Source organism: Capricornis sumatraensis, chromosome 9 (genome assembly GCF_032405125.1).
Source record: "Capricornis sumatraensis isolate serow.1 chromosome 9, serow.2, whole genome shotgun sequence".
Lineage (NCBI taxonomy): Eukaryota > Metazoa > Chordata > Mammalia > Artiodactyla > Bovidae > Capricornis > Capricornis sumatraensis.
Window position 1 is genome coordinate 20,085,641 of NC_091077.1, and position 557,457 is coordinate 20,643,097.

Consider the following 557,457-nt stretch of genomic DNA (forward strand, 5'->3'; position numbering starts at 1 on the left):
CTCTGGTGGGGTGACCGGCCAGAGGCTTGCCTGGGGACGCTCTGCATGGAAGGTCACCCACCCATCTATATGTCTGCAGTGGGCTGGGGTGGGACAGGGGTATCCCCAGAGGGACTTCCTAGTCAGGGTGGCCTCAGAGGAGCCAGATTCCAGTGAGGGGCCCCCTGGAATCTCTCCCATCCCCCTCAACCTCCAGCAATCCTGAGGATGCGCCTTGTCCCCCGTTGGAGGTGAGCTCCCTGGCGCCTGGGGCCCTATAGGGATCCAAGAAGTGGGGTGGCGGGCAGGCCAGGCCAAGTTCCTGGGGGTGGGGGTGACTTGGCCCAGGAAGGTGTCAGCCACAGGATGAGGGGCACGTGGGTGTGAGTGCATCACGTGGGCGTGTGTCAGGGTCTGTCCCATCCTGGGTGCTTAGCCTGGTCTACAGAGCAGAATCCCACTCGGGGCGCCCCAAGTCGGGGAGTAGGGTTTTGAGCCAGTTCTCTGCCTTTAGTCCAGCTTGTCTCCCCTCGGCTCTGCTGACATTCAGGCCAGTTGGGTCTTGGTTGTGGGGTGTCCTGGGCTCTAGGGGACTTGGAGTAGCCTCCCTGGCCCCACATCCTTGATGCCAGGAGCCTCCAGTGTAACAGCCCCACATCCTTGATGCCAGGAGCCTCCAGTGTAACAACCACACATCCCTAGTGTCGTGTCACATTGCCCAGTGTCCCCTGGGCAGGGGGCAGCATCGCCCCCGGTTGAGAAGCCCCAATCTGAGGCTGTTGGCTTTGGGCGTTCCAGGAAGGTGGGGTGCTTATCACTGGGTGCCCCAGGGGTGATTTTAGGGGACACGGGACCAGGCCTTCTTAGTGTTTTTAGTGATGTGTTTCATTCTAACGCATGTCAGGACATCCAGGCTTCCCCATCCACAGCAAGGTCATAAAGTTTCCTCTTCAAGTGAATTTAGTTAAAACCAATAAAGTAAGCGAGATTCGTAAAGAGAACTAATACATACCGTAGTACTGGTAGGGGAGTCTGCTCCAGCCCCCTGATGCAGGCAGGAGGAGAATGAATGGCCACAGAAGGGACCTCGGAGGGAGGCAGTGAGGGCACCGGGAACTGGGAGGGGCTCCTCCAGGCCTGGGGCTGGGGGCCTGGTGGTGATGGCTCCTGCAGGACTGTGAGTGCAGCCATGTCCCAGGCCCATCTGCCTGGCCTGGAACCCTGCCTCCTGGGGCCAAGGGACTCCACCCCTGGGAGCCTCAGTTTCCTCATCTGGAAAACAAGAATAGGTTATACCAGTTGCCAGAGCACAGGAGAGCTCTCCCAGACTCCCCAAGCACCAGACAGGTGTCCCACAGGTGGGTGTACCCACCCTATGGCTGGCCAGGCTAGGGCGGGCCTTGGGCTCCTCGTCATGGAGGGTGGAAAGACCTGCCACAGACCCAGCAGCAGTGGGCTTCCCAAGCCCAGGGGGCACGTTACCTGCCCAGGGGCTCTCTCCAGGATGGGCTGAGGCAGCTGGGTTCCAGGGCTGCCCACCCATGCTCCAGGCTGCCTTGTCTTGGGGCCTCCCATCCTAGGGCCTGGGGACCCTGCCTGGCACTGACCCACTTGGTGGACACTGGAGGGGCGTGTTGGGTTAGTCTTGGGGTTCTGTCTGGGGAAGGCACAAGTTAGCCTGGCCTGGAGCCTTCCTGTGATGGGGCTGATCCGCTGGGCCCGTCAGATGGTTGTAGAAGAATTGAGAGATTCTTCCAGGGGTTCAGGTGGGAGGGCCATCTAGGGCAAGTGTGAGTGGCCTGGTATGCTTCCCTGGCCGGAGGAGGCCCTGGGTGGGCATTTCCAGACTGGAGTTCAAATCTGAATTCTGCTGATCGACCATGGGCAGGTCCCTTCCCTCTCTGACCCCTAGGGAAGTGGGTCATAGGATAACCCACCCTCTCCAGGTGACTGGCCCCCATCAGGGGGCAAACTCTCAGTTTGCCTGGACCCGGGCTTTCCCAGCGTGGGGAACCCTCAGTGCTGAAACACGGAAAGTTCTGTGCATGCTGGGTGGAGATGGTCCCCCGCCCAGCCTCTACTGTTTTCATAATGACCAGTGACTAGGCAGGGCTCAGGCTGCCCCAGAGCCTCCTCTCCTGTTTCCTGGTCCCATCCTGGGCTATTTTGGGCCTGGTGACCGGTGGATCAGCGTTGCTGTGCTCTGTGCCTGTGGCAAAGGGCAGGAGTTGGCAGCCCTGCTGAAACTCCCTGCTGGCCCTGCCCCAGCTCCCTCCTGCCCTCCAGGACACAGTGACCGCTCCCTGTGGCCCTCTACCCCAGCCCTCGCATCACTGCAGTGTGTGTAGCCACTGCAGGAGGTAACTGATTCCAGCTATGCAGACCTGAGGGTCTGCTACAGCCACTCAGCTGGGCCACGTGGCGTGAAAGAAGCCATAGCTGACACACACGTGAATAGGCATGACTGAAGGCCAGTAAAGCTTTATTTATAGGTGCTGAAATTTGAATACCTGTAATATATGTGTCACGAAATTTAATTCTTCTCTTAAATTTTTTTTTCCCACAACCATTTAAAAATGTGAAGCCATTTTCAGCTTGAAGGATGTGCAAAAACCTACAGTGGGCTGGATTGGACCCAGGGGCCATCCTTTGCTGACCCAAGTACTACACACCCAGTAACTCTAACCCATTACACTGAGCACCTGATTTATTAGCAGGACAGTTATGTGCTGTTAGCAAGTTATGAGTATTAATGCATTTTAAAAATCTTATTCAATCGCTAAGTCGTGTCTGACTCTGCAACTCCATGGACTGCAGCATGCCATCTCCAGAGTTTGCTCAAACTCATGTCCATTGAGTCAATGATGCCATTTTTAAAAATAATATTTTTATTCTATTTTTCTTTTTGGTCATGCCAAGCCCTGTGGCATGTGGGTTCCCCAACTAGGGATTAAACCCACTTCACCTGCACTGGAAGTGTGGAGTCCCAACCATTGGACCATCAGGGAAGTCCGGAATTAATGCATTTTTTTATTAAAGTCACAAATGTCAAAAATTCCACTGAATAAAAGTCACGTTGGGAAATTCCCTGATGGTCCATTTGGTAGGACTCTGTACTCTAACTGCAAGGAACCCAAGTTCAATCTTTAGCTGGGAAACTAACATCTCATAAGCAGTGTTGATGTAGCCAAAAAAAAAAAGTTACTTTGGGTGATTTTTTTTTCTTACCAAAACCTGGTGAATTAAAAAAAAATTACTTATGACATGCAGGATCTTAGTTCCCCGACCAGGAATTGAACCCACACCCGCAGCAGTGGAAGCACAGAGTCTTCACCACTGGACCACCAGGGAAGTCCCTAGAAGACTTTGTTTTTTAATTTGTATTTATGCATATATTTGGCTGTGTTGGGTCTTAGTTGCAGCACGTGGGTTTTATTTCCCTGACCAGGGATCAAACCCAGGCCCCCTGCATTGGGTGCTCCGAGTCTCAGTCACTGGACCCCCAGGGAAGTCCCCCAACTTCTTGTATGGACACCAGTCATCCTGGATTAAGACCCACCTTCACGACCCAGTCACATTCTGCGGTCCTAAGGGTCAGGGCTTCAACATATGAATGTGAGGGTATACAATTCAGCCCATAATAGTGTCGTTTGTTCTTTGGTTTTGTTGATTTGAAGCAAGCAGGCACTTAACAGGCTCAACAAATGTCCCAAGACTTGGTGTCCTGAGCCACAAGGTACACAGTTGGTCGATGGCCAGGCAGGGATGGACACCCAGGCCCTCCCGACCTTCGACCTGTGGGCTCCTTCACCTTTGCTCCACTGCCCCTAGAAAGACTAAAAGTATGGTGACCAATCATCTCGGTTCTGAGAGATTTCTGGGGAAACAGGGCTTTCTGTGCTAAAACTAGGAAAGTCCCCAGTACGTGGAGATGGCTGGTCACCTTCCTAGTGGCTGCACTGGGCCTGAGCTGAAGCCCCTGCCCCTGCTGGGCTGCCTTCCATCTGCTCAGCACTCTCTTCTTTGTGTCTTGCTCTGTGCTGAGTCATGAGGCTGCAGGGGCAAAAGGCAGTGGTGAGCGCTATGCCAGGTGATTTCTGTTATCAGGAAGACTGTTGAGAAGGGGCAGGATCTGAGCAGGAGGCTTCCACCTGGGATACAGAAAGAGAGCAATTTCCCAGGAGCCTGGGACCCCAAATGTGGGGCGGGGCAGGACTTACAGGACCGACCCACTGTGAACCAGCCCTTTCTGTGGATCTCCACAGGCCCGTCTGTGAAATGGGTGTACACGATAAACTGAACCACCAGCCTTCTAGGGCTGGCTCAGGGACACGGAGAGTGTGCTTATGAGCCTCCTGGATCATGAGAAGTAGTATCAGCTCCGATCATGGGGGAAGTGCCAGGGTGCAGTGAGGGTGGGGCTCAGCCAAGAGCCAGGGGCACCCTCAGGCCGGGCTGACTTCCCAGACCCTGCTCGGGGCCGCGCTGCGCCACGTGCTGAAAGCTGGCAGGAAATTTCCCTTTTGAGGAAAATAGGCCCAAAGACCCTCAAGCAGCCACCCAGGGCCACACTGCCGTGGGTCCACCAGGTGGAGACTGCCACTGCCTGGAGCTCTCAGCGTCACCCGTGGAGGTTACCAGTACACTGAGGAGAAGGGCCGGGAGGGGCCCTTTTGGCACCTCAAACACAACAGGCTGGACCCCAACAACTAAAAAACAGGATCAGGTTTAATAAGTAAGCCGCCGTTGAGGTTATGGATGATGCATCGTGGGCCCCAAGCTGCTGGGCTATGAGCGGGGCGTCCACTCTCATCCGTACAAGACTTCTCCGACGGGAATGGTCACGCAGTGCCCGGCTGCAGTGCCACCCGCTGGCCGCGCTGTGGCCGGAGCTGTGTGTGGGTCCCTGCAGTGGGGGCTGGGCCCCTCCTCTTGGGCCTTGCTAGGAGCGGTTCAGGAGTGAGTTCTGAATGTCTTCCAGGACCTGGTGGAAAAGCTCCTCGCGGGACTTCATGCCGTCCAGGTACACTGCAGTCGGAAAGGCCGTAGTCAGGGGCCCAGGGGGCTCAGCCAAGGGAGGGCCGGATCCCTGGGGCTGCTGCCAACCAGCTCACAGCAGGGCTGGCAGACTGCTGGGTCAGGAGGAAGTGGACCCACAGAGTTAGGCAGCTGGGACAGGCCAGCATCTGGGCCCCAAAGCAAGAGACTGCTGGCGAGACTTGAGGAAGGCCTTCTAGGTTTCCCACCAAGTCCCGGAGGGGAGGGGCCAGCCTCATCTCACTCAGGGACTTACCCACTTCCACACCGTTGGCCTCCATCTCCCGCTTATACTTCTGGTACATAGGCCACACGTGGCCGTCGAAGAGGCCAGGGGGATCAGGGACTGCGTAGCTTCGCCTACTGGGGAGGGAGATGGGCAAGGATGAGCAACATGCAGGTCACCTGAGGGTGGTGCCAGTGCAGAGCCTGGGGTGCGGGAACTAGGTCAGGAGCGGGGACCCCATGGAGTCAGGGGCCCCGTGCTGGGGCCTGGGTGCCCCAACTTCCAGCATTTTTCCCAGTGGGCCTGGGAGATGCCCACGGCAGGGCAGTGGTGGGTCATGCTATCTGGACCCCAGGCTGTGGGCCTCTGGAACCCAGCACCGGCCACCCAAGTGCCTGCTGCCGAGCAGTCTGCAGCTTCAGGGTGGCCGTGTGTCTGGCAGGCATTACCCATTTCCTGGTCCCCCGTGGGGATGCAGACAGAGTCCCCCAGGCTCACCTTCTCCTCCACTTGCACTCTTCATAGGGGACGGTCAGGAAGTACCTTCGGCTGTACAAGTCCACCAGGGGCCTGGCAGGGGTGGAGGACATGGTCAGCGCCCGTGGGCCAAAGCACACAACCCCAGAGCCTCCAGGCGTGTTCCTGGGTGACAAGGGTGGGGTGGGGAGAGGGGTCTGGGCTGATTAAGTTAGGGATGAGTGAGGGGACCAGCAGTGGCCAGTCTCCTGCTATGCCCACTGCACCCCCCTACTCTGAGGGTGGAGTCATCCCTCTCTCCCAATTCGGGGGCCCAGAGAGGCACAGTGTCTTGCCCAGGGTCACCCAGCAAGGTTGGGGATCCCACCAAGCCTGCTGTCTGAGGAAGCTGAGGTCCTAGACAGAAGACTCAGTTCCCCCCAAGAGGTGTGGGTTTTTGCCCCAGACCCTTGGATCAGACTCCGAGGCCTGTCCCCCGCTTCCTGCTGCCCTAATCCCAAGCCTCCCACACCCCCAGGCCTTGATGTCCTGTCTGTCGAAATAGAGACTTGGTAACCTGGGAGGGCCCGCATTGCCCGGGGCCTAGATCTGGAGATACTCACTTGTAGCTATAGAGCAGGAAGCCTTCCAGAATGAGGATGTGGGTGTCTGAGGCATCCAGTCGGACACTGACCCCGTGGGCACGGGCAAACTTCCGGGGGCTGCTCACCCAGGCCTGCACGGTGCTCAGCATGGCCTCCATGTCCAGGGACTCCAGCACTAGGGGGCAGGAGACAGGGCATTAGTGGGGTGGGGGCCGGGGGGTACTGTGGGCAGGGGCGCAGGGCTGCCGCCGTCCATTCTTACCGTCCCACTGTTTGAAGCCGTCCTCCCCAACTGCTATTTGGTCTTGGGGCTGAAACAGAGGAGCCCAAGCCGCGGGCTCAGTGCCCGCCTTCCCACCTCACCCCACCCTGGGGGAACAGCGCCCGGAGAGCCCCCGGTGAGGGTCTGGGGGCACCTGCTTGCCCCGTTCCCCTGCAGCTGAGAGTCACAGGCTCTGAGGTCCCAGGCAAGGCACTCAGAACCCCCTCCCCAGCTTCATGGCTGCTGGGACCAGGAGTGGGGACCAGTTACATCCGTAGTGAAGTTGCCCCTCGCCCTCCACAAAGCAGCGAGGGTGGGCTCAGAGCCCACTTTGCAGACGGGAGAGGGGAGGAGCAGAGGATAAAGGGCACCGCCCAGGCGACACATCCGCTCAGGGCCCTGCACCTCCCCGGTCTGCGCCCTGAGAACCTGCCAGGCACATAGCAGGTGCTCAGGAATTGAGAACGCCGGCCCCAGGGCACCCCCGAGGGGTCTGCCTGCCCTGAGGCTCCTTCTCGGGGCCACCTCCCTCCCCTGCCCCTGGCCAGGGCAGCCACCTTGAAGAAGTCATCCTGGTGGATCACGCAGCAGTTGGGCAGCGCCTTGAGGAGGTTGTTGGTCAGGGTAGTCTTGCCGCCGTTGGTCATGCTGTAGGCAGAGCATACGTGTGAGGCTGCCTGGGTCCCTTCTGTGGGCCTGTCTGGGTCTGAGGGGCCCCCAGGATCAGACTGAAACCTAAAACACAAGGCTGTAGTGCTAAGAGGGTATATCTATTCATCTGAAGTCAGGGGATGAGATGGCTGGATGGCATCACTGACTCAGCGAACATGGGTTTGAGCAAACTCCGGGAGACAGTAAAGGACAAGGAAGGCTGGCATGCTGCAGTCCATGGGGTCGAAAAGAATCGGACACGACTGAATGACTGGACAACGGCAACAGCAACAGAAAGTCAGGGGAGGGGTTCTGAGTGGCCAACCTGGGCCGCCCGGCATCCTGCTGCCCACTGCCTGTGCGGGCCAGGCATAGGCCTGCCCTCGCCGGTGGGAAGAAACAGAAAAGAGCAGAGGAGGTGGGAACAAGCTGACAAGTTAACACGCAGTCTCAGCTGGGGTCAGGGAAGCACTGCTTTCCGTGTTCGGACTCATTCAGTGTGACCGCAAACCCAGGAGGTGGGGCAGGGAGCTGGTCTTACAGACCAGGAAACTGAGGCCCACGTGTGACCTAGCCTTTGCAGGGCTTTTTTAAAAAGCCAGACTATTAAAGCAAGTGCTAAATGGAAAACTGCAAACCTGGGAAGAGGCAGTCACCTTAGGACAAAGGGTGGGAATTCCCTGGTGGTTAAGACTCCGTGCTTTCTCTGCTGAGGGTCTTAGTTCGATCCCTGGGTGGAGAACTACGATCCCACAAGCCATGTGGTGTGGCAAAAAATATATATAAAATCCTCAAAAAACAATGGGCAAAGCAGGGTGATCTGCTCAATTTCATCTGCCCGGGATATCTCTGGTTTTAGTGCCCAAAGTCCTCAATCCTGGGGATCCTTCAGTCCCAGGAAAAGCAGGACGATGGTCACCCTAAGGACTCTAGACTGTGGCCGTCGAAGGACACAGAAGGGTGACTGTCAGGCCTTCCTGGACGTGAGTGTCCCTTTGACCTGGCTGTCCCTGTCCCAGGAATCAGGAGTGGAAAGCTGAGGGTGGAGGAAGGGAGTTGCCGCTTTCAAAAGAGCTGGTGGGAAAGGAGACCTCCATGCCTGAAGGGGAGCAGGTTAGCACATGCCTGACGTTAATCTGAGTTGTTGCTGACAGACACATGGTGCCCTTAGGGCCGGCTACAGAAATGGGGGTCCTTGTCTCATTCTGTTAAGAATTTCAAGAGGGTAATGGAGCACTAAACCAAACGCAGGGTGGACTCAGGGCGACCGCCCAGGTTGGAGCTTCAGGCCAGCCCGGCTTCTGCTAAATGCTTCCCAGGCGTAGTCCTAAAAGGCCACAACCCCCAGGAAAGCAAGGTTCCTGCCTGAGGTCAGCAGAAGGAGCTTCTAAAGGCGGGTGCCACACAGCGGAGTGCCACTCTGAGGACCCCAGCCCACCTGCCCAGGAGCCTCCTGGGGTTGGTGTCTCCCCATCCCCACCCTCCAGCCCTTCAGGAGAACTGCCTAAGCTTTATAAAGTCTTCTATCCCCAGGGAGTCTAGTCTACTCTGGGTGCCAGGTGGGGAAGGGACTTCCAGTGGGGAATTTCCAAACAAAGGACAGAACCGCACTCCCAGCACTCCGACCTTGGGCATCGGGTCCCTGCGACACCAGGCGCCAGGCAGCCCTCCATTCATTCCCCTGGCCTCCTGCCGCCGCCTCGGCCCGCACAGGGGCGCGCCCGGCCTGCCTCTCCCTCCTCCGCGCGCTCCCGGGCCGCTCACCCTCCGATGCCCACGATGTACTTCATCTCGGCGCGGAGGGGCGGCGGGGACCGCGGTTGGCAAGATGACTCCTGACTCCCGGGTGCCCGGCTGGGCCCGACCCCGCAGTGCGTCCCGGCTTCATTGAGAAAACCCCGCGCCTTTATAGGCTGGGGCAGCACGGAGGCCGCCCAGAGTGGGGCGGCCCACCGCCTATGGGGAGCGCGGCTGCGCGCTGAAGTGGGCGGGCGGGGTGGGGGTGGCGCGCGGCACCTGTTCCCACTGGATGGAAATAGCTCCACGCTGCCTTTTGCCTAAATTAGTCACGGGTCGGCCAGGCAGGGGGGGCGGGTGGATGTCACCCCGCTCCCTCTCCCCTCCTCCTACTCCTTCCCTCCTCCCCCTCCTGGCCAGGCTGCCCAGGGGACAGATAACCGGCCACACACACCTTCCTTCCCTAAAAATATCCAGGCCGGTGTGTCCCCTCGCCTGACCCTGACATTAAGGCCGGCTCTGGTGGCTGAAAAAGGAGCTCACACTTCCCCGCTGGGCCCGGTCTCCAGCCACAGCAGCCGGCTGGCCAGCCAGCCCAGGGGGCTCCACACAGCAGGGGACTTCCTTTTCTAAGGGGGTTGCTGCCAAGATGGGCTTAAGGTCCAGAGCGGTGAATCCCAAGATAGCTTTGTTCAGGTGACCCTGGCCACCGGAAAATCTCAGCGTGACACCAGGGCCGGTTCTTTGGGCGTCCACGTGAGGCCTGGCGTCATTGGGTTTAGCCTCTGGCCTCTCAGCACCTGGGTGGGCTAGGGTTGGGGAGGCATGGCTCTGTGGATCCTCCCACAGAACACGCACACCTTGCTGACCAGCTGGGACCACATCCAAGACCCTGTCTCCCCACCAGAGGAGATCTTTTGCTTTCAGGACCCCCTTTCTCACTCTTGAGAACGACTGAGGATCCCAGGGAGCTTTGGTTTAAATGGATTACTGTTGCGTCTTCCTTGTGGTCCAGTAGTTAAAACTCTGTCCTTCCAGTGAAGGGGGTGTGAGTTTGATTCCTAGTTGGGGAGCTAGGATCTCTCAAGCTGCTCAAGGGATGGCCTCAGTAAAAAAATAAATAAATGGATTATTGTCATGGATAATATTTACCACATTATAACTTAAAACTGAGAAAGATTAAAGCCTTTTCAACTTTTAAAATGATAAAACTACATGGTCACATGAATGTAATATACATATATATTTATACTTTTATTGATTTTTGGCTGTGCTGGGTCTTTGTTGCTTTGCTTGGACTTTCTCTAGTTGCCATGAGCAGCGGGGGCTACTCTTGGTTATGCTGCACAGCCTTCTTATTGCGGTGGCTTCTCTTGTTTCAGAGCACAGGCTCTAGGCTCGCAGGCATCCATAGCTGCAGCATGTGGGTTCAGTAGTTGTGGCCTTTGGGCTCTGGAGTGCCTGGACTTCAGTAGTTGTGGTACACAGACTTAGTTGCTCCAAGAAATGTGTAATCTTCCCAGACAAGGGATGAACCTGTGTCCCTTGCACTGGCAGGTGGATTCTTATCCACTGCATCACCAGGGAAGTCCACAAATATGATATTTTTTAATGAAAAGTAATTTTTTTTAAAAAATTCAGGGAGGGGGCTAGATAAAATTGAAAACTTTTTTTGTATTGAATGACATTATTAAGAAAGTGAAAAGGCAAAGCAGGGGATGGAAGAAAATATTTACAAGTCATATGTATGGTAAAGGGTTATTAGACAGAATATATAGAGAACTCTTACAAGTCAGCAACAAAAAGACAAATGACCCAATTTAAAAATGAGCAAAGACTCTGAATAGACATTTCTTCAAAGAAGATATACTCATGGCCAACAAGCACATGAAAAGATGCTCGGCATCACTGATTATCAGGGAGATGCAAATGGAAACCACACTGAGGGAATTCCTGGGTGGTCCAGTGGTCTGGACTCTGTGCTTCACTGCCAAGGGTGCGGGTCAATCACAGGTCAGCGGACTAAGATCCTGCAAGCTGCAACCCCCCAAATGAATAAATAACCCACAGTGAGATACCACTCACACCCTCTAGGATGGCCATGGTCAAAGAGATGGACTGTGTGTATGTCAGTGAGAATGAAGCGAGATGGCAGTCCTGTGTGGGCATGGGAAGCGGGGCAGTCTCTGTGGAAAACAGTTGGCAGTTATTTGGACCCAATTTCACTTCAAAGTGTCAACCCAAGAGAAATGAAAACACATGTCTCCACAGATGCTTGTCCATGAATGTTTATAGCAACATGAGTCATAGGAGCCAAAAGGTGGAAATAACTAAGTGTCTATTAGCAGATGAATGGATATACAACTGATCCATTCTCCCACGGACTATTATTCTGCTATGAGAAGGGGAGAAGCCCTGACACTCGCTACCACATGGACGGACACTGAGGACATGATGCTCAGTGAGAGGAGCAGACACAGAAGGACACACAGGGCGTGAGTCCGCTGACGGGAAACGAGCAGAGCAGGCCGATCCACAGAGACAGCGTTCGTGGCTACCAGGGCCTGGGAGAGGGCAAATGAGGGGTGATTACTTGTAGGGTGTTCTTCTGCGGTGATGAAAATGTTCTGGAATTAGATAGAGGTGATATTTTCAGAGCATTGTGAATGCACTAAGTGTCACCTAATGGTACACTTTACAATAACGGTTAGTTGCATATTATGTGACTTTTGCCTCAGTTGACAGCAACAAAGAAGCTGAGAACCTTTCCAGCTACAGTCAGAGAGAGAGGACACATTGCTACAGCAGGAGGGTCAGAAAGCTAACCTGCTGCTATCTGTGAGGATGAGGGAGGAGCCATGAGCCAGGGATGTGGCGGCTCTAGAAGCCGGAAAAGGCAGGAGTCTGTTCTTCCCTGGAGCCTCCAGAGGGACCAGTCCTGCCCCCATCTTGATCTTAGCTCTGTGAGACCTGTGTCAGACTTCTCACCTCCAGAACTGTCAGAGAATAAATTTATATTGTTTAAATAAAAAAAAAATTTTTAGGTTAAACAGTGATATTCTCTGTGTGTGTGTTCAGTTGCCAAGTCGTGTCCGACTCTTTGCAACCCCATGAACTTCAGCATGCCAGGCCTCCCTGTCCTTCATTATTTCCTGGAGTTTGCCCAAATTCATGTCCATTGAGTCGGTGATGGCATCCAACCACCTCATCCTCTGTCGCCCCCTTCTCCCCCTGTCTTCAATCTTTCCCAACATTAGTGTCTTTTCCAATGAGTCAGCTCTTCACATCAGGTGGCCAAAGTATTGGAGCTTCAGCTTCAGCATCAGTCCTTCCAATGAGTATTCAGGGTTGATCTCCTTTAGGACTGACTGGTTTGATCTCCTTGCAGTCCAAGGGACTCTCAAGAGTCTTCTCCAGCACCAGAGTTCAAAAGCATCAGTTCTTTGGTGTTCTACCTTCTTTACGATCCAATTCTCACATCTGTACTTGACTACTGGAAAAACCACCACTTTGACTATATGGACCTTTGTCAGCAAAGTGATGTCTTTGCTTTTTAACCCACTGCCTAGATTTGCCATAGTTTTCCTGCCAAGAAGCAATCATCTTCTAATTTCATGACGGCAGTCACCATCCACAGTGATTTTAGAGCCCAAATCACTTTAATGTCTGGTTTAGAAGGATTCTCGCATCTGCTTGTGGTTCAGCCGGCTTCCATAGTTGTTTTGGTCGATGTACAGGAGAAAGGGCTTCCCAGGTGGCGCTAGTGGTAAAGAATCTATCTGCCAGTGCAGGAACCATAAGAGACCTGGGTTCCATCCCTGGGTCGGGAAGGTCCCCCGGAGGAGGGCATGGCAACCCACTCCAGTATTCTCACCTGCAGAATCCCATGGACAGAGGAGCCTGGCAGGCTACAGTCTATCGGGTCAGAAAGAGTCAGACATGACTGAAGTGACTTAGCATGTACTCACAGGAAGAAAAACCGAGCTTTACACACAGATAAAGGAGGATTTTTAGCCTGTTTTAGGTCATCATGGGTAGTTTTCTTTGTCCTATGCCTGAACAGGACGGAAGGAGGTTTATGAAGGTGGACTATTCTTTTTCACTCTCTGCTTGCACTTTGTTTCTTTGCTTGTTTTTGTTCAATGATTTTTAAATGACTTGATTATATGTATCTTTTTTGGCTGTGCTGGGTTTTTGCTGCTGTGCGGGCTTTTCTCTAATTGTGGCGAGCGGGGGCTACTGCCTAGCTGTGGTGCTGAGGCTTCTCACTGCGATGGTTTCTCTTGTTGGGGAGCACGGGCTTTAGGGCGCCCGGGCTCCGGGAGCCGTGGCTCATGGTCTCTAGAGCACAGGCTTAATAACCTGGTGCCCCCTGCTGCGGAAGTACTGAGTCCTAACCACTGGACTACCAAGGAAAGAAAGTGAAAGTACTGGATGCTCAGTCGTCACCGACTGTGACCCTACGGACAATAGCCCGCCAGGCTCCTCTGTCCAGGGGATTCTCCAGGCAAGAATACTGGAGTGGGTTGCCATTTCCTTCTCCAGGGGATCTTCCCAACCCAGGGATGGAACCTAGGTCTTTTGCATTGGCAGGCGGATTCTTTACTGTCTAAGCCACCAGGGAAGTCACTTTGAATGGATCTTTTTTCCATATATGATTCTGACCTTGAAGACCCCCTGAAGGGGTGTCAGTGACCACCACCCTCAGCCACCCTGGCCTACTCTTTAAGAATCCTTGGTTAAGAATTCTGCATTTGATTTTTGCAGCATAAAAAAAAAAAAAAAAAGAATTCTGCGTTTGAATCCTGGTTCTGCCACTTGCCACATGGGGGAGCTCAGGCGCTACCTTGGCCTCTCTGTGCCTTACTGTTCCCATCTATATAAAGGGAGGCTGCTAGCCCCAAGCAAGGGAGGGAGGATGTCTATGGCTTTGGGCTCCCGTCTCCTGGAGTATGAAGGGAGGATGCCCTGCCCACTCCTGACTTGCCCCTCAGCAGCCAAAGTTGCTGCCACAGGGCCTTTGCACATGCCGTTGTCTTTTCTGGGAACTGCCCCTCCCCTTACCCAATCCTTCTCCCTTGGGCTAACTTTGACTAAGCTATCCTGCATCAGCTTGGACCTCCCCTCTTCCAGGAAAACTTTCTGGATCCCCACTGCCTCTCTCCACATCATGAGCTCCCTCCAGGGCAGGCTGGGCCATGCATGTCTTGTTTTCTGATGTATCTGCAGTGCCTACCAAGGTCAGGTCCACTAATGGTAGCGTCCCTTCGTCCCTAAATAGTAGCAGAAGGAATGAATGAAACTGGAAGGGCCAGGAGATCTTTGAACACAGCCAATGGCTTCCTAGGTGGTGCTAGTGATAAAGAAACCCCCTACCAATGCAGGAGACCTATGAGGCTCAGGTTTGACTCCTGGGTGAGGAAGATACCCTGAAAGAGGAAATGGAAAATCTCTCCAGTATTCTTGCCTGGGAAATCCCATGGACAGAGGAGCCTGGTGGGCTACAGTTCATGGCGTCACAAAGAGTCGGACAGGACTAAAACAACTTCGCACGCAAGTATGCATGCTGGCTGAAACACAAGGGGATTTCAGTAAGAATCCTGCTAAGTCAGTGTAGCTAGATGACCCCCTTACCCTTCATGTCCCCTCCTGTGATCTTCCGTTCACCGACCCCACCTGCTCCTTGGCTGGGAACCTGCCTGCCTGTGCTGTGTCAGCAGTGGAAACTGGCTCTGTGTGCTCTCTGCCCTTCTGCAATGATTCCCGAGTACAATCCGCTGTTATGGCTTGAACTGTCGGGCACCGGTTTTTCTTTAAGCCCGCCTGCTCTGTGTGACGGCTAGAGGGAGCTTTGTAAAAACTCAGATGGGGGCTTTCCTGGTGGCTCAAGGGTTGAGAATCCACCTGCTAATGCAGGGGACGTGGGTTCGATCCCTGATCCAGGAAGATCCCGCATGTCTCAGAGCAACTAAGCCTGTGGCCCGCCACTACTGAGCCTGTGCTCTAGAGCCTGGGAGCCGAAACTACTGAGCCCACGTGCTGCAACTTCTGAAGCCCGTATGTCCTAGAACCCATGCTCTGCAACAAGAGAAGCCACCACAGTGAGAAACCTGCACGCCACAGCTGGCGAGTACCCCTGCCCTCCGCAAGTGGAGAGACAGCTGGACAGCAATCAAGACCCAGCACAGCCAAAACTAAATAAATAAAACTGGAAAAAAAAAAAAACAATAACAACCAGATTGGGGGCTGTCTTTCCTGTTTCAACTCTCTTGTGCCAAAGATTCCTCCCATCCTTATTTGCATTTGAAAAAAGCACACTGGGCTGTCCCCAATGCAGGGGGTGCAGGTTCAGTCCTTGGTCAGGGAACTAAGATCCCACATGCTGTGCGGTGAGACCAAAAATGAAAGTAACGCGTCCTCACCCCCAGGCCCTGCCCTCTCTGGCCCCCCATGACCTCCCTCCCCTCCTATTTCACTGGGAGGACCAGCAGTGGCTAAGACACCTGCTGAGAGGGTCAACCAGTGGTGGGGACATAGCGACTGGTCTGGTTAAGAATTGTTTAACGGACTCATCTAGTGGCTTCAGGCAGGACTGATCTGCTTGAAGGTCAGAGGTCAGGAGAGGTCACTGGGAGCGGTGACCCTCCGTTCAAAGGTGGCCACCAGGGACACAGTGTCAAGTGCCCGAGACAGGGGTCTTGTCCACTGCCCACCCCCCTTTCCTCCCCACTCCAGCCCCTCCGGCTCTCGGGTTCCTCTCGGCAGCGTGGCTGGACCCGTGACGCTGAGCTCCATCAGCTGCCCCACAGGCGGGGGGAATGCCAGCTCCGTGTGTGACCTCTGGCCCAGTTTCAGCGGCAAGAATTTCCCGGGAGCCTCGTTGTAGGGCATGCAGCCCGGACCATGGGTAACAGTGACATTCCCTGGCAGGGCCCTGCTGGGAGGCCTCTGGGTCGCTCACCCTGGCACATGGGCTCCCAATACAGACCTGCCTGTCCCCAAAGAGCCCAAGGTCATTGAAAGTGACCATCCCACGCCATCCTGTGAGATTCCACTCATGGGACACATCCAGAACAGGCCAGTCCGTAGACACAGAGAGCGGGCTCCTAGTCCTCAGGGGCTGGGGAGTGCCTGCTGATGGGGACAGGGCCTCCAGACCCAGACAATATTCCGGGCATTCTGCACAGCATTGTGAATGTGCTAAATGCCATTAGTGATAGATTTTAAGAATAGCTCATTAGGCCATTCAGCTCTGGCTTTGCAGTAACACCCAGCGGTAGCCAGGCCGGCCTCAGGCCCTCTCTGTCTGCACTCCTTCAGCCAGTCTTCATTTTCCTGCTCCTGTCTCACCCAACTCGGTCCAGCCTACAAGCCTTAGCCCTTGCCAGATACCTCTTGGCCTGCCCAAAGGCTTGGCTAACTGTTTCTTCTCTCTGTGATCTCCAATCAGAGAAAACTCTTCCTCCAGGGAGCCTTCCTGGATTTTCCTCCTGATCCCTAGTGAGGTCCTGGTTCCCTGTGTCAGACTCCCTCACTGGGCTGGGAACGTGAGAGGTGCCTGGTCCCTGAGGATCCCCAGTACAGTATGGTGAATATGCTAAATCCCATTATTTAGTGAGTGAATGAATAAATGAGGTTCATAGGAACCCCCTTAAAATACTCAAAGACTCAGCGGGGTGGTAGGAAGGGGTGGGACCGTCACCTCCAGACACGGCACCCCATGATCCCAGCACCAGTTCTGCCGTCTTCAGCTCCCCCTCCTCACCACTCCCATGCCAACTGGCTCCCTCCCAGTAATAATGCCCTTCTCTGTGAAGGGCACCTCACTGAATGTCACAGAGGTGGGATGGCAGAGACAGGTGGGTTGGCATCTGTTGACCATCAACCTGATGGAGACTTTGTGTGAACACATGCATCCTGGTATCCCTGCCACCAGCAGGTCTACAAATTCTGGGCGTGGACAACAGGACTCCTCCTGTACCTGGCATGGGAGGGCCCACTCTTACCCTTTGGGGGAAACAGTCTCCTAAGATCCTATAGCCAGTAGAGGGTGTGAGTCTGCGGTCATGCAATGGGATGGCTGGAGGAACAAAGCACAGGTCACATCTCAGACCCATCCTTGAGTGTCCGTGTGACCCCAGGTGAGCCACGCCCCCTCTCTGTGCCTCAATCTCTCCATCTGTGATGCCCAGAGGGGGCTTGCAAGCTCCACCCCCTTCCCCATGACTTGCTTGGGTTGGGAAGATCCCCTGGAGAAGGAATGGCTACCCACTCCAGTATTCTTCCCTGGAGATTTCCATGGACAGAGGAGCCTGGCGGGCTACAGTCCATGGGGTCATAAAGAGTTGGACAAGACTGGGGGCAGGAAGGGAACTTAAATCACAGAGAGGCAGAGCCAGGAGGAGGCCTCAGGAAGGACCCAGGTGGGCTTCCCTTTCTGGTGACAGGAGCCAGAAGCAAGACAGGCCATGACTTAAAGGCCACGACTTAAGGTCACCCAAGTCGCTGTGCCCCATCCTGGCACATGAAATCTGCTCTCTCTGCACCCTGCCCAAGACCAGAGCCACATCCCATGCACGTGGACAGAAGTCACAAACCTCCCTTCTCACCGGTGCTTTATTTCCCATGAAAATCCCCCAAAGCCCGTGGAACTGACGTCTTTACATCACGACAGTAATCATAATGAATTGTTTGCTTTAAAAAACCACAAAGCTGGCTGTCGGAAGCATGGGCATGTGAACTATGACCTTGGGTCGGGGGTGGACTTATGGCGCACCCCGTGTGTCACAGAGGAAAACTCAATGTCCCTTCACAAGGAGGGCTTGGTGTCCACTGTTTCAGCCAAAACTGCCCCGTGAATAGAAATCTTCCACAAAGCCCATTTCAGAGGGTACAGCTAGGCTCCCGCCTGGATATGGTGGCCCCATCTGGGTGGAGCTGCACCTCGGAACCTCATGCACCTGTGGAGAGGTGGCCGGCCTGGAGACTGCCTCCCTGGGGGTCTCTCTCTCTACTCTGGAGGGGTCTGCATGGCTGGGTTGGGGTCCTTGGTTCCACTTGCCTGTTGTTTGTTTGTGGCTGCTGGTGGTCCTGAGGGGTGGCAGGTGGGCCACAGTGAACTGGGAGGCGGGGTGGGGGTCCATGTTGAAATTTCTTGTTCGGCCAGAATCTTTAGGCCACAGACTCCTTGAGGGCGGGATGGTCTGCCTCTCTCGTCCCTCTGTGGCCTCTGCACACGTGTTTTTGCGCACATGGTCAGTTGTGTTCGACTCTGAGATCCCACGGACTGTAGCCCGCCAGGCTCCTCTGCCCATGGGATTCTCCAGGCAAGAATACTGGAGTGGGTTACCATTTCCTCCTCCAGGGGATCTTCCCAACCCAGGAATCGAACCTGCATCTCCTGTGTTGGCAGGCAGATTCTCTACCACTGAACCACTTGGGAAGCCCCATTGGCTCTGCAGGCTGTCAGTAACTGTCAGGTTGGGTGGCATGCATCGGTTCCTATCCCCGGCTCCTTTCTCACTGTCACTGAAGCACTGTTTCTAGGAGTTACTGCATATACTGTACTGTGGATTTGTGGGCCTTGCAGGCCACGTGTCCATCTCATCAGCAGAGCAGAACCAGTCACTTGAACCTGGAGTTCAACCCGGCCCTGCAAATGCCGAGGCACCTTTTATAAAAGGAGGCACTCTGGGCAGGGGTGGAGCATGAGCAGACCCAGGATGGAGGGGACTTTCGGTAGGGGGGTGGGAGTGGAGAGAAGCAGCCTGCCTTGGGCTCCAGGTAACTCATCAGAGCTGGGAACACAGATCCTGTCCTTTATTTGACATTCAGGAAACAGAGCAGAAATACAAATTAAAAAATCCCACCAGACACCCAAAGGCCCCAGCCTTGCAGGAGCAGTGCTGGGTTCCAGAAGACAGAGGCCCAAGGCCTTGCATTTTCCAAGATGGGAGCCACCGGTGGGACAGCTCCTGCCATGCGGAAAGCCTTGTTGTCCCTTTGCCTCAGCGCTGAGTGCCACTGGCTCCCTCCTGTCGTCAGGGTAACCCTAGATGTACCCCCTTGATGCCAAGAATCTCCTACTGGGAGATGATTGAGGTAGGGGGTCGATCAAACCTGGATGACGCCAGCCAAGAAGCCAGCCACAGAGGCCAGACACCGCCCCTGCTTGACTTCTGCCCAGATTTATGGAAACAGAGGGCTTCCCTGGTGACTCAGATGGTAAAGAATCTGCCTGTCATGCAGGAGACCTGGGTTTGATACCTGAGTCAGGAAAATCCCCTGGAGAAGGAAATGGCAACCCACTCCAGTATTCTTGCCTGGAGAATCCCATGGACAGAAAAACCTGGTAGGTTATAGTCCATGGGTCAATGGGGTCGCAAAGAACCGGACACAACTGAACTACTCACACTTTTCATGGAAACAGAAACTCTCAGGGTCGTAGGGGACCACAGGGGACCACTCCGTGCAAGCATGCTCATCCTTTTCTTGAATGTCTTGAGAGACAGGGAACTCACTCCCTCTAGAGCCCACCTGACTGGCCTTTGGAGCACATTGCCTTTTTCTTTTCTCCCTAAGGAAATCTGTCTCCTTTTAGTGCAGGTGGCCATAGCATCCAGACCACTGTGATTTATTTTTCCCAGTGACATTTGTAACGCTCAAAAGTCCAGTACCCTGTATATGCTTTCTTATCCATCAGTATTTCTGTGATGAGCTTATCTTGAAAGCTGGTTTCTCAGCTTCTGCTCCTGGTGGGAACCCAAAGGGGCACATCCCAACTCCATGCTAGGGGGAGGGATTGGGAAAGTGAGGAGGCTCATTCTCTCGGTAGGAGGTATTGGTTGGGATTGCCCTGTGGCACGGCCTCTGCCTTAAAGGGACTGGAGAATGTTCTAGACTGAGGGAGGGGGTGGATTTGCAACTGTAGGGCAAGGATGATTATCAGTGGCCCTCACTGGTGCCATGGGCTCTGATGTTCCCCAAGGAGGTGGGAGTTATAGGTGGCGAGGGGGCTGGTTTAAAGGAAAAGCCTTGAGTTCCAAGGTCAGGCAGTTCCCCCAGGACACGGTGCTGCTGGGGGTGGTGCTGAACTTCCAGGCCCGATGCCCAGGACTGCAGGGACTGTTCTGGGAGGAAAGGCACGAGGAAGAATCCAGACCCAGCCAGGGAGTCGGTGGGCATCTGTGGCTCCAACCTGGACCAGGTGACACGCAAGAGAAGGGTCCTGACCAGGAGTCTGTGCAGTGGGATGGGGTCTCTGAGGCCACCAAGACGCGCGGGCCATGCTTGATGCTTCCCGCTCTTCTTGGCCATGAGTTCATGAGTGTGGAAGGGTGGAGAACTGGGTCCTTTTCCAGATGCATTAATACTGCATCATTAAGTGTTTTCAAACAGCTAGAAAGGATGTTGGGTTTCAGAGATGGATGGGGGAGACGGGCACCCCACCAGAGACTGGGACTTGGGATGAGGTGAGGATGAGATCCAGGGCCGCAGGGCATCCGACAGAGGTTTCTTGGCATCTGAGATCTTTCGTGTCCTCCTCTGTGCTCACGTTACTTCAGGACATGCTGGAGAGGGAGAGACATGGTCAAGTTACCATGATTGGATTTAGAGAAAGTGGAAAATGGAATTCAAAAGTGTGTGGAATTCAAAAGAATGATCTAATCTGGCTTTGGCATGCCCTTGACAGCAAGAGTGGCACCTACCTTGCAAAGTCTGCCACCTGCCACCCACCTTCCAGGTGTGGTTCTCAAGGGCACCTCTCTCTTGGTGCTCCAGCCAATGAGTAGGCCCCAGGGTGAGTGCCCTCAATCAGACTGGGTCAGTTTTCAATTCACCCATCTATTCACCATCCTTCCATCCACTTATCCAACCATCCATCCATCCACACACTCATCCATTTATCCATCTAACCAACCATCCATCCATCATCCATCCACCCACCCATTCATCCACTTATCCAACTCACCATTCACCCCTCCATCCACTTATCCAACCAACCATCCATCCATCCAACCACACACCCATCCATCCAACTATCCATTTATCCATCCATCCATCCATCCACACACTCATCCATTCATCCATCTAACCAATCATCCATCATCCATACATCCATTCACTTGTCCAACCAACCATCCATCTATCTACACACCCCCATACCCATCCAACCATCCATTTATCCATCCAACCATCCATACACACCCATGCATCCATCCAACCATCCATTTATCCATCTAACCATCCATTCATGCAACCATCTATCCATCCATCCATCCACACACCCATTCAACCATCCATCCATCGACTTATCCATCATCCATCCACCCATCTGTCCATCTATCCATTGGGCCCATCTATCTGTTTATCCACCCACCCATATACCTGTCCATCTACCTATCCACCCATCTATCCATCCATCTGTCCATCTATCCATTGCTCCCAACCATTCTTCCTATTATGTATTTAATCATTTAAAAAGTGCTTGTTTTTTATTATCTCTGCCTGAGGTTTCCCGGGGTGGGGGTGTCTAATTCTGCTGTTTGTTGTATCTGACTTTTTTCATGGTGAATGATTTCCTTGTGTGTTTCGTGTCTGTGGAGGGGGACTTACTCTCAGAACGCATGGATTGAGATGGTCTTGTCAGAAACGCATTGAGAACTTGCCTCTATTCAATGTCTCCAGGGCAGTACTGGTTTGAGTCCATTTTTGATGTTTATTTCTCAGCTTGGGGCTTCTTGGGTCACATGGATAGTATTAAGACATGTAGCTGGCCCATGTTACAGATTTTAGCAGAGAATGTGGTCAAGGATTAACCCTGCACATTCCAAAGAAAAGTCTGGCCCTTTCCCAGCCCCTTGGCGGCCACCTCCATGACCTTGGCATGTCCTTCTTGATAAGAGTATCTTTGCTTGCCTGGGTCCTTGGGTCATGCTGGATAATCTATGCTGCCAGTATGACTTAAGACAGGAGCTGTGGACCATCTGGTATCCGCTCAACCTCTGGAAGGGCTAGAGACGAAGGTCAGCCATGTGTACAGCCCACCACACACATGACTGACCCCCAATAAACACGCTGGACACCAGGGCTCCTGGCGAGCAGCACAGGTTGGTGACACTTGGTGTGCACCACCACACTTGGCTGCTGGGAGAATAAAGGGCTGTCCCCACGAGTCCCCTGGGAGATAACAGCTGGGAACTCACACCTGTCTCTCTTTTCCCAGCCCCATACAGCTCTTCCTATTGCTGATTTTGAGCTGTATCCACCCATCCACTGTGATAAACCATAACTGTGAGCAGATCTGCTTTGCTGAGTCCCGTGAGTGCTTCTAGCAAACCATGGACCCTGAGGGTGGTCCCCAGGACTCACGACGCACAGGGAGGCTTTTTCTGGCATCTAGAGCCAGGCAGACACACTGAGATAGGTAGTGGGCAGACAGCGCACCCTTCAGCTGAGTTAAATCCCAGGTTTCAGGGGTCCTGGCTATGGATGAATGTCTCAGCCAGGGTCCTCAGCCTGGGGCCTCCCATCACTGCACCCCCTGGAGTTGGGCAGGGACCAGCTGCTCACTCAACCCCAGAGGAGGCCCTGTTGTCATGGTAACTATGATCTCTCTGCCTCCCTGGTGCCTCCTCCCTCCACCACCAAGTCACAGGGACTCATCCAGGCTAGGTTCCACTTAGAATGTTTCCAAAAAAATGTACCAAGAACCACCTCTTCCCCCTCCCGCTGGCTTCCCATGCACCTTGTTTCCTGATCTTCTGTGGCCAGAGCAGACCTGTGGGAAAAGGAAGGAATCCCAGCATTAGTTGCCTGTTTGGGGAGCCTTGGCATTTGGCTGTGAGCCCTATGAGGGCCAACATGGCTGCATCCTGATCTGGCACAAAGCAAGCATCAGCATGTGTCTGCTGTGTAACAAATGAGCCAGGACAGGTAGTCACGAGGACAGCCAACCCCCTTGGCTGCCACAAAGTGAAACCACCAGTGCTGCCCCAGGCCTACCCGCCTGGAAGGTGGGACCCACCCACCAGGACCTGTACAAAGGCCAGCCAGAACCTCCATCTGAGAGCAGATCCTGGTCTCTCAGGAACATCAGTTGCCCCTGGTCCCTGTGCTTGGCCTGTGATAGATGCAGGGCGGGAGGAGGAGGAAGGGACAGTCCCAAGATATAGCCACTGCCCTCAAAGAGCCCAAGGACAGGAGAAGAAGGGTACAACAAGCAGCAACTGCAGGAGGCAGATGGCACAGAAAGAGACAGGGAAGGAGGGGCCCATGCCATCTGTCTGCACTTCCCAGGGGGAGGCACTAAAGGACTTTTATAACAACAGAGAGTCACTGGATTAAAGACAAATTAGGAGGGGGAGGGGAGTGGAAGGAACTGCTTAGTGGGGTACAGGGTCTCTCTCTCGGCGGAAAGAATGTTTGGGAGAGAGGTGCTGGTTGCCCACAACTGTTGTTGTTCAACTGCTCAGTCATGTCTGACTCTTTGCAGCCCCATGGATTGCAGCACCCTAGGCCTCCCTGTCCTTCACTATCTCTGGGAGTTTGGTCAAACTCGTGTCCATTGAGTCGGTGATGCCCTCCAACCATTTCCTCCTCTGTTGCCCTCTTCTTCTCTAGCCTTCAATCTTTTCAAGCATCCAGGTCTTTTTCAATGAGTCGGCTCTTTGAATCAGGTGGCCAAAGTACTGGAGCTTCGGCTTCAGCATCAGTCCTTTCAATGAATATTCAGGGTTGATTGCCTTTAGGGTGGGCTGGTTTGATCTCCTTGCAGTCCAAGGGACTCTAAAGAGATGTACTAAATCCACATTAAAATGGTTTGATAGAGTAGGTCTCATGGTGGACCTTTTATTTTGGTTTTTGCTTCACTATGAAGCATAGAGGATCTTAGTTTCCAGACCAGGGATGGAACCTGCGCCCCATGTAGTGGAAGTGAGGAGTCTTAACTACTGGATCACCAGGGAAGTCCCTGCTGCTGCTGCTAAGTCGCTTCAGTCGTGTCTGACTCTGTGCGACCCCATAGACAGCAGCCCACCAGGCTCCCCCATCCCTGGGATTCTCTAGCCAAGAATACTGGAGAGGGTTGCCATTTCCTTCTCCAAGGGAAGTCCCAAGGTGGTCTTATTTCAGCACCATAGTGACCTCAGATCACCTTCATCTGATGTTCTTTGGGCTTGGCAGCCGCTGGCAGGTGTGAGCTCTTGCCCACAGCCACCTAGATAGACGCTTACCTGTCTTCTGCCAGCCCCGCCTCTGCCTTCTCTTCAGACCTGGGCAGGACGTACTCCGGCTGCGGCCTCGCACTGGGAACAGAAAGAGGTGAGCAGGGATGACCAGCTGGCCGAGTGGGCTGAGGGGCTGTTGGCTCCCACTGCCCCTCCATCTGGACTGCCGTGACCTGACAGCAATCTGGAAAGGGTCTGCCTGCCCTGGGAAGTGCTGGGACCCAGAGGGTGGAGCAAGTGATGGGATGGTCAGGAATTCATCAAGATGAAGGCCATGGGGAGAAAGAAAAAATATATATAGAGAGAGATTTTTAAAAAGCAGAACAATAATGAAGAATAAAAGATAACAGCCCCTGAAGGGTAAAATGAGACTCCAACAGCAAAGAGAGAGAAGAAAAAGAAAAAGAAAAAAAATATATATATATATATATAAATAAGAAAAATATAAACAAGAGGGATCAGAATAATAACAAAGATTAGAAAATAATAGAATAAGAAACCACAATCACAGAAAACTAATCAAACTGATTACATGAACTACAGCCTTGTCTAACTCAATGAAACTATGAGCCATGCTGTGCAGGGCCACGCAAGACGGACAGGTCACGGTGGGAAGTTCTGACAAAACATGGTCCACTGAAGAAGGAAACGGCAAACCACTTCAGTATTCTTGCCTTGAGAACCCCATGAACAATACGAAAAGGCAAAAATATATGGCCCTGAAAGATGAACTCCCCAGGTCGGTAGGTGCCCAATATGCTACTGGAGATCAGTGGAGAAACAACTCCAGAAACAATGAAGAGACAGAGCCAAAGCAAAAAAAAAAAAACACAAAAAACCCAGCTGTGGATGTGACTGGTGATGGATGGAAATAGTCTAATGCTGTAAAGAACAGTATTGCATAGGAACCTGGAATGTTAGGTCTGTGAATCAAGGTAAATTGGAAGTGGTCAATCAGGAGATGGCAAGAGTGAACATAGACATTTTAGGAATCAGTGAAGTAAAATGGACTGGAATGGGTAAATTTAACTCAGATATCCATTATATTTACTACTGTGGGCTAAGAATCCCTTAGAAGAAATGAAGTAGCCCTCATAGTCAACAAAAGAGTCCCAAATGCAGTTCTTGGGTGCAGTCTCAAAAATGACAGAATGACCTCTGTTCATTTCCAAGGCAAAACTTTCAATATCACAGTGATCCAATTCCATGCCCCAATCAGTAATGCTGAAGAAGCTGAAGTTGAACGGGTCTATGAAGACCTACAAGACCTTCTAGAACTAACACCCAAAAGAGATGTCCTTTTCATTACAGGGGACAGGAATGCAAAAGTAGGAAGTTAAGAGGTACTTGGAGTAACAGGCAAGTTTGGCCTTGGAGTACAAAATGAAGCAGGGCAAAGGCTAACAGTTTTTCCAAGAGAACGCACTGGTCATAGCAAACACCCTCTTCCAACAACACAAGAGATGATGCTACACGTGGACATCACCAGATGGTCAATACCGGAATCAGATTGATTATATTCTTTGCAGTCAAAGATGGAGAAGCTCTATACAGTCAGCAAAAACAAAACCTAGAGCTGACTGTGGCTCAGATCATGAACTCCTTATTGCCAAATTCAGACTTAAATTGAAGAAAGTAGGGGAGACCACTAGACCATTCTGGTATGGCCTAAATCAAATCCCTTACAATTATACAGTGGAAGTGACAAATAAGCTCAAGGGATTAGATCTGACAGAGTGCCTGAAGAACTATGGATGGAGGTTCGTGACATTGTACAGGAGGCAGTGATCAAGACCATCCTCAAGAAAAAGAAATGCAAAAATGCAAAATGGTTGCCTGAGGAGGCCTTACAAATAGCTGAGAAAAGAAGAGAAGCTAAAGGCAAAGGAGAAAAGGAAAGATATATCTATCTGAATGCAGGGTTCCAAAGAATAGCAAAGAGAGATAAGAAAGCCTTCCTCAGCGGTCAATGCAAAGAAATAGAGGAAAACAACAGAATGGAAAAGACTAGAGATCTCTTCAAGAAAATTAGAGATACCAAGGGAATATTTCATGCGAAGATGGGTGCAATAAAGGACAGAAATGGTATGGACCTGACAGAAGCAAAAGATATTAAGAAAGGGTAACAAGAATACATAGAACTATACAAAAAGGATCTTCATGACCCATGGCTTTACTGTGCAGAGGATAAGGCCCAGGCCCCCAGGAGGATCCCCAGGGCCCTGGGCAGGGGAACAGTAGATGGATTCCCCTCTCTTCCACATCCAGAGGGACCCCTGCTCTGTCTTCCCTCTCTCCTGCACCCACAGGACCTACATGGGCAGAGAGTGCCCTTGGAGGTGTCCCTGGAGGACAGAAGGGGTCCCAGAGAGTGGAGGGAGCCCAGAGGGAGGCGGGCCCTGGAGGATGGAGGGGGCCCTGGGAAGGAGGAGGGAAACTGGAGGATAGGGGGGTTCCCAGATGGTGGAGGGCCCTTGGAAGGGAGAAGGAGGGGGCATGCAGAGTATGGGGACCTTGGAGGGTGGAGGGTTTCCTGGATGGTGGAGGGCTTGGCCTGGAGGGAGGAGAGAGCCCTTAAGGGCAAGAGGGGAACCCCACGGAGCAGAAGGGTCCCCAGAGGGATGAGGGGTCTCCAGAGGTGTAACAGGAGGGAAAGGCAGGGCACAGCTTTTGAAAGAATGACATAGCCCAAGGACACAACATAAACAAATAAGAATCAAATAGGTCCAAGAAGGGAGACAAAAGGACTTTGATTAGACCTTGATCCTCGATCTGCGAGCTAAATGACACACCCAGAGGCACCACGACAGTTCCAAGGCACTGTCAAAAGACCAAGGAGTCGGCAGTTGCCCAATTCCTGGAAATCTCCACCCTTTCCCCTAAAATAGTTGGAATAATCCTCCCACTCGTTAGCCTATGAAATTACTCACCCTATAAACACTAACCACACCACATTTCATGGCCACGCTTGCCCTCTGCAATGGCCCACACTCTGTCTGTGGAGTGTACTTCTCTCCGCATCTGCATAAATCCACCTCTTACCTATCACTGTCTTTCACTAAATTCTGCGGTGAGACTTCAAGAACCCGAGTTTCATCAGGTCCTGAAACAAGGCACTGTGGGTTTTGGCTGGGTTCGAGTCCCAATCTGACATACATGGTTTCAGAGGGAGGAGGAAACTGGAAAGCAGGGAGCGGAGGGGGACCTGGGGGTGAGCCCCGGTGGGTGGACGAGGCCGGGAGAGCGGCCTCCTGAAGTGTGGAGGGCTCAACCTGGGGGCCTTAGGAGGCTCCCCGGGGCCGAGCCCCCACTGTCATCAGCATCATTAGAAGGACTCTACCGAGCCCACTATTTTTGCCCAGTGGGTTACACTGGTCCTAATTCCTCATGATAACCCACAGGATGGCTGTGAATTTTTCACTTGTCTAATGTTATGCTGAGACTGAGCAGGGGAGCCTGGATTCCAGCCTGGGTCTGACTCCAATCCTTCTAGAGAAGGCAGGGCTTTGAAACAGATGTGTGCGTGACATGGGTCCCAACTGAGTTGAAGCCGCCGGCTTCCCCCAGCCTTGACCCAGCTCAGCGCCAGCCCCAACCCGGCCAGAATATGGGTGGCTCCGCACAGACCTTTCCCTCCTGGCCTTCAGCCGTTCCTCCTCGTACCTGGAAGACAGAAAAAGGAGAAGGCTTAAGAGGTGGCCTGGGAATCCTCTCCCCTCTGGGAACAGGAAAGCAGTCTCACTGTCACATCTGAACACATGCCAGGCTTCAGAGCAGACAGGATAGCCTGCAGCTACTTTACAAAGCCCCACCTCATCCCACCTCAGGGCAGGGATAGCTGTTTTACTGGCATATTCCAGTGTCTGGTGTTGCTGCAACTCAGCAGACATTTCTAGCATCTGCCCTAAACAAAGCCAGGATAAAGCAATTAATTATTAATGTGGTTTTGTCTACAGATGCCCCCCACCCCCAAAGGGCCAGAGAGTCAATATTTTCAGCTTTTCAGACCAGTCTCTGTGGCAACCCCTTGATTCTGTTGTAGCTCGAAAGCAGCCATGGATGATTTGTAAATGGACAAGTATAGCTGTGTGCCAATAAAACTTTATTTATAAAGACAAGCCAGGGGCCAGGACTCACTGGCCCCTCTGCCTGCACTAGAGGGGCCAGGTCCGCTGTATTCTGTTATTTCACAGGCGCCTGTTTCACTCTATTTCCCTCTGTCTTGCTCTCCCACTCAGGTCTGGTTCTCTGGCAGCCTGACTGGCAGAGCATGGGAGGCTGGGAGATGAGCAGCTCTGGGGATGATGGGGATGGAGGTGGGGCAGTGCTCCCACGGCATAAGACACTCACTGTAGCACGCAGTCTGGGATTTGCACGTGCTCCATGGGGATGAGCTGCTCCAGATCTTCCAAGCTGTGCACATACTGGATCTTGTTGATGAACTTGACGCTGGCGGGAGGAGAAGGATGGACACGTCTGAAAGCCAGCCCTTGGGGTGGTGACTCAGGGTCAGAGGGAGCGATGGCAGCCAGGGATGCACACGCAGCCCCATTCCTGGATGCCCCAGGACACTCACCCAAACCTCCCTCTCAGCCCATGCCAGACCTCAGCCCCTGCCCCTGGTGTGGGTACAGAGCAGAACCTGGGGTCTCCGCCTGCAAGAAGGGAAGGCTCCTGAGCCATGTGTCTGACACCAGTCCCTGCTGAGCAGAGAGTTGTTGTTCAGTCGCTCAGTCGTGTCTGACTCTTTCAGATCCTGTGAACTGCAGCACACCAGGCCTCTCTGTCCTTCACTCTCTCCCTGAGTTTGCTCAAACTCACTTCCATTGAGTCGGTGACACCATACAACCCTCTCATCCTCTGTCGCTCTCTTCTCCTCCTGCCTTCAATCTTTCCCAGCACCAGGGTCTTTTCTAATGAGTCGGCTTTTTGCATCAGGTGGCCAAACTACTGGAGCTTCAGCTTCAGCATCGGTTCTTCCAATGAACATTCAGGGTTGATTTCCTTTAGGATTGACTGGTTTGCTCTCCTTGCAGTCCAAGGGATTCTCCAGAGTCTTCTCCAGCACCACAATTTGAAGGCATCAATTCTTCGGCACTCAGCCTTCTTTTTGGTCCAACGCACATCCATACACGACTACTGGAAAAACCATAGCTTTGACTATATGGACTTTTGAGCAGAGAGGGAAAGAAGGAAGAAAGCAGAGAGGGACAAGATGCTATTAATATCAGACTCCAGGCTCCATCTTCCCCAGGAGGTGCTCCTCCGTGTCAATCTTCCCAAGAACACTTTCATGGCACAATTGTCACTGTCTGGTGGCACCAGTAGTCACTTGGGCATGAGACAGGTGCACGTGGGGACTGCTGATTCATCTTCCATTCTTCCCAGGTAAATGGCTTCTTCCTGTCCAAATCCAGCTCTGGCCACTGGCTACTACTGATGTGACTGGTCACCAGCTTGGGGCTTTGAACTCGTGATTTTTAAAAAAAAAAAACATTACCTTAAATCTAATTTTGGTACAATGCCAAATAAACTCCTTTTCAAGGTCAAATCAGTTTTTCTAACAATGAGTTACATCCTCTAAGGCTCAGAGAAAGTAACTGTACAATAAGTCATAAAATAATCAAATGGGGACTTCTCTGGTGGTCCAGTGGATAGGACTCCGAGCTTCCACTGCAGGGGGCCTGGGTTCGATCCCTGGTTGGGGAACTAAGATCCCACATGCTGAGAAGCATGGCCGAAAAGTAAAATAATAAAAAATAAAAAGAGGAACTAAAGAGCCTCTTGGTGAAGGTGAAGGAGGAGACTGAAAAAGCTGGCTTGAAGCTCAACATTTAAAAAAACTAAGATCATGGCATCTGGTCCCATCGCTTCATAGCAAATAGAAGGCAAAAAAGTGGAAGCAGTGACAGATTTTATTTCCTTGGGCACCAAAATCACTGTGGATGATAACTGCAGCCATAAAATCAAAAGACGCTTGCTCCTTGTAAGGAAAGCTATGACAAAAATCTAGACAGTGTGTTAGAAAACAGAGACGTCACTTTGCCGACAAAGGTCCATATAGTGGCCATATCACACAGTATGAGGGATCTTAGTTCCCCCACCACGGATGGAACCCAAAATCCCCCTGCACTGGAAGCACAGAATCTTAACCACTGGACTGCTGGGGAAGTCCAGTTTTAAACTGTGTAAAGCAACAATAGAGACTCCCCAAAGAGGAGCTGGAAAATGGTGATTTAAAAAAAAAAGACACATGGCAACCCAGGTGGGTATCTGGACTCAGATCACGATCTCACCTGATGAAAGGGCGGGAGATGGCCAGAACGGTGCGGATGAACCAGGATGGGTGGACGATGATTAAGGACTTCAGGTTTTTCCGAAGTCTGTGTGGGGAGGCAGAGAGAGCAATATGGGCTCCCTGGGGGGAAAGCCCCGGGGAGGGAGCAGCTAAGGGGTGTCACCCACTCTGTGAGCCCAGGCGGTGCTCTGATGATCTCCACTGATGGGGAGGAGACTGAGTTTTGGTTAAGCTAAGCCCACCCCCTCCACCCCTCGAAGAGTCTGCAGGTGGCAGAGCCCACGTCTGGCCCCGGCTCCCTCTTAATTTAGATTCTGAGGATCTGACTGTGTGGCCATGTGCGTGCGTGTGTAAGTCACTTCAGTCGTGTCCAACTCTGTGACTCCATGGACTGCAGCCCACTAGGCTCCTCTGTGCATGGAATTCTCCAGGCAAGAATACTGGATGGGGCTGCCACGTCCTCCTCCAGCGGATCTTCCCGACCCGGGGACTGAACCCGCCTCTTTTACGTCTCCTGCATTGGCAGGTAGGTTCTGGGGAAGCCCTTGCATGGCTACATCACCTCTCCTTCCTGAAAGATTTTCTAGGGCCCCCAGTTCTAAGCGCCTGCTACGGGCGAGTTAACTGCAGCCCTCTTTGTCTGGGAGCGGGACCACTGCAGGGGTCATTAGCTAAGGTGAGATCATATCCCAGCAGGGCCTGCCGCCTAACCCACAGTCACTGGAGTGTCCTTATAAAAGGGGGCATTTGCACCCAGGCGCGCACAGGGGCGGTTCTCCCTCACGGTTCCAGAAGGAACCGACCTTGCGGACAACTTGACCAAGGACTTCTAGCTTCCAGAACTAGGAGACGACACACGTCTGGTGTTGAAGCTGCCCAGCCTGGCCCTTTCAGAGTGGGAGGGACTTCAGTGCGAGGCGGTCCCTCAGCCCCACGCACTCACCTCCTGTCGATCATCTGGTAGCACTTTTTCAGCCAGCCAATGCCCGGCATCCTCCGCCGGGGCGTGGCGCCGTTCAGGTACACGATCATGTAATCTTCCGCCACGAGGAGCTCCAGGCTGCTGATGACGTACCTAGTCATGGGGCACAGAGGACCAGGGACCCGGCAGGACTGGTTCAGAGTCAGGAAGCCCGGTTCCCCGGGCCTAAGCCCTCTGTCCCCCATCCTTCCTGTTTCTACCTGCCCTGGCTGTGTCACACCTGTTCAGGTGTCGTTGGCTGTCCTGGCATGCTCAGCCGGATAGGGGGGAGGGGAGCAGAGGACTCCAGTGGGCACAGTGATCATAGCTGTTACTATCTTACTGAGGAGTTTTGCTTGTTTGTTTGTTTTTAAACTGAGTCCCTTGGACTGCAAGGAGATGAAACCAGTCGATCCTAAAAGGAAATCAACCCTGAACATTCGCTGGAAGGACTGATGCTGAAGCTGAAGCTCCAGTACTTTGGCCACCTGATGGGAAGAGCCCACTCATTGGAGAAGACCCTGATGCTGGGAAAGATTGAGGGCAGGAGGAGAAGGGGACCACAGAGGATGAGATGGTTGGAGGGCATCACCAACCTGATGGACATGAATTTGAGCAAGCTCCAGGAGACAGCGGAGAACAGGGAAGCCTGGCGCCCTGCAGTCCATGGGTCGAAAAGAGTTGGACACAACTTAACAACTGAACAATTTTTTTGAGTGTTTACTGGGTGCCAAGTGATTTATACCCTTGAACTCATCTAATGTCTCCATTAATTCTGGAATGTAAGTTTCAACAGCCCCAGATGCCCTTGGGGGACAGATACCCACAGCCAGTGGTCCACTGCGCCTGACTTTAGGGACCTGGGGTCCATCCCAGCCCTGTCTCCCCCTAAGTGATTTCAGAAGAATCCTCCCCTCTCTCAGCCTCCACTTCCCCATCTGTAAATCAGGGAGGCTGGGATCCCTGGCAAGTCAGGCCACTTTCTGGTCTGACCTTCCATGGGTACTTCCTCTTCCTCTGGCCCACCTGGCACCCTCACCCCCGTCTCCCGAGGAAGAAGGAAATCTTCATAATAATGAAAACAGGAGTGATAACGATTTGCTGAGCTCTTACTGTCATCTGCCAGGTTTTTTTTTTTTGCCACACCAGGAGGCATATAGTGAGTTTCAGGATCTTAGTTCTCCAACCAGGAATCAGACCCACAGCCCTGCATTAAGAACCCAAGGATGGTGTGGTCTTAACCACTGGACACCAATGAAGTCCTACCAGGTGCTTTATGCTTAATTATCTGTCTCCATCCTAGCAAAACTGTACCTGTGTGTCCTTGGGCAAGTGACTTAACCTCTCTGTGCCTCAAGCACTGCAGCCACAGAATGGAAGGCAACTGTAACTGCCCCACAGAGTCTTGTTGGGGAGGAACGTGCTCTCACATACAAAGCCCTTAGCATTGTGGCTATCGCATAGTGTGCATGCACGCTCAGTCGCTTCAGTCGAGTCTGATTCTGTGGCACCCTGAGGACCGGGGCCTGCCAGGCTGCTCTATCCATGGGATTCTCCAGGCAAGAATACTGGAGTGGGTTGCTATGTCCTCCTCCAGGAGATCTTGCCAACCCAGGGATCGAACCCATGTCTCTTGTGTCTCCTGCATTGGCGGGTGGATTCTTTACCGCTGAGCCACCGGGGAAGCCCACCCTGGTCTGCCTGTGGTCGAGCCCTTCCCTGGTGCCAGGCAGAACCATCCAGTGTGGTCCTTGCTGCCTGTCCTGCACACCGGCTGGGAACCTCAGAACTGTGGGCAGCTGGGATGGAGCGGCCAGGTCACTTACAGGAAGAGGTTCTCCATGATGTAGTGGTAGTCGGGGGAGCTGCTGTCCGGGAGGAAGCAGGCAGCAAAGACGATAATGGCGTTGAGACCTTCGCCGTAGTACCCTGCGGAGAGGCAGCTGGTGAGCAGCGCTGGGCAGGGCTGGGCAGAGCCCTCTCCCAGCTCTGAGTTGCCCTGTGCTCTGCCCCATGCATGCGTCTCATAGCTGGCCGGCCCCCTCCCACCCACTGCCCATACTCAGAGGACACAGCTCTGAGCCCCAGCAGCCTGGCTAGAGAAGCCAGAAAACACCTTCCATGGGGGATGCCAACCACCCTCATGGGTACCTCTGGTGTGCCCCCACGTGTCTAAGCCTTGCTCCCATGTGAATTTCATCCCTGCACACCTAGACACTACAGCTGAACATCCCCCTGGCTCAGAAGAAGAGACCGAGGTTCAGAGAGGACCGCTCCGGGGCCCTCTAGTTGTTGGAGCCAGGAGGGGGCCTCGGGGCATGGTCTCACCTCCATGGGTCACCACCCTCATGTAGGGCCGGATCATGTGTAGATCGATCCGGTGTTCCTGTTCCCCAATGATCACCGTCCTCCACAGACGCCCATTGGCTGCGCCGCCATCCTCTGCCGAGCCGTCCCCAAACAGATCCGCGCTGTCCCCAGGCATGTTCTTGGCAGCGGCCACGGGGGTGTCATCTGGAGCAGGGCAGCAGGGAGGGTGAGAAGGAGGGGAATGCCTGAATCTGGACATCTCGTCCCAGCCTCCCTCTCTGGGAGGGCTGCCTTGGCCGCCCGTGGCCACAGAGCCTCTTCCTCTCCTCCCCAGGCCAGAGGAAGACCACTCACCTCACCCTTTTTCTGGGTAGAGCCCATTTCTTGCTGGGTGACCTTGCACACATTTCTTTTCCCTCTCTGGGCTTCTCGGGGGTTCTTAACCACTCTTGAAATTATCTGTCTCTTGCCCATCTGTCATCCTGCAATCTCCCCGCCTCGAAAATAGCCTGGCTGTTTCCCTAGCTGCTCAGGCCCCAAACCCAGCTACCATCTTCGACCTCTTTCCCCTTCATATTTCACATCCCCCCAACAAATGCTGCGCCTCTGCTTCCGTCCCCATGGACACCACCATTGCTACCTTTTTTAAAAGTACTTATTTGATTGCTCCCTCTTAGTTGCAGCATGCAAAATCTAGTTTCCTGACCAGGGATCGAACCTGGGCCCCTGCATTGGGACCATGGGGTCTTAGCCACTGGACCACCAGGGAAATTCCCTGTTGCTATCTTTCTGACCTGTGTTCTTGCCTTGGAATATCAGCTCCAGTAATACCCACCCAGTGAGGCCAGTCCCGACAACCCTGCAGAAGAACCCTCCTCACCCTAGGAAGCCTGGTTCAGGGTGTCTTGGGCTGGGCACTGTGGACATTTAGGGCCAGTCACTGCCTGTGGGAGGCATCCTGGGCACTACAGGGTGTGGAGCAGCATCCCTGATCCCACCCCCTCGATGCCAGGATCCCCCAAGTTGTGACAACCACAGATGCCCCCAAATGTGGCCCAGTGTCCCTTGGGAGGGTTGAATTGCCTGAATGAGCCCCCCTGCCCTCTCCCATCACCTATTTCTCCCACAGCACCAGTGACCAGGTGCAGTTACCTTGTGCCCATTTGTTCTGTTACCCAGAGCCCTGCTTTCTGGCTGCCCTGAGAGCAGGCAGGCACCGTGTTTTCCCGATGGTCCCTGCCCTCTCTACCCTACCCCTACATGGCAATCAAGACCCGCTCCACGTACACCTGTGGAATCAGGGGGCAGCCCCTCCTTCTGGTCTTGATCACCTTTGATCAAGTGAATCGGGTGAAAGACACGTCTCCCAGCAAAGTCCACAAGTCCACGAGAGAATGCACGTGGAGTCCCAGGGCCTGTTTTGGGAGTCTTGGGTTGGAAGCCCCACCCCAGGATTTCCATGGTGAGTCAGTGGTTAAGACTCCATGCTTCCAATGCAGGGGGAACAAGTTCCATCCCTGGTCTGGGAACTAAAATGCTACACAGCGTGGCCAAACCCCCCACCCCACCCAACACAACAAAAGAAGCCCTGCCCGCCTTGAACCTCTGGGAATGGAGGAGGAGGGGACTCTGGCAAGATGGCCCCAGAAGCCGAGAGGAGCACTGGGGTCTGATTTGGGGGTCGGGTAGGGACAGTGAGTGACCGACCTCACCTTCCCACTCCAGCTCATTGCCATTCCCCAGGAACTCCAGTGAGTCGGTCTCATCAGGGGTCTCAATGTCATCCACATTGATGTCCAGGTCATCGGGGGTGTCTAGGAAGTCATCTGACAGCAGGGAGCCCTCACTCTGGTCCAGGGAAATGTTGATCTCAGGGGCCACCAGCGTCTTTCGCTTACGATGAGCCCCATTGAAGTTCAGCGTGTTGGGAGGGGCTGTGGGGGAAAGGGAAAACAGAAAGTCAAAGCAAAAACAAATCAGTCGCTTGTTTTTTCTTCCCCTTCTCCTATTCCAGATCCTACAGAGATCTGTTCTGCCCTGCCGTGGGGAGTGCTCAGAAATCAGACAACATCCTTTCACAGCAGCAGTTAATGGAACCATCCAACTTGGAGGACAAGGGCAGACACTTGGACATTGGACAGTCCTGGGTTCAGAGCCTGACCTTGCTACCCACCAGCTCTGTGACCCTGCAGTGCCACCTTGCTCTGAGCTTGACTCAGTTTTACCATCTGCAAAATGGGACTCACAGGTGAGTCAAGTCAAGGTCAAACAATGACATGGGCATTAGACCCCAGGCAGCCTGGTCTTCAGATTGAGCTCCAGACCTGCCAGTATCTGCGCCTTTTGTTCCTTCTGGCTAAGGCTGATGGAGAATGTCCGAGTTCTGCTTTTTCCCTTTCTGGGATGTGTGACTCTAACAATTAACTTTTAGTGATCACATAACACAGGCCAGGCCCTAGCCCACATGTTCATGTTCTGACTTCTGTAGACAGATAAGTGTGTTCAGTCATGTCTGACTGTTTTCCACCCCATGGACTGTAGCCTCCCAGGCTCCTCTATCCATGGGACTCTCCAGGCAAGAATACTGAAGTGGGTTGCCATGCCCTCCTCCAGGGGATCTTCCTGACCCAGGGATCAAATCTGTGTCTCTTGTGTCTCCTGGATCTCCTGCCTTGGCAGGTGGATTCTTTACTGCTGAGTCAGTTGCAGCCTTGCTACTGCCCCATTGGACAGATGAGTAAACTGAGGCACAGGGAGGCAGGATCTTCCCACGTCACTCTGAAGCCCATGGGGGTGGATATTCCCCATGGTTTGGACCACTTCCTCCTAAAGACACTTAGCCTGGACTCTGGTCTCCTTATAAAAGGTGGTTTCACCTCCTGGGCTGCCCCCAAGGGGTTAAGGCCATCTAACAGCCTTTGGAGCAGAGCTAACCCCTCAGGCTTATGGGGTTTACAAGGGGAGGAAAGCCATCCCTTCCCCCAAAGGCAATTCTGGGAAAAGAGGCTGACCTTCCAGAGACCCCAGAAATTCTCCCTGTTTCAATACACAGCCTTTGAAGACAAAATTAATAAACGAGTTGGAGAGTCCCTCACCAACTCAATGGACATGAGTCTGAGCAAACCCCAGGAGATACTGAAGGACAGGGAATCCTGGTGTGCTGCAGTCCATGGAGTCGCAGAGAGTTGGACACGACTGAGCGACTGAGCAACATCAAGGAGAATCTCACCCCTCTCTTATATTGGATGACATTCATAGATCCATAATTAAATGGACCACATTTTTTAAAGTATTTATTTTTATTTATGTATTTGATTGTGCTTTGATTGGTCTTACTTGCAGCATGTGGGATCTAGTTCCCTGAGCAGGGATCAAACCCGTGTCCCCTGCATTGGAAGCTTGGAGTCAGCCACTGAACCACCAGGGAAATCCTTGGATTACCTTTTTTTTCATTTTGAATCTCATATATATATATATGTTTTTTTCACTTTGAAGCTCTCGATCCATAAGCAACAGGTCAGACTGCTTCAAGAGACTGCGGTATAGAAATATGCATTTTGGCAGAAAATTATAAAGACGCAAGGTATAGGAATCTGCCTGCTAATTCAGAAGACACAGGCTCAGTCCTTGACCTGGGAAGATCCCACATGCCTCGGATCAACTAAGCCGAAGCACCACAATTACTGAGCCTGCAGCAAGAGAAGCCACCGCAATGAAAAAAAGCCTGCACACTGCAAACAGAGAATAGCCCTCGCTTGCTGCAACTAGAGAAAGCCCTTGCACAGCAGTGAAGGCCTGGCACAGCCAAAAATAAATAAATAAACAAAATGGGAAAAAAACCCATAAGTCATGTTTACCAAGTGTCTGCTCTATGTGAGGCACTGGCATAGTTTCCTGCTCTCACCATGACTTTGTGTGATGGGAAATATTACCCATTTTACAGATGGGGACATTGAGGCAGGGACCTTCCCAGGGATATGACTCCAGTCCTCTCAACTTACCCTCCCTTTTTCATGGGAAGTGTGTTGGGAGCAGTGAATCAGGAGCACTTGATTTAAAATACTGTTTAACCTGGTGGTCCAGTGCTTAAGAATCTGTCTTTCAGTGCAGGGAATTTTGTTTGATTCTGGCTTCCCTGGTGGCTCAGATGGTAAAGAACCCGCCCACAATGCAGGAGACCCGGGTTCAATCCCTGGGTCAGGAAGATCCCCTGGAGAAGGGTATAGAAACCCACCCAGCATTCTTGCCTGGAGAATTCCATGGATAGAGGAGCCTGGTGGGCTGCAGTCCATGGGGTCACAAAGAGTCGGACATGACTGAGTGACTATTTTCATTCATTCATTCTTCCAGGAACTAAGATCTCACATGCCATGGAACAAATAAGCCTGTGCACCACAACTAAGACGACCCAATCCACTCAAAGAAATAAGTATGTTAAAAAGAATCCTGCTGCTTTTGCAGGTGGGATCAGGTTGTGGATCACAGCATGGTGACTGCAAGATTGAAAGTGCAGGGAACCACAGAGGCAGCAATGTCACCATGTGGACCCGGAGGAAAGGGCATTGAACCAAAGAGGATGATTCTTCAGCCTTCAAACCTAATGGAATTTGCCTTTAAAAAAATCTAGTGGAATTTGCCCTGCCAAATTTCAGACTCGCTGGGACTCGTGACCCCTTCATCCTTCCAATTTCTCCCATTTGCAGTGGGAATATCTATTCTGTGCTTGTCTCACCTTTGTACTTTGGAAGCAGAGAGATTGCTTGATTTCATAGGTTCACAGTTGGAGAGGAATTTTGCCCCAGGATGAATCACACCTGAGTTCCCTGCCCCAACGCCCCCCACACCTTGAACCCTTCAACTGATTAAATGTGGCCCACCCACACAATGACAGGCAATCTGCTTTATTCAAAGTGCATGAATTTAAATTTAAATCTCATTTAGAAAACACCATGAATGGAAATATCTAGAATCATGTTTGCCCATGTAGCTGGCTTCTATACAATTAACGTTCACATCCCCCGTCTCAAGTTTCTTTAAAAAAAAAGTTAATTATTTGCTTATTTATTTTTGCCTGCACTGGGTCTTGCTGCTGCATGGAGGCTTTCTCTAGTTGCAGTGAGCAGGGGCCACTGTAGTTGCGGGGCGCAGGCTTCTCACTGAGGTGGCTTCTCTTGCTGCTGAGCACGGGCTCTAGAGTGTGGGCTAGGTAGTTGTGGTGCATGGATTTAGTTGCTCCACAGCATGTGGGATCTTCCCGGATCAGGGATTGAACCCATGTCTCCTGCACTGGCAGGTGGATTCTTTACCACTGAGCCACCAGGGAGGTCCCTCAAGTTCCTTAACTTAATCCTATCTGCAAAATTGCTTTTGCCACCTGAGGGAACATTTGTGGTTTCCTAGAATTAGAATCTGGATACCTTTGGGGGCCAGTATTGAGGCAGTCACACCTAGGAAGTGAGGTACTGTTACCACACACCCTTCATTTTACAGAAGTGGGAAGTGGAGACCCAGAGGGGAGAAGGGAGTCACCCAAGGTCACCCTGTGGGGATGCGACAACACTGGGCAGAGAATGTATGCTCAGGTGGGAAAAATGGCTGGCACTATAGGGTGACCAGCCATTCAGATCCATACAGATTGGCCCCAGAGACCTGGGACAGCTTGATCCCTCTAGCTGGCTCATGGGCATAGCATGGTACAGGGGTAGGCAGAGTTGGTACTCGCTGCTGTGTGACCTCAGGGATGTGGCTGTCCTTCTCTGGGCAGTCTTTCCTCTCTAGGGTGGGCTCTGTGATGGGCTGCATGGGGGAGATGCGGGCTGCATGGGAGCTCTCAGCAGGACTCTGCCAGCAGGTGCTATCGAGGAGAATAAGTTTTGAGGCAGCCCATCTCGCTGCCCTAGACCCCCTGTTTTCAAAGTCTAGGCCTTTGGGTCCTCAGACCCATGAGCCCTCTTGAGTGCTCAGGGCAGGAGAGCCCTCCTGATTTTATGCCTGGCATTCCCCTGGGCACTTTACATAAATCATCTCATTTAATCCTTCTGTGGAAGGCTCACTACCTGCATTTAGCACATAAGGAATTGGAGGCACAAAGAGGCTGAGCCACCAGTTCAAGGACACACAGAAACACCACACACTGACTCCACACACATCTCTGGGTCACCATCACCGCTGCTTTTCCCTACAGGCCTTGGAGGTGAACAACCCCCTTTTGTGACATTCCATCCAGGAGGCATGGCCTCTGACATTTCTACAGTTACAGTCCTGGGCAGAGCCCAGATCATGTGCCCATTTCTGCACACATGGAAACTTACAGGACGTGTCTTCTGTGGGGCTGCCAAGCAAGTCCATCCCCGTCTCTTCTGGGAGTGGCCTGCAGACCCAGCCGGGAGTGAACATCAGCCACCAGGCACCACAAGTCCAGCCGCAGAAGTGTGGAGTTCAGACAGAACGATAGTAACAGAATTTGTTTAGTTTTGGGAAATCATTGGGAGAAAATACATCTGTTCATGAGCACAGAAAATCACAAACCATCAGAGCCAGAGGGCTCTCATCAGATAATCTAACAAATATTAAGCCTTTTTTTTTAATACTTTTTTTTCAATGTGGACGATTTGTTGGGCTTTCTTGGTGACTCAAATAGTAAAGAATCAGCCTGCAATGCAGAGACCTAGGTTCGATCCCTGAGTCAGGAAGATCCCCTGGAAGAGGGCATGGAAGCCCACTCCAGTATTCTTGCCTGGAGAATCTCATGGATAGAGGAGCCTGGTAGGCTGCAGCCCATGGTGGGCCAAAGAGTCAGACATGACTGAAGCCTCTAACATACACACATATTGAATGTGTTACAATATTGCTCCTTTATTTTTTTATTTTTTGCCGCATGTGGGATCTTAGCTCTCCCACTAGGGATGGAACGCTTGCCCCCCTGCATTGGAAGGTGAACCAGGGAAGTCCCATAAACCTTTTTTTTGGATAGTAAAAGCTGGGGCCCAGAGAAAAGGAGGGTCTCATCTATATTATATTTGGAATATAAGCAGCATTCTTCATGGGCTGACCCCACAGGGTTTGGTCTCCGATGAGCCAGAAATTGTCCGATAGACATAGCAGACAACTGAGAGAGCTCTCCATGGCCCACGCTGGACAGGCCTGACCAACAAAATATATCATGAAGTATTGGATGGTGACTCAAAGTACAAAATAAAATGTCCACGAGTCCATACAGAAGCAAGCAAGTGATTGAATAAATAAACATGGGGAGAAGAGACAAATTTTTCTTGCACAGAAGAATTTCAAATAATGTATGTAAACACTCTATCCCCAGGAAGATAGGGAGTAACTTCTTCTCTGTAAGCATGAGTTGGGCACGATGACTTCCTTCCAAAGGGGACAGTATGGGAAAAGGGAGGCGTGACTCTACAGTCGAGACACCTGACCAGCACGACCTCAGCCCGGGATGCAGGTCAACACCAAAGAAGAGTCATGCTGAGGACAGGCACCCCAAGATGATGGATGAGACAGCCCCTGACCTGTGTCCTCCTCCCCACACCCAGCGCCCGAGGGTCACCATGAGAAAAACACCAGACAAACTCCCACGGAGGGAAGTTCTACAAAATCTCTGACCCCAGTCCTCCTCAAAGCCATCAAGGGCATCAACAATAAGGAAAGTCTGTGATGGACTTCCCTGGAGGTCCAATGGTTAAGACTTCACCTACCAATGCAGGGGGCGAGGGTTCGATCCCTGGTCAGGGGAGCTAAGATCCCACATGCCTCCTGGCCCAGAACTTAAAACAGAAGCAATGTTGTAACAAATTCAATAAAAAATTTAAAAATGGTCTACATCAAAAAATCTTTTTCTTTTTTAAAGTCTGAGAAACTGTCATAGCCCAGAGAAACCTAAGGAGACATGATGACTAAATGTTATGTGGGATCTTGGGTGGGATCCTAGGAAAGAAAAAGACTATTAGGCGAAAATGGCTATGGATATCTCAATACATTGTGGACTTTGGTTAATAATGATGTATCAATACCAGTCTATTAATTGTAACATAGGTATCAGCCTCATGTAAGATGTTAATTACAGGAGGTGTGTGTTTGGAAGTTTTCTGTAATATTCTTGCAACTTTTCTGTAAATCTAAAGCTACTAAAAAGTAAAATTTTAAAAAGAGAAAGGCAGCCAGCTATGCATCTGTGCCCCTTTAACTGGTGGAGCACGAATTTGCAAAATAAGACCTGCTTTTCCTGGCAATGCCCAGACTGTTTTTCGGACCACAACTCACTCTGCCTGATTCTGACCCACGTGCTCTGGCTCCTTCGCTCCCCAGGGAAATACTAAGGCAGAAGGGTTTGCAGAGCGCACGGGTCTGTCGGGGGCTCCAGCTGCAGGGCCTGCTGACTCAGGGAGGCACTGCAGCAGTAACTCATCTCTGCAACTCAGCAGTGCCAGCTCAGCTAAACGGGGAACTGTTTTGATGGAGAAGGACAGTAGGGCGTTTTTTCTTTTCTTTTCGAATCATGGTGCTGCAGAAGACTCTTGAGTCCCTTGTCAATCCTAAAGGAAATCAACCCTGAATATTCATTGGAAGGACTGATGCTGAAGCTGAAGCTCCAATACTTCGGCCACCTGACGTGAAGAGCCGGCACATTGGAAAAGATCCTGATGCTGGGAAAGATTGAGGGCAAGAGGAGGAGGGGGCGACAGAGGAGGAGATGGTTGGATGGCATCACCAACTCAATGGACATAACCTTGAGCAAAATCTGGGAGATAGTGAAGGACAGCCTGGTGTGCTGCAGTCCATGGGGCTGCAAAGAGTCAGAGACGACTTAGTGGCTGAACAACAACAAGGACACATTTATTCTGTCGCCTCTGTTCGTAGGGCATGAGCTGGCACCCTCTGCAGGATGGAATATAATCATGCTTCTTCCTCCACACCCTTCCCCTACTCTGCCCACCTTTCTCCCATTCACCATCCTTTGAATGTTCTTTGAGTAACCACTATCTTCCAGGAGTATTGGTGGGTCTTGGAGGTAAAGGATGAATTGGGTGACGCCCTGCTCTCATGGAGGTCAAAAGTCAAAACTAAGCAGAGGTGCAAAGGAAATGAAGACACACATCTATGCAAAAACTCATACCTGAATGCTTACAGCAGCATGACACACTGGAGACAACCCAAATGTCTATCAAGTGATGAATGGATAAACAAAACATGGTCCATCCACAGACTGGAATATTATTCAGCTTCGAAAAGGAGAGAAGCGCTGACACTCTGAGAATAAGGGAGGGACCCTGAGAATAAGATGCTCGGTGAGAGAAGCCAGATGCAGAAGGACACACAGGGTGTGATTCCGTTTATATGAGACATTGAAAACAGGCAAATCCACCGACCCAGAGAGTGGGTTCGTGGTTGCCAGGGAAATGGGGAGTGGCTGCTGATGGGAATGGTTTCATTTTGGGGTGATGGAATGTTTTAGAACTAAATAGAGTTGATGGTTGCACAACAGATGAGTTGTGCATTTAAGATGGCTGTTTTTATATTATGGAAATCTCACCTCCATTTAAAAGAGCAAAAAACAAGTTTCAGATTAAGTCAGAAGGTTTTAAAGAGGCATCTTTCTTTCAGATTGAGATAAGACAATTCCCATGCCTGTTTCATGTACACATTGCTCTGTACCTCTGGTGCTGTAGCTGACACCCATGCTCTGAACATGGGGAGGGCAGCTGGTAATTCATGAATACGTCCAGGGTTCCAGAGGACAGGCAGCACACCACCTACTTGCAAGGTTACCCGAAACTGTGCTCCCAAATTGCAGACTGGCAGCTGATGAACCGCCGCTAGCTCTGTCCTGCCCACACAGCGTTTCACAACATTTTTAACTCGCTGTCAAATCAGAGATGAGACACAAAGAGTCTAGATTTCAGTCTTTTCTTGAATCAGATCTGCCCTCCTTGTATGGTAACCACCTCCAGGAGCTGACTGTCCACCACCCCTGCTCACCTGGATGTTGGAATTTCCTTCTAGTTCCTTTTCTCATTGACTCTGCCTTCCCTGCACCCGTCAGTTTGAGGCTGAAGTCCTGTTGTGCTAGAATCAGTTAGAACCGTCATTTACCCCATGGCAGGACACTCCCTGTGTCGAAATGTTGACATCTTGTTGAAATGCATCATCTTATTTGCTCCTCACAGCATCCCTATGAGGCAGGGAGAAGACCGTTTCACAGAGGAGGAAACCAAGGTTAAACCAGGGAGAGCAGGGAGGGCTGAACCATTCATACCGGCTGAGCTGAGTCCAGTCACTGCCCACTACTGCCCCCTTGTGCCCAGTCTGCACATGTGCGCCAGCCCCTTAGGTCCACAGTGCTGCAGCTTTCAAGGCCAAGTGTTGTTCAGTTGCTAAGTTGCATCTGACTCTTTGTGACCCTATGGGCTGCAGCATGCCAGGCTTCCCTATCCTTCACCAACTCCTGGAGCTTGCTCAAACTCATGTCCATTGAGTCGGTGATGCCATCCAACCATCTCACTTTCTGTCGCCTTCTTCTCTTCCTGCCTTCAATCTTTCCCAGCATCAAGGTCTTTTCCAATGGGTCAGCTCTTCACATCACAGGGCCAAAGTACTGGGGTTAATTCCCCAAGCATCAGAAAGATCTCAGCTTCTGCACACCTGAAACCCCTTCACAAACTCCAAGTGGGTCCAGATGGCTCCATGTAGCAACTGCTTTCTGTCTGTGTTGGGAAACCCATGTGAAAAGTGGGGTTCCCTGACTCCACCAGGTGTACAGTGTGGCTTTATGCTTCTGGCGTGGGTTGCCTTGCATCCCCTCAAAACGTAACTCAGGTCTGAACTCCCAGTACCTAGGAATGTGACCTAGTTGGAATAGTTGCAGACATCGTTAAGATGAAGTCATACGAGACTCACTGGTGGGCTTATAAGAAGAGGGAGGTTTGGACACACACACAGAGGAGAGGGCCATGGGAAGATGCAGGCAGATGCAAAATCAAAACCACAATGAGGTACCACCTCACACTGGTCCGAATGGCCAGCATCAAAAAGTCTGCAAACAATACATGCTGGAGAAGGTGTGGGGGAAAGGGAACCCTCCTACACTGTTGGTGGGAATGTAAATTAGTGCAGTCACTATGAGAACAGTATGGAAGTTCCTTCAAAAACTAAAAATAGAGTCACCCTATGATCCAGCAATCCCACTCCTGGGCATATATCCAGAGAAACCCAAAATTTGAAAAGATATATACACCCTTATGTTCATTGCAGCACTATTTACAATGGCTAAGACATGGAAGCAACCTAAATGTCCATGGATGGATGAATGGATAAAGAAGAGGTGGGACCTATAGCCCATGGAATATTACAGCCATAAAAAAGAACAAAATAGTGCCATTCGCAGCGACAAGGATACACCTTGAGACTGTCATACTGAGTGAAGTAAGTCAGACAGAGAAAGACAAATATCATGATATTGCTTATATGTGGAATCTAAAAAAATGGTACAAATGAACTTATCTACAAAACAGAAAGAGTTACAGGTGTAGAAAATAAATTTATGGTTACCAGATGGTTAGTGGGGGGATAAATAGGAAGATTAAGATGGACATATACATACTTTGTTTTTGTTATTCGGTCACTAACGCAAGTCTGACTTTTACGACTCCGTGGACTGCAGCACGCCAGGCCTCCCTGTCCCTCACTGTCTCCTGGGATTTGCCCAAACTCATGTCCATTGAACCAGTGATGCTATCCAACCATACACACTACTATACATAAAATAGACAACTAATAAGGACCTGCTGTAGAGCATAGGGAACTGTACTCGGCACTCTGTAATGACCTATATGGGAACAGAATCTAAAAAAGGATGGGTACACATATACGCGTATAACGGACTCACTTTGCTGTACACCTGAAACTAACACAATATTGGAAACCAACTGAATGCCAAAAAATTTTTTAAAAAAGAAAACATAAAACACAAGCTTAAAAAAAAAACGATGGAGGCAAGGAGTGATGCATCTGCAAGCCGGGAAAGGTCAAGGATGGCCAGCCCCACTCCGAAGCGGGAAGAGGCAGCGAGGACCTTCCCGAGCCCCTGCAGAGGGAGCCTGGCCCTGCTGACACCTGGAGGTTTAGCCTCCAGAACTGTGAGAGAAACGCTCTTATTTTAAGCCAGCGTGTGTACTTTGTTAAAGCACTATCCAAATTTCCCTTCTGGGCATTCCTTCTGGACATGACGTCTGTGAACCCTCCAGCCTGACACCTGTGATCTAACCAGGCTCTCTTATATACTGCAGTCCCTACCATGCGAAGGTCCTCTCTGTCCCAGCGCCTTTGCACATCCTGCCCCGCTGACTAGAGGGGCCACTCCCTGCTTTCTTTGCCCAGTGAAATTGCTTAGCCTTTGAGGCTGGGTTAGTGTCCTCCAGAAGACCCTGTCTGAACCTGACCTCCACCTCACCCCTGCATTCTGCCTCTCCCTCTCTTGCTTTGGTGAGTCACAGGCCTGGCCCTGGAAGAAGCAGCCCTCAGCAAAGGTCTGTTGAAATAAAGATTGAATCAGGGCACATTTTGCAAGTGGCGGGGAAAGGCCAAAATCAAGAAATACCTGTCACTCAGAATCAGCTGATATTGCAATAATTCTGGCTTCAGAGGTGGCCCCTAGACCTAGTTCTACCCTCAGGTCCTACTCTGTCTTAATGTTACTCATAGTGTGAAAGCAAGGAATTTGGAATAAACTGTGGGCCCCAGGACCTTTGACTATGCCTCCTGCTTCCCAAGTGGCTTCCCAGGTGGCTCAGTGGTGAAAGAATCTGCCTGCCAATGCAGGAGACACAGGTTTGATCCCTGGGTTGGGAAGATCGCCGGAAAAGAGAATGGCAACCCATTCCAGTATTGTTGCCTGGGAAATCCCATGGACCGAGAAGGCTGGCAGATTACAGTCTGTGGGGTCACAAAGAGTCGGACACGACTGAGCACTGCTTCCCAAACTGCTCCAGGCTTCTATGGCCTTCAGATCGGCCACACTGCCTCAGTCTCCCCTCCAGGGCTTCCCAGCCTCTGCTTCTGCCTGATCCACAGCCACCTCTGGTGCAGGGTAGCAGCAAAAACTCCTTCTGAGCATTAAGCAGGCTTTTCTGAGGCTCAAAGCTGGACTAGGAGCTCCAGGGCTTATAATAGGACTCTTGCAAACCTACGTCGAGGGAACTGCGGAGAGGCCTTCGAAAATTCTAGGCAACTTTGGTGGTTTCAGACACTCAGATAAATCTACCCTTCTTTGCACTTTCTGACACCTTTTCCCATTCATCTTGTTCTGGTCTCCCCCAGCACCATCACATCTTGGCTGGATCGGAAAGCCTTGTGGGGAAACTTTCCTGGTGGTCCAGTGGCTAATACCCCACACTCCCAGTGCAGGAGGCCTGTGGTCAATCCTTGGTCAGGGAACTAGATCCCACATGCTGCAACTAGGGATCTAGCCACAACTAAGACCCGGCAAGGTAAAGAAATATTTTTAAAAAAGAAAGCCCGGGGTTGTGAGCAGAATCACAGACCTCCCAGCCCCCGCTCCCCATCTCTCACCTCACCCCTGGCGGTCACGCTGGCTCAGTGGATGCAAACAGGATGTTCTGGACCTAACTGTGTTCTCCCAATGCCCAGTATGACTGAGTTTGGAGACAGGGTCTTTAGGAGGCAATTGAGATTGAAGGAGGTCAAAAGTGTGTAGTCCTGGAACCTCTCTGGTGGTCCAGTGGTTGGGACTCCACCCTTCCATTGCAGGAAGTGGGGGTTCAATCCCTGGTTGGGGAACTAAGATCCCACATGAGCAGTCAAAAAAAAAATGTGTGGGGCCCTGATCCCTTAGGACTGTGGCCTTACAAGAGGAGGGAGAACCATGAGAAGGCTCTCTCTCCACCACTGAGAACAGAGGAAACGGCAGGTCACAAGAAGCCAGGAGGAGAGCCCTCACCAGAAGCCAGCCCTGCTGGTACCATGATCTCAGACACCCAGCATCCAGAGCTGTGTGAGAATAAACACCTGCTGTTGAAGCTGCCCCACATGTCGTATTCTGTTGTGACAGCCCAGTGTCGCCAGAGTTCAGGGAAGAGAAACGCTGGAGTGGGTGGGGGACTATGGACGCTCAAGGCGCCCCATCACTTCCTGCCCTAAACCCACAGCTCCTGCCTGACAGTTTCCAGAACTGCTGAGCTGGACACCATGCAATCACTGCTGTGTGTGCGTTGAACTCGGAGAGGGAGCATACTTGGCCTGCCCTGTGCAGGGATGGGAGCATGTAGACAGAGACTGAGCATAGCTAGATAGACAGACAGACAGACAGACAGACACTGAGAGAGACAGAGAGAGGAGGGAGAGGGAGGACAGTAAAGGGATATCGACAAAATCTCAAGTCAGCAAATCTCGGTAAAAGTTTACAGACATTCCGTACCCCATTCTTATAATTTTTATTTTCTAAGCTTGGGACTATGTCAGAATAAAAAGTTACAGGGCAGAGGGATAAATCGGGAGATTGGGATTGACATATACATACTGGGTGTGGTCAGTCGTTCAGTCATGTCAGATTCTGCGACCCTATGGACTGTAGCCCACCAGGCTTCTCTGTCCATGGGATTCTTCAGACAAGAATACTGGATTGGGTTGCCATGCCCTCCTCCAAGAGATCTTCCCAACCCAGGGACTGAATCCATGTCTCCTGCACTGCAGGCAGATTTTTTTTTTTTTTGCCACTGAGCCACTGGAAAAGCCCATACACACTACCATATATAAAATAAATAACTAATAAGGACCTACTGTATAGCACAGGAAACTCTCTAGAATGCTCTGTAATGACCTATATGAGAATGCTGCTGCTGCTAAGTTCAATCGTGTCCGACTCTGTGCGACCCCATAGACGGCAGCCCACCAAGCTCCCCCGCCCTGGGACTCTCCAGGCAAGAACACTGGAGTGGGTTGCCATTTCCCTCTCCAATGCATGAAAGTGAAAAGTGAAAGTGAAGTCGCTCAGTCATGTCTGACTCTTAGCGACTTTCCAGGCAAGAGTACTGGAATGGGGTCGCCATTGCCTTCTCTGTATATGGGAATAGAATTTATAAAAAGAGTGAATATATGTATACATATAACTGACACACTTTGCTGCACAGCAGATACTAACACAACATTGTTTATCAACTATTTATTGTTGTTCAGTTGCTAAGTCATGTTTGATTCTTTGCAATCCCATGAACTGCTGCATGCCAGGCTTCTCTGTCCCTCACTATCCTCCAGAGTTTGCTCAAACTCATGTCCATTGAGTCGATGATCCAACCATCTCATCCTCTGTTGGTTGGTATCATTGACTATAACCCAATAAAGGAAAGGAAAAAAAAATTAGAAACACAATGAAGAGCTCGGATGCTGCAAGACCTAGCACAGCCCACTAAAAAAGAAAAAAAATTTACAAACAAAACCCACAGGCTGAGACACCTAATCCTGCACCCACCTCCTTAGCTGTGAGATGCTAGCCAAACCCTTCCCCACCTAGGTTCTCAGTTTCCCCATCCAACTTTCCTTCAGTCCCTCAATCTGCTTCCACTGGCCCCAGGGCCTTTGCACATGCTGCTCTTTGCTTGGAATGCTTGATTGCTACCCTCAGCCTCTCTTCCCTGTTCCCCCCTCATCATCCTTCATAGCTCAAGGTCAGCTCCTCCTCTAACCTCCCCAACCCAGTCAGACCCCACCCAGGCTTGCTCCAGGTGCCAAGAACCCAGCTTCAATTTTCCATTGGCCGGTGAGGTTATAAGGGACTGCCTGTCTCTGCCCTATTCTTCCAGCACCCCATTAGGGCAGCTCTCCTGTTTGCCAGGTGTCCCCAGCGTCTCACCCATGGCCTGGCACAGTTGGTGCACATTGCTAGGATGAATGGATGGGCAAAGGAGGCAGTGAATGGGTCGTCTCCAGGCAGCCCTCAGCTATAGTCCATGGGAATCTGCAGAAGTGCGGAAAGACACCACAGGAAACAGGCACAGTGTGCATGCCCGGACACATGCGGGGGAAGCTGGGAAAGGCCCCAGGAAGGGATCGCTGTGCTGGAAGGAATAGAATCAGGGGTTGTCTGACTCAGACAGAGGTGCTTATGTTGGGCTGCATCTGGACGCTGTATAAGGAGCTTTACTCACTCCTCCCGGAATGAGGACAGCGCCTCAACGAAGGCATGTTCCCAACCTGGGGCTGCACAGCCAGCCACTATCCTGTGAACACTGAACCACTGAATGGGGGAGAGAAGCCCTTTGCAGCTGGGGAAACTCACTTGAAATTCACACGTGCAGCTGCAGTCAACCCCACTTTGTCTGGAGGAGGCTTGGGAGAGGAGGGTCTCTTTTATGGGGGGTGGGGGATGGGTAAAAGGAACCAGAGTGAAGGAGATACAAGCTGATAACAATGATGCTGGGACTTCCCTGGGGGTCCAGTGACGAGGACCTCGCCTCCCAGTGCAGGCGCTGAGGGTTCAATCCCTGTGGTTGGGGAGCTAGACTCTCACCGGCCTTATAATAAAAAAAACCAAAACCAGAAGTAATATTGTAACACATTCCAGTAAGACTTTAAAATGGTCCATACCAAAGAAAACTTAAAAAAAAAAAAAAAAAGGGAAGAATGTTGCGACTTCCCTCATGGTCCTGCGGTTAGAACTCTGAGCTTCCACTGCAGGGGGTTCGCGGTTGGGGATCTAAGATCCCGTCTACCTCTGAGGTGCAACCAAAAGATAAATACATAAAAAAGAAGGAAAAGAAAAAATGATGCTACAGGCAGCATCAACTTCTCAAACCACTTTGAGCCAGGAATGACTGTCCCTATTCTACAGGTAGGAAAACTGAGGCACAAAGATGCTCAAAGAGCTGTCCGAGGTGGCCGCACAAGCCCATCAGAGAACTGGAATCTGAACCCACTGGCGTCTGGTTCCACAGCTTGTGCGGTCTTGTTTCCGCTGTGTCGCTTGAAATAAAACTAGCGTGAGCAAGGTGAGTTTTTTTTTTTTTTTTTTTTAATGTCCAGGAAGGCTTGGAGTTTACCGCCTGGGGAGGTGGGGTTGAAACAGAAGGTTTTTGAAGTCTGGACCTGGGAATGCTTTGGTCTCAGTGGAGGTCAGAGTTCATGGGACCACAGGGTGAGCGATGCTGAGACTGGTTGGAGATGTTTCTAAACTCCCAGAGTGCTTGGTGCTACAAGGAACCCACTGAGATCACCCCAACTAATTCTGCCTTTTCCGTGGGACAAAACAGACCTTCCACAGATGAGGGACAGCTCCTCAAGGTGGCCGGCTCTTGCCCACTCTGGGGCATTTCTAGCCATGGGAGAAGCCCCTGCCAAAACTTTTGTACACACTGCTATATTTAAAATGGAAAACCAACAAGGACTTACTGTATAGCACAGGCAACTCTGCTCAATGTTATGTAGCAGCCTGGATGGGAGGGGAGTTGGGGGGAAAACGGATACGTGAACATGTACAGCTGAGTCCCACTGTTCACCTGAAACTGCCACCAAGTTGTTAATCAGCTATACCGCAACACAAAATAAAAAGTAGAAAAATGATCTTTAATTCACCCAAACTGCCAGGTGTCATGAGATCCCTTTCCTTTTAAAATTTTTGGCCAAACTACACAGCACGTGGGATCTTAGTTCCCTGACCAGGGATCAAACCTGCATTCCCTTCACTGGGAGTGCAGAGTCTTAACCACTGGACCACCAGGAAGTCCCATGAAACCCCTTTCTACACATCCAGGCAACAGTGCTCCTTGTATTGAGTTGAAGAGAAAGACTTTTACAGGGGAATGTAGAACAAAGACCATTCCAACAGTGAATGAATAGGAGCTTGACTCCAATGAAGTTGCCATCTCCTTCTCAAACTAAGTCTTCCTGAAGACAATGGTACTGGGCAGACAAGAGATTCTTGGTTACTCTGGTGTGGGGCATCTATTGCTTTAAGAACCACAAGGGCGACTTCCCTAGTGGTCCAGTGGCTAAGACTCTGAGCTCCCAATGCAGGAGGCCTAAGTTTGCTCCCTGGTCAGGGAACTAGATCCCACATGATGCCACTAAGAGTTTGAATGCCACAACTAAAGATCCTGCATGCCTAAACTAAGACCTGGGGCAGCCAAATAAATACATTAAATAAATATTTTTAAAAAAAAAGAAGAAGAAGATGAACCACAAGGATTTGGGTGAAAAGGACTAGACTGCCAAGAAGCCCAAGATTCTCAAATGAGGGGGTGATGCCCTCAACATCACGGCTTCTCCTGGGACAGGTTGACAGGAAGCTCTAGACCTTCCCCATCAGCCTGCTCTGCTTTTGAAAGGATGGGCGTGTAAACTATGCACATATGGGGCCATTTGAGTCCAAAGAGCCTAGATTAGACTCAAACCTTTCATGCCTGTCCCTCAGCCCAGTGCTGCCCTCAGCACCCTCACCCACTGAGACCTTCTGGAGCTGGAACTCCTACCCAAGTTCTCCTTTCCAGGGTGAATGTGCCCAGTCTCGTTGACCTTCCTTCCCAGATGGTTATGCAACTAACTCTTGGGCATCATTTCCCTGGGATAAACTCCTTGCATTAAAGTGGGAGAGAGGGACTTCTCTGGCAATCCAGCAGTTAAGAATCTGTCCTGCAATGCTGGGGACATGGGTTCGATCCTTGGTCGGGGAACTAAGATCCCACATGCCTTGGGGTAACCAAGTCAACGTGCCACAATTAGAGAGTCTGTGTGCCGAAGCTAAGACTCCACGCAGCCAACTAAACAAATAAATATTTTTTAAAGAGTGGGAGGGAGGGACTTCCCGGTGGTTCAGAGGTTAAGAATCCACACAGCAGTGCAAGGGACATGGGTTCGAACCATGGTTGGGGAACTAAGATCCTGCAAGCCATGCAGCATGCCCAAGAAAAAAAAAAATGGGAAGGAGAAGAGCAGTTGAATCAGGGGGAGCCTGTGCTGATGATATTTCCTCTTACTTAATGCCGTGCTGGAGGAGAAAACAGAGGCAAGTACCTCAGCCACACACGGCTCCCTTCTCAGGATTTTTCATTCCTACTAATGACTGTCATCCATTCACCCATACCTACTGAGCACCAACTGTATGCCTGTGATCACACCGAAGGCCCCTGCTCTCATGGGATCCATCACGGAGAACAGATTGTAAACAAGTGTATGGAATAGTCAGCATATTAGGTTGTATGAGTCTCCTGTGGCTGCTGTAACAAATTGTTCCAAATTTAGTGGCTTCAAACAGCACAGATGTAGGACACCAGAAGTAAGTCTGAAGTCAGTTTCATGGGGCTGGGTTTTCCTGGAGACACCAGCACTGCATCCCTGGCCGGTGGCCTCTTCCTCCCGTGACTCCAAGTTGTTACTGTCATCATCACAGCTCCTACACCTGTAGACAAACCTTCCTTTTTTTTTTTTTTTTAAACTGTGCCCTGAGGCATGTAGGATCTTACTTCCCCAACCAGGGATTGAACCTGCCCTCCCTTCGCTGGAAGCTCGGGGTCCTAACCATTGGACAGCCAGGGAAGTCCCCTTCCATCCTCTTATACTGGGGGTCCTCAAACTCTGGGATCTAATGCCTAACAATCTGAGGTGGAGCTGATGCAATCATAATAGAAATAAAGTGCACAAGAAATGTCATGCACTTGAATCATCCCCAAACCATTCCCTTGCCCCCACCCCAGGTCTGTGGAAAAACTGTCTTCCATGAAACTTGTCCCTGGTGCCAAACAGGTTTGGGACCACTGTCTTATACAGAATCCTGTGATTACATTAAGGACCTCCCCCTCGACAATCCAGGATTGTCATCTCCCCATTTTGAGATCCCTAACTCACTCATATTTGCAAAGTGCCTTTTGCCACATTAACGAACATTCTCCAGGGAGGGATTAGGACACAGATATTTTGGGAGGGCTGTTATACAGGAAGGAAATAATTTAAGAACTGGGGGAGGTGGGTAATGAAAGGGCTAGGAGGTCCTCTCTAAGAAGGTGGCCAGTGGGCAGCGATCTGAAGGAGGCAGGGGAGGCGGGTGTCTGGGGAAGAGCACTCCTGGCAGAGGGAACAGCCAGTGCAAAGTCAGAACATCAGAGCCAGCCCAGCACAGAAGGAACAGGGAGGGAGCAGCAGGGCCCGGGGGGCACGAAGGATGGAGAGCGGCAGGAGCGCATGGAGGCTGAAACCCAGAGCTTTCAAGGAATGAGCATCTGACCCAGCGATTTTAAGCGGGGATATGCTGCTGCAGATAAAAACACACTATTACCTGGATTTTGGGGAACCCAGGTAAGAAGATTGTCACAGCCCATGAAAGTGTCAGTCGCTCAGTCATGTCCACCTCTTTGCAACCTCATGGACTGTAGCCTACCAGGCTCCTCAGTCCATGGAATTCTCCAGACAAGAATACTGGAGTGGTTAGCCATTTCCTACTCCAGCGGATATTCCCGATCCAGGAATGGAACCCGGGTCTCCTATACTGCAGGCAGATTCTTTACCATCTGAGCCACCAGGGAAGCCCAATAGTCCATAAGATGGTTTTCTTCATAGAAGAATGTTTAGAATTCTTACAAGAGTGTGGGAATGGGAGCTATTTTAGCACTTTGGCAGAGGTGGGTGGGGAGAGGTGGGAAATCCATCTTAAGTTAGCATATACCAATTATGAACTTGGCCGGGTCAACTGGGGTGTCTGTGGCACACCTGGGAGAAGCGTCGGGCCAGGCACTCCCTCCACAGCTGACACGCAGGCCGGGGGAGCCGTACCTGGGGAGAGCTTCGTCCTGCCATTCTTCCTTCACGTCCATGTTCTCCATCCGGAGTGTGGCTTCGGTGGTTCCCATGAGAGCTGGGAAGAGGTGCCGACTTGAAGTAGGGGTGAATCCTGAAAGAGAGCCGTGGATGGAGGGTTTACTAGAGATTCATCCTAATGACAATTCCCCACCCATGCACAGAACTTCAGAGATCCATCTGTAAACAGCACTTGTGTCTGTCATCTTACTGAATCACTGCCTGGACCCATGAGGCTTCTCCATTTCACAGGTGAGAAAACAGAGACATAGAAAGCTGAAAATCCATGTGGGTGGGTCAGGAATTGGAACCCAAAGGAGGGGCTGAGCCTCCAGTTATAAACTACCTCCCAGTGAAGCTCTGAAATCCACCCTCCCCATGGCTCACCTGCCCTCACTTACCTTGGACTTCAACTAGGAAGCCATAAATGCAACTAAAGTCATTTATACTAAAGGGTAATGACTGATATAATTAAGTTTCCTTGCCAGGGCTGACATTCAGACAGGACCTGGTTAACCCCAACCACCTCCATCTGCTCTGGCCCACCTCTCCTTGACCCTCTGTCTGCTACTCCCATGCCCCTAAGAAGAAGCAAGTCCTGATAACCTGACCCTAGGACTAAAAAAGACAGTGAGAAATTGCCTGGGGTTGGAAATCAGGATCGTAATTTCTCACTAACCACAAAACGCCAGTTTTGTTTTTAACGTTGTGAGGAGCCAGCTGGGGGCAGGCATGGGGTGGGGTTAGTGCTCTAGATGGTGCCTTAAGTGCTGAGCTGTCTGGGAGTGTGGTCAGAACTGCTGAGTGAGACTGAACTTGGGGCATGAACATGAACATGCCCTGGGGCATGGCAGACTTCCCCTGCCTCACTTTCTGGGTCTATCAATGAAAGACTGGATCCAGAAATAACCTCTAACATCCTTTTTGGAATTACACCCAAGATCTTATGACTCAATGAATAACACAGGTTCTGTGCTTTTAAGCCAGTGGTTCTCAGTTGGGGGTGATGCTGCCTCCCGCCTCACCAGTCCTTGGTAATGTTTGGAGGCCTGTTTTTAGTTGTCATATGCGGGGTGGGGGATGAGGTGGGGGGGAGGCGCTACTGACATCAAGTGGGTGGAGAACAGTGATGCTGCTCAGTGCTTCACAGTGTCCAGGATGGTCCCCCCTTAATAAAAAGTGATCTGGCCCCAAACGTCCATAGAGCTGAGATTAAGTTGTCATCTTCACTTGCCAGCACCTAAGGTCCCGCGTCCAGCCCTCCCCCCTCCCCCATGCCGCAGCTGCCTCTCTAAAGCTGGTGGGTGGCTCTCTATTTGGGTGTGTCTTCCAAAGCCCCTAGCTGGACGGAAACCCTTGCGGATGGTGGGTCTGCCTTTGGGATTGGGGCTCAGAGGGAGGACTCAGAGGGAGCAGGGTGAGGGCCAGGTAGGAGAGAGGGGGTGTCTGAAATGTGACCCTCCCCCATTCAGTGAGAGTTTCTCACTCGATTTTGTCACTGCCCTGGATGTCGTCACTCATTCATGGAGGAGGGACAGTAAGACGCACGCAGTACGGAAGGTGGGGGGCGGGGGAGAGAAGAGAGATCTCTTCCTGATGCTATGGGCAACCGCCACCCAGAATCTTACCGCAAGGGAAAGTTCGCGTCAGTAGAATTCATTTTCTTTATGAAGGGAGTGGTCTTTGCGTCTGTCTTCCTTCTCCTGAGCTGAGTGTGGCCTCAGCCCCCTGAAAAGGGCCACCCCCCTACCCCACCTACAGCCGAGCCTGGAGCCTCACATGTCTGCCCCACGATCCTCCAAACGCCGGGATGTGGATGGGTCCCGCTGGGCCCTGGACACTCCCGCCCTCTGGTCCCCACTTCACATTCAAGGACCATCGAATAAGGAGGCAGCGAGCGGAAGCTGAGAAGCGGTCGTTTCTGCCGTGGTGCTGAATTATCAGCCCCTCGCATACAAGTTCAGACACAGGAGGAGGCATCTCTTGTCTGTACCCATCTCCCTTCCTCCCCACCCCATAGGCAAGCATTTACGTGCACTTCTGTCAAATCCTTTTTCCAAATCCGCTCACGGCGTTATAAATAGGAAACGCACAGAGTTGGGACTTGTACATTTTGGTCTCGCAGGAAGCGTCCCAGAGAGGGGCTGAGGGTTTGAGCCGCCTAATCTCCAGACACAGCCTGGAAATGGTGCAATCCTCTGCCTTCCAGGTGAACGGTGGGCACGCGAGGTGAACCTTGTGGGTGTGTATGTGTGTGTGTGTGCGCGCGCGCGGCGGATGGTTTTCTCCGCGTGGGGAAAAAATGGAGGTGTTGCCATTCCAAGAATCGCCAAGTACCCCGGCTCTCAGCTCCCACCCGCCCATCTGCCAGAAGCCGGGTTTGCAGCTCCAGAAACATGGGGGACGATCTTCCTCAACAGGGCGGGGGGAAAGTGGACTCACCTCCGTGCGAGTACCGGCTACCTCCGCGGCCTCTCCTGGGTGAGCGCAAACAAAGACGAGCCCCGGGCGCCTGCAGAGCGCGGTCCCCCGGCCTTCAGAGCATCCGAGGAAGATGCGCTCAGGGCGAACTCTGCATCCAAGGAAGGTCACCCAGAGCAACGCGGCGGGCGCAGACGGGCGCTTTTTGTCCAGGGATGGTGGGGCGGCGGGCAGGGAAGGCTTGCAGTTAGCGGTCGACTCCCCCTTGCTCGGCCGCGGCTGCGTCTTGGGTCATCGTTGTCTCAGCTTGTGCCTCCCGAGGTATTTTCTTCTCGCCAGCTCGTAGCTGGCAGAGGCTCGGCTTCCTTTAAGACAGTCAATTATGCTGCTTTTGTGTGCAGGGTGGGTGGGTGGGGGCAGGGCTGACCAAAAAGCACAGCCCCCTGGCAGAATCGGTGTTCTCCATTGGCTGAGAGGGGAGCAGTGCTAAGAGCCTCACTGGGGGCAGAAGCGGAAATGATTCCTGATGGCGCATCACAGATTTAAAAACAAAAACAAGGAACAAATAAATATATAAATGGCAGCGATGGCCTCATTCCTTGGAATATGAGAGAAGGAATAATAACCTCCTGTACCCACTTCGTGGGTCCCTCAGCTGGCCACTTCCTATGACCCACGTACCGAAGACCAGGCTGGGTGCTGGGGAGGCAGAAAGATTCTTAGACACACGCGCTCGGGGCCACCGAGGGAAAGGCGCCCCCTGCAGGTGTGCGTGCGGTAGCCCCGCCCTGAAAGACGGTAGAATAGAGTTAAGAGCGCACTCTCTGAAATCAGACCATAATCGATTTGAACACTGGCTCAGCCACGAGCTGGGCGACTCGATTGGGTAAGTGATCGTACTTGTTGGACCTTAGTTTCCTCATTTGCTAAAAAGAAATGTTAGGCCTCTGGCGTTTCAGCATTTAATGAGGTGATCCGGGTTAGGTGCTTGGCACATACCACAGCATGAGAAGAGTTCTGCGCGGGTTTCCTGCCGTTACTGATTTTATGTTTAGACTGGTAGCAGGTTGGGTGGTGCCTTCCGCCCCCCGGTAAAAGATACCTCTATGTTTTAGCCCCTGGAACTTGTGAATGTAACCTTATTGGGGGAAAAGGGGTCTTTGCAGGTGGAATTAAGTTAAAGATCTCCAGATGAGATCATCCTGAATTAAAGATGAGCCCTAAATCCCACGACAAGTAACTTCATGAGAGAAGAGGAGGGGGGACGCCCTGTGAGATGGAGGCAGAGATCAGCGTGAGACATCTGCAAGCCAGGGGACATGAAGGATGGCTGGCGGTCTCTAGAAGCTGGGGGAGCACTCAGTGCATTCTCCTCACAGCCCCCAGAAGGCTCCAACCTTGCCACTATCTTCAGACTCTGGCCTCCACAATTGGGAGAGAAAAAATTTTCTGGGACTCCCCTGGCAGTCCGGTGGTTAAGATTCCATGCTTCCATTGCAGGGGGATCGGATTCAGTCCCTGGTCAGGGAACTAAGATCACACATGCCTTGCAGCACGATAACAACAACAACCACAACAACTGTTTTTTATTGTTTTGAGCCTCCTAGTATGGTACTTTGTTATGGCAGCCACAAGAAAACTTAATACATAACCCCAAGCAGGGTTGCATACCTGTTGTTCTCGCCTGTGCCTCTTAATCACTGCGGTGGTTTTTCACTTGTTCTGTGAACACATCATGCTCATTCCCACCACAGGGCCTTTGCACAAACTGTTCCCTCTGCCAGGAATGCCCTTCTCCCAGATGTTTGCATTATTCAGGTATCAGCTCAGAGAGGCCCTCCCTGATCGTCCCCCGCCTTTATCTCTTACTCCATCATCCTTCCTCCCATTCCCTAGTCTGTTTTTCAGTATAATTTTTCTTTTTTTTTTTTTTATCACTGTGGTAAAATACATGTCAGCTTCCCAGGTGGCTCAGCAGTAGAGAGTCCACCTGCAAATGTGGGAGATGTAGGAAACACTGGTTTGATCCCTGGCTTGGGACGATCCCCTGGAAAAGGGCATGGCAACCCACTCCAGTATTCTTGTCTGGAAAGTTCCATAGACAGAGGAGCCTGGCGGGCTGCAGTCCATCAGGTCACAGAGTTAGGACATGACTGAGCACATGCATGCAAGTACAAAGTATGCATCACATAAAATTTACTGCTTTAGCCATTTGAAAGTGTATGTTCAGTGACATGAAGTACACTCATGCTGTTGTGCCACCATAGCCACTGTCTAGTTCCAGAACTTCTCATCACCCTAAATCCCGCACCCATTAAGCCGTCCTTTAATTCCCCCTTCCCAGCCCCTGGCAACCACTAATCCACTTTCTGTCTCTGTTGGTTTGCCTGTTCAGGATATTTCATATCAATGGAATAATCTACTATGCCATCTTCTGTATCTGGCTTCTCTCACTCACCATCATTTTTCCAGGATCATCCGCATCGTGGTGTGTGTCAGTGCTCATTCATCTTTTTGGCTGAATCATATATTTCATTGTATGTATGCTTGTGCCATTTTTTGTTTGTTTATTCATCCACCAGTAGATAAACAAAAAGCATTTCTACATTTTGGCTGTTGTGGGTGTACATGGATTTATGTGAATCCCTGTTTTCAGTGAACTTGGGTGTATACCTGAGAGTGGCATTGCTGAATGATATGCTAATTCTATGCTTAAGACTGATGCATTTTATTTTTAAATTTTTGTGTGTGTGGAATGTGGGATCTTAGTTTCCTGGCCAGGGGTCAAACTCATATCCATTCATTGCAAGGCAGGTTCTTAACCACTGGAACACAAGGTAAGTCCCCCCAAAACAGATCATTTAAAACAGTGGTTTTTTTTTTTTTTTGAGCGGGGGACCATGTCACATGGCATGTGGGATCTTAGTTACCCCACCAGGGATTGAACCCATGCTCCCTGAATTGGAAGCACAGAGTCTTAATTAACCACTGGACTGCCAGGGAAGTCCTTTGTTTTTTTTCATAACACAATTGTTTGAAATTATTTACTTGTTTCTTTGTTTATTCCCTCCACTTATTAGAATAGAAAATGAAGAGAAAAGAGACTTGGTTTCTTTTGTACACTGTAATGTACCCGGCACAAAGGAGATATTGGGAAATGCAGGTAGAAACCATAGGTGCAGGCTCCCTTTGTGGTTTCAGACAACACTCTGTTTATGTGGCCACCCCTCTTACTGGTTCGGTGGCTGTGGCCTTCTGAGCCAAAGGTGTAAAGACAACCACCCCACAGCAGCAGAGGAGAGCCCAGAGCCTCTGGAACAAAGTCTGGATTCTGCACTTCCTGGCTGGAGGCAGTGGAGCTCTGGGGAGAGATACTAAGTTGGGAATCCAGATTAGCTCTGGTGCTGGGCACTGGGGTCCAAAAACTGAATAAGACTATGCTTTCAGAGAACTCCTACTCGGAGAAGCAAATGGGCAGGGGAGTGTGGGCTGACTTAGAGTCCCCGGTGGCACACTAGTAAAGAATCCACCTGCCAAAGCGGAGATGCAGGAGACGCAGGTTCGATCCCTGGGTCGGGAAGATCCTCTGGAGAAGGAAATAGCAACCCACTCCAGTATTCTTGCCTGCAAAACTCCATGGATAGAGGAGCCTGGCAGGCTACAGTCCATGGGGTCACAAAAGAGTCAGACACGACTTAGTGACTAAACAACAGCAAAAAGAGATCTTTGGAGTAGAGTGGCTTTGTGAGGCATGGGGAGATTTCTCAGAGTTGGGCAGCGGAGGTGATTATGTGAATTGGGCCCTGAGGAGTGAGTAGTAGTTGCATGGGTGAAGAAGAAGAAAAGAATTTGCGACAGGGCTTCTGTAAAGCAGCGGCCCCTCCTTCCTGGGAGCTTGCCGGGAGCTGTCCGTGGTGCTGCCGCCGCCGCCGCCGCCAAGCCTCTTGCGCGAAACAAATTTTGCTCTTGTCGGGTTTATTTTTAATTGTGGTTAAAATATAGCGAGAGAGCTTCCCTGGTGGCTCAGATGGCAAAGAATCTGCTTGCAATGCAGGAGACTCGGGTTTGATCCCTGGGTCAGGAAGATCCCCCTGGAGAAGGGAATGGCAACTCACTTCAGTAGTCTTGCCTGGAGAATCTCATGGACATAAAATCTACCATCTAATAACGTTTAAAGCTAGTGGAGGTGATGGAATTCCAGTTGAGCTAAGTCAAATCCTAAAAGACGATGCTGTGAAAGTGCTGCACTCAATATGCCAGCAAATTTGGAAAACTCAACAGTGGCCACAGGACTGGAAAAGGTCAGTTTTCATTCCAATCCCAAAGAAAGCCAATGCCAAAGAATGCTCAAACTACTGCACAATTGCACTCATCTCACACACTAGTGAAGTAATGCTCAAAATTCTCCAAGCCAAGTTTTAGCAATACATGAACCGTGAACTTCCAGATGTTCAAACTGGTTTTAGAAAAGGCAGAGGAACCAGAGATCAAATTGCCAACATCCACTGGATTATTAAAAAAGCAAGAGAGTTCCAGAATAACATCTATTTCTGCTTTATTGACTATGCCAAAGCCTTTGTGTGTATCACCATAAACTGTGAAAAATTCTTAAAGAGATGGGAATACCAGACCACCGTATCTGCCTCTTGAGAAATCTGTATGCAGGTCAGGAAGCAACAGTCAGAACTGGACATGGAACAACAGACTGGTTCCAAGTCTGGAAAGGAGTACATCAAGCCTGAATATTGTCACCCTGCTTATTTAACTTATATGCAGAGTACATCATGAGAAATGCTGGGCTGAATGAAGCACAAGCTGGAATCAAGATTGCCGGGAGAAATATCAATAACCTCATATATGCAGATGACACCCACCCCCCCCCCCTTATGGCAGTAATTGAAGAACTAAAGAGCCTCTTGAAGAAAGTGGAAGAGGAGAGTGAAAAGTTTGGCTTAAAACTCAACATTCAGAAAACTAAGATCATGGCATCCGGTTACATCACTTCATGACAAATAGATGGGGAAACAATGGAAACAGGGACAGACTTTATCTTGGGGGCTCCAAAATCACTGCAGATGGTGACTGCAGCCATGAAATTAAAAGACACTTAGTCCTTGGAAGAAAAGCTATGATCAACCTAGACAGCATATTAGAATGCAGAGACATTACTTTGCCAACAAAGGTCTGTCTAGTCAAAGCTATGGTTTTTCCAGTAGTCATGTATGGATGTGAGAGCTGAACCATAAAGAAATCTGAGCACTGAAGAATTGATGCTTTTGAACTGTGGTGTTGGAGAAGACTCTTGAGAGTCCCTTGGACTGCAAGGAGATCAAACCAGTCTATCCTAAAGGAAACCAGTCTGGAATATTCATTGGAAGGACTGATGCTGAAGCTGAAACTCCAATACTTTGGCTACCTGATGCGAAGAACTGACTCATCTGAAAAGACTCTAATGCTGGGAAAGATTGAAGGCAGGAGGAGAAGGGGATGACAGAGGATGAGATGGTTGGATGGTATCACCTATTCAATGGACATGAGTTTGAGCAATCTCTGGGAGTTGGTGATGGACAGAGAGGCCTGGCGTGCTGCAGTCCATGGGATCACAAAAAAATTGGACACAACTGAGCGACTGAACTGAATGTTTAAAGATTTCAAAAATAATTTAACCCTGTACAGTCACCACCACTCCTTCTTTGTACAGTTTTATTTGTTTCTTATTTATTTTTACTTTTCAGCTGTGCTCGGTCTTCATTGCTGTGCAGGCTTTTCTCTAGCTGGGGTGAGTGCAGGCTACTCTCTAATTGGGGTGTATGGGCTTCACACTGAAGTGGCTTTTCCTGCTTCAATGAGGGCTCCAGGCATGCGGGCTACAGCAGTTGCAGCAAGCAGGCTTCTGTAGCTGTGGTGCATGGGCCCAGTTGCTCTGTGGCATGTAGGATCCTCCTGGACCAGGGATTGAACCTGTGTCCCCTACATTGGCAGGAGGTTTCCTACCCATTGCACCACCAAGGAAGTCCCTAAGGGTTCTTTTGGATGTGGACCTTTTTAAAAGTCTTTATTGAATTTGTTTACAATATTGTTTCTGTTTTATGTTTTGGTTCTTTGGCCATGTGGGATCTTAGTTCCCTGACCACACCCCTTGCATTGGAAGGCAAAGTCTTAACCACTAGAGAAGTCCTCATTCTAATAATTTTTAAACGTAAAGTTTAGTGGCTTCATATTGTTGGACACTCCCCCTACCATCCATCTCTAGAACTTTCTCATCTTCCCAAACTGAAACTCTGTCCCCACGGAACAGTGATGTCCCATTCCCATTCCCCTAAGTTTCTTGAGGTCAGAGATGTTTCATTTTGTCATTGCTGTATTTTTAATCCTTAGATCAGTGGTTGAGAACCTGTGGGCACTTTTACCCATCTTGGGACATTTGGTGATGTCAGGGATATCTTTGATTATCATGACTGGAGGGGATGGAGTTGATACTGGCATGGAGCAGGTAAAGACCAACGACACTGCCCAACACTCTACAATGCCCAGGACAGCCCCCCTCCCAAGATAACTGTTGTTGTTGTTCATTCGTGTCTGACTGCAAACCATGGACTGAAGCACACCAGGCTTCTCTGTCCTTCACCATCTCCTGGAGCTTGCTCAAACTCATGTTCACTGAGTTGGTGATGCCATCCAAACATCTCATCCTCTGTCAACCATTTCTTCTTCTGTTGCCCCCTTCTCCTCCTGCTTTCAATGTTTCCAAGCATCAGGGTCTTTTCCAGTGAGTCAGCCCTTCACATCAGGTGGCCAAAGTATTGTAGCTTCAGCTTCAACATGAGTCCTTCCAATGAATAGTCAGGATTGTTTTCTTTTAGGATTGACTGGTTTGATCTCCTTGCAGTCCAAGGGACTCTCAAGAATCTTTTCCAACACCACAGTTTGAAAGCATCAATTCTTTGGCTTGAAACAAAGTTGGTTCTCAATAAAATTTGTTGAGGCAATGAAATGGCTAAACCTCCTTGAATCTTCTCTTCATTTGCAAAGGTGATTCGTACAAATACATTTGATTCTCATTATTTGCAGTTTCTGTATTTGTAAATTTGCCTGTTGAACTTTATGTGTAATCCCCAAAGGCAATACTCATGGTGCTTTCAAGATCATTTGTAGACAACACAGAGAAGTGAAAAAAATCGAGTACTGGCCGTCCATGTGTTCCCAGCTGAGGCTGAACCAGGTGATGCTCGTTCAAGCCTTGACTGCAAACAACTGTCTTTTTGGGGGTCTATTTAGTGCCATACTTTTAACATTTGGGGATTTGTTGGTGATTTTGCTATTTATAATGGCCTCCACGCATGGTGCTGAAATGCTGTCTAGTTTTTGTTAGCACAAGAAGGCTGCGATTGAGAGAGTTAATTTAGGTAGGCTGATAAGGAGTCTGGAGCCCTCAAGGAGGAAGGGGTCCAGTTCAGTTCAGTTCAGTTATTCAGTCATGTCCGATTCTTTGCGACCCCATGGACTGCAGGCTGCTGGACCTCCCTGTCCAACACCAACTCCCGGAGATTGCTCAAACTCATGTCCATCGAGTCAGTGATTCCATCTGACCATTTCATCCTTTGTCGACCCCTTCTCCTCCTGCCTTCAATCCTTCCCAGCATCAGGGTCTTTTCCAATGAGTCAGTTCTTCGCATCAGGTGGCCAAAGTATTGGAGCTTCAGCTACAGCATCTGTCCTTCTAAGAAAAATTCAGGACTGATTTCCTTTAGGATAGACTGGTTTGATCTCCTTGCAGTCCAAGGGACTCTCAAGAGTCTTCTCCAACACCACAGTTCAAAAGCATCAGTTCTTCGGTGCTCAGATTTCTTTATGGTCCAACTCTTACATCCATATATGACTACTGGAAAAACCATAGCTTTAACTAGATGGACCTTTGTCAACAAAGTAATGTCTCTGCATTCTAATATGTTGTCTAGTTTAATCATAGCTTTTCTTCCAAGGAGTAAGTGTATTTTAATTTCATGGCTGTAGTCACCATCTGCAGTGATTTTGGATCCCCCCAAAATAGTCTGTCCCTGTTTCCATTGTTTTACCATCTATTTGTCATGAGGTGATGGGACCGAATGCCATGATTTCAGTTTTCTGAATGTTGAGTTTTAAGCCAGTCTTTTCACTCTCCTGTTTCACTTTCATCAAGAGGCCCTTTAGTTCTTCGCTTTCTGCTATAAGAGGGGTGTCATCTGCATATCTGAGGTTATTGATATTTCTCCCCCCAGTCTTGATTCCAGCTTGTGCTTCATCCAGCCCAGCATTTCGCATGATGTACTCTGCATATAAGTTAAATCAGTAGGTGACAATATACAGCCTTGACGTACTCCTTTCCCAGCTTGGAACCAATCTGTTGTTCCATGTCCAGTTCTAACAGTTGCTTCTTGACATGCATACAGATTTCTCAGGAGGCAGATACGGTGGTCTGGTATTCCCATCTCTTTAAGAATTTCCCACAGTTTATTGTGATTCACACAGCCAAAGATTTTGGCATAGTCAATAAATCAGAAGTAGATATTTTTCTGGAATTCTCTTGCTTTTTCTATGATCCAATGGATGTTGGCCATTAGTTCTCCGGTTCCTCTGCCTTTTCTATCTTCAGTTTGAACATCTGGAAGTTCTCAGTTTATGTACTGTTGAAGAATTTTGAACATTTTGGAGAATTTGAACATTCTTGGAGAATTTTGAACATTATTTTGCTAGTGTGTGAGATGAGTGTAATTATGCAATAGTTTGAACATTCTTGGACATTGCCTTTCTTTGGGATTGGAATGAAAACTGACCTTTTCCAGTCCTGTGGCCACTGCTGAGTTTTCCATATTTGCCGGCATATTGAGTGAAGCTCTTTCACAGCATCATCTTTTAGGATTTGAAATAGCTCAACCGGAATTTCATCACCTCCACTAACTTTTATCGCAGTGATGCTTCCTAAGGCCCACTTGACTTCACACTCTAGGATGTCTGGCTTTAGGTGAGCAATCACACTATCATGGTTATCTGAGTCATTAAGATTTTTTTGGTATAGTTCTTCTGTGTATCATTGCCTTGTCACCTTTTCTTAATATCTTCTGCTTCTGTTAGGTCCATACTGTTTCTGTCCTTTATTGTGCCCATCTTTGCATGAAATGTCCCCTTGGTATCTCTAATTTTCCTGAAGAGATCTCTAGTCTTTCCCATTCTATTGTTTTCCTCTATTTCTTTGCATTGATCACCGAGGAAGGCTTTCTTATCTCTCCTTGCTATTCTTTGGAACCCTGCATTCAGATGGGTATATCTTTCCTTTTCTCCTTTGCCTTTAGCTTCTCTTCTTTTCTCAACTATTTGTAAGGCATCCTGAGACAACCATTTTGCCTTTTTGCATTTCTTTTTCTTGGGGATGGTCTTGATCACTGCCTTCTGTACAATGTCATGAACCTCCATCCATAGTTCTTCAGGCACTCTGTCAGATCTAATCCCTTGAGTCTATTTGTCACTTCCACTGTATAATTGTAAGGGATTTTATTTAGGTCATACCTGAATGGTCTAGTGGTTTTCCCTCAGTTCAGTTCAGTTCAGTCGCTCAGTCGTGTCCGACTCTTTGTGACCTCATGAATCGCAGCATGCCAGGCCTCCCTGTCCATCACTAACTCCTGGAGTTCACTCAAACTCATGTCCATCGAGTCGGTGATGTCATCCAGCAATCTCATCCTCTGTCGTCCCCTTCTCCTCCTGCCCTCAATCCCTCCCAGCATCAGAGTCTTTTCCAATGAGTCAACTCTTCGCATGAGGTGGCCAAAGTACTGGAATTTCAGCTTTAGCATCATTCCTTCCAAAGAACACCCTGAGCTGATCTCTTTTAGAATGGACTTGCTGGATCTCCTTGCAGTCCAAGGGACTCTCAGGAGTCTTCTCCAACACCACAGTTCAAAAGCATCAATTCTTCGGCGCTCAGATTTCTTCACAGTCCAACTCTCACATCCATACATGACCACTGGAAAAACCATAGCCTTGACTAGACAGACCTTTGTTGGCAAAGTAATGTCTCTGCTTTTGAATATACTATCTAGGTTGGTCATAACTTTTCTTCCAAGGAGTAAGCGTCCTTTAATTTCATGGCTGCAGTCACCATCTGCAGTGATTTTGAAGCCCCCCAAAATAAAGTATGACACTGTTTCCACTGTTTCCCTATCTATTTCCCATGAAGTGATGGGACTGGATGCCATGATCTTCGTTTTCTGAATGCTGAGCTTTAAGTCGACTTTTTCACTCTCCACTTTCACTTTCATCAGGGTCTGGTAAGACCTTTCTATTGTTAGTTCTAATCTTGTTAATTTAAGATGTATGCTGTAGGACTGAGTCTAGTAAAAGTATATAAGGCCTTGAAAAGACTAGCGAGGGGGCACTCTCCTTCCCCCTTCTGATGTCTATGTCAGAAGCTTTCTCTGTCCATTTTAAACATTAATAAAACTCTGCTACACAAAAGCTCTTGAGTGATCAAACCTAGTCCCTGGTCCTGAAGCTAAATCTTTGGAAATCACAAATCCGACATTGTTCACTGTAAGCTATCAAGATGTGCCTTATGGAGAAAATAAGCATGTTAGATAAGCTTCATTCAAGTGTGAGTTATAGTGTTGTGGACTGTGAGTTCAATGTAAAGCAATCTACAATGTATATTGAACAAGATGCCCTTAAACAAAATAAAACACACATACACACACATTCAGGTATTGATCGACTAATGAAAATGTGATCTGAGGCTCTCAATAACCTAAGTCTGTATTTCCCCTGGGAGCAAAAGGTCAGTATTTGCCATTTCAGTGTTTGCTGCAACATTATAGAGCAGAACTTCTGCCAATAACGAGAATCAACTATATCTACTTCTGAGGGCTATTGTGTGGACTAGATAACGTTGTGCATGTAAAGCATTTTACACACTGCTCACAGCAAATAGGGGCTTTCCTGGTGGCTCAGATGGTAAAGAATCCACCTGCAATGCAGGAGACCTGGGTTAAATCCCTAAGTAAGAAAGATTCCCCTGGAGAAAGAAAGGGCAACCCACTCCAGTATTCTTGCCTGGAGAATTCCACGGACAGAAGAGGCTGGTCGGTTACAGTCCATTGGGTTGCAAAGAGTCAGATACAACTGAATGACTAACACAGCAAATAATAGGAAAAAAAGATACTATGCACTCCAGAGAAAACAGACCTGCTTTTGTAAAAGGTATGCAGCATGGGTTAGCTAGTTAGAGCCTCAGGGAGTCAGAATGAGGTCCTGGGTAATTACCACACTGGCCTTCAGCCAGGGCATGGCGGGGGAGCTGCGTTTTCCAGACACACTGGATTGTTCCTTAATGACCACACATGGCCATTAAGACACAAATGGAAGAATGCCATCCACTAAATCACCCATACGGCTTTCCTTGGCACCCTGGGCTTGCCATGGTTTCTGTCCAAGGCTTGACTAGCCTTGTGCCTGCTTAAAAGGGGGGGCAAAAGAACACCACTCCAGCATGATCAGTAAATGGACACTTTTTGAGGGGGTGCTTAAAATTTTTAAAAAATTAAATATTTATTTATTTGGTGTCTTAGTTGCAGCATGTGGAATCTTTGACCTTCACTGCAGGGTGCAGACTCTTAGCTGCAGCATGTGGGATCTAGTTCCCTGACCAGGGATAGAATCCTGGCCTCCTGAATTGAGAGTGTGGAGTCTTAGCCACTGGACCACCAGGGAAGTTCCAAAAAGTTAATCTAAAAAATTGAAATAATTGTAGATTCACACACATTTGTAAAAAGTAACACAGAAAGATCCCATGTACCCTTTTCCACCATGTTACCCAATGGTATTAATAACATCTTAGAAAATTATAATACAATAGCACTATTGCTTTTGATACAGTCAAGATACACAATATTTCAATCACCTTAGGAGCTCTCATGTTGCCCTTTTATAGCTACTTCCATTCCCTGTTCCCCTACCCCCATGCCCTAAAGTGGTGGAAATCACAAATACATTCTCTGTTTCTATAATTTTTGATCTTTCAAGAATTTTATGTAAATAGAATCATATGTGACCTCTTGACATCAGCTGTTCCCGCTCAGCATAATTCTCTAGAGCTTTGTCCAAGTTGCTGTGTGTGTCAAGAGTTTATTCCTTCTTACTGCAGAGTAACATTCCATTTATACGAAATGTCCAGAACTGGCAAATCCATAGAGATGGAATGCAAACTAGTGGTGGCCAGGGGCTGGGGGAGGTGTGGGCAAGTAACTGTGAAGGGGTACAAGGTTTCTTCTTGGAGTGATGAAAATGTTCTGGAATTAATGTTTGTAACTGCCATCCACAACTTTATGGATATGCTAAAAAACATTGAATTGCACACTTTAGGTGGGTGAATTGTATGGTATGTGAAGTATATCTCAATAAATCTGCTCTTAACCAAAGAGTATCATAACTGTAATAGTTTGGTTATGATCTGCTTCCCTGAATCCAATTTCTTGAGGACTGGTGTCGGGCAGCTCACTGTTACCCTCCAAGAAGGCCCTGCCTGTAGTAAGTGGGTAAAGAAATATCTCTCAAAATGAATTACCCTTAGAAAAGGGTTTCTCCACCTCGGCACTGCCGATATTGGAGACAGGTTCTTCTCTGTCAAGGGGCACCTGCTTGCACACTGCTGGGTGTTGTGCAGCATCCCTGGTCCCCACCTACTTGATGCCAGGAGCACTCCAGGCATGACAGCCACAGATGTCCCCGGACACTGTCCACTGTCCTCTGGGGGCAAAACACTCCAGTTGAGAACCACGAATTTAGAGCCACTGAATTTTAGCTACTGGAGCCTTCTAACGAAAGACTGGCAAACAGGGTGCTGATCAGCAGTACTTGGCTGTATCAGCAGGGCCATATTCACCCAGCCAGAAACTGTCAGCAGGGCAAAGAAACCCCGCTCAAAAGGGAAAAACCACTGCTGCTGCTGCTGCTAAGTCGCTTCAGTCGTGTCCGACTCTGTGCAACCCCGTAGACGGCAGCCCACCAGGCTCCCTCGTCCCTGGGATCCTCCAGGCAAGAACACTGGAGTGGGTTGCCATTTCCTTCTCCAATGCATCAAAGTGAAAAGTGAAAGTGAAGTCGCTCAGTCATGTCCGACTCTTAGCGACTCCATGGACTGCAGCCCACCAGGCTCCTCCGTCCATCGGATTTTCCAGGCAAGAGTACTGGAGTGGGTTGCTATTTCCTTCTCCAATGCAGCTTCGAAATCCCCAAGCTGAGAGGTTAAAGGGAAGTCCAATATTGGGCGGGGCTTGCAGCGAGGGGCGGAGCTTGAACCAAATCAAAGAGGGTCGGGTCTGGGACTCAACTGGAAGAGGGTCACGCCAAAGACCCTGGTGCTGAGCAGAGGGAAAGTGGGGACTCCGAATAAGGGGAGGGGTTTGCAGCAAGGGGAGGGGTTCGAGGCAAAGATACGCCCTTGGAAGCAGACTAGTGAGAAGGCGCGAGCTTCGCGAGGGGGGCGGGGCCTGTGGCGCGTGGCGGGGCGCGAGAGGCACGCGGCCCAGGCGCCGGCCAGATGACGTCATGCGCTGGCGGCCCCGCCCCTTCGCGCCTCCGGGTCGGCGGGCGCTTGGTGGAGACGCCAAGATGGCGGCGAGTAACTATTATGGCTTTGCGCAAGGCGTCAGCTCGCAGTACAGGTAACGGCCCCCGCGCCGCCCGCGCCGTCCGACCCCAACCCCGGCCCCGGGGAGGCCACGGCCCCGAGTTGTTTCTGTCGGGGAGAGCCGGAGGGGCTCCTGACGTGGGAGGGGGCTCTCGGCCTGTCGCGGGGATGGGCCCGAGGGGGAATTGTACCTCAGCGGGCACCGAGGTCTGACCACGGAAGGGGCTGCCCTAGGAGGATGCAGCACCTGAGGTGGGGGAGAGAAGACCGGCGTGGGACGGTACGTGACTGGGTTAGGGGCGGGGCAAGGGCCAAGGACAGAGGGCGGGGGTAGGGCGAGTAGGGAGAAGACTGGCCTGTGAGGGCACCTGGCGGGGCAGGGGGTGGAGCGGAGAGACCTCGGCGGGGAGCAGGGGAGTGGAGGTGCGAACCTGACCCCTGATTGGGAGGCAGGACAGCCTCGGAGGGGTTCCCGACCAGGCAGGGGGATTTTAAGTTTGGAGAGAGGAACCCTAGCGGGGGGCCAGGGGCTGCTAGAGAACACACAGACCCGGAGGGAGAGACAGAGGCCTGGGGGAGGGGGATAGAGGCCTGACTGGAGGGGCGGGCCGAGACTCAAGGGAGTAGCAGTCTGGACCTGAGGGAAGTCCTGAGATCCAATAGGAGAGCGGGCCCCGGGGGACGGGAACCATAAGGAAGGGTAGAGGGACCTGGAATCCTGGAAGTCAGTGGAGGAGGCCATTGGGTATTTGAGATGTTTTAACAAACTCGGAGAAGGGAATTCTTGCCTGGAGGATCCCATGGACAGAGGATCCTGGCGTCCACAGTCTGTGGGGTCGCAAAGAGTTGGACGCGACTGAGTGACTAACAGTAAGACTGGGAGGGCTTGCCTGATGTGGTAAGGAATCCGCCCGCCAATGCAGGAGACACAGGTTCGATCTCTGGGTCGGGAAAATCCCCTGGAGAAGGAAGTGGCAACCTACCCCAGTTTTCTTGCCTGGGAAATCCCATGGACAGAGGAGCCTGGCGGGCTTCAGTCCCTGGGGAAGCTGAGTCAGACACGACTTAGTGAATAAAATGCAATGCAGTACAACAGACAGGGACCCAAGCATTGGGAGGGGAGAGAAAGGAGCTGAGAGAAGAGCTGGTGGGAGGTGGGGGAGCATGGGGGTGGGCAGGGACAGGAAGCAGCCCTGGGAAGGAAATATCTAGGGGTAGGGACACATGGAGTGCGTCTGGACCCCAAATGTAAACACACACACACCATTTTCCATGGCTTCTCCTTGGAGCCTCTGTTTGGTGTGTTTCTCAGCTGGGCACGCAAGACCAGGTCCCCGGCAGGGATGTAGACAGAGCTGGTGCCCCTGGGGAAAAGGGTCCCCCTCCTCACATCATTTTCATGTGTCACCCTAGGGTCAGTTCCAGCTGGTAGCCTGGCAGAACCTTCTGGGCCAGTCGCTTACAGACTGGATTCGAACTGCCCTTAGGTAACTGAGAGACTGGTGTCTGCTTGCAGGATGGGCCTGTGTCTTCTGTTTCTTGCATGCTCTGTTTCAGCACGTTGAACACAGGTCAGGCTAGTGGGAAGTCAGTGCCCTCGTCTACCCAGTTGTGATGTTGCCATGTTCGCTCCTGTGGGGTCAGAAGGAACGAGGTCAGGGCTTGGATCCAAGGCTTGTGCAGCTTGCAGAGTTCTTCCTGTTTCCTGTACCCAGAGGATTCTCTAGGTGTAGCATTGACTAGACATAGATTTTCTGTCAGGGAAAGGATGTCTAGCCTGCTGTTTCCTGAAACAGAGTGTTGCGTTTTTATGTGCTCTTTCCCTGTTTTCGGCATCCTTGGTGGTGTTCTTACCCCCAGTGCTTAGTTACAGCAGCAGGACTTGGCTAGGCTGTCAGAGACCAAGGCCTTTTTTGGAAATGCTGTGTCCCTCTGCCTGCTTGCTGCCGCTTCTTTCTTTTCTTTCTCTCTGTTTCTCTTTTTTTTTTCTTTCTCCATTGCATTCTTCAGTCGGATGTGGAAAATCACTTGAATGTTGTGCTTTCTATTAAGATTATCTTCCAGAGGAGAAATCTGAGAATTGACACTGGTAAAACAGGTAATCTCAGGACTTCAAGATTCTTGTCATTCATTTGAATTAAGGTACTTGAACATTTTGATGCAGCTATTGTGTGGATTCTGATAACTTAAGTCATACAGTAAACATCCATGTAACTAAGGATGTGAAACTGTCATGAACTGAATGTCAGATTTGTCTGTCTTTAAAATTGTCCCCAAGAAGGTGTGTTATTCCTTAAGAAGTAGATTTAACTAAAACAGAAGCGTAGGAATTATAGCAAAGTAAATTTCAGTCTCACAAAACCTTGAAACAAGATAATCTGCATTATCTGAACAGTTTTAAGTTAACCAGACATTCTCTTTTGGGGGAAACGACTTTTGCTTGAAACCTTCAGCTGCTTTTAAAGTATGTATTTCTTGTGTAATGTGCCATGGAAAAACTGATCAGATAACATTTTGTGAGTACCTGCTTTGTGGTAGTGTTTGGACAGCAGTATTGACAAAGCCCATTTCATGAACTACCAAAGCAAAGACAGCAGTTTATTTCTTAGAGGAATTTTGTGTAGATTTTCTTGGCTTTTAAAACTGGTAACCACAGGGACTTCTCTGGCAGTCCAGTGATTAATACCACATGCTTCCATTGTAGGGGGCACAGATTCAGTCCCTGGTCCAGGAGCTAATAGCCCACATGCTGCGTGATGCAGCCAAAAAGTAAAAACTTTTAAAAAAGAAAGAAAGAAAAGGATCAAATGCACATTCACTGTTGAACTATAAGAAAAGTTTGTAATTCCTTGTTAATAATGGTGATTTTCATTTATTTCACCTTATGTGGTCTTTTAGATCTCTTAAGGCTTTTTTAGAGTTAGCGCTGTAAGTTTTCAGAATTAAGGATTAATCCCATGTGGAAAATTGACAGTGCGTTTAATTTGCACTGAATGCAAGTTTCAGTTGTGAGGCTGAGAGCTGCTCAAGAAATCTGACAGGGCCCTGTGTGAGTTAAGTCATGTTGGTAATGAAAGTATTGAGAGCTCAGAGCTGTCCGGTGGATGTTCACACTGGTGGAACATGACAGGCAGGCCAGATCTACTGTGAACATTTCCCTCTTCTTGCAGATTTTTTTTTTTTTTTAAGTATTTCTTTGTTTGGCTGCTCCAGGTCTTAGTTGCAGCACTCAGAATCTTTAGCTGTGGCACGTGGGATCATCCTCCCTGATCAGGGCCTGAACCCAGGCAGTTTTGTCAAAACACCACCCATCTAGTGTAGTTGGTGTCCTCTACCTTTGCATTCGTGTTAAATCTAAGACGGCTGTTGGATTTTGGTGTAATAATTGATTTCCCGTCAGGAGCTTGATAAGCTTTTGGTGTTTATGTTAATGGCTGGATTCCTTTACCTGGAGAGTGTCAGAAAGTTGGAAGCCTGAGTGACACCCCATCAAACTCCTTTAGTGGTACTAACACTGAGGAGTGCTGGTTACCGACTCTCTGTGTTGAGTAAGTCCCAGGCACTTGACATCTCTTCCAGTCCTCCCAGTTATCCTGTGAGCAAGGTGTTCTGATGCCTGTTTTGCTGATAAGGGAGTGAGGCTTGGGGTGCAGTAACTGGTGTAGGATCCCCAGGGTGACAAGCAGTGGGGTCTGGCTAGGCATGCGGGCTGCCATGCCTTTGCCCTTTCGTGGGGCTTACCTGAGTCTTCGAGGTGCTGGCGGTAGCAGACCAAGCTTGACACAGCCGCTTAGCAGTGGGGCCCGCTGGCGGAGACTGGGTTTCGTCATTCTGTAGGTGTTGCCTGGATCCTGCCCCTTTCGTTTGGGTCCTAGTCAGATTGTGGTTTAGGGCCATGTTCTTCAGACCTTGAGAAATGACCTTCTCTGGAGCAGGGAAGCCGAGGAAGCATCTAGTCCAGGGTGGTGGGGATGGTAATGGTAAGCCAAGCCGTATCTCTGTAATCTATCCCAGTCAAAACAGGTAGCTTGGGAAAGGCACTGGGGCCCACGCCAGCCATAGGGAGCAGCACAGGAAGACCACCCATTAACACACCTAGGTGGGAGCCTTGCCCTGTCAGGGCGGGCGCAGCATCCAGATTGTACCCTTGCCAGCCTCTGTTGCCTGCACCCACCCCCCAGCATGCCCCCGCTCTGGTCTCCAGGCCGTTCCAGAATAAACCTTCCCCTCCAAGGCCTGTCTGTCCCCTGAACTTAGGTCCCAGGAGCACAAGCTGCCAGGGAGAATCTGATGTCATTGCCCCGGGGACTGGGGTGGGGCTGGTGGGAACATGACCTGACTGCTCCTCAGCAGCACCTTTGTTCACTCCTGATGGGATTAGCTGAAGTGGACCCTGGGAGCACAGGGCACAGGAGTTCTGTTAGAGTGTGACTCCTATCATTTTTTTAAAGGCCCATCTCAGTCAGGCTGAGATACCTGTTAGGGGTTGAGTGAGAGGGGCCCTTGGAAGGCAGTTTTGAGTGGCAGCTCTCAACTGTAGACAAAACCTGATTTCAGGGTATTTTAAGGAAAACCTTTCAATTGATAGAACTGTGTTATCTGTGTTTCTATCGCAAGTACATGAGGTACATTGAAAGTTTTTGAAGTGTGGATTTTGAGTTTTCATTTTATACATTCTAGAACCAAAAGTCAGCTCATCAACCTCAGAGTATAAGTTAATTCCTAATATAGATTTTTTTTCTCAACATATTCTGTTTCTGAATGTTTTTTAGTTTCGTTTTGTGTTTTGTCTGGATCTACCAGTGTATATATTTAAAATGACCAAAACAGCTACATCAAATTTAAAAGCATTTTCAAATGACCCTTTAAAATTGTTTTTTCACATTGAGTGTAATTGGTGTTCTTCTGTGTGGCTGTGGAAGTAAGGACCAAGACCATTGACCTGGATGAATAACTGAAGAGTCCTAAAAAGTAAGGTAGACAGGTAAAAAGGTATTCGTAGACCTTGTATTCACTCTTTATTTTATATTAATAGATTGAAAGTCTGAAACTTCAGATCAGGGATTGCAGACAGCCTTGTGAGGGGCGTACACGTACGTGTATGAATGGAGTCTAAGAGGATAGAGGGTGCATTGGAGGAGGATCACAACAGGGCCTGCACACCCCACCCCCACCTGTCATTGACTCATGGGACTGAACTTAGAGTCTTCCTGCTTTCCCAGGGATCCCACAGTCCCTGTTCTGTGTGAAATTCCCCAAGTTCTAAATACCAGGACCAAATTCAGACTGTGTGAGACAGATGACATCTGTTTCCATTCTTTGACCTTCCTTTATGTTCTTGAGGATACAAGAATGTACAGGAAGATAATTAAACATAATGTTTAATAAGACAGGAGGATAGGAAGACATTATAGTTTACATTGAATAGTTGAAAGGAACAGTACCTATTTCAACTAGAAGGGGGAGACCTCCATTTCAACTGGTTTTAGTTATTTAAGAAAGTTCTGGGTTTATGTGTGTGTCTGTGTATTAAAAATTGACAACAGTTTTTGTTTTCATCACGACTCTGAGCTCTTTAGATAGCTTATTCATCTGAAGTGAGGAATGATGTCTAATTCAAAACAGAATTAGGAAGCTTTGACAAAGCACAGAGATTTTTTTCTTGTTTCTTTTGTTTTTTGCATGTCTGTGACACCTTAGATCTGAAGGGTGCTCTTTGGTAGAACCTTGGTAGGAAAAGCTTTGGTACCACCCAGGGTCTCACTGTTTGACTGATTGTTTCTTGTTCTGTGCCTTGTGCTGAGGCATCTGCCATCAGCCGGGAACTGACCTCTGCCTGTCTTTCTTCTTACACTTGTGTTAGAGGATTTTTGCAAGGTTGCTAGACCTTTTTAAATTAGAAACTTCATTTGTAAATATTTGGGGGAATGGGACTTTTTTTTTTTTTGGTAGGTATTTTGCTGCTTTGGGCAGTTTTCTCCCCCCAGAGGTAAGTTGCATTTATGGCACATCACTGTTCACTTGCCTTTTACAATTAACTGTTGACTAAGAATTGAGAAGGCTTCCATGGTGGCTGAGTGGTAGAGAATCTGCCTGCCAGTGCGGGAGGCACAGGTTCAATCCCTGGGTCGGAAACATTCCCTGGAGAAGGAAATGGCAACCCACTCCAGTATTCTCGCCTAGGAAATCCCATGGACAGAGGACCCTGGCAGGGTACAGTCTGTGGGATTGCAGAAGAGTCAGACATGACTTAGAGACTAAATAAGATTTGAGAAATCCCTTGCTTTGGTTCTGCAGCACTTTGTAGTTTGGAAAATCAGTTCCATAGACTGAGATTATCTCCTTGATAGGGAGCAGAATGAACCATAACTTCTCAGACTCTTGGAATGAATGTTTTAAAAAGCCAGTGGCTTCTTTTAAATTTTGAATGTCCTTTGTTGGATCCAGGGTTGGTGGTTCAACATATGTTGTATTTGCTCATGAGGAACTCAGATTGGCTGTCTAGTGGCTGCACCCTGGGTTGATGCAAGAGGCACACGCGGTAGACCAGCACCAACATGGCTGTGGAGGTTCTTCTGCCCCTTGAAACAGCAGGAGAGGGCTGGAACCACGAATGAGCCCTCGGTGTGCCCAGAGCCGCCTTTTAAGGGTTTGGTTCATTGCAGTAAAGAGGCGCAGCCACACTGATCCTGGTTGACCTGCACTGCTTTGGCGGGGGGTGGGGGGGGGGGTGGGGGGGGCGGGGTGTGTGTGTACATAATGCTTTCTGTTTAGCTTAACCAGCATGTATCAACAAGACGGCGTTCTTAAGCATCTGACCCACAGCGTTAACCATGCAGCCACCCTCCACGTGAGAACTACATTCCTTTTCAGAAGAACAGAAGAGGATTCTTGGAGTTTCACTGCCAAACAACATGGCTCACCCTTGAGGCTTAGGAAGCTCCCGTCAGCGGTCTCAAACCCCTGCCTCGGGAATGTCCAGCCATCCTGTGACTCTTTGTGGAGGCTCAGGCTGGCCCTGACGGGGGAGCTGGGGTCTCCTGACTACATTTCAAAGAAGGTTGCAGACGGGGGCAGAGGAATGAAATTCTCCATCCTCTTCCTAAGGGCCCAAGGATTTAGTGCATCAGATCTAAAATTTTCCAGGGCGTTTTCTGGGCATCCCTGGATCTGAAATGGGCATTTCATATGGAGAATGCATATAGCTTTCATGGTAAAAAAAAAAAATCCGTTAGAAAAAATCAGAATTGTTACGGGTATAAATGTACGGTATGTCATATGTTTTGACATAAAACCCTTGTCAACCGAAGTGCCAAACGAGGTCATCTCTGGGTGTGTATATATGCGTGTACACACAAAGTAACAGATGTGATCTCATTGCCAATAAAACATCTGAACACCTCCTCCCTGATGAATGTCTTGAGTGAGCATGTTAGCCTTACCCTAACCCTAACCCCTGAATGCTCCTCAGCCATGTGAGGAGTCACAGACACACCTGGGGAGCTGACCTGGGTCGGGATGCCGAAGCCAGGGTTTTCTCCCCATAGCCCTGCAGAGTTTGTGATCATCTAGGCTGAGATGTCTAACTGTCCCGCACTCAGGTTTAACCCCTCAGTCTGGTTTAGTTTAAGCCACGGGATGGGCAGGGGGAGTGTTAGGAGCAGGGCTAATAAATGAGTGAGTGAAGATCTCTGCCCTGGAGGGAAGAGTCCTTGATTTTTTTTTTTTTAATGTGGACCATTTTGTAAAGTCTTTATTGAATTTGTTACAGTATTGTAACAAATACTGTTACAATAGTAAACTGTTAACTGTTAACTTCTGTATTATGTCTTGATTTTTTGGCCATGAGGTGTGCAGGATCTGAGCTCCCTGACCAGGGATCAAACCTGCAGCCCCTGCATTAGAAGGTGGACTCTTAGCCACGGGACCACCAGGGAAGCCCGTGATTTTATTTATGTATTTATTTTAACACCTATAGCTGATTAATGACGTGGTGGTGGTTTAAGGTAAATAGCGAAGGGACTCAGCCACACATATACATGTATATCCTTTCTCCCCCCAGCTCCCTTTCCATCCAGGCTGGCACATAACATTGAGCAGAAGTTCAATGTGCTATACAATAGGTGGGAAGTCCATGATTTTAAAAGAAATTACTGTGTGAGGTTTCTCACCACTGTGTTTCCAGGAAAATCTTTTTTTTCCACTTGATTTTTTCTGCCCCAAACTCTGCATGTTTTTGATCCTGTGTGTGTTCTCACTGTGAACGATTCTTTGAAAGCAGTCTCCAGCAGAGAGTTGTCACGGCAAACCTAGAATGACCTGTCGTTCCTCCTGACGGTCCCTGGGACATTTCACCACCTACCTGTAGCTCCCTCAGGTGTGTGCCCTTCTGAAGTGAGGTCTGTGCTCAAGATCCGACATGTCCTTCATGGTTGGCCTTATAGGAGCAACCAGAGTGTGTCCCATGGGAGAGACCCCCAGGTCGGGAAACCTAGCCTCCCCAGATGTATCCCCTCCATGTCCCCATCAGCTCGGTGACTCACTGAACAAAATGACATCCATGGGTCTCTCCATTCTAAAATCTTATGACTCCGCACTTCCAGTGCAGGGCGCTCCAGTTTGATCCTTGGTCCAGGAATTAAGATCCCACATGACATGTGACACAAAAATTACAAGTAAATACAATAAGAATAATAAAACAAGTTTTAAAAATTTTATCTAGATGTTTAGTCACCCAAAAAAGCCTGGCTCCCTGAAACAGAATTCAGACCAGAAAGCCATCAGAGGATACTTACCTGGGGCCCATAGACGAGAACGCCAGCTAGGACTTCAAGTCTGTGTCACTCAGATATGCTTCAGCCTTGCTCTTCCTGAGCCCACAGGTGCCGGTGCGTTCCCGCAGCTTCCTGCCTCAGTTCCCCCCTCCCAGGCAGGGCAGGGAAGGTGGCAGCCGCTGGGTCCTCGTCACAAGGACTGTGTCCTGAGCGCTGTGTGGCAGTGGCACACCCTGTGAGCAGCAGATGAGCACACAGCAGCAGCCGCAGCCGGGGCCCCTGGCTTAGGGGAGGCTTCACCTGGGGTCAGTTCATGACTCTGCACTCCTCAACACTCCCGCCCAGCGCCCTGCTCTTGCTCAGGAATCTCCTGCAGACCACGCTGGATTCTCACACCTGCTCTCTGCAGTGGGGTTTTTTTTTGCTTGCTATATTTGAATTGGAGTAGGAAATGGAAACCCACTCCAGTATTATTCTTGCCTGGAAAATTCTGTGGACAGAGGAGCCTGGCAGGCTACAGTATGTGGAGTCACAAAGAGTCAGACATGACTGAGCACAAAAAAAATATTTAAATTTGGAGCTAATACTGTAAAGTTGGGAGACTTTTCAGAAATTTCTAGAGGATTGCTTAAAATGGGAAGAGCTGGCCACCCTGGGAGGCCTTGTGAGCTCCGGTGAGAGGCACTGTAGCACATGAGTTTTTGTTTGTCACACTCTCCCAAAAGGTAGGCGTTCCATTCTCAGGTGAGTAAACTGAGGTCAGGAAAGACTAAGTGACTTGCTCAAGGCCCCACAGTGAGCAGAGACAGGGTTGGAAACCAGGTGGTGTGTCTCCTGTCCCAGCCCCTAGGTTGCAGCGCTCCCAGTTCCTAGCTTGAAACCCTGTCAGCTTTTCCCTGGTCCCTGGCCCTCAGTCCTCATGCAGAGCCCTTGGATCCTCAGCTGCTTCCTTCCACCTTGCTCTCAGGGCACATCTCATTTGTTCCTGTGCAGTTTTCATCTTGAGGTGACTGACGACAGGGGGCGGTCTTGCCCTTGAAAGTACATTGATTACATTCCTCTCCCCAGCCCCACTCCGAGAGAAGGGAATATGCCATGTCACGCAGGGCCAAATAAACTTTGCCTTTTACCCTCTCCCCCATGGGAGAACAATGTCCTTCCAAATTACCTGGGCCTGTGAAGCCCCAGGTAATTACAGGCAAAACTATGCCATGTCCAGGGCATCTGAGAGGGCAGGAAGTCAGAGCTTTCATCTCATTCTTAAAAGGATCCTGAAAAAGACTATTAGAAACTGACCTCTTTGGACTTCCCTTGTCTGGTCAAGCAGTTAAGACTCCACACTTCCCTGCAGGGGGTGTGGGTTTGATCCCTGATTGGGAAACTCAGATCCTGCATGCCACGTATCACAGCCAAAAAAATTAGAAATTGACCTCTCACCAAGGGGAGCTAGAGAAGAGGTGTGGGGACTACCCCTTCAGACTTGGAGCAGGGAGCTTGGGCGGGAGTGACAGCGTCCGCTGCTAACTTACCTGCCGCTCCCCTCCCCACCGCCCCCCTACGTTAGCCTCTAATCCCCCACCCCTGGGCACCCCGACCTTGCAGACCTGAATCTCTTCAGCAGCAGCCCTGCTGATGTCCAGGCCAGATTGTTCCCTGTGGGGCCATCCTGGGCACTGTGGGGTGTTGAGCAGCATCCCTGGCCCCCACTTATCAATGCCAGGAGCCCCCCCAAAGTAACCAAAAATGTCCCCACTATCACCCTGTGTCCCCTTGGGGCATGATCACCCCAGATGAGAACCCCGATCTAGATTACCTAGGTTTTGACAACCGTACGGGCCAAGCCTGTGGAGGATTTCCCATGAGCTGTTTTTTGGCACTCCCAGCTCCTAAAACCTCCATGTGGTAGATCCGTGGCCAAAACACCGCTGTCATTTATGTGTTTCCTTCTTATGGTATTGGTTTAGTTGCTAAGTCGTGTCTGCCTCTGTGACCCCATGAACGGTAGCCTGCCAGTCTCCTCTGTCCATGGGATTTCCAAGGCAAGAATATTGGAGTAGATTGCCATTTCCTTCTCCAGGGGATCTTCCTGACTCAGGGATCAAACTTGAGTCTCCTGCATTGGAAGATAGATTGTTTACCACTGAGCCACCAGGAAGGAATTCCTTCTTACATTCTTTCCACTGGGACCTTGCACTCTTCCCATTGGGAAAATACATCTATTTCCCTGGCCCTGGAGCCAGGCTTTCTCATGCCTCTCCTTGGCCCATAGATTGCAGTGGAGGTGATATCACCATATGTGCATATATGGAAGGTTTATGTCCCCCCTCAAATTTATATATTGAAACCTAACCCCTAAGTTGATGGTGTTAGGAGGTGATGCCTTTTGAGTGGTGATAAGGTCATGAGGACAGTGCGTCTTGAATGGGATTAGTGCCCTTTTAAAGGGACCCCAGAGAGCCCTCTCATCCCTTGTGAAGTGCAATGTGCAGACACTGCAAGAAGGTAGCCATCTCTGAACCAGGACTTGGGCTTTCAGCAGACACTGGATCTGCTGGTGTCTTGGTCTCAGACTCCGCAGTCTCCAGAACTGAGCAGTTTCTAAGTTCCCACTCTGTGGTGTCATGTAGAAGCATCTGTTTGAGCTGCTAATCTGATTCTAAGCCTAGACCGCCAGAGCCTTTGCCCACATCCTGTTCATTCTCGGGGGTACCCTGCTACAACATGGGGGACCCCAGACTATCCCACTGGAGGAGGAGATGCCACAGGGAGGAGGGCCTTGGTGCAGGCCCTGCTCTCCAGGAGCAGAGCTGCCTGCCACCGACCTCAGTTGCAGCCCAGCCCAGTGGCAGCCCACAGGGTGAAGAGCAAAGTAATGGGTAGCTGTTTGGTTTGTTTGTCTTTGGCTCAGCCACATGGCACGTGAGATCTTAGTTCCCCAACCAGGGATTGAACCCACACCCCATTCGTTGGAATCTTGAAGTCTTAACCACTGGACCACCAGGGAAGTCCCAATGATGGCTATTTTAAGCCAGGGATCAGCAAACCTTGTCCTGTAAAGGGTCAGAGGGTAAATATTTTCCACTCTGTGGGCGTCTTAGTTCAGTCTGCTTTGACCAAAACAGACTGGATGACTTGTAAGTAACAGTTTATTCCTCTGAGTTCTCATGGCTTGAGGTCTGCCATCGGGGCACAGACAGGGCTGGGCTCTGCTGAGAACCCTCTCCAGGTTGCAGACACTGACTTCTGTTTGTCCTCACATAAAGGAGCGCAGAGGATGGAGGAAGCCCTCCTGTGACTTTTTAACTTTTTATTCTGTATTGGGGTGTAGCTGATTCACATCGTTGTAATAGTTTCAGTTGAACAGACAAGAGACTCAGCCATACATATACATGTATTCATTCCCCCCCAAACTCCCCTCCCATCCAGGCTGCCGCATAACATTGAGCAGAGCTCCCTGTGCTATCATAGGTTCTTGCTGGTTATCCATTTTAAACATAGCAATGTGTATGTGCCCATCCCAAATTCCCTAACTATCCTTTTCCCCCATCCTTCCCCCCACCAACCATAAATTTCCATAAATTAATTCTCTCAGTCTGTGAGTCTTTTTCTATTTTGTAAGTGAGTTCATTTGTATTATTTCTTTTGAGATTCCACATATAAGGGATGTCATTTGATATTTCTCCTCTGTCTGATTCACTTTCATCCTATGACTTTTATAAGGTCACTGATCCCATCTCAGGGGCCACACCCTCATGACCTCATCTAATGCTAAATTACCTCCCAAAGGCCCCACCTCCTAACATCATATTCAGGGGAAGGGGGTTCAGCATAACAGTTTTGCAGAGACACGGACATTCAGCCCACGGCAGCAGACTGTACCATACATGTCGCCACTACAGAGCTCTGCCACCCTAGGGTGGAAGCAGCTGAAGACGAGATGTAAACAAGCGGATGAGGCTGTGGGCCATCAAAACTTATATTTTGACACTGATGTGAATGTCGTATACTTTTCACGTGTCATGAAATCGTACTCTCTTAACCCTCTCCAACCACTGAAAAATGCAAAATCCATTCTCTGCTCATGGGCTGTGCAAAAACAGGCAGTGGGCAGGTGTGGCCACACTGTCCAAGCCTTGCTGTAAATCCCTTCCGTTTCTCTACCGGTCTAGTTGGGGCTCCACCATGCCACTCCTGAGAAGGGTGTGAGACCATAGGACCTGCACATCCCCTACCACCCCCGCCCCACAGCTTCAGGGCATCTGTGCTCTGCTTCCTCACAGAGCTTGCTCTGCTAAATAAATGCCAGGACACCCATGATCCTCCCAGACCATGCTGTTGTGAGCAGTGATTTAGCATATGGTGGGCCTAGTGTTCCCTTTGGGATCACAGCTAGTGCTCTGATCATTGTCACCAAACATTTATTTACTTGACTGCTTGGCAAGCCCCCATTTGGGTGTTTGCAAAGCTCTCGACTACCAGCCACCAGCATGGCCGGACTTTGTGCAGGAGGCCTGAAGTCTCGTACGTCTTCTCCCCACTTCCACCAGGCTGGTTGAGGCCCATGTGTGTCATGTCCTCTAAGGACCCTCAGCTTCTCCCATCCACAGCCCTCACTGCCTGTCTAGTCCGCTTGGGCCATCATAACAGAGCACCACAGACTGGGCAGCCTAAACAACGCATATATTGCTCACAGTCTTGAAGCTGCATGTTCAAGACCAAGGTGCCGGCAGGGTTGGTTTCTCCCAAGGCCTCTCTCCTTGGCCCACAGATGGCTGCCTTCTTCCCACGTCCTCGTGTGGTCTTCCCTCTGTGCAGGCATCCCCAGTGTGTCTTCTCATAAGAACCCCAGCCTCGCAGGATGAGGACCCCACCCTTATAGCTTCATTTAATTCTGTAAGGACTGTATCTCCAAACAAGTCACATTGGGGTTAGGGCTTCCTGTGAACTTAGGGGAGGGCACGATTCAGAGCATAGCACCCCATTAGTACCCTGAAACAGGACAGATCTCATCCTAAGAAACCTCAGTGACTCCCATATTCTGCCTCGCATCCCCGAGCCCACTGCCCAGCCTCCTGTCACCCACAGCTCCTCCATGCCTCCACACACAGGGCTGTTCTGCCAACCTCCGTGTTCATCTCCCATCCCCACATGTGTGCCAGGCCCTGGTCTCAGCCTGGGGGCTGCATCTGAACCCCTCTCTGGAACTCCAGAAACCTCCATAATCAGGCCTTTCATGTCCGGGGTTGGTGGAGGAGGCTTCTGCCACCCACCCGGCTGTCAGCACAGCCATCCTCCCAGACAGCATGTTTCCATCTCCCCTGCCCCTCCCCCAGCATCTCAGCTATTCCCTCAGGAGAGGTGCTTCCTCCTGTCATCTGAGCAGATGGGAGAGTGACCTCTAGTAAGGTCAAGGGTGTTTCACCATCCCAAATAAAACTCAGAGCTGGGACTCCCCTGGTGGTCCAGTGGCTGAGACTCTTTGCTCGCAATGCCAGGGGCCCAGGTTCAATCCCTGGCTAGGGAACTAGATCCCACATGCTGCAACTGAAGATTCCGAGTGCTGCAACTAAGCCCCAGCGCAGCCAAAAAACAAACCTCAAAGCTGATGTATACTCAGCCCTGTGCATCTCACAGCCAACCAGCCTTCTCACAGCTGTGACCTTTGCCTGCCTTCATAATAAACCTGATGGGAGCACCCTGCAGGGCACAGGAACACCTGAGGTCTCCCAGCACTGAGTTAAATCAAGGCCATCTGTGGGCAGACGCTCCTCTTGTCCTTGACTTTGGTTTAGCCTGTGCTAAGTCGTTTCAGTCATGTCCAGCTCTTTTGCAAACCCATGGACTATAGCCCAACAGTCTTCTCTGTCCATGGGATTCTCCAGGCAACAATACTGCAGTGGGTTGCCATTTCCTTCTCCAAGGGATCTTCCCGATCCAAGGATCAAACCCATGTCTTTTATGTCTCCTGCACTGGCATGTGAGTTCTTTACCATTAGCACCACCTGGGAAGCGGTCTTCAAACCTCAGGGTGTGTAATCATCACTACTCGGGGTTGTACACAACCAAAATGTGGTTGAGTTCTCAGTTTGCGCCTGCAGATGTGCTATCTTGAGCCTGATACCCAGTCAGACAGCAGCCCGCAGCGACCCAGGGGTCCTTCCGGAACCGGGTCTAGACCAGGCATAGTTGATCACGTGATGCCACCCATCGCGGCCTGGGTCTCAAAGCTGGTGCCCTGGGACTGGGCATGTCTTAGACCAGTAGCTCTCAATCGGTGTTTGGGAGTATCTCTGGTTGTCACGACTGTGGGCGCTCCCGGCACTGAGTGGGTGGAGGCCAGGGATGCTGTTCCAAAGCCTGAAGTGCCCAGGACGGTCCCCTACGGAGAGAGATGGGGGTCACAGTGTCAACAGGTCCAGGAGCAATAAACCCTGCCCTAAATGGAGCAGGCCATTGAATCTCCTGGCATGAACAAGGTCAACAACCGCCCTCCTCAGTGGTTCCCTGCATGGGGCCCCCACTGGATGGAGACAGCTTTTAACCTGAGCTAGGTCACTGCAGCAGCCAGTGAAGAGCACCCCAAAATTGTCTCGGCTTCCTCGTTGGGGCCCTCAGCTAAAAGATGACAAGAATCACCCTTCCACCCAGGAGACACTTGCCTCTGCCTCCTCAGCTGGCACCACTCAGTGCGCTGGGCTTCAGGGATGGAGGTGGGGGCCCGTGGCGTGCTGGGAAGCTTGGGACTCCCCTGGCCGTCCAGGGATTGAGAATCCACCTTTGCATGCAGGGGACGTGGGCTCCATCCCTGGTCGGGGAACGAAGATCTCATCTGCCTCAGGGAAACTAAGCCTGCATGCTATAACTACTGAGCCTGTGTGCTGCAACAAGAGAAAGCCCTTGAGCTGCCACTAAGACCTAGGGCAGCTAAAAAAAAAAAAAAATCTTTTAAAAAAAAGAAGAAGGAAGTGTCAGTGTGCAGTGCTGATGGCCTCTTCCCCAGCAGAGGCAGTAGAGCTCAGTCCAGAGAGCTCCAATTCTGTCCTTGCAGCTTGGACAGCTCAGACCGCCTTGGTGAGCCTTGTGGGTGGCTTCAACGGCATAGCCTTTTATCATCCTCCCAAAGTCCATGCCTTCCGTTTTCCTTGCCGGTTTGGGCTGGGACCACCCCTGTCCCATGGACTGTCCCACGTGACTGAGTCAGGAGAAGGTGGCCCCAGCTCCCCGACAAATCCTGGTGGAGCTGAAGCAGGCACCTTTGCCCCATTGTCCTCAACCGTGCCCTGGTTGGAGCTGGTGGGACCCAGGCAGCACAACAAGCCCTGAGGGGAAGCTGGCACAAGAAGACATGTACAGAACATGCACAGAACGCAGGTGACGGTAGAAAATCGCAAATAGTATGTGGTGGTTTAAAAACATAGCCATAGGGACTTCCCTGGGGGGGGTCCAGTGGTTAAACACTCCACTGCAGGGGGTGCCGGGGAAGCAGGATCAATCTCTGGTCGGGTAACTGAGATCCGGCGTGTCTCACGCCGGATATAAAAAATATAATAGGAATCTTTAAAAAGATAATAAAATTTTTCCATAAGTTCTCATATTCAACATATAAATAAGCTCACTCCTTCCTTCATAAGTTGGGGCCTAATCCTATCCCCTTGAGGGTGGGGTGGATTCAGTGGTTCACTTCTTTTTCTTTTTTTAAATTTCTTGGCCATGCCACCTGGCATATGGGATCTAGTTCATTGTGCACATGCATGCTAAGTTGCTTCAGTCATGTCCAACTCTTTGTGTCCCTATGAACTGTGGTCTTCCCGGCTCATCTGTTCTCCAGGCAAGAATACTGGAGTGGGTTGCCATGCCCTCCTCCAGGGGATCTTCCCAACCCAGGGATGAAACCCACGTCTCTTATGTCTCCTGCATTGGCAGGCAGGTTCTTTACCATGAGCACCGCCTGGGAAGCCCCTCTAGTCTCTGACCAGGGATCAAACCCACGTCTCCTGCATTGGAAGCCCAGAGTCTTAACCTCTGGACCACCAGGGAAGTCCCTCAGTGGTTCACTTCTAACACAGAATGTGGCGGAAGTCATGCCATGTGATGTCTAAAGCTGGGTCATAACAAGGATAGCTTCCGTCTGGTCCTTCCCCTCTCTCTCTCCCTCATTCTGGGGGAAGCAGGTAGCCATGTTGTAAGAACACCCAAGCAGCACTGGGGAATCACCAACCTCCCCACCGCGTAAAGGAGCCATGCTGGACGCAGCGCCCACTACGCCAGTCGAGCCTTCAGACGATGCTGCCCCAGCCGGCTGCTGCTTGAGTCAGAGCCCACCCACGCAACCCCCAAATTCTGACCCACAGAAACTATGAAGATGGATGATAACTACTGTTTGGAGCCACATCACTGGGGGTAGTTCTCTAAATTGAAGTATAATCACTTATAATAATCTGTTAGTTTCAGGTATGTAACATAGAAATTTGATATATTTTTATGCTTTACAGAATGGTCACCAGGGTAAAGTCTAGTTATCGTCTGCCACCATGCAAATTTATCAACTGTATTTATTTATAAATATATCCATATTAATAACTACTGTTAAATATAGTATTACATATTTATTAATAATAATATTAAATGTGTCTTTATTGCAGTATTATTGACTATATTCCCCATGCTGCATATTACATTCCTGTGGCTTATTTAAGGACTGGTAGTGTCTCCCTCTTCATCTCCCTTACCTGTTTCCCTCGTCTGCCTGCCCCGCCTCCCTCTGGCTACCACCAGGTTGTTCTCTGTATCTACGAGTCTGCTTCTGCTTTGTCATGTTCCTTCATCTGTTTTATAGATGCCTCATGTAAGTGGGATCACGTGTTGTTTGTCCTTCTCTGACTTATTTCACTCAGCATACTACTCTGTTGTCAAAAATAGCAAGGTTCCATTCTTTCTTACAGCTGAGTGATGTTCTGTTGTGCACACACATGCCTGTGTGTGTACTTAAGTGTCTGTTGTTAGATGAGTGGATAAAGATACATACATCTTCTTTATCTATTCATCGACCCATGGACACTTAGGTCAATTCCATGTCTTGGTTATTGTAAATAATGCTGCAGTGAACATTGAGGTGTATAATCTTTTCACTTCAGAAGATTACCCAGAAATGAAATTGTTGGATCATGTGTTAGTTCTATTTTTAGCTTTTTGAGGCGCCTTCAAACTGTTTTCCATAGTGGCTGCACCAATTGACATTTATCGGGGGTAATTTTTAACTCTTCGATAGCTAACTGATACATAATATAGATACCATCCAATAGTAAAATAGGCAAATGAACTGTGATAGAGTCAAACAAATGAATAGCCTTTATGGTTTGAGAGGCCCAGGGCAAAAGCACAAATGGAAGCTGGCATGCCATGTCCTAACATTTCAACATTATAGACCAAGCTGGCAAAAATTAGATACCATATGTCCTGTCCCACCTACCTCAACAAATATACCTTTCTAATGAGCAAGGAAAAAAAAAAGTGACATTGGTTTATAGCTGTCAAATCATCATAGGTTACTATTGAGTGTGCCTGGTGCTGGGTTGGTGATGTTTGGGTGTCTGAGATAAAAACATACTGATTTGTAAATGATTATATATTCTGTAAACGTTATGTTAGGTGCTTTCTTTTCAGTATGCATGATGTCTGTGTAATCAAGATTTTCACATCATTTGAGTTTTGTTACAATAATGACCTGAAGCAGCTGGTGTGGGCTGACTTGTGTTGCATAAAATTCATATTTGGCCATTAGGTTTGGGGCATCAGGACTTCAGTCCTAACTAAAGAATGTGACTGTAGAAGATAGGGTTTTTGAAGAGATAATTACAGTGAAATGAGGTATTGTGTGTGTGTTTGGTCGTATCCAACTCTGTGACCTTATGGACTGTAGCCCTCCAGGCTCCTCCGTCCATGGGATTTTCCAGGCAAGAATACTGGAGAGGGTTACCATTTCCTTCTCCAGGGGATCTTCCCTGGATCTTTCGACCCAGGGATTGAACACTTGTCTCCTGCATCAGTAGATGCGTTCTTTACCACTGAACCACCAGGGAAGCTATAAATGAGCTATTAGGTATGGCCCTGATCCAATATGCCTAGTGTCCTTATAAGAGGAGGAGATTAGGGGACCTCCCTGCTGGTCCAGTGGCTAAGACTCCATGCTCCCAATGCAGGGGGCCCGGGGTTTGATCCCTGGTCAGGGAACTAGATCCCACATGCTGAGACTAAAAGATAACCTGCATGCCACAGTGAAGGTCGAAGATCCCATGTGCTGCAGCTAAGACCTAGCACAGCCAAATAAGTCAAAAGAGAGAGAGATTAGGACACAGACACATAAAGGGGGACCATATCAGGATGTGGGGAGAAGGACCCCAGCAGCCTGGGGGCCAGGACACTGCCTATCGGGTCGCTTCCATCCACCATTCCCCATGCTGCTATTTCCTGAGTGCCTGCCACGTGCCAGGTGCCCCTGTGGTGCCGGGAGATGGCCTGAGACCCACTGCAGTTCCTGGGGCTTCACAGTGATAGAAGTGGCGGTAGAAGGATTACGTCAGGCGATGCTGGGAGGGAAAATGAAGCAGATGACGGGGGCAGGGTGATGACTTCCAGGATACTGCTGCTTTCCTTCCAGGGCTCAGGGAGGGCTGGAGGAGGAGGCGAGTGAGCGGTGTGGGCAGAGATGGGGCCGAGGACCTTGGGAAGCTCTGAACAGGACGGTGACCCGGTCAGGTCTGTGCTTGAAGAGGACCCCTTTGGCTGCCAGGAGGAATGAGGAGCTGCTGGCCAGGAGCTGGGCAGGGTCCTGGCAGGGCAATGCAGTGGGCTCTGCTTGGCCCTCAGCGCCCCCAGCATGGCCGGGATAACACACCTCCAGTGTGGCCCCCGCTTCTCCATGGGTCTCCCACTGGGCAGGAATGGCACTGTGGGCACCATGTGTGAGCCTAGTGTAGGCCCAGAATGTGTGTGAAGGCACAGTGGGCCGGTGCTGCCGGCCGTCGTCCCTCCGCACCCTGGGTCTGCCTGGCCCCGGGCTGGGCACACACCTCGCCTCATCCCCTATGGGGTTTGTGAGAACTTCCTTCTTTCAAAAGTTGAAGCATAGTTGATCTACAGTATTGTGTTAGTTTCAGGTGTACAGCAAAGTGATTCGGTATTTTCAGATTTTCTGTCATTATAGATTATGATATAGTAAGATGTTGAACATAGTCCCCCATGCTATCTACTTTAATACATAATAGTATATATCTGTTAATCCCGTACTCCCAGTTTATCCCTCACTCCCCTCCCCTTTGGTAAATGTAAAGTTTTCTGTGTCTATGTGGCTGGTTCTGTTTTGTGAATAAATTCATTTATTATTTTTAGATTCCACACATAAATGATATCACATATTTGTCTTTCTCTGACTCACTTCACTTAATATGATAATCTCTAGGTCCATCCATGTTGGAAATGGCAGTATTTCATTCTTTTTTATGACTGAATAATACTCCACTGTGTGTGTGTATATACATATATATACATACCACATTGTTATGTATTAATCTGTGAATGGACACTTAGGCTGTTTCCATGTCTCAGCAGCTGTAACACTGCTGCTGAGAACACTGAGGTGCATGTATCTTTTTGAATTAGAGTATTTTGTCTTTTCTGGATATATATCCAGGAGTGGGGTTGCTGGATCATATGGTAGCTCTATTTTAAAAAATTTATTTGTTTTTATGTTTGTATTTTGGGGCTGCATTGCACAGATTGTGGAATTTTAGTTCCCAACCTAGGACTGAACCCAGGGCTTCTCTGGTGGCTCAGATGGTAAAGAATCTGCCTGCAATGTGGGAGACCTGGGTTCAATCCCTGGGTCAGGAAGATCCCCTGGAGAAGGGAATGGCAACACACTCCGGTAGTCTTACCTGGAGAATTCCACGGACAGAGGAGCCTGCTGGGCTATAGTCCCATGTGTTGCAAAGAGTTGGTCACGATTGAGTGACTAACACACACACACACACAAGGATTGAACCCAGGCCCTTGGCAGTGAGAGTATGGAGTTCTAGCCACTGAGCTGCCAGGAGATTCCTTCTGTTTTTATTTTTCAGAGAATGTCCACGCTGTTTTCCATAGTGACTACACCAGTGTACATTCCCACCAACCATGCAAGAGGGTCACGAGAACTTACTTATATGATTCTTATTGGAGTTGGGCTAAAGTCTTTGCTGATATCCTTCCCCGATACGTGGGCTTTTAAATTTGAGCACTCTCTACGGGTTGGCTGATATTTAACAGAGTAAGGGCTGGGTCCGAATAGAGTACCTCACTCATCACCTGTCCTCAGAGCTCCTCAGCTACACAGTAGCAACAGACCAACAGGTGGACTGACAGCCAGCCAGCCAGTGCCTTCTCTAAGGGCCAAAAGGTGGGATGAGGTGAGGCAGACAAGAAGCCTAGGCTCTGGGCTTCTTACGGGCTTCCCTGGTGGCTCAGATGGTAAAGAATCTGCCTGCAATGCAGGAGACGTGGGTTTGATCCTTGGGTCGGGAAGATCCCCTGGAGAAGGGAATCACTATCCACTCCAGTATTCTTGCCTGGGAAATCCCATGGACAGAGGAGCCTGGCAGGTTACAGTCCATGGGGTCACAAAGAGTCAGACACAACTAAACAGAAACACACACACACACGGCTTCCTGCAGAGCAAACCGTGAACAAGAGCTGGTTCTTGTAGGTAAAGAATTCTTAGTTTAGTGTTCATTGACCTTCCATGATTTTCCTGGAAATGGGGACCAGGCTGGCTCCAACTTAGCAGGCTTGCTGTGAGATTGCGTTAACTCGTGAAGAGCGCTTCCAGTGGTGCCCACGCTCCCAGGAAGGTCTTGGACGGGGAGCACCCAGAGAGCTTATGCCTGGTGTCACAGGCATTTTTTGGCTCAGTGCAGGTCCTTATGGACTGGGCCGGGATCTAACGCTGTGTTCATCTGCGGTTCCAGCGGCCCGCCTCCGTCAGCTTTCCCCCTCCCTGCTGCTGGAGCCAGCTTGCCCACACAGCCTGCTCCTGGACTGGGCCCAGCCCTGATCCCATTTCCGGAGGCCGCCCAGCCCCCCGGGCCAGGATACAGTGGGTACCAGCCCCACTCCGGTCAGGACCTCGGTTATAGCACCCAGCCCCAGGAGCCTACGCCAGCTGCCACCACAGCACCCTCCTACCAGGTATCAGCCACTTGTCTCTGCCCAGCACGGCCCTTCCTTGAGAACACAGTCGGGGACAGGTCCCCACTCCTAATGCCCCCGCCTCTGCCCATAGAGGGCATGGAGAATGGGCTCCTCCTGGCTGGGCCCTCCCGGTGCTGACCCTAGGCCCCAGGCCTGCAGATCGGGCAGTTGTGTTCCCACGCTCCATGTGGCCCACCCCCCACCCCCTAGCCTCGGTCACCCACAGCTGGTTCCTGATTCGCTCAGCCAAGCTCGTACCCATCTGGCTCCATCTCCTTCCTCCTTATCTCCCCTTTGCTTCTCCCAGAGCCCTGGGACTTCTCCAAACCCACCATCCTGAGCTACTGCCCTGTTCTTAGGGCCTCCTCCAGCCTCTCGCCTCCATATCATCCCTGGTCCACCCCGCGGCTGGAATCCCCTGTGAACCAAAATCCAGCCCTGCTCCCTGCCATCCCAGATCCTGCCCACAGCCCCTGCCCACAGCCCCTGCCCACTTGCCCACCCAGCCCCTCTCCTGGCCCTCTTGGACCTCTGCTCTGACCACCTTCTGGGTCTCCTGCAAGCCTACACACTGACCCCCACCAAGGCCTCTGGACTCTACTGACCTGACCAGGAGCTCTGTCCTGGAGTCTCTGCATACCAGCCTCCTTGTCACTGCCCCTCCGAGGAGCCGTCCCCAGCAGCCCATGTCCTGTGGGACTTTTGCTCTCAGATATGAGGTTCTGAGGGAGCAGGCCACGGCCCTCTCCCTGGTCCCTCATCCCCAGGTCCCAGAGCAGAGCTTTGGTACAGGGCTGGAGTTCAGGAATCCTAGGGATGCGGGCCTGGGACGGGTGCTGAGGGAGGGTGCCTCACGCCGCCCTGAGCACCATTCTCAGGGCCCCGAGTGTGCCCTGTGTTCCCTGTGGAAACCCGCTCAGGACAGTTACAGCTACGGACTGTCGACAGCCACCAGTGGCTACGAGACCAAACAGTACCCTCTGCCTGCTGCCGGCCATCAGCTCCCAGCCACGGCCACGCTCTGCCCGCCAGGTGGGTCAGGTAGGGGCCAGTGTCCTTGCTTATACAGGAGGGACCCTGGGAAAGTCCCATTTCAAACTCCGGATTCATAGTGCGGGAGTAGGGTGGGTATGCCCCCAGGTCTCCGCAGGTCAGCGGGCCAGAGGATGCAAAGGGAGGGTGGGGAGGGGAGGCAGAGAGACGGGGAGAGACTGAAGTAGAGCTGGGAGTGGTTTCCCAGGAGGCTTTCCCAGGATGGAAGGAGGTGGGTTTCATGGAGAACTTAGAGATGGAAGAACCGGGGTCTCTGGCTTCCAGCACCTCTCAGACACCTGGGCTTCACGGCCAGCTAGCCACACCATCGCCTATGTGGCTCTTGCTGTCCACTCCCGGGACCCAGGGCCATAGGGCTGACTCTGCAGAGGCTATGCTTGCTCTCCAGGGACCCAAGGAGCCTACGGGGGCAGTGGGTACGGCCAGGCACAGCCCCTGCCACAGATGCCCACCGCCGAGGCAGGGCCGCCAGCCAGCGTCGCCTGCTCCAGCTACACCTATGCCCCAGCCAGCAGCGCTCAGCCCATGGCCTCCTCCGTCCCCGCCCTGCCGGCCTCGTCGTCCTTCAGCGCAGCCTCCGCCCCATACACGGGTGAGCCGGCACATGGGCACAGGCCACTCCACTGCTTGCTGCTGAAATGCATGTGGTTCTTCTCTCAAAACCAACCATCTTACCCTCTCGCTCTTCTCTTCCTTCTTAGGACCAAGCTACCCGAGCTATGACGCGTCCTCCTACTCCGTGGCCAGTCCTTACTACCCACCGCTACTCACCCCACAGATGCAGCCACCGCCGCCGCCACCCCCACCCCCAAAGCCTGTGGACTCATCCCAGTGGGGTGGCCCAGGAGGCAGTCCCAGTGCCAGCTGTGCCCATAGCGTCGCCAAGAAGCTTCCAGTTCCCAGCAAGCTGCCAAGACCACGGACTGGCCCCCAGCCGCTCCCACTTCACTACTGTGACATCTGCAAGATCAGCTGTGCCGGCCCCCAGGTCAGGCCCCCATTCTGGCCCCTGTGGGGAGGCCCAGGGGAGCCCCCAGCCCCCATAGTGGGGGAGCCCTTCCTCATCCTTGCAGCTGGCCAGAGGGCAAGGTTGTTACCTGCCCAGAAGAGGCTTGTTAATAATTTGCCTCATCAAGTGGGCATCAGCATGGCCTTAAAACTGCCTGATGTTCTCGTGGAAGACATGAGAGCCAGCCCAGCTCTGGGTGTGGGCAGCAGCGGCGTAGTCTCGCACTCTGAGGCTGTCTGCAGCAGGGAAGCACTTGTGCCCCCTCCTGGACATGAGGGCCAGTGGATGTAGCTGGTCACAGTGGAACTTTGCTGCAGGGCCGGACAGGCAGGATTGTGTAGGAAGGGCCATGTAGACAGGCCTGCAGCCAGGTAGGAGCAGCACATGTGTGTGCATGTGAGTGGGCCTCTACTGCTCTGTAGGCAAAGGCCCTCCCAAGCCACAATCGCAGGTAACCCAGCTTGCTCCCTGCAGAGGTCATCAGACACTAGGGCTCGTCAAGCTGCCCCTGGAGGCCTATAGAGACTCCCCATTGTGGACTGCAGAGACTTGGGAGGCACCCACGCCTGTCTCCTCCAGCCCGACTTCCTGGCTGAGGGTCAAGGGCCAGGTCCCCCACACTCAGGACCTTGACGCCAAGACCCCCAGCTGTCTGTGGTCCTTCCCTCCTCAGAGTGCAGGGCACCCCCACTCCTTGTGCTTCTTTCCACTGCATGACACTCCCTTAGTGAGACATTGGTTTTCCCTGTTCCTTTCTTTATTTCTCTGTGTGACTTTAAATTTGCATCGTGAGGATTCTTGGGTATTGTCACCAGTCAAACACAAGGTCTGCACTGTGATTCTAGACCCTTCACGGCATCACACTGAGCAAACGTGGGACGCTCCCCACAGATGTGGGAATGGGACGGGGTGTGGGCATGTGAGCATCACCCGAGCAGTGTCAAGGTCTCTCTGAGCCTTGTCTCCCATGGGACTGGGTTTGCCCAAGCACATCACCACTCGGCATAGCATCTGGCACATAGAAATGTCAGCTCCTGTTATTCCCAGCTTTTTGCTAATGTTAGCAGCGCTTAGCAGTGGGTTCACATGTGGTTGTAAGAAAAACTGAAGGGAGGCCCACCAGCCCTTCTCCAGAGCCTCTAGTGCTGACGTTTGTTGGCCTTGAACCCATCTGCTTAGTCAGATGCCCCTAGTTTTACTAGTCTCAGTTGCACCCGTGTGTGCCTTTGCACGTGAGTGTGTGCGTGCACATGGTTTGCTCTGTGCAAGCTCATCACTTGGGCAGGCTTGCACATCTGCCGCTGTCACCGCCACCACCACCAAGTCGGGCATCAGGATGGCATAAGCCGTGAACACATGCTCTTTCTACGAGGTGTGTTCTGAAGTAGTTTACCATTGGCACCTTAGTGTATCTCTTTCTAGGCTGGTCTCTGTCCATAGGCTGTTATGTCATGTATGTGTTTGTGTGTGTGTGTGCGTTCATGTGTGTATGTGTGCATGCGTATATATGTATGTGTGTGCATGTGTGTATGCGTGTCCTGTGGCTTAGGTAAAGACAGATGCCTATGTTCCGAGAGCACTGCCCCCACTCCTGTCCCTGCCTCCTTACCCACCCCCAGAACCAGCCAAGATCACCAGTGCCTTTGGTATTTCCCAGAGGCCTTTCTGCTCTGAGGGTTATTGGCTCTTGGTGTGGGTAGAGGACATGGTATTAGCAGGCCCCCTTCCAAGAGACGAGTCAGGACTGCCCTGTGGACACTCGGTCATGTGTCTGGTATCTCAGGTGCCCTGGGGCAGGAGCGTGGGTCTGTGACTCACGAAGTCCCCTCTGGCGTGGATTCACGGTTAGGAAGCAGTGCCCTAATAAGAAGTGTGTCCCATGTCTTTCTGGTAACATGTGTCCTTGCTTGGCTTCCGAGGTCAGATTCTGAAAAGCTGGAATATTTTTTCAAGCAGCCTCTGAAACTAAATGTGTCATCCTTTGAGGATGCTTGCTTCAGAAACTCACTGATTTTTAGAAGAAAGAAAACTTACGTTTTTCAGTCTGAGCTTCTAGGTCTGTTGCCTGGACTTTATTATTTTTGTTAAGATTTTATTTATTTTGTCTGTGCTGGGTCTTCATTGCTACGCAGGCTTTTCTCTAGTTGTGGCAAGCGGGGGCTACCCTCTAGTTGCGAAGAGAGGGCTACTCGTTGCAGTGGCTTCTCTTGTTGCAGACCACAGGCTCTAGGACACAGACCTCAGTAGTTGTGGCTCACGGGCTTAGTTGCTCTGCCACATGTGGGATCTTCCCGGATCAGCGATTGAACCTGCGACCCCTGCATTGGCAGGTGCATTCTTAACCACTGGGCCACAAGTCCTGACTGGGCTTTAAAAGGTGGTACACAAACCTCTGGGAGGCCCGTGAACAGAGGGCTGGGGACATCAGACCCCTGGGAACTGTGGGGACATGATGCTGGGTGGGCACACCCCCATCAGGCCGCCCTCGCTCTCTGCCAGCAGACATACCGCGAGCACCTGGAAGGGCAGAAGCACAAGAAGAAAGAGGCAGCCCAGAAGATGGGCGTCCAGCCCAACGGCAGCCCGCGGGGGGTGCAGGCGCAGCTGCGCTGCGACCTCTGTGCCGTGTCCTGCACCGGGGCAGAGGCCTACGCTGCCCACATCCGGGGGGCCAAGCACCAGAAGGTAGGACCCTGCGTGGAGCCAGGCCCACTCAGGACCCAGAGGGGCATCTGCTGACGCGGGGGGCACGGAGACAGCAATCCACAAAAGGCAGCTCTCCCCTCGGGCCCACATGTCCTCCTTCCTCAGAAACTAGCCCCTCCTCCCAGTTACAAGAGTCACACCTGCCCCTGAGCAGAAGCATTGAGCTGGACCCCATGCCTGGCCCAAGAGGAGACTGCTCCAGGCCCTCGGGGTGTCGTGTGTGTTTATGCAGTCCAGGGTCTGTATGTTGATGAGATCCAATGGTATAGTCCATTTGGGGGTCCTTATTTATTTAAAAATCAAATTAAAGTAGTAAGCTTTCATATTTGAACATCCGAGATTTAATTGATATTATTTAGTATCCCAGGGACGGGGGAGCCTCTTGGGCTTAGAGTCGGACACGACTGAAGCAACTTAGCAGCAGCAGCAGCAGTATCAGGATTTGTCATATTTATTACTATTTTAGTATCAGCGTTTTCTTATGGCCTTAGAAATGCTTGTAGTATGTCATTTTATGGGGAAGTGAACAGGGTCCCCCACCAGAAAGGAGGTAGGGTCCCCCTCCCTGGGGCCTCTTTTTCTGGCCCAGAGGTGGTTTTTGGAAATCAGCAAATCTGCCCCAGACAGTGTCATGAACCTGGTAGGTGACGCTCGCCTTCCACGTGTGCGCTGAGGGCAGGAGGGGGAAATTCCTGGCAGGAGGCCTGCTTGGTGCTGCCCTGAGTGGTTTAGAGTAAGAGGATTGGGAAGGCCCCTGCCCTGTCCACAGAATCCCCTCCAGCTGCCCCAGCCCACCTGCTGTGCTCCGTCCTGCCCCAGGGCCTTTCCTCGAACCACCCCCCGCCCCCCAACAACGTGGCTTTGCCAGCCCTTCCCCAGCCCCCTCTGCAGGCCGGGCCACCCCGAGCACCCATCCTGTCCCCTGCCCCAGCTCACCACGGGCCTCGTGCCACAGCCCAGCTGGGACAGGCTCTCGAATGCCTGAGTGAACCTGCAAACCCCACAGAGGAAGGAGCAGGGGAGTGTGGAGAAGGGGCCCTGGCCTGATGGTCACAGGTGTGCAAGGGGAGAGCTGGGGCCCAGGTGGGGTGGGCTGCGGGTGTCACAGCTTGGTTTGCAGGCTGGAACTTGCTTCTGGGGACAGGAAGCCCTGCAGGAAGCCCCAGGGTGGGGGGTGGGGTGGGGGGCAGGTTTGAGCTGTGAGCATCAGAGACTTGGAGCCCATGAATGTGTCTGAGATGGTCGTCAGTGCAGATCGTCCTTGCCAAGTGGAGCTTCAGCACTTAAATGCCTTGGAGGGGGTCAGGCCAAGGAGGGGCTATGACCATGTCCTCGGTGATCTGGATGTGTGTATGAGTTCCCCCAGAGCGTGGACCTGTGCTATGGGCGTGCACACGGGTACCTTGGAGCAGCTGACCCCGTCAGCGCGTTCACCCACACATGCTGTGGGGCTGGCCCTGGGCTGGTGCTGGGAGTGAGAAACCAGTACAGGTGTAGAGTGTGGAGTTTGGGGTTGGGTTGAGGTCCCACCTGTGTATGACTGGCGGGTACCTCCTAGCAGGAGACAGCTTGGGAAGGCCCTCCCTGGGACATTTAAGGGGTGCTGGGGAGGGGGCTGTGATAGACCCCCTCACTTCCACAGGCTGCCAGCTCCCCACCCCCGCAAGCTGCTCTGCCCGCCCCTGAGGAGGTTGGTCAGGCGGGAGGGGCCCTGATGGGGCTGGTCTGTTCCAGGTCTTCAAGCTGCACACCAAACTGGGGAAGCCCATCCCCACCATAGACCCTGCGCCGGCCAACCCCCACTTGGCCCAGGCCCCCAGCACCAGCCAGCCGGCCTCCATCCCCGTCACCGTCACCGCAGAGAGCGCCCCCGCAGCCTCAGCCAAGCCCGCGGCCCCCGCCAGCCGCAGCGTGTGTGCCCCGAGCAGGCCACCACCGCCCAGGAGACCGGCCACCTCGAAGGCCTCGCGTGTGGGTACGGCTCTGCGCCTCACAGCCACCCCAGGCGAGCCTGAGCTTCAGAGACTGGCCATCCGGTTCACAGTGTGCCATAGCTTCTGAGGAGGCAGGACCTCTGATGGTTCTCTGCGGGATTCCGGCCAGGCGGTGCCTTCTGGTGCCTTTAATCCACCTGGGGAAGTGTGGGCAGTGAGATGGCAGCTTCCATTTTCTCTCTGGAGCTTGGGACCCAGCAGGTGCTGGTCACGCTCCTGAGCCCTATCCTGGGCCTGGAGTAGCCCCTCGATGGCCCTGGCCTATGTGCTGGATGCAGCCCCCTGCCCCCCAGGTGTTCTGATTACTTAGGTGGGCACCAGGAGGTTAAGGTGGGCTCCTCTCAACCCCGCCTCCCCTCAGGTGTGCACCCTCCACACCTATCGCTGTGACCGAGGCCCTGCATGGCACGGGCACATAGGCTTCCGTGTCAGGAGCTCCACTGACTGCGTTGTGTGCAGGGCCTGACTCTCCCCCCACGATGCTTTAGATTTGTCATCAGTCCCACTTTACAGATGGAAGAGCTGAGGTGTGGCAAAGCACTTGGCCCTGGGCCTCCTGGCAGTGGAGGTGGGGTTCTACCCCAGTGTGGGACAGTCTCTGCTCTCCACCACCACATTTGAGGGATGGGGGGGCTATTTTATTTTGAGCCTCAGCAGGACTGAGGTTTGAACAGTCATGTGATAGTGAAGATATAAAGCAGTTTTGGTGACAAAGAAATGTCTCCCTAGTAGCTCAGTGGTAAATAACCTGCCACTTTACAATGCTGGAGACATGGGTTCAATCATTGGTCCAGGAAAATCCCACATGCCACAGGACAACTAAGCCTGTGAGCCACAACTACTGAGCCAGTGCTCCAGAGCCTGTACTCTGCAATAAGAGAGGACACCCCAGTGAAAAACCTGCGCCCCACAGCAGAGTAGCCCCGACTCTCCGCAACTAAAGAAAAGCACTGGCAGCAACAAAGACCCAGTGCAGCCATAAATAAACTAATTATTTTTAAAACACATTATTTTTAAAAAGTCTCTCTTCTGGGGGTCAGTGAACCAAGGTCAGTGAACGTGACCCTGGTCCACCTGGTGTCCACTGTTTACTAAGGGCTGCAGACTGTGCCGTTGAGAGGGGGTGTCCTCCAGTGAGAGGCCTACAACCCGGGCCTCCCTGTGGACCCCCACTCTCCAGTGTGACCTGAGCTGGTGGGTGAGGTTCTCAGGACCACGGACCCCACAGGATGACGTCACGAGGGGATGAGAGGGATGTCGGGGGACCCGGTGGCCTTGTGTTGTACCCTTCCAGTTGATGGGCCAGGAGCTGGCCATGGTTTCTGGCTGAAGCAGGCTACAAGTCATGAAATTCTTCCCTCCAGGGCCTCCTGCGCTGCCAGCAACTGACTGCAGAGCCCCCCACGGGAAACCGGCAACCCCCAGATCAGAGAGGCCCGGGGAGCCATCCACCCGAGGAGGCTCTACAGAAGCTTCTGGAAGCAGCTGTGAGGGGCAGCCGGTGGGCCCAGGCTACGTGGAGGAGGTAAGAGCTGGACGACCATCACGCACCTGGCCAGGCCTGGTGGGACCATGCCTTGAGACTTGCACACCCTCCTGGGCAAATAACCCTGCAAGCCAGCGTCACTGGGATCTCACTGGGAGCCCTGGGTGTGGGGCTTCAGATCCTGGAAGGAGGTCTGAGACAGGCGGAGGCGTCTCCTGCTCCTGGGCAGCCCCAGTTCCTGCAGGAAGGAAGGTGGCAGGAGGGATCTGTGCCCTGGAAACCCACAGGCATGTGACTCTTGGGCACTGGAGCCCACGTGCCCCCCAGGTACCTGCCCGGACACGCAGTTCCTTGTGGAGCTCGGGTTCTGAGCCCTCTGCCCCCATGCCCACAGTCCCTGCCTCTAGGTTCGTGCATGTTGGCACTTTTTCTGTCCTGGAGTTCAGACTCTTGTTCAGTCCACTCAGCACTTCAGTTTTGTGCCCTGAAAAACAGCCACACCAGGCAGGCTTCCTGGTGGCAGCCCCAGGAAGGGGGTTGGTGGGGGCAGGGAAGGAGGATGGGATGATGGTGGCAGAGGTGGTGGCAAGAAGGGCCAGGCTGGCAGGATGTGCTGGTGAAGGTCACTCCTCTGAGAGCATTAACCACAGGGCAGACAGGAAGCCAGTGCCTGGCCTGGAAGGCCCTGGGGGCGGAGGCTCCTGTTAGAGCCCAGACCCGCAGCGCAGGGGCCGTGAGGGTTGCAGGTGGTGCTCAGCCGGGCCTTGTGTCTCAGGTGTGCAACGAGGAGGGCCGGGTGATCCGCTTCCGCTGCAAGCTGTGTGAATGCAGCTTCAACGACCCCAACGCCAGGGACATGCACGTGCGGGGACGCCGGCACCGGCTGCAGTACAAGGTGTGCCCCGACAGGGGGGCAGGGGGGCAGCTGTGCCCTGGACGCCCTGGCCCACATCTCGGAACGCACCCTGTGCCTCTGTGAGTCTGAGTCCCTGGGCCCTTCAGCACCACGGGCTCAACCAGAGAGGCCCTCAGTTGCCATCACGAGGCCTCAGGTTTGCCAGGGCAGGCATGCACACAAGTGTGTTTAGACACACGTGACCCTGAGTGCGTGTGTGCACAGCACAGGCTATGACCCTCATGAGAGACAGTGGCTTCTGGGCATTTTTCTTTTTGAAGCAGCCTGTTGAGATATCACACACCACGCAGCTGGCGCATGTGAAGCAGCTTTAACTGCATTCACAAATGTGTACATTCAGCCAGGGGCTCCATCTGATTCCGAAACAGTCGATCAGGAGCCCCGGTCCCTATCGTCAGTCATACCCCCACCCCCTCCCCAGCCCTTGACAACAGGAACCCACTCTCTGTGTCTGCGGATCTGCCTGCTCTGCATGTTTCCCGTCAGTGGAGTCACACCCTGTGTGTCCTTCTGTGTCTGCTTCTCTCACTGAGTAGCATGTTCTCAAGGTCCATCCACATGGTAGCGAGGGTCAGGGCTTCTCTCCTTTTTGGGGCTGAGCACTGCTCCGTGTGTGGAGGGGACCACACTGTGTGTGTTTCACCACTGAAGCACACTTGTGTTGTTTCCACCGGTGATTAATCCTTAGACACCACCACACTCTCTGAGTGAGGAAATTAAGTGCTAAAATTGAAGCCCAGTGAGTGAGTTAACAATTCTATTTACAATACACACTGGATCTCACACAAACGGTGTTTTCTGAATTACTCTGTTTGGGACGAGCATCTCTGGCCAGTCCTCTGAGAACAGCGTGACCACTGGTGGCACCTTGCTTCAAGGTGTCTCAGCACCTTCTTCCTCTGGCTCCTCCGTGAGACGTCCGCGTGGTTCGCTTGGTGTCACGTCTGCGGCTCTTTGAGTCAGCCATGGTTTTGTCCTCATGGTTTTCTGCCGTGGCCTTTGGGGGACAAGGAATGTTGAGACTTCGGGACTGAAACTCACCGTTGTCTAAATCCAGTGGAAGGGTGTTGTCAGATGGGTGTCCCCCAGGCCCCGAGTTTCCCCCCCCAGTGTTCTCATCTGAATGAAGGTCCCCGAACTTTGCAGAAAAAAGTGAACCCTGACCTCCCGATCGCTGACAAGCCCAGCACACGGGTGCGCAAGCTCGTGGAGGAGACACTGCGGAGGCAGCGGCAGCTGACCAAGAGGCGGCTGGGGGAGCTGCGGCGCTGGCACAACGAGACGAGGTGCAGCCTCGGGGCCCTGCGCGGTGGGAGGGCTCCCCACGGGCTCCCCAGGGCCCCAACGGGACCACCTCACAGTCCTGCCGCCCCTCAGGGCCCCGAGTCCCTCTCGTCCCACAGGCGCTACGACTTGTGCAGGAGGCGGCTGGAAGAGGGGCTGCCCATCCCAGACGCACACTCAGGACGCCCGCTGCCTGACCAGCACCTGCCTGCCCTCAGGAGTCGGCCAGGGGCGCCCACAGCCAAGCCTCTGGTGGGTGGTGGTCGAATGCCTCGGAGTGGCGGAAGCTGAAGGGACCTGAGGGCCTCACCGCCAGCCACAGCGGTCCCTCAGCTTCCTGAGACCCCAGTGGTCACATCCCTCGGAAGCACTGAGGCGTCTGACTGTCCATCCGTGGGGACTGGGCGGGCTGGGGGGAAACCGTTGAGGGTGCCCTGCCGAGGGAGGGGCCCCAGCTGCCTCCGGAGCCTCTGGCTCTGAAACTTGAGAGCGTTCTCTAGGGAGCCCAGTGGTCTCCCACGCGGCCCAAGCTCCCCACAGCTGTCGGGGCTGAGGTCCTCCCTGTTCCACCTCCCCCTGGGCCTTGTCACTCCTCTGCCTGGCTCTCCAGCCACTGCTCGCCAGTCGCACCAGCCAGGCTCCAAGGGCCCCCACGGCTCCCTAGTGCCCAGGACCTCTCAGCCTGCCTGTGACAAGACACACGCACCTCTCCCCGCAGCCCACAAGGCGGCCAGAGTCCAGCGACGACCGGCATGTCATGTGTAAGCATGCGGCCATCTACCCAACGGAGGAGGAGCTCCTGGCCGTCCAGAAGGCTGTCTCCCATGCGGAGCGTGCCCTCAAGCTGGTGTCTGACACGCTGGCTGAGGAGGACTCTGCCAGCCCGGAGCCCGAGGGCGGGGACCACAGGTGATGGACGGCGCCCTCCTGTCCAGGGGCCCAGAGGCTGCTGATCCCCAGCTGGGTGGGCAGGGGTCAGGGTCCGTGCAGGAAGTGGCAGCTCCAGTGCCAGGAGGCTTGGTGTCTTCGGGGCCTGGGCTTTCCAGCTCCCTTCAGATATCGCCCCAGGAGGCTAGGAGCTAGCCAGGAGGCTGGGAGATCAAAGGGGGTTATAGTAGTCCCAGCCAAGGAGAGTGATTCTTCTTACACCGGAAGTCACTTTCCTGTAGAAGGCGCGTCTAGAAATGTGGTTTGCAGAGGATTAGCCGCCTCTGTGTCCTCACCTGTGACACAGAGACCAGTGGAAGGCTTGACCAGGGGTGCCACCAAGCACTGAGCATGTGTGTGAATCATCTTTCCAGCTGCCCGACCGTCAGAAGACGGAAAGTCCCGGCACCTCGTAGTGAATCATTGCACGGTTTAGAGAATCCCAAAGGACTTAGCTTTTCCAAGTCCCCCATCTCTGGGTGGCTTCCTTTTCATTTACCATTTTTGTTTTTGTTTTTGTTTTGTTTTGTTTTCTGGTTGTGCCGCATGGCTTGCAAAATCTTAGTTCCCCGACCAGGGATTGAACCTGGACCTTCAGCAGTGAGCACACACAGTTCTAACCACTGGACCTCCAGGGAAGTCTCTCATTTACTATTTTAAGGTTTTTTTTTTTTTTTTTTGGTGGTAAAATACTCATAACAGGAAATTGGCCATTGTGGGCACATTCACAAGCTTGTACAGCCATCACCGCTGTCCGTTTCCAGAACTTTTTAATCATCTGAAACAGAAATCCATCCCGTAAAACTCCCCAGCCCCCGGCACCCACCTTTCCACCCCCCATCTCCATGGCGTGGCCTGTTCTGGACGTTTCCTGTCAATGGAATCGTGCAGCCTTTGTGTCAGGCTGATTCCAGTCAGCAGCTTCTTTGTGCCGGAGCGTTTGCTCTCTGAGAAGAACATGAGAGCCGTGCGTGGGTCACCAGGTGTCATAGCTGAACGCACTCGTCCCTGTGTGAACACGGGCGCCGCCCCGCCCCCAGCTCCGGTGAGGAAGCTCACTGCCTGGAAGTGGAAGCAGGCGTGGCCCCAGACAGGGCAGCCTTCCCTTAGCCTCCACCCCCGTGTCTCCTGAAGGAGAAGGGCCCTCACTCGGTGCTTTGTGGCTTCCCTCCCCGTTTTCTCCCCGTTCTCAGGTTTTATTTTTGTTAGTTTAATTTTTCATTTTGAAATGATTATGGACTCAACACAAACATAGTAAGGAGAGGACCCTCCACCCTCCCCCAGCTTCCACAGTGTGGACCCACAGGTGTCAAGGCTGGGCATCCACACAGGCACCACAGGGAGGCCCAGGCCCCACTCAGGCCTTCCCGGTGCTGGACAGCTCGCCCCCGAGCAGACGCCCCACCGCAGCGAGGACACGGGGCCTCCGCCAGCACAGGAGCCCTGCCGCCCCCACACTCCCACAGCCCCCAAACCCAGCTTTAAAGCAAATCCGATTGCACTCTTTTAAAGCCTTCACATAACATTAATGTCATGTTACATGTCTGTCCTTACATTATTTTGCTTTCTTTGTTGTTTGTTTATTTTTATTTTTTGTCTTTTTCTTTTTTTTTTTAACATTATTTTTCAAAAACATAGAAGTGTTGGTGGCTTTTTTTCCTCACAACTTTTTTTTTCCTTCATCACACTGAGCTTTGTGGGATGTTAGTTCCCTGACCAGCGACTGAACCCAGAGCCCTTGGTAGTGAGAGCGTGAAGTCCTGACCACTGGACTGCCAGGGAATTCCCTTTCTCACTCGTGTGTGGCCTTTTTCTCTGTGGAAATGTGTGTGTGTGTGTGTGTTTAATAGGAACATGATAAACTGTCCTATGGATGTCGCATTATTCACTTAACTGTCGCAAAGAGCGCATTAGTGTTGGTTTGTTTTTCTTTTTTTCAGTTTTATTCTGGAAATTCTCTAACACACACAAAAGATGACCATACCTAAGCTGAGGGTGACTCACTTGCTCTCTCCCCATCTCCCTGTCCGACACCCTGTTGGGCGCCAGCCCACAGCTGGAGTATGTCAGTGCATCAGCGCACGTCTCTAAACAAGACTCTTTTTCATTTAACAAAACCGGAATACCATGATCATCCTCAAAGAAAAATGAACCATAATTCTTTAGCAACACCAAATATCCAGTCAGTGCTGCAGTGTCCAGTTGTCCCATAGATAACAACAATTCAGTCTTTGTTTAGGAGGTCTTTTTGTTTTGCAGTTTGTGTTGAATCAGGGTCCCAATTCATTGACAAGCGGTTAAGTCTCTTGATCCGTGGGTTCCCACCTTTCTGCTCTGCCTTCCCCTAAAGGGTCTGATCCTTGTCCTGTAGACATTCCAGGCGTGGCTGGTCCCCCTGGACCGTCCCAGGCTCCAGCATTGGTGGTCTGGAGACAGACCACAAGGACACCCACATGCATCGCAGAACAAGATTATCTCATGTCCTGAGACATGACATGAAGCAAAGTGGTAGTCGGGAAGTGGTGGGAGCAGGTGGCAGCTTCCAAGGAGGTGACCGTGTGTGTGTGTGTGAGAGAGAGACAGAGTGGAGAGGCCCACCACGGCGTGGGGGCACCCCAGGCAACAGTCGTGGGGAGGGAGTGGAAGGAGAGGGTGGTGGTGTAGCAGCCAGGGGTCAAGGTGGGTGCCCCAGGAAGAAGCTGGGGTGTCCCCGGCCTGCAGAGGGGCAGCAGTAGGAGGGTGGCTGCCGGGCCAATGCGGCCATGGGAGTCGCCTGCAGAAAGTGGCCGGGACAGTGGTGGGCGGGCGAGGGCAGAGTTGGGGGCAGGGGAGGTGGGACTAGACGCACAGACTGGAGGGGGGGACAGGCAGGGAGCTGCCGGCCAGGCCTCCTCAGAGGAGTCCAGGTCGGGGTGACGTGGCCACAGAGACAGCTCAGAAGCCAGGGGCCGACGAGGCTGGCTGGGGTCAGGCAACCTTTCCCCCCCAGCATGCAGTTTACCAGCAGAGGGTGCCAGCTGCCAGCCCCACCGAGCAGCATAGGTTCCCATCCTCAGGTCCGAGAACTCTCCCTGTTCTCCCTGTTATCCTGGTGTCTCTCGGATCAGGTGCCCTCTGGGAAGGGCCATACTCCCACTTCACAGATGAAGACATGGAGGTGCAGGCGCCTGGCAAGGAAACCCATGCCCCTGGGTCGGGGGTGGGGGTCCTTCCTCCCCGCCGCCTGTTCACTGGTCCATGGGTTTGTCTCAGCAGCGGCCCCAGCCCCTCAGCCCGGATCCTGAAAGGCGTGATGCGGGTTGGCCTCCTGGCGAAGGGGCTACTCCTGCGGGGAGATCGGGCGGTACAGCTGATCCTGCTCTGCTCCCAGAAGCCCACCCACGCCCTGCAGCGCAGAGTCGCCGAGCAGCTGCCCCTCCAGCTCCCGGTGAGGTGCCCGCCACGCTGCGTGGGGTCTGCCTGGGTGAGACACGGTCCGGTCTGCTTTTAGAAACAGGCACAGGGATCCACTGGTGGAACTTGAGGGTTCCCTTATCAGGGGGTTCACAGTAGGGCTTGAAACAGTCTAACATCTGGCCCATGAGGACGGTCACTTCTGTCACACCCACACAGAGCCCAGCCGGCTGGCATGAGGACGATCTGCAGGGAAAGCACCAGGGAGGCACGGGGCTGGAGGCGTGGCCGGACTTTCTCTCCCGGCACAGTTCCCATCGTTGTCATAGAGCTTTGCTCACCCGAGATAATAACTGGGAGAAGAGGGAGGGCATGTCATGATGTCACCTGGTCATCTGCAGTTAAAACGATCGCTTCCCAGGGTGCTTTCTCCTTCCTGTCTGCCCCCCTTCCTGAGGGGACTCAGCTTCGTCCCTCCTAGCCCTTCTCTGGGGCTCCCAGTCTGGTCGGCAGACACAATAAACAAACACGGAGAAGGCTGACTTCTGATGTATCTTCTGTAGAGCAGTTCAAGCCTGGTGCCAGGTCGGGAGCACTCAGGGAGAGCGGGGTCCACTGCAGACAGGACCGTGGGAGGTGGGAATCTCAACAGAAGATGGAGTAGGTGAGCTGAGAGATGAGGAGAAGCCTTGACAGATGGGGGCGGGCAGCGTTCCCCTAGAGGAACAGGAACCTGCAGAGGCCAAGAGGCAGGAGGCCCACGGAGGGGTGAGCCTGAGTGGACGAGGGCCTAGATCAAGCCAGGCCTGAGGGCCACGTGAGCGCTAAGTCACTTTAGTTGTCTCCGACTCTGTGCAACCCACCAGGCTCCTCTGTCCATGGGATTCCCCAAGCAAGAAGACTGGAGCGGGTTGCCATGCCCTCCTCCAGGAGGTCTTCCTGACCCAGGGGTCAAATCCGTGTCTCTTATGTCTCCTGCACTGGCAGGCAGATTCTTTACCACTAGTGCCACCTGGGAAGGCTGTGTGGGGAGGTGTGACTGCCTCCTCAGGGCAATGGGGAGACTGGAGGGCTTTAAGCAGGGGAGTGACATGTTCCAACTTCACCAGTAATCACTCATTTTTCCTGAACACCCCACAACATAGCAGTTTTTTGCTAAATACTTCAAGGGATGCAAAGATGGCTCAGATGCAGGCCCTGTCCTCCGGAATCTGGCAACCCAGGGCCATGAAGATGGATGAGGCCGGAGGGAAGATAGCAGAGGCCATGGGAGAGCTGGTGGTGCCCAGCCTCCAGAGAGATAGACAGACCCTCTTAGCTGTCACCTGGCCAAGTGACTCGGGAACTCCAGAGCAACGTGAGGGACACAGTAAACTGTCTCCAGGCACTGGGTCACTGCACCAAACCCACCTTCGTTGTGCTGTCTCCCAGGCGGCAGCAGTCGGAGTTCTAAAGCCATGAGCGAGGGCCGCTGCTCCCGAAGCTTCCCCTGTGAGAGACTGACTGGAATGAGGTCTGGAGAGGAGGGGGCCCGCTGAGAGGGTGGGGCTGCCTGGAGCCTCTGCTTGCAGAGGACTGACCCTCTGGGCAGCCCCGGGTGAGGGGGCCGGGGCTGGCGGGGCCATAAGGTGCCCATGTTGGGGCAAGACTGAACCCTGGGCCCCGTGGCAGGGGTCGGGTGGGGACCAGAGCCAAGTGGCCTCAGACCTTGCCTGGAGGCACCCCCTGTCCTGCATTCCGAGAGACCATGGTCTGCCCTCATCCTCCCAAGGGCGGCCTGGTAGGCCAGCTGAAGGACTGTGTGGTTTTCACTGAATAATTGTGGATCTGTCAGGCCATATTCCACACTCATGTGTAGGGAGCCTCACTCTTTCTTGTGGCCGGAGGGTGTCCTGTTTCCACATGTCCGTAGCTGGCCGGGTCCTCCCATGTAATTGGACATGTAGGTTGTGTCGTGTTCTGGGTCACCAGCGAAGCTGCAGAGAGTGAATAAGCTTGTACACACACTGCTCCACACACGTGGGAGCACTTCCTGGAGCAGTCTCTGGGTCCAAGGCACGAGCCTGGATGCTCCTGGTGAGTGTCGCCAGGTCAGCCTCCACCAGCAGTTTAGAGATGCATGGATCTGCCGGCCAAGGGCTTCCCTGGTGTCTCAGATGGTAAAGAATCTGCCTGCAATGCAGGAGACTCAGGTTTGATCCCTGGGTCCAGAAGATCTCTTGGAGAAGGACATGGCAACCCACTCCAGTATTCTTTCCTGGGGAATCCCATGGACGGTCGAGTCTGGTGAGCTGCAGACACGACTGAAGTTGCTAAGCATGCACACGCCAGCCCAGCTGCTCCTCAGATTCCTCAAATTTTGCCCTTCTTACAGGTGGCCATGGCATGTCATTCTAGTTTTAATATGAGTCTTCCTTACCATGGGGCTCTTCTTTTTTGTCTTTGTGTGAAAAGGGTCACTTTGGTTTCTTTCTCTGCAAACTATCACCTGCCAGTTTTGTTGTTGGGTTGCTGATCTGGTTGTTATTGAGCTCCAGGTGTTTTTTACATATGAAGGCACCTTGGTATTTCTACATGTGCACTTCTGGAGGGCAAGGCTGTGTCTCGGTCCCTAGGAGGTCCCAGAAGGTGTGGGGCTGGGCACCCGGCTGGGTCCCACCTCACAGGTGGAATCCTGAGGCCTCATGCTGTATGTGTGCCTCGCAGGTGGTAACAGACGACAAGTACGAGGTCTCTTCTGACCCGGACGCCAGCATTGTCATCTCCTCCTGCGAGGAGCCCCGGATACAGGTCGCTGTGTCCATCACCTCGCCCCTAATGCGGGAGGACCCCTCCAAAGACCAAGGTGCGGCTGGGCCCTTCTGTTCAGCCCCCTCTTCCCACATACCTGGTGGCCTAAGGCAGCACCCACTTCTGCTCTGGTTTAGGGGGAGGGGTGCCACCACCACCTTCCTGTGCTTCTGTCAAGCCTGGATGCCCTGGTCAGATAAGGGCCAGGCCTTGGCGTAGCGGAGGAAGGCAGGAGGGGAGCTGGGACAAGTGTCAAGTGGCTCAGAACTGGCTGCGGCAGGCGTGCTCGGGGCCCTTCCCCCTGAGCCTTCAGGCTATGCGGGCACCTGCTCCCCGCCCCGAGGAGACCCAGTGTGCGGGGTCCCCCAGCCAAGCAGGGGCTCTGGGGACCTGAGACATATGGCACTGCTGCCTGGGCAAGTGGGAGGAGTGCAGGCCGAGGCCAGAGGGCAGCCAACACGGAGGGTGCGGGCCAGGCCGGAGGGCACCCCAGGTCTCATGCCCAGGAGTAGGGAACCCCTGGGACAGCCCCTGGGACTCTTTCCCAAACTCCAGCCTTTCTCAGGCCCCCTTCCAGATCATTGCCTTGAATAAGGGCCACGAACCATTGCTGCTTTCTCTGATTCAAGTCCTTTTTGGCTCTTCCACTTTTAAAGAAGAGAGCCTTTGAACTGTGAGTGGAAGGCCATTATCAGGGGAGTGCCGCGTGTCATCTGAAAGTAGATGCGGTGGGAAGGAGCAATGACGCCCACCCTTCGACCCCAGCTTCAGGCTTGCTCCAGCTCGCTCCCCTGCCAACAAGTGGGAACTGGGAATGTCGGGGAGGGGGCGGGCTGGAGGGGTCCAGAGAGCAGGAAGCCCCTCTGCAGGCACCCTGGACCCCTAGAGCTGCTCCTCACTTGGGTCCACACACTGCTGGCCGCTGCTGGGTGGGAGGGGGTGGCGTTCAGCTGTTTCTGTGCTGGCTCTCAGCCCCCAGGAACTGACCCAGGCCTGGGGGGCCGGGGGGAGAACGGTGCTCCCTCCTGCGACCTGGACACCAGGGCCTCACGGGATGAGGGGAGAAGAATCTTCCTAAAGCAAGCAGAAATAAGAAGAAATGGACATTTCCCCCAACATGGGGCCCTGGTCATCTGTGATGGCATGTGCTCAAACCTGACCCTAATCACACACGAACATGGAATTTTCTGGAAATCCAGCTTCATTCCTAGTTTTCCCCCTGAATGTGGACCTCTTGGGGGAAAGGGACCACAGAGTCTCGGAGAGGGATGGGACTTCAAGAGGGGAGCTCTGTGTCCCCGTGGCAGTGTCTGGAGGCAGGGCGAGCGAGCTGAGCTGCGTGTCTTCCTGATGAACAGATGAACGCAGCGAGGCTCAGGGACCTGAGGACCCAGGAGGTGGGAACGGGAGGGATGGCTAGCCTATCTGCCCTTCTCTTCCAGAAGGAACTGAGGTGCCTCCGCCGGACCCAGGAGATGTCCTGAGCCCAGAGAAGTGCCTGCAGGCACTGGCTGCTCTCCGCCATGCCAAGTGGTTCCAGGTTAGCGGCGGGCGGGCTCCCAGGAGAGGCCAGGGGTCAACATGGGTGGGGTGGCTCTGGGTCCTCGCCCCGCGCTCACCATCATGATGGAGGTCACTTCTTGGCCAACTGGGTTGGGAGCTTGAAAGGGGTGACCACCGCTCTGGCTCCTCTGGCTGGCACTAGGGCTGAGACTGGGCCATTTGGGAGTGGAATCTGCTTCCGGTTGCCTCCCACAGCCCAGGAGGCTGGCCTGATCCCACTGGAGTCCCTCAGTGCCTCCACTGCCAGCATGGGACCGCCAGCCAGGCTCACTGCCCCGGCTCAGTCTTGCTCCCTTGGCCCCATGCATAGCTCCCTGTCCCACCCTAGCCATGTGCTCAGAGCTTCCTGGGGCTTCCCATGTGCTTCTTCCCCCAAAGGCAAGAGCCAGCGGCCTGCAGCCCTGTGTGATTGTCATCAGGGTCTTCCGGGACCTCTGCCAGCGCGTGCCCACCTGGGGGGCCCTGCCGGACTGGGTAAGACAGCGCCAAGCGGCCAGCCTTGCTTTAGGAAGCCCCCAAACTCTGCCAGGCCACAGCCCTGTTAGGCTGAGCCTCATATCCTTGTCCTGTGTCCAGCTTTCTGAGAAAAGCCTGGTGTCTGTCTGAGTCCCCGGGGGGAGGCTTGCCACAGGACATGGCCTCATTTGACTGTATTGTCTTGAACCTACAACCTTGCAGGCAGCACCAGGAAGCATGTAAATACAAGGGCACCCCAGCAAAAGCTGGGGTGTTTGCCTAGACCTGCAGGCATTGGTGCAGAGGCCCTGGTGAGGGCAAGAAGCCGGTGCCTGTCCTGGCTCCACTTTGACCTCTAGGCCTGGGGCAGACCCACCTCCTCTGAAGGATAGAATCCAGTGGCCCTGACACGCCCCTTCAGCTGGCCCTGGAGCCGTTCAGGGGGGAGAGGAGAGGAGAGAGGATGCAAGGGACCCTGGGTACCTCAAACCCCCAAAGTTGCCTCGTGAGACCCCCCAGCCCCGCCCACTGGAGCCCCATGCCTCGACTTTCAGGGTCTCATCTCTGAGTATCCCTCTCCTGTCACACACCCACTGACCTCCCCAGTGACCAAGTCAACTTGTAGGTTTTTAAGGTTTTCACCTTTGACCTTATCCCTGGGTATTTGGCCCTGAACTTGGAGGAACGCGTGCCTCTTCTCTGCAGCCATCTGTAGCCAGTCCATCAGCTCCATGCCCATAGGCGGGCTCCTAGACGTTCCCCACACCCCAACCCAGGCTGCCCTTGGCTGTACTCAGGGGAGCCGTCTCCAAAACCAGGGGCTCTGGTGCCCCCCGGACCTTGGCTTCCTGCCTGTGGTCTGAGGAGACGTCCACTCTCAGCTCCACCCCAGGTGGGTGGCACAGTGGCTGCCCCGTGCTGAGTGACCAGAGAGGTTCGCTCAGATGTTTGCGGCGGTTGGTGGGGGGGTGGGACAGGTCGCGCATTTCTTGGAGCCCGTTTCCCTTTAAGTGTAGACACGCCCCCACGACAGCTCACACCCCCAACCCTGTCCCTGGGCCCTCCAGGCAGGTGGCTCCTGGAGGAAGAAACGTGCCTGAACTAGGCCCCAGGATCCTGTGACCCTCAGGGGCCCTCAGGTCACAGAGAATGAATCTCTGAACCCACGTGACACTAGTTTGCCACATTACCATTGATGGGATTTTGCTAATGAGGAAACTAAGAAGGGAGGGTGATGAAACCCGCCCACGGCCACGCCAGGGCAGTGAGGTCCGGTGACCCCCTGGGTGGGGGGCTGGGTGGGCGTGAGGGGCCACTGGGCAGGAGCCTTCAGTCCTGTGTCCTCTGGAGACCTGGCTGCCCGCAAAACCACTGTCCCCTCAAAGGCCTGGGTCTCCTTTTCTGTCCCGGCCCAGGCCATGGAGCTGCTGGTGGAGAAGGCCCTGAGCAGCACCAAGGGGCCCCTGAGCCCTGGGGATGCTGTGCGCCGAGTCCTGGAGTGCGTGGCCTCAGGGACGCTCCTCACAGGTCAGTCCCCGTTGGCCAGCAGCTCAGACCCTAGAGCACTTGGCAGACACCAAGGACCATGGGGGAGCGGGGCAGGTGGACAGAGGAGCCTCTTAGGAACACTCGAGCACCCCATCCAGCCTAGGCAGGACAGCGGACACAGACACACACGTGCGTGTCACTCACCCAAGGGAGCCATGAGGAGGCGTGGACGGGTGGAAGGAGAGGCGGGTGCAGGCTGGAGGGGGTTCCACCGGGTCCTCTGATGCCACATCCATCCTTCCTGGGGAGCCAGGGATAGCCCGAGGGCTGCTTCTGAAGGAAACGACAGGAGGTCCATCGTGGGCCGGGCACGGAGCTGTTCACGGCATCCTGAGTGGTAGTGGCAGGAAGAGACCAGGCAGGCAGCCCACGTGACGTGTTAGATGCAGTCGGTGTTTTCCAGTTGTTTTGGTGACTTGGATGATAGTGTGTTTCATGGAAGAAGAGCGTGACACATGGGCCTGTGGTGTGAACCTTTTATGTAACTGCACACTCACCCACGCGTGTGCACATGTGCACACACACACACACACACACACACACACACAGGCTGCAAGGAGCTCTGCTGAATGCGTGTGGGGCCGGAGGGGAACTGGCGGGGAGAGGCCCAGTTGTGGTCCGTGGGCCCGTGGAGGTCCAGGCGCAGACTTCCAACATCACAGAGCCATGGTGGCAGCCTTCACAAGGGTGCATCTGCTTCTCTGCCGCTCCCACTGACCCCCCACCCCTCGTCCAGATGGGCCCGGGCTCCAGGATCCCTGTGAGAGAGACCAGATGGATGCCCTCAGCTCCATGACCCTCCAGGAACGAGAAGATATCACAGCCAGCGCCCAGGTAGGAGGCCAGCCCAACTTGGGCCCACATGAGCTGGCTGCAGGCAGCCCGGCTCCCAGCCCCTGTGCACATCTCTGCTGCATCCCAGGAAACGGTCTGGGCCCACTTCCCGTCCTCTTTCCTGCAGAATCAGGTGGCCTGTGGGTGACAGGACTGCTTCCAGGGGTAGGGCCAGCCCAGCCCAGAACTGAGGCCATGATGAGGTGCAGACTTGGGGCCTCATCGTCCTGGGGGTACCCCAATGCCCCAGGTCTGCACACACCTAGCCAGGCCTCCTGCTGCGCCTCAACAGCTTCAAGAACCAAAGCATTACCCACCCCCACCCCCACCACCCCATCTCTGGCTTCCCTTTCATTTGCAAATTTCTATTAATGAGCAAGTCTCTTCAGCAGACTTCACACTGGGCATGACATCATGAAGGGTCTTAAGTGGAAAGAGTCAAATTGCTGTTAATCAGAGCCCAACTGGGAGAAGCAGGATCCAGGGTCCCCTTAGCAGACGAGGAAGAGCTGAGGTTGCCGGGCTTCCAGGCAGCGTCCTTGGCACCAGCGGGTATGAACAGCTCCCAGCACAGTTCCTCACGCCCAGAGGTGCTTCAAGCTTGGCCATTGCTGGGAGGGTGCGAGGATGCCTGAGTCTGCGCAGGCTGTGTGAGGCGGGCCAGCGGTCACGCGCAGGCGGGTCCTGACAGCTGGTCTGCCCCCAGCATGCCCTGCGCATGTTGGCGTTCCGGCAGATCCACAAGATCCTGGGCATCGACCCGCTGCCGCCCCCCAGAATCAGGCTGGGGGCACGCTTCCGGAAGAGGCCACAGGAGGCAGGCGAGCTGGAGGCCAAGGTGGGCAGCGACCAGAGGAAGCGGCCTCGCCTCCCCAACGGGACCTGACCCGCTGCCGCTGAGCGGCCGCCTCACCCCTGACACCGACAGCCCACGTCTCCCGTTGCAGTAACGTTCTGTAGTTTCCTTTAAACGCACCTGTGCTTAAACCATTAGTGAGCTCTCTTCATCTGGCAATTTGAGCTGTGGGATTTGGGCGCAGCACCCAAGGCCTCCCTTCACTCTGGGGTGAGAAGGGGCAGCACAACCGTAAACCCTGGCATTTCTTGCTAGCTTTAAAGTCACCCTGTGGCCTGCGAAGGGTGTGGGTTTTTAATGACCTCGTGTGGATGTGCCCAGCACACGTGGATTCAACTCAACATGGGCAAGCCCACTGAGGGCCCCACATCAGGAAGCCTGCCCTGGAAGCAGGTTGGAAGGGGGTGTTGGCCAAGCCTGGGAGTGTGCCCAAGCTGGGGTCCCCCATCCCCAAGCCCAGCTGGTTCCAAACACACCACCTGTGACAGCTCCCCAGGCTGGAGGCTTGGCCAGAGGTTTGCAGGGTCTGAGCTGGGCTCACCCCCGCCCGCCATGGAGGGGGCCGCAGAGCCCCTGGGTGGTGAGGGTGCAGGCTGGGCGGGCCGCTGACCCCGGGAACATGAGTGACCCCCCTGGTCTGCATGCTGTGCCGCTGCGTGCCTTCTGCACTGTGAGGAGCCCCTCTGTGCGCCTCATTTGGGGCTGGTTTGCCTCCTCTTTCTCCCGTCCTCCTCGCACAGGTGCAGCCAACATGGGTCCGGGGCCTGCCCCTCGGCGGCAGGGTCTGGGGGCTCTGCCCAGGGTGGGGCATAAGATCAGGTGCCCCCTGCCTCGGTAGGTGGGCCTGGAAGCACCCCCACCCAGTCCCCACCCCCATCTGTCCACACTTCCCTCTTTGCTACTTCTCCCCTCGCCTGGCTGCCCAGTGGTGCTGAAGGGGACATGTCCATCTCTGGGCGGACACCATCTCCCCTGGTCACCTGACTGTTTTCAGTTTACCTCTGCATCTGAGGGACAGCCTGTGTGCAGCTTCACATCTAGTGTCTTCGTAGAACCACCTGGAAGCTTGGGGGGTGGGGAGTAAATGAGGTGTGCTTGTGTCTTGGTGTGGCCCACACAGTCCTTCCTCGGGACGCAGTGACCCTGCTGGGCTCCAGGCAGGACCCTGAGCGGCCAGGACATCTCCCCAAAGCTCTGCAGACCCCCACCCCAACACCAGGGATCCAACACCCGCAGCACTCATCTCACACACATCCACAGCCACTCCAGGAAGCCAGCCTGGCCTGGTCCAGGAGGTACTCTTTATCGGCAGGCTGTCAGCAGGAGGTGGGACCCAGAAGGCTTCCTGCAAGAGGGGGCAACCAAGCTGAGTGGTGGCTCTGCCTCCACAGGCCCCTACCAAGAGCTCCCCTGCTGTTTCCCCAGGTCCTCATTGCAAACCTCGGGGCAGTGGGAGGGGGTCCAGATAAGGAGACCTGTCACAGCTGAGCCCTTGACAGCTTCGAGTGCCCAGGGGCATGCCCAGGGTCATCCCCAGGCAGTGGTTGGGAGGCCAGAGGGGTAGGAGGCGGGCAAGGTTGCGTGGCCCCTGGTGGCAGTAGCACACGCCCGTGAGCACAGACCCGGGCGGGGAGACGGCCAGTACCGGCTGCCCAGAGCTGGGCCAGGGGAGCATCAGCCCTCCGGTGCGTTCAGAGCTGAGTCTGCTTCTAGCTGGAGCAGTAGCTACCAGAAACAGGAAGTGGCCAGCTGGTGCCTGACCACTTGACCTCCCCAGGATGGTAGGCTGCTCTCCTCCGCTTCCAGGCCCTTCCTGGGGGAGTGGCATCCCAACAACGCCAGGAGACAGAGAAGCCCCTGAGCAGGTCTTGGCTGTGGTCACCGTCCACTCAGGCAGGGCAGCCTTGCCCACACACCCCTCCCCCTCTGCATCTCCATCCACAGCCCTGCTGTTCACCCAGCTGCCCAGGCTACCACCGCCACCGCTACTGGGGAGACCTCCTGGGCTCCTCTGGGCCAAGTCAATAAGAAGTGCTGTTGGTCCCCTGCCTGCTGCTCCACTCACAGCTTTAGTCCTCCAGCAGCTGGGGCTCTGGGTAAAACTCGGGACTGCACCCAAGATAAAACCCCTGATTCTGACAGTGCCCCCAGAGGAACCCCAGGGGCCACCCCCCACCTCAGTGTCTCCACTCCAGACCGACTAGTCTCTGCTGGTCCTCAGTGAACCAGCCCCATGTCCTGCTGCCCCAGGGCCTTTGCACATGCTATTCCCACTGGCTGGTAAGCCCCTCCCCAACCTGTATGTACAGCCACTGCTCTTCTCCTCTGGGTCTCAGAGAGGCCTCCTAGACCTCCTCAGTGAAAGTGTTAGTCACTCAGTCATATCTGACTCTTTGTGACCCCATGAGTGTATCCCACCAGGCCCCTCTGTCCATGGAATTCTCCAGGTAGGAATACTGGAGTGGGTTGCCATTCCCTTCTCCAGGGAATCTTCCCAAACCAGGGATCAAACCCACGTCTCCTGCATTGCAGGCAGATTATATACCATCTGAGCCACCAGGGAAGCTCTTGACCCCTTCGGCCTGTCACATAACTCTGTCTGCTTCCTTCAGACCCACACAGAACCGATTAAAATAGTTTGTTATCTGCCTTCCCCCCTGCCCGCCGCCACCCCCAGGACTGTGAATTGTCTTTGGACAGAAACTGCACCTGTCTTACTCACCATGGTACCCCGGGTCTAGAAGACACCAAGTGTAGCAAGTTTGTTAATACTTGAAGCCATGCCCCTGCCCACAAAGATGGGTCTCTGTGTTGGAGGAATTCCTTTCCCAGCAGATGAAATGACACCTCTTGTTCTGGTCTCATCCCAGATTACCGTACCAGTCGGGGTGAGGGCCTTTGGCTAAGGCGGTGAGAGGATGGAGGGAAGGGAAAACGGGTTGGCATTTTTGGGGGGTAGTGGACAGTCACAGCTGCAACCCTGTTCCACTACCATGAGCCTCTCTCATTCTGGCCATGGCAGCTCCCAGAATCTCACAAGCCATGGCTCACCGTCCCATCCCTGCCTCCTGGGGAAGACAGGTGTGACCTCCTCCATCAGGTGGTTTAAAACCAACCCAGCTGACAGAGAGTTAAATCTGCCCCCCTAGCAACTGCGAGACACCGAGTTTAGGCAACACAGCCACAGACTCAGACAGCTGGTGAACGATGTACTCAGTCCAGATGGACGGAACGCCCAGGCGGTGGTGCCTACTGCAGGCCTGAAGAGCAGTGGCTTCTCAGCTTTGCTTCCCAGCCCTCTTCCCGCAGGGTAGAGGACCCCAGAGCAGGCGGGCGGCTGGCAGGGAGACTCAGGACCAGGCACTTGAGAACTGAGACCACTGTGGGGAGACAGGGGGGAGAAAAGCAGCCAGAGACAGCAGCGAAGCAGGACCTCAGCCTGTGGGATGCTGGAGGCCAGCCCGGTTGCTAGGAGATGGTGTTGTGTGTGGGAGGGATGACGCGGGTGGTGTGGGCAGGGCCAGAGCCAGACCCGGCAGGCAGTCCAGGAGAGACAAACATGAGAGGGTAGACCTGCCTGCAACCCCACCTGCTAAGTCACCAATAACACTGAATGAAAACCACGAAAACACATAGCAGCCACTGGTCTAGATAAGTCATGCTCAGGGGTACAGGAAGCATCTCTGGGCTCGGCTGGTCTGAACTTGTTTGGAGAGATGTTGGCTCCATCCTCTCCTTGGTCACCTGTTAGTTCAGCTCCCAGGGCTGAGAAGATGTTTCAGGTAAGCGGATCAAGGCTCTTTGGAGTGAACAGGCCAGAGGACTCATGGAGAAGGCAGCCCAGAGTAGGCAGCTGGGCATGGGGAGTGTCACCCTCTGTATATCTGCCCAAGCTCTGAAAAATAAAGATACTAGAGAACAGATATTTGCTGTTCATGGAACACCCATTTTCACAGCAGTAGGATTCACAGCAGCCAAATGGTGAGAAAAAGCCAAAAGCCAAGTGTCCATTACAGATGATGAATAAACAAGTATGGCCACTCACTTGGAATATTACTCAGCCTTAAAAAGGAAGGAGGTTCTGACACCTGCCACAACATGGATGAACCTTGGGGACGTGATGCCCAGTGAGATAACCCAGACACAGAAGGACACACACTGTCTTATTCCACTCACAGGAGGTCCTAGAGGAGTCAGATCTGTAGAGACAGGAAGGAGATGGCAGAGGCTGGGGGCTGGGGGCTGGGGACGGGAGGGGAAAGTCACTGTTTCTTGGGGGCAGAGTTTCAGATTGGGAAGATGAGAAAGTTCTGGAGATGATGGTAGGGAATCATATGAATGACTGCATCATATGATGGTGGGGATTGTGCAACCATATGAATACGCTTAATGCCACTGAGCTGTGCCTCTAAAGATGGTTACGATAGTATTTTGTCTATTTTATTTGTCTCTGGTACCACGTCTATTTTAACACAATAAAATTCTCTTCTCATGCACTGGCTTTTTCCAATTACAAAAATCTTGGAAATCTCAGAAAAAAATGGGAGAAGGGAAATAAAATCAACCATCATTAATACTGTTTCCTTCCAATCTTCTCATTTTTGACACTCTTGGTTACCGGTGCGCTGTTTATACTACTTTCTTTCCTCCTTTTCTTCACTTGACATTATAACAACTTTGACTTCTCAGCTGTGTTTTCAAGGTGCTTAGATATAGTTTTTCTAATTTAATTCTTCTGGAGACCTTTGGAGACAAATCTTTTTCATTACTATCAAGGTGCTGAAATATGGTCCAACTCTCACATCCATAAATGACTACAGGAAAAAACCATAGCTTTGACTACATGTGTGTGGATGGACCACATTTGATCCATTCACCAGTTGATGAATTTGGGTCACTTCCACTTTGTGGCTACTATGAAGAGATATAGTTTTTTGGTCTGTTTTTTCTCTTTAACTTATTATGTACTTGGGTAGAGCCCATTAACAATGTTGTGATAGTTTCAGGTGGAGAGTGAAGGGACTCAGCCATACATGTGGGACTCAGCCATATATGTACATGTATCCATTCCCACCACAACCCCCTCCCATTCAGGCTGCCACGTAACACTGAACAGAGTTCCATGTGCTATACAGCAGGCCCTTGTTGATTATCTGTTTTAAATATAGCAGTGTATACATGTCCATACCAAGCTCCCTAACTATCCCCTTCCTTTCGGCAACCATAAATTCCTCCTCTAAGTCTGTGAGTCTCTTTCTGCTTTATAAGTTCATTTCTATCATTTCTTTTTAGATTCCACATACAAGGGATGTTTATCCTTTGAAGAGATGTAGTTTTTAATAGCTGTGCAGCATTCCACTGCATGAACCTACCCTAATTTGCTTAATTGTTCTCTTACTGTTGGATGTTTAGGTTGCAGATTACAAATTACACCTCGGTAAACACCTTCCTCAATGTTTAAAGGAATGAACATTTTAAGGCATTTGAAACTTCCATGCGCAAGACCACGTTCCATCAGAGCTGTGTGAATTCCGCCCCCCACCCCACCCCCGCTTTAAACTAAAGAGACCGACTCCAGTCCCCAAGTCAGGACCACGCCCTCTCAGTCTCCAAGATACTTTCCTGCACATACGTTTAACAGTTAGGTCTCCCTCTGCCGTGTCCTGGATATTCAGCTGCTGTTCTATCAGCATCTCATTCACGCAACATGTGTTGATTGAACACCTTATCATGTGCCATGGGTCATTTCTCGTGGGACCTCTCTCTGTCCCTGACTGAGAATGCTGAGGTTGATTCAATGTTCACTCAGCAAATCAACTCAATGGACATGAGTTTGAGCAAAGTACAGGAGACAGTGAAGGATAGGGAAGCCTGGCATGCTGCAGGCCATGGGGTCACAGAGAGTCAGACACAACCTAGTAGCCGAACAACAACAATCTGCAAACATCGCCTTCCTTGGGAGAACCCAAAGCGGAGCCAGAGTCACTTCACTCAGAAAGGGTGACTCCGTGGCCCTTTAACATATTAGCCATGGGGTGTCAGGAGCTCACTTCACTTCCCAGAGCCTCTTATGAAACTGGATTAAAACTCATTAGCACCAACCTTGCAGGGCGGTGGAGAGAGCTCAGGAATAATATACATTGGGTTTCTGTTGCTTCATGCGTGCTTCTTGTTGCAGCGGCCTCTCTTGTCTCAGAGTGCGGGCTCTAGGGCACACTGGCTCAGTAGTTGCAGCTATGGGCCCTGGAACACAGGCTCAGCAGTGGTGGTGCACCAGGCTTAGTTGCAGCACGGTTTTAAAAAAATTTTTATTTATGTTTAATTGAAGGATAGTTGCTTTACAATGTTGGTTTCATTTCTGCCATACATTAACATGAATTAGCCATAGGTGTACATATGTCTCCTCCCTCTTGAACCTCCCTATTATAGGAGTGAAGTTAGAAAGAGAAAAACAAATATTGTATATTAACACATACATATGAAATCTAGAAAGATGGTACTGTTGAACCTATTTTCAGAGCAGCAAAAATGTCCCTGATGCTGGGAAAGATCAAGGGCAGAAGGAGAAGAGGGTATCAGAGGATGAGATGGCTGAATGGCATCACCGATGCAATGAACATGAACTCGGGCAAACTCCGGGAGATGGTGAGGGACAGGGAGGCCTGGCGTGCTCCAGTCCACGGGGTGGCAAAGAGTCAGACATGACTGAGCAACTGAAGAACAGCAACAATGGAGACACAGACATAAAGTGCATTTTTTAAAAATGCTTGCTGCCCAGAAGTGTTTAGTCCCAGGGATATGGGCACAGTGGAGGGTAGGGGTGAGGGCAAACACTGGTGATTAAGATGGAAGTCACACATGGAACATGCATGTGAGTGAGAAAAACCCCACAGGTGCTGCTGATGTTCGGGCACTCCCCAGTAGTGGCCAGTCCCCCCATAATCACCCCAGAGTGAAGCCACTCCCACAGTGAGGAGCTTCCTGTCAGCTCTGCAGCCCTCTCCTCTTGAGTGTAACCATCAAAGAAGCCGGAAAAAACCGGGAGGAGGGCTTTGCAGGTGGCTCAGTGGTAAAGAACCCGTCTGCCAATGCAGGAGATATAAGAGGCGCGGGTTTGATCCCTGGGTGAAGAAGATCACCTGGAGGAAGCAAGGGCAGCCCACTCCAGTATTCTTGCCTGGAGAATCGCCATGAGCAGGGGAGCCTGGCAAGCTACACCGCATAGGGGTGCAAAGAGTTGGACATGACTGAAGCAACTGAGCATGCGTGAGCACACAACTTGGAGGAAAGAAGTAGAACAAAAGAAAGCAGTCTAGAAAAAAAAACCCAAACTTATGTATATACACTATCCTCAGAGAACAAGTAGAAAGTACACGAGCCAGGAAACAAGCTTAAATTTGCCCTTTGAAGAGGAATGTTCAAAGAACCAGAAAAAAAACCCTTGGAAATAAAAAACCTGATGATCGAAATTCAAATGGCAACAGAAGGGTTGGACGAGAAAAAAAACAGAAGACAAAAAGAAAAACTAATGTAGACAAGAAAATTAGATCAATTCAGGAAGCCCAATATGTGACTAAGAAGAGTTCCACAGAGACAGAACAGGGACATCAAGAGTGGAAAAAGTCACCAGTGATGTCATCCAAAAAGTTTGCCAGCAATGGAAAACATGACTGAGCCACCAAATGTACAGCATCACAGGTGAAAATAGGTCCACAGCAAACCCACACTGTGAAAGGGCAGGATGTGGAGAGTAAAGAGAAGACAGAGGGGCTTCCCTGGTGGTCCAGTGGCCAAGACTCTGCACTCCCAATGCAGGAGGCCCGGGTTTGATCCCTGGTCCGGGAACTAGATTCCACATGTCACAGTGAAGAGTCTATGTGCTGCAACTAAAACCTGATGCAGCCACGTAAATAAGATTTTGGGTGGGGAGGGCAGAGACATCACTTTGCCAACAAAGGTCTGTATCGTCAAGGCTATGGTTTTTCCAGTAGTCATGTATGGATGTGAGGGTTGAACCATAAAAAAGGCTGAGGGCCAAAGAACTGATATTTTTGAACCGTGATGCAGAGAAGACTCTCGAGTCCCCTGGACAGCAAGGAGATCAAACCAGTCAATCCTAAAGGAAATCAACCCTGAGTATTCATTGGAAGGACTGATGCTGAAGCTGAAGTTCCAATCCTTTGGCCACATGATGTGAAGAGCCAACTCATTGGAAAAGACCCTGATGCTGAGAAAGATTGAGGGCAGGAGGAGAAGGGGCGATAGAGGACGAGATGCTTGGATGGCATCACCAACTCAGTGGACGTGAGTCTGAGCAAACTCCAGAAATTGGTGAAGGACAGGGAAGGCTGGCGTGCTGTAGTCCATGGGGTCACAAAGAGTCAGACACAACTGAGCGACTGAACAACAAAAACGAAAGGAGACAGAGAAGATTCTACAAGCTTCCAAAGAGAAACGAGGAGGGGAAAGAAAAGTGACAAGCAGAAAATGAGGAAGCAGAACAGTTCAGATTATTTAGCTGTCCAAGACTGGAAGCTGGAAGGCCTGAGGCAAGGGACTGTGTACCCAGGGCACTCTGCTACCCAAAGCACTTGTCCTCAGTCACACCACCAATCACACAGGAGAGTGAAGGAAAACACCTTCTCTGGGAATGCCCGGGGAGTATGAATTCCTAAAACAAAGGCACAAACCAATAAACAGGAGACTTGGACCCAAGAAACTGGAGCTACATCTCAGGAATCCTGGGTGCTAAAGAAAGAGGGGTCAGAAGCACAACCAGGCAACAGCTGCTCCTGTTTGGGGTAGTTAGTTCCACTCGAGGAGCTCGGGGAGAGAGAGAGTCATAGACAGACAAAACAAAGGCAATCACTAACTCCAGGAAGAGCAAAGAGCAAGTCTTAGAAAATAAAAGTGTTCCTTAGTGGACACTGTTGCACTGTGAACAAAAGTTTCATATAATATAAGCACTGAATATTCATTTAAACAAAAGTCATGATACCTTTGTTTGAGATCTTTGGAGAAAGGAATATATCTCATAGAGTTAAGTCTGTTCCTGAAATCAATGGACAACAAACATTCCAATGATAAATCCAGAGATGTGTAAACCACTGAGGAGTGAGACACACGGTGCTTTGTTTAAAACAGTTTTTCTTAAGCTTTGTACAGTCTTCAGCACAGAGCCAAAGGTTCTACAAATATTGCTACTATTAATTTTGACAAGAAGAAAACACACATACCCTCGAGGGGCCCATTGCTGAGTCGAGGAGCTTTATGTGGTTTGGAAAGCACTTGAGAACTTCCTGTGTGCCATGAACAGCAACATATTTCATTTTTTTCTTTTAAATATTTATTTACTTGGCTGCACTGGAGTATTACTTTACTGGCATATGGGGTCTAGTTCCCCGACCAGGGATGGAACCTGGGCCCCCTGCATTGTGAGCCCCAAGTCTTAGCCACTGGACCACCAGGAAAGTCTCCACATTCAATTTAATTGATGAGGAGTGCACTTATAGGATCAAATAAATTAGAAAATGTGCCTACATTATAAGAAAATAAAGACAGAGAGAGACCACAGGTCAGCAAACCACAGCCCACTTACCCACCATCTAGCATGCATCATCTGATTTTGTGCATCCCGGGAGCTAAAAATGGTTCTTTACATTTTTAAATGGCTGGGGAGAAAGCCATATTGCATGACACGTGAATAGTACATGAAGCTGAAATTTCAGCGTACATAAGTAACATTTCATTGGAAGGCAGCCATACCTGTTCTCTTTCCCTTGTGTTGTCTCTCTCTACAGCAGTTTCTGTGCCACCACGGCAGAACTGAGTAGTTGAGACTTGCGGCTCTTGGGGTTTCCCTGGTGGTCCAGTGGCTAAGACTCAGGGCTCCCAATGCAGGGGGCCCAGGTTTGAACCCTGGTCAGGGAACTAGATCCCACAGGCTGCAACTAAGACCCAGTGCAACCAAAAAAATATACATAGTAAAAAAGAAGAAAAGACACGTGGCCCTTGATGGAGAGTTTGCTGCCTCCTGCGTTAGAGCACGAGGGTGTGGGACAGGGTGGGGAGGATCAAGGTGGGATCCTGGAGCAGGGGCAAGTCTCCGGGCACCTTGTGGGTCACCGGCTCTTCCTCTAAGTTTACCCTCTCCCATGATCCTGTGTCCTTTTGTGCTGGGAGAGCCTCCCCCATGCCAAGCTCCAGAGATAAATGATTGCCCAGGCCACACCCAGCCTCTGCCCTTGCTCATGGAGCCTACGCTCCATCAAGGAGAGCAAGGCAGATCCCAGGTAACTGACAAGAGCGAGTGAGACAGGGTAACAGGCAGTAATCAGGCTTGGCTGGTGGGCGGCCCCTCTGGGTGGTCGGGAAGGGTCTCGGAGGCATTGTTGGAAGTGCTAAGAAGGATCCTGCCTTGCGAAGAGCTTGGGGGAGCTAGGAGGAGAAAGTGGCATGTGCAAAGGCCCTGGGGCTGGACAGTGCCGGCTCATCTGGGAACAGGAGGGAAGCGAGCAGAGGTGAGAGCGGCCCCACCAAGCCGTAGCCAGGAGCTGGGTTTTATGAGCACAGCTGGCACCCAGGGAGGTTTTTGGTTTGTTTGGTTGCATTGGGTCTTAGCTGTGACACGTGGGATCTTCACTGCATCGTGCAGATATCTTTGTTGCGGTGCATGGACTCTCTAGTTGTGACGAGCAAGCTCAGTAGTTGCAGTACAAGGGAGGGGTTAGTTGTTCCATGGCATGTGGGCTCTTAGTTCCCCAACCAGGGATCAAACCTGCATCTCCTCCACTGCAAGGCAGGTTCTTAACCACTGGACACCAGGGACATCCCCAGGGGAGATGTTAAGCCAGGAAGTGATATGGGCCCAGGCTACACATATTGAACCCATAAGCATGGCTGGGAAATGAGGCACCTGGCTCCACTTCTGGTACCAGGAAGACAGGACACGGGACTGGGGAAGAGCAGGGAGCCTCTCCCATTACAGGCAGATCCACCTAAAGCTCACCCTGGCACCCAGAGTACACTGCCTGAGAGGCCCTTCCTTGGACCAGGCAGGAATAGCCCAGTGGCCCGCACTCCAGTTGCAAAGCATTTTTCCTCGAAAGAAGAGAGTGTTCCCGTGCTGAATCCCCATGTCCCCTGGCAGGGAGAGAAAGCTAAATTTAAAGGTGTGCTAACTGGGGCAGTTTGAGCCAGTGTGTGCTCCAGCTGCGGATCAGCTGGGGACTCAGCAACTCAGCTGTCCCCACAGCTGGCAGCAGCTGGCCCTCCACATCCAGGGAGCTCTTATAGGTTCATTCTATTTGGGGGATCTACCATGTGCCCCACACCTTGCTGGGCAGTCAGTGTGTGGGTCCTGGAGCTGGATTGGCCTGGGTTCAAAGCTCCTATGTCCAAGGATGGGCTTCCCAGGTGGCTGAGTGGGTAAAGAATCCACCTGCAATGCAGAATACATAGGAGATGGGGGTGGAGCATGGCAACCCACTCCAGTAGTCTTGCCTAGAGAATCCCATGGACAGGGGAGCCTAGCAGGCTACAGTCCATGGGGTCGCAAAGAGTGTGACATGACTGAGTCTGACCCCTCTGAGCCTCACCTTTCTTGTCTGCAAAATGGGTCCGATAAGAGCACTCACCTTACAAGTAACAGGCACTGCTCACTAGCTCGTCTCTCCCAGTATTCACTGGCATTAAAAGTACATTTTGGGACTTCCCTGGTGGTCTAGTCATTAAGAATCTGCCTACCAATGCAGGGGACACTGGTCCGATCCCTGATCTGGGAAGTTCCCACATGGTGTGGAGCAACTAAGCCCGTGAGCCACAACTACTGAAGCCTGGGCACCCTAGAGCCTGTGCTCCGCAACAAGAGAAGGCACCTCAGTGAGAAGGCCTCGCACTACAACAAAGAGTAGCCCCACTGGCTGCAACCAGAGAAAGCCCACACGCAGCATCAAAGACCCAGCACAGCCAAAAATAATTAAATATTTTTGTAAGTGTGTTCTGAGCACCTCCTCTGAATCAAGTACTGAGGCCACAGCAGTGAAGGATATCAGCTAACAGCTCTGCCCTCAGGGGGCTGATGTTCTAGAGAAGACGCAGCCAGTAAACGAGACGCAGTAGGGTCTGTGTTCCTTCTGCCCGCGGTGGTTCTACAGGGCTTCAGGGGAAGGGGGTGTGAAGTGTCAGCGGGCTGAAATTTTCTGTGGGGTTCTGGAAGGTGGGGTACACCTGTGGAAGTGTCCCAGGCAGGAGGCCCAGGAATGCAAAGGCCCAGAGGTGGGAGCAAGCCTGGGAGCTTTGAGGAAGAGGAGACCAGTGCCTCACCTTGGTGGAGCTGATCGCAGTCCCAACTGGTGTGTAACAGGAAGTGCCTGTCAAATGACACACAGTGGTCATTATTATTGTTTTTGTTCAGTTGCTCAGTCATGTCTGACTCTTTGCAACCCCATGGACTGCCTCACGCCAGGCTTCCCTGTCCTTCACCGTCTCCTGGAGTGCTTTCAAAGTCATGTCCATTCAATCTGTGATATCCAACCATCCCATCCTCTGTCTCCCCTTCTCCTGCCCTCAATCTTTCCCAGCATCAGGGTCTTTTCCAATGAGTCGGCTCTTATTAGGTGGCCAAAGTATTGGAGCTCCAGCATCAGTCCTTCCAATGAATATTCAGGATTGATTTCCTTTAGGATTGACTGGTTTGCTCTCCTTGCTGTCCAACGGCCTCTCAAGAGTCTTCTCCAGCACCACAATTTGAAAGCATCAACTTTTCAGCGCTCAGCCTTCTTTATGGTCCAACTCTCACATCTGTACATGACTACTGGAACAACCATAGTTTTGACTAGACAGACGCTTGTCAGCAAAGTGATGTCTCTGCTTTTTAATACAGGTCTAGGTTTGTCATAGTTTTTCTTCCAAGGAGCAAGCGTCTTTTAATTTTATGGCTGCAGTCACCATCTGCAGTGATTTTGGAGCCCAAGAAAATAGAGTCTATCACTGTTTCCATTGTTTCCCCATCTATTTGCCATGAAGTGATGGGACCAGATGCCATTATCTTAGTTTTTTAATGTTGTGTGTTAAGCCAGCTTCTTCACTCTCCTCCTTCACCCTCATCAAGAGCTCTTTAGTTCCTCTCCACTTTCTGCCATTAGAGTGGTATAATCTGCATGTCTGAGGTTGTTGATGGGAGGGGTAGCCAAACTACATCAGTGAAAATAGAGAGAAGAGAAAGGTGGAGAACAGTGAGATCTGGACGAGGAAAAGAAAAGCCTTCGGAGGGGGACAGGGTGGGTCCATCAGGGCTTCTCTGTGGCGAGCAAGCAAAGTCAGCACCACCTGACCCGGTGGGTGGAAGGTATATTTAGCAGCTCATGGAAGGGAACACCCAAGAGTTCCTTCTTCTCTAGCTGGGTTTAAGGCAACTCAACCTGACTCACCAGTTCCACATCATAGAATCCATTCATCTCAACACCCAACTTCTGGTCCCATTTTCCATATTTGTTGTTGTTCAGTCGCTCATGCCTGACTCTTTGCAAACCCATGGACTGCAGCACGTCCGGCTTCCCTGTTCTTCACCATCTCCCAAAGTTTGCTCAAACCATTGAGTCAGTCTGAAGCCTCCAAAAAGCAAAGACCAGCTTCCAACCTGAGGCAGAGCATAAACTCCAGGCGTGGCTGGATCCAAGCATTTTAATTCTTCCTGAGGAAGTCAGTCCCTTTCTCTGCTTCCCCTGGGCTGGTTCCTTCTCAGGCAGGCTGATGGGTTCAGTCACCATGGTCAGGTCCATGCCCATCACACAGCGAGAAGAGAGGGCTAGTGCTTAGTGCTTCCAGGGCATGGAAGTGGGTTGGGGTCTTGCTCTGAGACAAGTGGGGACATCTAAGAGGGCATTGTAAAGATGGAGAGAACTGGGGGTGCCAGCCAGACAAGGGCAAGGACATTCCAGGCAGAGGACAGCAGGGACAGACGCTTGCAAACTCCTGCGGTTCAGGGCTGCCAGACTGCTGGGAACTTGGAGGGAGAAGGTGAGACCTGGGAGGTCAGCTGGAGGTTGAACACAAGAGCCCTGAACACCAGATTGAGTGCTTTAGGCTCTGCCCTCAGGCAATGGGGAGTTCCAGAGGGGTATGGAGCAAAGGAGGGCCACAGTCACATGTCCATCCGTTGTCTGTGCAGTAGAAGGTGGAGGACTACAAGGAGGAAACCTGGAGCGGCCAAAGGGGCAGTGAGGGGGCTTCTGTGTCACCAGCCTGCACCACACGGCTTGCCTGGGTGGGGGAGGGAGGCCAGAGAATTTCTGGAATCAAGTCGACAAGACTGGAACCTGGAGGGTGAGGAGCCCGCGACTGGGGATGTCTGGGGTGTGATCCGTGATGTGGCTACCCACTGGCTTCAGGCAGGTAGAATGCAGGAGGCAGGAAACACTGGTATGGCCACCCTGCGGACTGGAAGAACATCTCTGTGATTCAAACTGTTCAATTCTTGAATGCCTCCAGGGACAGGGAGCTCACCCCTTATGTAGCTCTGACCCACATAAACCATGGACTCAAATCTGTCCCCCTAGAGTCAGGCACTGTCCTGTGCCCCATGCCCATGCCATGGGGGCCTCCCCTTCCCAGCCCAGCCCTTGTTGATAAGGGCACTTGATGCTGTTTGCTCAAGACTCTCCTCCAGTCTCAGCAACTCTGGTTTCTCTGGTAGGGCCATCTCACAGAGCGTGGGACAAGGACCCTGTCCAGGGGAGGGTGGAGATGTTTCTCAGACACAAAGTGTCACAGTTTTGCAGAGGGAGATAGCAGACCCATTCAACCTCCTCCCATCTCTCTTGTGGCATCAAGGAGAAAGGCTCGGTGGGGTGCCAGGGCACCAGGGAAGTCGTAAGCACAGGCCGTGCTGAGGAGAGCAGGCAGCCCTCCCTCGTGCGGCTGGGCCTGCCACAGTGGCTGGTGCGACTCCAACAGTGCTGCTGGTTTTCCGCTGTGGCCACTTTGACGCTGCGCTGCTATTTTGGGCAAGTGATGATGGTTTGCCATATATGGTTGGCCCCCAATGACCCTGCTGAACGCTAGCTGCAGGGTCCCCAGCCCCTTGGTCCAGAGCAGTGCCCGTGGCTGGGAAGTTGGGGCGGGGCGGGGAGGCACATGGGACAATCCCACAGCCAGATCCACGGAGCCCAGATGAGCCCAGAGAGCCGGATGAGCAGGAAACCTCCCGGTAAACACTGCCAGTATTAGTACATTACACCACCACAGAGAAGGACGCCCCCTCTCTTGCTCCCCTCCTGCCTGCTTCCTTCACTGGGAATAACCTTTTGCAGGTTCAAGGGGCCCCTGCTGGACTGTTCCCCTTGGACGCGCTGCTTCCTGTACGACCTGTATGGGATCACACAGTGTGTTTTCTATCACATTCTGGTAAGTGGTGGTTGTTTCTGACAACTAGAGACTTTAGCATTTTCTTATACACAGTTTTCTAGTTTTTGGTGCATAATATTGCACGATATTGAATATCTTTAATTCTTGTCTTGTGCTTAGCTGCTCGTCGTATCCGACTCTTTGCCACCCCATGAACTGTAGCCCATCAGGCTCCTCTGTCCGTGGGATTTTTCAAGCAAGAATACTGGAGGGGGTTGCTATTTCTTCCTCCAGGGAATCTTCCTGACCCAGGTATTGAACCCACTTCTCCTGTGTCTCCCGCTTTGCAGGCAGATTATTTATCCTCTGAGCCACTGGGGAAGCCCCTGATTCTTCTCATTGGTCTCTATTCCCAGAAATCACACGACATCTTGGTGCACAGACACTTAGACTTTGGGGGTACCAGAAAATTAAATTCTGGGTATCTTGGTTCATCACCCTCCCAAGGTCAGCTTCATCCTTGTCCTCACAGACTCATCCACTCATCCATTAGAAAGTATTTGAAGTGAGCTCACAGAGGAAAGGCAAGGGCTGGGCCCCCAGGCCTTCAGATGCTCACGGAACTCCTGAGCTGGAAGCTGGTGCTGCCTGACCCTACAGAGGAGAAAACCGAGGCTCGAGCTGGGTTGGCCTTGGGGAGGCCCAGTGTTGCTCTGCCAGGAGGCCTCCAGTTCCAGGTGATGTTTTCCCCTTTAGTCTCAATTCTCCCTTAATTTCAAGGATGATGATAATATTCATGGTGGTTGACATTTTGAGGGCTTTCTTTGTGGCAGGCACCAACAGCTCTTTCCTAGGGCCAGGTACTGAAATGAGACTCTTGTTATAGTTGGCTACGGGCGTTGGAGTCAGAAGGGTCCACTGAGTTGTCTGGACTCTGAGACTTACTTACCTGCCCGGACGGGAAGCTCTCTCCTTCCCCTCCCTGTGCCAGCGCTGTCCTCTCTCCGGGAGGCGTGGATTCCCGGAACGCGCGGGTTGCGCGCCCCGCGGCGCCAGGCCGGGAAGTGGCGTGGATCTCGACAGCGCCGCGCGGGAGGCGCCGGGGGCCCCGGAGGTGGGGCGGGGAGGGGCCGCCGGTGGCGGCGGCGCGCGGAGCAGACCGCAGTGCGGCCGGCGCTAGGACCCGCGGGGGCCGCTCAAGCTGCCGCGCCTCCCGCTCCCCCCACCCCGATTCCAGCCCTTCCCCCCCAAAATGAGGAAACGCAGCAACTTGCTCCAAGTTGTGCAGCCGGGGCCGCCTCGGGGTGCGCAGCCGGCGCGCGGGGGCCCTCCTGGGGGCGGACACGGAGTGCGGCCCAGGGGCGACCCCTGAACAGGTGAGGGCGCCGGAGGGGATAGTGGGGAAAGACCGTAGGACAGTGGGGGGGGGGCCCCAAGGGCCAGCGGGTAGGGGGATGCTGGGCGAGCGCGGGAGGGGCCAGTGTGCGAGCGCGAGCGCGCGCGTCCGGGGCGTGCGGCCGGTACGCGGCTGGGGCGGGTATGGTTGGATGCGCCCAGGAGTCGGGTGGGGTGGTATTTTTGTGGGTGCGGGTATGCGCGTCTGCAGCCCCTGGGTGTGTGTATCCGCGCGTCCACGTGGAGGGATGTGCGCGCGTGTCTCTGCGCTGCGTGTGCGCGGCCCTGCGTGTAGCCCTGCGTGCCCGGGTGGCCCAGCGAGTGGCGCCCAGGTGTTCAAGTGTGGGTTGGGGGGGGGCGGCACACACGTTTCCGAATGTCTGTGCGTGTGTTCACACGTGAGACGTGTGTGCACAACTGTCTCTAGGAGAAACTGCTTTTGCTTGCAATACCCGCGTGCCTGTGTCCACCTGTGTCCAAGCCCTGTGTGTTTCTGTGTGTTCTCGTGTGTACATGGATCAGTATGCGTGTGAGTACACAGAGGGCTGGGGATTTCTAGGGTGGAGACTCACTCCTCCCCACCTGTCCCACTGCTCTCGCCACCTGGTGGGATCCGTGGGGAAAGCAGAGGACAGAAATGCCCCCACCCCAACAACTGTGCGGGACTTTGTTTCTGTCCTCTGTCCTCGGTTGGGGAGTAGGGGGGAGCGGTGTGGGGGGGAGTCAGATCAGAGACCCAGCCGGCAGCCAGAGGAGCCCAGCAGGGCGGCACTGCCGGGGCCTCACCCCCGCCAGGGTCAGAGATTCTTGGGAATGACCTTGAATCATCCTCTGTTTCCTCATGTACCCCTGCCTACTTTACCAGAAAAGAGGAAGAACCAGGCTCCGTTTAGTGGCTCCAAGCGCCCCACGTTTAGTGGCTCCAAGCACCCCAGTGTGTGCTGCTGGGGCCTGAGCCAGCTCCTGGCCACTCACTCTGAACCTGCCCTGTGCCTCTGTTTCCCTTTGGGGATGACGGTGCAGCCAAGCTCCATGCTAAGGAACTCTCCCAGAGAAAGACCACCTCCTCTAAGTGGCTTGGGGAGCCAGCCCTTGGGCCCCCCCACAACCCCTGGGGGTTGGGGGGAGCCCGCCCGACTGTCGCCTCCACCTGGTCCAGGCTGGAAGCTGTAGTCATGGCCCCTGGGCCCCCAGCCTGGCTTGAATCTTGAGCTCTCCAGCTGGTCTCTGCCCCTCCCCAGGGAAGCCCTCGCTTCCTCCACGCCTGGCACCCCTCACCCATCTCAGCCAGGATGCCGACGGTGAGTACTCCCAACTGGGTGCCTGGGCCTAGGCCCCTCCTCTCCTCCGTCCACAAGGCCTCAGCTCCACGGGGCTGGAGGGTGGGGGTGGGGGGCCATCTGACCCGTGTCCCCTTAGGCAGTGTCCGCAGGTCTTTTTCGGTCACTTGGTGTTTTTTCCCACTCTTTCCTCCCATCTTCTGCCCCGGGGGGTCCATCTGTTTGTGACTCCGTTTCCTCTACTGGGTGCTCTGCGCACCCCCCACCCCCATCTCCTTTCTCCTGTGGTCTGTTCTGGGTCTCTGCCTCAATATAGTTTCTCTCTCTTTTGGGCCCCACCCCCCACCTCCACCATCTCTCTCATGACCCCTTTCCCACTCTCGCCACTACCCCCCAGAGGCGCTGGGCCCCTGGCACCCAGTGCATCACCAAGTGTGAGCACACGCGCCCCAAACCCGGGGAGCTGGCCTTCTGCAAGGGCGACGTGGTCACCATCCTTGAGGCCTGCGAAGTGAGTAGGGGGGAATGTGCTTGGAGAGAGGGGGGTGCTCCTCCGGGAAACATCTCCTCCCACTGACCCCTGGCTCCCTCCCGGCAGAACAAGAGCTGGTACCGTGCCAAGCACCACGCCAGCGGGCAGGAGGGGCTGCTGGCGGCTGGGGCGCTGCGGGAGCGCGAGGCCCTCTCGGCGGACCCCAAGCTCAGCCTCATGCCGTAAGTCGTGGGGAAGCGCCCCCGGGACGCGGGTGGGGTCAGCAGGGCCCGGCCAGTCCCGCCCAGCCCCGCCCAGCCCACCCTTCCACCGGCTGCAGGTGGTTCCACGGGAAGATCTCGGGCCAGGAGGCGGTGCAGCAGCTGCAGCCTCCCGAGGACGGGCTGTTCTTGGTGCGGGAGTCCGCGCGGCATCCGGGTGACTACGTGCTGTGCGTGAGCTTCGGCAGCGACGTCATCCACTACCGCGTGCTGCACCGCGACGGCCGCCTGACCATCGACGAGGAGGCCTGCTTCTGCAACCTCATGGCTATGGTGGAGGTGCGGCCGCCCAGGCCTCCGGTGTAGAGATGTTGGTGGCCAGGCTTCAGCCTGTCCCAGCAGCTGGGGAGACATGGGACCCCCCCAGAGGCTCATGCTCCCCAGTGTGGACAAGGAGGCGCTGGTCCCTGGACCACCGACCACAGTCCCCGCCCCCCCGACCCGTCTCCAGGGATACCCAGGAACCTCCAGTTTGACACCAGTCCCAAGACACACACCCCCATCCTCCTGTTTCCATGGAAACCAGCCTAGAAAGTTCTGTGGGAACCCACCCCCTCTCTTCCTCTTCAGCGCCCGCCCACCCCTCTGGAGAACCCCCTGGGAAGGGGATGGGAGGCAGGGGCTCACCGGATGTGGGGGGGGGGTCACACTCACGGCTGCCTCTGCCCTGCCCCAACCCCTGCAGTATTATAGCAAGGACCAGGGGGCCATCTGCACGAAGCTCATGAGACCGAAGAGAAAGCAAGGCACCAAGTCGGCGGAGGAGGAGCTGGCCAAGGGTAGGGGGCCCCCCGCCCTTCCTGCCTGGGTTGGCCTGGCCTGGGGAGGCAGGGCACACGGCCAAGGCTGCCTCACCTGAGTAGGTCACAGTGCCAGGCTCTGCAGGCGGAAGACCTGGGTGCCCTTGGGCTGGGTGGGGCATGCCTGCACACACCCATCAACACACTAGCCATCTATTTCCCACACCAGCTGCTCCCCTTGTTTCATTATCCTTCACCTGAGTCAGAAACCCTGGGCAGATCCTTGATGCCACCCTGCCCCCAGCCCCCCGCCCTCCCACAACCCCTCCATGGCCAAGTTCTATTAACACTAGTTTAAATCTGGCCCCTCCCTGTCTGAGTGCCCCGACCCTGGCCCAGCCTTGGACCTTCCCATCAGACCACCTCCTTCCTGAGCGGGGAGTCCCCCTTCCTCCCAAACCCTGTGGCCTCGGAGGCAACTTTCTACTTGAAAATCCACCCACATCACTCCAATGTCTAAAGGAGGGAGGCCAGGCAGCTCCACTGCCTTCTAGAGCCTTCCCTTGTGGCTGAGCTATCTTTCCTGCTTCAGCTACGAGGCCCTTCTTTTCCACATGCCCCTGGGGTTGTGTGACTCTGCGCTTACCCTCATGCCCCCGGACTGTTGTGCATTCTGTTCCCCTCACCTGAAATGCTTTTGCCGCCCTCGAGTAGTGAGATCTCCCACATTTAGAGCAAGCGCACCCTGCCCTGGCCACCCCTCTTTGAACCTGGTGATCGTGGCTGTCTTCTTGGAAATGTCTTGGGGGTGACACCCAGGTGGAGGCTGGTGTCACTGTGCCTGGTCATATCCAAGGGCTGGTGATTTTAAGAGGGGATTTGTTGGGGAAGAGGAGGAGAACTGCAGAGCCTGTCAGAGGACAATGCAGGGGGTGGGAGAACACAGGTGTGCTTGGCAGAAAGGTCAGGGAGGCTAGGACAAAGATGATGCCTTAAAATATTTATTTGTATTTGACTGCGCTGGGTCTTACTTACCACCTATAGTGTGTTATTCACTCAGTCGTGTCCGACTCTTTGCAACCACATGGACGGGCATTCTCCAGGCAAGAATACTGGAGTGGGTTGCCATTCCCTTCTCCAGGGGATCTTCTCAACCCAGGGATCGAACCTGGGTCTCCCGCATTGCGGGCAGATTCTTTACCATCTGAGCTACAGGGAAGCTCTTCACTTACCACCTTTCCTGATGGTAAAGAATGGACAGAGGAACCTGGAGGGCTACCATCCATGGGATCGCAGAGAGTCGGATACAACTGAGTGATTCACACCCCTTGGGCCCTTGCACACGTCTGTTTTATTAATTGTATTTTGGCTATGCAGCCTTTCAGGTCTTACTTCTGGCACATGGGATCTAGTTCCCTGCCCAGGGATTGAACCCGAGCCCCCTGCATTAGGAGCATGGAACCTTAGCCACTGGACCACTGGGGAAGTCCCCAGATGATGACTTAGAGTGCTGGAATATTCTAAGAATGTTCCAGAACCTTAACCAGAAGTTCTGGAAACTTTCCCAGTATCTGTTGTATATTTCGGTCTGTGTATCCCTGGTGGAGAGAGGAGGGAAAGCACCGTAAAGGAAGATTCTGCAGGGTCCTTGGAAGGACACAGTCTCCAGGTAGAAGAGAAAAGGGCCCTGACTGGTGGGCCCTGTTGCTTTCACCACCACTCCCAGCCCCTATAACTGGTGCCAGGAGTGTGGTGCCTCAGACGTGGCCGTAGCCACTGCTGTGGGAGACCAGACAGGGCCTGGCCTCCTGTCAGGTGGAGCCACCGGCCACCCTCTCACTGGGTCTCCCCTCTACAGCGGGCTGGTTACTGAACCTGCAGCATTTGACGTTGGGAGCGCAGATCGGAGAGGGAGAGTTTGGAGGTGAGCAGGGGACCTAGTAGGGGCTGGGGGAAGGGGGGGCTCCCGGAGGTGAATTGACACCCACGTTTGATACCTACTTTCCATGCGACTGAGGCCACATGGGCCCCTCTACGGAAGGAGGCTCATGACAGCCAGGATGAGGAGAGAGGTGGTGAGGGCAGGTACCCAGTGGGCGTGAGTGAGTCCTTCACACCCCCTGGACCCTTGCACACTTCTGTTTTATTATTATTTGTATTTTGGCTGTGCAGCCTGTAGGATCTTAGCTTCCCGACCAGGGATTGAACCTGCATTGGTAGTGCAGAGTCTTAACCACTGGACCACCAAGGAAGTCCCAAATGTTTAAAATTTATGTGTTGTTGTTATTATCATTTGGCCATTCTGCACAGCTTGTGGGATCTTAGTTCCCCATTCAGGGGTTGGACCCTTGCCCTCAGCAGTGAAATCTCAGAGTCCTAGCCACTGGACCACCAGGGAAGTCCCAGGACCCTCTGTGTCGAGGCCACAGCCTGAGGTTATTATTCTGGGAGGTCCCAGGGCTTGCATCAGGACCTTCTCTGGAAAGGGCTGGCGTGCGCTTGTTTTCTGTCACGTCTGCTCAGCTCTGCCCTTGATACAGGAAAGCAGCCACAGGCCACAGGGAGACAAACAGCCAAGGCCACATGCCAATAAAACTGTATTTATGGACACTGAAATTGAATTTTGTATCATTTTCATGTCATGGAATAGTCTTCTTCTTTTGACTTTTTTTTTTTTCCCAACCATTTAAAAATGTAAAAACCCATTCTGAGCTTGCAGGCCTTGCAAAAACCCTTGAGGGGACTAGATTGGGTTCAAGGGCTGCAGTTTGCAGACCCCTGGCTTAGGTGATTATCTTTGCTCTGGGGTCTGGAGCCTGTTGGCTTCCCAGGTGGCTCAGTGGTAAAGAACCCACCTGCCAATGTAAGAGACATGGGTTCGATCCCTGCATCTGGAAGATCCCTTGGAGGAGGAAATGGCAACCCACTCCAGTATTCTTGCCTGGAGACTCCCATGGACAGAGGAGCATGGTGAGCTACAGTCCATGGGGTCGCACAGAGTCAGACACGACTGAGCAGCTGAACAACTGGAGCCTACTGGGAGGGGTTTCCAGGCCTGGGGACCCGCCACGGCACTGGCCTCTTCCACGGTTCATGCGAGTGGGAATGTGCATGTCTGTCTTGTCTCTGTGGGGTCCTGAGCCCCTTCCCACCCCTGCCTGCCCCTCAGCTGTCCTGCAGGGTGAGTACCTGGGGCAGAAGGTGGCCGTGAAGAATATCAAATGTGACGTAACAGCCCAGGCCTTCCTGGATGAGACAGCGGTCATGACGTGAGTCCTGGGTGTGGCAGGGGAGGGCGCCCTAGGGCCAGGGTCCCACCCCGCCTTCACCCCATACCCACCTGCCCCCAGGAAGGTGCAGCATAAGAACCTGGTGCGTCTACTGGGTGTGATCCTACATCAGGGCCTCTACATCGTCATGGAGCACGTGAGCAAGGTGGGGCAGGACCCAAGGGTGGGGGTGGGGGGTGGGAGCAGGGGTGGGGTGGGAGTGGGGCAGGACCTGAGGGTGGGGGTTAGGAGTAGGGCAGCACCGAGGGTCAGGTAGGGTGCTGGTGGGGTGGCTGAGCAGCCCCCAGCACTCCTAGACCCTGCCCGCGTCCCCCGCAGGGTAACTTGGTGAATTTTCTACGGACGCGGGGCCGGGCGCTTGTGAACACCCCGCAGCTCCTGCAGTTTTCCCTGTGAGTGGGGCTCCATGGGGTGGCAGGGAAGTCGAGGCACGGAGCAGGGAGGAGCCTGGCCTCGGGAGTCTGGCCCGGGCGTCCCAGCCCCTCGCCCGGCGCCCCCTCCCCCAGGCACGTGGCCGAGGGCATGGAATACCTGGAGAGCAAGAAGCTGGTGCACCGTGATCTGGCTGCTCGCAACATCCTCGTCTCGGAGGACCTGGTGGCCAAGGTCAGCGACTTCGGCTTGGCCAAAGCCGAGCGGAAGGGGCTGGACTCCAGCCGGCTGCCCGTCAAGTGGACAGCACCCGAGGCTCTCAAGCATGGGGTGAGTCCCCCTTACCCCCAGGGCCCTGGGAACCCTAGTTCCACTATGAGCCCCTGGGCGTGTCTCTGGCCTCTGAACTTCCAAAGGAATGGCTCCACCTCCCCTGTAAGCCCTTGGCCGCTAATTGTTCCTTTTAGCCCTTCTCTAAGCCTTTGTCTCCTTGTTTCTGCAACAGTCTTAGGCTCAGAGAGGGAGAGCAAGAAACACCTTGTTTTGGCACTGAATCTGGGTTGAGGGGTTGGAGGATTCAGGGGCAGGAGTCTATTGGGAGGAGACTACAGAGTGAAGGTCAACCCAGGGGGACTTTCTGGAGGAAGCAGGGGCTGGAGCAGAAGCCCTGAAGAGGTCCCTCTCATCCTGATCTCGGGCCCCACAGAAGTTCTCCAGCAAGTCGGATGTCTGGAGCTTTGGGGTGCTGCTATGGGAAGTCTTCTCATACGGCCGGGCTCCATACCCCAAGATGGTGAGCAGGGTCCGGGGGCCGAGCGGGGAGGTGCTGGGTCCCCTGCCGGTCTAGGGGGTCGTGATCCTGACCCCCAGCCCACACTGGAGTGGCCTCTGCCCGCAGTCGCTGAAGGAGGTGTCAGAGGCCGTGGAGAAGGGATACCGCATGGAGCCCCCCGAAGGCTGCCCTGGGTCCATCCATGCCCTCATGGGCAGCTGCTGGGAGGCTGAACCCACTCGCCGGCCGCCCTTCCGCAAACTGGCTGAGAAGCTGGCCCGGGAGCTACGCAGCGCGGGTGCTTCAGCCCCCAATGGGGGGCAGGACACGGACGGTCCCGCCCTGCCCCGCAGCCAGGAGCCCTGACCCTGCCCGCGGGCCTTCGGGCCCCAGAGGACTGAGAGAGTGGGGGGCTCAGGGTGGGGATGCGGACCAGGCCTGAAGAGGGGCAGGGCCGGTGAGCTGCCTGCCCGGCTCGCACCACAGGGGCAGGCCCAGGGCGGGCGCTCCAGGAAGCCCATGGGCACCTTGACCCCAGGAAGCGAACAATTAGCGCCTGGATAAAGACTGGTTCCAAGAACTGGGTGTCTGAGTGTCTCTCTGCTGCCCCTTGTGTCCGCCCTGGGGCCCATCACTCAGGGGACCACCTGGCTGGGAGCTTGCTGCCCCTGAGGGCACATGTTTTCTTGGGTATGTCAGCCAGGGGACCCTCCAGGCCAGGGTCACAGCCACCCGAGGACCCACTTGCCATCACCTGCAGGCCCCCCATCTCCTGCTGTAGCCCTCGGGGTCCCGGGTACAGAGGACCATGGGAGGGTTCCAGGGGCCGTGGAGGTCTGAGCCCCCTGTCCTGGCACCGTCTCCTCCCTCTGCCTTTCCCCTGAGGGCAGATGGAAGCCCGGAGCGGGGAGGGGGCTGCGAGGGCAGCAGCGTCCCCTCCTGGGGCGCTCCAGGGTGGTTATGTCCTCCACCTGTCACCCCCCCAACAGCCTCACCCAGTGACTCCGGGGAACACTTGCTGGGAAAAGCCAGACGCACAACCTGTCCCAGGGCCCTGTCCATTCTCCAGCGGGGGCTCCCTGCTTGCACCCCCAGGTTCGAATCCTGACTCCACCACTCTGTGGCCCGGGCTCACCGTGACCCAGCACCTCAAACTGAGGGCGTGTCTGGGATGGGGGTGTTGGTGCTAAACCCGGGGTGTCCCAGGGAAACTGCGGCGGGGGGGTGGTCTCCCTCCCTGCCCTACCCCTGCAGCCTCCTCTGTGATCAGGCGTCTTCCAGGGGAGCCATGAGGACCCCGAGGGCTGAGTGCACACAGCTGGTGCTCAGCTGTTACCGTGACTGTCAACCACCCCCTCTCCGATGAAACTCCCAGATGCTTCAAGGTTGCCTGGGAGGAGTGTCTGGCCTGTGGGTTGTGGCCCCCACCCCAGGAACCCCTGAGCTAGTGCAGGAACCCCAGGCCACGGCATGGCCCCCCACCTCCACTGGCCCACCCCTGCCCGAGTTGAGCTGTTCATATGTCTCAAGGTCACACTGGCCTCCTGCAGTTACCCCCCTCCCGGAACCCCACCCACCCTCTGGCCTCAGTTTCCCCACCAGCACCTGAAGGGGGTTAGTGATTCTTCCTGGGGGAGAAATGCAGGGTGGGAGTCCAGAGAGGCTGAGAGTGGCCTGTCCACCTCCCCTACCGACCCAATCCAGCTGGAGGCCGCCTGTCACCGTGGCCCCACGCCACCCTGCCCACCCCTAATCCAGCCCTCTAAGCTGACACAGCGTCTGGGCCTGCAGCTGCTGGCTAAGTCGCCAAAGCACCCCCCCTCGCCCCTGCGCCTAACACCAAGATCCCTCCTGTACCTCTTAACCCACTGGGGCCAATTAGCTAATTGGGGGCTGAGAACAGAGCAGCTCATTAGCGTTTTAAAGTGATGAAGCAATTAGGGGGATTACCTCCCCCCACCCCCACTCCCCGTCTCCTGAGGCCTGGCTCCCCCTGCCGCAATGCCCCAGCCCATCTCAAAGATGGGGCCACTGAGGCCTGGAGGGGCCTCACTCACCACCCCTCCAGCCTGGACTCAGAGCTCCTGGAACCTCCCTGTCCGGCTGACTGCTTGGGTGCTAAGCCCCCTGCCCACCCAGACCCCCTCCTCCTCTGAGGTCATTCGCCCCTGCCAGCACTCCAGGGCCTGCGCCTCGGTGCTGTGAGTGTCCGACTGGGCACACATGCCCGTGAGCACCCGCCTCCCTATCTCTGCGTGCGTCTCCCCCTACAAAGCCAACATTCTGGAGGACTTGGCTCTGCTTCCTCTTGCGCTCACTCTCTGGTCCATCCACAGGCCTGGGTCTCCAGCCTCACTCCACTGAGACAACCCACCTCCCTCCATCCCTCCCGTCCTCCTCCTGGGCCTCATTTTGCCCCCTGTCACACCCAGGGGCCCTCCTGTTTTCAGGGCACCCCCTGCCAAAGCACCCCCAAGCTCCTTGGATTGGGCAGGGGGTTGAACATCCAGTCTCAGGGTATCACCAAGCTTCTACTTGGCTCTCAGGCCACCGCTGGAGGGACAGTCCCATCACCCACTTGTCCCCAGACAGGGGCTGGGTTCACGAGTCTTCTTCCCTCCTCAGACTTTCTCTCCCCAGAACTTTAAAAAATATTTTTATGTATTTGGCTGCACCAGGCCTTAGTTGAGACATATAGGATCTGGTTCCCTGACCAGGGATCCAACCCAGGCTCCCTGCACGGGGAGTGCAGAGTCTTAGCCACTGGACACCAGGGAAGGCCCCTGTCCCCCGAGAATTGCTCTCCTGTCCCCCTCCCCCCAGATCTAGCCCTGACCAGGCCTCTAGCCTCCTCCTGGCCTCCCATCTTGCCCACAATACTCATCCAAAATGCCACCTGTGCCCCTCTCACGCTCCACAACCTTCCATGGCTCCTCAGTACCCCTTTCACACCCAGTTGTGTCCAGAATTTACACCCTTGCACTCCATCTCCTATTCTGCTTACCTTCCTTAAAAGAACCACCTTTCCTCCCCTGCTTGAGTTTTCCCTCCAGTTTTCTGACTACCTGACATGCTGTATTTTACTTACATAGTTACGGATTATCAGTCTCCCCCACCAGGATGCCAGCTCCAAGAAGTGTGTCTGTGTTTTTTTGTTCCCTGCTGTGAACAGTACCTAGTATACAGTAAGCGCAAATGTTTATTGTGCTTAAATGTTTATTGAGTGACTGAAAAGTGAGCTTCTATTCATACCTCAAAACACAGCTAAAATGCCCCATACTCCTTTGCCCTGGACAGTGCCCAGGGGAACCAACTGGAATTACCTTCACCTCTGGGGATCTCAGCTTCCCCAACTCCCCTTGACATCTGTGAATATGAGAGGTTCTTTTTCTCACTCCAGATGATACCAAAAGGGGTTAACAGTGGCTAATTTAGTGAGTGCTCACTAAGCACTCACTGTTGGCCAATCACTGTGTATCTCTCCATCAGTGTACTCTTTCATCAGCTCATTGAGTCCCTGTGAGAGTCCCGCGGAGTAGGAAGTCCTGTTGCTGGGGAAACTGAGGCCCAGGAAGGGGAGGCTCTTGTTTATGTTCTAGAGCAAGGTGTGTCCTGCTGCCTGACACTCCCTCTGTGGCTCAGAGCCACCAGCGCCTGGGCGGGCGGGCCCTCAATTAATCACCTCGCTAATCCTCCTCCCCGCCCGACCCAAGCCCCTCGGGTCTGGCGAGGCCAGGCCAGCAGCAGACAGCGCTGGGCCCACGGGGGCTGTTGGAGGGGCTGCCGGGAGCAGTGAGCACTGGGCAGGTGGGCACGGGTGGGCCTGGGTGGGAGGTAGGAGCACAGCCAGGCCCCCAGGGCAGAGAGCTGAGGGGTGAGGAAGCGTTCCTTAGGGCAGTGTCCCAGATCCTGCCTTCCTGGGGGCCACAGAGTCAAAGGGAGAGCCAGGGAGCCGCAGAAGGAAAGAGAAATAGAGGCAGAGACAGAGAAAAATAATCAGAGAGAAGGAAGTGGAGACAGGGAGGTCATCTGAGACGCACAGAGAGGCAGAGGGAATGCAGGACCCAGTGGAGGGAGAAGCCCCTCCATATCTGACCCCAGATCCAGCAAGGGGTGGGGGGCGACCCCGCCCTCCCCAGCCACTGTCCCTCCCCTGTCTCACCGCCATCTGTCCTGCTGCCTTCCGGCCAGGTGGGGGCAAGGAGGAGCCATGTTCCTGAGCCCGGGTGAGGGGCCAGCGGCTGAGGGTGGGGGGCCGGGGCCTGCAGAGGAGGCCCCCAAGAAGAAGCACCGGAGGAACCGCACAACCTTTACCACGTACCAGTTGCACCAGCTGGAGCGGGCGTTCGAGGCCTCCCACTACCCGGATGTTTACAGCCGCGAGGAGCTGGCAGCCAAGGTGCACCTGCCCGAGGTGCGCGTGCAGGTGAGGGCACCCCGACCACCCTCGGAGGCAGCCGGCGCCGGGCGGACCCTCCCAGGGCAGAGCAAGGCTTCCCAGGGGAGGGGATGTGGCACTGGAGCCTCGACATTTGAGTAGGAGTGTGCCAGCCAGAAAGGAGAAAGGGCATTTTTCTAGGCATCCAGAACTATGAGTGCAAAGATGTGCAGGAGTTAAACTGGAGGCATTTCTACTGAGCTAGGTGTTGAGGCGGCTGGAAGGGGAGGCAGAGAAAGCTGGTGAAGCCCCTCAAATGCCAAACTCAGTGGCTGGAACTTCTTGCTGAGAGCCAAGGTAGACCAGGGAGGAGGCTGAGGAGCCTGAGGGGGGCCTGGGCAAAGGGAAAGGCAAGGAGAACCTGGACTCTGAAGACTTCGGGACTGACCTAATGGGGGCCAAGAGGCAAGGATCTTGCTCTCAGAACAGCCATCTCCTCGGGGTAGGTAACAATGTATGTTGGGATCGCAAGGGGTAGGAATCAGGTCAGACAGCAGGCAGAACCGAGGGGCTGGGAGGCCCAGGGAGGGAAAGCAGCCTTGCCTGGCGCCCACCAGCCGCCTCTGACTTGGGAGCACCTCTCTTGCCACCTCTAGGTGTGGTTCCAGAACCGCCGGGCCAAGTGGCGCCGCCAGGAGCGTCTGGAGTCAGGCTCTGGAGCCGTGGCAGCCCCAAGACTCCCCGAGGCCCCAGCACTGCCCTTTGCCCGCCCTCCCACCATGCCACTGTCCCTGGAGCCCTGGCTGGGCCCAGGGCCCCCAGCTGTGCCAGCCCTCCCGTGCCTCCTGGGCTCGGGCCCAGGGTTGCAGGGCTCCTTTGGGCCCCATGCCTTCAGTCCAGCCTTCATGGACGGCTTCACCCTGGAGGAGGGTTCCCTGCGGCTGCTGGCCAAGGAGCACGTGCAGGCTCTGGACAGGGCCTGGCCGTCAGCCTGAGCCTGGTGCCTGCCCAGCCCCTCCTGCTCAGCCTGTCCGTGGCCACCCACACCAAGTCCCCCACCCACCACCACCTACCCCTGCCTTGCAGGGTTAACTGGCATTGACTTCAAGGTGGCAGCCAGAGGCACCCAGCCAGGGTGGGCATCCCTGGCCTGGTCTCCAGGAAGCTGGTGCCCCTGTCTCCCCATCTGTCAAATGGGCCTGTGTGGGGTGGGTTCTGAAGTTCTTAAGGCTCTAAGGCTGTAACCAGGAGCAACAGGGATGTTAATTCTGAGTTGATGATTCTAAATCCTCCTGCCTGCTCCTAATTGTTCAACAGCAGGGCCGCCCTGAGAGATAACAAGTAATAGCTGCAGCAGTTCAGATTCAGCTGCCCCCTTTCACTGTGTGCTCCCAACGTGCCCATCACTTTACCCCAAGGTGGCATGGCCATCAGCCCCATGTTACAGGGGAAGAAACTGAGGCCCAGAGAAGGATAGCCAGTTTCCTCAGGCCACAGAGCCAGTAGAGGGTGGAGCTCTTTTTAAGCTCATTGCCTGACTCCATCACCCCAGGCACCTAGGACCCAGGCTGTGCGCTAACAGGGCGCTCCCAGGTAGAAGCAGCTGACACTGGGTGAACAGTCGATCTTTGCTCCCCCGTTATCAGAGCGTGACTTGTCTCCCCATCAACCACAGGCCCCATCACATCTCCCAGCCCACTGAGGCAGGGCTGGGGCCCTGGTAGCAAGACAAGCGTTCCTTCTGTCCGACAACGTGCCCCCAGGGCTCACAAAGGCATGATGGCCACCCTTGCCGGGGTTCAGCTGGGCTCCAGGACAAGGAGGCTGGCTGGGCTGGGGGGGTGTGGCCCAAGTGTCCACATGTCAGGGGACCTCCCTGTGGGATGGAATGAGTCAGGACAGGAGAGTGTATGGTGGGGGGAACATGGCAGCACCCCACTCGCTCCAGGCTCTGGCCAGGAAGTGACCACAGGTGCTAGGAAATTCCAGAAATGTCGCTTCCAGGCCGCTCTCAGCTGGCCTGCTCACCTCCCATCTCAGAGGGCACCTCATGTGAACCCCAACGGCCTCTGTGTTGTTTACGCCGCGGCAGCGAGGCCAACCATCCCCCCAATCATTCATCCACCCGTTCCAACTCACAGCGAGGACACAACAGTGAACAAAGCAGAGAAAAACCCCTGCCCTCCTGGAGCTACCACTCCAGTGGGAGACCAGAGCCCTAACTTAAAAAATAAACAAAACGTGCAACAGCTGCTGGTGGTGAAGTGCTTGGGAGAAAAATAAAGCCAGGAAGGGCAGTCGGGAGCGTGTGGCAGGGCTGCAGTTTAATAGGGTGGTCGGCACCATCAGAGCCAAGGTCTGGAGGTAAAGAGCGAGCCCTGAGGACGCGGTGGGGCCGGGGAGAGACCCGGGCAGAGGGCCCGGGGGGCACCACGACTGCAGTGTTGGAGGAGCAGCCAGGAAGCCTGTGGCCATTACAACTTCAGTTTTCACTGTGAGAGCTGTGGGGACCCGCGCAGGAGGGTTGGGATGATGCGCCCGCCGAGCGCGGGCTGCAGGAGGGCAGGTGAGCGGTAATCCGCTTGGCAGAGTCCTCCTAAGAGGATGAAGGCTGTTTCCCTGGGACCAGACAGAATTAGCCTCAGAGATCCTATCCCGCCTCACCCGCCCAGCTCTGGAGGAGTTTGGAGGGTGAGAGAGCCCTGGTCCAGCCCCCTAAGCAGTGTATGCCACCCCAAACCCAGGTACCTGCCCAGGAGAGGGCATGGCTGTACCACTGGCAGTGGGCCCTGGCACCGTGTGTGTGTCCTTCAGCCTCCTCTAAGCTGGTGGGGACCAGTGGGGGTGGACAGGATGGTGGGTAGGCTGGCCAACAAAGATAACCCCTGTGACCCTGGCAGAAAGGAAAAAGAAGTCCCTTCCTTCTGGCTGGGTTTGCTGAAATGGGTATGGGATGTCAGTCAGAAGTCCTGGAGCCACCCCTACCCAAGGGATAAAAGGACCTACCCACTGGAGTTTAAAGGACCCAGAGAGGGAGAGCACCTCATAGCTGAATACTGAAGCACCTGGATCCAGCCATGCCTAGCCCTGGACATTTCCATTCCTGAAGCTCACGAAGACTCTCTTCTGCTCTGGATGATGTGCCTTGGGTATGAGTCCAAGTCCACTGCAATCCAGGGAAGCTTGGCTCAAAAAATCTCCCCCTCGAGGACAGAGGCTGGGGCCTCTTGGGCAATGCTAGGAATTCCAGGAATCAGGGTGAGAAGCTCAACGAAGCTGGGAGGTGAACATGGACCTGCAGATGCCCAGCAATCACTGAGGGTGGAGGCTGGGCCATGGAACCACTGGGTCTGAGGTGCCCACCTCCCCACTGCCTGTCCCAAGTCCCTCCTGACCCCAGTATCACAGGACACTCAGCGGCTTCCGGGACCTGCCGACAATTGCCCCCAGAAGGCTTTATTGGCCCCCAGGCCCCTGATTCAGTCTCACTGTGGGGGCAATTCTCTTCGTTCTCAGAGACGTCTGTTTCTCCAGAATATAAAAAGTCCTGGGGGCAGGCTGGGGGAGGTACCAACTCCCCGCCAGCCCCCAGTCTGTCCTGTCTCCTCCAGGTCCTTGGAGGGTCAGGGTCCTTTAGAGAGCTCTGGCCCTCCCCTGCTAGAACTTCTGGTTCTTGCTCAGCCGGTTGTGGCGCCAGATGTTGTGTTTCCGGAGCAGCCGCCAGTACTCCCGGGTCTCCGGGTCCAGCTCCTCCAGCTTCTTGGGGGGGCCCACGTTCATCTGGAACAGCCTGATGGGAAGCGGGCAGAAGTCGGGGTTACAGAGCAGCCCCCCTTCCCCACAGCTCCCCGACACCATCCCAGACACCTTGGGCACAGGCTGCAGCAGTACCGGGTCCCTTGGTGGCCAGCTGACCTCAGGGCAGTCCCTCCCCACCATGAGCCAGCTCCCGGGCTGTGGAACAGGGGGCGCCCCATCCCAGTGGCCCTGGGATCTGAAGTAGGCGCGTGCCAAGCCTTCTGCCTCCTGGCCATTGTCTGGGCTGCACTGCCCGCCTGCAAGGCCCCCACCCCCTCGCTGAACCTTTCTAAACCTTAACCAGCTTGAAGGATGGGTGCATGGTGATGGCTTCCCCATCCTGCCACTGCTCACAGAGCCAAGAGCGGAATTCCCCCTGCAGCCCCCGACAGCCAGGCTTCACCAGGCTCCTGCCTGTCTCCCCCTATCCTCCACCTTGCTCCTTGCTATCCACTGTACAAACCAGGTGCAGTTCTGTGCAGGGCCTTTGCACTGGCTGTTCCCACCTGCCTCTGAAGCTCTGGCCATCCACTCAGGTCTTAACTTACCCCCAACCCCCCAGGGAAGCCCTCCTGAAATCTCAGATGGGATCCGCAGGGCCCTCCTCACCCAGTCCTGACCCACTCACCACTCGGGGTACTCAGAATCCGGCTTCAGGACCACATCCTGGCCCTCCTTGTAGATGTTGACACCCATGGCGTGTGTGGTGAGCTGGACTGGGTCTGTACACACCTCGGGGTCCTTCAGGGTCTCTCCCACTGCAGCACCTTTGCCGCCTTTGCCCCCCTTAAAAACTGCGGTGGGGGAGAGTCATGTCAGCCCAGCTACATCCTCGGGAGGCCTGCCTTCCCTTTCTGCCCCAGCTGTACCCCGTGTACTGTTCTCAAAATGATTTTAACTGGGACACGGGCACTGCATTAAATGACATTGATATTCACGGTAACTAAGTTCATTCCTTTTCAATTCCATTTTCATTCCTTCTATTTATCTCACGAAGAAAATGTCCGCCGGCTGTCGTGTGTCTTTAAAACCTCACGTTTCGTTTGCCAAGTCCCTCCTTTCAACAAGGGAGATCAGGCAAGGATGCATCCGGAAAAAAATTAAATCTTGTTTTGGCTTTAATAGTTAGATGCCCATATGGTCCGAATTTCCGGTGGTAATTTGCTAGGGACCCAAGTTCCAGTTCTCCACCTAACCACTACACACACACACATCCCCACCCCCACCCCCACCCCCACCCCCACACCCACACACACCCACACCCCACACACACACCCACACTCCCCCCAACCTTGTGCCTGAGAGCCCACCTTCACTCTAGATACCTCACACTGCGCCTGCGCAAAAGCCGAGCTTAGCTGCCTCTACGCTTGCGCGCTCGTACTAGGACGCGCCTCCCGACTAGCGCTTGCGCACTACAAACTCCCCAATGTCCCTACCGTTCCCATTTTGTTCTCTCTTAAGCCAGCTCACCCGGTCTCTTGGCATAATCGCGTACATGTAGTCTTACAAAACCCGCGGGGTCCGGAAGCTCCCAGGCCCGCCAGCCGGCCCAGCTCCGGGTAGCACCGATGAGGCGTCTAGCCGCCATGACTTATGCTGGCAACGTGCACGTGCACGTTTCCGGAAGACGTCAGCGATCGAGGGGTTGGGAGTTGTAGGCCCCTAGAGATTTATGGGAAATGCAGTACTCCAGCGGTAGGCATATCTTTATTGTGATTTCTTTAAACTTTTATAGCTGTCCCTAGTTATGGGAAGAAGCGACTTTCAAAGGATGTTTCATTGACCTCTTGCCCTCCAGTTATTATCACTTACTTTGAGTATCACACTTTTATACATTCAACATATCATACTTTTATACATTCAACAAGCAACTGTGTGTGCTCAATCTGGTCCAACTCTGCGGCCTCAGGGACTGTAGTCCACCAGGCTCCTCTATTTGGGAGGGGGAAAAACTGTGATTTTTCCAAGCACGAATACTGGCGTATTTCCTTCTCTAGGGCACCTTCCTGAACCCAGGGATCAAACCTGGGTCTCTTGCATCTCTTGCATTGGCAAGCGGATTCTCTACTACTAGCGCCACCTGGGAAGCCTTGGATAGGGGATTATGTATCCTTTAAATTTATAGCAGTTCTGTTTCAAGTCCCTCGCTCCCAATTTTGTGGACCACAGATTACATATGGCATTTAAAAACTAACATAAAGGCTCGGCGATCAGGGGGGAGAAAACTTGTTAGCGTTACATTAAAAGGTCCTACCACCCTATAAGTTATACCCATGTAGCCAATGGCCCTCAAACTTTCGAAAGTCATAACATGCAACAGGTGATAATAAGGGTTTGGTTATCCTAAGCCAATTAATTTTCCACAAAGCAGATCCACACAAGAGAAAAAGAAGTACGTTTAAATCAACTTTTCAAAGTGAAATATTTCTCTAGGTTCTGACACTGGGTTCTTCTCAGCAGCTAAATTACTGAAAACATAGAAGTAAAGAAAGCTAACACTTATTAGACTCGATATTTTCCAGCCCTACTGCTAAATCTGCAACCAGCTCGATTTCGTTTAATTAGGAGGTAGGTGTGGGCTTGGAGAAGGCAATGGCAACCCACTCCAGTACTCTGGCCTGGAAAATCCTGTGGACAGAGGAGACTGGTAGGCTGCAGTCCATGGGGTCGCTAGGAGTCGGACACGACTGAGCGACTTCACTTTCACTTTTCACTTTCATGCATTGGGGAAGGAAATGGCAACCCACTCCAGCGTTCTTGCCTGGAGAATCCCAGGGACGAGGGAGCCTGGTGGGCTGCAGTCTATGGGGTCGCATGGAGTCGAACACAACCAAAGCAACTTAGCAGCAGCAGCAGCAGCACTCAGCAGTGGCTCAGCAGTAAAGAACCGGCCTGTCAACCCAGTAGACGCAGGTTCATCAGGAAGATCCCTAGAGAAGGAAATGGCAACCCATTCCAGTATTCTCGTCTGGGAAATTCCAGGGACAGAGAGGAGCCTGGCCAGCTACAGTCCATAGGGTCGCAGTCAAACACAACTCAGCAACTGAGCACACACGCATGCACTATTATCCCCAGTTTACAACTGAGGAAGCCAGAAGCTCAGCGAAATAAAGTTAAGCATAACCGAGCCATTCCGCCAAGCCGAAAGCCTGTGTACAATATGTTCCCCGTGCCGCTTTTGGCACCCCTGCAGTCGGAAAGTCCATCTCTCATGCACCTTTAGTATTTTTCCAGTCCCATTTCTTCCCATCTGCGACCCCTTAGAATAATGACCAAAGAGGTAGCAGTCAAGCAGTGATTTTTAACCGCACTTTGCAGTTGAGGAAATAGGCTCGGAAGCCTGTCGGAGCTTTCACGCCAAGTAAATGAAAGCTATGGATTCGAACTCGTGATCCACATATCTGGCACTCCTGCGCGGGCGAGGTTATCTAAGAGAACTACATTTCCCAGCAAGCCCAGCGGGAATGCGCATGCCCAGTGATCCAGGATCGCTGCGCGGATCTGGCAGGCGGCGGCGGAATTGGCAGGAATTGGCAGGCGGCGGTCCCTGGAAACACGGTACCAGCTCAGGTTAGGGATTTCGGCGCCCCCGCGGGTTGAGACCACCTCGGTTTGGTAAATGAGTGTCCCAGAGGGTCATAGAGAGGTCTGGAGCCAGCATCTGAAGTCACGGGTCTGAAGTCTTGAGTCTGGGGTCTACGAGAGGACTAGGGTCTTAACTCTCAGCTTTAAGCTCCAGTTTGTGTCTTCAGGCTGGGTCTGAGGTCCAGGTCTGAGTCTGGGGTTGATCTTGAATGTGGCATTGGAGCTTTTGAGGTGACTCTGCTTTCTGGCATTTTGGAACTCTAGTATTTAGTCTGAAGTTCTGGATCTGAAGTCTTGGACTGAGGTCTTGAGTCCCTGGGTATCGGGTACCTACACCTGTCGGGTCTGTGTAGTCAGAGTGTGTCTCTGGGTCCCACATGCTGGGGAAGGAACACTTGGAAGAATCAGGGCTGGGGTGTACAGGGTCCATGGGTGGGAGGGGGAGGTCTGGGGAGACGCACACAGGTTAATCCCCTGGGGTTTGGAGCCCAGGAAGCCACTGCCTTACAACTGCTGATTCTACACCTCGATTTCCTCCCCTGTAAAATGAGGATCATGGCAGAATCTTCCTTGCGGGGTATAGTGGGGATTAAATTATGTGTTCTCTATGAACATTTACCAGGCTAGATCCTAGTACCAAGTTGGCAGCTGGAAAATCTCATCTTTGTGTGTGTGTGTGGTTTTTTTTTTTTTGGTGTGCTTTGGGTGTTCGTTACTGCATGGGCTTTTCTCTGGTTGTGGAGAGTTGGGGCTGCTCTTGAGCTGAGGTGCATGGGCTTCTCATTGTGGTGGCTTGGGCTCTACAGTGCAGGGGCTCCGGTAGTTGCGGCTCCTGGGCTCTAGAGCACAGACTCAGTAGTGTGGTTCACTGGGCTCAGTTACTCCATGGCATGTGGGATCTTCCCAGATTGGGGATCGAAACCCATGTCTCCCGCATTGACAGGCTGATTCTTCACCACTGAGCCATCAGGGAAGCCCAGAAAATCTCATTTTTGATTCTCCTTTTCAGATGCTGGCTTGAGCCCAGGGTCCAGGCATGGAATTCCTGACAGCCTCCCAGCCCCCTCCAGGACCTCCAGCCATGGACTTGGAAGAGCCCAGGGACACACTTTTGCCTTCTCAGGACCTCACCCGTGATCGACAGTGGGACCCCACACCAGGAGGCTCCAGCAGCCTGAGTCAGATGGAACTTGATGGGCTAAATATTCAGGACCTGGTGCAACAGTTTGAAACTCTGCCGGGTGACCTGGTGGGCCTGTCCCCGGATGGACCCCCGTGCCCCCTGCACATTGCCACCGGCCATGGCCTGGCCCCGCAGGACATGGCTGACGCCCATGGGCTCTTGTCCGCTGAGGCTGATCGGGAAGACTTGCTGAATCTGTTGCAGCAAGATGAGGGCCCTCCTTCCCAGAAACCTCCTCCAGACCCTGCTCCTCGCCTGTTACAGCCCCCCGAGGACCCAGAGGAGGACACTGGCCTCCAGGAGTGGACGGAGGGAGCCTCCGCCGAGCAGGATGAGGACAGGAGCTCCAATAGCTCCCCAGAACCCTGGCTGGAGACCTCACCTCTGGTCACTCCTGAGGAGCCACCTACCAGTGTCCAGGTAGAGCCCACCCCACCCCCCAGGCCTCCACTGTTGGGAGCCAAACAGGAGGACTCAGGCCTGCCCCTCTTCTGTCTTCTTCCAGAGACCCAAGACCCTGGCTTCCTACCCTGCCCTCCAGGAGGGTGAGTGTCCCGCCCCAGGGGCTCAGGGGTTTCAGAACAGCCCAACCTGAGTTTCCAAAATCTGGCACAAAGTTAGCCCATGAGGAGTGGCTTCTCGAGAGGCCCTGAGGTTGGTTTTGAGTAGATTCTGTACACCCAGGAGAAGAGAGACAGTCTTGAGAATGTTCTGGAATGGAGGGCAGCCTTGGCAAATTGTAGGACTTGATTCTAGAGCAGGAGTTGGCACATTACCATCCATGGCCCTTCTGCTGTGTCTGGTGAGCTAAGATGGCTTCTGCATTTTTAAATGGTTGAAAAAAATTTAAAAGTATTTCTTGATGGGTGAAAATGATAGGCAATTCAAATTTCAGTATCCACAAATAAAGTTTTATCAGGACAAACTCAAGCCCATTCATTCAAGTGTTGTCTGTCTCAGCCTTCATGTTGCCACAGGCCAGGTTGAGTAGTTGCATCAGAGACCGTAGGAAAAATAATTACTGTTTGGCCTTTTGCAGAAGAGTTTGCCTGTCTGCCCTCAAGGCATGAGAAGTACTGTTCTGGCCACCTGGAATGTTCAAGAATATTCTCCCCCCATGCTGCCTGAGGCTCTAGGTCAAAGGACAAGTTCTGTAATCATGGGAAAGGACGCTGGTTTGGACTTGTAGTTCCAAGAAGGTTCTAAAGTCATGGAGCTATGATTGACCTAGCAAGTTCCAGAACCTGGCATTTTGCCTCTGGTTAAATGTGACCTGGGCTGCTTAGGGCGTTTTGGAATGATGAGCAGAGCTGTCGAGTTTTCCCCTGACTGAGCAGTCTAGAACCATGGAGTAAATAGAATTTATCTCTGATTTCTAGACCATTAGGAGCTGTTCTAGAACTGGGCAGGGCTGTCCAGTTGTAGAGTCGTCAGAAAGTTCTAGAGCTATACAGGAGAAGTACAATTCTAGCCACATATCACTTGAAATTTCTTAGTTATCCACATTAAAAAACCACTCAAAATTAATTTGTTGTTGTTCAGTCGCTGAGTCACATCCAACTGTTTGTGACCCCATAGACTGCAACATGCCAGGCTTCCCCGTTCTTCACTATTTCCCAGAGTTCACTCAAACTCATGTCCGTTGAGTCGGTGATGCCGCCCAACCATCTCATCCTCTGTCACCCCCTCTTCCTGTTGCCCTCGATCTTTCCCAGCATTGGGGTCTTTTCACATGTGTCGGCTCTTCCCATCAGGTAGCCAAAGTATGGGAGCTTCAACTTCAGCATCAGTCCTTCCAGTGAATATTCAGGGTTGATTTCCTTTAGGATTGACTGGTTTGATCTCCTTGCAGTCCAAGAGACTCTCAAAAGTCCTCCCACACCACAGTTCGAAGGCATGAATTCTTCAGCGCTCAGCCTTTTTTATGGCCCAGTTCTCACATCCATATATGACTACTGGAAAAAATTAACTTTAAAGTTAACCCAACATATTTAAAATGTTATTTCAATGTACAATTAACATCTTATAATTATTATTTTGTAATATGAGGGTTTCAAAATCCAGTGTCACATTTTACACTTGCAGCATGTCTCAGTCCAAACCAGCTGCATTTCAAGTGCACAACGCCGGCCTGTGCCAGTATACCCTAGTGGATGGTGCATCTCTGAAACCCCAGAGCAGAGTTGTCTGTTGTCCTGGAATGCTGAGCTCATGCAGGACAAAAGGACAGAACTGGCTGACGTTTGAGTTCATGGGTGTGTGGTTTCGTTCCCTGGGGCCTACATCTGTGGTTCTCCAAAAAAGCAATAGCTATTGGTTAGAATATTCTAGAATCACTGGCACTCCTGTCTGGCTCTAGGTTACTCAGGGAATTCTAGAGCCGTGTGGGCAAAGCTTTTTGAGGTTCTGGGCTGGGTTGGGGGGTTCTAGAACTATGAGCCAAGTTGTTTGTTTCCGGACTGTTCAGATCATTAGAATTTCCAGGTACACCTGCAGTTGTGAATCACGGTGGGGATTGTAGAACCCATGGAAGGGCTTCTGGATGCTCTCTGTTTTTAAAATTGTTTATTTATTTGGCTGCACCACCTCTTAGTTGCAGCAGGTGGGATCTTTAGTTTCAGCATGTGAGATCTAGTTGCCTGACCAGGGATCAAACCAGGGCCCCTGCATTGGGAAGATGGGGTCTTAGCCTTGGACCACCAGGGAAAGTCCCCCCAGTGCTATCTCGATTAAGAAGTTCTGGAATCATAGAGTGGAGAAATCTGATTCTAGGTTTCTAGAATCCCTGGCAGAATTCCGTGGTTTGAGACCTGTCAGGGAGTTCTATACTTGTGGATCAGGAGCCCCTGGGGTTCTCGATAGAATGAGAGTTTGAGCTATGTGGACAGTTGGCTGTTTGTATTCTGCGCAGTTCTATGCCCATGGAGTTGAGCTATGGTCCTAGGCTGATTGGAGAGAATTCTAGAACAGCGGGCATACCTAACTGTTTCTAGATTGATTGGGATTCCTGAACTATCCAGCGGAGTTGACCACGGTTCTAGGATGTCACATGTCTTAGAAATAAGAGTGATGCTGTCTGGTTCTAGCCTGATTCCTGGAATTCCAGAAACACAGGGTGGAGGCGTCTGTGGGCACTAGAGCTGTTTTTGGGTCTGGCCATGGTTCTAGACCCACAGCCTGCTCCTGAAACTGCGTGCTCTGCCTGAGAGTTCTTGCGCCCTGGGCAGACCAGGCTCTAGATGGACGGGGGGCTCTCCATCTATGAGGATCAAGCCTCTGGTCCATGGCTCTGGCTGATGGAATGGCTTTGGGACCCCAGAATGGGTGGACCTGTGTGGCTCCAGGTGCTGAGCCGCAGAGCAGAACTTTGTGTTTCCAGACCATCCAGGACTCTGGGAGGAGCCCATAGGGGTGGATGAGGCTGGCGGGGGTTCTAGGGGGCTGACCCACCTCTGCTGTCACCCTCAGTATCCGGCCCCTGCGACCACGAAGACCTCCTAGACGGTGTCATATTTGGGGCCAAGTACCTGGGCTCCACCCAGCTGGTGTCCGAGCGGAACCCACCCCCCAGCACGCGCATGGCGCAGGCCCAGGAGGCTATGGACCGTGTGAAGGTGAAGCCCTGGGCTGGTGGGTGGATGGGCAGGCAGGCAGGCTTCTCCGAGACCCCCTGAGCCTGGGGCGTCAGAGTCTGGGTCTTTGGGGGTCTCCACGCCCCACCCTGCTCCCCACAGGCCCCCGATGGAGAGACTCAGCCCATGACGGAGGTGGACCTGTTCGTCTCCACCAAGAGGGTCAAGGTCCTGATGACCGACTCCCAGGTACTGGGTCGGGCCTGGCCTCTGGGGCATGGGGGGCTCCACCAAGGACAGGGCCGAGCAAGCCTCCTGTAGGCCACCCAGCTCACTCTCCCCACTCCCGCCAGGAGGCCATGATGGACCACGCCCTGCAGACCATCTCGTACATCGCCGACATCGGCAGCACACTGGTTCTCATGGCCCGGCGGCGCCTGGCCCAGAGGCCAGCAGCCCAGCCCCACAGCCGCCGCCTCTATAAGATGATCTGCCATGTTTTCCAGTCGGAGGACGTGAGCAGCGGGCTCTGGGTGTCCTGGGGGCGAGGGGGTACTGCTTGGGCCCCTCCCCTCCAGCAGAGCCCCACCCTGTCACCCTTACGTTCTTCCATCCCCACCCTGCTCTGGGCCCCAAGCCATGCATCCCCAGCCTTCCTGTAAGACATGGAGACTGGCAGCCGCCTCCACAAGCCCTCCCCTCCCCTAGATTCTCAGGCAGAGGCTTGGGAGGCAGTCCCACTTGGGGGTACAAAGGCCAGCTCTGGGAATATCAGTGTATTGGTGGGGGACCTGAAGGAGATAGGCGGGACCCCCAGAGAATTGCCGCCCACCCCACAGGCCCAGCTCATCGCTCAGGCCATCGGCCAGGCCTTTGCCGTGGCTTACAGTCAGTTCCTGCGGGAAAGTGGGATTGACCCCAGCCAGGTGGGCACCCAGCAGAGCCAGGGGGCCATGGGTCCCGGCCACCTCCACAATGGGGACCTCGACCACTTCTCCAACAGCGAAAACTGCAGGGAGGTGAGCAACCAGGCCCCCTCACCCCAGCCCACCAAGTGGACCTGAAGAACCCTCTCACCCCATTCCTCCCACCTCTTCTAAGCTTCCCTCAAGTGCTACCCGTGGCCCCACAGGTGTTCATCGAGAAACGCCGGGGTGAGGGTCTGGGTGTGGCCCTGGTGGAGTCGGGCTGGGGCTCCCTGCTGCCCACCGCTGTCATTGCCAACCTGCTGCATGGGGGCCCCGCTGAGCGCTCGGGGGCCCTCAGCATCGGCGACCGCATCACTGCCATCAACGGGACCAGCCTGGTGGGGCTGCCCCTGGCCGCCTGTCAGGCTGCCGTCCGGGTGAGTGCTCCAGGGTGGAGAGCCTGCGAGGCCCACTCTGCCCCACCCCCACGTGGCTCCCAGGCACTTACGGAAACCGAGGCTCAGAGAGGAGAAGCCCAGGAACACCCTGCTGGTGCCAGAGCAGGATGGAATGCAGACAGCCTTGACTCTGCCACGAGGCAGCAAGGGTGTTGAGTCTTGAACCTTGTTGCCCAAACGGGGCAACCTAGGCCCAGAGATGGGGAGGGACCTGGCCAGGCCAGAAGGGCAGGACTGACACGGTCCATTCCGTGTTACTGTCTGTAGCCCTGTCCTGTGGGCACTGCTAGAACCTCGCTTTTGACCATAACTGAAGCCCAGGGAGATGAGAGGTGCCACAGCTCTATTAGGCTGCCCAGCTCTGGTCTGGGTTCTTAATCACTTCTCAAGAGTTCTTGTAGAATCTACAGCTTCCATTTTATGAGTGGATAAACTGAGGTCCAGGAGGTTGCAGTTTGACTGGAAGTCTGGCAGCACCCCACCCACGACCCCTCCGTGGAGGTCCAGCCAGGCCAACAGCCCCCGTCCTGCACAGGAAGTGAAGTCGCAGACGCTGGTGACCCTCAGCATCGTCCACTGCCCTCCGGTTACCACGGCCATCATCCGCCGGCCGCACGTCCGTGAGCAGCTGGGCTTTTGCGTGGAGGACGGCATCGTGAGCTCCCAGCCCAGGGACCGGAGAAGGGGGTGGGGCAGCCCCAATCCCGGCTCCCTGAGCAGCATGGCCCTTCCTCTCTCCCCAGATCTGCAGCCTCCTTCGGGGTGGCATCGCTGAACGTGGGGGCGTCCGCGTGGGGCACCGCATCATTGAGATCAATGGGCACAGTGTGGTGGCCACACCCCACGCTCGCATCATCGAGCTGCTCACAGAGGCCCACATTGAGGTGGGTGGGGCCTTGTGGGAGGAGCCAGTTGTGGGCATGGTCTAGTGGGAGGAGCCCAGCCCCAGCCTCGGCCTCCTCTTCACCCCAGGTCCACATCAAGACGATGCCCGCCGCCACCTACCGCCTGCTCACAGGCCAGGAGCAGCCGGTGTACCTGTGATCGACTACCTTCACCCCCACCACTGTGCCTTAGCCCCTGCCGGCCCTGGAACTCCGTCCGCGGAACCTCCTCGGCTGGCCAAGGTCCCAAGGTTTCCAGGCTCTATGTTATTTTTTGATGTAAAAAATTAAAGCTTGCTGAATGGGCAAAATCTCGGATCTGGGTCTGTGAGGTCGACAGAGGAAAGACAACACTGACTGTGGCCCCTTGTCCCAGGAAATCACTAGAAGCCAGTGCTGTGAAAATACTCTATTAAATACCAGATGGAGGGAGGCAGGTTTCTAAGTTCTGTATGGGAGACTGAGTCTCAGCTCCAGGGAGGAAATAGGAGGACAGGCCAGCTGGCCACCTGGAAGGGGGTCACAGGTCAGTGGCTGGTCCCCAGTCATAGCCGTCTTCATCAGAGGACTCCACATCTCTGGCTCGTGTAAACTTTTTCCTCAGCGCTTCCCTCTCATATGTCCTGGGGGTCAGAAAATAGAAGAGGCTATGGGTGGGGAGGGTGTGGACTTACCTACTGTTAACTGAGTTGACTCTGGACTAGGCACAGTGGGTGTAGTCAGAGATGAGCAAGACTCTCAAACTCCTACACATCCTTCAAAGCCCCAGCCCCAATGTCCCCTCCTTCGGGAAGCCTTCTCATCCTCCCAGGAAGAGGATTCCTACTCTCATCGCCCTGACTGCATGGGGCTTGGAGTGGCTCTCTCTGGCTCTATCTCACCCACGAGGCTCTAGCACCACAAAGGCACAGCTTGATTCTAAGCACCTCAAAATCCTGGGGTAGGGGGTTGAACAGCCCCAACGTGGAGTATAGGGACTCTTACCGCATGCTATCTTGTCGCCGTTGACCCTGTGGGTGGCGGCTGTCCATCTTAGAGAGGGAGAAAGGCAGTTAACACTTACCCCCACCAAGGAATGAGAAATAGGGATGAGTAATTACCCCCATCCTACCTCCCTCCCTTTGCCCAGGCAGTTCTACCCACAAACTTTCTCCTCGTCCCCACAGAAGTCTTGAAATCATCCCCAATTTTAAATGAGAAAATGGGTTTGGACAGGACAAGGCCTTGGCTGAGACCTCCCAGCCTGTCGACAAAGGGAGAGTCGGGTTTTCCATCTATGATGTCCCTCAGAGTCTTGTTGTCAGGAGTGCATAAATGAGTTCATGTATGTCAGCTGCTTAGCGTAGAGCTGCCTCATAAACAGGATGCCATAGACAGTTGAACAGGTTGGGCACTGCACAACCCCACAGCACCCTTCTACCAGCGACATAGATTTGTACGTTTTTACATTTCCCTAGAGAGGGTCTGCAGAACTTTCTCGAATTCACAGAAAAGCACCTAGGGGGCTGAGGGAGCCCCACAGAGAATAAGTGCTGAGTCAATATTTGTTATTGTTAAATACCTGACTACGATGGGGAGGGACTTGGACTAAGTGTATTCCATTTAAACAACAAGCTTGTGGGAATTCCCTGGTGGTCCAGTGGTTAGGACTCTGAGCTTCCCACTGCAGGGGGCCTGGCTTCAATCCCTGGTCCAGGAACTAAGATCCCTCAAACCTTGTGGCCAAAAAAATACAAAATAAAGCAGCAGCAACAACCAAAATAAACAATGAGCTTGTGATGTCAAGACTTAGCATCAATCTCTGAATCTAAGATAAGGAAACTCATGCAGAGGTTAAACATTTGTTTTAAGTGACTCTGGTTTAAACACCCTAGAAGCAGGTCCCAGATACTGATGTGATCAGGGAAGTTTCTGCTCCTTCACATCCAGGGGGACAGGGTACAGGGGTGGTGAGTAACAGGCCCCCTACTCTTCTCAGCCCCATCCCCAAACCCTTGGGTGCCACCCCCATGTTCTGTTCACCTGGGCTCCCCGGGGACCGGAGGGTCTCCCATGATCCTGCGGCATCCGGGGCTCATCCCCCAGCACGGGCTCTGAGGACCGGGCCAGGGCTGGCACCCGGGGCCCCTCATCCACGTCTGTGTGGGGCCCACCCTCGCCATCCGTGTAGCCTTCACCGTCCGTGTAGACGCTGCCCTCGCCATCTGTCTCGTAATCGCTGTTGACCCGGCTGTCGCAGCTCAGGTCCGCGGAGCTGTCCGCCAGCCCGTGGTGGGGGAGGTCCAGGTTGTCTTCTGAGGAGCTGTCCAGCTGTGAGTGCACATGGCCAGACTGAGCCAAGACCTTTCCCCCTCCTGCCTCCAGCCCCAAACTTCCTTGATCTGAGACCAAACCCCAGACCCATGACACCACCCTTCAAATTCCAGTCCTCAACCTCAAGTTGAGGCTTAACTCTTGACCCCAAGATGAGTTTTCACCATTGACCTTGTTCGAGACGGAGCCACCACATCTGCACTGAGCCGCAAGCCTTGACTCCAGCCCCCAGAGAAGACCCCAATTCCCAAACCCAACCCCCAGTCCCATCTCACCCCAGGAACCAGGTCCAAAAACCCTAACCTCAGGGTCAAATCTTGGCCACACCCCTCAGCCCCTAACTCCAGGTGGGTCCCACCCCCCGGCCCAGGTACCTGGTCCTCCGCCGTCCAGATGGGCCGCGTCTGCTGCTCCTGGATGACGGCCTTGAGCTCTTGGTACCAGGAGTCACTCGTACCTTGCAGGGGGATGGTGGCTACAGGGACGGGGCATCAGCATGGCCGGGAGGCTCAGGCCAGGGCCCACCACCCACCCCAGACCCTCGGCTCCCATCCCACCTGTGAAGAGGTGGTCGCTGTACTTCCTCAGCTTCTGGGCCTGGGCGTAGAGGCGGCGGGAGCTGCGGCGGGAGGCGGGGGCCAGCCACTGGCGCAGGGCTTTGAGGGCTGTGCGGCTCTCAGGAACACAGAAGACCACGATGGGGTAGTATTGCACGTAGTTGAGGCGCTCAATGGCTGAGGGTGTCACATCCAGGAGTGCGTGCTTGTCCTGGGCCAGGCCAGTGCCGGGGGCAGTGGTGTGGGGCCAGGAGACAGAGAGAGAGAGACGGAGAGACAGTGGAGAGAAAAACCACGCCCAGAGACAGAGCATTGGGGACAGGTGAAGAATCAAACAGATGGAGATGAAGAGTCTGAGGTCAGAGTGGACCCCCAAGCCACTCACATCTGCAGGCCAGCATGTTGGCCTGGATCACAGTGTCTTGAGCACAGAGCCCCCAGTTTGATTCTCTGCCTTTTCCCAGGGCTTGCCACTGCATGACACAGGGCAGGCTCTGTCCCCCTCAAGCCCTCCCCATGAAAAAGCCTCCAAAATGGGCCTCCATGGAAAATCACATCTGTGTGGCATGGGCCCAGAACAGGTTGGAAGCCTAGGCCTCAGTTTCCCCATCCATGAAATGGGACCCACAGCAGAGCCTTGCTTACTTTCTCCGCAATCACCCGCACGGTGTCCAGTCTGATGATCTTGGAAGGGCTCTCAGTCCTTGACACGCTCTCTGTGGAGGGGAGAGGCAACTGGCAGCTTCAGGAGGGCAGTCACTGGCCCTTCAAATTCATGTCTACCTGCCCCTCCCTTTCTCAAGAACCCACCATGGCTCCCTATGGCCCTTGAGGGAAATCCTAACACCAGCAATAATAGCTCCTGTTGGCCTCATGCCTGATACCACACTGGGTCCCCTCATGAACATGACCCTCACCTCCTCCTCCTGAACAGGAGTGGCTACTGGCCCATCTGGCAGATGGGAAAACTGAGCCTCAGGGACATAAAGTCACCAGCTCAGAGTCACTGAGCCAAACGGCATGAGGAGCTGGGTGCAGAGTCTGAGCTCCAGACACTTACTCTCCAAGGCTCAGTCCCAACTCTAGGCCTTTGCCTGGGCTGTGACTGAAAAGAATCCACTCTCTCACCCCCATGTGTCTTCTATGACCCTAGATGGAGCACTGCTTCCTCCAGGAAGCCCTCCTAGATATCCTGGCAGCTGAGGGAGAAGGCATGCCCTGCTCTGGGGTGCCTAGAAGGGAGGGGGACACAACCTTGCCTTTTTCTCTTTGTTGTGGTAATCTGTGTAACATAACATGTACCATCTTAACTGTTTTTAAGTCCACAGCTCAGTGGCATTAAATACATTCACAGTATCATGCAACCATCCCTACCATCTCCAGAACTTTTTCATTTTCCCAAACTGAAACTCTGTCCTCATGAAACACTGACTCCCCATCCCGTCCCCCAGCTCCTGCCCCACCATCTACTTCCTGTCTCTGTGGATCTGACTCATCTAGGACCTCCTGTGAGTGAAATCAGACAGTATTTTTCCTTTTTGTGTCTGGCTTTTCTCACTGAGCATCAAGTCCTCAGGGTCCATCCATGTTGTAGCAGGTGTCTGAACCGCCTTCCTTTTTTTAAGGCTGAGTGATATCCATGGGTAGATGGAGCACATTTTATTTATCCACCACCTGTTGATGGATACTTGGGTTGTGTCCACCTTCCGGCTGGTGTGAATCATGCCGAAACTTGATGTACAAGTATCTGTTCAAGTCATAGCTTTCAGTTCTTTCCACGTATCACCAAAAAAAAATATTTTAACTTCTTTTCAACCATTTTAAATTTATAAATACCATTCTCCATTAGCAGGCTGAATACAAACAACCAGATTTAGCCCAGGAGCTATAATTTGCTGATTCTCTACCCTATCCTAATTGTTTCTGTAGTTGTTCACTTTCGGTCTCTTCCAGAAATTCTGTGTATTTGTTCAACACTGTGTCTAGAGCTCAATAAACAAATGTCTTGAACTAATGAATGGACAGTTGGCAACTGTCTAATTGGCTCCATTGTCAGTGACTGCCTGGTAAACGTGTTAAGAAGGATTCTGAGGCTCTCTGGGCAGTGCCAAGATCGATTAAAGCTGCATCATTAGCAGCTCCCTTACCACACTGCCTCAACCCCAGAGGCTGAGAAAGGGTTTCTTTTTATTTTTTAATTTTTGCCACACCCCATGGCATCTTGGTACCAGGGATCAAACCCACACCTCCTACACTGAAAGGTGGAGTCTTAACCACTGAACCACCAAGGAAGTTCCTAGGAAAGGGCTATGAAACGATTCACCAGTGAGGTTGCTAAAGGACCCAGTTTCTCACCTGCAATTTCAAACTTGTCAGGCATCTCAGCTGTCAACTTCTGCATAGCAATGTCGGCCACGGGTCCCAGTATCACCACCGGGCGCTTGAAACTCGCTGAAGGGCAGAGAATCAATGACAAGAATCAGGATCTCATGTGGGGCAAGGACTGCTAGACTCTTGCACAAATGCTTCTTCATTTTCTCCACAGTACATCTAGTGAGGCCCATGGCTGCCCAGCTAAAGACTATAACTCCCTGCATCCCTTGCAGCTAAAGGTGGCCATGTGACTGTGTCCTGGCCAATGGGATGCAAGCAGAATAAGTCTGGGTTGTATCCTTCATGGAAAGGTAGGAGCCCTCTTTGACTTCTTACACTAGGGCTGTTACTTGAAAGAAAAGGAAACTTCTTGTTTATACAGCTGTCCCTTGAGGTCTGTTAGAGCAGCTGAATCCAGCTAACTCAGTGGTTGGTAACTGCCATTACAACCCTCAGGCCACATCTGGTCCATTGCCTATTTTTGTAAATAAAGTTTTATTGGTACAGAGTCACATCCGGTTATGTCCCTTTTTTCCTGTTTGTGTGTGTGAGTTGCTCAGTTGTGTCCAACTCTCAGCAACCCCATGGACTTGTAGCTCACCAGGCTCCTCTGTCCATGGAATTCTCCAGGCAAGAATACTGGAGTGGGTTGCCATTCCCTTCAGTGAAATCTTCCCAACCCAGGGATCTCCTTTATTGTAGACAGATTCTTTATCATCTGAGCCACCTTCTCATTCTGGGTCACCTGCTATTCCCATCCTCCCACTGTTCTAAAAGCCTCTGCACCTGGTTTTAATCCTCTGCCCTGAGGCTGTATGAGCTTAATCTTTTCCCTTCCAGAATCTGGATAAGGTGTATTTTAACATCTGGTTCTCAGGTAGGGAAAGAATCTCCTGGTTTTGTGTGTATGTATTTTTGTCCTGGGCTTCCCTGGTGGCTCAGTGGTAAAGAATCTTTCTACAATGTGGGAGCTGCAGGAAATGTGGGTTCAATCCCTGGGGTGGGAAGATCCCCTGGAAGAGAACATGGCAACACACTCCAATATTCTTGCCAGGAGAATCTCTTGGACAGAGGCGCCTGGTGGGCTACAGTGCACAGGGTCACAAAGAGTCAGACATGACTAAAGTGACTTAGCATGGCATGACATGGCATTTTGGTCCTAAGGTAACCAAAAGTGGGTGTTTGGGCTGGAAGGAGGAAGGTAAGGATTATGGCTTTTGAACACTCTTATTTGAGGCCCTTCCCCTCCTCCCACCCTGGCCCACCTTCTCTCAGGACCACGCGCTCGTACGGTGGGTAGTGACCCTGTCTGGTCAGAGCCGACAGATCTTCACGGCTCCGATGGGCTGTCTTCTTGGCTCCCCGACGAAGACCCCGCAGCCGCCAGAACTCGGCCCGTGAGTTGGAGCCCGCTGAGGCTCCGGGTATGACCCCCACAGCCCGCTGGGCAGCCTCCAGACTGGCCAGCTGCTCAGCCCTGGAGAGAAGAGAGGAGGTAAATGAGCACCGGAGTCCAGCGTGACAGCCCCAAAGATGTCCATGGCCTGAACAGGGGGCCTGTGGACATGTCGCCTCAGTGGGCAGAGGAGACTTTGCAGGAGGGATTAAGTTAAGGCCCCTGAAATGGGGATGACCCTGGCTCCCCTGGGACCCAGGGTCATCATAGGGTCCTTATAAAAGAGGGGTGGGAGATACTTCCCTGGTGGTCCAGTTGTTAAGAATCCACCTGCCAATGCAGGGGACACGGATTCAATCCCTGGTCCAGGAAGATCCTAATACCTCACAGCAACTAGGCCCCTTCACCACAACTACAGAAGCCTGTGTGCCCTAGAGTCTGTGCCCCAAAACAAGAGAAGCCACCGCAAGAAGACACCGGGGCCCTGCAGCCAAGAGTAGCCCCTGCTCACTGCAACTAGAGAAAGCCCGTGTGCAGCAAGGAAGACCCAGTGCAACCAAAAATAAATAATTTTTTTTTTAAAAAAAAGGAGGGGTGGGAGGGTCAGAGGCAGAGAGAGACAGGAGATGCTGCGCTGCTGGCTGTGAGGATGGAGGAGGGGCCATGAGCCAGGGAGGTGGCGCCTCTAGCAGCTTGAAAAGGCAGGAGCTTACGCTCCCCTAGAGCCTCAGGAGGACCCAGCCCTGCCCACATCTCCACTGAGCCCCATCAGACGCATTTCGGACTTTGGACCTCCAGAACATGAGATGATAAATGCATGTTGCTCAAAGCCCACAGGTTTATGGTAATTTGTTACAGCAGCTGCAGGCAACTGATGCTAGTGCTGCCTGGTTGGCTGGACCCTTCTGCATGGCTCTCCAGAGTGCACCACCAGGGATGCTAAGTAGCGATGCTAAACCTAGTCCAGTGTGCGGTTGGTCCCCACCTGCTCTGGTTGGGGATGATGCCCCGCTCCTTCTCCCGGAGGTCACGCCCCATGCGCACTGCCAGCCACTGGCCTCCCCGGGCGGGACTCTGCCCGGGGCCGGGGTACAGCGTGTCCAGCACGTGGAAGACGTCTCCGCGGGTAAAGCCCAGGCCGGATGGCGGGCTGGGCTCCATCTCAAAGTGCGTGCGGATGTAGAAGGAGTCGCCCAAGCCAGACCGCACCATCTTCTGGAAGACTGGATGGGGAGACTCTGTGAACTGGTGGGACCCAGACCCCACCCCTCCCCAGGGCCTGACTGTGGATTGCACTCAGCCGTGGGCCACGCACACCTTCCTCGCTCTCAGTCTCTCTCTCTCTCACACACACACACACTCACTGTCCTGCTTGCGCTGTGTCACTAGCTCCACTTCCTCGCCAACTGGCAGCCCCAACAGGAAGTCCACAGCCTCCTCCCGGGTCAGGTTCTGGAGCGGGGTATCATTCACCTGCCGGGAATGGGGTGCAGGGGTGGGACGATGCCCCGGGTGAGAGATCCCAGCTCTTCCTCTCGACAAAGCTCTCAACCCTCTCCTTCCAGGGCTGCTGTCAAGAGTCCTGGAGATTAGGGGATGGCTTTCCAATGGAGGCATTGCCTTGTGGCACCCGGGCTTCACACACACTCTTGAAGGTTTGACCCAGAAACCAGGAAACGGGAAATATAATCAATTCAGGCACAACCAAGTCTCAGTGAGTGGTCAACATCAAGACACAGGAACGGGGGGGGGGGGGCGGGGGGGGCGGGTCTCAGCTGTGACAGGACCAGGACACTGGTGGGAATTTGGTGAAACATGAAAGAGGCAAGATAGGGACTTCTCTGGTGGTCCAGTGGTTAAAAATCCACCTGCCAATGCAGGGGACAAGAGTTCGACCCCTGGTCCGGGAAGATTCCACATTGCTGCAGAGAAGCTCTATACAGTCAGCAAAAACAAGACTAGGAGCTGACTGTGGCTCAGATCAGGAGCTCCTTACTGCAAAGTTTAGACCTTAGTTGAAGAAAGTAGAGAAAATCACTAAGCCATTCAGGTATGACCTAAATCAAATCCCTTATGATTATTCAGTGGAAGTGATGAATAGATTCACGGAATTAATTATGACAGACGCAGTGACTGAAGCACTATGGACAGAGGTTTGTAACACTGTATAGGAGGTGGTGACCAAAACTATCCCCAAGATAAAGGAAGACGCAGAGCAGCCAAAAATAAATTACATATATATAAAAATTCGAACATCTCTGAGGGCCTTGCCAATTCCCAAGGAGGCCCAAGAGGAGGTCTTACAGGCAGCAACAGACTCGGGGACCACCCAGAATGCTCACCGCCAGCCACCCCAGCTAAAACTCCCGCTCACCTGCAGAATCTCATCTCCCTCCAGGATGCCCTGCCCGTCAGCCGGGCTGCCCGCCTGAACCCCGGACACAAAGATGCCCACGTCATTGCCTCCGGCCAGCCGCAGCCCGATGTTCGTGCCCTTGAAGAAGCGGACCACCCGCGAGTCTGGGCTGTACCTGCGCAGAGAGGCGGAGGAGGAGTCAGGTGGGAGGTGGAGTCAGGGCAGGCAGAGGCGGAGTCATGCGGGAGGCGGAGTCAGGTGGAAGGTGAGCTCCCCTGCTTCGGAGCCGAACCTCCCAAACAGCCCCACATGGGTGTCCCGGGAAGGCAGGTGCTGGGGACCAGGGAGGCACCCCGGTGTGTGTAGGTCCTCTTGGGGCACATACCCGTGGTCCTCCACACTCTGACCGCTGGGCACCCTGTAGATGTCATAGTTTCTTGGCCTCGGGGAGTCTGAAAGGGAACAGCCAGTTTTCCCCAAGTGAACTGACCGGTCCAGCCGCCAAACCTTTGCTGTAGGGTGTCCCTGCCCCTTGGAATGTGGCTGCCCAACCCCCGCTCCTTCCAGGCGGAATTGTCCCTGACCTCTGAGGCCTATGCCAGCCTTTCATACTCTGCATGACACAGCCTCATTGGCTGATATCAGAAAAACCAGAGGAGAGGTGCTCAGAGTGACCACAGAGGTGCTCACCTGTTTGGTTTTAAAAATATATATTTGTTGATGCCAAATGAGAAGTCAGCATTGTTGAAATGTCTTTTTTTTTTGCTGTGCCATGTGGGATCTTGGTTCCCCAACCAGGGATTGAACCCAAGTCCCCTGCATTGGAAGCACAGAGTCTCAACCACTGGACCACCAAGGAAGTCCCTGCTCACCCGGTTCTGACGTGGTCCTAGAATCCACTGAACTTTCCCGCCGAAGCCGGTGGCTCTCCCTGGTGAGGAACAGATTTGGGGTGAGGTCGGGGGCGGGGGGATGTTGAGCAGCAAATTTTAGAATTTTAATTTATCAGCACTTGGGGTTTAATTCTAGTCCTGCCCCTCTGCAGCTGTGTGATCTCAGGCCCTCTGCTCCTTATGACATGACTAGTCAATGACCTAAAGAGCCAACAATGAAGTGAGAGTTGGAACCTTGGCATGGGCTGTCCTCTGGCCTCTAAGATGGACTGCGGTGACCTCTACCCCTGGTTGTTACTCCTGTGTGGTCCCCTCCTCTAGACAGACCCCCCCCTGCTGAGGGTCTGAGTCCTCCCACCAACAGCCATAAGAGGGAGCTTAGAAGGGGACTACCCACTCCCAAAAGCCCATAGCCCTAGACCACATCTTGGAACCTCCTATGGACAGGAGAGACCGCTTCTGGGCAGGCCACCATGGCTGCACCTTCAAGGTTACCCAATGTGGGAAAAGACATGCCCGTGTTCCCCCCTCATTTGGCCATTCTAGCCAATGGGGTTACATACATGGGGGAGTTGGTTCGGCTGGTGTCTGGACTCTGCTGCCCATGCTGGGGTGGCGGTGGGATGTGAGATGGTGGTGCCTGGGACAGTTCTGAGCCGAGATCTGAGATGTCTGTGGGGAAAAACCTGTCTCAGCCATGGGCATGGCCTTCCAGGCTGGACCCATTTAACGGAGAGGCACATCAGGCCCCTCTAAGCAAAGGGGCCCAGACCAGAGTCAGGCTCGACTGGGAACCTCCAGCTCTGATTTGCTGTGTGGCCTTGGGCAAGTTTCTGTCCCTCTCTGAGCCTCTCAGGGCCAGGCTTACCAACCTCTGCTTGGCCCTGCCAGACACAGCCTGCTTCCCTGGCCCTCCGTTCGAACCTCCCTGCCCAGGGCCCCTCACCCTCCAGGAGGGAGCTGTCGCTGTCGCTGACGGCTGGAGGGATATTCACCAGGAACTGGCCTCGGTCCCTGAGCACCAGCAGAGTCAGTTTCCCTTCTGATTTCTCAATCAGTTGCCGTGTGTCACTCAGTGACAGATTCTCACTGGACACCCCGTTGATCTAAAAGGAATCGGGAAAGAAGAGAGGAAGCAAGTTCACGAGAGATGGGGGATACTAGAAACAGATATTTTGGTGGGGGGACTACAAACATACAACTCTCAGGGGTTACTAAAAACAGACATTTTCAAGGGAAAAATGATAGAATTGCATTCCTTCTGTGAGAGGATACTATGCTGAGAACTGACCTCCGGAAGAATTCTAGAGACAGATAGTTTTCTAAGAGGGGTGGGGGATGCTAGGGAAAAATTAAAAATGGATTGACTCTCTCATCTCCTCAGAGAGGGAAATTTCTCAGGAGACACGGGGAACAGATATTAGAAACAACTCAGGAGTAATAATAGAGACAACCCTAATTAGGGGTGAGGGAGTAAATACTTAAATACTAGAAACAGATAATCTCTAAGAGGTGCTAGAAACAGACATCCAGAAGTAGACTGGACACAATTCCTAGGAAGGGTTTAATGTCATCTCAACTCACCAGGAATCCATTTCTAAACTCTTCTCTTGGGAATGTCCGTTTTCAGTAACCCTTGCGATTGTGAGTTTCTAGCCACCGCCCCCCCCCCCGCCCCCCCCCCCCCCCCACCTCTAAGCTCTAAGTGTCAGCCCTAAGCCACTAGAAACAGACAATTCCTCAGGGTCACTAGAAACAGACAACTCTGAGAAGAGTTTAAAAACAATCAACCAGAAATGATTTGGAAATCAAACACCAGGAATCACTAGAGACAGATTTTTCAGGGGAGGAGTCTAGAAGAAAATGAACTCTTAAGGCAGAGCTGCTCCTTGCAGCCTGGTTTCTGGATCACTAGTATCCAGCCACCTAAGGCAGGTCCATGAATCAGTGCTGTAGCCAGCTGGCCATGAGATTCTGAGGACACTAGAAACAGACAACCCAAAGGGAGTACTAGAAACCAACATTTGGCAATGGATTAGCAGCAGATAGGGGAAAGGGGGGGGGGGAATCCTGCATAGCCATCTCCAACCTTTGGAAAACAGGTAACAATGCAGCCGGCAAGTGGTTCAGCTCTGCTGACCTTACTGGGTCTTGGTAGCACTTACTCTCTGGCCCCGGTCTCCCTGCCTCTGATGGGAAGCCCGGGCTTACCTGGAGGATGAGGTCTCCTTCATGAAGCCCACTGTTCTGGGCAGCCAGGCCCGAATCTGTGATGTGCTTGATGAAGATCTGACTGCCCAGTTTGACCCCAAAATCTGTGGGAAGAGGTGAAAAACTGAGGCCAGGCCTGGGGTCTAGGCTGCCAGGGGCTCTCAGATCCCAGCCTTTTCACCTGCTCTCTACCACCCTGGCTGCAAGCTTCAGCATTTCCAGCGGGCATTCTCCGCCTCAGGCACCTGTCAGCAGGTCACAGCGGACCTGGTGCCCCATAGCTGAAGATGCAACACACAAGCCCCAGGTGGTGCCAAGAGCTGGGAAGACGGAGCAAGCGGGAGGTGGGGGAAGCAGCCTTGACGGGAAGTGGGGAAGCTGTTTGGGACGAGGTGGTCAGGGGACAGCCTCTCTAAGGGGGTGGTGTCTGAGCCAGGTCTCAGATGAACCAAGGGAGCAAACCCTGCAAGGGTCTTGGGAAGGTTGTTTCAGGTGGGAAATGGTCTGTGCAAATGCCCTGCTGCAGGGATTCTGATGCCATCGCATGGTGGTTGGCAGCAGGCACCTGAGAAGGGGCAGAGCCCGGGCTGTCCTTTCCGGACACCCTGATGACAACACCAAAAGGGCTTCGAGGTCACAACCCCCAATATTCAATGAGATCATGATGAATGTTTTCAGGATTATTAAAGTTACAATGTGGGGTAGAGGTCCCGGTGCCATTTGTCACGTCGTAACCACAATTCCGAGATCATGATGCTGTCCTTGAATCAAGAGCGGGGGGTGAGAGGTCATGTCTCTCTACCCCTGTAGAAGTAGAGGTCTACTGTTGTCTACCTATGAACACCTTGACAATCTACTGATGTCACGATGTGTGAGCTTCCTGTTTCTCTAAGAACAGGCCACAAACTTAGTATGTATAATACAACACAGATTTATCTCACAGTCTGAAATGGGCCTCATGGGACTTAATCCAGGTGTGGGCAGGGCTGGTCCCTCCAGAGGCTCCCAGGGAGCACTAGCTCCTGCCTTTCCCAGCTTCAAGGCACCACCTGGCTTGTGGCCCCTCCCTCCATCCTCACAGCCAGCAGCTCAGCATCTCCCGTCTCGTTCTGCCTCTGATCCTCCCTCTCCCTCTTCTAAGGACCCTGTGAAGACACTGGGGTCCCAGGGAATGTAGGGTCGTCCCCATCTCAGGGGCCTAGCTTAATTGCACCTGCAGAGTCCCCTCTGCCCCGTGAGGTGACATGTCCACAGGTCCTGGGACAGAGCGTGGACATCTTTGGGGACTGTCATTCTGCTGACCACACACCACGCAGGACCGAATGTCAGGGCAGCAATGTGGCCCTTTCCCAGGGACTCCAAGACCCCTGCCGACAACGTAGCCCTAAGGCTCACCATCACTCTCTCTCTTCCGCACCAGCACGGACTTCACGGGCCGCATTTGCACGTCCTGTCGTGGCAGCCGCTTGAAGCCAGACACCAGGGCCAGCCCATTGGCCTCGGAGCCGCCACCTGGGCTCCTGCGCCCGTGGCTGCTGGCCCGGCTCCGGCGACCTGCCCTCGGCCGACGGGAACGCTTGCCCCAGGAGCAGCCAGAGCCGCTGGACGTGTCCCCATCGTAGCCCCGGCCGTGGTCAGCCTCCTCCAAACGCCGCAGCCTGTCTTCCTCATCTGAGTCCTGGTGTCCCGGGGCAGAAGTGACCCTGGTGGCAGGCACCTGGACTTTCCGGGGACGCTTCACCGTCTGTTAAGGGAGGCAGAGGTGGGTGGGGGGCCAGTTCAAGGCTCTGGCCCATCCCCTGGGCAGCCCTGGGGGACTGTGGTCCCTCTGAGCCTCAACATCCAAGCTGTGAAATGGGGACACAATTCCATTGGCTCGGGGAAGCTTATATTCATCTGCCCATGGGCAACAGGATTGGGAATTGGGGTGGGGGTGGGGGACTCAGCCAGGACAGAGGTGCTGCTGGCAGGAGCTGCCCCTCCCACTCACAATGTTGGCCATCTTTGTGCAGGTCTTGAGTATCTGAATGGCGAAGGTGGAGGTGACACTCTCCATGGAGACCCCATTCACCATGACAATGTGGTCCCCTGTCCTGAGGGAGAAGACCAGGTCTCAGGGAGGAGGCCTTGCTGGGAGCCCCTCTCCCCAGGCCTTCCCTGAGGGCCCCTGGCAGGTACCCCCAGCTCTATAAGGCCTGGTTCCAAACCATCAGTGTCCCCAGGCTCACAAAGACATCCTTCTGGGCCTCAGTTTCCTCATCTGTAAAGTGGGGCTGATCAAAGAACCCACATAATAATGAAATGCAATTGTAGAACAGAAACAGAAGCAATTGCAACCGGCATCTCCACACCCCCTTACTTTTTCTCTAGGCCCCCCCTCTTCGTGCTTTTCTTCCCTTCTCTCTCTGCTTCACACTCTATTTCTCTCTGAAGCTGGCCCCCGATTCTGAGTATCACGTCACCTGTCAACCACTCAGGCCCAAGAACCATTTTTCCCGAAATAACTCCCAGGGGCCTCCTGCCCCCAAGACCTCAGGATACTGGGTCACTCTCCCTCCAGCCAAAAAGAGGTTTCCAGGATATTTGCTCCAGGAGCATTCCAGGGCCACCATGACCCCGAGAACAGTCAGTCCTGCTGCCAGCTTCCAGTCCTGTGTTGTCAGAGCTGGAAGGTGCCAGACATATTTTAGCCTCCCGACTCTGGTCCATGTAGGTCCCTCCTTCTTGACATGCCTGTCCCCTGTAACCCAGCTGCCTTGACACTTACTGTAGCCAGCCCTCAGCCGGCCCTCCAGGCACCACATCGGACACAACCACAGATCCACCGGACCGGTCTCGGCCACCAGAGATTGCGATGCCAAAGCCTCGGCGGGGGTCCTGAGAGGGGATGAGAAATAGAACGCTATTTTGCTTTTCACTGGGGCAAAGGCCATCCTGCGGGGACCAGCCCACCCTTTTTGTTGGCGCCCGTGAAGGGAGACGGAGGCCCCACCTTGCTGATCGTGGCAGTGTACTGTTCCCAGATGGTCAGCTCCTCCATGTCCAGCACCTGGAGGGGGGTGACAGGGAAGGTGGGTGTGGGGATTCAGGGGTCTCCATACCTGGGTGGGGAGCCTGGCTCTGACACTCTCCTGGCCCAAGCCTGTGGGCTAGTTGCAGTCTCTCCTGAGACTTCAGTTTTTTCATCTGAAAAGTGGACTTCAGTCAGTGGTTCTCAACCCAGAACTGTTCTGCCTCCTCCAGGGGACACTGTGTGGTATCTGGGATCATCTGTGGTTGCCACAACTAGGTGTGCTCCTGGCATCGAGTTGGGGGGGGGGCGCTAGGGGTGCTTCTCAAATTCCTTCAGTGCACAGGACAGACCCCACCATAAAGAATCATCCATGGGCTTCCCTGGTGGTACAGTGGATAAGAATCCGCCTGCCAATGCAGGGGACATGGGTTCGATCCCTGGTCCGGGAAGATCCCATATGCCATGGGGAACAACTAAGCTCGTGCGCTACAACTACTGAGCCCACGCATCTAGAGCCTGCACTCTGCAACAAGAGAAGACACCTCAGTGGGAAGCCCGTGCAGCGCAATGAAGAATAGCCCCTGATTGCCGCAACCAGAGAAAACCCGCGCATAGCAACAAAGACCCAGAGCAACCAGAAATAGAGAAAAAAAAAAAAAAAAACAGGAAAAAATGATCCTTTCCCAGATGTTAATGGTGCTGAACTGTAATGGAAAAAGAGAAGGGGCAAGTCCTTGTTGCTTTCCCTCTGGGAGATGTGACTCGGTTCCTGGGGGCATCAAGCAAGGCCCACAGGCACAAGGGACTCACTCTGCTCCAGACCTGCAGGCCTCCTCGCCATTCCTCCAACACGCCAGGCCTGGTCCTGCCCCAGGACCTTTGCACACACTTTCTCCTCTGCCTGAAACTCTCATCCACCAGCGATCTCTACCTGGCTTCCGCCCTCACTTCCTTCTCCCAGCCACCCGGTCTGCAACTGGCCCCTCCCCAGCCTACAACAGACCAGTTTATCTGCCTCGCCCTGATTCCCAGTTCACAGAACCTGTGATCCCTTGACATTCTCTGAATTTTAAATATGTGGTCACTGCATTTCTCCCTCTAGAATGTCTGCTTCGGAGGGTGGAGATTTTCATCTGCCTCGGATTCTGTCTATGGAATGATTGAATGAAGTGCTTCCTTTGCGCCAGGCTTTTTCCAGTAAGATCTCATTTAATCTGCTCACTAATAGGTGTTCTGTTAACAGATATTCTATTATTCATCTGTTATATGATTTTTTTCCAGTAGTCATGTATGGATGTGAGAGTTGGATCATAAAGAAGGCTGAATGCCAAAGAATTGATGCTTTTGAACTGTTTGAAGAAGACTCTTGAGAGTCCCTTGGACTGCAAGGAGATCAAACCAGTCAATCCTAAAGGAAATCAACCCCGAATATTCATTGGAAGGACTGATGAAGTTGAAGCTCCAGTACTTTGGCTACCTGATGTGAAGGGCTGACTCATTGGAAAAGACCCTGATGCTGGGGAAGACTGAAGGCAGGAGGAGAAGGGGACGACAGAGGATGAGATGGTTGGATGACATCACCAGTTCAATGGACATGAGTTTGAGCAAGTTCTGGGAGATGGTGAAGGACAGGGAAGGCTGGCATGCTTGCAATCCATGGGGTCTCAAAGAATCGGACACGACTGAGTGACTGAACAACAATCACAGATGAGGGAAGCTGGGTCCAGAGAGGGAAAGTCACTTGCCAAGACAACAGAGGAATCGGAGTGTAGGGCTCGGGAGGCATGGCTTCTGTTATTTTCAAGTCCAGGGTACAGATGAGATCAGAGGCTTTGGGAACAGAAGTCACGCAGCCAACAAAAGGGGGTATGTGGCCCCCACCTATCCCTTACTTCTACCTGGATGTGCTGCTGCCCCTGGGGGGCCTTGTAGAAATGATGCCCCCTCCTCACATAGGATAGCAGGTGTGGGGGGATTCCCTGTGCAGTGTGTGGTGTGTTTCCCTGCCTTTTCTTAGAGGTTTCTGGGAGAGCAGCATTCCAGGCTCCAGGGAGGCAGGAAGCCGAGGAGAAGAGGGGAGCAAAGCCAAGGGTAGGGCCTCATGAGCCCTCCTGGGAGCCAGGTCTGCTTTGCACCACCAAGATTCAAATCCTCCAGTGTGCACTTGACAGGCTGTGGTGGTACTTCTCCAGCCTCATCTTCCCCATCTGTACAATGGGTACCTCCCTCACCCCCGCTGCCCCATCTTTCAGTGCTGAGATGTGAGAAGGGGGCCTGGAGTCTCCCACAAATAGCAGTAGGAGCCTCTGGAGGGACGGCAGTGGTTGTAGTGAGAAGTAATAATAATGACCTTTCTCCTCTGTGTAACATTAATAAGCAACACTATCTCATGAGCTGCCAGCGAGCACTATGCAGTACCCATTCCTTTACTCCTGAGGACCTCAGGAAGCGGCACTGCTTCTGTTCCTGCCTTCCTGCCTCACAGGGGAGGAAAAGGAGGCCCAGAGAGGTTCAGTAACTTACTAGAGGTCACACAGCACTACGTGAACCTTGGCAGTCTGTCCCATGCCTTTGCTCTCAACTACCTGGTCCCAGCATCCTTCTGTTTTTTTTTTCCTTCTAAACTTATTTTTTGGAACGAAATCTTTTCACTTGCTCTGATTTTATGTTTGGTGTCATTAAATGATTCCCTTGCATTTTGAGTTCCTGGCTCTATTTTAAGAATCAGCCCCCAGGGAATCACAGCCCCTGAGGGGGCAGGCACAGGTGGCCGTGGCTTGCTCTGGCTTGTGCAGGTTCGCCTCCATGGATACTGGCAGGCTCTCTGACACCCATAGGGTCACAGCCCACCTCAGCTTAGTTCACCCCCAACCTTTCCCCGGCTGACCCCTGTGCCTGGACACCCTCCCAACATGCATACAGCTGTCCCCTGACACTTGGGTCTCAGCTCAAATGCCACCTCCCCAGGAAGACCTCCCAGACTAGCCAATCTTCTCTGGCTGGCATCCTACCATTCTTCTGCTTTATTTATTAGGTTTTACTCATGGCATCCAAAACCATCTTCAATTACCCTGTTTAATCATCAATTTGTGATTTTCTGATCTTTCCTCTTGGGTGTGAAGGCTAGGCGGGGCTGTCTCTCTGGGTACTTTGCTGATTGGTCCTCCAATCAGCCTCCCTTCCAGGCTTTTGCACATGCTGTACTCCCTGGCAAACTCCTATTCATCCTTCACAGCCCCAGGGGCACTGTGTCTTCCTTCAGGAAATAAGTCCTCAACACCTCCGCAAGACACACACATTTCTTGCCTCTGATTATTGAGGCCTGGGAGGTCCCAGTCCACCTGTCTCCCCTACACCCCTGAGTCTGGGGATTCCTGGTAGGCAGGGTTGGGGGCCCTGGGACCCCATCATTGTCCCCACAGGACAGCGTGCGGGGGGGGGGGGGGGAGTTTGAGGAATGCACTAATGGTAGAATAAAAGGCTGATTTTGCCAGGAACTCTAGGTTCTCTGGGAGACAGTGGAGGACAGAGGAGCCTGATGTGCTGCAGTCGATAGGGTCGCAAAGAGTAAGACACGACTTACCAATTGAACAACAACCAGCACCTGCATGTACGTCCAGAGTTCCTAGCCTCCTCAGCCCCGCCCCCCTCCAGGTGAGCTCCGAGGGGGCGGGGCCCGGGCCTACATCCCTGCCCTTTGCCACGCGCGGGACAGAAACACCGGAGACCAGAGGCCTCCAGAGGGGATGGGCTTACCGAGTCACACCGGCCCGGGCACGTGGTTGCCAGGCTGCTGATCACTCTCCCCCTCCCCGCCCCCACCTCTGGGAACCACAGCGGGGGTCGGAGTGGAGGAGGGGAAGGGAGGGGACCACAAATACTCCAGTCGAGGACGGGATTCTGGGAGCTGCTTCTTGCTGCCTGGAAGGAGAAAGAACTTCCCGGCCCTAGAGCCTCAGGTGGTCTGGCCTGGGGCCAGCCACAGATCTCCCAAGCCTGTTCACCTGTTTACCCCTCTGGGGCCCGACCTGAGACGTAGAAGGGTGGGTGTGAGAAAGCCGGTTCAAGCTCCAACACTAGGGAACGAAGCACATTCCCCTCGCCACAGAGCCACGGGGATTCCCGGCCCCAGCCCCGATCAGCCTGCCCGACGCAGCAAAACTGGGCTCTCAAGCCAGATCCCCCAAGTTAACGACTCTGTATACAGCAGACACTCAATAAATGGTGATCCCCCGTTTCACAGCCTCACTGCCTTAGCCAAAGCTGTTCCAGCCCACAAAGTCCCTGCCTACCGTCCAACCCTTAGTGCTCAAGCTCAACTCGGCCCATCCCCCTGGGAAACTGCACACCTACTATGTACCAGGAGCATTTTTTTCCCCTTCCTAGGATCCTCCCCACGCCCTTCTATAAAGTGACCATCACCCACTTTATAGACGAGGTTCTCAAAGGCGTGGACTCACTGGCTGGCTCAAAGTTACACAGAAAAATCAGGATTTGAACACAGGTCGGCCTGCTAAGGGACTTCCCAGGTGGAGCTGGTGGTAAACATCCCGACTGCCTATACAGGAGACATAAGAGACGCGGGTTCCATCCCTGGAAGATCCCCTGGAGAAGAGCATGGGACGGAGGAGCCTGGAGGGCTACAGTCCCCTGGGTTGCAAACAGTCATACACAACTGAAGTGACTTAGTACACACACGAACGCTATCTGTTAAGGGAGGCAGACCCGGGGCCGAGGGAGCCCCCGGAGGCAGCGGTGGAGGCCAGTGGGCGCAGACACTCCCCTCGTGCTAGCTTCCACCTTCTCCTGGGCCTCAGTTTCCCCATCTGTTACCTAGGACGGGGGTGATCTGGAGTCCCGGATCCCGGTCCCAGCCCCGACCCCACCTCGGTCCCCTCCCCCCTCCAGCCCTCCGCGGGCTACTCGCCTGGAATCTCACCGCCATAGTCCCCCCTGGGGGCTGTCCAGCGCCTCTGGCCCAGGGCGGGGGGCCTAGAAACAGTCAAAACTGTACCCCACCCTGGCGTGCGAGAGGAGGCTGGGGAGGGTCGCGGCGAAGCAGGTGTCCAGCACTTGCCCTCCTCCCGCCCGCTCCGCCGCCAGGGCTGCACCTGCACCTCTTCCTCGTGAGTCCCCTCCCGGCCCCGCCTCTGTCCCGACACGCCTCCGGGACGCCGCCCTGGCCGCCTTCGCTCCTACCCCGCCACCCCTCCCAACACAGGATCCAGGCCCTGGGGTGGGAATTCCAGGCCGCGTTTTCCGCCCAGCTGCGCACTAGCCGGCGGCCAGGTTGGAGACCCGCCAGGCGAGGCTGTAAGAAAGACCAGGCAGGGATTAGGCCGCGTTTGGAACGGAGCCTGCGCTTTGGAAGGGGTTTCATCCAGGAAAACCCATGCGTGTTGAGATTCTGTAGAGAGACGTGTTATGATTAGGAGCTAGCCAAGGGTCAGACACCTCCCAAGAGTAGGGCCGATCTTTCTCAGTCACCTCATCTTCAGCAAGTTCACCCGATTTTATTTGATTTTTTCATTTTGGGGAGTTTATTTTAGAGAGGAAACTGAGGCCCAAAGAAACCTGGGGTGGGGTGAGGGGTATGGACTTTCTGAAGGTGTAGGCTGATATGAGACTTCCCTTTAGATGTCCCCTACCGTGGAGGACCCAGAAGGTGCACAGCGGTCACCTCTGGGCCTGGCCAGAATCCAGGATTATCAGCCTGTTTTCACACCGAGCCCTGGGTTGGGTCCCCAGCTAGGAAGGGCACACAGCGGGGACAAGGAAATTCTTTAAGATTCTTGGAGTAAAGGTCATGCTTCTTTCTCCACCCCCTGACTCACCCTCAAGGGACCTGTCTAGGAATAATTGGACCAGAGCAGGAAGCCCTCTACCTGGGGGTGTGGAAGGGAGAAAGTCACCTGGGTGGGTGGAGCCACCATTGGCTCTACCCTCACATTCCTTCTTGCTTAAAAAAAACAGACCCTGAGGCCCAACTGTTTCCTTGCCCCACCCAGGTCAAGGTTGAAGGGGCAAACCTGGGCATAGACACCCCTTCCCAGCCTCATCCAGTCAAGACTGGGCAGAAAGAAGCTCCAGATTGGGGAAAGAGGGGAGGCAGAGGGGGAAATTAGGGATCAGGGAAGTCTTCCTGGAGGAGGGGGCATTGCCACTGGGGTTTAGAACGTTGAATATTGCTGTTGTTGGTCAGTCACTAAGTTGTGTCCGACTCTGCCACCCCATGGAGTGCAGCATGCCAGGCTTCCCTGTCCTTCACCATCTCCCTGAGTTTGCTCAAACTCACATCCATTGAGTCGATGATGCTGCCCACCCATCTCTTCCTCTGTCATCCCCTTCTCTTGCCCGCAGTCTTACCCAGCATCTTTTCCAATCAGTCAGCTCTTCTCATCACGTGGCCAAAGTATTGGAGCTTCAGCTTCAGCAACAGTCCTTTCATTGAATATTCAGGGTTGATTTCCTTCAGGACTGACAGGTTTGATCTCCTTGCAGTCCAAGGGACTCCCCAGAGTCTGCTCTGGCACCACAGTTTGAAAGCATCAATTTGTGATCAGCTTTCTTTATGGTCCAACTCTCACCTCCATACATGTCTACTGGAAAAATCAGCTTTGACTATATAGACCTTTGTTGGCAAAGTGATATCTCTGCTTTTTGATACACTGTCTAGGCTTATCATAGCTTTTCTTCCAAGGAGCAAGTGTCTTTTAATTTCACGGCTGCAGTTACTGTCTGCAGTAATTTTGGAATCCAAGAAAATAAAGTCTATCACTGTTTCCATTGTTTCCCCATCTATTTGTCATGAAGTGATGGGACCAGACGCCATCATCTTAGTATTTTGAATGTTGAGTTTTAAGCCAGCTTTTTCATTCTTCTTTTTCACTTTCATCAAGAGGCTCTTTAGTTCCTCTTCGCTTTCTGCCATAAGGGTGGAGTCATCTGCCTATCAGAGGTTGTTGCTATTTCTCTTGACAATCTCAGTTTCAGCTTGTGATTCATCGAGCCCAGCAAGAAGGTTGGATAAGAATTTGCCAAATGTGCAAGAATACAATCAAAACCTCTGAGGCCCCCAAGGTTGACATCTCACCTCTCCCCAAAACACTAGTCTAGAGATCCCAGTTAGCCAAAATTTACCCCTTAAGGGTGCCCAAAGGCTTCCAAGGCAATAACCCTTTGCAAGAGCCCCCTTCTAAGGATGTATCTGGACCCTCATAAGTAAATCAGTGTTAGTTGCTCAGTCGTGTCCAACTGTTTGGGACCGCATGGACTGTAGCCCGCCAGGCTACTCTGTCCATGGAATTCTCCAGGCAACAATGGAGTGGGTAGCCATTCCTTTCTCCAGGAGATCTCAACCCAGGGATCAAATCAAGGTGTCCTGCATTGCAGGCAGATTCTTTACCATCTGAGCCAACCTCAGCCTTTTCCAATGTGACCTTGGACCACCAGCAGGTGACCTTGAGCCAAACATGAAATGATTTTAGGTAGAAGAAGATCAAACTTTTTAAAAAAATAGATTTATATTTGCTTCAATGAGTTACAGGAAAAAACATAAATAAATTCTCCACTGCCACATGTATATAGGAATTCGTGGCTACAATTACTGGGGAGGAGTTACTGATTGGGATGTAGGTCTGGCAAAATCAGACAAGTAGACTGCATAAGGAGTGTTAGCTTTGCTGCAACCACTGTCACACAGGTGTCCATGCGCCCATTTGCAGCTGAGAAAACTGAGACCAGATGTGTCAAGTAGCGGGCCCAACTAGAAGAGCTGGATTTGGCTCTGTTTGATGCCACACTCCTCACTCTATATGCAGGGTGATTTACCCCTCACTCCCCCTCGAACTCCCACTTCAATATCTGAAGACATGTTTAGTAGACACTGTTGGCACTGAATGGGCTTCCCAGGTGATTTAGTGGTAAAAAATACACCTGGCAATGCAGAAGACATGGGTGCCATCCCTGGGTCAGGAAGATCCCTTGGAGGGGGAAGTGGCAACCCACTCCAGTTTTCTTGCCTGTAGAATCCCATGGACAGAGGGAGCTGACAGGCTACAGTCCATGGGGTCGCAAAGATTTGGACACAACTGAGCATGCACACACTCCTATTGGCACGGGTGGACAGAGGCCGGGGATGCTGTTCACCACCGCCAAGTGCCCAGGACAGCCCCACCCCAGAGAACCATCCAGCCCCAAAAGTCAATAACGCTGAGGTACAGAAACCCCACTTTAAAGCCCTCTACAAAGGGGGGTAACCACCCCAAGACACATGGTCTTCCTTCAGCCAGCTCACATACTTCACTCCCTGCTCAAGAACACTCAGCGGCTCCCCAGTACCCATGAGATAACCTGTACTCCGATTCAGGGCTTTGGAGAAGGGTGCATCCAGTGCTACCTCACAGAGGGAGCATCATTCATGCGTTCATTTTCTCACCTATTCAGTCGTTCATGCAAAAAAATATTTCAAGTCCTTGTTATGCACCAGATGAAGGAGGAAGTGAGGGCATAAGGAATTCCCGCCTGAAGTTGCAGTGCTGATTACCACCAGGAGGAGGCAATGTGCACATGCCCTGAAGTGATGTTGTGGGAGGGGAGGATACTAGGAACCTGGGGGATGACCCTGCTCTGCCCCTTCTGAGCCCCCGAGGGGGAAACTGAGGCTCAAATGGGGTGGGGACAGGGCTGAGGTCTCCCTGAGTGGTGGGCACCAGGAAGGGTGGGAACCTGGAGGGAGGGAGTGGTGGTCATTCACACCTGAGGCTTAAAGTCTCCCTGGTGGAGGCTGCTTTGCTGGGCTGCAGGAGGCGGAGATCTTATTTGTGGTCAAACAGGTCTGACCAGAACCCAAGAATGAAGCTGCTCAGCCACCTGGCTGGGCGCTGGCTCATTCAATTACTGAGCGCCCACTGTGTACACCCAGCTCCTACGCAGGCCAGACCCTGCCCTAAAGAAGGCTCAGCACCGAAGAATTGATGCTTTCAAACTGTGGTGTTGGAAAAGACTCTTGGGAGTCCCTTGGACAGCATGGCAATCAAACCAATCAATCCTAAAGGAAATCAACTCTGAATATTCATTGGGAGGACTGATGCTGACGCTCTAATACTTTGGCCACCTGATGGGAAGAGCCGACTTATTGGAAAAGACCCTGATGCTGGGAAAGATTGAGGGCAGGAGGAGAGGATGAGACAGTTGGATGGCAGTGGACGTGAGTTTGAGCAAATTCTAGGAGATAGTGAAGGACAGGGAAGCCTGGCGTGCTGCAGTCCATGGGGTCGCAAAGAGTCGGACACTACTGATCACTGAATGACAACCAGAAAAGGAAGCCCAGGGCCCTCAGGGAAGACAGACAATGGTCTAATCTTCAGGTAGCAGAAATAAAATGTCCAATCTAGATTTCTGAGAGCACCTGCACAGAGACACAGCTGGTCTGGGGACTCCTGGAGGGCTTCTCTGAGGAGGTGTTACTGAGATTAATAGGAGTGACCTAAGTGAGAGGGATCTGGGAGGAGGTAACAGCTAGACCTGAAGGAGGTAAGGGAGGCACCATGGGAGAGCTGGGTGGACAGCCAGTGCAAAGGGTCTGGGGCATGACTGGGCCTAGAATGTTGGAGGAACAGTGAGGAAGACTTTGTGGCTGGAACAGAGTGAGCGAGGGAGAGAGAAGGAGGAGGGGAGGGCAGGGAGGAGACAGGGGCTTCTGGCCCCAGGGAGGTGGGACCCAGGAGTGGGGGCCAGGGCCTGATTCAGAGGGCCACTGGCGCCCTCTGGTGGCCCACTGCTAGGACGACAGACTGAGTGGAGGGCAGAAGCTAGGGGAGCTGCGATCCCAAACCCAGAGGCCCTGCAAAAAACAAAAAAACGTTTTAAATCAAGTTTTATTTTGGAAGAATTCCCTGGCATCAGGTGACTAGGACTCTGCGCTTTCAGTGCCCGAGGGCCCAGGTTTAATCCCTGGTCATGGAAATAAGATTCCACAAGCTGCGATGCCAAAAAAAACCAAAACATTTTATTTTGGACCTTTTAATTTATTTATTTAATTTTGGCCGTGCCTCTAGCGGGATCTTAGTTCCCCGATCAGGGATTGAACCCAGGTCCTCAGACAATGAAGGAGGGGAGGCCTAACCACTGGACCAACAGGGAACTTCCTGGACCATTTTTAAATGACAGAAAAGTTGTAGATGTAATTCAGAGTCCCCCTATGCTTCTCACCCAGTTTGTCCCAACATCATTTTTACATGACCACGATGTAGCTGCCAAAACTAAGAAACCACAGTCTTATCAATGCTAACTCCACTCCAGGCTGCGTTCAGGTTTTACTGCCCCAGGACCCCATTTAGCATCTCACGGTGTGTCCGGTCCTCACATCACCTCAGGCACCACTCCCCCTTGCTCCTTGGACCTTTCCAGTCTGGAGGAGATCAGGTAGGGGCTTTGCACGCTACTCCTCATTTGGGGTGTGTCCAGTGCGTTCCTCGTGCCTAGACTGGGTTATGGGTTCAGGCAGAGGGCATGGGAGGAAAGGCAGATTCTGGGGTGCGGCCGGCTTGTGGATGCTCCCAGCACTGAGGTATGTACCAGCGGTTGGCACCGTGAGGGCGCTGGAGCGCCTTGCAGAGAGCACTTTGATATTGGAAGGAGAGGGGGTGAAGACCCTTCTGGGGGCAGCTGCAGGGGGCCTCACAGAGTGTGTTCTCCAATCGCCTGCCTCCTGGGTGGGAGGAGGCCCACCGCAGCAGGCAGAGCAGTGCCTGTTGAGAATCCCAGCCCCTCTGCCTCCAGCCTCAGTTTTCTCATCTGTATAGTGGGACCTGCTTCTGCCTGTGAGCGCTGTGATTGGGAAGGTTTCAGCTGGCACACAGCAGGTGCACAGAAAGGTTCACCTGGGTGCTCTGTGGCTCCATCCCAACTTGGGTTAGGAGGAGGGAAATAAGCCCCTAGGAGGAAAAAATGAAGTGAATTATGCTGTCCCCCAGGGCTGGACAGGGACCACCCACAGAAATGTCCACTTCGAGGTTTCATCCTTTGGTGCAATGGCTGAGGGAAGTGCCCACACCCCTGATACCTGCATCCCTGTCTCCAGTCTGACTTCTGCACCTGTGCCCCTGCCAGCTCCCCCAACCACGTCCCACGAAAGGTCCCTCGTGACCCCCAGTTCGCTAGGGGTCTTATCTGCTTTGTGAGTGAGCCAGCCATAGCTGGAATCTGTCCTTCTAAAGTGCACAGTACTGGTCTTTCTACCCTGCTCAGAATCTTAGGTGGTTCCCCATGAGTTATTCACTCCTTTATGGAGCACCTACTGCATACCAGGCACTATACTAGGAACTCAGGACACTGCAGAAGTAGGGCTCACAGACTTTCAGAACAGACGTGCAACTAATAGTCTGAGGACTTCCCTGGCTGTCCAGTGGTTGAGGCTCTGAACTTCCACTGTAGGGGATGTGGGTTTGAGCCCTGGTCAGGGAACAAATATCCCACATGTTGTGTGTCTCGACCAAAATAAATAAATAAACAGAACAGTGTCAGCAATTAGTGTGTGGCTAAAAAGCTGTGGCTTTAGCTCAAGAACATTCCATAGTTCCCTAGCCTTTGGTCAAGGATATTTATTGAGCATCTGATCAATGCCAGGCTCTGGGCACTCTTCTTAGTTTTCTGTGCTTCTTATGGTCTTCAAATTTTTTTACATCCCTATAAATTACAGGAGTGGTTTCCCTGGAGGCTCAGTGGTAAAGAGCCCACCTGCCAATGCAGGAGAGACTTGGATTCGATCCCTGGGTCAGAAAGATCCCCTGGAAGAGGACAGGACAACCCGCTCCAGTATTCTCGCCTGGGAAATCCCATGCACAGAGGAGCCTGGCGGGCTACACTCCATGGGGTTGCAAAAGCATCAAACATGACTTAAGGACTTCACAACAACAAAGTTGCAGGAAACTCGTAACATTGCAAATGATTCTTGTCCATAGACATATAAATGAATTTTGTCCTGTGGAGATATTGATTGTTGTCCTGTGGTTATTGACCAGTTTTATAACTATTTGTTATTTCATTTCACCCTTGATTGCCTGTGTGTGTTCTTTCTTAATAGTCTCTCCTTTAAACAAGCTGCAAGATCTTATTAGTTCCCATATTAATTAATGAGTTAAGTAAACTCATAAAGCACTGTTTGTTTTATTTTTAAATATTTATTTTTGCTTATTTGGCTGCACCAGGTCTTAGTTACAGCAGGTGGGATCTAGTTTACTGACCAGGGATTGAACCCAGGCCCTCTGCGTCGGGAGCTCCTGGAGTCTTAGCCACTGGACCACCAGGGAAGGCCTTGTTTGTTTTATGTTATAGTCATGCTTTTATATTTTTTTGAAAAAAAAAAATCCCTTATCTCCATTACACTGAAAGCCTTCACTCTAGCATCCAAGGCTCCTCCATCAAGAAATTTCCACCTACTCCCTCTTACCTGTTTACATCTTCAAGTCCCAGAACATTCTTCCCACTTTTCTTCCTAATCACCCTGAACCCTGTCTTTCATATGTCAGCAAATGCCCTTAGTTCTCCCAAAATGTGTCCAGGATCCTCCCACTTCTTTCTCCTTCTGAGCCTCCACCTGGTTCACCCCATCCTCGCCCACCTGGACCAGCAGAGTCCACTCCTCCAGGTCTCTGGTTCCATCCTCACCCTCCAGTCTGTCCTCCCTGCAGCAGCCACCAGACGGCAACTGTGAGCGCCAGAGTCAGGCCCCACCCCTCCTCTGCTCACAGCTCTCCAGGTCTCCCACCTCCCTAAGCATAAAAGCCAGAGTCCTTCCAGAGGCTCACAACGTCCTGCAGGACCTGTCCAGTCCCCTCCAGGCCTTCCCCGTGTCTCTTTCTCTCCCCTCTGTCCATCCACAGAGGCCTCCCAGCTGTTCTACCAGGCACAGTCCTGCCCCAGGGCCTTTGAACAGGCTGTGTTTTGAGCTTGGAATGCCCCTCTCCCAACTGCTCCATTCAAGTCTCTGCTCAAATGTCCCCTTCTCAATGAGTTCACGAAATTACAAGACGTCTGTTCCTTGGAAGAAAAGCTATGACAAACCTAGACAATGTATTAAAAAGCAGAGATATTACTTTGTCACCCTGAGCCAACAAAACTATGGTTTTTCCAATAGTCATGTATGGATGTGAGAGTTGAACCACAAAAAAGGCTGAGCACTGAAGAATTGATGCTTTCAAATTGTGGTGATGGAGATGACTCTTGAGTCCCTTGGACTACAAAGAGATCCAACCAGTCAATCCTAAAGGAAATCAACCCTGAATATTCATTGGAAGGACTGATGCTGAAGCTGAAGCTCCAGTACTTTGGCCACTTGGTGCGAAGGGCTGACTCATTGGAAAAGACCATGATGCTATGAAAGATTGAAGGCAGGAGGAGAATGGGGCAACAGGAGAAGAGATGGTTGGATGGCATCACTGACTCAATGGACATAAGTTTGAGCAAACTCCAGGAGATAGTGAAAGACAGGAAAGCCTGGCATGCTGCCAGAGGTCCATGGGGTCACAAAGAATTGGACATAATGGAGCAACTGAAAAGCAACGAGTTCTCCCCTGATGTTTCTACTTAAGATTGTGAAATACTTCCTTGCCTGTTTTACTCCTATCCCTGCAACCCACTCCAGTACTCTTGCCTAGAGAATTCCGTGGACAGAGAAGCCTGGTGGGCTGCTGTCAATGGGGTTGCACAGAGTCAGACATGACTGAAGCGACTTAGCATGCATGCATGCATTGGAGAAGGAAATAGCAACCCACTCCAGTATTCTTGCCTGGAGAATCCCAGGGATAGAGGAGCCTGGTGGTCTCCTGTCTATGGGATCGCACAGAGTCGGACACAACTGAAGCGACTTAGCAGCAGCAGTAGCAGCTGTACCTCTTTCTTTTTTTTTTCTTCTGTGAGACTGACCCTTTTCTAACCCAGGATGTAGTTTACTTCCTTATTGTCTCTTGTTTCTTGTCTGTCTTCCTCCACCAAAACACAAGCCCCACAAGAGCGGGGATCTTTGTTTCTCTTGATTGCCCCCTGAATCCCCGAGACCGGGAACAGCACTCAGCACGCAGTAGTGGGTACTCCTTAAATGCAGGTTCATTCCCTGGGCAGCCCCTCCTCCCAGGCATGATCCTGGCTAACCTCAGCCCATTCCAAAGGGTGTCAGGCTCCGCCTTGAGCAAACACAGCTTCCCTGGCACCAGGCCAGACCTGAGGAGGAAGAACAGGAACCCAGACTCCCGCAGTGGACTTTTCTCCGAACCGGGGCCATAAGGAAGCCCTGAGCCAGGGAGGGAGGACTCTAACAAGATGCTGAAACTGGGGTATTGGCTGGTGGGGGGGGCTTAGGCAGCCCCCACCCCTCCCCCACTCTCCGCATCTTCACTCCCATCAGGCTGACAGCGCTACTTCCCTGTGCAGCCCAGGGCAGGTGGCTGCCCCTCTCTGAGCCTGGATTTGACCTCTACAAAACAGGAAGGCAATGAGATGTTGCCACTGGTTTGGCATTCTGATTTTGGTGGGGGGCAGCTTACCCTGTCCCTTGCATGACTGGGAATTTATTACATGCTCTAGCATACGCTATTCTCAGCAGCCCTGTGACATGGTGTCTCTAATTATACCTATTTCACAGAGTAGGAAACTGAAGTCAGATCTCTCTGATGCCATGGGTTTTTCTCTCTCCAAACTCCAGCCGAGGTATATTCCCTCCTAACCCCTCAGACCCTGAATCTTAGCATCTCTGTTTCCCAGGAGTGACTCCAAATGCCAGCCGCCGCCCACCCCCTTACCCTGCAACTGGGACACTCATGCATTCTGAGCCGCAGAGGGCCCTCTTCATCTCGGACAAAGAGCTTTGAGGTGCAATCAGACACTTGGCTGGCTAGGACACCCTCTTTGTCCTGCACTTTTTGGGAGAAAATGACCCAGAAAATCTCCTGCCACGGGACTCCTGTCTTCTCGAGGGTCTAATCTTCCTTTGCCTGAAAACCATCCACCCACTCATTGCTTCATTTCTCCATAGGGAGATTTCACCCAGAGAAGAAATCGAGATAAGGAGATAAGGCCTCCTCCCCCAGGACCCTTGTTGCCCCCGGCTCCAGCAGCAGGGGTGGAGGGAGACGAGATGCAACTGTTTGAAAACTTGGGGGCCTCTTAAGAAGTTCCAGGAGGTCCAGATACCAACCAGGTGCCAGTTTGTCTCACCTGCCACCTCCCTGCCAGCCTCCCCTCCTCAGTTTGGGGTATCAGAGGCCAGCTGGTACCCCCTCAGTCTTCCTGAAAGAGCCTGGGCCAACAATGACCCTCTGAAGTCTGTGGCTGTGGCGCCCTGGGCAGGCTGCCAGGGGCAGTAACTGCCGGCCAGATAATCCTTAGAAACTATGTCAAATGCCCACACAGGAGTGTCGGTTTCCCGATTTCCCGGGAGCCTGGTCGTGGGGGGAGGTGGCAGGGGGCCCGGGACCTCATGGTGGGGAGCCCCATCTGGACAGTACCTTTGGGGTGGTAGGCCGATCGGGGTGGGAGACTCACCTGTCTAGGAGGCTGGGTGGCCTCTGGGCAGGCAGCAGCAGTCAGGGCCTGGATGTCCGCCTGGCATCGGGGGCGGGGAGGGGACCTGAGGCTTGGGCTCTGGCCTGCCCACTTGTTTGCCCAACTTTTCCTCTCTGTGGTGGCCACAGACTGGCCGGTCCCGTGCCAGGGGGAACCAGCAGGGCGACAACCACAAGCCGACTGGCGAGAGTGAGAGAGACCTGGTTGGGTGTGTGGTTCTGTCGCAAGGTACACTCACGTGGGAGCGCTGGCCTTAACCCCTGCTTGCCCGGAGGCCAGGGATGCCCAGTCCCATTCCACTTGCACTGACTACCGCCAAGCCCTTGGCATCAACAAGAGATGGGTCCACGTGGCAGGTGGAAGACATTGGTAGAATAAATTTAGAACTGAGTGAATGAATGGTGCACCCTCGCACGGTCCCCCCGCACCCCCCTCCCCATAGCTCCCCCTGCCTTCCTCCAGGCACTGTCTCGCATCTGGTGGAGGGACTACTCCTTCCCTTCCTGAGGATCTGAGCACAAAATCTGCTTCTCTACCCCCACATGAGTGGCAGAATCCCTACTCAGAATTTTCTATCACTTCCCAGCTGGGCAGCTTTGGGCAAGTCACAGGGGCCCCCTCAGTTTCCTCTTCTCAAAAAAATGGAAACAGACTTTCTGGCAGTCCAGTGGTTAAGACTGTGCTCCCAATACAGGGGGTCATGGGTTCAATCTCTGGTCAGGGAACTAGAATCCCAGGTGCCCCGCCTCTTGGCCAAAACAAAAAAATCAACCCCCACCCCCAAAAACAAGAAACAACATGAAACATTGTATAGCAACTACCCTCCAATAAAAACAAACAAGCGCAAAATGTTTAAAAATGGAAACAACACTGGCTTCTGCTCCTAGGGGTGTTTCCTTGAGTAACTGAATGAATGTTGGTCCACAAAGTGCTCAGAGCTTTGCTGGGCACACAGTAGCGCAGCACTTTCTAATCTCTACCCACAGGTGGCTGGTCTGAATGAATGAGAGCTGGGTGAGATACACACAGGATTTGAAAGAGCCGCTCTGCAGAAAAGAACCTAAAATAGTTCATTAGTTTTACACATGGATTCCCTGTAGAGATGACAATGGTTTTGAATGTACTGGGTTAAATGAAATATATTGTTAAAAGTAATGTCACCTGCTTGTTTTATTTTTATTTATTTATTTTTGGACATGCCCCACGGTATGTTGGATCTCAGTTCCCTGACCACGAGATGAAACCCACACCCCCTACATTGAAACTGTAGGGTCTTAACCACTGGACCACCAGGGAAGTCCCAGGTTTTTTTAATTTCTTAAGAAATGTGGTTGCTAGAAAACTTTCAATGACGTTTAAAATTTTACATCGCCTTGTAGTTCTACTGGAAAACACTGGGATAAGTGCTCAGTGACTAAACAACAACAAAAAGCACATATCAACTGTGGAGCCTTTTTTGATCACATTCTCTTGCTGCTGTACAATATCTTTATTATTTTTAAAGTATTTATTAACAGCGGCAATGACTTGTGTGTTGTCTGCTTGTTTATCTGTTTCTCCTAGATGTCTCTCTCTCTCTTTTTTTCTTTGTGCCAAACAAGTAACTTGTGAGATTTTAGTTCCCTGACCAGGAATCAAACCGTGGCCCTTGGCAGTGAGAGCACTGTGTCCTAACCACTGGACCACCAGGGAGTTCCCTTAGATGGTTCCTCTCTGAGGTGGGAATTTGGTCTTGCTTATTCCAAATCCCTTATGATTATACAGTGGAAGTGAGAAATAGATTTAAGGGCCTAGATCTGACAGAGTGCCTGATGAACTATGGAATGAGGTTCATGACATTGTATAGGAAACGGGATCAAGACCATCCCATGGAAAAGAAATGCAAAAAAGCAAAATGGCTGTCTGGGGAGGCCTTACAAATAGCTGTGAAAAGAAGAGAGGCGAAAAGCAAAGGAGAAAAGGAAAGATATAAGCATCTGAATGCAGAGTTCCAGAGAATAGCAAGAAGAGATAAGAAAGCCTTCTTCAGCGATCAGTGCAAAGAAATACAGGAAAAGAACAAAATGGGAAAGACTAGAGATCTTTTCAAGAAAATTAGAGATATCAAGGGAACATTTCATGCAAAGATGGGCTCGATAAAGGACAGAAATGGTCTGGATCTAACAGAAGCAGAAGATATTAAGAAGAGGTTGCAAGAATACACAGAAGAACTGTACAAAAAAGATCTTCACGACCCAGATAATCATGATGGTGTGATCACTCATCTAGAGCCAGACATCCTGGAATGTGAAGTCAAGTGGGCCTTGGAAAGCATCACTACGAACAAAGCTAGTGGAGGTGACGGAATTCCAATTGAGCTGTTTCAAATCCTGAAAGATAATGCTGTGAAAGTGCTGCACTCAATATGCCAGCAAATTTGGAAAACTCAGCAGTGGCCACAGGACTGGAAAAGGTCAGTTTTCATTCCAATTCCCAAGACAGGCAATGCCAAAGAATGCTCAAACTACCACACAATTGCATTCATCTCACATGCTAGTAAAACAATGCTCAAAATTCTCCAAGCCAGGCTTCAGCAATACATGAACCGTGAACTTCCTGATGTTCAAGCTGGTTTTAGAAAAGGCAGAGGAACCAGAGATCAAATTGCCAACATCCGCTGGATCATGCAAAAAGCAAGAGAGTTCCAGAAAAACATCTACTTCTGCTTTATTGACTATGCCAAAGCCTTTGACTCTGTGGATCACAATAAACTGTGGGAAATTCTGAAAGAGATGGGAATACCAGACCACCTGACCTGCCTCTTGAGAAATCTGTATGCAGGTCAGGAAGCAGCAGTTAGAACTGGACTTGGAACAACAGACTGGTTCCAAATAGGAAAAGGAGTACGTCAAGGCTGTATATTGTCACCCTGCTTATTTAACTTCTATGCAGAGTACATCATGAGAAATGTTGGGCTGGAAGAAACACAAGCTGGAATCAAGATTGCCGGGAGAAATATCAATAACCTCAGATATGCAGATGACACCACCCTTATGGCAGAAAGTGAGGAGGAACTAAACAGCCTCTTTTTTTTTTTTTTTTTACTAAAGAGCCTCTTGATGAAAGTGAAAGTGGAGAGTGAAAAAGTTGGCTTAAAGCTCAACATTCAGAAAACGAAGATCATGGCATCCAGTCCCATCACTTCATGGGAAATAGATGGGGAACAGTGTAAACAGTGTCAGACTTTATTTTGGGGGGCTCCAAAATCACTGCAGATGGTGATTGCAGCCATGAAATTAAAAGAAACTTACTCCTTGGAAGAAAAGTTATGACCAACCTAGATAGTATATTCAAAAGCAGAGACATTACTTTGCCGACTAAGGTCCATCTAGTCAAGGCTATGGCTTTTCCTGTGGTCATGTATGGATGTGAGAGTTGGACTGTGAAGAAGGCTGAGCGCCGAAGAATTGATGCTTTTGAAATGTGGTGTTGGAGAAGACTCTTGAGAGTCCCTTGGGCTGCAAGGAGATCCAACCAATCCATTCTGAAGGAGATCAGCCCTGGGATTTCTTTGGAAGGAATGATGCTAAAGCTGAAACTCCAGTACTTTGGTCACCTCATGCGAAGAGTTGACTCATTGGAAAAGACTCTGATGCTGGGAGGGATTGGGGGCAGGAGGAGAAGGGGACGACAGAGGATGAGATGGCTGGATGACATCACTGACTCGATGGACATGAATCTGAGTGAACTCTGGGAGTTGGTGATGGACAGGGAGGCCTGGCGTGCTGCGATTCATGGGGTCGCAAAGAGTCGGACATGACTGAGCAACTGAACTGAACTGAACTGAATTCGTGTGTCATTGTGGCATAGAACAGTGCTTGGTACAGAGCAGGTGTTTAATAAATATTTGTGAGGTGAATGAATGAATGAATGGAAGGAATATGGGGAAGTCTGGGGAGGGAGTGAAAGACTCATTAAGTCCCTTTTACCTGCAGGATTGATGCTGAAGCTCCAATACTTTGGGCACCTGATGTGAAGAGCTGACTCATTGGAAAAGACCTTGATGGAAAGACTCATTGGAAAAGACCTTGATGGAAAGACTCATTGGAAAGATTGAAGGCAGGAGGAGAAGGGGACGACAGAATGAGATGGCTGGATGGCATCACCGACTCAACAGACATGAGCTCGAGCAAACTCCGGGCCTGCATGCAGTCCATGGGGCTGCAGAGAGTCCGACGCCATTGAGCATTGAGCGACTGAACAACCTGCAGGACCCAGTACTGAAGGTAATAGCCTCTATGGACACCAGGGGGCGCCCGAAACCAGGCTACCAATCCCAGTCGCGGCAGCTTTGGTTTCCCATCCTGCAAAATGGGAATTTTGAGCAGGCACATGGGAGAATGAAGCCTGAGGAGCAAAAGCCGCTGCCCCATCCCGATCCTGGCCCCTCCTCTGCACTTCCAGTTGTCTGAGTCAGTGGTTCTCAAACTCTATCAGGCATCCGAAACGCCTTGAGAGACTCAGCGAAAGATTATGAGTCCCCACACCCCGAGGTTTTGATCCAGGAGCCCTGGGCGGGGGGGAGGAGGGCGGTGGGCTGAGAACCTGCATTTCTAACAAGCTCCTGGTGGATGCTGATGGGGGCAGGTCCGGGCACCTTGCTTTGAGAACCATGGATATAAATCTTTTCTCAAGGTAGATTCAAAATGAATCAGGACCAAAGAACTCCTCTTGGAGCCTTTTAGGAAAACGGTGGCAAAATACACAAAGCACATATTCATAAAGTGTTCACTCGCATAGCTTGGCTGCGTTCAGCACCTTCACACTGCTGCGCAACCGTCCCCACCATCGTCTCCATAACTTTCTCAGCTTCCCAAACGGAAGCTCTTTGTCGATGAAACGCTGACTCCTCACCCCTCCCCCACCATCTACTTCCAGTCTCTATGGATCTGACTCCTCCAGGGACCTCAGGTGAGTGGAATCAGACGCTATTTGTCCTGTGTCTGGCTTCTCTCACTGAGCATCGTGTCCTCAAGGTTCATCCAAGTTGCAATGTGTGTCAGAATCTCCTTTTTAAGGCGGAATCATATTCCATCGTATGGATAGACCACATCCGTGTATCCGTCATCTGTTGATCCCCTCCCCTCTGAGTTGGCTCATTTCTAACAGCTAAGCTGGGGGGATCCCTCCACCTGATCCTGGGTCCTGTTCTCTACGTCTTCCCTTTTCTTCATTTGTCTCCTTGTTTTGATAGAGAGGGCTTCTAGGCTCAGAGGGTAAAGCGTGTGCCTACAATGTGGGAGACTCGGGCCCGATCCCTAGGTTGGGAAGATCCCCTGGAGAAGGAAATGGCAACCCACTCCAGTACTCTTGCCTGGAAAATCTCATGGACTGAGAAGCCTGGTAGGCTACAGTCCATGGGGTCACAAAGAGCCGGACAAGACTGAGCGACTTTGCTTTCACATTTGATAGAGAATATTTTAGAAGCATCTTTCTGAGCCCTGGGTCTGACTGAAGGCTGCTCTGTCTCGCACTTTCCCCTTCATCCCATCGCCCAGCATCCCAAAGCCCAGTCTCAGCCTCCCGCTGACCTCGCCAGCAACCTGACAGTGAAGAGAGGGGTCATGTGTCTGGAGTTGGACAGGCCTGGGTGAAAACATTCCAGCTCCGACCTACACCCAACTGGGTGCTCAGACTCCCCCACATGCCTCCGAGCAGAAATCATTAATAATGAATAAAACTACTAATACCAACATTTATTATTCCCCAAACCATGACTTCAGAATGAATAACTGTCTGACCATAGCACTGGTGAGCTCACCACTGCACTTTAATAATATTATCATTCTCAACACAATAAGAAAAGAGGCTGCTTCACGACGAGGTATTTTGTGTGATTTCAAACATGTGGCTTCAGCTCTCTGGGCTCCTGTTTCCTCATGTGTGAAATGGGGATGATAATAGTTTCCATCTGGTTGATCAATATTATCAAGTATTTATCGTCTTCTAGGTGTAATGTTTTGTGTTGGGTAATGGGGATAAAACTCAACCTTCAGAAAACTAAGGTCACGGCATCTGCTTCCATCACTTCATGGCAAATAGATGAGGAAACAACGCAAAAAGTGAGAGATTATTTTTTGGGGGCTCCAAAATCACTGCAGATGGTGATTGCAGCCATGAAATTAAAAGACGCTTACTCCTTGGAAGGAAAGCTATGACCAACCTAGACAGCATATTGAAAAGCAGAGACATTACTTTGCCAACAAAAGTCCATCTAGTCAAAGCTATGGTTTTTCCAGTAGTCATGTATGGACATGAGAGTTGGGCTATAAAGAAAGCTGAGCACTGAAGAATTGATGCTTTTGAACTGTCGTGTTGAAGAAGACTCTTGCGAGTCCCTTGGACTGCAAGGAGATCCAACCAATCAATCCTAAAGGAAATCAACTCTGAATATTCATTGGAAGGACTGATGCTGAAGCTGAAGCTCCAATTGGGCCACCTGATGCAAAGAACTGACTCACTGGAGAAGACTCTGATGCTGGGAAAGATTGAAGGAGGGAGGAGAAGGGGACAATAGAGGATGAGATGGTTGGATGGCATCACTGACTCAATGGACATGAGTTTGAGTAAACTCCAGGAGGTGGTGATGGACAGGGAAGCTGGAGTGCTGCAGTCCATGGGGTTGCAAAGAGTTGAACACAACTGAGCAAGTGAACTAAACTGAATGGGGATATAATAGTTTTTTAAAAATGAAACAGGGACTTCTCTGGTGGTCCAGGGGCTAAGACCCCATAGTCCCAATGCAGGGGGCCCAGGTTTGATCCCTGGTCAGGGAACTAGATCCCACACATCTCAGCTAAGACCCAATACAGCCAAATAAATAAATAAATTTATTTAATAAAAAAATAAAAACCAGGTCTCTGACTTTTGGGGATATTGCATATAAACGCTTTAGCACTGAGCTTGACACTTAAGAATGTTATTATCATGTATAACTAATTTTTACCACATTACAAATACACCTGTTATATATCATAAATATCTTATTTTACTTATTAATATTACTTATCATGATACCATATCACTATTTAATAATGTTATATATCAAGACAAAATCACACATAATTTGTAGGTTATGCATAATGATAAAAATTAAAGTTACTTATTATCACGTATTATTACATAGCCATTATTGACATCAAACGTAAGCATATTTAATATAAATATTACTAGTATGATGATTTAAAACTGTAATTGTTTTTTATATTCGTTATAAATAATGCTCTTAAGCACTACATCATTCTGGAGAAGGAAATGGCAACCTTCTCCAGTGTTCTTGCCTGGGATAATCTCACTGACGGAGGAGCCTAGCGGGCTACAGTCCATGCTGTCATAGAATCGCACGCGACTGAGAGACAGCACTACAGCAGTATTGGCAGAAATGGCGCTGCTCTTCCATTCCCTGGACGCGTGAGGGCGCTCGCGGCGCTCCCGGGGACTCTGACGCACGCAGGCCCCGCCCCCGAGTCCCTACTGGCGACGCGCGCAATGCGCGATGGCGCAGCGCCTGGCCCCGCCCCGGGCCCGCCCCTCGCTCCCTGGCCCGGCCCCCTCCCTCCGCTCTCCAGCCGGCGGCGGTTGTTGTTCAGCGGCGGCGGCCGCAGCTCGGGTCGCAGCCTCCGGCCGCCCGGCCGCCCGCCAGCCCGCCGGCGGGTCCGCGCGCGGCCATGGAGCTGGAGGTGCCGGACGAGGCGGAGAGCGCCGAAGCCGGGGCCGTGACCTCGGAGGCTGCCTGGGCGGCGGAGAGCGGTGCGACAGCAGGTAACGGTTCCGGACCTTCCTCCCCTCCCCGCTCCCCGAATGGACCCGCCTGACCCCCCTGCCCGGGCCCAGTGGACCCGTCCGAGCGCTGGAGGGGCATCGGGACCTGCTGCAGGAAGGTCGGAACGTTCCACTCGGGGGCGCTCGCGGGGGGGATGGAACGCCCCACTCCGGGACCAGGGGACGCGTCGTCTGGGGCCCGAGGGAGGACGGTACACCCCGCCTCGGTGTCTCAGGCGTGGCGCCGCCCATTCCTGGGGTCCTTGGGGAGAGCTGTGAGTCTGGGGGCGGGGGTGGGTGCAGGGCCCCATTCTGGGAGGCTGTGGGTGGAGCAGCTCCGGTTGGAGGCGCGCGGGGAAGATGGGTACTCACCTCTGGGCGGGGGGAGGCGACCCCCGTTTAGGACGCGCCATGGGTGAGTGGGTGCACCGCCTGCCTCCTGCTGAGGGCGCTGAGGGACGACATCCCACCCGGTCTTGTGAGGGGGCTGCTCTACGCGTGGGATTGTGGAGTACCCCCGTTCCAGTGAGGAGCCCTGCCTCCAAAGGGTGATGCAGACCCTCTGCTCCCGGCCGCCCACCTTGCTAGTGTCAGCGCCCGGGCCTCACCTCTTGCCCTGCAAGCGGTCACCCTCTGGGCCCATCTTACTGGTCGTGAAGGGCAGGGGCTGCTGTGGTGGAAATGGGGGGTCTCGAAGGCCAGCCGGGTCAGCCTCCTGACTACCTTATCATTCTTTGTGGAATTCACCAGACCAGGTTTTTAGTTCACTGGCCGTTCTTTTCCCTTCCTGGGCCTCAGTTTACTTGCTCTAACAGGAGGGGCTAGGGGTTGACATCTCCAGACACCTTCAGTGCCAGGGCTCTGCTAGCAGGTGGGGAACAGGAGAGCCCCCGGCCTTTTCCCTGGATGTTGAGAGGAGGGCTGCCGTGGCTCTGCAGGGTGTACTGCTTTCCCCAGGTCCTCTCCTGGGTCTGTATCCCTCACCCTTCCCTAGAGCAGGTTTGGGGAGGGAGGCGGCCTCACCCAGCCCTGCGGGCTCCAGGCCGAGCCCAAGCCCAGCCCCTGCCTGGAGGGGCCGGTTCCTTCTTTGTCCAAATTTCAGGCTTCCAAGTACGAAGTTTCCGATCTGCAGAATTCTCCGTTTCCCCCTCTCTCCCCCCAAGGCAGCCCTCACTGGCGAGTCCCTGTGGACGCCCACCTGGAGCACCCATCCTCCTTCTCCCCCAGGCCTCCTGAACCTTCCGTGGCAGGAGGGAGATACTGCGCTGCCCGGGAGTTGGGAGAAATGTCTGGAGGAATAGCTGGAGCTGGGAGCAATCTCCACCCCGCCCCAGCCCTCCCCGGGCTCCGGAGCACTCCCACTGCTCCCCTTCCTGCTCCCATCTGGAGCTGCATGGTGGATGACCCCGTTCAGCTCCACCATCCGGCCCCCACGCCCTGCTTCTTTGCTGGCAGCGATGCCAGCACCAGACAGTGGAGGGGCCCAGCTGAAGTCCCTTCTCAGCCCCCCGACCTCCACCAGCAGTCCTCTGCCCTATATGGGCAGAGACAAAACAGCCTAGGACGCAGTGACCACAGGAAAGCCACACAGCAAATGTGTCTTATCAGGGGCTAGGTGATGGACTCAGATAAAGTTCAGGCCCCGGCTGTGGTTGGGTCTGAGCCCAGGGACTTGACCAGTGAGACCCCCCCTCGACCCCCGCCTGTCCCCATACCCGAAGAAACCCGACTCCCACAGCTGATGGCTTATTTCACTCACTGTAGGGTCAATAGCTACCTGTCCTCTGCTGAACCCATTTCTGTTAAGTTTGGGGAACAACTGTCCACGCCTTTCCTGCTGCTCACACAGACGCGTAAACACACAGCCGGGGCTGCTCATTCACCAGGGGTTTGGAGGGTACCCTCACACCTTGGCACCAGTGACAGTTAGGGCTGGAAAATTCTTTGTTGTGGGGACACCATCCTGGACACTGTAGGGGTTGGAGCAGCATCCCTGTCCCCACTCACTCGATGCCAGGAGCCCCCCAGTCATGATGACCACAGACCTTCTCCCCAGACATCACCCGCATTCCCTGGAGAGGCAGCCACCAAGAGTGAGGCCTGCTGTACTTCCCTTATCATTCTGTGCCTTGCTGGCTTTTTTATCCACAATATGATATCCACCCCCCCCCCCCCACGTTGGTATCAGTTCTTTTCAGAGAAAGAGAATACAGTGCTGTGATTGAGAGGGTGGAAACTGTAGCTTGCCTGTGTTCCACTCAGGTGCTCTGTGACCTCCAAGGTCAAATGCCTTGATCTCTCTGAGCCTCAGTGTCCCCATCTGTAAAATGGGGCCACACCGCCAGCAGTACCTGAATTAGTGTATCAGCAAGTGGCGAGTGCTTGGGGAACTTTAGCAGCAGCCCACGCCAGTTAGGCCTTACTGACTCAGAGGGCCTCCTGGTGGGGGACGGTTGGGTGGTGTCTGGAGCTGGCTTTGTTGTCACAGCCATACTGCAGTAAACACCCTTGAACATGGCCTGGCGCTGTGGTGCTTTCATCTCTAGAAGCTGGAGTCCCTGCCTCTGAGTGGCTGGGTCAGGGGCAAGCAGGTTGACGCTTGGGGGCTTTGTGGAGAGTTCGGCAGGGCTGAGAGAGCCTGCCTGTCTGTGTGCCCACAGCCTTGCTAGCTCCACTCCGGATGTTATTGGCCTCGGTCCCTGGGGCCAATCTGATGAGAGTTAAATGTTGGTGGTGTTTAGAATCTGGTTAAACACCTGGGTTCCCAAGGCCTGGTCCAGGGAAGGCCTGCTGGGGTTCTCTGCTGGCTCTTGGGGGCCGTGTGGGGTGTCTGGCTCCAGCAAGGGTCTCAGGGAGGGCTGGGCCCTGTGGGGGCCCGTGAGCTGCCTGTGGGCTTTGGCTGTGCTGTGGTCTGTTGCTTCTGAGCTATTTCCCTCCTGCCCTTCTTGCTTCCATGTTATTTCAGAACAGTCAGCTTCATCCCACAGACCCCCAACCCCTTCCCACGTCTAACTTGGTGGCAGATTTTGTTGGCTTTGCCTCCAAATGGACTGAAAATCCACCCGCTTCCCCCCACCCCTCTGCCTCCGCCTGGTTTAGCCGCATCCTCATTGCTGGCCTGATCTGTCTCTTCCTGTGTTCCCTGCCACTCAACTCCAGAAGGCTCTGCCCCTCCTCTGCCACGGCCCTCCAGGGTCCCACCTCACTGGGGTAAAAGCCCAGGTCCTCCCCCAAGGCCATGCATGTCCTGCCCTCCCCTCTTTCCTCTCTCCCCTTCTCTCACTCTGTAAAAGACCCCCGGGCCTCCACCCTGCTCCTCCAGCACAGCAGACCCAGTCCTGCCCCAGGACCTTTGCACGTGCTGTGTCCTCTGCCCGGGGTGCTGTGTCCTCTGCCCGGGATGCTTGTCCTCCATATCCCTGACTTTGCTTCCGGAGCTCTTCCAAGTTTTTGCTATGACATCTCCCCTCAGGCTTCCTCTTATGGTTGAGGGGCCTGAAAGAGGGGCAGGAAGCCAGCACGGCCCAGGCAAAGGCCTGAGTGGCTTGAAGAGCAGTGGGGGCCATCATGGCTGGGCAGGTGGGGCCTCCTCATGAGGCTTCCTCTGCAGCTGTGGGTAGATGGTAACCTGGGGCTGTGGCCGCCCTCGTCCCCTCACTGACTCAGCTACAGCCTTTGGAGGCAGAAGGGTCCCAGTTCTAATCCCACCCTGGCCCCTTTCTAGTGATGTGACATCTGGCACTTGGTCCGGCACACTCAGTTCCCTCTGCAAAGCAGCCCTGGAAGCTAGACCATCTTTCCCAGCTGGGGACCCTCTGCCTTGGTTTCTCCATCTGTGAAATGGGCAGATGACTGTGCCTTTCTTGGAGAGCTGGGCCAGGCGGATTGGCATGTAGAGCCCTGAAAGGATGGATGGGGACCTGCTTAAGGGACCACTTCCCTCAGAACCTGGATGGGCAGGGCCGATGTCCAACTCGGCTCATGGGGTCTCTCTGTGCCTGGTTGTGGCCTGTTGGACATTCCTGGAGGCTGGTTGGGGGTGGAGGTCAGGTACCAGGGCTCCCTCGCCCTCAGGTTGGTGGGGGTTAGGATGCGATGGCAAGCAGGTGAGCCCAGGGTCGTGGACTGAGGCCCGAGTCCATCCCACCTGCCGGTTCTTGTCTGTCGCGTCTCGTTGGTGCCTGCCATGCCCTGTCACTTGCCTGTCGTCCACAGGGTATCCAGCTACAGTGACAGAGCTGAGTGTTGAGATGGGCTCATGGTCTGTGAAGTCAGGGACACTTGCTGACTGGTGCTCTATGGAAGATGCCTGCCAACCCCTGAGTCAGACCACGCCAGCTCCAAGGGAGCTGTGAGGGTAGTGAAAGGGGCATTATGGCCCCAAGGGGTGACCAAGACCTGCTGCCTTAGAGCTGTCAGGGGAGCAGGTGACCCGAAGGAGAAATAGCAGCCATGTCAAGCATGTAGGCAGGAGATCAGCTGTACAAAGGTCCTGAGGCAGGAATGAGCGTGGTGGGGGCCTGGCCTCACTTAAGGTTCTGGTCTGAGTCCAGCTGATGGCGCTGGCAGGTGTAAGCAGGGCGGTAAGTCACACTCCAGAGTGATCACACTTGGGCTGCTTGGTAGGAAGAGGGGCTGTGGGGCCAGGGGCCTGGATGGGGGTCTTGTGGGGGTGGAGGAAGATGAGGGAGTCTGCACCCTGGAATTGATGAGGGCAGATAGGAAAGGGCCCAAGAAGGAGCAGGTCTGGGGGTCCAGGCTCAGGCAGGCTTGTGCTGATGGGGGAAGGGAAGGTCTGGTGGGCTTCCTGGGATTTCCGACGCAGGTGGAGGCCCATGGGACCTTGGGTGGGACGGCCTGAGGCTCGGCCTGATTCACTCTTGCCTGGGCCGAGGACTGTGTACCTCTTTCCACCTCGCAAGGTGAGGACAGTGGGGTCCCAAAGATTAGGTAGGGCAGGAAGAGGTGGGACCCACCTCCCTTGGCAGCACTCATTAAGTGACAGCATTTACTAGCCTGGGGGCTGAGGATCAAGAGCGTCTGGACTCCAGGCCCCCCTGTTCCCCTAGCCTGCCGCCCCGGCCCAGCCCTAGCCGAATGTCACCACTCATAACAGTCCAGGCCGGAGCCCTGCTGGGAATTTCCAGGCTGCTGCCAGTTGGCTGCGGGGCTTGAGGTAGGACTGCCCACATTAGGGATTACTGACCTGGGGATTAGCTGAGGGGCCCCTGCACTAATTAGGCACCACCAGGCCACCTGGAGAGGTTAGGGTCCAACCTGAGGAGCCAGATGCCAGAGCCAGCAGGAGGGCATCTGGGGACCTGCTGTCTGGCTCTGACCCAGGAAAGGGACCCCAGCATTAGTCACAGTCGCGCCTCACTCAATCACACACTCATCGTGTCCATATGTGGGCCTTGATCCTGGGGGCCGGGGATGAAAGTTTGAGGCTGTGGGATGCAGGGCGGGTGTTTGTTACACGTGGGTGCTGAAGAATGGCTGGGCCAGGCACTGGAGCCAGCCCGAATGAGACAGGGTGGTCCCTGTGTGCCGGGGCAGGGTGTTGCCAGTGGGGTGCATGCAGACAGTAAGTAAAGGAGGAAAACAAGTATCATGCTGCCAAGAGGAAGAGAAGAGCAGAGAAGGGGAGAGAAAGGACAGGGGTGTGTACTGTGGAGTGTGGGGAGGGGCTTCCAGCACGTGCAAAGGCCCTGGGGCAGACCATGTTGGAGGAACATAGAGGAGGCTTGTGTGTCTGGAGCAGAGTCGGGAGGGGAGGTCAGGGAGGGGACTGGGCAGGTTGTGCAGGGCCTCATGGGCCTGGGGGAGACATGGGCTTTTACCCCAGGGAGTTGGGAGCCCTGGAGGGCTGTGGGCAGAGGAGGGGCAGGCCTGACTTAGCTGCTCACAGACTAAGCCACAGTGGGGGACAGACTGTGGGGAGGGAGGAAGGAGTGGGGCACTGGGGCAGAGGGGACTGTGCAGGTCCTGGTGGGTGGGGCTGGGGCTCAGGTGGAGGCAGGAGTGATTCAGAGTAGATTTTAGAAACCAGGTTGACAGGACTGATTGAAGGGTTGAGCATGGAGGAGCAAGAGACAGAGGGGAGTAGGGGCTGACTCCCATGTTGTGACCTGTGCCCCAGAAAGACAAGCTGCCTCGTCTACGGTGGCGGACGGGGTGGGAGCAGGTGTGGGGGACGGTCGGGTGCAGTGTTAGTATGAGACATAGAGAAATGCCTGAGGGCAGAGGACCCAGTCTGGAGCCCGGGGGGTGGTGGGCTGGTGGCTTTGGGGTGGGGAGGTGGGGGTGAGGCAGGGCCAGGGCCTACCTGTGTGGAGTGATGACCGGGCAGCTGTAGTCCCTGTTGGGAGACACATCTTAGCACCTCTGGTAGGACATGGCCTTTCTAACCTCTGACCACTGGAGGGAAGGTGACCAGGGAGCAGGTGCAGAGGATTTGGGGTCCCAGCAGCCCCGGGAGGCTCATAGGGGAAGCAGGATTCAGGCTTGCCTTCCTCTCGGGGTCCCATGAGGGTTAGATGAGCCAGCCCACAGGAACTGTCCAGGACAGGGCCCAGCCCTGAGGCTGGTGGCCCAGGGGGCACCTGCCAGGGCAGGAATCTGAGTGGGCTGTCTCTTGGGTCCTTCTGCCACCGGTTAGGGACTGGGATGGACGTGGAAAGAGCAGGGGCCTTTATCGGGGTGTCCTCAGGATAGGAGGGATGATCTGGGTCAGCACCCTGAGCCAGCTTAGGGTTGACTGGTTTGGTGGTGGTGGCTCTGGGATGTGGGGTGGGCCCTGACTGGGCCTGGCCTGGCTGGGGGTGGTTAGGGTGGGGCCCCCGGGCTTGTGTGTGAGCAGGATGAGGAGGGGGAGGGTGTGAACCATGGTGACTTGGTTTGCACAGCACACATGTGCTCATGGGCATGTTGTTTGTGATCTGGGAGTTGGCTGACTCAAGGTGAGACAGTCCCCAGGTCTGTAGGACCCCCAAGATGTTGGAGCATCGTTAAGATGCATGTGATTAACCCCAGGTGAACTGTTCTGAGCTCCCTCCAGCAAGGGTGAGAGCGCTGCACCTCGTCCATTTCTTCCATCTTTGCTGAACTTACACACAAGGGGATGTTTTGATGTAGTTGCAACTTGTATATATATATATATATATGTCTCATACTAATACACATCAAAACTGAGTCAGAGAAAACATGAATCAGAGGGAAAGGTTTTCATGTGTTGTTTCATCTTGATGTTTCATCTTCATTGTGTTAAAAATGTATCCTGGGGCTTCTCTGGTGGTCCAGTGGCTAAGATGCTGCAGTTTCACTGCAAGAAGTGCAGGTTCGATCCTTGGTCAGGAAACAAAGACCCCATATGCCAAGTGGCGTGGCCATAAAATAGAAGAAAAAAAAGTTTCCCAGCAAAAGGAGCAAGAAAACCTGGGATAAAGGGGCCTATCCACCGAGGTCAAAGATAAGAGAGTTCTTGATACCTCTGTCCATAAAGAGAGTTCTCGGGCCCCTCTGCATCCTGTCTTGATTCCATACTCAGAGACCCTTTTTCACCACTCACTCCACTCCTGCATCCCATCCTACACATCTCAGGCCTCTTACCTACTTTCTGGGAACTGCCTATCAATTGCATCATATATCTCCCATTTTCAAATTACACATCAGTCTTTTACTTATTGATCTGTAGGAGCCTTTTATATATTATGGAAAGTTTATTTATTTTTTTAATCCGTGATGCAAATAAGTGCAAGAAGCTTCTCCCCGTCTTCTCTTACAGTGATTATTGATGCCAGGCAGATATTTTGTTTTCATGTGGTCACATTGTCTCTCTTCCTATGGTTTCTCAGGTTGGTGAATGTGTCATCTGTGCTGAGGTTACAGTTAAATTCTTCTAGTGCTTCTATGGAGAAGGCAATGGCAGCCCACTCCAGTACTCTTGCCTGGAAAATCCCATGGACAAAGGAGCCTGGTGAGCTGTAGTCCATGGGGTCGTGAAGAGTCAGACACGACTGAGCGACTTCGCTTTCACTTTTCACTTTCATGCATTGGAGAAGGCAATGGCAACCCACTCCAGTACTCTTGCCTGGTGAATCCCAGGGACGGCGGAGGCTGGTGGGCTGCCGTCTATGGGGTCGCACAGAGTCGGACACGACTGACATGACTTAGCAGCAGCAGTGCTTCTATAATTTTACTTATTTCCCTTTATGTTTAAATTCCTGTTAGATTTGGAGTTTATCCTGGCATGAGACATGTGAGGGTTTAATTGAGCAGAGTGCTCCCGGGCGGCTCTGGGTCATCCCAGCCCCTCTTCCTGGATAATCTGCTTTCCTCCCGCTAGCAAATGTCACCCGATCACAGGCCAGACTCCGGCGAGTGGCTGGTCTATTTCTGGACTTTTATTCGATTCCCCTCGTCTGCCTCTGCCTTCATGGAGAAGTCATGCCTTCAGCTACAAGTAATAACACGTTTACCAGGAGAAAAGCCGCAGTGAGACCTGCAGTTGGTGGAAAGTGAGCGTTTGTTTCTGTCTCAACCCTACATCTCTGCAGAGGCAATGACTGTCATTCTGGGTATATTATTATCCTTTCAACATTTTACTCTGAAAACTTTGAAACCTTCACAGAGTTGTGGGGACGTTCTGGCGACACCCACATCCCCTCTGCCATGAAGTCCAGGGGAAGGAGGACACACAGGGCCTGGCTCCCTAGGGCTCTGTCACCCAGTGTCACGACTGATCCCCGTGTGGCCTGGTCTGACACCAGCTGTTGATTCAGTCAGAAATGCAGAAAGCCCGGCACTAAAGAGACCCCGCAAAGGACCCTTGTCTGTGGTCTGAGGGCTGAGCCCAGCAGGCAGGGCACCACCTCACTGGGCACGTGGGGAGCATCCTAGGACCTCACTGATCCGCATGTACCTGGGAGTGAACGTGTGAGTTACAGGTTCATTCCAGCCACTAGGTAGACCTGCAGATGGGGAACCTGTGAGGAAGGAGGACAGAGGAGGCCGGGCTATGTGTCCCATAAACAGAGAGGCTCTCTGAGCCCAGCACAGAGTCATGTGGAGGAAATGGAACATGGGACAGGATTCAGTTCCATGAATTAACCCAGGCCGTCCTGCGTGGTAACATCTGCTTCCTCCCTGGGACTCCATCCAGGATCACACTCAGCATTTGGGGTCAGTGGGACCCTCTGAGGGCCCCTCTGTGACCCTAACCTCAGATAACCTCAGATGACCCATACCCTGCCACCTGTGGAGCCACCGGGCATGTGCCTGGTGACCCTGCTCTCCTCCAGGGAAGGGAACCTGTCCTCCGCCTGCTCCTCCAGGAAGCCCACTTGATTTCCCTGGCCAAGGCCGCCCCCACTGCCCTTAGACCTTTCACGTGATGGCCGTGTGGTGACCGTCCACTGCCCTGTGGGTCGTCTCTGCCTGAGCTGCAGGCCCTGAACTCTGGCAGCAGACCTGTGCTTGGTCCCTATGGCTGTTCTGCTCTCTGTGGCACCAGTAGTGAAGGTTCTGGAACTTTCTTTCTCTCAGGGGCCCGCAGAGTCCTGGACAAACACCCCTGCCCCCACCCCCCTTGCCATCCCCGGCCCTGTCCTGTGCAAGGCTTCCTGTTTATCACTCTGGAGACACTCACTCTGTGCACTGAGATGGGGGTGGGGTTGCGGTGTGGGCTGCTGGTCAGGACTTGGCCCCCACCTGCACACTCCCCTCCAGCCACATCAAGCCCTGTCTGCTGTCCCTGGAGAGTGTCCCATCCCGTTACAGAAGTCTTTGCGTGTGCTGCCCGCTGCATCCCCCCACCCGCCCTTAGAAGTCAGCTCTCATGATTTTTCTCTTCTGTGAAGCTGCCATGTGTTTCTGGCACAAAACAGATCTGGCTCCACCCTCAGGCCCACCCCAGGCACCTCTCACCAGCACCCCCCATGTCCCACCCCCTCCGCCCACGCCCACAATGCAGGGGCCCTGGGTTCAATCCCTGGTCTGGGAACTAGATCCCACATGCCGCAGCTAAAATCTGGCACAACTGAATAAATAAATATTTTTAAAATACTTCATTGCTAAAAAACTCTACTGGCTATTTGAGCCTTTAGAAAGTAGTAATCATTTTGCAATGGTAACATCAAAGATCACTTACGACAGATCACTTGCCAAGTATAGTAGTAATAAAGTTTGAAACGTGAGAATTAACAGAATGTGACTCAGAGACTTGAAGGGAGCAAATGCTGTTGGGTAAACGACGTTGGCACACCTGCCCGATGGAGGGCGCCCACAGACGTGCAGCGTGAGAAGCACACGGTGTCTGCCCTGTGCAGTGAGGCAAGATTGGGCTGCAGACCTCAGTCTGCACTCAGGAGTTTTGGGCAACAGCTTTGTTGAGGTAGAATTCACAGGCCACTGGGTTTTACCTATTCAAAGTGTGTAATTCAGTGGTTTTACTATATCCACAGAGTTGTGCAGCCATCACCACAGTCGATTTTAGAGCACTTTCATCACCCCAGAAGGAAACCCATCCCCATGAGCAGGCACCCTCCACCCGCCCCCCCAGCCCCTGACAATCAGTACCCCACTCTCTGTGTCTGTGGATCGGCCTGCTCTGCACGCTTCCCATCACTGGAATCACACCCTGTGCGTCCTTCTGTGTCTGCTCCTCTCACTGAGCATCGTGTTCTCAGGGTGCGTCTACGTGATAGCGAGTGTCAGGGCTTCTCTCCTTCTCGAGGCCAAGTGACGCTCCCGGGTGTGGAGGGACACGTGTGTTTATCCACCCATCCGTGGGCATTTGGGCTGTTTGCACCTCTCTGCCGGTGTGGCTTGTAGGCCGACAACATCCATGTACAGCCCTTACGTGGACACGGGTCCTCGTGTCTTGGGCAGACACCCAGCCTTGGGGCTGCTGGGTCCGATGGAAACTCCAGTTACCCTTCTGAAGAAACACTGCCCTGTTCGCACTCAGCTGCACCTGTTCCCCCGCCCATCCTCATCGTGGAATGGGGCTGGGCGCTCACCATGAGCTCCAGGTGTGTTTCCCTGACGGTCAGTGAACCTCTCTTGCCTGTTGGCCATTCATGTTTCCTTTTTGGAGAAATGTCTGTTCAAATCCTTTGCTTCTTTTCTTTTTTCTTTCCTTCTTTTTTTCTTTTAAGTGTGTGGTGTTTTTTTTTTTTTTTTGATGTGGACTATTTTAAAGTCTTCCTTGAATTTGTTGCAGCATGGTTTCTGTTCTGTGGTTTGGTGCCTTGGCCATATGGTATGTAAAATCTTAGTTCCCCGGCCAGGGATCAAACCCACACCCCCTGCATCGGAAGGCGAAGTCTAACCACCAGGGACCACCAGGAAAGTCCCTGCTTGTCTTCCAGTTGGGTTGGTTTTTGTTTCATCGCTGAATTGCAGACCTGCTTTCTAGGGTCTCGACACGAGCCCCTCCTCGGGCGGGTGATCCACAGTGCTCCCTCCTGTTCTCTGAGTGGTCTTCTCACCTCCGCAGTGGTGCCTGTGGAAGCACAGATGTATTGCATTGTGACCAGGCCCCATTTCTCTCTTTTCCTTGGCTGGTGGTTCCCTGGGTGTTGTAGCCGAGGAATCCTGCCTGACTTGGGGTCATGAGGTTTGACCTTGTTTTCCTCTGAGGGTTTTATGGCCTTAGCCCTCACCTTCGTTTAGGTTTGTGATGCGTTTGAGTTAATTTTGTGTTGCTGTGAGCGGGACCCCAGTGTCTCCTCTCGTCCGGTTGTCTTGGTGCCCTCATGGTCTCCGGTCACTGGGGGGCCAGGACAGACCCCAGTCTGGGAAGAGCTGCAAGTGGACCCTAATCACCAACCACGCATGGGTCCTGCAGTGACAGATGTGACAGGGCCTGTCCCCTTCCTGCCCTCACCTCTTGTCACTCACTCTGTTCTGGCCTCAGCAGCCTCTGGCTGTGACGGCTCCACAGTCACAGTCCTGCCTCGGGACCTGGTGCAGGCTCCTCCTGCTGCTGGGAGGCTGTGGGGCTCTCAGACGGCTGGTTGCTTCCCAGCTCTTCCGTGGATGCGGTTGTGGCTCAGGCTGGAGTCTGCTGTCTGGCGTCAAGTGCATCCTCCTTTCTTGGTCCTGAGTGGCCTCTGGTGAGTGACCTGGCCTCTCCGAGCCTCGCCCTCCACATCTGCTGCGTGGACATGATGATAGCGCCAGTCTTGTGGGCTGACGGGCAGTTTCAGTGAGTCAGCAGCGCTGGCCTCATCGCACGGCCACGCTCAGCAGTAACTGTTCCTGGGCCCTTGACCTGTTGCTCCGGCTGCTCCCCACAGTGGCCAGCGGGCCAGAGCTGGAGGCCCACACGGCAGGCTGTACCCCGAGGCTCCTGCCCCGCTCTGTGCCAAGCCTGCCTGCCCTGGCCCAAGACCTCAACATGATCCCTGGGGTCACCACCAGGGAGAGAGGGTGGGTGCTGGTGTCCATGGTGGTGCCAGGTACCTGCTCGTGGGCTGCAGGAGATGTGACCGCCGCTCACTAAGGGAGCAGCTGCCGGAGGAGCAGCGGCGCAGCAGCAGGTCTAAACCAGGCAGCGTGTGACTCACGATCGGTGGCAGGGAGTGGCGTCAGGGGCCAGCTCCAGCCAGTGGCCAGGGAAGGCCTCTCTGAGGAGGTGCCATTTGACCCAGGCCTTATCCGTGAGCTGGGGCAGTGTTCCACACAGAGGAGAAGCATGGGCAAAGGCCCTGGGGCAGGACTGTGCCTGGCATGTGTGGGGAACAGTCAGGGGGCCGTGTGGTGGGAACACAGGGAGTAAGGGCAGGAGCAGGAGAGGGGTGAGGGCCGGAGGACGCACCGTGTGGAGTCCACCTCCATCTGCCCTTCCCCTTTGTCCCCCAGGGGCCATGTGGAGACCGGGTAGCACCCGTTAGTTACTGCCGTATAGCATGACCCCAGAGCGTCATGGCTTAAAACAGCGAGAAACACCTGTCATCTCACGCTTTCTGTGGGTCGGGAATCCGAGGGTGGCTTAGCCCCACACCTCGTGGCTCCATCTCTTATGAGGTCACAGTGAGGCTGTGGGCCAGGTGGGAGGAGCTGCCCCCAGGATGGAGCCTCCATTCCCTCATCTGTAAAATGGGACACTCCTAACGCCTGTCTCATCAAATGGGGCTGTGTGGTCAGCCTGGCTCAAGGGACCTCAAAGTGCAGGAGGCCCTGTGATACCCCTGGAGCCCAGCCAGGCATTGGGGACCTGGCTCGGCTGCCAACTTGCCAGGGACTTTGGGCAGGTCCAGGCCCTAGGGTTCTGGAAGGCCCCTGGGAAGTGGAGCCTGGGACTGAATGTGAGAACAGCCCCCACCTGGCTGGCAGCACCACCATGCCAGCGACCAGAGGACTTGCAGCCACGGCCCCCACCTCCCCCTGCAGCCCTCGTCCGCTGGAATCCAGTGTGGCGTGTGTTTTCTGGTGCAGTGTGTGTTGCCCAGTGTGGGCTGCCGGAAAGTAAAAATACATCTGGGAGGAAAACTGGGCCAGGAAGCTTTGTACACCAGCCCTGAGACAGCACGTGGCCCTCCACTGGACGCCTGCGGGGTGGGCAGAGCGCTATCCCTGGGCACTCTGGCCACTGTCCTCCAGTCTGGCCCCTGTCTACTGTCTGCCTCCTAAGCACCAGGCCCCGCACCCTGGTTTCCCCTAGGGAGCCCCTGCCCACCCCCAGCGCCCCCCAGGCAGGGTGCTGCAGCCCTGGGTGAGCAGGACCAGGCCCCACTGGGTCAGAGCCTCCCTGCCCTGGGACTTTGCAGGGGACAAGAGGAAGGGGTAGCTGGTCCACCCTGGGCCCAGGCGTCTGCTGGGGGCTCAGCACCAAGGACAGCAGTGCTGCGACTGGGAGACAGAGTCCACTGAGGCTTGAAGCCCATCACCGCAGCCTCTTTGGTCTTGCTGGGTTGCAGACTTTTTTTGTGAGGAGCTGGCTGGTCTGTGTGGGAGCTGATGCAGCTGTGATTGTGAATGAGCAGGAGGGGCCATGTGCCAGTAAAACCTTGTAACAGCTGCGGTGAGTTTGGTCCATGGGGCAGGTTGCTGGCCCTTGATTTACATCAACAAATATTCTTCCCCCCACACTCATCTTGTTTCTTCAAGGAGCATCCATTGTGTTTCTGTCTCGACTCACATCCAAATACCCCTTCTCTGAGCCCAGTTTCTTCCTCTAACAGGAGAGACTAGCAGGGTGTTGCTTGGGACAGGCTGGGCTGGAAGCACCACAGTCCGTAGCCATACTGGCTTCCAGCCCTTCATCTGATGTCCAGCTTGAGGGAACGTGTTGGAGACACTTGGGGGCTGCATTCCCACTGCTCTTCCCCCAGGCTTCTGACAGGGCATACTCAGCCTCCTCCATGCAGCCCTTCTGGGTTTCTCACTTAGCAGGTACTTTCTGAGGTCCACACCATGCCCAGCCGTGGGCGGGTGCAGAGGCATCCAGGACAGGAAGTGGAGCTTTTGGTGGAGTTGGGAGGGCACTGGGGGCAGGATTGTGGTGTGTTATGCAGAGGGGGTGATCCAGGCCACCAGGGGAGGATAGAGCTGGGGTTGCTGTGGCCCCAGGACAGGCGTGGGGAAGGTGAGCTCTGCCCAGGTGTGAACCAGACACGGCTTCCCTCTCCTTAGCACCTGCATCACAGGGATGGAGCCATCCCCTACCCAGTTATGGTGTGGGCCCAGTGGAAGACCTCGCACAACCAGGCCCATCTGCCTGGCGCAGAGCAAGTTGCTTATCAAACCCCCCAGGCCCTGGGCTTGCTGGCTGCGCAACCTCAGTCAGGCTATGTGGCTCTGACCCCGTTATCTGGAAACTGGACACCAGAACCTCCTCCACCCGCTGCACCCGCCCCCCCCCCCTCCACTCCAGCCTCGGGGTAGCTCTCAATGTAGCCAGCAGTTACCTTGCAGCCTGTGAAGCCAATGGGCCTCAGCTTCCCCAGCTGTAAAATGGGTTGAATGGCAGTTATCTCCTGGAGGTGGTGAGAGGGTTGGAGACTTGGCTGGATAGACCCTAACCTGGGAAAGCCGTGTGTGTGTGCGCGCACACATGCTGTAACCTTTCATTACAATGCACTTCAAACAGAAGACAGAACAGACTGGATAGTACAAGTAAGTGCATTTTTATCATGAAATATTTTAAATGCCAGAGAGTAATATAATAGGCACCCACATCCAGACTCTGCCTCCTGTCCCACACATCTTTATATGTGCTCCAGGTCTCCCCCCAGCACTGCCTGGGTCAAAGTCAGGTCATCCCCTGGGTGCCGTCCTGGGCGCTCCAGGGTGCTGGGCACACCTCGGTCCCATCCGCTGGATGCCAGGAGCCCCCAGTCATGACGATCACAGATGTCCCCAGACATTGTGCGGTGTCCTCTGGGGGCAGGATCACCAGGGTGAGAACCACCTTTAGGGCACTCCCCTCACCCGGACCCCTGGGTGGCCTTTGCTGGGTCTCCTCTGACCTGTCACAGAAAATGTTTGCTGACTCCTGACTTAAGGGAGAAACAAAGATTTGTTTAACCTGTGTAGTAACACATTGGTGTCTTTTATATTATTCTGAATTTTTCTGGGCACTTAAACTCTTTTCTTACTAAACATCAGGCAAGGAGCCAGTTCCCTCTGGAGTATTTTATCCCTAAAGCAGGACCCTGGACATAGGGGATGCTCACTGAGTTTGTTAGGGGTGCTCATGTATGTCCGCTGCTGCTCACTGCTCACTGGGATCACTCACATTTGTGGGCAGAACCTCAAAAAATATTTCTCTCCAGAGTTTAAAAACACCTGACATGAAAGGTCAAAATTCACCTTTAATGTGGAGGGAAAATATTAAGAACATCTTCAGTTGTACGGAAAAGTTGAAAGAACTGGAGAGTGGACACTCACTCATCACCACTCAGACCCTACAGTGGGCGTTTTGCTGTGTTTATCCCTCCAGCACCTGCCATCACTCATCCTTTACTCTCTCCATCTAACCTTTTGAATGCATTTCAGAGCTGCAGACATCAGCACACTCCCTTGGAAACACTTCAACATGTGTTTCATTAACTAGACTGATATTTTCCAGCATGTTCTTGGTGATGTTAACTACTCTGATCACCCATTAACTTTAGACTTCTTAGCCTTCCCTGTCGTTAGTACTGGTGGTAAAAGTCTGAGATGACAACAAAAATATGGAAGTTCTTTATTCTGCCACTGTGTGACATTTACCCCAGATTCATACCTATTCAGTGCCACACCAGGTGTGACCCTGGTGAAGGAAAGATTAGCAGCTCCCTGTTAATGTCTGTTAATCAGAGAGATCGGGTCCAACAGATAAAAATTAACTCAAGTGTGAAACCAGGGACAGGGGTGCGTAAAAGAGTAAGAGCAGGTGGTGGTCCAAAGGGCAGAAACTCCCGGATCTGCTTGCAATATGACCGCAGGTGAGTTACTGGTATCTGTCTGGCCACCTTGCTCTGCTGCACTTAATTCAGTGCTTGCAGTTGGTTCTGTTAGATTTAGATTTTGTAAAAAAAAAAAAATCTGTCCTTTCAATTTTCATTCCTTTTCTTTTTTCTTATTTTATTGCATTAGCCGGTTCTCCCACTGAAGTGGTAGCCCTCACAGCTTCACTCTTGTCTTGTGGTTGATGTTAATGTGCTTACTGTTTGTACCTTTTTCTTCCTTTTTCTGGCTACATTGCATGGCTTGTGGGATCTTAGTTCCTTGGCCAGGGATTGAACCCATGCCCCTGCAGTGGAAGTGTGGAGTCCTAACCACTGGACCACCAGGGAAATCCCCTACTTGTTTTTAAGTAAAAGTTGTTCCTGTCCCCCAACCCACCCCTACTTCCCCCACCCCCACCTTCCTCTAGTTTCTTAATAGCTTTTTTGACATGACTTTTCTGTTGAATTTTATGGAACGCTGTTCTGGATTCTGAGATGTGATCATAAAGTTTTTCACCTCTGACTTGGGATCACTTCCTAAATTTCTCCAAACCCTTGCTTCCTTCTGTAAAATGGTGGTAAAGAAATGAGATCACTAAATCAGATGGTGCCTGGCTCAGGTGCACACAGGCGCCCTCTGGCTGCTGTGGGGGGAGCAGACCTCACGTGAAGGGCAAGAATATGGATCCAGGCGAGTGAGCATGCTGGCTTTGTCTGTGTAGATTTGCTCATTTTCCAAGAAACCTACGTTTATCTCCAAAACATTGTGACTTTGAAAGTTGACTCAACTCGCACTGACCCTCTACCACCAGAAAGAAAGCCCAGGGAGGGGTTCCCGGTGGCATAACTGGGGGATATACTCACCAAGCTTGGGGCTGTGGAGTGGGTGGGTGGGTGTGTGGGTGGGGGGCCTGAGTTCACACCTCTGCCTGTCACTTTCCTGTGGGGACCGCCAGCTTCCAGGTCCCCATGCAGACTGGGGAGGCCAGTCCCCATGTCACCCAGTCATCGTGGAGTGAGGGGACGAGTTGAGGGGGTTCTGGGACAGGGCCCGCACAGCGGGGAGTGTGGTGCTGGCCGTTACCATGTCGCTGCCATCATAAATGCCTTGAGTGGGGGTTTTCTACCGTGTGTAGACAGTCTCACTGCCTGTCGCCTGGGATGTCTGTAGTCGTCATGACTGGGATTATATATACTGGGAGGGAGCCCCTAGCATCCAGTTGGAGGGCCAGCGCGGCTCCACATCCACAACACCCCAGATGCCCCACAGAGTGACCTTCCCCTCATGTCTGCAGTGCTGGGGGCCTGGGTTAGTGAATGGGCCTTGGGGCTCCCAGAGCCCCACACTGTTTGTGTCCTGTGCAGTGCACTGAGGAGAGGCTGGGCTTGCAGAGTGTCACAGCTCAGCTGAGAGCTGTGGTGGGGTCCCCGTGCTCCTGTCTGGTGTGATTGCAGTGTACAGAGGCTGAAAGAGGAGCAGCAAAACCTTGGGCTTGATCTTGTGTGTCTTCCCCTCTCCAGTGGCTGATGTTTACCGTGTTTTGTGGACATCTCGGTCCAAGATAGGTCAGAAATAGGACAAGCTGGCCTTACCCAACAGGAGGTGGGGGGGAGCGCCAGCCTGGAGGCTTGGCTGCCCTTCCTGAGCTCAGACATCTCCGTCTGGCTGCACGACCTCATCTCAGGGTGGGGCAGGGGACCAAGGTCCTGCGTCCTCTTGCTTCGCGGTATCACTGCTGGAGGAGCGGGGTCTGGAGGAGGTCCTGGAGCCACATGTCACTGGCTGGTGGTTTTGCAATTAACGAGCTTCTTCCTTTAAAAAAAATTTTTTGAGCCATAGTTCACATAGTATAAAATTAACTCTTAATTAAAATGCACAATTCAGTCATTATATTTGCTTTGTTGTGCCACCACCATGAAAATCTAACTCCAGAATACTCCATCAGTCCCAGAAAGCCCTTAGCAGTCACCCCCAACCTCCTCCCCCTCAGCCCCTGACAACCACTCACCCACTCTGTGTCTGTGGATCAGCCTGCTCTGGACATTTCCCGTCAGTGGAGTCACACGTTTTGCGCCCTCAGGGCTTCTCTCACTGAGCCCCGTGCCCTCAGGGTCGCCACGTGGTGGCCAGTGTCGGGGCTTCTCTTCGAGACTGAGCACCGTGCCCTCCTGGTTGGCCACGTGGTGGCCAGTGTCAGGGCTTCTCTTCGTGACTGAGTAATCTGTCACGTGGGTACCATTAATGCTTTTGTGAATGTGAGGAACGCAAGTTGGATGGAGAGTGTGAAGTGCTCACTTCTGTCTTCATCTCCCAAAGTCTGAGACTAGGTCCTTGTATTCCTCTTGGACATGCTCTCGCCCTCGAGGAATGGTCCCTGTATCAGTTAGCTGCTGCTGTGTAACAGCCACCTAGAGCCGCAGGGCTGCAAACTGCACACACTTGAAATTCTGTCATCTGGGTTGGGCTCAGCAGGCGGCACGCAGTCTAGGAGGCTCCTGCACTCACAGGCCTGGGGGGTGGGGGGAGTCTGGTCCTGCCCCCACGGGGTCTCCCGCAGGGCCTCAGCAGGGACCTTGTGGCTCAAAGCCACCCACCTTCCTCACACTGCAGGGTCCCATCCTCTGGTTCGGTGGCTCAGGGTGGGTTGCCTGGCTGCAGGGGCTGCAGACTCCTGGGGTCAGCCCCAGAGTCCTCCTTGTGGGTTGCAAGCAGAGTTCCCTCGGTGGCTTGTAGGTAGTCTGTCCACTCTGGTCATGGTGGACCAAGACTTGGGGGGGCCTGGCCCAGGGGGACTTTGCTCCTGTGGCCAGACCATTCCAGTTGATGGGACATTTGAGAGCCCTGGCCCCAGTGCTGCTTCCTGGCTCAACTGCCTCATACTGTCTCATTTTCTCTGAGTCATGGGGAGCAGCCCTCCCCTGGGCAACAGGCGGGCAGTGATCCCACAGTGACCGCCTCGGGCCCCCCGCCCCTCTCTGAGGCCTGCTCCCCTGTGCACTCCTGACAGCTCTGCAGGGGACAGGGCAGACCTGATGCCTGGTTACTGGGGATATGGAGAGATGACACACAGGCACCAGGTGGGGCCCAGTGCTGGAAGACAGAGAAAGCCAGAAGGTGGGGAGAGTGGCCTGGAGTTAGGAGGGCAGTCTGGGGTGAGGTGATCAGGGAAACAGCTTAGCTGAAGGGGTGATGTCTAAGCCAGGTATTGGCTGAAGCAAGGGAGCAAACCCTGCAGAGGTCTTGGGAAGGTCGTTTCTGGTGGGGAGAATGGCCCGTGCAAAGGCCCTGGGGCAGGACTGTACCTGGCATGCTGGAAGCGAACAGCAAGGAGGCCCGTGAGGAGCAGAATGAATGAGGGGGAGAGAGAGAGAGGGAGGGGACAGGACAGGTCGTGCAGGGCTCTGTGGGCCACATGGATGACTTGGGCTCTTATCTCCAGGGAGGTGGGACCCAGGAGGGCTGTGGGCAGAGGAGGCGGCCAGGCCGGGGTGGGGCCTAACTCTGGTGCTCATGGGTACCCTCTGGTGGCTGCTCTGGGGAGGACAGACTTGGGGGGTGCAGTTTTCCACGTGGTACAGGATGGGGGCTGAGAGGAGCCAGGCAGAGGTGCACCAGGCAGAGGTGCACTCTGAATGGACTTTGAAGTAAAAATGACCTAGTGTTTCTGCTGAGGGGTAGATGGTAAGGCTGCCCTGCCCCCGGTCCTTGGGATGTGTCTTCTCTGCCTCAGTTTCCTCATCAAATGTAAGAGAAGTGGTCTTGTATATGCCAGGGGAGGGGTCCCGCACCAGCAGCCTTCGTGGGCATCTGTGAGGGGGCCAGCCCGAGGCACAGCTGTGTCCCCAGTTCCCCCCCAGGTCTCAGCCCTGCCTCCCGCCTGCAGCGCCTCACGCTCTCCCCCTCCCCCGGCTATTTTTAAAACCTAATTTCCTCGAAAACGGGGTGGCTCATTCAAAAGATAATTGGTCACGGCTTGGGCTGGGAAGAGCGCAAGATCTTGGTCCCTGCTGCCCCCAGCCTGGATGGCAGGGGTGGGTGCAAGAGCCAGCTGGCTGCCTGGCCCCAGAACTGATGGGCAAGGCTCCAGAAGGGCATTTCAGAGAGCGGGTGGGCACGCAGATGGCGGGACTCCGGGGGAGAGGAAGAGGAGTCCCTAGAGGGGACGTCGGGGTGCATGTCTAGGCAGAACCCTGTCTCAGGTGTGCTGGCTACTTCTTGCCCTTGCTTCTCCCCCTGCTCTGCTCCTGCTCTGGGCACCCCTTGCCTGTGACCTGGGCTGGCTCAGAGCCTACCTTCTCCCCTCCTGGCCTCATGCCTGGGGGGATTCCAGGTGGGGTAGGGCTGCCCCTTTATCAGCCAGTGTCCCTGAGCAGGGCAGACCTGGCTGGACTTCACATCTGGCACTGGTGTTGGCCGGGCCCCTCCCTCACAAGCCTGAGACTGCGGAGGCCTTGGTGGTGGAGAGGGCAGGGACCATGGTGTTGGACTATCTCAACCCCGGGATGAGGGGTCAGGAGCTGCAGAGGATGTGGGTGGGCCCAGGGGTTGGGTTCCAGGCTCAGGTGATCCAGGCAGACTGAGAAGGAGATGCCTGGGGCCCCCAGACAAGGTCTGGAATGTTCCATTCAGTCCACTGGCACTTCCTGCCTCATCCCCCGTTCCTTCCCCCACACCCCAGACGCAAAACCGTGAATTGTTCTGCTGTTGGGCAGCCAACGAAAATATTATGTCAGCTTTCCAGCACCTTCCGCCACCCCCCCACCCCCAGGCCTCAGGGTGGGCTGAGCCCAGGTTCGTCCTGTGGCCAGGGAGCCCCACATGTCGCAGGTGGGCTGGTGTGTCCCCTCCTGGCGCTGTCACGGCCTTCCAGGGATCCGTGGGCTGTGTCTTCCAGGAGAGTCCCTTCTGTGGGCCCTGGTATGAAGGGCCGAGCCAGCTGCTCCCTGGTTCAGTTTTCCTGTCTCCTGATGGCGGCGGGGAGCGGGGGGTGTGCACTGCGGGCAGAAGGGTGCTCAGGAGAGGCCCCACCCCAGCCAGCCTGGCTGCACCACGTCCGTGCCATCTTGGTTTTGTGTTCTTTATTGAGAGATAATTCATAAATACCGTAAGACCCACTTGTAAGTGTGTAATTCAGTTTTTCCTGTGTCTTTACAATGTTGTGCAGCCGTGACCACTGATCGCAGACCATTTTCATCCTCCTGGAGGAGGCCAAGTCCCCATTAGCCATCCCCAACCCAGCCCTGGCCCAAGCCCGGTGGGCAGAGAGCACGTTCTGACCCCTGACCCATCGCCTGGGCCTGCTGCTCTCTGGTGGCCCTTCCCGCCCCCAGCTCATGGGCCCAGCGCTGGGTCCTCAGGCCTCTCCCCTCCCTCTTCCCACATCTCCTGGGTGGTCTTGTCCACTCTTGGGGCTCAAACCCCATCTAGCCCCCAGACAACTGCCTCTAGCCGGGGCCTCCCTGAGCTCCTGATGTGGGGTCCAGCTGTCCCTCCCATCTCCACGCAGGGGTCTCACACTCAACATGGCCACCCTGCCCCCGACCATCCCCCACACCTCCTGCCCTGCCCCCATCCTGGCTCATGCAGCCCCATCCTTCTGTGAGTTGCTCCAAAATCCTTAAGTCATTCCTGACACCTCGCTTTTCTCCAGTCTGCCTCCAGTGAGCACGGCCTGTCCGTCCTGACTCTAGATCTTCCTCGATGCCCACTTCTCTCTCACCTGCTTTGTGGGGGCCACCCGTGGTCCACCCCATTATCTCCCCATTATCTCCCACCTGGACCAGCATGCGCTGCTCCCCCTCCCCCCGTCTGTCCCCCTATGACCACCCGGAGGTGCCTGTGAGCACCCGAGTCAGGTGTCCCACCTTATCCCAGCCCTCCAGGGCTCCCATCTCCCTGAGGTAAGAGCCCAAGCCTTCCCTTGCTGATCTGACCCCCCACCTGTCTCTTCATGTGGTCCTCCTGGCACTCTCTGTGCTGTCCAGACCCTTCTCTGCCCGCCCTTGGCTGTGTGCCCTAGAAGGTGGGGCCAGGACTGTCCTGGTCACCACTTGCTTCCCCTCCACGCTGACACCTGGCAGACACCAGTGTATGAGTTCCCCCTTGCAGCTGTAACAGATCACCACAGACTTGACCTGCTAACTGCACAGATTGATTATCTCACAGTCCTGGACGGAGCTAAATCCAGGCATGGGCAGGGCCCGTCCCTCCGGAGGCTCCAGGGGAGTGCTGGCTCCCCCGTTTTCCAGCGTTCTCCAGCTTGTAGAGGCGCTGCGTCCCTGGCTCACGGCCCCTCCCTCCATCCTCACAGCCAGCAGAGCAGCATCTCCTGTCTCTCCGCCTCTGGCCCTCCCCCTTCCTCTTATGGCGACCCTGCAGTGGCACTGGGCCCCCGGGAATCCAGGGTCATCCCCGTCTCGGGTTTTAGCCCATTCTGGGACCAGAATATGAACACCCTGGGGGTGGGGGCAGATACGTGCTGAGCACTCGCACTGAACAGATAACCCTCAGCAGAAGCCAGCTTTCTGGGTGAGGATGCCGGCTCAGCGGGGCCCGGGCTTGGCCAGAGGCCCCCGAGGAGCTGGGCTGGAGGGGGTGGTCGTGGTCCTGAGAGGTGAACGTCGCTGGCCTTCCACAGGGGCCGTGGGGACAGGGACCGGGGGTGTCCTTGGCTGGCTGGCTGGCTCTCCATCGCCTGGCGGCCTCGGGGGCTGGCGCTGTCACTCTAGCCTGGGCCGCAGCCGCTGATCACTGCCGCCCTCCGTGCTTGGGCTCCCCAGCGATGGGCTGTGCCTTGTCTCCACCTGGCCCCCCACTACCCCTGCCTGCAGAGCTGCGTCAGCGTGGTCGCTCCGCGTCCACCCCCACATTGCGTCTCCAGGCCTATTTACCACGTGGGGTCCCTACCACCTCCCCAGGGGCGCAGGGTGTGTGTGGGGGGCGGTGCTGATGGCAGAGGCCAAGGGTCCAGACTAAAGCGTCCCTTCTCTTCCTCAGGTTCGGCCCAGAAAAAGACGACCCCAGCAGAGGTGAGTGTCCTCGGGGGCCCACCCTCCCTGCCTCCCGAAGGTGGACGGGGCAGCACCCTGCCCTGCCCGCGTCCTGCTCCGTGGCCTTAGGCGTCTCACTGCACTTCCCTGGGCCTCAGATGCTGGCATAGCAAATAGGCACGTGTCGTCAGACAGTGGAAACGGTCTGTCCCACCAGCATCTTGAGTTTCTGGGAGGGATGGGGTGGGTGGGGAGAGCCCCGAGGGGCCTGGAGAGGATGGCCCCTGCCTGTCCCTGTCAGCAGTACCTTCAAGCCGGCCTTCCCCCCACCCCCTGCTGTCCCATACCTGCCCACCGAGGGTCCCACTGTTCCTGTCCCCAGGCAACTTTTCCTGGTGGTGCCCACTTGCGTGAGCCCTTGGCACCCTGTCTCTAGTTTGTTAGTTTCCGGTCACTCCTGGAAGCCACCTGCGAGGGGCGTCTGAGCCCTGTTGTCTGAGGAGCCATGGACAGCAGGTTAGAGGACCCCAGGTATAGCGGGAGCCACCCTGACAGCCAGGTTCCCTCCCAGCCAGGCTCCTCTCCCAGGACGCTGCTGGGCACCCAGGGTCCTTCCTGGGACGGCTTTGCCCATCTGCTGGGGCCCTGGTGGGTGTCCAGCTGACAAGCAGTGGGGAGCCCGCGAGGGCTGCAGAGCAGGGCTGGCAACTAACGTTGCCTGAGGGAAGCCCGCCCCCTGGTGGCCAGCGTGCAGAACAGGCTGGTCTGAGCCCTGTGAATGGTGGCAAGTATGCACCATCTTTGGGGCGGCCTCGGCCCAGCTCTTGAGCTGGTGTGTCTCCTTCAGGCCCCATGGCCCTGTGCACCATCTTTCCCCTGTGATGTCACACGTGAGGGCCAGTGGCTTCCACACAACTTTGCCAGGATGTCACTCATATGCTGTGGAGCTGGCAGGAACCAGCCTGCTCCCAGACCAGCGGGACCTCTCCCTCATCTGGGAGGAGATACTCTCATTTCAGTCCAAAGGGTTTCACCCGGCCACGTCTGGGAACATTTGTGGTTGTCACAACTGGGGGCCTCCTGGCAGTGAAGAGGTGGGACAGTGATGTTGCTATGCACCCCACAGCACCCAGGGTGCCCCCCTAGAGAGTGACTAGCCCCAAGTCAGCAGTGCTGGGGGTGGGGGTGACCCTGGGGTGGGGGTGACCCTGGAGTTGGGGCTTTTCTCCCTGCAGAGGGTCCAGGCTGCTGACTTTCTTTTCTGGAGGAGCCGGTGGTCCTGGTCTGGGTGTGGCCCCTAGATGTGGGATGTCCGCCCCCAGAGAGGAGCCCCCATGCCCGCAGCCTACCCACCCAGCCCCCGCCCCAGACTCCAGCTGGGATTTCCAGAGCATTCTGGTTTCTTGCCAATTCTGAACTTCTTGCTTCCTCTTCCCCAGGTCCCACTGATGACTGGACAGCCCGGCCCTGGCCATGGGAAGAAGCTGGGTCATCGAGGCGTGGATGCATCTGGCGAAACCACCTACAAGAAGGTTCCTGCTCTGCCCTCAGTCAACGGGGGTGGGACAAGGGGGCCCCCCCACGTGTGCACGGGGCCCACGGAAGGTCAGGTGTGGGCTGTTTGTGGCTGGAGGCTGCACCACCTGCCTGGCTCCTCAAGTCACTGTGGCCTTGACTGTGACCTTGGGTGAGAGGAAATTGCAGCTTCCTCCCGTCCCTTGGGAGTGGGGCGGAGGTGAGGTTGGGCCAGGGCTGTGCGTGGTGAGCTGGTCCCGCTGCTGCTGGTCCTCTCCGCCTGGTCACACCTCCTAAAAACACCCACCTCACTGAGAGCGAGTGTGTGCAGTGAGTGAGTCACCCTTCTGAAGTGTTCAATTAGACGGTTTCTAGAGTATTCAGAGCTGTGCAGCCATCGCCAGAGTCAATTTTAAAGCATTTCTCTCACCTCAAAAGCCCTGTCCCCATTTGCCTCCCCCATCCCCTGACAGCCAGGAACCCACTGTCTGTGTCTGTGGATCAGCCTGTTCTGGACATTTCCCGTCAGTGGAGTCACACTCTGTGTGTCCTTCTGTGTCTGCTTCTCTCACTGAGCGTTGTGTTCTCGGGGCCATCCACGTGGTAGCGAGTGTTAGGGAGAATCGGGGGCCATCCACGTGGTAGCGAGTGTCAGGGCTTCTCCCTTTTTGTGGCCGAGCGATGCTCTCATGGGCGGGGGGACCATGGTCTGTGTATCCACCCTCCACTGATGGACCTTTTCTGGCTGTTGTGAGCAGTGCTGTTGTGAGGGCTTGTGTCCAGGTGATTTTGGGGACTGCGCTGCCCTCCCTGGGCCGCAGTCCTAGTAGTGGAACCGCTGGGCCCCCCGGGGGGTCACAGGTAGCCCTTGGAGGAGCTGCCACACAGTCTACCGTGGCCATCCCATTCTCCATTCTTGCCAGCTGAGCATGGGGACTCCACTCCCTGTCCCGTGTGGTGCTGGTCTGTCTGATCTGTCCCTCCCGATGCATGGGCAGCAGGTCTCACTGTCTCGATTTGCACCTTCCCGGCGTCTGGTGGTACCCAGCACCTTCTGTGCTCACTGGTCATCTGTGTATCTCTTCTGGAAGACTGTGTTCAGTCGATGTCATCTTGAGGGAATGGATCGAGATGGGGCTTCAGGAGGAGGGGTGGGCACTTGGGAAGGGCTTGACGCTGCAGCGGGGGTGCTGGGGACCCGAGTCGGTAACTTGAGGACCAAGGCGTCTTTCTTCGATGGTGGGCGTGTTGCTTAAGGCTCATGGTGATGGTGACGTGAATGGCAGTGCTGACAGATGGACAAGCAGCTGGTTCTTCTCTAGGGAGGGTGGCATGAGGGGCCCCAGGAAGGCCAGTGCCAGGGTGGAGGACTGGGATGCAGAGAGGCAGATCCCTTTGAGAGTAGACAGAAGGAGCCCGGGTCTCAGAAGGGAAGCCTGGGCATTGCTGGATACTGTACTCCTGCTTCCCAAAAGAGAACCCTGGCAGTGGTAGACCCTCCGCCACGTCGGGGCAGTTCTGAGCTATAGGAACCTTCTAGAATGTGGATAGAAAACAGGCCACGGGGCCACATGGTGGTGTTGGAGCCTCAGCCAGGCTACTTCCTGGCCGTGTGGTTATGCAGGCTGAGTGGCGGGCCTGAGGCCAGCACGTCTGTGACGGGCTCGGCAGGTGCTGCCTGGGGGCCCCTTGGAGGTAATGGGTGTCAAGGGCTGAGCCACAGGCCGGATGCTGCCCCCTTCATCCTAAGGGGGCTTCCTATCCTGTCTTGGACCCTGGCAGCCAAGGGATGGGCCCCAGGGGTTTTGATGCAGCTGGGTTTCCCGCAGACCACGTCCTCTACCCTGAAGGGGGCCATCCAGCTGGGCATCGGCTACACCGTGGGCAACCTGAGCTCCAAGCCAGAGCGTGACGTGCTCATGCAGGACTTCTATGTGGTGGAGAGCATCTTCTTTCCCAGGTACCCTGCCCGGGCCGCTCCAAACCCTCTGTACTCTCCCTGCATGCACACCCCCCCTCCTCCCCCCCGCTATTCTTTCAGCCTTTTTCTCTGCTGGAAATGGCTCCGGCCCTTCCTGGGTTCCCCTTGCCTTTGAGGTCCAGCCCTGTGTTAGTCGGGATGTTTGCTGCTGAATCAGAGAAATGCAATAGAACGGCAACTCTTAGAAAGAGAGGAAGACAAAAGTTTGTTGTTCCTCTCTTTCTAATATGTGTGTGTGCGTGTATACCTACACACACACACACACAGTCCAGGATTGGAAGATTGGTCAGGTGGCTCCATGATGTTGCTGGGTCCAGATTCCTTCTGGTTTCTCCACCGTCTTCTATGCTGCTTTACAAACCAGTGGCTGCAAGAGCCGCCCAGGTTCCTTCCATCACAGCTGCATTCCAACCACAGGAAAGAGAAGGAGAGCACATGCCCCTGCCCTTTAAGGGCATGACTAGGAAAAGACCCAAGTCATTCTCCTCCTACCATGGGATTGTGCAAGCACAGCACCCTGATCATGCCTGGCTGTGGCAGAGGCTGGCAGTGGTCTTATTCTGGGTGGCCATGTGTACACCCCACACTGTGGGCTAATGAAGGAAGGGGAAGGTGGTCATTGGAGGACAGTCTGAGACTGGCCACAGCCCTTTGTCCCGTGTCCAGCATGGGAGCCCCATGTCACTTTTTGGGTTGGCTATTCGGGTGCCTTGGGGCTGGGCCTGGGCGGGCAGGCAGACTGTTGGTGGGGGAAGGGAGTGTACATGGGCCTGGGTCCCTCACAGTCTCCCCCCTGCTTCCTCTGCAGTGAAGGCAGCAACCTCACTCCCGCCCATCACTTCCAGGACTTCAGGTTCAAGACCTATGCGCCTGTTGCCTTCCGCTACTTCCGGGAGCTCTTTGGGATTCGGCCAGATGACTACTTGGTGAGTGTGTCCTCAGCAGCCCGGCTCGGGGGCTTAGATCGCCCACCTGCTTGTCGTCCTCGGCCTCCATGGGGCAGGGACATGGCTGCAGCGTTGCTGGGCTCCTTGCTCAGGTTGTCATCTGGGGCTGGGCTGTGGCCTCAAGTGGACTCAACTGCATTGGGTCCCTTCCAAACCCCTGGCTTCATCAGCCAGGCTCTGTCCTTGCTGGCCAGGACATCCATTCCTTCCAGATACTATGGTCTCCTCTGTGATTGTCCCATGGAGCCGACCGAGACCACTTCTGGGATCACCCACCAGCCCCTGGGCCTGTGCGGTGTCGGTGACCACCCCCATCCATCCACCATCCCCTTTTCAGTACTCGCTGTGCAACGAGCCGCTCATTGAGCTGTCTAACCCCGGTGCCAGTGGCTCCCTGTTCTACGTCACCAGCGACGACGAGTTCATCATCAAGACGGTGATGCACAAGGAGGCCGAGTTCCTGCAGAAGCTGCTGCCCGGCTACTACATGGTGGGGAGCCCGGCCGCCCCTGGACTTAGGCCTTTCTCCCTCTGCTGAGGAGCTCTGAGCATCCCCACCTTGGGAACTACCCCTCCTGGGAGCCACCCCCTCCAGGAACTATCCCCGCTAGGCAGGCCTTGACAGGCCGTCCTGGGTCACCGAGCCTCACCCGCAGGACCCCCTCACGTGGCGAGCAGGAGTAGCCATCTGGGCCCTGGTGGCCGTCCCCCACTACTGACCTCCCAGAAGTCATGGCTCAACAACCAGTGACTTAGACAGGCACTGGGGAGGAACTGGGCTATCAGCTGGCACTCAGACCCTTGGGGGTGTGGAAGCAGGCACCTCAGACTTCCTGGCCCCCAGGGGTGAGGGTCCTGATACACACCCAGATGGAAAGTGAGGACCCCTCCCTGAGGGCCAGCCCTCCCTGCTGCCTGGCAGGCATGGCCAGGCCCTGGGCAACTTTGCGCAGATTGTGACCTGTCCCCCGCCCTGTAACCCGCCTCCGCCATCTATGATCCTGGGTGGGATCCTCATCTCGCCTAGGTCGGAGGTCAGCAAACGTTTTCTGTAAAACATGAGAAAACAAACGTCTTCAGCTTTTTGAGCGCAGCCTCTGTCTCCGTGGCTCCGCTCTAGTGAGAAAGCAGCCACCGCTGAGTGCCAATAGAACTATCTGCTGAGGCTGCCGAGTACATTTCATGTAATTTTCACATGCCGCAGGACACTATTTTTTGTTTGGTTTTATCAACTTGCTGACAATGTAAAACCATTCTTAGTTCCCAGCTGTACAAAGACAAGTGGCCTGGGACTTCCCTCATGGTCCAGTGGTTAAGACTCCATGCTTCTAATGCAGGGGGCACAGGTTCAATCCCTGGTCAGGGAACTAGGATCCTATATGCTGCGAGGCACAGCCAGAAAAATTTTTTTAAAAAAAGACAAATGCCCTGATGCCTAGAGGCCGAGCAACCCCCATCCCCTCAGGGCAGACTAGGGAGGTGAGAGACGTGGGTCTGACCTAGGAAACCAGGCCTAACACCTTGGGAAGTCCCCTGGGGCCCTTTATGGAAAGGCCACCTCTCCCTGGGCCTGACCATGTAGAAACAGACCCTCCTGGTGCTTTCGGTCAGGTGGGGCGATGGGGAGTTCAGTTGGCTGGGTGCTAAGGGCAAGGAGGGAGGGCAGGCCTCAGGGAGGTGGTCAGGGCAGGCTTCCTGAGGAGGTGGCCTCTGGCCTGAGCTCTGAGGAGCAGGCCGCAGGGTGCTGTGTGGGGTCCCAGGAAGGCTCCTGGTGTCCTCTCCACCTGCCCTCTCCCCTCCACCAGAACCTCAATCAGAATCCCCGGACACTGCTGCCCAAGTTCTATGGGCTATACTGCGTGCAGTCGGGCGGCAAGAACATCCGCGTGGTGGTGATGAACAATGTGCTGCCACGCGTGGTCAAGATGCACCTCAAGTTCGACCTCAAAGGCTCCACGTACAAGCGGCGGGCCAGCAAGAAGGAGAAGGAGAAGAGCATCCCCACCTACAAGGACCTGGACTTCATTCAGGACATGCCCGAGGGGCTAATGCTTGATGCTGACACCTTCTCTGCACTCGTCAAGACCCTGCAACGCGACTGCCTGGTGAGGAGCGGCCGGCTGGTCTGACGGAGTTCCGTGTCCGAGCCCCGTCCTCCCAGCTGTGACATGGGGATGCTGGGAGAAGCTAGCGCTGTGAGCCGGAGAGATGCCCCATCCCCCACCGCACCCTCACAGGCTGTGTTCCTGCTGCCACGCAGAGCCTCGGGGCAGCCTGAGGTTTTCAGGGCTCAACTCAGGGTGCACCTCAGGGCTTGCCTGACCTGAGTGTTTAAGTGTTTAAGGCTTTGAGCTTCTACTGCAGGAGGCACAGTTTCGATTCCTGGTCAGGGAACTAATATCCTGCACGCCTGTGGCATACCAAAACAAAAGCAAAACCAAAAAAACTTAGAGCCCTCCTCAGACCCAGGTCTGTGCAGCCGCCCTCCTCCACAGGCAACTATTTCTTAGGGAGAAGGAAGGTTTGCCAGGCTCATCCCAGGTCTTGCCATTGTGGTCCACCCCGCCCCCTATTGGCCTCAGAGGCGAGGATACGGAGGTCTGGAGGGGGTTCAGGCCAGGCCTGGGTCCTCCAGGGTCCGCCCTCACTCTGGCTCCCAGACACCCCAGAAACCACCAGCCGTCTCCATGCCCCAGGGCTTCCAGGCCCCATCCCCAGTGCCTGCGTGTCCACATCCTGGGCTGCACCTCGTGGTCTGGAGCAGGCTGGAGGCCAGTAAACCGGGCTTCTGAACCAGGGCTGGGGTGGGGTCACAGCCGGCCAACCCCTGACCCCTATTCCCGCAGGTGCTGGAGAGCTTCAAGATCATGGACTATAGCCTGCTCCTGGGCGTCCACAACATCGACCAGCAGGAGCGTGAGCGGCAGGCTGAGGGCGCCCAGAGCACAGCCGATGAGAAGCGGCCGCTGGGCCAGAAGGCGCTCTACTCCACAGCCATGGAGTCTATCCAGGGTGGTGCTGCACGCGGGGAGGCCATCGAGACGGATGACACGTAGGTGCCAGGGCTGGCGGGCCCGGGGGAGCTTTCAGCTCTCATCTCTGCCCCAGCCCCCTTGCCAGGCGAGAAGTAGGCAGGGGGCAGGAAGAGGGGGAGCCTTGAGGAAGGTGAAGGACAAGGCCAGGTCCAGAACCTGGCGAATTCCTGGTTTCTGGTTTGTAAGCCAGCAGCGCCCACCCGTCCCCACCCCCTGGGCCCTGAGAGTTAGATATTGGGCACACAGCTATGGCCAGGTGTTCTGACCCTGACATCTGACTCAGTCAGTCAGTAGACAGAGGTCACTGGCCAGCCCTGTGGGAAACACAGGTACCCTCGCCCTGGACCTAGGGGAGTTAAAGCCTCACTGTAGGCAGCAAAGCTGGAAAGGTGTTGGAAGGCAGTCAAGAGAAGGTGGAAAGGGCTGGGAACGAGGGACCCTTTTTACAGCAAGATCCCTGCCCACGACCCTGGGAAGAGGGGTGCAGGGGCTGAGAACGTTCCTTGCCTAGTGATGCCAAGTGACTGTGGGAGCAGCCAGGTCAGAGGGTCCAGATGAGAGTGTGCCCCCTGACCCCCAACCTGGTCCTGCCCTCGGGGCTCAGGCACAGAGACAGACTCACGGGGCATCCCTACTACCACCTCATGCAGGCCCTGGTCACTCTTTGGGTGTCTTGGGCACTGTGAGGGGTGGAGCAACATTCCTGACCCTGGTCATGACAACCACCGCTGTCCTCACACAGCATCAGTGTCCCTGGGGATGGTCACCCCCGATGGGAACCACTACTGTAGACAGGTGTCACAATTGACCCTGTATCACCATGCACAAACCATGTGGGAGCTGGCTGGACCCTCCATGTCCAGACCTTGTCCAGTCCTTACAGTGGGTGGTAGCCGTCAGGGTGCACAGGCAGCTGGGGGACAGGCTAAAGCTTGGCCACCAAACTGGGCCATCAGCTGAAGGGCCTGCCTGGGATGAGTGCGGGGGACCTGAGTGGGCCCAGAGCTCAGCCGTCTGGCGTTTGTAGGGTTGGTGCCAGGCCAGGCGAGACGGCAGGTGTGAAGGTGAGCACAGTGTGGAGTGCAGCTGGCAGAGCCTGTTGGGGGCCTGGGCGTGCAGGAAGCTGCTGCCTCATGGGCCTCACTAACTGCTCGGGCGGGCTTGGCCTGGGGCTGCAGCGGCTTTAACTCCCTAGCCTGCGCCCGAAGCCCAGCCTTGCCTGGGTGTGTACGTGCTCATGCATGCACCTGTGTGTGTGTGTGAGTGTACAAGCTCCATGTGTGCACGTGTGGGTGTGCATGCACCTGTGTATGTGTGCAAGCTCTGCGTGTGCATGTGTGGGTATGCGTGCACTTGCGTCTCATAGCCCAGATCCTTTGGCAGCCTCTGGCCTGCAGTGTTGACTCAGTGAGCGGGCCAAGAAGGCCACTCGACCCTTCTTTGTGGTGGGCTTCCCAGGTGTCAGGTCCCTCTCCGAGGGTCCAGCCAGGCGGCCACCAGGGAGTGTGTGGATCCTCAAGCTCTGGGTTCCATCACTCCTGCCCGCTCATCCCTCTATCTCAGTGCCCCTAAGTCCCAGAGCAGGTGCCCCTGGCTCGGGGTTCTAGGCTACCTCCAGCCTGTGCTCCTGACAGATAGGCCTCATCCCTGGGCTGGCTCCATGGGTGCTGACAGTCTTGACCCCTCTTCTCAGGATGGGGGGGATCCCCGCGGTGAATGGTCGAGGAGAGCGTTTGCTTCTGCACATTGGAATCATCGACATCCTGCAGTCCTACAGGTGGGTCCCCGCCCCCCATCCTGCCGGGGTGGGTGCATGCCCCTGGCCCGACTTCCCCACTCCCCAGTGAGAGCCTGGTCAGGGACAGATCAGGGCTGGCACAGGGCAGGGTAGAGAGTAGGGTGTCACTGGCTGACTGTGGGCCCTGCTGTGTGCCAAGACTGGGCTGCCTCATCTCCTGCTGGTGTCTCCCTCCCAGTGTGGAGCAGAGCAGGCAGCTTTCCGAGCAGTGGGTGAGGGTTTCCATGGAGACCCGGGTGGGACAAGGTGGGCAGGACAGCCCAGGGCGAGTGGCCAGAACCCATCCTAGGGCAGGGGTGTATGTCAAGGAGGATATCCTTCCCCCTGCAGCCCAGAGGTGTCTGGGGGAGCTGCCTGGAGGCAGCAACGTGCTCCCCAGCCCAGGTGTGGTACAGGGGCCTGGCTGGGGCACTGGGCACTCCCTCCAGCAGGGAGGAGACCGGCTCACCCTGGGCCACGGGAGAGAGGAAGGGTGGGCTCTGTCCCCCATGGAGGGCCACGCACCACAGCCTTTCCACTTCCTCCTGCAGAGCAGGAGCGATAGCAGCAGCCAGCCAGTGGGGAGGGGTCAAGGGGGCCGGAAAGAGCGGGGTGGCCTCTGACTGGTACAGCAGGTGGCCTGGTTCCTCTCGACCAGGGCTCCTCTGCCCCCTCGATGCCAAGAACATCCCCAGTCATGATGACCGCAAAGGTCCCTGGAGACCACCTGTGTCCCCTGGGATGAGCTCGCCTGGAAGAGACCTCCCCTGGACCTGGAGGTGTGGCTGATGTCCTGGGCGTTTTCTCCTCTGCAGGTTCATCAAGAAGCTGGAACACACCTGGAAGGCTCTCGTCCACGATGGGGTGAGCATCCTCTGCTTGTTCATTCTGTCCATCCATCCACAAACATCCTGACCATCACCCTGGGCCAGACCTGGGTGCTAAAGAGCTGAGGGACACGTCCACTTTTTTGGAGCCACGGTCACAGGCCAGGGGATCAGGGCCCAGACAAGGCAGTGAGGCAGCCATGGGACTCCCGCAACCAGGGGCCCGAGCCATCTGTGAGGGTACAGGCTTAGCATATAGGCTTCCTGAAAGAGGGGACTAGGGGCCCCAAGTGAGTTAGAAGTGAGGACAGGCTGGGAAAGTCAGGGGCCAGTCAGGCAGAGAACATTCTGGAAGTGTGTGATATGGAGGGGGTCTTGGGCCCCAGCTGCACCCAGGGGCAGCACTGTATAGCTCTGACCCCGCTGACCCTGCAGATAGGGCCTGCTTACACAAATGGGCTCAGTTGTTCAAAAAAAGCTGGAAATTCGTGTCTTCCTGTGAGCACAGCCCAGCCATAAACCCTTGCAGTGAATTACTTCAAAGGGTAAAATACTGTGAGGACCAACTGCTGGGGTTAAACTGTCCGGCTGTGGACCCTCAGGCAGAGGCCTCTCCCCCTGTGCCCCCACAGGCCAGTTCTTGAGTGCTAAGGGCTGTCTGTGTGTGTGCAGTCTGCAAAACCCAGGGTCCCAACAACTTTCCCCGCTACGCTTCAGAGTGTTTTGAGGGTCTGGGGGAGCTTTCAGAATGTTCCCCCCTGGGTGGGGCTGGCAGGAAACCCTTCTGTGCGGTGAACCGACAGCAGAGGGGAAAGCAGATGGAGGGGCTGTGACCCTATCAGACCAAGGTCAGCTCCAGAGGGGCCCAACCATCAAAGTAACCATCCAGGGGCTTTGCTAGCAGTTCAGTGGTTAAGACTCCAAGCTCCCATCATGGGGGGCGCAAGTCTGGTCCCTGGTTGGGGAACTAAGATCCCACTTGCCGTGCATGCACCATGGCCAAAAAAGTAACCATCCAGGTGTGTGAACCCTGAGACTGGTAGGTGGCGCCACAGTGCTGGGGGCCAGCTTCTTCCTGTGTGTCCCTGTACACCCCAGGCGTTGCCCTTGGCACCTGGCCGAGATGGCAGCCCCCATTTCGGCTCCAACCAGATAGAGGGGCATCTTCCTCCCGGGGCAGAGAGACTCTTCTTCTGTCCTTGCTCACTCACCATCAACCAGCACGAGTCCCCGAGGCCATGTGACCACCTCAGGACAGGCCGGGATGGGAGGCCCTGTGTCCAGATGCGTTCTGTCACATTACAGCCGGGGGAGGCCGCGAGGCAGTTTCTGAGGACATCTCGGGTGGTCACACTGCATCTAGTAGTTGGGGACCAGGGACGCTGGCCCCACCCTAGGGCATAAGATGGACCCCCCAAGAACGACCAGCCTGCGATCAGCAGTGCTGGGGAGACAGTGCCGAAGCAAGTGAGCAGACTGGATCCAGGGACAGCCGGGGTGTGACCCCGGGGGCCCTGCAGGATGGTGCCCCAACTGTGTGCCGGGCTGCCTGCCTCACGGGCATCCCAGCCCTGCGTCCTGACCTGCCTGGCAGCCTTGGGTCCACCCCGGGGCACCGAGGAGCAGTGCATGGCCAGGGCCGCCCCACCATGAGTGCAGGAGCCGGGTCTGCCTGCCCAGGACAAAGCCTTCCTTTGTAGCAGGGTCGGCTGCACTCTCCTTCCACCGCCCACCCCCCGCCCCGGCTCTAAAGGTTCTTTCCAGTTTCTTGATTTTGATGTTTATTCAGGTACCTCTTTGAATAGCCATTTTATGCATGAGGGTCAACTATTAAACATAGGGACACCGTTACCGCGAAACCATCTCCCTGCCTCCCTGTCTCTGCCACCCCTACCGGTTCCTGGGGTCCCATCCCCACAAGGTGACACAGCAGCCCTGACACGGGGACGCCCACGGGCCCCCCCGGCCCTCATCCCCTGCCTGCCCTCAGGCCCCCCTTCCCTTCCCAGGACACAGTTTCCGTCCACCGGCCCAGCTTCTATGCCGAGCGCTTCTTCAAGTTCATGAGCAACACGGTTTTCCGGAAGAACTCCTGTGAGTGCCCGGGCCCTCTGGGTGGGGGTGCAGAGGGAGAAGGGTGGGAGGTCAAGAGCAGAGTAAACCCAGGGTCCTGGTCCTCCGTTCACTAGCCCTAGGATGCAGTCAGGGACTTGGTCCAGGGAACAGGGCAGCTGGGTGGCCCCTCAGGGACATGGCATAGGGCGGGGGACCCAGGGAGCCCCCAGCCTCTGGGACTGGATGGCTGTGTGAGGCAAACTGAGCCACTACCGTATGTGGGACAGGGGTCACCGGAGGCGCGAGAGAGGCTGGTGACAGGCCTTGGTGGGGCCAGGGTGGTGTGGAAGGTGTGTCAGGGTTTTCCTGCCTCCTTTGACCCATTGTTGCAGATAGGGACTTGGGGGCCCCAAAGCCATGCAGCCTGGATGGGAACCAGGCCCTTGGCTTCCTTGTCTGAGAGTCGGGTGGGCTGAGGCCCCAAAGTGCTAAGTAAACATTGGCAGCTGCTGATCGTACTGCTGTTTCCAGGGGGCTAGAGTGGGAGTTCTGGGTCCCTGGGATCCCATCTCTGCCAGTGGGCAGGACAGGGTACCTGGGCTCCTGCGCCCCCACCCTGCCCCTGCAGGCAAGCCAGCTGGAACGTAGGGCAGGCTTCCCCTACCGAGAGCAAGAGCAAAGGGTGCTGGCGGACAGGCTGGAGGTGGGGCAGTGGGGCAGCCAGGCCTTGGCACAGAGGGAGCTCTGGGGTGTGTGGGGCCCTGTCTGGGTGCTGCTGCAGGGCTCAGGCTCCCCAGCACCAGCCGCCCTCCCTCCGCAGCCCTGAAGTCCTCACCATCCAAGAAGGGCCGTGGTGCCTTGCTGGCCGTCAAGCCCCTGGGACCCACAGCCGCCTTCTCAGCCAGCCAGATCCCCAGCGAGCGGGAGGATGCACAGTATGACCTGCGGGGGGCCCGCAGCTACCCCACACTGGAGGACGAGGGTGAGCAGCTGGCTGGGAGACGAGGGGGCTGAGAAGGGAGGGCCCTCTGTGCTGAGAAAGGGAGGGCCCTGTGCTGGCCCCAACCTGGATGGGAGGGGCTGGGTCAGTCACCCCCCTCAGCCCAAGATTTGCAGCTGAGAAGTGGGGAGCAGCTGGGACTGGGTCCTTGGAAGAGCCACACTGAGAGCTGAGCACAGAATTCACCCCCCGCCCCCTACCATCAGGTGACAGGCTCCCATTATGTCAGAGATGCATGGAGACCTGGGAGGATGAAGTGCTTAATGGGGTCAGCCTGGTGTTCAGGAAGGTCCCTCCCATCTCCTGGGTCAGAGATTCCAGGCAGGGAGGGGCGGGCGTTGGGTGGTGGGGGGAGCATCAAGGAAGGGAGACACTGCCTGTGCAAAGGCCCAAGGGGCAGGACGGGGCCTAGCCTGTGGGTGTCCGGGGAACAGCAAGAAGTGTGTGTGGCTAGAGCAGAGTGAGGCAGAGGCCAGTGGAGCAGGACCCTGAGGGGAGTTTTTAATTGAGAGCAGGGGATAGGTACTGGAAGGCCTTAGGCCGGGGGGAAATTGGAGCATATTTCTCCTTCTGAAGCTGGCGGGGACAACAGTGTGAGGTGGTGGGTGAGAGAGAGGACATGGATAGTTGGGAGTGAGCCAAGTTGCAGGTAGAGCTCAGAGGCCTCCCAGGAGCAGCCCTGGATGCCTGGCTTGCACAGGTGCCCACCTGCTCCTTCCCATAGGTCGGCCAGACCTCTTGCCCTGCACGCCGCCGTCTTTTGAGGAGGCCACCACTGCCTCCATCGCCACGACCCTATCTTCCACATCCCTCTCTATCCCAGAGCGGTCCCCCTCGGAGTCGTCAGAGCAGCCGCGGTACCGGTGAGTGGACCTGACCATGTCCCTGGGCCACGGGATGGGCGGGGTCATGGGGTGGGCAGGACGTTGATTGGGAGGGCCCTTACCCCACTTTTTCTGCGTGTTTGCGGTCTCTCTGCAGGCGGCGCACACAGTCCTCGGGACAGGATGGCCGGTGAGATGAGACCCCAGCCCTCTCTCCCACACCCCCTGCCCCCAGCCCTCCTCTGCCTTCCCCACCAGAGCCCCTTCTCTCTGACCACACCATTCTGAGCACAGATTCAAGTCAGACTCTAGAAGCGCAGAGAATCTCAGGTCACTTGGAATCTGTCTTCCACCTCGGTACCCAGAGGACTCATCTCCCACACTTGTCTGTTGCTTCTTCTTTCTCTCTTTCTTAGTAATATCTTTATTGTAAGAAATACAAAAGGAAAAACAGAAATGCCTGCCCCATGCCCGCTCCCCTCTCTGGGAGTAACCCGCGGACGGATTTTTTTGTCTCTTGCCAGAGACACTCATGAATATACAAAGAGACACACATTCGGGCCTGTCTCGCCCTCTCATTTCAACCAGTGTGCCTCTGGGCCCCAGCCTGCCCTCTACTCTGTCACCTGCTGGCAGCAGGCCACCTGTGTGAGCAGGTGAGGTAGGTGCTGGTCCCCTTCCTCTAACGGGCTGTGACTTGCCCTCCTGGACATGTGGGTTGTTCCCAGTTGTCTGATCTTGTAACAGGACTGGAGTGGAGAGGGGTTGTTTTCTGTAATTGGTTTCTGGGGGCAGTAATTTCTGCCAGTTGGAAAAAAAATCATGTGTATCACCCTCCGTCCAGCTACCTGCTCTGACGTCAGCCACCCGTTTGCTCTCCAGTATTGCCATCCAGGGAGGTGTGCCATCTGCACACCCGGTTCCTGGCATGTTCTGACCCACCTACATCAGGGATCTAGGCCTGGAACCCCAGAACCACCCCAGCCCCCTAGTGCAGGCCCCAGGCAGATGCTTAGCTGCCCCCAGAGGGTGGGAAGGATCCAGACCCCCATGTACTTATTATGTCCCAGCTGGTGCTAGAGGCACAGCCTAGGCCCAGGTGGATGGTCAGTCACTGGCCCCTTGCAGCCCCAGGTGGGCAGAATGGCCAGGGACCAAATGTGAGCTGGGCCAGCTCAGGGCCCTGGTCAGATGGCGCCCAGAGATAGCACCTTCTGGAGCTCCAGGCTTCTTCCCGGGACTGGAAACTGACTCCGGCCTGGAGCTCAGCAGGCGCTTCCAGGGTGGAAGGGGATGAGGAAGGAAACTGAGGCGCGGCTTCCCTTTGCTTCCAGGCCCCAGGAGGAGACGCAGGCGGAGGAGGACCTGCAGCAGATCACAGTGCAGGTGGAGCCCGCGTGCAGCGTGGAGATCGTGGTCCCCAAGGAGGAAGATGCAGGGTGAGTGGTACCCACGGTCGATTGACTAGTTCTGGTCTCAGGTTCTGCTCTGGTCCCATTGGCCAAGCTGGGCCACGTAGCCAGCTGGCCGAAGGCGGACTGGGAAAAGTAGTACACGAGCTAGGGGTGGGCCTGGGGCTTCCAGCTTGGGAAGGGAGCGCGGAGAGCTGGGGATAGTGTGGGTCTTTCACTCTGGGAAGGGTTTCCTCCTCCAGAACTCAGAGCCGCCCTGACATCTGAGGTCACTTTTCCTGCCCATTTCCTCTCTGCATCCTCTTAGCTTTGTCGGGGCTTGCACGACAGTGACCTACGAGGTTTTCAAAAACCAGGTTTGGGCCCCTGTTGTGTTCTGTTTTTACCTCACTTATTGTAACTCACCAGTCATGTCTTCTTTCTAGCTGCTCTGGATTGTGTTTCACTTGGTTTTTTTTCCCAGTGTAGGTTGAGTGCTTAAGTCCCTTCTTTTCTTTAGCAATGAGGCCCTTAAGGCTATGTGTTTTCCTCTGAATGCTGCTATTGCCATGCCGTGGGTTTGACACGGAGCAGTTCTTTTATATTGGCTCAGGTACAAATGGCTAGTAATTTTTTCTTCTTTTTTTAAATTTCCTCTTTGAATTAAGATAGTGGCTTTCAACAACCTGAGGGTGATTCTGCCCTCAGGGGACAGTAGGCGATGTCTGGGAACATCTCTGATGGTCATGACGCGGGGGTTTGCTGGCATCATGGTGGGGGCCAGGGAGGCTGCTCTGCACCCCACTGTGCCCAGGACTGCCCCCCACAGAGAATGACCTGCCCACTGTCAGCAGCGCTGAGGGTGAGACCCTCAGCATCTCAGGGGTGTCTCTCAAGTGTTGAAGATTTTTTGTTTACCTTTTTGGTATGTATTTCTAACTTTATTAGGTTTTGAGCTCCTCATCCGAGAAGTGAAATTTCTCACTAATTGAGTGGCCACCAGCTATGGCCTCCGGCACATTCCCCACCTTCACTCTGTGCCTCAGTTTCCTCATCTGTAACACAGGACAGGGGCTTCTCTGGTGGCTCAGTGGTAAAGAACCCGTCTGCCAATGTAGGAGACGTGAGTTCGATCCCTGGGTCTGGAAGATGCCCTGGAGAAGGAAATGGCCCCCTACTCCAGTATTCTTGCCTGGGAAATCCCGTGTACAGAAGAACCTGTGGGCTACAGTCCATGGGATCCCAAGAGAGTCAGACACAACTGAGCAAATAAACAACAGCAACACAGGGCAGCAGGCCCTCAAACAGGCCTAGCACCTAGGAAGTGCTTCAGAGAGAGGAGCAAAAGGTTCTGGCCCCTGAGGGGTGGGTATGTGTTCCCACTTTACAGGTGAGGAAACTGAGGCCCTGAGAAAGAATGTAGTCCTAATGGTTGCCCAGCGAGTGAGTGGTGAGGCAGGGATTTGCCCACAGGCATGCCCCTGAGTGAGTGGAGGGGGCCAGGCCGCCTGCTTGGAGCCGGGCTCTTGGTTCCCTTGGCAGCAACAGTGCTTGGGGGTGTTTTGTTATGTGGGGGAACCAGAATGTGTCAGGCAGAACCCATCCCTGCCTTTGAACTTCCTGCGTCTGTGGTCTCCATGATGAGGGATGGAGGGAGTGGGGAGGGTCCGGGCTGCAGTGTGGGGGAGATGCATGCTTTCCAGAGCCTCCCCAGGACTCCCATGTCCTGCCCGTGTCCCCAGGGAGGGGGCGTCCCCAGCCTGTGCCTCTGCCGCTGTCGAAGCGGAAACCGCCAGCCAGGCCTCCGAGCCCGCCAGCCAGGCCTCGGATGAGGAGGACGCGCCCGCCACGGACATCTACTTTGTAAGTCCCCCAGGGCTCCTTCCCGTCGCCGGACCCTCGACCATCTGCGCTCACCTGTGCTTACGTGTGTGTAGACATGCCTTTACAAACCCACGTATGCTCACGTCCACCCCCATTCACACACGGGCACACCACTCCCTCACACGTTCCCACTGACTCGTCGCACACTCAAGGCACTTGTGCACAGCTGCAGGTGCACTCACTCAGGCACAAGCATGGGTGTGTGCCCACCTTTTCACACTCAGGTCCATGTGCCTGGCTCGCTCACTCTCGGGTGATGTGGCAGCGCCACACCCACCCCCCCAACCATCCCCAGCCTCGTGACCATGTCTGGCCCTGAGCCCAGCGGGGCCTGGGGAGGTGTCTGGAGTCCCGGAGTGCTCAGCCCCCTGGCCCGAGGGGAGGCCCAGGCTGACCGTGGGGCTGGCATGACACACACTTTCTCTCTGACCTGGTGGTGGGTACGGTGGGCAGACTCCATGCTTAGGGAGGCCAGGGCACCGAGGCGAGGGGCAGGTGGGCTCCACGCTGCCAACCTCATGGGACGAGGACACACAGCTACTCCTGGAAAAGGTGGGATCTGTCAGAGCAGGAGGGGGCCCTCCCCTGGGTACCTGAGACCTCCCTCCAGAGCTGGCCATCTCCCCCCGCTCACACCTCCCACAGGCAGGCAGGAACCTGGATGAAGTGGGTCCTGGGGGGCCTGGGAGCCCGCAAAGCCGACTGCCCCACCCCTAACAGCGGGTCCTGAGCTGTCTCCCCAGGATGCCCCGCTCTGGGATCAGATGGTCCTAATTACAGCAGAGAGGGCCAAACCCCAGCCCTGCCTGCTGTCCTCTTCTCAGATTTTCATTCTCACCTCTGATCCCCAAACCCTGCCCTTGCCCAGCGCTGGGCCTCGGGGCTGTTTGGGTGAGCCTGGCCCCCCTGCTGACATCGCTGCTTCTTAACAGCCCCCTGCTCTCAGTCCCCACGCCAACGCTGCCTGGCCTGCAGGGCACTGAGTGAGCGCCCCCTGTGTCCCCCAACCCCCACCCCACCGGGCTGATCTTTCCCGTTCTCTGGATCTGTGTGTGAGGCGGCCCCAGCGGCCATGTCCTGTCAGGAGTCGGGGCCGTGAAACCCGGATCTGCAGCCAGGCCTGGCACTCAGCAGAGAAGAAAGCCAGTGGGATGCCCACCCCCTCTTCCCGCTTGGCCATCAGCTCACCTGCCCCGCCCGATGCCCTCCCCGCCTGCCTGCCCGCCAGACTCCCGTGGCCTCGTCCTATCACTTCATCCTGTCCTCTGTTTGCTTCCTCCCCCGCCCGCCCGGCCCGCCCAGTTCACCGATGGGAGGTACTGGATTTACTCTCCCCGGCATCGCCGACTGCGGGCCGTGACGCTGAGCTCCTCAGGGACTGTAAGTGACCACGGCAGGCCTCCAGGGAGCCAGGCCCCATCCCGCGCCCTGGGCAGCAGGGAGCCACAAGCCCTGGTCCCTCTTCCTCCAAGAAGGGACGTGGGGAAAACATCGCTACGGCTGAGGTCGGCCACGCTGGCCCGCGTGGGATGCTGGGCCGTGGGCGTCCTGTCGGGACGTGTACTCCCCGCTGAATTGGGCGTCATGGCACCTGCGGGCACACCGCTGGGGCTCCCAGGGACAGCCTGGCCTTGCCAGGGTCGGCATCTGACCCCCAGCGCCCAGACGCCCCTGCCCCTCATCCCAGCACTCCTGGGTCAGGGATGTGTCACGTGGACAGCTCCCACTTGTTCAGATCTTGCTGCCGACAGCACTCCCAGAGCATCTGTCCCCTGAAGGGGGTGACCTCCTCCCAGGTCAGCGGAAGGACCACAAAGCCAAGCTCTTAATTACAGGAGAGAGGAGTTGGTGTCTCTACCTATTTCACAGATGGAGAAACAGACCTTGGCTCCCCAGGTAGCCCACGAGCATGTAGTGTAGACGAAATCTAGGTCCCAAACTTCAGGCGTATGTCTAATAAACACTTATCCGCCGGCGTGTCTGGGATGCTGTGGGGATATTGTGTGGCAGTGGCATTGTTAGTGCTCGTCATTGTCATCGTGAGCAGTAAACGCGGGGCCCAGAGAGGCACATAGCACTCAACAGGCAGAGCAGGGCCAAGATCTGAAGCAAGACTTTGTGTTCTCAAGGTGAGGCTTGTCAGGGCCGTACTCCAGCCCTGTCAGCGGTCCCTCTGAGTGTCGCTGGGTGTCGTGCACTGCCGAGCAAGTCTGAAGAGGGGAGATCCCCTCCACGCTCGGTCCAACCGGGGACATTACACCCCAGAGATGGTCCCAGAGCTGGGGACACATGGTGCCCAAGGGCCATGGGGAGGGGAGCCGGTGGCAAAGATCATCTGGAGGGGGTCAAGCGGGCTCTGAGATGTGCCTGGGGTGTGGGGAGGTGGTAGAGGAAGGGCTATCTTCGCTGGGGGCACCACAGAATCAGATACTTGGGGCCGATGGGTGGAGAGGGAGGCAAAGGAGCGGCAGGAGGAAGGCTGGACCCCAAGGCCTGCTGTGCGGGGCAGGCATGCCCTGGACTCAACTTCCGTGGGTCACCCAGGGCCAGCTCATCACAGGATTCCTGGGGACTCCTGTGTCACCCACATTCTGAGCCCAGCACGGCCACCACCCCAGAGTCAGCACCTGCTGTGGCCACAGACAGGCCTGGACCTGCGCCTTGGGCTCCCAAGTGGCCAGACATGGGTTTTACGGCTCTGTGACCCCCTGAAGGCAGGAGCAAGGCCTGCACTGGGGTCTCGCCCTGCTGTCCTGGCTCTGGGTGCCTGTGTGGGAAGCTGCCCACATGGGGACACAGCCTTGGGCATTTTGGGTCCACGTGGGTACCATCATGGCCTGTGAGCTGTGGAGAAAGTCGGGTGGAGCAGGTGTATAGACAGGGGCTGTGTGGGTACCTGGAACAGGTGGACCCTGAGGGGCAGGAGGGCAGAGGCTGGTTGCTGATGATCCTCCCAACCGGGCCAAGGAGGGTTGGGTCTGGGGGGCCGTGGTGGGTTCAGGGGCCATAGGACAGCCAGGGGGGCTTGGCTAGGACAGGTGTGTGCTCTGGCTGGGGTGGAAGTAACAGGCTGTGGGGTGTTGAAGGCTGGCATGCAGTGGGGGGAAGAGGAAAGACAAGGTGGCTGGGGGAGCCCCAAGGGAGCTGCAAGGCCCAAGAGGGTTCTGGTGGTGAGAGCAGACCTGGAAGGGCAAGGGGGGCTGGAGAAGTATACATCCTCCCCCTAGTTGAGCCCGGCCTGGGACCCCTGCCCAGACATGGCTGGAGAAAGATCAGCCTGCCCCTGCCAGGCCCAGGGGCCCCTTGGCCAGTCCCCACTCTGCCTGTGCCCCTCCCCAGGAAGGCATCCCTGTGCTCCAGGCATGGGGCAGAGAGGCCTCTGCTGCTTGCTCTCTGGGGGGCACCTGTCTCGGTCCCAGAGCAGGTCTGTGTGTACCAGGGCAGGAAGTGGGCTCCACCCTGTGCCCCTACCACCCAGAACCCCTGCCGTGGGTCCCCAGGGCACTGTTCCAGCTGGCAGTCCCCAGTGGTAGGCAGGCCTGAAGCTGAGGTGCTGCCAGGCTAGAGCAGAGGTTAGGGGGCCCAGGGTGGGCGGACAGCAGAGCAAACCGAGCCCCGCCCGCCTCCCCCTTCCGCTGTGCCGGCTCTGCCTTGACCCACGCGCCGCTTCCCGCAGCCCACCCCGCCCCTTGCCACGCTCTGGCCACTCAGCCCCAGAGGCCTGGCCCCCACCCGACCAGGCCCAAGGGCCGTCAAGGTTGGGGCAGGTCCTGTCAGGGAGAGGGCACGGGGGCTGAGCCGCCCACTCGTCCCACGTTGGGGGTCCCCCTCTTTTATTTCTGTTTCTTCCTTCCTTCCTCCCTGTCGCCTCTCGCGCCTCCTCGCACCCTGCTCTTCTTCTGCGCCCCTCCTGCACGTGCCGCCCGCCTGCCCACCCGCTCTGCAGCCCACCGATGAGAGGAGCTGGGTGTACTCCCCGCTTCACTATAGCACGCAGGCCCAGCCTGCCTCCGACGGCGAGAGCGACACAGTAAGTGAGCCCATGGCTGGCCAGCCGGGCCCACTCGGGTCTCAGACCATGGCCTCGGCCCAGGAGGGCCTGAGGGCCTGACCCCCAGACACCCCTGGGACCGATGGGGAAACAGGTCTCCAGCGGGAGGGACAGCTGGGCTCTGCCACGCCATGGCCTGTGTCCAGCCCTAAAGGCTCCCGGGGTCCCTGGCTCGTGTCATTAGCCATGGGAGGCTGGGCAGGTGGGGACTGGCCCTAGCCCACCATGAGCTCACCCTCCCCCTTGCCTCTGCAGTAATTCCTATGCAGACACTGACCCGGAGCCGAGTGCCCGCTGCTGCCCCAGCCGCTTCCTGGAGGCACTGCCCGCCTCGCTCAGCCCAGAGCTCGGGAGATGCCCGCCTGGCAGCCAGCCCTCGCCCTCGTCCTCCCCTGACGACACCGACACTCCTGGCTGCTGAGCGACCCCCATTCGGACGGCCTGCCCCGCCCTGGCTCCCCGACAACTACCTACGCCTGATACTGTGAACCCTCCTGCATTTCCGATCATGTATTTATTTTGGGTCCTTATTCTTTGCACAGACATGGTAGCACACATGTGTGTGTTTTTTTAGAAAAAGGAAAAGGCAAAAAAAAAACCACAATGGAAAAGAAGAAACTCTATTTCACTGCACTTTTGGTTCATTGCTGTGCTTGCATGTTTTGCTGAGGTAATCTGCGCCCCAGCGGAATCCACTCTAGGTCTGGGCCGGGTGGACAGGCCCCTAGGACAGAAGGGCCACCGCGTTCCCCAGGGTGCCTCTGGAGGCTGCACACTGCACCTGCCAAGCACTGTTGGCTCAGGTTTTTGGGCTGAGAGAGCTGGACACCACCCTTGAGGGCAGCACAGTGGTGGCTGGGATAGCTTTTCACCAGTGGCCCTGCCATCTCTCAGCATCTGTCTCCCACCACCTGCCTCCCTTGTGACCGCGAGCAGGAATCCCCAGGCGTGATGAGAACCTCCATGTGGACACATAGCTGCCCTGACTCAGTAGAGCTCAGGGCTGTGGGCTTCTCTCTTCTCTCGAAGACGGGCCGAGGCAGGAGGAGGCAGCCAGGCACTGAGGCCCTGGGACTTCCCAAGGTCTGTGTCCTGAAGGGGAGCCCCCACGGGCAGGCCGCCAGGGCTAGAAGACCAGACCTCCTCCTGTAAAAGGACTGAGGTAGGCATCCTCTCTCTTTTAAATGATAGAGACACCTGTGCCGATTGAAGGATAGGAGAAGAAATTCTTGATGAAAAACAATTTTTTTTTGGATGGTTCCACTTCTGGGCCCAGAGCCCCACAGGGCGACTGCCAGGGGCCCTGCTGCGTCCATAAGCGGCTGCTGGAGCTGACAGCTTTGCAGGGTCTCCTGCCTGCCTCCGGAGAGGGACACATCAGGGATTGTTCACAAGGCCCACCCAGCCCTGGATGGGAGGAGCTGTGAGCCAGCGTGGAGTGGAAGCTGCACTTTGCGGAAGAACTCCCACCTTTGCCTCCCTGGTGGAGCCTGAGGTGGCTGGAGAACCCGCCAAGCCAGGATCTGATTTGCAAGTTCATTGCAAGCTGTGTACACTGCTGTCTTTTCCTACAAGGGCCCCTCATCGCCTCCCCTGGCACAGCCTGCTTTGTGCACCTGGACGGAGCCTCTTGGCTGGCTGCACCCCTCCTTGGGCTGTGCCCCGGGGGCTCTCCGCTCATAGGGCCACCAAGGATGCCGCAGCACAAGGCTTGGGGAAGAGGACCCATCAGGAAAGTCCTGCAGGTGTTCTGCTCCCCTCCTACCCGCGAGGGGGTGTCCAGACCCTGGAGCATCCTCACCTGGACTTCCACCAAGGCACCGTCCACAGTGCCCCATGCGCACAAGTCCCCAGTCTGTGCCTGCCCTGTCCCGCCTGGAGGAGGTGGGCTGAATGGGCAGAGGTCTGAAGATGACTTAACAGCCACTGTTATGTTGCCCCAGTGCCGACATCAGAGCCCCTGGCCAGGCCCCCAAGGCCAGCTGCAGAGATGCGGTGCATCCCGTGTGGACCACCAGCAGGCCCCATGTCCAGGGCATCCTTGGCCACCTGGAGCCGGGGAGCAGGGCCCCGGGGCTTTCCTGAGTGAATCACAGACAGATGCTCACTTGGAGAAATTTGCAAACCTCCTGGACATCATGATGTTTTCATTCCTGTGCTAAGTCATGAGTACCCCTTCAGAGTCCCCTTTGTGTTGGTTGCATTTTTTTGTCCCTTTTTCAGAGAACTGTCACATGGATGCAAGGTGGTCCTCGGATTAGGCTGCCAGGAAGCGTGTGCTTATGGTCAGGGTGAGAGGGTGGGAAGGCAAGACCTTATTTATAACATGCAGCGAACTCACGGTCTTCCCCAGACCCCCAACAGGAAGGGCCCTGGACCCACCCAGCTGTCATCCCACCTCCAGGATAGAAATCTGCCAACTCCTTGGTGGTGATGCCCCAGTTCCGTCCCAGTTCGTCCTTGACAGCTGCTGTCACTGAGAACGTGGGCACTGTCTGCCGTGCCGTACTGTACATGGGAAAGGTGTGTCCTGAGACTGACAAGGTGGGACCTCCCACATGTCCCCTCCCAGCCTCCATCCTCTGCCTCCTCTCACCCCCTTCCTCCCATCACCTGGCTCAGTGCAATACTTCCATCCCCATGGGGTCCCCTGCCATGGTACTGTTGCCGCAGCCCCTCGGTCCCCACCCCAGAACAAGCACCCTCGGTCACCTTCTCTGGTAATTCAATTGCATCGCCTGTCCCTACCCCAACCCCATTTTTATGGCCCAACTGATTTCCAAACAACAAAACTGCAAACCTTGTGTGTCTTAATCTCACTGGGGGTCCCATGTGCTCAGCCCCCGTGGTCTGGTGTGTGACAATCCGGGGCTCAGCCTCCTCGGGCGCAGGACGCCAGCCTGCTCAAACCCAGAGCCGTGGGCGCCTCTGTGACCGCAGCCACTGCTGGCCCCATAACACTCGTATGCAGCCCCAGATCCTCCCCACCCCAGCCCCACCACCCCACCCACCCTTTTTACGTTGAAGAGATCTCTAATAAATCGGGTAATAAGCATCAGCTGCCTCTCTCTGTCTGTCTGGTGGTCTGGGTGCGAGTTAAGACTGACTTTGAAGGAGAACACAAAGAAACCTTAGTAAGAATCACAATAAATAAGATCAACAACAGACCCAAATGCTTTAGTAGCATTGGCTTCCACTTCAGCTCGGAAAAAATTTTTAAAAGCTGACCACAGGGGACTCCCCTGACAAGCCAGTGGTTAAGGCTCCACACTTCACCACAGGGGACGCAGATTTGATTCCTGGTCAGAAAACTAAGATCCCACATGCCGCCTGGCTGAAAAGATTCTTTTAAATAAATAAAAGCTGACCTCAGGGACAAACACTCCCCAGAGATTGTTCTGCCAGTCCGTCAAACCGAGTAATGCATGGACCCCTTTTAAGGGGAAAATATTTCTCCCTGACTCCCAATTTGAGAAACACTGCATTGAAAACAAGATCCTGTCTCTAAGCAAGCCCTTGACAACCCAGTTTTGATCCCAGACACAGAAGGCACAGCTCGTTGGTACACAAGACTAGGCGATCACGACTATGTTCCCCTTATGGTCAGAGAGGAGATATGCTCAAGGATGCATCTGGGTGGGGAAAATCACGTTTTGGGCAAGCCTGTCACCAGGACAACCCATATCCCAAGACAGGCAGTTATCAAGGGTTGCCTCCATGCCACCACCCTCCAACCCGCGCTGCAGCACCAAGCAGAATATGCAAAGCTAGCATCTAGGATGGTGTATGGGAGTTGTGTTCTACACATTTAAAGAGTTGGCTTAAAGAATTAAGCACCATCCCCTGGGGTGGGGTTTGGGGAACTCAGAGCAGGACTTTGGGCTCCTCCAGATCTTCGGGCTTCCATTCTCACCCCTTTGTGGTCTTGCCCCTGCCTAATGGCCCTGCAGGGACTCCACCTAAAGACCCCTTATATCCCTCCCCGCTCAAAGCCCTGCCACAGTTTACCAGCATCCACAGGACAAAGGTGGATGGGCCACCAATGAGCTCCACACTGGCTCATTGGGGGCGGGGTTTTGGAGTGACTTTCCCTTTCTTAGCCTCAATTTTCCAATCTATAAAGTGAGTTAATGAGGAACTTAAGACTTTATGGAAGTGTTTTTTCAAAGCTTAATCCAAGAAACACAGGTATTGGCAGTGGTGCAGCATTATGAGGACTCTCACAGAAGGTCAGCCCATCATCTAAGACTTCTCGGTCTGCATCCCAGCACTCACCCCTGGACTGGAGCAGCCGGGATTTAAACCTACAGTCTGGGGGCTTCCCCGCCTCAAGACCAGCGAGAGTTCCCCCCAAGGCACGTCCCCTTGCCCACGCCCCAGAGACCCCGCCTTCTCTTGACCACGCCTCCTAGACCCCTCCCATGCCCGCTCCTCTTCCTCTCTGGGCCGGCTTCTTGGTCCCGCCTCCCCAGGCCCCGCCCCTTACAGGTCCCGTTCGCATTTGCTCCGCCCACTGCCCCTCTGATTCGCTAAGGTGCTAGGACCCACCTGGGCCTGCCCCTAGTATTGCCTGAAGAGCGAATCCCAAATTCTGGCGGCGACAGTCCGGCCGGAGTTCATCACTTAGGCCACATTGAGGATAGTGGAGAGGTTAAGGAGGATGGAAGTCCCCGCGGCATGGGGTGACAGGATGGGTTCCAATCTCCCTGCTCAGGCGTGGGCGGGGCAACCAGGCACGCGCCACAAGCGAGGAAAGCCCCCGGCACAGGCCCCGGGTATTTGTGTCAGCGCCGTCGCCGCCGTTCCAGCCGATGGGTCGGGATACACGCTCGCGCTCGCGGTCGGCTGGTCGCAGGGGTCGAAGGCAACGGAGCCGGAGCGGGAATCGGAGCCGAAGTCGGAGCGGAAGCCATGGGCGGCGAAACCGGCGTCGCCGAGACGACGAGGGGCGACGCAGACGGAGGCGGAGGAGTCGGGAGCGCAGGTAGGGTCGCTGTGTGAGCCGCGCTGGAGGTCCAGCTCCAGCCTTTGGGGAGCTGAAAGCCCCTCGAGCTAGTCAGGGAGAGCTTCCTGAAAAAGGGGACGTCTGAGCACGTCGGAATTAATCAGGCAGGGATAGGAAAGCGAGAGGCTCCGCGAGCTAGGCGTTGGGGAATCGATGAGGTCGGAGAGGAAGCTGGAGACCAGATCGTGCAGGCTTGTGTACAGTTGAAGCATTTGAGGGTTATTTAGAGGGGAGTAGGGAGCTGTGGAGGATTTCGAATCAAGAAGTGATGTCTGGATTACCTTGCACAATTCCCACTGGTTTTCGCCTGGAGAAGGGGCTCAGCGGGACTGCAGGAGTGACACCAAGGAGCAGGAACGTAGTAACAGTTGTCCAGGCAACAGATGATGACTTTCTCGAGGGGAGGCTGTGGGAAGGTACAGTGAGAAAGTGGGTAGATTGGAGAGGGATTTCCGAAGTAAAAGTGACAACACTTATTCCTGGGGTGTGAGAGAGAAGAACGGTTGATGACAGGTGGCAGGACTCAGTTGAGTCCTCGGACTTGTTGCTCAGCTTCCCATCTGCCCACAGCCCTTTTCTTCTGGAGATGGGGCACCTGACCAGACTTGGCTTGAGTCTGCTTGAGTCTGTTCCAACACAAGGGAATCAGCATGGAAACAGGGGTTGACTCTCAGAGCTGGGTTCTACTGCTGGCTCAGCTTGTAACTGACAGTCCCTGCCCCACTTTCATTCAAGTTCTGTCATCTGTGTTCTCAGGATCCCCACAGGGGCTCTGGAAGCATGCACTGTCTCCCATCCCTCCAGCCTGTTCTCCACACCATAGCCAGGGTGGCTGTCATCCACTGATCACCCTCTAGGTTTGAGAAGGTGGCTTTTCCTTTTGAGTCTCATAAGATCACTGTCACCCAGGAATTCCAGGAAGATAAAAGGAGTGAAAATAGTAAAGAGATGGTTTAAACCAGGATTTAGTAAACTACAGCCTGTGAACCAAGAATAGCTTTTACATGTTTAAATGTCAAGAGGAGGGGGTGGGATGGGAAAGACAAAAGAGTTGTATTTCATGACACATTAAAATTACATGAAATTCAAGTTTCGGTGTCTAGAAATAAAATTTTATTGAACAAACTTATGCCCGTTAGTTCATGTGCTGTTCATGGGCCACTTTTGCCCTGTGATAGCAGAGTTGAGTTACTGTGCCATAGACCATCTGGCCTTTCACAGAAAAAGTTTGCTGACTCTGGTTTAACGTTTAATGTTGATGTTTTAGCAGTGGTTTGTGGGTAGCAAGAAATTGTTATTGTCACCTGTTGGTTTCTAAGATTTTAGTTATTCACAAGAATCAGCCACTCTAGATAGGTCGTGAAAATCAATGTCATTTATGAAGATTTGACCAAATTTGTAGTTTTTGTTTAATGCCAAATAATTGGTTTTCAAGGTGTAAATTTTTTGTCGGTTGAGGTTAATGGGTGGAGCATCGGACAAAATAAAGACAGGTTTAGTTGCTCAAAGGCCCCCACCATTAAAGAATCTATCCCCAGGGTTCGTACTTTGCCTGCCCGCCTCACCTGCCCCGTCAAGGCTCTGTATTCCCGCCAGTCTTAACTCCTGCCTGTCCTATAGAGCTGGTAAACACCACCTTCTTTCTGTAAGCCCTCCCTGCTGCTGCTAAGTCGCTTCAGTTGTGTCCGACTCCGTGCAACCCCATAGACGGAAGCCCACCAGGCTCCCCTGTCCCTGGGATTCTCCAGGCAAGAACACTGGAGTGGGTTGCCATTTCCTGCTCCAATGCATGAAAGTGAAAAGTGAAAGTGAAGTTGCTCAGTCGTGTCCGACTCTTAGCGACCCCTTGGACTACAGCTTACAAGGCTCCTCCAGCCATGGGATTTTCCAGGCAAGAGCACCAGAGTGGGTTGCCATTGCCCTCCCTGGACACCTTGTTATTATTGTTTAGTTGCTAGTTTCTGTCTGACTCTTTTTGCAATCCCATGGACTATAGCCCACCAGGTTCCTCTGTCCATTGAATTCTCTAGGCAAGAATACTGGAGTAGGTTGCCATTTCCTTCTCCAGGGGATCTTCCCAACCCAGGGATCAAACCCATGTCTCCTGCATTGCAGGCAAATTCTTGACAACTGGTCTACCAGGAAAGCCCCCCTGGACACCTTGGACAGAGCTTATAGTTCCCTCACCATCTGGCCCAGGCCACCTGCCCTCCTGCCCTTCCTCCCATTCTCCCCCTCACTCACTCTGTTCCAGTCACACAGGCCTACCTGCTGCTGTTTAAATATGCCAGATGAGTTCCTGCCCAAGGGCCTTTGCTCCTGCTGTGCCCTTTGCCCCATCACTCTCTCCAGGTCTCCCCATAGCTCCCCCACACTTCCTCCAGTGTCACCTTCTTAGCGAGCTCCTCTCTGATCTCTGCATGCCCTAATGCACTGTCTCTATCCTAGTGGCTCATGGTCCCATCTAGTGTCACACTTGTTGATGTGAGCCCCGCAAAAGCAGGGACCATCAGTGTTTGGGTCACTGCCATGTTCCCAGAACCTAGACCAGCTCCTGGCCCCCAGCACGTGCCTGCCCAGTCAGTGGCAATGGGACAGGTGACTGGCCAGCTGGCGGCAAGCAGAGCTTCTCGGGTTCCCTCCACAGGTCAGATTCAGAAGAGGAGCGGCCACGGCGAGGCAGGCAGAGCTGGAGCCCCTCTCCTGCCCACCGGCGCGCCCAGAACCGCTCCTCTCAGTCTGACTCGAGTGATGAGCAGCAGCAGCAGCAGCGGGGCCAGTGGCCTCGCCGGCAGCGGCGGCAACGGACACGTTCCTGGTCCCCAGGCTCCTCAGCGTCCAGCTCCGCATCCAGGGACCACTCACAGAGTCCTCGGGAAGCAGCGGCGGCAGCCCTGAGCCAGCAACAGAGCCTGCAGGAACGCCTGCGGCTGCGCGAAGAACGGAAGCAGCAGGAGGAGCTGATGAAGGCCTTCGAGACTCCCGAGGAGAAGCGGGCACGTCGGCTGGCCAAGAAGGAGGCCAAGGAGCGGAAGAAACGGGAGAAGATGGGCTGGGGCGAGGAGTACATGGGTTATACCAACACCGACAACCCCTTTGGTGACAACAATCTGCTGGGCACCTTCATCTGGAACAAGGTGAGCCTCGGGCAGCCAGGCTGGGCCCTTAGTCCTGCTCATGCTGCTTGCCAGTCCTTTCTGCCTTTTTGCTTCATACGCTGGTTAAAGCTTATTTCCAAAGACGTTGTTTAGCATTCCCAGTGCATGTGCCCAGGTTGTACCTGCCACTGACATTGTGTGCCTGCACGAGCACACACACCAGCTTCCGCCAGCTTCTCCTCTGATGACGCTCTCCTGTGGTGTAAAATTGCAGGTCCTCCACCCACAGAACCAGCCTAACCTCAAGCAGAATGGGAGAACAGGGTTTCAGCATCACATGTAGGGTGGGATTCCATGGTCGGGGCAGACAGAGCTCCACGATGCTGGAGTGGACTGAGCTGATTCTGCAGGCAGCAGTTCCTGCAGGCAGCCGATTCCCTCAGCCTCACACCCCTCATCAGCAGAGCAGGTGCTTCGGCCTGATGGGTCCCCGCCTGGTAGAGCAGTTATGAAGTGTGGGAGGCTGTGCTGGGTGTTCCCAGGGAGGGTGGTGGGAGGAGGCATCTGTCTCAGCGGGCGTGTGGTTGGCCCTTCCAGGCCCTAGAGAAGAAGGGGATCAGCCACCTGGAGGAGAAGGAGCTGAAGGAGCGGAACAAGAGGATCCAGGAAGACAACCGTCTGGAGCTGCAAAAGGTGGGGGCGTCCTGGGATTCCCTGCTTCCCTCCTGAGGGATCCACGGGAAGCAGACAGAAAGTGAGTCTGGCTCACCCTGACTTAAGTCCAGGGGGACCTGATTGGCTTTCGTGGAAAGTTGAGGGGAGATTGGCCTCAGGCATGGCTGGATCCAGAGGCTCAGGCAGTGACAGTACCTCAGCTTTGCTGGCCTCCAGGATTTATTCTAAGGCCCTCCCTGCTGGGTGGCCAGACCAGCCCTGGGCACTAAAGCTACTGTGTCTCTAGTAGAAAGAAGGTTCCCTTCGGCCCCAGGATCTGTCCAGAGCTTCAGGCAGCCCTGGATGGATTCCTGGGGCCAGGCTCCAGGAACAGTACCCCCTCAAAACCTTGGGGAACCCCACAGGCCGAGAGGATAAGGGCAGACCCCACGAGACCCCGTCGTCTGCTGTCCCCCGTCATTCTCTGTATGTGCCCTCAGGTGAAGCAGCTGCGGCTGGAGCGGGAGCGAGAGAAGGCCATGCGGGAGCAGGAGCTGGAGATGCTGCAGCGAGAGAAGGAGGCGGAGCACTTCAAGACCTGGGAGGAGCAGGAAGACAACTTTCACCTGCAGCAGGCCAAGCTTCGGTGCTTGGGCTCCCCAACCCCTCCTCCTCCTGGGCCCGCCCCTTCTCCTACTAAACCCGCCCTTTCTCCTCTTCCTCCTCCTGCTCCTGGGCTTGCCCCTCCTCCTGCTCCTGGGCATGCCCCTCCTCCTCCTAGACGCCCCCTCTTCCTGGACCTAAGGGAGTGGAACCCACCCTTGCTCCCCACCCTGCCCCCTTGGCCCTCAGGCTTGCACCCCGCACCTCCTCAGGGCCCCTCCTGACCCACTTTCTGTCTGCTTCCTTCATCATTGCTGAGTAGAGGGTACCAACCAGCCCTGACTGGCTAGGCCCTGGCTGTCCCCAGCCTTTGAGGCGTTTTGCTCATCAGTTTCATCTACAAACAAGGATAGCAAGTCTCCTGAGGTGTCAAGAGTTGTCCAAGGTCATGTGGGCTGTGCGAGCCTCAGGCCTGGCCCCTATTCACCTGTCTACCCACAGTCCCCAGGGGCTCAGACCTGCCTGGTCACAGGGCTCTCTGGGGTTGGAACAGGGTTAGCCTCTGATGCCCGGCCCCATGCACAGCACTGAGGCTTTAGATCTTTCACTTGGGCTGTCCTCTCTGCCCCTCTCTCGTGGCCCACCCATTGTTCTTCAGACCCCACCTTGCCCCTGTCTCTGCCTCTTTCAGGGCCTGTCCCTTCCAACTTTTCTTGCTTCTTGGCCTGATGCCTCCTCAAAGCCTTCCCTGACTGCCGCCCACAGCAGGCTGGGCTTCTCTCCTGGCTCCCAGTCCGGGAGGGAGGACTTGCCCCTGGCTCTGACTCTGCCCTCTGCTCCCTGGCAGGTCCAAGATCCGCATCCGGGACGGACGGGCCAAGCCCATCGACCTGCTGGCCAAGTACATCAGCGCCGAGGACGACGACCTGGCCGTGGAGATGCACGAGCCCTATACCTTCCTCAACGGCCTCACCGTGGCTGACATGGAGGACTTGCTAGAGGACATCCAGGTGCGCCCTGCGGTGTGCCCACCACCACCACCTCCCGGCCCCAGCCGTGCCCTCACACCGTCTGTGCCCCCTTCTCCAGGTCTACATGGAACTCGAGCAGGGCAAGAATGCAGACTTCTGGAGGGACATGACGATCATTACAGAGGACGAGATCTCCAAGCTCCGAAAGCTAGAGGCCTCGGGGAAAGGGCCAGGTAATGTGGGCCAGGCCAGCAGTATCGCACCTCTGGGTCTGGTAGGAGCAGGTCAGGTGGCTCCACAGAAGACCCGATTCTCTGCAAGTCTCTGCCTCCCCCCTGGGGTAGCCACAGCCTCATCAGGCCTCTCTGCAAGCCATCAGGAGCGGCTGGTGCTAAGTGAGGGGCTCTTCTGCTGGTGGGGGAGTCTCACCCAGTAGTGCCAAGGGCTTCCTTTAAGTAATCACCTAGCTCTTGGGTTCTGTGGTATCAACACCAGTGGGACTCTTCTGTTTGGGTGTTAAGTTTTCACTGGAGGCTCAATCTGTTTGAGTGAGAACAGGACCTAGCTCCTGTTGTCACTTGGTAGGAACCTGTGCTGTGTGGAGGGCTTTTTTCTTGTTTTGGGTGTTTTTCTGGCCACGCCATGTGTTTTGTGAGGTCTTAGTTCCCTGACCAGGGATCAAACTCATGCCCCTTGCAGTGGAAGCTCCAAGTCTTAACCACTGGACCACTAAGGAAATTTGTGTTCCTTTTTAATTGCTTTTCTTCTCTTCAAAATGATTACTTGCGTATAATTGCAAAGAGGACAAGCTCTAAGCAGTGTCTCCCCCCACAGCACTGCTGACATCTGGGCCCAGACCATTTTCTGTGGGCCTGTCCTGGGCCCTGTGGGGTGTGGACAGCCTCCCTGCCCCCACCCACTCACTGCCAAGAGCTCCCAGTTGTGACAATCACAGATGTTCCCTATATGGCCCAGTGTCCCCTGAGAGGAAGCAGGTTCAACTCTGGTTGAGAGCCAGTGTTATAAAAGCTTGTCCGCAATCACAGGAGCCCCGCCGCCCCTGCCCCTTGAAGCCACTGGCTTTAACGGCATCCAGCTCCTGGGGGCCTTGAGCCTGTGTCGCTAAGCTCTCAGCCCCGTATCTCGCTGCCCGCCCACGGCGGCTGAAGAACAGGCGCCGTCTGTCCCCTGAGCCTATGTACATTCTGCTCAGACAGGGTGGTCGGGGCCGTTTCCTTCCTCTTAGGAAGAGGAGGAGCATCCTTTATCTTCAAAAGTGGAGTTGTATTTCTCTCAGCCCTCCTCTCAGGGCGCATCCTGTAGTGAGTCCCAGAGAAAGGAAGGAGCTCTGCCATCAGCAGTGCGTGTCCAGAGGCCTTCCACGGCTGCACAGCAGTTAGGGCCCGGCGTTCCCACTGCTGCAGGCCCCGGGTTCTGTCCCTGGTCGGGAAACTAAGCTTGTACAACCCTCCCGGTACGACCAAAAAAACCCCGAAACAACAACAGAAACGTCCAGAAACACCTGCTTGGTTGGCAGAGGTGCTGGTTGAGAGGTGCCGCAAGGCCCTTGGACTGGATGACAGCCTGGGGCATGGCTCTGGGGGCACACCCAGGCCAGCAAGCGAGTAGCTCGGCCACCAGGGGTGGTCAGCAGCCTCCCCAGAGCCTGGGTGTCCTTCCTGTGCGCAGGGGACAACCTCCCGGAGGGTTGCCAGAAGAGAAGTGAGCACATGGTCAAAACATTCAAAACAGCATCCACCTTTATGGAGTTGACGCCTAAGCTCAGGACTATGGAAGGCATGGGGGATTTTTCACCGATGACCCCACCTTCCGCTTCACTCCCCACCTTCCGCTTCACTCCCCACCTTCCGCTTCACTCCCCACCTTCCGCTTCACTCCCCACCTTCCGCTTCACTCCCCATGGGGGCAGACACCTGGAGGGTCCCATCTGGCCCACTGCCCCCTCCCTGGGCCCTTCCTCCCTGTTCCCTTGAGGGTGGGGTTGTCCGCCACCACCCTTCTGGGGCTTCCTGCCTTCACACCAGCAGTGGAGCCCTGCTTTCTGGGACCCCACGGCTCTTTTCTGCATCTTGGCCCCACACCCTCCAGTAACTTCTGGAGCGGGGCAGGAAATTGTTGGTGTCCCACATGTCAGGAAGCATTTCCTCTCCCCTCGCTGGTGTTTGCAGGGCTGGGGCTGGAGCTCGGCTCTGGGCATTTTCCTTCTGAAGCACAGCCCACCCCAAGGCTGCAGGAAAGTGAAGGGACATTATGCCAAATGTCTGTCCCCAGTCCCATACCCCAGCCCTGTTTCCAGAGCTCCCCGAGTGCCTGGCCCATGGCCCCTCCCCCATCCCCACCACATCAGTGGCCCCTCTGTCCCCTTTCCCCCTGCGTGTTGTGGTTGGGGCCCCAGGTGGCTCCAGGTGTCCTCAAAGAGCAAGTGTGTTTGTTTGCTTTGGGCCTGATTTCCGAGAGAGGAGGGGAGCTGAGAGGTGTGACCCCCCTGTTCCCAGAGCCCAGACCGGCCCTTTCCTTTCCTTCCTTCTTTTCCTTCTCTTTCCTCTTTCCTGTTGCCGCACCCCTGGGCGCACTGCATATGGAACTTGCCCACCTGGGGATTGAACTTGTACCCACTGTAGTGGAAGCAGAGTCTTAATCCCTGGACCTTTAGGAAAGTCCACCTTTGTTTTTTTTCCTTTTCCCCTCCCATCACCTCCCCTTCTCTCTCTGTAGCTGGGGAATCCTCACTATACAGTAGGGTGTGCAGGAGAAAGTGGGTCCTCGGACTTGTGTGGCCTCCCCAGTTCCCCACCCTGTTAAAGCCCCCTTAGGTCCTTTAGACAGTGGCTTAGCGCCTGTGGCTTCTATGGATTGTTAAATTTTCACTGGTGGCTCCATCTGTCTCAACAAGCAGATGTTGAGACATAAGCCCCTGGCTTATGTCTGAGTCAGTGTAGGACACAGTCCTGCCTGGCTGGGTGTGAAGGCTGCTGCCAGATTCAGTTTTGGTCCCATGATATGTTTGCACCTGTGAGAGACCACAGCCAGGCTGCAGGTCCTACAGGTCCCACTGAAGCCAGTGCTGCTTGGGAGCCCAACTGCTGGTTGCAGAGTCCCACGTTGGTTGGCTGAAGGGACTCGGGTTCTTCTTGACCCTGTCTGATTAACTGACCCTCTGTCCACTGGCAGGGGTTGGAGAAGCCAGCTTTTGAGCAGGGAACACGAGCTGGTTGCCTGCCCTCCATTCACCCACCCCAGCACCGTGCTAAGCAAATAGCAGCTGGAGGTCCCTTAGGCCAAGGGAGTAGGCTGGTGACTGTGGAAGGCCTCTCGGCAGACGGGACATTGTCTCAGGACTGAGGATGGCTGGGATCTAGGAGGCCAGCTTCATGGGGAAGAACTTACTGCTGGTGGGAAGCTCGCATGGCATGTGCAGAGGCCCTGGGGCTGAGCGGGAGGGTACACAGCTCGCTGTCTGATGAGCCACACAAGGAAGCCAGCCAGTGTGAGGGACAGGGGTCAGTCAGCCTTTGCCTCGCTATCTGGGGCCTCTCAAATTTGAGGGGTTAGGGCCTCTCAAATTTGAGGGGTTAGGGCCTGGGCCCAGCCCTTACCCGAGCCACCCCCGTCCCACTGCAGGTGAGCGGCGAGAGGGGGTCAACGCCTCAGTCAGTTCCGACGTGCAGTCAGTCTTCAAGGGGAAGACATACAGCCAGCTGCAGGTCATTTTCCAAGGCATCGAGGGCAAGATCCGGGCTGGGGGCCCCAACCTGGACATGGGCTACTGGGAGAGCCTGCTGCAACAGCTGCGGGCCCACATGGCACGTGCCAGGTAAGCGAGTGGGGCCTCCCTGGGAGCCCCCCCACCAGCTCCCAGCCACCTTTCCACCTTCCTTCCAGCCTCCACTGAGCACTTGATCTTTGTTTTCCTGGGTCAGTAGATATCACGGGAAGCCCCAGAGGCCACTGCCTCCCCCATCCCCAGGCTCCACGCTCCCAATGTTTGAATTTTCTGCATGCTTGGGACCATCGTGTAAACACAGTTCCTGTCTGCCACAGAATGCAGTCACTTCTAAATTTATCCTCTTCCTCACCAGTCCGTGGTCCTTTTCCGGCCCAGGGCAGGGACCTGCCCCCTCCCGGTGTCTGTGCTGCAGCCCCTTGTTGCCCTCAACCTGGTCCTTACTGCAAATTGGGGGTCATGAGAAATCTTGGGTAGGGGCCTTCCCCATAGGGCTTCCGGATGACTGCCTGGCCTGCCCTCCAGGCTCCGGGAGCGGCACCAGGATGTGCTGCGGCAGAAGCTGTACAAGCTGAAGCAAGAGCAGGGCGTGGAGAGTGAGCCGCTATTCCCCATCCTCAAGCAGGAGCCGCCATCTCCTGGCCACAGGTAAGTCCTGCCCTATCTGTCCCCACTCCCCAAGACCCTCTCCCGCCGCCGGCCCTGCTCAGCCCAGCCCTCTCTGCAGCCTGGAGCCTGAGGACCCAGCCCCCACCCCACCTGGGCCCTCGGAGGGCGGCCCCGCGGAGCCGGAGGCTGAAGGGGCCACGCCAGTGGAGGGCGAGGGGGACGGGGAGGCGGTGCTTATGGAGGAGGACCTGATCCAGCAGAGCCTGGACGACTACGACGCCGGCAAGTACAGCCCTCGGCTGCTCACGGCTCATGAGCTGCCACTGGATGCCCACGTGCTGGAGCCGGACGAGGACCTGCAGCGCCTGCAGCTGTCGAGGCAGCAGCTTCAGGTCACAGGTGTGCAGTGGGGGTGGGGCAAGAAGTGGGGCTTCCCAATTTATGGGGTGGGCAAGGCTGGAGCTTCCCGGCAGAGAAGAGGGCATTGTCCTTGAGCCCACTTGGATCCTCCTCCTCCAGCTCTCCTGAGTGTCCCTTTGTTCACTTGGTCGCTCATTTGTCCAAAGGACACAGGGACGGTGGTGTTTACCTCCAGTGCCCGGCTCTGCTCTGAGCTCCTTACATGGCCGTGGGCCAGGGCCTGGGCCTCCCAGGGCGGCCATCATCCCTGGTACAGAGGAGAGACTGCCTCGGGGAGACTGGATCCAAGGTCCCCATGCGGGCCTTTTAACTACCAGGCCCTTAGGGCAACTCGGCAGGGGACACGTGGTGTTTGGTGCCCACCTTGGAGGACAGGGGGCGCAGGGCAGGCAGGCTGGGAGTGGGGAGTGTGACAGGCAGGGCGACCAGAGGAGGGTGTCCAGGGTCCCAGGTAACGCGCCCCCCACCTCACCCCCTGCAGGCGACGCCAGCGAGAGTGCAGAGGACATCTTCTTCCGGCGAGCCAAGGAGGGCATGGGCCAGGACGAGGCCCAGTTCAGCGTGGAGATGCCGCTGACCGGCAAGGCCTACCTGTGGGCGGACAAGTACCGGCCGCGCAAGCCGCGCTTCTTCAACCGCGTGCACACCGGCTTCGAGTGGAACAAGTACAACCAGACGCACTACGACTTCGACAACCCACCACCCAAGATCGTGCAGGGCTACAAGTTCAACATCTTCTACCCTGATCTCATCGACAAGCGCTCCACGCCCGAGTACTTCCTGGAGGCCTGCGCCGACAACAAGGACTTCGCTACGCTCCGCTTCCATGCCGGGCCGCCCTACGAGGACATCGCCTTCAAGATCGTCAACCGCGAGTGGGAGTATTCGCACCGCCACGGCTTCCGCTGCCAGTTTGCCAACGGCATCTTCCAGCTCTGGTTCCACTTCAAACGCTACCGCTACCGGCGGTGATGGCCGGGCCCCTTCCTGGAGCCCCACAACCCAGAGAGGGCTTGTGCAGAGCCGGCAGCCTCCCCTGGCAGGGCCTGGTCCTCGCAGGGCGCCCCCCCTTCCCTGCATGAACAGGTCCCACTTCCCTGCGGAGCCTACCTGGGAACACTGAGGGGATGCACAGACAGGTGGGCCTGTGGCACTGACACACTGGAGGGGCTGCTAGGGGGTTTTCAGAGCCCAGGGGACCTGGCAGGTGTTGTCAGACCTCAGTCCCTGGGCTGACGCTAAGCCCCAAGCGAGAGAGGCCCCATGTCGGCCATCTCAAGTCAGGGCCTCAGGGCTGGCAGGGCACTCACTGGCCCAGGTTGCTGACGGGTGGGTGTGGGACCAATGGGACCCAGGCTCCAGGGCCTTGAGTGCATGCTTCCCAAGAGGCCATCCGGGGATGTCTGAGCTCTCAGGTCCCCCAGCTCACCCCCTGTGCTGGCTGGGGGTCATTCTCCTCCCCATGGGCACGGAGGTCCTGTTACTGCCCACTATCAAGTCTGGGAGCAATATCCTTCCATAGCTGCCGCTCCAGGGCCCCCATCTGGCCTGGGCATTCTCTGGTCCCTTAAGGCTGCCACCCAGAGCCACCCTCCTTGTCCCCGAGTCTTGAATGGGGACAGTGGAGAGTCTGACAGGTACAATCTCTCACCAGGTCACAGACTGCCAGCGGGGCCCCAGGCCAGCCCCTGTCCCTGCCCCGCCCCAGAAACAGACTGCTTTTTAACAATTTCTTATGGAGACATTTCCAGCCTCAAGTGGGAAGAAGCCTGAAGGGCTGCCTCCACTCCTCAGACAGCGTGGTCCAGACACCTTATTTCATCTGGAAATATGTACATTTCAGGTTGTTTCTCTACAAAGATATTTTTAGGTGGGGGGAGAAAAATCTTGTTTATTTTCCTTTAATTGGTCTATTTGTGAGAGTGCATGTTTTTTAATAAACATTTTATTTTAGAATAATTTTAGATTGTCAGAAATGCCACAGAGGTTGTCTCACGTTCCCGCCCTCAACGCCCATATCCACACCCAGCTGTCCACATTGCTAACATCTTGTGTAACCACAGCACATCTGTCAGAACTAAGACACCAAATAACCAAGACCTTTAGAAAACAAGTACAGCCCCTAAAAATAGTCGGTAATGGTTCCCGAGGGAGCTCCTTGTCATCTGAGGGTTTCCTCCATCTTTGGCCCCCACCCTCACCCCCCAGAAGGAGGGCGCATTCCTAAACACTCCAGGGGGTGCTTAGCTGCTCACCTAACCCAGGGGACGATGCTCAGCAGTGCCTAGGGACAACTGTGGTTGTCAGGACCTGGGGGACTCCTGACATCAGGGCGGGGGTGCTCCACACCCCACCGTGCCCAGGATGGCCACCCTCAGAGCGTGATCTGCTCCTAGGTCCCCAGCACTGAGACTGACAGCCCCAGGTCCCCCAGTCGTCTCCCAACCCTGACTTAACTGTGTCCTGGAGCCTCTGGTTCAGCTCTGGCCTCCGCTGATGTGCCCCACCCCACATGTTCTCATCAGTGGACATGTTCTAGATAGCAGGGCCTGGGGACTCGGGGGCGAAGTGCATGTAGTCAAGGGGCGCCCACTCCCCACTTGTAGACCCTGGCCCACCCAGCCAGCCTGGTCCAGGTGGAAGAGTATCTTTTACAGCAGCATGAAGACCCCATCCATCCCCTTTGGGACCCTCCATGGACATCACTAATCAATGGCTGATTGTCAGAGCAATCAGCATCTTCTGGCTTCCAGTTGATGCCGGGCCTGCTCCACCCTCAGGAGCAGGACAGGCCCTGGAGCAAGGTCGAGTCTGGGGCAGAGCTTGCTCACCAGATGGGTGGGGCCCTGTTCTGCTCTCAACATGCAGGCTGTGTGTGGCTGCAATGATCTGGCCTTTAGCAGCCGTTATGCAGACCTCACGCCAGCCATACATGACAGCATTTACATCCACTTGGGGAACAGATTCACAGAGGCCCATGTTTTCAAGCCTGGAAACCAGCAGTCAGAGTTAGAACCCAGCCTTCTCCAACCTCCCATTTCCAGCCTCAGGTTCCCTAGCTGCCCCAAGAGGAGTCCTACCAGCCCCAGCTTCTCGGTCCCTCCTCACTTCACTTCTGCAATCCAGGTGGCCTGTAGACCCCCAAGGGAGGCAGTGGCTCTGGGGGAGGGGAACAAGGCAGCCATGTCCCCAAATCGCTGGGCACGTGTTTAGCAGGAGCCCCCAGTCCAGAGGGAGGAGAGCGGCTCCAGGCAAGGGGTCAGGCTGGGGCAGGGGAGGCACAAGGTCTAGGGGTCCCAGAAGGGGTTCTGAAGGTTCCCTGGGAAAGGGCCATGCCAGGCCCGGGAAAACAGGGCTGCCGGACAGAGAAGGAAGTTGGGCCTGCCTTGCAGAGGAAAAGACAACAGGTACTTCCAGGGCAGTGAAGTGAACTGAAATTCACTCAGTCGTGTCCTACTGTGTGACCCCATGGACTGTAGCCCACCAGGCTCCTCTGTGGGGATTCTCCAGGCCAGGATATTGGAGTGGGTTGCCATTTCCTTCTGCAAGGCTTCCAGGGCATGGCTGAATGCAAGTCCAGGTCCTGGGCTCTAGGGCACTGGGGAGGCATAGAGGGTAAGTGAGCTGGGTGGGACACAAGCTGGGTGTAAGGAAGACCCATTAGGCAGATTGGAGGCACCACAGCACCCAGCTGCCCCAGGACCCAGCCCCTGCCCAGTGTCCACCCAGCGTCCTTCAATTGCCCCCAACCCCCACCTCAGCCTCTTCCTGCCCTTGGCTGAGTGTGAGACTAAGAATAGATGCTCCCTGACTCCCAGCGGAAACCATAGCCCCGGGAAGCCAGTCCTGAGCCTGACCTCTGTTTCCACCATCTGCCGCCCCCCACCTCCACCCCACAGACCATCTCAACACTTCTCACGACTCCCATGTGCCCTTGACCAGGGCCGGGGCAGAGACCAAGAGACCTCCAGCCTACAGCCTGGGAGGTGGGGGAAGCGTAGAACTCATGGTCAGATCCCACCTGTATGTGGCCTTGGATCCAGCCTTCCTGCCCTCCAGGCCTCAGTTTCCCAGTCTATAAAATGAGCATTTTCACCCCCTGCCTTGCAGAGTCCTGCTGTGACCCAGGCACTTGCTAATCTCAAGTCAAGTGTGTTTATCTGACCCCTGCCCTGGCTGTTTACCAGAAGGAGCACTGTCCTTTTATCTCAGGGCAGAGGAAGTGGGAACAGAACAATCCTCCATCTCAGCCCACCCCCCCTAATCTAGAGCCCCAGCCCCACATCTTCTTCCCTCCTTACAGTCCCCTGAAGCCTCATGCTCTCTCTTACTTCCAAAGTTTTGCACGTATAATTTCTGCCCTGTCTCTTGGATGTGTGGAACTCCTATGCATTCCACAAAGCCCCCGTTCTCACAACTTCTGCCCCATCCCCACTCCAGGATGCCTTTCAGGCTCACCTCCTGGGCCCCCCTAAGCCCTGTCCCTTCCTTTGGCCATGCCCTGAATGCAGGAGGCTGGGAATGTCTGTATACAGCTGTATTTTTCTCCAGCCTGGGGGATTTTTGAGGGCAGATGTGGTTTACCGTCTACCTGGGGCTCACAATTGTCCTACCATATGGGCTGGGGCAAAGAGTTGCCCTAAAGAAAAGGCTGGGAGGAACAAGACTGCCTCCTTTGATGTGGGGGGCATCAAGGCTTTACAGAGGAGAGAGCCTCAGAGCCAGGGTTCTGCCAGATGCATAGGAGTCAGGGAGACTCCTTGTCAAGGAAGAGGAGTTAGGGCTAACCTGCTGGGGACTCAGACAATGGTATGGAACAGAGGAGGGGCCATCTGGAGGGATGGAGAGGCCAGAAGGATAGTAGGTGGAGACAGTGGAAGGGAGATCAGGGCCAGGGCAGGAGTCCATCTTTCCCACTTGGAGCCTGTTCTGGTATGCCCCTCCCAGGCCCCCCAGGACTCAGTGGCGTGAGATCAAGGCCAAGGCAATGGGTTCCAGACCACTCCAAGCTGTAACTCAGGGCCCAATGAGGCCCAAACTCACCTCTCTATGCCCCAACCCTGCCTTCCATGCATCCTCGAAGGCCAGTCCCAAACCCGTGGACCCCCTTCACTCACCGGAGGCCCAAGGACTGTGGGCAGGAAGGACCTTTAAGAAGCTTCTCACTTTCCTGCACCACGGTCTGGGTTCAGTCCCCACACCTTTGCTCTAGCAGCACCTGACTGCTCACCCTTTACTTTCACAGATTTGGGCAGATGAGACCCTGGCCAAAGCCCTGGGGCTTTCAAGGAAGTCCATCCTGTCTGCAGAGTCATTTCCCAGCTTCCAGCTCCCTGCCTCAAGCGCGATCATTCCTGCAGTGACGGGCTCTGGGGAGCAGAGGGAAAGCGTACCTCCCCACCCCCACCTCAGGGGCCCAATGCCAGCCTAGGTGCCCAGGTGCTCCCCCTAGAATGCAGCCGCCACAGCCCTCCCGCTCACCTGCTCCCAGGAAAACCTGTCTGAGCGGGCTGCCCACCAGGCTTCCAGCTTCAGAGTGTGGTCCCTCTCCCCTCTGAACACCCCTGCACCCCCACCCCCAGCCCTGACAGGGCCCTCAAAGAAACCCTACACTGATGAAGCATCTACTGAGGGCCAGCCACCCCTCAACCACCACGCACCCCGCGCTCACCAGGTCTGAGCTCTGGGCCCCTGGGCTGCGGTCTGGGCGCCCTGGGGAGCTGACCCCGCCCCCGCCCCCTCTCGGTCTGGGGTGCTACCCAGACGGTGAATAATACGGGGCCTGGAGGCTGGAGCGGCGCCGGAAGGGGGCCTAGCTGGGGCAGGCTTGGGGGAGGGGGCGGGCGGAGGCTCCTGAGAGGGCGCCGGCCACCCCGGCTGCCGCGCCCCTGCCCCTGCGGCCCGGGATCCCACGGACTCCCCCTCCCCCAGAAGGCCGCGCGGTCTCCCCGGGGGCTGGGGGGCTCCCCTTGACCCTCGGCAGCCCGGCCTGCGGGAGGGGCGTGGCCAGCGCGGGGCGGGAGGGACTGATGCGAGACAGACGGAACGACTGAGAAACTCGGGCAGAGACTGGATCCAGCTGCAGAGCAGAGCCCCCGCCCCGGGCTATTTTTAGACCCCGTGAGCCCCCCTCCAGGCCGGGAGGGGACCTAGTCACCCCTCCTTCGGCCGGGGACCCCGCGCGGTCACGCCCTCCGTCGGTGCCCGGCGCGACGTGGTAGCGCGGGAGTCCTCCCGCTGTGACTCGGTTTCCCCAGGACCCGGGAGGCCGAGCTGCCCTGCTTCCGCCTCCGCACGCCCTTCCTCCCGCCAGTCATTTACGCGTGCTCCAGGGCCCAGGACGGCGCGCCTACCCCTGCACACCCCCTCGACCACCTTCAGCTGAGGACAGTTGGCCCTGAGGTAAGGGGCGGGGCATGAGAGTGGGCAGGTGTGGCTTGGGTGCATCCTACGGGCGATCCGCGCTGCCGTGGGTGTGTTCCCGTGGGCGGTGACAGCTACTACGTGCTGGGTGTCCAGGGGCAGTCTTGAGCCTGGGTCCCAGTCTGGAGTGCTGCCTGCCCTGGGCACCTGCTTGCTGGTGTGAGCAAGAATGTGCTTGTGTGTGGATTCCCCTGAGTCTGAGCCAGGCCACTCTATGCCCTGTAGCGCTGCAGCCAAAGACAGTGCTGAGGTGCTGGGTATGGCTGCGAGTGAAAGCACACGCCTGGTTGGCTGTGTGTCTGCATGCACACTCGGAGTTGTGTCCATCACTAACCACTGGCTGCCTGGCCTGGATCTGTCCTGTCCCTCTGTCACCCATCTGTTCCCCTCACCAGTGGTGAGCGCTCAGAGGATGCCCATTGGACAGATGAGGAAACTGAGGCAGGGAGACCACATGAGTCAGGGCCAAGGCTCAGCTCTAACCCAGGCAGGCTGACGGGTGGGGACCTGGTTGGTGTCACAAACAGGAAAAGTTCCCGGAAATTGAGCCTTGTGGTGCGGGGAGCCAGGGGCAGGTCTGGGAGCTGACAGGAGCCCTGCGTGTAAGTGTTTGTGTCTGTGTGGGCGTCTGTGGCTTCACAAGGGCGTGCAGAGGGTCCCTACCCTAGGGCGTGCAGGTGTGTACCGGGCATGAGCTGGAGCCAGTGCAGCAACGGGCCTGCTCCCTGCATGTTCGTGCCCGAGGGCATGATCCTTGGTGAGCTGGGCAGCATCAGAGGACTTAGGGAATGGGCTGAGGCCATACAGCGCATCAGGGCTCCCGCCTGGCTGCTCAGTGTGTGCACCCAGCAGACAAGCTGTGAGCACAGCCAGGAAGCAGGAAGAGTGCGGGCACCAGGCTGGGGTGGGGTGGGGTGTGTGTGTGTGTGTGTGTGTGTGTGTGTGTGTGTGTGTGTGTGTGAATGAAAACTCAGAGTCTCAATGGCAAGAGCAGGTTGGGCCTGGGAAGACCAGCCCAAATGCTGACAGGCAAGTCAGTGGCCTTGTCCCCGTTTCAGAAAGAGGGAAACTGAGACTTGGCGAAGTCGAGCCCCCGCTTGACAGTGGGAGATCGGGGGCTCCAGTCCGAGCTTGTCTGAGGTCACTGTCACCCCTCCGGGGGAGGGTGGGTAGGCCCCTGGCGTGGGGACAGGCAGGCAGGCCAGGGGGTGGGGTGTTGAGAGGGAGAGGGACTTCTTAAAAAATGGATGGCTTGCGGAAGCAGGAGGAGGAGAGTGGGCAGGCAGTGATGCACCATCAGGCAGAGGAGGGGCCCAGCCCTTGGAATCCAAAGACCACAGTCTGCCAGGGCCACCGTGGTAGTGGGGGAGCGGGCAGCCTGGTGCCCACGCCCAGGCCTCTGGGACAGTGGTGGCTGGAGCCCTCCCACCCTCCCGGAGGTGAGCTGAGGGAGCACTGAATGTCCATCCCGCAGTCCTGCAGAGAGGAGCCAGTACCCGAGAGAGAGATTTCTGGAACTCAGGACCAGCCAATCAGAGCTCTGGAACCTCAGCCCCCTTAAAGTCTAGATGCTTCAGGCCTTTGCATTCCTGAAGTGGGACCTTGTTAGAATTCTAGAATCGGGGACTTGTTAGAATTCCAGAACTCTGGATTTTCCAAGTCCAAGCCTCTCCCTCTCTCAGGTTATAGGATCCCTGGGTTTGTCCAGCAAATCTGGCGTCCATGCTTCTCCTGAGGCACAGAGAGGGAGAGCAGTTCTCCCAAGGGCCACACAGCGGTGCTTCTGGACCTTGGAGCCCTCCTGGTCAATGTGGGAGGGAAAGGGAGGCCTCGCCAGGTGCCCCTCCCGGCCCGCTTTCCTGGGGAACTTGAGCTGGCTGTTATCACCTGAACCCCTGGTTGGGGGACTGGAAACCACGTGCTGGGGCCAGAGGAAGTGGTGCCAGTTTCCAGTCTCCCCCAGGCCAGGGGCCCTGGGGTTGCAGTTTTTATTCCCACATATGGGAAGTGTGAAACAGACTCAGGGTCTATGTCCCTGGGTACATGAGCTCCTGCACAAAGTAGGGGACCCTGGGGCCATGAGATGTGGGAGGGGCTGGCAGTCACTCCAGGGTGGGGCAGGGGCAGTGACCACAGACAGTCCCGAGAATGTTTAGAAACAACACATACCAGCTCTTGAGGGAGGGAGGGAGGGAGGGAGGGAGGGAGCGCCCTGTCCCGAGGGAACTCAAGTGCAGATCAAATCTGAGCTGACGACAAGCATACCCCTTCCCTGGAGTGGAGGGCTCAGACGGCCACGCACCGCACCGTGGAAAGGCCGCATCCCACCCTCTCTCAGGCTTTAGTTTCTCACTCAAGGCCCCACCCCCACCAAGGTGGTGGTGACCTTGGCTGTCAGCCTGGGAGGGAGGCTCAGGGGAGCTGGCTACCAGGAGCTGGATAATTTATGAGGCTAGATAAGGAGTTGCTGAGATGAATTAAAGAGATGGGGAGTGAGGTAGAGTGCAGCTAAGCACACTCGCTGCTGAGGCTGGTCATGGGACATGGCCCTGGGGCTTGACATTGGCCCCATTTTATCAGAAGGGAGACTGAGGCTCAGAGTAGGGAAGAGACTCCTCCAAGGTTCGTGAGGGGATTCACGGCAGTCATTTTAGAAAAATTCTATCCCTTTTTGGCTGTGCCTCATGGGACCTTGGCAGTGAAAGCATGTAGTCTTACCCACTGGACTGCCAAGGAATTCCCTAGAAATGATGACCCTCCACACCTACTTCTCACCAGCCTCCGCCTGACTGCAAGGCTTTTGACTCAATTGTACACGTTGATCTCCAATCAACTCCGGCTAGGCTGTGTGACTTTGGATTAGTTACTTAACCTCTCTGTACTTCAGATTCCCTGCCTCTGCAAAATGGGGATCATAAGACTCCAAGCTCTCATTTCAGGGGACCCTGAAAGCTTCCATCCCTGGTCAGGTAACTTGATCCCACATGCTGCAACTAAGACCTGGTACCGTTTAATTAATTAATTAATTAATAATAAAATAATGTCGTCGTGGTGGTTTAGTCGCTCTGTTGTGTCCGACTCTTTTGCGACCACGTGTAGCCCTGGGGAGTGAGGTGGGGCTACTCTGTCCATGGGATTCTCCAGGCAAGAATACTGGAGTGGGTTACCATTTCCTCCTCCAGGGGATCTTCCCAACCTAGGGATCAAACCTGAATCTCCTGCATTACAGGCAGATTCTTTACCACTGAACCACCTGGGAAGCCCAATAAAATAATAATAACTAATTTTTTTTTAATTAAAAAAAATAAGTGGACCTTTCTGGGCTTCAGCTGCCTAGAACCTCCGTGCCTCCCACCGTCCTGCCTCCCCACCTTTGTCCACTCTGATTCTGCGGCCAGTGGCCCCTCACTGCTGGCACAAGTGTGGTTTGTGACATGCATGCACACCACATGGGAGGCTGGCCCCATGGGTGACCCTGTGCCCTCCCAGCTGTATCCTTTGGGGGAACTGAGAGGAGACTTTTTAAAAAAATTATTAAGTATAATTGCTTTAGAGAGCTGACTTTTAAATGGTGTCATTTTATTTCTCCTCAAACACTGGTCAATTCATCCACACCCCAGACAGTCTGACCCACACGTCTCTCCAATTTTCTCCCCCAGCCCCATGCTGAGTAGTTCATAGCCCATTACATCCCTGCTACTGTTTATAGCCTGTCACTGGGGACCCAGTTGCTTCCAGTGAACTGGGTTTTTTTTTTTTTTTCCCAGAATGGAACTGGATTTCAGGGTTTATTTTTTATTAAACAAAAATGGCTGGGGGTGAGAAGGAGTCTACATGATTCTAACATGGGAGGAAGGATGTCCCTAAAAGACCAATGGGGTCAGATCTTCCTCGAGGCCTCCATGAGGAATTGTGACCTCAAGGCTGACCACAGAGCTGGCCTGAGAGTCAGTGACCTCTGGCCGCCAGCCAGTGGCCCTCCCCACACTGCACGTGTCCTATTTTACAGCAGTTTAAATCTGTCCTGCATCCTTCCTTCCATGAAGGACTCAGATGGATGACCCCCAGGGAACCCGAAGTTTAGAGAAGAAAAAATCATTTGCCTGAGGTCGCATAGTTGGTGTCAGGGCTAGAGTTCAAACCCAGAGCTTCTCAACCCTTCTCTGCAACCTGGCAGATACTAACTGGTGTCTTCCAGGATTCCCAGAAGAGGGAAAATTGATCCTTGAGGGTCACTGAGCCTGGGGCAGGACAGAGTTGGAGCAAGTCATACTAGTAATTGTAATAGCAGGACTACTACTAGGAGTAGTAATAGTAATGCTTACTGAGCTGAGAGTGGGATAAGTGAGGAGAGGCTTCTTCAAGGAGGGGCTATTTGAGCTGGGGCATTGAAGTTTGTGTAGGAGTTCACTGGGGCCACTCAGACTAAAATGCAGAATGAATCACCAAAATCTTCTCTGCCGCCCGCCTCCCCACAGGTGTCTCTGAACCACCACCAGCCTTGGCCTGATGAAGTGGTGACTCTCCCTGCTATGCTCCAGAACCATGTGGCCCAATGCCAGTTCTCTGGGACCCTGTTTCCGGCCTATGAACATCACACTGGAGGAGCGGCGCCTGATTGCCTCCCCATGGTTCGCAGCCTCTTTCTGCCTGGTGGGCCTGGCCTCCAACCTGCTGGCGCTGAGTGTGCTGATGGGCGCACGGCAGGGCAGCTCCCAGTCTAGATCTTCCTTCCTGACCTTCCTCTGTGGCCTGGTCCTCACTGACTTCATGGGGCTGCTGGTCACTGGTGCCATCGTGGTGACCCAGCACTTCGTCCTCTTTGAATGGCAGGCCGTGGACCCTGGCTGCAGCCTCTGCCATTTCATGGGCGTCATCATGGTCTTTTTCGGCCTGTGTCCACTGCTGCTGGGGGCCGCCATGGCCTCAGAGCGCTTCCTGGGCATCACCCGGCCCTTCTCAAGGCCCGCGACTGCCTCGCAGCGCCGAGCCTGGACCACAGTGGGGCTGGTGTGGGCCTCTGCGCTGGCACTGGGCCTGCTGCCCCTTCTGGGCGTGGGCCACTACACCGTGCAGTATCCCGGCTCCTGGTGCTTCCTCACACTCGGCACCGATCCGGGGGACGTGGCCTTCGGCCTGCTCTTTGCACTCCTCGGCAGCATCTCAGTGGGGATGTCCTTCCTGCTCAATACCATCAGTGTGGCCACCCTGTGCCACATCTACCATGGGCAGGCGACTGCCCAGCAGCGCCCGAGGGACTGCGAGGTGGAGATGATGGTGCAGCTCATGGGCATTATGGTGGTGGCCAGCATTTGCTGGATGCCACTGCTGGTGAGTGGCGGGGGTGGGGGGAGGGGACTGCCTGGGGCCTGGGTTAATCCTTAATAGATTCATAACCCTTAGGTTCTCATTAGCCCAAGAAAATGTGACCCCAGGGTCCAGGGGTACTCCCTTGAGTGAGACACAGATAACCCCAAACTGGGGGCAGGACTGGGGCAGAAGCAGTGTCCTGGGACTGAGATGTCCAGCGAGGGGCTCCCAGGCTCTACCCACCCCAGGGGGGTATCAGAGAAGACTTTCCGGAAGAGGGTCATTGGAGCTGGGGTTTTGAAGGAGGAAGAAGAGCTTACCTGCTAGACGAAAGCAGGGACGATATTCCAGGCAGAATCACTGAATCATTTCTACCTTGTGCCTACCCCAGCTTTGCACAGATGTTCCCTGAGTCAGGTGAGTTTACTGAAGTCCTTCCACTGATTAATATAATTGGCCTTTTGGAGTTGTTATTTTTCCATTTCTGATTCAGTCTGAACAAGTCTGAGGACCAGAATCAGATACTTGGTTTCCAGCCCATATGCAACAAGGACTTACCATGTGACTCTGGCTATGGGCTTCCTTCTTCCAGCCTCAATCAGTTCCTTAGATTTTTTAGAAGAAAGAAGAAAGTGTTTGTTGCTCAGTCATCTCCAACTTTTTGTGACCCCATGGACTGTATAGCCTGCCAGGTTGCTCTGTCCATGGAATTCTGCAGGCAAGAATACTGGAATGAGTAGCCATTCCCTTCTCCAGGGGATCTTCTTGACCCAGGGATCAAACCCGTGTCCCCTGCACTGCAGGCATATTCTTTACCGTCTGAGCCATGGGGGATGGGGATGATTTAAAAGGTGCCTGCCTCCCAGAGTGATTCAGGAGGAAATGAACTCATTCATCCATTTGTTTCTTCAACAAACGTTGATTGAACAACCAGCGTGTCGCTGGCTCTGGTCTAGATGCCGAGCAGGGAAGAAAAAGGACAAAAATGCTCGACTTCCTGGAGCTCCTTGATCGTGGTGGTGGTGGTTTAGTCGCTAAGTCGTGTCAGACTCTTGCAACCCCATGATCATGGGGAAGACAGCAAATAAACAGTGCATAAATAAGTGAGATGGTAGATATTAGGAAGTGATAAGCGCTAAAACAAAAACTAAATCTGTGGGATAGGAAGATTGCAGATTTGGTTGTGCTTTGTTTTGCTAAATGTTTTTACATGTGTCAGTGGTGGGAAAAGAAATAGAAGGGAGCATAATTTTTGTGTGTGTGATACGTGAAGCTGCAGGCATGACGGGCCCCGGGGGAGCAAAAGTTACAGTATGATGCTTCTGGCTGAGCAACGTGCTTCTGAAACTCAGTCACTGGGGTGTCCCTCCCAGGTCTGTTTTCATACAGCTGAGACCGTTTCTATTTTTGTTTATTATAATTATTATCATTATTATTTACTGAGCAGCATCCAGAGGATGCCTGTGAGCATCTGATTCAGGTTTCCCCCTCTCTGCCTACAGCACTTCAGGGCTCCCATCTCCCTCAGGATAAAACCCCAAGTTCTCCTGCAGCCCACAAGACCCTGCAAGACCTTCTCCACCCCCTCCCTGCCCTTCCCTGCTCCCTCTCTCCCCCTTGCTCACTCTGCTCCAGCCACACCAGCCTCCTTGCTGTTCCTCCAACATGCAAGTCATGATGCTGCCCCAGGGCCTTTGTATGCACTGTTCCCTCCGCCTGGAATGCTCCCCCAACCCCAGATCTCCCTGTGAATCACTCCCTCACTCCTCCATGTCCTTGTTCAAATGTCACCTTCACCAAGAGTTCCCTGACAAAGGTCTGCCTCAGCATCTTCCTGATCCCTGCCTTCCAGGCTTGACTGTCCTAGAATACCCCAGATGACCCCTGCCCCTCGCCTGAACCATTGGAGCTGAGACTCTGAAGGATGGATAGGAGATTAGAGAGATGTGTTAGTCACTTAGTCGTGTCCGATTCTTTGTGACCCCATGGATTGTAGCTCGCCAGGGTCCCCGTCCATGGAATTTTCCAGGCAGGAATACTGGAGTGTGTTGCCATTTCCTTCTCAGGGATCGAACCCGGGTCTCCTGCATTGCAGTTGAATTCTTCACCATCTGAGCCACCAGGGAAGCCTGAATAGGATATTTGTTGTTCAGTTGCTCAGTTGCGTCCACCTCTTTGCAACCCCATGCACACCAGGCTTCCCTGTCCTTCACTATCTCCGAGTTTGCTCAAACTCATGTCCATTGGGTCGATGATGCCAGCCAACCATCTCATCCTCTGTTTCCCTCTTCTCCTCCTGCCCTCAATCTTTCCCAGTATCAGTGTCTTTTCCAGTGAGCCAGTTCTTCCCATCAGGTGGCCAAAGTATTGGAGCTTCAGCTTCAGGATCAGTCCTTGCAATGAATGTTCAGGGTGGATTTCCTTAGGACTGATTGGTTTGATCTCCTTAATAGGAGATAAGCTGCCAGATAAAAACCAGGAAGGCATTTAATAACCACTGAGTCATTAAATGATTCCCAAGTCCCCTTTGGCAGCCAAGTTTTTCCTAAAAGGCCATTTAGTATACCTTCTAAACACTGTCTCTGGGACAACCACACAGCTCTTGTATTGGGGTGTGAAAGCTACCTGGAAATGACTGGGCACGCCTGAGTGCCAAAAGGACTTCATTTATGGACTCGGAAATGTGAATTTCATGTAATTGTCACAGGTCACAAAATATGCTTTCTATTTTTTTCTCACCATTGACACATGTAAAAACATTCTTAGCAAAACAACAAACCAAAAAGGCACAAATAAAGCAAACAAAGCACAACAAAAACAGGTGGCAGGCCAGAGCTGGCCCATGAGCCCACTCATGCTCTGAAATCTCCCGTGGCTACCTGTTGTCCCAGAGGAAAGGGCCACAGACACTTCCCTCCATCTGACTGGGGAAACGCCTATTCTCCATCTGATTACCTCTCCCAAGCGTGGCCCAGTGCCTCCTCTGGGCTACAACAGTGCCTCCATGCCTGCTCGGTCACACCCTCCCCCACCGCCCAGCTGAAACCATCTGGGCATGTAAGTAGAGCCTGAGTCCATTGTGGCCATGGCACTGTCCCCAGAATTGCCCAGCACACAGTAGGTGCTCAGGAAACTACTGTAGGAATCCAATATAATATTAATATTAATCATAGTATAATTTAAATTATAATTATGAAATATAATACCCATTATAATAATTATTTGTATTTGAATTAATATATATAATTATAACAACTGTGATATAATTGTTAAATACTGTATAATATGTACTATAATTATATAGTATTAATAAATACTTAATAACTATATCAATCATATATAAGGAAGCCCTAGTTAACACTTAATAATTATATCAATCATAATATATATTTATATATTATATAATTGTTAAATACCATGTAACATATAGCTATATACATTCATAATTAATTATATCAATTATTATATAATATATGATTATATATTATATAACTGTATATAACTGTTAAATACTTTATAACATATAACTATAATTAGGGGGTTTCCCCAGTGGCTCAGCAAGTAAAGAATCTGTCTACAATGCAGGAGGTGCTGGTTCAATTCCTGGGTCAGGAAGATCTTCTGGAGAAGGGAATGGCAACCCACTCTAATATTCTTGCCTGAAAAAGCGCATGGACAGAGGAGCCTGGCAGGCCATAGTCCATGGAGTCGCAAACAATTGGACACGACTGGGCAAAACTATTATAATTACATATTATTAACTAATATTTAATATATTGATCATTATATAGTATATAATTGTTAAATACTATATAACATATAACTATATTTATGTTATTAATGAATACTTAGTAATTATATCACTCATATGTAATACATAGTCACATTACAATTATATATTATATAATGACATATATAATTTTAAATACCATATAATAAATAATATGGCTATAATTAACAATATATTATTAGGTAACTATATTATTATACTCTATAACCATTTATAAATTAGTATATATAATAATTTATATCTTATATTACATATTTGGTAATATTAAATATATATCCAATATTTAATAAACTATATTAAACTGATTTGCTATGTTTAACATAAAAATTAATATAAAATTTTTGTCATAGAATTTTATAAACTATAAATTTCAATATAATATAAAATGACAAAATAACATAAATTTTAACTATTTAATATAAATCTTATACCATAATTTGATATATTATTACATATAGTATATATATTTGATATGTGTAAAGTTTATGTAGAACATATGTTTAATAGAATAATAACACTGGCAGTCACAGTGATGCCACCTGTTAGCACCTGCAAGTCCTCTTTGTCCACCATCTTTAATCATGTCCAGCGGAGGAGCAGGAAAAGTGTGCTGTTTTGCAGCCACATCAGCTGAAGCTCAGAGAAGTCAGGCAGATATCCTGAAGGTCACACGGCCCAGCAGGAACAGAATCAGCACTGGATCTCGGGGACAGCAGGTGGCACAGGCAGGTGTTGGTAGAGGGCAGGGCTGGCTGCCAGCCTGGCCCCTGGCTGACTGCTCTGGCCCCTGGCAGGTCTTCATCGCCCAGACAGTGCTGCGGAGCCCGCCTGCCATGAGCCCGACGGGGCAGCTGTCCCGCCCCACGGAGCGGCAGCTGCTCATCTACCTGCGAGTGGCCACCTGGAACCAGATCCTCGACCCCTGGGTGTACATCCTGTTTCGCCGGGCAGTGATCCAGCGCTTCTACCCTCGCCTGAGCACCCGGTCCAGGTCACTGTCCCTGCAGCCCCAGCTCACCCGCAGGTCAACAATTCACTAGATCCTAGGCTGGACATAGTGACAGCTCTGGAAGGACAGAGCACCCTGCCAGAATGTCCCCCACCAGACCTTTATCTTCCCTGTCGGTCGCTTCTGTCTGTCCTGATGCCCAGGAGCCAAGAGTGCAGCATAGACAGAGGGTTTGAACAACAAAATTGTGTGCTATCTTCCATCAGCCCTAGGGACACCCCCTCAAGTCTTCCCTGACTCCCCTTTCCAAAGCCCTTCCCCTCTCTCAGCCCCTACTTTGAGTCCCCTCCCAACCCCAGGAAGGATGTGACAGTGCTGGGCAGGTATCTGGAGGAAATCAGACTTGTAAGCTTCCCCTTGCAGAAATCCTCCAAAAATAAGGGGCTCCGACCCCTGAATCTGACCTGCTTACTGGGGTATGGTTGATTCCCTTTGACACCCCAATTCGTAAAGGCTCTGTCTAGAAAGGTTGAATGCCAACAGACCCCCTCTCTTGCCAAAATATAATCTCCACCTCGGCTTTATTTTCCTTTAGCTCTGAAATCATCTATCATTGAAGTTTCTGGTGTCAAGATTCCTATCCAGCCCACAGCTGGTGAACAGGACTAGGGTGGGGGTTGGGGAAGCCCCAGCTGAGCAGGACTAGGCGGGAGTCGGGGAAGCCCCTAGAGGTGGGGCTGGCTCCTCACTCCTCTACCCCCACCCTTTATTGAGTCTTGCCTGAGCATTTCAACGGTTGAGATCTTCTGGAATCCTGCCTGCAACCCTAGGAGCGGGTTCTGGGTTAAACCCATTTTGCAGATGAGGAAACGAGAGGACAAGATAGATACCCAGAGACCATGGAGTACACCCCTGCTTCCTTCGCTGCAGATTAAGCACATGCCTTCATCAGCTTGTGGTTTCACCGTCTATCCACTCAGCCCCTCAGACTCCCTGCACCTTGAGCAAGCAGCTCCTGGCCCACAGTAGCTGCTCAATAAAAGTAGATTGATCTTGTACAGACTGATGTGTGTCTGCAGGGCCCTCAACACCTGCACAATTAGCACTTATAAGGTGCCCATAGTAGGCACTTAGTAGGCACTTAAGAAGCATCTAGTGTTTTCGTGTCAGCCCCTCTTCCTCTGCTCTCCCCCAAATACCCGCCAAAATAACACATCAGGCTGCAGGAGTGGGAGGTGTCTTTATGCGTTTATTCCCCATGAGCCCTCAAGGTACATGAGAAGGAAACTGCCTCCTGCCTCCCCTCCCCTCCCCTACCCCACTGCCCTCCCATAGACCTAGGATCAGCTGTTTCCACCCTCCCTTCCTCACCTGCCCCACCCCACTTGCGGGGATGGGGGTGGGTGTGGAATGAGGTCACCTGCTACTTCTGGGCAACCCAGGCAGTGAGGAGCAGGAGGAGCAGGATGGGGGCCATGGGAGCCCCAACTGTGTCATGCCCAAGCTACTGCCCTCCGTGGTGGGGTAGGAGTTCTGACTCCCGTGGAGGTAACCCAGACTCCCTGAGCATAGAGGAGGGGGTAGGCCCCTCAAACGAGGGTTCAAGGGGCTGAGAACGAAGGAGGGCCACCCTGGGGGCAAAACTAGGGATGACAGCTTTGGTGGGTGGGGTAGACTTCTGGGGTCCCAGCTGGGGCTTGGGAGAAAGGGCTGGTTTCTGGGGGGTTAAGGGGGACTGTGGGTGTGGGGCCAGGGGAGAAGTTGAAGGGCTTTGGCCAGGGCCAGGGATGGGCAGGGTTCCTTGTACCAGATCATGGGGCTGGGGCTGGGGGCAAGAGATTTGGCTAGGACCTGGAGTTGGGGCTCTGGGTGGTGGGCCTAGGTGTTGAGGTCTGGCATAAGGGGTGGGATCGGGCTGGGTTTTGGGGTCAAGGCCTGGGGTCTGTGGGCAGGGCCCCTTTCTAGAGCTGAGCTGGATTCTTGGACTGGTCTGGCTTCTAGTTTCAGAATCAGATTCAGTTCTGGAACTAAGGTGGACTCCAGAGCTGTGCTGAGTGTTTGAAGTGGTCTGGGTTTCAGAGCTGGCCTGAGTCTCAGAGCTGAACTGAATTCTAGAGCTGCACTGGGTTCTGGAGCTGAACTGGACTCCAGAGCTGAGCTGAGTTCTTGCACTGGTCTGGGTCCCAGAGCTGGGCTGGGTCTCAGGACTGAGCCGGGTTCCAGAACTGGTCTGGGTTCTAGAGCCAGGTTGGCATCCAGAAGCAGGCTGTGTTCTGGAGCTGAGCTGGACTCCAGAGCTGGGCTGAGTTCTTCCACTGGTCTGAGTCCTAGAGCTGGGCTGAATCTCAGGGCTCAGCTGGGTTCCAGAACTGGTCTGGGTTCTGGAGCCGGTTTCGGATCCAGAACTGGGCTGTACTCTTGAACTGCCCCAGGTTTCAGCGCTGGGTTGCATCTCAGACCTGAACTGCACTGTGGAGCTGGGTTGGGTTTTGGAGTTGTGCTTGACTCCAGAGCAGGGCTTCATTCCTGCACTTATCTGCATCTCTGAGCTGGGAGGGGTTCTAGAGATGAGCTGAGTTCCAGAGCTGGTCTGCTTCCCGAAGTCTGGCTCAGTCCCAGAGCTGCCCTGGGTTGTGGCCTGGATTTGGTTTCTAGAACTTGTCAGGCTTTTTGAGCTGAGCTGAGCCTCAGAGTTGTTTTGAGCTCCTGGGTAGGGCTGGGTCCTTGAACTGGGCCTACTCTCAGAGTTTGACACAGCTGTGGAGCTGAAGTCTGTGTCTGCATCCTTCTGGGTCCCAGGACTTGACCAGGTTCCAGACATTAGCTGTATTCTGGAATGCACCTGGGTCTCAGCAGTTGACTGTGTTTTGGAGCCAGGTGGGATTTCAGAGCCAGCCTGGGCTCTAGAACTGAGCTGAGGTCTGGAGCTGGGTGGAGTGCTAGAGGTGGACTGAACTCTGGAAAGAGGCCAAGCCCGGAGATCTGTCCTTGTCCCAGAGCTAGATGGCATTCTAGAGTTGCTCTGTGCTCTGCAGTGAGCATGGGGCTCAGCATCAGGCTGAGCTCTGGAGGCAGGTCTTGCCCCAGAAATGGGTGGGGGTCCAGAGGTTGTCTGAATCCTGGAGACGGGTTTGCTTGTTGCACAAGGCTGGGGGCTAGAGCTGGGCTCAGTCTCTGAGCTGGATTCATCACTGGAGCTGGACTGGGCCCTAGGACACAGATAGGGTCTGGACCTGGGCTGGACTGAATTGTGCATCTGGGTTCCTGAGCTGGCCTGGGTTCGGGAACAGGGTTGCACTTCAGAACCATCTTTGACTGCTAAGCTGGAATGGCTTCTAGGGCTGGACTGCCTCTTGAGTCTCACATGGGCTCCAGAACTAACTGGCGTTCCTGAGCTACATTGAGTATCCAGGTTCGGCTGAGTCATGGAGCTATCTTGAACTGCAGAGTTGGATCGAGTTTTATGGCAGGGCTTGGTCATAAAGCTGGCCTGGCTTCCAGAACCAGGTTGGATTTCAAAGCTGGGCTGGGCCTTCAAATTTACTTGGGTTCCAAATCTTGACTTCACATCAGAGCTCCACTTAGCCCCAGAGCTGTTCTGGGCTCTAGAGCCATCCTGGGCTCTAGAACTGAGCTGGGTTCTGAAGCTGGATTGCATCTCAGAACTGGACGGGGTTCTCATGATGAACTGGGCCTCAGAACTGACCTGGGTTCTAAAGGGGGATTTGGACTCTGGACAGGGCTGAGTCTCAGTTCTGGGCTTGGTCTCTGAGCTGGGCTGGGCTCTAGAGTAGGGCTGGGGCTCTGATCTGGGCTTGGTCTCTGAGCAGGTCTGGGCTCTAAAGCAGAGCTGGGGCTCCGATCTGGGTTGTGTCACAGATCTGAGCTTGGTCCCTGAACTGGGCTGGACTCTAGAGCAGGACTCGGGCTCAGATCTAGGCTTGGTCTCTGAACTGGGCTGGACTCTAGAGCAGAGCTGGGTCTCAGGTCTGGGCTTCTGGACTCCGGAGTAGGGCTGGGCTTTGGAAACTGACTGGGAGGGCTGGGGCAGGGGGCTGGGCTCCGAGCTGCACTTGGCACTGGAGCAGACTAGCCACAGGCTTCCCTGGCCTCGCCGATGGCGGCCCACACCTCCACCACAAACTCGTCTGGGAAGGCGAACTCGCCCAAGACGGAGTCTAAATGGCGTGCAAACTCCTGGACGCTCACTGTCTTCTTGGACGTCTCCACCATGGTGGATGCTGCAGGCCAAGCAGAGGGGAAGTGGGTGAGGGTTCTCCCTGGGGCTCAGGGGGGATCCCTGCCTCCTCCCCATGGGCTGTCCTCCCCCCAGGGTCCACCCAGCTTACCCTGGCCCCTTACCCAGCTCTGGGTCCCGAATGCCCATGTAACTCTCCAGCAGGTCGTCCACCCTCCGAGATGCCTCCTCCTCAAATTCACTGGGCTGGGGGCATGAGGGGCCAAGTAGAGAGTCAGAAGCCTGGGATCCTCCAGCCCAGCCCCCTCCCCAAGCCTTTGGTGACAGCAGATTGGGACCTTCCATGAGTCAATGCTTCTGGTCCCGCCATTACTGCCCTGCCTGACAAGAACCCATTCTGCAAACGGGAAAACTGAGGCTGGGTAAAGGAGAGGGTCTTCCCCAGGGTCATGCTGAGTCGGCGTCAGCGGTAGAACTCTGTGTGCAAGAGCCCCTGAAGGCCCCCCATCCCCTCCACTCACCACTTCCTCCACAGTGGCGGCCCCTCCAGACCGAAGCCGCAGGGTCTCCCTCCCACTGCTGACTTTCGCTTCCATGGGGTATTTGCTGCTCCGGCTCCTCTGGCCGATCATATCTGGAGGGGACAGAGTAGAGGAGGTGCGTGTGTTCTGGGTGAAGCTACATCTTTGTAAAGACTCAGAAGCCACCAGCTGAGCCCTTCTAGAACATTCCTACCCTCCAAAGTCCTCCTTATTTCCATGGATGAATCCTCAGAGACCCTGTCTGAGAATCCTTCCTTCGCTTAAATTTCCCTCCTCTCAAAATGACTCTCCCTAGAAGAAACTACTTCAGATTCTCCTTAGGGCCAGTCTAGAAAGCATCTTGCTCTAGAATTTGCTCTCCCTAATCTAGTCATAGCTTCCCTGCTACCCACGCCAGTGTTCTTGCCTGGAGAATCCCATGGACAGAGTAGCCTGGCGGGCTACAGACCATGGGGTCTCAAAGAGTGGAACACAACTGAGCAACTAACACTTTCACTTTCACAACCTAGTCGTGAGGGCTTCCCAGGTGGCTGAATGATAACGCATCTGGCAACCAATGCAGAAGACATAAGAGATACGGGTTCGATCCCCGGGTCAGGAAGATGCCCTGAAGCAGGAAGTGGCAACCCACTCCAGTGTTCTTGCCTCAAGAATCCCATGGACAGAGGAGCCTGGCAGACTGCAGTCCATTGGGTCACAAAGAGTAGGACCTGAGTGAACAACTGAGCACTCACACACGCATGGTGACCTCCTTATCTCACCCGTGGACCAGTCACAGACTTCTCTTTGAAAAGCTCCATTCTAGAGTTCCCTATGAAAGCCACTCTCTAGAACTCGCCAGAGACTCAAAGCAGGACTTTAAAAGCTGCCAGTCAGGTTACAAAATAGATCCAGACAGCTCCTTATCCTTTCTCACTCTTCCCAGGCCTCCCCCAACCCCATGCCTGGGCTGACTCTATGACAATGTAGAAATAACCCACCTGTTTCTCCTACAGTGCCAGAAGGTCCCTGTCCTGTTACCAGGGGCATCTGGAACCTTCCATCCTGTCCCTGACCCTTTGCTGTTCCGTATATCCAGAGAACCCCTTTGTGAAAGAGCTCCACCCCACCCAGCCTGTCCCCCAGGCCCCAGGTGGCCCTCACCGAAGGCTCTCTTGGGTTGCACCAGCCGTAGGGTGAAGGGCTGCGACTTCGGCAGCTCACGCAGCATCTTGGCCACCTCGTAGTGGCGGCAGCCGACGATCGAGTGGTCGTTTATGGCCTCAATGCTGTCTCCCACACACACTGCCTCGATTCGGTTGATGATGCTGCCTTCCTTGATCCTCTGCGGGGGACCCAGAGTCACTCACAGGACCCCACCATCCAGCCACCCAACTCGGGTCCCCAGAGCCCATTCACACCACAGAGGAGCAGAGGCTCACCCCAGGTCACTGGACACCCTGGAAGCCACCTGCCCCGCCCCCAAAGTGGGCACCTTGATGAAGGCATAGCCGGCCCCGTTGTCCGTGATGGTCAGTCCCAGGGCGTCCTCCGTCTTAGTGACCTCCACCTCCTTGGTCTCGCCTCGCACATGGGCAAAGATAAAGTCCTCCAACCCTATCTGGCCGCCCAGGAGTTTCTGCATGTCCACCTTGTGGCTGTTTAGGGTGCAGAATAAGATCTGCCCCAAGAGGAGAGGGAGCCCCAAATTAACGACAGCCCTCATTCCCCACCATCTGCACAGAACAACCAGGGGATGGGCTCAGGGGCCTGATAGGGAAACTGCGGCACAAAATCATGAAACCCCCGCCTTCCCCAGGGTCGTAGTCATGCTTAAGGGCAGAATATATGGGATCCTCAGAATGGAGTAGGAGGCGAGACTGGGACCCCCAGACTGAGGAGTAGGATGAGAAGGAGGCTGCGGACAGATGGACACCCTTCTTCCATCCTCCCTCAGACTTCCACTTTTAACCCTTTGGTGACCTGACAACCCCAGACCATCTTTTAAAGGCAGTTAGTTCTAAATCTCCTGGCGCCCCCTGGGGGCTGAGGGGCGCATTTGCGGCCCAGCCCCGGACTCCCACGACCTCGGACGTCTTACCTGTCAGGGGGCTGCCTAGAACCCCAGTCCCCAGCTGCGCCCAGGAACCAGAGGCGCTTCCCTGAGGGCTGGGGTCCACTCCTAGCTGGGTAGCCCAGTGTTTTCCGGACGATCTAAGGATCCACGAACCCTAAGACTTGCTCACCTTTTTGCACAGGGAATGCAAAGGGAGTCCACGGGGTATGGGCACCGCAGGATCCGAGAGGTGAGTCTCTGAGATCTGGAGACAGGGTCCCCTCCATCCGGAGATGGAGGATCTGGGGACCCCGTCCCAGAGTCCAGGGTTCACCCCTATCCCCGGTCGACGAGTGGGCCTCGGGTGCTGGGGTCCGCGGGCCTCACCTCGGTGGGCGCGATACCGAAGGCCTCGGCGATCTTGGCGTAGAGCTCGCGCACGTTGGTGAAGCCCTCGATCTTGCCCGTGGGGCTGCCGTGCGCCAGCTGCGTGCGGAAGACGAGGCGCGGGCGGGCGCGGGGCGCGGCTGGGGTCGGGGACGCTGCCGGGGGCTCGGCGGGCGAGGGCGGGGGCGCGGGCAGGCGCTGAGCCTCGGCCCCCTGGGCCTCGCGGGCCGCTGTGGTCTCCATGGCAGGAAGAGCTCGGTCACCGGGGCCACCGCCACAGCCGCCGGATCCGCCGCTTCCTGCAGCCTCCCCTCCCCCGGCCCAGGGCGCGACAGCCGAGCCTCCCGGGGTAAGGGGATCCGGGAACCCGAGCCTCCCGGGAAGGCGACACCGCGGAGTCTGTATGCGGGGGTGGGCCCCAGGTGTCCTGGCCCTGCCAGGGCCCGCTGTGCTCTCCCCGGGGAGCAGGGGAAAAAATAAGGATCACAAATAAGAATAGGGCAACTGCCAGTGCCAGAGTGCTCACTCTCAGCTGGGCGCACTCATTTAATCCTTGCAACAACCGTCGGAGGTGGGGAGAACCCTTACCTGGCATAACTGAGCTACATCGTGTCCATCCCCTGCCCACAGCCCTCCAGGGCTCCCACCTCCCCTGGGGTAAACCCTAGTCCTCTATTCTGCCCACAAGGCCCTGCACGAGCTGCCACATCCCCATCCCTGCCCCCTTCTCCCTCTTTTCTTCTGGCTCACTCTGCTCCAGACACATGGGCGTCCTCCCTGCTCATTCCACACAGGGCCCGGTCCTGCCCCAGGGCCTTTGCACAGGCTGTGCCCCCTCCTGGAACGTCTTTCACATCTCCAAGTGGTTCACTCCTTTGCCTCCTCAGCTCTTGGCTCAGAGGTCAGCTCCTCACCAGGTCCCAATTTCTCTTCCCTGCTTTTTTTCCTCCCTAGCACTGAGTGTGACCTGGCAGGGCAGGTATTTTATTTATTCATCCTGTGTTTCCTCAGTCTCCTCAACTGGAGGAGAAGAAGGCAGGAGTTCTCTGAGCCCATTGGGTTACAGATGAGGAGGCTCTGGGTACTAGGAGGTTTCTCTCAGAATCCCCAGGGGACCCAGGATCACCAAAAGGAATGTTGCTTTTGGCTCATAAATAGCACTGGAATGCCATATAGCAGTTCAAAAGGGGGGCCTTATGCCTCTGAAGCGGAGAAGGCAATGGCACCCCACTCCAGTACTCTTGCCTGGAAAATCCCATGGACGGAGGAGCCTGGTGGGCTACAGTTCATGGGGTCACTAAGAGTCGGACACGACTGAGCGACTTCACTTTCACTTTTCACTTTCCTGCACTAGAGAACGGAGAAGGCGATGGCACCCCACTCCAGTACTCTTGCCTGGAAAATCCCATGGACGAAGGAGCCTGGTAGGCTACAGTCCATGGGGTCGCTAAGAGTCAGACATGACTGAGCGACTTTACTTTCACTTTTCACTTTCATGCATTGGAGAAGGAAATGGCAACCCACTCTAGTGTTCTTGCCTGGAGAATCCCAGGGACGGGGGAGCCTGGTGGGCTGCCGTCTATGGGGTCACACAGAGTTGGACCCGACTGAAGCGACTTAGCAGCAGCAGCAGCAGCATGCCTCTGAAGAATCTCAGAAACCAAGCATTGCTGGAAAAGACAAGTTGCAGAAGGCTTCGGACGAGGTAAGAAAATTTACTTAAAGCTTGAAAACGTGCAGAACAGCATACACACCGTAACACAGATGAGCCTTGAAAACCTGATGCTCATTGAAGGAAGCCAGATTGCAAAGGCCACATAGCCTGGGCCATTTAGATGAAGTGTCCAAAACAGCCAATGCATGGAGACAGAAAGTGGATTTGTGGTTGCCAGGGGCTGGGGGAGGGGAAGATGGGGAATGATAGCTAACATGGAAGGGGATGTTGTTTGGGGGGTGATGAAATATTCTGGAACTAGGTGGTGCTGGCGGTTGCACAACTTTGTGATTATACTAGAAACCACAGAACTGTACATTTTCAAATCTTTAGAAAACAAACTTAAAAAAAAATCCATTAAAATGGTATTCTTGTGGAAAGACATCCTTTAGTGCTAAAGGTTATGTAAAGACCTGACCAGGAATGGTAAGCTCCAAACCTGCAATGAGGGGGTGAGGTGAGGAAGCACACACTTTGTGTGTGTGTGTGTGAGACAATATCCATCTTTTCCAGTCTCCTGGGGCAGCCATAACACAGTACCGCCAGTTGGGTGGCTTAAAAACAATAGAAATTTGTTCTCTCAAAATTCTGAAGGCTAGAAATCAATTTGTCAGCAAGTCCAAGCTCCTCTGACTCCTTGGGTGGCATCCTGTCCCCCTACCACCACTCCCAGCCTCTGTTGGTGGCTAACCATCCTTGGCCTTCCTTGGGGGTGTGCTCTGCTCCAGTGTCTGCCTGTTGTCACATGGCTGTCTCCTTTCTCCATGTCCAAATCTTTATCTTCTTATAAGGATCACCAGTCACATTGGATTAGAGGCACCCCCCCACACACATACTCCAAGATGACCTCATCTTAACTAATTATATCCTCAGTGACCCTATTGCCAAATAAGGTCATATTCTGAGGTTCTGGGGGTTAGGGCTTCAAGATTTTCTTTGGGCGGGACTAAATTCAACTGATAACACCAGTGTTTGTCAAATTAAATCTCTGGAATTTTTAGGGTGTCTCAAATATTCCATAAAAAGCTGAAGTCTCTGAAAGCGTTCCCCAGTAAGTTAAGCATAGGATTATCATTTGACCCAGCAAGTCTGCTTCTTGGGATCTACCCAGGAATAAGAGCAGGTGTTCAAACAAAAGTCTACGTGTGTGTTCTCAGCAGCATGATTCGCAAAGCCAAAAGGTGGAAACAACCCAAGTGTCCATCAACCAATAATGGGTACACAAAACATGGGCCATCCACACTATGGAATATCACTCTGCCAGAAAAAGGAATGAAGCACTGAGAAACTCTACAACATGGACTCTGAGGACATGACACTCAGTGAGAAAACCCAGACACAAAAGACCCACAGTGTTTGATTCCATTTATGTGAAACGTCTAGGACAGGTAAATCCAGAGACAGAAAGTGGACTAGTGGTTGCCAGGGGCTGGAGAGGGTGGGCCTGGGATCCCAACAGAGGATCCTGGCCCATTCCCCTTTAAAAAAAAATACGCATTTAAGTTTGAAATTCAAATTCCACCTTTTTTATTTTTATTTAAGAAGTCCAGATCGAGTGGTGGCAAAACAACTGCCTCCATGGTGGTTCCTCAGCTGAATGAGCATGGGGTGGTGCCAGCCCCCCCATTCAGGTGCAGGAATGTGAGGGTGACAGATAGATGGCCCTGCCAGGAGTGTGAGAGTGTGTCCCTGCAAGGTGCCTGCCCATGTGGGTACTTAGGGTGACACTTGCCAGGCAGGAGTCCCCGTGTATTGGATGTGGGTTTTGTCTGCCCTGGGTCTGGGAGGTGGTCCTGGGGAGTGGGTATAGGGTGTGTAACTCTCCCCACACCAGCTGTGAATGGCTGTGGGTTTCCTCCTGTCCTGGGTTATATTGCCCCTCATGTGTTCCCACGTTTGTGTAGTGTGATGTGACCTGTGAGGCCAACAGGCCTGGCTGGGCCCTGGGAGTCTGTGCACAGTGCACGGTGGGTGGGTTTTCTGGGATGGGGACCTGCGGAGATTCAAAGCTAGAGGGATGCTGTAGAAATTTAATTTTAGGGGGGCTAGAGCCCCCAAGGTGCAGGATCAGGCCTGGCCCCAGAGGATGGAACCCCCACCCCTCCTCCAGGGGGTGCAACTGGGTGAGGGGCCATGACCACAGCTTGGTCTTCTCTGGATCCGTGGGGTGGCCAACACCCTCATAGATGCTCACTGTGACAAAAGAAGAGGTTAGTTGATGGGGGACACATCAGGTCTCAGCCCCCATCCCCATCCTGGGGTACCCCAGAGGCCACCCCCCTCTGCTCCTTCAGATGCCAGGGTGGGGGCCCTGGAGTTGATCCCACCTATCCTGGGCAGCTAGGAGCCACCCAGAAAAGCCCACGGAGAAGCTGTGGTGAAGCTCTGGGTCCCCCGAGCCAGGGGTGTGCTGGCCCCAAGATCCCCCAAGCAGCATTTAACACAGTACCAGGCTGAATTAGGGCTCCCCAGGAGCTAGGCCATTAGCCACCTACATCAAACCAGCCCCACCTAGTAGATTCTGCAAGCACTGTGGCCTCGGAATAAGATCTGGCAGCTAGATCCCACTTGGCGGCAGCGGCCTCAGACCCCAGAAAGCACGCTGGAGACCTAAAGCCGGTTCATGTAGCCGGGCTCCTCCAGGGCGCGTCTAGCCTGAGGTGGTCCCCACGCGAAGCAGCCCAAGGTGGGCTGAATGGGACGGGGGGCAGACCTGCCCGGGTACACACCTGGCGACCTGGGCCAGGATCTCCTTGATGCGGACGATGAGTTTCTCGTGCTGGGCGGGGTCGCGCTCGATGGCACCGTGCAGCCGGGCCATGTAAAAGTCCAGGGTGCTGAGCGTGGGCGTTTCGCCGGTGCCTGGGGAGACAGGGACCCGTCAGAAGAGCCCAATGCGGGGGTCACCATGGAAACAAACTTCAGAAGGTGGGGGTAAGAGGAGGGGACCATGGGTGAGCGTCAGCGGGGTCAGGTGCGCGCGGTCAGGGCGTCTGGACCCGGGGAAATCAAGATCAGCTGTGGCAGAGGTCAGAAGATGGAAGATGGAGAGGGCGGGGTCGTGATGGGGGGATTCGGGGACTGGTAGGGGAGAAGTTGGCGTAGATCAGCCGCCGAGGAATGAACACGGAAGTTAGACCAGGGGAGAGGCCGGGCGCGAGGGCCACTGTGGGCGGGGCTGGCACGAGCAGCATTCAGTGAGGACGGGGCCGCGGGGGCTTAGGATAGCCGGGAGTAAGCGTCAGCAGGGGAGCATCGGTCGGACGGAGAAGCGGGTTTGTGAAGCGACTGGGGGTGAAGGGATGCCAGAGTGAGGACTCGCCGGGCGGGGTCAGAGGGGGCGGGACTCGCGGAAGCCGGGGCAGAGCCCGAGGTCGTCGAGGGCGGGGTCAGAGGGGGCGGGACTCGCGGGGTAGGCGGGGCGGGACTAGGTTGTTGGGGGCGGGGCTTCCAAACCCGGCACTGGCAGCGAAGCGAAGCTGGCGGTGAGCGCCTGGCGCACCGCCTGGAGCTGCTGCTGCAGCGCCAGCGTCCGCCGCTCCTCCAGCGCCAGCTCCTGCTCTAGACGCTCGCGCGCGCTGCTCATGCTCTGCGTGTGCCTCTGCAGCACCGCGTTCTGCTCCTCGAAGGCCACGTTCATCTTCCGCAGGCGCCGCAGCTCCGCCTCTCTCGCTGCAGGCGGGGAGCCGGGTCAGAGCCCGACGCTTCCCCGCCATCCCTCTGCCGCCTTCCCTCTGCCGGCTTTGCCCCGAGCTGTGCCCCACGCCAAGCCTTCCGTCACTGCTCTGTCTCCAGCCCCACACCTCAGCAGTCTAGGCTGCGAGGGCAAGAGAGGAAGACACCCACTGCCTCCCGCCTCGATGCCCTCTTGGTTCAACGCTTGCTTCAAGAACCGCTGGTCAGCGCTCACCTTTGTTTTGGTCCAAGAACTCTTCAGTGAAGATGGGGACGTCGAAAGTCGAGAAGCCGTCACAGTCCCCACCCTGGGACGACAGGACAAGGTGGCAATTTTGCGGGGGGGGCAGTCAACCCTCCTATGGGACATCCCCTAAGCTTGGGAGGGTCTGCTGAGGCTACCTGGGTCAGAGTCCATTTTACTGCCCCCCCCCCTCAATTTGTGTGAGTGCCCCGCCTCCACTCGCACACATCTGGACAGGGTGCTCATTTCACCCCATGAGCGACGGTCCTTGGTCACCCGGGGGTTTAAACACTCCAGACCTTTCTGGCCCAGGTGTTCTCCTTGGAGGAGCAACGCTTACCTTGTGTCCATTCAAAAGGGTATTCATGAGCCCAGAGCTGGAATCCTCTGGTGGGGGAGGGAGGAGAGCAGGGTCAGTCTCCCAGGTCTCCTTTGACCCCCTGCTTTGCACATGCTGCCCCCTCTGCCTGGAATGCCATTATTTCCACCACCACCACCAACCACCCCCAAGCCCTGCTCATCCTGGATCAAAGGCCCCTCCTGGGCCCCTCCCCCCACCCTCATATCCATGTGTGTCCCATCTCAGTACAGATCGCCCCGTTCACTCACAACTGTCTGGTTACATGTGCCTTGTTCCCACGTGACCGTGAGAGACCCTTTGGGAGGGGGTAGGGTGGGGGGGCATCGGCTTGGGTCACCTGTCTCAGAGTAAACACTCAGCTGCCTGGGGGCTGAGGCCCTTCGCACCTTTCTTGATCTTCTTTTCCTGGATCTTCTCCGCACACATCTTGTAGGCTTCTGACTGCTGGTAGGCCCTCAGCTCCTTCATATACTGCTGCTTCTCCCGTTCAGCCTCGTCCAAGTACCGCTGGTGGGGGCAGGGAGAGAAGGCTCAGCCCAGTGGCAGCGGAGGCCTCGCAGGCTCCATCACTCAGCCCGCTGTGCTACACTTTACCATAGCTCCCTGCTGCCCTCCAGACAAAACTTCGCCCTTCACTCTGCTGCTCAGGCCACCTCCCAACTCCCGGACCTCACTGCTGCTGCTGCTAAGTCGCTTCAGTCATGTCCGACTCTGTGCGACCCCACAGACAGCAGCCCACCAGGCTCCCAATGGCACCCCACTCCAGTACTCTTGCCTGGAAAATCCCATGGACGGAGGAGCCTGGTAGGCTGCAGTCCATGGGGTTGCTAAGAGTCGGACACGACTGAGCATCTTCACTTTCACTTTTCACTTTCCTGAACTGGAGAAGGAAATGGCAACCCATTCCAGTGTTCTTGCCTGGAGAATCCCGGACCTCACTACCTCACCCCAATTCCAGCCTTTCTAAACCACTCCCTGGTGTCTGACTGTCTGCAGGCTCCCACCTCTGGGCTGACCTGCCCTCCGAAACCCATTTTGCCTGTTGAAATCCCATGTAGAGGGTGCAAGCTGCTGGTGATTTTGTTACATTTCCTTGATGTTTTTGCAAATTTTAAATTAATTACCAGAACTTTAAAACTGTAAAGTCTCTAACAAAAATCCAGCAACCACCCCTGACTTCTTTTATAACGGTGTTTATTAACTTTTATGTCTATTCCAGCCAACTGCCACCCTCCCCTCCCTTCAACAAGCTGGAGAGAGCTAACGGGTGGTCAGTCCTTCCGGCAGAACGAAGGGCCTGCCACACCTGTTCCTTGAGGGTAAGTGATGGAGGATGGATGTCTGAGTGAGTGAGGGCAGGTCAGTCAGTGGTCCCAGGCCGTCCCCACCTGTTTCTCCGCCGGCTGCAGCTTGCTCCACTCGGCGCCCAGCATCTTGGTGATCTCGGGAAAGGGCAGGTCCGGGTGGCGCGTCCGGATCTGCTCGCGCCGCTCGTTCAGGAAACGCACGTAGCCGGTAACAGGTGCCTTGGGCCCATTCGGCAGGATCTTCTTCCGCTTCTTGCCCTTGGGCCAGCCGCGCTTCTTCACCGGCTGCCGAACCCAGTCGCGCTGTTGGGAGGGGTCTGGAGGGCTGGGGCTGGGCACAGAGGGCAAGGGGCGGGGCCCTGGAAGACTTGGGTAGGGCCTAACCACGAGGTGGGACCCAGAAAGTATGGAAGTATGGCCTGGTCAGGGTTCAGAATTGGGAGAGTGGGGTTAAGAGTGGGGTTAAGGTTTACCCTGGCCATGGGTAAAGGGATCAGAGAGGTACTGGAGACAGAGCATTAACCCAAGGATGGGGTAGGCTTGTGTTGTGGGCGTGTCCCCTGTATGGGCGTGCCTTACTAGCAGAGAGTCCCCGGGTAGCGGGCGGGGCCTAGACTGGCAGTGGAGCTCTTGGGGGCGTGGTATCTGAAATGGGGCGGGCCTCAGCTTGGGCAGGGAAATCTGGGCTGTGGGCGGAGCCACGGCAAATTCAAATTTAGCTCAGGGCGGAGCTTCAAGGGTAAGGGCTACCGCCACGGCAGTGCAGGGACTCTCACCTCCTCTTCGTGGGACCCCTTCTCTCCGGCCCGCGGGCCCTCGCCGCGCTCTTGCTTGACAGCCACCACGAAGCCCCCGTGCTGTCCTGGAGCCTTGGCGCTCGCCGGCCTGGAGCCACGGGAAGCCAGGGTCATTCCCACTCCCCACCCTCGACGACGGATTTGGCAGCAAGGGGCCTGAGTCCTCAGAAGAGGGCTCTGAGAGGGTCAGGATACGGAGGTTGAGACTGGAGCACTAGGGGAGCAACAAGGGACCTCGGAGAGACTAGAGCTACGGGACGCCAGGGTCACCCACCCCTTCCCCCACGACTAAAGCGCTGGCAGCTAGCGGCCTGAGTTCTGAGAGCAGGGGTCTGAGGAATCAGGATCCGGGGTTAGGGCAGGAGAACTAGAGGAGCCCAGCAGGCCACTCCTGAAAAGGACTGGAGCACGGAGGTTTGGGGGAAGCCCGTGGGAACCCCGAAGTGGGGGGCTCCTGTTCCAAGTCGGAGGAGTCAAGACCCTGGGCGCGGGGGTCGAGAAGCTCCAACGGGACGGGGTGGCTGCAGCCCCGAGTGAGCTGAGGGGGAGGGGATGTCGCACTCACGCGGAGGCCGCGCCGGGCTGCTTGGGGCCGTGGGACATGGCCACTCCCGGCCGCACCTGGAACGTAGACGCGTGGCCAAGTGAGGGTCGCCCAAGCCAGCGATGGCGGGGCTGAGCTGGGAAGCCCTGTAATGCCAGGTCCGGGGCGCCTGGGGGGGCCGGAACCGGGGGCGGGGAGGCCCTCGGGGGCGGGCGCCCCAGGGATCCTTTGTTGGGCGATCGCCCCCCAGGAGGCCTGGGTCCGCACCCTCCCGGCCCAGGAGGGTCCCCGCCCCGGCCCTGGGATCCCCGCGCCCCCGCCTCCTCGCAGGGCCCCGAGTTCCGCGGCTGTTTTCACCTCCAAAGAAACTTTCCCGGACCTCTCGGCTGCTACGACGCTCCAACCAACCGCCGGGAGCCCGCCCCTGCCGCCCGCTCCGCCCTGCACCGCCCCCGACATGCTAATAACGACTCGGCGAGCGATCGGATTGGGTATACCCCTCCCTTGGGGCGTGACCATGCAGATGAAGGTCGGCGCGCCCGTTGGTGATTGGCTGCGGTAGCCACTGAGCCGCGTGGGAGGTAAGTAGGGAAAGCTGCAGGCGGGCGCGTCAAGTTCGGCTGTGCTCGGCCGCTCTCGGGACCAATCAGGATGTTCTCAGATTTCGCCGGGGTGGAGCCTCTTAAAGGGCCAGCAGGCGCGGCTCAGACTCCTCCTCCCCTGCTGAAGGCGAGACTCCCCGCCCCTGCAGGATCCGGAGACCTATGAGGCCGAGTCCGGCCCCGCCCTAGTTGTCATGGGGACGGTAGTAGGTTGCTAGGGAAGGGGTTAAGGTCTTTTGGAGCAGTCCCTTTCCCCACTGCATAGTGGGACCTGTTCTTAGCAGACCGGGTGGAGAAGTTTCCCGTTTATTGACTGGACTTAAAGCCCCCAACGGGGCCGTGCCCCGCCCTGCATGTGAAAGGGCCTCCTGTGAAAGGGCCTCAGCTTTCTCTACTATGCAATGGAAGCGTTGCACAGGGTCCATGTCCAGAAGGCCGGATGAAGCGAAGCTGAGACCAGGAGCTGGGCTGGAAGCAACTAGGAAGAATGTGGTGGGGACAAGAAAGCTGCGAGGACCTCGTGAAGATGGAGGGCCAGGAGACCCTGCTCTGGGATCTTGGGGAACCCCAGACAGTAGCCTGGTCCTCTTACAGCCTGGACTGTGTTTCCTACTACCCCAGGATAATTGTGGTCACTGGATGCTCATGATGACCCGTTAGACCGCAAACAACCTACCCACAGCACTTTTCTGCTCTCGCCTCCCTGCATTTTCCTCACTCTGGCGACCTCAACATTCCTTAGATATGTCCATTTCATTCATTCTCACCTCTGGGCCCTTGCACTTGCTCTTAATGCCCTTTCCCCAGATTAAATGTCCCCCTTTCCAGTGAGACATTCCCAGGCTTGTACCCCACCCCATACACCCCATCTTATCTTTGCTCCATGTGTTCATTTCCTCCTTATAAGCTGCCAGTTTGCTCATTGCTATATTGCCAGCACCCAGAATAGTGCCCACAGGTGCTGTCAATGCATATATATTAAATAAACAAATAAATGTATAACGTAAATTTCTAACAGGCAGGTGCAGCAGCTTTGGAATGCAGTCTGGCAGTTCTTCAAAAGATTAAAAAAAACAAAACATAGAGTTACCATGTGATGTACCCAGGAGTTAAAGAATGGGCTTGCAATGCAGGAGACCCAGGTTCAATCCCTGGGTCAGGAAGATTCCCTGGAGAAGGAAATGGCAACCCACTCCAGTAGAGAGAAGCGCCTGGCAAGCTGCAGTCTGCTACTGCTAAGTCACTTCAGTCGTGTCCAACTCTGTGCGACCCAATAGACGGCAGCCCACCAGGCTCCCCTGTCCCTGGGATTCTTCAGGCAAGAACACTGGAGTGGATTGCCATTTCCTTCTCCAATGCATAAAAGTGAAAAGTGAAAGGGAAGTCACTCAGTCGTATCCGACTCTTAGCGACCCCATGGACTGCAGCCTACCAGGCTCCTTCATTCATAGGATTTTCCAGGCAAGAGTACTGGAGTGGGGTGCCATTGCCTTCTCCAAGCTACAGTCTATGGGGTCTCAAAGAGTCGGACAAGACTGAGAGACTAAACCACCAGCATCCAGGAATTACTATGCAATGCATCCACTGCATATCCAGGAGAATTAAAAACATACATCCACACAGAAACTTGTACACGAATGTTCACAGCAGCATGATTCACAATAGTGCAAAAGTGGAAACAAACCCAAATGTCTATCAGTTGATGAATAGGTAAATACTGTGGGCCAGCCATCCAGTAGAATATTCTTGGCTATAAAAAGGAATAAATTGCTATGTCATGCTAGGACAGGGATATGCCTTGAAAACATTAGGCTCAGTGAAAGATGCCAGTCACAAAAGGCCACACAGTGTATGGTTCCATTTATATGAATTTTCCAGAACTAGCAGCTCCAGAGAGACAGGAAGTGGATTAGTGGTTGCCTGGGGTTAGAAAGTCAGTGGGCAGGGGCAAAGGAGGTCACGGGGGCTTCTTTTGGGGTGATCAAAACGTTCTAAAATTAGACTGCTTTGATGGCTGCATAACTCCATTAATGTACCAAACCTCACACAATTGTACACTTTACACAGGTGCATTATCTGGAATGTGAATTAGATCTCAATGAACTTGTTTCTCTAAGAGGCATCCCAGAGCTGAGGAAGATAAGCTGTGCCCTGGAATCTTGACAGACCCAAATTCCACACCCTGCTCTGTTGCTTCATCAGATGTGGGACTTCCCACGCCTGCTTGCCTCTCTCTGCTGGGTTAGAAAATATCTAGGTGAGAATTCCAGCCAGGAGAATAGGAAAGACCCACCCTCCGGGCCCTGCCTCTTTGGCTTGATTGACAAAACTGATGTTGCCATAGAAACGTGTCCTTCCACTCCCAAGGTACCACACAAGGAATTCAGGGGTCTTCCTGTGCGTGGAAAAGAAATGAAAGATCTTGAGGTTGATTTTTTTTTTAATTTTTATTGGCATATAGTTGATTTACAATGATGTGTTAGTTTCAGGTTTACAGCAAATTGAATCAGTTACACATATACATATATCCACTCTTTTTAGATTCTTTTCCCATATAGGCTATTGCAGAGTACTGAGTAGAGCTTCCTGTGTTGTGCAGTAGGTCCTTAATTGGTATCTATTTTATGTATACTAGCGTATATGTCAGTCCCAATCTCCCAACTTATTGATGTCAATTTTGAAAGCAGTTTGCAGCTCCTTGGCATCAGGACAAATTCCTTGCTGTGTGGGTATTTTCTGGGAAAAACAAAAGTGTCTTGAATCCAAATGGCATTGCATCCACTGCAATGCATGTGATCCAGACACACACCCATTCCCAAGAAGCAACATGTAAGAAGAAGCATTTCTACTGTTTGACTTTACATCTTTCATTCTTTGATCTAAAAGCAGATACTTTGGCCCCCCCCAGAGTATAAATAGGTTTTTCCTTAGCCACAAACTTCTCTCAAGTCCTAGCTCTCAATAAAACCAGGAACTGGTTTAGCTGTCTAACCTCGTATAATTTCATGTTAGCTTCTTTGTATGCATTTCTATGCTCCATTTGGAAATTTTTTAAAAAATAGTTTTATTTATTTGGCTGCATTGGATCTTAGTTGTGGCATCCAGGCCCAGTTACTCCACAATATGGAATCTTAGTTCCCCAACCAGGGATCAAACCAGCATCCCCTCCCACTGGAAGAAGAGTTCTTAACCACTGAACCACCAAGGAAGTGCCTGGAAATTTTTATCATGTGAAACCAGGAAGAGGACCCCAATTTGTCGCCTGAGAAATACAAGATCCATTAACAATGACTTAACTGTCTTTGTGAAATTAATTTTATGATGCAAGCAATGTGCAAACTCATTTCATTTGTACAAATTAAAGTCGTGTGTGAAGGCTACCAGACCCATACCATACTCCCCCTTATCAGCTTGTCACATTTCTTACCAAAACTTTTCCTACCTACCTATACACACACTTACTCTGTGAGTCTCCTAGGGCTATAGGAACAAGGCACCACAAACTGGGTGACTTGAACAACTGAAATTTATTTTAAAAAATAATAATATGGGCTTCCCCAGTGGCTTAGTGGTAAAGAATCCACCACCGATGCAGGAGACATGGGTTCCACTCCTGGTCCAGGAAGATCCCACTTGCCTCAGAACAACAGAGCCGGTGCGACACAACTCCTGAGCCTGTGCTCTAGAGCCTGGGAGCCACAACTGCTGAAGCCAAATGCCCTAAAGCCCATGAGAGGCCACTGCAATGAGAAGCCCGCACACAGCAACAAAGGGCAGCGCCCACTCGAGGAAATGGGAGGAAAGCTCACACAGCAATGAAGACCTAGCTCTGCCAGAAATAATTTTTAAATGATTAAAATATTAACTAATAAGTAAAAAGGACTTCCCTGGCAGTCCAGTGGTTAAAACTCTGGGCTTCCACTGCAGGAGGCATGGATTCCATCCCTGGTCAGGGAAGCTCTGCATGCCCTTGTAGTGTGGGGGGGAAAAAAAAAAAAAAACAGTTATGGGGACCAGAAGTTCAAAATCAAGGGCTTGGTCGGCACTGGTTCCTTCTGAGGCGGAGTCTGTTCCATGCTCTCTGAGCTCTCCCAGCTTCTGGGGGATCTTCTAGCCATCTGCAACCTTCCTTGACTTGTACAAGCATCACTGCATCTCCACCTTCACATGTACACGAGGTTCCTGTGCGTGTGTGTATTTCCAAATTTCTCCTTTTTTATTAGGTCGTGGGTTGTACTGGGAACCACCCTGCTCCAATTGTGACTCATCTTAACTCATTACATCTGCAATGACTCCATCTCCAAATAAGGTCACATTTGAGGTCCTGGGGATTAGGACTTTCACCTGGGAAGGTTGGGGGGGCACAAAGCAAAACACAACATGTATACACACACACACACACACACACACACACGGGTGTGAATGCACTCCTATAAGGAATGTAAGCTCACATCTTGCTTTTTTTTTTTTTTTTGCCACACCAAGAAGCACGTGGGATTTTAGTTCCCTGACCAGGGAGTGAGCCTGTGCACCCCTGCAGTGGAAGCCTGTAGTCTTACCCACGGGACCGCCAGCGGCGTTCCACAGCTTGCTTCCTGTGATCATATGATCAATCACACCGTGAACATCCTCTGCAAACTCTTGAGTCCGCAGCCTTTGGCCCAGTGGCTTTATATGTGAGGCCCAGAGCCCTGCCTCTGGGGCTGGGTAATTTTTCACAGCAAGACCTCATCACCGCCTGTGTAACGAGCTCTGGCAACTTCTGGTCCTTCCTCATACGATTGTGTTGCCGCCTTTGTTTCAAACGTTCCGAACCAGCTGTCTGGACCCCTTTTCCAGTGTAGCTAGGAAAACATGAAGTTACGCGTGGTGCCTCCCACCGCCGCCCTCCAAGCCCCGCCTCTTTGGCTTGATCGACAAGGCAGGCGTTGGGGCGGGGTTACGGTTTGGGGGGCTTTTCGTTTTGTTTTTGTTTTGCAGGGCTGCGCTGTGCAGCTTGCGGGATCTTAGTTCCTCGACCAGGGATAGAACCCGTACTCCCTGCATTGGGAGCAGAGTCAACCACTGGACAACCAGAGACGTTATCTCCCTAACCCACGCCTCCGCGTTTACGTCTATTTTTAATACGCATTTGTCAGCACCGGGCGGTTCAATTTCTCTCCATCCCCAGGAAGGATCGGGATGCGGTCGGCGCTCTCGTGATATCCCTGCCTTCCTTAGGCTCTTTTACAGAGTGGATTTAATTCAGGGGATTGCCGTTGTGAGCAATGAAGGGCCAAGGAGGCAAAAGCGAAACGCAGAGGCAAACGCTGTCGGAAGGAAGGTGTGTGGGGACGGGGTCTCAGTCTTTTGGGAAGGGGACACTCCCCCTACACACACACCGCTGCTGCTGGACCCTCCTGGGCTCAGGGAGGCGGCGCTGAGGCCCACCTCTGTGACTTGGGCAATTTACCAAACCCTCTGTGCCTCAGTTTGCCCCACCGCAAAGTGGGCTAATAAGCACGTCTGCCTGTATGAGGTTGTGGGAAGGATTTAACGAGTTTAATTCAAGCACAGTGCTCGCTCGCGACCGGACCTGGCTGGTCAGTGCTCCATAAAGCATTGGTTACTCCTGTCCACCGAGACTGAGGCCTCTGGTACAGAGAATTTTCTAGTGTTGTGGTTTCCACCCCGGGGTAATTCAGCACCCCTCCTACCCCTATCCAGGGGTCTGATGTCTAGAGACATTTTTGGTTGTCATGTTTAGGGCGAGTGGGGCTGCTCCTAGCATCTACCCAGTGAAGGCCAGAAGTGCTGTCATGCCCAGGACAGCCCCCACCACAAAGAATAATCCAGTGCCAAATGCTGTGAGGGATTGGGGGCAGTAGGAGAAAGGGACGACCGAGGATGAGATGGCTGGATGGCATCACGGACTCGATGGTCGTGAGTCTGGGTGAACTCCGGGAGTTGGTGATGGACAGGGAGGCCTGGCGTGCTGCAATTCATGGGGTCGCAAAGAGTTGGACACGACTGAGCGACTGAACTGAACTGAACTGAACTGAACTGAACTGAAGCGTAAGCAGTGAACAAGATTGGGAAACCCTGTTCAACGGCCCAGGAAGTGCTCTATCTGCCTGATCCCCCTAAGGTCTCCCAACAACTCTAATCAGAGTTGCTCCTCTTCCCTGGTGGTTCAGGGGTAAAGGATCCGCCTACAATGCAGGAGCTGCAGGAAATGGGGGTCGATCCCTGGGTCGAGAAGATCCTCTGGAGGAGGACATGGCAACCCACTCCAGTATTCTTGCCTGGAGAATCCCATGGACAGAGGAGCCTGGCGGGCTCAAAGAGTTGGACACAACTGAGCATCATACACACTCTCACCTCCGTTTTATAGAAAGGGGAAACTATGACCCCGTAGCTTGCACAAAACTGCCTGGTTTGATCTTGGCTGTGGGCCCTGGGATGTAAGGAAAATTTTTTTTGAGTGTTAGAACCTTCCCCCTCTGAGTGTCCGCCCACCCCCTCACCCCCCACCCATTCTGACCAAAGATCAAAGGTCAGAGAGAAGATCAAAGCAAGTAACTTCCTGATGCTGGATGGGGGCTGCCAGGTCATCCAATATGCAGCTGGAGGAGGAAAGCCCGGTCCGGCGTCTGAGGCGGCTGTGGACGCTCTGAGGGGAATAAAGCGTGTCTGGATCTCCTGAACACAAGCTTGTCTGTCCTTCCTTTTGTCCTACCCAAGGGCCCAGCATTATCTGTCCTTCCTGGCATCCCTTCCCCTAGGCATGGCCTTCTCTGATCTTCCCAGCAAATCTGACCCCATCCCCCTTATTAGGGGGGCCTACATGCCCTCCGCTGGTATCCACCCAGGCAGCTGAGGCCTGATTTGGGATAAACCACCTTCACCTCCATTCCCACCCCTACAGGCTCTTTTTTTTTTTTTGGCTGAGCTAGGCCTTCGTTGTTGCATGGGAACTTTCTTTAGCTGCCGTGTGTGGCTTCTCATTGCGGTGGCTTCTCTTGAGCCTTCTCACTGCAGTGGCTCCTGGGCTCTAGAACATGTGGACTCAGTGGTTGTGGCACATCAGCTTAGTTGCCCCACAACATGTGGGATCTTCCTAGACCAGGGATCAAACCCATGTTCCCTGCGTTGGCAGGCTGATTCTTAGCCACTGGACCACCAGGGAAGTCCCCTCATAGACTTCTTATCTGATTCTCCCCACCTATTCAAAACTCTACTGTGGCTCAGTGACCTAAGGGTAATGTCCCAACTCCTCTGACATTCTGTCACCCTTCCTGGTCTGATTCTTCCAGTCCCAGCACTGATCATGGCGGGGTTTGGAGGATTCAGCTCAGCCCTCACTTAGAATTAGGGGCTTCAGAATCTTTGGGGTTCCAGCATCGCTCAGGCTGAGACCAGATCCAGTGAGTGAATGAGTTCATACATTCATGAATTCATGAATTCATGAATGAATGAATGACAATGCTCTGAGGCAGCTCCTTGGCTCCCCGGATCAGTCTTGTTCCTGCCATCCCCACGGAGTCAACTTTCCTGGTGGCTCAGACCGAAAAGAATCTGCCTGCAACGCAGGAAACCGGGTGTGATCCCTGGGCGGGGAAGAAGCCTTGGAGAAGGGCATGGCAACCCACTCCAGTATTCTTGCCTGGAGAAACCCATGGACAGAGGAGCCTGGCAGGCTACAGTCCATGCAGTCACAAAGAGTCCAACACGACTGAGCAACTGACACTTGCCAGAGTCAGGGCCAAGAATTACTGCTGCTGCTGCCGCTGCCGCTAAGTCGCTTCAGTCGTGTCCGACCCTGTGTGACCCCACAGACGGCAGCCCACCAGGCTCCGCCACCCCTGGGATTCTCCAGGCAAGAACACTGGAGTGGGTTGCCATCTCCTTCTCCAGTGCATGAAAGTGAAAAGTGAAAGTGAAGTCGCTCAGTTGGGTCCGACTCTTAGTGACCCCATGGACTGTAGCCCACCAGGCTCCTCCGTCCATGGGATTTTCCAGGCAAGAGTACTGGAGTGGGTTGCCATTCCCTTCTCCAGGAGCTCTTCCTGACCCAGGGATTGAACCAGGGTCTCCTGCATTGTAGGGAGACGCTTTACCATCTGAGCCACCAGGGAAGTCCCAAGAAGTACTAGCTGGCTTCAATAGACCAAAAACCCAGAGATGAGAGATGTGTTGGTACTTCCACGAAACAGCCCCTCCTCCCTCTGCTGGATCTGCCCCCAGGGGCTGCCAGGTTGATGCCTTGGGCTCCTGATCCACACAGGAGGCTGATAAAAGAGGGGAAATTCAAACATCTTTTACCCACAGGTGAGACCTCACCTGAAAGTGAATAATTAACTCAAAGATATTGGAAGTCACAGGGAATTCCAAGATTCCAGGGATCTTGAATCCACCTCTTGTCAGCTGCTTGCCCTCTGGCAAGGAATTTCTGTCTGAGCCTCAGTTTTCTCATTTGTAAAATGGGTGTGAAGTGTTGAGGTAAGAAAAGAGAGGAGGAATGCAAATTAAAAGCTTAGGCTAATAGGGTTGTATTTATTTTTTATTTTATTTATTTGTTTGGCAGTGCTATACGGCATGTGGGATATTCCTGCAACCAGGGATTGAACGCACGCCCCCTGCACTGGGGCTTCTCAGGTGACTCAGTGGTAAAGAATCTGCCTGCCAATGCAGGAAACTCAGGAAACCTGGGTTCGATCCCTGGGTTGGGAAGATCTCCTGGAGGAGGAAATGGCAACCCACTCAAATAGTCTTGCCTGAAAAATCCTATGGACAGAGGAGCCTGGCAGGCTACAGTCCACAGGGTCACAAAGAGTGGAACATGACTGAGCGACTGAGCACACCCCAGCAGTGGAAGTACGGAGTCTTTGGACCGTTAAGTCTTTGGAATCTTACTTAACCATTGGACCACCAGAGAAGTCCACTGGTAGTGTTAAAGTCGTCTTCCGGGGACTTCCCTGGTGGTCCAGTGGTTAAGACTTCCCACTTCTATGCAGGGGGCTCGAGTTCGATCCCTGATGGAGAACCAAGATTCCACATGCCTCAGAGGGTGGCAGAAAGTTGAAGGAAAAAAAAACCCTGAAATCGAAAGGAGGCAACCTTGGCCGGGAGGAAATGTGGTTCTCTGATCTCTCCTTATCTGTTTATCAGAGATCTGGGTCTACCCCTATCTCCTCTCTTTTTCTACCAGGCTATCTCTCTTGAAGCCACTATTTCCCATTCATACCCTTTTCAGCTCCTCTCCATGAAAAAATGTGTGTGGCAGTAATTGGTCCTTATCAGTGTCAAAGTCTGGGCTGGGCACCCCTTGGGTTACTTGAGCCTCAAGTTTACCTTTTGCTTTTCTTCTTTTTCCAGCATGGGGGATCCTAGTTCCCTAAAAGACCAGGGGTCAAATCCACAACCTATGTAGTGGAAGCGCTGGGTCTTAACCATTGTACCACCAGGTAAGTCCCATGAACTTTATAAATGGATTCCCCTCTGTTTCCCAATTTCTGTTTGCATTTTTCTGCATTTCTGATTCTTTGCCTTTATGTCCATTACTCAATCATTTGACAGATATTTCTTGAGTTCCTACTATGTGCCAAGCATCACTGGGGACAACCCAGTAACTAAGAGTGTGTATTAACAGGGATTATCGTCCAGTGGGGAAGACAAAGGGTTACAAATGGGGCAGGGGAGAGCAGGATACTGTGGAGCCCAGAGTAATAACTGAGTGGGGAAGAGAGGGTGCTGAAAAGGCTTTCTGGCTGAGAATATTAAGCGCTGATGCTTATATCCTTTTTAAAAATTTTTATTTTATCTTATTTATTTGGCTGGGCCAGGTCTTAGTTGTGGCATGCAGCATCTAATTCTATGTAGGGATCAAACCCAGGTCCCCTGCATTGGGAGGGCGGAGTCTTAGCCACTGGACCACCAGGGAAGTCCCATGACGCTTAGATCCTTTTAAACATACAGCATACCCATTCTAGAGCTGGGGAGTCCCAGGAAAAGATGGGACTTGTCCCAGCAGGAGGAGCTCGGAGTGGATGGGGCCGGACCTGGATCCCGGCCTCTGGTTCCGGAGTGCAAGTTTTAAACCACTGCTGGTGGAGACCCGGAGGCCGGGGGGAACTGCACCAAACTCTTGGAGGAACTTGAAATTGTGCGCGCGATGACCCAATCGTGGCGAGGGCTGCGGGGGTGGTGGGTGGAGGAAGGCGTTGGAAGGAGGATGGAGAGGAGTCGAGACCTCTGGCCTCAGAGTCGCGTGCACCTGACTCACGATGAGCCCCAAAGCGGTGTCTCGCCTGTGAAATTGGAGACTTGCTCCGCCTCCTGCTCTGCTGGGAGGAGAAAATCCACGTGGGCGCTTGGCACGATCAGCGCTCATAAATGCCAGCTGGTGTTAATATTTTGATCATCCCCATTATCGTTAATAACTAATTAATTAGAACTAATGTGTCCTCTCTGCGTCGGACTGGGTCTCTCCAGGCCCGGAAATCACCGGGCCCCAAGCGAGGTCGGACTCGGACCGCTATTTCACCAACCCGCGTCCCCAGCCCACCCCGTCCTCCTTGGCCCACAAGAGGCCTCGTAAATTTGCGGGCAGACTGAAACGGCGTGTGTCTTAAGGCGCGAGTCTGATTAGGAGCACCCTTGGCGTCGCCCCCAACCTGCGTGGGAGGGGGTCCGCAAACCAATGATAAGAACGGTGGGCACTAGGACCTCGCAGCCCCGGCGGGGCTGAATCCGCTGGCGCCCGGCGTCGAGAACCCATTTGCCCCCGGGCCACGTCCCCTCTTCGTGATGATTGGCTTGCCTTCTCCGGCGTGTGGCTCCGATTGGCGAGAGTGGACGCCGCTCCCGAGATTCCCCGCCCCACCCGAGGTTGTCCCGGGTCCACCAGCACCGCAGCTGCCAAAGCGCTCGGCGGTGTAGGGTGGAGGAGAGAGGCGCCGCGGGGAGAACTGGACGCGGACAGCCCGGCTCTGGGGTCAGTCTGCCAGCGCCGGACGGACGGGCCGAGCCCGGAGCGCCGCTATGGGCCCGGGGCCGCCGGCGGCCGGAGCCGGAGCGCTCCCGCGACCGCTGTCCCTGGTCGCGCGGCTGAGCTACGCTGTGGGCCACTTCCTCAATGACCTGTGCGCGTCCATGTGGTTCACCTACCTGCTGCTCTACCTGCACTCGGTGCGCGCCTACAGCTCGCGCGGCGCCGGCCTGCTGCTACTGCTCGGCCAGGTGGCCGACGGGCTGTGCACGCCCCTGGTGGGCTTCGAGGCTGACCGCGCCGCAGGCCGCTGCGCCCGCTTCGGCCCGCGCAAGGCCTGGCACCTGGTCGGTAAGCCCCGGTCCGGCCTCCCTCATCCGACTGCCGGCCCCTCAGTCCCACTGCTCAGTCCTCTATCTGCCTAGCCCATGAGCCTTCCCATCGGTCCACTTAACTGCTCTGTACTCTTCCTCTGTCTGACTGTCTGATGGGTGCTGGGTGACCCGTGGAGCCTCCTCCATGTGACTCTGGGTGTGACCCTCTAGTGTCGCTTTTCTTCATCTGTCTTATGCTCAGGGGCACCCTGAACCCTCTCTGGGTTGGATCTTCCTGCCAGTGCCTCCACTGTCAGTCTGTCTGGTCTGGCCTGACTTCTCTCTGTCTGTATGAGAGTGACCACCGATGACAGCTCTGAGTTAGGTTGCCTAGAACCCCGTGTCGCTCTCTGTCCCCTCAGTGCACTTTGTCCGTCTGTCTTCTGCCCCATCTTGGGCAACCTGGCAATTGGTGACTTTGGGGAGCTGCCCTGGGAACTGGGTTGTGGGCCGGGTGAGCCAGAAAGGTCAGGGTTCTATGCTTGTCCAGCTGATGGGATGGGGTTCTTCAGAGAAGGCTATGGGGTTACCCTCTGTTCCTCCTGGGGGAGTTGCCTGGACTAGAGGGCTGTCTGCGAGGGGAGGAGGTAGGTGTCACAGGGGCAGGAGTACCCTCCCCAGTGCACACCCCTGATAAGGCCCAGCTCCTAGAGTCCCTCCTCTGCCTGCCTGGACCCTGGGCCCTGAGATTAGCTGTGGGCCACTTTGCCTACTGTTCTCTTCCTGGCAGAAGTACTAGCCGCATCCTGGCACTTGGGGCACGCCAGGCATTTCAAGAAGCAAAGTCAGGAATCCTGCCACTTATGAGAATTCAGGGTGGCAACTTTTCAAGAGCCAGGAGGGCCGGCTAGTATCTCCCTGCCCTTGAAAACAGTGACTGAAGAGGCAGTTATTTGCCCCAGGCCCTTGTGCTTGACATATTTGCAAGGTTCAGCAGACCTCCAGGTTGCCTGCGGGTGGCCGGCATTGCTGTATCTGCAGCGGCTCGGGGCTGGATTTCAGGTTTCTTAGACACTGAGCATGCTCAGGCTGTTAGACGAGCAGCCAGGGAGGGGAGCAGGTAGAGGCAGGTGACTCAGACCGCAGACGGAGGTGTCCCTCCACGGGCTCACATTGGGATCGCTTACAGAGCTGAATTCGCAATCTCGAATGCAATTTTATTCATAATATTTGGGTAGACTTGTTGACACACACACCAAACAGGTCGTTCCTGGACCAAAGAGGTGTGAGGACTCTTTTTGTTTTCTGGGATGGACAGATGAGACCCTTCTAAGGAGATGGAGCCTTCAGTGGGTAGGTGGCCCTGGCAGTGGATGCTGCCTGTGCAAAGGCCCTGAGATGGGACCTAGTAGCAGTGCCGACTTCCCCTTTTGTAATCAGAGGGCCGAGCTTCAGTGAGGGTCTCACCTGACCCCAGACCAAAATCTAAGTCCCCTAAACTGAAGGCTTTGTGTTTAGGCAAAACAGATGTGGGGAATGGGTGCCCCAACCAGATATCTACCTGTACCCTCCCTCTGCCTTGGGGTTAGCACATAGGAAGATCCATGAAGATCTGTGGGAAGAGGAAGCCAGGGTGGCCCCTTGTGAGGCCTGATAAGGTGACTTGAATGAAGGTCACCTTGGCCACAGTGCCCGCTTCCACTCTATTTTGCCCCTGAATCTGTGGGTAGTGGGGATGGACTTGATGTTCACCTTTAATGAGCATGTGGGCTCCCCTTCTAGCCCACAGAGGACCCAGAGAGCACATGGATACTCCTGTGGGGTCCAGGTTGGTGCCGGTGGGTAGACTGGACTTCATAAGGAAGAAGCAGAGCACTGGAGGGGGCATTAGCTTTGGGGTTTTGGAGGATGAATAGGAGTGTGTGCTTATGGGGCGGCATTCCAAGTAGTTAAAACAGCATCTGCAAAGGTGTAAAGTCTCATGGCTTTGAAGTTGCTGAGACAGGAAGTGGCTCAGAGTAGTAGGAGTTCCCAATTTCATTAACTCTTAATCCTCACACCCATCTTGTGGGGTTTTTTCATTAGCTCCCTTTTCTTGAGGCAAAGGCCCAGAGATGTAAAGTCACTTGCCAAAGTCCTGAAGCCAGGCAGCCTGGGGCGCTGACAATGGTTAACTACCTGAGCAGTGGCAGGGTAGAGTCTGGCTATGGCAGCACATTCTTCTGACCAGAGTCTACAGTTCCTGTCTGGCCCTGAGTGGCCGTCAGACCTCCAGGCATCTGGAGGGGCCCGGGGTGCCCTTCTCAGGCACCAGTTCCAGAGAAATAGTGAGGGTGGTTTGGGTTTCAGTTCCCAATCCCTGGACTGTGGGGGCGGGCCCAAGTTCTGGGGGATGAGGTCACCTCCAGAGCCCGAGCCAGGGCAGGAAAGAGGAAGAACGGAAGTCTGACTCCAGGCCCTCCAGGGATGGGAGGAGAAGGGTGGAGGGCCGGACTCATAGTTCCATAGCTCACTCTGTGGGCCTCAGTTCCCTCATCAGGAAATGGGGTTAATAATAACATGTACTGCTTTGGGCTGTAAACAGAGGCCACTGTTATTATTCACTCATTGACAAGATCTTGGTGTGCCAGGCTCTGTAATGGGTGCCAGGGACACAGAAGTGACTTGGAGAGACCTGTTACCCACCCTCAGACAGACAGGCAGACAAAGAATTTCTGTGAGTGCTAAGGGACATGAAGAAGAGAAAGCAGGGTTCAGACGGTGTCTGGGTGGGGAGGGCACTGCTGGCAATGGAGCTGGTTGGGAGGGGAGCTTTTTGGAGGAGGTGACATTTGAGTTCAGTCCCAAGGGATGGAGAGGAGTGGGTCTTGCTCAGATGTAGTGGGGAGAAGCATTCCAGGCAGAGGGCACAGATGGTGCCAAGGCCCTGGGGCAGGAGGGACAGCTGGAGGCCCAGTGCCTGGAGCAGAGTGAGCTGAGGGGAGGAAGTGGGAGGAGGGGAGGGCAGGGAGAGTACGAGGCAGGTCGGCAGGGCCTTTGAGGCCTCGAGAAGGACCTGTGCTTGTTCTGAGGAATTAGGGTACTTTCCAGGTAGAGGCCCTCTCATGGGCTCATGGGGACACTAGGGTTCAGGGAGGGCAGGGTCCAACCAGCCCCACCCAGCGTCACCTGGTAGGAACTTGGAGGAAAAGTCCTCCTCGGTGGGGAGGCAGGAAGGAGAAGTGGTGGGCACTTCCCCAGGGGACCCCGCAGCGCTCTTTCAACCTGCTGCATGGCCTCAAGCTCTGCTTCAGTTTCTTGAGCTGTCACCTAGGGGGCGAGCCTGGGGAGTCCTGAGCTGGCACGGGGCCCCCCATTCCTGCCCTTGCCCCCTCATGGGTATGGCATGTGACCTACTCTGTGTGTTTTCCTGCCACACACAAGGGGCAGGTAGCCTGGATGGGGAGGCCCAGCTGCTCTGTCCTGTTTGGGTGTGTGTCCTCGGGGGACCCCTAGATCTCTCTGCTGTAGTTTCCCTATCTGTCACAGGGCTGTGAGCCCAGGGAGCCCGGGCCTCTGGCCCTCACTCACTGTGTACCCTTGTCTGTGTCTGTGTCTGGCGGGCCCGGGGCCAGCGGGAAGACCTGTGACATGCCCTCCCCCTCCGCTTGTCCACAGGCACCATCTGTGTCTTGCTGTCCTTCCCCTTCATCTTTAGCCCCTGCCTGGGCTGCGGGCCTGCCACACCTGAGTGGGCCGCACTCCTCTACTACGGGCCCTTCATTGTGATCTTCCAGTTCGGCTGGGCTGCTACACAAATTGCCCACCTCAGCCTCATCCCAGAGCTCGTCACCAACGACCACGAGAAGGTGGAGCTCACAGCTCTGAGGTACCACCTCTGGGGCAGGGCAGGGTGGGGCAGGGGGCCCGGGGCAACCTACCATGTCTGAGCTCTGCTTGGCTGTGTGGCTCTGGGTCTCAGCCCCAGAATGGATATCCGTCGATCAGCGTATCATTCAGCTGTTGCTGCGTAACAAATAGCACTGCATCAGCAGCTTCAGACAGCACATATGGACTGCCTCACAGTTCTGGCACGTGAGGAGTCTGGCTTCACTTAGCTAGGTTCTCAGCTTCAGGCTTGAGGCTGCAGTTGAGGTGTCAGCTGAGGTTTCAGGTCCCTCTGCCCTGCTTATGTTGTCATCGTTTGCTATGTTTGCTTCCTTTTAGAAGTCCTGGGGTTTGCTGCTTCTTTGTGGCCAGCATGAGAGTCTCTGATCTCAGGGATGGTGTGAGCCGCCTTCTTTCTGAGGGTCACTTGATTAGATCAGGCCCACCCAGGATGTGCTCAGTCGTTCAGTCATGTCCAAGTGTTTGCGACCCCATGAACTGTGTAGCCCACCAGACACCTCTGTCCATGGGATTTTCCAGGCAAGAATACTGGAGTGGGTTGCCATTTCCTTCTCCAGGAGGCCCGCCAGGGATAGTCTCTTTTAATTACATTTGCAAAATCCCTTGATCTTTGCCATACGTTGTTATCTTAACATGGCCTGACATCCTATTGTATTCATAGGTTCTATTCCCCAAAGGGAGGAGGTTAGACAGAGAGGAAGCAGGGCAGGGGGATCTCTGGGCATCTTAGCATCCTACGTGTCACATGTGGGTACAGCTGGCCCCCAGCTCATCCACTGACTTACTTAAAGGTGGCGATTCTAGGTGCAGTGGTAGCAGGAGCCCTTTAGAACACTTGCTGTGTGTGAGCACAGCAAACCATCTTTCATTCTCATGACAAGCCCAGGAGGTTGATTAACATGTGCCCAGGGAGAGGGTTTGAGCAGAGTGGGGCCTATGTCGGGGGAGCGGGGATCAGGAGGTGACTGTTGGGCAGGAGGGATGTCGCTCCTGCAGGTGGCCGTTCAGGCATGAACACTGGTCATGAGGCCCCGCCTCTCCACGGCCCAGTTCCCCATTAGGGCTGGGAGCTGCAGGCACTAACGGCATCGGGGGATTGCCCAATGACTGGGGCCCCCAAAGGCCCCAGCTGCAGGGGGCGGGCTGGGCTCATAGAAGTCAAGCTCTGGGTGCTTTCTACCCACAAGAGCCTCGTGACTCTGGGGGTGTTCTTGTTTTCACTTTCAGAAAGGGAAACAGAGTCCCAGTGAAACCCAGAGGCTCCTTATCTGGTGAGGCCCTAGGGGACAGGGCTCAGGGGCTATAGGCAGGTGCGGGCCCGGGTAACTCTGCCCAGCTGAAGCCCAGGGTTTCTGAGTATCTCAGGTCTCTGGGTTGCAGCCTGACTCGGCCCTGCTTCGTGGAATCTCTGTACTCTGGGCCCTGGGTAGGCAGGACCTCGTGGTGGAGTCTTGGTTCAGAGCAGGAAGTCTGATAATGTGGAGGCTGGGGAAACTGAGGCCAGCAGAGGCTTTCCGGGGACTACCTGATGTGTTGGTGGCTGACATCATGTGGCCAGGACTTCCCCAGGCATGGCTAGCATCTCTGACTGGGTGACCGCCTGGGAAGGAAGCGGTTGTGTGGCTTCTGGGTGGCCGCTCTGAGGCCTGACTGTCCCGCAGGTACGCCTTCACTGTGGTGGCCAACATCACTGTCTATGGAGCTGCCTGGCTTCTGCTACACCTGCAGGGCTCTCCCCGCACTGGCCCCGCTGAGGATGTCAGCGACCAACTAGGGCTCCAGGATGTGCCAGTGTTCCGGGTGAGCTGGGGGGGCTGGGAGGGGTGCTCCCAAGGACCTGAGCTCAGGGTTGGGGCCAAGTGTCACTGCTGACCACTTTCCTACCCGGTCCCCAGAACCTCTCCCTGCTGGTGGTGGGTGTCGGAGCTGTCTTTTCACTGCTGTTCCACCTGGGCACCAGGGAGGGGCGCCGGCGGCAGGTGGAGGAGCCCGGTGAACACAGCCCCCTGTTGGCTCCCTCTACCGCCCAGCCCTTGCTGCTCTGGAAACACTGGCTTCGGGAGCCAGCCTTTTATCAGGTATGACATTAGGGGGAGGAGGGTCAAACAAGGTTGGGGATGATGCTCCTCCCCCACCAGGGCCCTCACTGTGCTGGGCTGCAGGCAGAGATGGCAGACACTAGAGCAAATGTACCCCTTCCGCAGTCCACACCCAGGACAGACATTACTAAGAGATCATGCCATCTTCTCCACCTGACCAGCTAGGCGGTCACTACTAATGGTCAGGTGCCAGCTGCTGGGTGGCAAGCTGCAGGGTGACTCATCCTGACTTGGCACCCTGCCCCCTGGCCCCATGCTCCATGTGTTCCTAGGTTGGCCTGCTGTACATGAGCACAAGGCTTATTGTGAACCTGTCCCAGACATACATAGCCATGTACCTCACCTACTCCCTCCACCTGCCCAAGGTGAGCCGGGCGGACAGGTTGGGACAGGGGTCCCTGAGCCTGCTGAGCCAGGCCCGACGTGTTTGCGCCCTCTCCACCCCACAGAGGTTCATCGCCACCATCCCGCTGGTGATGTACCTTAGCGGTTTCTGCTCCTCCTTCCTCATGAAGCCAGTGAACAAGTGCATCGGGAGGAATGTGAGTGGGAAGGCGGGGAGGGGGGTGCCCCCAGAACCTGGGCGACTCCGGACAGGGCACCCACATCCTGATGGGAAGTGAGTTGTAGAACCGGGCGTTGAGCACCCTGTGACCACCCACAGCCCTCTAGAGGTCAGGAGTAGGCCTGGCGGGTATGACTGAGGAACCAAACACTTCATTTGATTTCCTTTATTAACTCGTGTTGAGACATGAGTAGCCACCAGTCTCTAGTGGCAGCCATGGCAGACAGCTTAGCAGTAGAACATGCGCTCCATGGATCACTCAGTATCAGCAGGCTCAGAACCTCAGAATTCCCCGAGGTCAGAGCTGGGGGCTCCTTAGGGATGACCCAACTCAGTCCTCGTTTGCTGGGGCTGGGGGCCAGATTGGAGACCAGAAAGGGCTGGTGTCCGGCTCAGGGCTGCCCAATGAGGTGGGCCTGACGCCGGGCTGGGTGCTCTGCAGATGACCTACTTTGTGGGCCTCCTGGTGATCCTGGCCTTTGCAGCCTGGGTGGCGCTGGCAGATGAGCTGGGCGTGGCTGTGTATGTGGCAGCTGTGTTGCTGGGCATGGGCTGTGCCACCATCCTGGTCACCTCGTTGGCCATGACGGCTGACCTCATCGGCCCTCACACGGTAGGATTGCTGAGTGGGGCCAAGTCGAGGTTGGGGACTGGGGCCGAGGCCTGGGGTGCTGACCCCCCTGCCTGTGTCCCTCCAGCACAGTGGAGCCTTCGTGTATGGCGCCATGAGCTTCTCGGACAAGGTGGCCAATGGGCTGGCAGTTATGGCCATCCAGAGCCTGCACCCCTGCTCGTGAGTACCCCATCCAGCTGTCGTCATGTCTAGTAAGGTGTGCCAAGCCTGTGTTGTATGCCAGGCACTGCCCGCAGACTATGGATTCCATGACCGACAGAAGATCCCAACATAGCGGTGGTGGCCTCAGAGTCAGGGAGACCAGGTTATTCCCCACTTCCAGCACCCATTTATTCAGAGTGGACAGTGTGCCCTGTGCTGGGCGCTGACGACACAAAGGTGGGTTGGGTGACGGGAGCGGACAGGGCAGTGGGAAGCCTGGAATCCCCGTCATTCAGATCCTTAGGCCTTAGGGTTCCAGGCACAGTACTATCCCATGAATAAATGTGTACGAGGGCTTGAAGGACACCACTTAGGAAGGCCCACTAGGGCAAGAGGTCAGGAAGGGCTTCCTTGAGGTGACATGGGATCTGAAACCTGGGGTTGTCAGGGATTTCTAGGTAAATGGAGAGGAAGAGCCTAAGCAAAGGCCCTGGGGAAGGACCAGGCCTGGTATGTTGAAGGAACAGTGGAGAAGGCCTGGGTGTCTGGAGAGTGAGGAGGGCAGGGAGGGGATGGCGCAGGCAGGTCGTGCAGAGGCAGCAACAGGGGAGGATGACTGCCTGGGGGTGGCCCCAGCCCTGTGGGCAGAGGGGTGGGCCTGACTCAGTTGCTCACTGCGCCCTCTAGTGGCTCTTGGAAGGACAGATGGGGCAGTGAAGGTGGGAACCGGAGGGGACTAGGATGTAGGGGTGGGGGTGGTGCTGGGCTGGACTGGGTTGGGGGTCCCGAGGGAGGACAAATGGGGAGTCTGGGATAGACTTTGAAGGCAGAGCTGACCTTACTGGGTGAGGTATCAGATGCTGGAGGGGATAAGGGGGTGGAGGGTGACCCACCACCTCCTGAGAGGAGCAGGAGGTCCAGCCTGGGGCCAGAGGGTACCTAGTGATAGCTCTCACTCCCTCTTGCTCCTCCCTAGCTTGGAGCTCTGCTGCAAAGCCTGTGTGGCTTTCTACCATTGGGTGATGGTGGTCGTGACAGGTGGTGTGGGCGTGGCCGCCACCCTGGCTCTGTGCAGTCTCCTGGTCTGGCCCATCCGCCTTCGGAAATGTGAGTCGTAGGTGCCCCCACCCCACAAAAGCCCCAACTAGTTCTGGGTGGTGGTAGGTCTGGGACAGCCGGGCCAGAACTGGCCGGCCCATCCCCCCAACCCCACTCCCACCCCTTCTCTTGCAGGGGACCCTGGAGCCTAGCCCTGACCCCACCCCGTGGTCCCTTGCCCTTTGTAAATTAACCTCGACTGTGAACATCTGATGCCCAGAGGTCTGGAGCAGCCCCTCCGCTCCCTCCCCTGCGTTGTCCTGTCTCTGTCTGGCTGTGGGTGGAGGTCAGGATGGATGAGGTCCCAGCAGCTTATCCCTGCTGGGGTAAGGGGAAGACACCGAGCTGGTGGGATTCTTGTGGTTTGGTGTACTCCAGTGCCAACTCTAACCCATCTCCCATGGTCTGGATGATGGAGGTGCTTTGTGTTATGTGGGGCTGAATATGAGGGTCCTGGGCCCAGGGGCTGCATGGAGTTCAGCCCTGGCCAGCCAAGGGTTTCCCGGGTGCTGCAAGGCCCTGGAGGACAGAGCTGTCGCTAAGCCTGCCAGGAGCCCCAACCTGGGGTTGGACGGCTGGGCCCAAACCTTGGCCGTGGAGGCGGCGAGGCTCAGCGTGCCTGGCTGGGGTCCACGAGTGCAATCCCCTGCGCCCAGGCCACTGCTGACCATGAATAAAGAGCTGCCTGGGGCCGGGACTGCCTTGGCTGTTTGCCTCGGCCCGGGGCGGGGCCAGGGTGGGCGTCTGTCTGCCTCTGCCTCGAGTTTGGCCACCAGGCTCTCCCTTTACCTGACTGCCCCCAGGCCCCGGCCCCAGAGGCGGACGGACGCCCAGGGCGGGTGGGAGTGGTGGCGCCTGCGCCCCTGCAGAGCCGCGTCGGGCAGCAGCACAATCTTTATCAGTGACTGGATGTATAGACGGGCGGGGGCCGCTGGTTGGTGGCGGGACAGTAGGGTTCCAGGCCCCACTGTCGGTAGTTCTGGGCGGTGTAGCGCGGGCGCTGGGGCGCTGACAGGTACCGCAAATAGTCAGACGCCCGCCAGAGCGGTTCCACCCCGAAACGGTGCCTGTTGATGGCTGTGGGGCAGGGCCAGGACCCGGGTCACGGCTGGCCACGCCCCCGGGCGGTCCCGCCCCGAGCCCCGTCCCCTGCCCCCGGCCTCACCGAATTCTTTGCCCCTGACGGGCCTGTCCTTCCACAGCACGCTTCCCCACCGAGTGCTGGGGTCTGTGTACTGGGCGGGGATGATGGGGTCATACCAGGCCGTCTCCCGCAGATGCTGGGTGTAGGCTGCGGGGTGGGGGTTGGGGTCAGCTCCGCACCTCCGGCCCCACCTGTTTTCCAGGCCTGGGAACTGTGGGGGAAGGTAGGGGCGGGAGGGGATGGGCGCTCACCGGGGGGCAGGCTGCGCTCCCGGTGGCCATAGCACCCGTGCCAGCGGGCATAAGCCTCACGGTACGGGCTGTCCGGAGCCCGTGGGAGCGTGTACCAGGCTTCCCGGGAGTCCGAGTTGGTCAGGCCCGTGTACCACAGCTGGCCGGCTGCGTCGCGTCCCATGGGCGTGTACTTCCAGCGCGTGGCCTGCTTGATGGCCGGAGTCCAGCGGGGACCCTCCTGGGACAGGTAGTCATCGCTGTGGGCAAGGGGCGGGAGGATAGTGACTGAGCTTGCAGCCCCCCTGCCCTCCCTGGGCCTCTCTGTCCTCTTTGCTGGCATCAGGGTGCAGAGGCAGAGGCCCTGCCAGAGGTGCGGGAGGCTGCCCCCCGGTAGCCCGCCCCCTGGTAACCCCTCCTCTCTATCCCATCCTCCCCGACCCCCAGGAACCTCTTAAATGCTTCTTCACCTTTTCTCGCCTCTACCAAGTCCCTTGTCCAACTTCACAGACCTGCAGGCCCTTTCCTCCAGGAAGCCACCCTGGCCTGGAAGTGTACTGGAAGTGGTCTCAGCTACAGCTGAGTGGCCCAGATTTCACTGTCACTGGTTTTGCCTGGGAGCCATGGGCTGAGGATCCAGGAAGACGTGTGGAGGGGCCCAGGCTCCCAGGAAGTGCCCTCACCATTCCTCCAAGTCCCCAGGGGCACCCAGGCGCTAAGACTGGCTCACATTTAAAGAAGCACCTATGCCTCCTGTTCCAGGGGCCTCTGGTACCAGACCCTCTCCAAGGCTGAGCACCTCAGGAGGGCTTCCTGGAGGAGGAGGTAACAGTGATGTGAGACAAGCAGCTCGTGCAAAGGTTGTGGGGCAGCAGGGGAAGATGTAAGAACTGAGGCTGGCAGAGCCAAGGGAAGTGGAAATATGCTGATGGTGACACTAAAACCTCAAGCAGGCATCATTAAAACTAAAGCTCCCCTTCTAGACACCCTGGCAGCACCACTGCCCGAGGGACAGAGGTGGGCGCGTGCAGTGACCTGGCAATCTAGCTCCAGGGATGTGGGTGCCCCAGGGAATGAGCCTGTGACCCCAAGATGGTGCCAGCAGGGCTGCTGACTAAACCATCTCCCTTGTGCCTGCTTGGGGTTCTCACCCCACAGGGCAAACAAACCAGAAGAGGAGAGTGTGGCCTACTGTCTGGGAAGTGGCCGTGGGCTGGGTTTGCTGCTTGCAGGGAGGGGAACTCCGGGACCCTCTGTCAGGCCTTACCCTTTTGAGCTACAAAATGAACTGAAACCACAAAGTGCACGTGGTTTGTGGAAAGGAACTTAAACAGCCTAAAACAACACACAGTGAAAGTGTCTGTGTCAATTATTACCTCAAGAAATAAAAACACTGCATTACAGCTGAAAGAAAAATGTTTTTTTCCTAATAAATGAAGCCTTCTTGGTCTAGAATCGAGACACCTACTGCCGTTTAAATGAATGTGTTGTGCTTAGTTGCTCAGTCGTGTCTGACTCTTTGCGACCACATGGACTGTAGCTCGCCAGGCTCTTCTGTCCATGGGGATCCTCCAGGCAAGAATATTGGAGTGGGTTGCCATGCCCTCCTCCAGGGGAGCTTCCCCACCCAGGTGGATTCTTTACCACCTCAGTCAGCAGGGAAGCCCAGCGTTTAAATAGAGCACTGAAGAAAGGTCATCTCCCACCCCAGCTGCCAGCCCTGACCCGCTCCATCGTTCCCCCAACCCTCACAGCTGTCCTGTACTCATTGCTGTCCATCCCCTCGCAGCAGCAGTGTCTGTGCACGCACCTGTGTCCCACTGCACACCTGTGGGACCCTGCTTCAATCGAGGTGGCACAGCTTTTCTTAATTTTCTTGGAAATGCACCACCCAAGGTACTCGCTCACCTTTTTTTGTAAAGCTGCACAGTATACCATTATAGTTTATTAATGATTAATGGATCCTCTAGTGGGTTGAAGGTGTCCCCCAAGTTCCTGTCCATCTGGAATCTCAGAATGTGACCTTATTTGGAGATATGGTCTTAGCAGATTAACTCCAGAGGGGGTGGGGCTTCCCTGGGGGCTCAGTGGTGAAGAATCCCCCTGTGCCAATGTAGGAGACGTGTGCGACCCCTGGTCCAGAAAGATCCTGCGTGCCTACTGAGACTGTGCCTTCAAGCCCAGGAGTCACAACTACTGAGGCCTGAACACTCTAGAGCCTGTGCTACACAGCAAAAGAACCTGCTGTAATGAGAATCCTGTGCAGCAACAGACCCAGCGCAGCCCAAAAAAGGGTCACGCTGGGTCAGGGAGGCCCTAACATGACCCCGATGCAGACTCCCAGTAAGGCAGGGGATCTGGACGGGCAGGGGAGGTCACGTGATGCGGAGGCAGTGTGGGTGATGCCTTTACAAGCCAAGGGACCACAGACCGCCCACACCCTCAGCCCAGAGGGTCAGGGGACAGGCGCCCCCTCGTGGCCTCAAGAGGCCCCAACCCTGCAGACAGAGAGCTTGGTCTTGACCTCCGGCTCCCAGAGAGGGGAGAGGGTGTATTCTGTGCCCCTTGTGGAAACTGGTCCAGCAGCATGGGGTTCACAGGACCCTCTGCTCTGCTGGCTGGCTGTGCTGTGCAGGCATGAACCACCACGTGACCTGCACCAACTCCTGCCAGGTCCCAAGCCAGGCACGGGTGGGAGGGGATGGGCGCAGGGAGCAGCCAGGTTAGGAGAGGGGAGCCTTTATGGAGCAAGACTAAGGCTGGTGGGAAGCAAACTGGGGGAGCGGCACAGGGCAGCATGTGCTCACCTGTAGAGAGGCGGAGGGAAATCCACTTCCAGGGTCCCCCGGGGAACACAGGGCCAGGCAGCCTGCCGCCTCAGGGTCTGCATGTCTGCCTCTGCATGCCTGGGGGCTCCTGCCTCCAAGTGCTGTGGGGCCATTGTTGACAGCGACAAAGGCCACCCCAGTGTCCTGGCAACAGCTGGGCCTACTGGCCCCCATCCAAGCCACTGCCTCCCTCCCTCAGGAGAGGGGCCCTTAGTGGAGCTCCTGGGTGAGGCCGGCCTGGGGCTCGGTCCAACCATCTCTTTTCTGTCCCCCAACACCCCCACAGGGGCATCTTGGAACAGAACCAACTTTCTGAATCTCCCTTCCATAATCTCAGCTCCACCTTCTCCCCGCATCCAGTCCTTTACCCAGTTTTGAGAGTCTGCACACGTGTGTTCACAACAGCACACGCCACCAAAGCCAGAGCGGAAGGAACCCAAACACCCACCAACCGCAGAACAGAAACCCCAAGCAGGGTCCCTCCGTGCCGGGGAGTACTTCTCAGCACAGAACGGAGTGATACACTTGACACAACCCTGAAAACACGACGCTCGTGAGAGAAGCAGACACAGAAGGGTTAAAAGAAAAAAAAAAAAAAAGAAGGGCACAGGGTGGGACTCCACTGATGGGCAATGTCCAGAGCAGGCAGGTCCACAGAGTGGGTTTCTGGTTGTCAGGGGCTGGGAGGGGGAAGGCGGGGGGTGACTGCTGATGGGGATGGGGCTTCTTTTCAACATAGGATACATACTGAAAACATACTGAATTGTACACCTTAATATGTTACGCGCATTTCACCACACATAAAAAAATTAACAAATCTAGAACCTGGCTGTCTTTCACCATCTCCAGTGGCTTGTGGCTATACTCCTGCCAGCACCTGACAGGGCACAGCCTCCTCCCTGGTCCCTTCCCACCTGTGTCCAGGTCTCCACACAGCAACATGGTCCTGTTCCACCTCCCTGGGGGTAAAAGCCCAAATCCTCTCCTCAGCCCACCAGGCCCTGCCTGACCTCCCCCGTCCCCTCCCTTCCTTCCCCTCCTCCCTCTCCCCCTTGCTCATTCTGCTCCACACACACAGGTCTCCCTCCTCTGTTCCTCCAACATGGTCCTGGCCCAGGGCCTTTGCATAGCTATGCCCACGGCTTGGGGCACTGCCTCAGCCCGGCTGTTGTCTGTGCCCCACACTGGACCCTTACTCCCACCTCAGCCCTGGGCTCAAGAGAGCTGCCTCTTCCCAAGCCCCCCACCCTCCTTCACACTGTGCCTGCCACATCCACTTAACACTTTACTGTCCACTCACCTGCATGACAGAAGCTACTCAAGGGCAGGTCTGGACTCCGGCCTCCCTCGTCCCTGCTGCCCAAGACAAGGATCTTCACAGGCTGTACCACGAGTCGTGGGCATCTGCTCACTGCAGGAGCATCACCTCGTTTCTTCTAGGACCCCCTGGATCTCCACCTGGGGGGCCCATCCTGTGTCGCAGCCCCTCCAGCCTGGCTACTTTCTTCCTCCCCATCTCACCCTCAGCTGTCACTAACACCCTTCCCCTTTGTCAGTCTAGGAGCAATGGAAACAAGTCCTACCCACCTCCCCAGCAGCCCCCAAGCCCAGGGCGCTGAGCCAGGCCTTGCTGGCTACTCACACCACCACCCCTGGGTCCACCTTCTCACTCCCACAGAACCTGCCACCAGCTGGGCTGCAAGGACTGGCATGGATCAGGGATCCAGGCATTCAGGAACACTGGCACTCCCTGTTGACCACCTACAAGTGGCCTCCTCAGCCTGTCACCGCCTGCTTGTGACATTCAGGCTGCTCTGGGGTTACGGCGAGTGCAGACCATCAGAGCCAAACGCACTGACAGACCCACTGGGCATGACCACGTGGTTGGCTCTCCCACCAGCCGCCCGCTCCCATGCCCAGCCCTGCCCCTGCACTGGAAGACAATACATGCTTCATCATTTCTGCCCTGTCTGTGCCCTCAAATGCGGGGCCCACAAGCAGAGCCAGGCCGGGTGCGGTAGACACAGGACTGTTTTCTTATTAAAAAAAAAAAAAAAGACTCAAACAAAAATAAGACCTGGACCAATGGGCATACACATGTCTATACACACTGTCCCTCTGCCCCCTGCAAGTAGCTGGGGGCAGGCCCACCCTTCCCCAAGTTCAGACACCCGCCCATCCTCTGAATGCTAGGGCTTTAAGAGCTGTGACCCGTTTTCCCCAGGGGTGGGGACGGGTCACAGCTCCCTGCCAGCGAGCCTTAACATTTGGGGACCAATTTACAGAAACACAAAAACAAATCCAAAGGAAAGTCACAAATAAGTACGTACACATGCACACGCTGGCTGCTGAGGGTCAAAGGTACTCAGAACCAAGAGCAGGGATCCTGCACGGCCTGCCCCACCCTGTCCACGCCCATCCATGTCCTCCCACCTCAGAAGAGGAGAGGGAGGCAGCTGCTCGGGCCCCTGGCCACAGCGGCCTAGCCTCCCGCCTCCGTCTACTCCAGGTGCAGCGGAAACAGGGTGGAGCATGACAGGGAGGTGGGCCCAGAGCCAGGGGAAGCTCGGTAAACTTGAGGGGGACCCTGGGGTGCCCCCTGCCCTGGCTGAAGGCGCAGACAGGACCCACTAGGGTAGCCTGGAAGGAAGGGCTGGGGAGGGCCAGGCACCCACAGGACCTGACCCTTGGGATCGATTCTGCCCTCAGGCTACCCTGACTGGTCACCCTGCAAGTGCCAAGAATCACAGTTGCCTGTGACCCCGTGAGCAACAAGGAGGGCTCAGTTGGGGTGAACACGTGACAGTGACAGATCCCCCTAGAGTTCTCAGATAGCAAGTCCACCTCGAGATGACCTCTGGCATGTAGCCTGCCTGGGGCCTGCTCCCAATGTCGTGCACTCAAGAGTCAGCGGGGGGCGGTCAGGTCAGGGAGAGCAGAGGCGGCTGCAGAGACCCCCTCAAGAGGGCACGTCCCTGTGATCCCTCCCGGCCGACCGGCGTGGTGTCCAGCTGTCCTGTCCTGCGGCAGGCGTGGGCGGCGGTGGGCACATGCTTCCGGGCATAGCATGCAGCCCTGATGAGGCAGTGGTGGTGATGGGTGATGGAAGCAGCCAGTCCAGGAGTCGTCCTGCGCTGGGCACACTGTCCGAGCCGGGGCCGCCCAGGGTGGGGAGCCAGAGCCCCACTCCTGCTGCTGCCCGCCCCGGCCCTGCCCCAAACACCGGCCAACAGGGTTCGCAATCAGGCTTTAATGGAATCTTCAGGGTCTCTCCAGGCCCGGCTCCCGCCCCACCCCACTGCCGATCTTGGGCCCGTGTGGGGGGAAGCAGAGGGTCCATGCACGCTGACAAGGTGTTGCTCTGCGACCAGGACGGCCGGTAGCTGTGGGTTTACCGGATCCTAGTGAAGAGGTTGAGGACGGACACAGACTCCTGCAGGATACACAGGGGCAATGCTGAGCCCTCAGCCCAGCCCCGCCGCTCAGGCATGGGAGGGAAGCTCTGCCCGGAGAGACCCCGAGGCTCTGGGCCAGAGGAGGGGCCTGTGCGGGCACCGAGCATGGTGAGCGCCCCAGGATGTGCAAGAGGGCCAGGCAATGCAGAAGCAGAGAGGGGCTGGGGGTCCTGGAGAGATCAAGGCTGGTGGGGCGGGGCGGGGCAGGGGGGGGCAAGATATGCTGGGGGCACACAATTGGGAACATGTGGCGCTGATACCGACCCACTTTACCTTTGTTGAACGGGTTTTGCTAAAGACATTCCAGAACCTCAGTGTCTCGTCTCCAGCACCGGTGACGATGGCCTCTCCGTCGGGGGACATGGCCTACGGGAGGAGAGAGAGGCCACTGTCCCTGCAGCTGCAGGCACCCAGAGAAAACATAAAGTACATCCTGCCTGCTGTGACGAGGGATGACCTTGCTGTGCGATTCGGCAAAGGACTCGCTGGCTTAAGGACAAAACTTGTTTTTGGAAAACACCAAAATGCTGACGAGGGCATGTGCGTTGAGGAGAGGGGCTCCTGTCTCCAGACACGTGAGAGTGGCTGCTTAGTGCACTGTCTAGAGATGACCTGAGCAAGTACACAGGGGTTATCTGCAGCATCTTCCACTTCCATGTGGAAGCAGACACCTGGAGATCACACAGTGCGCAGAGCCACCCTTGCTCACAGGGCAGGGAGCTGGTGAAACAGACTCAGAGTGACAATGCCGCAACCTGTCACTCGGTCCCAGGGCCCGGAGCTGGCCCAGATGGGAGGACAGACCTGGGCAGCAGGGCGTACTGCCTCTTGGGCCTGGCAGGGAGACTCACCAGGTACAGGACCCGATAGGAGTGCCCGGTCAGCTTGGCCACCTGGGTCAGAGAGGGGTACTTCCAGACCAGGATCTGGTTCTGTGAGTAGCCGTGTGTGCTCACCTAGGGGACAGAAAGGGCACTGTGCCGGGGTCCCAGGCCCCCAGACGCATCCACAAAGCACAAGAACACAGGACCTGCCTAAGGGTGCAGAGACCAGCAGGTGACAGCCCCTAGCCCGGCTCCCTCGTCCACGATTGGACAGACACGGGGACCACACTGCCCATGAGAGCCCTTGGGCCTCTTTGGGCGTCACTCTGGGTATGGACACCTGGGTGAGGTTCTGCCAGACCTGGCTGGCCAAGGCCTGACCGCCTGCCCTCCTGCCGCCCACCCGTCCTGTACCCCACCACTCACCAGCTCGTTGGCGTGCTTGGACCAGGCTAGGTTGCACACCTGGGAGCCAGTGTCAATGCACTGCAGCGGCTGCCCTGTGAGCGTGTTCCAGAAGCGGATGCAGCGGTCAGCCGTGCCGCCACCAGACGCCAGCAGCCCATGCTGGTGGGGGGACCAGGCGATAGCCTTGACGGCGGCCAGGTGCTCTGTATACTGCTGCACGGGGCTCAGGCTTGAGTGGTTCCATACCAGCAGCTGCGGGGACGGCGCTGTGAGGCTGGCATCCCTCGGCACACCCCCGTCACCCCTGCTCCACAGAGGGGGCTGCAGGGAGCGAGGGGCTGGCCTACCTTGTTGTCGTTGCCTCCTGAGGCGAGGAGCTGGTGGTCGGTGGACCACTTGAGCCCGCACACCTCCTGCCGGTGACCCTGTAGCCGCCGCTCTGACTGCAGGGGGGGTGTCCGGATGTCCCTCTGCAGGATCATGCGGTCCCGGCTCCCGGATGAGAGCTGGTCAGCGTTCCAGGCCAGCGCCCCTGTGGCCAGGTGGAGGGCAGGCTGAGGATGCGGCCTGGCCCCACAGCACACCCCCACCCCTGCCCCCAGGTGGCTCCTCACCGACACGCGCCGTGTGGCCTTCCAGCATTGACAGCTTCTTCCCTGCAGCGGCGTCCCAGATCTGCACGAAGCCCTTGTGTGTGCCGACAGCCACCAGGTTCCCCTAGGATGGCAACAGGGGCAGGTGTCAGGCCCAGCATGGGGCCCTCCCCTCCCTCCAAAGTCTCTTAATGCTTGTGCCATAGGATCCCCTGCTCGCAACCCAGGCAGGTAAGTCATATGGAGCTCAGGTTTGTTAACACCCACATGACATGTGCAGAGATCCACATGCGTCAACATGTGGAGCAAACCTGGCCACCCCCGTGTCTGTCATCTAACCAGGCTGGGGACAGCCAGGGCGCAGATGTCACTGGGGCTAGACAAATGACCATAAGGCTCCTTCTGGGTGTGCAAGGCCCCACCACTGTGGAAGTCCCTTCCAGTGAAGTCCAGTCAGACCTCCCCTGTGCCTACCCTGCCCAGCAAGGGGATGGAGCTGGTGTACTGACCCTCTCAGACCAGCCCACGGAGGTCACTGAGTCCCCTTCCACAGAGAGGTCACAGAGCCGGGTCACCTGGTGGAAGGCGTAATGTTGGTGCGACAGATGTCGGGCCCACTCCTCCTTTAAGGCCCAGACTGTCTATCCATCCATCCACCCACCCCTTCACTCTCTCATTCCCTCACACCTCAGGCCTGTGGGCAACAGCCTCACTGTGGGCCCAGGAGGTAGCTGGAGGCTCAGGGACACACACAAGCACAGGGATGCTGACTGCACAGACTGGAGGGGAACGGGCATCACAGCCGGGGCGCCCTGCAGCAGGCGTCAGCCACGGGCTGTAGGGGATGTGTATGCGGGTGTGCCAGTGTCCCTGTGGGGGGCTCCACTCACTTTCTCTGAACCCACCAACATGTAGTTCTGTCCCTCAAACATGCCACCCTGAGGGCCAGCAGCCACTCAGAGGAGGGGGAGTTACTGCTGGGTGGGGGCCCTGTGCTCAAGCCGGAAGCCAAGACCGTAACTGCTGGAAGTCAGGCCAGGGCAGGGATGGTCTGCACCCTGAGGAGACGGGGTAGGAGAAGGGAGTGGCTGGGAACTATCCAGGCCCCAGCAGCTCCCCCATGGCTCACACAGGGCCCGGCCTGGCTTGGCTGCTCCCTAGCACCACCCTCCGCAACACACACACGTGTGCACGTGCTCAGCGAAACCCACCTGGCTGGTACAGGCACTCCACAGGTACACGCAGGTCCCCAGCCCCACGCTGAGCACATTGAGGGAGGACCAGTCCACTAGGTTCAGGTAGAAGTCGTCCTGCAACTCGGGAGCGTCCAGGACCTTGAAGGGGATCTTAGAGATCTTGCGCGTGGGTTTCCGTGGAGACCGCAATAACTTCTGACTGCAGGGAGGAGGTGGGGTAGTGGCTTTGCAGTGACTGCACGGACCTCACAGTCTCCCTTTCCAGCAGCCCCTGGTGTTTTGGGCTCATCCTGACTGACACTCTGTGACTCCAGACCTGTGGATGACCCCATGGCCACCAACCCTCTGCCATGGGTGCTCAGCTGCCCTGAGCGCTGACACCCACTTGCCCTCTGCTTGGAGCCTTCTCCAGGAGCCTCGCTGACCTGTGCACAGCCCCCAGCACTGCCCCCTCCCCACCCTGTGCAGGTCTGGACTCACCTCTTATTGCTGACGGGGGACAGGGAGTACGGGGACACGTCATTGCCATCATCGGGGCTGGAGCGCTTGGTGCTGAGCGAGTACTGCAGGTGGGGGACACCTCTGAGTGGATGCTGTGCCCCAAAGCCCCGGTGCCCTGAGCCCCTGGGGGGAGAGCACACAGGGCGCCAAGCCGGAAGCGCTCTGACTAGAGACACGTGTCCCCAGAAAACCAGGCCTGGCCCCCGAGGTGTCCTCCCACAGGCCTGCTGGCATCTGCCCATCTCTCCTGGCCCCACAGCCACCAGCTCCTCAACTCAGAGGGTCAGGGGGGTCCCAAGCCAGGCCCCTGACACTGCCCTGGGGCTCGCGCACGAAAGGAGTGGTGGGCGGCTTGAGGTGAGCCTGGCATGAGGCAAGGGTTAAAGGGGCCACCACCGTCTGGACTCCAGCTGCCAGCAGGGCTGCGCAGGAGGCGGCAGCGGCCAGTGGGCTCACCGTGAAGAGGCCCTTCCTCTCAGGCGTGGAGGGCTGCAGCCGGCGGTCCTCTGTCTGTGGGTCCTGAACCTTCTCAATGCCAGCGCCCAGCAACTCGTTCTTGAGCAGCGCTGAGTAGGCCAGGCCATCTGTGGGCACCAAGCTCCGTGAGGCCAGGCTGGGGGTGGGGGGCTGGGGCTGGGGGGGACCCGAGTGCTGACCTTTGCCATTGTCCGAGGTGGCGTCCTTAGCTTTCCGGTTCTGGCTGGGGGATTTCTCATTTTCCTGTGGGTGGAGAGGGGAAGGAAGAGTGAGTGGGAAGGATGGGCCCCTGCCCCCAGGCTGCACAGTCAGGGTCTCACCCTCCGCCCTTCGGCAGCGCCTCACGTTGATCCTGTGGAAATTCACGCTCCAGTTGGCACCAGCTCGTGAGGGGATGAAGCGGTCTCCGTGCTTGCTGGGGGAGGACACGGGGGAGTTGGCAGGGGTCAGGGTTCGCCGCATCTCCGCCACCTGGAAGGACGGCAGGGTGGGCTGGGTGCCTCAGAGCCCCCAAGGCCAGTGACTCCTCCCTGACCAAGGCCCCGACCGCTACGTCTCCTTGTCCGTGGCCTCTGGCTGAGGGTTTGATCTTGGAAGTAACCCATGTGTTGGCGCCTGTGAATGGCACCACGTCTGAGGCTCAGTTCGTGTGTCCGGCTCCCTGGGAAGGAAGTGGCTAGAGAGCGAGAGCCCAAGTGCGGGCATCACCATGACCTGCAATCCATCTCCAGGGTCACACACGGACAGGAGAGGTGGCGGCACAGAACACAGGGCGTCCACCTGTCCCGCCACCCACATCCCCACATGGTCTCTTCCCCGGCTGCGGTGTCAGGCAGTGGAAATGTCCCAGGAACGCCCTTCCTCCTATAAGGGAGGTTCAACTGCGCTCCCCAGAGAGATTTGCTGTGGTCCCGCCCCTGGGACCTGGGGTGTGACCTTAACCGGAAATTGGGTCTCTGCAGGATGAGCTCACATTGGAGCAGAACAGCCCCAAACCTAAGGCCCGTGTCCTCAGAGGAGACAGAGACATCAGCACACAGAGGAAGGGGTGGCAGAGACAAGGCAGAGGTGGGGTGGACAGGTCTGTGCGCCCAGGAGTGCCAACAACCCCAGACACTGGAAGAGGCAAGAAGGAGCCCACTCTGGACAGCCTGTGCAGAGCCAAGAGTGCTGAGTAGTGGTGGGCACAGCCTGCCAAGTGTTGGGAGCCTACAACATGGCGGAGGGGGTAGGAGCTTGGGCAAGAGCAAAACAGCTCCCCCCATTCATCTGTCCCAGTCACCCAGAGAATGAGGGGTCTGTGGCCCCAGCAGCAGAGGAAGTATGGGGAGGTGCTGGGGGGTTCACACCTGGGTGTGACCATGCTGCCACCATGGGGGAGAATGTGTGTGTCACCTGTTGGGCACCTCTGTTCTCAAGGGACAAAGCCCAGCGGCTGAGCACACCTGGGCCCCCACCAGCCCCACCGCACAGGCTCCACCGGGCAGGATGGCGCTGGCACGCTAGCCCCAGCACTCACGCACGGCATCGTGTTCTCGTTCTGGATGACGATCTGCCGCAGGAGGCGCCGCTCATAGTCCTGGTCCATGGTGAGGCGGGCAGGCACGGCCTGCCAGCCGTGCTCAGCAGCCCTGGACGGCCTGGTGGGGAGAGGGGGAGAGGTCAGCACCAACAGACAGCGGTCCCCTAGTCTCTGGTGACCATGGGGTACCCTGGGCGACAGCCGAGTCCCCCTGCCATGTGGGTGGGGCCTTCCCCCTAGGAGCCTGGAGGGCCGTGATGGGGCAGACAGGCTCCTCTCTGGTTGTCCTGTGGGGAACCTGCCCCCAGGAGCCCTCCTCTTCCCGCACAGGCCCGGGTCTTGCCACCTCTGGACCACATCCTCGCTCCTAGGGCCCCTAGAGAGAGGAGGGGTGGTGCTGATCCCTGTTCCTCTAAGCAGAGCAGCTTTGATCCCAAAGCACAGAACAGGGGGCAGGAGTGGGGAGGGGGTCCATCAGCTGCCTGGCCCTCCCCATGGAGATGACTGGGCACGAGGCCTGCCTGGTGGAGGGACATCGCCACCAGTGGACAGACAGGTTCCCCGCCAGGTCCCCCAGTAGGGAGGCCTCTCTGAAGACCGGAGTCAGAGTGCGGCATGAGGGGAGGCTGAAGAGAGAGGCCTGAGGCAGGAGGGCTGTGCACCTTCCAGGACAGGACGCCTCGAGAGCAGCACACCCTTCCCAGGGGGACAGCAGACCTGGGTCCGGGGTGCCCACGACCGCACGCTAGCATGCCCTGAGGGAGGGCAACATGAGGCTCGGGAGGGGGCCGAGCACGGCACGCCCAGAGCCCGCCGCCTCTCCCGCCACTGTCAGTCTACTCCTGCAGCTGGAGGGCCACGTGCAGGCGGGGCCAGGCCAGCTCCAGCCCCTGAGCCTCCAGGCCAGCACACAGAGGTGACAGACCACATACGAACGAAGAAAGCAAAGCCTGGCCAGAAATTAAGCTTACTAATACAAATTGCTAGATGTAGTGCCCTGGCGAAGTCCACTCCTGCCTTAAAAAAATATATATGGTAAAGTACACATAACGTAAAATTCACCATCGTCACCGCCTCTAAGTGCACAGCTTAATGGCACTAAACACACTCCCTGTTACGCAACCATCCTCCCATCATCTCCAGAACTGTCCCATCTTCCCAAATGGAAGCTCTGGGCCCATGAAACACTCACTCCCCACTCTGTCCCTGTTAAACACTTGACTGCCCCCAGCCCCTCACCCCTGTTAACTCTTCAAGAAATTAAATATACACAGTCACGAGACCCAGCAAGTGCACTTCGAGATATACGTAGATATACACCCAGGAGAAAGGAAACAGACCCACAAAGAAGCCAGTATTCAAGGGCCTTTACATACACTAATCACGAAAACCAAGAAGAGAAACTCAAGAGTCATCGACAGTGAACAGATGAACAAATGTGGTCCCTCCACACAGTGGAGTATCACTCAGCCTTAAAAAGGAAGGAGGTTCTGACACCTGCCACATGCCAGGTGGGCCCTGAGGACATGATGCTGTGAGAGGAGCCAGACAGGAAAGGTCACACGCTGGGTCACTCCGCTCTTAGGAAGTCCCAGAGTCGTCAAATCCATGCAGACAGAAAAGGAAATCAAAGAACATTTGCTCTTACGTGTGACCACGAGACTAAGAGATGCTCAGGCGGATCTGCCCACGTCCTACTTCCACACCTCAGACAGACTCCCCGAGTTCCTGGGCCTGACCCTGGGCTGAGGCAGAGGCACTGGCACGAGCCTGTCAGGTCCCCGTCCCTCACTGGGACTGTGCCAGGCAAAGGCGTTCTCAGTGCAGCTTTGGCCCAAAGGCAGACGCTCGGCCAAAGCAGAGCCAAGGGGGCTCGACCCTGAGGGGCCGTTAACACAGCCCCCCGTGAACTGGCTGCCTGCACCCTCTCGCAAAGATGAGGACGCGAGGCCGGGCAAGCGGTCAGGGGTCAGGGGTCAGGTGGGGCAAGCAGGGTTCCTGCCGGAGGTCCACCTGCCCTCCCTCCCCCACCCCAGGCCACGGCACCTCCTCACTTGGCCTGGGGCTCTTCCGAGCCCTGCTGGTCCACAGCCCTGTCATGGACTTCCCACTGAGAGAAATGGGGTTGCAACACTGCCAACCCCCACTCCCATTTCAGGTGAATCTGTGAAAGAAGCCGCCCCTTTGTGGCCACTGGCATCCTGTCTGGCAGAGATCCCTGGACATGTTTTGTCCACTGTGGCCGCAAGACAAAGCCTCTGAAATGACTGCCAGTCATCTCCTTCTCTGGCCTCCTACTCCTCCCCCAAGGGGCCTGTGAGCAGGTTATGAGCAGGCAAGACACTGAGAGGAGCCACTGAGCTCTGTTCCAGCGTCTGAGTTAGGTCAGTGGCTGTCCCTGCTTGGCAGACACACGGAAACCAGGCTCAGAGGGCTAACTTCCCAGCCCGACATACTGAATGTACTCCACAGACCCAAACAGGGCCTCAGCTGCCACATGGCGGGCAGGAAGCTCCCGGGAGCCCATGTGCTCAGGGGCGCCCCCTCTGGGGCCTCAGCTCAGGGATGGCGAGGAGGGTGCCCACAGGGCTGATGGAAACCACGGCCTCTCCATTCACAGACCAAAGCCACCATGTCAACGCCCCTAGCGGCTCCTTGTGTGGTCAGATGGCAGGGCCCAGACAGCGGTGCAGATGCAGCCCACACACCAGAAGTTAAGAGCCCAAAGCACTGAGGCCATTGCAGAGTCCGTGAAGACTGGTTTTCTAGAACGCACAAAGGAGCTGCTGCTAAAACGCTGAGTGTCCAGGCACCGGGTGTGCACTAAATCTGAATCCAGTGAGCACACCCACGTGAAGCGCCCTTCGCCATCTGTGGGCTACGTCCCGACAGGACAGTCTGCAGAAGGCCGTGTGGTGGGCAGGCGGCTCACTGCTGACAGGTGTGGCTGCTGAGGATCAGAGAGGTCCCTAGTCCCTGATCGTGGCTGTGTTCCTTATATGGCAAAACGGGCTCTGCAAACGGGGTTAAGGCCCCTGAGATGGGGTCGACCCAGGATTCCCCAGGAGGCCCAGTGTCATCACAGGGTCCTTCTAAGAGGGAGGGGGAGGGTCAGAGGCAGACGGGAGATGCTGACTCCCACCTCACGCTGCAGGGCTCCAGGATCAGAGGACACACCCTCGCCCGCGGAGGAGACACTCCCACCCACTGCTGGCAGGAGCCGAAATCTGGCAACAGCTTTCAAAATCTAAAAATGCACATCCTTTTTGACTTCTAAGAATTTCCCTTTAGAAACTCTGGCACACATGTGCAAACCCATGTGTACGGGGAAGCTACTGTATGTAGGCTGCTCAGGAAAGCAGGGGACAGAGCTCAGATGTCTACCTGGGGGCCTGGCCTTTTTCCCAGTGGTAAAGGGGTGGGGGTCTTGGGGACCCACTGCACGCACAACACGCTGTGCAGAACAAGCTGTTTTCAGAAGGTTTAGACAGTCTGGGGAAGAGGAACTAGAGGATGGGGTCTACTGAGGAAGGAAGCCCTGGTCTCCTGCCTTGTCACTTTGTGCTTCTTGGACTCTGCGTCTCGGGAACTCGCCAACCTTTCACAGAAATAAGCAGCCAGACACAGCGGGGGTCACGCACACCCGGCGTGAGACCAGAAGAGTCTCCATGGCAGGGGCACGGCGAGCTGTGCACACGAACACTCTGCCCCCTTTGCTTGTCTCCTAACAACTCCTGGCTTTCCAGCCGCTGCCCCACTGGAGGAGGCTTCCCCTGCAGTTTCTCACTAACCCCTGACCTCGCCCAGCCCTCCAGCCTGCAGGATTTCCAGTTACCAAGCACTCAGTACAACCTAGTGGTCCTCACCAGAGTGGTTCTGCCCTGGGGACACCGGGCCAAGTCTGGAGACATCTGTGCTCGTCATGACTGTGGGTGCTGGAGATGTCACTCCACACCCCAGTGCCTGTCACGGCCCCCCAGAGAGGATGGATGATCCGATGCAGTGCTGGGAAGGCCCACAGGGCCAGGCCAGTGAAATGACAGAGCATGGGCTGGCCCTGGGTTGGCAGGGACTCAGGGGCCAGAAGATAACCCAGTGTCCAAGCCCCAAGAGCTCTCCTGACAGCTGGCGTCCCACCCGAGGAAGAACACAAGGGCAGGTGCTCACCTCCAGTCACTGCAGCCCCAAGGGTGAGCAGGAACCACCCCTCCCTGAGCCCAGAGGAAATGAGGTCAGACAGTGGCCTGTGGGGCAGGACCCAGGATAGTGAGCCCCTCCCACTGTCGCTGTCGAGGCCTCCTCAGGTTGAGAGCAGGATCCTGGGCATACCCCTGGTGAGTTTGTGCCAGGCCCACAGGGCCGTGCCCTGCTTCCAGCAGTGCTGAGACCAACTGCAGGTCCTTTGGGGCCTTGCTTATCTTGAGAACCGCTCCTGCTGTTTTCCTGCTGTGGGGCTCTGAGGCCAAGGAGACACCCCGTGACGTGGCTCATGACTCAGGACTCCAGGCAGCTGCTGGCCTCCCCCATCCCCAAGGTACTGCTGACATCCCAGCCATCCAGGGCGCTGTGGGTGTAGAGCAGGCCCCCAGGCCCCCACCTGTCTGATGCTAGGAGGATCCCCCCAGTTGAGTGGATCACTGATGTCCCCAGACACAGACCAGTGTCCCCTGAGGTGGGAGGGGAGGCACAGCATCACGCTAGAGAGGGTAAATCTGACCTCTAGGAGGGAGGTCACACAGGCTCCCCAAAGGCTCTCTGAGGACACAAGCCAGCAGAGCCCGTAGGCACTGCATCCCAGGGGATGGGACTCTGCTCCCAGCCCTGTGGGGAGGCGGTCAGGACACAGCTGACGGCAGGGACACGAAGCCCACCTGCGCCCCTCCAGCAGCCAGCGAAGCGCCAGACAGTCCAGGTGCATGACTCAATGCAGTGCCCAGGCTCAATTCTATCTCCATTCCACAAAAGATGGACCCTGGGGCTCAGGAGGCTGGTGGGCACCCGGGCACCCGCAGGCCAGCTGTCTAAAGCTCCCAGGCCCTCTCGAGACTGGTCATTACAGCCAGGGAGAAGCAGCACCAGTCGGCTCCAGTGGGAGATATCCAATTAGGGGTCATGGTGACCAATACCTGGGGCTCCCTGAGAACCATCAGCTCGGGGCAGAGCCTCTGAGGTGGTTCCTAAACCTCCGGGAGGCACCCTCCTGGCCCATGAGGCGTGCAGCTGAAGAAACCAAAGACTGCGGTAGCTCTGGTGCCAGTCCACGGCTTCCTGACCAGCAGCCCGAGAAGGCAGGGCAACTGGCCGTCTTAGTCCAGCCAGACCCTGAGGGGTGGGGGAGAAGCCCCACAGAGAGACCCAACCAGAAATGGGGGCCTTCCAATCTTCTGCTCCCAGCAGAGTCTCTGCTTTTGCCTTGTCCACGTGGGCGCAGGCCGGCCAGCCCTGGCAGATCCCCTTCTTGCGATCATCACAAGTCCCAGGGCAGGCTGTGGAGGGGGACAGAGCTGGCTGTGAGTCTGGGCTTCGACCCTTACTGGCTAACTGGCACGGGCAAGCAACTTCTCCTCTCAGGACCTGTCTCTTCATCTCAAAAGTGGGGATCATGGAGTAACACCACAAGTGCAGGGGTGAAACTGGGTGCAACTTCCATGGAGTAGCGGGTAGGGAGTCTGACCCAAAGGGGACTCTAGGGAGCGGAGCTGGTCTCCCGGGCTCAGTGAGGGGCGCACGACAGGTCCCAGCCGCACCTGCTTCCCGCCCCTCCACTGCCCAGCGATGTAGGCTGTGCAGCATGTGGGGAGCACAGGGCAGGGCCCCATCTTCTCCCCTACTGTCCCCAGAGGTGACAAGGATTGGTCTCCCCTTGGACAAGGGAGGCGCGTCCTGAGAACAGGAGGGGAGTGGGATTCCCGCCAGCTGGAGGGCTGACCGGCGTTGACTCCTGACAGACCTGGGCTCTGGGCCTTGCCACAGCGGAGGCACAGACAAGGACGTGAGCAGGGAGTGGCTGCACCTGCACAGGGGACCCAACCAGCGAGCAGCCCCTCACGTCTAAGGACAAGGAAGGACAAGCCTGAGGACGGCCAGAGTCAGAGAGGGCTGCGCCCAGTAGGGGACAGTGTCTTCCAAGTGACTAAGGAGCATCACTGGGTGGGGAGGCCCGGCGGTGAACCTGGGGAGCCTCTTCTTGTCCTTCATTCACTCACTCACTCATTTAGCAGAGGCTTACAGCCCCGTGTGCGGGCAGGTGTAGGAGCTGCCAAGCAGCGAGGACTCACAGCCTGGAGGCAGGGAGAGCCTTGTCGACACAGCTCTCCTGCCCGTGACCACACCCCCAAAAGAGTCTCACTTCCAGGTCCTTCACCCTCACCTCCTGGCTCACAGGGCACCCCCTCCCGTCAGACTGGGTGAAGCTTTCAGGCCTTAAGGGCATCTGGGTCTGCAGCAGCTCAGAGGATGCAAGCCTACGGAAAGGAAGAAGGACTTGAGCGCCACGGCAGTGACTCATGACCATCTATATGACCACAGCTCCTGATCGTGGCCCATCAGGACCCCAGAGCCTTCACAGATCTCTGTGTCCGCCTGCACACCTGGGCTCAGGGACCTCACCCCTCACAGGCAGCCGTGAGTGTCAGAGGTACTTCCTCCATCTCCTCACTGTGGTTTCCACCCACGGGTCCAGGGTGGGAGTGGCAGAAGGAAAAGCCTAGCATGTTGAGGGCAGCCCCCTCCACACATACTGATACGCAGCCAGGTCGTTCCCTGTGGGGACCCTTCTGGGCAGTGGGGTTGAGCAGCATCTCTGCCCCTCCCACTGATGTTGCACCCTCAATTTTGATGGCGACCCTCTGGTTTAGGGGACTCTTTAGGGGGAAAAGTTGCCTCCTCCGGTTCTGAAGACTAGCACTGACCTCTCAGTGCTCAGCCCTTCTTTGAGTGCAGACAGACAGACACTCAGGCCTACCCCCCATCTGTTCCCCCCACCTCCTCAAGCGGCCTCCCCATCACCATGGCAGCCTGACCCTGCCTCCTGAAGCAGCTTCAGGGCTGGTAGAGATGACACTCTCACTGAGGGTCACAACCCTATGACTCCCAGGCTAGTTCTGATCTGGGGAAGAGTGGGCGGTTGGAAGGCATGGTCTGGGGGGAGCACACTGGGAGCAGGAAGGGGGAAAGGTGACGAGGCTGTCACAACCTCCTGGGCTGTGCCTTGGGGCGGCTGGTGGCAGGGGTGGGGAAGGATGGGGCAGGGGCTTGATGAGAGGTGGTTTAGTGGGCTGGTGGGGGGCTGGGATCTGCTTGCTCAGGTAAGAAAGCAGGTGATCCTAACAAGATGTGGGGGGTGGAGAGGAGGAGTCCCAGGTGAGGTTGGGGGACACAAGGGAGGGGGGTGGGCAGGTCTGAGGAATGGGCCACCTTTTCTGGACATGCCACACAGGGGAGGCTGACGGGCTGCTGGCCACGTGGGCCGCAGTCAGGAGCCAGGTCTGGGCAGCAGCAGCAAATGAGGACAAGAAACTGAGGGTGAGGGGAGGCCACTAAGAGAGAGCAGAGGTGTTCTAGCCGAGATGGAGCAGGTGGGTGCCCCCATGTCCCCAGCAGCTCTCTCCCAACAGACAGAAAGTGCCAACAGCCCAGGGGCCTGCCAGCTGGTGCAGAGACATCAGGACAGAGCCCATCCACACAACAGAATTATCCAGCCACAGAAAGGAGGACATGCTACAGCATGAACGACCCCAAAGACAGGACGCTCAGTGAGAAAAGCCAAACACGAAAGGCCACATGTTGTGTGATGCCATTTATACGAAATGCCAGGAATAGGCGGACCCAGAGACCAAGAGTGGGTTAGTGGTCGCCAGGGGTGAGAAGGGGCTGAGAATGAGTGCTGATGGAAATGCTCTGGAACTACAGTGGTGACCGACAGATGCACACACCACATAAACATACTGAAAACCACCCAACTGAACAATTTAAGTGAGTGAAGTGTGGAGCATGACAATTTTATCTGAGTAAAGCTGTTACCCACAAATATCAGATAATAAGAGAAACATCACTGGAGCAGTTAATCCTAAAAGAAATCAACCCTGAATATTCACTGGAAGGACTGATGCTGAAGCTCCAATACTTTGGCCACCTAATGCGAAGAGCCAACTCACTGGAAAAGACCCTGATGCTGGGAAAGATTGAGGGCAGGAGGAGAAGGAGGTGAAAGAAGATGAGATGGTTGAATGGCATCACTGACTCAATGGACTTGAGTTTGAGCAAGCTCTGGGAGATGGTGAAGGACAGGGAGGCCTGGTGTGCTGCAGTCCACGGGGTCGCAAAGAGTTGGGCACGACTTAATGACCGAACAGCAACAGTGGAGGAGACTGAAGGACAGGGGGAAGGTGCAGGCTGCCACGTGAGTGGTGGTGGGGTGACTAAAGCAGGCCAGGCACAGTGTGCGCTCTCATTCCCTTCACACCTGAGGACACTGAGCCAGGAGAAGGCAGTCACTTGCCAAGGACACAGGACACGGCAGTCGGGGCCACCGATGTCCCGTGGAGACTGTCAGTGGGGGCTGGGCCCTGCGCCTGTCCCTTGACTTAAACACTCCCTGCTTGCACTGGGCAAGCTCTGCAGCAGCCAAAGGCTTGGGAGGCAGTGAGCAGCAGGCAGGCCAAGACCAGTGGGGCTGACGAGCTGGCTGACACAGCGAAGCAGCAGCACTGCTCCCAGCAGCACTGGGAGCTACCGGGGCAGAAGAGGGCTGAACACCCCTTTCCCAGCTCTGCAGGCTGCTGGCTCCCTGTGCCAATCCCCAAGATGGACTGCCCATCCTCTATCCACTCCAGCCCCAGCGTCGCAGGGCACTGACACGGAGACTCTGCACTCATAGGCTTTGGTCGGTGCTCTGGTCCCAGGCCTCCAACTTTGGCACCATGGACTGTTAGGGTCATGGCCAGATCACTCTCAGTGGGGGGCTGTCCTGGGTCCCATGGGGTAAGGAGCCCCATCTCTGCCCCCACCCCTCCAATGTTAGAAGCCTCCCCAGTCGTAACAACCAGATGTCCCCAGACATCACCAGTGTCCCACACAAAAATCTCCAGGATTATAAGGTATTCCAAGTCGGCTGGTTTCTTTAAGAACAAGTCCCTTGATCTCCAAGTCAGCTCAGAGTCCCAGACAGATTGGAAGATAGATTGGCTTCTGATCCTCATCCCTCTCAGTAACACTGAGCGAAAGGTCCCCACAGCCAACACCACCATGGGCCTCCCCAAAGGCAGAAGTCCCTGGTACACAAAACCTGCCCCGGTCAGCAGCTCCAGTAAACATGAATGGCAGGAGACTTCCTGCCGCAACACAGGGCCCAGAGTGAGCTTCTATGCAGATCTGCTTCTGAAGCCTTGTGAGGCTTCAAGGTCCCCTGTGCCCAGCCCCAGACAGACGCCACCGGCCCAGGCACAGACTCTGAGACCTGCCTGGGCAACAGTCCTGGCAGCAAGCTGGCCAGCGCCGTCACGGGAGACGCTGCCCCCCACCACAGCAAAGTGTCCTTTAAGCCAAGCACTGTCCGAGGACCAGGGCTCTGGGTTTTGGAGAGGCAGGGCCTGCATCCTTAATGGAACCCTCTGGGAGCAATTAAACCTCACTCACGACGCAAAGCACCAGCGAGTGGCCAGCACACCTGCCTCCACTTTCAAGTTCAGAAGAAACACGAGCCCGGTGTGGCCAAAACAGAAGGGGCCCTCCACATCACAGGCCACGAGGACGCACGAGACAGTCCATAAATGGGCTGGGAGATGTTCCAAGCAACAAAGTGCACCACTCTGGGGACAGCCCCCCTACCCCCATATCTCAACAGCTTCCAGAGGACAGATCCAGCCCCTACCATCAGGAGTGTGTTATGTGCCCGACTCTTTGTGATCCCATGGACTGCAATCCACCAGGTTCCTCTGTCCATGAGATTTTCCAGGCAAGGATACCGGAGTGGGTTGCCATTTCCTTCTCCAGGGGATCTTCCCAACCCAGGGATGGAACCCAGGTCTCCTGCACTGCAGGCAGATTCTTTACCAACTGAGCTACAAGGGAACCCCCTCAAAGGTCTTCATTACACAGACATTCCCACCTAGCCCCATCTGGGGGAGGGATCTGGCTGCATGAGGTCTTAGTGGACGGTTTTTCTTTAGGTAAATTGTCCTCACTCAAGGGATGGTAAGAAGTGGGGTGGAGGGGTACAGAGGATGGGGTGTTGCCTCAACAGCCAGAGGCATGAGGTCATTGCTCAGCGTACCAGGGTGGGGGCGGGGGAATCTAGTCCCCAGTCTGAAAGGCCCCTTGAACCCAGAGTTGATATGATGGAGGAAAACAAAACGGGTTAAGGCTGGACATGGACACAACAGTGGAACTCAGGCTTTTAATTGGGGGCAGGTCAGAATAGGCAAGGCCAATGGGAGGCGGGGGTCAGTTTTTAGTTGAGGAAGATGGCTGTGATGGGGTGACTGTGGCCTTTCCCAAGTGGCTGCGCTTGTGCTTGGAGGAAGACCAGAATGATCCCGGGCTGGAGGGCGGTTGGGCACAGCCAGGCAATCTCAGATATTGGTGGAGTCAGCGGCGAAACGAAGAGGTGGATTCTGGGTGGGTCGTGGTCAAAACGGGACAAACTGGGAGGGAGGGAGGCAGGAGCAGAAACCAGAGGGGCCGGGAGCCAGAGGGGCACTTAGGTATTCAAAACTCGTCGTCTAACTGCTTCCGTGTGCCAGGAGCAGAGAGAGGCGCGGTGAGTACAATGGGGAGCGCTGACGGACAGGGTCTCCGCACCCTCAGCCCGGTTGTTCAGGGTCCACAAGGCTTGGATTGTGTCTTCTCCGGGCGGGGACGGGGGTTGGTCCAGGCCTGGGTGAGTCGTGACAGCTCGAGGGCGGGCGGGGGGTGGGGGGCAGTTTCAATTTGGGCCGGGCCCGAGCTCGGGTGACCCGAGGTTGACAGGCCAGACATGCAGAGTAAGGATTAGGGCGTAGGCCGGCCGTTTTGGTGGGCGGAGTGGTGAGTCCCCCGGTTTAGGGGTGGTCAGAGCTCAACCTCATAATTAGAAAGAACAGGGACGCTGACCTCGCGGGGAGATGGAGGGCTGCAGGGGGCTCGGGTTGGGGAGGTCATCCAGGGCCTGGTCTGGGGGAAGGCTCGGACATGGGGGTTCAGAAGGGAGATGGGATGCTGAGGTCACTCGGGCCTAGCTCGGATTTGGGGGCGGCGCTCGGGGGTTTGACCGGCTCCCGGAGCGGGGCTCAAGCCTGGGAGTGGTGGGCCGGATCGCCGGCTCGTTTTCGGAGGCCCGGGACAGACCCACGCCGCTGCCAGGCCCGGCCCGGCTTCAGGGTCGCAGCTCGGGTCCAGGGGGCGGGTCCCCAGACCTCAGCCGCCTCACCTGGCTCGCTCCCGTTCGCCCGCTGGCTCCACCGGCCCCGCCTCTCCCGGCGCCGCGACGCGCCCACCTGCGCTGCGCGCAGCTCCGCTGCGTCCGGCAGCGGCCGCAGCTGACGGGATCCCGGGCTCCGCGCTCCTTAATATGGCGTCGGCCGCTGCTCCGCGGCCTCCGGCGCCCTCCTCCGCCGCGCGCGCTCCCGCGGCCAGCCACGCCCCCGCGCCGGCGCGCTGCGTGCCGCCGCCACGCCCCGCCACGCCCCCGCGCGCCCGAGCATCGCGCCCGCGCCCCATCACGCCCCGCCCAGTTCGCGCGGTTGCGCCTGCGCGCCTCGGGCATCTCGGGAGGACGTGACGTAAGTTGCGATTCGAATCAATACAGGAAGCGTGGCGCGACAGGTTGCCCAGGGCAACCGCCCCTGAACCGGATCTGCGGCCCTGAGGAGGCGGCTACGTGGGGATCTGGGGTAGTGACCCGGTTCAGTTTAAGGCGTGGTTCTTAGAGGACCACGCAAAACAGGTGCCCACTGGGCAGAGCCATCATCGCAATGATTGAAGCAGTCACACCCCCAGATAAGCGCAGGTGGGTGCGCTTTGCTGGTTGTGCAAACCCCACTGCCTGTTGAAACACATTTACTCACTCATTCATTCAATACCGTCTTATAGTCCTCTTGGGTGCTCCTCCAGATCCTCCAAGCAGGGAACTGAGAAATTTAGTATTTCCTGTGGTGTCAATAACCAAGGATGTCACAGTCATCAGCAATTGTAGCCCTCCAGTGTGAGCCAGTGAACCTGAGGGAACTTGGGAAGGAGAATATCTGCCCTCTATCAGCGCTCAGACTACAGTCACTCCCTCTGGTGAGCCCAGAGGAACTCAGGGTGTGAAAACAGGATATGGTCCCCAGATAGCTGACGTGCATATCAAAGGAGTGATTTCACTGAGCCCAGACTCCAGCATCTTCTCATACAGAGAAAAGCACTATATTCCTTAACTTGGGTTATCTGGTTTTCTTTAATTCACAAAATTACTTTGGACGTTCAGACTACTTGCCTGTTGTTGCAAAACTTCTATGTAACCTGACTCCTAAACACACACACACATACACCCCCCACCACAAACACGCACACACACACTCTCCTCTGAGCAGTTCTCTCAGGGTTACTTGAGATGCTGCCTCCTGGACTTCAGTCCTAAAAACTTGCTCCAAATAAAACAACTCTCAACCTCTAGGTCAGTTGTATTTTTTTTTTCAGTCAACAAAACAGATAAAAATCTCTGTTCAAAAAATGGGCAAAGAATCCAAATGGATGTTTCTCCAAAGAAAAGAAAGAAATGGCCAACTCATGAAAAAAAATACCACCTGCAGTACAGGGAGAAATGCAAATCAGATCACAAAACTACCACTTCAGCCTACTGGATGGCTGTGATTTTAAAAAAATAATAAAACACCCCCACCACCACCACCAGGAAATAGAATGTTGGCAAAGGCATAGAACCCTTATACATTGCTGGTGGGATTGTAAAATGGGGCAGCCACTGTGGGAACAGTTTAGCCAGTGCCCATAAAGTTATATGTAGAATTATCAGATGACCCAGCAAGTCCACTCCTAGAATTGGAGATCTGTGTGAAAATTAATAAACAGAAGCTTCATTTAAAATGCAGTTAGGAAGTTCCTTGGCAGTCCAGTAGTTAAGACTCAGTGTTTTCACAGCTGTGGCCACCTGGGTTCAATGCCTCATATAGTAGCTAAGATCCTGCAAACCAAAAAAAAAAAAACCGAGTCAGAGGAAAACGAGTCAGAAAGCCAGAACTTGGCCTGCTTTCTTTGTTTCTTTTTGGCTGCATTGGTCTTCCTTCACTGCTGCCTATAGGCTTTCTCTAGTTGCGGCGAGCAGGGGCTACCTTTGTTGCAGTGCTTTTTTTTTTTTTTTATTGCAGTGGCTTCTCCTGTTGCAGAGCAGGGCTCTAGAGCTCAGGTTCAATAGCAGTGGCTCACAGGCTTAGTTGCCCCATGCCATATGAAATTTTCCCGGATCAGGGATCTAACCCAGGTCTCTTGTAGGTATTGACAGGTATATTCTTAACCACTGGACCACCAGGGAAGTCCCAGAACAGCATTCTTAAATCTTATTGTAACTGAATATGACCCAATGGAGCCTTCCAGGAACTAGGCCTTACCCCACCCCATGTCCTCCAACAGCCTCTTGTCCATAGAAAAACTTTAGACTCCAAGGTCTTCCTCGAATTCCAAAAGATAAATTTTATCAGTGAAAGTGAAAGTCGCTTAGTCATGTCCAACTGTTTGCAACCCCATCGTCTATACAGTCCATGGAATTCTCCTGGCCAAAATACTGGAGCCTTCCCCTTCTCCAAGGGATCTTCCCAACCTAGGGATCAAACCCAAGTCTCCCACATTGCAGGCAGATTCTTTACCAGCTGAGCCACAGGGAAGCCCAAATTTTATCAGAGAAGTGAGAAAATGCAGAAAGAAAGGAAAACAGTCAAGCAACACAAAATAATACTAATTTAGACATTAAAGTCAAGGAAAGACATACCCAACTGAATGCAGAGTTCCAGAGAACAGCAAGGAGAGGTAAGAAGGCCTTCTTCAATGAACAATGCAAAGAATAGAGAAAACAACAGAATGGGAAAGACTAGCGATCTCTTCGGAGAAGCCAATGGCACCCCACTCCAGTACTCTTGCCTGGAAAATCCCATGGATGGAGGAGCCTGGTAGGCTGTAGTCCATGGGGTCGCTAAGAGTCGGACATGACTGAGAGACTTCACTTTCACTTTTCACTTTCATGCATTGGAGAAGGAAATGGCAACCCACTGCAGTATTCTTGCCTGGAGAATCCCAAGGACAGAGAAGCCTAGTGGGCTGCCGTCTATGGGGTCGCACAGAGTTGGACACGACGGAAGCGACTTAGCAGCAGCAGCAGTGATCTCTTTACAAAAATTGGAGGTATCAAAGGAATATTTCATGCAAAGATGGGCATGATAAAGGACAGAAAGGGTAAGGACCTAACAGAGGCAGGCGAGATTAAGAAGAGGTGGCAAGAATACACAGAATTGTACAAAAAAGATCTTAATGACCTGGACAACCACAATGGTGTGATCGCTCACCTAGAGCCAGACATCCTGGAGTGTGAAGTCAAGCAGGCCTTAGGAAGCATTACTATCAACAGAGCTAGTGGAGGTGATAGAATTCCAGCTGAACTATTTCAAATCCAAAAGATGATGCTGTTAAAGTGCTGCACTCAATATGTCAGCAAATTTAGAAAACCCAGCAGTGGCCACAGGACTGGAAAAGGTTAGTTTTAATCCCAATTCCAAAGATGGGCAGTGCTAAAGAATGTTCAAATTATCATACAAGTGCACTTATTTCACTTGCTAGTAAGGTTATGCTCAAAATCCTTCAAGCTAGGCTTCAGCAGTACTTGAATTGAGAACTTCCAGATGTACAAGCTGGGTTTAGAAAAGGCAGAGGAACCAGAGATCAAATTGCCAACATTTGTAGGATGATAGAGAAAGCAAGGTAATTCCAGAAAAACATCTACTTTTGTTTCATTGACTACACAAAAGCTTTTGATTATGTGGATCACAACAAACTGTGGAAAATTCTCCAAGAGATGGGAATACCAGACCACCTTACCTGCCTCCTGAGAAATCTGTAGGCAGATCAAGAAGCAACAGTTAGAACTTTGCATGGAACAAAGGACTGGTTCAAAATTGGGAATTGAGTATAAGGCTGTATATTGTCACCCTGTTTATTTAACTTATATGCAGAGTACATGAAGCGAAATGCTGGGCTGGATGAGTTACAAGCTGGAATCAAGATTGCCAGGAGAAATATCAAAAACCTCAGATATGCAGATGATAACCATTTTAGTGGCAGAAAGCAAAGAGGAACTAAAGAGCCTCTTGATGAGGGGGGAAGAGGCAAGTGGAAAGCTGGTTTAAAGCTCAATATTCAAAAAACTAAGATCATGGCCTCCGGTCCCATCGCTTCACGGCAAATAGAAGGGAAAACAGTGGAAGCAGTGACAGATTTTCTCTTCTTGGGCTCCAAAATCACTGCGGATGGTGACTGCAGGGATGAAATTAGAAGACTCATGCTTCTTGGAAGGAAAGCTATGACAAACCTAGACAGTGTATTAAAAAGCAGAGACATCATTTTGCCAACAAAAGTCCGTATAATCAAAGTTATGGTCTTTCCAATAGTCGTGTACAGATGTGAGTGAAAGTGAAAGTGCTAGTTGCTCAGTTGTGTGCGATTTTTTTGTAACCTCATGGACTGTAGCCTTCAAGGTTCCTCTGTCCATGGGATTTTCCAGGCAAGAATACTGGAGGGAGCTGCCACTTCCTACTCCAGGACAACTTTGGGAGGGGGCGTTATTCAACCTGACACATTTTTGGTTTTGGCACTGTTTTGTATTAAGATTGCAGTGGGCAGATACACAAATTTACCCAGTGATAAATTTGTATAGAACTTATATACCCATGGATCAATGAGTGCAAGTAAAACTAGTGAAATCTGGATTAATTTGGTATATTGTTATCAATGTCAATGGCCAGTGACGACATTACACTAGTCCTTTGTATGTGTGTGCTCTCACATGTCAGTAATTTTAATATTATGCACATCAAATCATGGTAAAAAGACGACTATAAACAAGATGCATTGTGCTCAGTCACTTCGGTCGTGCTCAACTCTGGGTCCCCGTGGACTATAGCCCACCAGGGTCCTCCATTCATGGGATTCCCCAGGCAAGAATACTGGAGTGAGTAGCCATTCCCTCCTCCAGGGGATCTTCCTCACTCAGGGATCAAACCTGGGTCTCTTGCCTTGGCAGGCAGATTCTTTACCATCTGAGTCACCTGGGAAGCCCCTTAAACAAAACACAGCCCCTCTGTTTCCATCAGCAGCCCACTGCATCATAGCCGACATCAAGGGGGTTCTTCCAGTAGTGCATTTTGTGACAAGTCATTAAGAATCTTCTCAAATCTGGACTTCACTGGTGGCGCAGTGGTTAAGAGTCTGCCTACCAACACAGGGGACGTGGGTTCGATCCCTGCTCCGGGAAGATTCCACATGCTGCAGACCAGCTAAGCCTGAGCGCCACAAGAACCGAGCCCACGCTCAGCAATAAGAAGCCACGTGATGAGAAGCCCATACATAGCAACAAAGACCCACCACATCTAACATAAATTAAAAAAAATTTTTTTAAGGGATATCTTCAAATCCAGTCGTCTGATTGTTACCCCTCATAATATCCTAATATCCGGTGAAAGGTTTGAGCTTGGAGAAATGGAGGACGCTGAACCTGTGCTGCTTCGAATTCCATCTGCAGTTTTAGTGGCACAAAGGGCCTCTGGATGTTTCTCAGTGTGGAAAAGTTCATTTTATCTCGGTTGGGCTGGAAAGTTTTTTCTGGCCATTCAAGAGGATAACCAGGCAAAAGTTCATTTTTTCACACAAGGAAAATCCTGTGGAAGAAGATCATGACTTTCAAAAAGTCCACTTGCTGGAAACTCAGTGACTGGAATCCTGTCGTCTGGCTGAGGTTCAAGTCCTCTGGCAGGAATCTTCCACTTCCTTGGGCATAGCCTCCTCGTGTGTGTGTTTAAGATTTATTTACTTATTTTCTATTTTGGCTGTGCTGGGTTTTTGTTGCTGTGTGCAGGCTTTCTCTAGTTGCAACAAGTAGGGGCTACTTTCCGTCACAGTGCTCAGGCTTGTCATTGTGGTGGCTTCCCACTGTGGAGCGCAGGCTCTAGGCAGGCAGCTTCAGTCCCTGCAGCACCTGGGCTCAGTAGCTGTGGGCGCACCGGCTCAGTGGCATGTGGGATCATCCCGGAGCACAGATCAAACCCATGTCCCTCGCATTGCAAGGCAGATTCTTAACCACTGGGCCACCAGGGAAGCCCTTCTGTGTGTGTTTTGCATGCAGTTGCCATCAGGGACAACTGGGTGAAGGGCGCACTGCAATCTTCTGTGTGATTTCTTACAACTGCATACAACTCTGCAGTCATCTCAATGCAAATGTCTATTTTTTTAAAAAATTAAAAAAAAAGGTGACCACACCCTGCTGCTTGTGGGACCTTAGTTCCCTCACCAGGGATTGAATCTGCAACTACTGAACCCTGAGTGCCTGGAGCCTGTGCCCTGCAACAAGGGGTCCTCACACTGCAACGAAGAGGAGCCCCTGCTCACCGCAACTAGAGAAAGCCCAGGCAGCAACGAAGACTCAGTGCAGCCAAAAATAAAAATTAAAGAAAAAGATAACCAACAAAGACCTACTGTGTAGCACAGGGAGCTATATTCAATATCTTGTAATGATCTATAATGGAAAAGAATCTGAAAAAGTATATATATGTATAACTGGAAAAAGAGTTATAGATATATTCATACATACAAATGGACTTCCCTGGTGGCTCAGATGGTTAAGAATCCTCCTGCAATGCAGGAGACCTGAGTTTGATCCCTGGGTTGGGAAGTTGCCCTGGAGAAGGGAATGGCAACCCACTCCAGTATCCTTGCCTGGAGAATTCCATCCACAGAGGAGCTGGGCGGCATACAGTCCATGGTGTCACAGAGTCAGACATGACTAAGCGACTAACTTAACTTTTAATACATCCAAATAACTGAATCACTTTGCTGTATACTGGAAACTAACACAACATTGTAAATCAACTGTACTTCAATTATTAAAAAAAAAAAAGAACCCTCAGAGCTGAAAGTGGGTTGGGTCTGACTTAGCACAGACTGCCCCCTGGCTATCAGTCTCCCCACAAACCTGCATGTTCAAGATTCCAAGTTCACAGAGGTACACAGGCCCAGCTTTTGGGCGTGACACCCATTATCTCCTTCCTTCAGCCCTGGGTCTATCTCCTCTCACTCCCAGATCTTCCCTGGGGCTACTCACACCATGCAGTCCCAAGCCTTCTGGAGTCAACACAGCACCTGGCCCACGGGGCAGCTCAGTGTGGATATAAGCCCGAGCCACCCAACGTGGTTGTTGATGGTGGCCCCGCAAGCCAGGCAGGTCCGCTGTTAAGCCAGCTGTCTGGGATCAGCTTTCGAACACACAAGAGGACAGTGGAAAAGTACTATGTATTTATACACTGCTGTGTATAGATAGGACTTCCCCAGCAGCTCAGTTGTAAAGAATCCATCTGCTATGCCGGAGCCACAGGAGATGTGGGGTCCATCCCTGGGTCAGGAAGATCTCCTGGAGGAGGGCATGGCAACCCACTCCAGTGCTCTTGCCTGGGATATCCTATAGACAGAGGAACCTGGATGGCTATAGTTCATAGCGTCGAAAACAGTCGAACACGACTGAAGTGACTTAGCACACATACACATGCCAGGGTTCAATCCCTGCTTCTCTGGGAACTAAGATCCCACAAGCCCCAAGGTACAACCCAAAAAAAAAAAAAATAGGGCTTCCTTGGTGGCTCAGTGGTAAAGAATCTGCCTTCAATGCAGGAGACAGATTCGATCCCTGATCCAGGAAGATCCCACATGCCTCAGAGCAACTAAGCCTGTGCACCACATCCCCTGAAGCAAGCTCTAGAGCCGGTGCTCCACAGGAGAAATCACCACAATGAGACATCTACATACTCCAGCTAGAGAGTAGCCCCCACTCACCGCAACTGGAGAAAGCCCCAACAGCAAGGAAGACCCAGCACAGACAAAAATAAATAAATAAATTAGTTTTTTAATGTCAGCTTTTTTTTTTTTTTTTTTAAGATGACCAAAAAATACCTACTATACAGCACAGGCCGCTCTACTCAATATTTGTAATAACCTGTAAGGGAAAAGAATCTTACAAAGCATGAAGATATGCATGTGTATAACTGAATCACTTTGCTGTACATCTGAAACTAACACAACATTTTAAATCAACTATCCTCCAATAAAACTTAAAACACGAAAAGGAAAGTAACAACCATTGGGATATCAGCTCCAAGAGGCCAGAGACTGCTCGTTCTCGGTGCCTGCCATGCAGCAGATAATAAATATTTGCAAAATGAATGACTGAATGTTTACATCAGCCATTGGCCTATCAAAGAGACTTCTCTGCTGTGCATGGCATGTTGATGTTTTTCATTCACGGACCTCATGCTTGTTTGTTTAATAATTTTATTTATTTACTTTTGACTGTGCTGGGTCTTCCTTGCTGTGCAGGGTTTTTAGTTGCAGTGAGGGGGGCTGCTCTCTAGTTGCAGTGCCTGGGATTCTCACTGCGGTGGCTTCTCTTGCTACAGAGCTCAGGCTCCAGGGCCCTCCGGCCTCAGTAGTTGCGGTGCACAGGCTTAGCTGCCCCTCAACATGTGAAATCTTCCTAGACTGGGGATCAAACCTGTGTCCGCTGCATTGGCAGGCAGATTCTCAACCACTGGACCACAAAGGAAGTCCTTCAGCATCTATTTTGTGCCAAGCATGGAACAGCAGTTGGTGATCCACTTAGTGAGTCAATATACATTGACTCACAAGAGACACTATCAGGAATTTTGTGACTGGGCCATGATGGGAATATTTACACCCCAAGAATTGGCAAACACTGCAAATCAGGGTTTTAAATTACTTTTTCCAGGTTGTTCATTAACCAGCACACCATTGTATCTTATCATGGAGAACAAATTAGACATAAATCCCTGCTCTCATGGGTGCTTATATCCTAGAGTGTCCTAGTGGCGAAAGCAGTAAACAAAGCAATTAAGTAAAATGTACAGTAAAATATGGGCTTCCTGGGTGGCTCAGTGGGAAGAATCCACCTGCCATTGCGGGAGACATGGGTTTGACCCCTGGGTTGGGAAGATCCCCTGGAGGAGGGCATGGCAACCCACTCCAGTGTTCTTGCCTGGAGAATCCCCATGGACAGAGGAGCCTGGCTGGCTACAGTCCATGGGGTCGAAAAGAGTTGGACACGACTGAAGTGAGTGTGAGCACACACACAGTAAAATACAGATACTGTGGAGAATAACTCAGGGGACTGGGTTAAGGACTGCAAAGGCTGAGGTAATTAAAGCGCTCAGGTAGGCTTCCTGGAGGAAGTAACATTTGCGTGAAGGAGCAAACACTTGCACTTGAGTGAAAGAGTGAACAAAGGTGTGGAGGAATACGCCTTCCAGGCAGAGGGCACAGCATACACAACGGCCTTGGGGCAGGACTGTGTCTGGTGTGTTGGAGGAACAGCGGGGAGGCTGCGTTTCTGGAGCAGAGTGGGCGCGGGGGAGAGAGGGAGGAAAGGAAGGCTGGGAGAGGACGGGCAGGTCGTGCAGGGGCTTGAGGGCTGCAAGAGGACTCAGGCTTTTTACTCAGGAAGGTGGGAGCCCTGGAGGGCTGTGGGCAGAGGAAAGGCCGTGCCTGACTCAGGCGCTCACACGCTCCCTCTAGTGGCTGGTGCGGGGAAGACAGACTATGGTGGTGAGGGTGGGAGCTGTCGCTGGTGCTCACAGGCGCCCTCAGGTGGCTTCCTAGGGGAGGACAGAATGTGGGGGAATGGAGAGAGGTGGGGCGGGGGTGTCCAGGGTGGAGGCCCCTTTACTGGTCCAAGTGAGTGACGATGAGAACTGAACGCTGAGGGAGGCAGAGGAGGAAGTTAGTGGGTTTTTTTTTTTTTTTTTGCCATTTCAAATAATGTGGAAACGAATGCTTCTTTTTTCACTTTTTTTTTTTTTACTCAGTGTCAGTGAAATTCCTCAAAATGGATTTGCAGACTCAAAGATTCCTCATTTAATAGTTAAAAACACTTTTCAAATATTTAACGTTGAAATGCTGAAACATGGAGAATAGAAATTGCCCTCCTTTTCCCCACCACCTATTTTTCAAACAGTTTATAATGAAAACTTTCAGGTACACAGAAAAATTGAAAGACTTTTACAATGAATTGTCATATGCCTACTGTCCACTTTATCAATGAACACTTTGCTATTTTTGCCCTATTCTGTATTTATCCATCCTTTTATCCATTCATCAGTATATCTCACTTTTTAAAGTGAAGTGAAGTCGTTCAGTTGTGCCCAACTCTTTGCGACCCCATGGATAGTAGCCTGCACCAACCTCCTCCGTCCATGGGATTTTCAAGGCAAGAGTACTGGAGCGGGTTGCCATTTCCTTCTCCAGGGAATCTTCCCAACCCAGGGATGGAACCCAGGTCTCTCACATTGTAGACAGATGCTTTACCGTCTGAGCCACAAGTTGTATACGTCACATCCATTAGGATGGCTACTATCAAAAACAAAATAACAGGACTTCCTGTTTGCCAAAAGTTTTACTTTCCTTTTAGGTTCAAAGGATTCCTTTAGAAAACCAACCACTTGTCAAACACACAATAAATAATTCCAATATTTAATAGAGGATTATTTGATTTAATTTCAAGATGCAGCCATTAAAAAAGGGAAATAGAGGGCTTTGCTGGTGGCTCAGTGGTAAAGAATCTGGCTGCCAATGCAGGGGACATGATTCAATCCCTGATCTTGGAAGATCCCACATGCCTCAGAGCAACTAAACCTGTCCACCATAACTCTCTAGAGCCCAGGAACTGCAGCTACTGACGCTTGTGTGCCTAGAGCTCTGCAACAGGAGAAGTCATTGCAACGAGAAGCCTGAGTACCACAACAAAGAGTAGTCCCTGCTCACTGCAACTGGAGAAAGCTCACGCAGCAACAGCAAAGACCCAGGGCAGCCAGAATTAAGAAAATAATTTTTTTTTTCAAAGAAAGGAAATAGAAACAATAGAGAAAAGTAACAGCACACACATCACCAGATTCGGCTGACCAACATCCAGACTTGAACAGCGTTAGGAAGTCCCTTGTTAACAGGATAGGTCCCAGGTGGTGCGTCCAACCAACTGGTAAGATTTCAAATTGCAGTTTCGGGCACACCCACTTCTAATCCCAGGCAGAAAATGATATCATCATCAGTTTGAGCGCAACATTTTAGCTCCAGTTTTTCTTTGAACTTTTACAATGCTGTTTGTTTCACCTCGTGAGTCATAAGACTTCTTAAACCCCAGAGGGTTGACCAGATCCTCAGAAGCTTAAGAGATTCCAGGACTCACTTCCTTTCTTATCTGAAGTGCTGTCTGGCTTGCTGTGCTTGGAGGCAGGCACAGAATCCCAGCAGTGTCTAGGCAGGTCAGATGCAGGTCAGAGGCCTGCTCCCCTGCTTCTGAAGTCTGAACAGGACTTCCTCCATTTTAATTCCCTAACACTTCCCTGGTGGTCCAGTGGTTGCAACTTTGCCTTCCAATTCAGAGGGTATGGACAATTCAGAGGGTATGGGTTTGATTCCTGAGAAAGAAAGATGCCAGATGCCTCTTAGCCAAAAAAAAGAAAAAGAAAAAGAAAGAAGAACCCAGAACATAAAATGGAAGCAATATTGTAACAAATTCAATGAAGATTTTTAAAATGGTGTACATTAAAAAAAAAAACACAGAAAATAACAAGGGTTTCTATGAGAAAGTGGAAGAATTGGAATCCTTGTTTGTCGCTGGTGGGAACATAAGATGGTGCAGCTATAGACAACAGTTCAGCAGTTCCTCAAAGAGTTAAACATAGAACTACTATATAATCCAGAAATTCCACTCTTGGGTATATGCCCAGAAGATCTGAAAATAGGGAATCAAAGAGGTATACCTCTTTGTACACCAATGTTCATAGCAGCATTATTTACAATAGCCAAAAGGTGGAAGCAATCCAAGTGTCCACTGATGGATGAATAGATAAACAAAATGTGGTCCACTCATGCAATAGGAAGGAAATTTTAAAAGGAAGGAAGTTCTGACACATGCTACAGTGTGGATGAACTCTGAGGATAACTATGCTCAGCAAAATAAAGCAGGCACAAAAGGACAAATATTGTTTGATCCCACTTGCTAAGCTTCCAAGAGTAGTCAAATTCATAGAGAGAAAATATGCTAGAGGTTACCAAGGTCTGAGGTCACTGTGAATAATGCTGTAATGAACATGGGTGTACCATTATGGAGTCCCTGCTTTCAATTCTCTCTAGGAGTGGAACTGTTGGATCACATGCAGGGGATCCTGGTTCGATTCCTGGATCAGGAAGATCTGTTGGAGAAAGGATAGGCTACCCACTCCAGTATTCTTGGGCTTCCCTGGTGGTTCAGGACAGTAAAGAATCTACCTGCAGTGTGGGAGACTTGGGTTTGATCCCTGGAGAAGGGAATGGCTACCCATTTCAGTATTCTGGCCTGGACAATTCCATGGACAGAGGAGCCTGGCAGGCTATACAGTTCATGGGGTCGCAAAGAGACAAGAGACTGACACGGCTGGGCAACTTTCACTTTTTTATGCTAATTCTATGTTTACCTTTTTGAGGAACTACTCTTTTGGCATAATCCCTTACAAGCTCTCTTTTCTTTGCAGGCAGCATCCTGGAGACAAAGCGGTAAAATGAATGAAGTGATTGAATTCCAAGTCTATTTCATATTTCAGAAGTAGAGTTAACTGGATGGTTAGCATAGGGAGGTTAATAGTGCTTGCTCCTTGGAAGAAAAGCTGTAACAAACCTAGGCAGTATATTAAAAAGCAGAGACATTACTTTACCAACAAAGGTCAGTCTAGTCAAAGCTATGGTTTTTCCAGTAGTCATGTATAGATGTGAGAGTTGGATCATAAAGAAAGCTGAGCGCCGAAGAATTGATGCGTTTGAACTGTGGTGTTGGAGAAGACTTGAGAGTCCTTGGACTGCAAGGAGATCCAACCAGTCCATCCTAAAGGAGATTAGTCCTGAATATTCATTGGAAGGACTGATGCTGAGGCTGAAGCTCCACTTCTTTGGCCAGCTGATGCAAAGAACTGACTCATTGGAAAAGACCTTGATGCTGGGAAAGACTGAAGGCAGGAGGAGAAGGGGAGAACAGAGAATGAGATGGTTGGATTGCATCACTAAATGGACATGAGTTTGAGCAAGCTCTGGGAGCTGGTGATGGACAGGGAAGCCTGGCGCCGCAGTCCATGGGGTCACAGAGTCCAGACAACTGAGCGACTGAACTCAAGTGGATGGTTTATGGTGGCTCCATTCACTTCAGGTGTCAGAAACCTTGTGCTTATCCTGATCAGAACTCTCCCAAATGCCATATGCAGTCCAGCTGCAAATCTTGTTTGTTTCACCTTCAAAATTAACTCAGCATCTGAATACTTCTCTCTCCCTCCACGGTCCCTCCTGTCTGTTTTCTTTTTTGGTGGGGAGGAGTGCCATACAGCATGTGGGATCTTAGTTCCCTAACCAGGGAGCAAACCTGTGCCCCCTGCATTGGGAGTGTGTCTTAATCACTGGACCACCAGGGAAGTCCCATAAAGTGTTTGTTAAATGAATAAATAAATGAATGAATAAATGATTAGGTCAAGTCCGTTTTTTCATTCCTTCCTGTCTAGCATTTGGGCTTCCCTGGTGGCTCAGAGGTTAAAGCGTCTGCCTGCGATGCAGGAGACCCGGGTTCGATCCCTGGGTCGGGAAGATCCCCTGGAGAAGGAAATGGCACCCCACTCCAGTACTCTTGCCTGGAAAATCCCATGGACGGAGGAGCCTGGTAGGCTGCAGTCCACGAGGTCACTAAGAGTCGGACACGACTGAGCGACTTCACTTTGACTTTTCACTTTCATGCATTGGAGAAGGGAATAGCAACCCACTCCAGTATTCTTGCCTGGAGAATCCCAGGGACGGGGAAGCCTGGTGGGCTTCCGTCTATGGGGTCGTACAGAGTCGGACACGACTGAAGCTACCTGCAGCAGCAAGCAGCAGCAGCAGCAGCATTTACCTCGTCCATTGGTCACGCCCCTGAGACTTGACCACGCCCCAGGAACACTAAGCAAGCTGCGTCGCTTGCCGACCCCACCTCTCGGCTGAATCGGGACAAACCATTTCCATTCGTCGTATCGGGTGGGGAGGCCGGAGAGAAAATCTCTTATGTGGAAAGGATGGAAGCTGCCCTTCCGTTTCCCCGAGAAGTGCCCGTAGATTCCTCCTGGTGTGTGAGTGTGAGCTATGGCCCCGTTGCTAACTCGCGCTTGCGGGCCCACTCATGCTGCGGAGCCTTAGATTGGGTCCTCCCTCGGGGCTGCGTTGGTGCCGGCCGGCCTGGTCACGTGGGCGGCAGGATGGCGGCCCCCAGCGCGCTGTAGCAGTGGGGCGGTTGGCGAAGTGTTGGTGGCAGCAGACGCGGAGCGGGCGGGTTCGGTAGGTCCTCCGATCTGGTAGCTCACTGGGGTGTTCTGGCGGCGAGGGGGACGGGGAGGACGCCTCACTGGGGTCTCGGCCCTAAGATTCTTTCGCCGGGAAGTAGAAAGGCCTCCCTTCTGAGAGGTCCCGGCGAACTATTTCGCTCCGGTTCTGCAGGCCCTGTCTCCGGGGATGCGCGCAGTGAGCAGTCAGCACGCGGGGCGCGGGGAAGGTCCCGTGTTGGGTGACCTCTTTCTCGGGGTTCTGCGAGAACCAAACTGTGAAGGATCAGGTACTGGGGGACACACGTAAACGGATCTTATTGTTCAGTCGCTCAGTTGTGTCTGACACATGCTGCCCCATGGATTGCAGCATGTCAGCCTTTCCTTCACCATCTCCCGGAGTTCGCTCAAACTCACGTCCACTGAGTCAATGATGCCATGAGACATCAGTTCCTGGGAGTCTCCTCCAAGGAGCTTTGGGGAGCCGGTCGTCGCTGGGGGGTCCTGGGAGCAGCCCCGAGTGATGCCGTGTTGGGGCGACCTACCTCTTAGCGGCAGCGGGGGCGGGGGTTTAGTTATCAGAGGTCGTTTTGTTGGGAATTCTTGGTTTAGAGGGAGCGGATTTCGGGAATTCCGAACTTCCCTTCTTCCATCCCTTACTCACTCTTCATTGAAGTCTGTCTCTGAGACACACCTTCGCAGGGGCGAGCGGATTCCCCGTGCCTTGGTTGGGGACTGATCTCTGTAACCCCACGTTCACAGCCTTGTCCCCCTTCCCACTGAAAAAATGGACCTAGAAGTATGAGTAGTGGGCGTACAGGTGGCCAGGTGTACCCCGGGACACACACACCTTACCCTCCTGAGCACAGAAGTGGACGTTGGGCTACATGCAGAAGTAACTTAACAACAGCTCTGTTTTTATCAAATGCATAGTAAGTACCAGCGGTGGTATTAAGTGCTCTGTGGGCGTAATTCCATTCGCAGCAACTCAGTGAGTTCCCTATGCCCCTTACACCCGTTTTACAGATGACACAGATTTATACTGTGTATAAGGCACTCAGTACCTGGTAGGCAGTGGATAATCAGTTTATTCAACAACACTTAAGTGCTTGCTGCTGTGGTGACGACACTGTGCTAGGCCTTGGAGACACAGCAAGAAACAAAACAGTGTTTCTCCTTTGTGTCTTGAAGGAGGCCCTGCACAGACTGGGAGTCAGGAGTCCTGACTTGGCTGTGTGACCCCAGACAGGTCACAGCTCATCTGTTGTAGAACAATGAGTCGAATCTGGATGGTCCCTAATGAGCTTGCTCACGCCTGTCTTCTGCAGTTTCTGATGGTCCCTCTTTTGTGTTTATTTATATATTCATTTATTCATTTGGCTGCGCCGAATCTTAGTTCTAGCGTAAGGGATCTAGTTCCCTGGCCAGGGTTAAAAGCCAGGCCCTGCACTGGGAGCTCAGAAACTTAGCCACCGGGCCACCAGGGAAGTCCCTGATGATCCCTGTTTTGAGTGCCACCTCCTTTGATAGTCACCTGTGCTCAGACAACTGCCCCTCCCTTATTATACCAGGTTGGCCCTCCTGACTCTGCTGGGAGCCACAGCCTGCTCGTAAGCTTCACGAAGCGTCCTCACTGGTCTGGAAGGTGAAGACCAGCCTCAGCTGCGTCCTTTCATTTTAGTCCTTCCTTTCAGCCCTGAGTTAGTGGTTTAGACCTTGACCCTGCAGCCCAGCTGCCGGGATCTCTAACTCTTCACTGGGTTCCTAGGCAAGTGCTTCACCTCTCTGTGCTTGGTGGCCCCTCCTGTAAAACACTGACGACCATGGTGCTTGTCTCAAAGGGTCATGGAGAGGATGGAGCGAGTTTAGGACTGTAAGGGCTTAGAATAGATGGCTGGCACATAGCACATCCTGTGTAAATGTCAGTTGCTATTGTTGTTATGGTCATTGTTCTTTTTAAAATTTTTTTTAAAGTTTTTTTTTATGTAGATCATTTTTAAAGTCTTTGTTGAATTTGTTACAATATTGCTTCTGTTTTATGTCTTGGTGTTTTGGCCACAAGGCATGTGGGATCTCAACTTTCCAACTAAGGGCGGAACCTGCACCCTGTGCGTTGGAAGGTGAATTTTTAACCCCGGGACAGCCAGGGTAGTCCCTTCTCTTTCTTTTTTTTTAAATTTATTATTCATTTTTTGGCTGTGCTGGGTCTTCGTTGCTGCGTGCAGGCTCTCTCTAGTTGCGGTGTGGGGGCTTCTCATTGCAGTGGCTTCTCTCGTTGTGGAACACAGGCTCTAGGGTGCTCGTGGGCTTCAGTCCGGCAGCATTCTGGCTCAACGACTGTGGCCCGCAGGCTTACCAGACCATGGATCACATCAGCATCCCTTGCATTGGCAGGCAGATTCTTAACCACTGGACCGCCAGGGAAGTCTATGGTCATTGTTCTTATCAAGGAATTGTGTGCTGGGTGTACAGGGGTGACTAGCACTCAGTCCCTTCCTTCAGAGTTTTAGCAACTGAACAACAACAGTAACGTAGGCTTTTAGCTCCCCCACCAGGGATGGAACCTGCGTCCCCTGCACTGGAAGGTGGATTCTTAACCACTAGACCACCAGGGACGTCCTCAGCAGCTCTAAACAGTAGTAACACTAATTTTCAGTTCTGTGGGTCAGGGGTCCGGGCCTGGTTTAGCTGGGTGGCTGTGGCTTTGATCGCTTGTGAGGCTGCGTGCAGACCCTGGCTGGGCTACGACATTTGAGGGCTGGACTGGGGCTGGGGGAGCTGTTCTCAAGCCGCTGCTCTCATCTGGCTGTTGGTGGGAGGCTTCAGTTTCTCCACTATGTGGGCCCCTGGAGCCACAAGGAGGAAGCCACAGGGTCCCTTATGACCCTCCCAAGTCACAGTGCCATTTCTCCCATATTCACCTGAGTCAGCCCTATTCGCTGGGGTGTGGCGTGAGGTCCACACAGTCCACAAACACCAGGAGGTGAGAGTCCCTGAAGGCCATATTGGGGATCGGTCTCCACAGCCCCTCTGGCTGCTGTGTGGCGAGCAGACCAGTGGAGGTCATTGGTGAGGCAGATAGAGGCCACAGGCCCAGAGAGAAAAGTGCCTTAGGGAAGGCCACACAGCAGGTAGGCAGGGCTGGACCCAGGCACCCAGGCTGTTCAGCAGTTTGGAAACCACCCCGCTGAGGTCCTAACTCTGAGATGAACAAGTCAGCTAGCAGCAAATGGCACCTTTAACCTGGCGTCTCGGTTTCCCCTCCCAGCAGGTTCTCAAGCTGAGAGTCCCCTGGTTTAGCCCAAGTGGGGAGGAAGGCGGCATTGCCATGGTGACGGAGCAGGAGGTGGAGGCAGTGGGGCAGACGCTGGTTGACCCCCGACAGCCCCTGCAGGCCCGCTTCCGGGCACTGTTCACACTGCGTGGGCTCGGGGGTCCAGTGGCCATCTCCTGGATCAGCCGGGCCTTTGATGATGACTCAGCCCTGCTCAAGCATGAGCTGGCCTACTGCCTGGGCCAAATGCAGGACCGGCGGGCCATCCCCGTGCTGCTGGACGTGCTGCGGGACACCCGCCAGGAGCCCATGGTGCGCCATGAGGCAGGTGAGCAGATGGGGTGCGGGCTGTACCTGGCGAGCGCTGGAAGGGGCGGGTGGTGAATGCCTTCGACTGTCTCTGCCCCATGTCTCAGCACTGCTGCTGAAGCACGGGAGCCAGGTAAATCCCAGGTAATGGATGGGTATTGCCTTGAGCCAGTCCAGCTTTATGGGCCCCGAGATGTGAATTTCATGAGTCATAAATCGTGATCCCTTTTTGGTTTTAATTTTTTGGTCGCTCCACGTGGCATGTGGCATCTTCGGTCTTTCACCAGGGATTGAACCCGCACCTGCCGCATTGGAAGCTGAGTCTTTACCACTGGACCACCGGAAGTCCCTGTCTCTTTGATTAAAAGAAAATACACAGACAATGCGGGTTTGATCCCTGGGTCGAGAAGAGCCCCTGGGGAAGGAAATGATAACCCATCCCAGTATTCTTGCCTGGAGAATCCCATGAACAGGGAGCCTGGCGGGCTACAGTCCATGGGGTTGCCAAGAGTCGGACACAACTGAGTGACTAAAAAAAAACAGTTAAAAATGGAAATACTGTTCTTTGCTCATACGAAGACAGGCAGTGGCCATAGCCAGCCAACCCAAGGTTACTCAGTCACTTCACTTACTGGACAGGTTTTTTTTTTTTTTTTTTTTTATGGCCACTCCACATGGCTTGTGGGATCTTAGTTCCTCAACCAGGGATCAAACCTGTGCCCTCTGCAGCAAAAGCATAGAGTCCTAACTGCTGGACGCCAGGGAATTCCCTGGACAAATGTTCATGGACCATCTACTGTAGGCCAGGTGCTATTCTCACAAGAGACTCAGATAGCCAGTGAGGGGCTGTGGTTCCATTTATGATTGTTCTTGGTCCTTTTGAATATTCCCTGAGATAATCTCCAGCTTTGTCAGGCTGCCTCGGACTCCTCTCAGGATCCCAACCATTGACTCCTCTGGGAGCTCTCCTTACAGAGAAATATTCGAGCCCAAACCTCAATTTCGTGTGTGTGATTTTCTGGAATACCGAGTCATGTTATGGTGCAAACGCTTACCTAAGTGTCAAGGAGGAAAATAAGCCTGGGAAGGGGTGCCAGAGGTGTTGCCTTTTTTTTTTTTTGGCCTTTCCATGGGACATGTGGGATCCTAGTTCCCTGACCAGGGATTGAACCTGCGCCCCGTGCATTTGAAACTCGGAATCTCAACCACTGAACCACCAGGGAAGTCCAGCATTACTGTTTTTAATTGCTGGACAGAGATCCGAGTGGAGTAAGGGAGTAATCTAGGTAGTTGTCTGGGGAAAGAGGTTCTGGGCAGTGCAAAGGCCCTGAGGCAGGATGGTGCCTGTCTGCTGACCCTCCTTGCCCACATCGCAGCTTAGAAACCTCCTCCAGGTTTTCGGGGCTCTCCATGATGGACTCGACTCAGTGGACTGTTCTTGGCTCTCGCCACCCATGTCCCCAAGTTGTAAGGGCACGCTTATCTGCATCTCCCCTCTGGGCCATGAGCTCTAGGGGTGTGGGCCAGTGTGGAGTCAGCCAGGTTCCAGCAAAGTCTGATTTCTGGGGAAGGGACACTCACTGGTGCAGATTCATTCAGGAATGGACTGGTCTCTGCTCCAAAACTCATGGCTGGGTGGCCCACCCACAGGACACAGGCAGGGGCGGTGAGGGGGAAGGCATCTGGGGTGTTTCCTAACCAGCCAATGTACACTCTCTGCCCTGTTCTTCTCAGGGGAGGCCCTGGGGGCCATTGGGGACCCAGAGGTCCTGGAGATCCTGAAGCAGTACTCTACTGACCCTGTTGTCGAGGTAACACATCGACACCCCCATCCCCACCCCATCTCGGGTCCAGAAACTGACCTCAGACCCTGTGTCTGGTTGCCAGGGTGACCACCTGGCCCAGGGATGCCAAGAGAGGGCTGCAGTCAGGATGGACGCCAGCCACTGCCCCTTTGGGCAAAACTGAACTCTTTGTACTTTTAAAAAAGTGAACTCTTGATTCACATGTAACACCCACCGTGCTCCACTGGTGCTGGCCCAGCCCCCACTCGCCTCTCTCCTAGCCTCCCACGGGCAGTCCCTCGATCGTGTAGATCTCCCAACCCACCCACCTCTCCACCTCCACCCAGCATCATCCAGTCTCTCCCTGCCGCTGTCCCTATTTTTTCTTTAAACAACAGCTTTATTGAGATGCGTCACATACCAGAAAACCCACTATCTGAAAGTGGTCATTTGGATGGTTTTTAGTACATCCATGGGCTTCCCTTGTGGCTCAGCTGGTAAAGAATCCACCTGCAATGTGGGAGACTTGGGTTTGAACCCTGGGTTGGGACGATCCCCTGGAGAAGGGAAAAGCTACGCACTCCAGTATTCTGGCCTGGAGAATTTAACTGGACTGTGTAGTCTGTGGCGTCTCAGAGAGTCGGACACGATTGAGCGACTTTGACTTTGACTTCGTATATGCGTAGAGTTATAAAACCATCACCACTGTCTGATTCCCAGAACAGTCCATCCCCCAAAAGGAAGCCCCATCCCCATCAGCAGTCACTCCTCCATCCCTTGCCCCAGCCCCTGACCACCAGGAACCCACTCTCTGTGTCTGGGATCTGCCTGATCCCATCAGTGGAGTCACACCCTGTGTGTCCTGCTGTGTCTGCGTCTCTCACTGAGCACCTGTTCTCAGGGTCCATCCATGTGGTAGCAGGTGTCTGGGTTTCTCTCCTTTTCAGGGCTGAGTGATGCTCCTGTGTGTGGAGGGATCACATTTACTTATCCATCATCTATTAACCTATTCCGTGCCTCAGGACTCATGGTTTGTCATCACCTTTAGGACAGCAGTCTTAAGCAGTCTGGCCTGGCCTCCTCAGGCCTGGCCTCAGGTCATGTCTGTTGCTGGCTCCCCCTGACGGTCCTGCCTCGGGGCCTTTGCTCTGGCTGATCCCACCTGATGCCTTTCTCACTGGTCACCTCGGAGTGACTCCTCCTGACCCACTGTTCCCCTGTCACTCCCTGATCACAGCAGTCCCTGCTGGTTGTTTCCAGCCTGGAAGGATCAATTAGTCCAGAGTCTGTGGGCTCTGTCCCTGCTAAATCGGGAGCCCTGGGGGCTGGAGGGGGACCTGGCATGTCCACTCCCTTCCCTTCCATCCCCAGCGGCCGCCTGTGCGCCCCTCTCCCTGCAGGTGGCTGAGACATGCCAGCTGGCTGTCCGGCGGCTGGAGTGGCTACAGCAGCAGAGTGGGGAGTCAGTGGTCCGGGGGCCCTACCTGTCTGTGGACCCGGCCCCGCCCGCTGAGGAGCGTGACCTGGGGCAGCTGCGGGAGGCGCTGCTGGACGAGGCCCTGCCACTCTTCGACCGATACCGAGCCATGTTCGCCCTGCGCGACGCTGGAGGCAAGGAGGCCGCCCTGGCGCTGGCCGAAGGTGAGGAGGGGCTTCGGGGGTCGGGGTCGGGGCCCCTTGGCTCCCGTGGCCATATTTGTCGCACAGAGCTGCATAGCATCCTGGACAGGTGCATCCTGGGGCAGATACTCTTATTACCCCCACTTCTCCATGGTGGGAGCCTAGGCCCAGAGAGGCAGAGGGACTTGTCCAAGGTTACACAGCAGTCTCAGCTGCAGAGTTTGGGTTTGACCCCAGGGGCCCCCATTACTGTTACTGGTGGCATTTTCTTCTCAGCTCTGCAGGGAGCCCTGTGCAGGTCTGAGGGGCTGTGGCTCATCCAGCAGAAAAGGAGAGGAGGGGCTTCTGGGAATCCTGGGGTCCCTTGCTCCCCTCCCCAACTCCTGAGGTGGCTGCTTCTGGTCCACAGAGTGCTCAGAGCCCCTCTGCCTTCCTGGAGCTTCCTGTCTAGCCAGGGAGATGCTGGGACATCACCACCACATGGATCCAGGGCGGGAGCACAGAGGGGGCAGGTGTGGGTTTGTCCTGGGTGGTTGCCTGGAGCAGCAGCTGCACAGTCAGGCGGGCTGGCCTCGAATCCCATGTCTGCCTCCAGAGGACATCAGATCACAGGCAGGTCACTCCTGGGTCCAAGGCTGGGGCCCTAGCAGGAGAAATCTGGCCCCTCTGTTTGGCTGTGCTGGTGAAAAGCCTGGGACTCTGCCTGTCAGGGTCACTAAGACTCTATGGAGTGTGGGGATCATGCAGGAAACGACCCAGAAGCACAAATGTATAAGACGCCTGCAGATCGCAGTGGCAGTGTGGGCACAACACGGAGCCGGGGTGCAGGGGGACAGGACGGGAAGGAGGCGGCCATGCCCAGTCTGGCCTCCGGGGAGTGGGGAGGGAGAGGCGAGTTTCCAGAGCCTGATGGGCCCACCCTGCTTCCCCAGTCCCTCTGGTGGCGTAGGGTCCCACCTCTGAACTCTGTGACTGGCGGTGGGGATGTTGGGGAGTGCTCCCAGATACGGGAAACCCCTTTCGACCCCTCTCGGTCCCTCTGTCCCCCGGTGCCCCGCCCCCTCCTCGCTCTGTGGTGACCCCAGCCTTCTTCCTCTGTAGGCCTGCGCTGCGGCAGCGCCCTCTTCCGCCATGAGATCGGCTACGTTCTGGGCCAGATGCAGCACGAGGCGGCAGTGCCCCAACTGGTGGCGGCCCTGGCGCAGCCCACTGAGAACCCCATGGTACGACACGAGTGCGCCGAGGCCCTGGGGGCCATCGCCCGGCCTGCCTGCCTGGCCGCCCTGCAAGCCCACGTGGCCGACCCTGAGCGTGTGGTGCGGGAGAGCTGCGAGGTGGCCCTGGACATGTACGAGTACGAGACGGGGTCGACCTTCCAGTATGCGGATGGGCTGGAGCGGCTGCGCTCACCCCTCTCCTAGGGCCTTCGCGGGGCGGTCTCCCTTTCGGACTCGGTGCATAAACCATGCTGGAGTGAATCGGATCTTGCTTCCCTGTCCTCTGGCCCCTTTTGCATCTTGATCGCAGGCTCCTGGGGGCCACGCTGAAGTCACTTCTGCCACTGAGTACGAGGGAAGGAGGACCGAGGGGTTGTGGGAACAAAGCTGCGTCTGGGGGAGTCAGGGGGCAGTGGCCCTGCTTCTCTAGGAATGAAAGGGCGCGGGGAAGGCACTGTGGGGAAACCCAGGCCCCCAGGGTTGGGGGTGTTGGAGCTGTCCTTTGTGGGGTGGGGTGGCCTGGAGCTAAGGGCTTAGGGAGGGCAAGTCCCAGGGACACAGCCTAGATGGACTATTAAATTATTTTTGCCAAGTGATGACTCTGAGTGTGTTGGGGGCAGCAGAGGTGAGGGATGGCAGCTCTAAAGGAACATCTTAAGTGTGGGGGACAAAGGCGTGTAGAGAGCTCAGCTCTGGCGTCTTCCCTGCCCCAGAGACTGTGTGACCAACCACAAGCCAGTGCTCATTTCACCATCAATTTCCAGGAATAAAATCTGCCCAGCCAGTTCCCCTCAAGTCAGACTCATCCTCACCCAGCCTTTATTGGAGACATAAGGGAACGGGTTTTGTGGTATGGCTAAGAGCTCGGGCTATGAGTTCCCATCCCACCTCCGTCCCCTACTTCCTCCACCTGCAGTCTCTAGCAGCCCATTTACCGCTTTGTAAAATGAGTGTTAACAAGAGAATTCATTTCATGTGTGGCACATTTTCACACCAAGAAATTCTCAATTTCTACACTGGCATCAGCTGGGTGTCTTACAACTCAGTTCAGTGCTGACACCATCTGCCCAGAGTAAGTGCAGACCTTCCAGGTTCAGGGGTCAGACCTGCAGAGTTGCCCCACTTCAGACGCTGGTCTGGTCTCGAGTCTGGACCTCCCATACTTCTGATCGACTGGTTATAATTTGGGGCTCCCACCACCCCCTCAAGTCAGGAAAACAATTTACTTACCTATTTATCATAAAGGAGGCAAATGAACAGCCAGATGAAGAGGCGCAAAGTCCAGGAGGGTCCCCAGCACAGGAGCATCTGTCCTCGTGGAGTTTGGAAGCTCTCCAAGCCCCTTCCGGTAGGGTTTTCAACATGGGCTCGGTCTGTTAAATCATTCGCCATTGGCAATTAGCTCAGTTCCCAGCTCCTCTCCCTGGGGTATACTCAGTTGTGTCTCAGTCGTACCCCACTCTGTGACCCCGTGGACTGTAGCCTGCCAGGCGCCTTTGTCCATGGAATTCTCCAGGCAAAAATACTGGAGTGGGTTGCCGTGCTCTCCTCCCAGGCATCTTGACCCAGGGATCAAACCCGGGTCTCTTGCACTGGAGGCAGATTCTTTACCATCTGAGCCACCCCGAAGCCCTCTCCCTGGGGTGGTGGAGCTGAAAGTTCCATCCCTCTATCCAAGAGTAGGTTCCCTATGCCGCTGGGGCCCCCCAACCCAAAGCTGCCCCCACACAGGTGACACAGGTGTGGTGGAAAGAGGCTGATTATGAACCACAGAGGAGGCTTCCTTCATCCCATCACTCGGGAGATCACGGGTTCTTGGGAGCTCTGAGTCAGGTGCCAGGACGCAGAACAAACAGATTTCCTGTCATCCTGCAGCGTCACTCTCGGGTGCTGGCTGCAAGCCCCCTCCCCCACTTTTCCCCAGGGCCCCAGCCCGTCTCGTCAACTTGGCCCTGTGGCATGTGGGATCTTAGTACCTTGACCAGGGGTCAAACTCATGGCCCCCACATTGCAAGGCAAATTCCCAACCTCTGGACCACCAGGGAAGTCCCTGTAATTTAAGAGCAGAAAAACAACCACCATCACACACAGTCCTGACCCCATGCCTTCCAGCTCTCGCCTCCATAAGCCCTAGGAGGTTGTCAGCCCCTTGTCAGCTGGTTTTCTCCCAAACCGGCTCCAACTAGGACTGCCCCTCAAGCCCCCAGAACTGTCCTTGCCCACAGATGACCTGTGAGTGCGTGCTAGGTCCCTTCATCGTGTCCGAGTATGTGCGACCCTATGGACTGTAGCCTTCCAGGCTTCTTTGTCCATGAGGATTCTCCAGGCAAGAACACTAGAATGGGTTGCCATGCCCTCCTCCAGGAGATCTTCCCGACCCAGGGACTGAACCCAGGTCTCCTGCAGCTCCTGCTCTGCAGGCGGATTCTCTACTGCTGAGCCACTAGGGAAGCCTACAGTGTGGCCTCCCAGTGTCCAAATCTGGTTGTCACATCACAGTCTGCACTCTCCCCCACGGGGCAGCCTCTGACCGCCCAGCCCCTCTGCTCCTGGGAATTTCTCAGGGACCCCGCCTCTGGTCCGCCTTCCTCTCCCCTTCCTATCCTTCATTGGCCCAGGGCTGGGTCCTCAAGCCCCACCCACATCCTAGCCAGGCAGCCTCATCCACTGCTCCTGCTGCTGCTGCTGCTGCTACATCACTTCAGTCGTGTCCGACTCTGTGCGACGCCATAGATGGCAGCCCACCAGGCTCCCCCGTCCCTGGGATTCTCCAGGCAAGAACACTGGAGTGGGATGCCATTTCCTTCTCCAATGCATGAAAGTGAAAAATGAAAGTGAAGTCGCTCAGTCATGTCCGACTCAGCGACCCCATGGACGGCAGCCATCCACTATTGGGGCTTAAATCCCATCTATGCTTCAATGATACCCACCGTCCTGACTCCAGCCATTGGGTGGGGGTGGGGGAACGTCCTTGGAGCTCTTGACTCAGGGTCCAGTCTGCTGCTGCTGCTGCTAAGTCGCTTCAGTCGTGTCCGACTCTGTGCGACCCCATGGACGGCAGCCCACCAGGCTCCTCCGTCCATGGGATTTGCCAGGAAAGATTACTGGAGTGGGGTGCCATTGCCTTCTCCGCAGGGTCCAGTCTGGATACCTCCAATTAGCTGATGGGGCTTCCCAAACTTAGCAGTCCTTAGACTTATTACCTCCCACAGTGGCTCCTCCTACAGGAACTGGAAACTCCTGTCATTCCAGGTGTTCAGCCTGCCAACACCAGGGTTTGATCAGTTTAAAGTCTGCCCCAGCTCTGCCTCCTCCGCCCCACTTTTCTCCCTGCACCTGGTCCAGCCTCATTATTGCCCATCTGAACCAGCGCAATCCCTCTGGCCCATCCATCCCTTGGCTCCCAACCTCACCTCCAGGATCTGTCATCCCCACAACAGCCACCGGAGGGCGCCTGTGAGCACCTGAGTGAGAGCCCACCCTCACCTCCACAGTCTGTCTTCCCCACAGCAGCCACCGGAGGGCGCCGGTAAGCACCCGAGTCTGGTCATGTCCACCAAGTCCAAGTCGGTCCTGCTGCAGGGCTTTTGCATGCAACAAACTTCTTCCCTCCGGTACTGCCGGGACTGGTTCTTTCCTCCTCTGGGTCTCTGATCAAGTATCAGCTGAACGTGACCTCGGCTTCCCTATTGCAAACTTTAACTTCCCTCCTAGCAGCCCTATGCTGCCCTCAAACCACTGAGGGCAGGGTGGTCTTCCCGCCCACCCCACCCTCAAACCACTGTTCACTTTCTCTTTTTTTAAAAAATTTAATATCATTTATTTTGGCTGCACTGGGTCTTCATTGCTACACACAGGAGCTTTCTCTAGCTGTGGTGAACAGAGGCTTTAGGACGTGTGGGCTTTGTACGTGTGGCACAGGGGTTCATTAGTTGCAGCTTGCAGGCACTAGCATGATTAGTTGCCCTGTGGCATGTAGAATCTTCCTAGACCAGGGACTGAACCTGCGTCCCCTGCATTTGCCGGAGGATTCGTAACGACTGGACCACCAGGGCCGCCCCACTGTTCCCTTTCTAACACAATACAGTCGTTACTCTAAGGTTATGCTTTTCTCAGAGCCTGTCTCACTATGTGCACGCACGCATGCATGCTAAGTCACTTCAGTCACGTCTGACTATAGCCTGCCAGGCTCCTCTGTCCATGGGGTTCTCCAGGCAAGAATACTAGAGTGGGTTGCCATGCCCTCCTCCCCGGGGGATCTTCCCAACCCAGGATGGAACTCACATCTCCTGGATCTCCTGCAGTGCAGGTGGATTCTTTACCACTGAGTCACTTGGGAAACCCCCTATCTCCCCATCTTGACCATCAGCTCCAGGAGGGTAGGGATTTTCCCAGAAGAGGGAGCAACCTGTGCCAAGGCCCTGTGGGGGGTGATGGATGTGCACGGTAGCACCTGGCAGTGGCTGTTGCTGAGCAAGGGAGGGGGGCAGTGGGCGGAAGTGGTTTGCAATGTGATCACCCAGGCAGATGGTGGCCACAGGCGAGCCCCAATCCTCTTACCCAAAGCTCCTTAATACTTCCGCCAGGCAGGTCACCTCCGGGCCTCTCCTGCTCCGGGTGGCTGTCATGCCGGGGCTGGAAGCCGAGGAGGGGATGGACAACTGGAGCCCAGCCCCGCCACTCTATGAGGAGTACCGCCCGCCACCGCTGGATGCCATCCGCCTGCCCAGGGGCGTGCTGTACCTGCTGCTGGCTGCGTTCCTGGTGGTGGCCGTGGCTTATGCCATTGTGGGCCATCTCATCAAGGACCTTGCCCACGATCTGGCTGGTGAGCCACTCTCCACCTCACCTGGCGTGGGCTAGTGCAGGATCACGGAGGGAGGGAGGTCCCAAGGGTCTCCCATAGCCAGGGAAGAGGGCAGAAGGTGGCCATGCCTGGGGATGCTCCTCATCACCTTCCTGTCGCAGACTGGGCTTTTGGCCCGAAGCCGGATCAGGAGGACGCCCCCCGGGAGCTGCCTGAGAGCCCCGAGGGCGAAGACCTGGAAGAGCTGGACCTGCAGCTGGCTCTGGCCTGGCGGGGCGAGGAGGACGCGGGTGGGGGTGGTGAGGGGGCCCCTGCAGAAGCCCCCGACCGGGCCCCCCGCCGCCCCTCCATTGCCTTCAAAGATCCGCCAGTCTGGAGCTCCTTTTGGAAGCTGGGCTGAGTTGGGCCCTGCCCTGGGGCCGAGGAGGCTGGCTCCAACCCCTTTGGCAGTTTTATTAATATAAAGCGGACTCATGCCCATCAGAGCCTTTTCTCCACTGATCTGCGCTGTCTTGACAGAGAAAACATGGTCTTTCTTGGCTGGCAGGCTCCAGTGGTTGGACACTGTTTTGTTTGCATGCTCTGGCTTCCCCCATTCTGCCAGAGCCTAACCCAGTCCAGTTTCCACCAAGCCCTGGGCAACCTGTAAACCAAAAACACTAAGGAGATTAAAAAAAAAAAAATCTCACAACAATAGCGGCCAACCCTTAGCTAGAGTTGTGGGATGCTAAGCAAGCTCTTTCTGTATTTTATTTCATTCAGTCCTCCAAGGTGGGACTTATCCACCCATTTATCAGATGGGAAAACAGAGGCATGCAGCCCAGACGTGACTTGGTTGGAGTGGAGAGAATTTTTTGCGGAATGAGGCCAGCCCAGCCAGCAACCTGCCTGGGGAAGCAGAGGCGTGCCCCCTGGGCTCCTCCATCTCCAGGTCCTCTCAGCTAGATTATGGGGTGGTCTGTCTCTGGGGGTCCTGACTTCCTAACTAGCCTGAGGCTAGGGGCCTACTTCCCTCCCGAGCTTTGCATGGGGCGGAGCACACAGTACGGACTTCAAGTGTGCCTGATGGGCTGGGCTGACTGGGCTTGCCTTGGCCTCCACTCAGTGGTCCTCATGCACCGCGGCCATGGTCAGAGTTCAGGAAGGGAGGGGGCAGTGATGCTGGAGGCCTGGAGGAGGGCCAGGCCTCCCCACCCCAGTCTTCCTGCCATGTGCCTGGGCCGTGGCTGTCCCATGGCAGCTGTGGGGTAGGGTCCCCCTTCTGCCAGGCAGGGCCATCTATCTAATCAACTTAGTGATCAAGGTTGACACCCAGGACAGCTTGGGGCCTGAGTCATCAGCTGCTCCGGGGCCCCATTCTCCAGGGTTTGAAGGTGGACGGCGGCCCCTCCCTTCTTGCTCCTTGTGCTCTCCCTGGAGTTGGCTGTGGGTGCCCCGGGGTCAGGGAGCCACAATGAAGCAGTATAAGCTGGTGACGAGAGAGACCTTGTTCACATCCTAGTGCTGGCTGTTTCTGCCCAGCCTGGCACTCCTGGCCTCCCTGTAAAATGCAGGTGGCAAAAGTCTGTGGTGTGTGCAGAGAAAGAAATGTAATGAGGTGTAAAAGCACTGAGTCAGGAAGCAATGTCAGGGCCATCTCAGCTCGGCTCCTGTGGGGCGAGCCTGGGGGCCCCGCAGGCTGGCTGTCCAGGGGTGGGACGCAGAGCAGAGGGGCTGGACTCCCGAGTTAATAGTTACAACCAGGTCCAGAGTCTGCCCTCCTGGAAGGCGGGGGAGAAGGTGTGGGATGCCAACCAGGTGGGGCAAAGGGAGGGGCCCTCACTCGGGGCCTGCCCCCCCCCCCAGACCCGCCTGCCCGCTTATCAGGAGCTGGGCAGGGCCTCCCCTGACCCTGACGGGGGAACTGCACACTCCAGCACCCCGGCTGCTGGCTCCTCTGCACGATGGGGACCTTAGGGGTCCTGCTTCTGCTCATGGGTCTGCTCCTGTCGCCAGCTGAGGCCCAGAAGGGTAAGGCTCTGACCTCTGGTTTGGGGGGTGGGAGGAGGGGTTGGGGGATGGGCTCGGACATGGGCTCACCCCCTCCCCACTTGATGAGAAACCAAGGACCCTGAGAAGAGAGGGGACAGGCAGAAGAGAAGGGAGGCCCCCTCCCCAACTCTCCCACTCCCTCGGGGCTTCCCACCCCATCTCTGAGGCACTTCCCTGCAGTCCGGTGTTGAGGACTCTGCTTTCTCACTGCCCAAGGCCTGGGTTCAACCCCTGGTCGAGGGACTAAGAGCCCACAAGCTGCGGTGTTGCCGAAACAAGCAAACAAATTAAAAGGACTCCCCTGGCAGTCCTGGGGTTAGGGCCCCACACTTCCACTGCCCGGGACGCGGGTTCCGTCCTGGTTGGGGAACTAGGTCGCCCATGCTAATGTCTGAGCATCTCCTGCACTCTTCTTTCCCTGTCCTCTTGGGGGCCCCCAGCTTCCCCTCGTGCTTCCCTGGTGGCTCAGATGGTAAGGAATCCACCTGCAATGCAGGGAGACCTGGGATTGAGCCTTGGATTGGGAAGATCCCCCGGAGGAGGGCGTGGCAACCCCCTCCAGTATTCTTGCCACAGACAGAGGGGAGCCTGGCGGGCTACAGTCCATGGGGTTGCCCAGAGTCGGACACAGCTGAGGAACTAACACTCCACTTTCCACCCTTCCCGTTTCTGAGTCCCCACTGCCCCCGCCTCCCCACAGAGCGCCATCTGAAGCCCTGGCTGGTGGGCCTGGCTGCGGTCGTGGGGTTCCTGTTCATTGTCTTCGTTCTCATGTTGGCCAACCGCCTCTGGTGCTCCAAAGCGAGGTGGGAGCCCCATTCCTCACCCCTTCCCCTCCCACTCCCCAAGTGCTGGGCACCTCCTCCCACTTCATGACCCTCTCTGGTCCCTTTCCTTGTCTCCCCATTCCCTGCCCCCCTTGCACCCACAGCCCAGGACAGTCATGCAGTTCCCCCCACCAGCTCTTGCTTCCTGGAGTTCCTTCAATCTGGGGGAGACTGAGGCTGCCTCCACTTCCTGCCCTTTATCCATCCCCACCCCTCCGACTCCCATCTCTTCTGCAGAGCTGAGGATGAAGAGCAGCCCTCATTCAGGATGCATCCCAACCCATATGAGGAGGTGGATCTGAGGTACTGCTGCGTGAGCATGAGAGCGTGTGGTCAGTGGGTCTGTATGAGGCGCCTCTCAGGGACAGGAGGGGTGGGTGTGCACTGATGACCTCTTTCTGTCCTGGAACACCTCAAGCACACTCTGGTCCCAGGGCCTTAGCACCTACTGTTTGTTCTGATTTGTACAACTTTGCCCATATCGTCTGGCTGGCTCTGTCTCTCCTCCAGTCCCTGTTCAGATGGTTCCTCCCCACAGAAGCCCAATCTGACGAACAGCCTTCCTGATGCTCTCTCTGACACAGCCCTGCATCTTTGCACATATTGCCAACTGAAATTATCTAAGTCATTTACCGGTTTCTGAACAGAACTTAGCTTTGGTTCAGGCTGTGTCCCCAGGGCTCTGCCCAGGGCCTGGCATGCGGTAGGCACTTACTAAATGCCTGTTGAACAAGATGGTGGTGTGGGATAGTGCAGGGACTGTGTGCAAGCGTGTGATTTGGTGTGGGTGACTCTCCTGGATTCAGCGTCTCCCATGATCCTGTTTCCAGATGTGACTCTGGTGAGAGCTCAGGGCTGGAGGCTCTTATGGAGCAAGCACCCCAACTTTGGGCAAAGGTTTGGGGACAGGAGTAGGAGCTGGGAGCTGGGAGGAGACTATCCTGGCTGAAAGATTCTCAGCTGAGCCCAAGATGCCTGAGGGAGGGGTCTGGGCTGGACTATGTTTAGACCCAGCTCAGCCACAGTAAAGTGTGATTCCTGCTCTCAGGATGTGCTGGAGGCTCCAGGTCCAATAAGTGCTCCTAATTCATAGTTTGCTCCCTGCCAGGTTCATTCCTTCCCCATCCATCTGTTTACACTCCCACCCACAAATCCTCCCATCCATTCTCCCATCTATCCATCCACCCATCATCCATTCTCCCATCCATCCCCCCATCCAGCTATCCACTCATCCATTCTCCCATCCATCCATTCTGCTATCCATCCATCCATTCTTCCAATGAACAACTGAACCTTAGTTCTGCCTTTGTGAAATGGAAATCACAAGGCTGCCTTGTAGGGGCTGTTTTGAAGATGCAGTGAAGACTTTTTGTAAAGCATTGGGACAGGTAAAGGCCTGGCACAGGTGAGGGTCTGTTAAGTGGGAATGACTCTGGTTTGTTACCAAGGTTTGGGGTCTTTGTGTCCTTACAGAAAAGAAGACAAGAAGGGGAAGGCAGAGAAGGAGGAAAAGGCTGAGGAGAAAAAAGCTGGGAAGGGGGAAAAGGCCAAGAATAAAGGAAAGAGAAACTTCGGGCTGGAGCTAGAGGAAAATGAGGAGCGCAGGGACTACGAGAAAGTCAAGAACACGGCCATGTGAAGATTCAGTCACCTCCTCCAAGCAGCCTGCCAGAGATGCCCCTTCCACACCCTAGAAGCAATGAACTGAACCTGAAGCCACTGTGGTGACTCCATCTGAGGTTGAGAGTACAGCGCCCTGAATGAAGAGTCTTGGAACCCTGCCCACTCCCCACCAAGGAGGGCTCTTCATGTGTTATGCAGTCTGTATTGTTAGGATTTGTTCTGTCTGGTGATTCTTGTTGCACTCAGAGATCATCCCTGGTTCCCGAGAAACCCCCAACCCCCACAGTCTCACTGCTCCACCCGCTTCTCCCCACTGCCTGACATCTATTGGCCAAGACCTCCTCCCTCCCGTTCAGCTTCAGGACCAGTATAGGCCAGGGACTGCCTCTTGGGGGAGAGCCTTTCAGAAGGGCTTCCGTTGTCCCTGGGGACTCAGTTTCCCCAGGAGGAGACAGTTTTGGGGGCTGGGAGCAACGCCTGGGCAGCTGTGGGAGACCAAACTCCACCGTGCCCAGGTGCTGGGCAGATCAGATGCTCCCCTTGCAATCTCGATCCTGCTGTCCTGAACCCTGAACTTTGAGCCCGAGGGCTGTCTCCTGGGAAAGCCTTGCTCCCCCCACCCCCGGCTTTTTGGCTCATGTGATTCCATTTCCAGAAACTGGGTCTTGACGGGTGGGGTGCCTCTGGGTGCACCATCTTGGGAGGGGACAAGCCTCCTCAGCTCTCCTAACTTTCTTCAGGCCCTGGACCTTGCCCTGGTTGTTAACCATTTCCTAATGAGAACTTTGATAAAGGCTGGTGTTTATCATTTTATTTATTGATTGGCTGTGCTGGGTCTCCGTTGCTGCGCAGGTTTTTCTCTAGCTGTGGCCAGCGGGGGCTCCTCTCTTGTTGTGCAGGCTTCTCGTTGCGTTGGCTTCTCTGGTTGCGGAGCAGGCTTCAGTAGTTGCAAAGGGCTCCCTTGTGGAGCCAGTAGCTGGGGCGGTAGCCCAAAAGGCGGGGAGCTTCTGAGACTATCCCAGGATCGGCCACCAGGGGGCAGAAAAGTCGTAAATAAAAATATATAATAATCTCCCTAAAAGATGCTTCCGCTGAACGCCTAGCATCCTTAAGGTCTCAGTCTCAGTCGGTTTGCAGTTCGTCCCATTTTCCAGCTGAAAATACTGAGACTTAGAAAGAAGGACGCCACCAGCCCAGGTCTCACTGGCCGTTGTTGGCAGCGCTGGGATGGAAGCCTAGGCTGCCCAGGGGGCGGGCACATGCAGGGGCTGGCTAAGGTCAGATTTGGAGGTTCATGTCCTAGGACGGGAGAGGGTTAGGGTAGAGGGTGTTCCTAGCTGGGAGAACTGTGTTCCTCTGGGATGCTGTGTGGCCCCAGGGAAGTGGCCTAACTTCTCTGAGCCTCGAGTTGGCTCCACTTTTGCAATGTGAGGACAAGAGTTCTGACCACCAGAGTGTGAGACTTGATGGAGGTGCTGGGACTTCAGAGCCAGTGCAATGCCTGGTGGTCAGGAAATGAGTTTCCCACCCTTCTCGAGCCGCCCCTACTGTGGCTCTGACCGTGGAGAGTGAGGGTCAGGATGGGCCTCAGGGAGACAGGGACAAGGAAGCTCAGGACCCTGAGTCCCTCCCCATGGTGCCCGGAATTCAGGGAGGGGACCCCACCTCCTACTTCCTGGGGCCCCGGCCACACCCTGCCCTGGGGTGCGCTGAGCAGGCCACTTCCTTCTCCCTCCGGGGCTGCAACCCCAGAATCTGCTCGATAGGGGCGAGGACAGAGGGCACAGGATGGGTAGATTCTGGAAGACCCCCGGTCAACTCTCTCTTCTCGCAGCTCTGATCCCAAGGCTGGTGGAGGCCCAACCCCGTAAGGCCTTGGGAGGGAGTAGGGGTAGGGTAGGGAAGAGAGTCCCAACCTGGAGGCCCCGACGCTGACCCAGCCCTGCTCCCGCCCGCAGTGGCCCAGCGGAAGGCGTGGCTGGTGGGGCTGGGGGCTGCGCTGGCCTTCCTCTTCCTCATCTTTGTCCTTACCTTGGTCTACGCCGTCTGGTGCCGGGAGTCCCCTGACAGGTGGGTTCTCACCCTCTGAGCCCCTCCCTATCATTTACTCTTTAACATCTCAGCTGCGTCCCTCTCTGAGTCCCACCCCTCTAAGCTCCTCCCCTACCGGCCCCCTCCCCTCTCTGAGTCCTGCCCCTCTAAGACCCTCCTCGCGCCAAGCCTCTCCCCTCCAAGCCCCTCCCCTCTAAGTCCCTCCCCTCTAGGAGCCCCTTCCCTCTCGAGCATCCTCCAAGACTGGGCAGGACCAGCGGGGTAATTCTCTGATTCTGAGAGGCCCCCAGGGGGACCTCACAGGACCTCACTGACTTCGCTCCTGACTACCCACCTGCAAAACGAGGGTGGCTTCCTCACAGAGATACCCCATCCCTAGGATGTGTTTCAATAGGGCGGTCTATAAAGTATCACCCCCATGCCAACACCACCCATTTATGCATCCACCTGTCCATTATCCATCCATCATCCCCCCTGACCTGTCTCCCACCTTTTCTCTCTCCTTCCCTCCCTCTATCATCCATCTCTCTTATCTGTCCATCCATCCATCCACCCACCTTCCCACCCCCCATCCATGCGTCCATTCATTCATCTATCCACACACTCATTAATCCATCCACCCATCCGTCGCTCAAGCCCTTCATCTCTCTGCCGGTCCACTCACCCACAGTTCTGAAACCCAGGAAGCCAAAGAGGCCAGAAATTAAGAGCTCAGTTTTGGCTCATACAGTTCGCGATCCTGAACTTCCTTCATGTTCTAAGGGGGCCAGTGTCCTAAGCTGCCTGAGTCTCATCCGCTTCTGTGTCATGGGAATAGTAAGGGTGCCTGTAGGACTCAGAGCTTCTGGGAGAATTGTCAGAGGCCTGGAGCACTGTCTGTCCTTATTAACTCGGATTATCGGGGCTCTTCTGGTCTCCACAGCAGTGAAGAGAAGGAAGAGGAGACTGTGAGAAAGGAGAAGGGAGAGGACGACTGGGGGCTGGAACTGGAGGAGACAGAGGGGCCTCCAAACCATGAAGCAATGGCAAGTTCCTCCACATGAAGTCTTCCCACTCATCTCCTCCAGGCAGTCCTCCAGGGATGCCCCAATGTCTTCTCCACACCCTGTCAGCAAAGGACCTGGTCCTGGGGCCAGTAAGATGACTCTCTGGGATTCAGAGTTCTCAGAACCCGCTCTAAATCCCTCTCAGAGCGCTCTCTGTGTGTTACCTGGTGGTCCCGTACCCCTTCCCAAGCTTGGTCTCCACCTGATGATCCTTCTTGAGCTTGGAGGGTGCCTCTGGAGGAGTCGCCCACATCCCCCCAATAACCTCCTCCCCCCCATTGTCTCATGTCTCTTTGCCCAGTCCATCGCAAGCATCTTTTTACCCAGCACCTGATTTCTTTTCCCGCCTCCAATTTCTGTCAGGTTTCGATTTCATCAGAGAAGGCAGGTCCTCTTGTTGCCCGGGTGTAAGCTTTTTCAAGAGCTTTCTTCGAGTCCCAGTCCGTCTCCTGGCTGCTGTTCGCTGTCCCTGGCTCAGCGCGCAGGGCCGTTTTGGGGGAGATGAGGCTTCTCCTACCCTATGCTGAGTTTCAGCACTCTGTCCTGCACGCTAGCACTCCCAGGGGGTGGGGTGAGGGTGCAGGACTGGGAGTAGGGGGACGACACAGGATCTTCCTGTCCTGCACTCCTGGTGGGGAGGCTCCATAGAGGAGAAGGAGCTGGAGTCCTCATTTCTTTGCTGTGTATCCCGGAGCAAGTAACTTAACCTCTCTGTGCCCAAGAATCTAGTTCTGTGAAAGGAAAGAATAAATCCTTCTTAAGTTGTCATGAGGAACTGAATGAAATACTGTCTACAAAACTCCGGAGCGCAGGACCCAGCACCCTAAAGGCATCTAACAAGTATCAGCTTTCTGTATGCTGAAATGGTGAGGATGGGGGTGGGGGCAAATGAGCCTGCTGCCTCAGACTTGGGGGATCCTGAAGGTCAGAGGGTGTGTTTTCAGACAGTTCTGGGAGCGTAGTTTTCAGTCCTCCAGTTTCCTCCAGGCGAGGCCCGGCGCTTCCGCGTGGGTGGCCGTGCGGAGGGTGGGGCGGGAAGGGAGAAGGGAGGTGCTCTCTGGGCTCCTCCCTTTCCGCAGGGGCGGGACTTCCCTACTAGGAGGTGTCTGGGGGCATTTCGGGGGAGTTTTTTGGTTGTCGCAAGCCTTCCCCTTTTATGGCATTTAGTGGGGAGTCAGTGCTGGGACAGCCCTTTCAAAGCCCCCAAATTGTTTTACCCCAGAGGCCAATGGATGAAGAAGACTCGGCTTTCCTTGAGATTAAAGGCCAGATTGAGTCCCCCCACCCCGGCTGAGCCTCGACCCTGGGATGAACCTCCAGCCTCCGGCTGAAGCCTCCATCCCAGCTGAACCCCTACCAAGTTGAGCCTCACCCGAGATGAGAGCCCCATCCCGCAAAAGAAGCTCCTTCTAGATCCCCTCTTCCCTTCTTGCCGCCCCCCACCCTTCCTCCCAAGCGGGACTGTGGGGTTGGGGGTCAGCTGACTCCTCCACCCGGGACCTGGTTCCTGGATCCAGGTCCTAGGTCTGACCACAAGGGGGCGCCAGAACCTCTTCGCGGAGCGCAGAAGCGACCATCCCTTCTGGGAATGCAGCAGGGGCGCGTCCACCCGGGGGTCCTGGGATCCCTCATCCCTGCCTCACGAGTGTTCTGCGCCTGTTACCGGGTGGCGAGGTGGGCTGCGTCCCTGGGTGTCCGCGTCGGCGCACCGTACCTGAGTCCCCTCTCCGCTCATCTTGCCGTCTTTCTGTGCCTCAGTTTCCCCATCAGTGAAAAGAGAGAAACGTCCCTCCCCGGAGTGCGGGGTGGCGTGTGGGTAAGATGGAAGGAGCCTGGGCAGCCTGGGAGCTTTGACTGCATGTCTTGGGGTCTCTGGGGGACTGCTAGGGGGTAGGATGAAGGACCCCCCCCCCCAAGAAGGGGGAGTGGCTGCCCCTCACAGGCATGACAAGCTTCTCTGATGGCTCAGACGGTAAAGAATCCACCCGCGATGCGGGAGACCAGGTTCAGTCCCTGGGTCAGGAAGATCCCCTGGAGAAGGGAATGGCTTACCCATTCCATTATTCTTGCCTGGAGAATCCCATGGACAGAGGAGCCTGGTGGGCTACAGTCCTTGGGGTTGCAGAGTCGGACACAACTGAGCGACTTTGATAGGCATGATACTTCCGTACCGCCACCCTCTGTGGCTTTGGGGAGAGCTGGACATGAGTGGTTCTGAGTGGTCAGGGGTGGGGTTGGATAGACAGAGATGCTGGGGTGCTGGGAGGGCAAGCATGGCCTCCACCTAGGCAGGTGGGTAGGGCCTCCTGGAGGTGAGGGTAGAGGAACCAAGCCAAGCCCCATCCCCTTCTCTGCCCACAGCCCTCCAGGGCTCCTGCCTCCCTGGGGTTAAAGTCCCAAGTCCTCCTGTGACCCACAAACCCCTAAACAACCTGCTTTGTCTCCTCCCTGCCTTCCCCTCCTCCCTCTCTCCCCCTCCCTCACTCCACTCAAGCCACACAGGCCTCCTCACTGTTCCTCCAGCACACCAGGCACAGTCCTGCCCCAGGGCCTTTGCACGGTGTGTGCCCTGTGCCTGGAACACTCTTCTGTCAGATTTTCAGGAGGCTGTTTCTTCTCTCCATTCAAACTTCTGTTGAAAGGTTACTTCCTCACACGAGGCCAACTCTCCTATCCCGTACTCTGCTCTATTCGTCTCCCTGGCATTTATCTCCTCTGACATACATTTATTTTTATTGTTTATTTTCTGTTTTCCCAACTTTGAACTGTGCCACGAAGGCAGATCATTTAGGGCGTTTTGTTCTCCACTGTGTCCCAAGGGCTGGGTACCCAGAAGATACTCAGGGAATCTTTGGTGAATGAATGGGGTTTTGCTAGGTGGGGGAAAAACAAGGAAGGAAGGTAGTCTGTACATTTATGGAACACTGGCTGTGTGCCACGCTTTGTCCCTGGAGCCAGGCAGGAGGTGGAATTACCTGAGCTGGCACAGAGCAGGTGCTCCATAGATGCCCATGGAACTTGTTGATCAAAGGCGCTGAGGAATTCCAAGACTGGTTTTCTGAGGCTACCTCCCCCTCCAGCCTCTTCCCTGCACTTTGACAAGAACCTGGAACAGCCTGAACGCAACACAGAAAGGAGGACCCAAGACAGCTAGAAAGAGTCGAAGCATAGCTTGTTTAATTTTTATACATTTTTTCTTTTTTCTTTTTTTTTTGCCTTTTATTGAATCTTTTATGGAACCCCCCTTTTCATTTTTTTTTTTGCATAGGGAAACAAACAAACAAAATAATAACAGCCAGAGTCACTTTCTGTAAATGGTACTTAGGTAGGCGCGTCCGCGGAAACTGAAACGACTGCGTAATATACAAGGTTATGAACGGAGTATGATGTGGGGGCACGGGGCAGAGGAGCAGGCAAGGAGAAGGCTGGGTCTGGGTCTGCCCGGATGTCCGGCTCCTTGTCCCCCATCCCTGCCTTGGGGAGGAGAAGAGGGGGGAGGAGATGGGCAGTGGGCTGGCCTGGCACCAACCTTCTCCTGACATAGGTTCATGAGCATGGTGTGTGTGTGTGTGTGTGTGTGTGTGTATGTGTGTGTGTGTGTGTGTGTGAGTGAGAGAGAGATCCGGTATGTGTGGCAAGCAGAAAGCGAGAGACAAGAATAAACTATCCTGGTAATATTGGTAAAATACAAAATGGGGGAAAAAACTCAAAAAATATCTCCGAGGTGACAGGAAATGAAACAGCAACACCACCAAAAAATGAGAGGAAAAAAAGAGAGAAAGAAAGAAAATTCAGAGAGAAAACGAGTTTCCCTCCTTTCTCCCTGTTGCCCCCCACTGACAACACGTGTTCTGTCCCTCAGACACCTTGCTGTCTCGCCCTCCCACCCCCCATGTGTGGCCCTGGCAAGGGGGAGAGGGTGAGAAGTTAGGGGTAGGGGCCAGGACCCCTGGACTGGAAGGGGCTTTGGTTTCAGGGGGCCTGGCTGGGATCCAAGATGGGAGGCTGGGGTGCTGATGCACTTAGGGAGTGAGCTTTGGGGCTCACGACCGGAGGGGGGCTGGGTAGCTCCTGGCCCCTTTCCAGCGCGTCTCCTTCTAGCCAGGTGGTGTGGAGGACGGGAGTTTTGGGGGGAGTGGGTCTTCCTCTTCTGGAGCCCATGTTCCTGTTGGATCCCGCCTCCTCTTTCCTGAGGCCTAAGGGACCCCCTGGGCGTCGGGAAGGAGGACCTCAAAGTTACACCAGCAGACGTGTGAGGCACTGCTTGGGAAGTCTGTTTTGGTATCGCTGGCAACAAGTCCTGCTGGGATTGCTTTGGGTCTCCTTGCTTCGCCTGGGGAGCAGGGTGGGGTGGAGGTGGGCCTCCGGGGCCAGCTCGGACCCCACACACTCTGAAATGCTTAGGGCTAGATCAATGGGGGCGGGGGAGGTGGTGTCAGTTTGGAGATGCGGCTCTCAGGGAGTGTCCCAAGGGGCAGAAAGATGGAAGGATGCAGGAGATGTAGGACCTGAGGGCATGTCTCTGGAACCTCTCTCCCATCACCCTCCCTAACCCACCCCCCCCCACACACAAAATAAAAATCAGGGGTCTCAGAGAGAGAGAGAGAGAGAGAGACTCCAGGCCAAAATAAAAAGTAGCCACTGGATAATCTGTATTATGAGAAAAAAATTCCAAAATTATACATATATATATATATATAATGTATAGTATAGCCCTACACTGGAGGTCAAAGTACCATCAGAGAAGCCAGAGGGAGTGGGTGGCTGGGGTCCCGTCTCTCACAGAGGGCTGGATGGCTGCTCCTGGCCCTGGGATCCTGCCTCACTGGTAGCTGTCCAGCCAAATCTGTTTGCTCCTGGAATGCTGCTGTCTCTGGCGACAGAGGGAAAGTTCTGGAGCTGGGGGTGTGGGGGGTGCTGAGGCTGAAACTGCTGCTTGGGGAGCTGCAGCAGGGCCCCCTCCCTGCAGCCTCCCTTGGGGTTCCCTTCCAGTCTGATTGTCTAGCTCAGGGTGGGAATCTGGGCTCATAACCCAGCTAGAACGTGGGTTCCAGACCTGGGCACTGGGGACCCTGGACCCACCCTCCGTCCCCAGGTCAGATAGGGCGGGGTCGGCCTGCCTCTCCACACCTCCCCCTCCACCCTGGTCAGGGTCTGCCACCTCCCTCCAAAGAGAGGGATGGAGGTGGTCTGCATATATTGGGGAGGTCTCCTTAAGTCTTTTCCACAGCAAGGGCTGGACCCCAAGGTCAGGCTGGGGGATTCTGCGTGGGATAGGCTATGAGTGAGGGGGTGACGGTGGGCTTGGGAGGGGATGGGGTTTGAGATGTCAGTTTCATAAGTGTCAAAAAAAACAAAACCCAAAAACACCCAACACCCTGCCCACCTCCCTCCCAGGGCGTGAACCCCAACTGCATTGGCAGGTGGGAGCCTGATTCCTAGTGTTTCTGCCTTATTCTGACGCAAAGCAGGCAAGGGAGGGAGGGGCTCTGAGGCCCAGGGTGCTGTGGGGTGCAGTCATGAGGGACACCATGGTCCGAGGCGAGCCTGTGGAGGAGGGGTCCCACAGGGACGTGCCACCCACTGCCCTGTGCCACTGGCTGTCCCCACTTCCCTGGTGGCTGGGGGGGACGAAAGCCGGAAATGGGCCCTATGGAAGCTGACAAGCAGGGCCTTGGGCTCTTGGGCCAAAGGGCCGTTCTCAAGGGCAGGGTCAAGGCCAGGGCCGGGTCTCTGCCCCTGGCCCTGGGGCTGGCTGAGGTGTCTTTTCAGAAGAAGACATGGCGTGAGCAGAGTGGCAGATGAAAGCCAGGGCCTGGCTGCAAGGCCCCACCCAGCTCTGGAGACAATTCTAACATCCAGGGTGGTGGCCGGGGAGCGAATGGGGACTGCCCACCAAACGTACGCTGACAGTTGTTGTTTGAGGGGCCTAGGGACCGGGAGGGCCGGAGATGGCGAGCAGGGATGGGCCCAAGGTGGGTGGGCCCGGCCTCGGGGTCTCTTGCCTGGACACTTCACTGACTGCTACTGTCTCGGCTTTGGTAGAGTTAAAGGCAGAGAAAATTGGAGGAAAAATTTAAGAAGGAAAGAGAGAAAGAAAAAAGAAGGCAAAAAGGGAAACAAGAGAAAATAAAACCGAAGAAAAGACAACAGCAATGGCCGGCCCCTTGGACGGGGCCTGTGACGCGGTGCCCCCTGGCCCCAACCCCTCGGCCGGGCCTCCGTGGCTGAGCTAGACCTTACAGGTACAGACAGACAAATATTGCATATATCGGGTTTGGTTTTGTCTTTTTTTGTTTCATACCAGACCCCCTCTGCAGTCATAGCTGGAAGACATAGTAGAACTTGGGGGGGTGGGGTGGGGTTGGCAAGAGGGTCCTTCCTGCCACCCCAAGGCCAGTCTATGGGGATGGGTCCTTTGGCAAGAAGGAGGGGGCTGTAGGGGGGTAGTGAGACAGCGATGTGACCCTGAGCCAGGGGGATGCCAGCCTGTGGGAGAGGTGGCGGGGGGAGTCTGGCTGTCGGCAGGGTGGCCGCCCCAGGGTGGGGGTGGGGTGAGAACGCATAGGTGCATGCACGGTGTCTGGCGGGGCTGGCCTGTGGCCCAGTGAGGGGAGAAGCCCTTGCCTGGGGCCAGGGCACACCCCTGAGGTCTGTCCGCTGCTGTGGGCAGGGGATGCGAAATGACCCCTCTGGAGCCCGAGGATGGGGCCAGGGGTGAGGGGGGGGTTGCAGAGCACCAGGGGGCACCCCCCATGCAGCAGGAGATGGGGAGACGGGAGCCCAGGGCAGGCTGGGGGCAGGGCAAGCTGTGGGGTGATCGTTGCGGGCATCGCTTTGTTTTTTTTAAGCAATGTGATTTTTAAGCGTGTAATTTTTTTTGATTCTTAATTTTTTTTTTTACAAATAGAAATACATCCCTTTTCAATTTTTACTTTTTATTTCATGTCATTGTTTTGTCATTTTTTTTCCTTTTAAACTACACAAGCAGTGCATGCAGCTATCTGTGTGCGCTGATATTGTTTAAAGGTAATACTTATTCTTGGAAGGCAAGGCACATCATGTGATAGAAAATTTCGTGCAAATTAGGAAACATGGAATTTTTTTAAGGGTTTTTTTTTTTTCTGTATCTTTTTTTTGTTTTCTTTTAAAGAGAAGGAGGGTGGTGGTGGAGGGCTGGAGTTGGGGGTGGCGTGGGGAGGGAGATAGAGCCAGTATCAATTGCCATGCAGTTTCAGCCGCCTCGAGCTGAAGTCAGGAGCCAGGTCACAGAAATCCTCGACTAAGCACCATGCAAAGTTAGGAAGCTGGGGGCTGCCGGGTGCCCCTTCCCCTTCCCTGCCTACCCGCACCCTCAGGTTCCCGGCTGACAAGCTTCCGGATACCCCAAACTGCACGACCCACCCCTCCTGCCCTCCCCCAGAGCGGCCCATGCTTTGGTCCCCAACGGCCACCTGCTGGAGGGGGCCTGGGGACAGACAGACGGACCAAGGGTTCTCGAACCCCTCCGGACAGTGGGAGTGCGGCTGGTGGGGAAGGGTCTTGTGTGTGTGGGGTGTCTTTCTCTTTATGATCGAGTGGGTTCGCCAAGCCCCTCGGGCTAGTTTGGGATGAAAGTCTGGTGTCTGGGGAGGTGGGAGGAGGCTGGCCAGGCCCGGGGCACCAGGGGTTTACCAGGAGAGGGAGAGGCGGGTCAGGCTGGGAGCAGTGGGCGGAGGCCCTCCCAGGGCCATGGCTTTGGCCTAGGCTGGGGATGGGGGTCGGCATTCCCCAGCACCAGGCGAGACCAGCTGGGATTCAGACAGACGGCCGGAAGGGGGCTTTGTGTTTGGGCCTGGTGATCCCAGAACACCTAACACCCTTCCCAGGCCCCTCTTCCCGAGATGGCCATCCCGGGGAGGAGGCGTGGATGGGGCCGGGGAACGGGGGTAAAGGGGCACCCCATGTCCCCAGGTTTAGTGTTTTTGGAGCGGCTCAACGGAAAATGTTTAGCAGATGGGAGGCCCCCCTACATGGCAGCAGGGAGCCCCAAGGCGCCGACCTCCCCGCCCCCAGCCAGAGCCCCAGCCGTTCTGGACCACAGGCGGCCTGGCCCCTCCCCTTCTGGCCACCCAGCGGCAACGCCTCCTGGCTGTGCCCCACTTCGGCAGGGGGTGGGGGATGAAAGTGCAAACCGTGGTCCCCCTTTGGGCCGGGAGGCACCAGGGAGGGGCTGTCGCTCCAGGATGTAAGGCACTGGCAGAGGAGGCATGGGGGCGGAGGGGGCACACCAGCTTCTTGAGACCCCAGGCCCCGTACCCCAGCAGGGCAGGATGCTGGGAGGAGGCCCAGCTCTGCCCCCTGGGCCTGTTGGAGGCGGAGGTTCCATCTCTCTAGCTCTGATGGGGGCATAGCAATGAGGGGTCAGCGACTGGAAGGGGCCAGGTTGCGGGAGAGGAGGGAGAGGGGAGGCCCACGGCCACTCACGTCCCAGCTGGACACAGGGGAGGGGGGCGGGCGGTGGAAATCAGGCACTTAAACCACTCGCTCTCACCTCCCACCTCCACGGGCTAAGTGGGGGGGGGTCCTCCCCGGTTCAAGGGTTGGGTGGATAGAGAGACCAGAGCAGCCCCCAGGCCCCTCCGCTCCACCGCCCCCAGCCCCTTCCTTGGAAAAGTGCATTTCTTACAGTGTGTGCAACGTGGGGCCCTCCCAGGGTGGGTGGGGGGGTGTGGAGCCGGTGGGAGGGGGGCTGGGGTGCGCTGGGGTGGCCTCCTGTGCCTGGGGTGGGGCTGGGGGTCATTTGCATAGAGACGTCTCCCAAACCCGGCAGGTGCGGAGGGGCTTCGCGAAAGAGCAGGTAGAGGTCCACGCCTGCCGGGCGCGCCTTCGCTGAGCGTCCGTCACATGCTAGTGCCCTGGCCTTGCCGGGGCCTCCCCGCCACCCTCTTCTGGCCCCGTCGCCCCCTGCCCACCCAGCCGCCTCCACTGCCTGCTGCTGGGGTCCCTGGTGGCCCCCCAGGGCCTGCCTCCCCAGCCTGGCGAACACTGTCCCGGAGGCGGCGGTGGGCGCATGGGTGGAGCAGCGGCCGCACTGGGTGCCCTGCCCCGCGGGCCTGGCGTGGGCTCCAGGCTGCGCTCACCTGGTCCTGGGAGGAGGTGGGGGTGGCTGGGCCTCCCTGACCAGCAGCAGCAGCAGCGAGAGGAGATGAATAACTTAGGACGATCCCGAGCGTCTGGTCCGTCCGGCCGTGGTGTCCCGAGAGTCCGAAGCGTTGTCATCTTTACCGTCTATCTTCTTGGTTGGGTGGGTTTATTTTTATGTATTGTAATTTTTTCCCCCGTTTGTCTCTTTTTTTTTTTCCGTTTTTTTTCTTCTTTTTTTTCCTCCTGTGTTTGTGTCTGTGTGATTTTGTCTTTCGGCCGGGCTGGGAGTCGGCGGCGGGGCGTTCTTGCTTGCTGTAGCTTTCCACCGAAAACGTGGGCCGGGGGCCGGCCATGCGGCACCCTGGGATTCCTGGGACGAAGGAGCAGGGCGTGGGAAGAAATCTTTCTTATCCCAGATACCAGGACTGGGCGGCCGGAGGGGGACACAGAGAGAGAGAGAGAGAGAGAGAGAGATGGGGGTCAGGCTCTGTGGGCCACAGTCTATACCCACTTCGGCCCCCTCGAACCCTGGAACCTATGACCTCTGTCCCAGACTTGTGTAACCTGCTAGGTGACCCTGGGCGAGTGATTGGGCCCCTAAGCAGGGCTGCTGGATAAAACTCAGGAAGCTCAGTTACACCTGAATCCTCAATAAACCTTTTAGTGTAAGTATATCCCACGCAACTTTTGGGATATACTTGTGCTTAAATTTTTTTTTAAATTCTTTATCTGGAACTGCAATCTACCTGAACTCTGTGGTTTTGTTTGCTAAATCTGGCAACCCCACCTCCAACCCTGAGTATAAAATGCAGGAGGGGATACTCCCCCTCGTCGAAGGAGGGCCACTGGTGAATCTTTACAGACAGGCACCATGTTCAGGCACTGTGACTGGGGTTGTTTGTTTCTTTTTTACTTTTAACATTTTCGCATTTAATGGGTCCCCTAGAACCCTCACGAAAGAGGGACTACTGCCCCCGACCCCGTTTTGCAGTGAAGAAGACAGGGGCTCAGAGAGGTAAAGTACCTTGCCTAAGTCCATCAGCGTTTGAGGGAAGAAGGCAGAATTTGAACTAGGGCCTGAGAAGCTACTTGCTTGTCCCCCTGCCTGGGGCTGACCCCTTAGCCTGGCCACTGAGGGGGGTCATGACTTCCACTTTACAGAGGAGGAGACTGAGGCTTGGGGTCAGGCAGCCAGGTCTATAGGGATAGCTCTGGCCTGGGTCCACACAGGGAAACTGCTGTACAGACCCTTCCCCTGGAAATACATCCAATCCACCTGGGGAGTGGGACTGGGGTAGGGACCCTTTTGCTCCATCCCACTGAGGTCACAGCAGCGCTGTGACCCCACTCCTCCTGTAAACCAGTCACACTCCCTCCAACCGGGCGATCAATCCCACCAGGCTGCCTGCAGCCGCTGGGCCATCCCATCGAACTGGCGCCGTGGCTCCCAGCCCCCCACCTCCAGCCAAGTTCAAGTTCATCTTGGCCATTACCTCATGTCTGGTTTCCGTTGGCAACCAGACAGATTCTGGGCGTGACCCTCCCCTGTGGTGGCCGGCCTCCCCAGGCCCTTCCTCCCTGCCTCCTCCTCTCCTAAGTTCTCTGCCTGCCCGGCTCTGGCCCCCGTAATGGTGGGGGGGGGGGCAGGCACCCTCAACTCAACATCCTCTCCCATCAGCTGAGGGGGAGACTAAGGCTGCATGGTGCCAACAGTGAGGTCTGGGCTCTGTCACCCCCTGGCCTGGCTGGAGCCCCCAGTGTGGCTCTGGGAACATGGCTTAACCACTCAGGCCCTCTGCTCATCTGCTGACCAGGTGTGATGGGCAGAGAAGGATTGGGGGAAAATGCTAGGCCAGGCGGACCCACCCCTTCACACAGGGGAGTGGGGGGAGGTGTCAGACCCCACAGAGCCCTACTCTGGAGGCCAAAGTGATGGCTGGCTCAGGACTGCGGGGGAGGGGTGGGATGGTGAGAGACGGGGGTGGGGAGATGAAGAAGGTAGGCAATTGATCAGGGAGAGATCAATTGCCATTGATTAGAGGAGGGGTGCTGATTTGGGTCAGAGAATATTGATCAGGGGGCCAGGCGCTGATGAGGGTGAGAGCAGGAGATGGAAGTGGGGAGGGGAGAAGCTGATGCAGGCTGGGAGTTGGGGTGGAGGTGGTGGTGGGGGGGCGCGTGCAGAGGAGAGCCAACCCGCCAGGAACAAGAAGGCGGAGGAAGTGCTGACTGTGCCAGAAAGAGGAGGCCTCTCTGCTCAGCCCTTAGCACAGGGGCTCCAAGAGGGGGGAACGGGTCTCGCGGCTCCTTCCTCCCCCTTCCCTCCCTTTGGGGTCTGCTGGGGTCGGGGGACCCCTTAGTCCAGGGACCCAAGGTCCTGCCTACACAATTCTGGCAGGGTCCTCCATCCAACACCTTCGCTGGCCCCTGACACCAGCCCCACACAGTTCTCTCTGGCTGCCAGCCCTGGCTGTGCACACCCCTCCTCCCTCTGACCTCTTCCCTGGCTCCCCTGGGCCCCCAGGCCAAAGCCCACGTTCCAGGCCTGCCAGCTATGCTCAGGCTGCTTCCCCACTATTCCCAGCCCTTGGCGGCACTGAGCTCCCTGCCTGGACATCCTCATCCTCTGTCAGACACCAGGCTCCAACCTCTCCCCTCCCAGGCAGGGGCCCAGATGCCCCCTCCCCCAGGTTCCTCCACAGTCCTGGTCCCACCCTCTCTGGGTTCCCAGCGGGGCTGCTCACCAAGCAGGGGGTGACCATAGGCACAGAGAAACAAAGGTTGCCCCCACCTGCCTGCCTTGGTTTCCCTCTCCTTCTAGGCCGTCCACTTGGGGTGGTCCCCTCTCCCCCCATGCAGAGGCTGATGATAGGGGAGGTGACACCATGGATGGGGGAGACTGGGACAGGATGAAGAAGGCAGCCCGCACCCGTCCGTTGCTTTTATTAGCTTTGGTTTCGGAAGCAATTAGGACATGCCCAGCCTCCAGTGGGGAGGGCTGTCAGGTGAGAGTGGAAGAGGAAATTCCTGGCTCCCTGAGCACTCTGGGGGCAGGGGTATCCACACCAGGGTAGAACTCAAAACCCAGTTGGAAGCGGGGTGGCCTGGGGTTGTGCCAGCTCAGTGGGTGACTCTGACCAAGCAATCCCTCTGTCTGGATCCTGGCCAGGGCTCAGTGAGGTGGGACACTTAGTGTTTCGGGTGTGCGAGGGGCGGTCCTGGCCTTTCCATGCCCTTTCTGGATCAAACTGGTCCCCTGATGCTCCAGACCCTTCAAGGACTCCCCAGTAGGTGCCCAAGGCTGGAAGAAAAGACTGAGGTTCAGAGTGGGTGAAGGAGAGCTGGGCACAAGCCCTCATCTCCTGACCCCAGGACCCCCAGCTAAAGTCTGGGAAGGGAGGGAGGGGGACTGCTAGGTCCCGCCAACTCTGGACCCCTTGAGCTGCTAGCAGCAGCCAGGGCAGCCTCGAATGGTCCCCACGGGGCCAGGCTATGGTGGGAAGTTCCTTGGGCCTCCCCAGAGTGGCCGATTCTGATCTCAGCGGAGGAAGGGGGACGTGGCTACCTGTCTACCTCTTGCCCTCACCCCTGCCCCTTGCCCATGGACTCTGTTACAAGAGATCACTCTCTCATGGTGGCTTGAGGATCCGAATGTGACCCCTGGGGACCCTGCAAATCCCCATGCTCTATGGTTACTGGGGAGCCCCAGGACGTTTCTCTGTGTGTCTGAGACTCAGGGGGCTGCAGCAGCCGTTTTACATCCTGTGATCCCCTCCTCAACACGCACCAACCAGGGAACAGGGCTCGGGGGTACAGCCACCACCACTGAACACCACCTGCCAGCACCTTCCTGGCCTGCACACGACACGGATACAGATGCCAGACCAAAGGTGGGAGGTGGGGACACACAGGGAGGGGCTGAGGCCACCTCCTGCCTCAAGAGATGCTGGGAGCCACGGGTCTCAATTCCAGACACATTGAGGCTTGGCCCGCAGTGCTGTGCAGCCTCAGGCAACTCACTCCTCCTCTCTGAGCCTCCTTGTCTTGTCCTCAGCCAGCCTTGGTCCCCCCAACCTGGTGCACACTCAGTGGCAGTGATGCCAACCCCACCTCTGCTGTCTCCCTCCCACCTTGCAGGCTGGAGCCTGGGGTGGGGGCCTGCATGCCCTACCAGGAGGCCCTAGCCCCCTGCCATGGGCTGCCTTGGTTTCCCCAGCTTCCTCTAGCATCCTGGGGTCCCTTGCCACCCTTTGCCTCCCTCTGGCCAGCATGGGAGCGGATGAAGTTGGGGGTCTGAAAGCTTGGGCTGATGCAATGTGTGATCCTGGGCAAAGCCCCTCTCCTCTGTGAGCCTCAGTCTTCCCATCTGTACAAATAGGACCGGGGCAGTGACAAGCCCAGCCCCACATTCCCTGGCGGGATTTGGGGCTTTACCACATCCCCCGGTATGGGCTCAAGGCCCTGGAAGGACCTGGCAGGCGGGTCCCCCGGCCACACTCAACAGCCGCCATGTCAGGGGTACAGCTGGGGGAGGGCTCCCTGCACGCCCGGCCGGCCCCTCTACCCTGTCCCTCCCACCCCCCCGCCAGCCGGCCTCTTGGCCCCTACCTGTGCCTGATAAATGCCCGCTGGATCCCTTGGTCCTAATCCCACAAAGGAACGGTTTGCAGGGGACGTGCCGGGCGTAGAGTAGGCTGCGAGGAGGAGAGAGACCGAGAGCCCGTTAGCGCGGGGGCGGCGCGGGAGCACCAGAGAGGGTGGCCGCTGCTCAGGGTCAGATAGCCAGGCCTGCGCACCCAGCACCTGGCGCCTCTGAGCTGGCCGCCCTCCCCCGGACGGTCCGGGCACCCCGAAAAGCCCATAGGCTCAGGCCCCCGGGGTTGTGCGGGCAGGTGTCTGCCGGGAGGGAAGGCGCGGGATGAGATTCATAATCCAGAAACCGCCTGTGAATTATTCAGAGAGTTCCAGTGCCTGGTCCATCCTGCTCTCGTGGCCTGCCTCCCGCCATGCGGGGTGCCATGAATTATTGAGGGCGTTTTATTTATTAATTTCCCTCCTGGAGAGGGCTCAGGGAAGGCTGGGTGCACACACGCAGCATCTTTATATTTTAATCTCACTGATCACGCTTTGTGGGTGAGGGAATGATTCGAAATCCAGGCTGGGGTTGGGGGAAGTGGGTGGCAGGAGGGTCCCCGTGTGGTCTCCACTGGATCAAGGGTAAGTGGGAGGCAGCGAGGCTTGGGGAGCTTGCAGGGGGAAAGCAGGCTGGACCTGCAGTAGAGAAGTTGGTACAAGGCAAAAGAGAAGAAATCCACGTTCACTCCCTGTCTACTAAGTGTCTACTGTATACCACGCAGTGGGCAGCATTCCAGGGTTAACTCAGTGGCCTCAACACAGCAGACAAGACTATTCTGCCCATTTCACAGATGAGGAAGTAGGGCGAGAAGGTGATGACTAGCCCCTCATGCCAACTCTGTGCCCTGTGCCTGCCTCCTGCTGTGTTCTCCCTGATCTGTTTCACTGACTTGCTCTGCACCACCCCTGGTGACTGTCCCATTTTGCGGCTGAGAAAACTGAGGCTCAGAGAGGGGAAGACAGTTGCCCAAGGTCACACAGGGAAGGGGCTTCAGGGGTGGGATTGGAGCCCAGTGTTCCAGTATTGCGTCTTGGTGTTTGGAGAAAGATGTCTACATGTGAGGCTGCCCGGGGTCTTGGCAGGCAGTGGATGCTGGGGAAGAAACACTAGGGGTGGGAGTGCTGTGTGTGGGGAGGGGGCCGACAGGGCCCAGAGGGAGGGCTGGCCCCTCCTGCTGGGGGGGGGTGGTGAGGAAGCTCATTTGGGGAGTGAGGGAGAGAGAGACATTCAAAAAGATGGGGTTCAGGGAGAGGCTGGGGGCAGAGCCATGGCGATGGGGGTACCTGGATCATGGTGGGGAGGGTCCACTGGGGGCTGGTGAGCTGTAGTCTCTCCAGCCACATCCCCAAAGTGGAAAGCTCAGGAAGGTTAGGAGACCCAGCCAGGGCCTCCCACTAGGCTACCACCCAGACCTACATCTAGAAAGCAGAAAGGTCTACAAGGCGGGGCAGCCCCTCCTGGCCTCCTGGGGACAGACGGGCAAGCGGGGACTGTCCCACCTGAAGGTGTGGCCCAGTCTGGCAGCTAGGAACAGAGCCCACTGTGGCCGGTTTTCCCTGAGAATCCAGGGGAAATGTGGAAGTTTTACGTGAAATGTCCTGACTTTAAAACAGCAACCATCATAACAGAGTCCCCTTTTTCACAGACAGAAGGCACCTGGGGGCCGGGTCTGGCCCTCCCGCCTCCAGTTTGAGATCTTCCCCTACTGCTTGTTGTACAGAGGAGGGTTTGGAGCCTGGGGATGGGAGTGGGGGTGGAGTGGCACATGGGGGGCCCCAGGCCACTCTGCCAACGGAGGCAGACCCCAGACTCGCCCCCGGCCATCTCCTCAGGCTGCCTTGGCCCTGCGTGGACCAGGCCGCCATCTGGGGACCCACCAAACTCGCCGGCACACACCGGGTGGGCCTAAGCCCCCAACCCCAGCAGCAGGGCCAGGGAGGGGAGGGGCCCCTGGGGGACGCCTTCCTGGGTGCTTACAGGGCGAGGTCGGCGACGAGCTTCCTCCCTCGGAGGTGGGTTTGGTGGCAGGGGGGAGCGCCAGCCGCGGCAGCCCGGGGGGCGGGGGTGCCAGCATCTGAGCAGAAAGGCAGTGACTGGACATTTTGAGCTGGCCACTTCCATTTAACTGGGGGGAACAGAGAGACAGGTGGTTAAGGCGGCGGGTGCCCCCTCCGCCTTGGGCTGCTGTCCACCCCGGGGCTGTGGATGGGCCTGGCTGGGACGAGTTTGGTGGGTGCCCGGGGCTCGCCTGGCCCTGCAGGCCTCCAGCATCCTGGGATGGCCGTATCATCACCGCCTTCTCAAGCCACTTCGTGCCCACTTTCTCCTAAACAGGATCAGCACCACCAGACCGCACGGGTGGCCTGGACACGTCTCCCCGCATTTGCCACGAGTACCCCTTCATCTATCACCTTGCCCACAGTCCCCAGGTCCAAAAGCCTCTGGAGAGCAAAGCTTTAGTGGACATTTGGCCAAAGCCAACCTGAGCTCAGCGGTAATCGTGTCTGATTTCGAGGTCGTCCACTCAGACATTTGAAACAGACTTAAGTTCCCACTGGTCTGACTCCAGGGGCTGCGGACCCAGGTGTTTGCAAACCAGAAGCTGCCCAGTCGGAGGAAGGGCCGCCTGACACTCATAAACAATGCCCTGGGGTCCCCGGGGTGGTCGCGCCGCCCCACACTCACCGGTCCAGGCTGCTGACTGGCCGGGTCACAGGCCAGTGAGACGAGATCTTTGAGCGGGTCCTGGGGGTTGAGGTGAGGCGGGTAGCGGATGGCCGTGTGCGGGAAGTAGGTAGAGGCCGTCTGGGGCAGGATGGAGGTGGTGGGGAAGTGCAGGGCTGAGGACGGGTGAGGGCTTCGGGCGATCCCTGTAGAGATTGGGGGGTGGGCAGTGGTCATCGGGGGCTCCCACTGGGCTGCCCTGTCTCAGAGTCACTGTGTTTTATGCAAGTGGGTTACGCCTACATCTCCACCATGAGCCCATGGGGGCCTGGAATCACCCCTTTTACAATTTTTATTCATTTTTTAAAATTTACTGTTGTTATTTTGCCATGTTGTGTAGCTAATGGGATCTTAGTTCCCTGACTAAGGATTGAGCCCAGGCCTTGGCAGTGAAAGTGTGGAGTCCTAATCACTGGACCACCAGGAAATTCCACCGTACCTTTTGTTGAACAGAGGACGACTGTGACTCTCAGAGGGACTGTCCCCTGCCACACAACAGGCAGATGGCAGACCTGGGGGTCTGAGCCCACAATGACTAGCGCCACAGCCCGCACCTTGACCCAGGGCTCAGCTAGCTCTTTCCATAAATGGAAGGTGGGCCAATTTTTTAAAAATTGAGATATCATTTGCACACTATAAAATACACCCTCTTAAAGTGTACATTCACTTTCTTTTTTAGCTCATTCATGGAGCTGTGCAACCATCACTATAATCTCTTTTAGAATATTCTCATATCCACCAAAAGAAGCCCTGTTCCCATTAGCAACACTCCTATTCCCTCCCCCGCCCCTGACCACCAGGAACCCACTCTCTGTGTCTGCGGATCTGCCTGCTCTGCACGTTTCCCATCAGTGGAGTCACACGTTGTGCGTCCTTCTGTGTCTGCCTCCCTCACTGAGCACCATGTCCTCAGGGTCCATCCACGTGGTAGCGAGTGTCAGGGTCCCACCCCTTTTCATTGCTTAGTAATAGTCCAGTGTGGCATTTGCTTTTTTTTTCTCTTGTTCTAAATAATTCAGTGACACTTTTAATTCCAGAACGTCTTCTTTCCCCACAAAAGAAGCCCTGTGTCTATTAGTGGTCACTCCCCTTTATTCTCTCTCTCTCTGGCCAGACAGTAAATCTTTTTGGCTTTCCAGGCCATAGGGTTTCTGATAGGGCTACTCAGCTCTGCCCTTGTCACCTGAAAGCTGCCACAGATGATGTGTACATGGATGGGTGTGGCCCTGTGCCAATAAAACTTTATTTACAAGAACAGGTGGCAGTTGGGGGTCCTGCTTTGCTGAGTCCCAGTCTAAACTGCTGTGCTATCTTGACTTTTGCCTCTGTCCTGTATACATACCTGCCTTTGTATGGCACCAAATCATTATTATCACAACCAAGGGACAACAGATGACATTCAGGTTCCTGTTTAACTCAATCTGATTTAACTCATTTGGTTCTATAGACAGCCTTGGGTGGGGGACATTTAGGGAGCCCTGATGGACGGGTTACTGGCTTAGCTCAAGCTCCGTGGTGGCTAGAATCTGTCTCTGCTGCTGTGAGTGTGATGCTGCCCACGTGGGTGGCCAGGAGCATCCATATTCCTGTGTGGCCTGTGTGTGGCCTTTTTATTAAACTTTAAAAAATTTTTTTTAAATCTTTTTGCCATACCAAGCAGCATGTGGGATTTTAGTTCCCCAACCAGGGATCAACACATGGCCCCTGCAGTGGAAGCACAGAGTCTTAACCACTGGACCACCAAGGAGGTCCGTGCGTTGACACACCGTGTGTGTCCTGTGTGTCTGCCTCTTTTTGTGGCGGTCCAACCCTGGGATCTGTCCATGGGTCACTTGAGTATGACATACGGGGAGCAGGTTGAGAGATGAGCCCCTGGCTGCACGTCTTGGTACAAAAGGGGAAACTGAGGCCTCCAAAGAGTCAGGCCTGGGTGCTTTCTGCCACATCACCTGCAGGCTTTCTTGCCTGGATGGGAGGCTACAGCAATAGGACTTGTGGTCAGACAACTGGTGGGACTTCCCTGGCTGCAAGGGGCCTGTTGAAAGGGCCCAGCCACCCCTCCACTGCTGGGGCCCGCAGTGCTCACCACTGTGCACGGCGATGACGGGCCGGTGGTGCTGGGTGAAGCTGGAGAGGCGAGGTGAGTCCTGGGGAGATGGGCTGTTGAAAGGAGACTTGTCCATCTCTGTTTTCTTCACTGGGGATGAGATGCCTGCAAGGAGAGCCAGATAGTCAAGGGCCTGCAGGCAGGGTCTCTCCACTCCTAGGACCCTTGGGCCTCCCCGTCCTTCCACCAGCCACTTGTGGGCAAGAGGCCGGGAGCCCATTGCAGAGAGGGCAAACTGAGGTCCAGAGTGGGGCAGGAGCCACCCAAGGTCATGTGGCCCACGGGGATGAGGGGCCTAATGCCTCATGGGCCCCTGGATAACAAAGCCTGGCCTGCATCTTCTCTTCTTCCAGATGTGGGTCAGCTCAGGGCTGCCCTCATCCCCTGGGGGACGCCAGAGCCCTGGAGAAGGCAGCAGGGTGGGCAGAGGGGAAGGTCTGGCCCAAAGTCCAAGTGGCTCAATGCTTATGCCCCCGGCATTCTTCCTGGGGGTGCAGAACCTTCCCTCTGGGGTCATCGTGACTATTAAATGAGATACGACAGGTAAAGTCGTCAGACCAGGATCCAGCACAAACCCCTGCGCTGGAATCACCTGCTTCCATTCCTCTGCAGATAGGGGTCTCACTACCTACCCTGAATGCCCTGGGGGAACCCAGAAGGTCTCCAGCTCAGCCTCAGTGAATGAAAGAATGGTATAAAGTAAGTGGGCCCTGTTTCTGCGGTCTCCTGCCCGTGGTTCTGTGCGCTGACACCTGCATGTGGCCCTAGCGCTGTCCCATCTGGGACACTTGATGCACCCTCTTCCCCGAGGCATTCTGTCACAGGGCGCTCTGGTTGCTGCACTAGCACCGCTGGGGGCGGGGGTGGGGGCGTGAGCCCAATCCAAGTGTCAGGCCCATTAAGGGCATTCAGGCCACCAACTGCTTTTGCCATTACAAAGACCACTGCCCGTGATGGCTCTGGGTGCGCACCCACTGTGTGTTTGTGTAGGGGGTCGGTGGCATGTCCTGGGATGGGGCTGGCGGTCCAGAGGGACCAGGCAGCCGAGCAGGGGCTTGGGAGCAGGTCTGGGCTTTCCCAGGGATAGGAGGAGCTGGCAGGACCCAGGGCGGGGTGTGTGCGTCCCTGCAGCCATGGAGGGTGTGTGTGCACGCGCGCATGTTTGCATGCACAGCAGGCACCCGGCTAGCGCATGGCTGTGCTGAGAATGAGGTCAGGGCTGTCAGACGCTCACTTAGGATCTCCTAGAACAGCCTGTCCTGCATGGAAATAGCCTGGCCCAGACCCACCCCCAGCCACACCTCCGCAGGCCTTTCTAGAGCTTCCAGAGCTTGAGGGAGCCAGGGCGTGGGGTGGGGGCAGGGAGGCCCCGCATTGCAAGAAAGAGTCACCCTCATGTTCCACACACCCCATCTGATGCTCCTGTATCTGAACATTTCTAGTTCGTCCAACAAACACACCGGGAACAGCACCACGTGCGCAACCGTGGCAGTTAACACGGTGCCCCTAGGTGCCCCATCAAAGTAAGCATCTCTCCACTTAGCAGGTGTGCCCTTGACCACTCCATCCTGATGCAACCGGCCATCTTTCTGTTCAATACACATATGTATACGTCCTCCTTGAGCATCCCTATGCCGCCGGTGGAAGACACACACCTAACTGGAGACAGGCGCCAGTAGGTGCCCCGCTCCCTTCAGCATCTTTCCCCTTGCTTGTCTCACATGCCTGTCTGTGCCCCATTTAAGCACACACTCTTCATCTAACAGGTAGGCCTGTACCTCCCCCATTTGAGACCCACAAACTAGCCCATACCCCTGCAGCCCACCATGGTGGAGCCTTCTAGTCTCCAGGGCCCACAACACAGCGTGGGCAGAGGGTGTGCAAAGTGAATGGGTGGGTGGGCGGAGCACAGTTCTGGTAGGAACCGCCACCACTCTGTGGGCACTTACTATGTGGGATGCTCTCCCCAGCACTGCTGATCTCAGCCGGTCACCCTCTGTGGGACCATCTTGGGCTCTGCGGGGTGTGGAGCAGCCTCCTTGGCCCCACCCACTCAAAGCCAGGAGCCCCCCAGTCATGATGGCCAGAGATGCCCCAGACATCACCCAGTGTCCCTTGGGGGCAGAGATGAGCTGGGTGAGGACCCTCTGTGAGACCCTGGGGAGCCACAGAGTGGTGGAGCTGGGACTCAAACCCAATCCATTACCACAGGCAATGCTCTGCCACCCCCACCTGCCCCCTCACCTGGCAAAGTTAAAAAAGGGATGAGGTAAGCCAACCCCCCTCCCCACAATGGAATAACTACCTGTGAAGGGCCTATGTCCCCTGGCGAAGGGCCACAGAAGCAGCAAGAGCAGAGCACTCTGGGATCCCCTCTTTGCCAGGCTTGGCTGAGTAATCGGGGAAGGCCTCGGGAGGAGGTGGCCACACGAACAGGCACTCTTGGCACTCCTGGCCAGGGCATGGAGGATGCAAAGGCCTGGAAGCTGGTATAAGGGGCCTAAGAGATGTAGCTGCCGGGGTCTTGCCTGGGTGGGGGGGTGTCTTGCCTAGGCAGGGGGTCTTGCCTGGACTGGGCGAGGTGGTCTTGTCCTAGAGGGGCTGGATCGCCCCCGCCAGCCCCCGCAATAGGCCTCTGCTCCTCTAAGGCAGGAGTGTGGAGGCTGGGGTTGGGAGTTAGCTGAGCGCTGCCTGCTGCCCATGGAGGCCACAGTGGAGGAAGGGAGAGACTGCTCTAATCAGCTTAACCCCCTTAATGAACAGCTAATTGGGGGCTGTCTAGACAGGAAGCTGGAGGAAGTCAGGAGGAGGAGAAAGAGGAGGAGGCAGTGTAGGAAGGGAAGGAGAGGAAGGGGGAGGAGGAGCGGGGAGGAAAAGACAGAATCCATCTCCCCAACAGGCTGTGAGCAACAGGGAAGCAGGGGCAGGCACACATTAGAGGTTTGTGTGTTTGTGTTTGTGTGTGATGCCCACTGAGATGCCCACAGAAGGAAGCAAGTTTGTCATCATCTGAGGCAACCAGTGGGAGCTCCAGGGGGACTGACCCCCTCTGGCATCCCCTTCTGGCTCTGTGATTCCCTATCACACACCAGAAGCTGTTACAGGCTTCCTTCTTGTCCTCCCCTGTCACGGCCATGTCATTCTCAGATCCAGCCCTAGTGACTCTCTCCAGTATTCCCTTCCTTTTAAAATGCTGTTTTTCTTTTTTGAGCATCCTGTATTGAAAGCTGGGCTCTTTATTTCCAGCCTTCCTCTTTTCTTAATCAACAAACTGAAGGCTATAATTTTTCCTCTCAGGACTGCTATGGCTACCCCAGCACAGGCTGTCTTTCAGCTCTAAATAGTATATACTTTATATGTAGACAATCTCTTCAATTACAGAGTTAATGAGAAGTGCTTTTGAGTTTCCAATCAGGAAATGACAGGGCAGAAGTTCACTGTCTCCCAATATCTACTTTATCCTTCTTTCTTAGTAACAGAACCATTAATTTGAGATGGCACACGACTGCCCCAAGTAAAACTACATTTCCCAGCATCCATCACACAGCCAACTATGGCCTTAGGACTAACTCAGGGGCTCAGAGACAAGCAGAAGAGCTAAGTGAGTCTTCTGAGAATTATGTTTAAAGGGGGAGGACATGCCCATACTTGACCCTTCTTTCCTAATGGCTGGATATGATACATGATGGTTGGAGCTCCAGCAGTTACTCTGGACCACAATGTAGGAATAAAAACCATATTCAGTGCTGCATATGCAGGAGACTAAAACCCTCACATCACACTTGCCCAGGGCTGCTGATGGCTGGACATCTATTTGAGAGAGAAATGTACTTCCTGTTGAGTTTTCTGTTATCTGCAATCAGACCTAAAGCTTATTGAATGCAGGTCTTTATAGAGACAAACTTGAGAGAGAGAGGGAACTCAAAGAGACAGAACCATAGAGACAGTGACTCATAAATTAGAGCCTACTAGAGAGAGGTCCTAGAGAGAGGTCCATAGAGCCTAATAGAGAGAGGTCCCCCCAGCATTAGGTACCTGCTCTGGGAGCCCACAATGAGGAAGAGGGAGGACCCTTGGGACCTCAGATGTCACAACCAGCTGTGTTACAGACTGATTCAAAGAGATGGGAATTTTATAAGGACGTGAACACTGAGAAACCCTCCTGTTTCCTGGTCACTTATCACATGCCAGATGGTTGCTTTATTCACATTCCACCATGTCCTCCTTCCAACTCTCCAAAAGAATGATTGTTCTCATCTTCCCACTTTGGAGATGAGGCAACTGAGGCTCAGAGAAGTTAAGTCACCTGTCCAAGGGTACACAGCCTACATAGTGAGCAAAAGGCAGGGCTGGGATTTGTACCCTTGTTTCTCTGATGCCTGAACCTGCCTTCTTTTTCTTCCTTCCTTCCTTCTTTTCTTTTTACTGAAGAATAGTTTATTTATGATGATTCAGGTGTACAGTAAAATGATTCAATTTCATATATATATATCAGATTCCTTTCCATTTTAGTGAATCTGCCCTTTTAATTGTAATCTTAGAATACTTTTCAAGGATCCTATAGGTATGGCACTTTGTATAGACATATCTCTATAAGACATCAGGCTCTACATGAGTAGGGAAGAGGGAAACAGGAGGAGGAGGAGGGAAGAAAATAAATTCTAAAGTTATACTGGGTACTTATTATGTGCCAGGCCTATTTTAGGAACATTAGATATCATAGATTTACTTAATCCCCACAACAACCCTATGGAGTGGGTAATGTAGGTATTAACACCCCCATTTTACAGATGAAGAAATTGAGGCACAGAGAGGTGGGGGCACCAGGAAGCTGCTAAGGGTTGGGGGACTCAACAGTCCACCGTTCATAACCACTAGGCTATATGATGGGGTGAACCCTTGATAAGGGAAAAGACATCGAGTAAAGCCAAGCTTCTAAAACTGGGGGACAAGAGAATCTGAGGAATGCCAGGGACGTCCTCTCCACAGGCGACTCTGCAAACCACTTCCTTTACGGCTAGCGCTGGCTCACTAGAGAGCGGAATCTTAAGGTGAAAGGCTGCCTCTCTCTTTCTTCCCCCTGGCTGCGCCCCGCGGTTTGTGGGATCCAACCAGGGCCCTCTGCAGTGAAAGCGCCAAGTTCTAACCACTGAATCGCTAGGGAATTCCCATAAAGGGATTCTTTAGATGACAACGACGGTGGAGATGGAAACGCCAAAGAAGGGAAGCCTTTGGTGAATGCCCTTGGGGAGACGGTTAGTAAACAAAGAATCAGGAGCAGCCAGCGCTCAACAGAAAAGAGCCTCTATGAAACAGCTGACCCTACAGAACAGGGGCCTCATGAGACAGACATTCTGGAGAGGACCCTATGAAGACAAAGGCGCAACAAGAAAACCTGCCAGGGAAAGGATGCTATAACAGAAGAGGGGCTCCTATGGAACTGGAATCACCCATACCAAGATCCCCTGGAGATGGGAATCTTGGTCGGGAAGGAACTCCAGAAAGGACCCCCGTGAGTAGGGAACCTATGTATCAGGACCCTCTAGCGGCGACTGGAGGGTCTATGGGGAACCCCAAGAAGAAGCACCCCGCTGATCGAATCTATACTGAGTCAATTCTGTAGAGCAAGAAACTCCCAGAGATAGCCTGTTTACAAGGCAGAGGGCAAGAAAGCCGGCCAGAGTGGAACCAAAGAGCTCCGGGAATGCAAACCCGGAGTTTACGTCCAGCCGAACGCAACCCGCGCGACTACAATCCCCAGGAGGCCCCACGGCTCCAGGCCGACTCCCGACTCTCTGGCGCCCGCGCAGTGCCTCTCGGAATACGTAGTCCCAGCCGCGGTAACCCCGACCGGAAAGCCGGCCAGCTCCCGCCGCCAGGCCCACCTCCTTCCATGTCCTCCGTCCAGTTGCGGCTGCTACTCGTGGGAGAACTGGGCGAGGTGTAGTAATCGCCGCCGGGGCTCGTGTCCACGTCTTCCTCCATCGAGCCAGATTTGTGCCGCTTGCTCCTAAAGGGCGAAGGAGGAAGCCAGCAGGGCGGTTACCACGGTTACGGCCGGGGGCCCGGCGGGCGTCGCTACTTCCGGCCCTTGGGGGGAGGGCGGGGCGAGGAGGGTGCTATCGCGAGACGCCACGCGAGCCGTGGACTTGCCCCTGACCCTCAGATAACACCTGTTACAAACTGCCCGTTACTTGGATGGGACACCTGGGACCAGAGACAGGGAGGGACTCAGCTGAGGTCCAAGCTAGAAAATTAGCAGAGTGGAGACTAAAGCTCTGAAGACCTGGCTCATCTCTTGAGCTGCTGTAATCCCCAGAACAAGCCGGTAGGATCATGATCCCATTTTACACACGAGGAAACCGAGGCAAACATAATGTGACTGGCTCACGGTCACACAGCATATCTCAGCAAGAATCATTGGCTGTGTTCTTATCTCAAGAGCTGGGCCGGTAGGGCTCTAGGCTGTGGGAGTCTAGTGTGGGGTCCTGGATTTTGAAGGATAAATAAGAGTTTTCCAGGTGGAATGTGGAAACACGGAAACGAATGAACCAGCTGGGGCTGGATGGAGGTGGGTGGGTGGGGTTATGGAATGCCCAGAGGTGGGGCCCAGGGGACATACCCGCTGGAGGATGTGCTGGGTAGCGTTCTTCTCATGCCGGTGCTGGCTGGATTTAGGTCATATGCCAGGTGTCCCTGCAGCTCCCCCAGGGAGAAGTTGGGTCCTGTTCCAGTCACCACAGGTGCTGCAGAAGGCGACAGAGAGGAGGGTGAGGGAGGGAACAAGGTCCAGGACTGTGATTTGCCCTGGAGGGGTGGGGAGAGCCCTTTGGGGGCTGGCACTAGTTTGGCTGAAACTGGCCTAAATTCTATATATCAGAAGAACAAGGCCATTGAGAGAGGCCAAGGTCACACTGTGAGGCAGAGACATAGCCTGAGCCAGAGGCCAAGCTTCCCAGCATTCCGAGGCCAGGCTCTGCTGATCTGGATGGGGAGGGAGATGGTTAGGGTTAAGGTAGGGTGCTGTGCTGTGCTTAGTCACTCAGTTGTGTCTGACTCTTGGCAACCCATGGACTATAGCCCATGAGGCTCCTCTGTCCATGGGATTCTCCAGGCCAGAATACTGGAGTGGGTTGCTGTTTCCTTCTCCAGGGGATGTTCCCAACCCAGGGATTGAACCCAGGTCTCCCACATTGCAGGTGGATTCTTTACCATCTGAGACACCAGGGCTCCCTGAGGTTTAGATTTGAAATGGAGGTGTCTGGGGGGTGGGGGGGTCCCCAGCAGGTCCATAGGTAAGGCAAAAGGACAAGAGGCAAAGCACATTGGGAGACCCTCTGGGGTCTCCTCCTCATGGAGTGAGGGAGGCCCCTAGAGGGGGATGTTGGGGCGGAAGTTCGTTTGGCCCCTCCACCCAGCATCTAGAGTCCTTCCTGGGGAAGCGCATGTCAGCCTGACCTTGGACTCTGGAAAGGGCCTGGATACTGCCCTTCCTAGGAACCTTAGTTTAGTGATAGGGGTGGCTGGAGAGACGAGGGGGAGTGGGGCAGGGATATGGGTTCTTCTTCCTCCCTCCCTGAGTCCCTTTCCCCCTGGGAGCCCCCATCCCAAAGCCACTTCTTCTTCCTGACAGCTGCCCCCCTCCCTCAGCAGGTCCCAGAACAGGATGGGCGGGGACACTTACTCCGGGACACTTGGATGAGCTCAGTGACACTGAACACACCAGAGGTGACGAAGCTCTCCTGGAAGTCGGTGGTGTCTGGAAAAGAGACGGAGGACGGGGCTCAGCAGGTGTCTGGCTGAGCTGGGTTTGTTCCCCGACCTTGACACCTCTGGGCTGCCCAGACTCTGGGGTGCCTGACCAGGCACCCCTGTCTACCCCATCCTCCTTGACTGCAGGGGGAGGATGGCTGTTTCAACCCCTCCAGGCTGAGAAGGAGTCCTCTGCCCTAACGCAGCTGGAGCAGATCTTCTTTCCTGAGTCTCTGCTCCATCCTTCTCAGCGCAGCTGCAGCCAGCCTCCTGTCCTCCAGCCTCCCAGCCTTCCTCCAGGGTCTTTGTGGCATGGCAGGCTGCACACCCGAGTGGAGGCCAGACCTGGGTTCACATCCCAGCTAGGGTGCCCACTGGTTTGTGATTCTGGACAAGTCACTTTACCTCTTTGGTCTCACAAGTGGGGACCATACACCCTGTCAGCCTGGGTGATTGTGAGATGTGAATGCTACAACCCAAGAGGGACCAGCTCAGTCCTTTTGCCTCACTTATCGCCCCATGCGGCACTGCAGTCTTTTAGCTTTCTGCTGCCAGGCTGGGAGCTCTATGGCATCCCCAGTTCCTGGACCAGAACCTAGAAGACAGCAGGGGCTCAGAACCGTGGGCTGAATGGAGGGTCCACAGGCAGCAGTTAAAATCTCCAGTGTGCCTAGACCCACTCCTGCCTAATATTAAAGGCAGTTTCACTGTTCCAGGGGCTGTCTGGACACTTGGACAGCCTCCTCTCCAGGATGGGGTGGTTTAGACCCATTTCATGGATTTGGAAACTGAGGCTGGCCCCAAGAGGGCAAGAGCCCTGACCCACATGGACAGCTGGGAGGGAGCAGGCCTGTCCTGCCCAGAGGCCCTCACAGGCAGGACCCACTCTCTCAGCAAGTGCTTCCCTGGCACTTCCTGTGTCTGCCTCCGAGCTGGACACTGGGGAAACCATGGGGAACAAGACTAACAGGGGCCACTGCTCTCCAGGACTCACAGTCTGGAGTGGGCAAAGGAAGCCACATAAGAGCAGGAAGTCAAAAACCCTTGTACAATAAATGTTCATAGCAGCATGATTTACAGTAGCTGAAATCAGAGAACACCCAAATGTCCATCAGTGATGATGGATAGACAGAATGTGGTCCCTTCACACATGGGAGCATCACTCAGCCATGAAAAGGAGAGAAGCCCTGACACTTGCCACCATGTGGACGGACCCTGAGAACAGGATGCTCAGTGAGAGAAGCAGACACAGAAGGACACACAGGGTGTGATTCCACTGATGGGAGACAGATCCAGAACAGGCCAATCCACAGACACAGAGTGGACGAGTGGTTACCTAAGGAAGGGGAGTGATTAATGAAGATGGGGTTGCTTTGGGAGTAATGAAAATATTCTGGAACTAGACAGGTGATGTGTGCACAGTTTGGTGAATGTACGTAATACCACCGAATGGTACATTTTAATATGGTTAAAATGATACATTTTATGTGTGTTGTACCACAATTTAAAAAAACTTTTAAAGATCATTAAGCCAAACATGAGCTGTGTCAGGGCGTAGCAAGGCAGACAAGATGGGGGAGCCTGATGGGGAGGGGACCTATTTTGCACAAAGGGCTCAGAGAAGGCTTCACTGGGAGGGTGACATTCAACCAAGACATCAGGGTAGGGGTGGAAAAGAGAAATGTGAGTTTAAATTTGAGAAGTGCCCAGACAGCCTGTGGCACAGAGGATGATCTTAAACTCAATGTTTTGCCACCTGCCTGTGGGCTACAATGTTCCTGGCAGTGGGGATGGCTTATGCAAAGGCCCTAGGGTTGGAACATAGGGCATAGGGCATTTTTTTCTGGAGGCACCACACAGTGTGTGGGGATTCCCTGGTAGCTCAGCTGATAAATAATCTGCCTGCAATGCAGGAGATCCCGGTTCGATTCCTGGGTTGGGAAGATCTGCTGGAGAAGTGATAGGCTACCTACTCCAGTATTCTTGGGCTTCAGTAGTGGCTCAGCTGGTAAAGAATCCTCCTGCAATGCGGGAGACCTGGGTTCGATCCCTGGGTTGGAAAGATGCCCTGGAGAAGAGACTGGATACCCATTCCAGTATTCTGGCCTGTATAGCCCATGGGGTTGCAAAGAGTTGGACACGACTGAGTAACTCACTTTCACACAGCGTGCGGAAAATCCCTGACCAGGGATCGAACCCGCGTGCCCTGCAGTGGGAACGTGGAACATTGGACCATCAGGGAAATCCAAGGCCCTGGGGTGGGGACACACTTGGTGAATTGGACACACACTCCTGACAGGGCTGGAGTTGGAGCCGAGAGAGCGGTCAGAATAGAGGTGGCAGCTCTCGGTTTCGAGGCGGTGGTAGGAGCAGTTCTTGTCCGGGCCCCTAGGGGGCAGCACTAGCCGCAGGGAGCGCAGAGCAGCGGTGGGCTCCCCCGCTGTCCGTCACTTAAACCCCTTCCTTGCTTAAGAGCTTTGTGTCCACCATTTATTGAGCAATTACTGCCTGCCTAGGCCCATGATGGAAGGCTGGGGACCACAACATTCCCGAGGAGGACAGGGCGGTGGCTCCCAGTGTCCAGGGGAAGTGGCCATGGCCATTTCCTGCTGACCCAGCTGGCCAGCTGCTGTCAGCACGCCCCTCCACCCTCCCCCTACAGGGGTTTCCTGTTTGTGCAGCGCTCGCCCAGCTCCATCTCCAGGGGACTCCCTGGCGGGCGGGGAGGAAGTGACTTCCTCCACCAGACGCTGGAGCTCCCCATGGGACCCGGCCAAACGCCGCAGCCCTCGCCGCCTGCCTCGAACATCTGGCTTGGAAGGAGGCACGTGGGGATCACAGGAGGCCAAGGAGGACTCAGGTCACAGATGGCCAGTGAGATGTGGCCCGGGGGCCTGTGAACCTCCTGGAACCATCCAGCCTCCCTGTGCATGCCTGTGATGGATGTTCCATGGGGGATGCCCTCATCCACCCGGTGTTTCTTCCCTTCTCCCTTTTCATCTCTCTTCTGTCCTCGCTCCTGGTGTACTATCTCTCCAGTTTCCCTTTTCCTCTCTGCTTTAACCCTCCTCTCCTTTTTTTTTTTTCTTTCTATAAATGTTTTTTGAGCATGTGCTGTGTACTGTGTCTTGTTCTAGGTACTGAGGACAGGGCAGTGATCAAGACAAACACCTCTGCCCTTTAGGAGGGGATGTTCCACCAGGTGAGATAAGCAAACACATATGCAATCACTAAGCAGCTAAGCAAATACATACACAATCACTAACTTCCTCTAAAGGAACTAAAACAGAGGGCTGGGATTGAGAGTGGCCAGGCGGCTTGAGCTAAGGAGCTCAGAGAAGATCTCTCTGAGAGGGAGGCATTTGAGCTAAGACTTGGGTGATCTGAGAGAGACAGAGCAGTTAGCTGTCCAGATAGAGGGTACAGCCTGTGCAAAGGCCCTGGGACAGGCTGGTGCCTGGCATATTGGAGGAGAAGTGAGGAGGCCCCCTATGGCTGGACCAGAGTGAGCAACGGGCAGAGAAGGAGGAGGTGGGGGACGGAGGGCATGGGGCAGGTTGTACAGGGCCTCCTGGTCTGCAGGAAGGACTTGAGCTTTTACCCTGAGGGCTGTGGGTGGGGGAGGGGCAACATGTGACTCAAGTGCTCACAGGGGCCCTCTGACCACTTCAGGGAAGACAAGACTGTGACAGACAGGAGCCAGGGGATAGAGTAGAAGCAAAACCTCTGCAGCTTCCAAAACCTTTCTGTCCTTAAGGTGTCTGCTCCCAGCACTGATGCAAGCAAATTCTCCTGCTTCCCACCCCGCCACCCCACCCCAACACAGAACTGACTTGTCCTACTCATTCATTGAACATCCTGTGAGACTGTTGGGGGAGCACCTCTGAGCCCAGATGCTGGAGCTCAGGGTCATGGGTTCCAACCCCAGCTCCCTGCATGCCCCTGGAAGGTTCATATGCCTCTTTGGGCCTCAGTCTCCTCCTCGCAAAATAGCAGCACCTACTCCAGGAATGACTCATGTACTCACACAGAACCACACAGAACCCACAAAGGGTGTTCCCAAAATTACTCCTAAATAAAAGATGGGAATGTAACCGTACCCTCCACCCCGCCACCTCCAGACTCACCCAGTGTGATGGGCTTGCTGTCCTCCTGGTCGGAGCCCATCCCTGCCCGGGGACTGCCACTCTGCTCTGAATCTGCAAAGAGAGGGAGGGGGAATTGGTGACATTGCCACAGGGGTCCCTATCCCGAGGGGAGGAGGCGTCAGCCCAGCACTAGCTGGGACCAGCACCATGGAGACAGCGGTCTGGAGCATGGCGTTCCCTGGCTGCTGCCACAGAGGGTCATGAATGTCTTCTGTCACTGGGGTCATGGGTGAGAACCCAAGTGCAGGAGCTGGCTTGGTTATAGGGAAGTGCTCTCTGAGCCTCAGTTTCCTCTTCTGTCAAGTAAGGATAACTCATTTAATCCTGCCTCCACTGTATGAGGTGGGAACCCTCATGCCCATTTTACAGATGGGAAAACTGAGGGCCAGACAGGTGAGTCCTTGACCCCTCAGGCCCCCTCCCATCTTCCTTTGCCTTCAGAGTCCCAGGAGCCCAGCCCATGGTCTTGGGTTGCTATTCAGGGTCCCCAGAGAGGGGGCTGAGGGGCACATTTCCGCAGCTGTGATCTCCCCCTCCCCTGCCCAACTTGGGGGCTCCCTCCCACTCCGGCGCCCGCCCCCCCATCTTATCTAAAAATAATCAGGCTCCTTGGCAGCCGGGTGAAGCAGACAGACGCTGAGCTCAGCGTTATTGGCTCCAGAGAACTAGATGGAGGGCGAGTCACGCCAGCCCCCACTGCAGTCCGCACCCCCATCCTCCACCCTGGGTTGGGGGCAGGGGAGCACATGGCCAAGCCCAGATGGACAGAACCCCTAGAGCCCTATTCATTTATGTCTCAGGTCAAGGACAAAGGTGGCAGGAAGCACCATCAAATGATGGAGAAAGAATCAGGCCCCTGCCTCCTGCCACACTCCAAGCCCAGGGCTGTTCGCTGTTGTGACCTCAGGCAAGTTGCTTACCTGCCCTGAGCCTCAGAGTTTTCTCTTTCAAATGTGTGAAAGCATTTCACAGGCCCAACTGGGTTGCCAGCAGGTGGCAAGGGGATATTAACAGTATATATTAAGCACTTAGGGCATATTGAGCTCTATATACATGGTAAGATCTATCCCATTATTATTATTGTTATTTTTAAGTCCCTAAGATGACCGTAGAAATGGCGCTTTGTTGTTCTCATTTCATACCTTCCCTTAAACCATTAAGAGCCACTTCCCTGGCATTATTAGTGTCCCCATTTTATAGACAAAGAAAATAGATGGTTAGAATGCCGAAAAAGTGCCTGCACTACACCCCTTGTTTTTTTTTTTTAGAGTAGTGTATCATTTATTTTACTTACTTTTTAATCTCCCCTCCACCCAACCAGGGGAGCAACTTGTGGGGATCTTAGTTCCCCGGTCAGGGATCACACCCACGGTCCCGGCAATGGAGCTGCAGAATCCTAACCACTGGCCCACCAGGGAAGCCTCCCCTTGTTACTTTAATTCATACTCTGCATATGTGCCCGGACATGCAGCAACCAGCATAAACTGCTTGGCGTCTGCAGTTCGGTGCCTGAGTTTCCATCCCAGCTCTGGGAGCATCCGAGGCCATGTGGTCCTGGGGAGGTCACTTCCCCTCCTGGGGCCTCGGTTCACCCAGGGTTGCTGGGGATAATAGTAATGATGACACTGCTCACAACAGTCACTGAGCCTGTGCCATCTGCCCGGCATGGAACCTGCAGCTTTGTACACTCTGTGTGCTGAGCACCTGCTGGCAGCCAAGACCGTGGATGCTGTAAAGAACCCAGGAGTGGCCCCCCTCCCCGCCTCCGCGTCCCATCCACGACAGAAGCGCGGTGCAGGCAGCCCTCCTTGGCTTGGCTGAGCAGCCCCCTGTGTGGCCAGCTCGGCTGGGCAAGGCTGGGCAGCAGCAAGGGGATTGTGCCCGGCTGGGCCCCACGCCCCGTGGCAACTCCCGGGCTGGGCAGCCAGCAGCCCCTTGGAGCCAGCCTGTCCTGCTTGAATGGCTGCGTGGCTGGGCATGGGTGGCCACTGTTGGGAAGGGCCCAGCCCGGGCAGCCAGCCGTTGGGCTCCAGGCCTCGGGCACAGACCCTCTTCCAGAACCAGTGCCCATATGGACTCAGCAGGCAGCGGTGCCCGACTGGCACTCAGGCGCCTACCCAGGGAGGTGGGGGTATTTCTCGAGTGCTGTCTGTGTGTTCCTGCTTTGGAACTAGGCAGCCGGGACTGCGGGCCTCTCCCCATGCCTCACTCCTCGCATCTGTGAAATGGGCATCATTACAGCGTCTCCCTCAGAGCTGTAAGCACTTCACCCATCAGAGGAGAGTTTCATTACTGTTATTACTCTCTGGTTGTTTCTGCCTTGGGTGCTTTTACTTCCTATGGATTGAAAGCCATGGCGCTGCGCTATGGCTGGCTCTAGTCTGGCGCCCTCATCCTTTGCTCTTGACCTCAGGCTGGCCATATCATGTGTCTGAGCCTCACCTGCCTCATCTGTAAAATGAGGATATAACACAACCCACCTCCCAGTGTTTGTCAGGTCTCCATGTCAGCTAATAACAACTGTAAAATGTTGGTGCCAAACTGACATTCAATACATGGTAGGTTTGGGGGACCTAAATGAGAGTGTGTTTTCAAGTTTCTTTCCTTTTTCTCCTTTCTTATGGAAGAAAAATTGGTTAAGGCCTTTCTTTCTTTTGACTGCACAGCATGCAGGATCTTAGTTCCCTGACCATGGACCAAACCCACACTTCCTGTAGGGGAAGCATGGAGTCTTAACCACTGGACGACCAGGGAAGTCCTTTTAGTTTAGGTTTCTAATTGATCATTGCTAAAATTCAGAGACGGAATTGGTTTGGGGGTGTTAAGCTGTTGGAGAAGGAAATGATAACTCATTTCAGTATTCTTGCCTGAGAAATCCCATGGACAGAGGAGCCTGGCGGGCTACAGTCCATGGGGTTGCAAAAGAGTCCAACATGACTTAGTGACTAAACAACAACAAAATTCTGTATCCTGCAACCTTGCTGAACTCACATATTAGTTCTAAGACTCCACCCCCCCCCTTTTTTTTATAGATTGCTTGGGATTATCTGTGTAGACAATTGTATCACTTGCAAGCAGAGCTAATTTTATTTCTTCCTTCCCAATCAGTATGCCTCGATTTTTTTTCTTACCCTATTGTGCCGGCTAGGCCTTCCAAACAGAGAATGAAATGGCACCCCACTCCAGTACTCTTGCTTGGAAACTCCCATGGGTGGAGGAGCCTGGTAGGCTGCAGTCCATGGGGTCGCTAAGGGTCAGACACAACTGAGTGACTTCACTTTCACTTTTCACTTTCATGCATTGGAGAAGGAAATGGCAACTCACTCCAGTGTTCTTGCCTGGAGAATCCCAGGGACGGATAGCCTTGTGGGCTGCCGTCTATGGGCTCACACAGAATCGGACACGACTGAAGCGACTTAGCAGCAGTAGCAGCAGCAAGCCTTCCAAAACCCTGTTGACTACAAGTGGTGGGAGCAGGTGTCCTCGTCTTGCTTTTAATCTTAGAGGAAACCCATCCAGTCTCTCACCACTAAGAACTATGTTAGCTGTGGGTTTCTGTAAATTCCTTTACTGGGTTGAAGAAGCTCATTCCCCGCCCACCCCACCCCCCCACCTCTCTCTGTTTCCTATACTCCTGGGAGTAATTTTTTTTTAATTTAAATAAGTATAGTTTCTAAATTATATGATGCTATACTTATATGACATCTCATTAAAATTTTTTTAATTTGATTTTTAGATTGTTTTGAAATATACATTACATGTACTCTACCATTTAACTGGTTCTAAGTGTACAGCTTAGTGGCACTAAGTAAATTCAGACTGTCTTGTGACCATTCCACCATCTATCTCCAGAACTTTCTTATCTTCTCAAACTGAAACTCTGTTTCCATGAAACACTGACTCTCTGTCCCCTACCCCAACCCCTGGCCCCCACCATCTACTTGTTATCTCTACAGATTTGACTCCAGTGTCTGGCTTCTCTCACTGAGCATCATGTCGTCTGAGGTTCATCTACATTGTAGCAGGTGTCAGAACCTCCTTCCTTTCTATTATGCCATCTTATTTTTAATCATCCCTAAAAACCTCAAACTATTTCTCACCCACCTGCTGACCATTCTGGAGCTATCCAGTGTGGGAGCCCCGAGCAACGTGTGACTTGAAATTTAAATCGGCTAAACTGAAATTAAGTGCAATTTTCAGGACTTCAGCCATGGCAGTTACCTTTCAATATTGGACAGACACATTTGGTCAGTGGTGACTGAACTGGCCAGCACTGAACACGCCATCATCACAGAAAGTTCTATCAGGCTGAGCTGCTCTGGATATTTCCATGAAAAATCAGAAATAGAGCACAGATAATTCTTCCACCTCCTTTCTACTTAGACACCCAGAGTGGATAGTGCCTAAAGGCTGGCTGATGTCCGACATCCCAGTCCCCAAGCGGGCAGCTTTCATTTGTTGAGCTTTTGCTGAGTTATGCGCTTCATGGCACTATCTGACTAAATCTACCCAGTTGATGAGGTTTGTAAACTGAGGCCCAGCTCAGAGAGTCTATATTTCGAAGTTGATGCCTATGGAAAGAAATTGCCTAGCACAGAGGGACTTGACTGGGACATTCCTGCTCCCCAAGACGATGTCTGGGGACATCTGTGGTTGTCATGACAGGGGAAGGAGCTCCTGGCATTGAGGGGTTGGGCCAGGGATGCTGGCCTAGGGGAATCCCACCGAGAGCTGCCCAGCCTCTGGTGTCTGGACTGGGGAGGGAGTCCAGTCCAGGTCCAACCATTCTCAGTCGGAGCAAAAACTGGCTCTTGGGGCAGGGAGGTGGCTAAAATTTTTTAAATCTTTTATTTAATAAAACACAGATATATAGACATAGATACAATATTTAAATGGATATATAATATCCCTGTGCTATTAAAATTTCATGAGGTTCACTGATTAGGGAAAAATCTGTCTAAAAAGGCTTTTTGTGTGTGTTAAGTCACTTCAGTCTTGTCCAACTCTTTGTGACCCCATGAACTGTTGCCCCCCAGGCTCCTCTGTCCATGGGATTCTCCAGGCAAGAATACTGGAGTGGGCTGCCATGCCCTCCTCCAGGGGATCTTCCCGACCCAGGGATCAAACCCACAGGTTCTTTACCACTAGTGCCACCAGGGAAGCCCAAAAAGACTCTTTAGGGGGAGGTAATAATGAAAGAAAAGTGTCCTGTACAATTTTAAAGGGCTGTCAAAAGAGAAAGAATATGCAACAGAAACCGGAAGTGACCTACGTGGTCTGGAGCATTTACTTTATTCAGTCTGCCAACTTGTGCTGTGTGTCCTCACACAAGCGCCTGACATCCCTGAGCCTCCATCTCCTCACCATGAATCAGGGCTGAACTGCACTACTGTGTACCTCTCTCCTTTGAGCACTTGGCAAATTGACAGCCAAGCACCTCTGGGTGCCACCTGCCTGGGGGAACACAGCAACAAACAAGATGAGGAAAATTCTCTGCCCTCATGGTTCTGATGCCCTAGCGGTGGAGTGCCAGGCAATCGACAAGGAGGCAGATTAACCAGGAGCATATAATTTCAGGCCGGGTCAGGTGCAAGGGAGGTCATTCAACCCAGAGATGAGAGTGGCAGCCCCTGGTGGGTGAAGGGCTGTGACTGGAGCTCCTGGAGGGTCATCAAGCCCACATCATGTGGAACGGTACATTCCAGTAATTAATACTTAGTGAGTAACCCCTTTGGCTGCGTTGGGATGCATGTTTCACTGCCACTGACTCATCTAATCTTTGAAACTCTCCCAGGAGGGATGTGTGGTTATCACCCCCATTTTCCAGATGGGGAAACTGAGGCACAAAGCTAGGTGGCACCATATGCAAATTCACACAACACCAGGTGACAGCAATGGGACCTGGGGTCAACGCCCAGACACCCTGAGGCCTCACATTTGGGTCCGGTGCTTTTGACTAGCAGGGATCCAGTGGGGGCCCTTGGAGGGGGGCTCGGTACCCCCTGAAAGAACCCCTTCTTTGTTAGTAGTTTGGGGTGATTCCCCAGTGTTTGAACCCTGTTGTCTAACCAGATAAAGCCCCTAGCTGGGGGTCCCCTGATGCTCAGCTTTTGCCAAAGTTCCTTCTGTTACTATTTGTGGTGTTGGGACAGCTGGGGGCAGTAAGGAACAGCCATTTCACTTATGCCAACAAGCCCCTCATGGGACAAGAGCCCCCAGACCCTAATGTCCATGGGAGCAGATGCCCCAGACCCTGCTGCATGGGTCAAGGAAATTTCAGAGCACCCTCACCTCACTGAGCAGAGAGCTAAGGTGTAGAGTGAGAAGATAAGAGATGATGATGCTAAATAACAATAGCAAAATAGGGGCAACGACCAAGCACAGATGGCCTACCAAAGGCCAGGGGTCAGGCTGTGCATTTGACAGTCCTAACACCCTGCAGCAATCCTTGACTGAGGCTGACAACCACATGTTACCCAGATAGGGCAAGTAAGTTACCCAAGGTCACACAGCAAGGAAAGCTGATGGGCCAACCCAGATTTATCTGCTCCTCTCTTAAAGAACCTATCCATAGAAAGCCATAATTTAAAAAGATACATGCACCTCAGTGTTCACAGCGGCACTATTTACAACAGCCAAACCACCGAAGTGTCCATAGACAGATGAATGGATAGACAATGTGGGATATATACAAAACGCAATGCTATTTGGCCAAGAAAAGAATGAAATAAATGCCATGTGCAGCAACATGGCTGCACCTAGAGATTATCACACTGAGTGAAGTCAGACACAGAAAGACAAATAGCAAATGATGTCACTTACATGCAGGATCTAATATAAAAGATGATATAAATGAACTTAATTTACAAAACAGAAACAGATTTTCAAAAATAAAATTATGGTTACCAAAGGAGAAATCGTGATGGGGAGGAATAAATTAGGAGTCTGGGATTAACATACACTGTGAGTGCGTGTGTGCTAAGTCACTTCAGCCGTGTCTGACTCTTTGCGACCCTGTGGACCACAGCCCGCCAGGCTCCTCTGTCTATGGGATTCTCCAGGCAAGGATACTGGAGTGGGCTGCCATGCCCTCCTCCAGGGGATCTTCCCGACCCAGGGATCAAACCAGCATCTCTTGCTGCTACTGCTGCTAAGTCACTTCAGTCATGTCCGACTCTGTGCAACCCCACAGACACGGGCCCACTGTCTCTGGGATTCTCCAGGCAAGAACACTGGAGTGGGTTGCCATTTCCTTCTCCAATGCATGAAAGTGAAAAGTGAAAGTGAAGTCGCTCAGTCGTGCCCGACTCTTAGTGACCCCATGGACTGCAGCCTACCAGGATCCTCCGTCCACGGAATTTTCCAGGCAAGAGTACTGGAGTGGGGTGCCATTGCCTTCTCCGTAGCATCTCTTAGGTCTCCTGAATTGGCAGGTGGGTTCTTTACCACTAGCACCACCTGAAAAGGCTTAACTTATGCACAACTATATATAAAACAGATAAACAACAAGGAGCTACTGAATAGCACAGGAAACTGTACTCAATATTCTGTAATAACCTATGTGGGAAATGAACCTGAAAATAACAGATACATGTAAATGTATAACTGAATCGCTTTGCTGTGCCCTTCAAACTAATACACCACTGTAAATCAACTATTCTCCAGTAACATTTATTTTTAGAAAGAGGGGGCCAGGGGAAACATCCTTGAATGTCTCATTGAATTTTATATCATGTCGATTGCTGGCTTTAAGACATTTGCCTGTTGACAAGCTTTCCCCTGACCTGCTGCTGTTCCCGGAGTCCCCCACTGCCCATCCCCAAAGACGTGATTTTCTGCAGCCCCACTCAGATCAGGTGTTCAATTTGGCACTTGGTGCTGCTCAGATTACATTCCAGACTGTGTGAGAAAAACGTAGACACCCCAGAGAAGTACCACAGAACCAAAATGCACGTTCTCGACCACGGAGTAGGGGACCTGGGGAGTGGGGCACCTACAGGTGTGCCTTGGGTGTCCACAGACTCCACCTGACCCTGGGGTTTGTAGTCAAAAAGCCTGAGCCTTGCTGTGGGCCTCTCGGGCAGCTGTGGGACTCCTCAGAGTCTTTCAGGCACCCTGGGGTCATGAAGAACAGGCTGTGGGGCCCAAACCTGTATGATCCTGGAGCATGTTTCAGGAGTCCTGGAGCCCTCCTGTGCTGGAGACCCAGCCCTGACACAAGTTGGCCTGTGACCTGGGTTGAGTCAGGCCTCTCTCCCTCTGAGCCTCAGTTTTCCCCATCTATCAAGTGGGCTTTCTCTGTTGCTGCCTTACTTTATATGGGTGTGAGGCTGAAATCAGAGGAGCCTCAGGAGGGGAGGGGTCCATCACAGTCTAAAGGATAAATACTGTTTGTGTGACAGCATATTTCCAAGCTTAGAAGTTACATGAACTTTGTCCCTCCTCTCCCCACAGCCCTCCAGGGCTCTCACCTCCCTTGGGGTAAAAGCCCGAGTCCTCCTTGTGGCACACAGGCTCTGCACAACCTGTCCCACCCCCTCTCTCCCCTCCCCTTCTGTTCTCCCCCTCGCTCACTCTGTTCCGGCCACACGGGCCTCCTGGCTGTTCCTCCAACATCGCCCTGCCCCAGGGCCTTTGCACCAGCTGTGTCCACTGCCTAGAACACTGTTCCCTCTGTATCTACGTGGCTCACATTCTCTCCTCTCTCTGGGACTTTCCTGAAAGGTTTCTATTCTGAGAGACACTCAAAGCTCTCCAGCACCATTCCCAAAGCGCAGCTAACCATGCTCATGCTAGGATAAGTGAGACTGGCCCTGGACAGACAGCGGATGTGTCTCAAGCGACACCCTGGCTTGGCCCAGCACCAGTTCTCTCGACTTCCCAGGTCCGCGGGGTGTTTGTCGGCAGCCGGAACGTCATCACCTCCCGTGGCCTTTCCTTCAAACAAACACATGATCATAGCAGCAACAGAAATGTAAACTGGATCCCATTGACAGCGTGTACAAACTGTTCTTTCCTGTCCGTGGCCATGAGCCCAAATTTGGTCTGTCCCAGCCTGTGACAAAGGCGCCGCCATGGCCTCCGGTCCAGCCCTTCCCGCCCTGGAGCACCCACCCCCCTCTGTACCAAACAACTCTCGCCATCCTGGTGGCTGAAACTCCAGCAGTTCCTAACTTGGCGATCCAGACACCGCCCCGCCATTCATCTCCCAGATGTTTACTGACCACCTATGCTTGCCGGGCACTGGAGAAGTGGCAGGGAGCCAAGGGAGGGGAGACAGACAGGAAGTGAGCCAACAGAAGGAGACTGAGATAATTTCACTGGTTCTAAGTTCCACTGAGGCAATAAAGCTGGGTCAGGGGACAGAGAATGGCTGGTGGGGGCAGAGGTGACTTTTAACCAAAAAGCCAGGTGAAAACTCTCTAGAAACACGTAGGGAAGGGAAGGAACCAGCTTTGTGGAGAGCTGAGGGCAGATGGCACGGCAAGTGCAAAGGCCCTGGGGCAGGAACAAACATAGGATGTTTGAGGAACAGAGCACCTGGCCCAAACACGGTACATAAAGCCAGGAGACCTCAGGCCACTCAGGGCAGCAGCCCACACCCCCATCCTGGGCCCTGTGGGAAGCTTTGGTTTTGGTCACAAGGGTGATGCCTGGATCTACGTTACATTTTAAAATGTCTCTGGCTATGAGGATGTGGAGAAATTGGAACCCTCGTGCATTGCTGGTGGGAACATAAGATGGTGCAGCTGTGGTGGAAAACAGCTTGGTGCAGGTCCCTCCAAAAGTTAAGTGTAGAATCACCATGTGACCCACGCCTATGTCTATACCCCAAAGAACTGAAAACAGGGCTCAAGCAGATACTTGCCCACCACGTTCCCAGCAGCTAGACTCAGAGAAGCCAAAAGACAGAAACACACCAAGAGTCCGTCAAAGCACAAAGGATAAACAAACTGTGGTCCAGCCATGCAGTGGAATATTACTCAGCCTTAAAAAAGGAAGGAGGTTCTGGCACCTGCTACAATGTGGATGGACCTTGAAGATGTGATGCTTATGAGAGAAGCCAGACACAAAAGGACAAATACTGTCTGGTTCCACTCACACAAGGTCCTAGAGGAGTGAGATCCACATAGAGAGGAAGTAGATGGTGGGGCCAGGGGCTGGGGGAGGGAAAGGAGTGAATGTTCAGTGCGGACAGAGTTTCAGTTTCGGAAGATGAGAAGGTTCTGGAGATGATGGTGGGGATGGTTGCAGGACAGTATGAATGTCCTTGATGCCACTGAGCTATGCACTCATAAATGGTTAAGACAGTGAGTTTTATATCATACATATTTCACCATAATAAAGCAAACACACATTATATCTGGCTGCTGAGTGATTTCTGCACTCTCAGAGGCTGGAAGTCCAGGGAGGAGGAGGGCAGACAAGGATCCCAGTGGGCATAACAGCTTGGCCTAGGGTGACAGCCAGGGGTGGACAGAGTGAATTAAGGGTCACACTTAATTCATCTTTTGGATGTAGAAAGGACAGGACTTGCTGAAACTATGATTACACCCATTTAAACCTGGCAGGATACGGAAGAGCCTAGGGTTCCTGCTCAGGCCCCACAGTGCATCCGCTGGGCTAGCCTCCGCTGCCACAGTGAACTCGCACGCGGGATTTCTCGTCCAACCTCAGCGGGCTTCCAAATGGAGCTGGCTCTGCCGGGCTGCCACGTCTGCCTCCCAGCACCGGCCAGCTAGAGAGAGAACCAAAGCCAGGCCCTGGAATTCCCAGCTCCTGGGTGTCACCGGTCATTTTTAAACATCGCCGGCCAAGGTTCAACTTTGTCCTGGAAGGCCACGCTGGTCAGGCGACCCTGGCCTTCATCCTCTTCGTCCTTGCCATGGAAACTTCCCTGCCCCTCTTGCTCTCATGCCAACTCCAACCATCTCTCCAAGCCTGGATCTAACATCTCTTTTGGAACACCCTCCTTTCGTACTAGGTCCAATTTTTGTCTGAGTTCTCATCACACTGGACTGAGCCTGGGTCTTTTTTTAATTAAAAAAGTTTTAAAAATAAATTTAATTGGCTGCGCTAGGTCTTAGCTGCGGCATTCAAACTCTTAGTTGCAGCATGCAGGACCTAGTTCCCCAATCGGCTCAAACCCAGGCCCCTAGTGTTGGGAACGTGGCGTCTTAAAGACACTGGACCACCAGGGAATTCCCAAGTGTGGGTCTTTAAATGTATAAAAGTCCCAAGTCCTTCTTGTGGCCCACAAGGTTCTGCATGACCTGCCCCATCCCCTCCCTGCTCTCCTCTCCCCTCTCTCCCTTGTTCACTCTGCTCTAGCCAAATGGGGTCCTTCCTAGTTCTCCAACATGCCAGGCATGGTCCTGCCCCAGGGCCTTTGCACTGCCTGGAATGCCTTTCTTGCAAATGCCTGCTTGGCTCAAAAGACCTTTATTCAAGTCTCTGTTCAAGTGGGACTTCATGTCCACAGGGCCTGGCCTTGATGCTCTGGGAGTTTGGGGGTTCACACCCTCATGTCCCTCCTAAGAAATGTGATCATGGATTCCCAGGTATGTCCCATAATCTTACAACCTGCTTTGTGTTCCAAGCCTCCACCTGCCTCCCACATGAGTCTCTGTGCAAACCCAAGCATAAGGGGAAAGGTTGATTCTTTCACTCATGTATTAGCACCTACAGTATACCGGGCTCTGTCCTAGAGTCCAGGGACACAGCAATGTACCAAAGAGACACAAAGTTCTGCCCCATGAAGTTTGAGGTCAAGGTTTCCTCTAAGCCATCTCGAGGAAGGCCAGATCAGTCACAGCAGGAAGGCTTCAAGCTAAACTGAACCTGGACTTCCCTGGTGGCTCCCACGGTAAAGAATCTGCCTGCAATGCAGGGGACCTGTGTTTGACCCCTAGGTGGGGAAGATCCCCTGGAGAAGGAATGGCAACCCACTTCCGTATCCTTGTCTGGGAAATCCCCTGGACAGAGAAGACTGGTGGGCTACAGTCCATGGGGCTGCAAACAGTTGGACTGACTGAGTGACTAACAGACTGAACTTGGACTTCCCTGGCAGAGTAGCAGGAGGAAGGCCCAGAACCAAAATTACTCTGGGCTTCAAGGAGTTCTAGTACAAATCCTGACTCTCCCTGGGGACACCCCGTCTTGCCCCTGCAGGCTCAGGACTGCAGAAGCCCCAAGGCCAGCAACCAGGAGAGCCGGATGTCAGTCTGACCAATGCTGTGTGATCTCAGCAAAAGCACTTTCCCTCTCTGAGCCTCCACATCCTGATACAGAGGCTCTAAACCACCCCCTGGTGGCCCTCCTACCAGGGATATTAGGATAAATCAAAGGGAAAAAAGGCAAGATGCTAGACATCCTCAGCCCTCAGGGGGAAATCTGGAAAAGGCGTGCAGGGGGGAAAGGCAGAAGGCCAAGGCCGGGGTGACCTCCTAGGCGCCGCCCCCGCCCCCACCCCCACGGCCTCCCACCCCCCCCCCCCCAACCCCGCCTTGTCCTTTCTGACGCGCCACGTTCCTCGAGTCTGGACCACACTTTCCATCTCCCTCTGCCCTGCTGCCGGCCGCCTGGGCCCCAGCCAACCTGCTTCGGAATCACTTTCAAAGAAAAGTTTCTTTTTTCTTCCCACCCGGCCCGGCTCTCGCCCCCGCCTGCAGCGCGGCCTGGCTGTGGGCCCCGCCGGGCACTCGTGGACACCTCACCAGCGGGTCAGGACAGCGGCCGTCCACCACCCCCCGGCCGGCCACAGCGCCAGGCCCGGGAGGTGCTAACGCGTGGCTCTGGGCCGAACCTGGGGCATCCGGTGGGCTCTGAGGGGCTTTGGCACAGGCGGTTTGGGGGTGTCTGGCCCGAGAAGCTGGCAGGGAGGCCCCCGTAGGCCGCGGGGCCCACTCTGAGGCCTGCAGGCCGGGGCTCGTCCCACCCCGGCCGCTCTTGGCGGCCACGCCACCTATGACATCAGCGCTCTGGCGGCCATTTTGTCAACGCTTCCTCCCGGCTTCCAGATGCTTCTCCGACCTAGGCGGCCATTTTGTGGGCGCGGGAGGAGTGGGATGGCTGGGCCTGGAGTCCGGGATCCCCTGGGGTGGGGGTGGGAGTGGGGGTGGGGGGCGGCCTTGGTGAGGGGTGCCAGGCCTCCTCTGCGGCCTCTGCGGGGTTAAAGGCTCTTGTGCCAGGAGGGCGGCGGCTGTGCCAGGCAGGGGTAGGAACCCGCCTGCTGCCACCCGGGGCCTGGTGCCCCCCGCCACTCTCTCGGCACAAACCAGACTCCGGGTGGCACCAAGGATGTGAAAAACAAGGTTAAAAATACCCACACGCGCAACCTCGGCACCCCCCCCCCCCCCCCCCCCCCCCCCCGTCCCCTCCAATGTCAAATGTGTCAGCGCCACCCGGGGAGGGGGGCAGACTTAAAATAACTCGCTGTTTACATTTGGAGTGAATTCTTGGCTTCGCCCGCAGCCAAGCCAAGGCCTCGGCCTGCCTCTCTGGCAGCCCCGCCAGAAGTTGGGAGCTGTGGAGCCGCATGTGCCCAAGGGCTGAGTGCGCACGTGTGGCCGCGGGAGGGGCCGCGGCCCCGGAAGCCGTCTGAGGCGGCGGAAGCCCAGAGCATACCCCCTGCCAAGGACGGGGTGGGGGCGCCCAGCCCCTCCCAGTTTCCCTTCTTTCTGAAGTTGCTCAGGCTTCTCGTCACCAACTCAGCAGCCCCAGGGAGCGGTGGGGGAGGTGTTTGGGGGAGGCCGGAGGCTGGCAGCCTGGGCCAGGGAGGCAGGCACCAAGGGGAGGCCTCTAGAACAGGGCAGAGGCCCGCCCTGAGCTGTGTGCCCTTGGACCAGCACTGCCCCTCTCTGAACTAAGACTGAGTGCTCTCCCCAGTGTTGCCTGGGCGGGAATCACACCCGGAGTGAATGGGGAGCCTGCTGACTACCTCAGTTTCCTTCTATGCAGAAAGTAGATTTTGAGATGCAAGCCTTTCAGACTGCTGGGAGCCCCGTTTTCCAGAGGGGTCAGAGATGGGAAGGGGCTTGTCCCACGTCTCATGTCAGTAAGAGGACAATCAGATGGGAACTCAGTTACTCTGGTTCTGGTGCCGACATTTGTAACCTGCTGCCTGAAATGCAGGAGGAGGTAGGAAACCCGAGGGCCAAGCCTGGCATCATAATTGGTGGGGAGACTTTTCTTCCCTGGTCCTCCTGTGGCCTCTCTTCATGGAGCCTGGCATGCAATTGGTGCTCAAACAGTGCTTACACATAGATGGCAGTCAACAGATGTTTGTAGATAAGTGAGTGTGATTATTCCTGCAGAGCCTGGCACATGGTAGGCACTCAATATGGGCCTATAGCATGAATAACTGGGATGATCCTGCTAGGGCCTGGTATACAACAGGTACAAAATAAATGCGTGTAGGACACGGGAACCCCCTGTTGGGAAAACGGGATATTCACAGGGAAAGACCAGGTTTAGGAATGTAGACTCCAACCAGTGGTGATACAGTGGATTTCCACAACAGGCTAGGGCAGGGTACAAAATGTCATCCAAGCATTGCCCATCTCAGGCCCCCCTGGTCTTTTGAGGATCAGCGGAAATCCTCTTTTGCAAAGCCCACCCAACTGCTCCAGGCCTAGCTATCAAAGGCAGGACCTCAGGACAGGAGGATCCCCCAGAATAACAGAAACTTGGCTTGGGGACCCAGGAAGGCTTTCTGTTAGAGGGAACATTGGAGCTGGGGCCTTGATGTCTGAGTAGGAGTTTGCCAGGTACAGAAGGGGCTTGTAATGACGGAGTATGAAATACATAGTCATACACTATAGAGACCGTGTATGAAAATAATGACAATCGTAACTGCCATTTATTGAGTCCTTATATGCCAGGAGCTGTATACAATCACAAGAGCTATGTACAGATTTACAGAGGGGCAGAAGAGGTCTCAGGGAGGTCAAACAATTGGATCGAGTGCATGCAGCCAGGACTTGAACCCACGCAGAGATTTGGCCTTACCACCTGCTGCCTCACTGAATGTGTCTGGGTCTGGCAGAGACTGGGCAGGCAGCACATGGTGGGTGTGTAGCAAAGACAGACAGCACTGTCTGTATGTGGTGGGCCAGACTGTCCAGCTCTAGACATTCTGCAGGGCAGAGGAGGACCCTATAGGCCTGCTTTCCCCAGAGAGAAAGGGATACAGTTTCTGGGAAGAGGGGCATGGCTCCTACTGCCTCTCCTTGGCCAGAATGGCCCCAGTGAACCCAGGAGCCCCCAGGAATCTCGTCAGTAAGCACCTAAGGGAAACTTGCAGGGTGGAGGCCAAAGACCCTGCATATGTCACCTCAGTACCCCAGGAGGAAGGCATCCAGACAGAATCTCAGGCTGGCCACATAAACCCTGCAGCCTCTACTTGGGTGTCCAGTTATTCCCACTGACCCCCACAGTGTACCCATTTCATGGATCCAGAAACTGAGGCACTGGAGTGGCTTGGAGACAGGCTATCTGTTTCAGGGGCAACTTCTTGCCCAACTGACTGTGTGACTCCAGGTTAAGCCCCTGGTTCTCTCTGGGTCTGTTTTCCCACGTGGCACATGGGGCTGGGACAGCATAGTAACAGTCTAAACAGCTTCCTGTGCTGGCCTTTGACCAGGTGTCACAGGGGTTCTGTACTTCCCAGGTGGTTTAGAGGTAAAGAATCCACCTGCCAATGCAGGAGATGCAAGTTCAATTCCTGGGTCTGGAAGATCCCCTGGAGAAGGAAATGGCAACCCACTCTAGTATTCTTGCCTGGGAAATCCCACGGACAGAAGAGCCTGAAGGGCTACCATCTGTGGGGCCCCAGAGCTGACTATGACTGAGCGACTAACCATGCAACATGCCACAGGGGCTCCATAGCTGTGGTCTCATTTACAGGACAAGATGGGCTCAGATAGAGAAGTCACCCAGTTGCCCAGTGGCCCATCTCAATGAGTATCATGGGTTTCCTCATACCTGTCTCCCATGTCAGGCATGGGGGAGTGGTACTTTCTGCCTCCCACATTATTGCTACTGATCCCTGAATTGGTGCCTACTGTGTGCCAGTGCTCCTGGAACCCACAGAACAGTTACAGGCGATCATTCCCATTTCACAGCCAAGGAAACTGAGGTGCCAGTCCAAGCCTACCAGGTGAGATCAGGCATTAAAAAACGGGAACAATGCAGCCATGCAAACAGAACACCCAGCTGGAGGCTGGAGGCCCCACAGTTGCCTGCCTACCCAGAGCCCTGCGGGCCACCTGGGGAACCACTGCCCGACCCCAGCTTGCCCACAAACAATATCCTGACCCCAGGAGAGGGCCCTGGGTATGTCTGGGGGCTGACCTGCTCCCCCTTTTCCCTGCCTGGGTCCAGGCAGGAGGCAAGGGCACAGGAGCGCCAGCACCAGCCTTGGAAGGGGTCTCATGATCCAAGTGACCGTCCAAGTGAAGTGCATGGTCTTGCTCTGCCCAGACTGACCAATGCCACTGAATTCTCATGCTTCTGGAGTCCGCCTCTGCCTGGCTGGCCCCTGGCCATCCCTGGCCTGAGCTGGAACCCACCCTGTCTTCTCAACTCCCACCCTTGTCCCCCAAAGCCTGTTCTCCCCACAGTGGCCAGAGGGCGCCAGTGAGCACTGAGTCAGGCTCCGTGCCTTCTCTGCCCACAGCCCTCCAGGGCTCCCACCTCCCCAGTGGTAAAAGACCAGTTCCCCTCCCTGCCCTCCCTTCCTCCCTGCCTCCCCCTCACTCAGTCTGCTCTGTCCACTCGGGCCTCCTGGCTGTTCCTCCAACCTGCCAGGTCCAGTCCTGCCCCAGGGCCTTTGCACTGGCTGTGCCCTTCCCCCAGTTCTTTGCACAACTGGTTCCTCCTCACCCCTCAGGTCTCAGCTCAAATATTAGGTCCTCAGACAGTCCCTCCCCAAATAGTCCATCACTCTGTGTTCCTTAACTTTATTTTTCTCGACAGCCCTCATCATGAACTTGTTCTTTGTCCGTCTCCCCCACCCGACTGGGAACCTCACCAGGGCTGGATTTCTGTCTGTCTTGTTCATGGTGGTGTCCCTAGGACCTGGAAAAGGGCTTGGCATACAGTAAGTACTTAATAAATATTTATCAACTACCAAGAAGTTGTACTGACTGAGTGCATGCATGCCCCATGCTATCTTAACCCTTCACACGTCTGAACTCATTTCCCCTTGGCAACCCTGAAAGGCAGCGTGTTTTACAGATGGTGATATGGAGGCGCAGAGAGGGCTGCCATTTTCCTGAGGTCATACAGCAAGCAGGTGGCAGGGCCAGCACCCCTGTTAAGACCCACTGCCTTACTTTGCTGATACCCCCTTGCCCAGATGGGGAAACTGAGGCTCAGGGACAGAGGGACTAGCTGAGGGTCAGAAGCAGAGTGGGCTCTGTGCCTCCTGGGAAAGAACAGACCGATGATGAGCAACATCAACAGCAGTAATAATAATGACGGTGCACTCTAACGACAGAAGCGATGAGAGCTGGTAAAGGCTCCCCTCCATGGGTCGGTGCAGAGTCCTGAAGGGGAGACTTGGGGGACGCCAGCCCCTTTAAGAGCCTCCCCCTCCCCAGATGGGGCTGGCCCGGCCTCCCCTTATGTAAGCAGGCCAGCTGCCCTTGCATAACCCGGTTACATAAGGAAGCAGGGAACAGGCTTGTCCATCCGGCAGCAACCTGTCCCAGGCTGTCTGAGGGGCCGGCCTGGGGCATAGAAGCACCGAGGCCGCCCAGAGCGGCCAGCGAGGGCAGCCCAATTGAAGGCCTTCTAGGTCGGCCCCTGTGTGAAGGATGTCCCAGACTCCCCCAGCCACAGCATCCCCTGGGCAGGAGAAGTGAACGATTTCCAGCCTGAAAGTGGACAGGAGCTATTCCCATTGCTCTGAAGGGGAACCGAGGCCCAGAGAAGGCAAGCGAGCAGCCTTCAGCTTCACAGCCCTGGGTGGAGGGTGGAGGTGGAAGGGCTGACTGACACCTGAGCCGCATAACCTCTCAGTGCCTCTGTAAAATGGGGCTGCAGACAGGACCTTTCTCAACAGGGCCTGGTGTGCAGCTGGCACTCAATAAATGCAGCCTGAAACTCAGCTGCAATTAAAACCCTTTTAATTCTGTTAACCAGCCTAACCCTTGCCTCATTTGACACTTGAGAAGTGGAGGTAACGAAGGAAGGTGAAGAGGTAACTGCCCAATCCCAAGGGCAGGGGAACACCACGAGGCTCAAGCAATGCCATGAGCACAGAGGAGCACCGACTGTGTACCAAACCCTGACCCAGATACCATTCCATCTGCCCAGCAGCCGAGAGAAGAGAAGGAATTTTTCCCAGATGAAACCCACACGCCACCAGGCACATGCAGCCGCCATCTGACCATGTGCGGCTGGGATGTCTGGATGCGATGCTGCCCGCCCCCACCCCCACGCATGCACTTCAGTTCCTCCATCTTTGGGAGGCTGGGGGGTGGGGCTTGGGAGTAAAGCGGTGGCCCCCTCCTTTCCCCTTTCTCTGGGCACTGGCCCTTTAAGCCAGCAGGCTGCCAGGGCTTGTCCTGGAGTGACCCCAAGGGGCGGGTGTGGTCAGGAACAAGGGACCCATTCAATTGCTGTTGCCGCCTCCGGGCAGCCCACAGGCTGGCCTGGGGTGGTGAGGGGTGGAGACTGGCCAGGACCGGGGGAGAGAGACCAGGGGGCTGAGATAGACAAAGAGACAGAGACCCAGACAGGGAGACTCCTGGCCTGGGCTGCATCTCCTGCCTCCCTGGTTCCACCACATCAAGGGTTTGAGGCCGGCCTACTCCCAGCCAGGTTGCAGCCCCAACTTGATCCAGCTGAGCCTGGCACCTGCTCACCAGCACCCAAACTCTCTAGGCCCAAAGGAGGGATCCTGGAACATTCTAAGGGAGGTCCCTGACACACCCCAAACAGCCCCTTCCTAGGGGACTTCTGTATTCCCTCATATCTGCCAGTGAAAGTGAAAAGTGAGTGTTAGTCGCTTAGTCATAACCAACTCTTTGTAACCACCTGTGGACTGTAGCCCGCCAGGCTCCTCTGTCCATGGGATTCTCCAGGCAAGAATACTGGAGTGGGTTGCCATGCCTTCCTGCAGGGGATCTTCCCGATCCAGAGAGCGAACCCAGGTCTCCTGCATTGCAGGCAGATTCTTTACCACCTGGGTTCGAATCCTGACTCTACCATTTAGTTGTGTGGCCTCAGGTTGTTGTCTTAACCTCCCTGGGCCTCAATTTTCCCATGTGTGAAATGTGGTTCATGATGATCCCTACCTTTGTGGGATTACGGTGAAACAAAATGGTGTGAATAATCCCTGGTATGTACTGAGGATTTACTTCTTAGTAAGCCCTCAGTATGCCTGCAGTTCCCCCCCAAAATGCACCCCGACATCCCAGACACATACAGACAACCCCTTCCTCCTGCCAGAGGTCACCAGGGTCAATTACAGCTGCTGCCTTCCAGCAAGGACCTACTGTGTGCTCTGTTCCCCCGCAGCCTCTGGAAACACCCTGGGTTCCGTGTCCCCACATGTGATAAACAACAGACTTTTATTGCGGATTAAACAAAATCCCGACTTATTCCTGGGCCCCCTAGTCCCAGTTTCTCACAGTCCTGCTCCCAAATCTTTCCCCACCATGGGGCCCCCATTCAAGCAGGCAGCCCCTGCCTCAGGAAGTCTGGAAAAAGCCTTAAAAAATTTACCTGTCTCCCTCTGTAAGGGTCTTTTCTAGAATACTCAGCTCAGTCACTAGACATCTGAGGACAGGCTTACTCAACTCTGACCTGAACGTTCTGGATCCCTGCCAGAAAGAGAATTCTAGAACTGGCCCTGGATGTTCTAGAACCCAAGTTGAGAACATTTCAGAGCCTGTCCTTGGACATGAGAAAATTCCACAGGTGGAATTCTGGAAATTCTGGAATTCCCTGGGAGAATTCTAGAATTGTCAAAAGGTGAAGATCCCAGCGTTGGTTGGTTGGCTGTTTTTAGTATTTATTTGGCTGCACCAAGTCTTAGTTTGCAGCATGTGAGATCTAGCTCCCAGACCAGGGATCAAACCTGAGTCTCCTGCACTGGGAGCATGGCGTCTTAGCCACTGGACCACCACGGAGGTCCTAAGATCCTAGCTGTGAAGGGTCTAAAACAGGCCTTGGGAACTCCAAAACTTGTCCTGTGGAGGATCTAGAACAGCCCCTCTCCCTCTCTTGAAACCTCTTTCCCACTTGCAAGCCATTTACCCTGAAGTACCAGTGGTATTTGCTCAGTCATGACCAACTCTTTGCAATCCCCAGGACTCTAGCCCACCAGGCTCCTGTGTCCATGGGGATTCTCCAGGCAAGAATACTGGAGTGGATGGCCATTCCCTTCTCCAGGGAATCTTCCTAACCCAGGGATCGAACACAGACCTCCTGCAGAGCACCCCTTGTCCCCCCATCCTGACGCCCACACAAGACAGCCTGGGACGGAAGGCGGGATAGAATGGACCCGAGGAAGGACCCTCTCTGGGCCTCAGTTTCCTGATGTGGACAAGAAACCCAGTGTTCCCACGCGCCCCCTCCCTTGTCCCTCACTGACTCTGACCATCTGTGACTTCCTGCCCACACCCAGCTGGAGGGAGAGGGGCTGGACTGGCAGCTGTCTGCAGAGGTGGGGGTGCCCGGAGATGTCCCTAGCTGCCCTCAGCCCCCCCTGGCTGGCCGGGCGCAGGGCCAGAGTGGCAACTGCAGCCCCGCCACACTGGGGCGGCCGCCACAGGTGCAGGGAGATGATTCCCGCTTTCTGTGGGCTCCACACCTCTCGAGTCCTCGGGAGCCTCAGCAGGTGTGGACGCGCAAGCTGGGCACCCGAGCAGGGGTGTCCGTGGGGGAGGGGCGATCTACTCAGGAAAGCGTTACTTGCTCAGTCCTGTCCGACTCTTTGCAACCCCATGGACTGCTGCCCACCAGGCTCCTTTGTCCATGGGTTTCTCCAGGCAAGAACACTGGAGTGGGTAGTCATTCCCTTCTCCAGGAAAGAACTTAAAATTTCTGAGCACTTGTCATGCTGAGAGGTTCCTTTCTCAGAGATCATACCTTAACTTCAGTCACTGAACACTGGCCTCCACTCAGCCTGCAGATGAAGAAAGCAGAAGCCCAGAGATGGGCATTAACTTGCCCAAGGTTGCCCAGCTGGCCAGAGGGCAGAACTGGAGCTGGAAACACAGTAATGGTGATGATGATGATAAAGGCGGTGATGCTCAGTCATGTCCGACACTTTTGTGACCCCATGTCCATGAGATTTTTCAGGCAAGAATACAGGAGTGGGTTGCCATTTCCTTCTCCAGAGTATTTTCCCCACCCAGGGATTGAACCTGGGTCTCTTGTATTGCAGGCAGATTTTTTACCAACTGAGCCACAAGGGAAGCCCTAATAGTAACTATGATTATATTACCATCACTGGTTTTATTTTTATTACTTATCATTGCATAATAATAGCGGATGTATTATTCATTATTACTATCATTTTTTTTAATTTTGAAAATGAAGCCTAGTTGAGTTACAAATTATCACTAACAACAAATAATTTTTTAAAATTGTGGTAGAATATCAGTCGGAGAGGGCGATGGCACCCCACTCCAGTACTCTTGCCTGGAAAATCCCATGGACAGAGGAGCCTGGTAGGCTGCAGTCCATGGGGTCGCTAAGAGTCAGACATGACTGAGCAACTTCACTTTCACTTTTCACTTTCATGCATTGGAGAAGGAAAAGGCAACCCACTCCAGTGTTCTTGCCTGGAGAATCCCAGGGATGGGGGAGCCTGGTGGGCTGCCATCTATGGGGTCGCACAGAGTCGGACACGACTGAAGCGACTTAGCAGAATATCAATAGCATAAAATTCACTTGGTGGCTCAGTGGTAAAGAATCTGCCTGCAATTCGAGAGACCCAGCTTTGATCCCAGGTTGAGAAGATCCCCTGGAGAAGGGAATGGCTACCCACTCCAGTATTCTAACCTGGAGAATCCCATGGACAGAGGAGCCTGGCGGGCTACAGTCCACAGGGTTGCAAAGAGTTGGACATGACTGACCAACTAACACCACCACTTCCATTGTTATTTTATTTATTTTTTGGCACGTGGGATCTTAGTTTCCCAGCCAGGGACTGAACCCATGCCCCTGTTGGTAGCACAGGGTCCTAACCACTGGAACCACCAGGGGAGGCCCCCAAATTCACCACCTTAGCCATTTTTAAGTGCACAGTTCAGTGGCACTGGATACCTTCACATTGCCTTGCAACCACCCCCACCATCATCTCCAGAACTGCCTCATTTTCCCAAAGGAAAACTGTCCCCATTAACTGACCCCCACCCCCAAAAGCCCCTGCCCCCACCATCTACTTCCTGTCTCTAGATCTGACTCCTCTAAGACCTCCTGTGAGTGGAACCAGACAGTGTGTCCTTTTGTGTCTGCTTCTCTCATTGAGCATCATGTTCTCAGGGTCCATCCACACTGTAACGTGGGTCAGGATCTCTTTCCTTTTAAAGGCACCAAATTATGTTTGAGCCTGGAGGAGGGCATGGCAACCCATTCCAGTATTCTTGTGTGGGGAATCTCATGGACAGAGGAGCCTGGTGGGGTACAGTCCACGGGGTCGCAAAGAGTCAGACACCAGTGAAGTGACTTAGCACGTATGTTTGAGCACCTACTGTATGCCAGGCCCTCTCCTAGCACTCTTCATGCATTATCTCACTTAACCCCATATAGCCCAGCGAAGCAGGCACCATCTGTTTCATGCCCTTTTCAGAGGGAAGGCATCTGAGGCCCAGGGCAGTGATGTCACCTGCCCAAGGCCACACGGCACATGAGCGGTGGGATCTCAACCTGGGCCGTCTGGCTACAGATGTCATCCCTACCTCTTCCTGACGCGAGGCTCCCACCTGCTGCATTAGCAGCATCCTTGGCTCTGCTAACCAGGAGCCCAGAGGCCTCCCACCACCGCTATAAATACATCATCAGCTGGTGTCTGGACCTCACCCCTGGGCAGCCACCTCCCCTGCATGGACAGACAGCTGGTCCACCTGGCTTCCCTGCCCTGGGGGAGTCCAGGCTGCCAGGAGACCCTCACTCCGCCTGTTTTATGCTATCTAGGGGTCACTGACTCCAATTGTCAATGCAGTGGACACAACACAGTTACTTTTTCCACTCTCTAGGTGGGAAAATGAAGGGTCAGAGAGAGGAGTACATCTCACACAGCCTGGAACAAGTGTGGACACAAATTGTGTCCATCATACAAGCCAATGGGTGCTCTCACATGCCCTCCTGTCCACATCCGTCCTGTCTCCCCTGGCACAGTGTCCTGGGCTGGAATGGAACAGGGGTTTGAAGAGATGGGGGACCCTCCCTCCATCAAGGTCCAGCTTGCTTCTCTCCGTGGTCCCACAAGGCCCTATCTTCCTGGCTCAGCTCTCCTCCAACCTCAGAATAGAGAGGGCAGGGCTCTGCCCTAAGTCACACAGCAAGCCCAGGCAGAGCTGAAGCCGACCCAGGCTCCTTCGATCTTTTCTCCTGCTCTTTCTCCTGCCATCCGAGCCCAGGGTGCACTTTATGAGGATCCCGGCCCCCAGGCTGGGGCACGGTAGGCTCTTCAGGAAGGTTCACCAATATTATATTCATTTGTTCACTATGTATTCTGGGCCAGCTCTCTTCATCATCTGTACAACTGGGAGGGTGTGGGTTCCATTCAGTAACCCCAAAAGCAGTTTTCAGTTTTTTCCTTTAGTGGTTTTGAGGACTCAGGATCTGTGGGTTCTAATTCTGCTCTACCTCTTAGGAGCTGTGTGACCCTAGACAAGTGACTGACCATCTCTGGGCCTGTTTTCTTACTGAAACAAAGTAGGTAATAGTTGCTGCCTCCCTGGGTGGTGAAAGTGAAAGTGTTAGTCGCTCAGTCGTGTTAACTCTTTGCAACTCCACGGACTGTAGCCCACCAGTCTCCTCTGTCCGTGGAATTCTCCAGGCAAGAATATTGGAATGGGTTGCCATGCTCTCCTCCAAGGGATCTTCCTGACCCACGGACTGAACTTGGGTCTCCTGCATTGCAGGCAGATTCTTTACCATCTGAGCCACCAGGATGATCTCCCTGGGTGGTGGAGAGAATTAAACCAGATGTGGGGCAGGCTCAGCATCGGGTACGCAATACATGTCTGCTGTTACTATCATCTGTTGTTATGATTGCTTCCCAGGTTCATCCAAGAGGGGGTGGGAACCCCTCCCCCCTCGATCCTTCTGCCCCCTTCCTGGGCACCCTGGGCAGCCCCTTGAGCAGCTGTGAGCTTCCCAAGCAGGCCCCTGCCCACAGTGCCGTTCCAGGAGGTTGGCACCGAACAAGGCGGGAACAGGAGGCGGGAATGGGAGGCCAGCCCACGGCGGCGTCAGCAGATGGGCACCATCTGGGCTGGCGGCTCAGGGCGGGCTGGCAGCTGCCAGAGTGGGCGGGCCTGGCAGCCCCTCCCCCACCCGCCCTGGCATGGTGCCCGCCCGCCTCAGGTTTCTCAGGCCGCCAGAGGGGGTGGGGAGGCCTGGCTGGGCTCTGGGGCTGGGCAGACAGCTTCTCTCTCTGGGCCCTGCTTCCTCCGGGCTCCTTCCCAAACGAGAGGCCGGGGAGGAGGCCGGCCTTCCCACTGCCAGGCAGCGGTCCTTGGCCCCACCCTCCAGCCCTTGTGCTTGGGACCATTCCAGCCCCAGGGCCTTTGCACTGGCTATGTCCCCCCAGTGGCCTGGCACACTCTCACTCAAATCTCTCTGTGGCCCAGCCAGAGTACCCGCCATGCCTCTCCACACCCCTCCCTGTCCTTAGCTTTTTATTAATTTAACTGAGAATTGTCAGCTTCCCCATCTCCTGCTCAATGGCACATCCACCCACAAAGGGCATGCCAGGAGCAAGCAGCCCCAATGTCCCAAGACAGAGCTCATGTCACTCCCCTCATCAGGGTCCCCCAGCTGTCCCCTAGGCCACCCTCAGGGCACACACGGAGTCCATTCCTGGAATCAGGGCCCCGTGTCTGCAACAACGCCAGATGGATGCCCGAGGCAGCCAAGTTTGGCCCAAGGTGGTGCCCTGGGCTCTGAGGAGCCTGGCAGCCCCAGTGCTAAAGGGATCTTCTCCCGGCTTGTCCCCACTCTTCTATCCTCCAAAATAAACCTGGGGAGGGAGGCCTGGGATTCCTCCTTGGGGTGGGGCCCCAGCAATCCATCTGACAGCCCCAGGGAGAAACAGAGGCTGTGGGGATAGGGGGAGCCAAGCCTCATCCCCAGGTCTGGGGACGGGACGGCCGAGTGTGTGGGTCTCCGCGTGTTTCTTCCTGTCTCTGGGTCCCCCTGTGTCTCTGGGTCTCTCTCACTGTCATTCTGTTGGCCCCGAGGCCCCACATCTGACACCCGAGGTGGTACCACCTTCCAGCTGAACAGCAGTTGCTCATCTCAACATCCTGCCTGTGACCTGTCCCAGAAGTCAAGCAAGGCAGGGCTGGTTTGAGTGGCCACTGTGCTCTGACCTTGGCCCAGACACCCTGCAGCCTGAGACCCACAAGGGGAGAGGAGAGAAGAGGTGGCCAGTTCTCTCTGCCATCAGATGACTGCTTGGCTAAGAACAGAGATGTAACTCTGGCCCAGATGGGGATGGGGGTCCTGCGGTGAGATGTAACTCTGACCCAGATGGGGATGGGGGTTCTTCGATGGAAGTCGGGGAGCTGGGGCTCAGCAGGGGGTTCTGGGCGGCAGCCTCAGCTTGGGAATCCTGGAGGAAGCTCTGGTTACTAGGAGCTTAGAACACAGACCCAGCCCAGAGGTGGCCAAGCCACACAGACTGGACACCCACATCCTACACTGCAACTTACCTCCATCCCCTTCTGCCACTGAGCATGGAGGGCTAGCAGGGGTGCCTCAGTCATGTCCGACTCCTCGTGACCCCATGGACTGTACCCCACCAGGCTCCTCTGTCCATGGGAATTCTCCAGGCAAGAATACTGGAGTGGATTGCCATGCCCTCCTCCAGGGGATCTTCCCAGCTCAGGAATCGAACTCAGGTCTCCCGCATTTCAGGCAGATTTTTACTGTCTGAGCCACCAGGGAAGCCCAAGAATACTGGAGTGGGTGGCCTAACCCTTCTCCAGGGGATCTTCCCAACCCAGGAATCGAACCTGGGTCTCTTGCATTGCTGGCTAATTCTTTACCAGCTGAGCTACCAGGGAAGCCCCAGGAACAGAAGTTGCCCATGTCCAAACCCTAATTCTGCCCTTTTCTAACTGTGACCTTGGGCAGCACAGGTAACGTCTTCCAGGGTACTTTTTAGTTTCCTTCTTTTGAGGCTTCCGTTTCCTCATCTGTACAATGGATATGATTCCTGCCTCACAGGCTTGCCATGAGAATGGAAAATAACAGCTAAGTTCTCAGAAAAATTGCTTGACAGAAAGAAAGTGGCTCTGGGAGTTGGGGTTTTGAAGCATAAGTAGGAGTTTTCCAGATGGGAATGACATCCACAGCAGAGGGAACCATATGGGCAAAGGCATGGAGGTGGGAAATTATAACCCTAGTAAGGATGATAATAATAATGGTCCAAGAAAAAAAATAACGGTCCACAAAGTCCTATCCTTGTGTTGGGTACTTCTCTCCATGACCCCACAGTGGTTATTTGTCGAACACTTTTATCGTAAGAATCCTACATTCCAACAGCTATTTTTGATCATCTCATTTTAAAGACAAGGAAAGCAGGCACAGAGAGATTCAGTGACTTGTTTTGGGTAACTCAGCTGCCAGGCAGGCAGGCAGGAGGCTGAGCTGGGGTTGGCCTCCCTGCCCAGCCCTCAAACCCGACCCTCACTCCCAGCTGGGTCAGCTGGGGTGTGTTTGAGCGGCGGTCCCCTGGGATGATGGAGCTGGCTAGAAGCAGGAGAGGGTGCAGCCTTGACCTTCCCCAGCCCTCATGTGAGGAGGTTGGAGAAGGTTGACCAGATCGGTAGCAAAAGCATGGCCGAGGGACACGAAGGTGTCTGTGGAGGCCTGGAGGCCCCGCCTGCCTGCTGAGCTGAGGGGGGAGGGGGTCGATGGGGGAGGGGAGCCGCCCGGAGATTGTGCTGACGCAGGCAGAAAACTTGCTTCAAAATTTTATCAGCTCAGCGCGGAGGAGGTGGGGGTGGGGCCGGGCGCGGAGGATGGATGTGGTGGGAGAGACCGGGACCTGCATGGTAATGAACGCTGCAGCCCCCAGGCTGCCCGTGCCCTCCCCTACTCCCATCAGGCCGCAACAGTCGCCTTGTCTACCCCTCTGCTTCTGGCCCCGTCGAATTCCGGTGGGGGGTGAGGGATGGGGCAGATGGGGTCAAGGTCAAGGAACCAAGGTCAAGACTGGGAACTCTGGCCTGGCTGTCCCTCCCACACACCACGGTGACCAGGAGACCTCATGGAAGGCTCACAGCACCGCTAGGAGTTGGCATGGTTGTTCCTCCCACTGTGCAGGGGAGGAACCTGAGTTACAGGACAGGGCTAGGTCTAGAGTCACACAGCCGGCACACGACACACGGCAGGGCTACGGTCAGAAGCTGGGCGGTCCTGCCTGGAGTCCCCGCTTCTCACTGCCCTTTCTCCCCTCCTCCCAAGTCCTCCCCCGTCATTTCTGGTTGTGTGATCAAGTGGGGTCCTGTGGGGCTACTGGTGGTAGGACTGGGTCTCCAAGCCGAGTGCACCCACCTGACACGCTCCGGCAGCCCAGGTGTGTGCAGGTTCACGCTCACAAGGGTACCAGGCTCACCTTGGGTGGGAACAGCAGGGCACAGGACTTGTACCAGTTAGGTTCCCCAGGGCACACCTGATTCCATCCGCATGAAGACAGTCACAGCTGCCACCCGCCACACAACAGACCAGAGTTCAACATGCGACACACACCATCTCCGAGAATCTCCCCAGGTCCAATCCAGGTAAGAACTTGGATAACCTCCATGTGACAGCTCCACTGGCCACACCACCAGGAAGCAGTGGGTCAGTGAAGCCCACTGCCCGCGCAACCAGGCCCTGCCCACGACCACCAGGACCTGTTGACATTCAGGACTGGGCCACCCGTCCAGCCTCTGCACCTCTGCCCAGGCTGCTGACCCCCTGGGCGAGCCCCATGCTCGTCACTGCCCAGTCATCCTGTAGAGCTCAGCTCAGGGGAGCCTCCTTCTCCAGGAAGCTGTCCTGGATTTCTCCATCCTCACAAACCCCACTGGTCTCCATGTGGACCATAGGACCACAGAGCCAGCAAACACCAGAAACACCCAGCTATAAGGGCGGGAGTAGGGAACCCTGACGACCAGAGATTGATGACATAGCTCAAGTCACACGGTGCCCCAGCTTCCCACTTGGCATCAACATGACACCTGTCAGGACTCTGGGAAGGTCTGAGAGTCGATCAACCAGCATTCAGTGCGCCACCCAGCACCCTTCCAGCTTCCCCAGGAAGGATAAGGCTGTTCCTCTCCCACCTGTCAGTGGCCCATCCCCACCCCTGTTGCCAACAGACCTTCTGGGACAGCATCTCATTTCCTGTGACCCGCCACCCCCCTTGGACATCAAGGTCCGATGTCCTCCCTTCAGACCCCCAGGACACACCTGCCCCCTATCCCACTCTCCCCGTGAACCGGATCTCTTTCCCTTACACTTCACAAGGCATGTGCTTACTCCCTCTGAGACACCTGCCTCCTCCCTTTGACTTGAAGAAGGCCCCCCTCCTTGCTCAAACCTTGCGAGACACGCCTCCCTCCTTGGACCTCTCATAGGTCAGCCTCCTACACACACACACACACACACACACACACACGCACGCACGCACGCACACACACGCACACACGCGCCCGCGCGCGCAGGGCACGTGGACCCGCCTCCTCGCTCAGACCTGCGGGCCTGGTTGACGCCCCTGCGATAGGCGATAGGCGCATCCCCAGCCCTCTCCACCTGCAGCCCCGTGCATCCGCACGCCCTTACTCACCTCGCTCCCGCACGAAATAGGCCAGGTAGAGGTCGAGCTCCTTGACCGCCACGCCGATGTGGTGCGGCTGCACGCAGAGCACCGGGTGGCCGCACTGCGCCGCCTTGACCAGGCGCTCGCCGTCGGTGCTCTCCAGGGGGATGCCCTTGAAGAGGATGACCATGACCAGGTCCAGCCGCCACACCTTGTCGGCCTGGCGCAGGCAGTCGATGCGGCGCATCTTGCCCTTCTGGTCGGGGTTGGAGAGCACGCAGCCCGGCGCCTTCTTGCCGGTGATGGCCAGCACGAAGTCCTCGCGGCACTCGGGCCGGATGTCCTTGCGCAGCTTGGCCAGCAGCCGCGATGCCCACTTCTGCTTGACTTCGGCCTTCTCGCCCAGCAGCTCGTCCTTCACCGCCCGCTCCTCATCCTTCGACATCCGTTTCTCATGCTTCTTGAAGTACTTGCGCTTCCGCGCCTGCAGGTTGAACCAGGTGTAGGCGAAGGCGCGGACGTGAGGCAGCAGCGCCTCGATGAAAGGGTGGAACTCATCCTGCGGGGCGGGAGAGGCCAGAGATCAGGAGGCGCCGGGGCCCGTGGACCCACTGCCCGGCCCCGAAGACTGAGGCTGCAGAGGCCCCAAGCAGACCCATTGGAGGGATGGTGGAGCAGAGGTGTGCAGAGGTCCTCTGCAGATACCTCCAAACTCCCAGGGGAAAAAACAGGGCCAGAGGGGCCCAGCAGAAGTTCACTGGGTCATATGAGAACCCACTGCCCAGATGGGGAAACTGAGGCTCTGACCATGGTGGAAGGCACAGGCCAAGGAAGCCAGTCATGGAGGGCTGTCTTGAACTCCAATGTACAGGCAGGACAAGCTGAGGGTTCCAGGTGGAATTGATGGGGACCCACTACACAGATGGGGAAAACTGAGGTTGATAGAATAGTGGCATGGATCCATTCTCTGCCTTCTAGAACTGGGGTCAGCAAACTTTAAAAGTACCATAAAGAACCAGTAGTGAGTATTTTAGTCTCTGTTGCAAGACGCCACAGAGATGTGACCGGCATGGCAGTGTTTCAGTAAAACTTTACTTATGAACACAGACAGTGGGCCTTGGGCCCTGGGACTGTACTTTGCAAAGCACTGAACTAGAGAGTGAGCTCAAATGTCCAAAGCAGGGCTAAGCACACACTGGGCACTGACAGTTCAGGAGCAAACAGGCTCACCGTGTCACTTGTCTGCCAGACCCACTGCTCGGCAGAGGCAGCTGACATGAGATGGAGGTTCAAGGGCTGCCTCTATGGCTCTTGGCAGTGATGAAAAAATGAGGACAAGATATCTTTTCTATAGCCCAGAGATACAGACAGAACCAGCTGAGGTCCACAGGCCAAAAAGTCTACAGGTCCACTGAGGCCTACTGTATGTCAGGGGCTAATGAAAGGGTAGGGTAGGGTGGGGCAGTTCCTATACAGACCCATTGCAGGGGCAGGGAAAGCTGAGGCCCAAGGAGGCAAGATCAGCATGCAGTAGAGAAAGGGGAGCTCAGTCATGGAGGTTCAGAGCTGGAGAGAGGGGTTCCCAGGGGCCAGTTCACCCTAGCCTGCCCCCCACAGACCCATTCCACAGATGGAAAAACTGAGGCCCGAGGAGGGTCAGAGACCTGCCCAGAGCTGTGACTTCAACACCCCCCCTCCTACTGCCTGAGTGGGGCTACTGAGCAGCCACAACACCCATTTTACGGATGAAGAAACTGAGACCCCCCAAGAAGAGACTCAGTCATGAGGAGCAGAGCTGGGACAGGAAGCCACACCTAACCAACTTCTCCATAAAAACAACAGCAGCCCTCCCCACTGTTGGGCACCTAGGAGAATAATGGGGCCATGGGAGGCCCCTTTCCTCTTCTCTGGGGGTGGGAGGAGGCTGTCTCATTCTCGCCATTTTCAACAAGGGAAACTGAGTCTGCAGAACATCCCAGGTATGCTTTCTCACCCTCAAGGGGTGAGAAATTCAAGGAGAAAGGAAGACAGAGAAGAGAAGTTTTGATCCCCACTCTTGCTTGGGGGCTGCACTGGGCTTCTTGAATGGAGGTTATGTCTCTCCCTAGCATGTGAATCTCATTATCTGCCCAGCTCTCCAAAGCCTGCATTATGCTATTATTATTATTGTTATTGACATTGTTGTCGCCGTAACGATTAGTTGCTTACAATCTTCTAGGGGCAGGAAAAGGCCTGAGGCTTCTCTATGCCTTGCGTGATGGGGAGGCTAAGCTCAGAGACAGGCAGAGACTTGGCTGAGGTCCTAGAGGCTCTCAGGGTCTGTGTGAGGACACAAACCAAGACCCTATCCGCCCCTTTCTCGGAACAGCCTGCTCTCCGTGAGGCAGGGGTCTCTCGGGGAGATGGTGACACAGTTGCTCTGGGCTACCAGTTGGTTTCCAGGTGGATGTGGCCAGGCTCGGTCCCACCTCCAGGCCTGGATGCCCATGGTACTCCCCACCCCAGGTGCCCTCTCCTTGTCCTGTACCCCATCTACCCTGGGTCACTTGTAGCCATGGGTGCTGGGGGTGGGAGACGACCTCAGATCTCCCCTATTACTGAGGGTCTGAAAATAGCCTTCTGTCCTCATGGGGTGGGGCAGGATGGGGTACTGTTTGTGCCAGCCCAGCCCCTTCTATGCCAGTGTCCCCCGACATGTGAGTCACCGTAACAGCTGTGGCAGGGACTGGACCTTACAGCCCCTTTCCATGCCCCACCCCACCCTGCCCCGGCTGACCTGCTGAGGGGCTGTCTCCTGCCAGGTCCCCTCCAACCTCAGAGGTGCTTTTCCTGTGTCACCATGTCACTCAACATGCCAGCCCCGGGGGTGGGGAGTGGCTCGCCCAGGGTCACACAGCTGATCTGCAGACCTGGGTCCAGAGCCTGGGAGTGTGGCCAGAGAATCGGAGCAGGGAATCCATGGAGGCATGGGGCACTGTCCCCCATGGAGGGGACACCATGGTAGAAGGAGGCCTGGGCTGTGGCTGTCATCCGAGGCCTGGAGCTTATTGGAGGAGTGATCAGAGGGAGCTGGGAAGGGGCAGTTGGGGTGTCAGCCAGCTGAACGGGGGTGCTATCTCCTTCTAGCATAGGAACCCCCTTATCTGCCCAGCTCTCAAAAGCCTGAATTATGCTATTATTATTGTTGTTGTTGCTAGGATTATTTTGGGCCCAGACTCTATCTCTCCCTGAACCCCTTTGCCTCTGAGCCCCCTCCCGTTTGATGAGCTCTCTCCTTTTCCTTCTCCTCCCCTCTCCAAGCCCCCTCACCCCTGTCGTATGCCTACCCCCTCCTCCCTGGGCCCTCTCTGGGGAAAGATGCCAGGGAGGTGGGCAGGGGCGGGAGCCCACGTCACTGATGACCCCAGCTCGTTCTGGAGGAAGGAAGACAAACATCCTGTAACTGGGTCATGGACCTGCTGCCTGAGCCTCCACGTCCTCCCAGGGAGGTCAACCCAGGTGAGAGGCAGGCCTGTTGCTCTCTTTGTCCCACAAGACCTGTGACAACCAAGGCCTCTTCTCCGGACACTTCCCAGTGCCCTCACTGGTTGACAGGGCAAGGGAGACAGCCAAGGAAAGCTAGAAGCCAAGAATCCTCCTGAACTTCTATGCATCCCTCAAAACCCCATCTCCAATGTTCCTTCCTTCAGGCAGCCTTTCCTGCTTTCCTTAGGGTTCTCCCAGACCTAGCCTAGACCACACTGCTGGGCATTTTTGAGTCCAGCTCAATCAGTCTCCCCTAACCCCGAGGCCCAGGGTTGAGGCACTTGCTGCCAGGCAGACTGGAGGGAACAAGCTTGGGTGACAATGGCCTCCATTTTCACTTTCTGTATAATCCAGGAACAAATCACTGCTATGCCTTGGGCATCAGTTTCTCATCCTATACAATGGGCAGAAAGGGACCTGGCACCCTGCTGGGGATCAGTGGGGAGCTTATCCACTGCTCTGGTAATCACAGATGCAAGGTTAAGGAAGACAGCAAGAAACCCCAGAAACTTTACTTGGCCCACTGGGACTTCACAAGCTAAGAAGTATAATAAAATGTCAAGCTGGACTTCCTTGGTGGTCCAGTGGTTAAGACTCTGTGCTTTGACTGCAGGGGACATGGGTTTGATTCCTGGTTGGGGAATTAAGAACTCCAAAAACCTTACTTGGCCAAAGAGGACAGCAGCAGCTGGCAGGCAGACACTTGGGTCCAAGCCCTTGCTGGGCACTATGGACTGGTCAACTGTGCTTTGGGCTGTGTCCCTTACTGGGCCTCCCTGTGGCTCACCCACTCTGCGAGTCCAGGACAGCAAACCAGGATTTGAAACTCCAATTTCCAAACCAAAAGTTTTCCACAAAGCATTCTCCCTCCTCAGTGACTCAACAAATGTTACTGAGAATCTCTTGTCCACCTCCTAAGTGCTTATCCCAAACTCCTGTGCATCCTTCTAAACTCAGGTTCCAATGTCCCTTCTTCCAGGTAAGCCCACTGTTTGTTAAGTGTCAAACAGCAGAACTCATATTTGAATGCAGGCCCATTTGGTGCCAGACTAAGTGTTCTTGCTAGTGATTTCTCCTTCCAAGTTCAGAGCATCATAGCTTATGAACGGCTCTTATCCAATGAGGGAAAAATGCCTTTGATGGTTCAACAAACATCTACTGAGTGCTAGCTCCATGCATGATGCTGGGGCCCAGCAGAGTCCTGGGCTCAGCCCTCACCTGGATCCTGATTTGGACAGGGATGGACATTAAACAAGCTGCTGCTGCTAAGTTGCTTCAGTCATGTCCGACTCTGTGCGACCCCAGAGACGGCAGCCCACCAGGCTCCCCCGTCCCTGGGATTCTCCAGGCAAGAACACTGGAGTGGATTGCCATTTCCTTCTCCAATGCAGGAAAGTGAAAAGTGAAAGTGAAGTCGCTCAGTCATGTCCGACTCCTAGAGACCCCATGGACTGCAGCCTACCAGGCTCTTCCATCCATGGGATTTTCCAGGCAAGAGCACTGGAGTGGGGTGCCATCGCCTTCTCCTTAAACAAGCTAGGGAATGTAATAAAATGTCAGGCTGGACTTCCCTGGCGGTCCAGCGGTTAAGACTCTGCACTTCAACTGCAGGGGGCATGTGTTCAATCCCTGGTTGGGGGACTAAGATCCCACAAGCCGCAGCCAATAAATAAATAACACAGGGAATTCCCTGGTGATCCAGTGGTCAGGACTCTGCCTCCACACTCTCACTGCTGAGGGTCTGGGTTTCATCTCTGGTTGGGGGACTAAGATCCCACAAGCTCGGAGGTATGGCTAAAAAAAATAAATAAATAAATGAAAGACAGAAAGAAGGAAAGAAAGGGAAAGAAAGGAAGGATGGAACAAAAAAGAAAATGTCAGGTTGAACAATGTGCTCTAAAGAAATTTAAAGGAGTTTGTGGCGGCGGCGGTGGGGGTGGGGTCCAAGGAGTCCCCTGGGGATGGTTCTTTTTAGCTGGAGGTGGTCAGGGAGGGTCTCTCATAGGAGAGGACGCTTGAACAAGGACCTAAAAGATGAGCGTCCATGGTAGGAGCTTTCCAAGTGGAGAACACAGCACAGGCAAAGGTCCTGAGGCAGGATCACGTCTTATGTTTGGAGAGAACAGAGGGGAGGCCAGTGAGGCTGGAGCAGAGTGAGTGAGAGGGAGAGGAAAAGAGGGAGGGCAGGGAGGGGATGGCAGGTCAGGCAGGGCTTTTGAGGACCCCCTGGGAAGACTTTGGGTAAACTAAGTCCAGGGATGAGAAAATCTGGCAAAGTGACCAGTGAGCCTGAGCCCTGAATCTCCTGACTTTACTCTCTGTGCCCTGGGGTCCTGGGTGGATGCTGAGCCAGAAGGTTTGGGTGTGAGGGAGAGAGACGGGGAGCAAGGCTGAGCATTTACTGAGCTCTCAACTCTACAAAATGGGAAAAATTGTTGTACCCGCTGTCCAGAGGGAAAGACTGAGGCACAGAGCCCCGAAGCCACTGGCCCACAGCCACAGAGCCAGGAAGGAGCTGAGCTGGGACTTGAACCTGGGTCCCATGACCTTGAACTTCCTGATCCTTGGCCCCAGTGCCAGCTCCCCCAACCCCTCGAGCCCGGGGTCTGGTCATTGCTCAGGGCTTCCTGTTCTGTACCCCACCTGCTCTCTCTGAATCCCATGTGGCCCCCTTCTGCTGCTCAGCCCTGGGCCACGTGTCACCTCCTCCTCGGGAAGCCAAAGCAGCAGCCGGCTCCTGCCATCCCCTCACTACACTGCAGCCCCTCAAGGGTGTGGCTTTGATTTGTTTCTTCACTGCTGCTTCAACGGCATCCAGATTAGAAAGGACCAACTTCATCCTCTGCTTGTTCCCAGTGCACACACCCCAGTGGATGAAGGAAGCCGGTTCCCACGTGGGTCTGGTCAAACTCAGGGAGACCCTGTACAGGGCTAGGCAGGTAGGGGGGTAAAGACCAAGAGAAAAACCCTGGTGGGGGTGGGGGTGGTTAGGGCTCAAGGTTCTGGGGAGTCACTGCTGCCCCTGGCTCCCAGCTTGCCCTGAGCAGACAGTGACAGAAGGCAAGGAGGAAGAGCTGGAAAATGCCTATGGGGTGTTTAATCCAGTTATCAGTTTCTGTGCTAAGTCACTTCAGTCATTTCTGACTCTTTGCCACCCCATGGACTGTAGCCTACCAGGCTCCTCTGTTCATGGGATTCTCCAGGCAAGGATACTGGAGTGGGTTGCTATGCCCTCCGCCAGAGGATCTTCCCGACCCAGAGATTGAACCTGTGTCTCTTGCATTTCCTGCCTGGCAGGTAGGTTCTTTACCACTAGTGCCACCTGGGAAGCTGCAGTGCTTAGTTTAGTGACAATCATCATCACAGCCAAGCTTATTTGGCACCGACTGTATACCAGGCCTCAAGCTAAGGTTGAAGCATGCAAGGAAGCACTAGGTCAGCTGCCTAGAGACACACAGCCACCTGGGCAGGATCTACCTGCATATCCAAGGCCAACCTGGGTTCCTACCTCTCGACCCCAGGCAGGGCACACGCGTGTGCACATCTGTGTGCCTACACACGTGGGAGTGTGAGCTTTGGGGACAGCACACCCAGGGTCCACTCGCACCCAGGCCACGAGCCAGTACACGTGTGTGTGGGTCACTGCGAACCCGCTTGCTCGTGGGACAGGAAGCCCCAGGACATTTGGTGGGTCCCATCCGTTAGGTGGGAGACAGGAAGGTAAGTCAGCTCAGGCAGAGAGCGAGCGAGGAGGGGAGGAAGGGAGAGAACGCTGACTCGGCCAGAAGCCCAGTGTCGTGATTTACAAGGCACCCGACCCTGACGTGTTGAAGCACCTCCACTGCAGAGGAGGGAGGGGGAGAGACACGGACTTAGACTCAGAGAGAGACAGAGAGAGGGAGAGAAACATGGGGCAAGGTTGTGCCTTGTATAGGAGCCAATCGGAGACCACCAGACCACAGGTCATGGAGGGGGTAACCTCAGGGAGCACCCACCTGCCCAGGCCTAACCAGTCAGGTGGGCAATGGCTCCAGTTCCAGACTCACCAGCCATGCTGCGCCACCCGGGGGCAGGCCCTAGCCCTCTCTGGTCTTGGCCCCTCTCCCAGTCCTGAAAGGCTAGGAGACCCACCCCCCTAATCCCAGCAGAGCCTCCATGAACTCATACCAGGCTGGCACTTCATGCCTTCTGTGCCCTGCCACAAGCCGCCGCCACATACATCTGGCCCATAGGAGGCGCTTAATGAATATCTATTATATTCAATCAAGACAGAGTCGGGGACCCTCTCCTAGTCTCAGTCTTCCCACTGGAGAAACAGTGATTTTTTAAAAGAGTGTTGCCCCACCAGGCAATGGGGTGAAGCAATGAAGGGAAGAATGAATGAATGAGGGGGGCCCTGGCAGCCGGCACTGCTGTGGCCACGGCCCAGGCCCAGCCTCAGCCCCGGGGAATCCTGGGCACTGCAGCCAAGAGGGATTTGGCCCCAAACCCGGAATAACTAACGTGGCGGTAGAGGCGGGCGGGAGGCAGAGAGGGAGGCCCAGAGCGGGGCAAGCGTGGGGAGGCTGGCCTTCCCGCCGGCAGGATTTATGGAAGTAACGGCTGCTCCACACAGTTCCTCTTAAGAGTAAAAGTGAAAAGCGTTTGAGTCACCACTGAAACAAGGACGGCGCTCCCAGAATCCTCCAGGGCCGCCTGGGCCATGGCCGCACTACCCCCACCCCAGGTGGGCAGGACCTTGGGGCACAGGGCGGGCTGGCACCGGGAGCAGCCCAGCTCCCCCCCTTCACACATCCCCAGCCGGTCTCGGCTCTGAGAAGATCCGGGTCGGATCAGCTAAAAGGGAGCTATTTTCGGATGGGCTCAGGTTGTAAAATTAGTCAGTAGAGGAGGGGAGACAGAGGCCCAGAGATGGAGAAGGAGAGAGACAGGGAGAGACGCAGGCAGTCAGAGAGAGGTGGGTAGGGCGAGATTAAGATGCAGCCAGGAGTGGGGGTCCTCCGTGGACAGTCTTTCCAGATCCCCCAGCTGGAAAGCCCAGACCAGACTGAGCCTGCATGCAGCTTTGGAGATTACACTGAGGCTGTGCTGAAGGGGGTCCCAGGCATCCCTCCAGGGTGAGGGGCACCCATGGGAGAATAAGCAGAGGAGAGGGATCCCCTTGCCTCTGGGTCACCCCATTCCCACCCTGGCCTGGGAGCTCCCAAGTTCTCTCTCCACCTGACAGTCTCCCGGTCGCCCTGTTCTTTGCACACAGAACCTCAGGTATTTTTCATTACCATGTTTCCACCGAGAGCCTGCCTTGCTGATCCTTGCCCTGTGCCCAGGGAAAGCCAGGCCCGGGGAGCAGCGGAAGGCCAGCTTTGCTTCTCACTGCCACCCCCACCCCCAGGCAACGTGGACCAAGGCCTGTCTCCCAAGGAGTCCTGATGGGGGAATTCCAGGGCGCAGTGACAATAGGCTGCCGTCCAATCTCCTCGCCTGGAATAGCCTCCCTGGGCTCAGCCCCCCTGGGCGGTTCCCAGAGGGAGGGAGCCAGCAAGCGCGGGAAGGACGGAGGGGGCGGGGGCACCTCGGGGCCACCCAGGCCACCCCTTGAGCCCCAAGGTCACCCAGCAACCCTGACTAGGACCCTCATGGTACTAGAGGAGCTTTAGGGCAACAGGCGGCAGAGGGGAGCCAGCGATGACTGCTTTGGGGGACCCCAAAATTTGCTCTGAAGGGGAAGGGAGGTCTGGAGAGGGGCAGGGACATCCCCAAGGTCACTCGGAGGATAAGGGGTAAGACAAGCCCCGTGGCCCCCTTGGCATGGGCCCTCATATACCCTGCGGGGAGCCAGAAACTGCGGGGGCTGGAGGAGGCCTGTGAGAAAGAGCCTGCTATGCGGAGGGGCACCCCAGGATCGTCAATGGTGGCAGAGGACGCCCAGCAGAGACTAGCATCCACGTGCTCCCCACACAGTAGTTGGTCCTCAGGATATTCGGTGGCCCGCTGGATGCCCAGCTTCTGCGGCCCCGCACTTGACCCTGCCTCTCCCTCCAGAAACTGCCTCCGCAGCCGCTTGTCACTTTGAGGGAAACTGAGGCCCGACCCCCATGGTTAAAGACATCCAAGGACGTGGGGTGGGGGCGGAGCTGGAGGGTGGAACCAGCGGACCTGAGAGGGTCCCCCTGGAGGAAGCTGGGGGAGAGAAGGGGTCCCCTGGGGCAACCCCGGGCACAGCCGCCCCCTCCCCACACCCCCCCGGGGTCATTGCACAAGGGCCGAGCCCGAGCAGCCTGGGAGCGCGGCCAGGGGTGAGAGGCTACAGGAGGGGGCAGGGGCAGGTGCCGGGCTGGCGAGGGCGTCTGCAGCGCCGCAGTGCCCGGGCCAGACCCGGGCTCGCCCGGCCTCCCGGCTCCTCCCGCCGGCGGCGGCGGCTCAATAATCCACAATCGATGCAGCGAAAATATCGGGCCGGGGTTGGGGGCGCGCGGGGAGTGGGAGACCCGACGGGAAGTTGGAGCACCCCCTCCCCCCACCGCTGGTGCCTCCAACTTCGCGTGCCCCCTCCCCCTCCGCGCACACGTGGGCCAATAATGGGGGGAAAGGCGGCCAGGGCCGGGGTGGCGGGGCACCACCTTATGGGTGGGGGCCGTTCGTCCCCGTATCAGAGGGGTCCTCCCCTCCAGAGTCTCCTGGCGTCCAGGGTCCAACCGGGACCCCCTTGATTTCTCCTATGAGCAGGCCTGGGTCCAGTCCAGGGGTTCGCACAGAACCCCGCCTTTGGCCTTCTCCCGGGCACCCCTCGACCTTCCCGGGTGGGGTGGGGGTGCGCCTCCTGCGTCTGGGGAGGGCGAGACTGCAGGGTGAGCCCCCACGTCCGCCAGGGGGACAGGTCCCGTGGGGCGCACAGGGCGGGCGTCCCGGATGAGGGTCCCAGCCCATCCCCCCGCCGCCTACCGGACCCTGGCCTGAGGCGGGGGCGGGAGGGACGCGCGCCTTTTTCGTCCCGCCTCCTCGGGCTTCCAAACTCCGGGGCCCGGTGGCGGGGGGCGCGGGGCCGGGGCACCGGGGGCACGCACCCGGGGCCGGGCGGGGGGCGTACCTGGGTCAGGCAGAGCGGGGACGAATACATCCCGGGCGCGGCGGGAGGCGCAGGGCCGGCCGGAGCGGGCGCGCTGAACTTACTGAGTCATTTTTCCAAACCCCCCCCCACCCGCGGCCGCGGCCGGCGCGCTCCTCGCCGCCTCCTCCCTCGGTCTGCCTCCCTCCTCCCTCCCGCGCTCTCCCTCTCTCCTGCGCCCGACTCCCTCTCTCTCTCCCTCTCTCTGTCTCTCTCTCTTCCTTTCCTGTCCCCCCCTCCCGTCTCTGTCTCTCTCTGTGTCTCTGTCTCTCCTCCCTCCGGCAACCACCTCCCTCCCTCCCCCGATTTCTCTCCCCTCCTACCCCGAACCTCCCACTTCTCAACATCCAACTTTCAAAGAAAAGAGGAGGGGGGGGGGAAAGAGCGCGAACGAGGAAGGAAAGCCGCTCCCCCCGCGCTCCCCATGCCTCCTGAACCCCCAACATTGCTTATTATTACAAATTTCGAGCCGCCCTGTGCCAAAGGGCCTGCGCACACCCCGGCCGCAGTGGGTCCCCCTGGATCGCCCGCCCGAGTCGAGTGGGTAGGGGTTGGTGGCTCTTGCGGGACATTTGGGGGCCGAAGGTGGATTTTGAAGGCCGCCCCCCAACCCGCCCCAAGCTGGCCGGGAAGTTGGAGAAAGGAGCCAAGGTGGGGGGGAGGGAAAGAATGAAGAAGTGACGTGTGCAGAGGCCCGGCGCGAGCGCGCTTTTCCCCTTAAAGATGTACAACCCGGGGTGCATGGCGGGAGAAGGGGGTCTCATGGTGTCCTCTCCCCCTGATCGCCCCGGAAAGCCAGACCGGGACTGCAGTTCCCAGGCAGAGGGGCTTGGCTACAATTGCCCTTCCGTGGCCAGAAGGGCCCCAACCAGCAGGGGAGCCTCCAGAACTCTGCTCTTGCTTCCTCAGCCAGCACCAAAGGAGAACTGGGTGGGGTTTGGGCCTCCCCCATATGTTTCCCCAGTACCCCAGGAGGAAGGTGTCCAGGAAGAACCTCAGGCTGGCCAGATAAACCCTTGCAGCCTCTTCCTAGGTGTCCAGAGATTCTTACTGACCCCCACCCACAGTGTACCCATTTGACGGATCCAGAAACTGAGGCACTGGAGTGGCTTGGAGCCCAGTTACCTGGCCCCAGAGCCCTCAAGGCAGGCTCTGTTGTTCTCCCTCTGGAGAACTGACCTGCCCTCCTCCAGTCTGAGCCCCCAGGGAGCCTGACGGACCTGGCCTCACCCCTCCCTGGGTTCATCCTGCACACCCTCCCAGCCTCTCTCAGGCACTTTTGCCACCTCAAAGAGCAGGAAGCTCCCCCCTTGGCATCCTCCCCTGTGAAGTGGATGAACAGTGCCCACCTCCTGGTGTTGGTCAGCAGAAGAATAGCACTTAGAAGCGCCTTGACCTTCCGTTAAATATGCACTGAGATGCTCTTAGAAAGCTTGGCCATTCTGACCCATCTCCAAGGACAAATGATAACCCCTCGCCAACTTGGGGCAGCTGGCCCATTCCCAGAAAGAATGTTTTCCCCCCATATTATAGGGGAGGAACCCAAGGCTTGAGGCGAGGTAAAGATGCTACAGACCTGGGGCCCTGGGGCTAGGCCAGAAGGAAGCAGGATTCACACGGGACACATACGCCCTCTGTCCTGCCGGCTCCCCCTGCTGTGAGTGACAGTCACTCAAATGGCACTTCACTAATGTTTTGTTTTTCTAAATTCCCACTGTGCAACCATGGGGGGCATTTAAACCTCAGGATGAAAGGGAGAGACAGGTGTCTAGGAATCCAAATGCCAAAATAACAGAAAGCAATATTTTATTATTTTTAAAAACATTATGAACACCTGGAGGGCAGAATCCCCAATTCACAGACATTTTCAAGTTCAAGTTGCCTTAGGAGCTTTCTCCCAGGTGGCTGCGACTGCCAGACTGTTCCCAACACCCACCCAGCATGCAGCCTTCACCAGGCAGTTTGGGTTACTCTGGAACACAGTTTGGAGAGCACAGACTCTCTGTGTCTCTCTCTAAACCTCAGTTTCCACATCTGTAAAATGGTTACAATAGATGCAACACACATTTTGGGAGGTTGGGCAGATTGGAATCCTTGAGATAAGGTGTGGAAAGACAGTATTAATACATTAGTGGTGGCGGGTGCAAGTTCACCATTGAGAGTGAAGAGTTTTATCTGTCTATCTATCTGTTTATCTATCTGTCTAGGCTTCCCAGGTGGTGCTATCTGTAAAGAACCCGCCTGCCAATGCAGGAGATATAAGAGATGAAGGTTTGATCCCTGGGTTGGGAAGATCCCCTGGAGAAGGAAATGGCAACCCACTTCAGTATCCTTGCCTGTAGAATCCCATGGACAGAGGAGCCTGGCGGGCTATAGTCCATGGGGTCGCAAAGAGTTAGACATGACTGAAGCGACTTAGCAATGCATTTGTCTGTATCTATCTATCTATATCATCCAGTTCAGCAGGAAGAGGTCACTACAGTGTAAACAGTAGGTCCACAGCAGGGCAGTTTTAGTGCAGGGTTACAGCCTTGGGTCTACATCTCCTTTAGCCAGGAGCCCAAATTGCCTGTGCCTCAGCTTCCTGTTCTGAGAAATGGGGTGATAATAGTTTCTACCCCTCTGGCCTGTTGTGGGTAAACCCGCCAAAGTTTGGAATGCACATAGTGTTTTTGAAAGAAAACAATTACTGGACTGGACCTATATGTGAAACATCTGGGGAGGAGGGGCATGACTTTAGCTCCTGGCGCTTTGGAACATAAGTTAACTCATTTGTTTAAAAATGCTCTCCCCATCACTCACTCTTAGGCTCCTCTGTAACTGTCCCAGCTACAGACGCAGGAGGGTGTTGACTGTCACTCTATAACACAAATGCCAACAATCTGGAGCCAGCTACCGTGTCCGTCGTGGGGACCAGTTCAGCAGTGCCACCCGGAAATACTACACAGCTCCACAAAAGAACAAGGGACTCCTACCTGGAGACACCTCCAAGAAACACTCTGCAGCCCAGGGCTCCTCCCCACTCGACACTTCGGACCATCCTCTCTGGTTGGGCTGTCCTGAGCACTGTATGGGGCTGGACAACAGGAGCCCCGCCCCCCAGTGTGACAACCATGAGTGTCCCCAGACCTCACTCACTGTCCCCTGGGGAGAACCTCTGCTGTAGACTCAAGATCTCATTTGGGAATTTTTTTAAAAGAATATACATATATCCTTTATGAGAATGTGTTTCTGTTACACGTGTAGCTGCTCAGACAAAGCTGGGTGAAAATAGTGCTTTTCTGGAGTAGGGAGTCCCACAGGGTGGGGGTGACGAGGAAGGTTTGATTTTTACTCTGGGCACTTCTACATCCTCTTAAGATGTTCATGAGTGGCTTGTGTTATTAAAAGGCAAACTTTTAAAATGTGAGTGGAATCCACAGCAAAATTGTAAAAAGCAAGAGCAGCTCAGGGAGGAAGGATAAGAGCTGGAGCCACCTGGGAAGCCCCCAGCTGCCATACCCAGCAAACTGAGTTCCAGCCAGGGGGGCAGGATGATTCCTCCTCCAACCTTGCAGGGCATCCTGTGTGTCCCCATTTTACAGATGAGAAATAGAACCTCCAGAAGGGGAGGTTAAGGTCCTCAGCCTTGAGAAGTGATGGTGGGCTGACCATTGGGGCTGACACAGACATACAACACAGAGGCACACAAATACACCCAGCATGTCATGAAGAGACACACAGATGTACTGAAACACCTCACACGGAGACACACAGATTCTTGCGTGTCACAGACTCCGACAGATACCCAGACCCAAGGGGACACACACACAGACTCACGTAGACTCACAGAGACACACAGACCCATACGAGGGCATGCACAACCCCAAGTGCAATAAAAGTGCAACCAGCCACAAGAACTAACTCAGACCACAACACGACCATACATGCTTAGGAGCACACGCACCCATAGGCAGAACACCTCCCAGGATTATACACCAGCGCACACACACACTCACACTTTCACACAGAGGCTTCCCTGGTGGTTCAGACGGTACAGAATCCGCCTGTAATTAGGGATCCCTGAGTTGGGAAGATCTCCTGAAGAAGTAAATGGCAACCCGCTCCAGTATTCTTGCCTGGAAAATCCCATGGACAGAGGGACCCTGGCAAGCTATAGTCCATGGGGTCGCCAAGAGTTGGACACGACTGAGTGACCATCACACACGCACACAATACACGCACAGTGACACACAACACAGTGCATTCCTGCTCTTCCCTCATGGCTGTCCGCCTCCCCCCCCCACAGTTGCCCCCACAGCTGGCCTCTTTGCTCTCCAGATCCTCAGGGACTGTGGCTTGTACATTGAGCTGGGGAAGGGCGGGATGGGCTTGGCTCCTCCCCCTCCCACAAACGCAGGTGCCTGTTTGTGTGTCTGCTGCCTGCCTGTGTGTGATTGTGTGTGCACCTGTGTAGGGGCAGAATTCTATACATGTGTGGCTGTGAACAGATAGCTGTGAGTGTCACGGGTGTGTGCTACTGACTGCGATTACACGAAGGTGTTCCCCTGTGAACCCGGTGATGGGTGGGGAGGGAGGCCAGCGTGGTGGAGGGCAGTGCCTGGGGGTGGGGGATGGAGGATGGGGGGGCAGTGTTTCAGCGCTGGCCGTGGGTGTACGGGATGGGGAGCACAGGCTGTGGAGGGGCCTGAGGGTGGGGGAGCTCACATGAGCTGAGGGCCCGAGTATTGCGTGTGGATGCTTCCCTGTGTCACTGTGGGACCCCTTTTTCTCCCCTTCCCAAACAGCACTCCCAAAAGGGATGCAGGTTCAAAGTAAGACCCAAAGACTGGAGCCTAGTCTTGGGGCTTTTATATTTAGAAAATTATATAAAGCGCCCTGGGGTGGGGCGTGGGGGCGCGGTGGGGATTCCCCTGGAGGGGAGAAACCAACACTGCGTGCCCATGCGTCTGCCCCGTCCCAGACAAGTGCCGGAGGCAGGGCTCGGGGCGCGGCTCCCTGTCCATCCAGCCCAGAGGGTCTCCTTGGCCACTTCTCTGGTCCAAACCTAACCCACGTGAGCCTGGGTAACCACCCATCCCTCCGGGCCTCCTCAGAGGAGGAGTGGGGACCCCCGCTGCCCCGCCCCCCTCTAGGCCAGGTCCCCGCGCACGCGCAGCCCCTGGCGGGAGACGTCGCCCGCCGAGTGATCGCGTCCCGGCGCCACCTCGCGCCCAAACCTCAAGCTGAGACCACCTGGGGCCGCGCGGATGGGGGACCCCGAGGCAGGAGTTCGAAGGAACTGGGTGGGGAGTGAGAGGAAGGGACAGAGCTTTGGCAAAGTGAAGGAAGCCACCGTCCCCCACCTGGTAGCTCGGGTTACGGGGAAAAAAGGCACTGGGGGGAGTGGGGGAGAAAGCGTAGACCCATCCTCAGGAATAGTCACTGAGCGCCAGTCACACGCACACAGTGACACAGAAATGTCCCCTGAGACGCAGTCACACGACACAGCTCCCCACTCAGTGGCAACCCCCAACCCCCCCTCCCATTCACACGGGGACACCCCACGGTCATCCAGGGACATCACATTCCCCGGAGACACACAACCCAGACACACTGCTTCACAACACCGCCCCACGGGGACGCATGGCACAGTCTCCCAGTTACCCCAACACGTACACACTGTCCCATAGTTGCACAATGCTCTAACAACACGCAACACAACACACACACAGCCACGTGGATGCGCAGATACACAGATTCATAAAGGAGAGGACCCCACGCCTGGGGACCCACGGACAGGGATGGGACCACCCAGCCGCACAGACTCTCGAATGCACCCCCAGGAACCCGTGTTGACCCGTTGCAGAGCACAGGGGCCCCCAAACGCAGCCCTCGAGTGCGGATGTCACCGACACCGGCGGACCGGACACCGGAACCTTCAAGTGCAGCTACCGGCGCTTGCGGGCCTGGGGCGCGCCTGGCCTAGACCCAGTGACCCCTCTCGGCTGGGACCCGTCGCGCGACGCGGCAGGGCCGGGGTCGGCCCGGGGGCGGGGCTCCGGCAGCGCTAGGGCCAGCCCGGTGGCTGCCCCTGCGCCGCGCCGAGCGCGGCCGCCCGCCCGGCTCCAAGTTCAAGGCGCCCGGCGGCGGCCGCTGCGCGCTCTCCGCCCCTCTCCGCAGCGGCCATTTTCCGCTAGCTGGCGCGCCGCGCTCGCCCGGGCCGGGGCAGCCCGCTGGGTCCGCCGCGACCCCCGGCCCGCACGGCCCCGGCGGGCGCCCCCTCCCCGACCCCGGATCCCCAGCGGGCTGCGTGCTCGGGGGTCTCGAGCCCGGAGCCGCGCCCTCCCGCTGGGCCAAGGAGGGGGCGGAGGCCTGGCCTGGGGGGACCCTCTCTCGGGAGCCCCGCCCTCCCCTCTAACTCCGCCGCGCCCGTGAGAGGCCCCCCACTTGGGGTCCCCCGCTGCTCCCCGCGCGCCAGCTCCGCCCCCAGCCGCGGGGGGGTGGATCGGCGGGCGGGGGTCCCGGGGCGGCGGGCGGGAGGGGGGTTCCCCGCATCGAGCCCCTCCCCCGGGCGGCCCCCGCCCCCTGCCCCCCTAGACCTCGCAACTTTCGCCGGGAGCCCACGCACCACCCCAAAAACTCCCCCGGCGAAAACGAAAGTGGGGGCGGCGACGTACCATGGCGCTGCTGCGAGGAGGCGAGGCCGGCGCCGGAGCGAGCGCGCTCGGTCCCCGGCGAGGGGGGGCCGGAGGCGGCGGGAGGAGGCGGTGAGGGAGGGCGCGCGGGGGAGGGAGCGAGCGCGCTAGGGAGGGGGCGCGCCGTGCCCGCCCCCCCGGCTCAGGACCCTCCCCTCGGCCCGCCCTCCCCCCGGTCCCGCGCGCCGCCCGCGCCTCAGGCCGCTCCGCGTCCCGGCCCCGGCTCCGGCGGCTTCGGCAGCGGCTCCATCCCCGGCCCGGCCCGCGCTAGGGGAGGCCGGGAGAACGGTCGCGGCAGCTGGTCGTTGGGCCCGGGTCGGGCTCGCTGCAGAGGGAGCGGATCCACCTTTACGGCGCGCGCGCGCTCGCACACACACACACACACACACACACACACACACACACACACACACAGAGGCAGCTGGGGACACTCGCGGCCCGGGCCTCCTCGACTCCGACACCGACACAGAAAGCACAGCGACGCGCCTGCGACGTGTTACAGACACACACAGCCTGCGGGTGTCACCTAGATACCCCGGGGCCCACGCTCAGTCGGTTCGATTCTCGGACGCACACCTTCTGCAGGATGCCACCAACACAGACTCACACTCACAACCTGCGGGTGTCACCCAGACACATGCTCACAGTCTGCAGGGAGGGTGTCGCCTAGACACCCACAGCCTCCACACTGTCACATACACAATTTCACAGCCTGCAGGGTGTCACTCAGACAGCCGCACAGACTGACAATCGCAGGAAGACACTTCAGACCTCGGTCTGAGCCCCATGCCGACCCCACGACCCCTCCCTCCCGGCCATCGCCGCAGCCACCCTTGCCCCCAAGTGCAGGTGTCCCGGATACACAGACACGAACACGCACAGCGGGGAGACGGGACAGATGGGGACACAGACAGACTCGGACAGCGAGGGTGACAGACCTGGGGGGCAGGGGTTCCCTGGGGATCCCGCAGGGGCTCCAGGCAGGGCGGGGGCGGGGAGCGCGCGCGGCGGCTCCGTGGGTGTTGGGGGGAGCCGGTGCCCCCTCCCTGGGTCGGGATTAATGGCGAAGCCTCCGCAGCGGGGGAGGGGCCGGACGGGGAGGGTCAGCGCCCCCGCCCCTGCCTCGCGGGCCGCTGCGGGCTGGGAAGCCGTGCCGCAGCGTCCCCCCACCCCCACCCCACTGAGCGCTTTCCCGCAGTCCCCCTCCTCGGGCAGCCGCAGAATAGGCACCGCCCCCTTCTCCCCTCCTCCTCCTGGGCTCTGCGTCTGGCGCAACCCCGGGACGATGCGAGGGGCGCTTGCTGAGACCTAGTCGGGTAGAGGCGATTCTGTGGCCGTCCTTCGGTCTGGGTTCCCCCCTCCTGCCTGCGACCTCACTTGCCCCAACTGGGGCTCGGGGATTCAGGGATCCCTTTGGGGAAATGATTCTCAGCTCCCACAGGAAGAGCGCCAGGGTTTCGAGTCGGGGCAGGCAGCACTCCGGGAGCAGAATCAGGCCCTGACTGCCCTTATAGAGCCCTAGCTGACTCGGGGGGCTTCCGGAAGTTCATTCTGTGCCTTGCTGGGCAAACCGGGGGCCGGCCAAAAACATCTCAGGCAAACGGTGGTAACAACAGCCCTGCCAACATAGTATGTGTTCAGTGGTACGGAAGTAGCCTGTATCTCCGGCGTCCAGGGAGCGTTCGCTCTGGGACGCTGAAGTTTTCTTCTTTCTTCTGCGCATTCCTCCCCAACTTGAAAAAAAATTTTTGGCTGCACCCAGCGGCATGTGGGATCCTTGTTCCCAGACCAGGGATCGAACCCCCTGAGTCCCGCATTGGAAGGCAGAGTCTTAACCACTGGATTGCTGGGGAAGTCCCTCTTGCCAGATTTTTAAGAAGAAAGGGAAACTCATCAACCAGCATATCAGAAACCCACGGGTCCTGATCCTGACGTCTCTACCCAGGTGCTTCGCAGGTCGGAATGGGGAGGTTCTGGAGGGGGGCCTTCTGTCTCACACACCTGAAGCCAAAGAAAGTAGGGTGCATACCCCAGCTCTGGCTCTGGAGAGGAAAGGGTGAAGAGGACAGAGACCCTTTGCCCCCAGCTCCTCTCTAATCGGCCTCTGTTAATCCCCAGCTTGAACACTCCACTCCTCCCTTGTCTCAGGGAATTAGGTACCTGGGAGGAGAAGAGAGAAAAGGAGAGGAGGGAAGGGGTGGGTTAACGTCAGCCAGACAGAGATTCGGGTTCAGTTCAGTTCAGTCGCTCAGTCGTGTCCGATTCTTTGCGACCCCATGAATCGCAGCACGCCAGGCCTTCCTGTCCATTACCAGCTCCCGGAGTTCACTCAGACTCAGGTTCATCAAGTCAGTGATGCCATCCAGCCATCTCATCCTCTGTCGTCCCCTTCTCCTCCTGCCCCCAATCTCTCCCAGCATCAGAGTCCTTTCCAATGAGTCAACTCTTTGCATGAGGTGGCCAAAGTACTGGAGTTTCAGCTTCAGCATCATTCCTTCCAAAGAAATCCCAGGGTTGATCTCCTTCAGAATGGACTGGTTGGATCTCCTTGCAGTCCAAGAGACTCTCAAGAGTCTTCTCCAACACCACAGTTCAAAAGGATCAATTCTTCGGCACTCAGCCTTCTTCACAGTGCAACTCTCAAATCCATACATGACCACTGGAAAAACCATAGCCTTGACTAGAAGGACCTTTGTTGGCAAAGTAATGTCTCTGCTTTTGAATATACTATCTAGGTTGGTCATAACTTTTCTTCCAAGGAGTAAGCGTCTTTTAATTTCATGGTTGCAATCACCATCTGCAGTGATTTTCTTGAGGGCTATAATGGAGGCCCGGAAGCTGCCCCCGTACCCATCATTTTGCCCACAAGGCCATCCTTGGGTCTGCAGGCATAGAGTTAAATGCTTTACACAGGACTACTCATTTACTCTTACAGCAGCCCTAGGAGATGGGTGCTATTACCTCTATATCCCCATTTCACAGATGAGGAAACTGAGGCTCAGACCGGGTTTTAGACTCTTGCCCAGCTTCACCCAACCTGTAAGTGATAATGGTCCAGAGGACGCTTTCCTGACAATGAATCTCCTAATTTTGGCTTCTTTGGCAATCTGCATAGGCTGAGATTCTCCCAAATCATCAAGTCTTGGTTCCTTTTTGCTTAACAGTGCTTCTCTCCATCTATCTCTTTCCCCTCACATTTTGCTATAAGCAGCAAGAAGAAACTGATCTGCACCTCTGACAATTGGAAATTCCCCTCTGCTGAATATCCAAGTTCATCACTTACAAGTTCTGCTTTCTGCATAACTGTAGGACACTACTCTGTTAAGTTACCACCACTGTATATATAAAAGATCCCCTTTCTCCCAGATGTGTTGACTTATGTTTCTTCCACCCTAGAACATTTCCAAAAGACAGACTGATTAGCAAGCATATTAAAAATGCCCAGCCTTATAGAGACCAAAGAAAGTATAATAAGAACTTACCATGCTTTGTTACTCATCAAGATCAGTAAAGATTTCTGAATTGATAAAACCCAGTACTGGTGAGGATGTGGTAAAACAAGCATTTTCATAAATTACTTGGAGGTAAAAGTATATATGAACTGGGAAAGCAGTTTGGCACACATGGTAGAGGCCTAAGACAAGTTCAGACCTTATGGTTCAATTTCTGGGAGTCTATCCTGAACTTGGGAAAAGGTATGCCCCTAATGATGTTTATTGCCACAGACTTGGGTAAATTGCTATAAATCAGTGTTTCTCAGCCTTTTTTGCATTATCCCTCCCTGGTTGTTTTAGACATTTTTTTCCCTAATCACCTCTTATGAAAATTTAATACCGCAGATATACCGAATATTTGTTTATATAGTATATGTATAGCTATGTTTTCTACATGGAAAGAGTAAGATTTTTTTACTCCCCAAGAACTGATTTTTGCCCTTGCTGAGAATGCATGCTATAAAGAATGGTATAGCCTTCTGATGGAATGGTACAGTCCTTTAAAAAGAAGTTTCAATATGAAAAAGGCAGCCATCCCCAAAAGAAAATGAGGAAAGCATGCAAATGATGACAAATGGGTGGCCAGAAAGTGCATGAAGGTTGAGGAGATGCCTGACCTCTTTAGGGATCAAGAAAATGCATGACAAAGCCACATCAAGGTCCAGTTTCATCCCTGTATCATTGTTCCAAATTTAAAATGTCCAACAATACCAAATGTTGGAGAGGCTGTGGGTTCACAGGACTCCTCCACACTGCAACCATTTTGGAAAGCAGACTGATATTAATCACAACACTGAACATTCATGTGCCACAGAACATAACCATTCCTCACCCAGATAAATATCCACAAGAAACCTTGACTTTTTGCCCCAGGAAACAAGCCCCCAAATGTTCATTACTGCACTATGAAGAAGGCAGACACCCAGAAACAACCCAAATTCTCATCTCGAAGAAAACACAGAAATGCATTCTGGGAAATTCACCCAATGGCACAGTAATCAGCTACAGTGGTGTTCTCAGCCACAGGCAAACAGTACGGATGCACTTAGCAATATTACATGGAGTGGAACAAAACCTCCCCAATATTAGGCACAGCATGAGTCCCTCTGTGAATTTCAGTTCAGTTGTTCAGTTGTGTCTGACTCTGCAACTCCATGGACTGCAGCACACCAGGCTTCCCTGTCTATCACCAACTCCCGGAGTTTGCCCAAACTCATGTCCATTGAGCTGGTGATGCCATCCAACCATCTCATCGTCTATTGTCCGGTTCTCCTCCTGCCTTCAATCTTTCCCAGCCTCAAGGTCTTCATGGATTTAAGATAACTAAAATGAGACAACATTTTTCGGGAATACATATTTGAGGTACAGTTATTTTCAAGCAAAGAAAGGAGACATTCTAGGTTAAAAAGCATGATTAATTCTGGGAACAAGAGCCCAAAACATAGGATGGGGGAGAAGCATTTCTGAGGTGTGAGTTATTGTGAAAGTTCTGTTTATCCTAGTGGTATTTATTTTGAGGATTTAGGGTATTTATTCTATAAGCAAACATTTAAATTTACTAATAAATGGAACAATGATAAGTGCCAGTCGTTAGTCAGGCTGGGATTAAACTCATGCCAGCATCTAAAGCCCAAATAAACAGCAAAATCACGAACTCAAAATCAGGATGGACTAAGAAGAGACTGTCAGCTCCATGTTGGGAGAGGGGAGGGTGTCTGCTTGGTTCACAGCTGTGTCCCTGATGCTGAGAACAGTGCCTGGTGCACAGTGGGGGCTCAGTACATATTTGTTGAATAAGTGAAAGTCTCGGGGGCAATGCCTGTTTAAAATCCCATTTTTAAAAATAATCACATGTGTTTATCTTAAGTCTTATATATACAAAAAATGTATCATATAAAATGTATTTGTACTAAACGTATAAACATACGCATAGGAGCCAAAAGACCCTGATGCTGGGAAAGACTGAGGGCAGGAGGAGAAGGGGGCGACAGAGAATGAGATGGTTGGATGGCATCACTGACTCAATGGACATGAGTTTGAGCAAACTCCAGAAGATAGTGAAGAACAGGGAAGCCTGGTATACTGCAGTCCATGGGGTCTCATAGAGCCAGACATGACTAAGGGACTGAACAACAACAACATGTATAATTATTATTAATTATATAATTTATATTTGTACATTATAGAATATGTGTATGTATTAAATGTATATTTAAAAGATTCATACACACACTAGGGTTCCTCAACCACAGCACTGATAATGAACTTATCTCCAAGATTTTTTGTTAGGCAGAGGAAAAAAAAAAAGAAAACCCAAACTGCTGAATGTTAAAAACATGTGTTCAACATTTACGTAAGAACATGAAGAAAGCTACATAGTCCCAAAGCTGCAGCAGATACCCTTTGTGCAGGTGATAGACTTAGCTTAGCCCCATTTTATAGATGTGGGAACTGAGGCCCAGAGTTACTTCCTAACTACTCTAAATCACTTATCACTCAGCTCTGCCTCTGGCACAAAAGCAGACCCAGACAGTGAGTAAACGAATGGGTGTGGCCAAGTGTCAATAACATTATTTGTGTCTGGCTTCTTTCACTGGGCATAATTATTTTGAGGCTCATCCTCATTGTCCCTTGTATCAACAGCTCATGCCTTTCTATCCTGGGCTAGTGTTCCGCTATCTGGATATGTTACACAGTGTCTATCCGTTCACCTGCTGATGGACATCTGAGTTGTTTCCAGTTCTGGACTATTACAAATGAAGCTGCTATGAACCTCCGGGCACAAGCCTTCCTATGAACATTTGCTTTCACTCCTTGTGGTGGTAAAGGTCTGGGAGTAGAATGATCATAGCCAAGTGCATTTATGTCAAAGTCTTCCATTGCCATAAGCTTTCGTTTCTCTTGGGCAAAGATCTCAGAGTAAAAGATTGGATCCCATGGTGGTAGGTGTGTGTTTAACTTCATAAGAACCTGCCAAACTATTCGCCAAAGTGGTTGCACCATGGGACACGCCCTCCAGAGGGAATTTCAGTTGCTCTACATCCGGTGGCCAAGACTGAACAAACACAGGAGCAGATGCATCATTGCAGACCTGGTGAGTGATGGGGAGAGTGCCAGTCAGATGGCAGCAGGGGTGGGGGAGCAGGCAAGGTGAGGCATAAATCCAAGGCTTGCTGGATTCCGCAGAGCCCTCTGACCCCAGCTCCATCAGGTCCAGGTGCAAAGCAGCTACTGATTTGGACCCCTAAATCCATTGGAAGGACTGATGCTGAAGCTGAAGCTCCAATACTTTGGCCACCTGACATGAAGTGCTCATTGGAAAAGACCCTGATGCTGGGAAAGATTGAGGGCGGAGGAGAAGGGGGTGACAGAGGATCAGATGGTTGGATGGCATCACTGACTCAATGGACCTGAGTCTGAGCAAGCTCTGGGTGATAGTGAAGGACAAGGAAGCCTGGCGTGCTGCAGCCCATGGGGCCACAAAGGGTCGGACATGACTGAATGACTGAACAACAACCTAAATCCATAACAGGATTGTACCCAGGGGTCGTCACTTTCCCGTCTTGGCAGTGATGACCAGTTCTCCTGGAGAATCTCAGAGTTCAGGGCCTGCCTTTGGGAGGCCATAGGTGGGAGTGAAACATCAACGAGTTGGCCCTAAGTGATCTTCAGATGTATCCGGTGGGGACAGTTTGCCAGTGAACCAGAGAGTTTTTGAATCCTTGCTCCTTTTGCTACAAGGACTAGAGCTTCTGGATCTCTACCTCAAGGCACAGACAGGAGCTGCCTAGCCTGGGTTCAGATCCCTGTAGTGTGACCCTGGGCAAGTCGGCTCAACTTGCTGAGCCTCAATTTGCCTATCTGTAAAATGGGGGAGGGGAACACAGTAGTCATTGTTGTTCAGTCTTTCAGTCATGTCCAACTCTTTGCTACTCCATGGACTGCAGCAAGCCAGACTTCTCTGTCCTTCATCATCTCCATGAGTTTGCTCAAACTCATGTCCATTGAGTCGGTGATGCCATTCAACCATCTCATCCTCTGTCATCTGCTTCTCCTCCTGCCTTCAATCTTTCCTAGCATCAGGGTCATGCTGAGGATTAAATAATTTAATATTTGCCAAGTGCCTAGAATGGGAGAAGGCAATGGCAACCCACTCCAGTGCTCTTGCCTGGAAAATCCCATGGACGGAGGAGCCTGGTGGGCTGCAGTCCAGGGGGTCACTAAGAGTTGGACACGACCGAGCAATTTCACTTTCACTTTTCACTTTCCTGCATTGGAGGAGGAAATGGCAACCCACTCCAGTGTTCTTGCCTGGAGAATCCCAGGGACGGGGGAGCCTGGTGGGCTGCCATCTATGGGGTCGCACAGAGTCCGACACGACTGAAGTGACTTAGCAGCAGCAGCAGCAGAATGGGACCTAACACCCAGTGAATGATGGAAGGTGTTTGTTTGTAGTAACAAACCAGCTTGAGACACAAGTCTGTCCTCTGCAGATTTGCCTTAGCAACTGGGAACAAACTAAGTGCCCAGCCATTGGCAATTGTGGAGGAGATGGAATAGGATGAGGCAGTAAGGCAGGCTTTCAGGAATCCTCAGTGGTGTGAGGGAAATGCTGGCTATTTGAAGTTGACAGAGGTGGGGTTGGGCCAGATTTAATAACAGTAGCAAACACACCTGGGTCAGGCTCATTTTGTGCCTACCACAGTTCAAAGGAACCCAGAGCTTGCAAACTTTTCCAGCCGAGAGCCAGAGAATGACTATTTTCAGCCTTTCAGGCCAGAGGATCTCTGTTGCACCCACTCGTTCTGTAGTTTAAAAGCTGCTGTGGACAACCTGTCAATGCATGGGTGTGGCTGGGTGTCAACAAAACTTTATTGACAAACACCAAAATGTGAATTTCACATCATTTTCATGTGTCATGAAATAGTATTCTTTTGATTCCCTTCAACAATTTAAACATGCTTAGGGACTTCTCTGGTAGTCCAGTGGCTAAGACTTCAAGCTCCCAATGCAGGGGGCCCGGGTTCGATCCTTCATTGGGGAACTAAATCCCATACTGCAATGAAGATCCTGCATGCCACAAATAAAACCCAGTGCACCCAAATAATTAGTTAATTTAAAAAATATTTATTACAAAAAAACTTTAGCTCAACGGCTGAACAGAAGAATCTAGCCCTTGAAACGTAGTTTGCTGATCTCTCCCTTAACTCATTGTCGTGGCTCCCAGTGGAAGGTACTGTTATCATTCCCGTAGTACAGATGAGGAAACTGAAGCACAGAGAAGTTGAGGGAGTTGCCCAAGGTCACACAGCCAGTAAGCTTTTCAATGCTTCTGCAGGAGGTGTTACTTTGATGGTGGGGTGGGGGGTCCAGTCTTCCAAACAGAAACCACCATCCCTACTTTCCCAGCCTTCACACAGTTCCCCCACAAAGCACCATCCTTCCCCTTTGAATTCTCTGGGTCCCTGGAAGGTTAACTGTAGCAGGTATCATTACCCCCATTTTATAGATGAGTAAATTGAGGCCCACGGGTGGCCTTGAAGCCCTAATAACAGCTTTACATTGTGTAAGCAGCCATTTCCGGCTATTAAACCATTTGCACAAAGAGCCCTCAAGGAGGGGCAGGGAAACCCTTATTAGCTTGTGTGATAGAAGAAACATCATTAAGGCCCAAGGAAGGAAATGATTTGCCCAGGGTCACACAGTGGCTGAGCTATGTGTGCAATGTTGGGGCTCCTCCATCATTGCCGGTGCCTGAGGCTCTCACTGGTTCAGCATCTGCCTCCAGTGATAGGAACTAGATGCCTGACCTTGGCATTCATTCATTCATTTGGCTGCACCAAGTCTTAGTTGAAACGTGTGGAGTCTTTAGTTGTGGCATTTGGTCTCTTATTTGAAACATGTGGGATCTTAGTTCCCTGATCAGGGATTGAACTGGGGGACCCTACACTGGGAGCATGACGTCTGAGCCACTGAACCATGAGGGAAGTCCCATGACCTTTGTATTCTTTGCCTTGTCTCCATCCTCAGGACTGATTTTAGCCTGGCACAAACTAGATCCCCAGGGCTGCAATGTGGGTGAGGCCAATGGGGCACTTATCGAGGGGTGTGATATCTAAGAGGGCACCAAAAGCTCAGTTGTCAAGATAAATAATCTTTTAAAGTATCTGCAGAAAATCTAGGACCAACAAAATATCGCAATTAAATAAAGTCAGGATTGGTATCAGTGATTTTTTTTTTTGACCTCAGACTCCAACCTCAGGCCTGTAGGTAGGCAGGGACGGAAGACCAGATTTGAGGAAGACCAGATTCAATGTGGCTTGGGGAGACCCTGAGATGGATGCAAAGGGCATCCCAGGCCAAAAGAACAGCCTAAGCGAAAATGTGGGGAGACAAGGCAGCAGCCAGGCATGGACCTTGAAGGCCAGGTCTGCTGTCCTTTGAGGCAGCCACCTCCGTCTCTGAAAAGGGGGTGCAGGCAGAGGATGAAGAGCACAATCCTCCCTTCCCACCACCTGCCCCCCCTTTCCAGCTGCCGAGAGTGCAAGGCCAGGAGTATGATTCAGAGTGGCCCGGCCTAGGCTTAGCTCCAATCCCTTCCTCCTGCCAACATCTCTCTCTCCTCCTTTGGATTCTGTTGGAAAAAAAACAAAAAACAAAAAACCTCTCCCTCCCCACCCCACCCCCCACTGCTGCCGGGAGGAATTTGACATGGCAGCAGGCCCAGGCCTCCACCCTCCCCCAGGCAGTCCTCTGCCAAGCACGACGTGGCCACACCGGGGAGGACCCTATGAAGATGGCACTCTCCCCACCTTGGACGCAGAGGAGCTCCTGACTCTGGTGAGCCCTCTAGGGGGCCCACCCTGCCCCCAGGGCTCATCCTGGCACTTTGCTCCCTGCCAGGCCAGAGACCATCTGTTCATCACTGAAATCTCAACACTGGGTTTGGTTGGCAGAGATCTCTGGAGCTGCAGGGCAGGGACCCTGGGCCCTGAAGGAGCAGAGGGCTTGCCCAGGTCTTGGCGCCCCCTAAGATGGGCCATACTAGGCTTCTGGGCTGGGTGGGGTTTGAGACCCCTCCATACATCTGCACGCACGCACACACACACACAGACACACAGACACACAGACACACACACACACACACATACACACACACAGGGCTCCGTTTCCTCGGTTCCCCCAATCCCGGGCATCGGGCCAGAACTGAGTTCCAGCCAGTCACCTAGCAAGACCTCACCAGGCCGCCAGGCCATGAAGCCTTCCCACAAACACAAATACACCCGCCCTGATTACTCCCCCTCCTCTAATTCAGAAAGCAAATCCCGGTTGACAGCCAAAGTGGCTGACAGCTGCTGGAGGTGGTTGCCCAATTGCCAGAGTATGGGGGGGGCTCTGTCCAGACTCTGGAGCCCTGGGTTCTTCTTACCACACCTGGTTTTCCCTCTCTCAGCCCAGGGAACCCTGGGGGCTCCCCAAGAGCTGGGGGGTGGGGTGGGGCAGGGGTGGGGCAGAGGGGATACTGGAAGGGGGTGGGGGCTGAGCTAGAACATATGCAAAGGAGTTAAAGAGAATTAGCCTTCTTTCATTAATTCATCTAACAACATTGATCCAGCACCTTCTGTTGCCAGGCACTGTTCTGGGCACTGAGGATGTGGTAGGGGACAAAAAAAGGGCAAAATTCTTGCCTTCATGGAGCTGATGGTGCAAAGGGGGAGATAGGTGGGGAGCAAGACATGGAAGGGGAATGTACAGTTGGGTGGTGATGAGTAACTTGGAGAAAAAAAAAATGAGAGAGATGGGGATGGGAAGTGGGCAGGTCAGGCTTGGGGGTGCAATTTAATAAGCTAAAGTAGGTGGAGAAGAAGCCATGTGGGTGTCTAGAGGGAGAGTGGTTCAGAAGGCATAGCACCTGCAAAGGCCCTGGGGCAGGTCCACAACTGGTGTATTGGAGGAACAGAAAGGAGGTCCCTGTGGATGGAGCAGAGTGAGCGAGGGAGGAAGGGAGGGCAGGAAGAGGGTGCGGCAGGTCGAGCTGGGCCTTCCAGCCTCAGAAAGGGCTTGGACTGTTGTCCCAGGGAGATGGGAGCCCTGGAGCGCACCAAGCAGAGGAGGGGGCGGGGCCTGACTCAGGTTCTCTCGGGCGCCCTCTAGCTGCTGCGGGGAGGACAGACTGAGGGAACAGGTGGGAGTTGGGGCCCAGGATGAGCGATGTGCGGGGTCCAGGTGGGTGGCACTGGGGGCTGTGCTAGATCAGGTGAAGGTTGTATGCCTACTATGTAAAACGCTATTTGCTGGTATGTTCCTTTGCCTTCACATTAGCTCCACAGGTACGTATTGCGTCTGTGCGTGCTAAGTGGCTTCATGCGTGCTAAGTGGCTAAGTGCGTGCTAAGTCGTGTCGGACTCCGCGAACCAATGGACAGTAGCTTGCCAGGCTCCTCTGTCCATGAGATTCTCCAGGCAAGAATATTGGGGTGGGTTGCCATTTTCTCCTCCAAGGGATTTTCCCAGCTTCGGGACTGAACTCCGAAGTCTCTTACGTCTCCTGCATTGGCAGGCAGGTTCTTTACCACTAGCTCCACTGGGAGGCCCAGAGAAAGGCAGGACTGCACCCCAAATCCCAGTGTTTAGGTGGCACAGCACATCGTATCAGTGTCTAAAGCCCTCCAGGGCTCCCTGTTGCCCTCGGGATGAGTAAGTCTTCCCCGCGGCCCTTGAGGCCCTGCATGACCTGCCCCTTCTCCCTCTCTCCCCTTCACTCACTCTGCTCCAGACACACAGGCCTCCGGGCTATCCCTCTAACACGCCCGGTCAGGCCCTGCCCCCCAGCCTTGCATGTGCCATGCCTGCTGCCCTGACTCCTCTCCTTCCAATGTGGCTTTTCCTCTGCATCTTCACTTCCTTAGTGCCCGGCACATGGCAATTGCTCAATAAGTATTTAGTGAGTGACTTACTGAACGTTTAAGTATAATTCGGGCTTTGTTAAGACGATAACAGCCCAAGAGCACACATCTGAGCAAAGAGCTCCCTCAGATCAACTCTGAGGCCCACAGATTAGGAAGCACCAGCAGAAGGATGTCTCTAAGGGACCAAGAGGGGTAGATTTGGGGGACTAAAGGGACCCACTCCGAAACCCTTTGCTGGGCCAATGGGCTTCACCTGGAGATGGGGCGTGACTTGTTGGAGCATTGTCATTGGCCAGCATGTACCCAGGCATGTTCTGATAGGCCTCGCGGCCAGGCGCAGGCTGATTGGCTCCTTCTTTTCCACCCCATATCCAGGCCCGGGATTCCACTGTTTGTGCTGGTGCCCAGTTCTGAGTTGCTTTTTCTATCCTGATGGTGCCTGCGGGGCCAAGGCAGTGGCACTGCCCAGGCATGCCACTCTCAGATTTTGCAACTGTGGCATGCCTTGGGCTCCTTCTACCAGTTTCTGGAACCCTGGCATGGCCGATCACATTGACTGCCCACCCCTCCCCAGGTGGGACTAGTGTCCTGAGCAATGGGTTGCCTGGGGAGACTATAGAGCCTGGTTGCACCCTGATGTGCTGTGCTCTCTCTGAGCCTGAATTCTCTCCTCTGCTAAAGGAGATCTCTGAACGTGAGGGTGCTAAGGAGGCTGTAGAGGTTCTCAGAGGGGCGGTTCTGTCCTCCAGAGGACACTGAGCTGTCTGGGGACATCTGTGGTTGTCATGATGGGGGGGGGGGATGGAAAGGATGCTGCTCCTTATTCACAGTGCCCAGGACAGTCTCACAGAGAATGATCCCCTTCCCCAAATATCCACAGTGTCCACGGGGGAGAAACTGCAAGAGAGGGCTAGGTGTTTTGGAAATTGGAAAACGTTGTGTGCAAGCATATATCCTCCTGCGGCGGGCCAGACCTTTACAGAGTGGGCTTCATTTATCTTCCTGACAGCTAAGGGATGTGAGGACAATGAAAACAGGACAGTTTTGTTGTGCACCTACTGTGTGCCAGGTACCTCCCATTCCTCTTCTACACATGACCATCTCACATTCTACCCCTGCCACCGAGCTTCCATTATTCCTTAGCCCATTTCACTGATGCACAAATTAAGGCACCTGCCCACAATCACCACAGGTAGCACATTTGCCTCTGGTGCCTATGGTGTAGACAGACTCACTCACTTGTATCATAATAAGAACATCAACAGCCGATGGGGCCCGACTTTGTGCTAACTTTTACAGACTCAATGCAGTAATTCTCAAAGCTGCCCTTTCAGGGGTGTAGGACTGTTGCCTCCATTTTATAGATGGGGAAATTGAGGCCCAGAGAGAAGCGGGTCTGTTCCAGGGTTCTGTACAACATACAGCTAGCTTCCCAGGTCATCTTGTACTCATACCCCTGTTTCTGCCAAGCTAGGTCTGCTCCCTGGCCCTTCACCCCAATCCTCCCAGAAGGTGGGAGGTGCTGCTGTTGACCCACTCAGGGTGCAGTTCCTCCAGCCCCCCAGCTTCTCTGGGCTCATCCCTGCAGCCCTCCAAACAGGAGGAAAGGGAAGCAAAGCAGCAAGAGAGACTGGGGTTAGACACCTAGTAGCACTTCCTGGGTTTGGAGACTGGTAGAGCAGGAAATGTACCTGAAATATTCCCTCTACTGGAAACATTTCATACCCTTGGAGCAGAGCAAAGAGCAAGTGAGTGATGACCCTTCTGGACAAGACAGGGAGACTGCAGTTCCAGGAGGCATGCCCATTTGCCCATGGGCAGGGGATGCCCAGCAGCTGGGGAAGTGTATCCCTGAGGGCTTTGATACTGTCCAGATCCCTTGGCTCTAGAGTCAGGCTGAACTGGGTTGGGATCCTGGTTTGGTCATTAGTTTGCCTGGTTACTTTGTGGGGGAGCTTGCCATTGCTGGGGATACTGAGAATGCCATGGAGGGTGGTGGCCGGAGTCAAGCCCAGACTTCCACAGAGGCCACTGGGGAAGGCCTCCACCCAGCACCTGTGCCAGAGGGCCTGGCACAGCACCTGGGTGTGGACGCGGGCACCGCCTGGCACTCTGGAGCCTGCCCACACATGCCAACCTGGGCACAGCCTCCAGCGTCCCACTCTTGTGTCTCCGGCATCTCTCCTTCGAATGAAGAAACTGAGGCTGGGACCTCATGAGGTGGGAGCCACTGAGCAATTCAGGGTGGCTGTGGGGACACAGCCCACCTGGTCCCCATGACCGCCCAGCTCAGGGCTCCCCAGGCTGTGTGTCTCCTGTTGTCATATGGGAACTCAGACAAGTTGCTTCTGTTTTCTGGTCCTCAGTTTCCCCATTGGTCTGAGAGGAATTCACTGATGTGCCTGGCGGGGCTGCTGCAAGGAACAGATATCATGCACTTCCGTGAAGCAAAGGGGCAGGAGTGACACTGTGATTTCCAGTCCCACAGGGCCCAGGAGGCCTCTTCCCCTGAATCCCACCTGCCAGGCCCCAGCAGTCAGGCCACTGAAGGCTCAGACCCGAGCTCTGCTGCTTACAGATGGTGTGGCCTTGAGCAGGCATCCTTGCCTCAGTTTCCCCATCTGTAAAATGGGCACATCCACATGATGATCACAGTTGCCACTCTTTGCAGGCTGCCTTGCTGGCTGGAGGAGGGCCCCAGAGACAGCCCTCCCACATCCCCTGAGTAGGGCTGGGGTCTCCTCTTCCCACCATGGGGGCTCTCTCCCACCTCCTGCCAGCTGCTCCTAAAAGTCCTGCCAAATCGGAGGTTTCTTTGCCTTCTAAAAATTAGGGGGCAACTCCTGCTCCTCTAGGTCTTAAAAGGGAGCTCCTTGGCCTTTGCCCTTTGCCCTCTGATGTCCAGCAGCCAGGTAGGGGGAAGCCAACAAGTAGGGAGAGCAAGTCAGGAGGGCGGTAGGAGCCTGGTAATTGGGCCCCAGGTCACACCCAGGTAGATGTGCCACTTAGGGGGGCATTTCTTGGGAGTGGGAGTCTCAGGTGAGGATTGAAGTCCTAGCACTGTAGCCCAGGCTGGGGGGCGGGGAGCGGGTGGCTGGCACCCAAGGTGGGTCATAACGGCAGGAAGTCGGTTACAGAGGGAGAGAGTCGTTGGCACTGTGATTTCCGGCTGTGCTGCTGGGTTATGTAAAGGGCAGAGCCGCGGGGTGGGGAGGGCGGGCACCTCGACATTGTTGCCCACCTGGCCAGCTGACAATGGAGGGACAGAGTTTCAGAGCACGGGTTGGCATTAATTTGAATCGGACCATGGGGACTGATGCCCTCAGCTCATTTCTCCACCTCCTCAGCCTCCCATCCACTGGGCACCATCAGGTGGAGGGTTTCACAACTCTCCCAGCCCTGCCCCAGAGGCAGAGGACCCCAGTCTTGGTTTGCTGGTCTGTGCAATAGGCCTGGCTTGCATATTTATTTACTTTTGTTGTTGCTGTTTTTCTTTCTTTTGTTTTTCCTCAAGGATAAGAGACTTTTTAATTTATTTTAATTTTTTTTTTTTTTGATGATAACTATATGTTTGGGCTTCCCAGGTGGCTCAGTTGTAAAGAATCCTCCTGCAATGCAGGAGATGTGGGTTCAATCCCTGGGTTAGGAAGATCCCCTGGAGAAAGAAATGGCAACCCACTCCAGTATTCTTGCCTGGAGAATCCCATGGACAGAGGAGCCTGGCGGGCTACAGTCCATGGGGTGGCAAAGAGTCAGACATGACTTAGTGACTAAACCACCACCACCATAACCACCATCACCATACATTTATCCATCATATCATGTAGATACAAAATAAAAGAAATAGAAAAAAAATTTTTTTCCTTGTGTTGAGGACTCTCTGAACAGACTTGGCTGAGGGGAGGTGGCCTTTCCATTTCACAAAGGAACACACTGAGTCTTGGTGAGGACCACCACGGCCATGAGGACTTACGTCCAGTCCCAAGCTGTCCTGTCCCCGGCGTGCATCCCACCTTTTGGTTCATCAGCCCGCGTTAATTGAGCACCTGCTATACGTTCGCTCCTTCCGGGGCTTTCTCCACAACCTGCAGGGTGGGACCCCCACTTTCTGGAAGAGGAAACTGAGGGGACAAATCTGGGGTCAGAGAGGGGCCGGAGCCTGACTTGGGTGTCCTCACTTTCGGCCCTATGCTTCCATCCTCGGTAGCTCAGTCGGTAAAGAATCTGTCTGTAGTGCAGGAGACCCGGGTTCCATCCCTGGGTTGGGAAGATCCCCTGGAGGAGGAAATGGCAACCCACTCCAATATGCTTGCCAGGAAAATCCCATGGACAGAGGAGCCTGGCGGGCTTTACCGTCCATGGGATCACAAAGAGTCGGACACGACTTAGCAACCACCATCACCACTACCATCCCTCAGACACGCGCTGCACCCACCACGCCCAGCCCCCCACCCCTGAGCCCCTTCCACCACCTAGACCTGGACTTGGGGGTGGGCAGAGGCCACTGTATCTTCACGGAGTGGGGGTGGGGCGGTGGCTAAGGTCAGGCTTCAGACCCCGCCCCCTTCTGGGAGGGGCCTGGCCAAGAGCTCCGTTAACAGGGCGGTTAAAGAATGACAGATGCGGGGCGGGGGGGGGAAGCCTGAAAGAATTAAGCCAGCGCTTGGAGAGGTTGGTTTATATAATCTTGGGTACGGGTACGATGTGTCCTCTGGAGCCAGGATTAGGTGCTGCCGTTTCCCAGGCAGCACTGGGGGAGGTGGCATTCCGCTCCTGCTCTGCCCTGCTCCACTGGAGCTACCCGCTCCCCAACCCAGCCCTCCTGGACACCTGCTGGGGGAAGCCTGCGGGCTGCAGGGGCCGGTGCCTCTGGGAGGGCGCCAGCTCTGCCCGAGGAGGGGGAGACGGGTCTAGGAAGTGTGCCACCTGGCAGATCCACTCCCAGGTTCTGCCTTGCACAACCGGCTCCTGACCCTGGACAAACCCGAGGCCTCACGTTCTCTTCTGGAGAATGGGTTTTGCAGGTTTAAGTATTTGGAGCATGGTACACAGTTGGTGCTGAATAATCCTAGACCTTGGGAGGGCTTGGAAGCTGAAATGTGGGCTAGCCACACCATCCATTGGCTATCAACATTGCTGATGGACTTCCCTGGTGGCCCAGTGGTTAAGAATTCACCTGCCAATGCAGAGGACACGGGTTTGATCCCTGGTCTAGGAAGATTACACATGCTGCTTGGTAACTAAGCCTGAGGACCACAACTACTGAGCCTGCGCTCTAGAGCCTGCCAGCCACTGCAATGAGAAGCCCACGCCCCACACCTAGAGGGTAGCCCCACACTCATGGCAGCTAGAGAAAGCCCGCACACAGCAGTGGAGACCCAGTGCAGCTAAAAATAAAAAATATTCTAAAAACGAATGCTGACTGCAAAATAATGAAGTCTAACAATCATTTCAGTTTTCCTTATGCCATTCAGCGTCCCTTGATAGTATGTGTTGTTTTTCCTCTGTAGTCTGTCTCTCTCCCTGGAATGCCAGCTCCACAGGCACCCAGGAAGCACGCTGCATACGACTGCGGCGCTGCTCATGTGTACTGCACAGCCACTCAGGAACATGCTCTGTGCTGCGACGCTCACATGGGAATCCCTTGGCAACCTCACAAAACCAGGAAGGGCTGTTTTATGGCTCCCATTTCCCAGAGGCAGAATGATGCTCAGAAAGGGAGGCTCACCTGCTCAAGGTCATCCTGCAAAGAAGTGACAGAGCTGAGGTTCGCATCCAGCTCACTTTGCCGTCCGAGGCTTCCGGCCAAGGTGCTGCCTGGCTCCTCCTGGACTCAGACACTTGCAGGACCAAAGCGCAAGGAAACATGGGGCAACCAGAGATGCCTGGACCTTTGCATCCACTCATCAGGCCTTGTGGGGAGCTACAAGGGGAGGTCAGCAGTGCCACTTTTGGGGGGGCCTGTGTTGGGGGACTGTTGGCGCAATAGGGGATAGACAGAGCAGGGGGAGGGGAAGAGGAAACTTGTTCCCATCACACATCACAGCCATGGTACCCTGGCCTCCAACAACCAGGCTGGGGATCCAGAGTGACCCCCACCCCCAAGGAGGATTCGCTGCAACCACTCAGCTGGCTTACTTCTTTTTCCGGTAACTATTACTCAGCTCCGGGATCTGGGAGAAAGGTCAGGGACATGGCCCTCGGCAGTAACTGGACTGGATGAGGGAGAGGTTGGAATTCCCACTCCTCCCAATGCCCAGGCTGGCTTCCCGCTGCCTCCTTGCAGGTGTTGGATGCCCCCAGAGGCAGGGAGGGGGCAGGATAGACTCCCGGATCTCTACATGGCCCAGACAGTCATACAGGGCAGACTCCATGCTAGTCCAGCCCACGATCCACTTCCTCCCATGCTGACCACCTGTCGCCAGCCTTCGGGACACACACTCACCACTGTAACTGAATCTACCAGGCAGCTCTGTGGATCCCCCCACCCTGTGACTGGCGCAGATCCAGGGAGAGTGAGATGGGAGGCGGCAGGAGGGGCTCTGCCCCGAGGATTTGGCAAGCAGGGCCAGGCTTCAGTCCTTCATCCTCTGCTCTCTCCCTCCTCCAGCTCTTCCGTCTTCCAGATGGGCAGTTACCTAACTTCCTCCACTGCTCATAGCCTGTAACATCCCTGTGGGTCCACTGTGCGTGGGGCACCGACCGGGCACACGTGGTTTCTAACAGCTCAGGATAGACCCCCGATCTGCCTCTGACTTTACAACCTGCGAGTATGAACATTCCATGCACTCTTGCTTTGCTGTGGGGTTAAGTGGATTTCATGGGTCCCATTTTATAGATGGGAAAACTGAGAATCTGAGAGGTGAAGAAATTTGCCCAGTGGGGGCTGATTCAGATCCTCTCTGGTTTCTTGGACTTCACTCCTGCCTCCACCCAATCCCATCTGAAAAATGTCTTCCAATTTCTCCATGGCTCTTCATCGCCCTAAGAGTAAAATCCACTGTCATCTTCATGGCCCACAAGGCCCTGCATGACCTGCCCCATCCCCTCCCTCCCCTCCCCTCCTCCTTCTCTCCCCTTCACTCACTCTGCTCGCGCCTCATGGGCCTCCTTCTTGTTCCTCCAATACACCAGGACCGGTCCTGTGCCCAGACCTTTGCACAGACTACACTTTCTGCCAGGGATATATTCCCCCAATGTCTTAAGGCTGGCTTCTCATCCTTCAGGACACTTTCTCTATCAGGCCTTCTCTCGCTTCATCCCTTCCACTTGCCACCCACCTATCATCCTAGTTTTGTTTGTTTGTTTCATAGCCTCAGCATTGATTAGATACTGTGTCTGTGTGCACCTGTCTTGGTCACTGCTGTATCTCCAGTGCCTGGAACAGGGCTCGACACCCAGTAGGAGTCTGATAAACATTTAGGCCAGTGGTCAGCAGACTCTGACCACATCCAGCCCACTGCTTGTTTTTATAAATAAAGTTTTATTGGCACAGAGCCATCCCATTTAGGTACATGTCATATATGCTGCTTTTATGGTACAACTGCAGGATTGAGCAACTGCGACAGAGGCTGAATGGCCCACAAAGCTAAAAATATTGACTATCTACCTTTTAATAGAAAAAACTTGTGACCCCGTCCCCCTCCCCCTGCTTTACAACTAACAGATGTAACAGAACCAAAGAAAACACTCAACCTGCCCCAGCTTCCGGTCCTGACTGTCCCCTCAGCCTCGGACAGTATGACTTTAGGAACTGTCTTGCCTTCCCCTGAGTCTCAGTTTCCCCCACTGTCAAATAGAGTAAACTTCCACATCTCACCAATTGCAGCCAGTGGGTCAAGATGTTTAAAATAATCAAATGATGGGACTTCCCTGGTGGTCCAGGGTGTCAGAATCTGCCCTCCAATGCAGGGAATGTGGGATCTATCCCTGTTCTGAGAAGATTCCACTGCCCTGCAGGGCAACTAAGCCTATGTGCCACAACTACTGAAGCCCGTGTGCCCTGGAGCTCATGCTCTGCAACAAGAGAAAGGCCATCGCAATGAGAGGCCTGTGCCCCACAACTAGAGAGTAGCCCACACTCACCACGACTAGAGAAAGCCCGCCCACAGCCACGAAAACCCAGGACAGCCAAAACACTACAGTAATTATAATAAAATCATCAAACAGACTCATCAGAGACATTCGAGAGCCTAGAGGTGTGTCCTCTGATATCTGCAGACGTGACATCACAAGCCAACAAGGGAAAGACTAGGGCAGCTGGACAAACGGTCTTGGGGAAAACTGACTTGCTCCTTGAGAAAACTCAAACTGTCTCCCTGGCTGATGTCACCTACAGATGTATGCCTCCCTAGATTAAAGACCTAAATGTGAAAAAAAGAATGGGACCATTGGCAGAAGAAGACCATTGGAGAAGAACTTTAGGACCTGGGGGTGGGTAACGACTTTGTAAACAAAACCTCTGAAGCACAAGCTAGAAGACAAAGAAAGAAAGACAGCACTAAGTTGTGCACAACTCTTGTGATCCCGTGAACTGTAGCCTGCCAGGCTCCTCTGTCCATGGTTTTCTCCAGGCGAGAATATTGGAGTGGGTTGCCATTTCCTTCTCCAGGGGATCTTCCCGACTCAGGAATTGAACCCTGGTCTCCCACATTGCAGGCATATGCTTTAACAACTGAGCTACACAAGACACCAAAGGATGTGTAAATTCTAGGACATTAAAATGAAATGGGACACTAGGAACAGAGCGAATAGAGAGATGAAGGGACAGGAGGAGAAATGGCAGGACCAACAGCTGGAGTGTACAGGAACTCCTAGTCAGGGCTGCTGTATTGCATATGGTGGGTGGAGTCATTCTCACTCTAGTCTAATTGAGTTCCAAGACATCCCAGTGGGAATGTTTACCCTGGAGGTATACAATATGGTGGCTCTGCTCCTCAAAACCATTTCAAAAAGGTGGTATCCCTAGAGCAGACTGGACAATGTGTATGAACCAGCAGCTTTCAGAGGAGAGGAGAAATGGTCCACCATAAGCAGTGCAGTTGGTATCACTTTACACCTGTCAGGGAAAGACAGGGGGTCCTGAGGGTTGCTGAGAGCCCGTGTGTGTGTGTGAGACTACGGCAGCCCCTCTGGGAAGCAGCCACTCACTAGCAGTTGCCAGAAGTAGATATATACACCCAACAGCAATGCAGCCTGCTGCCACGCTTCAGTGGTGTCCGACTCTGCGCAACCCCATGGACAGCAGCCCACCAGGCTCCCTTGTCCCTGAGATTCCCCAGGCAAGAACACTGGAGTGGGTTGCCATTTCCTTCTTCAATGCGTGAAAGTGAAGTTGCTCAGTCGCGTCCGACCCTTCGCGACCCCATGGACTGCAGCCTACCAGGCTCCTCCATCCATGGGACCCTCCAGGCAAGAGCACTGGAGTGGGTTGCCATTGCCTTCTCCGAACAGCAATGCAGCATCCCACAAGAAGACATGCTTAGGAACGGCCACAGCAGCTTCGCTCATAAAAGCCCCAAACTGGAAACAACCAAACGTCCAGTCAGCTGAAGGATCCAACTGCAAATGCTGAGGTTTCCTGGTGAAAGGAGGAATTCTGCCACAAAACTGTCACACAGAAGTCCTGCCTGTCTTCACCCTGCCCAGCTTGCCGATTTCAGACTCAAAGCTGCAACATCACTTCTTAACTGAATTTCCAGCATGCTGGCCTGCCCTGCAGATTCCAGGCTGGCCAGTTCCCACAGTACATGAGGCAACTTCTTAAAATAAATGTATTTATCTACTTATACCTATGTCTGTTTATGTACACACACACACACACACACACACACACACACACACACACACACACACACACACACACACCCTGTTGGTTCTGCTTCTTTGGAAAACCTTGACGAATATGTAGCCCATCCCTGTCTTTTAGAAATAAAGTTTTATTGGCACACAGACACACCATTCACTTTTGCATCATTTTCGCAGGCCTGTTAGCTCCCCTGGTGGCTCAGACAGTAAAGGATCCATCTGTAATGCAGGAAACCCAGGTTCGATCCCTGGGTCAGGAAGATTCCCTGAAGGGAATCCTATATTCTTTCCTGTAAAAATTCCATTATTCTTTCCTGGAAAATCCCATCGACCTAGGAGCCTGGGGGGTTACAGTCCATGGGGTTCCAAAGAGTCAGACATGAGTGAGCCACTAACACTTTCACTATTCACTTTCACTTCCAGGCCTATTACCTATATGTGCAGCCTAACAAAATACATTTTCAAGGACACAAAGATGTAAAGAAGATACACACTGACACTGAAGACATTTGCCTATGGAAGGACGGATTAGGAACAAAGGACAGAAATACGGAGGTAAATAAAACAAAGATAGGAAACAGAAAGGAAACCTTCAATAACGTGGGAATACGGAGCAAAGGGTTAGGGCAGGTCTCCTGGTCACATGCTGCCCTCTCGTGGGATCCCTAAGCATTGCGACCTCTATCACTTGGTTTGTCCGAACAGAGGGATTCTATCAGGGCTCAAGCAGTAAAAATCTGTCTGCAACGCAGGAGATGCAAGAAACGCAGGTTCGATCTCTGGGCCGGGAAGATGCCTTGGAGGGGGAAATGGCAACCCACTCCAGTACTCTTGCCTGGAAAATCCCTTGGGCAGAAGAGCCTGGTGGGTTACAGTTCACAGGGTCGCAAACAGTTGGATACACCTGACACGCTAGCAAGAGATGGTTACGGATCAATAACCAAAGCACCTTGTTAAGGGCTGAAGTCCACTGCATGGATGCACCTTAAAAAATTGTGGTAAAATACATAGAACATAAAATTTACTGTATTAATCATTTTTAAGCGCACAGCTCAGCGGCATTACGCACATTCATATTGTCATGCAAACCATCCCCGCCATCATCTCCAGAACTTTCTCATCTTCCCAAACTGAAACTCTGTCCTCATTAAACACTGACTGCCTGTCTCCTCCACCACCCTCTGGCCCCACTACCTACTTTCACACCTGGGGAGGGTGTGAAGAGAAGGGAACTCTCCTACACTGTCGGTGGGAATGTAAACTCATACAACCACTATGAAGAGGAGCATGGAGGTTCCTTAAAAAACTAAATAAGAGTTACCATATGCTCCAGCAATCCCACTCCTGGGTATATATCCAGAGAAAACCCTAATTCGAAAGATACATGACAAACTTCTCTGGGGGTCCAGTGGTTAAGAATCCACCTTGCAATGCAGGGTATGAGCATTTGATTCCTGGTCGGGGAACTAAGCTCCCACGTGTTGCAGAGCAACTAAGCCCATGTACCTACTGTACATGTACCTACTGTAACTACTGAAGCCCACGTGCTCTGGAGTCTGTACACAACAACTAAAGACTCTGTGTGCCACAGTGCAAGATCCCCCATGACACAAGGAAGATCTTGCGTGCCACAATTAAGACCTTTGCTGTTGTTCAGTCGCTCAGTTGTGTCCAACTCTTTGCAACCCCATGGACTGCTGCAAGCCAGGCTCCCCTGTCCTTTGTTATTTCCCATAGTTTGCTCAAACTCATGCCCATTGAGTCAGTGATGTCATCCGACCATCTCATCCTCTGTCGTCCCCTTCTCCTCCTGCCTTCGATCTTTCCCAGCATCGGGGTCTTTTCCAAAGAGTCAGCTCTTTGCGTCAGGTGGCCAAAGGATTGGAGTTTCTGCTGCAGCATCGGTCCTTCCAATGAATATTCAGGGTTGATTTCCTTTAGGATTGACTGGTTTGATCTCTTTGCAGTCCAAGGGATTCTCAAGCATCTTCTCCAGCACCACAGCTTGAAAGCTTCAATTCTTCGGCGCTCAGCGTTCCTTATGGTCCCAATCTCACATCTGTACATGACTACTGGAAAAACCACAGCTTTGACTATATGGTCCTTTATCAGCAAAGTGATGTCAGCCAGCTGAGGGGAAATAAAGATGCTTGAGCTTGGAGAGACGGGAGTTCGTGACCACTTTGTCAGCCACATTATTTACGTGATATTTATTAATATTCCTTTATTCAGTTTTCAATACATAATTTCAGTGCCTCCTGTGTGTCATGCCTTACACAGAACACTGGGAACCCAGAGAAGGCCAGGGCAGAAATCCCCGCTCCCACTTGTGGCACAGTAGGGGATACGGAATTACAGAATGTAATTGCAACCTGTGCTTGCTGCATTCAGGAGAATGGGGGAGGAGTAAGGACAGGACAAAAGAAAGACCTGCTTTAGTTGGGAAGTGAGGCTGTCTGAGGGCCGTTTGAGCTGAAGACGGAGGAATGAAACTAAGGCAAAGGGGATATGAAACAGCATCTAAGGCAGAGGGCATGGTCCGTGCAAAGGCCCTGGGGCAGGGCTGTGACAGGTTCATTGTGGAATGGGGAGGAGGCCTGTGTGGCTGGAGCAGAGTGAGCGAGGGGGAGAGGGAGGAAAGGCGGGCAGGTAGGCGGTGGGGCAAGTTATGCAGGACCTTGTGGTCCACAGGGAGGACTTGGGTTCCCCACACCCCGGGAGGGAACTGTAACTTCCCCCCAGGGAGTTACAGGCCCTGGAAGTCTGTTGGGAACAGGGAGGGGCCGTGGTGGAAGTGTAACTTGACCCGGGTGCTCACTGCCTCCTTCTGGTGGCCACTATGGGGATAACAGACTGTGGAGACCAGGATGGGAGCTGGGGAATCAGGACTGAAGGACACAATGATGGTATCAGGTCAGTTTATCCAACTGTGGGCCTCAGGGACCCCCTCCGTAAAATGGCACTGCCCAGCATTTAGTACATGTTCAGTAATTACCAGTTTGCCCTGAATAGCTCACTGAATCCTCCCAACAGCTCTATGAGGAAGGAGTTATTATCATCCCTGTTTTACAGACGAGGAAAAGGAGGCGCCGAGAGGGAAGGCGACTTACTCAAGGACACACAGCTGGCAAGTGGCAAAGTGAAGTTCTTGCTCTTAACTCCCTTGCATGACACCAGGGAGCTAAGATTATACACACGTGTGGGCAGGGCAGATGTTTCTGAGCATGAATGACGGGAGTAGTTGATCTGGTCTGGGAGGACTGTCTGGAGGTGGTGGACCTGAGACTTAAAAGATGAGCTGAAACTACGAGGCACCTTTGCAGGAGGCCTTGCAGGGCAGAGGCCCCGAGGGAAGACCCACCAGGAAGCGCGGCCCAGGTGGGCCCATACCTAGCAACCAGCGCCATCTTTCCAAGATATGGCCCTTCCCCTCTCCCCAGCAGCACTGCTTCCAGGGACCACCCCCTCCCTCTCCCTTTCAGATTGGGTGGCTTGGTGCTGACGCCCTCCCCCAGCCACCTCCAGCTGGTAACAATCCCCAGAAAGGGGTCATTAAGTGGCCCAGCTGAGGCCACCGATAACCAGCGCACAGGCACTAGTTTAATTTTCCACTGATTTGTGTGCGGTGGGCCCCCCCCAGAGCTGAGCCATGTGGGTGTGGGGAGAGGAGCATCCAGCCCCATAGCCATCTACAGGGAGTGAGGGCAGAGGAGAGGGCTTGGGGGCCTCACTGAGAGACAGTTAGGGGGCAACTAACATGATTTCTGCCTGCCCCAAATCTCACCAGCCGGGCCCTACAGTGGGGATTTCTGGGTTGTACTGGGTCCTTTGTCCTTCACACTCTGACAGCCACTTCTGTCTTCAACCTCCACCCACCCATCTGTCCATTCAGCCATCCAGTTGTCCATACGTTCATCCATCCATCCACCCCTCATCCACAATCTATCCATCCACTTATTTCCATCCATCATCCATCCATCCACCCACAGTCTATCCATCCCTCCACTCATCCATCCATCCCCCCACTCACTCAAGTATTCATCCGCCCACAGTCTATCCACCTACCCACCCACCCACTCATCCATCCATCCACCCACCCACTCATCCATCCCTCTATCCCTCTCTCGCTCCCTCCCTGACCCCTTGTCCCTCCCTGCCACGGACAGGCAGTTACTGATCACCTAACATGAACAGGCACTACTTTGGGCCCCAGTGGTTTTCTCCACACCTTACCTAGTATCCCTCCCAGACCATCCCTTAGGGTCGCTAGACTCAGCGTCCTCCTGCACAGTCCTGCCTGCCCCCTATGCTCCCATCTCAGGAACAATTCCACCCTTGCTTTCCGTCCCTGAAGCTGGGATCCCAGCATTAGCCTCACATCCTCCCCCATCTCCCACTCCACAGCTTGTGGCCCCCCACATTCTTCCCATTCACCCCCGTGGGACTCTCCCACCCACGCCCAGGTCTCACTTTCTGCCATGTGTATCACCACCTCCATTTCCTCCTGGCCTCCATTCCAAATGTCACAGCTGCCTGAAATCTGGTCACAGCCCTCCATACTCAAACACCCTCTATGGCTCCCTGCTACCCCAGAAGGAAGGCCTTGCTCTGCATCCCGCCAGGCTAGGCCCACCAGGGTCTGGCTTCACACTTCCCTCTCGCCCCACTCTGCCTCCTCATTTCCTCCCCACCTTAGCTTGGTCACGCCCAGCACATCCCCACCGCCACACCTGCCTCTGTGTGGCTCCTTCTGCCAGGAATGCCCTTCTTGCCATCTCTCTGAGCTGAAAGCCTTGGCATCCCCCCTGCCCCGGCTTGGCTCACATGCCATTTCCTCCAGGGAGCCCTCCCGAACAGAGCCTGTTCCCTGGGTTTCCATCTAAGGACCAGCCTCTTCCACCCTGCCTTCGGCTCTGCCCCTCAGGTTCTCGGAGCCTCACAAGGCCACCAGGGGTAGAGGTGGGCCAGAGCACCGTGTCAGCAGCTGGTGTGGGGCCCGGGTGTGACACTCACCACCCGGGTGACCTGACCTCCAGTAATAGCAGCCACTCACAGATGACAGAGATGGAGGCTGCTTCAGAAGGCAAGCCCTGCGCCACTATGTTGCTCTGGCACATCTCTGCATCCTCACACAGCTACCGCCCCTCTCTGAGTCTGTATCCTCTTCCGGAATGTGGGGAACAAGCCTTCTTTGTGGGCTTGTTGGGAAGACTCCAGTTGGTTATTGTCTTGAGCTGTCTGCTCAGCACGGTGAAGTTATGGCGATTTGCTGTGTGACCTTGGGAAAAGTGCTGTCCCTCTCTGAGCCACTCTGTCCCTTCTCTGGACTTCTAGAATGAGCAGCAGCCAGCTCTGCCCTGCTCCTGGAGGGGCAGCCTCAGGAGCCCCCAGGGGAGGGTCTTCACACCCCACATTTGCCAGCCCAGGAGAAGAAAGGATGGAAGAGAGGAAGGGCTTCTAGAAGGTAGGAAAGTGCTGGGACTTGGAGCCAGGGTGGAGGTGGGGGGGTTCGTGCATGTGGTCAGGGAAAAGGCGTCTAGGGCTGAAGTGAGAGGCGGGGCTGGCAGTGTTGGCTGCCTTCATTCACTCACTTACGGAGACCATTCATTCATTCTTTCTTTCATTCATTCACAAAATATCGCACTGACTTCTTTAGCAGTTAAGCCCCCAGGCTCTGCAGCCGAGTGGCCTGGGTTCGAATCCTTATGCTGCTTCAACCCTAGCTCTGTGGACAAATCCATTTACCATCCCGTGCCTCAGTTTCCCCCTCTGTAAAGTGGAGGGTGGCATACTGTGACCCCTTCTGCCCTCTGTGCTGTCCGGGTCTGCACTGCCCACCCGCCCCCCCCCGCCCCGGCCCTGCTCTCTGTGTCTCCCCAACTCTCTTCTCCGGGGCTCCCCGCCCTTCCCCTCCTCACCGCCGACATTCCCGGCCCGGGCGCTCCGGGAAACATTCCGTGGTTTGCAGCAGACTGTCCGGCTCCTCAGTCCCTCAGATGTGGGCAGAGTGGGCGGCGGCCGGGCGGGCGCGGGCCGGGGGCTGGGGAGACTGTGTGCCCCCTGAATCCCACCCCAGCGCCGGGCACACGGCGGGGGAGGCAGCGGGCGGTACTCGCAGACGGGCAGAGAGACCTCCTTGGCAGATGGGGAGGCCCTCTGCTACTCACAGCCCTCCCAGGGCTTGCTAGTGCCCCTTGCATAAAACCCCAAGTCCTCCCCACAAGCCCACAAGGCTCGGCACGACCTGCCCCATCCCCTCCTCCCTCTTTTCCCCTTGCTCGCTCTGCTCCAGCCAAACGGGCCTCCTCGCTGTCCCTCCAACACACCAGGCACAGTCGTGCCCCAGGGCCTTTGCATGCATTGTGCTCACGACCTCCAGATCTTTAGTCCCTGCTATCACTCAGGTTGCAACTCAAAGAGACCTTCCTTGCACACCCGGCTCCCTGGTCAGGTCCATCGCTCTCTCTGCTTATGTCTTTACAGCTTCCCTATCAATTTGAAATTGTCTCCTGTGTTTATTCATTTTCTCTCTTACTCCCCACACCCACCCCAAGCTGGACCATGAGCCTAGAAAGGGCAGGGCTGGGTCAGCCTGGTTCACTGCTGACATGTAGTAGGCACCCGCTTAATAGATGGAGCGAGCAGCCATGAAGTCCTCCTAGAATCTAACCACGATCTCTCCTGCTTTAGCTGTGTGAATATCACACAGTTCCTGACCTGGGCACAGCCCTTAACAGCTTGCCAGACACCTCCACCGTCATAAGCTCATTGGATTTCCCACAAAGACCCTGTAGGAGAGAGGCCTTATCATTCATGCTCCCCGCCCCCATTTTACAGGTGAGGAAATTGAGGTTCAGAAATGTGAGCTCATTTGCTCTTTGAATGAATGAACAGAGAGTGAACAAACAGAGCTGCATTATGACTTTTGAGGGCCCAGTGAATTTTGCCTTCCTCCCTAAAAATAAAATTATTAACAATTATGCTTTCTGGCTGCGTTGGTAAACACATAAACATAATCCGGGGTAGACTCACTGCTGTGTGTTCATTATTATCATATTAGTGTTCTTCTGATTATTTTTTAAAAAAACTTAAAATGTTTCTGAGGACACTGACAGTCCCACGGACCCCGGTCACTGTAGATGTTGAGTCTGCCTGGGGTACTGGGGACTGAGACTGAAATCTTGGGCACTCCCCACACTCCCCTGTCCAGACCCACATTTTGAATGCTGCCTGGTCCCTTCACCCACCTTGCGATCGTTGAAGCTCTGAGCGTAAAGGGACCTTTTTAGACTCGCTTGATCCTCTCCACTTAAGAGGATGCAGTTCCCACCAGGTGGGGCTTGGATGCCTCCTGTGATGGATGCCTTATTACCTTTCAGCCTTCTTCCTAAGGATGAGCTGAGGCTGAACCCTCCTTGCAGAGGCTGAACCCTGCCTTCTGGCGTTACACAGACCTCAACGCCCTCCCCTACAACCTCCTCGGCTTCCTGTGCCCAAGGACAGCCTCACCTGGGGAGATTTAAGACCTATCTTGGGTCTGGCTGTTTCAGCTCTTGTGTTGGGAGCTCCATGTGGGTGGGGCTGGGGCAGATCTTCTGTGTGGGGCCCAGGTAACCAAGCTTGAGACTTGAGTCCAGAACAAGATGGTGAATTTGACTAAATTTGCCCAGGCTTTTTAGGGCTGAGGCCCCAAGTCTCAGTCTTTAGCTGCAGGCTGTTGAACCCCATTCTCTTTGCTCTTCCGGATATATCCCAGTTTGATACCTGTCCTTAGCTGATCCGTGGAAGTGAAAGTTGTTCAGTTGTGTCCCACTCTTTGCAGCCCCATAGACTATACAGTCCATGGAATTCTCAAGGCCAGAATGAGTGGATAGCCTTTCCCTTTTCCAGGGGATCTTCCCAATCCAGGGATCGAATCCAGGTCTCCCACATTGCAGGCAGAGTCTCTACAAGCTGAGCCACAAGGGAAGCCCAATAGCTGATCCATAACCTCCCTTGTACTGGGGCTTCTACCTCTATTGATAAGACCTCAAGTTTGCACAGAACTATTTTCCTTGTCACAAAGTGCCAGTTCTGCTCGACTTTCCCAAGACCCTGGCGGTAGGTGATAGGGAATTGCCCGCTCACTTCTGACCTTCAGCCCCAGCTCTCTCCTCCAGTTTCCAGCTCTGCCTGCCACTTCCTGGGTGACTTTAAGCAAATTATGCCGTTATCTGAGCTTCCAATCTAATCATCAGGTTCTCGCTTTTCTTCATCTGCAATCCATCCACTTCCCTCCACCCCCCAGGCACCCATCATAGCTGGCGTGGATGCTTCCCGGCCTCCCCTTGGTACCAGCTGCCACGTCAGTCTCAGAAAATCCCTTCTCCCCACAGAAGTCCAAGGGAACTTTAAAGAATGTAAAACAGGCCCCATCCCTCCTCAGCCCACAGCCCTTCAGGGCTCCAACCTCCCTCGGGGTAAAAGCCTGAGTCCTCCCCATGGCCCCCAAGACCCTGCACGACCGGCCCCATCCCCTCCATGCCCTCCCTTCCTCCCTCTCTACCCTTCGCTCAGTCTGCTCCACACGGCCTCCTTACTGTTCCTCCAGTACACCAGGCACAGTCCTGCCCCAGGGCCTTTGCATGGGCCCTTTTCACTTCTAATGAATTTTGTCATCTGCCTGGTCTCAGGTGATATGTCACCTCCTCAGTGAAGCCCTCCTAGATTGCCCAGCCCAGCTCAAAGCCTCCAGCTTCTTCGAACCCCTTCCACAATCATAACTAAGTCTGATTTTGCGCACTGATTTTGCTTTTTTCCCATATTGCAACATCAGCCCCAAGAGGAAAGGGGTCTTTGTCTGGGTCACTGGTGTGTCCTCAGCAGCAGAACAGGGCTAGAGGAACAGTACGTGTTTAATCAGTGTTGGCTAAATGAGGAATGAAAATGAAAGCAATGCACAACACTTCTCAGGAATGTGGGAACACCTCTGAACTGGTGGACCCCAAAACCTTCATACTCCAAGAGCAATCAGCTCCTCCTGCCCCCAACCAACTTGAGTCACCTCAACTCCAGGGGGGTTGTAATGAGGGATCAAAGGAGATCTCCCATCTAAGGCTCAGTTCTCCTTGGAGAACACTGGCTGCCAAGCCTGAGATGTCCAGACCCCAAACCGTTTCCCTGATGGGGAAACCTGAGGACCAGAGAGGGCAAGTCACTGGCCTGAGGTCACACAGCATGCCCAGGTTCAGACCTAGAACCGTACAGGTAGGCAGAGGGTTTCACAATTCCACTTTGGGTGGTGGGCCAGCTGCTGGAGGGACAGATGGATAGATGGGCAGTGGGGCAGGCAATGGTACACTGGCTTACGGCCTCATGCTGGTCAGAGAGCCGCAGCAAATGTCCAGCCCCCAGCCCCCAGGAGCCACAGCCTACTCTAGAATGTCTCCTCTCCCATCAGCTGGAACCTGAACGTGGCCATCTACCTCGAAGCTTCCAGAAGGGTGCCCAGTCCTAGGAGCAGATACTATGGGGTGCCCATACCCTCTCTGAGGTCTGGGAGCCCAGAAATGGGCAGAGGTGCGGCCAGGGTCCTACAGTGGCTCAGATCATAAGCCTGCCGCCTTCTGTCTGTTAATCTGGCCCCCAGAGCCCCCAGGCCCCATGCCTTCCTGCTCTCAGAACTTCCTATCGTAGGCCCTGAGAGCAACTGAGTCTCGGCCACTGCCAGGTTTCAGGTCCAGTCAACTCGCTGAAAACCTTCTCAGAGGATGGCCTCTCTCGGCGCCCTTGGCCGCTCTGGACACAGTCAAATCTGGACTCTCAGCTGCCTCTGGGCATCCCGGCCATGCTTCCAAGTGGAATAACTTTTTCTCCATCGTCTGGCCTTGGTTTCCCCACTTCCAATCACCTTTCCCCATTCTCTAAACACTCAGGGACGGGTCACCGCCAACCGCTAACCATGCCTGACTCCCCTTCACCAACGTCCAAGTGTCCCCAGATCCAAGAGGCTGGAAAATGGGGCGAGAAGCCCCCGTCTGCCCGCCGTCCCCTCCTGCCCCCCGAGATGGCAGTCTGAGTCCCTGCCCGAGCCCCTGCCCAGCAACAGCAGGCACCTCCTCACTCACCATCCACCACATCTTGGCCGTCATGTCGTAGCAGAGCTGCCATTTGACCGAGGTCTCGCCCGGCTTGCTGGACACGAGGGGCCCGGGCACCTCCATGCTCGGACGGAGGGCAGGGCGGCCCGAGCTGCCTCACTCGGTCAGAAGCACAGGCTGGGCCGGCCGCCAGGGGTGCAGGTCCGGGGTCCGGGCTTCCATAGCCCCCGGGGCGAGGGGCTTTCTCTGAGGGACACTCAAAGCTGGAGATCACAGGCTTGAGGGGGAGAGGGAGGGGCGCGGATGCACTGGTCTGAAACACACCAGGCCGGGCTCTTGCAAGTGGCCACCCACACCCCGAGGAGGCCGTCGCAGGCCCTGTGTGTATGTGAGTGTGTGTGTGTGTGTGTTCATGTGTGTGTGTGAGCAGTCAGCACTGTCATACCAACCAAGGATTTGTGAATGAGCCTCTGATTGGGAATCCCCCCTCCCACCCCCGGAAGGAGCGTGGCTTGTCTCCCCCCCTCCCCTGCCTACCAGCCACCCATCAGCTCTATCAGAGAAGAAAGGCTGGGCTGGGAGGGAGTTGGTGTATGTGCAGTGGGGGGCGTCAACCCCCCTGCCCTCCCACACACCCACCACCCTGTGCTGGATGCTGGCTGGGGTGGTGCTGGAGCCCCAGGCCTCATTAAGTCCAGGTGGGGCCAGGGACAGCAGATGGTACCTTTAGAGAGCTGGGGAGAGAGAGGCACTCCTGGTGCACAAACAAGGTGGCATCCGAGGCTGGCTGTGTGATCCCAGACCAGTTCCTGGGCCTCTCTGGGCTTCACTCTCCTTGTCTTCAAGATGTCAGATGACATCACTGAGGACAGTGGTGGGGTGGGAGGGGGTGATGGGACAAAACACAGAAGCCCTTAGAAGGGATGCGATCATCACTGGTTGACTTCTTCCCTTTCTTCTCCCAACTTCTGAGCAGAAGTGAGCAAGGGGGATCCCTTTGATCTCATCATCTAATCATCGCTGTGCATTTATGGAGCACCGAGTGTGTGCCTAAACTCCATGAGAAGTGGCTGGTTGATTCTCTGTGTGAGTCGATGTCCTAGCCTCACACTGGCAGCAGGAGAGATTGGCAAGACTTCCCAACCCGGCTAGGGGCTGCCAGGAGCTCTGCAGTGGCAGAGGCGAGGTCTGGCCAGAAAGCATGTGGCCCCTAGGTTCCTACTGGCCCTTAAGGCTTTCAGTTAGGAGTGGATGAGGGAAGGGGGGACGGTGGCAGTGAGACTGGGTGCAGCCGGGACTGGAGCTGGCCCCCGTGACATTGGGAGCAAGCAGAGGGGCACACTGGGAGCGTGGCTGCCCCAGGCCCACCTCTTCTGCCCTGTCTCCCACCAACCTGGAGGATTCTGACTAAAACATGGCTCTCATGGGTTTTATTTCCTGCCTGCCGCCCTCCATGCTCCCCAGTGTCACCAGGTTAAGCCTCCCCCGCGGGGAATGGGACTGACTTCCCCCTGGCCTCTCTGCCTGACACATTCTTCCTCTTTGCATTACCTGTGGACTCCTATGCATCCTTCAAAACCCAGCTCAATATTTCCCACCTTCCCCTGAGGGTGAAAGTTATACAGAGACAAAAAAGAAATGGAGATACTCAGAGAGAGACAGAGTGAGTGAGAGAGACAGAGAGAGACCCAGCCATGCCCAGTACACTGTCTGGACTACACACTCTTACCACCCACCCTAAGAGGCTTGGATTATCAGCCACTTTTTATTGATGGAAAGACACTGTATGACACATACCTGCTGGCCCCAGGTTCCAACACCCAAGCACACAGGACTGAGAGTTTCTGGGTCTGGCTTGGGGGCTCCCAGAAGACAGCACCTGGGTCCAAGCCCTCACTGGGACTCCAGTGAGGCACGCAACAGGATCCAAAGATCACAGACCAAGTGCAAGGGTGCAGATTAGACCTGATGATTCCAATCACCACTATTGACACCAACTGCATGCCAGGAGCCATGCAAGTCAGTACCGACAGGAAAATGGAGGCTCAGAAAAGTTAAGTCAGGAGCCAAGGGACACACAGCAAGGAGGGCTCACTTCTGCGATTTCAGGGGTATGCTGGTCACCTACCTAGCTCCCACCTTCACCTCCTCAAGTCTCAGCTTAGATGACACCTCTGAGGAGCCCGCCCAGCAGCCCCCACCCGCCATTTAAAAGTGCTCCCCACAGGACATCCCTGGTGGTCCAGAGGCTAAGACTCTGAGGTCCCAATGCAGAGAACCTGGGTTCAATCCCCAGCCAGGGAACTAGATACCACATGCCACAACTAAGATTTTGCATGACACCACTAAAACCCAGAGTAGCCAAAATAAATAAATAATAAAACAAATATTTTAAAAAATTATTTTAAAAGTGCCCCTACCCTTCATGAGCATCCCCCCTTCTAATTTTAGTTTTCCTTCATCATTTTATTTATTGCTCATCTGTGGCCATCCCCTAGGCATGGAGGGAGGTAGGGAAGTCAGCTTTTGTCTGTCTTCTTCACGGCTTTGGCCTCAGTGCCTGGAACATCGCCTGGCACCGAGTAGGTGCCCAGTAATCTATTTGTTGAATGAATGAATGAATGAACCACGGGTCAGGGTTTTGCAAACACTGGCATTTCCTGCTGACTCTCCCCAAAGGCATTTTCCTCTTGGCGCAAAAGCTGCAGGTCTGGCAAGGGGGTGGGGGTGGGGAGGGACGAGGGGCTGGGCCTGGCTGCTGCCAGGGCCCGAACAAACCAAAGGAACAAACGGGGCCACGCCTTGGCCAGCTTGCCCAGCTGAGGCCAGCAGGGCCCAGCCCAGCGGACGCGGGTTCGCCCACATGGAGGCCCCCGCCCCGTAACTATAATTTGCCTCAGTACCTTGTGGTCGTAGGAGACAATTACCCCACAGATGTGTGGTTGGAGTGAGGCATTCAGACGGCGGGTCAGAGCCCGGGCCTTGGCGGAAGACAGATGTGGGAGGCGGCTTTCAAATGGGAAGGGAGAGAGGGCGACTTCACAGAGAGAGAGAGACAAGAAGAGTGAGACAAAGAAAGACAAACTGAGAAAAAGACACACACACACAAACAGAACAAGGAAGACCTAGAGACCCAGCCAGGCTTCCCTGGTGGTTCAGATGGCAAAGAAACCCCCTGCAATGCAAGAGGCCCCAGTTTTATCCCTGGGTCAGGAAGATTCCCTGGAGGAGGGAATGGCAACCCACTCTAGTATTCGTGCCTGGAGAATCCCGTGGACAGAGGAGCCTGGTGGGCTGCAGTCCATGGGGTCACAAAGAGTCAGCAGGACTGAGTGACTAACTCCTTCGCTTCACTTTTCAGAGACTCATCCACTCCCTGTTCATCAGGGTAGGTGGTTGGGCTGCTGGGTCACCTACACACCAATCGAGGGGTCTGGTTCATCAGCTGCGCTTCCGCCCAGGGAAACTGAGACCCCTGAGGGTCAGGGGATGCCCAAGCCTTCAGCAGCAGCTAGCTGGGCTAGAGCCCAGTGAGGGCCTCCCAGCACCTCCCCTGACTTCCCATCCCCTGATCCCGAGGGCACAGGGCTAGAGTCGCTCTGAGCCTGTTTCCCTAGTTGCAAAAGAAGGAGCTTAGGGGGCTTCCCTGGTGGTCCAGTGGCTAAGACTCTAAGCTCCCAGTACAGGGGGCCCAGGTTCTATCCCTGGTCAGGGAACTAGGTCCCACATGCCACAACTAAAAATTCACGTGCTGCAACGAAAGATCCCACAAGCCAAAACTAAGACCCTGGCATAGACAAATAAATAAATAAGTAAATGTGGTGACCCAAGGATGAAAGAGCAGATAAAGCCAAGGAGGGTCTTGGAATGCAGGAACGGAAAAACCAGACCCTTATCATCCTTCCCTCCCACATATCGTTTAACTATTAATGGATTTCAGATCCTCCTGAGTAGTACAACCTGTCTCCCCTCCTACCCCATAGAGGGAAGGTATTTGGCTTACTCTTCCCCACAGACAGTATACGTGCCTCACCCAATCAGTAAATGACCAACAAGACCCCTATCTCACTCCTTGTACCCTGGCTATGGACTAAGAAAAAAAAAGTGGAGTAAGGACCCCTGTTCAATGTCAGGGCCCACTGAGCTGGCCCACTGTTCTAACAGCGTCTTCCACTCTAATAAACTTTATTTCCCTCCCATTCTGTCTCATGTCTGAAAATTCTTTTCCAACCCCGCTCTTGGACCACGACATTTTTGGTGGTCCGAAAGAGACCTGGGGTCTCTTTCCCCACCTCCTCACTTCTTTTTCATAGGGACCCTCTGCGAACAGGCAAGTGCTGTGGAAGCAACTGAGGAACTCTGGCCAGGGTTACCCTCTGGTGTTTTCCAAATGCCCCACTGCTCAAAGCACCCCAGTAGCTGCTGCCCGAATGGGAGAGGGTCTCTCCTTTTTCTTCTCTCCAACTGAGGACTAGGCCAACCAATATTGTGTGGGCACAGGTCAGGCACTTAAAAGCCATTAGGGCGCCTGCCATATGAAGACTCCCGTGTGAAGATAACAGGGACACAGAATGGATCAGGCCGCAAGGGCATCCGCCCCCAGCAAGACAACTTCCATGCACCGGGTCGGGCACACAGTGGTTGAAGCAAAACAGAGACAATTGTCTCCTGACCACTGCCTCCCCAATAGGATTGTGAGGTGGATTCCTCAGCCTTCATCCCTGTCACTTTCATTTCTTTCCTTTTCGGTCCGGATTGATTTACAGAAGCCGAGGTGTTGCCTCTGAGCCATCCCAAGAGTGCCTTCCACGTTTCAGGGAATCGCCAAACAGTGAGTCACCCGGCTGCTCCCAGGGAGCTCTGTCTTTCTCTGCCTGGGTCACATGGTGCGAGTACGTCTCGGGAGCCTCTCTCAGACTCACCCTTCAACTACGTTCTCAGAAACTGGAAAATTTTGACCCTGCAAAAGACCTGGCCCCAAAACAAACTGGGGGACCCAAAAAATGGCCTCTGAAGGGCACACTGCTACTGCTGCTGCTGCTAAGTCGCTTCAGTCGTGTCCGACTCTGTGCAACCCCATAGACGGCAGCCCACCAGACTTCCCCGTCCCTGGGATTCTCCAGGCAAGAACGCTGGAGTGGGGTGCCATTTCCTTCTCCAATGCATGAAAGTGAAAGTGAAAGTAAAGTCGCTCAGTCGTGTCCGACTCTTAGCAACCCCATGGACTGCAGCCCACCAGGCTCCCCTACCCATGGGATTTTCCAAGCAAGAGTGCTGGAGTGGGGTGCCATTGCCTTCTCTGCAAAGGCACGCTAGCTTCTGTCAAAAGCAGGGAAAGGACTCAGGATTTCCTTTCATCCAGTCCTTCGTGGCCCTCAGTCAGAATCCAGATCTGAGGGATTCACGGTTCGTGTGTTTCTATTGCCTCCCTATCTCCTGCTCCCCTTCGTCTCTCTCCATCAGATTTCCTAGACGACCCCTACTCGACCTTTCATAGCCACATGACCTCTAGGAAAGGATTCTGAGGTTCCCTTTGGTCCAGGTCTTTCTCCTATATTCAAAAGCCTGAAGGATCAAAAACTCTCCTAACATTCTAAAGAATCCCCTTCTAACTAGCTTATCTCTCAGGTGGGGAGGGAACCAAGCTTCCCCCATTCCTGGACATCCTAAAAAATTCCCTTCTAACTACTCCTGTTTCTCAGGGTGGAGAAGGACCAAGCTTCCCCCACTCTTGCAGATTTCCTTAACCCTTTAGATTCTCCTGATGGGACAAAGACCTCACTTCCCACCAGAGAGACAATCCAAGATTTTATCAGCTGATCTGCCCCAATATCAGAGTCAATTTCAATACTATTTGGTCTATATTTTAGATATAAAACTAACATGAATTTTTTTTTTCTTGGAAACTGCAAAACTGGTTCTTTTTGCATATGAAATTTAAAACAACTAGCTTGTTAAAAGGCCTGCCTAGGGAAAAACTTGAAGTTAACCCCTTCCATGTCCTTGAAATACACAGCCAACTTTGACTGAGACCTCAACCTTGAGCAAATTAGAACTTCAAGCCAAAAAAAGAGGCAGGGTGCTGTTAAAGAGACATTTTAAATCTCAAGCGGAAAACTATGAGATCTCTGTCTGCCTATCTGGATTTATGTATGTCTCAGTGTGTGTCTTTTGGTTTTTTTTTTTTAATAATATTGCTGAAGTTGTAAATGAGTTCTAATTTAATTGGCCTAACGTGCTGCAATTCATGGGGTCGCAAAGAGTCAGATACGACTGAGCGACTGAACTGAACTGAACTGAAAGAAAAGTAAGCACTTACAAATCAGACAATTCTAAATACAAGATAAATTAACCTAAATGAATTCAGATTCACATGAATAAACTTGGAAATACAATACTAAATATCTAGTATAAATGTTTGTTTGCAAATCTAATATAGACATGTCCAAGAGTCATTAATCTTAAGTATAATATTTTCATCGTGCCTAGATTTATTATAAGTTAAATACTGTTATATTGGTAAATATTACTATATCTGTTACAAGTTTCTCAGCCAAGAAGGTACCTCCAGTGAAGAAACTTAAAAAAAATGTAAATGAGATATGAGCTTTTAGATAAACTCTATTAAGATTAAAAATGTCTGTCTAGGGACTTCTCTGGTGGTCCAGGGGTTAAGAATCTGCCTTGCAATGCAGAGGCTCACAGGTTCGATCCCTGGCTGGGGAACTAAGATCCCACATGCTGTGGAACAACTAAACCCATGTCACAACTAGAGTCCGTGTGCCACAAAGGAAGATCCTGTGTGCTGCAACTAAGACTCGAACCAACCAAATAAAACAAATTTTAAAAAAAAATTAAAAAATAAATAAATAAAAATGTCTGTCTAAAACGGTCTCTTTAGATTTTGGTAACCTGAATTTCTAGGGTTGTTCTAAACTAAGTGACAGAAGTTTATTGAATAGCTAGGTCATTTCCAAATAAAGTAAGATTCTGAAACATTCATAACTAAACACTAACTTCCTCTTACAGAGAAACTAAAGATTTTGGGCTATTAATGAATAATGTTTGATGCCATCCTGAGATGTTCTCTATCAGAAAGCAAAAAGAAAAAAAAAATTTTAAGGAATTGTCACTGGTATTTGTGTTCACCAATCTATAGAATGCTAATATAAAAGTCAGTTCTTGGTTGCTTAAGGAAAGTAGGATGTGTGTTTTCAGTAAAGAAGGTATGAGGAATGAAATTACATTTTATGAAGGGAAAAAGAGGTAGGTGTGACTTACAGGTGGTGTTTCAGGATGGGAGAACAAAGTAATGGGTACAGAAAGTGTTAAGAAGTTTTCTGGAAAGTGGACCCCAAGGGAAGAGTTTTGTGCATAAATGCAAATTTTCTTGAGACGTTGAACTGTCTTTGATAATGGATTTTAAGTTTCTTTACCTCTGAAGTGATCTGTTCTGTGTTTGCCTTTGAAATCTTTGTTACTTTGGCTAAATGAATATATTGTTTCACAGTGACCTATATGATCCTATCTGACTGAGTGTTATAAACCCTTTTGATGTTTATTGAAAACACTTCCTAAATCATTTGACTTCTAGCTAACTTTGGGATGCTTCAGAGAGCTCCTGAAACATCCCAAAGAGAGATATTAAACTACCTGAGTTCATTTGACACGTACATGTTAAATTACATGGGAAGTATTGTTGGAGGAGTGATGAATCTTCTCAGGTTATATTGTATGGCTGATGTTACTAACATAGATATCCTAGAAATTATGTGAAATTCATGAAAATCTGATATGTCCTGGTAAAATGTTGTCAGTTATAATTCTAGTTATCATATTAAGGTGTTATATTTCACAGCAATGACCAGGCTACTTTGTCAATTGCAATTTCGTCAGGTTTTAAATATGCCTTCTATGGTTCCACTCTGATGCCTTTGCAAGAATACTGCCACTTCAAGATTTATGAAAAAGACTTCTAAGGTTAAGCAATAAACAAATTTTGTTTGTTTGTTATCTGGTAAACTTACTGTCTATGTTAAGAGAACAAAGTTTTCTGAGAATGAAGCTTTCGATGACAGATTATGAATTTCTTTGCCTTTAAGTGATTTATATTTGTTTTTAAAATCTTTTGTTACTTTGGTAAAGTAAATAAACATTATTTAAGATTATGGTACATGTAGACAAAGCTCATTCTGCTTCTACGAAAAAATAAGCCCTCGCGGTTAGACTTTTTCTATCCTGATATCCTTAAAACATGGCTACAGTCTACTCCTAAATCAGGGAATTAAAAATGGGTGGACAATAACATAAATCAAAGAGTCAGGGCTATGGGAAATCCAAGACGGCTCCTTGGATTTTCCTGGCTCCCTGACAAACCTCATTTTTATTTGATAGGTTAAAACCTTCCCTGGCTACAGGGTTAATGCCCTCACAATGACAAAAAAATTATATTTCACTTAATGTTAAGCCCTAGTTTTGTTAACTAAGCTCTGTGTTTACTACACCTCCCTCTTGAGATAGTTCCTTGTTGCTATGTTATATTGCTGAAAGATTTAAATAACTAAGTTATTAAAAAGGCCACTCTAAGTTTGTTTCTAAAGCAAATCTCAATAACAAGTCTTTGGATAAAGGTCAGATGCTCCATGAAGTACAACCAGGAGATTCACACCTTGCTATAATCATTTAACTAAGTCAGATGACCTGAGGAATACTAGGGTATATCTAATGAAAGTTCTTGACTTAAATTCTAGCTTGTGATCTTACTAGTAACTGCGAGCTATATTATTTTCTATGTTGCTTGTTTTAGAAGGTTGTTTCTTACCTTACTCCATATGAGAGCAATGATTGTAATAATGTAACTCTAGATATTGGAAGAAGCAACAAGAGGGAATATTTTCCTGGACCAAGAGGCTAGTAAGACAGGTATGGTCCAGAGACTTCTGCTGCTTGCAAGGCCTGGTCCAATAACAGCAAACTAAGTGGCTTATCAGTGGAATCTTCCCTAGACCTGGGAATGAGCCTTCCCAGCACTGCGGGGCACAATGGGCATGAAATGCCCCCAAAGCATGGTCAAATATGTGGCTATGAAGCGACCCAGCTGATTGGAAGTTGGCATTTGCCAGCTGCCTCTACAAAGATTACGTCATGACCACTGCAAGCTGATGAACTTCAACACCCCCTGAAAGGAGTTCAGGGTGGAGATTAGAAATAAGGCACTCTGTGCTCTGGGAAACACCCACAAGAACTGGCCTTCAGACAGTCAGTTGTTTTCAGGTAAAGATTTTATGAGCTCAAATTCTTGCATCTTTTTGTACCTAGTGAAACACTAATGTCATGACCAGTGTCTGGGCCTGGCTCTCCTGATAGCCACCCTGGGCAGTTTTTCTACTTCTATTAATCTTTGGGCCACGTACCTTTAACTTTCTTGGTAAGTTTGTTTCTTCTAGAATACAACAAATCTCAAGTGGTAGTACGACAAGAATATTCCCTGACCAACAGCCAGACGATGCTGAAACAAGTAACCTTATCATTCCGTGGCCTCTCATCTCCCCCTGTAAATGCACCCTGACAGAGAGCAGGCAGAGGGAACCCAGAGCCCCACAACGCCCTGTACAGCCTGAAGAAATCAGAGCTGTCATTGCCCCTTTTTCTTTGAGACTGGGTTCCCAAATGCCTGGGAAGGGAAATAGGTAGACATAGACATGAGTAGGGCATCAAAAGGGGCCAAAGAATTGGCCCTAAAAATAAAGAGAGGGAGGAATGTGCTGACCCAAGAACGAAAGAGCAGAGAAAACCAAGGAGGGTCTTGGAATGCAGGAACAGAAAAACCAGACCCTTATCATCCTTCCCTCCCCTATGCTGAAACTATTAATGGATTTCAGGTCCTCCTGAGCAGTATAACCTCTCTCCCCTCCTACCCCATAGGGAGAAGGTATTTGGCTTACTCTTCCCCAGAGCCAGTATACGTGCCTCACCCAATCAGCAAATGACCCGCAAGGCCCCTATCCCACTCCTTGTATGCTGGCTGTAAAAGTGGAGTTAAAAAAAAAAGAAGTGGAGTAAGGACCCTTGTTCAATGTCGGTTCTCTCTTGAGTTGGCCCACTGTTCTAACAGCATCTCCCACTCTAATAAGCTTTATTTCCCTCTCATTCTGTCTCATGTTTGGAAATTCTTTTCCAGCCCAAGCCCAGACCATGACAATAAATAAATTTTAAAAATTTTAAAGGAGGAGGTTAAGTAGGGAAGCCCCCTTCAGCCTCCTGCCACTCAGACCACCCTCCATCTTTTGTCTGTATCCAAGTATGACTGAACAGTTTTCTTGCAATCCAACCACGTCTACCAAAAGACTTGGAGGTATTTAAAAATTACAGCTCACCACTACAGGCTGCCACCAGTCAAGGTCAGCTGAAAAGATAAATATTAAAAAAACCCTCCTCAACCCTATCCAACTCCTAACCAGAGAACAAGCCTGAAGCTTGCTCTTGATGTCAGTTTCAGGGCCCCCGAAGGCCATAGGACAAGATCAAACGATCTAACAGATGTGTAATTGGAATCCCAGAAGGATAAGGAAAAGCAAGCAGAAGACTATCTTAACAGAGAATGGCCAATAATTTCCCAAAATTAAACATATGGAGTCACAGTTCCAAGAAGCTCAGAAGATACCAAACGGGACAAATATTCCCCCTAAAACAGACCCATACATGTCACACTCAAAATGCAGAAATTTAAAAACAAAGAGAAAATTCTCGAAGGCAGATGAGAAGACACACACATACAGAGGGCCAAAGACAAGAATGATCAGACTCAACTATGTAAGCAAAAAAAAAAAGATATCTTTAAAGTGCTGATAGGAAAATACCGGCCAGCCAGAGGTTTATGCCCAGTGAAAATACCATTTGAAAATGAAGGAGAAATAAAGGCTTTTCCAGCAAACAAAAACAGGAAATTCATGATTAGCAAGATACCCACTTTAAATATAAAACGTAGATAAAATTAAAAGTATGTGGGAAATATACCAAGAAAATAAGCATTTTAAAAGTACTAGAGGGACTTGCCTGGTGGTCCAGTGGTTAAGAATCTGCCTGCCAATGCAGGGGACATGGGTTCAGTCCCTGCTTTGGGAAGGTTCCACGTGCTTTGGGGCAGCTAAGCCTGGGTGCCGCAACTATTGAGCCCAAGTTCCAGAGCCCGTGCCCTGCAACAAGAGAAGCCACCAAAATGAGGAGCCTGCACACTGCAGCTAGAGAGTGGCCCCCACTGCCTGCAACTAGAGAAAAGCCCACACATGGCAAGGAAGATGCGGTGCCCCCAAAACAAATAAAGCAAAAGGCACCAGAATACCACTCTACATAACAGAGATTAACAGGGGACTCCCTGGGGGTCCAGTGGTTAAGACTCTGAGTGCCCACTGTACTCAGGTTTGATCCCTGGTTGGGGAGCTAAGATCCCACATACACCAGGAGCTGCCAAAAGAAAAAAAAAAGAAGCCCGCAAAAGACAACTCAGTAAGTAAACAATATTTCCTACACTATTTTTTTAAAAAAGAAAATATAATACAAAAATCCATGATGAATAAAATACCAAGGTTTTTTGTTGTTGTTGTTTAAAAAAGTTGACTAACAACAAGGGTTTGCTGCAGAGCATAAGGAACTGTATTCACTATCATGTAATAAATAGAATCTGAAAAAGAACATGTATAACTAAATCGCTTTGCTGTGCACCTGAAACTGAATGATATTGTAAATCAACCATTAAACACTTTTTACACTTAAAAAAATGCTGGAGTGGCTACATTAAAATCAGACAAAGCAGACATCTCAACAAGGGACATATATGAGAAAAGGGCCAACTCGCTGATCTCGAATGGGTATGCTTCTTGCCACATACAACTAGCAAACAATCCGACAATACACAGTCAAGACGAGAAAAAAAGCTGATGATTCCGAAAGGAAAATGGACATATCCACGTGTATACTTGGAGACTTCAAACTATGCTCCCAGCAGTTGATGGAAAACAGCAACGACATTGTCCAGCTCTTTGCAGCCCCAGGGACTGTAGCCCACCAGGCTCCCCTGTCCATGGGATTCTCTAGGCAAGAATCCTGAAGTAAGGTGCTATTTCCTACTCCAGGGGATCTTCCCAACCCAGGGTTCAAGCCTGTGTCTCTTGCATCTCCTGCACTGGCAAGCAGGTTCTTTACCACTAGTGCCACCTGGGAAGCCCCATGGATAGAAAAAGTAGACAGAAAATCTGCAAATATCTAGAAAACCTGAACAATACTATCAACCAACTTGAAATGGCATTTCTAGAACATGCCACCCAACAACAGCAGAATACACATTCTTTTCAAGTGAACATGGAACATACACCAAGACAAGCCATATTCCTTAATCATATTCATCAAGGTGGGTCATAAAACAAACCCTACATTTAAGAGAAGTCAAACCAACTAAAATATGTAACAAAATTAAACTAGATATCAGTAATAGCTATGTGGAAAAAATCTCCAACAACTTTGAGATTAAACCATAAACTTCTTAATAACCTAGATGGAAGTGCCATGAGAAAACTCTTAATTCAATGAAAATGAAAATTAAGGTTTGTGAGATGCAGCTAAAACAGCATTTAGGAGAAAAATGATAGCATTAAATGCTTATATTATAAATCAGGTGAATGTACTTAATGTCATTGGAGCTGCACTCTGAAAATGGTTAAAATGGTAAATTTTATGTTACATATATTTATCTACAATCGGAAAAAACACAAGAGAAGAAAAAGTAACCTAACCATGGGAATGAGGCCATCACCTTGATATATCACTTTGTATATTCCATTGATTAGAACAGGTCACAAGCTTTGTCCACACTCAAGGGGAGGGGTGATGCCAGGGCTGTGGGCGGGACTGACACAGAAGCTCATCTCTACAGAGACCTTCCCAGCTCGGGACCTTCTCCCTGACCATCCAGCCTTGTCCATCAGGTTTCCAACTGGCTTTCATTCTTCCATCGCACCACTTAACACTGGCTCATGCCTTTTCTATAGCCGAGAGTGCCCACCTCTGGCCCTTGACCTTCATCCTCATCCTCTAGGCTCCACCCATGACCTCCGGAGGACTTGAGTCTTGAATCAGCCTGGGTTTGCTCAGGCAAATCCCTCCTTTTGTTTGAAACTCAATTTCCTCATCTGTATAATGGGTCCAACAATGTCTTCTTTGCAGCTTTGGTGTGAGAGTCAATCCAGTGTCAAACGTTTCCAAGCCAGGGTTCTGAGCATGGGACATTCCTTCCTTCTTTCATTTATCAGACCTTTGTTGAGCACCTGCTGTATGCCAGGCCCTGTAATGAGCATAGCACAACCAAGGCAGACCCCAGATTCTGCTGAGGGGAATTTGGGGGGGCCCTGACCTCATCTAAGCCACAGCACTGCCCACCCGGGAGCTGGAACAAGCCTCTTCTCTTTACATAGTTTCCCCTGCACTATGTTCTCCACACAGCAGCCAGAGGGCGACTAAACAATGCAGATGTGACCACACACCTCACCCCTCCCTCCTAAAAAACCCTTCATGGCTCCCTATTGCCTTTGGGACAGAGACTGACATCCCCACCAGGTCTCCAGGGCCTTTGATGCCTGACAGTTAACCCCCTGCTAACTTATCCCACCCCCACTCCCTCCAGGCTAGTTCCTGTGAGTGGAAAGGAGGTGATTATCTAGGGAAAGAGGGTTCCAGGCAAAGGGTCAGCCAGTGCAGAGAGTGCGAGCCATGGCTGGCATGATGGAGAAGCAGTGAGGAGGCCTGTGTGACTGGAGCAGAGTGAGCGAGGGGGAGAGAGGGAGGGGGAGAAGGCAGGGAGGGGACAAGGTAGGTCATGCAGGGCCGGGGGTAGGACTTGGATTTTTACCCCCAGGAGGTCTGTAGGCAGAGGAGGGCTGGGGCCTGACTCAGGTGCTCATGAGCACCCTCTGAGGAGTGTGCTTCAGGTAGGACAGATGGGTTGGAGGAGGGGGGCAGTGAAGATGAGCCAAGGACCTGGATGGAGGGGACTGCACTGGTCCAGGTGGGAGAGTTAGGATATTTGAAGGCAGAGGCGACAGACTTGCTAGTAGATTGGTTATGGAAAGAGCAAGCAAAAGGTCAAGGATAACATTGACATACGTGGGCCCAGCACGTGGAAGGATGGAACTGCCATCTATTGGCATGGAGCCGACGTGGGAGTAGCAGGACTAAGGACCAGGAATAGTTTTGACCTGAGGAACTTCCGCTTGAAGGTGTCAAGTGGACTCATGCATCTGGGCTCCTTTGAGGCTTTTTGTGGGAGTTGGACACGACTGAGCGACCTCACTTTGACTTTTCACTTTCATGCATTGGAAAAGGAAATGGCAACCCCTTCTTATGTTCTTGCCTGGAGAATCCCAGGGACGGGGGAGCCTGGTGGGCTGCCGTCTATGGGGTCACACAGAGTCGGACACGATTGAAGTTGCAGCATAGCATAGCATAGCATGGGGGTGGAGTAGACAGGCAGAAAGAGAGTAGGTTCAAGGAGTAGGAACAAGGGTTCCTGTGAGTTGGCTGAGGGTCTGGGACGTTTTTTCTGGACCTTGTTCCCAGAACCCTCTACAAACGGGTACACCCACCCACTCAGGGCCCTCCATCTGGGCTCTGGAGCTGTCCGCGACCCCAGGTGCTGAAACTCCAGTTCCAGTGCCTGGCAGGGGGTGTGCGCTCCAAACGTATCCCTGACTTCAAGCACAACGGCAACGCTCCTTCTTTGCTATTAGTATGCGCTGGTTTCCCAACCTGTATTGTACAGACTCCTAAAAAGAGGCAGGTATGTGCTGCTCTAAGTCAGTTCCAGACTCCCTGCTCTTCAGGAGGTTACTGCGCCTTTAAGTATCGCTGACTGCTTCACTTCTGAGGTCACAACCACCGAGGCTCTAAAGACAGGCCTAAGTTTAGGCTGTGGATTGGCTGATGGGCTCATGAATATGTAGATAATCCCCACCTCCACCTCGTTCTGGTAGGCTCAGGAAAGAAAGGGGCGGAGATGAGGCGGGATCGTGGTAAGGGGCTGGGGGCGTGGTCAGGGCCGTGTATGTGTGTGTGTGTGTGCGCGCATTTTGTTCCCGGCTGTGTCTCCAGGACCTACCTACAGGAGCGCCTGGGACACGGCTGGAGCTCAATAAATGCCTGTTGACATTCGAATCCACAGTGTTCACTTTTCTGATTCAGGAGATCTTGTCTTGTCTGTAAGTGTTGTATTATAATGATAACGGCTGTTATTCATATGCACTAATCTTGATTGTCTCAACAGTCCTGGATGATGCACAGTATTTTACAGATGAAGAAACTGAGGCTTAGAGAGAGAGTGACAAATGTTGAGGACCCAGACGTAAGCATACTGGTCTCTGTCCTCGTGGGCTTCACATCCTGTGTCACCAAGTTTAACCCCCACATGCCCTGCTTGCATCCTCCGTGTAGCTTTAAGGCCAACCAGGGTGAAAGGTTCCCTGTTCTGTCACTAGGATCTAGACCATCGCCACCTCTCCACCTGTACTCTCTCCAGGCCAGTTCTGTTCCCTGTACTCGGAAGATTTCCTGTGCCCTCACCCCAAGCCAGCATCTCAGAACTCCAGAGTGGGAGGGTTTCCCGGTGGAGGAAATCACAGATGGAGAGACCTGGCAGCTGGAGAGATGAGGGGGCAGAAGGGAGGTGGGGCTGATCCCACAGGCTTTAAGGGACAGGCTAAGAAATTTGGGCAAGGTAGCTTTCATGTCCCAGGAGAGAGCCCAGGGGTCTCCTTCACCACCTCATCCAGCCCCCAGCACGCCTGCAACACACATTTGTTGTTTAGTCGCTAAGTCGTGTCTGACTCTTTTGTGATCCCATGGACTGTAGCCTGCCAGGCTTCTCCGTCCATGGGATTTCTCAGGCAAGAATACTGAAATGGGTTGCCATTTCCTTCTCCAGGAGATCTTCCCGACCCAAGAACTGAACCCGTTTCTCCTGTTTGGCAGGCGGATTCTTTACCACTGAGCAACCTGGGAAGCCTCGTTGGGTGTTCAGTAAACGCTTGTCCCATTTCAAGTGAAGGCGCCAATACTACTGAACGAAGGCGTGAGTCTCTGTTGCCCCCTGCCGGTGGCCAGGAGCCAAGCCTCTGGAAAGTGAATTTTCTATGGGATTGATTTCTTTTCCACACTCCAGTGTTCTTGCCTGGAGAATCCCAGGGACGGGGGAGCCTGGTGGGCTGCCGTCTATGGCGTCGCACAGAGTCAGACACGACTGAAGCGACTTAGCAGCAGCAGCAGTAGCACTTACTCTGGGCTTTATAGATATTAACTTACTCATTCACACAACAACGCTCAGGAGTGTGTGCCCATTAAACCTCATATTCCAGCCGTGGGGGCGACTGAGCCTGAGAGAGAGATGAGCCACTGGGCTGAAACACGTCATAATTGAGAGTCAAACCCTGGGCAGTCTCTAGATTTAAGCTTTAGCCTCCAAATTTAAACACTATAATTTTAGGACAGTCAGCGAGCAGATACTATGTACTGGGATCTAGGGAACGGAAGAGCAAATAAAACGGCAGACACTGATGATGTATAATTTTAGTTACTATAGTTTTATAAGATGTCTTTCTGTTCTGCAGGGCCTTGTGGATTCTTTATCACAGTTCAGTGGGCAGACTGTGGCCAGTCACCTAATCTCTCTGTATTCCCCATCTGTGAACGAGATCCCACCTCCTGGGGTGATAGATGAGTTAAACCTAATAGTGCACAAGGAACTGTGCCTGACACATAGTATATGCTCAATAAACAGCCATTCATCTTAGGACATTCCAGCCTTGCTTCCCTTACAATTCAAAGATCCAGATGAATTTGAGAATTGGCCTATCCAGTTCCAAGCAAACTTTGTAGGGATCTGAATTGTGATGAAGTTCAAGGTTCATCTGGGAGAGAACTGATCCCTTAAGATCGTGAGTTGCCCCAGGTACCTCTGTCACCCAGTTCACCACCTGTCTGCTTTTCCATTTATGTCTTTCCGTAAGATCTTACCGTTTTCTCTCTCAGGTTTTTCTGAGGTTTCTTCCAGGTACTTAGCAGTCTCTGTCATAGCTGATGAGCTTTTGCTGATGTGTTATTTACCACTGCTGCACGATGAATTACCTTAAGACTTCATGGCTTAAACCACTTCCTAGTTTCAGAAATCTAGGGGTGCTTAGCTGGGTTCTCTGCTTTAGGGTCTCCCACAGGCTGCAATCAAGGTGTTGTGCTGGGGTGGTGTCTCATCTGAAAGCTTGACTAGGTCAAGATCCACTTCCAAGCCCAGGTGGTTGCTGGTAGGCTTCAGTTCCTTGCAGGCTGTTGGCTGGAGGTGGCCCCCATTCCCCACCCCATTCCTTGCCCTGAGGGCCTCTCTGAAGGACAGTGGAGCACTTGAGTTAAATGTAGGTATTTCCCCCCAAATAACTCTCATACCTGTCATTTCCATTCTTTCATCTTCAAAAAAAAAAAAAAAGAATATTTGGGGACTTCCCTGGTAGTCCAGTGGTTAAGACTTCACCTTCTAAAGCAAGGGTTGTGGGTTCAATCCCTGGTCAGAGAGATAGGATCCCCCATACCTTGTGGCCAAAGAACCAAAACATAAAACAGAAGCAATGTTGTAACAAATTCAATAAAAGACTTTAAAGATGGTCCACATCAAAAAATCTTTTAAAGAAGAATATTTAAAACTAACTCTTAAATTCCTAAATAATAATATATTCACCTTGTAAAGATTTCAGGTGAGCTTCAACTCTGCTTAATCTTGGCCTCCAATTCTTCACTTCCCCAAAACCACCCCCATCACTAGTCTTTTCTTCTCATTCTTACAACCATATATGTGTCCCCAGAGAGAAAGTTTTAAATATATATATTATTTCTCTCTCTAACTCTCTCTCTCCCCCATGTTGGATAATGCACTCTCTGGGAGAAGCCAGCTGCTATGGCATGAGAAACCGTGTGGGCAGGTCCATGCAGTAACGCACTGAGGCCTCCAGCCAACAACCATGCTAGGGTGCCGGCTTGGATGCAGCTCCTCCAGCCTTAGTCGAGCCTCAGATAATGACTTAACTTTGACTTTGTGAGAGACCCTGAACCACAGCTCAGTTAAGTTACTCCTGGATTTCTGATCCATAGAAACTGGGTGAGATAATAAATGTGTGGGATGTTTTAAGCAGCTAATTTGAAGATAGAATATTTGTTATGCAGCAACAGCTAACTGATACACCCTGGGTGCCTATTTTCCCAGGATGAACACCCTACCTCACAACCAGGACTCAGCCATCCCAAGCACACCCCTAAGTCACTCTATGGAGATACTCAGGTACAACTGCTGTATTGTACAGGTGCACATTTTAATTGTTTGATGACTTTGAGTTAAATTTAAAAGCTTAAATTGGACTATCTCAAATAACAACTTGAACTAAGATCTAATACATCTCATTTCAGCCACTACACAGTACAGGGAAATGGGATAGCACAGTGGTTGAGACCAACCTGAGATCCTGGGTTCACCTCCAGCTGTGCAGCTTCAGGCAGGTTAGTTAACCTCTCTGAGCTTCAGATTACTGACTCACAAAGTGAAGCTATTGATAGGACACACCTCACAAGGTTGTGGCAGGTTGTGTCATGTACAATGTTTAGACTGGTGTCGTCCGAGAAAACTCCAGAAGTGATGAACACGTGGCTCTTAAGCCCTTGAAATGTGGCTTAGTGTGACTGAGGAAATTGTAGATTGATAAACTGATCGAAATGTAAAGAGCCACAGGTGGCCAGTGGCTACTGTAGTGGATGACACAGGCTTGAAACAACATTTGGCAAACAGTAAATGCTTAATAAATGCTTGATAGAAATATTACCCTGCCCAGTTGTTCTCCAGAATGCCAATTTACACCTCAACAGCAGCACAAAAGTCACCTGAGGTGTCCTATCATGCCCCTCCCCTGCTCAAAATCCTCTGTGACTCCCTATTGACATCAAGATAACGTCCCAGGGAATTCCCTGGTGGTCCAGTAGTTAGGATTCCCCATCTCCACTGCAGGAGGCATGTGCTCGATCTCTGGTTGGAGAACTAAGATCGAACAGGCCATGTGCCATTGCCAAAAGGAGAAAAAAAGGTAATGTCCCAGATTTGTTGGTTTCATTGTGATTACAACTTTTAGTACATTGCAAATTACTTTTTCTTGTGGGGATGGAGTACTTTTGGTTTTTCTTTTGGGGGGGGGGTCCTATAAGTACTTTCTCCTCAACTGCAACTTTGGAGGGCAGAGACAAGGTCCAGCACATGGTAGTGCTGTCACCAAAGAACCTCTGTAACCTATCACCTCTGCATCCATCTCTTCATCCAGTGCTGAGGTCTTAGCCAGTGGCCCAACTAAAAACCACATCCCAAGCCTTTGAGCCTTTGCCCAGGCTGTTCCTTCCACCCAGAAAAGCCTTCCAGGTGGACTCGGACTCACCTTTCCAACTCCCACCCGAGCTGGGCCTCTCTGCTGGAGCTGGATCAAGCATTTCCTGTCTCTGAGCCTCAGTTTCCTCAACTGTAAAATGGAGTCATTGATAAGATTAAAAGACATAGTTTCGGCAAAGCCCCTGGCAGGACGAGTGGCTCATTAAATCAAGTGCTTAGTATCCCTCCCATGAATTTGGAAAGGCCCAGCTTGGGTGTGGCCACCCCCCTCTACTCACATCCCCACTACAGGCTCTTACCCTGGAGTCCACTCTTCTGTATCCCAGGTCTCAGGATTTTTTTTTGGGGGGGGGACCTTTGAGGACTTCACTGGAGTAGGGCAGGGTCTGCAGGCTGTCTTATATGTGCTTTTTCAGCCAAAGTCAATTCCTCTCTTGGATCTTACCTCCTTCAGGTCTCACCTCTTCAGGACACTTCTGGGTCCTTGACTACCTCAGCTCCAATGGGGGGATTTCTCCCTCCACATTCCAATTTGAATCTGTTGTGTAACAAGTATTGGTGAGGCTGTGAAGACATGGGAACTCTCATGAGGTGCTGGTGGGAACACAGAGTGACCAGGACCCAGCAATTCTGCCCCTAGGTATGTACCTTAGAGAACTGAGCTGAGTGTTCAGACAGAAACTCACACATGAATAATTATAGTAGTGTAACTCATAGTGACCAAAAAGCAGACCCAAATGCCCATCAATGGATGAATGGGCCATCCAGACTGGAATATGATTCCGATTTAAAAAGAAGAGGAGCACTGACACTCGTTACAATGTGGCTAGACCTTGAGAACACGATGACAATGCTCAGTGAGAGAAGCCAGACACAGAAGGACACAAAGCCATGGGATTTGTCTGGTGGTGCAGTGGCTCAGGCTCCGTGCTTTCAATGCAGGGGACCTGGGTTCTACCCTTGGTTAGGGAACTAGATCCTATATGCCGAAATTAAGAGTTCAAATGGTGCAACTAAAGATCCCATGTGCTGCAACTAAGACCCAGCACAGCCAAGTAAATATATTTTTTAAAAAGGACACAGGTCATTTTGCTATACACCTGAAACTAAAACAACACTGTAAATCAGCTATGCCCACAATAAAAAAAACTTTTTAAAGAAAAAGAGGATACACAGTGTGTGATTCCCTTGATAGGAAACGTCCAGAACAGGCAAATCCACAGAGTGGGTTCCTGGTTGTCAGGGGCTGGGGAGTGAGTGTTCATGGGGACAGGGCTTCTTTTTGGGGTGATGAACTCTATCGTCTGGGACTAGATAGATGTGATGGTTGCACAACATTGTGAATGTACTTAATGACACTGAATTGTACACTTGAAAATGGTGAATTTTACCCCAATTACAAAAATATGTACTGTACAGTGTCTCCCCTGCCCCCACCCCTGGCTGCCTCCTTGAAGCCAGAGCCCAGAACCATCTATCTGGTCACTGCTACGTCCCTGATGGCCAGCATGGGGTCAGTCACTCAGTTGTTGCTGTTTTAGTCGCCGAGTGGTGTCGACTCCTTTGCAACCCCATGGACTGTTGCTCACCAGGCTCCTCTGACCATGGCATTTCCCAGGCAAGAAAACTGGAGTGGGTTGCCACTCCCTTCTACAGGGGGGTCTTCCCTATCCAGGGACTGAACCCTCATCCCCTGTATTCACAGGTGGATTCTTTACCACTAAGCCACCAGGGAAGCCACAGTCACTCAGTTGGCATTCAATAAACAGTAGACATTTGTTGAATGAATGAATGAACGTGTGACTCAACACACTTAGGCACCTGCTCTTCATGAGAAAGAACGCTCCATTTCTTCAGCGTCTGGATGATTCTCTCAGAATTCAGCTGCGGGGACATCAAACCCTTCTCCTCACACACCCCTCACTCTAAATCCAGATTCATCTCTAGCCCAGGCACCCGACTTGACCGGAAGCACATGGTCTTTATTGAGGAGAGGAGGGCAAATGAGGGAGGGCCCAGTCCTTTAGCAAGTAAAACTTTTATTAAATAAACTTTCAGTTTCTCCAGACCAAAGAGAGGTGTTTTGGACATGAAGGTGATGACTGCAGCTTCTCACCTGAAACACGCCACAGTGACAAGGACCTCGAGATTCAAAGCAAGTCAACTCAAAGTTCCCTCCAAGTCTTTTTCTCCTCCTTGTGTGTGTGTGTGTGTGTGTGTGTGTGTGTGTGTGGCGGTTTGTCTCCAAAAGTCAGTTTTGCAAGTTGAAACTTCATGAAATTACTCGTAGCAGAAATAAAGTACATCGTACAAATCACGTCGGTCTTTGATGTGGAGTATAAAAATGGTATTTACAGCCAGTAAACATGGACCAAAGGACACACACCACTGCACGCCGGCACGCAGTCCCAAGCAGGCCTGGCGGGGGCCTGGTGGGGCAGGACATAGCCGAAGCCCCTCGACCCCTGAGCACACACACACGCAGACTCACAAAACACAGGCACACTAGAGAGGGTCTTGGAACAATTATCAAACTCTGAAATATCGAAACAGGTTTGTCAGAAGATTTTTTCTTTTTTTTTTTTTTTTGCCTTTTTTTTTTCTTCCTTTTTTTTTTTTTTTTTGCTTTTTTTTTTTTTTTTTCTGGGTCCGTCAACACATTTGGTAGAAACAAAAGGGAATGCGTTTTGTTTTTTTTCCTTTTCAAAAAATTTTTTTCTCTTGAGCTTATGAAGTTCTCTGGTGCCTCGTCTGGCGTGAGGCCCCACCGGACGTCCGATTAAAAAAAAAAAAAAAAAAGAACTTGACTCTGTGCTTCAAGGGGGGTTTTCACGGTTTGAGTAGCTATACAGAGGCGCCCCACGGGATATCCCTCCCCGCCCCAACTAGGAAACAAAAAAATCCATTGTTGTTTGATTTCCCCCCCATTTCTTTTCTTCTTTGTACCTGCTCAGAAAGACCAAAAAAAAGAAAATTCTTTGTAGAGGTATCTCCGGTGAAGGGGTGCTGGGCCAGCGCACACTGGGCTCCTCCGGTGCACGTGGCGATCTTGGTCATGACATAGTGAATTCCAGGCTGGTGATCCAAAGGCAGGGAGGGTGGCTGCCTGCCCTTGGGAGGGGGCTCGAGGGGTTGGGGGGGCTTCCCCCGGCCCTGTCTGCCCCCCGACGGAAAGCTAAGGGCTATTGGCCACATGAGTAAGGCTATGACTGGGGGTGGGGGGAAGGGTCGGGGGAGGCCGAGGGGTCTCTTTTGTGCCTGCATCCGGAGAAGGCAAGGCCCTGGGACGCAGGGGCAGGGGCTCAGGAAGCTGCAGCTAGGACCAGGGACACTGAAGCCGGCTGAGCCCTCAGGCCCATGAGAATTATCGGTGGCGGGGGGGTCAAAAGTCCCGGAGGTATATCGCGTTCGTTGGCTGATTCCCAGTGCTTGACCGGCGCCCTGGTCTGACATGACAGTGGGAGGTGGGGGGACACTGGGCTGCCCCGCCAGCCTCAGCCCTTCTGAGCGTCCCTGCTGGGTGACTGGCCCAGGGTCACCTTCTCTTGGATGGAAAGAAGTCGGAAAAGTTTGGTCCCATGATCTATACTCAAAAAATATATATACTGTCTATAGCTCTCTATATATACGGATATATATATAGGAAAAGTTGCAATTTCGTTTGGGGAAGCCATGAAGGTTGTGTGTGTGGGAAGGGGGTGGAAGCGAGGAAATCTCTGTGGAGGGGGTAGTGAATCCTTGGCCCCCACCTCAGGAGTCCCCCGAAGACCACGAAGCCCCTTCCCCACTCCATGGGGCCTTGGGCAGCGTTTCACATTTTGGGGAGGGGAGCAGGGGAGTAGGGAGAGGAGGGGAGGGGGCTGGTGTCCAAACTCTGTTGTAATTTACGGAAAAGTCCTGGATCAGTTGGAAGCGGGAAACCCTCCTGGGGTGGGAAGGCCCCTCACCTGGCGGAGAAGGGAGGGGCGTTAGGGCGCCGCGTGAAGAGAGGGGGAGGGTGGGCACGTAGGCCAACAAATCACCTCCCACCCGCTCCCCTGCCCTGGCCAGACTGGGATCTGGGATCCCCAAGGACCCCTATCTTTGCAGAAAGAGTCCATTTTGGGGTTTGGAGGTTGACACACACGGCTTGGAGGGGTCGCTAAGCCCCATGTCCTCGTCTGGCCACCGGGCACAAATATTTGTTTCTTTCCGTCTCCTTTCCCCTGCTCCCTGTGGCTCCACGAAGCAGCGCCCCGCCCCCATTTCGCCTGGTGCACAATAGGTGCTTAGTAAAGACTTGCTGTCAGAGTGTTCAAAGCGCGCGGATCACAGATGTTGGCTTCGGGTGGCGAGTCTCCGAGCATGGCCCCAAAGACCCACAACCCTCGAATCTGTGGGTGCTGAACACCCTCGAATCTGTGGGTGCTGCCCTGGCAGAGGGTCTGGAAGCAGACCCTCACTGAACACCTACTTCACACCAGACCCCAAGGTGGGGAGCCTCTGTGATGACCGCGGCAATGGAGGGTTTAGTGGAGAAAAATTGAAATAAGTTATCAAGAGCTTTCCAGGTGGCAGGTTCTGGGCTCAGCTGGAAAAACACCGAGTGCCCCGTGTGAATCCACCCCGCAGCCCCTGGGGGAGGCAACGTGCATGAGTCCATTTCACACATGAGGCTTGTCGAGGCTGGAGCACAGTTATAAGTGTCCCCACTGGCCCTGGAGGCTCACGGTTCATGCCTCCAAAGAAGTGATGAGTTGACAGGGTCGTTTACTCTGATGGTGCAGACATTAGGGGATTTGTTCGTTTGTTCAGGGGATTTCCGCCCCCACCCTCATCCCTGGCATGCCCTTGGGTGGGACAAACGTTCCACTCTTTCATCAACCCACTGGGTGTGAATTGTGCCAAAGGAAGGGCTCCCAAAGGGGCCTAGCCGGGAGAGCTGATTCTTAGGACAGGACAAAAGCCCCTCCCCACGGCCTGCCTCACCCCAGACCATGCCCGCCTCTCAGGTGAACTTCTGTTCATCCTTCAAAGCCTTCTCCAGGAAAGATTCCCTAACTGCCCTTCCCACCCCCATCTTACTGCTCCGGTTCCAGCCCTGACCATGGGGTGGGGGTAGGGGGTTGAGGGGACTGGGGGAGGTGTCTTTGTCCAGCTCTGTCCCCGTCAACCAAACCTGGGGGCTCCTTGAAGCCTCTTGCAGCATCCCCCCAGCCTGGAGAGGGTTTGGAGAATGAGGAAAGTGTGCGGACAAGACGGGGTGGGGGTGGGGTAGGGGCAGGGCCGCCTAGCGGCTCACCTGGGCCAAGCCCGCAGCCTCTGAGTGGCTGTGGGCCCGGTCAGTAGGGGTGTCCCGGGTCTTTGGGCCGCTTCAGCTGCACTTTGAGCCTCTTCATGCCGATCTGAAAGCCATTCATGGCCTGGATGGCAGTCTGCGCGCTGGCCGGGTTGTCAAAGCTCACGAAGCCTGCGGAGACCGGGGTGGACCCACGATGGTGGGCAATGCAGGCGTCCTTGGCTCGCTCCAGTGCTGCAGCCCTGGCTGCCCGGCTTGTGGGGTCCTGGGGGCGGGGGTGTGCGCTCGCAGGAGCAGACGACCCAGGGGAGGTAGGGGGGCTTCCCAGAACACACACAGCAGTCCTTATCTGGTTCTGACACTCTGGGGGCTTGCTTGCCTCTGGGGATAGGGCACTCACTCCTTACCTGGGCTCTGCTCTGATGAGGCTTCCCAACTGATGAGGGGAGAAGGGGACAGGTGGGGCTTCTGGGGGTCCAGGGAACGCCACGGTCTCCCTCCTCCACCCCAGGCCCACCTCCTTCTAGGCTCTGGATCCCTACCTTTTGCCTCCTCTAAGCCCTCCATCCATCTGGGGTCTTGTCTGTCCATCTGACTCTTCCTGTCTGTCTCTGTGTCTATCTGTCCTTGTCTCCTTTCTTCTCTCCTTGTGTGTATGTCTTTGTGTTTCTTCTCTATGTCTCTCCCTCCATCTCTTTTCTCTTTTCGTGTCTGTCTCTCTCTTTGCCACCATCAGTCATTCCAGCCCCAGATATCCCCCAACCTGGACCATCAGAAACACTCCAGAGCACCACCTCCTGACACACACACCTTAAGCTTCCACCACATAATTCCCTCCACCCAGCCCTACTCTTACCCCTTACCTGTTCATTCTCATAGACTTCCTGGGGGGCTCTGCAGAGGCTACAGGGGCTGGGGGCCACCCCAGGGGGAGGGGAACCACATGTGTGAGCATTTGGGGGCAGGGTACCTGAGATCTGTGGGAGAGGCAGACAGGTCAGGCAGAGAGATGGTGGGATCAAGGCTGAGGGGTCTGGCTGAGGCCCACAGGGGGCCATAGGGGAATCTGGAAACGAGGTAGGGGGGTGTCTTCATATCACACACACCTCCCATTATACAGACAAGGAAACTGAGGCTCAGAGAAGGCATGTGACCCCCTGACTGCTGAATGTTATGGAGGTTTTCTTCCAGAAATTTTTTTCTTCTTCCTAGAAGCAGGATGCTTCCAGAAGCAAAAACAACACCCAGTTGTGGATGTGACTGGTGATGGAAGTAAAGTTTGATGCTGTAAATAACAATACTGCATAGGAACCTGGAATGTTAGGTCCATGAATCAAGGTAAACTGAAAGTAGTCAAACAGGAGATGGCAAGAGTGAACACTGGCATTTTAGGAATCAGTGAACTAAAATAAACGGGAATGGGTGAATTTAACTCAGATGATCATTATATCTACTACTGTGGGCAACAATCCCTTAGAAGAAATGGGGTAGCCTTACAGTCAACAAAAGTGTCTGAAATGCAGTACTTGGATGCAAATCTCAAAAACGATAGAATGATCTCTGTTCGTTTCCAAGATAAACCATTCAATATCACAGTAATCCAAGTCTATACACCAACCAGTAGAGCTGAAGAAGCTGAAGTTGAATTGTTCTATGAAGACCTACAAGACCTTCTAGAACTAACACCCAAAGAAGATGTCCTTTTCATCATAGGGGACTGGAATGCAAAAGTAAGAAGGCAAGAGATATGTGGCAAGGTAAATTTGGCCTTGGAGTACAAAATGAAGCAGGGCAAAGGCTAAGAGTTTTGCCAAGAGAATGTACTGGTCATAGCAAACACCCTCTTCCAACAACACAAGAGAAGACCCTACACATGGACATCACCAGATGATCAAAACCAAAATCAGACTGATTACATTCTCTGCAGCCAAAGATGGAGAAGCTCTATAAAGTCAGCACAAACAAGACCGGGAGCTGACTATGGCTCAGATCATGAACTCCTTATTGCCAAATTCAGACTTTAATTGAAGAAAGTAGGGAAAACCACTAGACCATTCAGGTATTACCTAAATCAAATCTCTTATGATTATATAGTGGAAGTGACAAATAGATTCAAGGGACTAGATCTGATAGACAGAGTGCCTGAAGAGCTATGGACGGAGGTTCATGACACTGGTACAGGAGGCAGTGATCAAGACCATCCCCATGGAAAAGAAATGCAAAAAGGCAAAATGGTTGTCTGAGGAGGCCTTACAAATAGCTGAGAAAAGAAGAGAAACTAAAGGCAAAGGAGAAAAGGAAAAATATACCCATTTGAATGCAGAGTTCCAAAGAATAGCAAGGAGAGATAAGAAAGCCTTCCTTAGTTAATGCAAAGAAATAGAGGAAAACAATAGAATGGGAAAGACTAGAGATTTCTTCAAGAAAATTAGAGATACCAAGGGAACATTTCATGCAAAGATGGGGACAATAAAGGACAGACATGGTATGGACCTAATAGCAGCAGAAGATATTAAGAAGAGGTGGCAAGAATACACAGAAGAACTGTACAAAAAAGATCATCATGACCCAGATAACCACGATGGTGTGATCACCCACCTAGAGCCAGCCACCCAGGAATGCAAAGTCAGGTGGGCCTCAGGAAGCATCACTACGAACAAAGCTAGTGGAGGTAATGGAATTCCAGTTGAGCTTTCAAATCCTAAATGATGATGCTGTGAAAGTGCTGCACTCAATATGCCAACAAATTTGGAAAACTCAGCAGTGGCCACAGGACTGGAAAAGTCAGTTTTCATTCCAATCCCAAAGAAAGGCAATGCCAAAGGATGTTCAAACTACCACACAATTGCACTCATCTCACACACTGGCAAAGTAATGCTCAAAATTCTCCAAGCCAGGCTTCAATAGTACATGAACCGTGAACTTCCAGATCTTCAAGCTGGATTTAGAAAAGGCAGAGGAACCAGAAATCAAATTGCCAGCATCTGTTGGATCATAGAAAAAGCAAGAAAGTTCCAGAAAAACACCTACTTCTGCTTTATTGACTATGCCAAAGCCTCTGACTGTGTAGATCACAACAAACTGGAAAATTCTTAAAGAAATGGGAATACCAGACTACCTTACCTGCCTTCTGAGAAATCTGTATGCAGGTCAGGAAGCAACAGTTAGAACTGGACATGAAACAACATACTGGTTCCAAATTGGGAAAGGAGTACATCAAGGCTGTATATTGTCACTGTGTTTATCTAACTTATATGCAGAGTACATCATGTGAAATGCCGGGCTGGATAAAGCACAAACTGGAATCAAGATTACCGGGAGAAATATCAATAACTTCAGATATGCAGATGACACCACCCTTATGGCAGAAAGCAAAGAAGAACTAAAGAGTCTCTTGATGAAAGTGAAAGAGGAGAGTGAAAAAGTTGGCTTAAAACTCAACATTCAGAAAACTAAGATCATGGCATCTGGTCCCATCACTTCATGGCAAATAGATGGGGAAACAATGGAAACCATGAGAGACTTTCTTTTTGGGGGCTCCAAAATCACTGCAGATGGTGACTGCAGCCATGAAATTAAAAGGCATTTGCTCCTTGGAAGAAAAGTTATGACCAGCACCGACAGCATATAAAAAAGCAGAGACATTACTTTGCCATCAAAGGTCTGTCTAGTCAAAAGCTATGGTTTTTCCAATAGTCATATATGGATGTGAGAGTTGGACTATAAAGAAAGCTGAATGCTGAAGAATTGATGCTTTTGAACTGTGGTGTTGGAGAAGACTCTTGAGAGTCCCTTGGACTGTAAGAAGATCAAACCAGTCAATCCTAAAGGAAATCAGTCCTGAATATCCATTGGAAGGACTGATGCTGAAACTCCAATACTTTGGCCACCTGATGTGAAATGACTCATTGGAAAAACCCTGATGTTGGGAAAGATTGAAGGCAGGAGGAGAAGGGGACAACAGAGGATGAGATGGTTGGATGGCATCACCGACTTCATGGACATGAGTTTAAGCAAGCTCTGGGAGCTGGTGATGGACAGGGAAGCCTGGTATGCTGCAGTCCATGGGGTCGCAAAGAGTCGGACACGACTGAGCAACTGAACTGAACTGAGAAGCAGGATGTGGGAGCAGGGGGGCTGGGTACTGGGTCGGGGGCGGGGTGTTGTTCCTAACTTTCTGTGTGACCTCAAGCATGTTGTTTGACCATTCTGTACCTCTCCTTCCTCCCCATGTAAATGGGGACAATTCTTCCCTTTTATGGTTGGATAATGAGTATATATAGCAGGGCTTCCCAGGTGGCTCAGTGGTAAAGAATCTGCCTGCGAATGCAGGAAACCTGGGTTCGATCCCTGGGTCTGGAAGATCCCCTGGAAAAGGGAATGGTAACCCACTTCAGTATTCTTGCCTGGAAAACCCATGGACAGAGGAGCCGAGCGGTATACAGCCCATAGGGCTGCAAAGAATTGGACACAACTTAGTGACTAAACAGCAGGAGCTTAATAAACAGTCAAGAATCAGCCCTTCTCAGAGGACAGGGTGAGGTTCAGAGTCCAGATTTTGGAGTCAAACAGATTGTTGTTCTTGCCTGTGACTTTGGGCAAGTAACACATCTCTGAGCCTTAACATCCTCTGTGTCTGGGGTCAAAGAAGTCCTCCGCATAGCCCACAAGGCTCTTCATGACCTGCCCTTCCCCTCCCTGCCTTCCTCTCTTCCCTCTCTCCTCCTGGCTCACTTTGCTTCAGACACTCGGGCCTCCTCACTGTTCCTTCGATGCACCAGGCCCTGTCCTGCCCCAGGGCCTTTGCACATGTGGTTCTCTCTGCCTAGAACACTCTTCCCCTAGACACTGCTATGATTGGCTCCTCATCATTCAGGCCTCAGTTGAAGCACTGCCTCCTCCTATCAGTCTATATTTTCTTACCAGTTTTATTTTTCTCTATACCATTTATAACACCCTGGCCTATATCCTGGGCTTTCCTGGTGGCTCAGACAGTAAACAATCTGCCTGCAATGCAGAAGACTCGGGTTCCATCCCTGGGTCGAGAAGATCTCCTGGAGGAGAGAATGGCACCCCACTCCAGTATTCTTGCCTATTTATTTCCACCTCCTCCCCCTGGACCTGTGCTTTCCAATTCAGTTGGCAGCCACTGGCCATGAGTTGTTATTGAAATTGAAATTCATTAAAGTTAAGTAAAATAAAAAATTCAGTGCTTTGGCCACACTAGCTACACTTCAAATGCTCAGCAGTTACATGGGGTGGACGGCTCAGACAGTGGCGATATAGACTATTTCTGTCCTCAGAGAAAGTCCTACAAGCAGGGTGGCAGGACTGTGATTTTTGTTGGCTTCCTTCACCAATCTGTGCCAGGCACTGTGCTGGGCACGGGCACACAGTAGGTGCACTGTGTGTCTACTTGGGTTTTTTTGTTTAATCCTATATAGGGCTTGTGTTATTGATTTATTTGTTGGCTGCACTCTGTGGCATGCGGAATCCTAGTTCCCCCACCAAGGATCAAACCTGTGCTCCCCACACACACACAGTGAAAGCTTGAAGTCTTAACCACTGGACCACCAGGGAAGCTCCTATGTGTCTATTTGTTGAATGAATGAATGAATGAACAAGGGAATCTTAGAAATGACTCATGCTAAGTGCTGGGTACACAGTAGGTGCTTAATAAGTGCTTGTTCTGGTCATAAATGTGATTCTTTCTTTTTTTCCCTTGACCCTGCTGCACAGCTTGTGGGATCTTACTTCCTCAACCAGGGATAAACCCGGGCCCTGAGCAGTGAAAGCGCAGAGTCCTAACCACTGGACCTTCAGGGAAGCCCCCCAATGTGGTTCTCTCAGATCAGACCTGTCTCATGGCTGACCACACCCGCCCCCCCAGGGCAAGGGGCCTGCGGTTCAGGGTGCGGCAAGAAGGAAGGGGCGCCCACAGCAAGGACTCACCAAAACATTTGCTCTGGTTGGTGGCCCGATCCATAAACACCTTGGAGGAGATGATATTGCCGAAAGGCAGGAACATCTGCGTCAGCTCCGTGTCTCCAAACTCCTGGGGGAGGTGGTAGATAAACAGGTTACAGCCTTCGGGACCTGCAGGTGGGGGGAGAGAAAGACATAAAGCCCCCAAGGAGAGGAGGCCGACCCCCGGGGGAGGGGCATGGGTCCGGAGCCCACAGCTAGTGTCTCCAGCGATTGGGAGAGGGGTGCACCCTGACACCCAGAAAGAAGGGGCGTGGAAACAGCGGGGAGGGGAGGCAAGGTGCCCTGAGCCCTTGTCTATAAAATCCCACATTCAGACGCTCCACACCTCTACTGATCCTCAGGCTCCAGAGAACTGACAAACTTTAGATGATCCCTAGCCCCCCAAACTGAAATAAAGCCTTTCATCCTAGGCTGCAGATGATCCAAAACTCCCAGACAACCTCAACACCCCCCAGAAAATCCCTAAACCTCAAACTCCTGGTCATTGGCAGAAATTAGATGAACTGGTTGTAGGGTATAACAGAAACTCTATACTGTCTTGGCCATCACTCCATATCTCTAAAACTGGTTTAAATGGCAAGGTTCATTTTTGAAAGTCTAATGATCACAGATTATAATAAGACAAGTAACACCTTGGTCCCAAACCCCAAACATCCAGATAATTTTCAAAACCTTGGATAACCCTCCAAACCTTGGCCAATTTTTAAAAGCTTGGATAATTTCAAAACTGATGCAAAAATAAAATGTAGGGAAATAAAAAGATCATTTTCCAGTCCCGAATCTCAGATATCCTGAAACCACTGGTCATGTTTAAATGATATGCTATACCAACCAGAAATAATTTTTTAAAGCACAGCTAACTGTCAGAATCATTCCTTCCTGAAGAATCCCCAGTGCATGGCTCATATAAGAATTATAAATAATAAGAGCATTTTAAAACCTTGATTACCCAGTTTAGTCCTCAAACCTGCTGCTAATCCTGAACGTACAGACGATCTTCTCCTAGGTCTCCCCAAACAAAGGTAACCCTCAAACCACCAAGAAATCCCAACACTCATGATGAACATTCCCCACCCCAGCAAAAACAAAATTCAAGATTACACATTCACATCCACCCTTACCTTCCTGATGGGGACCACAGTTCTGCTAATGTGCTTGTTTGCTGTTGTTGTTTGGTTATTTGTTTGTCTGGCCGTGTCACAAGGTCTGCCTGCATTTAGTTACCCGCCCAGGGATTGAACTCGGGATCACGGCAGTGAAAGCGCTGAGTCCTAATCAGTGGACCGCTAGGGAATTCCCTAATGTGCTTGTTTTTAAAATACAGGTGTGTTTCCACACAACTGATAAGTTACAGAACAATTGTGAGCAAACATGAATTTTGTATTTGCTTGTGTGCTAGCTCAACTCCAAGAAACACTAGGTGAAGGCAGAAAACCACACCTAGCTGAACTGAGCCTCATAAGAAAGCAAAATGCACACACATATGCAAACGCAGCTGCAACATCCACCACCTTTCTCAGTTCTCCAAATGTATCAGGAGGAAGAGCTGTTCCCGTCTGATTTCAGAGGCAGCTTTCCATCACTTCACGGTAACTCACGTGCTACAACCCATCTGACGACAATTTCCTGTGCAAACTTCGAATGCCCAATTTATTGTACTATTCATGGATTTCTTAATCATCTAACATGCATAAAACTGTGCTACCATTTTTATTAGGGTCTTATCTTTTTTTTTTTTTATGCCATGTAACAGCCAACTTGTAAAAAAAAGTTTTGGCCACACCAGGGCTGCATGAGGTATCTTAGTTTCTCAAGCAGGGATTGAAGTTGTGCCCCCTGTAGTGGAAGCACAGAGTCTTAACCACTGGGCCACCACAGAACTCCCACAGGCAACATTTTGAGTGGTGTACCCTGACCTAACTTCCCCCACGAGCCTTGCAGTTGGTATTGTGAGGCTCTGGAACTCGGGTGGCTATCCAGAAAGCAGATATCCTGTCCTGTTACAGCAGCACCGACGGCATTGGAACCAGCTTTTACCCACAGCACCCTGCTGGGCAAGGAATTGAACAGAACCTCACAGAACTCAGTCCACAGGCCAGGCCATCCATAAACTTCCCATGTCCTGGGGCGGTTGGGGGACTTTTCTGGCTGGTCGCCTGGCCCCAACTCCCCCCCCCACCACCCCCACTAGATGGATTAAGGCGAGGAAATGCCGCCCAGACTGAGTGCCTACTATGTGTCAGGAACCGTGCTGCTCACTCCCCAGCAAGGCCTCGTGGTAGGGTGGTCGCTGTGTGGCGATGAGGAAATAGGCACGGAGCAGGGTGGTGCCTTCCCGACGATGCCTCAAGTCAGCACTGGGTGGATTTGAATCCCCGCGGCCCGACCCAGAATCTAACTCCTCTCCCACTTGACTTTACTGAGGAATCCTCATCTCACCAGAGAACCTCATCACCCCACCCCCTGACCTCAAACTCAAAAAAAGTCATTCCACTTGGAGAGAGCTCCTGGTGGGGACAGGGTCACTGCTATCCCTATGGGGTCGGGACTAGCCCGGTTCCCACTTTCCGAAGGAGAAGACGGAGGCTCAGAGACCGAGAGTCAATTGCCTCTCAAACACCCAGGTGATGCCGGGAACTGAATGCACGTCTCTCCGGACCTCAGGCCAAGCAGTTCCCCGAGGCCAGGCGGTCCTGGAGGTGGAGGGGGCGGTCAAAGGGCGGGGCTGGCGCCCAGGGGAGGTCGCGGCCCCCTCACCTTCTCGCTGCTGCTGCTGCAGGAGGGGCGGCGGCTGGGGGACGCTGTGCGCGATGGGCGTGATGGCCGCGGTAGGGTACATGGCTGCAGAGACCGGGAGCGAGACACAGGGCGGAACTGGGGTGAGGCCGGGGGCCGCGTGGGGCGCGGCTAAGACTGAGGGGCGAGGTCACAGCCTAGGGTGGGGCCAAGATGGGTCTTGGGACGGTGGATGGGCGTGGTCACAGGGGAGAGTTGGTCTGAGAGAAGTACTAAGATAACAGGGAAGAGTAGAAGGGAAAGGGGTCATAATCGAATGGTGGGGCCATGACTGAGGGCAGAGCCAAGGCCAGATTTTAGGAAGAAGGAGGGGGCGTGGTCACATGGGAGAGGCAGTCTGAGGGAGGGGCCGTCTGAGGGAGGGGCCGTCTGAGGGAGGGGCCAAGGCCACAGGAAAGGGCCGAGTGGGCGTGGTTGTGGCTGAGGGTGGGGCCACGACAGGTCTCGGGAAGGCAGAGTGGGCGTGGTCACATGGGAGAGACGGATGGGGCAGGGAGGATTTAATGGGCGGGGCCATATTTGAGGGGTCGGGTACCATGGCTGAGGGCGGAGCCAATGCCGGGTCCTGGGAAGAATGAAGGGGCGTGGTCACATTGGAGAGCGGGTCTGAGCAGGACTCGACAAGAGGGACCAAACGCAGGTTATGAGGGGCAGGGCCAAATGTCGAAGGAGGGTGAGGCGGGGGCCAAGCCACAAAGTAGGAGGTATGGCTAGACAGAAGAGGGAAGGTAGAATGAGAGGGCGGCCCTGAGGGGTGGAACCAGATCTAAGTGCAGCTAGGGGCGTGGAGTGGCTAGCCCAGGGAGGAAACTGAGGGCAGGGGTAGGGGGGTGCCCGCGTTGGGGCACCGCACTGCCTCCCTACCTGTGTACTGCTGGACTCCAGAGAAGGCAGGATGGAGGGTCTCGGCTACCGTCGGACTCTGAGCTGCGGGGCAGACGGAGGGGCTCAGTGGGGTGGGGGCAGCAGAAGTCTTCCATCCACCCCACAGCATCCACCCTGGCTTCATTTCTGCATAAACACTTTATAGGTATGACCCTCATTCCACAGGTGAGGAAAACCGAAGCTCAGGGAACCTCTTACAGGTGGGAAAACAGCAGCCGGCACAGGGCCACTCAACTCGAATCCAGTTTTCTCTGACTCCAGAGAGGTTTAACTCCCAACTCTTTGTCCCCATCCAGACCCCCTTGCTCCTCCCTCTTTTTTCTCTGGATATTCTAGGGCTCCAGGTCTCTGCTCCTGATCACCACCCATTCACATCTCTTCCCTCTTTTCCCTCCCCACACCTTGATCATCAGACAGCCTATGGATCCCCTATGTGACTGTGACCTTCCAACAGTCCCTAGTGGAGGACACAGGGGGAGGAGAGGGCTTGTCGAGGCAACTAAAAATCTCCTTGAATGGAGAGAAGTTGTTAGAAGATAGGGTAGTGAGGGCAGAGAGATAAGCCAGTAAAGGGGTCACATGAATGAATTACTTCATAGTAATGGAACAGTGCTGTATGATGTGGTGGTGATTACACAAAACTATACCTGTGATGAAATGACTTAAATTAACGAACCACACACACACACACAAGTGCCTGTAAATAGTGAAGTCTGAACAGGGTCTGTTCATTGTACTGTACTGATGCCAGTTTCCTAGTTTTGACAACATACTGTTGTTATGTAAGATGTTAGCATCCGGAGACACTGGGAGAGGGGTAACCAGGACCTCTCTATACTATGTTTGAAACTCCCTGTGAGCACCAATTATTACAAAATAAAAATAAACAGATTCTCAGTGGTGGAAACCCAGATGACAAACTTCACCTAAGCAAGGTGTGGGAAGACATTTGCCTTGAAATCAGGATATAGGGTAGAGAAAGGTGAGACCTCTGCTTCAGTAGGGCAGAGTCCAGTGCAACAAATCAGTGCATGGTCAATCCTGGATGAATGAATGAATGAATGAATGAATATGGGCACTGGTCCCAAATGGTAATGATTAATAGTAAAGATTGATGGTACCTTTCTTGGTACCAGGAGGTGGGTTAGCATCTTACAGACTGATTGCCTCATCAGAGCAACATCATGAGATGAATGATACTATCTGTCCCATTTTCCAGATGAGCGAACTGAGGCTCAGAGATGTAAAGAAGCTCCCCACAAGGGGCACTGAATTGGAATCTGAAGCCAGGAAGTTCTGACTGCAAACTTCCTATGTTTAACCCCCTTATCTGTGCCCATGTGTGTGTGTGTGCTTAGTTGCTCAGTCGTGTCTGACTCTTTGTGACCCCATGGACTGTAGCCCTTTAGGCTCCTTTGTCCATGGGGATTCTCCAGGCAAGAATACTGGAGTGGGTTGCCATGCCCTCCTCCAGGGGATCTTCCCAACCCAGGGACTGAACCCAGGTCTCCTGCATTGCAGGCAGATTGTTCACTGTCTAAGCCACCAGGGAAACCCATGAATACTGGAGTGAGTAGCCTATCCCTTCTCCAGGGGATCTTCCTGACCCAGGAATCAAACCGGGGTCTCCTGCATTGCAGGTGGATTCTTTACCAGCTGAACTATCAGGGAAGCCCCTCTGCACCCATAGCTAGTATCTATTAACCTAAGAGTCCCTGCTTCCTGTACTTTTGTTCTCTAGACACCAAGGCAAAGGGATTCATGCTTGTCCCAGGGACACCCTCCCTGCACCCTGCCACTCTCCTCAGCCCCAGGGGACCACCCAAGTTACCTGGGTAGGGCACAAGGCCATTGGCATATACGGTTTCTAGGGCAGGGTGCCCGCCAGGGAAGGGCACGACACCTGCAAAGCCGTTGGTGATGGGGGCCACGAGGCCGGGCACGGCGGCGGTGCCGAGCAGCGGGGGCGAATGCAGTCCTGGGGAGCGGAAGAGCATCATGGGGAGCCTTAGCCCCAGCTAAGGCTAAGAGTCATAGCCCCGGCTCTGCCCCCCATCTGTGGGCCCCTGGCAGACTCTCACCAGAGGCAGGGGCGATGGGTGTGGCAGGCAGCCCGTTAAGGCTGACAGCGCCAATCTGCTGGATGTGGCAGGGTGAGAAGGCCACGCCGGGGCTCAGGTAGCTGCCTGATGTGGACAGGACCGTCGTCTGCTGTTGCATGAGCTGGGGGTGGAGAGGGAGTCAGGTACACAGTCCAAGTGGCACCTGGCCTTAGAGCATGGCTCATGGGGTTGAGGGGCCAGTCCTCTAGAAACAGGGGCAGGAGGTCAGGCCAGGTATCTTGGCTCAGGTCAGGTTAGGGCTCAGTTAGGAATTGGGGCTCAGCCCAGGATCAAGGCTCAGCATAGGATCAGGGCTCAGACTCTATTCAAGGATCATTTAGGAATCAGAGCTCAGCCAGGGACTGGAGCTCAGTCTATGATCAGAACTTAGTCTGGGACTAGGGCTCAGCCAATGTTTTTTTATGTGTTCTGTTTGTTTTGGTTGTGCCATGTATACGGCATGTAGGATCTTATTTCCCCAGCCAGGGATTGAACCTGCTCACCGTGCATTGGAGGCATGGAGGCATGGCAACTGCCAGGGAAGTCCCAAGCTCAGCCAATGTTGAACTTACTCAGGGCTGGGTCTGTTTGGAGTCAGCCTGGAGGTTTAGCTAGAATTGGGGGTTATCTAGATTTGGGGAACAGCCAGATCTGGGGGTCAACCCAAGACTGGGTCTTGATTTGACATTTGCCCAGGGTTGTGGCTCAGGCTGGATTTGGTGGCTGAGCCTGGGGTCCTGTCAGTTGGGGTTCAGCTTGGGCTCAGAGCATAGTTCATGGTGGGGGGCTAAGCTGGGGTTAAGATCAGGAGGTGGACTGGATCTGGGGACTTAGCCATAGCCAGAATAAGGCCATGAGTCAGAGACTGGGTAAGAGAAACAGAAAGATAGAGAGGCAGAGGCATTCGACAGAGACTAGATGGAGAAAGAAAGAGAGAGACACTGAGCTGGGCCCTCAAAACAGCGGTGTCAGGAGCCCCACTGGAGACAGGAGTGTGTCCGCTGGTCACTCACAGCCTGGGCGTAGGCACTGTAGGGGCTGAAGGGCAGGGTGAGGGACGGAGTCAGGATGCCCAGCTGGCCCACCATCTGCTGCATGCGCCTCAGCGTCCGCTCCTTGTCTGTGTCGGCAAACTTGACCACCAGGCTGGAGGAGGCACCCTGCAAGGGCGGCCACAAGCAGAGAGGGAAAGAAGGGGGACATTGCCAGGACTCTGAGGTACCTTAGGGGGAGTGTAGGGGTGTGGGTGGCAGCAACTATCAGCCCTTCCCTCAAGGTCCCAGGGGCCACAGTGAGGCTAGTCTGGAGACCAGCATCCTGGGTCTCGCACTTGACCTTGTAGGCTGCCATGCACACAAGTGGGGCACCTAGGCCCAGTGGGGGCTGCCTCTGGGAAGCAGAGGAGGACCTGACTGTCAGCCATTATTTCAAAAAAGGTGGAGAACCCAAGTGCTGGAGAGAAACAATGAAGGCCCATACAGAGGATTCTATAGCTGCCCACACCTGAGAACAGGTGAGGTTCCAATCATTTGAGAAATTGAATACCTCCTTTGATGGGGAGCTCACTACCTCTCCACTCACTAGCTCCATCAGTGGATGGCTCTGAGCAGGAGAAAGCTTGACCTTGGATTGAGTTGATTCCTCCCTATCCAAGGACTAGAACTGATGCCCAGTGACCCAGACAGCAAGAGAAGGGAGGATCTGAGACTTCCCTGCTCTTCATTCCATGTTGCAGAACAACAGAAAGGAGAGTGGGTTCCCCGAGGCCTGTCTTCCTTGTGGCAGATTAGGACATTTTTGTACAGTGATGGAGGCTCCCAGGGCCACTTTTCTGGGTGGCAGGGCCACCTCCAAGACCTGAGTGGTCTCCTCCAGCCTCTCATGGCTGCAGGCCCACCAGCTCCCAGTTCTAGACTTGCCAGCTGCCTATCTCTCACACTGGCCCCATGGAGACATTTCCAAGTGGCCTGCCCCTTCCTTCTCCTGAGGAAACCCTGGGGGGCTCCCCATTGCCCTGGGAGGAATCCTAAGATTCTTGGCCTTGAACTGCAGGCCCCTCCAGCCCCATCCCTTCCTGTTCCTCTGGGGCTCACACATATCTGCACACACACATGCATTCCACCCACAGTGACTCACACTCACCATCCACACTCACATGCATACACTCAACAATACATGCACATATACTCATACACACATGTACACACATATTTGTCTACATTCACACACATGTGCTCACCCCTCCACACACACTCACATACTCTTACAGATGCACACACATGCATTCATTCCCCCCATATCACTGGGGCACACTCACACACAAACACATATGTGCACTTACCTATATAACTTACATATGTGCACTCACATGAGCACACCCTCTCAACACACTTGCATGCATGCAGTCACAGTGTATACACGTGCATATGCATCAGCATACATGTGAACATATATCCATTTCCACACACTTCATGTCCACACTGACACCCATCTACTCACAACAACACACTCACATACAGACATGGAAGCACACTCTCACGCACATGCACACGTGTGCACACCAACACACACACTGGCCCACACATACTCACACATGGGCAGCCAAACACTGGCAGAACATTCTGCATAGTCTACACTTGCACGCTCACACACACACACACAAGTACATGCATATACCCAGTCATATCACCATCAGAGATGCACTTCTTTCTCCCCACCCTGTCCCCTCTCTGAAGAAGGGCCAGGGGTTTCCAGATGGCTGGGATGGTCAGGCCAGGCCCCTCCCCCTTGCCTACCCTGACCCAAATCGCCCAGGGCAGCTCTGACTCACCGGCATGGTCTGGCTGCCATGCAGGGCGTGTATGGCCGCCTGAGCCTCGGTGTGGGAGGAGAACTTCACGAAGGCACAGCCTGCTCCGAGAGAAGGGGAGGGGTGAGGGGACACAGGAGAGGGGCTGGCAGCCCTGCACAGCAGGTCAGGATGGACATGGGCAGCCCACAGGTCGGACAACAGAGAGACAGGCAGCCACATGTTCAGACAGACAGTGGGACAACAAAGAATCAGACAGTAAGACAACTGTTTGTCCAACACATCATCAGAGGGTGTGAGGCGGTGCCCAGGGTAGGGAGGCAGGAGCTGCCCATTAGAACAAGTGAAGGGGACACGATTAGAGAACACCCACCAGCCACCAATACCACAAGATCCAGAGTTGTAATCAGATAGGCAGAATTAAAGTGACAAACCATCAGACACAGAGAGAGACGTGGACACACTCGGGCAGAGGTACACTCAGACCCAGATGGATACACCCATGTGACCAGAGTTGGATAGATGGGGGTGAAGAGTCATCGGGCAAGGGCAGAATCAGGCAGACAGACAACCAGAGACTACTAGACACAGGCAGATCCAGACAGATGGTCATAGGATACAGTTCCAGACAGAGGGCTATGGAAGGGTCACACGAATTTGAGGGAGAGGAGTAAAGATGTTCTGGAATTCGATAATGATGACAGGTGCACAGTTCTGTGAATTTTGTGAAGCATTTCACTGTCCACTTTTTTTCCCACTGTCCACTTTTAAAAGGTGAATTTTACAGTATGTGTGTGTGTGCTCAGTCTTGTCCAACTCTTTGTGACTCCTTGTACTGTAGCCTGCCAGGCTCCTCTGTCCATGGGATTTCCCAGGCAAGAATACTGGAGTGGGTTGTCATTTCCCCCGCCAGGGGATCTTCCTGACTCATGGATCAAACCCACGTCTCTTGCGCCTCCTGCCTTGGCAATATGTGATTACAGTGTGTGATCATATCTCAATTTTTAGAAAAGAGCCAGGCAAATAAATAGACAAGGACCGTCAAATATATTCAGTCCTAGTAAGACAAAGTCACAAGGGCAGAGACAGGCCAGTTCTGGACAGATAAACCTGAACAAATAGAATCGGGTAGACAGAGATCACCAGACACCTGAAGACCCAAACAGAGCAAACCAGAAAACAAGTTGCTGGAGATCATAAAACAATCATTCCTGGACGGTACAACCTTATAGGAACGGTGGAGTAAGTAGGATCAGGTAGACCGATAGTCCAGAAGACACAGGCAAATCCAGACAGAAACAGTCTGATGGATACAGACACAGGAGGCAGGCACAGACGTCCTGGGCCGCCAGGTGGGACCCTGTGAGACTAGACAGCCTCTGCTCGCCCCGCCCCCTGGGCCAGCCCCGCCCTTTTGTGTGCCTAGAGGAACCCCATCCGGCCGGCCTGCTAACCACGTGCCAGGCCACGCCCACTGTGGGCCAGTCCCTCCCCACAAGCCCGGCCCCGCCCCCCGGATCCAGCCTCCCTCTCCTGGGCCCGCACCGCCCCCAGCCGGTCACCTTTGCTGCTGCCGTCAGGTCCCCGGAGCACGGTGCACTCGTCGATGACCCCGAAGGGCTGGAACAGCCGCAGCACGTCCTCCTCTGACTGCTGCTTGTTCAGCATCCCCACAAACAGCTTCCGGTCCCCTGTGGGCGGAGACACCACCTCAGCCAAGTCCTAGCCTCCGGGAACTTCCGCACCCCTCCAGCAGAAAGCGGAGGCACCCGGGCGTGGAGCGGAGCCCCTGGACCTCCCCGGGCCCTCTTCTGCGCGTGTGAAGGAAGACGCAGCCTGTGTTTCTCACCCGCCCACGTGCCTGAGGCCTCCCACCTCATTCAGTGCCCTCTGCCTAGAATGCCCTCTCTGCCCAACTGCTCCCCATTCTGGGCAAAACGGCTACTCCCGCCTCTGGGCTCCTCCACCTCTCTGAGTTCTTCAGAAAGCCCACACACAGTACTAGGGTCTAAGCCTTGCCTGGCCTGGGTCTATGTCTGTCTGCCATCTAAATTTTCTAGGCAGCGATGATCACTGAGGGCGCCTGCATTCTCACAGTACCCAGCAGAGCTCCCCATCGGACTTTCCCAGGGCTCCGGAGAAGCCAAAAAATCAATGTCTGATGAATGAATAAAAGCATGCGTGTGCAAGAGACCAGGTGTCTGGGGATCCTGGGATTGGCTGGAAGCCTGGCTGGGACCTGCCCAAGCCTAAGGCCAAGGGCCAGTCTGGCCCAGCCTCTCCCATGTGAGGGAGTAGAGCCCTCTCCCGCCTGTAATCAGGGACCAGGCAGCTTCCTCTGAGAGGAATGGTGAGTTGGGTTGCTATGGAAACCCGTTCTCTGGCAGCTGTCATTCATGGGGGTGGGAGGGAGAGAGAGGGACAGGGAGAGACCAAGAGACAGAGATAGGCAAAGAGAGGAACAGGAAGAGACAAAGAGAGACACAGAGAGGCTCTGGGAGAACCAGAGAGATTGGAGGAGAGAAAAAGATGAGAGAGAAACAGATGGAGGGAGAGGAAGAGAGAGAATGAGAAAGACAAAGAGAGACAGACAAAGATGAAAACATGCAGAGCCCCTTCTCCAATCCCTGACCCCCACTGGAAGCCAGGTTGAGAGTGTGAAAACGGGCTCCCAGCCCAGATGGGCTTTACCACGCTCCTATGCATACACAGAGGTCCTAACAGCCCTGCCCCCCACACCATCTCCAAGGCTGAGTGCTCTCCTTCAGGCCCGCAATCCATCTGAGATGGGGAGGAGTGGTCAAAGGATCTAAGAATGGCTAGTCTTGGATCCCATGGGGGACAGTCAAGCATCTCCTGATGGCACATACCCATCCTGAGGTCCAACCTCACGTAGACACAAGACCGAGCCTGCACACCCACACTCCCAGCCTAGAACAGTCAAGCACACATGCTTGCACATATACACCTACGCACCTATGCAGAGCCCAGGCACACAGATGTGCACACAGACAGGCACTGAACCAGCCAGAAAACACATGCCCATGTGCACACACCCATACACATCTGCACACAGGCATACCCAGGAATGCATGCTCACATACACATGTATGCACTGGCTCATATGTCCAGTTGTGCACACACACAACCCAGAAAGCCATCCATAGTCCTTTGGGGTCCCCCAGTGCCTCTGCATCTGAAGATATCCATCATTGCAACCTGAAATGAATCAGGTATTTCCAGTTCTAGGGGAAAGCAGCAGGGCCTGGCCATACCCTCCACAACTGGGCCTGTGTCCCTATGGTTAGGAGGAGGGACCCATGCCTTCCTTTTCTACCAACTTGCCCCACCCTTGTGGGGGCCTCTGCCTTTCCCATCACCTTTTGTGCAAGGATTTCCCTCCTCCCATTCCTCCATCAACCCACAGCCTGGCAGCCGTGGAGAGATGACAACTACCTCCACGGCTTTCGCTGTCCGCAGGCTTCACCTGGATTGGCCGCGCCATCTGTGAAGAGAAGGGGAGGAGGTCAAGGTGGACAGTGGGGGTAGTGTGGTGGGAGCTTCATCTGAGCCCTGCCAGGCACTCCTGCCCACTTCCCCAGCCTCAGCATCCCACCAGCTTCTGGCAGCAACCAGCACCTCAGTAACACCCAATGACACACGGTCCTACCTCCAGGGCTTTACTCTTGCTACCTGAAAAACTCCTACTTTGCCTTCAAAACCCAGGAACAATACCCCTTCATCCAGGAAGTCTCCCTGCTGCCTCACCCCCCCTCCCCGAAGTATGATAGATTGCTTGCCAAGATGGCACAACTCCTGTGGTCCCTGTATGTAATGGGACATTGTGGCTCCTCTCATTGAGAACCAGAGTCTGTTTCTTTACCTCTTCTATCTGGACTTGGCCATGCAACTTGTTTTGACCAATAGAATATAGTGGAAGTGAAGTAGTGGGAGTTCCAAGCCTTGGCCTCAAGAGACTTGGCCATCTTGGAACCCTGGAGATTTCAGGGTGGACAATTCCAGGTGACTCACTGGAGGATATGATATCTCATGCACAGAGATGCCCTGCTGACAACTCATGGGGGTGCCAGGCAGCTAACCCCAGTCAAGCCCCAATTGACTACAGCTGCATGAAAGACTCGGAATGAATCAGCCAAATTGTCTAGTTAACCCCATCCTGGGCTTGCCAACCCACGGAATCATGAATAAATAAAATGATTGAGGCAGCTTATTACTCAGCACCAGCTGACTGGTACACCAAGGCAGCTAGTTTTAGCAAGCTCCCTGAGCCACAAGTCAGGAGAACTGTCATACTTGAATGGACCAGTCTTCAATCTGGCCTCATTGTTCTGGACATGTCTGTCCACCACCCTCCAGCACTGAAACTGGAAGAAACCAATGAACTATTCAGTGGAAGAAATTCTTCCCTAATTCCCACTCCTGCAACTTACCCAGCCCTGGGTATGAGCTAACGCAAGTATTTCAGAACAGACTTGAGGGATGTGGGGTTGGGTGGCATTTACTTCTCTCTTGGCTCTAGGACAGAATCTTCTTCCCAACCCGGTGTCTCTGGTAAGCTGTTCATCCCAGTTCAAAAGCCCCCATGCAGGCAATCCTTCCACCTTTTGGGGCCCTTCCTCTCTCTGCCTCAGGGCGGGAGGTGTCTCCATGTTTCTGTTTCACTCCAGACTGAGACCATCACGTTACTCCCCACACTTCAGGGCAGGGTACAGGAGAGAATCAAAGGAGTTTGCTGAACTGAAGTGACCAGAAGGAAGTGGTCAACACCTGCCATCACAGAAAGGCGCCTGGTCCCTCTCCACCAGGCCTGGGGTCGGAACGAGTGCTGGACCCAGCCCCCTCCCAAGTCAGTCTTGGAGTAGATCCCCACAGCCATTTGGAGGTACTTGATGATACTTGATAAGTGTTTTCTAATCACAACACAGCTGCCCAGCAAGTTTTCAGAGAGAGAGGCACAATTTTTACCATTTTTTACGGATGTCAAAATCAAGGCCTGGAGAGGTATTTTTCTGCTCCCCCTCCTCTGGTGGGCCCCCTCATCTGATATGCTCCCCCATTTCAAGTGTGTGTCTGAAGCATATATGGGCCTCCTCAATGTGAACTCAGCCTTGGGAGCCCCAGAACTCAAGGGGTTTCTATTTTCCCCATCTTGGCCCTCATTTCCCCCAGAGCAATCCTCCTGCCACCCAACCACACCCTCAGAGGGACCCTGACCACCTGGGAAAGGCCCAACCACATCTCCCTTCCCCCACCACACACACATACACACAAACGCACATATGCACGCGTGCGTGCACGCACACACATCTTAGACCCTCTTCACCTGGGTACCACACCCCACTAGCTGGAGGCCTGAGGAGAGATGATTTCAACCAGATGGGACCAGTTTCTGGGCTGAGGGCAGACTGAAGTAGTGAAGGGAGATGGGAGGGAGGGGGCACCTGGGCTCCACTTTCCCTCTCCCCTACCTCTCCCACCGGCCTCCGCTGGCCCTCACCTCCTCCCCCCCTCCCAGCACCTTGGGCAGATGAGGATGGGGTTGCCATGGCAACGCTGATTCACCACACGGAAGCTGGCAATTGTTGTTGCCATGGAAACCGCCTCTTAGGGGCGAGCCCAGCTCCTGCCTTGCACAAAAGAGATATTTAAATATAATCTTCTGGAGATGGATGAGCCGAGGGAGGGATCGAGGGAGGAGGACCACAGGGAGGGAATCTGCCCCCATCAGGGCACCCTCCACCCTTACCCTTCTCTCGGCCTCGATACCTGCTGCAGAGCCTGGGACCTTCTGCCCCCTACTAGGAGGCCCCTTCCCCCTCCTGGGTCAGCTCAGCGGGAGGGAAGGGGTCCTGGCCTGGCTCTAAGAAGCCTGGTGGGCATCCCCTTCCTCTCCAGTCCCCCACTCGAAAGTCGAGGTTCTGAGGCCCGGCCATCCACATCCCGCAGACCCGCGCCTCGCGTTACCCACCGGCCTAGAGATGCGCGCCAGGCTGGCATCCATGTGCCGCCGCCCGCCCGGCTGGCCCTGAGAGCACAGGCGCGCACAGGCGCGCACGCTCGGGCTCCGCGCCTCGCTCTCCGCGCCCCGCTCTCCGCGCCCAACGCCCAGGCAATCCGCACGCCAGAGGCCGGGCCCTGCCCGCGCTGCCCGCCCAAGCCGGGAGGAGGCGTGCCGAGGAGAGCTGGGTTTCTCCTTACCCCACCCCTCCTGTCGCCCCTGCCCACCCATCTGGCTCTGCCCACCTCCTTCCGGCCCCCTCTCTCCATCTGTCCCACCAAGGTCTCTGCCGAATGCCCTTCCTCGCTCCTCTACCTTCCCTGGCTCCCCATTGTTGTATCCTTTCCCTGCCTTTTCCCTCCCTCTTTGCACTTATTCAACAACATTCTCATGTACTTCAAGCTGAGTAATTCTGCAACCTCAGGGAGCATTCCACTAGTCAGGCAGTGGGGGAAACAGAAGGATATACAGACACTTCCAGACTCACGGGGTCAAGTGCTGGGAGAGCCTAGAGCAGAGAACAGTGAAGACCCAAAGACTTTCCTGGAGATGCACTGAAGATGGAAAATTTGCAGTGGGTTTTAAAGTATGAATAGGAGTTCATGGAGGGGGAGGGGGAGTGAGGAACAAATTGGAGCAACACCTATGTCCATTGATTTATTTAATCTCCAAACAACTTTATGAAATGGAAACATGACCCTTTTACAGATAGGCAAATCAAAAAGGGAGAAGAGAAAATCAGAAGCAGAGACCAGATCTGCCAGTTTTCTCAGGGTGAGTGGGGGTCTCTGAGAACCCAGCCATCCCTCCAGCCAAGGATCAGGTGGACTAGGGCTCTGGGCAGGCATACGTTAAGTGACTGGAATCCAGTCCTTGCTCTGCCATCCAGCTCTTGCTAAATGACTACAACCAAGCCATACACCGTTGGGAAAATAGGGTCCTTTATGTCTGACTTATGTATATGAGAGATGGGGAAACTGATGCCACTTGGGGGAAGGACTGCAGGAAGACCCTTTAGTAGACAGGCTGGGGCCCCAAATATTCTCCTGGGTTTGCAAAGCTGTGCCTTTTGAAGGTGTGGGGGCCCAGAGAAAGCCCCGACTGGGTTGTTTCCAGATGGTGTGGAGGAGGATGAAGCAGGTGGACCCCTATCTGGGCTGTCGGGGGTAGCATTCCATGCTCTTCCTCTCCCATGCAAGCCCCTCTCCTGTTCTAGATTCTGCCATGGGTCCCTATTGCCTTTGGGGTGGAGTGCCAACTCCTCACCCTGACATCCGAGGCAACTTTGTTGCTCTGTCCCAAGCATTCCTGCCCCTTTCTCCTCCCCGGCCCTGAGGACAGTGGACTGGAGCACACCCATGTGCACCCCACCCTTGCCCAACAAGCCCCTTGGAATGTGACCTGCCCCCAAAGCCTTCCCCTCCATCCTCCCTGCATCGGTTGCTTTGCCCAGTCGTTGCCTTGATGATAGCATCTCCCCCACCTTAGTACACATTCTGTTCCTCTTTTGGAGGGGTTCCCAGGGTCAGGGCTGGGGTGAGGGGCTCTAAGACCTCCTCCTGAGAAAGACCCAGCATAGGGTCCACAAGTGGCAAACGAGATGAGACAAGACAAGACCTATGGTTTCCAGACTCCTGTCCCACAGGCAAGAGTGGGGCAGGCGTGCTGGGCAGAGTGCCCGGCACGGGAAGTAACCCAAGAGCTTGTGCCAGGCGTGTCTGAGCTGTCCCCGTTTCACGGGAGAACACGAGCTCAGGAAGAGACGTGACTGGCCAGAGTCCCACAGCTCGACTCCTGGGACCATGAGTTCATTCATTCGGCTGTGTATTTGCCAGGTGTATGCTCAGCCTCTGGTGTGTCCCAGCTCACAGGACCCTCAAAACACACCACAAACCCATTTTACAGATGAGGACACTGAGGCCTCGAAAACCATATCCTGAGACCCTTGGCACCTTAGGGGCCTCCTGCTCTCTCCCAGGACTGGCTTGACTCTGAGCCAAGTCATGAGGTGTAGGGGAGGGTTCTGCAAAGGGACTACGTCAGATACCCCTGTGTACACAGAAGGGGGTTCAGGGGCTCAGGGAGGGGCCTGTGGTGGGGGGCTCACAGTCTGACAAACTCAAACTCATCCCTTTCCAGAGTGCTCAGATGAGCTGCATGGCTGCTCCTCGATCTAGCTCATCCCTCACTCTCAAGAGCTTCACAAAGAAAGAGATAGTGTTGCCTCAAATGGCCACCCAGCCCCTTGCTATCCTCGAGGTGGGAACTGGACCTGTTGCCTTTTGTCGCCGGAGTGGGACTTTCTTTCATCCCCAGGATCCCCACCCTGGGTTTGACAGGCCAGCAGAGAATCCCTGTGACAATTGGAGGCATCGGCCCCATGAGGATTCCAGGGTCCTGTGGTCCATTCTGGGTTCTATTCTGGGATTCTGTTATTCATTGTAGGATCTTATTCCAGAATGCTGAGATCTGATTAAACTGCATCCCCCATGGACTCTGCTGTCACATTCGAAGTGGGAATTGGAAGGGGTGTGTGTCACTTGCTGCAGAAAACAGCACTGGCGGGGGAGGGGCCGTCGGCTGTGCCAAGGTGGGGGAAGATGCACTGAGCTGGCAAACCACTGGGCCCACTCCCTCATTCATCGAAAGAGGAAGAGACAGAGGTGTCGATCTGTACTGTGTCCACCAAGGTGCGCGCACGCGCACCCACCCACCCACCCACACACACACACACACACACACACACACACACACACAGAGGGATAGGAAAGGTGCTGGCTGTCTTTGTCTCTAACATGGCCCAGCCCAGGGCCCCTGTCTCCCGGGCAGTGCGCAGGCACGTGCAGCATGTGACCCTGCAGGGCAGGCTTTCTCCTGCAGCCAAGACTCCATCCTCTGCCACTGACACCTGGGAGGAGGCTTAGACTCCTGTGCTCAGACATGCTGACAGGCAAAGGGTCCTCCTGTCCAATAGACCCCACGTCTCTGTGTGCGATTAGTGAGCAAGCCTCCAGCTCTCCTACTGTAAGAATGGTTCCATTTCTGTGGGTGTTCTTGTGAAGGGAGGCTCACCCCCAAAGTCAACCCCTTCTCTCATCAGAATTGGAAGACACACATATTCAGGGATCCTGAACTCCTGTGTATGAGACTGACCCAAACGTGGCATGTGTCCACCCAGAGCAAAACACTGGCAAGTATCTCTGTGCCTTAACAGCAAAACTAGAGACAACTCATATGACCACCAGCAGGAGGATGGATGAATAAATGGTGCATCCAGGCTGTGGAATACCACACAGCAATGACAAAGCACAAAGCTACAAGGCATCATATTGAATCTCACCCTCATGGTAACAGAAGAAAAGGAACAGCTGATTGCCATACAAGTCAGAACAGTGGTTCCTCCAATGTGAAGAGAAGAGAAGGGCTTGGGCTTGGGGACATGGGTCGGGGTGGTTTCCGGGTGCACAGTGGTAATGGGGTGCTTGCTTTATAGTCAGTTGGGTTGCATGTACTTTTCACTAAATGTGCAGTATTTTTCAAATTTTAAGAAAAAAATGTAAGCCAAGCCCCTCTGTCCCCAGGATCTAGCTCTGAGCCTCCTCTTTATTTATCAAACATCCGCCCTCACCTCCAAGGCGCAGGGGGAAGCTTACAGGAAACTCAACCAGAGAAGCCACAGGTTCAAGGTCTGTGAAGCAGGGTAGGTGGAGCCATAGTGCTCACCCTCCTGGGTGACCTGGGACAAGCCCCTCCTCGCTCACCACAGTCCCCTTGCCTGTCACATGGGGCCAGAGCAGATTCAGGGCCCTGCTGACATGGCAGCTGGAGGAAGTGCCCCCAAAGTGCTGGGGGACAATGATAATACTGGGGAAACTGAGCCCTGAGAGGAAAAGAGGTGGCTTGAGGCCCCTGACCCCTCCTCCGCTGTGATCTGGTGTCAAAGAGAGACAGACAACTCCCTAACCTGGACGTATAATGACGCTGCACCATGCTCCTGGGTCTAGAACATTCTAGGTCTACACTGTCGAACAGTCTAGAACATTCTAGATCTGCACTGTCTAATGTGGTGGCTGATCCCTGAGCTAGAACATTCTAGACTTTGCAGTGTTCAGGACGGTAGCCTCTAGCCACATGTAGCCAGTGGAAGTTTAAATTTACATCTGTTAAAATTAAATAACATTAAAAATTCAGTCCCTGAGCACAGTCACCCCTTTTCAAAGGCTCCATAGCCAAACGGAGCAAGTGTCCACCTTACTGGACAGCAGAGACGGAACATCCAGTAAATTCTACTGGATGGTGATAGCCCAATATGGGGATGGGCAAACTACAGCCCTTTTCTGCACCCCGCCCCAGACAGTTTTTGTCAATAAAGTTTTATTGGCACTTAGCCACACTCACTGTGATTGTTTCGTGCTTTCAACAGATGCAACAAAGGCTATATGGCTGGCAAAGCTGAAAACATTTGTTCTCTGATCCTTTATAGAAAAGTCTAAAAACTGACTCCATTCTTGGAAAAGCTCTGAGTAGGTTCACAACAACTTGAGCAAAGGAATCTACTTTTTCAATTGTCAATTTTATAAAATGCAACTCCACATTGAGCATCTCTGATAACCACTAAGTGTTCTGGTTGAAAGGGATTGAGGGTGTGCAAGGCACACACCAGATTTTCAAACACTTAGGATGAAATAAAAAGAATGTGAACTATCTCATTAGTAAGTTTTACATGGGCCCTACTGACAGCCTCTTGATAGGATTTTGGAGACAGTGGGTTAGAATAAAAGAAAGCATTAAAATTCATTCCACCTGTTTCTTTCTACTCTTTAAATGCTGCTCCTAGAAAAATCTAAATGCTGTGTGTGGTATGCATTCTATATATTTATCTTAGCAGTGTTCTAGAACATTCACCAGCTCCTTATTCTCCTAAACAGGGCTCCTCAACCTCAGCACTGCTGATTTTGGCCTGGATCATTTTCTGTTGTGGGGGCTGTCTTGTGCACCGTAGGGTGTGGAACAGCAGCCCTGGCCTCTGCCCGTGAGAGGCCATGGTCAAGATGATCACAAATGTCCTCAGACACTGCCCAGTGTCTCTGGGGGCAGTAAACTTCCATTAGGTTCTCGTGCGTTCCCACACTCAGCTTGCCACACGCACTCCTGCCTCCACATCTCAGCACGCTCCGTGCTCACACCACCCCCATCTGCCACCACCCTCCCCATCACTCAAGACTAGGCTCCAATGCTTCCCCCTCCAGAAAGCTGCCCTGTTTGCCCTCCACGAGGTCATCATCACAGGTCACCTGGTTCTCCCTTGAGTTGCAGTTCCCCGGTCACCCTTCCATCCAGCTGTTCATTTTGTGGTCATCCCCTGCAGTGAAGTGAATGGCTGTCCTCCCCAAAAACGTGTCTGATACCTAACCCCTGCAATCTATGAGTGAGACCTTATTTGGAAATGGTATCTTTATAGATGTAATTAGTGACAGATCTGTGCGCAAGGTCATCCTGGATTTAGGTGTCCAGGACTGGACTGGTGTCCTCATAAGAGAAAGGCGGTGGAGATGGCAGAGATGTAGACATGGAGGAGAAGGCCACCTGACAACAGAGGCAGGAATTGGAAGGATTACAGGCCAAGGATTGCCAGCGACCACAAGAAGCTGGGGCGGGGCAAGGGGAAGGGAGGAAAAACTGGTTCAAAGGGGATGCTGTGGGCAGTTTGAGCTCTGCTGGGTATGGGGTGCCTGAAGGAGTCACCAAGGGGCATCTTCTGTACACAGAACTGGTGAGAAAAGTGCAGCATCAAGCCTATTAAGTAGGTGCTTAATAAAAGGTTGCTGGCTGGCTGGCAGGATGGATATGGATGAAAGAATTGGATTGTGCTAGGAGAGTGAGCAGAGAGAGGAGGACAAAGAGCCCTGAGACTGGGACTTCCCTGATGGTCCAGTTACTAAGACTCCATGCTTCCAATGCAGGGGTCTAGGTTCTATCCCTGGTCAGAGAACTAGATCCCACATGCTGCAACTAAAGATCCTGCATGTTGCAACTAAGACCCAGTGCAGTCAAATAAATAGATAAATACATTTTTTTTTTAAAAAAAAGATGCTGTGGCTTGCTCCTGGCTCACTCTTAGATCACATGCCCTGGGGGAAGCCAGTCGCCATGCTGTGAGGTCCCTCAAGTAGCAGGCACTGGGGAGATGCCCATGGAGAGGAGCAGAGGCCTCCAGCCAATAGCCATGCACTGGGCCAGATTTGCCAGCCACAGTAAGCTCTGGCTGATGACTCCACTGCAACCTCAGGAGAAACCAGAAGCCAGAACCATGCAGCCAACTCATGTCCCAGTTCCTGACCCTTGGCAGCTGTAACACAATGCATGCTGATTGTTTGAAGCCACTAAGTTAAGGAGTAATTTGTTATTTATTTTTATAAATAAAAACCTTGGCCACACAGTGAGGCATGCAGGATCCTAGTTCCCCCAACCAGGGACCGAACCTGTGCCCTCTGAAGTGGAAGTGTGGAGTCTTAACCACTGCACCGCCAGGGGAGTGAAGAGTAATTTGTGACACATCGGGAGATAACTAATAGAATCCACAGAACTCCACTGTGCCCCTGGGCTCTATGATGGACCTGCCCTCCAGTTTCCTGTTGGTTTGGGGAGGTGTTGGCAGAAGGTCCAAGTGAGGGAGAAGAGTGAATTCCAGATGGTGTTTGCTCACCTTTGCATATCCTGTCCCCTCTCCTAGCATGTCCTTCCTCCTCATCTTTCAAGTCTCTTCTCAAATGCCACCTCCTCAGTGAAGCCCTCAATGACCACCTCAACAGTTACTTCCCTCTGCCCCACCGCATTATACTCTTCTGCTGCTGAAGATCAGCGAGGTTGAGTTACTGGTTCATGGCCACATGGCAACACCAGGTGGAAACGAAGCAAGGAGCCCGCTGATGCGGCCACCACAGCATATGCTCTCGCTTCTGCCGCTTCATCTTTCAAAGAGGGGCTCTTTGCTCTGCAAGGGGAGGTTGAGGCCACCCCCCCCCCAAAACTTTGGATGCTTGCTCAGAGTTGAGTCAAACTCATGCCACAGCTTCTTGTTCCTGGCAGGTGAACCCCAGATTGTCCACTGTCAGCTATGTAGCACCCATGCTCCCAGCAGGAATGGCAAGATGCCACCCTAGCATCCTCTGAAGCCCCTTGATCCTGAAGGGTCCCTGAGATTTCTAGAGGGAAGGGCGGCACCCCCTGCCCCCAAACTCATGGGGTGGGTGCTACAGATCTCACTGAAGACCTGGCTTGGCAGGCTGAGGTGGACCTTCCATCCTTTCCTGGGGGCAGGGACCTCCTGCCCACCCAAAGAGGACAGGGATGACAGGAGAGAACCAGTAAGCCCAGAGCCTGGGCCAGCCTCCACTAGGGAGGAAATATCTCATAAAGAGCCACAGCTTTACTTGCTCTATAAGGACAAGAGGAAAGAAAATCCCCTCCCTTCTTACGGTGAGAGGTAGGTAGGGTCCAGTCTCCTCCCTGAGGCCCACAAGGCCCTGAACATCTGCCTCCATTCTCTCCTTGCCCTCTCCTCCTCACTCTCTCTACTCCAGGAACACGGCCCTCCTGGCTGTTCCTCCAACACACCAGGCACCATCCTGCCCTGGACCTTTGGCCCTGCTGACCCTCGGCCTGCTAACGCCTCCTGATCCTCCAATGACACTCTCATGTGAAGTCAGGTGCCCTCGGGCAGTGTGCAGCCTCCACAACCACACACAACCACCCTGACATGAAGTGCACAGCCTGGGATGCAGTTAACACACAAGACATGCCCATCCGGGTGATGATGTCTGTGTCTCTGCTCCATTCGTCTCTCTCTGAGTTCAGAGGCAGATGAGCTTCACAGCTGATCCCAGGAAGGACCTTAGCCTTCCCCAAACTGACAGCATCCCCTCCATCTGCCCCTTCACTTCCCAGCAGCATCCAGCACTCACCCCGGGCAAGGTCTTCTGTTCGTGCAGGGCAGTCTGAGCTTTGATGGCGGAGTCCCTGGCACAGTAGGTGAGAAAGGCACAGCCTGGAGGGGAGAGAAATAGAGGTGTTAGGAGAAAAGGAGGCCGTGCACCCACATTCACAGGAAGTTCCACTGTGAACCACTCATGGGAGATCCATAGAGGAGTCAGATCCACAGAGACAGAAAGTTGATGGTGGGGGCCAGGGGCTGGGGAAGGGGATGGGGAGTCAGTGTTTAATGGGGACAGAGCTTCAGTTTGGGAAGATGAGAAAGTTCTGCAGATGGATGGTGGACATGGTTGCACAACAATGGGAGTGTACTTAAAGCCACTAATTTCTGCACTTAAAAATGGTTAAAATGGCAAACTTTCTGTTATGTGTATTTAACCACAATTTTTAAAACTTAGGAAATTAAAGAAGGAAAAGTGATTAAGGTGGTAAATTTAAATTATGTGTATTTCACTATAATTTTAAAAATAGAAGAAAGGAGGCTGGAGCCCCCTTTGGGGTGGGGCAGTTAGGAGTAGCTCAGCTTTCCCCTCCTGTACTCATCCTTCCCAAAGGGTGAGGCGGGAGAGGCAGGGAGACGAATCAGCTGTTAATGAAATCTGTGGCTGATGCTAAAAAGCGGGGTGAGATGGGGGGTGGGGGAAGGGGGAAATGGCAGAGCTGCCGCCCCAGGGAGCAGGAGAGTGAGGGGCACCAGCAGCCCCAAGGAACCAGAAGAGGCCTCAGCACTGGAGTGAGGAGCACAGTGACTCTGCCACTAACCAACTCTGTGGCCTCAGATGGCCCGCTGCACCTGTGAGAGCGCCTCAGTTTTCCCCATCAGAACAGATGCTCGGAGGGTGCAGTGGAATGGACCAACCTAGATGCAGGGACGGAGCTAGAGAGGTGGGGCGTGGCGTCAAACGGAAGGACCAAACCGGAGAGGCAAGGGGCGGGGCCGGCTCTAAAGTGGTTCAGAGCCTGGGTGTGATTGGAAGACTTCCTGAGTGGGGGCAGGGGGTGCGAGGCAAGAGAGCCATAGAGACAAGAAAGGTTGACAGACAGAGACCGAAGAGAACCGAGCAGAGGGAGGCGCCCAGAGAAAGGCCAATGAGATTAAAGATATTTTAAAAGATTCTGTGGGGTGGGAGATGCAGGCAAGTTCTTTGGGATGGACACAGGGATCCGGGCCTCGGAGCTGGGTTTGCCTCTCTAACCCCAGGGGACCTCAGTTTCACTGACTGAAATGAGACCATCGTCGGCTGCTCTGATGCTGTCAAGTCCTGGGTCCTCCACCCCCAGCTCCCTTTCCATGGTCTCTCACCCCGACGGGGACCCCCTGTGCAGAGCCCCTGGGAACAGCTCTGGGGGCACCACTTTCGCCCCAGGCTGGAGTTAATTAAAGCTGTGTCCTGCTGGGGGGCACTCACTTCGCCGGCTGCTCCCACCAGCTGGGCCTGGTGGTGGGGAGGAGTCTCTGACCCAGGCCTGAGAGGTGCCTTGGGGCCCTGGGGAAGGGGCACCAGGCAGAGCTGAGGACAGCTTCTAACATTCATTTTTTTAAAATTGTGTTGGGAATGTAAAATGGTGCGGCGGCTGTAGAGAACAGTTTGGCAGTTCCTCAAAAAAGTTAAACATAGAATTACCATATGATCCAGCAATTCCACTTCTGGGTATATATCCCCAAAGAATTGAAAGCAGGGACTCAAAAAGATATTTGCACACTGGTGCTCATAGCAGCGTTATTCGGGACAGCAAGAAGGTGGAAACAACCCAAACACCCATCAACAGATGAATGGACAACAAAACGCTGTCCATCTATACAAGGACCACAAAGAAAGGACACAAAACGCTGTCCATCTATACAAGGACCACAAAGAAAGGATTCTGACACCTGCTACAACATGAATGAACCCTGCAGACATGATGCTCAGTGAAATAAGCCAGACACAGAGGGACGTTTACAGTATGATTCCACTCAAAGGAGGTCCTAGAGGAGTCAGATCCACAGAGAGAAGGAAGTAGATGGTGGGCCCAGGGGCTGGGGGAGGGGATGGGGAGTCAGTGTTTCATGGGGACAGAGTTTCAGTTTGGGGAGATGAGAAAGTTCTGGATGGTGGGGATGGTTGCACAACAATATGACTGTGCTCAGTGCCACTGAGCTGTGGACTTAGAAATGGTCAAGATGGCAGATTTTGCTATGCATATTTTACCAGAATAAAAATTTGTAATGGGAGATACTACAAACACACCCTCTTTATATATTGTGTGTGCTTATCCTTTTTTGGTTATATTTAATGCCCATATCTTCTCCCAATACACGTCTTCCTGCCTTTTTTTTTTTTTTTTGAGTTTCTATTTTCTGAGTTGAATCTCCAGGGTCTTCAAGGAATGCAGAGGTACTAAGAAAATAGCCATAAGGCCTGAGAGACATTAGGCATGGCTGGAAAGAAATTGGGAGGCATAAAAGAGGGGCAAAGCCCTTTCGGCTTGAGTCTTTTCTTTCCCGTGGAGCCCTTAATGCAGAAGACAGAGTGTGTCGTCTCTAGGAGGGTAGGTATAACCACTGAACAACCTTCTGTCAGCCTGTGGGTCTGTCGGGAAGGCTTGCAGCCAGATAGACGGAAAAAAACAACCACCAAAAAAAAAAAAAAACAAAACCCACGCGAGCTGCTGTCCCTGGTACTGAAATGTCTGCTTGTTTTCTTGGCCCTATCTTCCCAGCCTCTTAGCTTCTTTTTCTAACTGGTGAAAATGTGTCATATTTACCTATTTCTTGATAAACAGAGCCTTGAATTTCAGTTTCTATTAGGGCTGAATTGTTTCTCTTCTCTATCAACTCAACTCATTCTCCTAATCTCCAGGACCTCAGAACATGATCTTATATCGTTGCAGATATATCAGTTAAGGTGAGGTCATACTGGAAGTGTGACCCTAATCACACTTAGGGTGGACCCTAATCCAATAGGACTGGTACCCTTATAAAGGAGGGAAACTTTGATCCAGAGACAGGCACACAGGGAGAATGGCATGTGAGAATGAAGGCAGAAATCTGGATGATATATTGACAAGCCAAAGAACAGCAAGGATTTCCAGCACCACCGGAAGCTGGGAGATTTGGATCAGATTCCCAGTCACAGCCTCAGAAGGAGCCAGCCCTGCCAACAACACCTTGATCTCAGACTTCTGGCCTCTAGGACTGTGAGAAAATACATTTCTGTTTTTTAAGCACATTATTTCGGCAGCCCTAGCAAACAAATACAGTTCCCAATGAATACAGACATCTAATGATGTTAATAAAGCTCCCTAGATTTTTTCTTTATTGTTATTATTTGCTACACTGCACAGCATGTGGGATCTTAGTTCCCTGACCAGAGATCAAACTCAGGCCCCTTGAATTGGAAGCGTGGGGTCTTAACCACTGGACCACCAGGAAAGTTCCTAAAGCTCCCTAGTTTTTAATGCTAATAAGTTTATACTCAATATTGATTCATTTAATCCTCACAACAACCCCACAAAGGAGCCGTTAGCACCGTCCTCGTTCTGCAGATGAGGGGTTGTGGTACCAAGAGGGGAAGTGACTTGCCCAGGGCCACACAGTGGAACATCAGAGGCACTGTGAAATGTGTGCTAATCACTTGGATACAACTACCTGGAATTTGTATCTTTTCTAAAAATTTCTCCTAGGGCCTATGGGGAGGACCACAGGCCCTTGCCTTACTTTGCCCTGAAAGGAACTTTAAAATAGTCTCACCTTTCTGAGATAATCTGGGACTGGATCCAGGGTGAAGAGGCCATGGAGCACATTTCAGTTGGGGATTGGGGGTCTGGTTTGCTGTGTCCTAGTCCTACAGTGATCCTCCCAGGAAACTCTCAGCCCAGCCAATGCCCACACTGAGTGAGCCTCTTCTCAGAGATTCTAACCCTGGTCACCCTCACCCCACACACCAGACTTGTCCACAGTAAGAGTGTGTATGTTAGTCTCTCAGCCGTGTCCGACTCTTTTGTGACCCCGTGGACTGTAGCCCACCAGGCTCCCCTGTCCATGAGATTTCCCAGACAAGAATACTGCAGTGGGTTGCCATTTCCTTTTCCAGGGGATCTTCCTCACCCAGGGATAGAACCGGGGTCTCCTGCATTGTAGACAGATTCTTTACCATCTGAACCACTAGGGAAGCCCCATGACAAGAGTAGGGCCAGGTATTCAGCAAAACACACCCCAAGCCCCATGCTGGCCAAGCCCTGGGGTTCTGTAGAGGTGGGGTGAGTCAAGAAGGCAGCCCTACCTCCAAGAACCAATTGCCCAAAAGGCTCAACCTTATGATTTCCTTCACACCCATCCTTATCTTCAAACTCTGGTCAAAGGTTGACCTCTTGACACCCAACGTGGAGCAGGGACTAATGAGGGGGGCAGTCTTTGGGAAACAAGAGATTTCCTCAATGTATGAAAGCGGTCTACCAATTGATCTATCTCATCATGGTGCTCTTTGTAGGGAGGGAGCCCCCTGTCACTGCTGCTTAAGCAAGCAGCAGATCCCCTAGAGAGGAAATTTCTTTGCTGGGAAATCCTGAGGATCCCTCCTCTCACCAAGATCCTCTGTTCTCTGCTCCAAGATCAGAGCTTTTGGGATTTCACGAATCAAAGTTGTAACAATGATAGTAATAATTGAAGTCCAGTGAGTGCCAAGCATCTTACAGGGACATCACTCATATGAACCCTTTGAACCCTCAGCCTAGCCCAAAAGAAAGAATTGATACCATTGTATCTATCTTTCTCCCCATTTTAAGATGAGGAAACTGAAACACCAGACAGACATTGAGTTGTCTGCCCAAAGTCACACAGAAGTAGGTTTTGAACCCTTGAAATTTAACTCCAGTCCTAACCCTTCTGCACCACAATATCCCCCATTATTATAAGATAATGATAATAGTACCAGTAAACAGCCAATTCACTGAGCCTTTAGGCCAGTCGCTGTCCTTGGGTACTTTACTTCACATCCCTCTTTTCTGGGCAGGAGTCCTGTTGGGGGTGGATGTGATGCACAGCATGGAAGAATTGAGGTTCAGAGAGGTGAAGTGACTTGCCTATAACTGCACAGCAGGTAAGGGGTGGGGATGGAATTTGAAGCCAGGAATATCTGATGCCGTGGGCTTCCCTCCCATCCACTGCACCTCTAGGGTTTTGGTCCCTGGAGTGCAGAGTGGCAGAGGCACCCAGTTCTACCATCTTCCATAAAACTCACTTCAAACCTTTCATACTCCAAGACAAAGGTGGGCTTAAGTGTTTCCATGAAAAGACCCTCGTGGGCCATGGACAATCTAGACACCAATTGTTTGATGCATGAATAAACTGAATCATTAATGACGCAGGCTTCCCAAAAGTGGAGCCCCAGGGTGACCCCACAGAGCCTTCAATGGGGTGGGGGGAGAAGAGTGTCCACCTTATAGACGAGGAGGCTGAGGTTCCCAGTGGTCCAGGTCATCCACAGAAATGACAGGGCTGGGACTTAAGCCCATATCTGCATGACCCATGACAAAGGGCTCTCCCCCAGCCCACAAGGATGCTCCTCTCTCCAGCCCTGGAGATGCTCCTCTCTGAGAAAGGGAGCAGAAGTGGCCATGGTCCCTCCACAGCAACAGGTCTCTGTTCAGCTGGGGCTCTGGGGACAACACTTTGACTGATGGGTGATGCTAAGGCTCCCAGGCTGGGTAGAGACAGAGATGGACACACCTCCCTGTGTGTCATCAGCCTGGAAGACACAGTGAGGGATACAGAGCTGGGGGAAGCCCAGAAGATGAGGAGCATCTTCAGGCACTCAATGGTGATCCCCCTAGAAAAGATACATCCACTCCAGGAATCTGTGAATGGGACCTGATCTGGAAAAAGGGTCTTTGCAGATGTAATCAAGGATCTTGACATGAGGTCATTTTGGACAACCAGGTGGACCCCAATCCAATGCCAAGCATCCTTATTTGAGACAAAAGAGGAGAGACAGATGGAAGGACAGGGGAAGATGAAAGCAGAGACTGGGCGGATGCAGACACAAGCCAGGGGATGCATGGAGCCTCCAGAAGCTGGAAGAGGCCAGAGGGACCCTCCCTGAGCCTCCAGAGGGAGCAGAGCTTTGATCTCAGACTTCTGCCCTTCAGGACTGAGAATCTGTGGTCATTTGTAAGGGCCACCCCAACAAACCAGTACAGATGGGAACCCAGTAGGAGAAGCAGTTTGGAAGGAAGATGTGGAACCCAATTTGGGCCCTGCTGAATCTGAGGGTTTGCAGGTCTTCATGGAAAGGACCATCCAGGACTGACTAAAAAACCCCCCAAGAGGCCCAGGAAGAGGTACCAGCTGTGTACATGGAGCCAAGCTCTGCTGAAGCCCCTCCCCCATCATCCCTGGAGCGTCACACTACTTTTATCCTCATGTTACAGGTGAGCAAACCCCTGTCCAGAGATGCTGAGCTGCTTTCTTGGTGTCACACAGCAAGTTGGAAACAACCCCTGCTACTAAAGGCAAACTGGGGGTGGCTAAAGGGCTTCCAAGTCCCAGAAAATTCCACAGCACTGGGGATGACTTAGGTCTTGAGAGCTTAATATACTGATCTAATGAACTAAAAAAAAAAATGTTTTAAAGATGAAAACAGGGAATTCCCTGGAAGTCCAGTGGTTAAGACTCTGTGCTCTCACTGTGGAGGGCCTGGGTTCGATCCCTAGTCAGGGGACTAAGATTCCACAAGCAATGCAGTGTGACCAAGAAACGCACAAAACAAACAAAACCCCACCAAGAAAACACAAACTAAACTTAAAACATAAATAAAAGGGAAAACAATTATTTTCCTTTTTACTATGCATAGCTCTCACGTTCAGGCATAAGTCTGGGATTTTTGTCACTTCCCAGGGAGCTTGACAGGTCTAGGAACTGATCCCGATGGACACTGGTGGTGTCCCTGTCTGCACCCTGATCCCAGATACACCTGGCCTCTCGCTGACCTGCCTTTGAATTTGCCATTTCCTTGGTCCACACATCCTCACCCTCATCTTTACCTGGCTCATTTCTCCTCAACCTGCAGGTCCCAGCTGAGTCACTCTTCCTCCAGGAAATCTCCCCATCCCCGACTGATGCTGGGGCAGGAGGATTGGCGACAGGTAGCGTCCATGTCACTGATGTGTCCCCAGTGCTCAGCGTTGGGCTCAATACACAGTCCGTGCCCAGGAAGAATCTGGCCACTCCATCCTTGTCCAGCCCCACCTGGACTGCTCATTTCTCCTCCCCACTGGTCCCCGGCTCCGCCCTAGTCCCCACATTCTGTCCTCCCCAGAGAAGCCACGAGACGGCGCCTGTGAGCTCCTGAGTCAGGCCTCGCCCCTCCTCTGCCCACAGCCCTCCAGGGTTCCCACCTCCGTGGGGGAAAAGCCCAGGTCCTTCCACAAGGCCCTGCACAACTAACTCCTTCCTCTCCCTGCCCTCCCCTCCTTCCTCTCTCCCCCTCGCTCGCTCTGCTCTAGACACACAGGCCTCTTGACTGTTCCTCCACGCACCAGGAATGGTCCTGCCCCAGGGTCTTTGCATGAGCTGTTCTGGGATCTATTCTCCCTCTGATCTCTGCACAGTTTACTCGCTTACTTACTTAAGGTCTTGGCTCAAATGTCACCTTCCCCAGTGAAACCTCCTTGGAGCACTCCGTTTCAAATGACAGTCCTCAAACATGCTCCCCTCCCCATTCTATATTTTCCAGTGCCCTTAGAACCATCTCAAATGTCACTTTTTTTTTTCTTGTTTCTCCCCTACTGAAATGTCACTCCAAGAGGATGGGGGCGGAGGGGGAGGTTGTTTAGTTTTGGGTCCCTAGTACCTAAATAGTGTCAGGCACAGAGTAGGTGCTCAGTAAATACTGATTGCAAAATGAACAATTTTGCTTCCAAGATGACCTGCTAATATCAAGACCACCTTGTGGGCAATGACTCCGTTTGTTTTCCTGCCTCCCCTCCCTCACCATGCCCAGCATGGGGTCAGTCGGTATTTCCCAAGTACCGATCACGCGCCAGGTGTGCTGGGAAAACAGAGGCAGGAAAGACAACCGGTTTCATTTCTCTCTGATCACCAACATCCCCTCCCCAGCTATAACCAACTGTGTGAACCCCTCATCTCAAACCCTTTTGAGCCCACCCCCTCACCACACACTGACACCCCTAATTCTAATTCTTTAAATTCAGCTCAAAACTGGTGACTAAAGATGGGATCTAACCCTGCCCAATGCCTTCCTTCTGTGTGCTCTAGGGCCAGCCACTTAACCTCTCTGAGCCTCCACTTTCTCATCCATAAAATCACAACATCATCCATTCAGCACTATAGGTGACACTCCCTTCCGCCGTGGGGCCACCTCTCCACCACCCCTGCCCCTGGCCGCCCTCTCCACCCCCTCCTCCATCCTCTCATCCTGAAGCTGTCCCCCACTTAACTGGGAACAGAAGGGCTGATGGACCCCATCCCCCTACTCACTGTCCCTCCCTCCACTTATGAACTCATTGGCTCCTGTCCAGGAGGGCAAGACCTAGGACCCTGGGCTCATGCCTCATCAGGCACACTGTTCTAGCCTGACCTCCTATCTCCCTGGCTGCTGCTCCTTAGCCTCTGTTGCTGCCTCCTCCTCTGTCTCCACGTTACAAACAGGGCTTCTCAGGGTTCATCTGGACCTGTGACTTTCTGCCTGCACCCATGTCGACTCCTCCATGGATCTGGTTTAGTCATCACCGCTGCACCAGTGGTCACTCCATCAGGGCGCCCGCCCATCCATCCACCCATTCGCCTGTCCATCCATCCACCCATTCACCCGCCCAACCATCCACCCATTCACCCGCCCATCCATCCATCCATCTGTCCATCCTTATATCTCTCCATACATTCAACCATCCTTCTATCCATTCATTTATCATCCATTCATGTATCCGTCCATCATTCACTCATTTACCCATTCATCCATCCACCCACACGTCAAGCTATCTCTCCATCCACCCATACGTCCATGCATCCACCCATCCACCTGCTAAGTTTCAGGCACTCACTGTTCTGGGCACTGGAAACATAGCAGTGAACACAAAAGGCAAAAATACCTCATCTTAATAGGGCTTCTAGTCTACTGGGAGGAGAGAAACACAAATAAGATAAATAAACCTTACAGTACATCAGAAGTTTTCATTTTCACAGAGGGAAAAAAAAAGGAAGCAGAAAAAAGGGATGTGGAGTGTTGGAGAGTGGCTGAGATTGTAAATCAGGTCCGCAGGGTGACTTCACTGAGAAGGTGTGGTTTACAGAGGATAAGGGAGGAAGTATGGTCCAGACAGTGAGCACAGCCTGTGCAAAGGCCCTGGGGCAGGACCACTCCTGGTGTACTGAAGGAACAGCAAGGAGCTTGTGTGTCTTGAGCAGAGTGAGAGAGGGAAAGAGAGGAAGGAGGGGAGAGGTCATAAAGGGGGGGAGAGGTCATAAAGGGCCTTATGGGCTATGGGGAGGACTTGGGGTTTTACCCTCAGGCAGGTGTGAGCCCTGGAGGACTGTAAGCAGAAGAGGGGTGGGGCCTGACTCAGGTGCTCACAGGGACCTTCAGCTTGCTGGGAGAAGTTCAGACTGTGGTGGGTGGGGGTGGGAGCTAGGAGATCAGGGGAGAGGAGACTAGGCTAGTCAGGGGGTGATGATGGGGTGGACAGAGGAGTGGGGAGACATGAGTGGGCTGGAGAGGTTTAGAAGGCAGAGCCATCAGGAGGGAGGGATAGGGGAGCAGAGGTGTGAGACAGGGAGAGTCAGAGTGACTCTACGGTCCTGTTCTGACACACTGAGGGCTTGTCTCCATGACACCACGCTGACCACCAACTGCTCAGGCCAGAGTGTTAGTGTGATCCTAGGTCAGGATCCCCCTCGGCACTGCTGACATCCAGGCTGGGTCATCCTCCGTGTGTGTGGGGAGTTGCTGTCCTGGGCACTGTGGGGATGGAGCCGCACCCCTGGCCCCACCCAAAGCCAGGAGCCCCTCAGTCATGACCACCACAGATATCCCCAGACATTGCCCAGTGTTCCCTGGGTAAGGATTGCCCTGTGTGAGGCCCACTTCACCAGATCCCTCCCTATTGGATCCCACCAGGAGATGATTTGACTTTTTAAATCACCACACATCACCACTCTTAGGACTGCTCAGTGTTCTGTCCACTTTCTCACAGCGCATCGCGCTCCTCTTGGTCACACAGTAGGTCTGGTTCACTCAAAGGTGGCACATAGCAGGGACTCAAAAAAAAAAAAAAAAACCCAAAACCAGTTGAGAGAAGGGGTGGGTAAGTAGGTGAGTAAACAACCTTGCAGCCCTGCCTAACCACATGGGGTAGCTCTAGATGACGACAAACCCCTTCCAGCACAGACACTGCTGTGATGAACTTGTGTTTCCTTGGGAAGGTGCTCTCCCCTCTCTGAGCCTGTACTTCCCACATATATCATGTTGCTCTGGAGACCCCTAGCTGGGGCGGGAATGACACCTCAGGTCCCTGCTTCTAGCAGAGGGTCAGGGACAAGGATGTGATGAGCACCCCCTTCTCACCTCTTGGATGTGGGGAACTCCACCCCCAAGGCTGCTGGGGGAAGCGAGAGGACTGGTGAGGGAGCTCACACAACTACCCTCATGGCACCTTCAGGCAACCTGCCACCTTTCAGAAGCCCCTCAGAGGAGCTGAGCTCAACTGTGGCGGCAGAAATGTCCAGCCACATTCTGGGACTCTTTGTGCCTTAGTTTCCCCACCTCAAAAACGGAGGACCCAGAGTTCACTTTCCCCAGATTCAGAGCTCCCTAAGGGACCCTGACCTACCCCTACCCACAGCCCTCCAGGGCTCCCACCAACCTACCTGTAAAAGCTCAAAGTCCCCTCCCTGCCCTTCCCTCCTCCCTCTCTCCTCCTGGCTCACTCTGCTCCAACTCCATTCTCCCAACGGTGCAAATGTATTCTGACCTCAGGACCTTTGCACATGCTGTGTCCACTTCCTGGAATGCCTTTCTCTTGGCTTTAGAACAACAGCTTTTTCATCTCCCATGCAGGGCTCATCCCAGATGTCACCTCCTGACATCTTTGGTCACCCACAGTCAGTTGTCACCCTTCAACACACATCCCTCTTTACTTCCTCCTTAGCAACTTGCTCCTATCTAAGTCTTACCTGTTTGCTCATTTGGTGTCAATCCCTCTTCTCTCCCAGAGTGATTTGTGTCCTCCCAAACCAGGCACAATGCCTGGCACACCCCAGAGACTGGACAGACAGTTGTTAACTGTCTGGCTACCTGACCATTTATTAACACCGATGATGTGCAAGGTGCTATTGACAGGGATTGCATTAACCCTGTCATTATTTGCATTCTAAAAATTAATGGTAATTCTTACAACTAATCTGTAAAAGAACTCTCAATACTCCTCTTTTACAAGTGAGGATGCTAAGGCTCAGGAAAGATAAGGCAGTTTGTCCAAGATCACACAGAAATGAAAAGTAGAGTCAGGAATAGAAACAAAGCCTCTTGGGCTGCAAAGCTGATGGTCATTCCCATTCACCTGGTGGGGAGGAAGGTGGTAAATGTTGAGGAGGTATCCACCAATCCATCCCCTCACCCATCCATCCACCCATCGACCCTGCATTCCTCCATCCGTTCACCCATCTTCCAAGCATCCATTTCTCCATCCTCCCATCCATCCATCCCCTCACCTAGTCCATTCCTCTATGCTTCTGTTCCTCCATTCTCCATCATCTGTCTGCCCAACCATCTTTCCATCTATCTGTCCATCCATTGATTCCTCCATCCATCCATCCCTCTATTCATCCACCCATTCATCCACCTAGATATCTGTCAATCCATTCAGCCTTTCATCCACCTACCCACTCTTGCATCCAGCAATCCACTTATCCACCGCCTAGTCATCACCATCTATCCATTCATGCCTGCAGCCATCTACATATCATCTGTTGGCCAGGCCACCCCCCCACCACACCCAAGCACCCCCTCACCCTCTCCCTCCCTAGGCCTTTGTACATCCACATGCTCCACTTCAAAATGGTGAACAGGACATGGTCCCTATCCTCACAGAACTTACATGTCAGTGATGATCACCATGACCCCAGATCAACAGGACTATTGCCAGGTCAATGTCTTCCAAACTTAGCAGCCCCTCCCTCTGGCCCTGGTCACCTTCAATCCAAGGAGAACAAGGAACCCTGGATGGCTCTCACCTTGAGTCTACATCTCCACGATCACATCTCTTTCCCTGCTTCCCTTATTTATCTTCCAAGGTGGGTCAAGTCTCAGGCTGGGAGGTGTGACACCTAACTATATTGCTGTGTGACTTGAGTGTGGGTGTCGCCTGTCTCTGAGCCCCAATTCCTTGTCTATCCATGTGGGGGGCGGGGAACCTGGTTCTCTAAGAATCACTGTGACCTAAGCATGTGTCTGTTTATTTGTGTCCCTTTCATCCCACACTGTGAGCCTCACCCCAAGGGGAAGCTTCTGATGTATCTGCCCAGGTGTGTGAGAAATGTGTTTATTACAAATAAGGCTGGGAGGCTGGAAAGAGGCTGATGGTAGCAATGACAGTTAACAGGACATGAAGCTTTCTTTCCACACAGGTCTGAGATCTTCCTCTGCTCTAAATTCTTCCACGGCTCCCCAGTGTCCTCAGTAAAGATCCAAGCTCAGTGCAGCATAAGAGGCCCTTCAGGGCTGAGTCCCTGACTTCAAGGCTGACTCCCTGGCCTCAACTACCATGTGAAAGTGAAGTTGCTCAGTCGTGTCCGACTCTTTGTGACCCCGTGGACTGTAGCCCACCAGGCTCCTCCGTCCATGGGATTCTCCAGGCAAGAATACTGGAGTGGGTTGCCATTTCCTTCTCCAGGGGATCTTCCCTGACCCAGGGATCAAACCCAGGGATTGAACTCAGGTCTCCTGCATTGCAGGCAGATGCTTTAACCTCTGAGCCACCAGGGAAGCCCTTCAGCTACCATGCCTCACCTAATTCCTCCTTGACTCCAGCTGTGCTCCTTCACACCTCCAGGCCTTTGCAAACCCAGTTCCCTCTGCCCACATCCACGAGGACAGAGACATTCACCTGGCTGGCTCACTGCTCTGTTTCACATCCACCATAGGGCTCAGAACATAGAAAGCACTTCTGTGAATAAGTACATGAAATGCTTTCTCCACCTGGCAAGTTCCTATTCGCCCTTCAAAGCCCCAGTTCTAATCCCCTTCCTCCACCCAGCTGGATTCCCCAGGCAGAGCCTTCAACTCCCTATCCAGTTCTCTCAATACTGGATCCCTTCCCTTTGAAACACCCTGACCATTCCAGCTGTAGGTGCCAATGTGTAGCTCTGCTCATGAGGGGGGTCTCAGATCTCTCTTGCCTGGTGCAAGGCCCCAGGACGGCTTTCAGGAAGTGTTGGCTAAATGAATGAGTGTGGTCCTGCTGAGTGCTCCTAATGGCCAGGGTCTCATCAGCCAATATCAGGGTTTAAAGAGAGACCAAATATCATCAAAAGGGAACCATGGGGGTCCAGGGACCCTCTGCTGTTTCCCCACCAAGGCAAAACTCCATCCACTCCTAACCTGGAGGGTCTTTGCACATGCTCTGCCAGGATCACTTTTCCCCATCAACAGATCCTTCGGGCCTCAGCCTAGTAGCATAACAAGCATAGGCTCTGCACCCAGCCCTGTGTTAAGAGCTTAAAACACTATTCTGGCCCTCATCTCCCTTAACTCTCCTCAAGTTGGGAGTCCCCACTGGTCTCATGACTCTTACAGATGACAACACTGAGCCTTGAAAAGTTGAAGCAGCTGCCCAAGTTTCCATAGCCAAGAAGATGCAGAGAAATCAGACATCCTAACTGCTCTCCCTTTTCAACTGCCTCCTCCAGGAAGCCCTCCTGGTCCCCACACCTGCAGCAGCTGGGGCCTCCTCTGGATTGTCCCTGTGGATGTGCGTGGACCATCTCAGCCCTGACATCAATGCCTTGGAACTTCCGGTTCCTCATTGTGTGCCCTCCCCCCACCCCCAAACACACACATCACCACCAAATGGGATCTGGGGGTGGGAGGAGTCTGGGAGAGGATTTTTCTCTATTTTGCCTGACACAGTATCCTGGGTCTGGAAGAAATAGTGGTTCTATTAGCAGGTGGCTTCACAGCCTGTCGACTCCATCATGCCTCCCAGGAATTCCTGTTTGCCTGGACTCTCAGACCCGCACACAACAGGCGCTCAACCAATGCACTCCGCCTAACGGAAGGCAGAAACGATGTGATGGTCACCCATAAGGCCCCCAGCGCCTCATAAAAGCCTGTTAACCCCCTGAGGATGGAGTGGTTGGGGAAACTGAGGCATAGAGGGAGGCGTGCCCAGCTCGAAGCCACACAGCCAGCCCTGATGGCTTGCCCCCCACCCCCTCCCTGCCCACCCGCCGCTGTCCCCTCCCTCCGTCCCTCCCCACCGGGCAGCGCCTGCCGGCCGCCCAGCCCGCCGGCTCCCTGGGGCTGGCACGTCACACACGGAATTTCATGCCTGGAGCTCGGCGTGCTCCAGCCTCTCCCCCCACCCTCTGTCACCCGCAACCGCCAGCCGAGCAGCTGGTGCTCCCATGGAAACTGCAGGCCCCCACCAGCGCCCCCCCCCACCCGCACCGGCCCCCTTCACAACCTCCGCTTTAAGACAAATATTGTCATTAACATGCAAATGCATATACGATTACCATAAAGGAGGCCGCGCGGCGGCGGCGGACGAAGCGATCGCGGGCGCCTGCCCCGGGCAGGGCGGGTATTAATATTCAAGCCAATCGCGCGACAGAGGGCCCGAGCCACACCAGGCACCTGGGAGGAAGGGAGGGCACGTGCACCCAGCCCTCTCCGAGGGAGGGTCCCAGAGGAGGGCCGTCCCCCAGCAGGTGGCTGGAGGGGGCGATGACGGGACGCTGAGCAGTGGGAGCCCCCCTAATTCCTGGCCTGAGCCCCTGGCTGGGCTGGGGGCACCAGGCAAGGCCTTTCTCTAGATGAGGCGCAAATCTGAGTGGGGGGGAAGCGGTCTCGGTCTCGCGGCCTCCCTGCCCCCCAGCTCTCTCCCCACTCCCGCCCTCTCTCTGCCTCCCCCTGCGGGTGGGGGTGGGGGGAGGGTTCTCAGTCCCCCCTCCCCTGTCTCTGTGTGTCTCTCTCCTCTGCTCTTGCAAGCCTCTCCACCTCTGACTCTGTCTCCATCTATCTGAAAAACAACAACAGCCAGCACTCATGGGTCTGCCCTCTTCCAGAGAAACCTCCACTTCTTCCCTGCCTTTCTCTTGGTCCCAGCAGGGAGGTCCCCTGCACAGACCCTTAGGAATGGGGGTGCCCCACCTCACCCCTGGCCGTGGCCAACGATGTCATAGCCCCGCCCCCTTCCCTTGCCCTCCCCAACACCACCCCTGGGGAAGGTGGGGGTCCTTCCTCGGCTTGTCACTCCATGCCACAGATATATTTCTGCTTCTTTGGCCTGGGTGGGAGACAGGTGTGTGACACCTGGGTGAGGGGCAGCTCTGGTCAGTCCTTGGGAGCTAGTATTTGCCCCTCCGGCCTAAGTTTCCCTTCCACATGAAATGCACAGACGCTCACAAGCCCGTGGGAGTTCCGATCCCATCAGCAGTGATCAACCAGGCCCCCAGTGTGAAAATTAAGGGTGAGACAGTGATCGTGGGAATACTGGATGTCCATTCCCCTGCTGGCTGCAGGGGCCACGGGGCCACAGTCGGTGTTCTCAGCTCCCCTGCTGCCCAGCCTCCAGGGGCCCCCAAGGCTCTCTGGGGATTTCTCTCTGCAACCTGAGGTCCACACTCCCACCCCTGGGCTCTCAGCCAGCACCCTCAGTAGGCACCCTGCACCCCGCAGGTTCCCCAGAAACAAAACCAGATGAGTGTTAGCAGGAGGTGCCTGGACCTCCCCACCACACCACAACTTTCCACGCATCATTCCACTTCCCTTTGGCTGAGGCCCAGAGAGGGACAGCCACTCGCCAGAAGTCACACAGCTAAGCGCCCCCACAACAGGCCTCCAGCCCAGCTTCTGGCCCTTGAGACAACTCCCACCTTCAACACCCCCTCAACTCCTTTCCACAGATAAGGTCCTACCAGGCCCAGCACAGGTGGGACAAGGAGGAGCCTCCATTGGTGTCCTGAGGGTACTGGGCTGGGCAGGTGGATATGGGGAGAAGGCCCTCCACCCCATTACCCCAGGCCCTCTATCTGGGGCTCCAACCTGCCTAGGGCTCCTGCAAAGTGGATGTCATGGACACCCAGCTTCTTAATTTTCACCCTCCAAGGAAAGACTGCAAATGGGAAACACACTGAGGCACCCCCAGTCCCAACATTCTCCAGCCAGGAAAAAAAAAAAAACCCCGCATTCATGAGACCCTGTTCTGTCGACAATAGGTAAACTAAGGCTCTCAGGTCAGTGAAAATCCAGCCAATCTCTCCCTTACCCTTCCATGCTGTGGGGGTGGTAGGGTTCTCCAGGAGAGATTTAAAAATGAGAAAAGAAGGGAGGACCACCGGGTGGCTCCATCTCCCCACGCCCCATCTGTCTCCGAGACCCAGAGCTCGCCAGCAGCCTTTCATTCAACGTTTGGGGGGGCACATGGACACCACCTCCATCAGAATCTTTCTAGAAATGAGCCCTTCGGACATACCGGGGGTACGGGTTGTGGAAAGACCCCTCACACAGCCGTGGACCCCTCAGCCTGACTCATGGGTGAGCACAAGCCCTTTGCCCTCCTAGGCCACAGGGAGCGGTTAGATTTTCCAGGCCCAGTTTTTTTTTTTTTTTTGGTGATGGTTGGATTTGAAAGAGATGGGAGATGGGAGGAGCTGCTTTCCTCCCCTTGGGTACCAGCTGGAGGGGCTAGCTGAAGTGGCAGGCCTGGACTTCAACCCACCAGATCCTCCCAATGGCCTGTCGCAGCCTATCATTCATTGACTCATCCATTCGTTCATTATTCATTCATTCATTCATTCAACAAACACGTATTCATGCTTACCATGCTTGCCACACAGAGAGGAAGACGGGGATGAATGCAGTCTGAAATAGGTCATGGGCCCTGATCCAACCCCAAGGCCCCTCCAGGGTCCCACCGAGGGTGTCAGCAGTCTTCACCATCCCCACCCCCCAGTCCCCATCCCCTGTCAGGAGAACTGCCAGGGCCACCCCAATTCAGACACTGTGCCATGATCTGAGCCCAGGGCTGGGGCCACAGTCCCCAGCACCCCCTCTCAGCATGCCAACAGAGAATCAGGTGGCAGGGAGGCAGGCAGGCCTTCCCACCCGACCTGCCTCCTCTGCTGGGCTCACAGGTCGCCCACACCTCCCCGTCCACCCCAGGATCTGGGCTCTGCCAGATGGACAGCCCAAGCTCATCGTGTTTGGCCTCAGCCCTCAACACACTGCTAACAGGCTTGGCCAGTTTTAACTCAAGCCAAAGGTGGAGGCGGCAGTCTGGGTGCGGAGGGGGCCAGCGGGGGGCACAGAGAAATGGAGGGGGAATGCTGATCCAAACAGAGATGGTGGGCATGGCGGGGAGGGCACACGTAGCCTTTGAACCACCCAAGAGGCCGGCGCTCCCCCTGACTGGCTTAGCTGCCTGCACCCGCACCCCCCCACCCGCTTTCTTTGTAGTTACCGATTAGCCCGAGATCCTGAGCATCCGTGTCCCCCGCGGCCGGCTGGACCTGCCCCGCCGGCCTGGCTTTGTGAAAATGACCAAAGCAATGAAATCCAGTGGTGCAAACTTCCCCGACGGGGCCTGGGGAGGCCGAATGAATTGGGGGGGGGGGGCACAGGGAGGGGTGGCAGTGTTCAGGCAGCTTCCCAGCAAAGGGGCAAGAAAGAGTGGGTGAGGGAGGGAGGAAGGGGTGGGGGTCTAGAGGGAATAAGAGGGAGAGGGAGAGAGGGAAGGATGCTGGGGGTAGGGGAGGATGGGAGGTAGGGGGAGATGAGAGAGGAGAGAAAAGGCAGGAGAAGAGAGAGAGAGGGAGAGGGAGAGAGAGACAGAGAGAGAGAATGCCGGAAGGTGGGGAGGGAGGGAGTGGAGGCGGAGGAGGGGAGGGGGCCAGCTCGGATCTGTCAGCTGCACCCCCAGAGGGGGGAGGAGGGGGTGGGTAGAACGGGGTTGGGGGGGGGAAGAAATGATGCCGTGGCAGTGGCAAGCGGAGGGAGGAGATGAGGAGAGGTTGGTGGCGGGGAGAAGATGCCGGAAGGTGGGGTGGGGAGGCCGAGGGAGGAGAGGAGAGGGGAGGGGAGCGAGCCGGGCGCCCACCTTTGTGCATGCCCGTGTAGGGGTCTTTGAGCACCGTGAGCTCATAGATGCGGCCGAACTGCTCGAAGAGCGGCTTGAGATCCTTCTCGTCCAGGTTGCGCGGGATCTGGCCCACGAACAGCTTGATGGCGTCCAGGTCCTTCGTGCCGTCGGGCTGCCCCCCGGGGGGCTCGGGCCCGCTGCTGCCCACGGGCGAGGGCCGCGGCTGCAGGAGCTGCTGCTGCTGCCGGCGCGCCTCGCTCTCCGTCAGGCGGGCCATGGCGGGCGAAGGCGGGCGGCGGGCGCGGGACCGAGCCGGCGGCGGCGGCGGCGGCGGCGGGCGGCGGGCGGACTCGCAGCTGGAGCGACGGACACCGCCTCCCGCCTCCCTCCCGCCCGGTCCCCGCGCCCTCCTCCCTCCTCCGCGCGCCCGCTCGCGCCAGCATCAGGACCACAAAAGGGCGGCTCCGCAGCGGCCCCTGGCGGCCAGAGCGCGCCTCGCCGCGGCGGCGCCCCCGCGCGCATCGTCTATCCCGAATCGCACTTGGAACATCCTGCATCCCACACAACCGGCATCCCCCCTGGCCGCCCAGTCCGGGCCGGTAAACTGAGGCCAGCGGGCTCGTAACCCTTGCCTTCTGGGTGCGTGACGGCAAATCTTTAGGCAGGACCGACCGGGCTTCGAGGTGGCTCGAAGTCTTCCCACTGATAACACCAGGAAAAACACAAAACGTAGCACACAGTTCTATAGGGCGCTCACTTGGCTTTTACAGGACTGTCCATGGAATGTTTAAGCAGACAGAATAATAACATTAATAACAACAAAAATAACCGCAACAAGAAAGAGCATTTTTATAATACTATGCTCAGCACTTTTAAGCTTGTAACTTACGGAATAGAATCAGCGATCATTGTGTTCTATCCTCAGCAACACTTTTGGTCACACTTGCCACGGGCACATACTGTTCAAAATATTTAGAAAGAAATGATGTATTTGGGCCAAGTTCTCTATGGGCATCACGCCACCCCTGCTAAAACTCTCCATCAAAACCACAAGGAGGTTGTCACCTCACACCGGCCATCATCAAAGAGCCTACAAGTAATAAATGGTAGAGAGGGTGTGGAAAGAAGGGACCCCTCCTACACTGTTGGTGGGAATGTAAATTGGAGCAGTCACTATGGAGAACAGTATGGAGGTTCCTCGAGAAGCTGAAAATAGATCTATCATATGATCCAGCAATCCCATTCTTGGGCATATATTTGGAGAAAACTTGAATTTGAAAAGATACACGCATTCCAAAGATACATAGCAGCACTATTTACAATAGCCAAGAAATGGAAGCAAGCTAGATGTCCATCAACAGATGAATGGATAAAGAAGATGTGGTATGCATGTCTGTGTGTACACACACACACACACACACACACACACACACACACACACACACCCCAGAATACTACTCAGCCATAAAAAAAGAATGAAATAGTGCCATTTGCAGCAACATGGATGGACGTAGAGATTATCATACTAAGTGAAGTAAGTCAGGCAGAGAAAGATAAATATCATATGATATCACTTAAATGTGGAATCGAAACAAAATGAGGCAAATGAACTTATTTACAAAATAAATAGACTCACAGATATAGGAAACAAATTTATGGTTACAAATGGGAAGGAGGGTATAAGTTAGGAGTTTGGGATTAGTAGATACAATAAATTATATTATCTATATTAGTAGATATATTAGTATTATATTATTGATATTAGTAGCTATATATCTATATTATATCTATATAGATATATATTGTATTTATATATATAATTAGTAGATATATAAAATAGATAACAAGAACCTACTCTATAGTACAGGGAACTATATATATTCAATATTTTGTAACAATTTATAATGGAAGAGAATGTGAAAAAGAATATATACATATACATATGTACACAGCCACCTTGCTGTACACCTGGAACTAACACAGCATTGTAAATCAACTACAATTCAATTTTTTAAAATATCCAAAGATGTCTCCAAATTAAAGCCTGAGTCTTTCCTGCAGCACCTCCCTGCCCTCCCCTCCACCTTCTCTCTCCCTTCCTCAGTCTGCTCCAGACACACGTACCACTTCACTGTTCCTCCAACACATGAGGTGTGGTGCTGCCTCAGGGCCTTTGTACAACTGTGCCTGGAATGCCCTTCACCCAAATAGTACATGGTCCGCTCCTTCAACCTCCCATCACTTTCTGTGTCTACCTGATCTAAGATCATTTAGCCACCATTACTTCATTTCTCAGGCTTCCTTTTTCTTCCATAGCATTTATACTCATGAAAATTTTATTAACTCTAATATGTTATGTTCGGTTCAGTTCAGTCACTCACTCGTGTCTGACTCTTTGTGACAACACGGACTGCAGCACGCCAGGCTTCCTTGTCCATCACCAACTCCTGGAGCTTGCTCAAACTCACATCCGTTGAGTTGGGGATGCCATCCAACCATCTCATCCTCTGTCATCCGCTTCTCCTCCTGCCTTCAATCTTTCCCAGCATCAGGGTCTTTTCAAATGAGTCAGTTCTTCATATCATTACATATTTATTGATTGATTGATAAGTCACTTTGCTCTCTCTCCAACACCAGGCTCTGTGCTAAGTGCTTGACTCAATCCACAGCACAATGCCTGGGATGAGTACAGACAAATAAACCAGATACTTTATTATTATTAGCCATGCTACAAGGCATGTGGGCTCTTAGTTTCCCAACCAGGGATAGCCCTCTGCAGAGTCTTAACCACTGGACCACCAGGGAAGCCCCTAAACCAGATACTTTAGACTGTGTTCAATGCAATGGAGGCAACAGAAGTGGAGAGATGGCTTTAGGAGGCAAATTCACAGAAGGCTTAGAGAGGATGGCCTTTAAGAAAGAAAAGGCAGATGCAAAGGCCCTGAGGCAGGGTTGGAGGAACTGGGGTCAGAGGTTGTAAGATAAAAAGCACCACACAGCCACTAGGGGTCAGTCTACTGACCCTGACTTTATTTTAAATGTATTTCCTTTGTTTTTTGTGTGTTTTTTCTTAATACAGAGGCCTTCTTTTCTCTCTCTTTTTTTTTTTAACAATTTATTTTTTGGCCACATAGCATGTGGAATCTTAGTCCCCTGATCCAGGATCAAACTCATGCCCCTGCAGTGGAAGCATGGAGTCTTAACCACTGGACCACCAGCGAAGTCCCTATTTCTTTTTCTTTTTCTTTATTTTGAAACAAAAAGGATCAGTCATAGTGCTGTGATGAGCCAAAGGAAAAATCAGTAATTCTGATTGTATTTAAAATGTTGACCTTTTTGTTCATCATGGATTTTTTTCAGCATTATTTTTAGTTTTTGAAAACTAGTGTATTAAAATATTCTCTATTTTTCTGTATCCTTAAAGTTTGCTCCTCAGGAGAGGTCACCCTCATAGCAAGCATTAGAGGTGGGTACTGTTACTATACCCACTTTACAGAGGGGGAAACTGAGGCCCAGAGAGGTCGAGTCACTTGGGCAAGGTCACACACTGAGACTGCTGGGATATGAACCCACATGCTTCCCACAATCCCACAGCATCTTCCTCACACTTTAGACGGCCAAGCTCCAGTTTCCTTATTTGCCAACTTAGGACTAAAGAGGGGGGAAGCCCCTGGCATGGATTCAGTGATGCTAATAGGTGAGGCTCAGCATAAAACCGGGAGCACCTTTAGCATTCAATAAATGGCTATAACCCTGCCTGATAACAGCAGCCACCCCAAGATAGGATTGAAGGAGGAGCAGAACCCGGGTCACGGATCCAGTGTCCTCCTAGAACATCCCACCCCTTGGCCCTGCACAGCCCCTGGTTCTCGGCTCAGCCCCAGGCTGAGCTGGTGGAGCTGGGCTGGAGACAGGCTCTGTCTCCATGGAGACAGGATGCTGAAGCCCTGTGGCCCTCTGATGTGCTGGGAGAGTCATTTAAAAGAATAAAAATAAAACCCCACCAGCCCTCTTGCGAGTGAAAGAGGCATTTTCCTCAGCCTTTCTCCCACTGGGGACAAAGAGTGGGGAAGAGCCCAGTCTAACTTGAGTCTGACCTCCACGACCTAAAATTCAGTAACCATGTGTGTGATCAGTCGTGTCCAACTCTTAGTGACCCCCATGGACTGTAGCCCACCAGGTTCCTCTGTCCATGGAATTCTCCAGGCAAGACTAGTGGAGTGGGTTGCCATTTCCTTCTCCAGGGGAATCTTCCTGATCCAAGGATCAAACCCTCATCTATTGCATCTCCCGCACTGGCAGGAGAATTCTTTACCACTAGCCTCCCACCTCCTAAGCAATCTTCACCCCGGCGTTTATTCCCTGCACACATCAGCCGTATCAGGGAACAGGTCATGGCAGAGAAAACCAAGATTGTGTGCCTGAGGGCACCTGGGACACTTGAGGCTGACTTTGATTTTATCATCAGCAGAGGAAAGTTGGTCACATCGGCTTCGTGGCAGGAGGTCCTTGGTCTGGGCTGTGACTTAAAAGCTAGTGAGGGTGGGAACAGAGCCTGATGGGGAATCTGGGGCTGAGATACTTCCCAGCCAGTTGACTGGCTCTCAGGATCTTCTGTCAAAAATCTGCCCCAAGACCTTTGCACAGTCTCCCACAATAGAGTTTCTCAAAATAATTACACAGACTTAATTTATCTTAAAGGAAAACTCCCTACAATTGGGATCATGTCATTCTCTGTGCAGGGGCGGGGGCGGGGTGTTGAGCAGCTTCCCTGCCCCACCCTCTTGGTGCCAAGAGCACCCCCCAGTTGTGACAGTTGTCCCTAGACGTGGCCCAGGGTCCAAGGTGAGAACTGCTGATGTGAACAGGTAAGGTGCTTACCTTGGCTTACCTCGGCAGAGGGGCCAGACTGGGATCAGGGGGGCAATGTCCAGGCTGCACCGCCCCTCAGATGTGCAGACCACCTGGGCGGGCATTCTCTTGAAAACCACCCCCAGAACCACCCCCAACCCCTGGGTCTGATAAGGGGCATGGGACTCTATTTCGAACCAGTCTCCAAGTGAGGGGCAGCAAAGGTGTGAGGAGACATCCGCTGTGTCCCCGTCTTGACATCTACAGGCAAGATTCTCATTTCATAGGGCGTGGGTTCATTTCGCAGGGCGTGGGTGTGACGAGGACTGGGCCCATGAAGGGAAACGTCCCTTCTGGGGCCTGGTCTTGCCGTCCTTGGTTTGGGGGTTCCTCCGGTGGTGGTGGGAGGGTCAGCCAGTGGGACTGGGGGCCCAGCCTAGAGCACCAGTGCCGGTGATCTTTGCACTGCCAGCCCAAGTGTCCTCCTGGGTGAAGGTCAGCTGTGCCCCATCCGCCTGGACCCTGTGTCCTTCGGCCTCATCCCTTCAGGGATGTGTACACCTCCTCTGGCACATCCCCAGAGACTGAAATGCCCCCATCCGACAGGGCTTAGGGGCTCAGGATGTGTCCCCCAGAAACACTGTACCACAGTCCCCACCTGCCCCAGATGCCTCCTGCCTTCATGCACCTAAGGACACAAGGCACCTGGGGCTGTCCAGCACTCAGAGCCCCCAGCCCCACTGCCCTCCCTCTGCTGGGAGGGAACTGCCCATCTGCCTTCCTGCAGGGACCCCCGGATCCTCCCTGACCCTCGCCATTTGGCTTCAGGGATGGGAAAAGGTTTTTCACTGAGCCAACACCTCGCTGCCCGCTTTCTCAGCAAACCGCACTCCCTGGACACAGCCAGGGGGAGGGGAATCTGAAACACAACTCCGTCACCCCCTGAGCAAATCTCTCCCCCGTGGGGAGGTGGGGGAAGGAAAGGAGGGGCTGGAGATAGGAGTGGGGACCCAGCCATGCACCCCTCAGTGGTCACGGTCCCATCCCCCATCCCTCCTCTGCTGTGGCCCCGCCCCTTTGGCCCTAGGAGTGGACACCTGCCCCTCAGGGCTTCTTCCTGTGGGAGTCTGAGCCTGGGAACAAGAGGGCCTGGGTGTTGAACTAGGGCGTTTGTCAGAGGATCTTCCCCCTCCCCAAGTTAGAATGAGAAAGAGATGAATAAATGCTCTTTTCTGAACTGAGCTAGACTCACTGTGTTTCTGTAACTCGCCATCAAAACGGCATGAGAGTCTATATTGCAGGATTCCATTTCTGTGAAATGTTCAGAACAGGCAGAATCCACAGAGACATACAGTGGGTTTGTGGTTGCCAGGGGCTGGGATAGAGGCTGGTGGGGTGACTGCTCACGAGAGCAGGGTTTCCCTTCGGGAGTGGGATAGGACGTTCTGGAATTAGATAGAGCTGACAGATACACAGCTGTGTGAATGGACTAAAACCCACTGAACTATACACACTGAAATGGCAAATGTTATGGTGTGTGAATGTATATCAATAAGACTTAAAAAAATAAAAATAAAAAAGGTGGGAGACTTCCCTGGTGGTCCAGGGGTTAAGATTCTGCATTCCCACTGTGAGGGCATGGGTTCAATCCCCAGCTGGGGAACTAGGATCCCACATGCTGCAGGACGCGGCCAAATAATAAAAATATATATATATTTAAAAGAGACTGCCAGCAGCGTCCTGTTGCCAAGGGACCTTAAGGCAAGATACTTCTCCTGCCCAGATACCCTTTTGTCCCCTGCAAACTGGACATAGAAGCAGGTATGTGATCCTGACACGTGCCTTTAGGAGAAGAATGGCAGGAGGGTCCCCGCTGGGCACCAGGTCCCAGTGGTTTCAAGCAGGAACTGTCAGTGGTCGCTGACCATGGGACTAAAGGATCAATCCACAACTTGCTCATTAATCAATCACAAAGGGGGAACAGCGACTCTCTTGTGAGACACCCAGCAGACACATCACCCTGAGCTCGGCAATGACACCCCCAACTTCATTCCTGGTTCCTGTACCAGCGTGCCCTGCACCCCCGCTCCTCCTCTCCCTTAATTTTTTTCTGGACCTTCTATAGGTCAAATACTGATTAAAATTATCAATAACTCTTAGAACTGAGGCTGAAATGTCAAAAGAAGCCAAGGGTGTGTGTGTGTTAGTCACTCAGTCGTGTCCAACTCTTTGCAGCCCCATGGACTGTAGCCCGCCAGGCTTCTCTATCCATGGAATTCTCCAAGCAAGACTACTGGAGTGGGTAGCAATTCCATTCTACAGGGGATCTTCCCGAACCAGGGATCGAACTCGGGTCTCCTACATTGCAGTCAGACTCTTTATCGTCTGAGCCACTCGGGAAGCTCCTGAACTAAGGCTGAAATGTCCAAAGAAGCCCACGACGTGTGTCCCTTGCAAAAGGACTGCACCGCCAGCCTGCTCTGGTAGCTGCCAAATGAGTCCCATGGTAAGAAAGGGGAGAAACCAGAGGGCAGACTTTGGGAGGCTGTGGACTTTTCCCAGAGAGAGCCGGAACGGTAAGCACTTGAGGGTTTGTGGCCCCTGCGGTGAGAAAACAGCTGAGGGTGATTCACAGCCAGGTGCATCTGGTTGTGGCCGTGTGCCAACAAAGCTTTATTTACAAAGACAGGCAGTGGGCCATACACAGTCAAGGGCCACAGTTCTCTGGCATTTGGTTAAATACACTCCCTCCTGAGAGGCACCTATGAAGGCTTGTGATGGTATGAACATCAGCAGGGCGCCAGTAGATAAGCCGTTGTACCTTCTGAGTTCAGAATACTACACAGCAGGGAAAAAGAGCATGGAGTGTGAGAGATACCAAAGCAAGAGTTAATGCAAGAGGACAGTACAATGGGACCCACAGATGTGTAGGCCACACGCTAGCGAAGCTGAATATTGTGTATATATCCATAAACAAGACGCTTGCTCCTTGTAAGGAAAGCTATGACAAACCTAGACAGCGTATTAAAAAGCAGAGGCATCACTTTGCCAATAAAGGTCTGTCCAGTCAAAGCTATGGTTTTTCCAGTAGTCATGTACAGGTGTGAGAGCTGGACCATAAAGAAGGCTGAATGCCGAAGAATTGATGCTTTCGAACTGTGGTGCTGGAGAAGACTTTTGAGAGTTATTTGGACTGCAAGGAGATCAAACCAGCCAATCCAAAAGGAAATCAACCGTGAATATTCATTGGAAGGATTGATGCTGAAGCTCCAATAGTTTAGCCACCTGATACGAAGGGCCAACTCACTGGAAAAGCCTCTGATACTGGGAAAGGTTAAAGGCAGAAGGAGAAGGGGACAACAGAGGATGAGATGGTTTGATAGCATCATTGATTCAATTCAATGGACATGAATTTGAGGAAACTCTGGGAGATAGTGGAAGACAGAGGAGGCTGGTGTGCTGCAGTCCATGGGGTTGCAGACTTGGACGTGACTGAGCG

At 54.1% G+C, this 557,457-nt stretch overlaps 22 protein-coding genes and 1 non-coding gene across 44 annotated transcripts; 13 read left to right on the forward strand and 10 right to left on the reverse strand.

Moving 5' to 3' along the window:
- Window positions 1-4,921: 4,921 nt before the first annotated feature.
- NMRK2 (nicotinamide riboside kinase 2) lies at window positions 4,922-9,006 on the reverse strand. 2 transcript variants are annotated; one of them, XM_068981149.1, is made up of 7 exons: window positions 8,981-9,006; window positions 7,123-7,213; window positions 6,566-6,614; window positions 6,322-6,478; window positions 5,741-5,812; window positions 5,273-5,379; window positions 4,922-5,007 (listed from the first exon to the last, which is right to left on the reverse strand). In XM_068981149.1, the coding sequence occupies exons 1-7, from the start codon at window positions 9,004-9,006 to the stop codon at window positions 4,922-4,924; spliced, it is 588 nt and encodes a 195-aa protein (XP_068837250.1). The 2 variants fall into 2 exon arrangements, with proteins under 2 accessions (XP_068837250.1, XP_068837249.1); XM_068981148.1 differs by having other exon boundaries at window positions 6,566-6,641.
- An 11,497-nt stretch (window positions 9,007-20,503) lies between these two features.
- ATCAY (ATCAY kinesin light chain interacting caytaxin) lies at window positions 20,504-54,607 on the reverse strand. The gene is made up of 12 exons (XM_068981011.1): window positions 54,531-54,607; window positions 40,061-40,119; window positions 35,462-35,683; window positions 33,768-33,953; window positions 33,266-33,368; window positions 31,422-31,553; window positions 30,477-30,563; window positions 28,531-28,629; window positions 27,808-27,843; window positions 24,187-24,258; window positions 22,660-22,733; window positions 20,504-20,523 (listed from the first exon to the last, which is right to left on the reverse strand). The coding sequence occupies exons 1-12, from the start codon at window positions 54,605-54,607 to the stop codon at window positions 20,504-20,506; spliced, it is 1,167 nt and encodes a 388-aa protein (XP_068837112.1).
- A 15,943-nt stretch (window positions 54,608-70,550) lies between these two features.
- ZFR2 (zinc finger RNA binding protein 2) lies at window positions 70,551-115,475 on the forward strand. Its single transcript, XM_068981012.1, has 20 exons — window positions 70,551-70,666; window positions 92,408-92,627; window positions 93,551-93,662; window positions 94,072-94,275; window positions 94,385-94,671; window positions 97,195-97,377; window positions 99,133-99,193; window positions 99,257-99,373; window positions 100,757-100,917; window positions 101,654-101,773; window positions 102,941-103,080; window positions 103,198-103,330; window positions 103,797-103,987; window positions 107,261-107,432; window positions 110,105-110,243; window positions 111,634-111,728; window positions 112,130-112,225; window positions 113,623-113,734; window positions 114,492-114,589; window positions 115,296-115,475. The coding sequence occupies exons 1-20, from the start codon at window positions 70,551-70,553 to the stop codon at window positions 115,473-115,475; spliced, it is 2,937 nt and encodes a 978-aa protein (XP_068837113.1).
- A 522-nt stretch (window positions 115,476-115,997) lies between these two features.
- On the forward strand, window positions 115,998-139,758 carry MATK (megakaryocyte-associated tyrosine kinase). Its single transcript, XM_068981013.1, has 15 exons — window positions 115,998-116,025; window positions 116,186-116,279; window positions 130,757-130,850; window positions 133,427-133,486; window positions 133,863-133,976; window positions 134,064-134,179; window positions 134,278-134,497; window positions 134,904-134,997; window positions 136,817-136,882; window positions 138,128-138,227; window positions 138,309-138,393; window positions 138,567-138,640; window positions 138,755-138,950; window positions 139,327-139,413; window positions 139,519-139,758. The coding sequence occupies exons 1-15, from the start codon at window positions 115,998-116,000 to the stop codon at window positions 139,756-139,758; spliced, it is 1,668 nt and encodes a 555-aa protein (XP_068837114.1).
- A 3,844-nt stretch (window positions 139,759-143,602) lies between these two features.
- Window positions 143,603-144,765, forward strand: RAX2 (retina and anterior neural fold homeobox 2). Its single transcript, XM_068979358.1, has 2 exons — window positions 143,603-143,818; window positions 144,427-144,765. The coding sequence occupies exons 1-2, from the start codon at window positions 143,603-143,605 to the stop codon at window positions 144,763-144,765; spliced, it is 555 nt and encodes a 184-aa protein (XP_068835459.1).
- Window positions 144,766-146,131: 1,366 nt separating this feature from the next.
- On the reverse strand, window positions 146,132-149,170 carry MRPL54 (mitochondrial ribosomal protein L54). Its single transcript, XM_068980821.1, has 3 exons — window positions 149,042-149,170; window positions 148,197-148,362; window positions 146,132-147,560 (listed from the first exon to the last, which is right to left on the reverse strand). The coding sequence occupies exons 1-3, from the start codon at window positions 149,157-149,159 to the stop codon at window positions 147,428-147,430; spliced, it is 417 nt and encodes a 138-aa protein (XP_068836922.1). The 5' UTR covers window positions 149,160-149,170; the 3' UTR covers window positions 146,132-147,427.
- Window positions 149,171-151,077: 1,907 nt separating this feature from the next.
- APBA3 (amyloid beta precursor protein binding family A member 3) lies at window positions 151,078-158,371 on the forward strand. Of its 2 annotated transcripts, XM_068980264.1 has the most exons (11): window positions 151,078-151,141; window positions 152,166-152,759; window positions 152,845-152,884; window positions 155,808-155,953; window positions 156,074-156,160; window positions 156,265-156,426; window positions 156,751-156,930; window positions 157,044-157,256; window positions 157,813-157,932; window positions 158,021-158,161; window positions 158,250-158,371. In XM_068980264.1, exons 2-11 carry the CDS (start codon window positions 152,193-152,195, stop codon window positions 158,319-158,321), a joined length of 1,728 nt encoding a protein of 575 aa, XP_068836365.1. In that variant the 5' UTR covers window positions 151,078-151,141; window positions 152,166-152,192; the 3' UTR covers window positions 158,322-158,371. The 2 variants fall into 2 exon arrangements, with proteins under 2 accessions (XP_068836365.1, XP_068836366.1); XM_068980265.1 differs by lacking the exon at window positions 156,751-156,930.
- Window positions 158,372-158,657: 286 nt separating this feature from the next.
- TJP3 (tight junction protein 3) lies at window positions 158,658-178,218 on the reverse strand. The gene is made up of 21 exons (XM_068980065.1): window positions 178,201-178,218; window positions 173,253-173,309; window positions 173,028-173,137; window positions 172,251-172,353; window positions 171,656-172,004; window positions 170,261-170,364; window positions 168,996-169,155; window positions 168,613-168,721; window positions 167,999-168,087; window positions 167,542-167,608; window positions 167,175-167,331; window positions 166,165-166,273; window positions 165,786-166,023; window positions 164,670-164,881; window positions 163,387-163,482; window positions 161,677-161,747; window positions 161,032-161,242; window positions 160,849-160,949; window positions 160,184-160,471; window positions 159,146-159,192; window positions 158,658-158,784 (listed from the first exon to the last, which is right to left on the reverse strand). Exons 1-21 carry the CDS (start codon window positions 178,216-178,218, stop codon window positions 158,682-158,684), a joined length of 2,799 nt encoding a protein of 932 aa, XP_068836166.1. The 3' UTR covers window positions 158,658-158,681.
- An 18,322-nt stretch (window positions 178,219-196,540) lies between these two features.
- On the forward strand, window positions 196,541-244,336 carry PIP5K1C (phosphatidylinositol-4-phosphate 5-kinase type 1 gamma). The gene is made up of 18 exons (XM_068979399.1): window positions 196,541-196,634; window positions 220,068-220,099; window positions 221,500-221,592; window positions 223,405-223,535; window positions 224,365-224,482; window positions 224,841-224,993; window positions 226,309-226,608; window positions 227,350-227,555; window positions 229,232-229,315; window positions 230,131-230,179; window positions 232,152-232,236; window positions 233,018-233,179; window positions 233,922-234,060; window positions 234,179-234,211; window positions 235,356-235,460; window positions 237,155-237,275; window positions 241,243-241,326; window positions 241,603-244,336. The coding sequence occupies exons 1-18, from the start codon at window positions 196,541-196,543 to the stop codon at window positions 241,603-241,605; spliced, it is 1,992 nt and encodes a 663-aa protein (XP_068835500.1). The 3' UTR covers window positions 241,606-244,336.
- Window positions 244,337-246,158: 1,822 nt separating this feature from the next.
- CACTIN (cactin, spliceosome C complex subunit) lies at window positions 246,159-258,360 on the forward strand. Its single transcript, XM_068980338.1, has 10 exons — window positions 246,159-246,331; window positions 249,000-249,489; window positions 250,048-250,143; window positions 250,605-250,750; window positions 251,555-251,717; window positions 251,797-251,911; window positions 255,321-255,513; window positions 255,949-256,071; window positions 256,151-256,431; window positions 256,934-258,360. The coding sequence occupies exons 1-10, from the start codon at window positions 246,159-246,161 to the stop codon at window positions 257,422-257,424; spliced, it is 2,271 nt and encodes a 756-aa protein (XP_068836439.1). The 3' UTR covers window positions 257,425-258,360.
- A 4,156-nt stretch (window positions 258,361-262,516) lies between these two features.
- TBXA2R (thromboxane A2 receptor) lies at window positions 262,517-273,915 on the forward strand. The gene is made up of 3 exons (XM_068980539.1): window positions 262,517-262,854; window positions 267,354-268,206; window positions 272,770-273,915. The coding sequence occupies exons 2-3, from the start codon at window positions 267,421-267,423 to the stop codon at window positions 273,013-273,015; spliced, it is 1,032 nt and encodes a 343-aa protein (XP_068836640.1). The 5' UTR covers window positions 262,517-262,854; window positions 267,354-267,420; the 3' UTR covers window positions 273,016-273,915.
- Window positions 273,916-276,915: 3,000 nt separating this feature from the next.
- GIPC3 (GIPC PDZ domain containing family member 3) lies at window positions 276,916-280,329 on the reverse strand. Its single transcript, XM_068980049.1, has 6 exons — window positions 280,087-280,329; window positions 279,139-279,324; window positions 278,808-278,988; window positions 277,644-277,756; window positions 277,287-277,368; window positions 276,916-277,165 (listed from the first exon to the last, which is right to left on the reverse strand). The coding sequence occupies exons 1-6, from the start codon at window positions 280,327-280,329 to the stop codon at window positions 277,014-277,016; spliced, it is 957 nt and encodes a 318-aa protein (XP_068836150.1). The 3' UTR covers window positions 276,916-277,013.
- Window positions 280,330-283,345: 3,016 nt separating this feature from the next.
- On the reverse strand, window positions 283,346-289,137 carry HMG20B (high mobility group 20B). The gene is made up of 10 exons (XM_068979680.1): window positions 289,086-289,137; window positions 288,750-288,805; window positions 288,164-288,272; window positions 287,469-287,672; window positions 286,467-286,587; window positions 286,060-286,106; window positions 285,711-285,783; window positions 285,257-285,472; window positions 284,530-284,662; window positions 283,346-283,993 (listed from the first exon to the last, which is right to left on the reverse strand). Exons 2-10 carry the CDS (start codon window positions 288,785-288,787, stop codon window positions 283,981-283,983), a joined length of 954 nt encoding a protein of 317 aa, XP_068835781.1. The 5' UTR covers window positions 288,788-288,805; window positions 289,086-289,137; the 3' UTR covers window positions 283,346-283,980.
- An 11,215-nt stretch (window positions 289,138-300,352) lies between these two features.
- On the forward strand, window positions 300,353-310,988 carry MFSD12 (major facilitator superfamily domain containing 12). Of its 2 annotated transcripts, none has more exons than XM_068979610.1 (10): window positions 300,353-300,650; window positions 304,271-304,481; window positions 306,163-306,301; window positions 306,397-306,579; window positions 306,873-306,965; window positions 307,050-307,142; window positions 307,608-307,778; window positions 307,864-307,958; window positions 308,917-309,047; window positions 309,174-310,988. In XM_068979610.1, exons 1-10 carry the CDS (start codon window positions 300,353-300,355, stop codon window positions 309,188-309,190), a joined length of 1,431 nt encoding a protein of 476 aa, XP_068835711.1. In that variant the 3' UTR covers window positions 309,191-310,988. The 2 variants fall into 2 exon arrangements, with proteins under 2 accessions (XP_068835711.1, XP_068835712.1); XM_068979611.1 differs by having other exon boundaries at window positions 310,860-310,946.
- Window positions 308,254-313,302, reverse strand: TEKTIP1 (tektin bundle interacting protein 1). The gene is made up of 4 exons (XM_068979612.1): window positions 313,220-313,302; window positions 310,434-310,672; window positions 310,204-310,329; window positions 308,254-310,115 (listed from the first exon to the last, which is right to left on the reverse strand). Exons 1-4 carry the CDS (start codon window positions 313,300-313,302, stop codon window positions 309,937-309,939), a joined length of 627 nt encoding a protein of 208 aa, XP_068835713.1. The 3' UTR covers window positions 308,254-309,936.
- Window positions 313,303-315,428: 2,126 nt separating this feature from the next.
- On the reverse strand, window positions 315,429-322,324 carry FZR1 (fizzy and cell division cycle 20 related 1). Of its 3 annotated transcripts, none has more exons than XM_068979798.1 (13): window positions 322,214-322,324; window positions 321,040-321,165; window positions 320,874-320,937; window positions 320,674-320,801; window positions 320,197-320,279; window positions 319,732-319,915; window positions 319,030-319,095; window positions 318,542-318,644; window positions 318,275-318,459; window positions 317,946-318,179; window positions 317,547-317,651; window positions 316,969-317,061; window positions 315,429-316,673 (listed from the first exon to the last, which is right to left on the reverse strand). In XM_068979798.1, the coding sequence occupies exons 1-13, from the start codon at window positions 322,280-322,282 to the stop codon at window positions 316,632-316,634; spliced, it is 1,482 nt and encodes a 493-aa protein (XP_068835899.1). In that variant the 5' UTR covers window positions 322,283-322,324; the 3' UTR covers window positions 315,429-316,631. The 3 variants fall into 3 exon arrangements, with proteins under 3 accessions (XP_068835899.1, XP_068835897.1, XP_068835900.1); XM_068979796.1 differs by having other exon boundaries at window positions 316,960-317,061; XM_068979799.1 differs by lacking the exons at window positions 319,732-319,915; window positions 320,197-320,279.
- A 24,717-nt stretch (window positions 322,325-347,041) lies between these two features.
- On the forward strand, window positions 347,042-347,113 carry TRNAR-GCG (transfer RNA arginine (anticodon GCG)). The gene has a single exon. It is a non-coding gene; the product is annotated as a tRNA-Arg (tRNA).
- A 650-nt stretch (window positions 347,114-347,763) lies between these two features.
- DOHH (deoxyhypusine hydroxylase) lies at window positions 347,764-356,398 on the forward strand. 2 transcript variants are annotated; one of them, XM_068980845.1, is made up of 5 exons: window positions 347,764-347,833; window positions 351,089-351,419; window positions 353,135-353,211; window positions 354,585-354,825; window positions 355,906-356,398. In XM_068980845.1, the coding sequence occupies exons 2-5, from the start codon at window positions 351,146-351,148 to the stop codon at window positions 356,223-356,225; spliced, it is 912 nt and encodes a 303-aa protein (XP_068836946.1). In that variant the 5' UTR covers window positions 347,764-347,833; window positions 351,089-351,145; the 3' UTR covers window positions 356,226-356,398. The 2 variants fall into 2 exon arrangements, with proteins under 2 accessions (XP_068836946.1, XP_068836945.1); XM_068980844.1 differs by having other exon boundaries at window positions 347,772-347,833; window positions 351,086-351,419.
- Window positions 356,399-360,647: 4,249 nt separating this feature from the next.
- SMIM44 (small integral membrane protein 44) lies at window positions 360,648-361,228 on the forward strand. Its single transcript, XM_068981014.1, has 2 exons — window positions 360,648-360,849; window positions 360,990-361,228. Exons 1-2 carry the CDS (start codon window positions 360,648-360,650, stop codon window positions 361,226-361,228), a joined length of 441 nt encoding a protein of 146 aa, XP_068837115.1.
- Window positions 361,229-362,738: 1,510 nt separating this feature from the next.
- Window positions 362,739-366,043, forward strand: LOC138086425 (small integral membrane protein 24-like). Of its 2 annotated transcripts, none has more exons than XM_068981217.1 (4): window positions 362,739-362,838; window positions 363,560-363,665; window positions 363,924-363,989; window positions 365,160-366,043. In XM_068981217.1, exons 1-4 carry the CDS (start codon window positions 362,772-362,774, stop codon window positions 365,323-365,325), a joined length of 405 nt encoding a protein of 134 aa, XP_068837318.1. In that variant the 5' UTR covers window positions 362,739-362,771; the 3' UTR covers window positions 365,326-366,043. The 2 variants fall into 2 exon arrangements, with proteins under 2 accessions (XP_068837318.1, XP_068837319.1); XM_068981218.1 differs by having other exon boundaries at window positions 362,772-362,838; window positions 363,554-363,665.
- A 1,054-nt stretch (window positions 366,044-367,097) lies between these two features.
- On the forward strand, window positions 367,098-368,404 carry LOC138085292 (small integral membrane protein 24-like). The gene is made up of 3 exons (XM_068979581.1): window positions 367,098-367,176; window positions 367,268-367,379; window positions 368,284-368,404. Exons 1-3 carry the CDS (start codon window positions 367,098-367,100, stop codon window positions 368,402-368,404), a joined length of 312 nt encoding a protein of 103 aa, XP_068835682.1.
- A 3,232-nt stretch (window positions 368,405-371,636) lies between these two features.
- NFIC (nuclear factor I C) lies at window positions 371,637-445,216 on the reverse strand. Of its 5 annotated transcripts, none has more exons than XM_068979997.1 (11): window positions 445,189-445,216; window positions 427,927-428,458; window positions 398,880-398,951; window positions 394,685-394,759; window positions 393,623-393,746; window positions 392,886-393,010; window positions 386,980-387,105; window positions 384,855-385,039; window positions 384,147-384,294; window positions 382,142-382,227; window positions 371,637-377,958 (listed from the first exon to the last, which is right to left on the reverse strand). In XM_068979997.1, the coding sequence occupies exons 1-11, from the start codon at window positions 445,189-445,191 to the stop codon at window positions 377,941-377,943; spliced, it is 1,494 nt and encodes a 497-aa protein (XP_068836098.1). In that variant the 5' UTR covers window positions 445,192-445,216; the 3' UTR covers window positions 371,637-377,940. The 5 variants fall into 5 exon arrangements, with proteins under 5 accessions (XP_068836098.1, XP_068836097.1, XP_068836099.1 ...); XM_068979996.1 differs by lacking the exon at window positions 445,189-445,216 and adding an exon at window positions 438,512-438,593; XM_068979998.1 differs by lacking the exons at window positions 394,685-394,759; window positions 445,189-445,216 and adding an exon at window positions 438,512-438,593.
- Window positions 445,217-502,265: 57,049 nt separating this feature from the next.
- CELF5 (CUGBP Elav-like family member 5) lies at window positions 502,266-549,384 on the reverse strand. Of its 11 annotated transcripts, none has more exons than XM_068979530.1 (14): window positions 549,126-549,261; window positions 530,786-530,868; window positions 520,253-520,307; window positions 519,751-519,755; window positions 518,365-518,512; window positions 516,824-516,903; window positions 515,007-515,153; window positions 513,973-514,114; window positions 513,723-513,869; window positions 511,871-511,933; window positions 511,141-511,143; window positions 510,968-511,051; window positions 508,235-508,318; window positions 502,266-502,393 (listed from the first exon to the last, which is right to left on the reverse strand). In XM_068979530.1, exons 1-14 carry the CDS (start codon window positions 549,133-549,135, stop codon window positions 502,266-502,268), a joined length of 1,179 nt encoding a protein of 392 aa, XP_068835631.1. In that variant the 5' UTR covers window positions 549,136-549,261. The 11 variants fall into 11 exon arrangements, with proteins under 11 accessions (XP_068835631.1, XP_068835630.1, XP_068835633.1 ...); XM_068979529.1 differs by lacking the exon at window positions 511,141-511,143 and adding an exon at window positions 511,566-511,571; XM_068979532.1 differs by lacking the exon at window positions 519,751-519,755 and having other exon boundaries at window positions 518,365-518,493; window positions 520,259-520,307.
- Window positions 549,385-557,457: the final 8,073 nt, after the last annotated feature.

What these genes read in the sequence shown, in the direction of transcription:
- NMRK2 (XM_068981148.1), bottom strand. Translation starts at nt 9,006, where the DNA reads ATGAAGTACATCGTGGGCATCGGAGG. An exon ending in TACATCGTGGGCATCGGAGG is followed by an intron (nt 7,214 to 8,980) that starts GTGAGCGGCCCG and finishes CTCTGCCTACAG; the next exon opens with CATGACCAACGGCGGCAAGA. An exon ending in CGGCTTCAAACAGTGGGACG is followed by an intron (nt 6,479 to 6,565) that starts GTAAGAATGGAC and finishes CCTGCCCCCTAG; the next exon opens with TGCTGGAGTCCCTGGACATG.
- ATCAY (XM_068981011.1), bottom strand. Translation starts at nt 54,607, where the DNA reads ATGGGAACCACCGAAGCCACACTCCGGATGGAGAACATGGACGTGAAG. An exon ending in CCCCACAGAAGACACGTCCT is followed by an intron (nt 35,684 to 40,060) that starts GTAAGTTTCCAT and finishes TTTCCCCCACAG; the next exon opens with CCCCTCCCAACACGCTGAAC. An exon ending in CTGAAGGCCAGGAGGGAAAG is followed by an intron (nt 24,259 to 27,807) that starts GTCTGTGCGGAG and finishes TTCTGTTCCCAG; the next exon opens with TGCGAGGCCGCAGCCGGAGT.
- ZFR2 (XM_068981012.1), top strand. Translation starts at nt 70,551, where the DNA reads ATGCGCTGGCGGCCCCGCCCCTTCGCGCCTCCGGGTCGGCGGGCGCTT. An exon ending in CCACAGCACCCTCCTACCAG is followed by an intron (nt 92,628 to 93,550) that starts GTATCAGCCACT and finishes AAACCCGCTCAG; the next exon opens with GACAGTTACAGCTACGGACT. An exon ending in GGGGGGCCAAGCACCAGAAG is followed by an intron (nt 97,378 to 99,132) that starts GTAGGACCCTGC and finishes GGTCTGTTCCAG; the next exon opens with GTCTTCAAGCTGCACACCAA.
- MATK (XM_068981013.1), top strand. Translation starts at nt 115,998, where the DNA reads ATGGAGGGGGCCGCAGAGCCCCTGGGTG. An exon ending in GGCCGCAGAGCCCCTGGGTG is followed by an intron (nt 116,026 to 116,185) that starts GTGAGGGTGCAG and finishes CTCCTCGCACAG; the next exon opens with GTGCAGCCAACATGGGTCCG. An exon ending in GTGTTTTCTATCACATTCTG is followed by an intron (nt 130,851 to 133,426) that starts GTAAGTGGTGGT and finishes GCCCCTCCCCAG; the next exon opens with GGAAGCCCTCGCTTCCTCCA.
- RAX2 (XM_068979358.1), top strand. Translation starts at nt 143,603, where the DNA reads ATGTTCCTGAGCCCGGGTGAGGGGCCAGCGGCTGAGGGTGGGGGGCCG. An exon ending in TGCCCGAGGTGCGCGTGCAG is followed by an intron (nt 143,819 to 144,426) that starts GTGAGGGCACCC and finishes TGCCACCTCTAG; the next exon opens with GTGTGGTTCCAGAACCGCCG.
- MRPL54 (XM_068980821.1), bottom strand. Translation starts at nt 149,159, where the DNA reads ATGGCGGCTAGACGCCTCATCGGTGCTACCCGGAGCTGGGCCGGCTGG. An exon ending in CGATTATGCCAAGAGACCGG is followed by an intron (nt 148,363 to 149,041) that starts GTGAGCTGGCTT and finishes CCCCCACCGCAG; the next exon opens with TTTTTAAGGGGGGCAAAGGC. An exon ending in GATTCTGAGTACCCCGAGTG is followed by an intron (nt 147,561 to 148,196) that starts GTGAGTGGGTCA and finishes GCTTCCCATCAG; the next exon opens with GCTGTTCCAGATGAACGTGG.
- APBA3 (XM_068980264.1), top strand. Translation starts at nt 152,193, where the DNA reads ATGGAATTCCTGACAGCCTCCCAGCCCCCTCCAGGACCTCCAGCCATG. An exon ending in AGCCACCTACCAGTGTCCAG is followed by an intron (nt 152,760 to 152,844) that starts GTAGAGCCCACC and finishes GTCTTCTTCCAG; the next exon opens with AGACCCAAGACCCTGGCTTC. An exon ending in ACAGCGAAAACTGCAGGGAG is followed by an intron (nt 156,931 to 157,043) that starts GTGAGCAACCAG and finishes GTGGCCCCACAG; the next exon opens with GTGTTCATCGAGAAACGCCG.
- TJP3 (XM_068980065.1), bottom strand. An exon ending in ACACTGCCACGATCAGCAAG is followed by an intron (nt 173,138 to 173,252) that starts GTGGGGCCTCCG and finishes ATCCCCTCTCAG; the next exon opens with GACCCCCGCCGAGGCTTTGG. An exon ending in GACACAGCGCAAGCAGGACA is followed by an intron (nt 166,024 to 166,164) that starts GTGAGTGTGTGT and finishes CTCCCCATCCAG; the next exon opens with TCTTCCAGAAGATGGTGCGG.
- PIP5K1C (XM_068979399.1), top strand. Translation starts at nt 196,541, where the DNA reads ATGGAGCTGGAGGTGCCGGACGAGGCGGAGAGCGCCGAAGCCGGGGCC. An exon ending in GCCATCGAGACGGATGACAC is followed by an intron (nt 227,556 to 229,231) that starts GTAGGTGCCAGG and finishes CCCTCTTCTCAG; the next exon opens with GATGGGGGGGATCCCCGCGG. An exon ending in CCCAAGGAGGAAGATGCAGG is followed by an intron (nt 235,461 to 237,154) that starts GTGAGTGGTACC and finishes CCGTGTCCCCAG; the next exon opens with GGAGGGGGCGTCCCCAGCCT.
- CACTIN (XM_068980338.1), top strand. Translation starts at nt 246,159, where the DNA reads ATGGGTCGGGATACACGCTCGCGCTCGCGGTCGGCTGGTCGCAGGGGT. An exon ending in CTGCAGCAGGCCAAGCTTCG is followed by an intron (nt 250,751 to 251,554) that starts GTGCTTGGGCTC and finishes GCTCCCTGGCAG; the next exon opens with GTCCAAGATCCGCATCCGGG. An exon ending in ACTTGCTAGAGGACATCCAG is followed by an intron (nt 251,718 to 251,796) that starts GTGCGCCCTGCG and finishes CCCCTTCTCCAG; the next exon opens with GTCTACATGGAACTCGAGCA.
- TBXA2R (XM_068980539.1), top strand. Translation starts at nt 267,421, where the DNA reads ATGTGGCCCAATGCCAGTTCTCTGGGACCCTGTTTCCGGCCTATGAAC. An exon ending in TTTGCTGGATGCCACTGCTG is followed by an intron (nt 268,207 to 272,769) that starts GTGAGTGGCGGG and finishes GGCCCCTGGCAG; the next exon opens with GTCTTCATCGCCCAGACAGT.
- GIPC3 (XM_068980049.1), bottom strand. Translation starts at nt 280,329, where the DNA reads ATGGAGACCACAGCGGCCCGCGAGGCCCAGGGGGCCGAGGCTCAGCGC. An exon ending in TCGGTATCGCGCCCACCGAG is followed by an intron (nt 279,325 to 280,086) that starts GTGAGGCCCGCG and finishes CTCTTGGGGCAG; the next exon opens with ATCTTATTCTGCACCCTAAA. An exon ending in CCGCCACTGTGGAGGAAGTG is followed by an intron (nt 277,369 to 277,643) that starts GTGAGTGGAGGG and finishes TCATGCCCCCAG; the next exon opens with CCCAGTGAATTTGAGGAGGA.
- HMG20B (XM_068979680.1), bottom strand. Translation starts at nt 288,787, where the DNA reads ATGTCCCACGGCCCCAAGCAGCCCGGCGCGGCCTCCGC. An exon ending in GTTCTTGGACCAAAACAAAG is followed by an intron (nt 285,473 to 285,710) that starts GTGAGCGCTGAC and finishes CCCCGCCTGCAG; the next exon opens with CGAGAGAGGCGGAGCTGCGG. An exon ending in CGCTTCGCTGCCAGTGCCGG is followed by an intron (nt 284,663 to 285,256) that starts GTTTGGAAGCCC and finishes CTGTCTCCCCAG; the next exon opens with GCACCGGCGAAACGCCCACG.
- MFSD12 (XM_068979610.1), top strand. Translation starts at nt 300,353, where the DNA reads ATGGGCCCGGGGCCGCCGGCGGCCGGAGCCGGAGCGCTCCCGCGACCG. An exon ending in GTGGAGCTCACAGCTCTGAG is followed by an intron (nt 304,482 to 306,162) that starts GTACCACCTCTG and finishes ACTGTCCCGCAG; the next exon opens with GTACGCCTTCACTGTGGTGG. An exon ending in ACAAGTGCATCGGGAGGAAT is followed by an intron (nt 307,143 to 307,607) that starts GTGAGTGGGAAG and finishes GGTGCTCTGCAG; the next exon opens with ATGACCTACTTTGTGGGCCT.
- TEKTIP1 (XM_068979612.1), bottom strand. Translation starts at nt 313,302, where the DNA reads ATGCAGACCCTGAGGCGGCAGGCTGCCTGGCCCTGTGTTCCCCGGGGG. An exon ending in GGAGCGCAGCCTGCCCCCCG is followed by an intron (nt 310,330 to 310,433) that starts GTGAGCGCCCAT and finishes CCCACCCCGCAG; the next exon opens with CCTACACCCAGCATCTGCGG. An exon ending in CGTCAGGGGCAAAGAATTCG is followed by an intron (nt 310,116 to 310,203) that starts GTGAGGCCGGGG and finishes CCTGCCCCACAG; the next exon opens with CCATCAACAGGCACCGTTTC.
- FZR1 (XM_068979796.1), bottom strand. Translation starts at nt 322,282, where the DNA reads ATGGACCAGGACTATGAGCGGCGCCTCCTGCGGCAGATCGTCATCCAG. An exon ending in ACGAGAACACGATGCCGTGC is followed by an intron (nt 321,166 to 322,213) that starts GTGAGTGCTGGG and finishes CCGTCCTTCCAG; the next exon opens with GTGGCGGAGATGCGGCGAAC. An exon ending in TCCCCCGTCAGCAATAAGAG is followed by an intron (nt 319,916 to 320,196) that starts GTGAGTCCAGAC and finishes TCCTCCCTGCAG; the next exon opens with TCAGAAGTTATTGCGGTCTC.
- DOHH (XM_068980845.1), top strand. Translation starts at nt 351,146, where the DNA reads ATGGTGACGGAGCAGGAGGTGGAGGCAGTGGGGCAGACGCTGGTTGAC. An exon ending in CATGGTGCGCCATGAGGCAG is followed by an intron (nt 351,420 to 353,134) that starts GTGAGCAGATGG and finishes TGTTCTTCTCAG; the next exon opens with GGGAGGCCCTGGGGGCCATT. An exon ending in CTACTGACCCTGTTGTCGAG is followed by an intron (nt 353,212 to 354,584) that starts GTAACACATCGA and finishes CTCTCCCTGCAG; the next exon opens with GTGGCTGAGACATGCCAGCT.
- SMIM44 (XM_068981014.1), top strand. Translation starts at nt 360,648, where the DNA reads ATGCCGGGGCTGGAAGCCGAGGAGGGGATGGACAACTGGAGCCCAGCC. An exon ending in CCTTGCCCACGATCTGGCTG is followed by an intron (nt 360,850 to 360,989) that starts GTGAGCCACTCT and finishes TTCCTGTCGCAG; the next exon opens with ACTGGGCTTTTGGCCCGAAG.
- LOC138086425 (XM_068981218.1), top strand. Translation starts at nt 362,772, where the DNA reads ATGGGGACCTTAGGGGTCCTGCTTCTGCTCATGGGTCTGCTCCTGTCG. An exon ending in GCCAGCTGAGGCCCAGAAGG is followed by an intron (nt 362,839 to 363,553) that starts GTAAGGCTCTGA and finishes GCCCCCGCCTCC; the next exon opens with CCACAGAGCGCCATCTGAAG. An exon ending in CTCTGGTGCTCCAAAGCGAG is followed by an intron (nt 363,666 to 363,923) that starts GTGGGAGCCCCA and finishes TCTCTTCTGCAG; the next exon opens with AGCTGAGGATGAAGAGCAGC.
- LOC138085292 (XM_068979581.1), top strand. Translation starts at nt 367,098, where the DNA reads ATGGGTAGATTCTGGAAGACCCCCGGTCAACTCTCTCTTCTCGCAGCT. An exon ending in GCTGGTGGAGGCCCAACCCC is followed by an intron (nt 367,177 to 367,267) that starts GTAAGGCCTTGG and finishes TCCCGCCCGCAG; the next exon opens with TGGCCCAGCGGAAGGCGTGG. An exon ending in TGCCGGGAGTCCCCTGACAG is followed by an intron (nt 367,380 to 368,283) that starts GTGGGTTCTCAC and finishes TGGTCTCCACAG; the next exon opens with CAGTGAAGAGAAGGAAGAGG.
- NFIC (XM_068979996.1), bottom strand. Translation starts at nt 438,541, where the DNA reads ATGTATTCGTCCCCGCTCTGCCTGACCCAG. An exon ending in CCCCGCTCTGCCTGACCCAG is followed by an intron (nt 428,459 to 438,511) that starts GTACGCCCCCCG and finishes CCCGCCCCGCAG; the next exon opens with GATGAGTTCCACCCTTTCAT. An exon ending in CAGCAAGCCCATCACACTGG is followed by an intron (nt 394,760 to 398,879) that starts GTGAGTCTGGAG and finishes TCTCTTTTCCAG; the next exon opens with ACACCACCGACTTCCAGGAG.
- CELF5 (XM_068979527.1), bottom strand. Translation starts at nt 549,384, where the DNA reads ATGGCCCGCCTGACGGAGAGCGAGGCGCGCCGGCAGCAGCAGCAGCTC. An exon ending in ACCTGACGGCAGCAGCAAAG is followed by an intron (nt 516,904 to 518,364) that starts GTGACCGGCTGG and finishes CTCTCGGAGCAG; the next exon opens with GCTGTGCCTTCGTGAAGTTC. An exon ending in ACCCATCGCCCCTGCCTCTG is followed by an intron (nt 513,870 to 513,972) that starts GTGAGAGTCTGC and finishes TCCGCTCCCCAG; the next exon opens with GACTGCATTCGCCCCCGCTG.